The following is a 561893-nucleotide window of genomic DNA, read 5'->3' as shown; positions in this document are numbered from 1 at the left end:
CTGGATCCGCTGCACGGAGCCCTCGATGTGCAAACAGCAGGTAGCAGCAAGGTACAGTTTAAAAACACAATTTTTCCAGAGTAAAACACAAAGCGTCTCCCGGCTTCCGCCTCAGGAGCAAAGAACCAAGTGAACCAAGAACCAAGAACCAAGTTTTGTATTTGATTGTGATCAAGAGGGAGAAAAGGCTGGGCCTCACCTAAAGGGTCTCCTTCACATTGCTTAAACAGCCTCCCCAGGCCTATTCATCCACTCTCCCCACCATTTGTCAAAGGGCAATGCTCTAGGACATTTAAGAAGCAGTCCCTTGCTAACAAAGGGAGCCTTTTCACCATCACCCTGACCCTCACCTCAGTGTCAAGGTCTTCCCCCTCCAGCCACAGGAATGCACGTAATACACTTCTGCTGTCTCTGGAAGCTGTCCTGGCCCTCCATCCCCTAACCTGCTACAACAGGGAGCATCCAAAGGGATCACATGTTGCCTGTATGATAAATACGGTCAGCCAACCCCAAGGATGAACATCACACGACATCCACTCCAGCATTTGTAGAATCTCCTTATCAATAATTGCAATATTTACCCATATATTTTATCACATTGCTATATGTCATCTGTGGATTCTGGAATCTATTCTTGTTGTTAGTTTTTCTCTGTCTTTCTCTTACCATTGTGGTTTTTTTTGTCCATTTGAGGTTTTCTCTTCTTCTTCTCTGTGTCAGTGTCAGGTCGTTGTTCTGTGGTTTTTGTGTTGTGCTTTGACTTGTCTCCTTTAATGCTTTTCTGGCCAGCAAGGATGTCTTGAGGTAGTTGTAGAAATATTGTCCACGAAGCAGTAGGTTCCAAAGTGGTATTTATTCAGGAAAGGAAAACAGCTTAACATCCACAGCTGGGAACAGGATAATAACGGTTCGCTCCCTTCAGAAACCTCTGACTCGTCCACCCCACATTCAACATGACCTCACAGATTCCAAAGCACAAAGTCATGACATAGGAATGGAATACTACAGTAGTCATTGGTGCCTTCTCTTAATTTTCTGTTTCTTGTTCCTTGCAAAATATTTGTGACCTCTGAGAGAATGTCCTCTTTGTAGAGCAAGTAGCACGAGGGTCAGTTACCAGATCGTCGCCAATAAAATGTGGTGTAATGAAGTCCAGACATGTCGAGGATGTTCTGTGGATTTATTGAAGTAGATTACAGTACAGACCCCACCAGGAGCAACCAGCATGCTGCTCAGCCTTTTTCAACTGTCACTTCTGACTTCCAACATTCTGTAATACATCATCCTTGGAACATTCCACTGGCAGAGCATGAGGTGACATGAATAACATTAAAGCCAGGATACTACAGCTGCCTAAATGTCTATTACTGCACTTCTGTCAAGTGCCCACAACTCATTTCAAAGATCGTAACCTCTCTTGCTTTTGAAAGACATACTTCTGCAACCCAGCAATATCATATCACCTCTAACTCATCTTTTAACCTCTCCAATTCACATACCCCGCCTTCCCACTAATGATCACTTCAAACTCCTATTAATTTTAATCTGCCACAAAGAAACGGAAATGAATACATGCAGTGTGTTGCTTGAGAGCGCAAGACTTATCCCAATATGTAAGAAATCTGGGCTAACTACTATCATTGAGTTCTGGAACAGCGTGCTGACCAGCATATAGTGCTTCAAAACCATGCCATTGGTAGTAACTGCTTATCGTACAGTGAAATCCATTTTCACAAAGTCTAATACACAATCAGATGCCCCTGGACACAGAAAAAAAAATATAAGCACTGGTGCACACTAACCAAAAATTATGCATATCATAAGTATATGCAATACGGGGCAGAGCAGGTGAGTACAAGCTCATATACCCTGTGGATCAATAGATGATGTCTGTAAGAAAGTGGATTATTAGTTTGTGTGGATGAGAGTCCACCACAAGTAATAATGGTACTTGTTAGGCCCAGTAAATTTTTAAATAATTAAAATCTGAGCTTTCAATCAATCAATCAATCACAGTATTTGTAAAGCGCACTACATCCCCTTGAGGGTCTCAAGGCCCTGGAGGGGGGCTGCTACTACTGTTCGAAGAGCCAGGTCTTGAGGAGCCTCCTGAAGGTGAGCACGTCCTGGGTCTGCCGTAGGTGGGTCGGGAGGGTGTTCCAGGTCTTGGCATCAAGGAAGGAGAAGGATTTGCCTCCGGAGGTGGTCCGCTGGATTCGGGGGACGGCGGTGAGGGCGAGATTGGCAGAGCGGACCTGGCGGGTAGGGGTGTAGAAGTTGAGTCTGCTGTTCAGGTAGGTTGGTCCGGCGTTGTGGAGTGCTTTGTGGGCGTGGGTGAGGAGCTTGAAGGTGATCCTCTTGTTGACGGGGAGCAAGTGCAGGTCTCTGAGGTGGGGGTGATGTGGCTGCGACTTGGGAGGTTGAGGATCAGTCGGCCGAGGCGTTTTGGATGCGTTGTAGTCGCTGTAGGTGTTTGGTTGGAGTTCCAGCGTAGAGTGCATTGCCGTAGTCCAGTCGGCTGCTGACGAGGGCTTGGGTCACTGTTCTCCTGGTTTCGATCAGGATCCACTTGTAGATTCTGCGAAGCATGCGGAGGGTGTTGAACCAGGAGGAGGAGACGGTGTTGACCTGCTTGGACATGGAGAGGGAGGAGTCGAGGATGAATCCCAAGTAGCGTGCGTGGTCTGTGGGTGTCGGTGTTGTTCCTAGTGATGTCGGCCACCAGGAGTCGTCCCAGGCCGAAGGGGTAGGGCCGAGGATGAGGACTTCCGTCTTTTCCGAATTCAGCTTCAGGTGGCTGTTCCTCATCCACTCGGCGACGGATTTCATACCTTCGTGGAGGTTGGTTTTGGCGGTGTGCGGGTCCTTGGTGAGGGAGAGGATGAGCTGAGTGTCGTCGGCGTAGGAGATGATGTTCAGGTCATGTTGGCGGGCCACTTGTGCGAGGGGGGCCATGTAGATGTTGAACAATGTCTGGCTGAGGGATGAGCCCTGGGGTACGCCGCAGATGAGGTTGGTTGCTTCAGCTCGGTATGGTGGGAGGCGGACTCTCTGGGAGCTGCCCGAGAGGAAGGAGGTGGTCCAGTCCAGGGCTTTGTCCCGAATTCCGGCTTCTTGGAGGCGCGTTCTTAGTGTGCGGTGGCAGACCGTGTCGAAGGCGGCCAACAGGTCCAGGAGGATGAGGGCGGAGGTTTCGCCGTTGTCTAGTTGGCGTCGAATGACGTCGATGAGGGCTGTCTCGGTGCTGCGGTTCCTTTGAATCCGGATTGTGACAGGTCTAGGATGTGGTTGTCCTCGAGGTGGCGGGTAAGCTGTATGTTGGCAATCTTCTCAATGACCTTTGCTGGGAAAGGGAGCAGGGAGCTGGGCCGGAAGTTCTTGAGGTCCTTGGGGTCCGCCTTGGGGTTTTTGAGTAGGGCGTAGATTTCTGCGTGCTTCCAGCGTTCCGGGAATGTTGCTGAGTCGAGGGAGATGATTATGATTTCTCAGTTTATGATTTCCCAGTTGGGGCGCGATGGTTGCGTCTGCTTTGTTGAACACGTGGTGTGGGCAGGGGTCTGCTGGCCATCCTGAGTGGATTGATTTCATGGTCTTACGCATTTCTTCGTCGTTGACGTTGGCCCAGGAGGTCAGTAGGTTGGTGTCGGTCGGGGTGGGGTCTGTCGTAGTCAGGGTGGGCGGGATGTTGAAGCTGTCATGGATGTCGATGATCTTGCAGTGGAAGAAGGTGGCCAGTGAGTCGCACAGAACTTGCGAGGGTGGGATGCTGTTGGTGTTGGCGCTGGAGTTCCTTCACGATGCTGAAGAGTTCTTTGTAGTCGTGTGCGTTGTTGTCAAGGCGAGTTTTGAAGGAGGCTCTCTTGGTCGATCTAATGAGTTGGTGATGTTTGCGGGTGGCGTCCTTGAAGGCATCGTGGTTGTCCAACGTGCGGTCTTGGAACCATTTCTTTTCTAGCTTCCGACATGTGTGCTTGGAGGTCTGGAGTTCTTTGGTGAACCAGGCGGTCTTCTTGCTGTGATGGGCAATGGAGGGTTTTTTTTCGGGGCGAGAGTGTTGGCGCAGTCTTCAATCCACTGTCTGAGATTCCGGGCGGCGGTGTCTGGGTCGGTGGGGTCGCTAGGAGGGTTCAGGGCGAGGGCGGAGGCCAGCTGGTCCTCGGTGACTGTGCCCCATCGGCGTCGAGGCAGCTGTTGGGTGTGGTGGTGCGTCGTTGTCTTCTTGAAAGTGAAGTTGATGTATCGGTGGTCGGTCCAGTGGAGTTCGGAGGTGTGGTTGAAAGCGACGTGGGTGCTTGTGGAGAAGATGGGGTCGAGCATGTGGCCGGCTGCGTGGGTGGGATCGGTGACGAGTTGTCGGAATCCGAGGTTGGCGAGGTTGTCGATCAGGGTGGCGGAGTTGGTGTTGTTGTTGTTCTCAAGGTGGTAGTTCAGGCACCCGAGGAGGATGTAGTCCGTGGAGGGGAGTGCATGGGTACCGGCGAGGTCGGCGATGGAGTCGCTGAACAGGGCCCTGGGTCCGGGAGGTCTGTAGACGAGTTTTCCTCTGAAAGTGGTGTTGGGGTCGGTGTGGATACGGAAGTGGAGGTGTTTGGCGGAGTTGAGAGGGTCGGCTGCGAAGGTGTGGACCCGGAGTGTGGACTTGTGGATGATGGCTATTCCTCCTCCAATTCCGTGAATGCGATCTCTGCGGGAGATCTTGTATCCGTCTGGGATGGCTATGGCGATGTCAGGACCTGAGGAGTCGTTCCACCAGGTTTCGGTCAGGAATGCTATGTCTGGTGCATGCGGAGCGGGTGTTGAGGAGTATGCAGCGGAGGTGGTTGGGTCCGGTCTTTGGAGGTTTGGTGGTGCTGTTGCAGGTGAAGCTGCAGGTGTGGCATGAGAAGGGTCCATGGGTGCATTTCCGGGCAGCCTGGAAACAGCGGTGGTCCCGGCCGGTGTTGAGAGCGAGGAGGGTGTTGGAGTTGTATCGGAGTATGGCGTTGCGCGGGGTTGCGGGGTTCAGGGGTCCTGGCGCTGGGCGCGGTCCAGGCGCGGACGGGCGCAGATGGGCTTGCCTTTGGCACACCTTCGGCGCGCCATCGGCGCGCTTCAGCACGGCGTCCTCCATAAAAGGCTAAGTGGGAGGGAAGAGCAGCTGGGAGGCGGGAGAGTGTTCCTCAGAAAGTGGTGTTGGGGTCGGTGTGGATACGGAAGTGGAGGTATTCGGCGGGGGCGGGCCGCAGGGGAGCAGTGGCGGGAAGCGGCAAGGAGTGAACGGCGACAGAAGGACACAAGATAAGCGCTAAGGAGCGCTAACACAAACCTGAAAAGAAAACACAATTAAAACAGTACACGCGCACAGTCAGCCGACCAGTCAGTCAGTCACGATGCAGGCAGGCAGCACAGGGGGGCACAACAGGGGGGAACTCACGGCGCGCAAGCAGCGGGGTCAAAGGCACACGCTCACAGGAGGAGCCGTGCGGTGTGTGGAGCGACCTGATCCGCGAGCAGGTCAGGGTCACCTTTAACCCTTTAACCCTTATACCGTGCCACAGAGCATAGAGGTTTAACTTGAGTAAATGTATAAAGCGTTTAAAAGTGCCAAACCAGTTAGAAAGATGTAATCACGACAAATTAAAAGTACCACTTCAAATTATTACAAAATTGAATAATTTAATGAACAAAATGACACGAAATTGACACAATTCCAATAAGGGGAACTTGAGATATGAATTTTTGAATTTTAAATGAAAACAGCACCAAAAAGCACTTAATACCACCTGAGGTCAACTGGTTGGGGTAGACTGGTACCAAGACTTAATTTGAGGCCAACAGTGATGACGTGCATGTGAGATACATCATCCAGGTTCAACCCGTTCAGAGGTTTTACCCTGGAAATTAGTCTTTTTTCCAAAAGTGAACGTCCGTCAACTGGAGAAAGCAGCAAACTGCATCTAAGAAGGGCTTCACAATATCAGATAGGCCTTGGGTGAGGACCAAGTGAAGACATTTTCTTAGGCGGGAAATGCTCAGAGTGGGATAATTCGAAATTTGCTCCCAGGGAAATCTTCTAGCTGGCCAGATACTTTAGGAGCTCTGATTCCTCCAGCAGAAAAGGGCTGAAGGCTATAGCCAATAAAGGTACCACAAGGTTGGATACCTTCTCCACAAGGCCCCTCTGAAATGGATTGCTGCTGTTGAAAATTGTACAGTACGAGATACCTGAATCTTCAGCGCATTTGCACCATACCTTGGTTGGTTCAACTTGACAGGTTTGTCCGGTCCTCTAAAGTTCTTTAAAGCCCAAAAATATATATATCCCAGGTTTTTCAGGATGTCTGGAGGAGTTTACATTGGCACAGCCCAGGGTCCCAGGACCTCAAGAACAGCACCTAGGGGCCAGGAGCAACACCAGCGGAGCTGGTAAACCTGGAAAAGAACAGAAACCCAAGTGTCTGTGAATCACAAATTAGCTATAATATGGAGCACTTCCTTTTAAACTGCCCCCTTTTTCCTCCGTCTTAATTAGCTATACTGCTCTTAGTGTTTATTGATGATGCCCTCATCAAGCTAGAATGGAGGTGTTTGAGTTCCTATTGAAATGGAAACAAAATACACAGCAGAGGTCATTTGGGACTGCCTATTTAAAGCGCAAAATATGTTTAGTACATATTAAATTATATACTTTTATAGTAGCTGGTATTAATTTAAGAAGATCAAGAGGAAAAAGTCACCTTGAGACACCTTGAGACCTGACCTTGAGACCTGTCTGAACTGGGGTGGCGGAGTGAGCTGAAGAATGATGATGGATTAAACCCAGATCAGTTGACTGGGGGTGAGCGCTTGCAATGTTCAACACTCCATCCATCATTCCCTTTGGTTCTGCTTTGTTCGCCCTAAGTTGGCAGGGTATGCCCAGACGTGGGTCCCTTGCTCACTTTGCCACTGGATTCAAGGTAGCCTGGCTGCTGACGGCTGATTAGCCAGAAACCTGTCCCAGGATGCTTGTTTCCGGTCCAGGGAGGATATGACTTGGCAGGTCGGGCTGGACTGTTCCCATGAGGCACAGGGTCAGGCTGATTTGCATATGGCCGTGTCTGAACTGGGCTGGCAGAGTGAGCTAAAGAATGATGATGGATTAAACCCAGATCAGTTGACTGGGGGTGAGTGCTTGCAATGTTCAACCTTCCGTCCATCATCCCCTTTGGTTTTGCTTTGTTTGCCCTAAGTTGGCAGGGTAAGCCCCGACGAGGGTCCCTAGCTCACTTTGCCACAGGATTCACGCTAGACTGACTGATTAGCCATAAACCGGTCCCAGAATGCTTGTTTACGGTCAAGGGAAGAAATGGCTTAGCAGTTCGTGCTGGACTGTTCCCATGAGGCACAGGGTCAGACTGATTCGTATATGGCCATGTCTGAACTGGGGTGGCTGAGTGTGCTAAAGAATGTAGATGGATCAAACCCAGATCAGTTGACTGGGGGTGAGTGCTTGCAATGTTCAGCACTCTGTCCATCATTCCCTTTGGTTTTGCTTTCTTCAAAGATAGGGGCATATTTGCAAGGGGATTGTGCCTCAGGAACTTCATTTTTCTAGACGTTCCAGTGGTGCCATGCCCTGCACCATATTTGCAAAGCAGCATTAAGTCACTTTCCATGCCTTAACATCGCTTTGTAAATATGGTACCATTTCACGCAGGTATCTGCATGAAAGAGGCATGCAATGAGTGTTGCTATGGGCGTTCCACCGTAACGCTGATTGCTTTTTAGCTTTGCCCCAGATTTTCAAGGATGTTGATATCTGAGGCAGCACCAAAATTTCACACCATGCAAAAGCAACAAGGAGAAATACTTTTATTTCTCCTCATTTTTGCTTTTTCTATGTGTGCCGGCACAGGAGAATCCGTATGCTGGGGATTCCCTCTTTATGACGGCGCAGCTCAGCGCTGCAGGCACGCACTACTCTCCTTCGTGGCAGATGCGGAGTGGGCTCCCGCTGGGTCAGCAGGACAGGGGGGAATCCATATGTGCTCGATAGTCCGTTGGCAGGCACTTCTGCAGTGCACTGCCAAACGCCAGCTCTTCCCAGCAATAAAAAGCAACATGCTCTTCAAACTAAGAGTAAAGCGCTATTCAGGAATAAAAGTAAAGCGCTCTCAAGGCGCTCAATCCAAAGTCCTGGGAAAGGGAGAATTAAAGAGCCTTTGGTGCTGGGAGACCCCTGCAAAGCACAGCCAGTCAGGCCAGCACGCAGGGACCCCCAGGAAACAGCAGCTGGGTCCCGCAGCGGCTCCTCCCGGCAGAGTGTCCCCTCAAAGTTAGCACAAGCACACCTTTCATGGGGTCACAGCCCCTTCCTTTATAGTACACATTTCCTTTGTCTGAAAGCACAGGGCTGGGGAAACCAGATGCAACTAGTTTTGGAACACTCTGTTTATCTGGCTCCTCTTTCCTATTGTTAGGTTGGGGCTCGTCCTCAGACACACCACAGGGGGGTAGAGCCAGCATTCACTAGAGCAGGCACAATCCTATTCAGGGACCAGGGACCTCCCCTCCCACTACTCATAATGTAGATGTTCCATTCAGCGTAGTGCTGACTCAACCCTGCCCCTCCTGGAGCCACCCACACCTCACCAGCCCCTGTCAATCAAAAGCCAGACATGCAATTCACATCAGGCAGGCAAACACATAGCACACAGAAATTCCAACTTCCAAAAGTGGCATTTTTAAAATAACCACAATAAATATGCAAACACCATTGTGCAGCATTTAATAATGCAATTTCACACATACCAGACTTGACCATGCTGCAGCTCTGATATCAGTATTTACCCTTGACCCACATTCATCAGGAAATCCCTAATGCCTTCCTACGGGAGGGTAGGTCATTCTCACTAAATGTAACCCAGAGCGCGCACACGTTATACCGGTCAGCAGTGATAAAGTGCCTAGAGGCCTAAAGCCACCAACACTACACAGGGAAAAGGCTAGGAGACAGGCAAAAAGTTTAGAGGTTAACCTGCCAAAAGGGCCAAGTCCGACAGCGCACATGACTGGAATGCTTCACTATTCATATTAAGTGCAAAAGGGGTTATAGTTGCTGAAGTCAGTGATGGAATGAAGTAGTACCATGATGTGATTCTAGTCTTGCACTGTGATAACATTGATATGATGTAAGCTGATGCCGCCATATATGGTTATCTGCCATATTGTACATGAAAGAAGCATACTGAGAATGTTGGGGGCATGTCCCTCTGAGGGTCAAATGTAATGTTGCTAAAGGTATTCCCACCAGCCTTATGTGTATTTTTAAATTACAGCATAGTATTGAGTAGAGTGTATGTAATGAATGTACTTTTACTTTTGCACCATGGTGCAAGGGTGCCTGCATTGCTGAGATTATTGTTTTTGTACAGGAAGGGATATCTTCCTGTACAAAAACAATAATTTGACTTTTCCTGATTCTATTTTTACATTACATTTTCCTCCTTCTATTTCTGCTGCAGAATGCATAGAGAATAGGAGAAATAAAGGTATTTCTCTTTGTTGGGCCACTTTAACGTCTCCCCAGGGAGAAGCATTAGAATCAACTCACTCCCAGGTGTATGAAACCGTCGTAAATCTGTGAATGCGTCAGAATCCACGAGTGATGCGTGGCAACACCAACAGCAACACCCATGGAACGCGCCTTTCACGCAGAGTAATGAGTGAAAGGGGCCATATTGACAAGGCCATAAAAAGCCACGCACAGTGGCCTTGTAAAATCTCTCTGCAATATGCACCACCAAAGCATTAACAAAAGTAACACTCCGGTGGCACAGCGCCCTTGTAAATATGCCCCTATGTTTTGTAAAGTTACATTAAATGAGTGTGAGATAGCATATTTCATTCCAAGAGAGGAAAACTGAGTTAAAATGATGAGACATATGGGATAATGTACCTCCTGCTGTACATTATAAAGATATTACAAGTCATGAGGAGTTCTGTGAACAATTAGAGGGACAAGATCACAGCCCAAAATCATGTAGAAGGTCTTGGATCTTTGAGGTGGCTTGCAATATCCTTTAAATGTATATTGGAGAGCATTTTATTCCATATAATATATGGTCACACCATCATGCTCCTTCGTACTAAACAGACATGAAGACATGAAGAAATAAAGAATGATATGAAGTGCTATATTAAACACATCAAAAGCCAGCTAGTAATTTGTTGCACAAATATATTAGAATCAGGTTAATGTGAATTAGATTAAAAAAGTTCTGTAGCACAATATGAGATTTGTTAGATCTCATCAGTAAAAAATAATATTTTGCCGCAAAATCTCTCCTTTTGGTTTAACCCTGTCCATTTTTTAGAAAATCAGATCATACAAAAAAAAAAGTTCTTGCTTTCTTTGTTTAAATTGCAGCTACAAATAAGCTCTGTGACCTGCCTTTTCACCATGGCTGCTGGCAGTAGGCATTATGATATCACAATTCAGCTTTAGTAAGTTATTAAAGATGACAGTAACACCTTTAAATTATTACAGTTGATTCTTAAAGTCACAACTCTGCCGTAATAAGAACGCTGGAGGCAGGTTTTTTATACTGGGATTGTAGTGTGGTTGAAGACTTCTTCGGTCACTGCAATGATTTACATACATTGGGCAATCAGCTATTCCCAGCATGTAGCAGTTCATATGTGTGGGTGAATGCAGAGTGGCTGTAAAGCACTGATTGATGCGCTATCTCAGAGCACCGTACAGCATTCTAAAGGAGGAGAGGAAGTAGGATACAAGGTACCAGGAAGGAACAAGTGGGCCAAGCACAATTAGAGTTTCCTTTAAAGCGAAAGCAGATTATTTATGTCTATAATTCTATGAACAGTTGGTTCTATAGAAGGGGTACAGAGGGACTGTGTGAACACTAGGGGTGGGCGGAATTTCAGAAATTCGCTTTCGCAAACTATCGCGAAAATGTAAAAAATCTCTGCGATCACGCGGAAATATCGCGAAGACGCAGAAGTTTTTTCCCCGCCCGTTTGCGATATTTTATGCGTGATCGTGGCTCACCAACTTACCCATGCGGTCGCTCACGGGTGCGGCCATCTTGTTTTCACTTGTCCCGCCCGCCCGCGATATTTACTTCCTGTTCTGGGTCGCGCAATGCATGCTCGCGCCCGTTCGCGGTACGTATATCCTGTTCGGGAAAGCTTTTACTTGTTCGTGCCGCTTTTTGCGCGCTTGGGGAGAAAATATCGCGTGAACTTGCGCACGTGGTCGCAATGGGCGTGGCCATCTTGTTTTTCACTCTATTGCATGGTTCTGGGGCCTGATTTTGAATCCTCCCTGTATCTTTGCAATCCTTTGTTTCCAGCCACTTTTATTTAATCTTTTTTATTTATTATCGCTCTAACTATTTTCCTGCTTCTATAATTCTGGTTTTTGTCAACTTTTTTTGCGTTTTTAGCTACTTTTTCACTCTTTTTCTATTCCCTGCTTTTTCCTTTACTTACTTTTTTAATTTTATTACCTTTTCTTTCCTGCCCCGGCTCTCTCTCCCCAGAACCATGCCAAAGTGTAGGGCTCGCCGCAGCCAGAGCCGCGGCGGTGCCCACAAGGGGTGCAGGCACGGCCCTTATTTGGGGAGGTGGAGTTGGCTGCACTTATCTTTGTGTAGCGCCACCTCCCCTCTACCCTCGCAGCAGGTGGCAGGCCTGGGTCCGGGTACAGGCTCTGGGAGCGTCGCTAGTGCTGGGGGAAGGTGCGCCGGGCAGTGTTCCGCTGCTCTGGGGTCCGGCGCATCCAGGCACAGTTGACGCACCGGTGGTCCGACATCCTGGACCGTGAGCAGGACCTGCTGGACCTGCTAGGAGTGGAGGTCCCGGGTCTTGGTGAGTAACTATTTAATTATTACTACTTTGTGTCTGTTCTTCTGCTATGTGTTATATATTGCGAATATCTTTTTTTTTTCCAACCAGCTAGTATGTTGCTGCTTACATTCCTGGTTAATCAGGTTTACAAGTCTTCTGTGATTGTTATGACACAGGTGCTCCTCTGCGCTACTACTAATCTTACTTGTTTGCAACTTTGCATTTGCGCTCGCTTAACGTGATTATGTAAGTGTTTATTTTAGAGAAATTAAGTTACGTAATGCTATAGTGACTCTAGTCCTTACTTTGTCCTGTCACTAAGAGATAAGGGCGGATTGATACTTAGGTTTAGTTACTTTGTATGAGTTTATAATTCTTTTAATGGTATGCGTGAGCCCCCTCAGTTACGTCACGTGCTGCTGGTACCCCAGTATTTATTAGTACCTTTTCTAGTTTGTTCAATGAGTGGTGGTAATAGGCTTAGCACTAGCAGAACATCAGCATCAATCAATCAACCCAAAATTTGGTGTATACAAAAAATGTAGTCATGTGTCCTCTATTTGACCGTATGCATTGTTGAGGACTAAAAGAAGTGGAAATGCATACTTAATGTACAATTGGCATGCCTGGAATAGGTGGGCTAGGTTGGGTGGTACGTCATACTTGTGCTTAGTTAGTATTCTGGAATCAGAATGGAAGACTGGTTTAGTGTTGATAAATAGGAAGTAGTCGATCCAGGAATCCCCCGATACTATTTGTTGACCAGATGAGATCTGTCAATTTACTTATTGCAATTGTTGTTTACGTAAGTGTTTTTTGACTGTTCTTTAAAAAGATTTTATTTGTTTGACACCATCCATCAATATTTGTCTTTCTTATATCTTTCCTGTTCAGCACCCAGGGGCAGGCAGACACAGACAGGGCGTGGGACTCAGTCGGCGGGAGAACCACAACACTAGGACGACACCAACGAGGAGGGCTCCTCTGCTGGCCCTAGTAAGTCTTCTTGTTTTTAATAATAATCCTTATTCCATAACGTTTTCCGCACCATATTTTTCCCAAACTATTGTTTCAGTTTCCTAATGCTATTTCTCACCAACAATTATCCTTCGATCTGTACTGTTTCCAAAATCTTGTTATCCCTGCCTCTGCTATGATGACTCTCTGTACTACTACTACTACTATTAGTCTGTCTGTAATGTAGTAGCTAAGCTTTCCCAGTTGGCCACTCTTTATTTAAAAGGTTGTAAATAAAACTCAGATTCACCAGTAGCTCTAGCCATTGAGTCCAGTCCTTTTGGTGTCCTCTTGTACTACTTCTAGTCTTATTGATCTTGAGTCTTTGTTAATCTTGAGGCCTTGACAATTCACACCAACAAATGCCCAAGCAGATTTAATACTATTTTGATATGATAGAATATACTACTACTGTTGTAGGGATTTTGCACATACAGACCTTTGCACAAGAAAATAGGATGTTGGTGATGGTAGGTTGGACCTTCCTCACACACCTCAATCAGAAGTTCAGAACCCACCACAATCCCCTGCCCGACTAGTTATAGTAGTGTCTTGTCATAACTATTAGCTCTCTGAACCCTCTCCCCAAGATACCCAACAAGTAGACAACCCAGAACATAACACACCCAACCTCTCAGTCGTGGAAGCAATGCACATGCTTCGTTTAATTTGCTCACTCGTGTAAGTCCACACCAAATACCACCAAGTCTATGTAAGTTCAAAATGTTTATTGACAAGTTCTGTACATTAACATAAACATTGTTACTCTTACTTACAGTTGTTAATTAAATCATGATAACTGAACAGTGGTGGAAGCACCACCATCTCCTAGGTAGGAAATTAGTTTATATAAATTTATAACTGAAGATCTCTGAGTGAAGGGACCCCACACCTTAGAGGAACCTAGTACTGGTAGTTGTTGCATCATAACCTCTGCAAAGCTCTGGCTCATAGAAGGGAATCTTCTGTCTGTAATGCGAAAAATGAAATTGTGCGCGTTAGTATATTGCAAGCATTTCTCAGCCTTGCCAAAAAGTGTAGCATTTATGGATCAGCAATATGGACTAACAGTACACCAGAACTTCATAATAAAAATGGCTTGTTGATGTTTTGGTTGACCGCTTGTACCCAGCGCTTAGACAGTAGCAGTGTGAGGTCATGTGGGCTCAAAGGTGTCTACAACAAACTGCAAGGTAACGTCACATGTGCAAAAATAAAAGACACAGAGGTAAAATGGTTGCATGGCTCGGGCTAACTAAGCAAAGGCTAGAATGACCCTAGGGACCATATAGAACTGTAATGTAATGGGTTTTTTGTAAAGCGCAGGCTGCACTCCAGGGAGCGTCTTTGCGCTGTAGAAGGAGAGTCAGAAATTTAGACGTCTGGTAAGTGTGGTGAAGGAGGGGGGAAAGTCTAGACAAGGTTTTTACATTGTTCTTCGGAAAGGGTAAAAATCCAAGTTTTGAGGGTTTTTCTGAAGATTGATTCTGTGGGGATTTGACGGAGATGATGGGGGAGAGTGTTCCAGGCCTTGGAGCCTAGTACCGCCAGGGATTTTCCTCCTTTAGTCTTGAGTCTGAAATTAGGGATTAGAACTAGTGTCTACTTGACTACTACCTGATTTGTACTAGTGATGTATGTTATATACTATTAACTCATTTTTCAATCTTGCTACTGACCAATAGGGGGAGGTGTATAGGATGCCTAAAAAATGTGTAATGTTTTCTAGGCGCACTACCCACGACAAACATTGCTGGGGCCAGCCAAGGTGACACGTAGGGAGAGGATGCAGCAGTTGCCGAGGATACCGATGAAGCGGTAGGGGGAGTGCCAGCACCAGTGGCGGGCGGTGGTAAATTAGATTTATAATCCTTAACTATTGTTGACATTACACTCACTGCAAGGGTTGCCCCCGTCAGGCCGGTGGTAGTCACCGCCAACCCCACAGTGGCAAACCTCCCACCATCCCTGTAGAAAAGACCCCCGCCATATTACAATAGCTGGGGGGTTCGCGGCGGATAGAAACCGTTCGCCGATTTTCCACACAGTTGACATGTTGACCGGGCGGAAAAGGTTTCAATATGGGGGCGGTGTCTGAACACACCGCCAGCCATATAATCTGCATTTTGGAATGCCTTTCCATGGCGGCATTGCCGCCATGGAAAGGCATGCGGAGTATGCTTGGGGTGCCCGTTGTGGGCCCCCATTGAGGTTACCTCCCTATGCTATGGTACCCCCTGCCTTTCAAAGCACAGCTTGGCAGGCTCTGCGCGGGCCTGTCACGTGGTGCTTGGAAAAGCACAACATGTATTTTTTAGCATTGCGGCAGACGGTGCTTTTGGCACCGCCCACCACAATGTTAAAAATACGAGATGCACCCACCACTGTGGCGGACGCATCCTAAATGTCCCCACGGGACGCCCGCCCTTATGGTGGGTGGTCCCTTTTTAGCGTCCACCCGCCATCCGATGTCCTATGTAAGTAAGAGTTGTTGTGAACGTTTGAAGAGTAAAGAAGCCACCCTTTAATTGGCATAGGGGCGGGAGTATTGAGTAACCAATGGCCTCATCTATCTGTCATTTCAACTCCGCTTTGAAAATTTTATGGAGAAGACTAAAGGTCAGATCAGATCACCTGGTGTTCAACTAAAAAGTGAAAGACGGGTGGAAGGAAGAACGGGCGAGATTTAATAAATGTTATGTACTTACTGTGCTTTATAGTGCTACCATGCCAGTATGTGTATAACTATAACTTGTCTTACTGTTTTTCTAAGAGTATATTTTACAATTGTCTTGTTTCTTTTTGATATACAGCTACTCCTTCCAGGGTTGATAGGAAGGAGTTGACCGCCAAGGCCGGAAACTGGAGGCAATACAGCGGGTATACCGGCGGCTGGTGGTCTTGGTGGAGGAGGAGGAGACTGCTGCAACACTTGAAGCCACCTCCAGTACCCTGGGCCCCAGCCACCGCCCTCCAGCGGTACGGCGCCACCGTCTGATAGCCGCCCGCCGCCCTAGCCGCAACACCATCTCTGGTACCCCACCACTGTTTCTCCTGCTGCCGCACTCTCAAGCGCCGTGTCCGCCATTTAGAGGAGCAAATGTGTGTCGTCCTCCAATCCCGCCGCCAGTCCCTGTCTTAGTTCTGCCCCTTTTTAAATTCTTGTTTGGGTGGGTGGGAATTGGGCGTTGGGGATTTTTGGACATTTGGACTTCAGTTTCTTTCTTACGGACATTGGTTGTGATTAGGGAGGGGGTGGGTCAGCTTTTGTGGGTTTCTGTTTTACATAGTTTATTTTTCTTAGGGCAAATTAGATCTATATTTATACTATACATGCAATGTTGTTAATGTTTTGTAGGTGGGGTTACTGTTTTACATCACACTGTTTCCTTGCTGGTGCAGGTCCGCCCATAGCCATTGTTTGATTTAAATAATAGGCTGACAGTGTAAGACACAAACAGATAGATGCGACACCCCTCACTGATTGAGTTTTCCTTCCAGTACTTTGTCTCTCTCTTCTAGTCTATGCATTCTTTATCTGGACTCAAAGGGGTGTGTGAATTCATTGAAAACATGTCCATTATTAATTATGCCTCCCCCAAACTTCTCTCACCTTTGCTTGATGTTTAACTTAGGCACAGTGATGGCTGCATGGTGAAGATGGTTTCCTTTTTCTATTCTAACATGCCATGATTGGGGTGGTGGTGGTAGTAGTAGGAGTAGTAGACATTGGCAGGGCAGCAGCATTTGCAAAAAAAGAAAATGAGACCGCCAGTCGCCTTTGAGAGACTGTTCGAGGAGTAGTAGAAGGAAGTACAGTACAGAACTTACCGACCAATAATAATATGCTAAATATTTTACAACAAAACCTAATGGTGGTGAGGATAGTCTACTTAGTTACAAAAACGATAGTTGTGTCGAGTCACTTGACTAGGCCTACAGCATAACAGTTAGTGCTGTGTATGAGGAATGCCAACAAATCCAATCTATGCTGAGGTATATGTTCCTTTGTTAAATAAAAATCACCTCTAAAATATACTGCTCATGGGTGGGCAAGCAGAAGAATATCATCGCTATGCCTTGAAATTGAAGTACTGTTGCTTTTGCCACATCCGCCAAAGCAAGCGTGTGATTAATTATTGGTGTCCATTTAATTTAGTCACACCTAAATAAGTCACACAGCCCGGGGAAGAGGGTTAGGGTTTGTTGAATGGATGGGAAGGGGGTTTGGGGGAATGTTTGACAGTGAAAAACCGTACGCATGGACAAACAAACAACAATCTTTGAAGACTACCATATCCATATCAATATGTTAAGGGAGAAAAAGGAAATGCATGCATGATGATGATTGATAAGGAGACCCGGATTACATACACTTCTTGTTCAGTTGTTCTGGGCTTAATAATTTTATAGATAGCAAACAGAATTTTTAAATATTGGTAGGGATGAATCATAAACAGAGAGCAAACCTAATGATAATAACAACAAGAAGAACAGACTGTTGTAAAGATTGTAGACAAAAAAATTAATCAAATTATTTAAAATAAGGTGAAAGTTGATACTGTTACTGTGTTATCCTGGTCAAAAATATGTACTGGATTTGCATCTCGGCATTCCTCTTGGTCCTCTCGTCAATCAATCTTGGGTGTCGCCACTCGCCAGTCGCCACTGCCCGCCTGGAATAAAATGTAGATTTATTGGTAAGATAAGTGTGCATTGTAATGTTTTCCCAAGTATAAGGCAAGCCCCGGCCTGTAATTGTAGATGGAAACACAAAGGGGATATTGAGAAACAAGGTTGAAACAAATGCACAAGTTATGTTGTAGTGTAACACAAGTATACTTTCCGAGGCGGCATGTATGCATCATTTCTACTTTAGTCTGTTTCCAGCATTGACCTTCAACCATAACAGGACAGAGCAGGCCCACAGTGACAGGCCTGACGGCACGTTGCTTAGCACATCCTCCGTTTAGAGCATTTATTTTTAAAGAGTTGGACAAAGGCAAAGCACATATCCATTCCAAACATAGCATTTTACAATTTAAGTTAGTTAATTAAAAGCACCGCAGTCATCCCACCGCTACACTCAACTCCACTTCTACACAGACATTTGGGTCTGCTGTGGTTGTTGACGTGTTTACCTTTAGGCTTTTATGCCACACATGAAACGTCCTCCTGGCTTGTTATTATTCCATCAATCATCTCTGATACTAGTACTGACTGATTGTGAAGGTTGGCCTGCAGTAGAAGTAAAAAAATGTGATTACACAACAAGAGTAGAACTATTATTGACTTGAGTAACTCTGTGTACAGTAAGACTACACTTTGACTTCACTTCGTGCACAACAAACAAACAACAAAAACACCAATCGCTCAGAGTCAGGTGTCCAATGCATGCCATTCATTTTCATAACCTGTTCCTTCTCATCTAGTTAACGAGCCTTCTTTTTCGCCAACATCATCATGGACGGTGCTGTTGTCATACTCAGTGCGCAGATTGAGTCCCCTTCCTGTATTCAATCAAAAGCAATGTATCAAGCTGCAGTAGAAGTACACATTTCTTATTTGCAAGAAGGGGAAAATTAACCTTGAGTTACGTTTAGTGTGTACTGTAGAAAGTTGATTAGTGCACAAGGACATACCTTCATGCACAACAAACAACAACAAAATCACTCAGTCTGAGACTCTGCGTCCAATGCATGGCATCAATCATCATTACCTGTTTCATCTCATTTTCATGGGCAGTCTCTCTCGGCTCTGAAAGGAGGATAGCTATAGTAGTCATCATGTTCCACTTCTTTTGGGGGGACTAGGAAAGTTTTTTTTTTTCTTTTATTTTCCATCATCCAATCATCATGAGGGCAATGGATTTAGGCGGGAGATTCTGTATGATGGAGCGGAGTAGCTGGATTTGGAGGACTGTACTGTCAAATGCAGACACTTGAAAGTTGTATATTGAAATAAGAAGAGTAGAAGACAGTGGTAATGGAATGGATTTGTTGTGATTCACAAGATTGTAACCCGAACGACAGACACACAAAACAAAGGAAACAAGCATTGGAAATGCAATAGGTCTCGCATTAGGAGAGTTTGAGCTATTGGTCTTAGAAATGACATTTTTTTAATTTATGTGTTTTGTTTTAAAATAGCTAAATTAATAGCTTTGTCATTTACAATGCCAATAGTTATAACTTTCGCAAATGTGACACCTATAGCATTTGTAATGCAACATTTTTTGTATTTACGTGACTTAGATGTATTGATATTACAAATAACAATGGCTTTTAATTTTTTTAAATAATTAATACTGAAATAATATATTTAATTTGTAATGTCAATAACTTTGGGAAGTCGCAGTGCCACATGTAGAGGGTAGGGGGGGTAGATATGAAGTGTGAGTAGCAGACAGGGGAGAGAGTAAGAAGAAACATGCACTCCAAAGGGTGTTGCTTTTAAAATACATAAAAAATCAGGGGTTTATTAGGACATCGCCTTAAAAAAATTAGACAGTGGGAGGGGGGGTAGATATGAAGTGTGAGTAGCAGACAGGGGAGAGAGTAAGAAGAAACATGCACTCCAAAGGGTGTTGGTTTTAAAATACATAAAAAATCGGCTTCTCAGGATTTGCAATGCACCCGTTAAACTTGCTGGGTAAAATATTCCTGTAAGTACCACCCTCAAAATGAAACACAGAAGTGCAGACCGGGGCTTCTGAAGTATGCTGGAATCGGCGCTCGCTCGTATAACAAAAATAGACACCTACAAATAACAAGCAGTGCTAGAGTGCTGGGAGAGAGAGTGGGGAGGGTGCGGAGCGGGAGGGGCGTCGTGAGGGGAGAGAGAGTGGGGAGAGGGCGGAGCAGGAAGAGCTGCTCTCGGCAGGCTGGGAACAGATGCTGCTGGGGAACTGATGAGGGGAGGTGCCCTGAAGAAATGCGACACGATCTGATTCAAAACACACACTATGGGAGAGGATTGGATTGACACCAGTCAGCACTCTAATGGTGCAAGTACAAACATAGGCGCAATGCATCTGAATAATAATAGTACGCTTGTGCGTGGAAGCTGGCTTGTTAGTAGGGATGCCCTTTCACCAAATAGGAAAAAAGAGCATGAAAAGAGTCTCATTTGCCGATTAAACAATGGGAGCGGGCCCATGCTACCTTCTGTGCCGACGAGGGGCTGCTCACCACCACAATGATGTTACACACCAGCCGCTGTATTCCAACAGCGCTTCTCGGGATTTACAATGCACCCGTTAAACTTGCTGGGTAAAATATTCCTGTAAGTACCACCCTCAAAATGAAACAGAGAAGTGCAGACCGGGGCTACTGAAGTATGCTGGAATCGGCGCTCGCTCATATAACAAAAATAGACACCTACAAATAACAAGCAGTGCTAGAGTGCTGGGAGAGAGAGTGGGGAGGGGGCGGAGCGGGAGGGGCGTCGTGAGGGGAGAGAGAGTGGGGAGAGGGCGGAGCAGGAAGAGCTGCTCTCGGCAGGCTGGGAACAGATGCTGCTGGGGAACTGATGAGGGGAGGTGCCCTGAAGAAATGCGACACGATCTGATTCAAAACACACACTATGGGAGGGGATTGGATTGACACCAGTCAGCACTCTAATGGTGCAAGTACAAACATAGGCGCAATGCATCTGAATAATAATAGTACGCTTGTGCGTGGAAGCTGGCTTGTTAGTAGGGATGCCCTTTCACCAAATAGGAAAAAAGAGCATGAAAAGAGTCTCATTTGCCGATTAAACAATGGGAGCGGGCCCATGCTACCTTCTGTGCCGACGAGGGGCTGCTCACCACCACCACAATGATGTTACACACCAGCCGCTGTATTCCAACAGCGCTTCTCGGGATTTACAATGCACCCGTTAAACTTGCTGGGTAAAATATTCCTGTAAGTACCACCCTCAAAATGAAACACAGAAGTGCAGACCGGGGCTTCTGAAGTATGCTGGAATCGGCGCTCGCTCGTATAACAAAAAAAGAAATAGACACCTACAAATAACAAGCAGTGCTAGAGTGCTGGGAGAGAGAGTGGGGAGGGGGCGGAGCGGGAGGGGCGTCGTGAGGGGAGAGAGAGTGGGGAGAGGGCGGAGCAGGAAGAGCTGCTCTCGGCAGGCTGGGGAACAGATGCTGCTGGGGAAATGATATGGGGAGGTGCCCTGAAGAAATGCGACACGGCAGGCAGGGGAGGGGGCGGAGCGGGGGTGTGGGAGGAGTGCGCCTGAGGGAAAAGACATGCAAGGCAGGCGGCTGGGGGCATGTGCACGCGCTTTTAATGTCAATGCGCATGCGCATTGAGCTTGAATTTCACGGGCACTGCAACGAATCGCCACGATTCCTTGCAAGTTGGTTAAAGTCTGTTTAAGCCCCCATAGTCTCGCAAGCTCAATGCGCATGCGCATTGACAGGCGAGACCTAAAAAAGGGAGGAAGACAGTAAGTGCAAGCCTAATTGGCAGGGAAGTATAGCTCGTCCTCAAACTCTGGGGGTTCAGCCAGTAGCAGGTCATGTGACACACTACGTCCGCTGTCCTCCTCACCTTCCTCCCTTGCTTCATGTATTGTGTTATTCGGTGGTATGAAGTGCTGATTCATTTTGATCATTGTTAACCTCTCCACGTTTTTTGGCAAGAGACTGGTCCTTCTCACTGTTACAATGGAACTAGCAGCACTGAAAACCCATTCGAAAGAGACACTTGCGACTGGGCAAGCCAGATAGCTTATCACCAGCCTGCTGAGCAGTGGCCATTCAGACCTTTTCCTATACCAATACTGCAATGGGTTTTGATCAATGTACACCTCTGTGGGTCGTCCAGATAGGCCCGGACCATCCGCTCAATGTTCAGGGCTGCTGCTGCTAACCTTTCGGGCTCTTTTCTCTGTGCATAAGCACTGCGCGTATTAATGCCTAACTGTAAATACCAATCGTCTAACGATTCTACTGGGCCTAATGATGATCCAGTTATTGTTGCTGTTGTCGATAGTGATGGTGAGTGTTGTGATCCAAACGCACTGCCTTCAGCCTTCAAAGTTGCACTTGGTGTTGCATGCCCTTTTGCAGTACTTCTTGTGCGTTGATCTTTTGGGCTTTTAATTAACAGCCGTTCATTTTCCAACTTACTCGCTGCCTCAGCTATCCAAGTTTTTTAGCGGGCAACATGAATCTCTGAAAAAGGAAAGAATGTCTTCAGTCCCAATTTTGTCCGTGGATCCAGAATTGTGGCAGAAATGTTATGTTCTTGTGACAACATTTTATTTTCTATCCTTGTATTTTCAGCTAAGCGACGGACTAAGCTCTCCACTGAGTCAAAGGCTTCCTTTTTGTCCTCTACACCTTTGTATGATTCAGACACCTTCTTCAGCTGATGCTCTAGCATTTGCAATAATGGGATAGCTTGGCCCATTGTATAGTCGCCCTTGCTGACTTTACGTGTGAAGACTTCAAAAGGAAGAAGCATCTCAGTCAGGCATTTACCTAGGCCCCATTGCTCCATCTGAAGGGTCATGCCTTTCACAGTAGCATGCCCTCTTTGCATGACATATTCATTGAGTGGCCTGTACTGCTCAAACAGACGATCAAGCATGTAATACGTTGAGTTCCAACGTGTTGCCACCTCCTGGATGAGGTGCTTTGACTGGCATCCTATATTCACATTGAATGATCCTCAGCTGCTTCCGAGCTTTAAAAGAATGGCTGAAATGGAAATGAGTGCATATTCTTCGGCAGATGCTCAGTAAGTTGCTGACTATGGGTTCATTTTTCAGAAAGTCTTGAACTATAATGTTTATGCAGTGCACCAAACACGGAACCCTGAAATAGGAACCATTATTGCCATTATCTGTGGCAACAAAACCTATAGTAAGCCCTCTTGGGCGCAGCCATTCAGAAACCTTGCTGCGAAACTCTTGCAAAATGTTTACAGCAGTATGAGATTTCTCCATGACGAACATGGCTACAGTTGCATGTTTCCGAGTAGCTTTAAAAATCTCAGCTGTGTCAACAGCACCACGTTCAGATAGCTTATCTCTAACCACCACAAAAGAGCCCCAGTGTGAAGTGATGCACATGTAATCTGTGGCTTGGCAACTGGTCCATATGTCTTTAGTCAGGTGGATATTCTGAACAGCACTCTGCTGCAAAGCTTGTCCAACCAATTCCAGCATATCAGGATGTAGTGCCGGAACAGCAATTCTTGCGAAATAGGAACGGCTGGGAACCTTCCATTTAGGGCAGATGGCTGACACAAATTCAAGGAAACCCACCCCTTCCACAAATGAAAAAGGGAGAAGGTCCAGTGCTAACATTTTAGCGAGCTATGCATTGTACAACAGTGCCGTTGGGTGGTTGCGTTGGAACTGCCCCTCCAACCTAAGCATGCTCTGAATGATAGGCTGGAATACTTTCCTTTGTGGTGCTGTTGTTTTCATTAACCCACTTAGGCTCAACGACGCAGTTTGTCTCATTGCGGTACTCGGATGCCTTGGTGTCTCAGCCTGACTCTGAGTATGGCTCTTACTGCGGTGCCACTCAGATGTTACTGAGGAGGATGTGGGCGGTACCACTACACTACTGGGGACAGGGCTAGAAATGCCTCCCGCTCCACGTTCCACCGCAATAATATCGTCCCCTGATTCTTCATGACCAACTTCAATGTGTTGAGTTTTTCTACTTTCTTTTAACTTAAGTAGGTGATTCTCTCACACAATAGTGTGGTGTATTCTGAGATGACTTGCTTGGCCTCCGGTACCATAGTTTGTACCAAGCTTACCGCGCCGAACACCTGAGCGACAAATTGAGCATATTGCAATGTTCTCCTCCTTGGTGCTAACAGAAAAGAAGTCCCAAACTGGGGAGGAGAACTTTCTGGCACTGCTGGATGTGCCACTTTCAATACCGGATAAACTGGAGGGTGTGCTTGCAATGTGGCTCTGTGCAGCTACACTGTGACTTTTACTACTACTACCTTCCGAGATGTTTGAGTTGGATGTTGGTCCCTGCCGGGCTTTGGAAAATATGGCAGCTGTAGGTTGTGGTGGTGTAACCTGCGTTGGTGGTATCCGTTCTACATCCCGCTTAGTAGCAGCCTTTCTGGATAGGGTGAGAATGTTGGTCTCCATCCCCTTTGGGGCAGGAGTGATGTGCGTGATGTGCTCGTCCTCTTCATCAACATCACCCCCCTTTTCTACATCTACCTCCATAACTGTACGTTTTTCGGGAACCTTCCTTTTCAGAAGCATTGCCTTGTGGCGTGCATCACTCTCAGACTGAGCTGGTGGCTGCCAAGTAGCATCACGGTCATCAGAAGCAGGGTTTGAAGAAGAAGATGATGGACTAAGTCTCCTTTTCCTTGCTGGTGGTCTGGAAGACAATAGATCTTCCGAAACAATGGTTTGCTCCACTTTGTCTGCAGGAAGCTCGATTTCCTGAAATGGGAACAACAACTACTATTGTGGGATGTTCTTGCGGCTGCTGTTGTGTTGTTCTTGCGGCTGCTGCTGTTGTTGTTCTTGCGGCTGCTGCTGCTGTTGTCCTTGTGGCTGCTGCTGCTGTTGTTCTTGCCGCTGCTGCTGTTGTTGCGGCTGCTGCTGCTACTGTTGTTGTTGCTGCTGCACACTTATCTGCTGAGTTGCCTGCGTTGATTGTGTGCTACTTTGCGATGATGGCATTTCAATATCGCTGCTCGTTAGTAGACTGGCTACCTCTGCGACACTCAAAGGCTTGGGCCTGGGTTGGTGGGGTTGGACTGCTGGTGCGGAGGTGCTGCTCCCAGCTTGGTTCCCGGACAACGCTGCTGCAGGCGTAACTTTTTTGCTCCCAAAAAAAACATTGTCCGGCACACCAGTCGTGGTTAATGGCACTTCCTTTTTCTGTTCCTTCTTCTCACCAGCAACTTTCTTGGTACTGGACCTGGTACCTTTCTTTGGGACCATCTTCTTCAGATGTCAGGCAGGATACAGATGCACAACAAGTTGTGTTCACATGTGGACGTGATGTGCAGCAGGACTTCTGTCTGGCTAGCAGTACAACGGGTGATGATGATGACACCTCCTCCTCTGGCTTGTTGTGCACCTAAAAGCAAATAAGCCAGGAGAAGAACATCAGTGAAATATTACATTTGTTGTTGTGTGGTTAAGTTACTTACTACTGTACAAAAAGATATAGTCCAGCCATTTCTGAGACTTTGTCAACAAGGGCTATGTTATACTATTGTGTATACACACACTACACTCTCAGGAAGGATAGGAAAGAGAATAAGAACCACCAAATTGAAAATGTAATGGAAGTGGGGTGGACCCTATTTGCCATTAAATTATTAGAGCATCACATCATTCCTGGAGCTGCTGCTGGCAAAGGGGTGGATGGATGGAAGCAGTAAGCCAAAAGGAAAACCATGCAGGCCTATATGCCAAAAGCAGGACACTACTAACTCCCAACACAAAGAAAGGCCACCAGCCACATGGCCAGGCCCAAAGACATCAGAAAGCCGACCCCATAAAACACACTTCCACCTAAATCCAGTGTCATCCATGCCCTAAATAATGTCTAAAATAAATTCAACAGACCACACACAGAAACACTTGATTAATAAAGATGTGGCTACCTGCTCTGAGCCTACTGGATGAAAGCAGGCCTGTTGGCAGACAAGGCCAGACAAGTTTGCAGGCCTAGGCTTCAAAATGGCCACCAGCCACATGGCCAGGCCCAACAACATCAGAAAGCCCATCCCAAGAACACACACTTCCCACCTCAATCCAGTGCCATCCATGCCCTAAATGATGTCTAAATTCAACAGACCACACACAGAAACACTTGATTAATAAAGCTGTGGCTACCTGCTCCGAGCCTACTGGATGAAAGCAGGCCTGTTAGCAGACCAGGCCAGACAAGCTTGCAGGCCTAGGCTTCAAAATGGCCACCAGACACATGGCCAGGCCCAACAACATCAGAAAGCCCACCCCAAAAAAACACACTTCCACCTCAATCCAGTGCCATCCATGCCCTAAATGATGTCTAAATTCAACAGACCACACACAGAAACACTTGATTAATAAAGCTGTGGCTACCTGCTCTGAGCCTACTGGATGAAAGCAGGCCTGTTGGCAGACAAGGCCAGACAAGCTTGCAGGCCTAGGCTTCAAAATGGCCACCAGCCACATGGCCAGGCCCAACAACAGAAAGTCCACCCCAAAAAAACTCTTTTCCCCAACTCAATCCATCCATCCAGGCCCTAGATCATGCTTGAAAATGAAATACATTAAAAAAAACAAAGTAACAGTTGCTTCATCATGCACACACCCATGAGGCCATGACTAGCTCTAACCTACTACTGACTACTACTACCCACAACATTTTTTTAAAAAAGGAATGATAGTTACCAAAATTAAATTGTAGTTGCAACAACTGCAATGCCCCCAATCAAACAGACACAACAACCACTTACTTTTAAAGTATCCAATTCAAAAATCCTCAAATCCAATTGCAATGATGCAGCAGACAAAAAGAGTGATCTTTCCAGCTCAAAATCCAAAGGCAGAATGAGCAGGAGATGGACAAAGCACTGGGAGGAACCTGCTGGGCAGGAACAGGAAGTTGGAGATTCTGTGGCACTTCCTCCCTCTCCCCACCTTTTTAAAAAAGGACTCCTTACACAAAAAAGAACAGCCAAATGTCAATCTGAGGAGTTTTTTTCAACCAAATCATCATTTCCAGATGGTTTCATGCTGCTAAATTCTCCAAATTGAAAATTTCACATGTTTCGAGTTCTTGAGCGTCACATTACTTCCGCCGGCGTGTCCAAAATGACTTGATTGCGTTCTCTCGCTCCCTGTCGCGTTAGATATGACGTGTTCGGGTTCTCTCGCTCCTTGTCGCGTTCGATATGACGTGTCCGTGTCCTCACGCTCTCGCTCGCGGTGGAGAATGACGTGTTCGAGAACTAAATCATCTCATACTCTCGCGGTGCATGATCGCGAGAAGAAAGACGTGATCGTGCGATGAATGGAATGATCGTGCGACCAATGACGTTAATGCGGGCGCAAACTCTCGAGTGATAGCGCAAAATGGCTACCACAATCCAACATCTCGTGGAGAAAGCGACCTGATCGGGAAAACTTGTCGGCGAACGTGGGGATTCAGGTAAGGCGATCGCGCGCGTGTGAGAATGTATCTTTTTACAGCGCGAGCAAGACAAAAATTTCCGGTAAGATGCGGATTGCGGAAATGTTGACATTTTTGCGCTCTCCGAGGAACGCGAAAATTTCAAATTATCGCAATTTCCGCGAGCGGAACGGAATTTGCGCCCAGGCCTAGTGAACACTTTAAGCCTGAGTTAGAGTTTAGGCAGAGGTGATAAGGTGTATTGGGCCACCACTGATGCAACTATAGAAAATCCACCACATCTAGGAAACCCATGCAGGAAAATCCAACAAATGCTGCTGGTGGAATACCGGCCAAATGTGGACACTAGAAATGTACCCTGAGGAGGACGGAGGGTGAATCTGTTCTCCTTAAGATGAAGTGGGTCTTTTTCAGCATTTTAGGAAAGCAATACTTCTCTTTCCAGAAAAATCAGTAATTTGTCTGGCAGTCTTTCAGAAGTGGCTCATTACTCTCCCTTGATGGGAAGTAAGATGCCCCCCACCCGTCTGGAGAAATTAACTCCACATCTATCAAGAGACCCTGATAACTTTCTGCCAGGAGTATAGCTACTACATGGCACACAATAAATAGAGCACATATGCCTCCAGAGGATTGTACAGGGAATCTGAAATGTTCTTTCTGAATTCTCCCTTACACACACCCCTCTGGTACCTGTTGTTCAAATGTCAGAACAGCATCCTCCGTGTGCCGCAAGCTCTCTTCTCTTCTCTATTGTGCTTCCTCCACTTTCTACACTGTCTGCCTCCTACCATCCATTTCAATGCGAGGCTGAGCCGCAGAGGAGGCCGGGTATCAGCCGAGGGTCCAACTCGCCCTGGGGCAGTTTCAAGTGGACAGAGATCATGGCTGCTTCCTTCCGTTTCTTTCCTGATTCTGTTCAGTGACTCTGTCCTCTTCAGACAATCGGATAGCATTGGGACAGAGCACTATTAGCAAAGCGCTGCAGAGAGAGTACAACGTAAAAAAAGAGAAGCTCACCAAAATAGCACATGGGCTGTGTGGCATGCAATACTTTCCTGGCTAGATTTATTGGCCAGAGAACATTGCTCCATTCCAAAGTCAGTGCCTCAGATGACCCCCTTTTAAGGTGGTCATGGACTGGCACTCCCCCTCTAGGTCAGATATGGGATTGATAAAACTGTAGCTCTGTGCCAAGTTTTGGATGCTGCTGGCTTCTTAGCACAGAACTGTTATTGCACATTGCAATTTGAACCTAGTGCATTTGAGCATAAGTATTCAGAATCAACTTTTATGTCCAGTTTCGTAAAAATGTATCATGGCATACAACCAATGCCATACTTGCTCAGTACTAGGTTACAAGCTAAAATAGGCCCTGGCAAAAGCGTTCGAATCTGCCCACTCTACCGGAGGTCTTGACTGGAAAAAAGCAGTGGGGACATTCATTGTAGTGTCATGGCAGCCCACCCTGCTCTGAAGGGAGCCCCCCTATTCTGCAGCCTACCGCGAACATATAAGAGTGGCATGATCAGGGCAGTCCAGTCCAGCGCCTACCATGTAGAGACCTACACATTATTTTAATCACAGGAAAACAAGACCGGTGCTTACATCCATACATAAAGTCTAGAATCAACAGTCTCACAAACCAAATGTAGACAAAGTCAGTAGGTTTGACTTTTGTATAAGTGTATAACACCAGAAGCACACAACCTACGAGCATGAAGGAACACATAGGGGCCCATTATGATGTCGGGCGGTTTGCCCCCGCCAGGCTGGCGGTGGCCACCGCCAGCCTGGCGGGGGCAATCCACCCGACATCCACGCTCGTTTTCCCCCCGCCATATTAGTATGGCGGGGGGGACCTCGGCGGGCGGAAAGACTGTCCGCCGCTTTTCGCTCCGTTCGCCTTGCGGCCGGGGCGGAAAAGGAATAATATGGTGGCGGTGTGTATCAGACACCGCCAGCCATATTATGAAATGCTTTTTTCAATGCCTTTCCCAATGCCGCCACAGAAAGGCATGAGGACTTCACTCTGGGGGCCCCTAGTGGGCCCCCAGAGTGAAGGAGAGTAGGGGGTGCACCGGGGGGGGGTACCTGTGGTACTCCCCCTGCATTTGCATAATCAAAGCGGCAGGCACCGCGCGGTGCCTGCCGCTTAGATTATGCAAATGTAAAAGTGCTTTTTAAGCATTTTGGCGGGCGGCGCTGAGAGTACCGCCCGCCACAATGCCTAACATGCAGGATGTGCCTGCCAATGTGGCGGGCACATCCTAATACCACCCCCGAGACCCCCGCCCTTATGGCGGGCGGTCCCAATCCCCGCTAGGATGACGGGCGGACAAAGTCTGCCCGTCATCCTAATAGCCCCCTTAATGTCAATAAATGTCAGGTCCAATGGTCCTCAGAATCTCACGATGCTCTATGGGGTCCACGTCTCGACAGCCCCTGGGTCTGAATGTGAACAGACACACAGGAATGATCGAGCGAGGGATAATCAGGAAGGTAAGGGAGGGAGCAGCGGGGAAGGGAAGCTGAAACGAGAACAAGGCACCATGAGACAAGCACAGACTTATAGACAATGCACTTAGTAGGAACCTGTATCCCCACCCTAGAGTGAAGTGAATGATGTATACCTGGAAAGGAATAAGTGGATGGCTTTGCCTGGCAATCAAAAAGGTTGAACTTGATGATATTTCTAGAACACAAGAACCCTATGGTCAGTTTCTTCACTCAGCAAGGTTTCTAGAACATTAAACACAACAGTATAAGTACATACCAACATGAATGTCAAATAGGGCTTCAACAGGGGTCAGTATGGAAGTTAGCCTGCCAGGCGAAGCTCATAAGCCCCTGTTGTCAAAAGTAAAGAAAAGGAGACAATAGTTATTGTCTTAAATCCCGTATTTGCATTGCCCGGTTACTTCACCTGACAACACACAATACTGCACACAAGGAGCACACTAATAGTCCTGGATCCTGAAGCGATAGATACACAGAAGCCAAGCAAGACTAATAATGTCTTCAGTTTGTCAATATTCCCCAAAGTTAAATAGCCACCTTTGGAATACAAAGTCTCTAAGCAGGTAAGTCCGATATTCCCCCTTTGAAGAGGGTGTAGACAAGGAGGATAAGAGAAAAGAACAATCGCACTGGGCGTCAGGAAGCCAGGTAAACCCCAGAGCAAAGAATGGCAGTTCACGGAGTAAGTGTTCACTCGAAATTCCAAACAACAGCCAACACTGTAAAAGCTGCCAGGTAAACCGGCGACTCGCATGAAAGTGAAAAGCAAGAGCCTCAGCCGAGGGCTCCACAGGTATGGGAAGCGCCAACCGACGCCAGCCCCAGACAGAAGCTGCACGCTTCTAACGTACTCACCAGCCGACTCAGGGGACAATCTCAAAAAGGATACGCTGGAAACTCTCGTGGTCTTACCGCAACCAGAACCAGAACCAGAATCAACGGCGGGCGCTTCTGTTCCTTCGCCGGTAATGTTCTCTGCGCGTGTGACGTCATCACCACGGGCGTCGCGCGCGCGGACCCTGGAAACATGGGAAATGTAGTTTTTTAGATTCAGATCGCGTGTCAAGGCAGGGTTCGTGACTAGACCCCGCCGTGAGACCTGACAGTACATCCCTCTCCCGAAGAACACTGACAGAGACATGGTTTGGTCGGGAAGCGTTGATGGAACAACTTCACAAACTTGGGTGCATGGACATTGGATGCAGGTTCCCAGGAATTTTCTTCATTACCATAACCCTTCCAAGCCACCAAATACCACAATCTGGTGCGGTATATCTTAGAGTCCACAATTCCTCTCACCTCATAGTCTTCTTCGTTATCCACGACAACCTCAGCAGGAACCAGTTTTCTGTGCATTCGCGTGGGTTTCACCAAAGACACGTGAAAGGCAGGATGAATGCGTAAGGAAGATGGCAGAGCCAGTTTAACCACCACAGGATTGATGAGCTTGATAATCTTGTACGGGCCTATATATTTGGGGTTGAACACACTATAACGCTTAAAGCGTATGTTTTTGGTGGACAACCAGACGTAATCACCCACCTTGTATACGGGCCCTGCTTGTCTGTGCTTGTCCTCATAGGCCTTGTACCTCGCCTTGGTCTGCCGTAACTGACTCTTGACATGCTGCCATGTCTTATGAATAATCTGTAGTCTTTCCTGTACTTCAGGGACAGGGGTGGCTGATGCAGGATGGTGAAACGGCAGGAAATTGGGATGGAAACCATAGGTGCAAAAAAACGGAGTGGTCTTGGTGGAACCATGTACTGCACTGTTATAGGCTATTTCAGCTAGCCATAATCTATCTACCCAATCTTCCTTAGTGACCTCAACATAGCATCTCAGGTACTGCTTCAGCGTTTGATTGACCCTTTCAGTCTGCCCATTGGTCTGAGGATGGAAACTTGTGGAGGTACTAGATGTTATTCCTAAAGCTTTACACCATGTCTTCCAAAACCTTGCGGTGAACTGGCTGCCTCTATCTGATATGATCACTCGGGGTAACCCATGTAGCCTTACTATGTTGGTGAGAATAAGTCTGGCTAACACGCTAGCGGAAGGAACCTGTTTACATGCGATGAAATGAGCCATTTTGGTTAAATAGTCAACCACCACCAGAACTGCAGTGCACCCCTGATCTTTCGGCATGCCCACCACAAAATCCATGGAAATGTTTTCCCAAGGCAACTCAGGAGTGGGAAGTGGTTGTAGCAATCCCGCCTGTCTAGAGTGTTGTACCTTCATTTGACTACAGATAGGACACTCAGCCACCCACTCAGCCACGTCTTTCCTAATGTTAGGCCACCAAAACTGTCTTAGTATTCTCTCCAGGGTTTTACTGATTCCGTTATGGCCCGCACACGGCGCACTGTGGCACCACTGGAACACTTGCTTTCTTAAGGTTTGGATGGGCAACAACAGCTGTCGCTGTCTCATCGGAAGACCCTGAACCATCTTCCACTCGTTGTGTTCACCCAACCATTTCTTCCATGCATCATTCTGGATGTTTCTAATTACACTTCTGAGGAACATCTGGGTACAGGTGACGCCGATCACCTTCTTTGGGTCGATTATGGACTCCTCCCTTGCGTCGGTCTGTTCTGTCTTGGTGAATTGCCTTGATAAAGCGTCCGCCTTTCTGTTATCCTTTCCTGGTCGGAATGTGACAATGAAGTCGAAGTCTGCAAAATGCATCATCCAACGCATTTGTCTAGGTGTTAAATGGCGTGCAGCAGCCATGTATTGCAGATTACGGTGGTCGGTAAAAACAGTTACTACATGTCTTGCTCCCATTAAGTGATGTCTCCATTCCAGAAAAGCGGTTCTTATTGCCAACAGCTCCTTTTCAGCAATTACGTAATTCTGCTCCGCCGAATTCAGGGTGCGAGAGAGGTAAGCTACAGGATGTAACTGGCCGGTATCAGAGTGACGTTGGGACAATACTGCTCCTACCGCAGAGTCAGAAGCATCCGCTTCTACGATAAAAGGTTTACTGGGATCCGCGTGCACCAGCACAGGAGCAGAAACAAAAGCCTTCTTTAGGTCATCGAAACCTTTCTGAGCATCATCCTTCCATTCGAAGGGACCTTCTTTCTCAATAACCTTGTCATTGGGGAGGCCATTGCTGAGAAGTTTTCAATGAACCGACGATAAAAGTTCGCAAACCCGATAAAACATTGAATGTCCCTTACGGACTTGGGTATGGGCCAGTTCTTTACTGCTAGGACCTTTCTTTCAGACATTTCCTGACCATGAGGTGTGAGCACCACCCCTAGAAACTCCACCGATGTAGAGTTAAACTCACACTTGCTGAGTTTGCAGTAGAGATGGTGTTCCAGTAATGTTCTCAATACAGCCTTCACATGCTCCACATGTTGTTCTGTGCTGTTGGAATAAATCAGGATGTCGTCAATGTAAACAACAACGAAACGATCTAAATATCTTTTGAGTACATCATCTAGGAAAAACTGGAAGGCGGCTGGCGCATTACAGAGCCCGAAGGGCATCACCAGGTACTCGTAAAGTCCAAAACGGGTCTTGATGGCCGTCTTCCATTCATCGCCTGAACGCATCCGAACCAGGTGATATGCCCCCTTGAGATCCAGTCTCGTAAAAACAACGGCATTTTAAACTTGTTCCAACAACACGTTGATGAGTGGAAGGGGATATTTATTCTTGACTGTAATGGCGTTTAGAGCCCTATAGTCTGCACAAGCGCGGAGTTCTCCATTAGCTTTCGGGATGAAGAACAACGGGGAGGCTGCTGGGGATTTGGATTCTCTTATAAAACCGATTTTCAAGAGCTTGTCTAAGTAGTCACGGAGATGTAGGGTTTCCGGCTCAGTAAGTGCATACACTCGCCCCGCTGGGATCTTAGCACCTGGAATCAGATCAATTTGACAGTCGTACGACCGGTGTGGTGGTAAGGTTTCCGCCTTCCATTTGCTGAATACCTCCGCCAATTCACGATACTCAAATGGAAGTTCTACATCCTGTTCAGCCGCGGTAGCGATGTGATGTATACCAGCTAAACCAGACGCAGGTCCTGATTTCACAGGGTAACAGTTTTGCTGACAGTAATCCGACGTGAAGTGTAAGGTTTGATTTTCCCAATCTATGGTGGAGTTGTGTCTACGCAACCATGGAAGACCCAGAATCATTCCATACTGAGGTGCATGAATGATATTAAAATACAATCTTTCCTGATGTTCAGCAACCATTGTCATACCAAGCTCCCTGGTTTGCAGTCGAATGGGACCTGAATCCAACTTTCTGCCATCCACTGCATACACTGCTTCGGGAATCTCTTTTTCTACTAGAGCTAGACCGAACCCGATGGCCTTGGCATGATCCATAAAACACCTGGTTGCTCCCGAATCCAACATTGCTTTTATCGTTAGTATTTTCTTTTGTACTTCCAGCCTAACATCCACAAAAAAATGTAGAGCGTCTCGTCTCTCAACTCCGTCCAATGAAGGGATGATGAACGTACTTGAAGGGCTCCCTTCTTCCACCTTCAAGCTTTCTCGTTTCCCGACTCTTGTTCAGCTGCCACCACAGACACCTTTTTGTAAACTGTTCTTGTTTTGTTCCTGTTAGGGCATTCCCGAATGAAGTGTCCCTTCCGACCACAATACAGACACAAGCCTTTCTTTCGTCTATACTCCCTTTCTTCCGTAGTTAACGGAGACCTCACGGCTCCTATTTCCATGGGTTCAGGTGTAGACTGGCTTGCCCCCTCCGACCCTCTGGGATTCTCGTATCTTGGGGTTAACCGGTCCTTTCTTCGATTGTCACCCTTACGATCACTCAGGCGATGATCTAATCTCAGGACTAGGCTGATCATGTCCTCACAGGTACTGGGCTGAGGATCAATCTGAGCAAGTACATCCTTCATTTCCTCGGTGAGGCCATTATAGAAAATGGCATGTCTTTTTTCTTCCGGCCAATCCGTTTCCGCGATAAGCCTTCTAAAATCGTTGAGATAGGTTATCAAATCTCTATTACCCTGTTTCAGTCCTAGCAACTCCCTGTCTGCTGTTAGTGTAGCTGACCTGCGATTGAAAGTCTTCTCAAAATCAGCCCGAAAAGCCTCCCAGTCCCTTAACAAAGGATCATCTCTTTTTACTAATGGTACTGCCCATTGTGCAGCATCTCCTGCTAGGTACGAGATGAGAAAAGCTACCCTGGCGTGATTGGTATTAAATACCTTGGGCTTGCAGGAAAAATGCAATAACACCTGTGTAAGAAACACCTGCACTTTGCCGCTGTCCCCATGGAAACGTTGTGGAGGGGCTAGGGGGATCGGGGCGGGAACTTCCACTACGACAGAAGAGGCCTGCTGAGTACCAGCACTGAAAGGGTTACGACTCAACCTATCCACTTGAGCCTGCAGTGCAGCAGTCTCTGTCCTAGATGCTTGCAACTCTGTTTGGACCAACGCCAGGGCTGCCAAAATATCATCCATAGTGGACATTGTATCGTGAAATCGGGAGGACTGAATTTCTTGGGCCGTTGATTCTGTCAGGTCCAATGGTCCTCAGAATCTCACGATGCTCTATGGGGTCCACCTCTCGACAGCCCCTGGGTCTGAATGTGAACAGACACACAGGAATGATCGAGCGAGGGATAATCAGGAAGGTAAGGGAGGGAGCAGCGGGGAAGGGAAGCTGAAACGAGAACAAGGCACCATGAGACAAGCACAGACTTATAGACAACGCACTTAGTAGGAACCTGTATCCCACCCTAGAGTGAAGTGAATGATGTATACCTGGAAAGGAATAAGTGGATGCCTTTGCCTGGCAATCAAAAAGGTTGAAATTGATGATATTTCTAGAACACAAGAACCCTATGGTCAGTTTCTTCACTCAGCAAGGTTTCTAGAACATTAAACACAACAGTATAAGTACATACCAACATGAATGTCAAATAGGGCTTCAACAGGGGTCAGTATGGAAGTTAGCCTGCCAGGCGAAGCTCATAAGCCCCTGTTGTCAAAAGTAAAGAAAAGGAGACAATAGTTATTGTCTTAAATCCCGTATTTGCATTGCCCGGTTACTTCACCTGACAACACACAATACTGCACACAAGGAGCACACTAATAGTCCTGGATCCTGAAGCGATAGATACACAGAAGCCAAGCAAGACTAATAATGTCTTCAGTTTGTCAATATTCCCCAAAGTTAAATAGCCACCTTTGGAATACAAAGTCTCTAAGCAGGTAAGTCCGATATTCCCCCTTTGAAGAGGGTGTAGACAAGGAGGATAAGAGAAAAGAACAATCGCACTGGGCGTCAGGAAGCCAGGTAAACCCCAGAGCAAAGAATGGCAGTTCACGGAGTAAGTGTTCACTCGAAATTCCAAACAACAGCCAACACTGTAAAAGCTGCCAGGTAAACCGGCGACTCGCATGAAAGTGAAAAGCAAGAGCCTCAGCCGAGGGCTCCACAGGTATGGGAAGCGCCAACCGACGCCAGCCCCAGACAGAAGCTGCACGCTTCTAACGTACTCACCAGCCGGCTCAGGGGACAATCTCAAAAAGGATATGCTGGAAACTCTCGTGGTCTTACCGCAACCAGAACCAGAACCAGAATCAACGGCGGGCGCTTCTGTTCCTTCGCCGGTAATGTTCTCTGCGCGTGTGACGTCATCACCACGGGCGTCGCGCGCGCGGACCCTGGAAACATGGGAAATGTAGTTTTTTAGATTCAGATCGCCTCTCAAGGCAGGGTTCGCGACTAGACCCCGCCGTGAGACCTGACAAATAAATGTGCATATCATCTTAAAGACCTTGGGCCAGATTTATCAAGGTTTTGTGTTGCCCGTGCACCATGCAAGGGTAGACAAGGGGGACTCAAAACCTAATTGAGATTCATCAAGTCATGCAAGGCCACCTTGGTTGGCCCTGCATGGCTTGATAAATCTGGAGTGGTGAAGTCGCTGCCTTGCGTTACTTTTCCCCAGGTTGGAGTGTGAGATTTCCCACGCATCCACCCAAGGACTTGGGTGCATTTCCAGATTTAACATGAGTAGTAGAGCTGGAAAAGCGTCAAAATGCTACACTACCCGACGTGAGGCACAATGAGGGGATATATAATCCACCCAAGGACTTGGGTGCATTTCCAGATTTAACATGAGTGGTAGAGCTGGAAAAGCGTCAAAATGCTACACTACCCGAGGTGAGGCACAATGAGGGGATATATATTTTTTTCTCCTATTTTTTCCCTTTTCCATGTGCAAAAAAAGAGGAAAATGCCTCTGAGGATTGTTTTTGTGCAGGAAGGAGTCCATTCCTGCACAAAAACAATCCTGCCTGCAACGCAGGCTCCCTTGCACCATGATGCAAGTGTGTCTGTGTTGGTGCAAGGCTGCTAATTGTGCACCAGTGCAGACAGGAATGCACCCTGCCCTCCCTCTTTCCTCGGAGCATGAACGAGGGAGCAGCAAGTGATTAAATCAAATCTCTAGGAACTACGCATATGTCCAGAGTACATGCCAGTTTGTCTCTAATATGGGTTGTATAACCAGCTCTAAAAACCAACAAGTTGGAAGCATGTTTAACAAGTTAATATTATTTACATGTCTTTTTATTTGTAGAGAGTTCAAACATTTATGTGTATCCAAGCGCTATCAACCTTAGTAATTGACTGGTTATGACTGTTTTCAACTAGAAACAATGTTGGTGTTTATGGATAGTATATAAATATGTGCTTTATTAACCCTCCATCAGGCAGGAGGTAGAACTGTTTTCTTTCACTGGTATCACATTTTACACATCTTGTGTTGACTCTTTACTGTACTCTATACTATTTTTTCCTCTTTGTCCTGCAACTTGAAACCCTAACTTAATTCATAACTAACAAAGCAACCCCGCCTGTACCAGAATGTAAATGTCCATTCCCAGCTGCCCTACTGACACAGATTTTGTGGCCATACCCCTCATAGGTGGTCTCACATCAGGTGCACACACAAAGTAGTGTGACTTTTGCATTTGACGGTGATCAAGAAGGACACAAGGTGGGCCTCAAGTGAAGGGTTCCCTTCACTTCACACATACAACTTTTGCAGTCCCGCCCTTCCACCTGCTGCTCCACTTGCCTAGGGGCAATGCTCTAGGACGTTGAAAAAGCAGCCCCTTAATAACAAAGGGAGGTTTTTCATCATCATCATCACCTCAGTGTCAGCGTCTCCACCCTCCAGCCACAGTAATACAGGCAATATACTTCTGCTGTCTGGGGAAGTTGCCCTTGCACTCCATCCTTTACCCTGCTACAACAAGGGGCATCAGAAGGGATCCCACTTTGGGGGATATTATCAAGAAGTGGCGATAATTATCGCTAACCGCCGTTAGCGTGACTGTTTTTTATCGCCATCTACCGCAGCAAATTATTGCTGTGTTAGCGGCATAAATAACAACATGCCGCTAGCAGGCAATAATTTCTCTTACCGGCTGAAATGTACGGCGATAAAATTAGCGGGACGGCAATGAAAATCCTCACACTAACATTAAAAAAGTGGTTTTAAGCCCATTAGCAATAAAAAAAAATGCCTGTTAGGCAGCCCAGCATGAGTGATTTTTCCCTCTAACTTAAAAAATAGCCTCCCATTGAAAAGATGCCCCCAAAAAAGTTTAATGCAGATTGGAGCAGCCAGGGCCAACTGCAGCGCACATCAACAACCCCCTCAAGCCACCCAAAAACCAGGATGACCAGGATGAGAGCCTGGATGCCCCGGTGGACCTGTGTCTTGACCCTGGATGGCTCCCTGGACCTGCGTCTGGAGCCTGGATGCCTCTCTGGACCTGCGCCTGGAGCCTGGATGCCCCGCGGGACCTGTTTATTGAGCCTGGATTCCTCCTTGGACCTGCGTCTGGAGCCTGGATGCCCACTGGACCTGCGTCTGGACCCCTGATGCCTCGCTGAACCTGCGTCTTGAGCCTGGATGCGTCCCTGGACCTGCATCTGGAGCCTGGATGCCTCACTGGACCTGTGTCTTGAGCCTGGATGCCTCCCTGGACCTGCGTCTGTAGCCTGGATGCCCCTCTGGACCTGCGTCTTGAGCCTGGATGCCTCACTGGAACTGCGTCTGGAGCCTTGAGTGGGATGTGGAGTAGCTGTGGAGTCGATGAGCCGTGGCCGGAGACATTGATGAACGACGATTGCCAGTACCTGGTGGTGAAGTCTGGCAGGTCACGTGGAGCCACGCAGCTGACCTGTGTGAGAAGACCGACTTGCGACCCTTGGAGCAGTTAATGGTAGAGGTGCTCCTGCGCACCAACTTAGTGAGGTCTGCATTGCATACTACAATCCACCACTACACCTGGGTGCATGGAGGAGATGACCAATGGTGTGTACCGTCTCCCTGCAACACAGGCCGGATGATGTTGGGCTGCCCGTACGCTGTGGAGGCTGAGGCCCCTGAGCTACAGTGAAGTTGTTTGGCGTGAGCGCTGCACTTTTACGGCTAAGGGGACCCTTTTGCATCAACTTCATTGTGAGGTCCACCACTAGGCGGCGACTGCTGTACCCAGCCGAGTAAAATCACACCTGGCTGAGGCTCCTGCTGGCTGAGTCCCAGATTTGGAGACAATGCAATGGATTGCGCCACAGTGTCAACGTCCATGTAAGGAGAAGCTGGGATGTGTAGCGCAATAGGGCCGGGGGGTTGAGTCGCTCATGCCTAACACACATAGATGACACACCCCCAGTAGCGGCTCTTCCACTATGGCAGAAGAGCGTTGCCCCACCGCCTCAAGCAGTGCAGAAGAGGAACAATCATCACATGATGATAACTCAATTAATGAATCAATCAGGGGAATTGTAAGCGCGCTACTCACCCGTGAGGGTATCAAGGTGCTGAGGGGGGTTGGGGCGCAGAACTGTTTGCTGAAGAGCCAGGTTTTGAGGGTATTCCTGAAGGTGTTCAGGGAGAGGGCACATATGATGTCTGACGGCAGCTCATTCCAGGTCTTGGATGCAATGTGGGAGAAGGATCTGCCACCTGCTCTGGCTCTGTGGATGCGCGGGGTTTCGACCAGTGCGAGTTTGGAAGATCGGGTTTCTCTTTTGGGTACGTGGAAGTTGATTCTGTTGTTGAGGTATTTGAGTCCATTGTTGTGTAGGCCTTTGTCAGAGTGAGTGAGGATTTTGAAAGTGACTCTTTTCTCCACGGGGAGCTAGTGGAGTCTACGTAGGTGTTGGCTGATGTGTTCATGCCGGGGCATGCCGAGGATGAGTCTAGTGGCGGTGTTCTGTAATGTCTGGAGTTTGCAGAGTAGGGACTTGTAAAAGCCGGCATCGTATTCGTTTCATTAGTCCAGTCTGCCTGTGATAATGCATGGGTGGCTGTCTTCCTTAACTCCGGGGGGCTCAATTTGAAGGTCTTGCCGATGGTGCAGGGGGTGTTGAAGCAGCTGGAGGTGACGGTATAGACCTGTCAGTTCATGGTGGGGGAATGAGTCGAGTACGATGCCGAGGTTTTTCGGCGTGGTCCGAGGGGTAAGGTGGACTTCTGAGGGCAGCAGACACCAGTTGTTGTCTTATGCTGAAGGGGTGGTTCCAAATACGAGGACAACTGTCTTCTCGGCGTTGAGCTACAGGCAACTGTTGGTTATCAAGACTTTGACGTCATGCATTCCTTTCTGGAGGTTGAGTCTGGCAGTGGTGGGGTCTTTGGTAAGGGAGAGGATGAGCTGGGTCTCATCAACGTAAGATACGATGTTGATGCCGTGTTGTCAGACGATGGCGGCGAGGGGGGCCAAGTAGATGTGGAAGAGGGTCGGGCTCAGAGATGACCCCTGTGGGACTCCACAGGTGATTTACGTGGGATTGGAGAGGAAGGGTGGCAGTCTGCTCCTTTGGCTTCTTGCATTGAGGAATGATCGGATCCAGTCTAGGTCTGTTCATTGTATGCCGGTGTCGTGTAGCCTGGCGACTACTATGTGGTGGGAGACGGTGTTGAAGGCTGCTGAAAGGTTGAGTAGGATGAGGGCTGTAGAACGGCCTTGGTTCAGGAGGGTGCGGATGTCGTCTGTGGTGGCGAGTACAGCGATCTCGGTGCTGCAGTAGATGTGAGGAGGGCAGGGGTCGGTGGGGGCCCTTGAGTGGATGCCTTTCATGGTTGAGGGGGTGTATTCGGTTGCGACCGGCCTCTAGGTGGAGATGGTGGGCTGGCTGGTGTGTCGGGGAACGGGGCCGGCTGTGGCGACTGGTGGATGGTCGGCGAAGTTGTTGTAGAGTTTTTTGATCTTGAGGTGGAAGTAGGTTCCACACTTATCGCAGAGGTCTTGAAACAGGGTGATGTCTGTGGCTTTGCTGCATGCGTTGGTGAAATTATGAATGACCTTGATGTGTTGCTTATAGTTGGTAAAGTTGTTGAGGATTTGTTTGTGGTAGTCCGTCATGGCGTCCGTGTAGGTGGTGTAGAGTTCAGGTGTCTTCGTGTTTCTCCAGTTCTTCTCCAGTCATCTGCAGCTGCGTCATGCTTCTTGCAGAACGGTGGGGAACCAAGTGGCTTTCCTGGGGCGCTCTTTGGCGGACTTGCGTAGCGGGACAAGCTTGTATGCACAGTTGGAGATCCATGTGTGGAGTTCTCTGGCTGTGACGCTAGCGTCGGATGTGTTGGATGCTGGGGTGGTGGTTAAGGTCTGGTGTCAGTGTAGGCAGGAGAACTGGCTGTGGGTCGTGTTTGGCGAGGCCTGTGGTCAGTCTCTGAGTTTTCCGTGGTTCAGTGCATGAAGGGTGGCTGAGCTGTAGCAGTAGCTGGCTCGAGATCCAGGGTTCCTGGGGCTGGTCACGGTCAGGTCACCGATGGACGCAGATGGGCCTGGCTTAGGCGCTCCTTCTGCGAGCCAGCGGTTCACGTCCGCTGCGCAACCGCACAGCATCCGCCATTTAGGATGGGGGAGGAACGATCAGCTGGGAGGCAGCAATGGGCGAGGACAGGGATGCAGGGCAGCAGTGGCAGGAAGCGGGAAGCGCTGACTCAGAGAAGCCAAAAAAACAGATCACAAGTTAAAAAACAAGGGATAGCTAACTGATGTAATCATGCTATGTATCCTAAGGGGGTGGGAGGGTGGGTAGGAGAGCTCCAAACACAGAGCAGGCAGGGCATGGACAGACTGTTCGGTCAGCCCACCCAGGCCATCCAAAGCAGTAATGCGCACTTCCCTGTTCGCAATGCTGGCTTCATTACAGTCTGCATGGAGAACATGGCCACCCCTCCAGCCCCTGGCTGCATGACTTGTCCTGTTGCCTATTACTTATCCCACCGCTGCATCGCAGTGTTGTGATTAACTCAGGGGAGGGAGCCTAGCTGCCTACTTCCTTTTCCTGGAAGCAGACACAGGAGAGCAGGAGCTACAAAGACACAGGACACAGCTTTGAGGTAAGACTTCCCTCAATAAATGTTTAACAACACACGCTCCCACACACATCCCCGTGTCTACGCACCAACCAGTGTTATTTCCAGTGTTTACTACCTGACTACTGTCCAGCACACCCTGCACTTCTCAATGGTGGCCGCTGTGCGCCCATGCACAGCGGGCGTAACACTCGTGTGTCAAAGGCACATAAGTAGTTGCGACGCATTCCATCAACTCTCATTCCATTCCAGTGCATACTAATACTAGGCACATTGCAACAGTAGACTGGGCGTTGCATAGCAGAGACATAAAGATCACTGTTCCCACTTCAGTGAGTGCAGCCCAAAACTAACCTTTGCACCACAAACCCAACCATGAACCCTGGAATTCCTTTTTGAACCCCAATACACACACAAAAAATAATATTTGAGACAAGTGGAGTGGTGTGGCTCACTGGTTAGAGGCAGCAGACACGAGAGCAGAGGACGGCCCGGGACCAGGGTTCAATTCCCGACGCGGCAGGGTCGTGGACCAGGGTCAGCGGACTCGATGATACTCATCTCGGTGCCTACTCTAACCAGGATCACACTCGGCAACACTGGGCATTAGCTTGCCTCATCTCCACAACGGCCCCCCACATACGCCGGGGATGCCTGGTTTCACCTTGGAGATACCCAGTAGGGACCATCTCACAGGGAAAGCCAGGACGGGTTCCCCAGCGGTCTACTGCGCAGAGATACTCCTTCGGCAGACGATTCTAGCGCATTACGAACCCACAATTAATTAATTAATTAAATGCGCACCCCATTTCTCATATTTTACCCCAACAAACACCCCATTTTTCATATTTTACCCCCAAAAACACACCCTTTTTCACATTTTACCCCTACAAACACCCCATTTTTCATATTTTACTCCAACAAACACCAGATTTTTCATATTTTACCACAAGAAAACGCACGTTTTCAAATTTTACCCCCAAACCCTTACACACCTGAGAAACTTTAAATTACCCCTTTACTGACCTCACAATGCGTGGTGATCAAATGCGATGTTAAGGCACCCGTGTTATCGGAGTTGCGTTGTTAACGATGTACTGCTTGCATTGTAATGGTCTTCTCCTATGCCAAAGGCAACCCATAGGCTACGCCATTTGCGTCCGTCTGCCCCTAGACCTCGCTCAGCACCGAGGAGCATTGCTCTTGGTCACTTCACCGCTACAACGCCATCGCCCTCCTCACCATCAACCCTGGACGCCACCTCGCCTGCCAGGAACAACCACTGTTCCATGCCGAACATCGCCTTTGCCATCACTGACGGCTGCAGTATCACCTACAAGGAGCACCCTGACCATAAAGGAGGAAGCAATGCCGTCACCTACACTCCAACTGAAAACGCACTCTAATGTGCCATGGGTGACCATGGACCATGTCAACTCCCTGATCCGGACCCAGCCCAAGAAGATCCTCTGCGGCACCCTCATGTGGAGGCCTTCCGGGCCACGGCCCCCCATTCTTAAATACCATTGTGGACCTCATTGTACCCCAGGGTCTCCCATCCACTGACGACATCCAACTCGGTGAACTCAAGTTCCACCTGGACAACCCCAGTGACCAGAGCACCACCCCTTACTGGAGAGGGTCACCGACATCAGATGCAAGCAGAAAGTAAACTCAACAGGCCACATAGCAGGACACACGGTCGAGCATGTCACTTCCATCAGCGGGTACTTCAAGTACAGCCAGAACACCGGACTTTCCTGGACTGACCATCATTGGTAATATCACATCTTCACCTTGCCCACCGGACGCCACCACCATCATCACACCCCCTCGCAGCTGGATCAAGGCCAGAAAAGAACATCTTGTGAACTCCCTCTGCACCAACACTCCACCAATGCTCCCAAACGATGACACCGCAGTGCGCAACCACCACCGACTGATCTCCAACAGCGCCGACATTCAGGCACCCCTCATGAACAGCACTGCTCACTACGCCCTTCTTGCGACAGTATGGATGGGCTGTAATTACTGGACAGCGCTCCATGACGCAAGTAATGAAAGATAAGTCACATATTGCTGCAATCATGTCACAACCATGACGCAACTCCAGCAATGCATGGGGCCAGCCTATTCCTGTGGCACTGGGTCAGTACCTTCCGCCTACCTGATGGCAGGCATGAGGGTGAAGCAGTGCCACAGGGATAGGCTGGCCCCATGGGCGGGCGTAAAAAAATTAACGCTAAGCGCCCTTACCGTTAATTTTCTCTGTTCCTTGTAATATGCCCCTTGGTATATTGTGTGTGAGACGCCATTCACCTTGTACATTGCGTTTATTAATCACTATTATCATTTGCGCAACTACTACCACAGTACAGCTGACACAGGTACTAACCACCGCAGAAGTAATAACAGCATTATTAACACTAATAAAGATAGTAATAATAAAAATAATAATAATAATTTTAGCTTTCACGGTGCAATAAGCTGTCCGAATACTTTTAATTTGTATCTGTTTTGATTCATTCTGTGTATTATCATGAAATATGAATTATGTTGGGATAGGCTGTATACCGCTCTAAGAGCACACTTTGTGCACACAGCCTGGTGGGACAGTTGCTCCTCTGTGCTGGTTTTTCGTACCCCAACGTCCTCGCCTCCATTTCAGTATGCCCCTATCAGCACTTTGTCTGTTGTTTTTTTTTTAGATCGAGCGTAGGCAGCACATGCACTGTCTCTCGAGTCATGGAGTATCTGTTCTGGAGACTTTCAGCATGCCCATTGGTTGCTTACTGTGCCTTCCAAAATGTCTTGTTTTTCAGAGGTCAATCCTTACAATTTGGCCCTCCATCTGCTACTGGCCCTCTTACATATCTATCAAATCAGGAAATTTACTTTTGTTTCAAGCACTATTTTTTGCATTGGTTTTTGGGCATAATACTTTTGCGCTGCCATTGTGTAACTTTTGTGACGCAGCAGTGTCATAAACAATGCTCCACGTTGCGGCCCATTTACAACTTGCTGCATCTAGGGAGATGCATTACGTTGTAAAGCCCTGCACCACATTATACCTGCGTCAGGTATAATTTATGCAGGGTGGACATTCCCACGCAGGAAAGACTCGTTGAGGGGACGCTGTGAAATCTACAAGATTTCACTGCGCCACTTCTAGGACGCCACTGCGTCAACACCTTACGCCTGTTTGGAGCAGGCATAAGGAGTGATGCAGCACAATAAGTGTAGGCCTCCCCATGCATTGTTAGAGCTGTATCATGCATGCAACACAACTCCACCAATGCGTGACTTTTGCGCCAACAGATGCGTCAGAATTTCTGACGCATCTTTTAATCCTTGCGCCATGGTGCGCTGCATTGTAAATACGATTAATGCATGGTGGCGCAAGGGTTTTGCACGGAGGTGCAGGGAAACTGACGCACCGCTGCATTAACGCAGAGCTGCGTCAGTTTCTAGTAAATCTGCTCTTGTTCCAATGCACCATCACTTTTGCATGCTTAGGAGTGTTTTCGTTTTGTTTTCTGATTTCTCACAAATCTTTTGTAAGACCTGCAGGTCTGACCCAAGAATACTATCACGCTAACGATATTTAAAAAAGATCTGTAATCTATGGAATATGTGACAAATTTTTACCAAGTGCAGGGTGTGACAGCTTGTTGAGAGTTGTGGGGTTAATCCAGACGATTGGCAGTCTCTGAAATCGAAGCTTCTTCCACCAGGCCTAGAGGTATTTTCTGATTGTAGTGACTGGAAGAATACATTTGTTCTTCATGCTGGAGTGATGTCTTCATTTGCACGTGCTGGGAGGTTTATACAAAAGCTATTCAGAATTTTGTGGAATCTCAGACTGTCACCAAAAAGAAAACAAGCATTTGCAATGCAATGTGTCTCGCATTAATTAAAGTTTAACCTATTGGCATTGCAAATATTAATGCAGCTCCAAGAGCTCAAACTTTCAGTAATGCAAGACCTATTGCATTGCAAATGCTTGTTTTCTTGTGTGTGGGTGAACCTAAAGGAAAGGCGTGTAGACTCATGCTCACTCTACACCCCCAGCTCACGGCATGGTGGGATGGGGGTAGGGGCGCATCGGTCTGCCCATTGCTCGCCCTATGAAAGCGCATAGGGTGACAGCTGGAACCTGCTGTCAGGGGAGCTTCCCTTTCATTCCACCCCTACCCTGGCGCCCGTGACATGTTCCAGACTGCATGAGCATGAGGACCAAAGTGCCCTCTTCTTTTTTTATGTTTAATGCCAGACAGTTTGTATGTCCAGCATCCAGTAAGGTTTCATATAGAAGTGTATCTAGGTCAAAGGAGGTGACTAGGACTGGGAAGGAGAGAGCTACCAGAGCCCCTGCAAAAGGCCTGGGGTTTCATGTAGGGGTGGAAAAGGTAAAAAGGCCTTTACCACCTCTAAAGGAGACCTAGCAATCCAACTGAGGGTGAAAGTCATACAAAGGCTTGGCGATCTGAAAGGATTCACCTTTTTAGTTGTAGCTAGAACATGTTATTTGGTGTTGCTTTTCATTATGCATTTTTTCAGCTTTTGTAATGAATTCAAACCTACCATGGTAGTGCACATGGAACTAAAGAGGGCATGCTGCAAGTCTACTAGCCCCCTCCCGGTGCCTAGAGACAACAATTTGAAGGTGTGCAAGTATTACCCCCCCCCAACTCGGAGAAAGGCACAGAGACAGAAGGGGCCAGCACTGCGTATGCATGCCCACACTTCCCTCTTCCAGAAGAGATGCCCTTCCCATCTCAAGCGTCTGCAGATATCACCACTGACTGGCACAGAGCACCAATAGAGTGGACATGGCCAGCCACGAGTGCACGTGTGTCCACTTAACTCCATTTCTCTCCTTAGCCACAACAGAACACTTTAACACCTTTCACATATAGCTACGCTTGGTAGCATTTCAGAAACTAGAGGAGCTGTTTCAGCTGTGTTCTCACCATGCACTAATCACTGTAAGATTACAGACAGACAAATTGAACACATGCATGAGGAGGCTCCCTCCAGAGCCAATGAGCACTTCGGAAATCTAAGAGGGGCCGCTATGATTTTCTTGTTTTCTCCCAGCTCTCCAATCCTAGGTCACCTTACACCATAGCAATACCATTAACTCACAGACACCTCTCACAGTATGTTCAGCTGTGGCATAGGTTGGTATGCAATTCAGAAGAACTAAAAATAATGACAAACAACATTCAAAGATCAGCAACGCAGATAAGTCTGAATTCTAGGGGTCAGTGCTGGTAAACTCTGCTATGCAGCAGTAGACAGAGGTTTTGGTGAACTCTATGCTCCAACAAGCGGAGCTCTGAGTGGCAAAACTCTGCGAACTCCACCAGCAGAGCAGAGTTTATCGCTAACACCTAGCTGAAAGTCATAGCCAAAGAAGGTTCCATGAGGCTGGATATCTTCTGTCATAAGCCAACTACTTGGATCCTAGGTAATTCCAATGGGGCGGTGATGCTAGTTCCTTAATCGCCTCAAGACTTGGCCTTGGTGTACAGAAGGAGACACTGCTCCATGGGCAAATGCAAGAGGGAAGGGGGTTGGGATGAAAAGAGAGCATGTGGAGTCAAAAGATGCTGTGCCTCATCTATTGAACCACAACACTTCAGCAGGCATTCACACCAATATGATAAATGGTACCGGCAGATATGTTATCTATAAACAAACAAATAATAAGGCTTTAGTCTAGTATTAGCTATATCTTTTAAGGCATAAACTCACAAAAGCTTTTTATATCTCAACCACCCTTTAGTTTTGTTGGCAGTTGTTTTTAGATAGTCCATAGAGGTTTCCCCACCAATGTTTTGAAACTATAGTATGATTGCAGCATCAAACCCACACGCTAATTTGGATGGGGTTAACTTCACCCATGTCCTTTCTGGCAGAGCCCTGCCAACAGAAAGTACAATATGAACAAAAGCACTGGTTACCTTGTCTGCAGGCACAATGTTGTGACTGAGCTCAGTGCATTGTAAAATCAAATCAGTTAATGCGTCTCTCTTTTTCTTCTTGTTTTTCCATCCAGGTGAGGTCAAAGTGGAAGGAACAAGGAAGCTGGCAAGACAGAGTCCTGGAAGCCTTGCAACATGTAAGTGGAAGGTGAAGAGGCTAAGTGAAGGGGAGGAGTGTGGACAGTCTTCAAAAAATACTTTTTTGGAACGTTCATAAAGGTCCCATTCTGATTGTTTGTAACAAGGAACAGGTGCAGATAATTAACGTGATGAGGCTGCCTTCTTGAAGGTGTTTTAGAATGGTCACAAAGGTCGCGTTCTAATTGCTTATAACAAGGAACAGGTGCAGATGATTAATTTGATGAAGCTGTCTTCTAGAAGGTGTTTTAGAATGTTCACAAAGGTTGCATTGCAATTGCTGATAGCAAGGAACAGGTGAAGGGGATACATTTGATGAGGGCTGCCTTCAGGAAGATTCAAGTTGAGGTCATTTATGCCGTTTTCTGATGCTTATTCTGATGGATTTTCTGGATGTTTCTGTGGCGTCTGAAACCCGACCTTGCATATGCATGGTAAAACATTTGTAAAGGTTGCTAAGCCTTTTCAAACAAACCGGGGAACACCACCAACAGCTAGCTATTACCAAAAGCATGTAATATGGACAAAAGTCAGGGTACAAGACGTTTGTTCATTCATAAATGTTGTGAGGAATGATATGAGTCACACCGGTATATTTTGATAGTCAAGAGAGGTGAGCTGTGGCAGGAATCCTGACCTTTGCTCCATTAGGTCCCTTTATAATGGATTCCTTATGTTGAACATTTCTGAGTGGGAGAAACCAGAACATTCATCACACCTGCAACATACCTTGTTTAGTTCAACTTGTCAGGTTTATTCCTGTCCTCTTGAGGTCTTTGAGACCAATTCATTTTTATATCTCAGGCGTTAGATATGGCTTCCTCTCTGTGGTTTTCCCTGGCTTTTTGCTTTTAGTCCTCCTGTTTTCACTGTTTTTTCTGACTTCATTTTTGAGGCTTTAGGAATCTGAGCACTTTTCTACTGCTAACCAATGCTAAAGTGTATGGGATCTTTGCTTAAAACATGGTAACATTGGCTTGTCGACAATTGCCATGTTTAATGTGCTGAAAATTCCCTAGTACATGTGCCCAGGGCCTCTAAATTAAAAGCCATTTGTGGGCTTGCAGCACTGATTGTAACACCCACTTAAGTACCACTTTAAACATGGCTCAGGCCTGTTTTCAACTTCCACGTCGACCTGGCATGCTAGCCAACTTACCAGGCCCAAACCTTCCTTTTATTACATATAGGTCACCCCTAAGGTAGGCCATGGCAGCCCATAGGCAAGGTGCAGTGTATTTAAACATAGGACATGTTATTTTGAGTTTTACATGTCCTGGTAGTGAAATACTCTTAAAACCGTTTTCCACTACTGCAAGCCCTATCTCTCCCATAGGATAACATTGGGATTATCTTATTTCAGTTTATAAGTGTACTTTACAAGTGGGAAGAGATGGGATCCCCAAATTTGGTGTCTCTGGAATCACAATTTAAAAACACAAAGTATGGTGAAGTTGGATGCTAAATTGCAATTCCAAAAATGCCACTTTTAGACAGTTGGATATTTTCTTACTTAACCCATTTGGTGCCTTCTGCCTGTCTCTGAATATACATTTGGGGTGCTTGACACCTAGCTTTGTGCATTCCATCCAGACTGCTTAGGTATGACCCATGGGCCATGTACATTCGGAGCCATCCTGGGCATGAGGGAAGAGAGGAGCTGAAACATACACCTGAAAGGGCTGTGTCCTGTCCCCACACAAAGGGCTGCACCACCCCCTGAAAGAAAGTCTGGAGCCAAGGTAGGAAAGGCATCTCTTTGAAGTCTCCCTAAATTCAAAGGCCCAATAAGGTATAAGTACTAAACCTCTGACACCACCAACTCAGATCACTTCTGGAACTAAGGACATTCTATAAGGACGAAGGCCTGCTGTGATGCTGGAGGTACTGCCACTTTGCTGAACTGCCTTGTTGTATTGGCCTGCTGCCTCTTGCCAGTATCACCAAGGACTTGTTGGCTTGCCTCCTGTTTCTGAATTCGCAGGGATATCAGAAACTTCACTTCAATCTTCAAACGGCACCTGGACTTTACTTGCTGCAAGTCTTGCTCAGCCAAGTGGTGCCAACCCAGACCAGAGCCCTTGGAAGTGAGTATAAAATCCTGCAACTGGCAAAACCCTTGCATCGATGCCATTGTGCTGATTAGAACCAACACATCTCCTGCTATGAGATCAGGATTGATTAATCACCGCTCTTGTAGGGACTAGGGGCCAGATGTAGGAGACCAAATACCGGTCGGTAACGGCCGATTTCGGCCATTACCGACCGGTATTTGGTGTTTGACATGTAGGGGGCCTGAATTTTTACAGATTCTGTAAAATACCGATTCGGTAAATTTACCGAATCGGTAAATCTATATGTAGGTGGCACAGCAAACAGTGCCACAGGCCCCTAAGAATTCGTTATTTACCATGTAATACTATTGCATGGTAAATAACGAATTCCTGTGTACATGTACATCTGTGCATGTACACCTGTGCCATGTGGCACACAGACATGCCCTAAGGGCATGTCTGTGTGTCACATGGCACACAAGCCAGAATCAGGGGTGCAACAGGGTGTTAAAGTGACACCCTGTTCCCCTTGACAATTCGGTAATTTTACCGATTCTGTAATTAGCGAATCCGTATTTGCCATAGATTCCTATGGGCCTCAAGGCCCATAGGAATCAATGGCAAATACTGATTCGGTAATTACCGATTCGGTATTTTTTACCGAATTTTTACCTACATCTCTTTTACCGAATCTAAAATACCGAATTGGTAAAATTCGGTATTTTAGAGTCCGTAAATGAGATTTACCTACATCTGGCCCCAAATCTGCTCACCGCACTCAGAACTGCAACAGCGCTTTCAGAAGTAATGCTACAGAACCGATACATCGCCATTACAGTGTGGAAAAACCTGGTGCATCGCAATCGGAACTGCCGCACTTCGGAACCAGTGCTTTGCTCATAGAACGGTAGCATTGCCGCAGTTGCTTGGAGAAACCAGACGCAGCACCCCAACTGGGTGGGGATCCCCCACACATCACTTGGCTGCACTCCACGTCTTCTGCAACACAAACTAAGGTACTCTTGTTCAGTGAGCCCAGGTGGGTTGTTATATCTGGCCTGTGCTCCATCTCGGTCGGCCTGAGCTGTTCACTTTGTCCCGGTCCGGGGGGACCAATAAACTTGTTAAGTGCTACTTGCTTCTAAGCGCTATTTTTGCATTTTAATCAATAAAAATTCATATTTCGACTTCTAATAATTGGATTTTTTTTGTTTTGGTCTTGTTGTATTTATAAAATTATACATTATTTTTCTAATCTGGTGTGGCGTGTTTTGTGGTGTTTTCGCTGTTTTACTGTTTAATGTGTTGCACAAATACTTTACACATTGACTCCTGAGTTAAACATGACTGCACTGTGCCAAACTACCATAGGGTGAGCATAGTTTAAATTAAGGTGTGTTTGTGACCCACCCTGACTAGAACTGTGGATCCTGCTTAAACAGATTGCAGATAACCATGGGCTATGAACTGCCCTCCGCCAGCAGAGATTTGGTAAATCGCATTTCATTGAAAACATGGAATCAGACTCCGCTACGTAGTGGAGTTAGCTACTACACCCACATCCCCTTGATAAAACAACTTTACCTTTACATACTAAAAAGCATATAATAAATTCACAAAAGTGAACTTTGAAAAATACCTGGCAATGAGAGAGGTGATGATTTTGGGGTCACCCCTAACCTAGGGGGAGGGCAAGCAGATGCCTGAACGATTCGGTGGTGGGCCCAGCCTCCTAGGACCACCCCAAGCAAATTTATGGGCAAAAATACAATGCCAATCAAAGGCCCAGCAAAGCATAATGGGGCGAGTTTCTAGAATTTAGTGCATATTATAGTATTAGCTCTCAGCTGAGCCAGGAGAGCCTGCCACTTGAGGAATGTTTTGATATTGGATACTATAATATTCACTGCACTCTAGAATACCGTCCCATAAAGCTTTACAGGGCTTTTGGTTGGGATTGTATTTTTGCCCATAACTGTGCTTGGGGTGGTCCTAGGAGTATGGGACCACCACCTAATCATTTCAGCATGATGTGCTCTTTGTGTTCAAGGCATCTACTTGGTTCTCTCCCTGGGTTAGGCAGGACCCCAAAATCATCACCTCTCTCAGTGTTTGCTATATTTTCATTTTCACTTTTGTGAAATGACTATCTGCATTTTAGCATGTAACGATATAAATATTTATTTTTTAACTAAAAGCACTGCTTGTTATATTTTCATTTTCTTGAGGTGACTACATGTATTTTAGCATGTAAAGATAGTTATTTGTTGTTTCACCAAAAGTATGTGAGATTTATTTTTTATTAATACGCAGTAAATAAGCATAACATTGAGTTCATGCAAAAACTCTGGAGTAAGCTACTACACCCACAAGATAAAACAACTTTTCCTTTACATGCTAAAAAGCATATAACCAATTCACAAAAGCGAGCTTTAAAAAATATCAGGCAATGAGAAAGGTGATGATTGTGGGGTCCCCCTAATCTAAGGGGAGGACCAAGCAGGTGCCTTACACACAAGGGCATATCATGCTCAATGATTGTGGTGGTCCCATCCTCCTAGGACCACCCCAAGCAAAGTTATGGGCTAAAATACAATTCCAATCAAAGGTCCAGCAAAGCATTATGGGGCGCGATTCTAGAGTGCAGTGAATATTATAGTATTAGCTCTCAGCTGAGCCTGGAGAGCCTGCCCCTTGAGGAATATTTTGATATTGGATACTATAATATTCACTGCACTCTAGAATCTCGTCCCATAATGCTTTGCAGGCCTTTGGTTAAGATTGTATTTTTGCCCATAACTGTGCTTGGGGTGGCCCTAGGAGGATGGGACCACCACCAATCGTTCAGCAGGATGTGCTCTTTGTGTTCAAGGTATCTGCTTGGTTTTGATCCTAGATTAGTTAGGGCACCGAAATCATCACCTCTCTCATTGCTTGCTGTGTTTTCATTTTTCACTTTTGTGAGATGACTATAGGCATTTTTGCATGTAATGATAGAGTTATTTGCTTTTTTATCAAGGGTATGTGAGGTTTCTGTTTTATTAATTGGCGTGAGATGGAATGAAGTTGCGGAGTGGAGTTTTTGATCAATTTGCGTAGTGTTATTCCGCCAACTATGCCAACTCTTAATTGTAGACCTCTACCAACCAGAAACCCAATTTCTGACATTAGTGATTAGTGGTGAGAATGTTTGTGCAGTGCCATTCAGTAATTGTTGTACACTACTATCCATATCAAAGACCAGTTGGAACCTTTCTCAATTCACACTCATTGGCATTTTTTTTAATTTTTTTTCCAAAATTATGTATCTGACTGGAGTAGCAACAACTGCACCTGCAAAAATGGATTTTGAGCTGGCCAAACTAGAGAGTTATACTGTGGCCGAACTAAAGTATTTCTGCAAGGGAATAGAGCTTTTCACAAAGGGCTTCACCACAAAGGTGGAGTTTCAAAAGGCACCAAGGGCCTGGGCAGAAGCTTGTTATGCAGCACCTGTAACCCCAGAAGAGGAGAATGAACAGGATAATGATGAGGAGCTGGACCACAATTCACTGGAGAGGCCAACATCCTGCCAGGAGCAGTGGTTCCCATCAGGGCAGTGAGCAGTGTATCACCCAAAGGCATGTCCCCAGAAGAGCTAGAGGATAGGCGAGAGGAGAGAAAATTAAAACTGGAGCTGGCTAAGTTCAAATTGGAGAAGAAAATATTGGCTCAGGAGCTAGGCCTGAACAAGCTAGAAATAAAGGCCAGGAAGGCTGAGTCCAGTCAAGATGGTGGCAACATTTCTTCAATGTCCTCTGACAAGGGGGTACACATTCCCAAGGGTCTGATGCCTGACTATGGAGTAGGAGATGAAATAGAGACTTATTAGATTGCTTTACAGATGCACAAGATCCCTATGGGGGTTTCAATCAATCAATCAGTACACTTGTAAAGCGCGCTACTTACCCGTCAGGGTCTCAAGGCGCTGAAGGGAGGGGGGGAGCCTACTAGTGTTCGAATATCCAGGTCCTGAGGTGTTTCCTGAAGGTGAAATGGTCCTGGGTCAGTCGTAGGTGTGCGGTGAGGGAGTATTTATAGTAAGTTCAGGGGTTGGACTAACTCTAAGGTCCCTCCTATGGGTGGACCTGGGGAGGGGGTGGTTAACCCCTTCCCCTTTGTTCAGTTTCGCGCCAGAGCTGGGGCTGAGTGCCCCATCAACTGGCTTGGGGGCAGGCTAGACTTTGGAAGCATAACCCCATTGAGGAGAGGGACACCCTACTGGCCCTAGATGAGAGTGACAGGATGATGTATCCCCCACCCATTAGGTAAGCCCTAATCAAGAAGAATGGTTTGACCCCAGAGATGCACAGACAGATGTTTAGGGACAGTCAGACACTATTCCCCACAGACCTTGTGTGGATTATGTTGATTTTTTTGCAAGTTACTGGTTGGTTGGGTGAAGGGCAGTGAGGTTATCAGGGGCTGTATAGCTTGATTGCAAAGGAACACATTTAAGCTCTGTTTTACATATCTGCACCAGCACTTGATTGTCAGTAAGGTCTGTGACCCCAGGGTGCTTGCTAAAGATGCGGACCGCTGGTTTAGCACCATGTTCCACAAGAAAGTATTTGGGGGGGATCACCACAGGGTGGGTAGGATCCTCACCAGATGAAGGAGGGGAGGGGTACAAAATCAAGGATTTATCTAAAGGGCCCTAAAATAGTTCTCCAGGTCAGGAATCCCATTCCCCTGCTGAGAAGAAAAGCAAATGGTCCTCTAAAAGTAAGTCTGCAGGGAGGGCACCTGGGAGGAGACTTCAAAGGGGATGCCAAGTGTCCCAAGCGGACACAGTCCCCCTCCCCCGCCATGAGCAGTCACTTAGGGTAGCTAATGTAGCAATTGGGGAGGAGTTTGTCGCAGCTAGTGGTGGAGACAGAGTTGAGGTTACCCTAGTGTCCCTGGGTGATGGAGAGATGGTGCAGAGAATCCACTTGCCTAGTAATACTAGGAATAGCAGGCAGTGGATCACCATTAATCGGTAGAGGGTGGAAGTTCTGTGAGACACAGGAGACAGCTTAACTACAATCCGGTGTCATCTGGCATCTTCAGATGCAGGTAGTCCCTAATATGTTCCACCAAGTTGTTTCAGCTGACAACAACAGTTGCGTGGCAATCACCGAGGCATCACTGCTGCACCCCGCATCTTCAGCGACACAAACAAAGGACTAAAGTACACTTGTTAAGTGGGCCCAGGTGCGTCCCTATATCATCTTGTGCTCTGTTGCAGTCAGCCTTAAGTCTTGACCAATGAACTCTTAAGACACTACTTGCCTCTAAGCACTTTGTTTGCATTTATTCTTTACAAATTCATATCTCGACCTTGTCACTATTGTCTTGTTTTATTTAAAAAGTTAGAGTTTTTTTGTGTTTTTTTCACTGTGTTACTGTTTGATGTGTTACACAAATACTTTAGAAATTGCCTCCTGAGTAAAGTCTGACTACTACATGCCAATCTACCAATGGGTGAGCACAGGTTAAGTTATGGTGTGTCTGTGACCTACCCTGACTAGGATTGTGGTTCCTGCTTGGACCAAGTGCAGACCTCTGCATTCTGAAACCCTATTTCTAATACCAGGCTTTTAAGGATGATAGGAAGAGTACATATTGGCACAGCCCGGGGTCCCATGACCACAGGAGCACCACTTAAGGGCCAAAACACTCCAACAGAGTTGATAAACATGAAAATACCAAACACCAATGTATCTGTGGATCATGGATTAGGTATATTATGGAGTATTTCCTTTTAAAGTGCCCCCTCTTTCTTTCAACTTATTAGCTATACTGTTCCTAGTGTTAATTGATGATGGGCTACAAGCGAGAATGGAGGTGTTTAGCGTCCTATTGAAATGGGAACAAAATACAAAGCAGCCTGGGACTGCCTATTCAAAGCGCACAATATGTTTAATACAACAGACATTTGAAATTATGATATGCTTTTGTAGTAGCTGTTATTAACTGTATAAATGTGTTTTCTGAATTTAATTGTAAAGTCTTGATGATCTTTAGTCTAAATTACTATTTTTAAGTAAGTTTTAAAGTTATGTTGAGTGGAGTAGGGCAAACACATAAAGTCCCATAATCTCTAACTGCCAATTCCAGGAACTGCTGCTATTTCCTTATCATATGTACTCATTTTGTTTACCCAGAAGGTTAAATGCCAAGTCTGAGCTGCACAGTTTCAAGCCCCTGACCCTCACTGCACACATCTCAGCAAGGTGAAAAAGAGAGCTAGTCACTGGGACTGGAACTTGTTACCCACAGGTTACATGCAGTTAGAAAGATGTGGCACTCTGTACTGAGTGTCCTACTTGAAAGAGAGCAGCCGCCTGCATGATAAAGCAGCCCATGAAGGAGACATGCTAACAAAACTGAGCTTTCTTGCTATGAAGGAAGCGATACCTGTAGCATTCACATCTCTCAAGCAGTCACACGGGGCACTTGGCACTGTAGTCATACAAAGGTTTGTGGCAGGTCATAAACCCTTTAATCTACTAACTGGTACTTGAAAAATGAATGTGCAGGTCACACAGATATCTGCTGCAGTTCTATGCACTTCTCACACTGGATCACCAGAATAGGGACCAGTAGCCTGAAGTTCACACCTTGTGTGGCAAGTGTATTAACCCTCCAAGTTCTTGTAATCGTATAGCTATAGTATAGAGAGTTTCACACAATTTCACAAAAATTGTGCCAAACAGCAGGAAAACTAAATTGTATGGTACCTTGCCTGAAATTGTGACATATAGACTTGCCTTGTATTCCATAGTTCAACTAGATATCAGCATTTGCGGCTTCCACAAGATATTTTTCTGATTGAACCACAGGCTGGAGTGGGGATAGTAAAATGTACGCCTCCGGAATCAAACAATTCCCATACTATTGCATAGACTAGAGTGAGAATACTAAATGTTACCCTTCCAGTTTCCAGCGCTTTTCCTACTGTTGCAGAGACTGGAGTGGGAACAGTACATTTTACTCCTCGCATGTCTAACACTTTCCCTACTGTTGCACAGACAGGATGGGTAACATTTACTATCCTCACTCCAGAGTCCAGTGCTTTCCCTACTGTTGCACCTACTGGAGTTAGAACAGTAAATTGTACCCCTCCAGTGTCCACCGCTTTCCCTACTGTTGCCCAGACTGGAGTGAGATCAGTACATTTTACGATGACTCCGAAGTCCAATGCTTTCCCTACTGCTGCATATACTGAAGTGGGAATAGTAAATGTTACCCCTCTTGAGTCCATCGGGAGCTCCCGGTTGGAGATTGCCTTTTGACTTTTGCTCCGGGGAGTCTGCACCCTCCCTGCACCTCTCTTGCTTGCATGGGATTTCCTTGCCTCGCGGTCCCTCTGTTTTACCTTTTGGCCGTGCCGATGACTAATGGAGCAGGTTTTCTTGACGGCGGAGCCGACTTCTACCTTGTCGCACCTCTCAGCCGGAGACAAAGACAACAGTGCAGGCCTCGCTGCACAACAGTTGATTGGACAAGACCTGGAGTTGGTTTCGGTGGCCACATGCTGTGGGGCATTTTCAGGGACTGTTTGACATCGGTTGTGCGGGGCAGTGATCGAGTGGAACATCCTTGAGACGCTCTCACTGAGCACAAGATGGCGGAGTGATCACCGAGACAGCACTCATTGCCGCCACAGGCGACATCAGGTGCCAACTCGACAACGGTGAAACTTCAGCCCTCATCCTCCTGGACCTGTCAGCCGCCTTCAACATGGTCTGTCACCGCACACTTAGGACACGCCTCCAAGAAGCCGGAATCCAGGAGAAGGCCCTGGACTGGACCACGTGCTTCCTCTCCGGCAGAACCGAGAGAGTCCACCTCCCACCCTTCCGATCTGAAGCCACCAACATCATCTGCGGCATACCCCAAGGCTCTTCCCTCAGCCCGACCCTTTTCAACATCTACATGGCCCCCCTCACACAAGTGGCTCGCCAACACGACCTGAACATAATTTCCTACGCCGAAGACACCCAGCTCATCCTCACCAAAGACCCACACACTACCAAAACCAACCTCAACGAGGGAATGAAGGCAGTCGGTTAGTGGATGAGGAGCAGCCGCCTGAAACTGAACTTGGACAAGATGGAGCTCCTCATCCTCGGCCCCACCCCCTCCACCTGGGACAACTCCTGGTGGCCGACCACACTGGAAACAGCACCCACACCCGCAGACCACGCACGCAACCTAGGATTCATCCTCGACTCCTCCCTCTCCATGTCGAAGCAGGTCAACTCCATCTCCTCCTCCTGCTACAACACCCTCTGCATGCTTCGCAGGATCTACAAGTGGATCCCGACCGAAACCAGAAGAACGGGCCCCAGGCCCTCGTCAGCAGCAGGCTGGACTATGGCAACGCACTCTACGCAGGAATTTTGGCCAAACACCTACCACAGCGACAACGCATCCAAAACGCCTCCGCTCACCTGATCATCAACATCCCGCGGCGCAGCCACATCACCCCCCACCTAAGAAACATGCACTGGCTCCCCGTCAACAAGAGGATCACCTTCAAGCTCCTCACCCACGCACACAAAGCACTGCACAACACCGGACCAGCCTACCTGAACAGGAGACTCAACTTCCACACTCCCGCCAGCTCCGCTCCGCAAGCCTCGCCCTCGCCGCCATCCCGCGCATCCAACGAACGACCTCCGGCTGCAGATCCTTCTCCTTCCTCGCCGCCAAGACCTGGAACACCCTCCCCACCCATCTACGCGGACCCAAGACCTGCTCGCCTTCAGAAGACCCCTCAAGACCTGGCTCTTCAAGCCGTAGCTGCACCCCACTCCCCTTAGCGCCTTGAGACCCTCATGGGTATGTAGTGCGCTTTACAAGTTACTGATTGAAGTTACTGATTGATCGGTGGAGCTTGCTGCAAACCGGAGCTCCGGTTTCACTCCTAGGGCACGGATTTGGACCAGAGTTCAACACAGGACGCAACGGGGCATGCACCATACAAGGCACTCTGCTATTTCGGTTTATCTTAGCCCTGTATATTTCTGTATGATGAAGTGCCCTGGAAGTCCGATTGTCTCCGGATGTGGTTCAATGCTTGATCCACTGTGCAAATACGTTGACCAATTCCTGAAACCGATTGCCGAGAACACACGGACTTATCTACGTGATACTATGCAGACAATAAATCTAGTGGATGAGCGACACTTCGACCCCACAAAACAACTATTGGTCATGTGTGATATAGTGTCGCTATACACTAGCATACCACAACTAGATGCATTGGAGGTCATTGAGAGAGCACTTAATCAAAGGACGGCACCTGTACCTGTTCCAACGGATTTTATAATAGATCTACTCAAACTAGCTATGATGAAAAATTTCTTCATTTTTCAAAATGAATTCTTCTTGCAGACCAAAGGAGTGGGCATGGGGGCAACTTTTGCCCCCAATCTGGCCATAATATACATGGACGATTTTGAGAAGAGACACATATTCGATAATGTAAATTCGTACAGTGGAAATGTGGACCTGTGGGTCCATTATATTGACGATGTCCTGCTAATTTGGATGGGTAGTACTGAGGACCTTACCAACTCACTGTTAACAACATTATACAGGAAACCAGCAGAGCGAAACTCCCTCTTACAATATGACAGCCATCACCCGCGGGGATTAAGGCACAACCTACGCTTTGGTCAATTTTTGCACATCCATAGGAATTGTTCTTTGAAGATGGACTACATGTGCGAATCACAAGAACTCAAAGATCGCTTACTGGAACGTGGCTACCCCGTGAGGTTGATAAAGAGAGCACGCAAATGTGCATGGTACAATCCACGAGAGAGTCTCCTGCAGCCTAAAGAACGTGGTGATCCATTGACCAAACGGATTATATGTGTGACGACTTTTTCCACACAGAGTAATGCCATCAAAAAAATCATAAATAGATACTGGGGTTTGATATCTGATGACATCCAGCAAAATAATCCCCCCCTTCATTCAATCAGGAGAGCAAAAAATATCAGGGACATGGTAGTCCATTCATTCCTAGAAGTAGCACAACCACCAACGGTGCTTTCCCTATGGAATCTTCCACCCATATTGGGACATCACCGATGCGGATCATGTAAAGCGGGCAATACTACGATTCAGACCAAGGAATTCGCACATGACGAACGTACAGTGGTCCTCAAATCTTACACTAACTGCAACACCACGAAGGTGATTTATGTGATAAGATGCCCATGCGGCCTGGTGTATGCGGGCCAGACTCAACAAAAAGTGAAGTCTAGAATATTGCAACATTGTAGCAGGATTCGTTGTGAGGTAGCGGGTGCACCACTAGTGGACCATTTCAAAAGATGTGGACATACACCTGACAGTCTGAAATGGATTGCACTTGAGAAAGTGACACTTGGCCCAAGGGGCGGCGATATACCCATGATTTTGGATGTTTGGGAGTCCAAATGGATGGCTTTTTTTGACTACATTAACAACGGACTAAATGAAGTGGAAAGTAGCCATGCCCAATTGGCTACTTTGACACAAAAGATCTCAAACTGGCCTGTGATTCCTGTTGTAAAGACAGATCATGCCCATTCTCTTAGTTCACAGGATGGGAAATAGTGCAGGCCCTTACACCACACTCCACGTGATTACTAATGGGAGGGCAGTGTTAGGTGACCACTTGGGGGTATCGAATTATCCACTTGCATGCTTCCAACATCAGTCATTTCCTCATCTACACCACACATAGAATCAATTTACCCTGCCTAGTGTATTCACAATGCCTTTACCCTCATGCTGGAGAGGTACGCGTTGAGTTTGTCAGACGTGTCAGTGATGACACATTGAGCTCACCAAAAATGTCAGGGCCTTTACCCCCGTGCCAGGGAGGTACGCGTCTGTATTTAACTAAAAATCGCTAAATAGTGGAAAGATACTTCAAACCTATGTATGTTGATCATGCACTGTGTACCGGCAGGACATATCGTTTGGCATGCTGTATTAATTTTGAATCTGAATATAAGTGGGTACCCGCATTCCCAACATTCCTTTACAGGCGAATGATGAGATGTGTACTTTGCCGTTTGAATATTAATTTGGGTATTGCCAATATGAGTGTTTTCCACCATTCAATTAACGTCTTCACCCTTATGTTGTAAGAGGTGCACGTTTTATTGGTACACTGTATAATGGGGAACGTAATTATGTCAATCAGCTATTATTATCCAATAACCTTCCCATTTTTACAACTACAAATATGGCATGGTTTACATCTTTTCCTGCGCCTACACCTAGAGACCGTAAGGTTCCAGTAATTTATTGCTATATCATCCCCGCAATTTCAACTACAATGTGACTTTTCAGGGGCCTCTGAACTTTTGCAACCGGTCACATTGGCGTCCTTCCAATTATTCAAGCAAAGTCTTTTTTCACTTGCGCCGCATACACATCACGTGTGAGAACGTGCATGCGTTCCGGCGGCGGCTTCTTAACCACTTCACTGCGGTGGCTATTCCGCCGCAGTGCTAAGGGGCGGTGCGGCCGCATGCTGGTGACGGAACCGCTCCGTCATCAGCCGCGGTTGGGCTGTGCTCATGATGGAGCGGTTCCGTCATGGCCCGCTCAATAGAACGCCCAGCGCAGGCGTGGAATCCGCGCCGCGCAGGCACGGCGGCAGGGCCATGACGGAACCGCTCCGTCATCAGCACAGCGCCACTGCAGCTGATGACGGAGCGGTTCCGTCATCAGCATACAAAGGGTTAAACCACCCTAGACCACTTTTCCGGTAACTGCGCATTACATGGTGTAGGCGGTCACGGACATGCCTGACAGCGGCCGACTAGTAAGATATGTAGAACAATAGAGTTTTGCACTCTCAGGGGCGCTGCCCCAGTTTTCAAGCATTACGTTTAGTTCTATGGCCGATTGGTGGCTGCAGCTATTTCCCTTTATTTTTCAGTTGATGCCGACCTTTGGAGCGGCGTGCTTTATCAACTAGAAGTTACTCGCATAACAATGTGAGTATTTGGAGGCCCTTTTACTTTTAGTACATATAGCCCCTGTACTTCTAACATTTATAGTGTTTCTGGTTTCTATTTCTCCGTTTCTTATAGATTTATATTCTGACCAACTTGGCGATTTCACCTCAGTTATTAACGTTCTATGGTGACACATTTTTGTATATATTCCAGTGAGTATACGCCCTGATGACCCTCTTATTTTGTTCGTTTTTGTACCACAGTGATATCTCGAGATACTAGTAGTTTCCTTGTTATTTTAGATTTGTCTGCGCTCCTTCTGGATTGGAGCCTCCTGGCCCAATACCTCCAGATGTCTTCCCCATGGTAAATGCCTTCGGGCCCCTTCTTCATTACATTTCGATTAAGGCTGTTCTTTCATTGTTTGTTTAGTTGACCCATTACCCTTCATTTTTCTTAGAGTTACCTGCCCCGCTACACCCCCCACGTCCTGATGAAGACCCCGCTTTAAGGCTGAAGGGTCCCCTACCGTCCTCTTGGGGTCGAAACGTCAACTTTGTTTCCACCTTATTAACGGCTTGCGCTAATAATGAACAAGATATTCACACAAGCGTCTTCAGCATGTTGTTGCACTAAATAGGCTATAAACATTTCATGTCCTCTCTTGTAGCTGGCTCGAATGTGAAACTAGGGTTGAATTATGTATTCCTGCATAACTGCAAAATCGATATTGTACTGTAGAGTTCTGTCACTATCTATCTCACATTTCACTGCCCACCACCCTTTTTTCCCTTCCACTACCTGGGGCACACTTTTTTATTGTGATGATGATAAAATGTTTCCGTTTCACTGCATTTTGTATTTTATACACACACTAAAGCATCAAAACACTTGTTTTTACTCACAAAGTACTTTTGTGTTTATTTCTTTATATGTTCATTGGATTTTATATTTTCATGCACTGGGACCCCTTTTCATATGTACTGTATGTTTCAGAGGCTCGCTCCAGTTTTCAACTCAGCCTGACCCTAAAATGGCGACTGCTCAAAAACGGGATGGACTTAAATGTCTGACGAACAACAACAGTGCAGGCTGTATCGCCGTCGAAACAGATAAGGGCCTAATTTCCATTCCGAGTGCCCGTTGCTGGGTGTCTATAGCTACCTCTCTTATCTTCCCTAAGGTATAGTTTTCTGCCGCTTTTATACAGTTTGGTCTTTGCTCCAGTGAGAATTGCTTTTATGACCTGACCCTAAGATGGCGCCCTTTGAGAAGTGTGGGGAGTGCTTCTTCCTCACTTACTGGTCTACGTGTTGGAATCCTATGGTCCTTGGCAACTGTCTCAGCTGTGGTACCTGTTTTTGTAGGATATGATCTATATATATGATATACAGTATCATCTTCATTCCGGTGAGCTTTGCTTGTAAAGCCTGACCCTAAGAGCATGCAGCCTGCTGCGTCCCCCACCACCAACCGGCCTTCTACCCCTGTGGACATCTCCACCTCGACCTCGGGGATCCCTCCAGACCCAAGACCACCACCCTTGAATGCAACACCACTTAAACACCTGTCTGAACGATGGCAATCAATCAATCAATCAAGAGTATTTGTAAAGCGTGCTACTCACCCGCTAGGGTCTCAAGGCGCTGGGGGGAGGGGGGGGCTGCTACTGCTCGAAAAGCCAGGTCTTGAGTTGCTTCCTGAAGGAGAGATGGTCCTGGGTGAGTCGTAGGTGGGTGGGGAGGGTGTTCCAGGTCTTGGCCGCCAGGTAGGTGAAGGATCTTCCTCTGGTGGTGGTTCTGCGGATCCGTGGGACGGTGGCGAGGGCGAGGCTGGCGGAGCAGAGCTGGCGGGTTGGCGTGTAGAATGTGAGGTGGTTGTTAAGGTATTCGGGGCCCAAGTCGTGGACAGCCTTGTGTGCGTGGGTGAGGAGTCTGAACGTGATCCTTTTGCTGATGGGGAGCCAGTGCAGGTCCCTCAGATGGGCGGAGATGTGGCTGTGTCGGGGGATGTCCAAGACGAGTCGTGCTGAGGCGTTCTGGATGCGCTGGAGTCTTTTCTGTAGTTTGGCGGTGGTCCCAGCGTAGAGGGTGTTCCCGTAGTCCAGACGGCTGGTGACGAGGGCCTGGGTGACTGTTTTCCTAGTTCCATTGGGGATCCAGTGGAAGATCTTATGGGGCAAGAACTTCTTGCTTTGTAAATATGTAATATACAATTGTCCAAGCCGAATCGCTGTTATAATGTAATCCTGAGTGAATGTGCAATTTGTATATATATATAACTCCAACTACTAGTATGTGTAGCAGACCTTTTTACTTACTACTATTCCTATGTGATTTTAGAGTTTATCTGTTTGCATCTCTTGCTTGAGAAACTTTTCAACTTGTACATTTGCAATTTGTTCTGTTTGTATCTCTTATGTAACTCAAGTAATCTACAGTCCTTATGTAATGCAACTGGTTCTTTTGTAAAGCGCTCTGACACCTTTGGGTAATGTTCGCGCTATAAAAAATCACATTAAATAAATAAATAAAAATAGTCCAACACTTTCCCTACTGTTGCACATACTGGAGTGGAAATAGTAAATTTTAGCCCTCGGGTGTCCAATGCTTTCCTCAACTGTTGCACAGACTGGAGTGACAATGGTTAATTTTACCCCTCCTGAATACAACGCTTTCCCTACTGTTGTACCTACTAGAGTGGGAATAGTAAAGTTTCCTCTCCTTAGTCAAATGCTTGCCCTACTGTTGTATGGATTTGAGTGGGAATAGTTTATTTATTATTGCTAGAGTTTAATAGTTTTGTTAAAATTGTTTAAATATATATTATTATTACGTGCTTGTGAATTACATTTTATATTTTTTACATGTATACATTTATATAATTTTTAAGATAGTTTTAGTACAAACCTATTTTTGTTTATGGTTTACTTGTTATGTGTATTTAAATTAGCAATATTTTAAATATTTTGTTGTTTATTTGTTAGATGTTTTTATATCTATGTATTACCTACTGGCGGTTGCCAGTAGGTAGTTATAGTTAGGACCTATTTTCCATAGGAAATTCGCAACATTCTATTCCCAATAACTTTGGCGCCGGATGACGAATCTTCACAAAATTTTCAATACTCGTGGCGCGCTCCGGTCTGCTCCTATCTTGAAAGTTTCGGGGTGATTCGGCAAGTGGGGGCCGAGAAAAAAGGGGGGTCCCAAAACATGTTTTCCCCATGCAGTTTCCCATAAAAAACTTTAGACACGGCTACAGCCCAGACTGCTGAACGGAATTACACCAAATTTGGCAAAAAGGTAGCCTTTGGTTCAGAAAGATCCCTTTTTGTTAAATGGTGTACATCCGTTCAGTAGTTCCTGAGAAATTCAAAATGAAAAAAGTTTCGATATCTATGACCATGCAGAGCTAAGCACCCTCCCGATCACGAGCTATATGGTAATTGACTGCCAACACTCCAAACCAGGAAGTGTTGGCAGCCATCTTGTGCCTCGGTAGAACCAAGGCACAAGATATCAGTGAAACAAATGCGCAAAACGAGAAAAGGGGGCAGGGTAGAAAAACCCTGACCCCTAGGCCTACTTAGGGGTCCCACAAGGACCCCCAGGGCCCAAAAAAGATATATATTTTTTTTAGAAATTGGCAAAATTCGCACAGGGTGCGCGGATCCGGCCGAAGAAAAAAAAACGAAGCGTGAGCTCCCACACTTCGTTAATATTTAGCCCCTGGGTGGGCCAAATCCTGGGGCAATATGTGTATTGGGATGGGGGCACAAAGGGGCCCCCCAGCACCGGGGACCGCCACCCCTGGGGCTTTATAAAAATGTGTGCGGGGGCTCAAAGCCCCCCCAGCCCCGGGTACCGCCACCCCCGGGGCTTAAAAAATAAGTGGGGGGGGCTCAAAGCCACCCCAACCCCCGAGGCTTGTGTTTTTAAATTTTTTTTATTAATAAATAAACTGTGTGGGCGAGCTCGAGTCTGCCCACTTGCCCCGGAGACCGCCACCTCCCTGGGTTCTAAATATTAAAATTGGGGGGGGGGGGGTCCATGACAGACCCCAAGCCCCGGGGACCACCACCCCCAGGGCTTTTCAAATATGGGGAGGGGGCTATGCAGCCCCCCTCCTGGAGCACTGTCATGGCCCTGGGGAATGCCAGTATGCCACCCCCAGGGCCGGCTCCTGCAGTGCCCCAGGGTGCCTACCCCCGGGACACTGCTGTTTGCTATGGCAGGGTGGGAGCCTCGTGGCCTGCCCTGCCATAACAAACTGCTTCGGTTTTTGGAAGACAGAGCAGGGAAACCTTCTCTCTCTTCCAAAAACCAAACACGATTGCTTTTCCACAGGGGGAGCTGCATCTTGGCAGCTCCCCTTGTGGAAAAGCATTGCCGGCTCCCTCAGGAGGCAGGGAGCTGGCGGGACCGTGGGGGGATTGGGGACCCCCCCCACTGTCCCCAAAGGAGTAGGTCAGCCTTGGGGAAGTGGGTCCCCGGGGCTATTAGTGCCCCGGGAGGGGGGCCACACGGCCTCCCTTCTCAAAAAAAAAATTTAAAGAAGAAAAACAAAGGCCGGCCCCGGAGGATGGGGTGAAGGGAGGGGCGGGCCTGAGTTGACATGTGTGAAAACACACCCTGTGGTGCATTTTAAGTTGGGGAATTAATTCATCTTCAATTCTGAGGGTCCCTCGGGGCCGACTAGCCCACCAGGTACCTCCAGTAAGCACCACGGAGCTGCGTTGCAGAGTGTTGTAAAAACAGGTGTGGCCTCTAAACACCTCTTTGCAATGCAGATCTCTGGCGCATACTGGAGGTACATGGTGCATTCTGGGAAGCAATCAGTCTTGTGATACTTAAAGGAGTACTTGTTTTTGGAGGTTTCATTACTGCTTTCACCATTAATAGACATACTCAAGAACATACACTAAGAATAAACGTTTATGACTTTTATTAAAGTCCAAATCCTATCCTAGTACATACAATGTGTATAGTTGTAACTATGAAAAGAAGCAAAATAGTGGCAGCAATAAGGGTTAATAAACGCAATAGTAGGAATAATTGCAACATAATTATGGTAATTTAGCTGCAGTCAGACAAACGGAGCTCTTGCTCCCACAGAACCCTCGCTCCCACCAGTGCAATGTGGCCCAAGGAGAAAAAAAGCCCTTTAGACCAATCAGTTTTGTGAAGGTTCGCTAAATGGTGTCAAGGTTGCTATATGAGTCAATGGAGTGCTCCGTGCTTCTACGGGCCAATAAAGGCCCGCAGAGCAACATTCCAATGTTTTACAAAGGCCTCTCAGAGCTCAAGGGGATTTAAATCCTGCGACTCGTGCATTTAACGTGGGTGCAGGCCTTCAATAGTTGGTATAGCCCACCACGGTGGGCTATAAGGCTATGTTAGATCTGGTGGTCTCTAGTTGGCAATGGTATTCACCTTTGTCCAAATAGGGACCCTTACTTCTAAGTCAGGATAAGCGGATTACACTCCTTAATAACCCCTGCTCACCCCCTTGGTAGCTTGGCACGAGCAGACAGGCTTATATCAAAGGCAGTGTGTTAAGCATTTGTGAATATACACAGTAATACAGTGAAAACACTACAGATGAGCACAACACAGGTTTTATAAAAATAAGTATTCTTTATATAGACTTAAACACAAGCGACAAAAATCCACAATACTACACTTAAGATTACTTAAAAGATGATTAAAGTTGCTTAGTTCAAGTGGATGGTAACTGCGACAAAGTTCTCAACAAATTACCTGGATGCATAACGCAAAGTAAACAAAAGGCTTGCAAAAGGGGAGATGCGTCGGTTCCGTGATCCGGGGGAGATGATGCGCCTTGGCTCAATGCTTGCGCGGAGTAGGGGATGCGTCGTGATCCTTACCTGTGCGGAGGTGATGAGTAGATTCTCGGCCTGCATTCCCGTTATGGTGCTCGAGATGGCGCCTGGATGCGATGCGACGATCTGGTCGCGATGCGAGAAGATGGCGCCCTTGATGCAGCGATGCGATGACGCCCTGGCAGCCTTGCGACGACTCTATACTTCGGAGCCGCAACAGGCCCTGCGAAAAGCTTCTCCGGTGATGCGATGGCGACTCTCACGATGGCATCGCGTTTCTCCGGTGATGCGATAGCAGGCAGCTTCGATGAACACACGCTTCCAGGGAGATGCGGCGAAGGCTCGCTTCTCAGGCAATGCGACGATTTCAGCTGCGGCGCGACACGCTTCTTCTCGATGCGTTGCGCTTCCAGCTCCAGTTTTTATTTAGGTGCTAAAGCAGTTGGATGACGTAGACGAGTGCATTACGTTGAGTTTCTGATGAGTGTATGAGGCAATTATATTGTGTTTGGTGTTGGGTGGTCGTCAGACTTGTGGATCTCGTTTGTAATTAGGTGCTAATGCAGTTGGATGAGTAGAGTATGAGGAGCAATTGAGACAGAACAAGGGGGTTGAACGTTTGAAGAAGCAACCAATCATAAGTGAGAGCATAAAACGTGAGTTACGGTTCAATGTGGATTTACCAGTCATTCTTGAGTGGGACAACTCTACGCTCATGAGTGTGAATTGGGGACCTAGAGGCCAATATAATGCAGGATGTGAGAAATTTGGTCGCACAAGAGCATAACGGGGAAGAGTTAGGTTTGTTGACTATTGCGTGGGAAGGAATACAAAATATGGGCGATGTACTCGCGCATGATAGGTTGAATACATAATAAGACACGCCACTTATGGGCTGTTGACGTTGAAGGAACTTTTACAGTTTCCAAATTGTAAGGGCAGGTTTCGATTGGACACAATTCAAAACAATGATTGCAGGGATATCACTTTAAAGTGAATTGGGTTTAATAAATTATGCGCTGCCTTATAGTATCTGATGTGATTTTTTGGAGGCTGTTATAGCATTGGGCTTGATATTGCGCACTTTATATTTAGTATATTTCAGAATAAGAACAAGAGACAACTCCGATTGGCTGTTCACAGTGAAAGCACTCTTTCCGTTGACGACTTCGGAAGGGGTTTGGCCTGGTTGCACTTCGTAACTAGGAGGGCAGGAATTGGGCTTGGACATTACTGGTTCTACCAGATAGGACGCGTGCTTATAAGATATAAAGGGACCCTATATTACACACTTAGTGTATAATAAAATTTGGAAACATGATGCGGAGGCGCGCTTGGTACAAAAATGGTGTAAACACTATGTGCGGACCAGAGAGGGAACTGGGCCTTTACGTTTCTAGACAGGACGTCACGTAACCAGCCTGATGCTGAATAGGTGGTGGACGTGATGGGAAGCTCGCTGGTTATACGCAGTGGGCATGGTTGTAGATCGGCGGAAGGAAGGCATCGACTTTCATGATTGGTGAACGGGTACTTTAAAAGGACATGTAGACGATCAATCCTCGCATTCCGGATTTATCGGGCCGGGAGCGAGGAGCACGTCGCGGATTTCAAAACTGTCATTCCATAAGAGATAGAAGGAGTACTGATAGGGATACTCCGTTTTGAATTGAGCTATACTGGATAGTAGGGTATTGAAAGCACTTTTCAGCTTTTTGTTGCAGTCAGATATTGTTGGAATAGGAGTTGGAGCTTTTGAACAATTGAGGAATACTGCGGGGGTTGCAGGTTGGAATTGACCGCAAGTGAGACGAGTGCGAAGAAATCGTTCGAATTGGATATCTTCATTGGTAAGAGAGAGGATGACTGGTGATGGGGGGACCTTTGTAGTAGAGCTAACCGTGGCATGCCGCTTTTTCAAATATTTTTCACTAACTGTCTCTTCCAGCTGGGGAATTGTGTAGATAGAAGGAATTGGAATAATTGGAGATTTAATGAAAACCGATGGGGTTGTACTCTGGAAGGTTACTGCTAGTTGGTTGGAATAGGTGAGTAAGGTTGCAAACTATTTTTAATTGGGTTTCTTTTTATCGAGGGAGAACACCCCGAAACTTTCAATAAGCACTTGACTTCTTGAATGAGATCTAGGCAAATAACTAGAGCGTTAGAACACAGAGCGAATGGAAGCTTATGCCTACTGGAGAGATCAGTTTAGCACCACGTTTAGGGAATGTTCTGTGTCCGACAGATATGTCACTTTTACTGATCATTAGTAAATTTCTGGAAACCTTTATAATAGGGTGCTTGAGGTCAAATTTACAACCTTTTTTGTTTATATAGATTGAGGTGCATACTGGACTAAGGTGACCTACTGGTTGGGTCATCTTCGAGGAATTCGTGGATATTGGAGGATTTATTTGAGATTTTGAAAAACTGTGATTTTTGATGAAGGTGAGCTAAGGATTTTGGTACCTTATTCCTAATTGATTGCAGGTCGATAGTGCTCCTTGATTGGATCTCAGTAGGAATTGTGACAGGATGACGATGGATAATGGGAAATGAGACAATTAATTATGAACAACTGTACAACTTATTTTTTATTTTGGTTGTCTTTCTAACTTGTCCAATTTCTCCACTCTATATCATAATTAATGTGTTCAATGACGTACGTGGTGTTCTGGAATTATTTGTTAGATTGTTCAATAGGCAGAGCGGTATCTGTTTTATATTTTTTGTTTAAAATATCGCCAATATGAATGCATGTTACATGGACTCTGTGTGAAATTAAGAGTTAAGACTGTACTAATATGTACTGCTATATGGTGATCGTATGTTCTTTTCCTTGTTTACAGCCCTGATGATGTCCCAGAGGGGGACGAAACGCGTCGGCTGTTAACTTTGTATTAAAACAAATATAGAGCTGACTGACATCAACATATGGTTTGAATAAAGAAAACTAATCATACAACATTAATGTGGAAGATTGTTTTTGGAACTGATTGTATGAAGGCAAATGTGATATTTTAATCATAACAATTCATTTTGTATTATCACGCTCCTCCTTCATTTTGATTCATGTAGTAGAAATAGGGGTTATTGATGATGCCCCTCTGGGAAGTTGAGCGTGACTATTTAGCCTGAATTATTGAGTATGACATTTTGTGTGATAGCCTCTAGTGTGCACAAAGCAGTAGACCTTACATCGTCTAGTCTTTGCCTTTCTAAGTGGGGCTTTAGGCGGTTAACATGCAGGACTCGCAAGGGGTTCCTGGGAGACAGCAAGTTCACCAGATAGGTGACATCACTCTTGCGTTCCACCACCTCATATGGGCGTGTCCACCTATCCTGGAGTGCACAAGACTCCACAGGGGCCATGACCCAAACCTTCTGTCCAGGCTGAAGCTCAATCAGAGTGGAATTCTGATCGTACCACCGCTTCATTTCTTCATGGCTGGCTTCCGGATTCGCTTGAGCGAGATCTCTGAAACGCCGAGTCTGGTTCCTGAAGGCCAGCATGTAGCTATATACATCCTGGGGAGGTTTCCTGGGCGATTGCTCCCAGCCTTCCTTGACCAAACTCAATGGTCCGCTTACCGGGTGACCATACAAAAGCTCAAAGGGGCTGAACCCTAGAGACTTTTGTGGCACCTCTCGGAACGCAAACAGAAGGTATGGCAAGAGGACGTTCCACTTACGCCTCATTGGTTTCTCAAGACCCATGATCATGCCTTTGAGGGTCCGGTTGAATATTTCAACCAGCCCATTACCTTGGGCGTCGTAAGGAGTGGTGAACTTGTAGGTAACCCCACACTCCTTCCATAGAGACTTCATATAATCAGAAATGAAGTTTGTATCACGGTCAGACGCCACTTCTCTGGGGAACCCCACACGAGAGAAGATCCCCATCAGTGCACGTCCCACCACGGAGGTCTTCACTGTCCTGAGTGGAATGGCTTCCAGGTACCGGGTAGCGTGGTCCACCAAGACCAGGATAAACCTGTTGCCCATGTCTGTCTTGGGGTCCAGTGTCCCCACAGTGTCAATGCCCACCGGTTCAAAGGGGGTACTGACTACAGGGAAAGGCAGGAGAGGGGGCTTGAGCCTCCTACTTTTCCCACTTGCATGGCAAGTTTGACAGGTCCTACAATGAGTATCTGAACTCTTCCACATCTGGGGCAAATACTGGAAGGGGTTTGCCTGGATTTTTTAGATAAAACTGTCTAATCAACCGTGGGGTATGTACATAGGACGCTGGTTCCCATGAATTCTCAGTTTTGTCATATCCTTTCCATTCTACTAAATGAAACAGACGTCCATGAATTCTTTTTGCGTCTTTTATGCTTTTCACTTCATATTCTAGATTTCCCTTAATTGGTATGGGTGGAGGTGGTTGTTCGGGTCGGGTTTTTGGGTTGTACGGCTTAAGCAAGGACACATGGAATGTAGCATGTACTGGGTATTCTTTTGGAAAGTCCAATTTTACTGTTACCGGGTTTACTATGGCAGTTATACTAAAGGGTCCAATGAAACGTGGTTGCAGCTTTCGGGATCCCTCTATATTTAGGTTCTTTGTGGAGAGCCATACTTTGTCACCGATTTTATACATTGGAGCCTCAGATCGGTGTTTGCTTGTCTTTTCATGCTTTCTTTGTACTTTAATAAATGTTTCCTGGCCTTGTTTTGTATGTCACCTAATCTCGTTAGTCTATCTGTTACTGTAGGCAACAGGGAATCTTCTAATAAAATGAGTATAGCTCTCGAATGATACCCCTGCATGAAATAGAATGGTGAGCAAAGTAGAGCTGCATGCTCAGTATTATTATAAACAAACTCCGCTACAGGGAGAGCTTCCAACCATTCACTAAAATAATCAGCCAATAAACAACGTAGCGTTTGAAGTAAGGTTTGGTTCAGTCGTTCAGTTTGTCCATCTGTTTCTGGATGGAAAGCAGTGGATAATGCCACATCTATTTTCAGTTTTTCGCATATTTTTTTCCAAAATCTAGAGTTGAACTGGCTACCTCGGTCTGACACCACTTTACTTGGCAAACCATGTAAACACACAATTTCTCTTATAAAAATATCGGCAAATTCTGCCGCAGTTGGCAATTTCCGTAATGGTACAAAATGTGCCATTTTAGACGAAAAATCCACTATCACTAATACTGTTGTGAAGGATTTTACTGGTGGTAAACCTACAATAAAGTCTACACTCGCAGTGTGCCAAGGTTGTTTGGGTGATGGCATTGGTATTAACAAACCGTCAGGGGCCTTATGAGAAGATTTATGTCTTGCACAAACTGGACAGGTAGTCACAAATTGCTCAATGTCCTTACTCATATTGTCCCACCAAAAGTGTTTTCGCACATTTTCCAGGGTTTTTACCCAGCCAGGATGACCTGCCAATGGTGAGGCGTGATGCCAAATTATCACCGGTGTTTGTAATTCTTTGGTGGGCACTAACCGCATGTTGTCGTGATACAATAAACCTCGTTGTATTGAGTTATGGGAATCCTTTAACCAATCTTGAGGTGCCATTTGCATGTGTGCATTATATAGATCTGTGATGAAATCCTTCTGTTGTACTGGTGCCAAAAGATTTTGGGGAGGAATAATGGGTTCTCCTATTTTGTCTTGTTTCATGTCTGAGGTATGTCCGTATCTAGATAACACATCAGATTGAATTTGTTGTGCACCTGGCCTATAGGTTATAACAAAGTCAAATGTACTAAAAAAAATTTAACCAGCGCATCTGACGTGGAGTGATCCAAAGAATTGTAGGTTCTTATGGTCAGAAAAGATGGTAACAGCGTACTTGGCTCCCATTAAATGGTGCCTCCATTCAGAAAAGGCTACTTTGATAGCTAATAGTTCTCTTTCAGCCACAGTGTAATTTTGTTCAACTGGTAATAACTTTTTGGAATAGAAGGCTATAGGATGTAATTGGCCATCTATTGCATCTCGTTGAGAGAGAACTCCTCCTAAAGCTACTTGTTAAGCATCCGCTTTGACAAAAAATGGCAAGTCAGGATCAGGATATTTCAGAATTGGGGCTGAAGTGAACTTTTGTTTCAGGAGTTGAAAGGCGTGAGCCGCCTCATCAGACCAAAAAAATTGTTGTCCTTTCCGCAACAAGGTGGTTATTGGGGCCACAATGTCTGCAAAATGAGAAATAAACCTCCTATAAAAATTGGCGAAACCCAGAAATTTCTGAACATCCATCACAGATGATGGTTCTGGCCAATCAGTAATAACACAAATTTTCTTTTCATCCATAATTATTCCTTGAGGTGACAGGCAGTATCCTAAAAAGTCCACTTTGCTGACATTAAAAGTACATTTTTCTAATTTAGCAAAGGGATGATTTTCTTTTAACTTTGATAATACTGCACGAACATGTTGGGTATGTTCTTCCGGGTTCTTAGAGTAAATGAGGATGTCGTCTATGTTTACTATGACACAAACGTCCAGGAATTCGTGTAGGACCTCATTTATAAAGAATTGAAAGGCCGCAGGGGCATTACACAACCCAAAGGGCATTACTGTTTACTCAAATAGACCAAACTTTGTCTTGAAAGCTGTCTTCCACTCATCCCCCTCTTTTATTCGGACCAGGTGGTAAGCTCCCCGCAGAACAAGTTTAGTGTATACAGTAGAATGTCTTAATTGATCAAACAACACAGGTATTAGAGGAAGATGATATTTATTTTTTATTGTAGCCTTATTTAGTCCTCTATAGTCGATACACGCGCGCAGAGATTTATCCGGCTTCGGGATAATAAAAAGTGGAGATGACACCGGAGATGTGGAATGTCGGATGAACCCAGACTGTAGTAGGTCGTCTAGGTAGGTTCTTAAATATTTGGTCTCTTCGTCAGTCAAAGCATATACTCTGTTATTAGGTAAAGGGGCCCATAGGATGCGATCTATACGGCAGTCATATGACCGATGTGGGGGTAACAGACTAGCCTTCACTGGATCAAAAACGTCTTTAAAGTCAGAATATTCAGGAGGGAGACTTGGTTTGTCTTGTGTAACACTAGCACAGTGTATTACTGAGCCCTGTTCTGTACCTGCTTCTTGATTGGTTCAACAGAATGAGGAATCCAAAGTAACTGTTCTGTTCACCCATTCAATTTTTGGATTATGAGTTGTTAACCAGGGTACCCCGAGAATCAAGCCAAAATTAGGGGTATCTATCAGATCAAAGCTAATCATCTCTGTGTGCCCATTTTGACAGACCATGACAAGGGGACTTGTTTGTTTTGTGATTAATCCAGAGGTCAATTCTGACCCATCCACTGCACATACCGCTTCTGGACAAGGCTTTAGGCAAATAGGAAGACCTAATGTGTTAGCTAACTTATTATCCACAACATTTCCTGTTGCTCCTGAGTCCTGTAGGACAGGGAGAAAATGTCTAACTTGGGTAGTAACAATTAAAAAGATCTGAATTATGAAATGTCTAGGTATGTGCGGTACCATGAAGGCTGCAGAATTAGAGGTTTGATTAAGATGTTCTCTCGAACAAGTAACCTCCCCCCTTGTTGAGCTTAATCGTTTCCCGACTCAGTTGAGGAGATAGAGGAAACAGTACCCTTTCGTGAAGTTTTAGGTTTTACTGAGCATTCTCTGGCAAAATGTCCTGCCTTGCCACAATATAAACATAATTGAAGTTTTCTCCTTCTTTCTTTTTCCTCTGACGTGAGTGGACCTCTGAGTGTCCCTATATGCATAGGCTCAGGTTCAGGGAGTTTATTATCTGTGTCTTTCTTCTCATGTCTAATAAAAGTTACCCACGATTCCAGTTTGGATTTATCTCCCTTTCTTTCTCCTAGTCTGTGTTCCAATTTCACCACTAAATCTACAAAGTCAGAATAGTCTTCTGGCAAATCAACGATATGAGCCAGCACGTCTTTTAACTCGTCTCTCAAACCTTTATAAAAAAGGGAGACATGCTTTTCTTCTGGCCAACGTGTCTCGGTGAGTAAACGATTACAACTAGTGAGATAGGTCAATAACTCCTTGTTACCTTGTTTAAGATTTAAAAGCTCATTATCGCTTGCCTGCATGAAAGTGTGTTTTGCAAAAAGGCTGGTCATAGTACGTTTAAATTGATTCCAATTATGGAGGATGGGATCATCTCTATCCATGAAAGGAATTAACCAATTGGCCGCTGTACCGCCCAAATAAGACAAGACGAATGCCACTTTCGTAGCATCAGTAGGGAACTGTTGTGGTTTACAAACGAAGTGTAATTTACATTGATTGATAAAAACATGGAATTTGTTATTATCTCCATGAAAACGTTCAGGTGCTGCTAAAGGCACAGCATTAGGAACATTAACAGTAACCTCAACTGGGGGGGGGGGGGGAAAGTTGCATGTTTTGCTCGCGCCCCTGTCTCTGAGGAGGTTTTAAACAAAGGCGTAAAAGCTGTGTTCCACTGAGATTCCCTAGGTTTATACCTGCTTAAATCCTATTTTAAAAAGGTGTTTTCCAACTTTAATTTCTCTATTTCCTCTTGCATATGTTGCAAGATGCCAGACACTGATTCATTATGGGCCAAGTCCTCGTTTAGGGCCTGCGCCATATCCGTGGTGTCAATGCCCTCTGTTTCTTCCCCTGCATTCATCGTCCAACAGAACTGAATATTTTAAAGGCTTGTGCTTCTGTCAAAGCCCAGCTCACCTGAGTTTCTGTTCAGTTCTGATGGAGGTTGAAGACAGTCCGACCCCACCCTGAAACTGCTTGTTCCAGCACACTAGTTTTAAAACAGTGCACTAAGAACCAGAAGCTCAAGGGAAGGGGGGAAGTGGATAAAATAAAAAAAGAGAGACAGCACCGTTCTTGCGTTTCCACTGTAGAAGAGCTGCTAAAATCTGCGGCCCTCTCTGACTTCTGTAGAAACTGGTGCCTAATGAAACATAAACAAAGAACAGATAAGTGCAACCTATCCCTAAATGTGTTCCTGACTAAAGCGTAATCTTATTAGAAATTCTCTTCTAAAAGTACCTCTTGGATTCTGGTCTCAAGCTTCCAGGTTTAGAATGTGTTACTGTTCTGGGATGTGCTTTCTATTACTGTAAAACTTCTGTAAAATCAAATGAATATCATTATCAGAATTACCAACGTCTAATATTCACCTTAATAGAATTAAAGCCTACATTCTTAATAGCAAACTCACTTTTCACACATTTCCAGACTTTTTATAAAACAAATAGTGTACTTTTACATCAAAATACAGCAGGTAATTTGTGCAAGTCCTTGATTTACTGTTTGCCTTGCTGTCAATGGTTTCCTCTGTTCGATTCTTAAAAAAGTTCCATGTAAAACAATGTTTATTTCACAAAGTTCCACAAGGTATTCTTGTAACAAAACGTTTGAACCACAAAGTTCGTGGGAGATATCATGTTCCAAATTGTCTTTACATGAATCCAGAAATCGCAGATAAAGTTCTTTCAGGTAATAAAAGGTTTTGCACTTACTTGTTGCTGAAAAGGGATACTGATCAGTCTAACCTTGACCTCTTTCTCTTTTGCAGGTTGATTGCAGTGGACAGAAGAGGGGCTGAGGCAAGAAATAGCCGGAAACCAGAAGAAGGAAGAGCCAGAAGCCGCGCCCGTTGAAGTCAATGAAGGTCTGGAGAGAGCAGGAGTGCCAGCGCCGAAGGATCTATTCTCAGGTAAGTGGGAGGTAGACGAGCACAAGCACTGGGTGAGGCTCAGGGGCTCCCTTTTATAGACAGTGCTGGGTGTGGTTCGAAGAGCTGGGTGTGGTTCGAAGAACTGGGTGTGGTTCTCACAAGCAGGTGTGCAGAGCTTCAATTATTACGCTAATGAGTTGAAGTAACACATGGCCTAGGGAGGAGTGTTCTAAATAAGCCTTGGTAAAAGCAAGGTCCAATGTTTTCTAAATAAGCCTTGGTAAAAGCAAGGTCCAATGTGCAAACAAGACAGCAATGTCCAAACTTGTGAATACATTGAGCAACATACACAGAAGTCTTAGGGAGGGGCTGAGATAACAAGAAAGGCTTTCAGTAGTATGTTTAAAGAGAGCTATTACAGATACCACTAGTGCAATGAGTTGGGACATGCTCTTTGCTGTGCACAAACCGTAACATGGAGGGACCCCCTTCTTGCTTCCAATGGGTCAGCTCAGGTAGGTTCCCCAGTTCAGAAACTTGCTCCCCTGTAGGTTCCAGGGCATCCCCCTCAAGGTCTACCTCCTCGGGGTTCCTAACTTCTTCTCAGGGGAGGCTGGGAACCCTTACCTTGGTTCCCTTGGGAATTACTTTGGGGACCTTTCTGGAACTCCCTCTATTTACCCTTGTCCCCCACACTCTTCTGCTGGGAACCCTGCCCACCTTTGGTGGAGTCTTCCACAAGACCCTTGTGAACCCTGGTACTGACCCAGGGGTCCGCCTCTTCAGCAAGCTTTCTAGGGTTAGTCAACTTGCTATCAATAAGGTGCTGGCGTAGCTCTGGAAAACAATTAGCAGACAAGTGCTCCCTAGCAATCAAATCATAGGGCGCTTGAAAATTATCAACATTGCTACCCCTCACCCAACCATCCATAGCTCTGCAAAAGAAAGACACATATTCTACCCAAGTGGTTCCCTCCAGTTTCTTACAATTCCTGAACCTCTGTCTATAGAGCTGTGGAGTTAACCCATACCTTGTCATCAGTGCTTCTTTCATGTGGGCATAAGACATCCTATCAGTCCTGGGTAAGTTTAACAAAGTATCCCTACCTTCAGTTAAAAAGCGACCCCACAACCCCGCTCCCCAATCCTTCTCAGGGACTCAGTGGGCCGACACTGCTATCTCATAGGCTGCAAACCACAGCCCAATATATTCACCTTTGTGTAAGTCTTTGATGACATCCTTGGGAATATGTACCCTGCCTTATGAAGGCACAGATGGTGCGCTGCCACCAGAGGGATTGATTTCTAAGCCCTTGGCCTTGATTTCTATCTCCCTCAACATCCTCACATGCTCCATTCTCATTCTCTCTCTTTCCAAAGACAACGTCTTATTCTCTCTTTCCCTCTGACTCTCCATCTTAAGCTTAGCCAACACCAGCTTGTGTGCCCTATTTCTCTCCCTGTCTTCCAGCTCTCTGGGGGACAGGTCTTTGGAAGAGATACTGCTGTTAGGTGGGGACGGCACCCCTCCCCTGGCTGGAAACACTGGCCTATCAATTTGCCCATCTGCATCCCCAACTGGCTCCACCACAAGGTCAGGGACATTTCTTGCTTCTACCCAGGCCCTCAGCATCTTTTGGTAGTCTTCCTTTTTAGAAATGCCTGGTGTAGCAACTTTCAATTTCCTGCAGGGATACTTGAGCTGTTTCACAGTGTAGGTTTCCAACCTCTCTTCCTCAAAATCAAGATCCATAGATGCAACAGATGCTGGTTTACTCATGGTAACAAGAATTGGGAGTTTTCAGGAAAAACTAACAATCCAAGGAAAAAGATTCTAAAAAAAAGTATGTGGCCGCGTTTGGTTTGCACTCACTAGTAGTGTACACCAATCACTGTATATGAATCACAAATGCAAAGTCCAAATCCTCATCGCTGACCACCAATGTTAAATCTGGGGGTCTCTAGTTGGTAATGGTATTCACCTTTGTCCAAATAGGGACCCTTACTTCTAAGTCAGGATAAGGGGATAACACTCTTTAATAACCCCTGCTCACCCCCTTGGTAGCTTGGCATGAGCAGACAGGCTTATGTCAGAGGCAGTGTGTTAAGCATTGGTGAATATACTCTGTAATACAGTGACAACACTACAGATGGACACGATAAAGGTTTTATAAAAATAAGTATTCTTTATACAGACTTAAACACAAGACCACAAATTACAAAAATCCACAATACTACACTTAAGATTACTTAAAAGATGATTAAAGTTGCTTAATTCAAGTGGATGGTAACTGCAACAAAGTTCTAAACAAAGTACCTGGATGCGTAATGCAAAGTAAACAAAAGGCTCGCAAAAGGGAAGGTGCGTCGGTTCCATGATCCGGGGGATATGATGCGTCGTGCCTCAATGCTTGCGCAGAGTAGGCGATGCGTCGTGATCCTTACCGGTCCAGAGGTGATGCGTAGATTGTAGGCCTGCGGGGCCTTTGTGGTACACAAGATGGCGCCCTTGATGCGGCGATGACGCCCTGGCAACCTTGCAACGACTCTGTACTTTGGAGCCATGACAGGCCCTGCGACACTCTTCTTTGGTGATGCGATGGCGACTCTTACGATGGCGTCTCGCTTCTCCGGTGATGCGACAGCAGGCAGCTTCGATGAACACACGCTTCCAGGGAGATGCGGCGAAGGCTCGCTTCTCTGGCGATGCAACGATTTCAGCTGCGGTGCAACACGTTTCTTCTCGATGCGTCGTGCTTCCAGCTCCCAGCGGCACGCAAGTGTCTGGAGTCAGAATTCCCAGCAAGGAGGTGAAGTCTTTTGTCCCTGAGACTTCAGCAGGAGGCAAGCACAGTTCAAGCCCTTGGAGAATATTCTGTAGATGAAAGTCCTTACAAAGTTCCTTCTCCTTTTCCATGGCAATAAAGCAACCACTGCAGGCCAACCTAGCAAACAGCACACTGGCAGAGGGGCAGTACAACTCCTGCAGCTTACTTGGTTCTTCTACTTGGCAGAAAGGTTTCTTGTCCAGAAGTGATCTAATTTCTTGGGATCAAGGTCCCAATATTTATACCCCAACATCCTATGTTCTCTGAAGGCAGAGAGGCCTCTGCCTAGTCCAAACCAGTTCCTGAGCACTTTGTTTACATGACCCTCCTCTTCCTTTCACTGTGCAGGGCAGAGACATCAGCCGCCCCACAGGAGGTGAAGCCAGCACAGGGGAGGGAAGATACAGCTCTGGAGCATTCTGTTGACATGATTCCTCCTCTCTTCTCACAGTGCAGGGCAGAGACATCAGATAAGCCACAGGAGATGGTGCCAGCATTGTAGAGGGAAGGCCCAGCCCTATTCAGGTCCCAGGTGCAACTCCTCCTTCCCATCTAGATGCAGATCTCTCTATTCACCACCGGGCTGCACCAACCTGTCTCCTGGAATCCCCCAGCCCTGTCACTCACAAACCCAGACAAGGAATATACAACCTAGCAGAGATAGACTTGGATAGTTAGGCAAGAAAATACCTACTTTCTAAAATTGGTATTTGCAAACACAGAATATTAAAATAAACTTTACTAAAAGATGTATTTTATCATTCTGAGTTCAGACATACTAAATTCGAATTTCTACGATGTTCCCCGAGTCAGTTAGGATTATAAGAATGTAATAATCTAACTGCCCATTCTGGCCTATGAGAACAGGTAGCCTTCGATAGTGAAAAACAAAAATAGCTGTAATTCACTATTAGAACATGCTACATGCATCAGAGCATGTCCTACTTTATACTTACAATGCACCCTGCCCTTGGGCCTACCATAGGGGTGTCTAATATGAAGCAAAGTTAAGGTTCAGGGACTGGCAAGTGGGTACACTTGGCCAAGTCGACATGGCAGTGCTGGACTGCACACAGGCCTTGCAATGGCAGGCCTGAGACACACTTTACAAGCTGCTTCTGTGGGTGGCACAACCAGTGCTGCAAGCCCACCAGCAGCATTTGATTTACAAGCCCTGGGCCCACATGATGCCCTCTACTAGGGGCTGACAGATAAATTTTAAAAAACCATCATGGAATAACCAATTAGTACATCACACTCATCACCTTTAGGAAACAATTAAAAACTTGGCTTTTTAACCAATAACCGCCCTGTAGCGTCTTTTTCCTGCCTGAATTCTAAGCCCATAAGCGCCGAGACACCCCAGGGTATTTGCGCGCTATACAAATCACACACACATAAACATAAACATCAATTTAACATAGGGAGCACTTGCACTGTGGCACTGATTAGCAGTGGCACAGTGCCCAAAGCATAAAACCAGCAAAAGCATATCAAAACAGAGAAGGCAATCCGTCAAAATGGAAGGGAGACTCACGCCAATGATGTCAGGTCTAACAGGCTATAATACTGTAAAAAAACATTAGGAATGTTAAAAATAATTAACTTGGCTCAGAGCATGGGTCTGTCGTTGCATTCAAAGACTGGAGAAAAGTCAACAAGATATTATTTGACATTTATCTTCTTTATTCTTGCTACTGTCCTGCTCTGACCAATCACACTCTTCAGCTCTCTGCTTCACGATTCCTTCTTAGTTACCTGCATCTTGTTGCTTTGACCCTTGAAGCTTTATACTCACTACATGGCAGACCACATGTTACACTTAGGCCATGTTTATGACTGAGCTGGAAAAGCCTGGCCATCTGCACTCCCCTGTTTGCACAGGTGGCAGGATTATGAGCTGTGCAGACATCATCAAACGCTGGAATTAGTCCATACGATTAAGTCTGCACTTCCTGTTAGAACTGTACATGTTAAACATGCTGGACTGTAATAGTAGGAAAGGGCGCAGTAATTACAGAGTCATGGACATTTTGGTGCAGTAAATACCAAACTTTGCATGTTCTTCCCCCTTACTAGTGAAAACTTACCACAGGTTCTTTTAATCACACCCGAGAAATTCTGAACACCGGAGGCACTTGCACTCAGCACCTAAGCATCGTAACTGCACATGGCCTTCTTCAAGCTGCCTCTCTCTATTGCTCTCTTTTTAATATCATCTGTCTCTCTGTAAGGTTCTCATATTCTCTTGCGCTGTCAACTTTCCCCTCTTGTTTGTGTGTCACTGTCCCACCTCTGCTATATTTCTGTCTCTCATTCTCCCTCTCTCGCACATAAACGGTACGTGTTTTTGTGTATGTAGCGTCCCAACATTTTCTTCTGCAATTTTTTTCTGGTGCTCCCTTTTACCCTTTCTTTTGCTGCTCTTCTGAGTCTTTTTCACAAAGATAAACATCACTTTTGGTGTAAGTCTGTTTTATTCATATTCACAAACTACGGAGGAGATTTACAAACATTTTGTACTGGGTTAGCACCGCAAAAGTGATGCTATCCAGTGCAAAACTTTTTTTTTGCTATTTACTTTCCAGCGCAAGACTTGTTTTGCACTGGAGAGCACCCTTAAAGTAGAACAAAGCAGCGAGAAGCACTGCTTTGTGTTATTTAGAGCAGAGGGGGCGTTACATGGGTGGGACATGGTACTTCCCATGTAACCACGCAAGCCTTTTGGCGCGAAACCAGATTTACAAAGATGTGTAGGCATGGTTTTGCACCAAAAGTTAACACCCCTTCAAAGGAGGCGTTCACAGGAGCAATGCTTTCATTTCTCTGTGCTTATCTGACTTTGCACGTGTGTGTTGTGATGCGAACCTAGAGAAGAAGACACGGAGCCAGCAAGTAAAGGTAAGTACTTTACTGAAAGCACAACCTGGCGTCCGACCACCTCAATGTGGAGTGTCATCAGCCTCACATTCTAAAAGAAAGAACGAACGGAGCTTGGAAACTCCAAACAAGGTAAAGAGCTAATAAGTATGTGTAAGCATCACATGAATATTAACAACATCACATCACATCCCCTTCCATTAATATGCAATAAAGAAAATGCAGAAGAAAAAGTAACAGAAAAGAAGAAGAAAGAGAAAGGAAAAAAAGAGAAGAAAAGCACAAAAGTCAAGACCTAACATTATCTTGAAGATAAACAGGAGTCAAGATCTAACATAATCCTGAAGATAAACTGGAGGTCTATGATTCCTAACTGGCAACTCAACATCAGAAGAGTTAGACAAACCCTCCTGATCTTCCTCCCTAATACCTCGGGATGAAGAAGAAGAAAACAAATCATTGGAACATGAAAGATATCTCACTACTCTGGGCTGAGCACAATGCCCATTAACCTTATCTGGCATATACATTACTCCAGAACAACCTTCTTCATCTGTGGTACCCCTGGAAACAGAACCACCTTTTTGGTACAAAGCCACTCTGCATAAATTGCAACGTTCTCCTCCTTCAATGACAACAAAATACCTTCCCACACTGACAACACGGAAAGGTCCTTTAAACTTAGTGAGACTACCCCTTATCCTTCCAGGCTTCAATTTGATCCAATCGCCAACTGAGATTCTGGAGAGAGAGAAACAACAAAAACGTGTTCCTCACCAAAAGATACCCAATTTTTGAGCCAAGATGGGAGAAGGCGTGAACCAGGAAGACACCCACTCTTAACAAAGAAAGGAGACTTCAAGGTAACACTGTGAGGAGTGGTACAATAAGCCCACAACATGTCTTGGACAAGATGCTTGGGAACCAAACCATTATTTAGGGCAAATTGTATAGTACCTTTAATACGTCTTTTTGACCTTTCTACAATACCAACTGTTTGACGAATGACTGTTTGGGCGCAAACGGAGTTGGGGGATGAAAGGGTTTTGCTGTATGCTCCATTTGAACTACACTAAAGAAGCGAGTGCGGTTTGTTCGTAAGGTAACTTACGCGAGTTTCGGAAGAAGGTGGCAGTCTGCGCCATTAGGAAACTGCTCGTGGTACCCGCTGCGCGGGTCCCGCTTCGCCCGAGGCCATCTCCCAACAGCGCTTTGATTGATCCTTGACTCTGTGTGCCGGGACCTGCAGGGCTGCGAGCGTGTTGTGGGCGCAGGACTACAAGTCCCAGGAGCGCCCACAACTCCCAATCCTTACCAGCTGGGACACTCTCCCTGCAGGCTCCTCCCTGGTCTCTCAACGCGGTAATAAGCCACCTCCTTACTTGCACCGGCGGATTCCCTTGTTGTTTGCTGTTGTCTCCACGCTGGGTTTGCTGTTGTTCTGAAGCTGTCTTTGCCTCTCCAGGAAACTGCTCGCGGTACCCGCTGCGCGGGTCCCGCTTCGCCCGAGGCCATCTCCCAACAGTGCTTTGATTGAACCTTGACTCTGTGTGCCGGGACCTGCAGGGCTGCAAGCGTGTTGTGGGCGCAGGACTACAAGTCCCAGGAGCGCCCACAGCTCCTAATCCTTACCAGCTGGGACGCTCTCCCTGCAGGCTCCTCCCTGGTCTCTCAACGCGGTAATAAGCCGCCTCCTTACTTGCACTGGCGGATTCCCTTGTTGTTTGCTGTTGTCTCCACGCTGGGTTTGCTGTTGTTCTGAAGCTGTCTTTGCCTCTCCAGGAAACTGCTCGCGTTACCCGCTGCACGGGTCCCGCTTCGCCCGAGGCCATCTCCCAACAGCGCTTTGATTGAACCTTGACTCTGTGTGCCGGGACCTGCAGGGCTGCGAGCGTGTTGTGGGCGCAGGACTACAAGTCCCAGGAGGGCCCACAACTCCCAATCCTTACCAGCTGGGACGCTCTCCCTGCAGGCTCCTCCCTGGTCTCTCAACGCGGTAATAAGCCGCCTCCTTACTGCACCGGCGGATTACCTTGTTGTTTGCTGTTGTCTCCACGCTGGGTTTGCTGTTGCTCTGAAGCTGTCTTTGTCTCTCCAGGAAACTGCTCGCGGCACCCGCTGCGCGGTTCCCGCTTCGCCCGAGGCCATCTCCCAACAGCGCTTTGATTGAACCTTGACTCTGTGTGCCGGGACCTGCAGGGCTGCGACGTGTTGTGGGCGCAGGACTACAAGTCCCAGGAGCGCCCACAACTCCCAATCCTTACCAGCTGGGACGCTCTCCCTGCAGGCTCCTCCCTGGTCTCTCAACGCGGTAATAAGCCGCCTCCTTACTTGCACCGGCGGATTCCCTTGTTGTTTGCTGTTGTCTCCACGCTGGGTTTGCTGTTGTTCTGAAGCTGTCTTTGCCTCTCCAGGAAACTGCTCGCGGTACCCGCTGCGTGGGTCCCGCTTCGCCCGAGGCCATCTACCAACAGCGCTTTGATTGAACCTTGACTCTGTGTGCCGGGACCTGCAGGGCTGCGAGTGTGTTGTGGGCGCAGGACTACAAGTCTCAGGAGCGCCCACAACTCCCAATCCTTACCAGCTGGGACGCTCTCCCTGCAGGCTCCTCCCTGGTCTCTCAATGCGGTAATAGGCCGCCTCCTTACTTGCACCGGTGGATTCCCTTGTTGTTTGCTGTTGTCTCCACGCTGGGTTTGCTGTTGTTCTGAAGCTGTCTTTGCCTCTCCAGGAAACTGCTTGCGGTACCCGCTGCACGGGTCCCGCTTCGCCCGAGGCCATCTCCCAACAGCGCTTTGATTGAACCTTGACTCTGTGTGCCGGGACCTGCAGGGCTGCGAGCGTGTTGTGGGCGCAGGACTACAAGTCCCAGGAGCGCCCACAACTCCCAATCCTTACCAGCTGGGACGCTCTCCCTGCAGGCTCCTCCTCTTCCACCCTAGATAGTATATCAACAACTGACGAGTCCCGCTGCGCGGGACCATGCCCGGGAGAAGCCCGAGACAAGGGCGGGACCATCTGTGGCCGTCAGGGGCCGAAGGAGGCCGGGCTGGGCCGTCCCACTAACATTTCAGAACTGGTATTTCTATATAGTCATTTGTGTAGTGTTAGTGATTTAACCTGTTCTAACATATTGAGGTGGTAAAAGGGTTCTTCATATGGCTTGTTCTACAAATACCTCCACCTTGCTGTCCTCCCTGAGTGAGGTGGAAGCTACTGTTATGGGCCCCCTAGATACCTATTTTAAACGGCTGCCTCAGGATATTGATAGGGAAATCGCTTTGGCAGAAAGACGTGCGGGGCGTAGGCTGTCCATTGAGCTTTTGAAAACCCCTGTTGAAAAAAGTAAAAGCCAAAGTTTTCCCTCATTGGTCACCCCTTTATCGTCCATCACGTTGCCTGCTGTACATGACATCCCACATTTCTCACCCCTAATAAAGGGGTCATTGGTTACTTTTCCTTTAGAAATAGTAACCACTACTCTGCCTGTAATTTCCCCTAGTGTTCTTACTAATCCATCCACTGGGCAACATTCCACATCTCAACCCAGCGTTTTAGCACATCCTACAAAACCCAAACCCTGTCCCAAAAGGAAAAGGAGTGTAACTGTAAAGAAATGTCAGGTCCCAAAACCACCAAAAAAATATAGGAAATTAGGGACAAATACACGACCTTATCATACTACTGGGGATAACCCAATTGGGTTACCAGTGGACAAGGGAGCAGTCGTGCCATCAGGCTTGGATCCCGTAATAATGGCATCTCCTAGGACACCATTAACATCAGGTCCTGATCCCACTGTTATTATCTCCCCAGGGACACCAACATCTAAATCACAACTCCTCTCGGAATTGGAAAAATTAATACGGTTCCTCTTGAACCCCTTTGAAGATAGACTCAAAAAGCTAGCTGATCAATTGGACCATCTAGAGCAGGCTAGCCTAGATAATTTTTTCTCTACAAAATCCTTAATTAAGTCTTGTCTCAAAACGGGCGATAATAGGAACAACCAACAAATAGCTGAGCGAGATATAGGTGCCCCGACGGTTGACTCACATCCTTCTGCTGCGAGTATTGTAACCAGTCAGCGGGGAAAAGGACAGAGTAGTAAGACTACTAATGATCCACCAACTATTGTAACTAATAGCAATTGTGGGAAAACCAAGCCCCATAGCACTGTAGCCAAAGGTAGCAAGGAATGCTTAAAGAATGCCACCCCTGTTAGTAACAATATTCAATCCCTACCAAGTACTTCGATAACTTGTCAGGGTCCCTTGGCAAGCAATGACAGAAATTCTTGTAAAAACAGTGTTGGAACAAATAAGTCCCATGTCCCACAAGTGCAAAATAGGGGTGGTCCTGTAAGTGATGGAAATAAAATATTTGAGAAAAATAAGGCTTCCATGGTACCAAAGAATGTTCTCCCACCAGGGCCTGTTGTTCCAGAACAAAGTCGACCAATATCATGTGTGACAAAACCTCCAAATAGGATACCTCCAGTACAACTTACCCCTGATTCCTATCCCTATGTGGCTATCTTTACCAATGTTCCACCCCTATTAGAAGGGCAAAGAGAAACCTACCAGATGCTAAAAAATAAGGTTATGTACTGGTTAAGGGTTAATAGACCTCTGCCCGGGGAAGTAGATGGTTTGATTATCGGGGTTAGAAGGGTTAACTGGATAGGATGCACCCCAAAAACATTGGGAGGCGAATGTATTATAATTAACTTCCAAGATCCAAGGGTGGTAGGATTGATCACAAGACCAGGCTGGAGTACTAGCAGTGGTGGGATTGGTATTGTGGATCTCACTTTTTTCTATCCAAGACCAGTGGGCGTTCATCTTGGTGGGAACAACGAGCCAGGGAGATTCCGTTTTTTTTCTCAGGCAGAGAACAACCCTTTTAATGTCCCTTTCCCACGACTAAATGATTGCTATGAACAAGCACATAACCCTTGTGATGGATTGGGAAATTTGAGGTGGGGATGTTGACGGAAATCGGCTGACCTCATTGATATTGGGGGCAATATGGTTAGGGTGAACATATCTGAGAAACCACTGGTAACAACTAGGGATGTAACATCAAGTTCAAATGGAGTGATTCCCAATGGGGAAAATGAAAATGGGAGGGGGGACAGTATGGCGTGTATGGAAATTTTGGGGGGCGAATTAAGATCTTTATTAAATGTGGGTGTTACTGAGGGAAATTATGTTAACTGTGTGGACACTGTCATAGAAGAGGAAGGTAACTGTGAGAGTTTGATTAACCTCCCGTCTATGCCTGTTATTGATGTGGGGATTTGTAATGGCAATACCACGGGGAGGTTCTTTTCATGGAATATCGCGGGGCTGGGTACCAGATTATTGTCACAAAATTGGATAGATTTTGTCAACAGGTTTGAAATGTATTTGTTCCAGGAGACATGGGCTTGCGACCCAATATTCCTCCCAGGCTATCTAAACTTTTGTATCCCAGCAAGTAGAGGCCCAAGGGGTAGACCCATGGGAGGTCTAACAGTTCGGATCAAGCAAAGTTTACAAGTTAAAATAAAAGTGCTTGATCTGGGTTGCAAGGATATACAATTGCTAAGAATGTCATTAGACAAGGGGGGTGTGATAGACATATACAATATTTATGCCAGGGGTACCAATGCTGGGAATTCCCCCACCTTAGAGGCTCTATCCACCTTCTTAGAAACACAGTCCCTGGGAAATAGAGTGGTTGTGGCTGGTGACCTCAATAGGACCTTCGAACCGTTGGAAAACACGGAAAATACGATAGGGCAGAAGGAAGATGTCCAATGGGGTGTCCCAAACTTAAATCTTGTACCAGTTAAACGGTGGACAAAAGATATATTGCTACTGAATGCGCTATGTTTGGAATACGGCTTGAGGGCCCTTAATGGAAGGACAAAGAGCGACCAGGGAGGCAATAGTACATTTGACAATGGTCACAGTAAAAGTAGAATAGACTATGTCATTTGTAGCCTTAATTTATGGTGTGGGATAGGCGATATGGAAATCAAGGGTAGATTAGAAAGTGACCATAATCCCCTTTGTGTCACCCACTCCTGGTGGAGGGTCACGCCTGATAATCCAGAGTCGTGTAGTGAAGTTGTACCTGTTATGGCCAATGATATGCGAAGAGTTAAATGGCCAAATGTGTTGGCAAATGTGGCATCCATGGACTACATAAACTCAGAGGTGGATAAAGCAATTGCCGAATTGGAGATAGCAAACCCTGTAACACCTGGTTCCTCTTCAATAACAGCCATACACGATACGTTCTTTTCCCTTTTAAAACCACATTTTACTAGATTAAATAGGGTAAATAGAAAAGCCCCACTTAAAATTGCTAGGTGGTTCAATAAACAGTGTAGGTTAGCCAGATTGGAACTGGGTAGGGCAATCAGAAGTAGAGATAAGGTTTTGATTAGTGCAGCCAGGAAATGCTACAATGTTAGTATTCGCAAGGCTAAGAAAAAGTGGGATGAGGAATATTGGGAGGAGTTGCTGGAAGCTTCTGGGACAAGGGACTCCAGAATTTTCTGGAAAATTGTGAAGTGGGGCCGAGGTGGCACCCCTAGCAATCCAGATAATAATGTCAATGAGGCATCATGGGTCGAGTATTTTAAACCCCAGTATGCAGAGAATAGGGATATTGTGGCCTTAGAACCTATTCCAGTGGCATTTTTTAAGGGAAACCTGTTTTCAAATAAAGAAGTAGAATTGGTAATTTCAACTCTACAAGGGGGAAAGGCACCGGGCTTGGATGGGATCCCCTCTGATTTATTTAAGAACGACAAGGTACGGTGGGCTAGGTATGTGACCTTGCTGGGAAATGCTCTAGCTAAAGGGGCTAAAATCCCAGAAATATGGAAGGGGGCAATAATTATACCGATCTATAAGAAAGGTGATCGGTCACTTCCGGCCAATTACAGGCTGATAAGTCTGATTGCCACTATCCAAAAAGTGGTGGGGAAGATGGTGGTCAATAAACTTATGGACTGGGTAGACGAGAATAACGCCCTTTCCCCTTAACAGGCAGGCTTTAGGCGGGCAACCAGCACGATGGATCAAATATTTCGATTTACCATGTTGCGGTGGGGGACGGTACTCCTTGGCGAAGGCAGCCTATATGTCGCATTTGTAGACTTGAGGGCTGCCTTCGACCTGGTTCCAAGGAGCAAGTTATGGGCAGTTCTGAAAATGATAGGGGTCCCACTCGAGTTGCTCACTCTAATAATGCGTCTCCATGAATGCAATGTTGCCAAAGTCCAATGGGGGAGGAACGGGGAATCTACTGTTAATTTTCCTGTTGAGCGGGGTGTACGGCAGGGATGTGCAATGGCACCCCTGCTCTTCTCCTTGTTCATTAATGGTATTGTGGATAGGATGTTGGATGCAAGTGTGGATGCACCTTCGCTAGCGGGCATCAGGGTCCCGATCCTGATGTTCGCTGACGACACCCTAATTGTGTCCAAAACCCCAGCTGGACTCCAGCATGCCCTAAATATATTTGACATGTTTTGTAAGGAGCATGGCCTCGAAGTCAATGCTAGCAAAACAAAGCTGATGGTTTTCTCTCAAAGGCGCCGACCTCAACCAAGGGTATCTCTGAATAACATCGAGCTTGAGGTAGTAAATGTTTCTACTTACCTAGGGGTAGAGATATCAAGTAAGCCAGGTTGGTCACGACACATAGAAAAGGCGGTATTGAGACACCAGCAGATTTCAGGGGCGCTCCGGGTAGAGCAAGTAAAATCAAAAACTAGGCCCATAAAACCGGTCCTTATGGTTTATGATGCTAAAGCTCTAGGAGCAGCCCTGTATGGGGCAGAAGTATGGGGTTTTGAGAGGTTCCCTACTCTACAAATATCAGAGAATAGGTTTCTGAGGGGAATTACGGGTCTCCCCCAGAGTGTGCCATTAATACCGCTTGGCCTTGACCTAGGGAGGAGATCGGCCAGTGATCGTGCCCGATTAAGGCCTATCCTTTATTGGAGACGGCTTTGGATGACCCCAGAGATCCGACACTATGCTGATGGGTTCTTAGCCCTAGTTAATATATTGGGATTATGTAGAAGACAAGCTCTGGAGGGGTACACAAACAGAAACAATGGGGGGTAGATTCATCGAAATTAAAACGAGACCTGTACTAGAACAGTATTGGGACAGTATAACTGTTCCGATAGATAGGAAGTTATTTTTTCAGTTAAGGTCAGGTTCTCTCCCCTTGAGGTCATTGACGGGTAGGTGGAGGAGTACCAACACCTCCTGTTGCCCGGTATGTGGTGCCCCCAACAAAAGCATTGCTCACTTCTAATTTCTGTGTGAGGCCTATGCAAACCCGAGGAGAGTATGGTTAGCTCCAGTTTGTAGAAACCTTGGGGTACCCAGCGGTGTTGAGGGGTTGAGAATTATTTGTACCTCCACCGAAATGCCTATTGTGTTGGGAACAGCAAAATACTTGGGGTGGGCATGGTCCATTAGGCGGAGGGCTTTACCTCCCAATATGAATTAAAATTTTACAGTAATTTTATATATTCTCTTTGTTAAAGCTTGCACAACTGTTTAAAATGTATTTTATGTGTATGAAATATGAATTTTAATTGCAATGTATTTTAAAATGTATGAATTTTAAAATGTATGTTTGTGCTTTTATGAGTGTACAACTCGAATAAAGCTTTTTTCAATCAATACCATTCACCATGGGATTGTAAAGAGAAGTACATGAATGCCTCACAACACACTTCTCCATAAAACAACGCATCTCTCTAGAAGTGAGTTGTGTCCCATTGTCAGTAAATAAAACTTGCGGAATACCCTCACGCAAAAACAAAGTCTCCAACACAACAATCATAGACATTGAGGTAATTTCTTTAAAAAATTCAAGATGCAGCCACCTCGAATGCACAGCTACAATAACAGCTGCAAACCTCGTGTCTAAAGCTAACTCAAAAACAGGACCAATAAAATCAAGGCAAATAGTAGGCCACGGTTCCCCAGGATCCTCAATGTGACCCATCGAACTCTGAGAACGAACTTTCAATCTCTTCTCACTCTCTTAACAGAGAGTACAATCAACCACCCAGTGTCTAATTTGGTCATCCATGGCAGGCCACCAGAATTCCTGTTTGATGCGTCTGATGGTCATACTTTGGCCAAAGTGACCCTCATGCGCAAGTTTAAAAATATGCAACTTGAGATCCGCAAGAGACACAAATCTCTCATAATGACATCTTTACCACTCAGAGACAATTCATCCAACAGTTTCCTTTTTTTTTTTTTTTTTTTTTTTTTTAAATGTCTTTATTCAAGAAATTTTTCCCCCCCCCCCATTTTTCTGTTACAACCAATGTGTTTCTTATACATTACATAGTCTTTATAACAGATACAGATTTGTATTGCTAAATAATAGTAAAAATAATAAAGCAAATAAACATAACATGCAGTTTTAGAGTATTAATATTCAAAAACATAAATATGGCAGATAATACAACATCTCTATTTAACCTAATATATGCAACACATTTCTCAGAAATTACCGCACCCCATTTTTCCTACTCTTCCACTGTTCGATGGGAGACCATATCTTATACCCCATAGCTTTTGCCTTCCTTCCTTTTCTGTCATAAATAGCCCTCTCCAGATTATACGTAGATAATAATCTTGCAATCCAGGTCTGGAATGTCGGTGCAGTTATGTCCTTCCATGCTTTTGCGACAATTATCCTATATACAGCTGCGGCCATGAATAAGAATTCTGGGTAGATTATATTGTCCTCAGGACTTACCCCCAGAATTATTAACTCCTCAGATAATTTAATTTTTATGTCGAGTGAATTCTCTAAGAACTCTTCTATTGCCAGTTTTAAAGTATATAATTGTGGACATTGTGCAAACATATGTATTAGGTTAGCTTGATCTGAATTACACCTTGGGCACGTTATTCCCGTGGAGCCTCCCCAACTGGCTATTCTGGCTGGTGTATAGTATAAAGAATAAACTGTTTTATAGTGTTGGGTTTGTAGTGTAGCAGAGCATAAAATAGTTCTACCAAAATCTAAGGAGGTCTGTAAGTCTTCAGGTCTTGCGTTTACCTGCTCTCTCCATTTACTACTGTATTTCACCCTATCATCAGTTTTGTAAACTTGTAGTTCTGCATACAGCTGTCTTATTGAGCATGAGAAGGTACTTCCCAAATAGTCCATGATTTTACATCTTGCCATCCCTCCTGCACCCCCCGTTTTTGTAAAAAAGTAGCTCCTCACTTGCAGATATTTAAAAAAGCTGTGTCCAGATATTTTGTACCTCTGCTGTACATTTTGAAACGTTAAGATTGCTCCCCCTTCATCCATTATATCGCCCAGTTTCTCTATCCCTTTCTCATACCATTCTTTCATGACCGTATCCCCAAAAATTTCTATCGGGAGGCTGTCATTTCTATAGAGCCTTAAATATCGATTGTACCTTCCCAGACCCAGTTTTTTCCTTATCACATTCCATACTTTATATATCGCAGTCAATGTCTTGAATCTTGTGTGCTTAAAATATGCAAAGTCCACAGTTGTTACCAGAGCGTTTTCTGCCGCCTTACCTAGAAGTGCTTTATATACATTGGCCGGCCCTTTCCTCCCCAACTCTTCCACCTGCTCACTTCCGCCTAATAGTCCTTTGGAGTATTGTAGAGCTGCTGCCCAGTAGTAATATCTAAAATCAGGTGCTCCCCAGCCTCCTCTCTCGCGTGATAGTGTTAAAAACCGATATGCTCTGCGTGTCTTCCCCTGTGCCCAGATTAACTTGTTTACAGCCGATTCTATTCTATTAAACCAAATCCCTTAAAAAAAAAGTGGGATTGCCCTGAACAGATATAAAAACTTTGGGAAAGTAACCATTTTGATAAAATTAATCCTACCCATGAGAGTCAGGTGTAAGTTGTTTATTCTCTCCAAATTATTTTTAACTTTGTCTAGCAATGGTTCCAAATTTAGCTCTACTAGTTTTTCTAGGTCTGCCGTCACCCTGACTCCCAAATACTTTGTGTCTGAGACAACTCTTGCATCTACAAATGTAGTGTAAATGTTCTGAACGACCTGAGTTTTCCCCCTGTTTATTGAGTATCCAGACACCTCTCCGAATTTCCTAGCCTCCTGTTCAATTTCGACCAGTGACTCCTCTGGTGTAGGTGTTATGACAGCCACATCATCTGCGTAAGCAAATAATTTAAATTCTCTCCCATGTAGCATAACTGGGGTGATCGTCCTATTTATTGACAGTCTTCTTAGATAGGGGTCTAAATATATTGCGAATAATAGTGGTGAAACTGGGCAACCCTGCCTGGTCCCTCGTCTAATCTGCACTGCGTTAGAGTATGATCTATTAATGCGAATCCTCGCGCTAGGGTGTTTGTATAATGCCTGGACTGCTTTTATATATCCTCAACCTATCCCAGCCCACTCCATGGCCTTCCAAAGGTAAGCCCAAGAGACCCTGTCGAAAGCCTTCTCGGCATCCAAAAAGATGGCCGCGACAGGATCTCCTGCGGCCGCTGCAGCATCAAAAATGGTTATCAACTGTCTGGTATGTTCCGTGGTTCCCTTCCCTGGTATAAACCCATGTTGTATAGGTGAAACCACCTTCTCTATCACCTTGCTCAATCTATTGGCCAGTGCCTTCGAGAATATTTTCGCATCAGCATTAAGCAGTGTGATAGGCCTATAAGAACCCGGTTCAGTGGGGGGTTTGTCTTTTTTCAATAATACAATTATATCAGCCCCCGCCCAAGATTGAGGAACCGTTCTGCCTCCTTGTGCCAGGCAGCAAATTATCCAGATATCTTTGGCTAGAACATCCCAGAAAGTTTTGTAAAATTCTACTGGGATCTGATCTTGACCCGTTGCTTTTCCAGATGGTAAACTAAATGTTGCATCCCTTATCTCCTGTAGTGTTAATTGTGTATCTAGTTTCTCCCTATCTTCTATACTCAGCCCCTCCTGCTGGCCTTGCCTTAGATATTCCAAACTCTTTAATTCTATCTCCTCATCATTTTTATCTTGCTCGTATAATCTCTCGTAAAACCTCCTGAACTCCTCCTGCACCTCCTCCACTTTATTAACAATTATCCCATTACAGTCCTTGATTTCTTTGATTTCTCCTGCAGCTAGGGTTTGCCTAGTTCTAATTGCGAGCAGGTGTCCCACCCTCTCATTACATTCATAACATTTCTCTTTGTGTGCTACGTATTTTCTTGCTGTTTTTTGTGCCAGAGTGGTCCCTGTTTCTGATCTCTGTATCTCTATGGCCAATAAAATCTGTTCAATAGGATCTTGTTTTTCTATTGCTTCTACTAGTGTTTTTTCCATCTCCAACAATTTTCTAATATCCTCATCCATCTTGTCTTTTTCCTTTTTACTTCTTGTCAAAGAGAAACTTAATGTCTCCCCCCTTACTCCTGCTTTAAAACTGTCCCACACCATATCTGCTGAAGTTGAGTATCTATTTGCGTCCCAGAATTGTGTCAGCCATTCTTGCATTCTTATTACATAATCCTCATCCTTCAACAGACCTCTCTCAAATGTCCATGTCGGGTTTATTTTTTCCACTTTTTGTAATGTTACTAAACTTAACACCAACGGATTATGATCCGAGATTATCCTTGGGAGACAGTCTATTTTAGCCCTATTAGCTAAAGAGCTAGAGATAAGGAAATAGTCCAAACGTGCAACTGTTTGATGTGGTGCTGAGTAATAAGTACTGCCTGACCCTAATGGGTTGAGCTCCAGCCAAATATCTACCAATGCGTTGTGTCTAGCGAGATTTTGCATTGCTTTCTGCACCTTTTTTTTCCTTCCTTGATAGCCACTTCTGCTTGCACCTATTACTCCATACAGCCCATTAATATTAAAATCCCCACAACAAATCACGGGCTCTGGCCACAAGGCTAACTCACTATCCAGGAATTCTAATAGGTCTGATTCGTCATCATTTGAACCATACAGTGAGACCAAGGTGCATCTTCCCGCTGTTGTTTCTAGGTCCAGCATCACCCATCTCCCTTCAGAGTCCTCTTTCTTCCTTTTAATTTTAACCGTCCCTTTTCTAGCCAGGACTGCCACCCCCTTATTTCGCTCTCCTTGTCCTGTATTAGCAAGGATCTCCAACCCCATCTGACCAAGCATGAATTTATCCTCAGCTGCTACGTGCGTTTCCTGTATACAGGTTATGTCAAACTTCCAAAATCGCAGCAACGCGGAGAATTTCTGTCTTTTCTCCAAATTATTTAACCCACAGATATTAATTGACATTATTTTAAGTGCCATAATTCTAGTTTAACTTTTACCAGTGCCTCAAATATTTTTTTGCTTTTTTCCAAATACTCTGCATTTCTCCACTCTTTACAAATCTGTATTACCTTACACAAACACCTTTTCCCCGTGAATTCTCCCCTTCCCCCCCCTTTGAGCCCCCCCACCCCGACTGCTGCCCCTCCCCCCCTGTGACAGGCAAATAGGTCATCCCTGACCTATGTGTGTCCGCTTGACGATGTAGAGTCGCTCCCCCTCTCCTCCCCTCTTATCAATTGCTATATTGAGCTATCAGGCATAGTCCCTTTTAGTCGCCATGTATGTATACATGATATTGCATTTCTTCTACTCCCTTCCTTGCCTATTTCCTTCGAGCCCCCCCTTTTTCTTTTAATTCTGTCAAAAACTCCCCCGCTTTTATTTCAGAAAAAAACATTCTGGTACGGCCCGCTATGACAACCTTTAGTTTTGCTGGGAACAGTAAATATGCATCTGCTCCTTGGGCCTGAAATTCATTGATCAATTGTCTTAGCCGCCATCTCCTCTCCACTGTTATATGGCAAAAGTCAGGTCTTGCGAAAAAAGTTATCCCTTCCACCGTTTTTTTGGCATCAGGTCTAGCTCTCTCCATTACCTCCTGCCTTGCGAGGAAGTTGCCAAAAAAGACTAACATAGCCCTGGGGAGTATGTTTGAGCCCTCCTTATGTGTTTTTTTTACAAAGAGTGGATATCTATGGGCTCTCTGCACTTCGTGGTCCCAACTCCATGCTGTCTCTGGGAATGCTCCCTTTAGCAACTTGACGACGAAGCCTCTCGGATCTTGGCCTTCAATCCCTTCCTCTATTCCGAGAAGTCTGACATTGTTTCGCCTCTGGCGATTCTCCAAATCTTCCACTTTCCACTGCAGATCTTCCATGACCTTAGTCTGCCCCTCTCTAGCTGCTTGCCATTCAGTTGCATCATCTTCTAGGCGTCCGGTTCTTTCCTCAACTCCAATAATTCTTTCCTCGACTTCTTCCAATTTTTTGTTTATCTTCCTAATTGAGGCTTGGATTTTTTTCGTGTCATGCCTGGCCCTCCGGCTTTCAGCCCTAGCTTCTGTTTGCATCTGTTTCAGCATGGCAAACATTAAGTCCAATTTCCCTCCATCATTTTTTGCCTCATTCTCATCTTCCTTATATATGCTGGAGGTGGCAGAATAATCCCATGCTAGCTTTTTATATGTTCCCTTATGGAAGTTCTGGGGGGAGCCTGCTTTTCTAGATGATATTTTACGTTTTTTTTGTGTACCTCTGTCCCTTGAACTGTCGCTTGCTTCTGAGCTCGACAATGAGTCCGAAGAATCTCTTTCTTCCTCACTGCTTGCCAATGTTGAGTCCGATCCCTCAGGGACAGAAAAAAATTCTCCGTCAGCCCCATCAGCCCGAGTCGTTTCTGCTAAGCTAGCTTGTTTCTGCTCCTCGCGAATGTCAGATTCTACCTCAATGAGTGCCTCGAGCATTAGCCCCGTGTTCAGCGTCTCACCCCCACAAGTAGCTTCTCTCACCTCTTTGTTTGTATCCGAGTCTTGGTTTTCATTCTGTTCCTCCCAGTACTGTGGCTGTTCCTGCTCAGGTACAGTGTCGTCTTGCTCCGCTGCTGCTTGACTCGTCCTTTGATTTTCCGCGGGAAGCGTGAGCTCCGATACCTTCGGTTGCATAGCAACGCCTCCGCTTGCGTCCTCGAGGACGCTCTGAGCAGCTCCTGCGGGCGGCCCCGTTGTTGTACTCTGCTGGGTTCCCGATGTTCCTAAACCCCCTGCTGCCTCTGCTTGAATCTTGGCCCCGAAGACCTCGGATACTGAGGCGCTGTGGGAGTAAGTCGCACTCAGACCCCTCTCCTGAAGTTAAGCAGAAACTCAGGCACTGATGGGGATTGGAAAGCAGCATGCAGTTCGCCGATATAATCAAACACAGAGGATCTACTAATCTTGCAGACTTGCTGGAAAAAGTAAAAGTGTGGTACTTAAGGCTCCGTGAAAAATTGCTGGCAGAAATGGCCACCCGAGGAAAAGAAAAATCACAGCAACAAGTGCCCATGCCAGGCGCTACAAACAAAGACCCCACACAAAAGGATTCAGGAAAACTGGGCGCTATACCAAAAACAAAAGTACCACCCAACAACAAGAAGACAACCCCCACGGTCTCTACCCTCACGAAAACACAGCTTCGCAAATTGGAGAGGGCCGGAGAAAAGGAAAAAATGCTGACCCATCCAAAAGACGCAAGAAACACCGGTATTACAACAATGCGGGATGTAGCGGCGGAGAAGAAAAAACCCGATACTGTATATCGGCAACCTTCTCATCCAACAGTTTCCAATACGATCTCACAGGTGTTGAGACCATACTCTCACGAGGTGAACCATTGTTGATGAGCACAATAACATCCTGCAAATAATTGATCATGGCTTCGGAACAATGTGACTTAGAGAAAGAACCCAAACTGCATTCACATACATCAGAAACAAAGGCAACAGCTTCCTCACTTTCCAGTTTCTTGACTACTTCCTTGTCCACTGTTTCCCAATAAAGTGACATGGGTGACAAGCAATCAGCTTGTAAGTTTCTCCAGCCATGAATAAATTCAACATCATAAAGGTACTCCTGTAACCTCGCAGTAAATCTGGCGAGCCGCACTGTTTCTTTCCCAGTACCCCCTGCCAACAGAATTTTCATTAAAGGTTTGTGATCGGTTCTTAATACAAACTTAGAACCCCACAAATATACCCTTAAATACTCCACTCCCCATGCTGCAGCAAGAGCCTTGCGCTCTATCACTGAATAATTCCTTTCAGCTTGGGTAAGGGTCCTCGATGCAAATGCAATTGTTCTCTCATTACCAATCTGAAGTTGGGAAGGTACCACACCTATACCAGTCAAACTAGCATCAACTGTTAGAAACGATATGCAAGAAACACTGAAAGGCGCAAGAATGCCAGCATTGCAAAATTGCTCCTTTATTCTTGAAAAGGCCTTAGACTCATCACTGCCTCAATCAAATTTGCAACCTTTACGAAGAGGTTTCCTCAAAAGTTCCGATAAATCAGCAAATCCCCACACAAATTTAGCATAGTACTCTACCAGTCCCAGAAACGACCTGAGATGGTCCTTGTCTCTTGGAGACGGGACGCTTCTTATGACTTCCAACAAATTATTTTTAAGAGAAATGCAGCACTGGAGATTGAATACCCCAAGTAATCAACTTGATTGGTGAGAAAATGAAATTTTCCTTTATTGACGGTGAGACCCTGTTGTTCAAGCTTCCACAAAATCTGTCTAAGAGATGCATTGTGTTCTTGAACGGTTTTCCCTGAAACCAAAATGTCATGGAAATAAACTACACCAGACAGGCCTTTGAGCATATTCGACATCTTTCTTTGGAAGACACTCGCAGCCGAAGCTAGCCCAAAGGGCATAAGAGTGAACTGAAAGATGCCTTCTGTTGTGATGAATGCTGTAAGAGACTTAGAGTCTGGGTGCAATTTGATCTGGTGGTAAGCACTTCGCAGATTAATTTTGGAAAAGTACTTACCACCCCAACAGACTGAATCAACTCATTAATATTAGGCAGTGGGAATGTGTCAGTAAAAATATCTCTATTCAAGGACCTGAGATAAATGCAGAAACGGAATCGACCACCTGATTTAAGCATCAAAACTACTGGAGAAATTCAAGAGGACGCCTCTACAGGTTCAATGACTCCAGATTTCAACAAATCATCCAACAGACCTTTGAGACGCTGCCTCACAGATAGAGGAACTTTCCTCAACTTGTGTTGTACCAGGAACGCATCAGGCTTAAGAATGATTTTGTGCTGATATCCTTTGCCAAGCCTATCCTCAAACACTCTGTGAGAATCTCTAAGAATGTCATGAACTTGTATGTCATCTGATACAACCATTATTTGGTTTGGAGCTCTGGGATTAATGACAATATGAAAATCATATTGGTGCATCCAACATTGAGGGGCCCTCCTTAGCCACATAGACTTTGCCCAGGGTGGTATGTGAACCAAAAGTGATTTGACCAGACATATTGCCCAGAACGTCTATAGATTGACCCTGATAGCCAACTGGGTTTATATCCTTGTCCAACAAAGAGACATTCTCCCAAGTAGATCGAAACAAAGACTCAGGGATGATTGTGAACATTGAACCTGAATCGACCATCAAGGTTACATCTTTGCCACAAACATTAAATACAGCAGTAGGTCTATTCAGTCTAGGAGAGTCTTGAGTAACTCCTAGCACAGTTTGATCACACATCTCCCCAACGAAGACTTTATTTGCAGTTGTCTTGGCATCATTACTCAGCTGAGCAACATTCACTTTGAACTTAGACTTTTTGGAGCTATCAGACTGCCTACACATCCTAGAGTAGTGTCCTTTCCTCCCACACTTATGGCAAGTCTGATCAATAGCAAAATACTTCTTAAAATCAGCTAAATGATAATGACTGCCACAACACAAACCCTCTCTGGTCTTAGACTTAGATGTGCTCCCAGAAACATTGGTAGATTTAAATCTTTTTTTTGATACAGCATTAACATCAAAACAATCATCTTTTGATTCAACCTCTACTACTTTTTGTGATAGCTTATCCTTCTTACTCATTTCTTTTATGCATTTTTGAGATTCTTCAATGACTTTGGCCATATCAACAGCTTCTTTCAAAGAAGGATCTTTAGTGGCCCACAACCTTTCGTGTATCTTCCTGTCGTTACATTGAATATTTAACTGGTCACGAATTAGCTCTTCTGTCATGATGCCAAAGCGACACTTAACAGAAAGTTCACGTAACCTAGAAACGAATGTCTGACATAATATCGACAGACAGAATATCGAAATACAAAAATATCGGAGCAAAAATATCGACATCAAAAATATCGGAATCCTATCTTCATAAAGGTAAGTACAAAAATATCGAAAAAATAATATCGTAGTACAAAAATATCGGAATCAAAAATATCGTTTTTTTAAATGTATTAATAATAATGTAAAAATAATTTTAAAATACATATAATTTTACAAATATTAAATAAAAATATTAAAAAAATTAAAACTAATACATATACATTTAAAATAAATAAAACACTTAATATTTTAATGTAATTTTTTTTAATGTTATTTATTTGATTTAATGTAATATTTTTTTGTTTTTACCCTGTACGCCTGTACCCCAAAAACCCAAAACTGACCCTGAACCCTAAAAATATCCCTGTACCCCAGAAACCCCAAACTGACCCTGAACCCTAAAAATACCCCTTAACCCAAAAACTGAAAACTGACCCTGAACCCTAAAAATACCCCTTTACCCAAAAACTTAAAATTGACCCTGAACCCTAAAAATACCCCTTTACCCATGAACTGAAAACTGACCCTTATCCCTAAAAATACCCCTTTACCCAAAAACTGAAAACTGACCCTGAACCCTAAAAATACCCCTTTAACCAAAAACTGAAAACTGACCCTGAACCCTAAAAATACCCCTTTACCCAAAAACTGAAAACTGACCCTGAACCCTAAAAATACCCCTTTACCCATGAACTGAAAACTGACCCTGAATCCTAAAAATACCCCTTTACCCAAAAACTGAAAACTGACCCAGAACCCTAAAAATACCCCTTTACCCAAAAACTGAAAACTGACCCTGAACCCTAAAAATACCCCTTTACCCAAAAACTGAAAACTGACCCTGAACCCTAAAAATACTCCTTTACCCAAAATTAATTAATATTATTTAATTACCAATTAATTATTAATTAACAATAACAATAAAGTAAATATATTAGCACATTACCTGTAATTAATTTAATTTAATAATTAATATTATTTTTCCCAATTAATTAATTAAGAATAACAAAAAATTATATATAAAAAAATTACTATAATTAATGTAATTAAATAATTAATATTAAATAATTACCAACTAATTAATAATTATAAATATGTACAAAATTATATTAATTAATTAACGAATTAATATAAATTATTACCAATTAATTATTAATTAAAATATGTACAAACATATATTAATTAATCAATTATTATTAAATTACTTCCCACCCTATTCCCCTATAAACCCATAACCCGCTACAGAACATATTTATCAATTCATCAATTAATTAAAATTAATTAAAAATTATTTCTCAATTAATTAATTAATAATTCCTACTAATTAATAATTAATTTAACATAATTAAATTACTTCCCACCCTATTCCCCTATAAACCCACAACCCGCTACAGAAGTAAAAGACAATATTTAATTAAATTACATTAAAAATAAATAATAAAACATAATAAATACAATATAATATACACTAAATTTATTTAAAAATTGATATTAGTAACATCGAAGTTATTTATTTCGATATTATTGACATCGATATTTAAAACTTCGATATTACTGATATCATACTAATATCGATATTAAGACTGTCGATATTACTTACCTTCGATATTTTGTCCCATCGATATTTAAACTTCGATATTTTTGTATATCGATATTTAAAAATCGATATTTTGTCTGTGTACCCCTAGAAACAAAATCATCAATACTTTCTCCTTCCAGTTGCGGTTGAGTATAAAATTTATATCTCACCAAAACCAAATTTATTTCCTTGGAAAATCTTGTTTCAAGTCTCTTAATCGCCTCTTTAATAACATCGTCCATAGGTTGTTTATTGGGTCCCATAGCCACCGGTAAATATTGAAATACCCGTTGTCCTTCATTACCTAATGCACTCAATAACAATGTTTTTTCTGTCAGGGGAAAAATTGTTACCATCCAAAGCTACAATGTAATTATGTAACATTTCCATCCAATCTGCCCAAATTAAAAGTGGGGAACCTGATTGGGGAAGAAACATTGGCAGAAAAATTACATTAGAGGAATTAGTAGCCATGTCCTAATCAGTAAAAGTGACAAAAGGACGAATAATACAGTGTATAACACTTAACTGAAATAAGGCAACTGTACATATAATAATGAAGAAGGAGGTGTAAAGATAAGCATAAATACAATCAAGTAAGATGTGAAAATCACTGTAGGTAAGTCTGTGTAAGGTGTGCAGATCACCGTAGGTAACTGCACTTGGCTCAGTATAAAAAGCTTAATAGAACAAGAAAAATAGAAGTGCATTCCGACGAATCCTTAATCATATAAACGATACCGTATTTGTAGCTTAAGACAGATTCAACAATGAACAGGTGTTTGGCAGTCAGATGGACTTATCATAGAAGAAATAAAGATAGATATAAAGAAGAAAAAAATAACACAAAGAATATGGCGGCAATGTACATAGAGTTGTGTGCGTTGCGCACCAGACGTAATGAGATGTGGATGCAGTGAGGTATAAGAAGACGTCACAGGCAGCACGTCAGACTGAATCGTTGCGCGCGCCTAAAAGGTCGCGAACAGGCCAAAATCTTGGAAGAAGTTCAAAGTACCTAAAAATACAGCAAAACAGACGAGGTGATAAACATGAGTAGTTGAAACGTTTTCCGAAGGGTTGCAAAGACAGGTCAAAGGGAAGGATGAAGGAATCAGATGGAAGCGTCACTAGGTTGTGCTTGGAAATCACAGGAATCACAATCCAAGATCACTGGGACCTCAAGATCGTCACCATAATTATTGTGATGCAAACTTGGAGAAGAGGACACGGAGCCAGCAAGTAAAGGTAAGTACTTTACTGAAAGCACAACCTGGCGTCCGACCACCTCAATGAGACAGCTGCAACTGTCAGTCATCCAGCGCCATCAGCCTCACATTCTAGAAGAAGAACGAACTGAGCTTGGAAACTCCAAACAAGATAAGAGCTAATAAGTATGTGTAAGCATCACATTAACATTAACAACATCACTTCAGTGTGCTGCACTGTTCAGCCCACATACAAAGTGAGAAAAGCTTTGCATCATGTCTAGGCAGAGTATTTTGTACAGGAAGGGCAACCGTCCTGTACAAAACATATGCACACACTCTAGAGCTATGATGCTAAGGTGTGTGCCTGGCATACAGCAGCTGAAATCAGCACCGGTGCAAAAACAACAGTTGATGGACAGAATGCAGAACAATGTCATACATTCAACCAAGAACAGAGATCTGGGCCTAAATCCATCGCTTTTTTGCACATCGTGCCATTCCAGTTTGTACCTAGCCATATGCCCAGATCTCTGTACTGGGGTGAATGTATGACATTGCTCTGCATTCTGTCCCTCAATTGTTCTCTTTGCATTTGTCACTCCGAATGGGATGGGTATCTCAGATGTGAGTCCCGTGCTCTCCATGCCACTGGAGTCAAGCTATCCTGGCTAATGAGGGCTGAAATCCCCAAAGCGGTCCTAGGATCCTTGTTTCCAGTCCAGAGAGGACCTGGCCGGGCATTTCGGGCTGGACTGTTCCCTTTGGGTGCAGGGTCAAGACTGATTTGCATATGGCTGGGTACAAACTGGAATAGCATGGTGAGCAAAAAAGTGATGGATTTATGCCCAGATCTCTGTACTGGGGTGAATATATGACATGTGCGACATGCTGTGGCACTTCCAAAGCACAGGAATGCAACATATTTACAATAATATGTCATATTCCTCTGCTCTCCACAGCGCTGGCGCACAAACAGCTGCCAGGTGCCAGCACAGACACCCTTGCACCATGGTTCAAGGATGCCTGTGTCATGGGTAGATTGTTTCTGTGCAGGAAGGGCACCTTCCTGCACAAAAACAATCACTACAGGCATTTTCCTCTTTCAATGTGTGCTGTAGAATGCATCACGCATTGAAAGAGGAAAAAACGAGGAAAAATAAAAACATTTCTCCTTGTTGCTCCCCTGGGAGGCGGATCATTCAAACGTATTTCCAGATTTACAATTCCTCATAAATCTGGAAATATGTCTTGTTCCATGGGTGTTGCATGGGAACACCCACAGCAACACCCATGGAATGTCCCTTTCACGCAGAGTGCTGCATGTAAAGGGGCCATATTTACAAGGATAGGAAAAGCCATGCAGGGTGATGTTTCCTGTCCTTGTAAATATGGAGCAGTAAAATAAGGCACCAGTAGGTCACAATAAGTGACGTACTGGTGGCGCAGGGGGGCTTGTAATATGCCCCAAAATGTTGCAACTTTGCTCCTTTTTTCCTGCCACTCACTCAGCAAACATCCGTCAAGCTGTAGACAAGCAATAGCGGTTGCTGGTCTTTATTTAGTCAGATCTCACAGACACTGAATGGGTGGTTGAGGTACCCCCTCCAGTGCCTGAGGCCCCCTGCAGCTCATGCCCTGTGGTGTCCTGCATTTCACCTGTTATGTCATCCCCAGCCATGTAGCTAGGTACAAGATCTTTGGGAATATTGACTTTGTAATGACCCCTCCTGGTTACCTCAGTAATGCTGTTTGAAAACAAGGACTCAGGCCTACCCTGTGAAGCCTGTGTGCAGAAGCATAATAACATGCTGTCAACCCTTCAAAATTACCATTTAGACATATGACATGGTCGAAACTGTCGCTCTCCCCTAATTTTACTGGATCCTGACTGTCTAGCAATGCCTGGTACAAAAATGATAAGCTGGCACAGGCACCCTCAAGTCAAAAGAGGTACCGATAAGGCTGTCCTTTGGTTGCCAAATGTTCCTGTCCTCTCCCAGATAGCTAATCCCAGCTAAGTGGTCAGCAGTTAACAACGGTTAGCCATTCCTGGGCTCCGAGGCAGGCTATTGTCCTCTAATCTAGAGACTGTATCTCTTCGAACCATGGATATGTATTTTAGCTCTAGAGGCGTTATGAGTGGCAGAACTGCTTGTAAGTTAGTTCAGACTCAGGCAGTCTAAAGGAAATTTTTACAATGTTACTACTTCAAAAAAATGTAATTGTACCATTAAATCATATTTGGAAAATTAAGAAGGAAATATCTTTGAAGTCTTTTTCTCATCTGTTCCAAAGTGGAGATTGGAAATAAAGATTTTAATCCTTTCTAGGCATGCTCAAGGAAAAGCCTAGGCAAGCCTAAACAGTGAATTATCTTTTGGATTTTATTTCAGTGTGAGAGCATGCCAACCCCAATATGTGGTGTGCCCTATTTTTGTATATTACCACCCTCATTGTGGGCTTACAAATCTACTTAATTGGTATTGCATGAATATTTCAAAACCAGGAGTTTCCTTCATGACAAAGCACTTCTTATTATCACGTATCACTACAGTAGATTTAAATTGCTGCTGTGTAATAGCCTGGTGGTGCTACTGGCAGACATATGTGTTTCCTATATGTGTATGGTTTAAATATACACTGCAGCCTCCATATGACCTATAACATCCACGCTATATGTTTATTGTCTATGACATCTACAATGGTCGTACTGGCCAGTTAAATATGCTAATTGGTGAAATTAATTTTACCAATACAATTTTAGGACTACAGCACATGTGCTATGGCACTGATTAGCAGTGTCACAGTGCACATAGTCCTAATACAAGTAAAGACCAGGTCCATAAAACGGTGACAAATCAGGTGTGATATGAGGAAAAGGTGAACTTTTTACAAGTTTGCAGTTTTGTTTTGGAACTGAAGGCATCAAATGGGTGAGACATCAATCAGTTGAGGGTTATCACACACACCAGCCTCCTCAATTCCCTTTCACCTTGTGGGGCGCCCGCAGAATAATCCATCTTAAATGATTATTATTATTTAAAACTATTTCAAGATGGCTGTCCATTCATGCACATGCATGCGGGCTGGACACCTTTTTATGAAATTTGTTATATTTGAAAAAATCCCAGTCAAAAATAGCCCCAACAGATGCAACCACAAACACAGTGACCATCTTGGAATGGGGTTTCATGAAATATAGCACATTCAAAGATGGGTGCTCTTCGACCTGACATCATTGATGTGGTATTAACTCTCGCATTTTGCTTTCACTCCCTGATTTTTCGTTGAACTTGTTTGTGTTGGCATTAGGACTCTATGCATCTTATCCTTGCTAGCAGCAGCAGTAAAGTGTCTGTGCTCTCTCCCTTAAACATGGTAACATTGGTATACACCTAATTGGCACATTTAATTTACTTTAACCCCTTCGATGCTGATGACGAGCTCAGCTCGTCATCAGCCACGGTGGTCATGTGCGGATGACGAGCTGAGCTCGTCATGTAACGCGGTTTTTCGAAAAAAGCCGCACAGCGCAAAAATAACCCCTGCACGCATGTGGTTAAGTCCTTAGTATATAGTGCTACATATGTCCAGGGTCTGTAAATTAAATGCTCTTAGTGGTTTGCAGCACACAATGTGCCACCCACTTAAGTAGCACTGCAGAGCAGGTCTCAGGCCTGCCACTGCAGCCTGTAGTGCAGTTTAAAATTGCCATTTTGACCAAGAAAAATAAATCTTTCACCAGGCAGAAATCTTCCTTTTCAATAATTATAACTCTCCCCTAAGGTAGGGCCTAACAGTTCATAGGTCAGGGACCATGGTATTTAACAAGTAGGACATGTATACTTAAGATTTTCAGGCCCTTACAGGGAAAAACTTCCAAAATAGTTTTTCACTGTGCAAAGGCTATATCTCTCATAAACTAATACAGAGATAATATATTTCTGCAGCTGATTTGTATGGCAATTTAAAATCCTCTTTAATGGTCAAGTCCGATTGTAACTTACTATTCTGAAAACACCACTTTTAGAAAGCTATTATCTGTCTAAAACAAATGTGCCTTTCTCCCAGTGTCCAGTGTCACTTGACTATAATACTCTCCTGTGGTGTGATATGTATTTTTTTCCAGACATGGGGACAAAAGAGCATTGTCTGAGGGTGTGGACGAGCAGATTGGCCTGGGGATTACTCCCTTTCTGAGCTTTAAAGGTAGCATGAGGACTGTTCCCATCCCTTTTCTGACTTCTGCCCTACCACTGAGAAATACAGCTCACACTTAGGCCTCCTGATTTTGGCCTCCTAGACAGATTGGAGCCACACACAGGGAAAGGGAAAGTTTTGACAAAGGGAGTCCCCCCCACCCACAGGCTGGCATTGGCTACAAGATTGTCACTCTCAGAACCACTCATTGGAAAAACACCTGTATCTGTGGAAGACTCAGAAGAAGGCCTGTCCTGCTGTCTGAGAAAGGAAGACAGGACCTCTTTGTCATAAACTCAAGATCTCCAGAAGTGACTCTAAGGGTCAGTAACCTGTTGTCTTGTTTGCGTTACAGGTACACAGCACGCTTCCAGAGGGCTTCCCTGCAACTTTATAGCTGTACCTGCCTAAGCCCTGCTGCTGGCCTCTGCTGGAGTGAGGCCAGATACTAAGGAAGTGCCCCACTAGTTCTTTGACCTTTGCCTGGCATCAGATCTGAGGTTCCGTGACAATTGTAAGTGGTGTTTTCGACTCGCACGAATATGGTCGAGTCTGGTATCTACGAACCGCAAATGACGAGTTTAGTGGGTGTGCGCAGTTTCGCTGTGCTAACCTAAACCGTTCGTCTGTTTCGTGGGTTTATACATCTGTACCCACGGGTGCCATCTTAGATATGGCATCCATTTTGTTTCTTGCCCTCAAGTAGCCAGCGAACGGACGCTGTCCGCTTCGCGACCCTGGGATTCCCAAGACCCCTGCGGCAGACATGTTTCCTTTGAAAGTGTCTTTATGATGAGGGGATGATACGGTAAGGCAGATGGCCCCGCTCGAGGCTCATCTTGCCGTGCCGGTCTGTTGTCTCAGCCGTGCATCTCATTAGGCACGTCTCTTTGATGCCTGTAGCTCGTGTTTCCCGATACCACCCCCTTTTACACCCTTTCCGATCTCCCCACTGTTTCTGCCTTCCTCTGCACCTGTCCTTGTTCCTTCTTCGATCTGTTTACTGCCGATTGGAATGTACCAATGGTGGGAAGATGGGTTTTTACAGTTGGGAACCACCAAATGTTTCTGCACTTATGCCCCGGACCTTGAATGTATCAAAGTGACCAAAGTGACCCCTCTCGGGGATAATTATGGGAACCGAGTTGTAAACCTTTGTGTACCATGCAACCCTATGGGAGAAATCTGTATAAAAGGAGCGATCCACAGTAGCAATTTGAACCAGTCTCCTCGAACTTACATTCGTTGTACTTCCTGTGACTTCTGTGTTCCCTGCAGTAAATAAACCTCGAATCTTTGACGGAAAAGGAAGTGTCCTGTGTCTCTGTCATTTGTACGCCGGAACAGGTTACCCACGAAGGTTTCAGGTGTTGTCCCCTGGCACCGCTGGGTCCTAAATAACCCAGTCCTTCAGTTGGCGCCCAACGTGGGGCTGCATCAGTGGTACCGGTCCAAGCCCGACGATCGTGAGGAACTTCGTGTGAAATCTCCGAGGGAAGGTGCACTCCGCTTCATCGATCCTGTTGTTGAAACAAGTGGCCCGAAGACTTTTCCCGCGAAGATTCCCGCCTCCTGATGGCTGCGACGGACTGCTGCCCTGACTGTAGACCTGTTTTGGCGCCTGGCCTAGACCTTGGTATAGCGAGACGATTGACGGGCCTTCCTGGTGACGCCATCGATCTTTGAGTTAAGTATTTGTGGGTCGCTCCCAGAGTTCTTGGTTGTGGTTGCTTAGTTGTTGCATGGTTCCATTGTATTTGTGGTTCTTAGTACTTGGTTCTTTGTTGTGTTGTTTGACGTCTGCAGTTGCCAAAAACTGAGGGTTTTTGCTCTTTGCTAGGACTTGGTAAATCCCGTAACCCTTGAAGTTTGTGAAACTCGGCTAGTGTGCAAGATGCCTGGTCGTAGTACCAGGGCCGTTTCTAGGTGTTTTGCCGCCCTAGGCGAGAATTGAAAAATGCCGCCCCCTCCCTTTTACTACCATCACTTTCTCTCCCCCCCCCCCCCCCCCCCCCCCCACGCCATCCAGGCTAGAAGAATCAATTAACAGGTGAGGCTTGTAAGTACCAAGGAACATCACTCCGGTTCTATGCATGCTGATAAGCAGGTGACGCAGCCCAGATATAGTGTACCGAATTCACCCCCATAACTGGAATGGACTTTCTTTTATTGAATGGGCAATCATTGAACTACAAATACAGGGCCCTATGACGAGGATGCGTGTTCGTGCAGGACACAGTTGTGTGTTTGTTTTTAGGTGAATTTATTGTGACTTTTAAGCTGAAGACCAGGTTGGAGTTAGTTTGGCGGGAGGCTCAATCATCCTGTGAATCTGGGCAAGTCACTTAGGGGCAGATTTACAATTACTGGCGCATCCCTGCATATCGGCAGGGATGCGCCAGTAATTGTGCGCCACAGCTCCGCCACCCTTGGTGTGCCGCATTAACAATGCGGCGCACCATGGGGCAATAACGGCACAGATGCGTCACGCATCTGTGCCGTAAAAGCGGTGCATTGCTGGAGTTGCATCGCAAGCATGACGTGGCTCCAGCAATGATCAGGGGGGCCCTATGTGCACAATGCTGCGTCAATCCTTACGCCTGCTTAAAGCAGGCGCAGGGTTTTGACGCAGCATGGGCCCAAAAGTGACTGAGTGAAATCTGGTAGATTTCACTCAGCCACTTTTGGGAGGCGTTCCTGCGGCAGAACTTCTCCCCCTGCGATGGTACGCCTCTTCTGGCGCAGGTCTTTACAACGTGACTCATCTGGGAGATGCGTCACGTTGTAAATACCCCACACCATGGCGCATCTTTTGCGCCGCCGCGGTGTCACAAAAGTGATGCAACGGCGGCGTAAAAGCGGCGCAAGGGGCTTGTAAATCTGCCCCTTAATCTCCCAGTGTCTAGAAAAGAACAAAAATTAATGTGTCTGTCTGTAATTCTGTAATGCAGCTGGTGCTCCTGTAAAGTGCACTGATACCTTCCGGCTGAGTTTGTGGTATATAAACTGCAAAAAAGTACAAACACTTAACTCAGAATTTCTCGGAGGATGTGCAGCAAGCAGCATAACTAGAATGACAGGCATTCACCTCCCATTGTTATCAAGTGATGCTCTCTGCAGCACATGTTCTAACCCTGAAAACAACCCGAGTTTATTGTATGCGCTTTAGTAAGTGCCTCGCATAAACAGGAAGACATCAGTGCCCTGCGGGAACGTACGCCTTCATGACACCACCGGCACCCCAGATCTTATCTATGGGTATGGGTTTAGTATTTCTTGTTGTCATCTCACATAGTTCTGTTTGTATTTCACTTAAACCTGTTTCCTATACATAAATCTTCTTGCGCAGTCAGTATGCACAATGCCATAATTTACTTTAGCCAAAGACTAAACAGATAAAAAGCCTATTTTTCTGATGTGTAACGCATTACATTTCTAGTCTGCACTAAAGTCTCGTAATCTTCCACTTCTGCATGTTTTATTTCTGACAACTTTTCCCGTTGTAGCATCAGACAAAGTAGCCTGTTGGTTAATGTAAAACTTGTCTTTGCTCCTGAATTTGAAGGAAAAGCTTCTGTCGCTGTGACCTAGCCCATATGCCTGACAGCTTTGACAGATGGCCTACATGCTACCAAAGAAAGGGCTTATCTTGGAATACGAAACCTCGCCACCTGTAAGCGCTGTACAAAATGTTATTAAATCATGACAAAACTTGCCACTGTACACAACAAAACAGGAACAAGTATATACACATAACCATACTACTCGGACTTTCAATAGTTATCAAACCTCACGTCTTGTCTCGCTCATGAGCACATGACTTTTAGTACAGTTCTTAAAGTCTTCGTCAACTACATTATGTTTTTCAGAAGCGCTTTCTCTACCAAGCACAGGCTACATGCGTGGCTGGTTACAAATGAACCAGCCTGGGTCAGCACAAACTCATGTTTTTGCTGCCCTCCCCCTTTTGCCGCCCTAGGCGGCTGCCTAGTCCTGCCTAATGGTAGAAACGGCCCTGCGTAGTACTCTGTTCAATTGTTTCAGACGTTGTGGTACGGATTCCCGACTGGAGGACTCGTGTCCGATACCTCCGGTTGGAACTCCAACTTACGAACTTTACAGTAAGCATGGATTAGGTCCTATTACCTTTAATGAATATTGGATTCACTATACTAAAAAAGACGGTGTCCTTAGTTGGCCGCCTCATGGTAGTTTTGAGACCCCAATTTTAGATAATCTCGAGGCAAAATTGTTTAAGAAAAAGTCGAGGCCGGCCATGTTTGATGCCTTTCGGTTGTGGCGTAAAGAAGCCCGACAGAAAGAGATCAGACAGACTAAACGTAATCAGAGAGATGGTGTTGCTACTATTGTAAAGAAAGCAGAGCAGTTTCAGCGTGATAAGGAGGATAAGGAAAAGGAAGTTTTTGACAGGCTTCAGCGTATGACTATAGATAAATGTTATCCCGCTCTGCCAACGGAGTCGGATAAGAAGGAGGAATTAGTTGAGGATCCTTTAATGTCTTATCTTATGAAGTCACCACCTCCGTACGCACAGGGTACCGCAGTTCCTGTGGTTCCCCCTGTACCTGTTCCTGTACCTGCTCCTCAACCTGTTCTTCCGACTGTTCCTGCTCCCTTGCCTATTGTTGTTCCTACTGCTCCTCCGCCTGTACTTCCACATACTCCTTCTCCCGCTACTGCTCCGGTTTTACTTACTCCTACTGTTTCTACTCCTTCTCTCGTTCCTACTCTATCGTATACTTCTCCAACTACTCGACGTCGTACCCCTTCAATGGCTGCTAACTTTTTCAATTCTCTTGGACCTATTCTTGAGTCCGCTGATTCGGACGGTCCACAAAGACGTAGTCAGCTTCCCGGTAATAGGGAACGTGCCGCGTTGTATAATATGGCGATGTCGTGGATGTTGCATCCTCATAGAAATCCTCCACGTTCGGTGTTGGATACGTTCAGTCAATTCAATATACCGACACAGAGGTATGTTTTTGAAGAAATGTGCAAGGTTTTGCGCGATCAAATATCGGCAGATGCATCGGAAGATGTACTAACTGCTTTGACTAACTTGCAGCTTCAGTTTTCGAGCGGTATGGTGGTGGGTACCAATGTCCGACGTGCTATCGAGAAACTATTGGCTCTTCGTCCCTCTCCGATACCTCAAGCATTGTTTGTTGAGGATGTTGAGAGACAGCTAGATCCGTCTGGTCAGTTTCCTATGCGTGAAGTTCCACCAGTGTGGATGCCAGGTGATGCTGCTCAAAATCCACCGATCCTGCCACATTTCCAGAGAGTATGGATACATCTCCCATGGAAACGATCAGAAGTTTTACAGGTGAAGCAATCTTTACCTGACCCTCGCAAAAATCCTGCAGGGTATTACAAGGAGTTGTCGCAGCTTGTAGATGCGACGGTAATGAATCTCGCCGATATCGATATGTTGTTTGGCAATGTTGTACCGCAACCGGTATGGGCTAAGATTCGGCACGAAGACCATGCAAACAAATTAGGTGGCGATTGGGCTGCTCTTACTGCGGCCGATACACGACAAGTTGGTGGGGCTAAGCCTGAACAGCTCATTACTGCCCTCCCTCAAAGAATTATTACCTTAATGAAAACGCTTATGCCAGCTATGAGGGTGAACTGGGACAAGTTGTCAGCTTGCAGACAGAAGAAAGACGAGAGTGTCTCCGATTTCTTTACGAGATTTGAGGAGGCATTCATTGACCATAGTGGTCAGGATATGAGTACTGAGGGTGGTCAGCGGTTGTTTGTGGATAAATTTGTTTCAAATTTATTGCCCGACTTGAGCAATAAATTAAAAAATTCTGAGAGTGCGTGGGCTGTTTCTACGTCTGCTCAAATATTGGCTACGGCGCAATATTATGAGAATAGGGAGAAAGAGGAGAATGATCGTGCCGATAAAAAGACGAAAGAACTTAAAACTAAGGTGCTGTTGCAGCAAGCATATCCTCCGCGCTCGAATCAGAATGATTCGCAACAACGTAATCGATCGCAGACGCAATCTAATAGGTCGCAACCGCGAAATGACTCCTCTTCCCAAAGATCTTCGTTAGGGTACAATCAGTGTGCCTATTGTGGACAGGAGGGTCATTTAAAATTCAATTGTCCTGTTCTAAATGAGCGTAATAGTGGTAACACATCTAGAGGAGGTCGTGGTGGTGCTCAGCAGACGTCACGTGGTAGGGGTCGAGGTGCTCCCAACGATCGTTCAGACAATTCATCCAATTCTAACAATTGTTTTGATCAACGTGGATCATCGCAAGGACGATCTGCGCAGTACAATGTAGATGATTATTACGTCGATCAGGATGCTGACGACGGTAATTACTAGGACAGCCGTAGACAAGGAGAGGGAGTGGTATCAGTTCCGGTTGATCAGAGAGGGCCTTACGTCGCAGTTGCCACCTTGGGCGTCGTTGAGCCTTTTCTGTTGGACACTGGTGCAGCCAAAAGTTCCATCATGCATTCGAAACTCCCTGGCGCACCTTTGTCTGGCTTAACAAATGTCTCCGTTGGATTCTCTGGCGCCCCTGTTAGCAATCCGGTTTCGTGCCCATTGCCGCTTACAATTGGGCCACGTGAGCTTGAAGCTCCGTTGATTTTGACCACTGGTTGTGGTGAAAATCTCTTGGGCCTGGATTTGCTAAAACGTTTGTATGCGACTTTGTATTGTTCTCCTGCAGGAGTGAAGCTTACTTTGGGTGAGAGAGTTGTCTCTCCAATGTATTTGTCTCTCGATAAGCTTCCACCGGAATTGAGTTCTCTTCCTGCATCTTTGTGGGTAACGGGTCCCAACGATGTGGGCCTGCTTGACATCTCCCCTTATGTTGTTCACGTGAAATCTAATGTACGATTGCCTCGTATTCCCCAGTATCGTATCTCCCTTGATGGTGAACGTGCATTGCTGGCGATCATCCATGATTTGATCGAGAAAGATGTTATTGAGGAGACTCGGGGAAACGTGTGCAACAGTCCCGTACTGCCTATTTTGAAACGTACCGATCCTTCTAAACCACCTGTTTATCGTTTTGTTATCGATTTGCGGGAGGTCAATAAAATTGTGATTCCTCAGTTCCCTGTTGTGCCGGACATCACGGCGCTACTGACTCTGATTCCAGCTTCTGCATCTTGGTTTTCAGTAATCGATCTGAAGAATGCGTTCTTCAGTATTCCGATTGCTGAAGAAAGCAGAGACCTTTTCGGTTTCTCTCTCGGTGGCCGTAGCTTCCGCTTCAAACGTGCTCCTCAGGGCTACTGTGAGAGTCCATCTATTTACAGTCAAGCCTTGAAGGGTCAACTAGATGCGTTTGTGTTGCCGGCTGGTGCGGCTTTGATCCAATATGTCGACGACTTATTGGTGGCTGCAGATACTCAGGACATTTGCAAATTTGCCACTATATCATTGTTGCAGCATCTCTGTGACTTACATCACAGGGTGTCTCCTTCTAAACTTCAATATTGTTGTCAAGAAGTAACCTATCTAGGTCACTTATTGTCAAAGGAGGGAAGAAGGTTGACCCCAGAGAGAATTGCAGCCATTGCACGCATATCTGTGCCAACAACCCAAAGAGATGTGCGTGCCTTTCTAGGTATCACGTCATATTGCAGACAGTGGATTCCGAATTTTTCACTGTTAGCGAAACCATTGGTGGCTCTTACGTGCAGGGATGTTTCAACTCCTTTACCATGGATGGAGGAATGTCAGAAAAGTTTTTCTGAACTGCGTGACGCATTGTGTTCGGCTCCTGTGTTAGGTACTCCTGACTATAGCAAGCCGTTTACACTATACGTTCACGAGAGGGAAGGTTGTGCGTTGAGTGTTTTAACGCAACCTTTCGGTGATAAGCAACGTCCATGTGCATATTTTTCTTCGACCTTGGACCCGGTAGCTAGAGCATTGCCGAGTTGTTTGAGAGCAACAGCGGCAGCCGCGGTCTCCATCCGACAATCAGCAGGATTGGTCATGGATAATATGCTTACGGTGATGGTTCCGCATGCAGTTGACACTCTTTTGAATCGTACGAAAACTCAGCACTTGACGAGTGCGAGGTTGTCAGGGTACGAGCTGACGTTGTTGGCAAGCCATATTCAGATAAAACGATGTAACGTCCTGAATCCGGCGACCTTGTTGCCAATTAGTACAGAGTCAGATGAAATAGCAGCCCATGACTGCTATTTGAGGACTGAGGAGGAAACAAAAGGTCGAGTGGACCTTAAAAACACCCCTTTGGAAGATCCCGATGGGATCTTGTATGTGGATGGTTCATGTTTTAAATTGCCGAATGGTGATGTGACGACTGCGTATGCTGTTGTAACTTTGAATACTGTCGTGGAAACTGCAAGATTGAATCAGAACTCTGCCCAGGCTGCAGAGCTGATCGCTCTAACTAGAGCGTGTGTGTTGGTGAAAGGGAAACGAGTGAATGTGTTTACCGACAGCCAGTATGCCTTTGGCGTCGCTCATAGCTTTGGACGATTGTGGAGAGAGAGAGGGTTTATGACGTCGCATGGTACGAAAATTCAGCATGGACAGCTTGTAAATGACCTTTTGGATGCACTTACGTTACCTAAGCAAGTGGCGATTGTTAAATGTAGTGCGCACCGTAAGGTGACGGATGATGTTGGTCGTGGTAATGCATTCGCGGATGAGATTGCTAAGGAGACTGCCCGGAACCTTAGCACTAGAATGTATGTGACGAGTTCGGTTAGGTGGCCTACAGAGACTAGTATGTGGGAGGACACTATTGAGAGCGTGAAATCAATTCAGGATGAGGCCACTGAGACTGAAAAGACGAAGTGGAAAGAGAGCACGGGAAAGTTGGATGCGAATGGTTGCTGGGTCGATTTGTCGGAGCACAAGAGGTGGATGTTACCAGATGCGTATGTGCTGGCTGTTGTGACAATGGCACACGGGGTAGCACACATTAGTGCGAAAGGTATTTGTATGTTGTTGTCTCCTGTGTGGAAAAATGATGGTATTACGAAGTGTGCTGAGAGATTGGTGAAGAATTGTATGGTATGTATGTTATACAATCCTGGAAAGGGGACCCCCACTCCTCCTGGCCATTTTGCTCCCCCTTCATATCCCTTTGAAGTAATTCAGCTAGACTTCATCCATATGGAGAGATGCAATAATCTGAAATACGTTTTAGTTGTGGTTTGCGCGTTCTCCCGATGGATTGAAGCCTACCCTCTTAAAGACAATACTGCCCTGTCGACTGCGAAAATCCTACTGAAGGAATACTTTCCTCGGTATGGAATGCCCAGAATTGTGTGGTCTGATAACGGAAGTGAATTTGTAGGGAGTGTGATGAAGAGTGTGTGTAAAGGCCTCGGAATTAATCAAAAATTCCATAGCGCCAATCATCCCCAGTCAGCAGGTTTGGTTGAAGGGTATAATGTCACCCTTAAACTTAAACTAGCGAAGATTCAGGCTACGACTGGTCTTTCGTGGCCTGACGCTTTACCCTTAGCTTTATTGTCAACTAGGGCAACCGTACACTCCCGAGTAGGGCTCAGTCCCTATGAAATAGTGTTTGGCCGTCCTGCGAATGTTTGGGGGGTCACTAGACCGAGTGTATTTTCTAATCTTGAGTACCCAATGCTGATTGATTATCTTTATGATCTGACTGCTAAACTGAGTTTAATTCACCAACAGGTTTACGAAGCACTGCCGACGCAGACGGAGGGTCCAGGCCACCAGCTCCAACCCGGGGACTGGGTGGTCACCCGCAACTTTGCCCGAAAAAAGAACTTGGAACCCCGCTTCACTGGACCCTACCAGGTCCTCCTTGCCACGAGAACTGCCGTCCGTTTGGAAGGGCGAAAAAATTGGGTGCATGCCACCCATACCAAGAAGGTTCCTATACCTTTACCGGCAGTCTCGTGGGTGAGGAAGGGCATTGCTTCATCTGAAACCGAAGGACCACAGACTTTTGTACCCTTTAGCGACGCACAGCCTGTCGGAGAATCCTCAGTGCAGCAGAAAGACATTGTTGAGCGTTTGCCATCACAAGACTCAAGATTGAAACAATCAACTGATCGGCAGAACTCTGTTCCTTCATCAGATTCTTTGTTCGACGAACAAACACGTCCTGGGAAAACTCGATACTTTTTGCGTTCTCACACCAGAGACAAATAAATATCCGTTCGGTCCCTTGACAATTGCATTTTCCCATTTGCCACGATCAGTTCAAAACACCCGTATTATTGTGATTATTTTTGTAAAAATTGAGCTTCGTTCCATTTATGTTTTTTTCTTCCACAGCTAAGAGACTGTCTGTATATACATTGTGAATAAAGATACCTTGCATCCAGGTGTACCGTAGGGCAGCGCGTGTACCTCCTTCTGGTTAGTAGGTCTTGGCGCTAGGCTAAAGACCGTCGGTTCCTGGGAACTCCTAGGGATTGACTACTGCTAAACAGAACGAAGTGCGTCAAGAAACGTTGCGGACGGTAGTAGGGGATGGCGTTTTCAAAGCTGATGGACTTGGAAGAAGCTCAGGCGCACAGATTCAAACTGCGACAAATTACTCGTACCAAATGTTTTATGCTCCAAATGGTCTTATTGTTTTTGACTGTTTCCTTGCTATTGGTGGGTGGGGTGTATTACATGATGTCGTACTTCTTGCCTTCTGCCATACCTACTCCTACTTCTGAACCTAAATCTACCTCCACTGCATCCCCTCATTCTTTTCATATCTTACCTGAACACGAGCAGGCTAGACGTGTGGAATTCAGAAATAATTCCTTTATTCAGCTCCTTCATCAACATCAGTTAGTGGTTAATACTACTAATTGTTGGGTGTGTGGGTTAATGCCACCTACCACGGATAAGGGAATTCCATATCTGGTCCTACCTTATAGTTACCAGGGTTCGGCTCGAGCATTCCAGACAATGTTTCGAAGTGCACTCGATTCCTCCCCCAGTCGAGAGCCACGTTCTCCCTACTCTGGTCTTGGCTCGTATCATAAGCCTTTGTCTATAGCGATAGAAGATTTGGATAAAGATATCTATGAGCCATCGCTCATCCCAGAGGAAGAGGTACAAGCCTATAGAGTCCTGAGTAAGGTCGAGTATAGTGCGCTCACGAATGAAAAACAGCTTAGAAGCTCGCCTCCGATATGGGTCGTACCCCACATTGATAATCTCTGTCTAATGGGTCGTGGCCGAAGATCGAAAGCTCGTCTTGGAGAGAGTGCTTGCTCCGAGAATTATATCCTGCCGATGGTCTCGTCATCTGTGTTTCTGGCTGCCAAGGGTACATACTTTGTCTGCCATGATCGTGCGTATACATGGTTGCCCTCCGACTTTGTGGGCTCATGTTTTATCGCAAATCTGTTGCCTCCGACGTTCACTGTAGATGCAGATTATCACAAGACTAGAATTGTGAGAGGCGTGATTAGTGAAGAGGACACTGCCGGTCAAGAGGCAGGAGACTTTTTCAAGGGTTTCCTCCCGTTTTGGGGACCTATGGTTAATAGTAGGAACCTGAGACAGTTGACTCGCGTGGTGGAATCGACAGCTAATATCACTGCCAGTGCCCTTGGTAATATCACCACAGAACTTCAGGTGGAAAGGCTTATGACGTTACAAAACCGTATGGTTTTAGACGTGGTCTTAGCAGATCGAGGTGGGGTATGTAAGGTGATCCATTCGAGCTGCTGCATTTTCATTCCAGATAACGCTCCGACTGTCTATCAAGCCATCTCAAGGTTGCATAAGATCTCTGAGTCCATACACGTGGACGTAGGGGATTGGACGCTGCTTGGGTTGTTTTGGGGCCTGATGTCGACGTGGGGTTGGAAGATTCTGATGATCATCGGAGTTGTTGTAGTGTTCCTGTTCACGTGTTGCCTTTGTGTGCAGTGTGGTCCTGCCTTATGTGGCCTCTGTGCTACAACGTATATAAGACAGCCACCTGTTACCAAGGGGACTCGGTTGGACAGAGCTATGTTGCAGCAACATCTAGATGGTCTCATGAATATTGAGTATGACTCTGATTAGTGCTTGCCTACATGAGGGCAAAAGGAGCGTCTGAGGTTCCGTGACAATTGTAAGTGGTGTTTTCGACTCGCACGAATATGGTTGAGTCTGGTATCTACGAACCGCAAATGACGAGTTTAGTGGGTGTGCGCAGTTTGGCTGTGCTAACCTAAACCGTTCGTCTGTTTCGTGGGTTTATACATCTGTACCCACGGGGTCCATCTTAGATATGGCATCCATTTTGTTTCTTGCCCTCAAGTAGCCAGCGAACGGACGCTGTCCGCTTCGCGACCCTGGGATTCCCAAGACCCCTGCGGAAGACACGTTTCCTTTGAAAGTGTCTTTATGATGAGGGGGATGATACGGTAAGGCAGATGGCCCCGCTCGAGGCTCATCTTGCCGTGCCGGTCTGTTGTCTCAGCCGTGCATCTCATTAGGCACGTCTCTTTGATGCCTGTAGCTCGTGTTTCCCGATACCACCCCCTTTTACACCCTTTCCGATCTCCCCACTGTTTCTGCCTTCCTCTGCACCTGTCCTTGTTCCTTCTTCGATCTGTTTACTGCCGATTGGAATGCACTAATGGTGGGAAGATGGGTTTTTACAGTTGGGAACCACCAAATGTTTCCGCACTTATGCCCCGGACCTTGAATGTATCAAAGTGACCAAAGTGACCCCTCTCGGGGATAATTATGGGAACCGAGTTGTAAACCTTTGTGTACCATGCAACCCTATGGGAGAAATCTGTATAAAAGGAGCGATCCACAGTAGCAATTTGAACCAGTCTCCTCGAACTTACATTCGTTGTACTTCCTGTGACTTCTGTGTTCCCTGCAGTAAATAAACCTCGAATCTTTGACGGAAAAGGAAGTGTCCCGTGTCTCTGTCATTTGTACGCCGGAACAGGTTACCCACGAAGGTTTCAGGTGTTGTCCCCTGGCACCGCTGGGTCCTAAATAACCCAGTCCTTCAACTTCTACTGCGAGACTGATGAATCTGGAATGCAGGTGCAAATACAGACGTTTTGTGTCCTTTGCCACTGAGAGCGGACACTTCATATCAGAAATCCACCTTCTGTGACGACTATTGACTCGAAGCTCCAGCGTCAATTGGCTCTTCACATCAGCTATGACAGTCCGAATCGGCTAATACTACGTGTCCCCCACCAACATGAATCACTAGTGACATCCTTTTCCCTGTGCCAACATCAAACTCCTCGTGGCCCCTGTCAATGCGAAGCTCCAGTCGAGGCTCCTCAAGAGGACTTGGGACTTGGAGGAGGTAGACTCTTCACCAGGGCAAACCTGGTCCCTTTATCTAACCCACACTCCATCACAGTCATCCTAAACTTGCAGTTTTGACCAGATATACTGTGACCATATACCCGTGAGTGGCACTTTCTTCGTTTTTACGCTATTTTCACCTGAACTCCAGTTATGCTCATTGGATTTTTGTCATGTTGGTGTCATTTATTACATTTGATGCTATTTTTCTAAATGTATTTGAATTTTTTATTGTGTTGTGTTTTTACTTCATTATTGTTTGAGTACTGCATAAATACTTTACACATTGCCACTAAGTTAAGCCAGACTGCTTTTGTGCTAAGCTAAAAATGTAAATGTAAATTGATACTTGTATAGCGCACTACTCACCCGCAAGCGCTTGTACGAATACCGCTGTGGAACCCATCGTGGCTTTCCCTGTGAGGCGTACACTCCTGGGCACCCCCAAGGTGGAGGCCAGGCATCCTTAGTGTTGTGGGGGCCGTTGTGGAGATTAAGCAAGCTATTGCCCAGAGTTGCAGAGTGGGACTCCATGATTGGAATAGGCACCGAGGCGAGAATTATCAGGTCCGTGGAATTTTTGAGCCCAAGACCCGCCGAGGCGGGAAATTGTACCCTGTTCCCGGGCTAGACCTCTGCATCAGGTTTATTTAGTGGCTTGCGTGGTACAGCCAAACTAGAATTATGCTTCTTATTCAAGTGGCGCTCTAACCCCTCTCAACTAATAACCCAATTTCTTGCAGCAGATATGTGCACATTCAAGTCGGTAATCTTGGAAGGAAAAAAGCATTTGTTAAGCCAATAGTTTCACAACAATATCAATTGGGTTTGTCATGTCTACAAATGTTTCTATACAAGACTATAGGAATATACGAGTCAGCAAATGCCACCCACCTTCCCTTCTAGAAAAAACCCTTTTGGTGTTGGGTCATGAAGATCCACCTTAAAAATCCTCTGATAAGTGATTTTCATTGAAATGTCTCCATCATCCAGGCCTTTGCAGCAGATGGGACTGTTAAAGGAGCCTGTGTCTCAGAGGACTCTTTCTGAAATTGCATGTGCTTCCGTGTCTTATTTGTGCCAGAGGATCTTCAACGAGTTCCATCTATGTCTCCATTCCTAAATTATAGCACAAATGTTCAACATTTTGCACAAACTAAGACTGCTTAGCCTTATTTTGCCTACCACTATTTTTTAACTGATGCTTACATTTTGCTTGGGGAGGGCTATTGGGAGTACACTGCCTGTACTGGTCTTCTATGACCTTCCATTTCCAGCAGGGATAGAGGTTTGATATCCTGACCCAGTATTCAAATACCTACACTGCAAAATTACCAACCTTTAACCATGACCCTGTTAATTCTCTCAAAATAACTCCTTAACTATATTTACCTACACATTTAAATCCCTACTTCACAGCCATTGCTTCACTCATCCTCCAATTTTAGCGTTGGAAATAACCATCTTGGTGTGATTGCCCCCTAATTGTGCCCCATCGGTTTTGCTAGTATTCAAACTTTGTGCACTTTACACCTACTAAAGGTGCCTGTGCTCCCCTGAAAACATGGTTAATTTGGGTTACCCCTGATTAACATAGTTAACTTGCGACTGTGGAGAAGTGTGGCTCAGGGGTTAGAGGCGGCAGACCCGGAAGCTGAGATCGGCCCTGGACCAGGGTTCAATTCCCCGCCTCGGCAGGTCTTGGGCTCAAAAATTCCACGGACTCGATAATTCTCGCTCCGGTGCCTTCTCAACTCACGGGTTCACGTCTGCGACTCTGGGCAATAGCTTGCTTAATCTCCACAACGGCCCCTCGCGGCGGGATGCCTGGCTTTCACCTTGTGGATACCCTGTCGGGGTTATCTCACAGGGGAATACCAGGACGGGTTCCCTAAGCAAGCGCCGGGAAACCCTTTGTGGGTAGCTGTGCGCTATATAAGCTCAAATACATTTACATTTACATTTACTAAGACCCTACTATATGGTGTAGAAAGTGCAGCCAGTGCCTTGGAGGTAAATGTCAACTGTGGACTGCAACACCTATTGTACCATCCACAGAGTAGGCTTTTAAAACAAGGCTTCAGGCCTACCCTGTGTAGCCTGTGTGCAGAAGCATAAAAACATGGTGTCAACCCTTCAAAATTACCATTTAGACAGGCATGCAACACAGCTTTAAAATAGTAATATTTACCCCTAACTACACTTTATCACTGAGAAGGTAATGTAACTGATATTTAAAAGTGGAACAGGTGTGAAATTATAGTTGGCATGTTACTCTAGTCATAAGACTCAAAAAGATATTTTCACTGACAGAGCTGATGTAGCTGGAACCTAGAAAATGTCAGAGTATAGATGATAAACATTGATCTGTAGCGTATGACCAAAAACCACTTTAAAAGTAATTTAAAAACTATTTTTCATATTTATTAAGTCATATTCATTGGTGAAGTTATATTTCTAATAAATGTTTAGGAAATGAAACTTTTTGAAAGTTGCCTTTTACATGCCCGAACTCCTTGAGACCAACATTAAATTAACCTACTTACAGCTGCCAGGCCAATTCTCAAACTTAATGATGTATGAAAACTGATCACAGTGGTGTAGGCCTGTTGAAGGCCAGTTGAACCCCATCAGCTCATAAAGACAATTGAAGTGAGCCCATTAACTATAATAATTTGTGTGGGGCAAACGTGAAGAGTCCCCATTCCTAGTTTAGTTAAACGGGGGACCTGAAGAAGGTAATGTTTTTGTTGCCCTCAAGGTCCACAGTAGCCAGGTTGCCACCACAACCAGTGGGAAGGAAGCTACCACCATAACTGGTGTGAAATGAACACAGAAGAAGGGAATCCTCATTCCCTTGGCCAATTTCTAGGTGGACACCAGGGCTCTGTGCAAAGGAGGAAGGGTTCCTGCACTTTGGATTTTAGACGTGAGGTTCACTGTGGGATTGTTAGCAGTATGGCAAGCAGGAAGTGCAGCAAACGTTGGTAGGCTTGGCCTGTGGACCTCGAGTTGTCCAATGGAACGTTTTCCCCTTTGGTTAGAGAGCGCCCGGAGTCACTCCAACACCCTCTGTACCTGTGGAAATTCAGAAGAGGACTGATTATAATCTCTCGTATTTTATATTCCCTGGTCAGAGGAATGACTGTGATAGCAAAGTCTAAACTGAATGCCTGAACTTTTCTTGATACCCAAGCATCTGTTTAGAAGATGTGGTGCTCATTTACAGGCAATAGTTTTTACGAAAACAAAACCCCTTTTGGTAACATTTGTGCTGACCATGCAACGCCAATTAACCATAAGTAAACAAAATCTTCAAACCTAGAACTTACATATTAGTCCATTTCACCTACAAACTCACCTCCTGTTCATACAAAATATTGATTTCAAGAGTAAGCATTAAATGCAAAGCAACTTGTTATCCATCATCATTTCTGTTAACCTCATTCTTGCTCTTCTTGGAACATAAATGGAGAATCAAACCTACACTCCATCTGTCTAGAAGCCTTAAAGGCTACTAAAAAAGGCTACTAAAAAAAACAAGCCATTAGATATTTAAAACTCTATTTAAATTTCCAGTGAAACCAATGAACGAACCAAAAAGTCAGCTGGAAAAATGCATGAAATTATAAACTCAGAGACCACTATTGTTCTAAATGCATCATCATTAACATCTGACAATGGGAAAAAACACTAACTTATCTTACATAATACTCAACATAAGAGAAGAGATTGCAGATATCCTTGCTCCACTCTTCATGGAGCACACAAATCTAACCATAAAGTGTCAATCAATAACTGCATCTGCATCATACCCCTCAGCGTGGACTCACTAGTGTTAATATGTGCTTCCACTACACCCTTTAAATACATATTGGATCAAAAACCTCAGAGAACAATACCAAATGAGAAAATCATTAACATATCGGTGTTCCATGAAGATAGGTGTTGGCTCTCATCCTCTTTAACATATATATATTGAGCCACTTGTGTAGCTCCTAAAGTAGAGGGACATCTTGTGCTACCAATATCTGGATGACAATCAGTCACATATATAGGAGAAGAACCAAATACAAAACAAACAACTGCATAAGCAACTGCCTAACACTATAAATTCCCTCATCATTACCTCAGAACATAAAAGCTGTTCTGGTATTTCGTGAAAGGAAATCTTCTGACATCATACCTCTCTTCAGGGATCATCGATCATGTCAATTCTTTAGATTCCTGCTTGAAACCAAGCTGAATTTAGACCCCACTGTGATATCAATGGCACAAACTTCTTCCTGCTTATAACACAGATTAATAAAATCCAAAGTGCCTTTCATCCCAAAGATGATTTTAAAGAAACTGTTTGGGTGCCATATTCAGAACAGATTATGGGAATTCCTTTCTCACAGGGCTTCCTGGAATCCACAGTGCCCCATCAAAGCAGTCCTACATGCAGATGCCAGAATAGCCAGAATAGTTTGAGGCACTAAGCACTGAAAAAATATCATTGTATGTCATCTGTAAATATACAACTCCGGTGGTTACTCGTTGAAGCTTACAGCATCTTCAGGTCAGGTGACACATTATCTCCAAAGCACTGAAAGTAAACATGCCCAGTTATCTAAAGAGTGAAATAAATATATCTGTAGGAAACAGAAAGAAAGGAAATATAAACACCTTCCATTTGTGCACTGCCCCCATAGATTTGGAACAACATACTAATAAAACTAGACAAGTAACAATGCTCTTCTCCTAAAGGCAGATTATACTCCCTGGTTTTCAGAAAAATCCATATTGCATCAGCTCACTCAAACAAGAATGTTACATTGATGTTATCTTCTAAAGCCTTGTTAGCAGCCTTAAAAAGCCTATACTCTTCTCTATTCCTCCCAAAATATAAATCACTATACTTTAATTGAGTTAACCTAAACCCCTAATTCTGAAAATTGAGAATTACATTTTGGTCTAAGTCCAGCTCTAGATTCTGGTACTACTTCAGTGATCCCCAAGTACACAGCAAATAATACTAATTAAATATTTTATTACCCAACTTTTTCCTAGAGATCTTTATGAAGCATTACATATTTACATATCAGTCTACAAAAATGTATAACCTCCAAGACTTACTTCAACATTGTATCCTGTATCAATGTCTCTGCTATGTAAAGCTCTCTGGAGTCTTCCCTCACTATTTAAGCACTTAGAAGATTGAGTGTAAATAAAAAACGTGTCCTTGTTCCCGCTGTTAATATTTGTCAGCTCTTACATTTTCTCAGCCACTAATTTCAAGCCCATTATTAAATTGCTTCTCTGATTTCAGTCATTGTGTCATAGAAGCAGGCATGTTTAAATAAACTGTTAAAATTATTTTCCTGTAACTGAGAAAAGGGTCAAAATACTGATAGCTTGGTTACCCCATGCAGTGGTGATTTTGATGAAGAGGAAGGTCCAGGGTTTATTCCTGATAAGAACAGGAAGGAATGAATTTTCTTTATACTACGTTCAATGGAATCTTATAAAGCCCCTACATGTATCCATACACTGCTAGTAATTAATATCTACCAAGTGACTTTTGTCAGCATACAATACGAGCTGCACCTCTACTTGCAAAATGAGGGTTTTAATGTAGGACTCAATTCATAAAGAGTGTTATTTGGTCTTTAAACCAAAAATTTACCATTTCTGAATAGTGAAAATGCTCAGTATTCTTGAAGATTTACATTTCAGAGTTCAGCATCGTTGGATCTGGGTCTTCTCCGCAGGGTCACCCCAAACCTTTTGCCTTTTTCCCTCCGCCTTTTTGCCAAATTTGTATTTCCTGGCCTTAGGACTCGAACCAGGACCAGAGTTTGAGTGCCTGTGCCCTCTCTCTAAAACATGGCCAAATTGGTTCATACCCAATTGTCAATTTCAATTTACTCATAATTGCCGTGTAAAGTGGTATACCATATATCCAGGGCCAGTAAATTAAAGCCTGCAGCACTATTGTGCCACCCAATTAAGTGCAACCATAAAACATCTCCCAGGCCTTCCAATGCAGATTGAATGCAGTGTCACACTGCCATGTCAACTTGGCATTTAAACCCTCTTGCTAAGGCCTAAACTTCCCGTTTAAAACATATTAACCAACCCTAATGTTGGCCCGCTGTAGCCCATAGTGCAGGTTGCTGTGTAATTATAGGGTTGGACATGTACTTTTAAGTTATGCACGTCCTGGTAGTGCCAAATTAGATTTCACACTTGTGAGGCCTACCCCTCCCATAGAGTAACATTGGGTATTCCCTATTATATTTTCGGAAGCTGTAAAACTGAATTTAGAGGATGTAGATATGTCATGGTTGGTACCTATGGAATTGTAATGCTGAGTCCTCTTTAATAGTCAGATTTTTCTTTCACAGTCACACAATAGAGGACTCAGGTGTGCCACAATGGGCCATCAACTCGCCGGATGGGGGGTGAAGCTGAGCACTTAAACCCGAATTGGCCGTCTCTTGCCTCCACACAAAAGGCTTAACAACCCTTTATTGTCTCTTCAGCCAGCTTGGAGCAAAGGCAGGGGAGTCAAGAGATTCCATACACTTCTAAGAATCTTTCCAGAAGCTTCCCCCACCATCCAGAAAAAGGGCATCATGGTTAATAAATAGGACATTCAGATCCACTCTTCAGTTCACTACTGGACCACTCTTCAGTTCTCTACTGGACCTGTGGAAGGGCTCTCAGAGCACTGCCTGCCTCTGTGAACTTCTGTGGACTCTGCCAGACTGCTAATATATCTGGAAGGACTGCTGTACTGCCTGCCTTGAACCCTCAGATGCCAGCCCTGCTGTTGAGCCCTGCATCTTCACCTGCACCCAGGACTACCACATATGACTCCAATGGCTAGTTTCCTGGCCTCCTGTTCAGAGCCATCAGAACATAAAAGGCTCCCACCAGCCTGAGTGAGTCCTGAACTCCAAAGAGGTGTCCCACCAGTCCTTGACCCTTGGTTGTGGTGCTAAAGGTGTCCAAATGGCCAATTTCCAAATCTCAGGACTTTGCCAAAATGTGGGGGAAAAGTGTTCTGAGAACCAGGAGTAGACTGGGTCCAACCTGCTCTCCTATTCATCTGAGGTGCATTGCCGGTTGGATTGTCTTCGAAGCTTCCACCGCTAAGTTCTTCTCCGCAGCAGCATATCTGTTTCAACGGTCCTTCGGAAAAGGGGTAGCTGGCCTCCTCAAACTGTCTTCGGCTACAGCCCCCTGACAAGGCCCGCTGAAGATTTTCAACTTCCTTTGCAGCTACTAAGTCCGAAGGTAAAATTCTTCACAGCGGCATTGCTCCACCGACATCCGACAACAGCTCTCTTTCTTTGGACACTTCTGCAGCGTTGCCCCACTGAACGCCTACCTTCTCAGACATTTTTCTTCAAGAATCTTTTCAGGTCTGAAAGTAAGTGCTGACTGGGCCCAATCCACTTCTTGTATTGTAACCTCACTCCATCTTGGTCGGCCTAAACTTTCAACGTAGACCCGCTCTTGTACTGCCCAATGTCTGCGATTGGTGCTTTGATCTTTTAGGCTCTAGATTTCACTAAAAACTTTGAAAACTAACTTTGATTCCACTGATTGGATTTTGGTAATTTTGGTGTCAAACAATTTATTAACATTTACTTTTATTTTTCTAGATTAGTTTGGGATTTTTCTTGTGTTGTGTTTTCACTTTCTTGCTATTGTATGCTGCATAAATACTTCACGCATTGCCTCTAAGTTAAGCCTGGCTACTGTTTGTTAAGCACAGGTTAATTTAGTTAATTTTTGTGGGTCACCCTGAAAGGGATTGTAGCTGTTGCTTGACCAGGGCTCACACCCCAGTCAACTAACAACTAACAACCCAATTTCTCACAAGCAAGCAAATATCTTTTTGGTATTTCTTGGCATGACTGGGGAATAAAGAAGTTGAGCAGTCAAATGATTTATTTGCTTGTACAAACATTTGAGCAATCATCCGATTCAATGACTTGCTAATTTTCAACTCTTAATCATCAACACTCCATCAATCCTGTTCTTTGATGGGTTAGCAGGTGCATGAGTAGGGCAAACATGAACATACATTATACAATCAGTAGCACTGACCCAAAATGTTCTTGGCTATCTGAAAATAAATGAACACAAAATGATCCACATTTAATCGTAAGCAAGTTTATTCTCGCCCATACAGAAGACTGTTTTCAGAATTATGCAAACAAAAAGAATATAAGCCACAAACAGAAATAAAGTGAAGACATGTCTCAAATGGTGATTGGCTTAAAATTGCTGCTCCGCACTGCGTTAGCCGCACAACTTTAGGCAAGCAGAATATATCTAGCAGTAGCTTCTGATAAACAGGTTGCACATCTTAGAGATGCAAACTTATTCTGACTCCTCAGTTACCACTAGTATCCCGAAGGACACGTAGTTGTCTCCTTAGGACTAGAATGTGTTTCAAATTAAACTAATTTGAACGTAACATAGATAACAAGGATATATTCAGAGTTTTATGGAGCACTTAGTGATGAGGACAGACCCAATGGACTATTCAGGGGCACTCTATGTAACCTAACAGTACACAAGAGACCTGCATTGTTCCAGGCTGTTCCACAAACCATAAACAGGTGTGGTGCACAGAATGGAAGCTTTGTGCATCAAGGACATCATTTGGGCAGAATTAAAAATCAAAGTGAACTAGTGCATTTTCAAGAGCATTGACAGGTATCAATACTCTTGAGAGCAACGTCAGAAGATAGGTCACGGCTGCTCCCCAATGGCCATTTCACATGTGCAATATTGCTGCATCCTATTTTTATTTAGGATGGTGAGAATGGTAATCTGATTCCTGTATTTTAAACAACGTTTGGGCTCAGTGGCGTAGCTGGAGACGTGGTGGGGGCGGTCTGCCCTGGGTGGCACTCTATTTGGGGGTGGTGGAGGTAAGAAACTCATGTCTGTCAATCACCACGCCCACATCACCCCCTAGAACAAGTCATCTGTCGAACAGAACCCCCTCTCCAGGAACAAGTAGTCTGTCGTCCCCTCCCCCACTCCTAACCACACCGGGCAGCAAACTCAGGGGCCACTCCGGGTGGCAGTAGGCCTATTTATGCCACTGTATGGGCTGTAGGACTATGAGCCAATCAGGAAGGAGAAGAGTGGCCCTTATTACATCAAATACGTTTGATGCCAATGGCATGGCTTCTGATGCAGGGAGTGATCCACAGAGGGATCAAACCCAAGGTCAATACAATAGGCACCACCAACAGATAAAGTAGTACTGCTGATCAAATCCTCTGGCCTGATTTTAACAGTTCAGCAGTTGAGGTCAAAGTAACGAGAAATCATTCTATATAATGCGATGTAACTACCAGTAAAAATAAAGTGTATTATTACAACAACAAAACAATTAGCGTCTAGAAAACGCTTACCACCCTTGATTCTATTTCACTTCAAAGTGATCACACCGGGCTTTTTAGGAATCTCCATGCTCTGTATCCTTCTCGTGTCCAAACACAATATAAATGCTATTTTTAAAAACATTAGCAAATCCCTGTTGAGACGTTTTGTACTAGTGGATGTAAAATATTTTTATTCATGTTCTGAACTTCTATGTTTAATTTCATTGAATTCCAGTTGGATCTCAAAAACAGTTTTGGTGTCTACTTGTGGTAACTGGTTTTAGATTTCTTCTTTAAACTAGCAGAAGGCGCCGTGTTATTTATTCTTGATAATATTATACTATATTCAAAAACATAATTTGATCCAAAAAAAAAAGGAATACGCACCTAAGAAGATCCCTTAGAACATCCCTCTGAATCACATGGACATAATGATTAAAATAATGAGTTGCTAAATATTTGCCCTGAAAGTATGCGGTCACCTGTACATGGCCCATGACGCCCCTCCGTCTGTCATGTTAAGAAGAGCTGAGACCATTAACCGCCAATGACTTGTGTTGCTATCTTACCTAGGTCATGTAAAACCACCAAAGCAGGAGGTTAAAACATATTACAGTCAGTAAAATTGCATCCAGTTGATATGCATTACATATTCATATTGCTCGACAAGCAGTAATTTCTATATATTTCAAAGTTGTGTCTTCTTCACAAAAAAAAACTAAATTAATGGCAATCTAGCCTGTTTACAGACCTAAAAGGGTCATTAAACAAATTCAGTCACACACACTTTTGGTACCTGATCAAAAGCAAGCATGATTATAAACACACCAGGAAGCATTAATTAATACCACTGGAACAATCTGGTGTCGTTTTATCATTTTAGGAGCGTATATTACAAGATTATACTAAGAAAATATGTCAGGCTTGCTGAATAACGTAACAAGTAAGTCTATAGTATGACATACCCCTTAATAATACATAAAAACATGATTTGTTTAAATCAACGACCAAGAGAACCTCATAGGTATTTAGGGCGAGCAGGCAGTAAAATAAAGAGTGTTCCAAGGTCAAAGCCCGATGGTCAGGTTCTATTCCCGTGCATAGAGACCAATCTTTATTTCCGGTCATGGCGCCGACTGACGGTCTCTACTTCCTTCATTAACCGAAGACAAAGTTCTTCCTGCCAAGGAAGAGCAACACACTGAACCACCACGGGGAGCCCCACACCGCCTTCCACACCCTAAGGAGAAACAAAACAAAAATTGTCAAAGATCAGGCCATACAAACCTAGCCTGCAACACACATCCACTCCCATGCACCTCAAACCGACAGAAACACAAATAACAAATAGTCAAAAAACAGATCAAACGTGTGCAAACAAATACACCCACATGGATCTTTTTGCAATGCATGGAGGAAGAGTAGAAAAATAAAGCTTGTCTGTGCGACTGCAGCCACCCAGTAGAACCGGTTGAGTTTGAAGGGATAACCACATAAAATAGATGCAAATCCTACGTAACAGAGGGCAGAGGGGGCGAGAGCAGATGTAAGGCCATCTATATTTTAGAAGTCCTGTAGAAATATCTTCTGCTTCTGTTCCTAGTTCTGTTGTTGAATGACTTTGTGTACTGGTTTGTGTAAATCACCCACATTTGTCTCTAAATAGGTCTTCTTCTGTCCCCACTAACTGTCTATCCATTCTTTCTTTAAGAGGTTGGGTGGATAGTTTTGTTTTTACTAATGAATGATCTTAAAAATGTTAGTTGTCATGTGTAAAAAAAATGTCAAGCTTTCAAAAAGTCCTAGAGGGAAATTATCTAATATTGAACTCTTTTAAGATTTTTCTCGACCTGATCAAGTGTAGACACTTGTATCATGATCTCTATTAGTGATGGTCATTGGTACTGCATTAGATGAGTTTTCTGCTGGCAGTCTTTTTTCTGGTAGGTGTGCATAGCTTGTTGATTTGATCATTTTTGTGCCTGTAATTCCCAGAGCAATTGTGCGGCTTTGGCAGATCAAGAACAGCATACAACAAAACCGACCCAAAATTATAATCTGGCTGTTGGAAAGTGGGTTATTAGTAGTGGTTAATATGTATCTACTACTGGTAATGAGGCCACAAACAGCCTAGGGCTTAGAATAGGTCTCAGTAAATTAATGCCATGGTCAACCCTTGGTAGCTTTGCTGCGAGAAGGCATGCTTAACTTAAGAGACAGGTATGTAAAGCATTAAAAAGCACGAATTTCAGTAAATTATTAAGACACAACACACAATAAAAATCCGACACCAATTTATAAAAATGGGAAATATTTTAATCTTTAGAATGAAAATAATCCAATGTAGGTAACCGGAGATATGATTTTTTAAAAGATTTAGCATTATATTGCACTTCGAAACATCTAGCACCACATCGGGACTTCTGGTCACGCTTGACTGGGGGAAAGTCAAAATATCAGGCCAACAGCGATAGAGCCCTGCTCGGATACCCCACACAATAGGCCTCGGTCGAGATTTTGCCTTCGGTCTTAGAAACTTTTCGGAAGCTTTTTCTGTCGGTGTCCCTCGATGCTTTTTACCAGTCCGAGTTTGGTGAGGTTTCACAGGCTTGCTTTCCAGGGAGCTCCCGATCAAACTCTAGAAGTTGGACCATTGGAACTTTTCAGCGGGACGAACCAGCAGGGCTTGGCTCTCACAGTTGAGTCGGTCCACCTCTGGAACATTTTTCCAAACATCTGGAACTTCTTCCTGAAGTTCCTCTGAGGGTTCCAAAGTGTCCAAAACACAATGCAAGGGTCTGAAATCTCCAAGATGGTCTTTGAAAGTTTGGGAATTCAGTTCCCACAATCTACTTGGACAAAAACCTGGATGCACTCCAGGCTGGGGATTCTTGGTGGTGAGGGTCCAGGTGACCACTGTTAACCTGTAGCTTGCAGGTAATCCGCTCTTTATTTCTCTTGAAGCAAGGTACATCCAAAGGGCTGGTGTTCCAGACAATGCAGCATGCGCAGTCAGTCAGAATGCAGGGCCTGATGGTGCAAATCAAGTTTCCAGCTTGGCAAAACCTTCTTCTTCTCTTAGTTTCAAGCAGGCTCTGCGCCTCTCACAAAATTATTCAGTATTCTCTGTCACGTTGCACTCCTGTCCAGTGAGGTGCAGGGCAACAACCCAGAGCATGACCATTTCCTCTAAAGTGCAGTGCTTAATTTGTGAAAAAAGTGCCAGGGCTCTCATCAGGAGACCACTGCAGCTTGCATCAGACATTGTTCCTGCTATGCTGCTGATGATATTAAGAACACCACAACTATTACACACATACAAGTTTGACAATTCAGACTATTTCAGGCCCCTAAAGCAATAAGGATGGCTTGAGTGGCAGGTAACAGTATTTTGTTTATCAGTATTGAATTAATAATTACCTGTTTTTGTGGTCATATCAAAATTAGCCAGAGAGCAAGCCACCTTGTGGCAGACTGTCCCAAGCGCCGGTGTTGACAATTAAGTGCCGGTGCCAAAAATAACTGGCTAAAATTAAGCACTGCCAAAGTGTGGCATAATCGTCTGCTGGAAAGCACTACTTCTCCAACATACTATATGGCTGAACTTGCTTCAGAGGAGCAAGAACTAGTTAAACCAACCTCCAGTATGGCTCATTTCCATAGCTCTCCTCCCTCTTCCATGTGCGAATTCCTGCCTTAAGCCTGCTTAAGGCCTGCTTAAGGGGGTACTCAGGGCACTGGATGACTTTGCAAAACTGGCGAAATACACACATAAATAGCTATTTAAGTGAATTGTGAGATTCACCTAAACCCACTGGAGCTTGAAATTAGGATCCAATCCTGCAATAATAGAGATGAGAAGTTGGCTAGATTTCAAAACTTAAAACCAATAATTTATTGGGGAGCTACCTTTATAAGGTCTGTTCTGAGTGTTCTAAGTTTGTGTGTTCACATACAACCCTACAAATGTGATTACTTGCAAAGACAAGGATTAATTGCACAGCTAAAGCAAACTACAACCCTTTGGGTCTTTGGCGAAGACGAAGCTAATAGTGAGAAAATTCCACAGTGGCAGATGTAAAACCAGAAAGAAAGTGCAACGGGAGGAGAAAGTTTGCTGCCAATCTGCATATCCAAATCTTTAATAGTGTGTGAGAAACCACACAATACATTTACTAGAGAAGCTAACAAAAGGAAATCATGCTTACCCTAGTGCAAATATTCAATGGGCATTGGCACCCTCTAGTGAATACTATGATTGCCCCACCTAACCAGTGTTTAAGGTGCATTCTAGGTTTACTAGCAAGGACAAGAAAGCAGAGACAGTGGAACAGTTTCTGTGCTTGTATTTGGTAAGAGTAGGATGACACAGCTTAATGGCCTCATTACCCACATGCGGTTTGGTGTTAACAGCTGTTAACTTCACACCACAATAAACCCTTGCTGACAGATCGTGTCCACCACTGTGGGGTAGGTAGCTAAAAATGCAGCTAAAAGCCATTTCTAAACACTATTAACGCACTGAGGAGAGGGCAAAAATACATAATTCAACATTACTCTTGCTACCACATGATCATCTTTATCATAATGTCCTGATCTCCTTATATTGGTCCAGAAGTGATCCGCCAATCAATAATCATTAATCATAAATTGTATATAGTACTACCGACTCAAATAAAAGCGGCAACAAAGGACTGAAAATTGAGAGCTTTTAGTTAATTAAGCCATCTGTAAAGGCAATAGTTCCTCCACCCCCCTAGGCTCTCTGGGACTGTGTTTCAAGCTGCACAACCAATGTTTTTAGAGGCCTTCATTCCAGGTTAGTTTCTCACTATTTTCGGGGACAGAAGAAGTCTTTTGTCAGAAGATATAGGAATCCTACCAGGATTATTAAAAATAAAATGAGGGACAACAGTACAGAAGAGCACTTCCATGAATTGCTTCGTGAGTTGAGATCAAAGTTTTTAAACAAATGTGTGATTCCACCAGAAATCAAAACACTTTGAGTCCCCTCATGCGATGTGATAATTTTTTAGGTAAACTGAACACTCTTCTCATAACTGAAGTCTAGATGGCCTAAACTTTCCTCCGGATTACCTGTGATTTACCTGTCAGCAAGGAATAGTATAGGTTTTAGATTAGACCTAGACACTGTGGATCTACCAGCCTTACCAAGTGTACCTTTAATAGCTTGAGTGAAAGTAGTAGGAGTAAATAAAGCCATCAATGTGTCCATCTAGGAGCCATGGGCCATTCATGGCCACATCCATGGACTTTTTGCCTCAGTAGTAGCTAATGGCACTATTCAACACTTGTGTGGGTGTACCACTGTGGACTTGTTTGCAGCTGTGCTGTACAATTACTCAGTAGTAAAGTCATGTTACACCTACTAAGTATCATTTCGTGAATACCTCGCAAGATTTAACAGAATCTTATTTAGCTATAAAGTTAAGTTTATGGCTGAAAATTGCTTTGTGACTGGCGCCATATAAGTATAAAGAAGGCAGAAGATCAAAAGTATTGAACGGTGGGTTGTCACACGTTTGAATAGCACGTCACTGGTGTTCGTTTTCTATGGTGCTCACGTGGTGAACATGTCTGTTAACTGAAATAAAACTCCGAAAAAATCTTTGCCAAGCGGTTTGAGATGCTTCTCACTAAAAATAGAAATTCTGTCCACGCAAAGACGTACAGCAGAATCTCCACCATACTCTAACTTTCTATTTTCTTTTTTCAAAGAAGATGTTTTGTATGTCAGATCCTATTATGTAGACAACAAGGGTGGGGCACTGATCCTAGGTGAGTGGTGCAAACAGTCACTCGCTCACTGCAAGGAGAAAGAAATGGGAAACAGAATACAAAAGGAAAATTCCAAAGGGGAAATTTCTAGGTCTAGGACTCAGTGGGGAAATACAAGTCTTGTCTCTTGTAGCCCTCACACACCCCCAAGAATGTCATGCTTCATCATCAGGCAGTTGCTCCTCGTCGGGCCGGTGCTGCAATGCCCTACGGGTCCCCGAAAGGTCACTTTAGCGGAGATGTTTTGAGAACTGCCGTTTGGTACATGTGGGTATTTGAAGAAAGTCCTAAGTGGAGGGTGACAAAGTGTGTGCAAAACGTTAAAACGGTCTATGGGTTACCAAAAGAGAAGTTTTAATGGAGTGGTACCCTTGGCAGAGTAAAAAACCCATAGGTTGAGAGTTACCACAGTAGGCGTAATGTGCCCAGGTAACTGTTAGGTCGACATGTTAAACGCCTCTATGGCCGTAAGGATCCCTGGCGTTTCATCAGGACCAAAAAATAACTGAGAAAATTGTGTGGTGCACGTCGAAAATTATACTAAGTGAGGGGTATTATTAGCCCTCTAGACGATCAGTGGGGGCCATAAACTAAGGGTATTTTAGAAGAGGCTGCAACTAAGTGGTCGATTCCACTCTTGACCATGACCTAGAAAGAAAGAAGATAAAAGAAAAAAAAGGGAGAGAGACAAACCTCAAGTAAGTATGGGAGGCTCTCAGATATGCCTCTGTGGACAACATATCCCGCAGACGCATATTACGTAAGTGATTGCAGATATGACCAGTTAGACACAAGCCCTCCAGCTCCAGGCACCCTGCGTAACGACACAACCGAGTGCAGAAGACGGGGTGCCGAGGATACGCCGCCCAAAATTGAGCAGCGCCTGGGTGGCTCCCCATCTGGGCACTGGACCATCAACTAGCTCCTGGTCCCCTCCTCTTTTTTGACAGATCCTATTATGTGTCATCATAGAGAGAAAGCACACAAAGAATATTGGAATGCTGAGTGCTCCATTGAAGAAAATGCATTGGCAAATGAATTAAATGGTCACCCTCGATTGTCTACAAGGACAGAGTGTGAGGACTGAGCACTTACATGGTGTTAGTCCAACATGGAAATAACATCCAGAATTGCAAGAGTATGTGTACAGAGTGCTGAAACGTTTCAGACACTCATCTCCAGTCACAGATCTGGGTTGAATCCATCATCGTTTTATAGCTAACTTTGCCACCCCAATTCAGACCCAGCCATATGCACACTGTTTCTAATGGGTGACGGATTCAACCCAGATCTGTGACTGGGTTAAAGTGTTTTCAAAAGTTTCAGCGCTTTGTCCTTCATCTCCTTTTGTCTGCTCTGCTTATCAGAATGGCACTTGCCTGTAACATTACTGTTTACAAGAGCAGGAGGAAGGGTGATGATATTCAGCCCACAAGGTGCAGAGTAAATGATAGAAGCTGATTCCCAGACATAAAAATAAAACTTATCTGAGAAGGACTAATGCTGATATCCAAAGGTTGGTGCAAAGTTCATCAGGCCTCCTATTGTGCATTGACACATAACATAGCTATAAAGATACACATACAAACCCGCATGCACGCCTTCACTCAAAAACATACACTCTACCCCTTTAACTCCTTTCCTTTCCTGTTTTCCTTGGCTATGCCATTACCATATTTGCCATTGAGATATTCCCTTTTCTCAGCAAAGGTTTAAGGGTTGGCACCAGCAGAAAGGATTAGGAACAGAAGGGAGCATGAAGCTGTACGTCATTGCAAAGGTTAGAATTAGGTATAGCGTTATGTATAGGGATAGAATAATCAAAATGGAAAGGCTGGAGTCTGATATAATGTCTTACACAGAAAGAGATCCATTTGTCCCTACCTATGTACACATGACACATGATTTGCTGTGCCAATTAAGGAAAGCAGGAGGTCCATGAGCTCTGCGAGATCTGCGAGTGTTGGAGTAGAAGGTTTTACAACAAGAATCTAAGGACTGGGGTACTAGGCAACTGAAGTTAAAGCAGAGTGGCTTGAATATATCACAGTCCCTTATTGAAATCCAGCATAGTCCTTGTAGTTTCAGAAGGTCCCTTGGTTACTGGAAGTGCACTAGTCTTGCAGCAGCAATGTGTACTTTCTGAGATGTGTCTAGCTGAAAGGCTAAAGCATTCATGTAAATGTTTTAACAAAGCCACGTACAATGGTAATCAGCATACCTCCTACTCTGGCATGTAGTTCATTGTTGATACTGGATACATCTTCTCGTCTGAATTGGTAGAAGGGTCAATTGTTCAATGGACTCCTTGGGCTCACATGATACAGTATGCAGGTAATCCCTCTTTTTCTATTACATTCATGGCTTCTTTATCAATAGGGCTAAGTTCTGACAAAAATCCTGCCACGTCCACAACAACTGAGCCTAATACACTAGTACACCCCATAAATTATGAACAAAGTTTTTGACATTAGGATTTTACACAAAGAGGCTTCAGAGGGAGACTTTTCTACTAACACCTTTTTTAGATTGCCATATGAATACACACACACACACAAACACAATGGAGGTGAAGGACTAATATGTCGTCACCCATTTGCATGCCTCAGTAGCTGAGGTAGTTACCCATCATATTTCTCTTTCTTATGGTCTCGAACTATGACTCAATAATTTCTGAAATTCCCCAAATATGAACATGAATCCTCATCCTGAGGCAGATGTCATGGGCACAGCTTGACATTTCTTTCATCTCTCTCATGATATTTACACGGATGTATGACGTTAGAACGCATACATTCACCACGCGTTCCATTACAACGCGGTCTTAACATCGAAAGTTGTTACCACGCTTTGCGCTGGGGGGGGCGCAAAATTAAATAATTTAATTTACTATTCCAACACCAGTCCCCGTGGATAGTAGGGAAGGTGTTGGGATAGTAAATTAAATCATTTACTATCCTTGAGCGCCCCCCAGCGCAATGCGTGGTAACAACTTTCGTTGTTACGACCGCGTTGTAAAGGTATGGCGTTGTAACGCTTGCGTTATAAACGTTGCATACCTATTGACACTGATCATGCCCATACATTGAATCTGACATGTGCCATGTGTCCAAGAGGAACAGTTTATTCAGAATGTAGATGCAAGAAGGGTCAACATTTATCTTTGATCGTTGGGAGGAGAGGACTTTTGAAGCAAGTGTGGAGAAAGGGGGAAAATGAGTATAAGGAGAAGGGAATATACCCTAAATTGAAATTGGATTGGCATCACAAAGGGAAGTTATGCATTTATAAATTGCCATGTGCAGAAAAGAACAGATATATGGGACGAGCACTTTTAACGTGGCCATATTCCAATTCTTACAAGAGAAGATCAAGTGATTCCTGGAGTTATTTTTTAATGCGGACAGTATGCTTATTTTAAGCTGCCAAGAAATTGGGCAGGAACTGGTTGCCTTACTTTGTTGTTTACAAAATTGTATTTTGTGAAGATTTTAGATACGCCTAGAAATGTATCATTTAGTAGATCTAAATGCAGAGGTAGTAGTGCTTCACAAATAGTAGAAGACATTTTTTGGAGCCTGCAGTTGGTGTTATTTTAACTGATTTGAAGATTAGAATGCTTTCCACAATAGTGGATAAACTTGCCTCTAATACAGCTGGTACATTGGTGGCTGTAGATACAGAGCTAGTAGCTATTAGGTCTATGGTCTTTTAGAATCGTCTTGTATAATATATTTTGCTATAATATGTGGAAGGCTCAACAATGTTGATAAGAGTAAGGACGTAAGAGAATTTGTGAGCTATATTACGGGACTAAAATCTAAATTGGAGGTACTTGAGAAGCAGTTGTAACGGGATTTTCAGCCGGAGGTAGTTGGTTTGGTTACCTTGGTAGTGAGCTTTTAGGTACTATATTGAGGCTTTGTTTGATTGATCGCATTTGTTTGATTAGTGTATTTGCTATTTTAAGAGGGATTTAAATACATCAAATCAAAGAAAGTGGTGGTTGAAAGAAAGGGAATCAAGAGGAAAAGGGATGATATGGAATTAGAAATAAACAGTGCAAGGTCTATGATGAGATAAAGGAATTGGAGATGTCAAGGAGTAAGATATTGAAGACAATAAGACTTTGAAGTACTCTGAGAAGAATCATTTGCTTTGTGTGAGGCCTATTCTAGCTTCCAGAGGGGAGATTGAAGCATTGTAATGTAGTACTCCACTCCTTTATATGGAACATATATTTACTCAATATGTGTTTAACTGTATCAATCTGTACATATTTTATTAATCAGTTGTAGTGAGAAAGTATGTATTCATTTAGACAAAAGCCACATGTATATTTAGAGGAATTATAACAAAGTTGTCTTAAATTGGAATGTATACCCTTCCTAAATGTACTCGATATATTTACTTATGCTAACTGTCCTCATGTAGAATCTATTCTGAATCTAAAGTTGTCTTAATTTGTTATGAGTTGCACATGTTGTATTTTTATAAAATGTTTTACACGTGTCTTGTTTTTCTCTCTTCTGCAGGTGTCTTATCAACATGCTTTTTAAGTTAGAATAGGCTTATTGGTTATTGTGTCACACTAGAAAACTATTGACCTTTTTAAGTGGAAGTTGGTCTCGGATATGGATACTGAGACGGTGGGTCACACAGATGGGTACTCCTTTGATTGAGGGCTAGGAAACTGCTGTCGTTGGATTGGTTCATTTGGTGGAAACCCATAGGAAGAAGCCTCTAGAATCTTCTTTATTGCTTTTATTATGCAATTGTGGAACAGTTGGGCAGACCCTGACCCGACTTCACTAGGAGTCCTCTTCTCAATTCTGCTTATTTGTCTCGCCCAGAGTGTTGAGTGCCATGCTTGAATACTCATACTTTCCTCTTGAACCCCAAGCTGGGTTCATTTGATGCTAACACTTTCCTCATACAACTTCCTTTTGCCAATTTCTATGCTTTATTTAGAATAGGGAAGATCCTTTCTGGAACCTCCCTATGTGATATTTTGTTTGCTGTGTGTGATTCTAGTTTGTATCTTTTTCTTGATTATTTAAAGATCCACACTTCATGATCATTTGAACACATGTCCTCTTACTATATATTTCCCTCGATTTTGTTGATGGATTTTGTCCTTAAATTGTTAATAAAACCCTCAAGGTTTAGATACCATCCGCTCTGTTGTTTTTGTGGAGCAGCATTAGTTTCACTGTACTTTAAATGTATTACCGATGTTAGATCCTTTCTTACACTTCAAGTCGATAATGAAAGGTCCATACAACCAGTGAGGGATTCTTTTTGAAGATTTTACGAAGAGACTGAGATTCAAAAAACTCGACTCTATGAGAGGCGACTTGGTCATTGTGTGGAGGCTAGGTCAACGGCCTATGTCCGCTACGTTTGTTACATTTAGTTTGAGACTGTATCCTCCTATTCCACCATGCAAAATAGCTATACCGTTAGAAATATGGGTGACATGGCATTGTAGACCCAGAACATTTACTAAATACACATAGGTGATAACGTAGGCCTGCAAACTGAGAAAGAACATGGGGGAAGGGCATATGTACACTGACTAGAATTGATAAACTTTGGGCTTTTGGCACCTCCACAGGTGAGAAAGCTGACTAAGGCAAAAAGTGCAATGAAATCTCCATTGCTTTGAGTCACTTAGAAAATATGTAGCCAGATGAGGTGTTTCCTGACTGTAATAAGACAATTTCAATCAGTACTGATTAATACTTTCAGTCATTGGTTGGGGACTTGAGACAAGGTCAGTTCACGATTCCCATCTTATTGCAGGTAAGGAGTGAAGACTTGCTCTCTCCTCCTGTCCACCATTTGCCCACTGTGCCCCCATCGCTCAGTACTTGCACAAACATTTACTCTGTCCCAATAAATATTCTGTGACATATTTTGTGAACAAGACACTTCATATCACCAACATGTTGGTGACAATTAATTGTATCTGAGTCTTGTCTGCAGCTGATACCACGCAGCCCCTTTGGCCGAGGATAAACACACTTCTAGATGACAACATCATCTGAAACACAACACACAGAAAATTGAGTTTTTGCTGACATTTTTCCTCCTATAATTACCATGACCCATTTTTATTAGATTCTCCATTGCCATCAAATCCAAAACCTTCCTAATTGACTCTACCAAGCCCCTCTAGGTCAGCCTACGTAAGATGCTTAACCTTAAGACCCACAGAAATAATTTGGCCAAGAATGCCAAAATGTAATCTTATATTTCTTAGAATTATAATTGTTTACACCTCTGAGGGGAGTTTGTAAGACCATGGTAAATGTTAGTATGTCAAGATAACATTTGGGAATTCATATCCATCTGTTTTGGTCACAGCACTACTGTCTTCATCATCCAGCATGGCTAACTATTGGCAAAATGTTCAAGTAGAAATCTGAATTCTTGGTTTATAATCGTGCATACATATTCATACATATTCAACCCTCCATCTGGTCAGATATTGACCCTCTCGAAGGGTCATTGATCATTGTAAAACCCCAAGTCATATATTCTATAGACTTTGAGTTTTAAGATGCACCATAAACTAACATGCTTTTTCTGAAGTTGACTGAGGGTGAACATTGTCTCGTGGCCCAGGTGAAGGATGAGCCAGTAGTTTACGTGTATTATTTTGAAACGGATGAAAAGTGACTGTTTATGATGACTTCAGCAAGTGGAATGGATCTTGTGGTATTAAATGATTAAATGCCTATGATTAAAGGCAATTGATCTACTTTTTTCAAATTAGGTGATTTTTTTCTCCTGTGGAAAACAATTTGGTCTTCTGAGATTGCATCTATTGTAATTCTGCTGATGTGGCTCTAGAGTTCTTCCCTTTCTGCTTTCTTCCTTTTATATATTGTTTATAATCATTTTCCATTTGTATCAGTTTTCACTTTTATTATTTACCCTTTTGGTTATTTTCCTTTAGAATATATATGGTTTATTGTTTTAGGCTCCTGAAAAGATTTTGTGGGTATGCAACTAAAGAAGAAAGGAAGCTGAGTGGGAATAATAAAAGACTTAGCATAAGGATGAAAGATGGTTGATTTGAAGGTGACAGTTCGGGAAAAGAAACCATGCAGAGCAGTGGTATGGGCAGTTAGAGCCTGCTTTAAAAAAAGGAGGTAGCAGCAGTAATTGGTGATGTAAAGGTCTCACACTGAAGGAGAGCAGTCAAGCAGGGGCAATTAATCAGGCCTCCAGAAGAGCAGGTCTGAGTAGGATCAGCCATAACTAACAGAAGCCACAAGAAGCTTTGTGATATTTTAAGGGCAAGCAATTGATTGTGAACAAGAATGATGTTAATTTAATATGGGATGCACCTCCAGCTACATCTACCCGGGTGTGTTCCCATTAACAAACAGCAATAAGTGTTTTGTGATAGTAATCACCGCATAATTCTCTTACATTATTATATTAGATATATCGGAAAGCCATACGCACATCACAGAAGTCAGACAGCTCCTGAGGCAACGCCCGCACTGATAACATATAAGTCGCGCTAATAGTGTCAGCTCGCATTCAGTCTACCAGACAGCTCACGAGGCGGAAGCCGGGAGGAACGCTTATCGTTTTTTTAAACATTTTGATTCTGTTAAAAATTGTTTTACCTGGGTTACTGGACAGGGACGCTACGGTGGAGCTCCACGCCTCCACGTAGCCTGAGCTCCTGTTCCTGACTCCTCCCCCGCCTCGAGGTCAATGGCGTCTGCTGCTGCTGCTTCGGCGTGCCGTGCTGAGTGCCTCCGTGGTTTCTGAGGAATACCTGAAATTGCTGAGGGTGATTAAGCCTCTACGGCGGACAGAAGCCTTCCGCAATTGAAAATCGGCTTTATAAAGAAATGCGAATGGAGCGAGGTGAGCAGCGCTTTAATTCCAATGGACACTGTTTTTGATGAGAGATACAATGTGTCCGGATAGAACAACCTCGGCTGCGCAATAACGCTATGCTCGCTTCAAGTATCTCTTCGTTTGCTGCCTGCCAGTTGCTTTGATTTACTACTGCTACAGGCATTGACACTGAAATTGCATTCAATTTGGAAACGGCCGTAGTGTGGTTGTACACATCTCTGTTTCCACTTTTCTTGTATATATCAACTTTTGAGCAAGCACCTTGAGGAAATTTGGTCAGTGCGCTATAATACGTTTAAAAAACAACAAAAAAATGTGATATCTGCCTGAACTCTGCCTGATCTGTGTGCAAGCTGCGCGCTGGAATTTCTGACAGGAGTCCACTGTCATCACACGGTTAATCGAGCAAACAGACGCTTCTGCCGGAGAAGTCAGGGACGTGGATCGCTAATCGCCTTGGAAAGGTACACGCACGCTTGCTGCGGAGCCACCTGAGAGGCGTGTGCTGTTTATTTCACTGAGGACACATGCTGTTGTTTCGCTGAGGATACATTCCCCTTAACTACCGGAGGCTGCAGAAGTGCTTGTAGTGCATCATAGCATATCATCTAAAGGGATGAAATAAACGGCGACTTTGCTAGGAAGAAGCGTGGAGCCTGGTTTAGAACACGCAGTGCTTGGCTTTTTTCTTTGGCAGGGCCCTGGAAGAATGCTTTCCAATTAAAGACTCAAATACTATTCAGAGCCTTTTTTTTTTTGCGACCCCAATCCAGCCTAGTGTGAGCACAATGGGAAAACTGCTTAACGCTCGTCTCAAAGCCAAACAACGGCGACAGCAGACAAAGGAGGCAGCTGCTAAATTAACAGAAGGAAACTCTCTGAAGGATGATCACTCAGTACATTCATCTGATAACTCTGAGGTCGAGGATTTGTTAACAGACAGTCAGTCGCAAATGGGAGATAATTTGACTGAAGCTCCCCTTGATGATGTATCTCATACCCATGACTCATCTCATCCACCGCCACCTCTGCCGCCTCCGCCTATTCCTTCGGCGGCTAAGCAGTTCCCCCTTTTCACAAAAAAAATTTCGCCTCTTTCACCTAATTTGATCCCCCCAAAGAATTTAACAAACATAGATGCTATACAAAATCATTCAATTGGCATAATCTCTGCAAAGGATCCGTGTATAGCAGCGACCCCTTCAAACTTGGTATCTCTCACTAATTCTGCTCATGACTCAAAGCAAGCATTCGATACCTCTACCTCTAAAGACAAAACGATAGATACATTAAGTGCAGCAACGGTGCCACTTCAAGATTTCGATATGGAAGCAGGAGGGGGGACAAAAGGGGGAGCGGCGGACCACCTTGGGCCCTTGCTTGAGATGAATACGGAAACAGAGGGAGAGATGCGAATGTCTGTGAAGGATATGCTCAACCTGATTCTCGATGAAGTTAGAGAAATAAAAAGGTCGCAAAATGCAGAACTTTCGGCAATCCACCAGAGACTGGATAAAATGGACAAAATCGAGGAGTTAGTATCTACTTTCCCAGCCCGCTTAGTGGAAGTAGAAGAACGGATTTCAACACTGGAGGATCAAATGGTCGAAGTTAAAAAAGACACTAAAGGGACTATAAAAACCACAAGGGCTCTTGAACTAAAACTTGATGAGTTGGAAAACTATAATAGGAGGTCCAACCTACGTATCGTAGGAGTTCCGGAAGGAATTGAGGGGTCAGATACATTGGCATGGGTAACCTCTTTTCTTCAACAAGGGGTGATACCGGAATATAAAGGAGACCTCACTATAACAAGAGCCCACAGAGTTCCTGCTCGACCATTTCCGAACTCTACCCTTCCGCGTACTATTGTACTAAATTTTGCAGACGTTAGGGTAAAGGAACAAATATTGTCTAGGGCTATCAAACAAAGACAATTTCCTGTGAATGCTACGGTGAAATGCCGAATATTCTCAGATATGTCAGCTATTGCGGCCAGACGCAGGAAAGAATTTGTAAAGATGCTCCAACTGTTTAAGGCTCAAGGGGCTCAGGCGATGATAGCACAGCAATCTAAACTTAGAGTTCTGATTAAGGGTAAATTCTATCTACTATCCGATATTGAGGAAGCACAGGATTTGCTGCACGAAATACAAAGTGTACAATAGTGATAGAACAGTTTAATTTTTTACTTCTCTTTTGTTACTCTTAAACGCCATTATGGCTATACTCTTTGATTTTGGGAGGGGAGGGAGGAGCACGGGTCCAGGGGCTAGGGGGTGTTCTATCACTACACCCCAGGGTTAAAAGAAAGGGTGCTGTGGCAAGCGTGGGGGGAATGGACAGTGAGTTAGGAGGGGGCCACAGGCAAGGGGGGGTAGGGGGGAAAAAAACTTTTTAAAAAAGTGTTCTTGGTGGAGAGACGTTGCATTGTGCTATTTTTGTTTGATGATTAATATATTTTGTAAGTACAGTGTGGATGGTTCTAAGAAGTTTGGGGAAATAAGGGCTGAAATGCACTTTATTATATGTTTGAACTATGTCTAAGCTGGGTCTGAAAATTATTTCTTTTAATGTTAACAGTCTCAATAATAAGAAGAAAATGAGGGCAATAGAGGCATGGATTCTAACAGAGAACCCTGCAGTCATTATGATACAAGAGACTCATATTGCAATTTCTAAGGCAGATACATTTTCCATGTTTAAAGGATGGGCCGACTATCGAGGTTTCTCTTTCTTTTCAGAGTCCCAGCGGGGGGTTGCACTATTCTTTAGTAAGAAATTAGAGGCAGAAATAATTCTTACCGAAGCAGACACACAGGGCCGTTGGTGCTGGTCTAACTGTAAACTTAAGAATAGACCATCTCCCATTACTTTTGTGAACTTCTATGCTCCCATTAACGATTGCCCTTTAATATATGAAGAAATGTTTCAATCTCTCCTTATGGTCAACGGAGATATAGTTATTGGAGGGGACTTTAATATATTGATGAACCCACAATTTGATTCAACTTTGGGCGGAAAAAAGCAGTCTAAACCTAAATCTTATCAGATTATTCTTAACAATATTAGGACTTTAGATCTAGCTGAGTGTTGGCGGTTAGCAAACCCTCATAAAAGAGAATATACATGCTGGTCGGGGAGGCACAAGTCATTTTCTCGTATAGATTTTTTTCTAATTTCCTCAATACTTACTAGTCGAAATCATAAGTTTTTACATAATGGCTTCTCCGATCACGCAATGCTTGTCCTTGAAATTGAGCTAGATGCAAGGACTAATGTGGTGAAACGCTGGGTCTTTAATAAATCCTATTTGAATGATGAACCTTGGGTTATGTCTGTCCAGGCAGAGATTAAGGATTTTGTAGAACGAAATATGGGGACAGCACCAATTCATATTATATGGGACACCTTGAAGGCGTATATCCGGGGCATTATTATTAGTAGGGACGCAAGGGAGGCAGCTATATTTCGTGATACAAAAAACCAGCTACAGCAAAAAATACAAGCCTTAATACATCAAAAATATTATAATCCCTCAGTAGAGTTAAAAAACCTATTAAATGCAGCAAAACGTGAACTGAGTGCTCACTATTTCTTAAAAAGTGAGGAAATCTTTTATAGGCAAGCGCAGAAATCCTATGAGAATAGCAACTTTACTGGAAAATTTCTGGCATGGCAAGTAAAAGAACAAGCCGCAGCCAATCTGATTCGTTCTCTAAAATCGCCTACCACTGGAGAAGATACCTCAGATCAGGCGGAAATAGGAGCAATTATGTTAACCCATTACGAAAATATCTACTCTTCTTCCCATATTTTGGATCAAATTAGTTTAAATGTATTTCTAGATAAATACTCTCTTCCATCACTTTCCAATATGGATCAAGAAGTAATGGCTTCTCTTTTCTCTATTAGAGAATTGGAGCAGGTAGTTAAAAACTTGCCACATGGTAAGGCTTGCGGCCCAGATGGTTTTCCAGCCGAATTTTTTGTCACCTTTTTTGGCTCTCTTTCAGAAATACTTCTTTTATTAGTAAATTCAATGCTTCAGGGGGGACCAATCCCGACATCTTTCTATGATGGTACAGTGGTTAGCTTTGTGAAAAAAGGAAAAGATGCAAAAGACCCAAATTCCTATAGACCTATAACTTTATTAAACTCGGATTACAAAATAATTACAAAATTGCTTTCTATTCGTTTCAATAAGGTTGCGTCACAGTTAATTCATACAGATCAGAATGGATTTATAACTGGCCGCCAACTGCTCACTAACACACATTATTTAGCAGAAGCACTAGATTTTTTTGAAACTCGTAAGGTATCAGCTTTAATTCTTCTTTTAGACGCAGAAAAAGCTTTTGATTTAGTAGTTTGGGACACTCTTTTTTTTATTTTATATCGATTTGGTATACCTTCTCAAGTCATCACTTTGATTAGAAATTTGTACCAGGGAGCAAAAGCCCATTTTCTAATCAATAAATTGATGGTTGGGTCTATTCCTGTTCAAAGAGGAACGAGACAAGGTTGCCCTCTCTCCCCCACTCTTTTTGCTTTTTTTATCGAGCCTCTAGCATCTGCAATAAGAAAAAATAAAAATATTTCTCCACCGATAGATGGTATGGATAAGATCAAACTGTACGCAGATGATATTATGCTTCTGTTGAAATCCGATATGCAGTCACAAGAACAAGCCTTTCTCATTTTTTCACAATTTGAAGCATTGGGGGGGTATCGCATTAATAAGCGGAAAACTGAGATTATTATCAGTGGGAATAACAATCCGGACCTGCATCCAGATATTCGGAGATGTATAACTAATAAACCCAAAAGATACCTAGGGGTTTATTTTTCATCTACAGTACGTGATCTATACACGCTTAATTTTGAACCCTTGATTAGGAAAGTCCGTGCTATGTTCCTAAGATGGGATACACTTCCTTTATCTATCTTGGGCCGAGTAGCATTAATTAAGATGTCAATACTCCCACTTTTTAACTTTTTGTTTTCAACCATTTCTTGTTCCCTTCCTGGCCTTTTTTTTCCAAGATTGAATCTCTTTTTTCAGCCTTCATTTGGGCAAAAAAGACTCCAAGATTAGCTATAGAAACCTTATGTGTAGATAAGGATCACGGTGGATTGGGCCTACCAAATTTAAAAGACTATTACTATGCATATTTTGTGCAGTATCTTTCGAGATTTAAATATCCAGCACTTGGAGATGTATTGTTTATTAATTTCTTTTTTTACTTAATCTGCAAAGAATCCAAAATACCTTCTCCTCTTGCGATTTTTAAATCCCCCAAATTAGTCAGATACAAGACTTTGCGTTGGTTTCTTAAAAAGCGAGATGTTATGCTGAAAAGGTACTCACTCTCTCTCCTGTCCCTAGTAACTCCATTAAGAGAGGCTGTTTTTGGATTAGGGACCAGATTAGAATTAGACATTACACTTACCTGGGCAAGATATGGGTTCATTAACTTATCAAATTTTATTAAATTTGGAGTCTGGTTGACTCCCGATGAGAAGGCAGTGTTAATAAGCGGTAATTTTCTTCTTATGGGCTCATATGTAGCGCTGTATAGGTTACTGAGTATTATTGATATAACACAATTAAGCCAGATTTCTAATTTAACGAACGATATCTTTTGGTCCCCAGTATTCAAGAGGGCAGGAACATGGAGGAAAAGTTTGGCAGAAAATAGGGAGGAGGATCTGAGTGCCAAAGCGATAAATAAATGGCAGAAACATGAAAACTTCAATTTAAAGGAAATAAACTGGACAACACTAAATAAATTAAACTTCACGGTCCTTAGAGGGGCAAACTGGAGACGTATGCTTTTCTTTAGCAAATGGCTATTGTATTATACACCGGCAACGATGTCCAAAATGTATAGTAATGCAACGTCTAATTGTTTTAGATGCACTCAACCTGATTTGGCTAATTGGTCCCATATTATTGCCTTTTGTCCCAAAATCAAGGTTTTCTGGGAAAATATGTTTTTTATATTGTCTCAATATTTACATTTTAAGATCGATAACTATAATAATTTGATTATACTTGGGGTTGATCCAGAGCTTAATTTGGAAGATTCCTTGGTGAAGCTTTTGTACATCATTGTTGCAATTGCCAGATCTCTTATTCTTAAATATTGGAAATCAGAAATAATTCCAACTGCAGATGAATGTTTTCAAAAAATCAAGAGAGTTAGAAATAGTGAATTGAGGTATGCAAAAAGGATTGGAGCTTTACGTAAATTTACTAAAATCTGGAAAGATTACTTTGACTGAGAAAAGCGTATAACGCTGGATATCCGGGATCTGGGACAGTATGTTTTTGTTTAAATACAATCTTTTGTTTGATCTGTACCTATCTCGGGCAATTTCAGTGTATTTTCAGTTTAGTATGTTTAGATTTACATGTCGGATATTTGGTAATCATTATGTCATTGATTCTCTGCCAAGAACTTAATAAAAATATGTTAAAAAAAAAAAAAATTGTTTTACCTGCTTGTAGCACTCTCCCCTGGGCACTCCCTCTCCTTCAACTCGACCGTAATCACCCAGCACAGCCGACGTAAACGCTGCCGCGGGTACTATCTCATTCTTGCCGCCATCAGCCTGGTAACTAGGCCACGCCCACTACCCTGAGGCCACGCCCACCCCCTCCGCCCCTTAAGGATGTGCCTCAGTCAGACGCGCAGTGGACGCGGGCTGCGAGCGCGCCGCCAGCGCGCCTAAGGCACGCCAAAGGTAAGCCCGTCTGCGCCAGTCCGCGCCAGACTGGGCCCAGGGCCCAGTCCCCCTGCTCCTCTCACCTCGACAGCCATCAGCTACTCTTCAAGCACTCTTAGAAAACTCGCAATGCGTACCCAGGACCCATGTCTCCACTCAATCTCTCCTGATGAGCAGTACAACAAATGCAACCATTGCCCATATAGACTCACCCCCCACTCACCTCCTAAAGTTAGGACAATCAAAATGGCTCTGCTCAACTGCAGATCCCTCGCCAAGTGCAGCACTGAGTTGAACCATCTAGTACTGAACTACGACATTGAGGTGCTGTTTCTCACAGAAACATGGATAAATTCATCCTCCGACCCAAACATAGTTCAAGCCCTTCCTCCGGGCTACCCAATCAAACATCTAGATAGACCCCAAGGGTCAGGAGGCGGCATAGCAATCATCATCAAAGCCCACCTCACCTGCCAACATAAGGAAAGCCCAATCCTCGACTGCAAAAACACTCACTTCTCCCTACATCTCTCCCCGGAAAAAACGCTGTCGGGGCTGTTAATATATCGACCCCCGGGCCCACTCGGACAGTTCCCCAACTCTCTGGTGGAGACTGCCACCTTCCTAGCCTGTCTATCTTCCAACTTTACGGTACTAGGAGACCTTAACATCCACTTTGATGACCCAGGGAACAAAATAGCTGGTGATCTCAAAGAAGACCTAGCAGCACTCAGCCTATCCTTGAAAAATTCCCAGCCCACCCATAATAAGGGCCATCTCTTGGACCCTATTTTTTCGAACATCAAGGTACTCACCTCACTCTCACCCCTACCCATCCCCTGGTCTGACCATCACCTCATCCTCCTGAAACTTCCAACCTCCACCGAAATCACCCACAACCTTCCTCCCCAAGCTCCCTCTCGCCCGTGGCATAAACTAGACACTGACGCCTGGACCAGCCTGCTGATAGCCTCCACCCCCATCCTGAACCCGGACTCCAGACAGCAAAGAAACCTATACATTGACCATGAAGCAATAAAAAACCCTTATCAAAAATACGTAAGCCACCTACTACGAAGGGAAAATCCTAGCTGCCTCCAACTCCTCTACGGAGACTTACCGCATTGTAAAATCTCTCATGAAAGTTCCCGAACCACAGCTGGCCGCTGACCCCACGGGTGCCAGGTGTACCCAACTCGCGGAGTACTTCTCATCTAAAGTCCTCAAGATCATTATGACCTTCCCCATACCCCAACCCCCTGCCAACCCACCAGCAGAGCCTATCGATCAAGACGCCCCGCCCTTAAGGCCTTCCTCCCCATCTCCATTGAGAAGTTGGTGACCACTCTCAACCATGTAAAGAGTGGCTCCCCGGACGACCCAGCTCCCATGAATAAACTGAAACTAGTAGCCCCTACAATTTTCCCCCTTCTGACCAGGCTGATAAATGCCTCCCTTTACAGCGGGACAGTCCCCGTCAACTGGAAAAGTGCGATAGTGCGAGCACTTATCAAAAAACCCAACCTAGACCCCCTGGACCCCTCAAACTTCAGACCCATCTCCCTCCTCCCAGGCATCAGCAAAGTGGCAGAAAGAATTGTAAATGAACAGCTTTCACATTTCTAGAGACAAACAACCTCCTTCGCCACTCCAGACAGGGTTCAGACTAGGGAAGGGGACTGACACCGCCCTCCTGGCCGTAACAGAGGAGACAAGGTCTATCTTGGACGCAGGGGGATCAGTGGCAGTGATACTCCTGGACCTGAGCGCTGCCTTCGACACGGTGGACCACACCATCCTCCACCACCAAAAGATCGGCATCACTGGGACCGCCCTGGCCTGGCTACAATCATTCTTGGAACACAGGACCTTCCAAGTAGCAGATAACTATGGTCGCTCCAAAGCTCTCCCCCTGAACTGTGGGGTTCCACAGGGATCCTCCCTGAGCCCCACCCTTTTTAATGTTTACATGGCCCCTTTAGACGACATTGCCTCACCATTTGGCATAAAGGTGGTCATGTATGCCGACGACACACAACTAGTCGTCTCCATCGACCAGGCAGACCAATCCATGGAGAACCTAGTCTCATACCTCCATAAAATATCCAAATGGATGGGCGACTCCAGACTCAAACTTAACGGAGAAAAATCCGAAATTATGCTCCTAGGCGACCCAAACAAACTCCCTAAAACCCTTGCCTGGCCATCTAGCATGGGCACACCTAAACAAGAAATTAAGAGCCTAGGCTTTTGGCTCGACCAGGACCTCAGCTTCAGAGCCCAAACAAGAAAGACAGCCGGCACCTGCTTTGGGCTCATGCGAGCAGCTCCGAAAATCCTCCCCCTCATTCACCCCCAGTCTAGGAAAATTCTGATCCAGGGCCTCATCATATCAAGACTGGACTACGGAAACGCCTTGTACCTGGGCGCACCAGTAGCCGTTATTAAAAAACTTCAGCACGCCCAGAATGCTGCAGCAAGATTACTAACGGGGACGAATACAAGGTGCTCAGCTAAACCCTCCCTCAAGGCACTTCATTGGCTTCCCATCCAGGAGCGCATCGCCGTTAAAGCCCTGTGTATCTCCCATAAAATCTTACCAGGCAAAGGCCCACCCATACTAAGACCACTCATCAAGCCCCACAAATCCACCAGACAGCTCAGGTCGGACTCTCTATTTCTGGCCAGCGTCCCCAGAATAAGAAGAGCTCGCACGGGCGGTCGCCGCTTTTCTTACAACGCCCCTAAGCTCTGGAACAGCCCCCCCATTAACATCCGCAAAGAAAACAATCTGCTCACATTTCGCAGACTTCTGAAAACCTGGCTGTTCCCTCAATAATCCCTCCACAGGAGTACTGTTAGGCTGTCACTTCAACGCTGGGACGCCCGAGGGTAGCTACGCGCTCTATAAATCCGCAATCAAATCATATCAAAATGCTGCTCACTCTTTATCTTAGTTACGATGGGTGCAGAAATATTGTGGTGAATTAGTGACACACTAGTAGAACTGTGAGTGAAGCAAGTCATTCTCTAAGTAATAATGGGGTGAAGCATGGTAGCTGCACCATTAGTACTGGGGGTTCAGCATAGTGATTTTCTCCAGTCTGGGTGAGGGTGAAGCAAAGTGTCTCCCTTAGTATTATTGTGGGGAGGAGGAGTAAAGGATGTCTTCTCCTTCCAGTATTACTGGGAAAGAAACAGTATCACTGTCGGTGATGATGGAGGTACCCACTGATACTAATGGAGGAAATGTATGCTGCTTCCACCTATATTGACTGTGGCGAAGCAAGATGATGGCTACCTCAGTATTAAGCATGGGCGGATTTCGCGGATCCACGATCCGCGAATTTACGGATTTGCGGATCCGCAAAATCCGCGAATTTGCGGATTCGCGGATTTTGCGGATTTCTTTAATGGGGGGGTCGTCTGTGCGAGTTCAAGTGCCTCTTGTGTGTATAAATGGTCAGAGACCGATCAGAGCAGCAGATGAAGAGAAAGAAGCTCCTGGTCACAGGAACATCACGAGGATTGTACTCGTGAAAGTCAAGGATACAAAGGCCTCTATCCAGCATCACAGCTGATTTTCGACAGTAGATTTGGGAAGAAGGCACACCTGCCCAGCCTCGACGACGCTCACGATTGTTTTTGGGCTGAAGAATGAGTCACTGAATTTGAGCTTCAACTAGTTCCAGCGACCATGTGTGTGTTACTATGCAATCGCCCCGAAGGGCGCAGGGGTCCCTTGAGTGAGCTATCCATCATAGTGGGTAAATGGCGGAAAGACGGTGCACACCGCGAGTGTGTGAGCGGGGCCAAACGGGCGGGGCTTCCATGCGAGTTCACATGCCTCTTGTGTGTATAAAAGGTCAGAGACCGATCAGAGCAGCAGATCAAGAGCAAGAAGCACCTGGTCACAGGAAGAGCACGAGGATTGCGCTTGTGAAAGTCAAGGATGCAAAGGCCTCTATCCAGCATCACAGCTGATTTTCGAAGGTAGATTTGGGAAGAAGGCACACCTGCCCAGCCTCGACGACGCTCACAACGTTTTTGGGCTGATGAATGAGTCACTGAATTTGAGCTTCAACTAGTTCCAGCGACCATGTGTGTGTTACTATGCAATCGCACCGATGTGCGCAGGGGTCCCTTGAGTGAGCTGTCCATCATCCTGTAACTATTTTAGGATGGCGCCGGCAAGCTGCCAGCGCCATCCTAAAATAGTTACTAAATTAGCTTCATCAGGAAGCACTAATAGATAAAATAAAGCAGGTACTCGAGCACCTGCTTTATTTTATCTATTAATGCTTCTTGTTGAAGCTAACTTAGTAACTATTTTAGGATGGCCCTGGCAGCTTGCCGGCGCCATCCTCAAATAGTTACAACAACTTCAAGCTTGAAGGCTTGAACTTTTGCCCTCAGATCCGCCACTCGCGGATTTGCGGATTTTCGGTAAATTCGCAGGAGTTTGCGGATTGCGAATTTACCGAAAATCCGCGCAATCCGCGAGCGGAACGGTTTTTGCGCTCACGCTTACTCAGTATTACTGGAGTTGAAGTATGCAATTATTACTGGTAGTAAAGCAATGTAGCTACATCAGTGTAGTAATACCGAGGCAGCGCCCATAGAAGCATGGTGGTTTCCTATTAATATTGAAGGTGAAGACTATTACCTTCGGTGAAGAATGAAATCTTTCTACTGGTATTGACAGAGACAAAGCGTACTGGCGTCCCAATATTACTGGAGATGAAGTTTGATGGCTCCCCAGTATTACGGTGTCTGACTCTAATGGCTCCCTCTAGGGTGACTAGGAGTAAATGTTTGCGGCTCTCCACTATCAGGGTGAAGAATGGTAGCTCAGTCAGTATTATGGAAGGAGAAGCATAGTGGCCTTCTAGCATTACTGGAGGGAAAGTTTTGTCGGTTCTCGGTGTTACTAAGTGGTATTCATGGATCTCTCCAGTGGCTTCCGACCCTTCCGTATTACAGGGGTTGAAGGATGGTGATCCTTACCTGTTTACGGGAGGTAGAGCAGGGTGGGCCCACAGAATACCTGAAGTTTACTTAGGCTGAAGGATGGTGGATCTTCCAGAGGACATGTGGTGAAGGATAATGGTTAGTTCCAAAATGTGTTTCATGTCAAGGGCTATTTTAACCAGTTTTTTGGTTTATAGCATTCGTTTTTTAGGACTTCATTGCTTGCACCATTCTGATAAAATAGTGGCATAGAGTCTGGACCTAGAGAGCTAGTGACATTTTAAAACATCAATAACAAATTATTCTGTTCTGTAAACAAGTGATACTGCTGCCATTCTTTCCAGTGTTTCTACTATACATTAAAATTCTCTATATAGCTATTGCGGCAGCGACGGTTGGCTCAGGTAAGCAAGGTGGGGTGGGGCAGGGCAGGGTGCAGCAGATGGGGGAAGCTGACAGATGACGGAATGGGTATTATTTATTTATTTATTTAATTATACCTATTCCGTCATCTGTCAACTTCCCACCGTTCGCTCCCGCCCGCCTCACCACGTTTACCTGTGCCGGCTGCCGCTGAATTGCAGGAACACCTCAGTGGTCATACTCCACCCAAAAGTACTAATACTGTGGGATATGGTAGTGTTAGGATGCAGAATGACCATAATATTCTGAGTTTGGATCCAAGAGGTGGAATGAGAGGGGAAATCAGCATGTTAATGGCATGTTTTTCCTTATCTTGCTGCCTTTTCCCGGGGTAGATGTCACCAGGATTCACCACTATTGTGTGCATGGAAAAAACTCAGCAGCATGGTATGCCGGAACATCTCATAATCCTAATTCTTCCAGGCCAAATCCAGATTACAGCAATTCCTGTAACAAGGCTATTTGTCTTGAAAGATTCAAGTCATTTACACTAGCGTAGGCAGAAATCAAGTAAACTCACGCATGCCCTAGGAAGACTTGGTTAATTGTGATATGTAGGGTATCTGCTGGTACCCCATATGCTGCTTTTGCAAGTTTTTTGATAAATCTCAGCAGGTCAAATCTGCCAACATTTATTGGGGAAAATGTCTGGTATTTACCAAAACATGCAGATTATGATGTAGTAAGCACCAAAACTCACACACTATTCCCCAACAACTCTTTATTGCATCGTATTTAACACACCTAATAAATTATTGCTCAGAAAAGTCAGATTTTATAAAGGAACAATAAATATCACAGCAGGTACTGGAGTGAAGATTTACTATAGCTCCACGTCAATGTTACTAACCTTGATGAGCTCCTTATCCCACGGATCATCAAAGTATCCCTTGTAGTTTTTCAGCTCTTCTTCATCTTCCGGAGTCACTGTGGACACTGGCAGCACCCCAGCAGGGAAGTTCAGCACATTGTAGAGCATGGTGAAGCAAAATCCAGCTGTAAGAGAGAGATAGGATGTCTGACTCCTCAGATTCAGTTTAGGAAAGGGTAAGCTTGTCCCTGGGCATTGGACTATTAAAGCAACGTGCTGAGTACTTGCACAAATGGATGGTCATAACCGGATCAAGCAACCATGGATATTACCACTAAAACATTGATAATATTTTCGAAAAATATTTTGTTTAATCATGATCATATATATGATATGAAATATTCTGGATAAAATATATGTTTTGAAGCAAAAACCTATTCAAAGTAAATGAAAAGAATTGTGTGTGTGTATATTGAATGCTAGGCTCAACATAAATATATATATATATATATATATATATATATATATATATATATATATATATATATATATATATATTTATATATATATATATAATAACTATTGCATCCCAAAAATGTACGTGATCTACTGATGTTTAGCACACCACATATTCAATGATTTTTTGACATTTGCATTAAAAATATACTTGCAACAAATAAGAAGTATTAAAATAGCTAGGATATAACTGGTTCTAGCTATCTCCCTATTTACACTAAAAGGTTAAATATACAAATGTAATAATCAGTGATGTAGCAATAGTGCCATTGGCCCTAATGCAAGCATTAAAATTGGTTGTAAGAGACAGGCATATTCTACGGTGAAGTTGCTCCCTCACATTCCAGGGCCCCAGTGGCATTGCACCTGCTGCAGTAATGATAACTATGCCCTTGTGAGCATTTTGATAGACTCACCCTCCCACTTTGGATACATTTACAAAATAACCACCATCCCAGCATCCATGCCTCTACTCAATGGTCGCCTGCGTATGTGGACTCCAGCAACCACGAGAGGCAAACCCCTGCAGAAGGAGAGTCCAGTCATCAATCTTAAATTTACAAGACAATCTAAAAAGTAGTGATTGCAAGTCAATGAAAAGTTCATTGCAACCAGTGCGGTATAAACTGGAACCGGTCCCACTCACTGACAGCACCACTAATGGCCACACCCCTGGCAACAATATGCATTAATTTGCCATATAAGGCCCAATCACCACTAAGAGGACAAAAAAAGGGAATATCATCAGGTGTTCCATTACCAAAGAGCTTTCCAGGGCAACCCACGTTGAAGGCTGGACCGAGCATAGGACAGAGCAGCACATCCAGGTTCAGCTTCCTCCACTCCTTGATGAACTCATTGACGTACTCCTGAACAAAAGAAAGGGGATTACACACAACTGCTGAGATTCATTTCACAAAACATGCCCAAGCCAGAGACTACCACCCTGAGCTCTTTACTGCCATCTGCTGGAGAGCCAGCTTGGCCCATCTTCTCAAGGAACAACGCGACATGTCAGTAAATGAGAGGGTCACTTGCTTTGTTTCTCAAGATGGTCATCAACTATCACACAATGCATTACCAAACCTAACACCAAGATTAAATGTGTGAATGATTAGAAGATTGAGATGCGAAGTGAGTGACTCAATAAGTGAGTGGGACGGTACCCGTAATTCATCATTTTACATGGCACAGCAGACCCCATGTCACAGTAGCTTAGTGATCACCCAACAAGAATCACTCTGCGCTTCTCTCCAGTTTTAAAGATTTAAACCTCACACTGATTGGAGATACACATCACATTATTACTGAAACGTGGATACATTTATTCTTAGAGTTTAGCATTGATTGTTCCAATTACTGGTTAGTTATCAGTTCCACTGGAATTACTTTGCAGTAAAGAAGAACATTATGCAGCAAGGTTGACTGCATTTATTTCCGCAAGGAGAAGAAAATTATGCAAAAATGATGTGCTGCATAATAGCCATATAACCTTTCTTGCACCTTCATTTATTCAACCCTACCGCATAATTTGCTCAATTTAAAAACAGGTCAGCATTTGAACACAGTGCATTTCATATGTGTATGTCTCACTTGGAAGTACTTTAGGATTTAAAATCTAGGAAATAAAAATAGATGAACAATGTTCGTGGATCTTCTGCAGCTTTGAGTACAACATTTTTTAATAATGAAATAAAATATCATGATCAAGAAGCGATAATTGTATCCTGTTTGAACTGCCTTTACATGTTTAAAGATCTCCCTTCCTGCTGCAACAATGTTTGGACAACGTTGCTACCTCTTGAAATAGCAAAGTGCAGCACTCAACAGCTGAAAGTGGATCAGTTAACTTTTATAAAGAGTATGGTGCCCCTACACTATGTGTGCAGAAATCTGAGTAGCTTTTGATCTGCTTGAGCCAGAAGCATTTTTGTTGAAATGTGCAGATTAGGCAGCATATGATGGATTATGCGGTGACAGCTGCTCAACTCTGTTTCTTGAATAGCTCTGGGAATACTGAACTATTGACGCTGTAACGTTAGGATTTTAGATACTTGATGTTTTAGGCGGTCATTTGATGCGGTCAGATAGCCTGTGCGCCCGTAAGTGGCGGAGGTTATGGTCCAGGTTATCAGAGTAAAACACTGCACACCTCCCTTTTAGAGAAACCATTCAGAGCTTCTCTTCCCCCATTTAGGTTTTTCCTCTGAGCTCCAAACTAGGTCCCAGATTCAGTGGGAGCTGGTGTGCGTCTCAGAGGGTTTGGTGTGAACAGTCACCTGGATCCATGGTGCTCCTGTACAGAAATCCTTCGACAGGATCTCAGTTAGAATGAATCTTGAAGTGCTTCTTAAGTGCCTGCTTTTTTATGAGCATTGACTTCTTTATCACCTTGGGCAAGGCTATCACTCTAGGTCTCACTTCTCCTCGGACTCTCTGTGTGATCTTGGAAAGCTCCCATTTGCCAATGTTCTTTTCATTTTGTTTACTTTTTACAAGCCCTTGACAATTCAGAAGACTCCTTCTTCCACGGGTCCTGTATTACGGCATGCAGAGTAACAACAGAAACTGTGATCTCTGTCTGCCCAGCAGGCTCAAAAGACTTTGTATACAAAATACAATTCCAGGAGCATGAGTCTTCTCATTCCCACTGGGGAGACAGATTGCAACCTCACATTGATTGCAAACAACTTTCTGGGGTTACTTTGAAGGTCAGACCTTACTTTTAGAGTTTAACCGAATTTATAATCACTACCTGTCCATGAGGCTCAGAATAATTGTGTAGGCTTGCATTGCCTCTGCAACATATTTGGGCCTTTACAAAGTAGGTGATGCTAGTGGCTGGCTACAGTGCCCTTCTTGGTTTGTCACCATCATCTGGCTGCAAAGTAAATGAAAGTTTCTTTCTATGGTTCTTTGCCGAAGCTCTTCTTTCAATGTGGAATACATAAAGGGCCTACATGCTTAATAACTGCGTCTTGCTGCAACCACGTAAGCATAAAGGTTTACTACTAACTTCACAATCTGCGCTGCCAGAGTAAAGCATAATTACATCTACAGTTTAAAAAAGGAAAACAGAAACTGGATTTTCCTTCTTAAGATACCTTTTTCTAAAAAGAAAAAATGAATAGCAGAAATGAAATATTATGGCAATTTGTTTTCACTATATAGGCCATTACAGGAAAGACATAATTCATCTATGATTCCACAGGTTCTGAACAGCAGCAGTTTAAATTTACTTTAAACTGACTGTCATATGTGTTTACAAAATTACTAACTGCTTTTAATGCTGTTTAAATGTGCACTATCGATTTTGCTTTATTTCTTCTATTCTGCAATGTACATGCATTTCAGATGTTTGAGGGAAGCGTGATGGTGTGACCATGTATTATAAACAATAATATACCATATGCCGTGTTCCTCGATATGGTCATGGAAATCCTTGGTGACTTGCAGGATTCTTATAATGTATAGAAGGAGGTACTTTATTTCATATAATTAATACAAAGTCTCAAGCCAGGCCCATGTGTTAATATATCACAACTGTTCATTCCAAAGAAAATAAATGAGTGATTAGGATATTCAGGGGAGGTCTACATACACATTACAGGTCCTAGATTGAGATAAATCCTCTGAAGTGTGAAAGTGCCAATCCTAACATGATTTGATTAGGTAACACTCAGTGTGTTTTTATAATTGGAGGGTGGTCTGCAGCTCAACTCACATGCATGTGGGTCACAATAACATAGAACATGTTACCTCTAGTAGTAACTGAGTAAAAAGGCCATTCGGGAACAGAGATTTAGACCTAATAATAACACAGAAAGGAATAGCTTCGATTTAAAAAAAAAAGAGACACTAACCTAAGAAATATTGACAAACTACTATTCGATCTGCGGGCCCATCTAACATGCACATAGTCTTTCAGATTCATTTTAAATTGTTTGAAAAAGAACATAATTTTAAATATAATATGTGAAACTACCAGCCAGTATATGATGAAACTAAATGCTCCAATCCAGTCTTATCTGGCCTAACCAGTCCCATATCAATGTGTACTTTGTGTATTTCTCAAGATCAGATACCTTCCCTTAGATACCTATCAGAGGGAGCCCTCATCTAAGAATCAGTACACTTCTTTAGTTAGCCATTATGTTGTGCAACAAAGTCGTTGTCACCTAAATGTGATATTGTGTAAAGGGGTCAATGCAATGCCCACTCCCCCCTTCAACGCAGCTTTACTCTATAGCAACTGTCACCAGCATTAGTAAATAAAGATTTATTCTTCAGTCGAAGAGAGCTCCCACTGAGCAGGTTTGCCACCAACAGACGCTACAAAGATGGAGTGTAGGTTCTCCAAAGAATACAGTATTTCAGCTGCTCCTTCTGAAATGTTTTTTAAGAAACATTTTGAAGGAGGAGTACCATTTCAGGAAGTTAAGTGAAATCTTTCTCGTGCTGAAAAACAACAGTTCATTTAGATATCTGCAAGTAGGACAACAAGCTCTTGTGGTAGCATATCCCCCAACACCTCGAGCATATCCCCAACAGCTCCAGCAGTGCAGTATCCAGACTACCATTGTAGGAATGTCATCCTTTTTTGCCCTGATCGCCCCCATTTATTTGACTAAAACTGGTGGTTACTGACTGTGAAAGTGCCTGGGCTCTGACAACCAGGCCCAGGTATATGATAATTGGTGTAATTCTAGTTGGCCAAAATAGCCTTCCTGTAAGACCTTTGTTTATGGTAGGACATGTAGGTTTCGAAACCTCAGTCGTCATAATGCACTTACAAGTGCCCTGCTGTGGTGTCTGGTGTCTTTTGAAAGCCAGCCGTGTCTTGCAGGCTGGTTTTAAAATAAAACTGTGTCCAAATTTGTCCTGGGAATTAAAAGTACTTCCCAATTCTAAACCTATCTTTTTATTCATAAACTCCACCCCTAAGGTTTGACCCTAGGTGCCCCAAGGGTAGGGTGCCTTGTTATAAAAGGCAATAACATTATAAAATATGATTTATGTGCCCTGGTGGGGAAAAAGCAGCCAAAGTAATGCTTCCCCATTGTAGTGTTGCTAGCTCCATAGGCTAACATGGGGAGGCTTTAGTAAACTTTAATAAAGTCTAACTTTTGATTGGAAGTAGCTAGTAACATAATACAAAGTATCAAAATGATATTTACAATACACCCAACAGCTTGCCATGGTTGGATTTATTATAATGATAGCAGGAAATAAGTTTCAAAACTTACTATTCTGAAGTTACCTAAAAAAGCCCTGTAGCAGTCTCTTCAAATTGGCCATCATCTGACAACGTGAGCCAAGCTGCTGCCTGAGTAGGTGTTAAGAGTCCTGGAGCTGAAATAATACAGCCATTTGGTGGGAGGAGATTTGTTTCCTGGATAGGAAGGGGGCTTGGGAGATAAACTGAACCTCAAAAGTAGAAGCCAGGATCCAGGCCAGCCCCCACTTCCTTGATCCCCAGCCAGATGGTATCCCTTGAATTAGATTAGATGGGGGGATGGAAGGGGAGTGTAGGGAAAAGTTAGCAATGCATGTGGGCTGGGTTAGCCATACTTCTCCAATTTGATTTTTAAGAAACTGTGCGTTCTTGTTCAAAACTTTGCAACACTTCCCAGGAAGTGGTCATACCAGGAGGTGGCAACTTGAACCCCATTGGTTGGAGTGTCTCCCCCTCTTCCCTACCAAGAACAGAGTATAGATATGGGTGATCTGCAGGAGCCCCTCAGATTCCTGCCAGAAACATCTGAAGAAGGACCATTGGACTGCACAACAGAGGACTGCGTTCAGAAGGACTGCACCTGGTGCACTTTAAAGGCTTCACACAACAAGAACTTTGATTGTCTTCAAGGATAAGGAGCAAACTTCCGGAGCAGCAACAGATAGAAAAGTGCTGTAAAAAGCAACCTGCAACATCCATTAGGAGGACAACTCCAGTTGTCCAGCTTCACCTGGATTTTCCTTGACTAACCAGGTGCATTGTGGGAGTTGGAATCCCAGACCCCTAAGAGGCAAAGCAGAGATTCTGAAACCTTGGCTGTTGCTTTGAACCCTTTCTGACTTTCAAGGAACCTTTCAGAAGAAGAACTGCAGATTTGGGAACTTTTTGACAACTTTTGTGAAAAAGCTCCAGAAGAAGACCGCCATCGACAACAAGAGTCAAGCTAGCGACGTCGACCCGCGACTCGGCCTGACCACCCAGATTTACCCCGCTGAAAGCTACGGAGCTCCTCATCGTTGACAGCAAAGATCTTCAGAGCTCACCAAGGCATTGCACTGCAGCAGGCTGCCACTGTCGTTGAATCAAAATCCAGATCTGAGGACCCAATCATTCAACGTCAAGAGAAAAAGCTCCAAAAAAGTGACTATTTTAGAATGTAAAAACTTGACCGGGACCAACTACTCATCATATTCGGCCTACGCTCTATTGCGCTCAGCCTGAAACTTTGACTTTGTCCCAGTCCAGTGCTACCAGATAGCCGCTTTTGGCACTTTACACTTTTAGATGCTAGAATGCACATTTTTTAATTTAAACTTTAAAAAATCATATCTCCAACTCTCTACATTGGGTTTCTGTTGTTCTGGTGTCATTTTAAAGATAACAATATTTTCTATTTTTATTGATTACTGTTGTATTTTTATTGTGTTGCTGTCTTGAAATAACAATGAAATACCATTATTTGTAAAGCGCACAGCTACCTCCAAAGTGGTTTCCTGGCGCTGGGGGCCCTCGGGAAGATTAAGCAAGCTACATGGTGCTGTGCTAACCTGCTGCCGGTACCGGGGATCGAACCGTGAACCCTGTAGTCTGGAGTTGGGCACCCTGGCCTCTGCGCCACATCTCTTCCATCTTGGTGATATTAAATGCTTTACACATCTGTCTCCTAAGTGAAGCCTGACTACTCATCAGCCAAGCTGCAAAGTGTTGAGCAAGGATTCATTTATTGAGACTTGATCTGATTTGCGATTGTGGTGATATTACTAACTGTAGGTACCTACCTATATCCCCTAATAAACCACCTTCCAACAACCATATTTAAATGTAGTTGGGTGTGGTTGACACGGAAGGAGCACGTTCAACAAATCTGCACTATGCCAATCTGTCTGCAATGTCATGGCAACATGACAAACCAGTAAGCATGTGTGCAGCTTTGTAGGAACACTGAACTCTTTTTCCAGGCTTTTCATATCAGTTGAATGACAGGAAATCATAGGTCCCAATTTAGAGTTTGGCAGGCAGGGCACTCTGTCACAAACATGACAGTGTACTCTATCTGCCAAACTGTCGGTCTGCCTGACTCGGCTAGAGACAGACAGACCATAAGGTTTCTGCCAGCGGAGCCCCCATTGGCTCTGGCAGTGAAATATTTCATCCAAAGGCCAAGTAGGCTGGAGGGTGTAATACCTTTCCTCTGCTGGTCCTTACTCTATTTAGGGTGGATGAAGTAATGTCTTTTTCTGCCCATCACCATCAGGAAAAACCTAGCAATGTGGGATAGAAAATACAAACATTCCCAAAGAGGAAATTCCCAACGTTTATCTTTTTTTGTTTTTTTCAAAAATAAGCTACCACGTTGAAAGTTTGTTTTTGAATGACAAAACAAAAAAAATGATAAAAGTTTGGTGGACAGCCTTCAAAACCGATGACAGCCGATCAGCAAATGTTTCATAAATTAAAGGGAACAGCTGGGATGGCAATTATCTCTAAATAAGAAGGATGGTAGTCCATCAGGAGGGAGGAGGTAGGTGATGTTGTCTACCACCCTGATGGACAGTGTTTCATCCGTCAAACTTAAAATGAGGCCCATGGTCTTGAAATTCTGCCCCAAAACAGAGTGGGTCTCTCAGTGACATGGAACCAAATGTCCTGTGATGTCTGGCCTATCACGAATGCGTTTCCAACAGCGTAGCTCGCTGAAACTCTGCCAATGCGTTAAATGGTTCATTTATCTAGAAGTGTGGTGATTGCGCATCTGCAAACTCATGAGATTGTCCTATACAGTAATTATTAGGTGCAGAATACCAAACTAGTATGAGTTTTAAGCCACGGAGTGGAGAAAAGGCACTAATTGTTTGAGTTTTTCCCATTCTGAAGTGTGTAAACACAATATTTGCCACATTTCCTTGCACAATTTGGACCAGGTTTTACCCTCCACAAATCATGCATTCAGAAATCATTGGGGTGATCAATTTGTGCTTCAGCTGGAATCCCGAGAGTTTTCATCCAAATTAGGTGTAACACCAGAAAGGTTAAATCCTCCTCTTAAAAACTCATACAAATATTTTAATAACAATAATGGAGTACAAGCAAAAAGTAATGGCTGCTTGTCCCACTGTAATGATTCTGGAAAAATGGCTGACTCTTTACACTACTCTAAGTTTGAAAAATGTATGTAATGACAAAGGTCATTTTATTGGAACTAAAATGTGGAAAAACACACAAATCTTTGCTGGATTACCTTTATCGCGGTCCTGTGCTTCCAGTAGCCCTTCACAGATCTGCAATCCAAGAACACAAGTGCAACATTAGTAACTTTCTATGCCTGTGCTGACATCTTACCCAAGATTAATTCAGAGTAGAAGACCCAGTGTTAAAACAATGACTACATAGAAGCTGTTCGGTTTTTGCTATATTCATGTTGCAAATAAATATGGTTTGCTTGAAGTCTCACAGACATGCTGAACAAGGGGTGGAACATTCATAGCTGTGAAGTGAAGCGGTCACTGGGATATTTGGAAAGTTGTTGGTCTTATGTAGACAGTAGCCTATCTAGACCTTTTGCCACCCATGGCGATCGGTGCGTTTGCCGTCCCGCGAATGCCACAGGTAACAGCTGTGGTAGAGTGGGGAGGGAGCTTCCCCACCCATAATACCTTGCTCTGCCACTGTGTGTAGAGTTTGGCAGCGCAGGAGATCGGCCAAAATGTGTAGAGGTCCCTTCCACCCAATTTAAGTTGCCACTGCAGCCAATTCACTATTAATACCTGGATCTGCCGAACTCTAAATAATGCCCTATTTGTATTGGTCATTATTTTTAATGTTTCCAAGTGTGGTATGTACTAAGGTAAACACAAAGTGGGTGCAATTTATAAAAAAGAAAATATCTGAACCTGTAGGTTTACTTTCTCGCTTGTGTGCCAATTAAGGCATAATACAAATTCAAAAACGTTTCCAAAATATTTTAGAAAATCTGTAATAGTTATATGTTTTTGCCAATTATGTGCTTGCAAAAATAGTAAACATACATAATTTTTCATGGGATCAACTTGTGCATGCAAACATTTCTTTATATAAGTGCAGTTTTTCTCAATGGGAAAAATATTTTCCTGGTGCAGACTCAATTCAATTTAATAAGCTTTATGCGGTTGAAATAAAAACGATCATAAAAGCACATGATTTTATGACTAAAACCTATACAAATCAGCATATCAATGGAATACATTCTTGACTGTTAGGGCACTTTAAAAAAAAATCATACTTTTCCTTAAATTAATTGATTTTAAAATATAAGTTGCAGTATAAAAACAGATATCAGGCTCTTGCATGGTAAACAGCAGACTCATAGCAGCATTTGGTGTTAAAGTGCAGTATTTTCTAAACAGGGGTTTGAGGAAAGCAATACGGAGGTTCAAATACAAGTCACAAATAAGGAGAAATTGCAAATATAGTAAACATGCATAATTTTTCATGGGATCAACTTGTGCATGCAAACATTTTTTTATATAAGTGCAGTTTTTCTCAATGGGAAAAATATGTTCCTGGTGCAGACTCATTTCTGCACACCCTCAACAATTTTGGAGGGGTTTCTACCCATTCCACTCTGAAATTGTATTTTCTCTTCCCATTGACTGGAATATCTCTGACAGCTTCTGGGCGAGAATGGGCTGTGGAGAGTATGGCGAATACCACAAAATCACGTTTCTGCATAAGCGCAACCCATGTGAATCAGGTTCTTTCAGCATCTAATGAACTAATGGCAATTGGACAGTCCGATTTGCTGTGGATTCCCTCCTAATTTAATAGTGACATCGCGTGGATGGGCGTTCTTTAAGGTGTCATACGTGATGGTATTGTCCTGGTTGTTTTACGTGTATGTAGCATCAGTCTGTACCTCCACCGAAGGCGTAATCTCCAGATGCATCAGTTTTCATTTAATATTGAGATCAAGATCTCTCTCTCAGGCACACGGGTTGCAATATGCAAAAAAGCAAATCTTGGACAGTGATGTATTAAGTATATGAGATCTGTGATCACCCTGGGATATGGTCTAGAAGGTTCAAGCTGCAACTGGTGGACATGTGGTTCACAGTCTGCGGATTTGGCTTCTCCATAAAGTAAAGTAAGGTAGCAGCCTTATTGCGTCATTTAGGATTTTGTAAAAAAAAGTCTCTGTTCCAATCAACGGCTCACTGGCAAATTTATATGTTTCACTGAAACTCCGGCCCGCACTCCCGGTGCCACCACCCATGACATCCCTTTCCACCACAGTCGTAATATTCAAAATCATGTCAGCGTTGTGGCCACAACGTAAAAAGTTTCCATCTAGTACAGAGTATTAATGATTAAATGGGTATAGAGACAAAATATCGACTCCAAAATATCGACTGGACATAATATCGAGTTTTAAATATAGACTGGACAAAATATCGACTGGACATAATATCGACTACAAAAATATCGTTTTTCAGGTAAGTGAAGTAATATCGACTGTATAAAATATAGATAGCAAAAATATCGATTTTTTAATAATATATAATATTTTATAGTGTATTTTTATGTAATAATATGTGTGAATAGTGTGTATTAATGTTATAAAATATTTTATTACATGAATTTTGTTTTTATAATAATTGCGTAATGTAATTCTGTAGCGGGTTGTGGGTTTATAGGGGAATAGGGTGGGAAGTAATTTAATAATAATTAATTAATTAATATATGTTTGTTAATATTTTTAATTAATAATTAATTGATAATTAATTAATATTAATTAGTTAATTAATTAATATAATTTTGAATATATTTTGTATTAGTAAATAATTGTTAATTAATTAATTGTAATTAGTTAATTACATTAATTAGAGTACATTTTTAATATATATAATTTTGTGTTATTTTTAAGTAATTAATTTTGAAAAAATAATATTAATTATTAAAATAATTACAGCTAATGTTCTAATATATTTACTTTATTGTTATTGTTAATTAATAATTAATTGGTAATTAAATAATATTGATAAATTTTGGGTAAAGGAGCATTTTTAGGGTTCAGGGTCAGTTTTCAGTTCATGGGTAAAGGGGTATTTTTAGGGTTCAGGGTCAGTTTTCAGTTCATGGGTAAAGGGGTATTTTTAGGGTTCAGGGTCAGTTTTCAGTTCATGGGTAAAGGGGTATTTTTAGGGTTCAGGGTCAGTTTTCAGTTCATGGGTAAAGGGGTATTTTTAGGGTTCAGGGTCAGTTTTCAGTTCATGGGTAAAGGGGTATTTTTAGGGTTCAGGGTCAGTTTTCAGTTCATGGGTAAAGGGGTATTTTTAGGGTTCAGGGTCAGTTTTCAGTTCATGGGTAAAGGGGTATTTTTAGGGTTCAGGGTCAGTTTTCAGTTTTTGGGTAAAGGGGTATTTTTAGGGTTCAGGGTCAGTTTTCAGTTTTTGGGTAAAGGGGCATTTTTAGGGTTCAGGGTCAGTTTTCAGTTTTTGGGTAAAGGGGTATTTTTAGGGTTCAGGGTCAGTTTTGGGTTTTTGGGTAAAGGGGTATTTTAAGGGTTCAGGGTCAGTTTTGGGTTTTTGGGTAAAGGGGTATTTTTAGGGTTCAGGGTCAACAAATAAGATTTAAAAAAAATATTTTTATTATTTTCATTTATTTTTTAATTATTATAATTTAATTTAAGTCGTTTTAAGTATATTTTAGTAATTAAAATTTAATATTAATTTAATTTAACACTGTTTTTAATAAAGTCGATATTTTTTACATCTATATTTTTGTTAACGATATTTTGTACTCGATATTTTTGTACTTACCTGTTTGTAGATACAAACTCGATATTTTGACTGTCGATATTTTGTCCACGATATTTTGGCAAGTCGATATTTTGTCCCTCGATATTATTTCAGTGATCCGATTAAATGGTAAGCTCTATTTTCTGCTTTACTTGTATCAGACTTGTTCTCTGCTCTGACTTCCACTTAGTTTCTATATCCTAAAAAGGGTGGGCTATCAGACCATTTTACTTATGCCAGTGTAAAACGTTGTGATGCAGAGGGAGGTGAGAGTGATATTGTACCGAATACCATGTATTGAGTGACTAATTGAGAATAAAGATGCCAAGTGACACTCCGGGCCTGATTTAGATCTTGGCTTACAGGTTACTCCGTAACAATGGTGATGGGTATCCCGTCTGCCGACATATAGGTCCCATAGGATATAATGGGATTCATATTTCCATGGACGAGATATCCATCACCATTGTGATGAAGTAACCCGTCGACCAAGATCTATGTGTAGGCAATCACTTACCTCGTTTGACTTCTTAGCTGTCACGTACAGTAAGACCCCTTTTATAAAATACTGAGTTCATGCTAGTTTCACTAAACCAAGACAATTTCAAAGCTCGCTATTCTTAGACCATTCATGTGTAATTAAGGGAAATTATACAAGAATTGGACAATTTATGTAATTATTTTTCAATAAAGGCTTACCCGACTCCACAGTGTGCATTCAAATGATGAGCAATTCTTGGATACTGAAATAAAAAATTGAAGATAGTTATTGTTGCATATGGGCAGATTTACTAACAATTTTCACTGGGATTGCATTACAAAAGTGATGCAAACCCGCATAAATAGTGCAAGACAGGCTTGAAGAGAGCCGGCGCAGCGGGAGAGAGTAGCGTTATTCATCTCTTTTCCTTTCACCAATGCAGCCCAGTGGTAAATCTACCCCATAGAGTCTAACAAGATAGTAGATGTCAGATATTTACAAATGGTATCCCTGTCATACAAAGAGTTCTCCATGAAGGTGAGAAAATGTAATGATAATAGGTAAATATGGGTTCAGAATGAAAGTGTGAGCACACTGGGCCTCACTTACCAAAGAGTTGCTTGCACGTTGCAGTGTACTCCTTGCTCACCATATTGTGCATTCAGCAATCAGGCTACAGGCCTAATTCACAAAGATATTTGTGTGAGTTGTTGTGTCCTACTCCTGTCTTACTTGTGAGCATCACTTGCATATTGAGCCTGATTCAAAAGTTTTATTTAAGACTAATGGTATCTTACTCCACATTAAGTTGTGTCTTACTCATGAATTTCCAAAATAAGAGTAAGCAACAGTAAGAGTGTATAAAATCATCTGTGGGAAAGCATGGCTTACTCCCAGAAGCAAGCTTACTCCAGGAAATATATCAGTAAAACACACCAAGGCCTGAAGTAAGACACAGGTGAATCAGGCCTGGAAGCTGATGTGTAATTCACAGCTAAATCAAGAGTAAAACAATATTACTCTTAGAAACAAGCCACACACATGTTCCCATATTTGTAAATGGGGGTTGTGTGTTGTGGAAGAGCAGGAGTATGAGGAAAGGGCTATGTGTCCTAGCCATCAGTGCTTATCTATGTGTCGGGTGCTTGGGTGAAGGACAGGGAACATCAACATGCTGCTTGCGGTTCATCTATATGGGTTCAGAGCACACAATTCAGAGGATGGCCAATGAATAACCAATTCCTTAGGATGCTGTTTTTACATTTCCAACCTCATTAAAAGAGCAAATGTCTGAACATGTGAAGCAAAACTCTTGCACTAATGGGCTAATAGACTAAAAAAAATCTGCCAGGATGCACAGTGATCTGTAAAATACACAAAACCCTGAGGAAACCTCCCTTTGGTTCCACTGCTGATCTCATGAAGCCTGATCAATTTATGAGACTCTTACCTGTGCTTCTTTCTCCTCTGGGCCAAGTTCTCAACACATCTCTGTCTAGGGCTATTGTCCCTAGGACTTGGAAGCAGGCCAGGTCGGTTCCTCTGTTAAAAGAGCCCACCCTCGATACAGCTAAACATGAGAACTTCCGTCCTATTTCTTTTCTGCCATGGGTCTCCAAGATCTCTGAAGCCTATATAAATTCCATCTGATCAGGCTTTCTGGAGGAGAATAAAATACTTGACTCCTCCCAGTGTGGCTTTCGTCCAGGCCTCAGCACAGAGTCTTCATTCTTAGCAGTGACCGAACACCTGAGGGCAGCACTGGATGAGGGATTGTTGGAAGCCAGAGTCCCAGTCCTGCACCACTGTCACCAAATGCAAGACCCAGGACTCCTCACTCAACATAAGGCCAAGTAAGAACACCATTTGATATAGCCCTGCTCACCCCCTTAGTAGCTTGGCACCAGCAGCTAGGCCTATCTCCAAGGGAAGAGTGTACAGTATGTGCAACCACACTCACAGCATTCCACTGGTGACACTACAAATGGACTCCACACGAGTTTGATAAAATGAGTAACCCTCGGCGGCCAACTACACTACGCTCGCGAAGTTTGCGTAGTTTGTGCTGTTTCGCGCACAGTACAAAATCACGTAGCGTAGCTGCCATTTTTTGCTCGTTCGCGGTCCTCAAAGTCAAGTTGGGGACCGCGAGCGAGCAAAAGGACATCCCGGCAAGACTTTTTCCTTGTTAACTATCAGCAACATCAAGTTGGCGATCGCAAACGAGGAAAATAAACCTCCCAGCAAGATTCTCAACGCGGAGAGGTCAGGTTTCTCATTTTGAGTGGTCGAGTGTGCTCGCGACCGCTCGCGATGAGAAACTACCAGTCTGTGTTGAGAGAGCTGCCGCTCGAGTAAATATCTACTTGAGCGGCAGAAAACAACAGCTCGCACTGTGCGAGATGCCGTTTTCAATGATCGCACAGTGCGGACAAGCATCCGGTGCTGTGCAATCATCACGAACAGAGCACTACGCAGTTCCCGTAGCGCTACGAGTATCTCGCGTAGTGAGAAGTGCACTTCTCGTAGTTATGCATATCGAAAATACGCAAACTACGCCCAGGGTTAAAAAGGAGTATAAACTTTATATAAAAAGATATACAATCAGACCACACCATACAAAAGTCAACATATAATAAAGGGTAATATTCATTCCGGCTGGCTGGTAGGTTTCAAATCCCAATCACCGCTTTCAAAATCCTATGCTGATCACAATGCTAGCATCACACACATTGCAATGGCCAAACAATAGTGTGCTGCGTAATGATACAATCCTGTGCTGGGCAAAGGAGAAATAATACAATGCGTAACAATACACCCCGGTACCTTGCAATGGGAGAAATAATGCAATGCGTACCACTACAATCATCTATTTTGCAATTAAGGAATAATGGAATGCATAGCTACAATCATGTACTTTGCAATTAAGTAATAATGCAATGCTTAGCTACAATCATGTACTTTGCAATGAAGAAATAATGCAATGCGGGCCGCTACAATCCTGTACTTTGCAATGGAGAAATAATGCAATGCGTATCGCTACAATTGTGTACTTCGTTATGCAGAAATAATGTTAGGCGTCATAAGACAGTCCGGCAGTTCATTAGCAGCAATATTGCCAATCTGTATTATGACAGCCTCTTCGATAACAGTTGCCCCCCACATGAATCAACGATGACAAAGTACAGCTTCTCACTTGGACCAGAGTTCTGCCACTCCTTTGTTCAGTATGGGACCCAATCTGAGCCGAAGCAAAGGCTCACATCGCCAGATGGACTGAGAGGCCGAGAGAGTGTCCCTCCGAGCCCTCACCCCACCGAGGCAGTGATCCACGTTACCTGGGGGCGTGACCTCACTCTCCTCTCCTCCTTCAGCAAACTGGGCCTTCCATGCAGAACTTTCTCAATGGGCCTCAGCTCGGCCTGGCTGCTAAGCTCCTGCGTGGCTGCCAGCCCGGGCTGTGACTGTTAGGAAGGTCTCAGGCAGCCACAGGGCACACGTACCCCACGCCTCTGAGATTACCTTACTCCGGGTGCACGTTCACCACAGCACCCTCCTGGTCTCCTCTGGCACAAAGCCACACACAATGCTGATGGGACTTCACGTCTAATCCGAGTGCCCGTTCACCAGGCACTCCTTCTTGCGGTCTTAGTTGGCACCAAGACACGCACACCGTGCTGTGCTGCAGAGACTCACTTTCTTCCGGTGCACACGATGATCAGCCGATCACCTCCATAGTCCCCGGTTGCACCAAAGCACACACACTGCTTTACTGGGACTTATTCCAACTCCGGTGCCTCAATATCCAGGCGCTCTTCACCATCGCCTTCGGCCCCACCCCGACACGCTCACTGTGTTCGAGCCTCACTTCTCCTCTGGTGCACTCGATGACCAGGCGTTCTTCACCAGAGCTTGCCGTGCACCCCGACACGCACCCTGCGCATCTGAGACTCACTCCATTTCAGATGCACACGCTGACCAGGTGCTCTTCACTAGCCCCTGCAGTGCACCACGACACTCACCCTGCGTGTCCGAGTCTCACTTCGCCTCCAATGCACACACTGAACAGGCGCTCTTCACCAATGCCTGCGGTGCACCACGACATGCACTGAGCGCGTCTGAGACTCACTTCACCTTTGATGCACACATAGACCAGGTGCTCTTCACCAACGCCTTCTGTGCACCAAGACAGGCACCCAGTCTGTCCGAGTCTCACTTCTCCTCCATGTGTCTAAGATCACAGGGCACACCTTCTGAGGGTCTCAAGCTGCCACAGCAAGTGCCCACCGCATCGCTTGAAACTTCTTCGGAAACTTTTATGTTCCTGTGTTTCCAAACAGGGAGCCAGCTCACCTTAGGGTAACAAGACACAGCACAAAGCAGAGTCTTCTTCAAGCAGGGGGACTCAGCGCACAAAGCACAGTCCCCACAGCCTCTTCCTTGGATAAAACAGACAACTGCAGACCCGCCCCAGATCACTAAGCAAGGGTTGGTCCTTCCCAGCAGTCTCTTCAGTTGTTCCTTCCTTAGCAGAGGTTCCTCTTGACCACAAAATGGGTCCAAGCCTTTTCAGTCTCAATCCATTTCTATTCCCACGTTCAGGGGTCTCAGCTCTCATAGTTATACCCCTAAATATCTTTAAAGTTTGTCGTGCTCAGAGGTCTCTGGCCCCTGCCTAAATGAGTTCTGGGTGTCTCCCTTCCAGTGTCACCTTTCTCCCTTTGATACTGGGGGTTTGGATTAAGCATGGGCGGAAAATCCGTTCCGCTCGCGGATTTTGCGGATTTTCGGTAAATTCGTGATCCGCGAACGCTCGCGAATTTACTGAAAATCCGCAAATTCGCACGCAGCGGATTTTTTTTTCTTGGTGATGCAATTTTGCGGCGTGCGGCATAAGTTCGCAATTGAGAACATGTAGGTGCGGCGGGCAACAACAATCTCGCACTCGCGAAATTACAAAATTTGCAATTCTGCACAAGAAATCCACTAGCAAGCAGCATAGACCTTCTGAAAATGATGATTTTTATCAGAATAACTCCTCAGGTTGACATTTGCCTGCCTTTTTTTGGATTTGAGGCCTTTTGACTTTCTTTGGATCACTTTTGGATTAGAAATCAACTTTCACAAGTAAGTTTGTTTGGGGCATTACATTTGCTGTTCTGCAGAAAAACGAGTTTTGCTAAACTGAAAGCACTCAGCAGGTGCAAAAGTTCAAATTCATCATTAGTAACCATTCCCTGTAGTGCTTCCTGACTGGGGCCCCTCCAGAGTTCAGTTGCTAGTTGCAACAATTGTATGACCCTGCTCTGACCCTCGCAGCCGGATCATAGAATAGCTACAAGTAGGCCACAAAGGTCCTGGAAAAAAAATTGCACTGCAACAGAAAGCAAATTACAGATAAGGAAGCAGGTGCCAGACTGGAATTTTAAAACAGTGACACATTAATAAATCAACCCCAAATTATTTCATGTCAGTTGCAGCAGGGCAGGTGTGCTTGCTTTTTCCCCCCATAATCTACAGTGATGATGATTAACCAGAGGGTGGCATTGATGTACCAGAGGGTGGCATGGGTGAAACAGAGGGTGGCAGTGTTGAAACAGAGGGTGCTGTGAACCTGTGATGATGAACCAGACGTAGAAACAACATAGTCGCGACCGTTGCGTGCCGCAATTGCGAACTGGTACAAAATCCTCGCGAACTGGCAGAAACCCTTGCGAACACTATAAAAACAAAAAAATCCGCAAATTCGCGAGAATTCGCAGATTTTGCGGATTGCGAGTTCGCAAATACGCAAATTTGTAAACGCCAGATTCGCAAAATTCGCCCATGCTTAGTTTGGATCCTTAATCACTCAGCAGGAGATGGGTCAATTGTTTTACAGCCACAACCCAGGCCTCTGCACCTCCCGGGGCTTCTCCTCCGCCTATTCTCCAGATGCAGGTCATCCTGGTGCCATCTCAACCCCTCCCTGGGTCAAGACCTCCCCCAGCTCCTCTCACCTCTCAGATCCAGACAGTCAATCCACATTCAGCAGAGACACACAGAAATGCTTAAAGCACACACCTCAGCCACTTTCTAAAAGAGTGGTTTCTGAACACACAGTGACAAAAACACTTTCATAGAAAGATGTGTGATGACACTGAGGTCATACATACTAAACTTCACTTCTCCATTTTAAACTTATGGGAAACTAGGCTAACAAACACAATACTCAGCCTCCCCATTATGTCCTATGGGCAGAATGGCCTTTCACCAGTGAAAAACGAAATGGAGTGTTTTTCACTGTCAGGACATAACACACACCTCGGTATATGCCCTGCCTTTTGCTTACACTGCACCCTGCCCAGGGGTTACCTGAGACCTACCATAGGGTGCCCACTGTGTACCCAAACAGGAAAGTAAGGCCTGACAAGAGGATTCACTTGTCAGGACAACATGCTAACTTAGCAAACTGTGCACAGGCCCTACACTGCTCTGCCCACCTTTGCATTACTAGCCCTGGCACACACAGTGCACATCACTAGGCACTTTACTAGTAAGGCAAACATACCAATCATGGCCAAATCTATGACCTAAGAGAGCTGTGGAAGCCTTTAAGAGGAGATCTATTGCCAATAATCTTACTTCTGAAAAAACATTTTCCCAGAAGCTCGCAATTTTAGAACAAGTAAATCCCACATGTAGCCAATCTCTTAGAACCTGGCAGCCTATAAAGCAGCAAGGATTAACTGCAGGGTAGATTTTATTAAGTTTGGCTGGAGTAAAATAAATCTGCCATTTACTAAAAAAGGCCTTCCTCCTTAAGTTAGCTGCTCTCACTGCTTTACAGCTCATTTTATTAAAAGAATGCCATTGCTAAAAATTGAGACAATAATCAATTTATTGAGAATTTTTTTTCCAAAGGGGTTATCACTATTTGATCGTTCTGCGTAGATTTGAGCATCTTGTACCAATTCTCAATGCCCCGAATTTTCTGTATAAAATGAGCTTTACTTAATAGCAACTATTTCAAACTATCCAAATTCCACAGACCCTCACAAAAATTCATCTCAAAGTGACAAAAAAAAGAGACGTCTTGATGCTGGTATTGAGCAATCTAATTTCCTGCCAAGTTCTAAATCTATCATTTAAAAAGAAAATCCTGAAGCTTGGAGAAACCAAATTTAGCCCAGAGTTCACAAATCTGAGTGGACACATGTAGACCGAGTGGAAGGCATTCCACTGATCGCAACTGTGGATGTAACCAAGGAATATTAAATTTTTCCAAAATCCTCTGGAATTGAACAGCCACTAATTTAGGAAATTTATATTGTGATCTCGTTGGAAGCTTCAGAATTCGTGAAAAAGGTGCTAAAGCAATCTCCATTTCCCCCAACATTAACCCAAGAAAAAAATGGGCGGGAGACATTTCAACCAAGTTGTTATAATTGCGCCAGTTCATAAATGAAGCTTGGTAGTATAAACGTATGTTGAAAAACGCAAAACTCCGTCTATAACTTCTAATTCCAAAGTTTCTAACTTTAATCTGGGTTTTTTACCCTGCCAAATAAACAACCTGATTCTGAATTAATTTGCTCAAAAAAAGACTGAGGTACTCTAGCCATCAAATTAGAAAACAAGAATAAGAACGGGGGAGTATATTAATTTTAATAAGTGCTACTCTGCCCATAAAAGTCAGAGGGAGATCTCTCCATTGAGAAAACAGGTTAACCATTTTATTAAATGTAGGAATATAATTAAGCGAAAACAGATCTTCCAAGTGTGATGAAACAAATATTCCCAGGTACCTTATAGAGTGGGACCTGAGTTGTTGTGCCTGCATGAAGAGGGATAAAATAGCTGGTGAACAGTGGAAAAGAAGTGCCTCTGATTTTGCTTGATTGATTTTGTAGCCCCCGATGACTGTAGATTCACTTATTTTGGCCAAGGCAAGTTTGATATTATCTTCCTCGGCTGTCAAGTACAAAGCCATATCATCAGCGAACAGCTTCAACTTGACAGCCCCTGGAATAGGGGGTAGAATAGAGAGATCTTGCCTCATTGCTAACCCTGGGCGTAGTTCGTAGCGCCACGCGTAGCTACGTGGAGTGCACTACGCGAGCTACACGTAGCACTAAGCGAACTGTGTAGTGCGGTAGGGAAATGCTGTTCGCAATTATCACATAGTGCCAGATGCTTGTCCGCACTGTACAATCATTGCAAACAGCATCTTGCACAGTGCAAGTGGTCGTTATCTGCAGCTCGAGTACATTTTTACTCGAGCTGAGCTTTGTCAACGCGGACTGGTAGTTTTTCATCGTGAGCGGTCACGAGCATATGCGACCACTCGCAATGAGAAAACTGACCTCCACGTGTTGAAAATCTCGCCAGGAGGTTTATTTTCAACGCTCGTGATCAGGCATTTTGATGTTGCTGATCGCAAACGAGGAAAAAGTCTCGCCAGGATGTCATTTTGCTCGCTCGCCAACTTGACGTTGAGGACCGCGAGCAAGCAAAAAATGTTGCCAAACTAGGCGAGCTTAGCGTAGTATTCCGTCCAGGCCTACTTATTGCACAGGCTAGCGGCTCCAAAAACAAGGAAAACAATATTGGAGAGAGGGGGCAGCCTTGCTGCAACCCCGGCTGATGGTAATCATGCATCATGTCCGCTCTTTTGCCATTTATCACTCTGGACGCCTGAGCACCTAAATATAGGTTACTATATCGCTCAACAGAGCTCAGATGGAAGCGCCAGTTTATTTAGGATTGCAAAATGAACGTTCCACTGAACTCTGTCGAACGCTTCCTCTGCGTCCAGCATCATAATGACTGCCTTCGTCTTATTGGTATTAAAAAAATCAAAAGCTTGGCACAAATAATGAGAGTTAGTAGCTAAATGTCTACCTGAGATAAATCCATTCTGGTCATGATGTACAAGAAAGGTAGAGACTAGAGCTAGACGGTTCGCCAGAATCTTTAAAAAAATCTTATAGTTGTTATTTAGCAGGCTTATTGGACGATAAGAATCAACCTCCTCCTCTACTTTGCCTTTTTTTTTTTCAAGGCCTTTATTGTACCTTTAACATTATACACAGCTTCTGGCCTACAAACCCTTGGGCCGGCCGCGACTTATTCACAGGTACTCTATAATATCAGGATAGCACAGCCCATGTGCCGACATCCCAGGGGTACGGCGGCATTCCACAGCAGTGCGGGTACACAATTCACAGTAGGATTATAAATAGGTCCGTTATTTTTATTTTTTTTTAAACTTGTTGGTATTACATCAAACACGGTAGACGACATAAGTAAACATGTGTGTAAAATTTTGGTATACGTAGTGCAATTACAGTTAAGTCCCCATCGGTATATCATCTGTAAAGCAATGGCTAAATTCTGGAATGGACTGAAAACCCACCGTACAGCACTTGGTCGTGTAAGCGGGACTTTTAGTCTGAAAGGGCCTCATCGGAGTCAATCCGAGGCGGTTCACATATATCCCCTCTGAACTTGTTCCACGCCCCCCAGATCTGCTCCCATTTCCTAGGCCACCACCGATGAACAAATACCGCTTTCTCGGCAACCATCGCTACATCCATGTCTCTACACCAGTCCCTCAACGTAGGTAACGCTTCAGCACCCCACAGTCTAGCTATGTTATGCTTTGCCACCATAATCCCTAGCATGACCCAGTCCTGCTAACGAAGGGTTAAGTTCGTTGCGTCCCATACATTTAACAGACAACGCCGGGGATCGGGTAACAGGGAAACAGTCGTGGTTTGGGAGATGGTGAGCATCACAGCAGCCCAGAACATAGCCACTCGACCACAGTCCCAAATGGTGTGATAGAACGTCCCCCTCTCTCCGCATCCACGGAGACAGTACTCGTGAGAGGCCTTCCCTATCTTAAGCAGGACTGTTCTGGTGTAATATGTGGGGTGCAATATTTTCAGCTGAACCAGTTTAAGTCTGGAGGGGATCGCTGTTTCCTGCGGCGAGGACATGGCCTCCTGCCACTCTGAATCATCAAAGTCGCCAACATCCCTCGACCAACTCAACCGCAACTTAGACAACATGTCAGGGAGGTTGTTGACCAGCTTTCAATACGTGAAGGATGTTTCTTTGCGGGGCATGTGTTCTGTCAGTAACCCATCCTCAAGAGGAGTGGAATCCTGTAGGACTGTACATGCCGGGATGGCTGTCTGCAGCGCATGTCGGATTTGTATGTACCTATAGTGTTCAGACTGTGCCATCTCATATTTGGTTTGTAGAAACGCGAAGTCAACTACTTTGCGTTTTTTCCAAAGGTCTCCCACTACTGATATTCCTATGTTGTCCCAAGCCTGGAACCCTTTACTGTTGCGAAGGAAACCTAGTCTGTATGAGTCCCACAATGGTGTCATTTGCGTGATTATATTAGCGCATTGAAGGTGTCTCTGTGCCTTGTACCAGAGTTGAATCGTGTGTCGTGTCGGTCCCACTAGGTCGGTCGGCGCACTACGGTTATAGAGGTTTCGTAACAAACCTCTGGGTTCCAAACATTGCCTGTCTGCTAAATAAGCGGGTTCAGTCTGCGGGGCATGCAACCAATAGGTGATTTGTTTGAGGTGGGCCGCCCAATAGTATAGTTCGATATTAGGGAGCTCTATGCCTCCATCATACCAGTCTTTTACGAGCTTGCATTGCGCAATCCGTGCCGGCTTCCCGTCCCATAGCAAATCTGAAACCGTCGATGAAATCGCCGTAAAATAGGAGGGCGGGACCAGGAACGGCATATTTTCAAGGAGATACAGGAAGCGGGGAAGTGTCATTATTTTGAACAGTGCAGCTTTGCCCAGGAGAGTGAGAGGGAGGGAGCGCCATACCTTTACATCCCGTTTGAATCGGTCCCGTGGGGGTTTCAAATTCAGGGCATAGAATTCGTCCGGGTCTGACGAAACATAAAGACCCAGATATTTGAACGCCGTGTCAGTATATCTTAAAGGGCAGCTCGCTGGGAGCAACGGCCGGTGGCCAGCAAGAATGAATAGGACCGATTTAGTCCAGTTAATCCTATATCCCGACACTCTCCCAAATTTTCCGCAGACATTAAGGAGCCCCAGAATTGACTTTTTGGGAGAGGTAAGATAAAGAAGGATATCATCCGTGTAGAGAGATATGCGATCTTCCCATGTCGGTGACCATCGGATACCCTTAATGGAGGGTTCCCATCGGATCCAGATTGCTAACGGTTCAAGGACCAGAGTAAACAATAAGGGGGAGAGCGGGCATCCCTGCCTAGTCCCTCGACCAAGCGGGAAGTCCCTAGAGATGTGACCATTCGCCACTATCTAGGCCAGGGGTTTGGTATAAAGTAGACGAATCCAGGCGCAGAACTTAGGGCCGAAGCCCATGTGTTGATTTACAGCAAACAGATGGGGCCATTCCACGGTAATTTGGCGAGGATCTTTGGTTCCGCATTTATTAAGGAGATAGGGCGGTAAGAGGCGCAAGCCTCTGCTACTTTACCAGGTTTATGGATCGGAATGATCGCGGCGAGGCGCTGGTCTCTAGGAGTTCTCCCGTTTCCAGACTATCGGTAAACATCTTGATGAGATAGGGGGCCGTTATTTGAACCGTGTTCTTGTACAGCTCCGCTGGAAACCTGTTGTTGCCCAATGCCTTACCGGACGCCAGTGCATAGGTTGCCTCTTGTATTTCTTCCACGGTGATATCTGCCTCAAGCAGAAGCGCTGCTTCTGGGGAGAGGCAGGGAATAGTCAGGTCTTTGATATAATCATATGCCTCCTCTATCGAGTATGGCGCCTGGGGGGGTGTACAGTGTTTCAAAGTGGTCGGCAAGAAGGTCGACTATGGCCCCGGGATCAGAGGTCGCACGACCCGAAGGTGACGTCAACTGTGCAATGACTCTACCCGCTCTCTCCTTCCTGTCCAGCCATGCCAACATCTTTCCGGCCGTGTCCCCCAGCTCGTAAACCCTGTGACGGGTGGCCTGTATGGTATTCTGCACCATTTCTTTCTGGTATGCCATCCACTCTGTGCGCCGTAGCCGGACTGCCTGGGCAGCTCCGAGGGACGGGTGAGTCTCCTGTTCCCGAATTGCAGTTTTAAGTGCCTCCTCTACAGTGCTAAGTTCCTGCCGCTGTGTTCGCTTGTGGCCGGCAATGGAGGCTATCGCCTGTCCACGCAGGACTGTTTTGTATGCCTCTCACAGGGTGCTGTGTGAATCTACCGATCCAGAATTCTCCTGGAAATATTGTTTAGTGGTATTATTTAAAGCCTTCCTTAGAGGGGTGGCCTGTAGGTAGCCCGCGTGGATAGGGAATATGCGATTTCTATGGGTGCGGTGGTTCGTGTATGTGAGGCGCAGTGGGGAATGATCAGATATACCCCTGGGACAGATTTCCACCTCCTCAATGCCCTTCAGCCCATCCCCAGACACCAAGACGTAATCTATCCGCGAGAGACAATCGTGGGTCGCTGAATAGTAAGTGTATTGTTTATCGGGAGGGTGTTTGTGTCTCCAGCAGTCCGTGAGTCCCAATGCATCAAGTAGTCCGAGGAGTTGTCCGCCTCCCCGCACCGCTGTCGTATGTGGGTGTCTATCAAGCTCTGGATCTATAATGTAATTGAAGTCGCCCCCTATCACCAACGTTGCAGTTGGCAGAGTCAAGAGGAAAGTCGTGAGGGCAGTGTGAGTTGTAGCAGGTAGGCCTCGCGGGATATATACGGACACAAAGTTGAAAAGCTGGCCCTCCCACTGAACCGTCGCCGCCGCGAAGCGGCCCTGATTATCTATTTGTGTCTGTTGAACCACCATCTGAAAGTTCTTCTTTATGAGTATCCCTGTCCCCCTCGAACCAGATGAGAAGTCTGCATGTGCAATGAACTTGTATCCCCATCTATTCATTGCCTTTGAGGCCGAGCCTACAAGATGAGTTTCCTGCAGTAACACTATGGCCGGGCTACAACGCTTTAGGTATTGCAGTACTAGGCCACGCTTCACCCTGTCCCCCAACCCTCGAACATTCCAAGTCAGCACTGTTAAAGCTGACTGGCGGGTTATACGAGTCTCAGGTGTATCCGCTACGTGTGCAGCCATCTATCGGTGTGTGTAACATCGCGTAAATCAATGGGGGATAAATCCTGCAATGCATCTACTTTCAAGAAGCATGTCGTCTTCATTATCATACAAAAACAACTCAGTCGCTCTTCCACCCTGTGTCCTACTTTGCCTTTTTTAATGAAGCTAACTACCACCGCTTGTGTTAATAAAGCCGGGATCATTAAACCTTCCAAAATTCCATTGAATAGAAGCTCCAAAACCAGGCTGAGGTGAGGTAAAAAAAAGTTTAAAAAAGTCTAAAGGGATCCCATTGCATCCGCATGCTTTCCCAGAGGGTGAAGACATCACAACGGTTTTTATTTCTTCTTCTGTAATTTCTACGATTAAGCTATCTTTATTTGCCTTTGGCAATGAAGGGCAATTAATACAGTTAAGCCAGGTATCCGCTACCTCTACTGGGCTATTATAAAGATCAGAGTAGAGCTTTTTATAGTGATCCAAAAAAATTGCCGAAATTTCCTGAGGATGGGAAGTAGATCTACCAGTATTCTGATTAACCGTGTGTTTTGCTGACCAGGCTTGATATTTGCCTATGTGCTCATTCTCCTCGTATCTTTTCTGTAAAACTGCGTCATGTGCTAAAATTTCTTTGGAGCCGAAAAATTCAAAGAGTTTATACTTAGACTGATGGACCTCGATTTTATTTTCCCTAGAGGGTGCTGCTAGATATTGAGGAGTCAATCTATAAAACCCCTGCCTTTGTTCAATATGAATTCTTTGCCTCTGCAAATGCGGCTGTTAGAGGGGTTGCTATTTTAGTTAGCAAAAAGATCCAGAGGGAGATTATAATGATACAGAAGGACAATAATGCAAGATGGCTCTGGCTGCAAATGAAGATCTGCAACCAAATATTTAATCAGTCTAAACCTAAAACTATCAGGTTATACCAAGATCTACTATGTGATTTGAGGTTGGTTTACTGCTGGCTCGAATTCCCCAGTGAGTGGAGGTATACTTGCCACTCAAAGAGATATCATTCGTCCTCACTAATCAATTTTTTCCTTGTCTCACATGCTCTCAAGTACCAAATCAGAGATCATTGAAAATCTTTTTTCTGACCATGCACTTTCGGGTCAATTTTTTTTTAAATTTAAACTCAAGCCCAAACCAAATTTAGATGGTCATTAGACAAGTCTCTTTTAGTTGATGAGAATTGGGTGGCAAATACGTGTTCGCTCTTAGAGGATTTCTGGAAATGAAATAGAAACACAGCTTCAATTTTTGCAGTTCGGGGGGCTTTGAAGGCTTTCTTTCAAGAGGAAGTAATTCCTTATACTGCTTAAACTGCATGCAAGAGAAGGAAGGAGAAGGAAGAAAAGCTGCAGCTCCAGAATCAGTTTTCTAGATTGACGCCTCAATATCCATTTTCTGATATATGATCCTCTCTCCTTTTCACAATTTCAACACTTATTTAAGCCCCCTCGAACCTTTTTACCTAAATATCTGCTACTCATAAATATTCTTCTGGATGTTCTTCATTCATTATCAAGTGCTTCTTCCACATCACATTCCCCTCTTTGTTCAATTCTTACTTCTGTTCCTAATGTTTCACTGTAACGAGGTGGGGGCGCCTACCTCGCGTGACTGGTGGAACCCTCACCCTGCTGACCATCCACCGACTCCTTCTTTTCAGTCAGGACGAAGGACGACGCGAGCCGGACGACGACAACAACAGCGGCTCCTTTAACTGGGCGTTATCCACAGAGGAGGAGGACACTCCCCCGAAGGACGTCAGAGCGACTGGATTGGTGAAAAGCCGGGAAGTGATGTTCGTTGGGTGTGCGAGCACCCCGGAGGAGGAGAGACAGGCGGAAGCAAGCGGAACGGAGGCGAAACCGAAGAGAGCGTGGAGAGAGCCAGCCCGGAGGAACATCACGGAGGAGATGGAGAGACGGAAGTCGGAGGGAAGCCAGGAGGCCAACGACCCTGCGGACCGCCGTGCCACGCTCCCGAGGGAGGAGTGTGGCTGTCACAGGTACGGCGGCGTTGGGCAGCTTGGTTGGGGAGGCAAAGCAATAGCGTGTGAATAGTGCAAATAGACCCTGTTCGTTCCTACCCTGTGTTGTTCTCCCGTCCCATCCGCTCTCCCATTCCCTTCCCTGTTCCTACCTTTTTGCCCCACCTCACTTGCACACCACGCACTGTAAATATACGAAGGCACGATACACTGGGTTTCCCTCACTTACCCCGGACCCCCTGGTGCAACCCCATTGAGGACTGGACACTAACGGCTCCCTTTCTGTTGGTTTCTTGCATGCACCCGAGCCTGAGGCAGCGGAGAGAACACCCTATCCAGGAGACACCTGGGAGACCTACCGCTCTACACACATTTAAAGGAAGGAGAAGACCACCGCCACGGACCCCAGCGTGTTCGCCCGTGAGAGACTGACACTTAGAAACAGAAAGACGTTGATGTCTAAACCTGCTAGAGCCATAAAAATAAAACCATCTTTAACCCCACTACTTGGTGTCACGGTCGTCCCTACTCCCACGCCCACATTCACCTGTAGACTTCTTGGCTCTTTGTCGTACGTCAGATACAAAACTAAGTTAGGGCAATGGGATTTGGGATGTACCTGGACTCTTAAATTTTGGAATAAGATTTGGGATAAACTATACAAAACCTCAAGAACAGCTTCTACTTCTCTGTTGTTCTTTCTCTATCATAAACTACATCTTACCCCTTCCTTACTAGCCAGATTCTCCATGAGCTCCTCTCCTAAACGTTGGTCCTGTGACCATCAAATTGGTGACACTATACATATGCTGTTCCACTGTCCTCCTATGGCTTCTTCCTGGGAAAAAGTCTGGTTCATTTAAGTTGCCCACTAACTCCACCAATACTCTTTTTGGGTAGTCTTTCTGAGGATATCCACTCACCACATAGTAACGTACAGCTGTTAGATCTCATGCTAGCTCTTACCTTTCAGCAAATCTCTATCAATTGGAAATGTTCATCACATTTTTCTTATAAAGGCTGGTGGAATAAAGTATGTCATTACCATAGATTAGATACTGCCGTCTTGACTTCCTTTTTACATGATGTAGCTCCTAAATCTCCTATTTGTTCTTCATCCGAAATTTTTAAACCACCATGATTTGTCTATGTCTCTGCCATGGGCACAAATTTTGTTATTCCTGGTTCGGTTTGTTATATTATATAGCTATTTTCTTTTCAGGGAATGCTTGAAGCTGCTGTTAACTTGGTTTTCCTTTATGCATTCCTTTATGCATTCCCCCCTTTCCTTACCTTTTTTCCCCAATATATTTCAAAATCGTTAAACAGCTTCAATTCTTTATGATATACTTGTTGATGTAATTCGTACAGTTTATACTCGTTCCTGTATATTGTTTCTGTCATGTTAATATTCTTCTTAATAAAGCTGCTTTACCTTAAGAAGAAAAAAAGGTATACTGGTGCTCAGTTTGCAGGTTGCTTACGTGTATCTCAGCTAGGAGAGCACGCATAAAGGGTTGTTCAGTTACCACAATATATTCAGACAAGGATATTGACTCATTTAAACTATGACTTTAAGATGCTGCACTGGTGAGGGATCCCATTTCCAATTAATCCAGTCACTGTGGCATTATTATCGGGCATACACTAAACATTTCAAATGCATTAGCAGACTTTCCACATTCCACTGTATTGAATCTTCTGTTTAGTCAATGTGTCTTCTGTGCCTCTTTAGACATCTCTTTTGTTGGTACTGTTCCAATTGTAGTGGTTTCCCATCCATGTGATAATCTCTGTTAAGTTCATCATCTGTGTGGATAGAGGCAACTGGATTGTTTAATGATTCATGAATATTATCCCTGACAGTCTCAACCAAGAGTTCTTTTTCCAAAGCAACATAATCTGGACTGTAGTGTGCTTTGAGGTGACTTCTACTTGGTGGGAAATTAGCTCCTCTGAAGCTAGATGGCCAGGGAAGTGTAAGAAGTCCTCCAAAGCGTCACTTTTGGAGATGACCCTGGTGAATGTAGAAAGAAGTACCTGCCAGGCAATGCAAAGATTTCAATTTGGCCTAAAGACAAATGATCGCCCTCCATGTAACTCAATCTTCTTTTGTCCTGTGTCTACCACAGCCTACTGCTAGTTGTAAAGTTAACCTTTAAAAACACTTTAAATAATTGTTAAGATCTCCGTTGTAGCAGCTCTAATTCACATAATTTTAAGAAATGCATAGATTTTGTTATTAAACTCTTGAACCAGGATTCAAATAGGTAAAATCTGTTTGCAATGTATATTTTATAAGGAGGGAATATATGAATGCAGTCTAGTCATCCAGGCAAAGCACATTCTGCTGTCTTGGACAAATGATTCTATATTTTAATGAACCCCTTTGGAAAGTGCCTGGATTAAGGTGTTGCCAAAGAGGGATTTAAAGCTGCTTTACCTTAAGAAAAAAAATTGTATACTGATGCTCAGTTTGCAGGTTGCTTACGTGTATATCAGCTAGGAATGCACTTATAAAGGGTTGTTCAGTTACCACAATGCATTCAGACAAGGACTATTGACTCATTTAAACGTTATGACTTTAAGATGCTGCACTGATATTACCTTTATACAGGGACATCTCTTAATAGTTAGTATGTCTCTTGAATGTGAATTTATGCTACTGCACAAATCTAATGCCTCAAATCATGGTTTTGGAAAGTGCCTTTTTTTTAACAAAGACACATGAAATAAATCATCCTCGATCCAAGATGTACTTGCAGAGTGTAATATGCTATTTATTACTAATATTGAGGAATGGGGGTGGCCATCACAAGACTTTGCCTCATGTGAGTCATGGTCCCTTCCCACAGTCAACAATGGTAATAAATAACATATTATACTTGGCAAATATACTATATATGTATATATATATATCCAAAGTCATTTTCTCTTGAATAATCATGTGGCTGTTGCTATTTTCGATAACTGATAGTACCTGAAAGCCTGAAGTCCATAATGAAGAACAAATGTGCTTCCCTTTTCCCTTGCCTCGCAGAGTTAACCAACATGCCTCGGCTGGAATTTCTCCGTGCCTTTCACTGTTTAGAACACTGCAGGCGAGTCCCGCTCCTTTTCAAACAATCCAAACTCCATTAATCCGCAGGGAAAACAGACCTCTTCCAGGGCGGTCTGGGCGCAGGGGATGGACAACCTCCATATAACTCCAACAAGGTTATAACTTGCACTTTAATTCACTGAGAAACAGCCTCGTTCAAAGTCCTTACGCGTTTCAGCTACATCAGTAGCCTTGATCACAGGTGAGCTGTATGCATGTCATTGTGGCGTCACTACGTGCTTTATACGCCTCCTTGGACTACATCTCCACATAGTCCTAACTTACTTCAATTCCCAACATGCACTTTGAATGTAAAATCTCACAGTCACCTGAAGTCTGGTCAGGCGTGCTTCTTTTCATAAGAATTGGAGTTTTGTTGGAGTTATATGGAGGTTGTCCGCCCCCTGCGCCCAGACCGCCCTGGAAGAGATCCGTGCTCCCTGCGGATAAATGGAGTTTATATATATATATATATATATATATATATATATATATATATATATATATATATATGAAGAAAACGCCATTCTTTTCCACAAATAGATACAGAATAACGAGAGTGAGCTCAGATTTAGTGCTAATTTTTCGGTGATTTATTCAAAAATTCCACCAGCCAACCGCCATAACGCGTTTCACCTCCAAACGAGGCTTGATCACATGACGTAGATCGAAACAAACAAGGGTCTTAAATACACCAAAACATGGGAGCGGCTTCGCGCTTAAAGTGGTATGTGCATAATAGAACTTTCATAATGCTGTAAAACATAGCGGCATTAGTACAGAATTGAGGGCAAGTGCCCAACGTTTTCATATTCAATTCTGTGGAACGGCATAACACATATCTGTCAGTATTCCAATAATACATAAGTAAAAGCATCTCATCTCCAAACACAATTCATTGAGACATTAAGAGTAATGAGTTGTCCACTCTTATCAAAAATATATCTATGTACAAATAGCTATTTCGCACTATATATGTACAATCTATTTATATAATAATGTTCCTAAGAAATATCACAAAATATATATAACCATATCTCGTAATTCATATATATACACCAATTTAGTATTTACATATTTACACATTGGACAGATTACCCATTACATATAGGATCTAAAAAAGCATGTGCATTCATGTATTACTTGCAAAGGTATAAATTCATAGAAGATGTTTCAATTAATGCTCGATAGGAGTTGCTAATTCCACCAAGAAACGTATGCCGTTACAATAAAGAAAATATATTCAAAAGCACTACCCTTCTAAATGATGTGTGAGACCCTTGCACGCAGCTGTGAACTCCAAAAATATATAGAAAATTATAAATAAAGTGCTCGTGTTGCATAAGGAATTAGGATAAAATATAAAAAGAAATAAGGATAAATGTTTCACAGAATAGAATGGAGAGATTAACAGGATGCCCAGAGGGAAAAATCCACTTAAATGTGAAAAGTAATATGGTGTACTTGAGTACCAATTATACAGTTATATCTAGGATAGTGTAGAAAAGCCTACTACAACTGGGAATGATGAAGGGGGCCACCATCGGTTGTAAGGTAAGGGATCAGGTCAAATGTCCTGATGGGCATGTCAGGAGTGCATCAGATTCACATAACAGAGCAGACGTAAGTATTGGGTGTTAAGCGTGAGGAAAAGGCCTTTAAAGGTCCTTGAGACAAGTGTAAAGGTCTTCTCGATCATTCAATCCATTCGGGCTCTTTGTGTTCATTTCGAGAATGTATCTTGTCTCAAGTAGGCGCAATCTGCCCTCTCTATCACCCCCCCGTTTTAGTGGCATAACTGTGTCTACCAGATAATATTGTAGATCACTAGGGTCACTGTTGTGCACAGCCTCAAAGTGGCGTGCCACCGGGTATGCCTGATCCTTGCTCCCTATGGCCCTAATATGTTGGAGAATCCGCTTATGTGCTGCTGGGCGAGTGCTGCCCACATAACTCAAGCCGCATGGGCATTGCAGCACGTAAACAACAAACTCCATCTTACACGTGAGTCTTTTCGTGATAGGGATTGGGTTGTCTCTGAAGGGACTGATGTAATGGGTTTTGTTTATTCCAATTTTGCACGATTTACAGAAGGCGCATTTTCTAAAACCCGTGCTCAATGCTTCCCATGTTCCTGAGATAACGGGCTCTAGAGTGCTGCTGGTTAGTGCATTCTCCATTGAGGGGGATTTTCGGAAGGTGATCTCCGGTCTCAGGGAGACATCACTCCCAATTACAGGATCCCCCCTTATCAAATTCCAATTTTTTGAAAAAATCTTTTTGATAGCGGAGTGCTGTTGGCAGTATGGAACTATGACCCTGGAATTCACATGGGTGTTGACCGGATTATCACTAGGGTCTTTGCTCCTAGGTGTTAGTGCTTCCTCTCTGGTGACGGAGTTAGTTTTTCTTACGGCTATCTCGAGAATACTGTCACTGTAGCCCCTTTCAAGAAAACGTTTCTTGCACTCCTGTTGCGCTACTTGAAAGTCAGATTCCGTACTACAAATTCTTCTCATTCTTAGCATCTCCCCGTAGGGGATGCTATTGATTAGGTGACGGGGATGCTGACTAGTGGCGTGAAGCACTGTGTTACCAGCTGTGTCCTTCCTGTGTAACCTGGTTTGTATTTTATGATTATCAACATAGACCTGGACATCAAGAAAATTGACAGTTGTTTCATCTGCATGAGAAGTAAAATGCAAGTTGTATGAGTTAACATTCAATTGTTCTACAAATCGCTCAGCATCTGATTTACCACCCTTCCAAACAACAAAGAGGTCGTCAATGTAACGCAGATATAATGGTACATGTGATGTCATGATGTTTTCAAATGTGCCCATCAGGACCCGCTCCTCCCAAAGCCCCATATGGAGGCATGCAAAACTCGGGGAGAAGCAGGCCCCCATTGCGACCCCTCTCATCTGTTGGTATGCATGCCCATTGAAAAGAAAGTAATTCTGTTCTAAACAAAGTTTCAGCATGTCCAAGAGCATGCGATTGTGATTAGAACAAAGATCTGATCGTTTAGACAGATAATATTCGGCTGCCTTAATTCCATCACGATGTCTAATGGAGGTGTATAGGGCAGTGACATCCAGAGTCATTAAAATGTAGTCATCTTCCCAAACCAGGTTATTCAGCTTGCAAATAAAATCGGTGGTATCTTTAACATAAGATGGTAATGTTAAAACCCATTCCTTCAGAAAGAAATCTACGTATTTGGAAATGTTTTCAGTTGCGCTGTTTATTGCCGAAAGTATGGGTCTACCAGGTGGTGCCCATAGGTTCTTATGTACTTTCGGCAACAAGTACAGAGTGGGTATAACCGGACAATCTTTCTTGAGGAATTTGAATTCATCATTTGAAATTAATCCTGCGCTTTTCCAGGCTACAAGTTTGGCATTCAAGTCAGACCAGGCAGCTTTGATGACAATGAGGTTGCTTTTCCTGTAGCAGTCCAGGTCACTTAACTGTGATTCTGCTTCTTTTATATAATCGTCCCGATGCCACAAGACGATATTTCCCCCTTTGTCCGCCTGTTTTCCAATAATGTTCTTGTCAGCCTTTAATTTCCTTACAAGGCTGTTGTAACGTTGGTTTTGTCGACTTAAAATGACATGTTTTTTATTTGTAGCCGTGTATAGTTGTTTCAGGTCTTTGATGATAAGGTCTTGGTAGAGGTCAATGTTATCATGGGTCATGATTGGAAAAAAGGTTGATTTTTTCCTGAAGGGCGTGGATATTTGAGTTTCAATGCCTTCCCTTCCAGTTTGTTGGAATTGTGTATTCGATAGCCCCTCTTGCTGCATATATATATGATGGATAATATTGGTGTGTATAACCCACCAGGCTATTGGCCTCATAGATGATAAATGTCACCTGAACCCAGATAAGGCAATATAGGAACCATAGTGCTTAGTTACAGGTTACATCTTTTTTTATATTACATGATTGTTTAAATCTATTTTAGTACTTAATAGAAAGATGTGCAGCATCTGATCATCATCTATCATCCGTTTAGTAATTCGTGTTTGCCCGAGATTGCAGATATAATGGTCAGTGTTTTGATGAATGTGTACTTTTGCTATAGATAACGTGCTAACATTTTAAATGTCTTTCATGCAACCATATGTATTATTAGAAGTCAAATTTTTAAATGCAAAACATATTGTCGCCATTGAGTCCGACCCTGTTCAATATCTACGTGGCCCCCCTTGCGAGAATAGTAAGATCTCAGGGGATGGAGGTGGTGTTGTAACCCGACGACACGCAGATTATGGTGTCCCTGACCCACTATGTGAGTACTACCACTTTCAACTTTAGGCCCTGCATGCAACTCGTTGCAGAGTGGATGATTCTCAACTCCCTAAAGTTGAACGGTGACAAAACAGAGGTCCTGATCTTTGGCAAAGACCAGGACATGTGGTCAGGCGAGTGGTGGCCTTCATCCTTAGGCATCTGCCGCACTCCCACACAATCTGCCAGGAATCTAGGTGTCATCTTCGACACCTTGCTCTCTATGGAGCTTCAGGTTAACAGGACTGTGGCCACCTGTTGGGGTGTCATCAGGACCCTTAAAAGAATCCTTCACTATCTTTCCCCACGGGCACGCAAGCAGATTGTGATTGCTCTTGTTGGCTCAAGGCTTGATTATTGCAACTCACTTTACGCCGGGGCCAACAATGGTCTTCTGCAGCGTTTACAAGTCGTGCAGAATGCGGCGGCGCGATTTGTGTTGGCCCTGCCATGGCTGTCTTCCGCTACCACAGCAAGGAAGAGTCTCCACTGGCTCCCTATCACCTCCAGAGTGTCTTTTAAACTCCTCTGCCTCACTTATAATGCCCTCATGGCTGGCCCTGCCGACGCTCTTGGATCCCTGCTCACTCGGTATGTTCCGAGCAGATGTTTACGCTCTCTAGAGCTGAACCACCTGGTAGTCCCGCGCTCTAGGAAGGTTAGATGGGGGAGTAAGGCTTTCTCCATTCTGGCACCCCAATTATGGAACACACTTCCCCTGGAGATCAAATCACAGCCCTCATTGGATCTCTTTAGGAAAGCGCTCAAAACCTGGTGCTTCATTAAGGCCTATCAGTAAGCTTCTGTCACCTGGTGTTATCAGCTTTATATTGAGTTAGGCGCCTTGACGCCCATTGGGCTAAGTTGCGCATGTATAAATCTCACTTCATTCATTCATTCTAGTACATTAACATTATATAGTAGTGTTGGAATTGGGGTAGCCTGGCCTAGGGCAAGACTAGCATATCAGAGGCACAGTGCAAAGGTTGCAGACCACCCAAAAGTAATTCCACGCAATAGCACTCAAAAAGAAAACACTACACCAAAAATGTGGGAAAATACGTACTGCTTTATATAAAAATAATATATATATCTTGACTCTTTTGTGTTCAGAATACACCACTTAATACATTTCAGGTTGTCTTGGAATTAGCAAGTACTTCTTTTAAACTGCAAAGCAATTTACCACCTATTTACAACATTACAGTACATCTGTTATTAAACTAGTAATAACCACCAGCATTTATAGAATAGATAGATCACTTAACCAAAACTGGCAGGTAGCTCTTATTCTTACTTTTACTCAGTTAAGCATTTACTGTGCTCCCCTTACTTTATATCAATTCTAAACACAGCATTACATTAACATTTGGCCAAACAGCACCTGAATCACCTAAATCAGTAATAGCACTTTCAGAGTTGTTAAATTAATCATCAACATTGACAGTGCATTTAATCAGACTCCAGAAGTCAATGGATATGGTTAATATGCAGTACCAGTACTTCCTCTTTCTAGCCCACAGTCACAGAGGGTTTCCTCAAGTTCCTCCCCACTTTATGGATTGCAGTAGAGGAGAAAAACAACAACAATTAATGAATCAGCATTTGATTGCAGGCTCTAGCGCCACCTTCCCCCTTTAGTTGACCTCCTTACTGTAGCGTGGAGATGATGCGGTCCCAGTCTCCACACGTCGCTGTCACTTTAAGGCTCCTTTTGAAGTTCCCCCGCTCTCTCTCCTACTCGGGCCAGCTCCTCTGCTTTGGCACTCGAGCGGAGGGCAGGGCCGATGTCGCAATGCCCCCAAAGAGCCGCCGAGTCCCGAGCTCCCTCTCCCTACCAGCTCCTTTGCGTGGCGCGAGAGAAGAAGGAAAAGAGCGGGACACTCGCTCAGGCGGCAGCCAGTGCTTCTCTTCTGGAGATCGGCGGGGCCGCTAATCACTCCGTCATGCGCAGTAGCGCTCGCGCCCCTATCTCCTCACTCTGCGCCCGCTCCTAGGAAGGACGCACTACTCCTGGGCCTGCTCGGTCCTAGGCCCCTCCTGAGGGAATAACTAAAGCTGACTGGGCATGCGCGATGGCGCCTTGGTGTAGCGTCTCGCCCAGGCTTTCCCTTGTTAACCGGGACTTCACTCGATAACGCGACTGGAGCGCGGAAGGTGCCCCCGGGGTCCCGCTCTCAAAGGGAAGCCTTGACAAGCTTCACAGGCTCAGTGGATCCCGGGGGGGGCGCTTTCCCAGAGAACTTGGTACCTTCCACCAGGGTCTCCAGGGATCAGTCGACTGCAGGTCCGGCCAGGGCTCCTCAGGACACAAGCCTTCCCCAGCACCCAGGAAGGTAGGAACAGCGCTGGTTCGATTTTGTACACAGTTCCCACTTCACAAAGTCCTTTTCCTTTTTAAGTCTGGATGGAGGCTGGGATATAGGGATGAGGGTTATTTTTCCTGAGTCTCGCTCACTGGGCAGAGGACTGCGCTTCGCAGCTTCACAGTCTCTTTCTCCTGTTCCCACCCCGCTAACATCAAGCTAGGGATTAGTCAGGCGCCCAGGGTCTTCCTGAAACGTCCACAGCGGGGACAAGACAAGAACCCCAAAAGAGGAGTAGAGGAGTGGATTCACTAGGCTGCTTCCCTTCACAGGAGACCAACCCTCTCACTAGCCTTTTCCCCACCTTCTGAGATAGCCTATCCTCCAGCTGACTCTCACAGGAGACAAAATGGCTGCCCCGCATTCCGCCTTATATAGGCTGCCCTTCAGTGGTCCAGAATGGACCAGAAGGTTCTGGAATGCCCTATGTTAGGCTATGGCCAAGTTCTGTTTGTGACAGTTGGGGCAGTTGGTGGCCACCATTTTAGGTGGTGCCAACTTTCCTGTCAGAACAGGCCTCTGGTAAAAGATTATGAGGGGGAGAAAGAACACCTATCCCCTGGCCAACACCTACAAAAAGTCAGTAGACACAAAAATTAATAAGGGTATGAGGGGCAAAAAGAGGACAAAATAAATAATAATTAGGAGGGACTTCGCCAAAAAGCCAGACAGGTCTAACAAGAAGGTTTAACAAAATGTATATAAAGAAGAAAAATAAAGTACATGTGTCATGTGGGGTACTGTACCTTTTGTCAGGTTTCTGCTTCTACAATATAAATTTTCACAGACTGGGGAGGTTTCATTGGGAGATGCTTGCATCAAGGATGGGCCTGCAAGGGCGAGCTTGCCAGGTATGCTAGTTAATGCTTTAGGAGAAGCTCTCTCATTGTGAAAACGTTTTTACCAGCAGCAAAGGAAAGAAGAAAGTTTGTGTTAACCATCTTTTTAACTTTTTTATTTAAATACAAAAGCTAAATAGCCTTCAAATGAATTCAGCACTTTGAATTATGGGAAATAATTAACAGTAAAGACATCTTTTTCGTGAAATATGAGCTTTAAAAGCACTTGCAAACATTCACTAAATAGGTCTATTATACACAAGTTATGGTTCAGACATACTTTCCACTGAAAAACTATTCTTTGATTTACTTGAGTCAGCTAAGATTCACCATACCAACTTTCATTAAGATCAATGCTTGCATCTACAATACGAACAGCTGAACAGATTTACACCAAACTTGTTCTGAACAAACTTTACTCAGAAAGCATGGTTTTGGTGGGTTGATGTGATATTATTCAGTAGTTTTTGATTTACAAGTGGTAGGAAAATATACCATCGCCAAAAAAAGGGAATTAAACATTTGGCTTTTATGGATCTGAAGCAACCGTTCGACTGTGTGAATAGATCTAAGTTATGGTCGATTTTAAGTGACTTGGGCCTCGATGCAGAGCTGGTGGCCTTTTTACATACTACTAATGAAAACAACACGGCTGCGGTAAGATACAACAGAAATGGCGGTTTGACAAATTCTTGGGCCGTGAAGAGAGAGATACGTAAGGGTTGTATTCTGGTCCCCTTGCTGTTCACGCTTTACATAAACAAGTTAGGGGAACTTTTAATAGCCAGCTGTAAAGACATCTCCAAGGTTGGTGTCAAGATGAACCCTGCACTCCTATATGCTGATGACACGGTCCTGCTCACTAGAATCGCATTTGGCCTCCAATTTCTTTTAGATGGTTTTATAGTTTTCATGGACTCCCTAGAACTGTCCACAAATTTTACAAAATCACACACCATGTCCATAGGCACTTGAAAGCCCCTGAAGGCAAAAATTGATTGCAAAGGGGTTGAACTAAGTCCCAACCGTCCCATATTTGGATTTACTTTTTGATGAGCACGGGTCTTGGCACACACAAATTATGCAAAAAAAGAATACTTTAATTAGTGCGACGGAGGCTACACTAAATTTTGCTAAAAGATTAGGGTCAATACCCTTCCCCGACCTGATGAAGATATATAAAGAAGAGTGCATCCCTATGGCAACCTATGGCTGTGATATTTGGAGCTACAAGGAGGAAAGGACTTCCAGGGAGCTGAGGACAAGTTTATGCGCAAGCTTTTGCAGTACCGCCCACTACCCCGGCATTTATATTACAGGAGGAATTAGGGGTAGGCTATATTTCGGATCTGATAGCGGTAGCCTCCCTGTTGAGCTGGCTGAGAGTTTGGGCCAGTTCCACTACCAATTTAAACCAACTAATAATCACTGATTGTGGAACCCTGGAGGGAGCTGTGCACACCCTTGGTTAAAGTACGTAATTGATCTGACAAAATGGCTCGGCTGCCTAGACCTATACCGTAGCCCTAAATCCTTGGGTAAATCAAAAATCAGAACCATTAAACAACAGTTCCTGGACCAGCTCCAGGTACTTAAACAAGAAAAGGAGTTAGCAAAACCAACAGGGAGAAGATGTGTTACATTACCCTTGCGCAATCAAGTTCAACCATATCTACAAGGAGAATGGTGCGATGTGTGATTAATATTGTGATCCCCTTTTTATGCTACTGCACATTTGCACTTTATTTTTTTAACCTCTTATCTTGAAATTGTGCTGCACTGTATTTTAATCAAAACTGCTTTTTAAATATTACCCGCATACCTGAGGTTGAAACTGACTCATTGTACCGGCATCTATCGGCCTCGCGGTGTCCGTCTGTCAGAGCGGACCCACTCACGTAGAGGTTGATGTTCTAGCCTTCCCAGAGCCATATCCATAAAAGCAACTCGATGGCGTGGCTGCTCAGCGTGTTACGAGGTGTATCGTGTGCTGTGCGATGTGTGATTAATACTAAAAGCCCCTTTTTATGCTGCTGCACTTTTGCACTTTATTTTTTAACCTCTTATCTTAAAATTGTACCGCACTGTATTATAAGCAGAACTGCTTTTTAAATATTGCCCGCATACCTTAGGTAAAATCTAACCCAGAGCCATATCCGTAAAAGCAACACGCTGACATGGCTGCGCAGCGGACGCGTGTGGCGGGCTCCGGCGCGCCAAAGGCAAACCCATTTGCGCCCGTCTGCGCACTGTGCCAACCATGCTGCATGTTTCACGAAAGCCGGAGACAGGAGGCAAAATTACTCCTCAAAACAGCTGTGTGAGATTGGGGCAGTGGGGGGTAGGAGAGGCAGGGTCAGGCTAGAGGATACTGCAAGGCCTGAATCTGATTTTGTGAGATGTGGACTGCTTAATGTAAGGTCCCTGCCCAAGCACTACCTGAAAACCCAATTGCTAATAGAAAAGTATGAACTGGATGTTTTGTTCATGACTGAAACATGGACACATCCTGGATCAGATCTGGAACTGGGTTTGTCTTGTCCACCTGGATACAAAGCCTTCCATAAGCCTCGATTAAGTTGCAGAGAAGGCGGTGTGGTGGTCATTTTCAAAGAAATCTGGGACTTTGCGCCTTTTAATATTGATGAGCCAGAGGGCATTAAATTTTTGGATTCCTAATAAAAGATCCCAAAGGACAAATACTGACTGGTATAGTCAGCTATGGACCCCCTGGAACAGCTAGCCCTCTTTTCCAGCAAGGGTTTATTACAGTCCTGAGCAATCTGGTACTGACCCACTCCAGACTGCTCGTTGTAGGGGATTTTAATCTGTGGTCCAATGGGACTCTGGATCCTGGATATTATAATATCATTCAATCCTGTGAAATTCTAATTTTACAAAAATGGGTCATGGAGCCCACACATAAAGGGGGACATATATTGGACCTAGTCTTCTCTAATGGACAGAAAATGGGACCAGTCGAGGCCCTACCGGTGTGTTGATCGGACCACCACCTGATTATCTTCCAGCTCTATAATCTCAGGCTCAATACACCGAATCCTAAGAATGTAGGGTACTTTCAAAACAGGGACTGAAAGGGCCTCTTAAAAAAGGCAGCAGTATCTCTGATATTTTTTTCTATCAAGAGCTGTGATGCAAATAAGCTGGTGGAAGAATATTACGCAACATACTGCGAATAAATAAATACCAGTCTGGATCTAGCTGCTTCGGTCAAAAACAACAAAAAACTTGGCAGACCGTCAGCCCCATGGTTAACTCCATGGCTGCTATGCGTTTTCCCCCTCTGTGCTGAAAATTCTTTTTTTACATTGTTTTTTGACGAGCTGGGCTCGTCATCAGTGTTTGAGGAGGCTACACCATGACGAGCCCAGCTCGTCATGAGTGTCGAAGGGGTTAAATGAATAGCTTAGAAATCTGAAAATGGGCTGCAAGCAAGTGGAAAGGAAATGGAGTAGAGATTATGCAGATGGGGAAAAAATTTTATGGAGGATAGCCATAGCCAAGTACAAAAAAGAAATTCTGTTGGCAAAGAGAGTTCTTGGCAAACTCTATCCTGAAGACACAAAATAATACTCGGAATGTGTTCAGGATAGTAGACAATATGATCAGTCCAGACTGCTCAAAGAATGAGATTGTACCCAGTCAGGAACTATGCGACAGACTGGCAAACCATTTTTGGGATAAGATTAGCATTACTATTGATGGGCTGACCTTGGGTATATCGCCCAAGGAATTACCGTCTGCAAGACGGGCTGGAGTGGAGAAATCTTTCTCCTGCGAACACTTCAACGCACTCTCTGTGGAAGAATTCAGTATGATGGCCATGGGAGTATCCTTAGGGTCCCCTTTGGATCCACTGCCAAACAAAATCTGGAAGGAGCTAACCCCTGAACTCTTCCCGGCTCTACTGCAAATCTGTAATCAATCACTGATGAGTGGCTCAGTACCAACCAGCTGGAAGCAGGCGTTGGTGACTCCTCTCCTGAAAAAAGTGTCACTCGATCCGGCCTGTCGAAAGAATTACAGACCCATTTCTTTTCTGCCATATCCAGTTAAAATTCTGGAACGAGTAGTTAGTAAAACACTATCTCAGTTCTTAGAGACAAATAATATTCTGGACAATGTGCAGTTTGGTTTTTGTCCAGGCCATCGGATGGATACTGCCTTGGGGGAGAGGTGTGGCACCGCGGCCAGGGTGACTGACTCCAGAATCTGGGGATCATGGTTCGATCCCCGGGGCCGGCAGCAGATTAGCCCAGCACCATGTGACTCTGGGCAATAGCTTGCTTAATCTTACTGACGGCCGCCAGCGCCTAGAGACCCTAACGGGTGATGGTTAGCGCTTTACAAATGTGGAATATTATTATTATTATTGTTTGTGACCATTATGGATGACCTACGGATGTGTGCAGACAGGGGACAGTCTGCCATATTGGTTCCTCTCGACCTGTCTGCCGCATTTGATACGGTAAACCATGGTACTCTTCTGTCTAGGCATGGAGAGGTGGGAGTTGTGGTCACTCCTTTAAAATGGTTTCAATCGTATCTAGCCAATCGACAACAGGCAGTAGCTCTCTCCCCCTTTTGGTCCAGGTTCTCTAATACCCTGCATGGTGTCCCGCAAGGATCGGCAATTAGCCTCATCTTATTCAATATCTATATGAGCCCCCTTCTTGCCATCATAAGGTCTCATAACATTAACTATGCAGATGACACCCAGCTCATCCTGTCCTTAGAGGGTGAGCAATCAGTATCCCTAGAAGCCGTGCATGCCTGTTTTTAGGACACAGCAACCTGACTCAGGGAGAACTCGCTTCAATTTAATGCAGACAAGATGGAGATTCTACACTGTGCAGCAGGTAGAATCTCCCCTACACTTCCGTCTGATTTTTGGCCTACTTCCACTGCTACCCCAGTAACTCCCAGTAATATGGTACCTAACCTGGGAGTCATGTGCAACAATAATATTGACACTAGAAAAACATGTCAACTAAACAGTTGGTAGCTACTTTACCTTGATTAGAGAATTTCAGAAAATCTTCCTGATGTTTCAAAATAGGCCAGAACACTGTTAGTCCGTAGTTCCATTCTCAGAAGACTGGATTACTGTAATGCTCTGTTACTGGAATCACCACAATATCTGATCGAGAGACTGCAGATAACACAGACCATAGCGGCCAAACTAGCATTACGGAAACCACCCTGTTTCCCCACCTCCCAGGCACTCTCTGAGTTGCACTGGCTTCCAGTTTCGCATATGATACAATTTAAGGCGAACTGCATAGTATTCAGGGCCTTGCACGGACAAGGACCCAAATCCTTGCAGGAGAAGTTCACATGGTATGTTCCTCCCTAAGTGCTTCATTCCTCTTCGGCCAATTTGGTGAAGGAGACCAAAATCAGGAAAGTTAAATCTGGAGGCAGGCAGTTCAGAAAAAGGATAAAAACTTGGCTCTATACTCGAGTATGGTCCTCCTAAATCTTTTCTCTGGCAGGGGACACCGTTCGCACACTCAGCTAGACACAGCGCCAGGTCACCCGTAGGGTGTATGTTACGGTTTATAAGCACTAATAAATACATAAATAAATAAATCTACTCATTTTTAGTAATGCCTTTCATCGCTTTGTGCTAACCAGATTCCGATTGCATTTGGTTCCCAGGCGTTTGTCTGTTCCCCAAGGTTTTACAAAACCTGGTACCCTAAAACCTTGTTCTTGCAACAATTTCTCTGAGCAAGACACCTTATATTACATTTTTTCTGGGATTATTATTTCTCATTTCGCAAAAGGTTTATATTTCCATTACTTAGAGATTGTTATTTTACCCAATTCAGGCCTGCTTTGTTGTACGTCCAAATGCTATCTTCCTCTATGGTTTGTTTTGGGTTGCAAGTCTTAGAACAGGACCCATTAGGCACAGGAAAAAGATGTTTCTATAGCAGCCATCTGTTTTTGCCTGTTTTGATTCCAGGGCCCGTCTCACGCTAATATTGGTATTTTTACGATACACTGTCTATTGTACTTGGTCTTAGCACTTTGCACTTTATATGGTGCTTTCCGTCTCATTCTTCAAATTGATTTACACTCTTTTATTGATATTAAGAATGTTCCTATTTTAATCATTTTTAAAGGTTTTAAAGTTTGTTGATAAAATGTATCTTTTAACAAGTTCACTTTTATAGCATTGAGTTGCTGAATAAAGTACCTTGTGATTTGATTTGAGTGTTTAAAAAGATTACCAAACAAGCTTTTAATAGCACTTATCTCTGCAGTTTAGTATTTTCTAACCCTTTGCGAGTCAGCAGATTCATGCAATACACTCCATCACTCACCTACCAGTCATCGGGAAAATCATTGAAAAAGTAGTCTGTGTTCAACTCCAAGATCACATCTTTGCTAACCATCTTCTCCAATACTACCAGTCGGGCTTTAGATCAGGCTACAGCACGGAAACTGCCACCTTACACATTGAAGATGATGTTCTCTTGACCACTGGATGAAGAAGACCCCTGCCTCCTTGTATTGCTGGACCTCTCATTTGCCTTTGATATAGCCAACCATCCCACCCTTATATACACCCTCAAGTCATGATTGTGATCCACTGGGTTTATTACTATCTCCTGTCATCTTCAACCTTTACATGGAGGAACTCGGTGCTTTATTCACAGAGAATAGCATCAAGATTCACCAATATGAAGCTAATTGACAAATCTATTTGAAACTCTCGTATGTTTCAGCATCCAATACCTCAAACAACTTGTACAACATCCAGACCTAGAAGTCCAGCACCTACATGAAGTTGAAACCAACCAAGACATAATTCCTAATATTTGCTAAGAACAACAAACAAGATACAGTACAAACATGGCTCAGGAACATGAACTGTAATAGCTTTGGACCCCAACTTTCACCTTATGCTAAGTTGCTTAGGTTCACCCTGGTCACTAACCTCACACTCAAGGAACACACTGACAAAAAACACATACAGGAGGGTAACTGTTCTTTCTTATAAAGAAAGCCAATTTGTTTCTTTAACAAAGAAACTTCAAATCTGCTGTTCAAGTCCTTTTACTCCTCACATCTGAGTGGTGGTAATGCCATATTCCATGGCATAAATAGTTATGTGGGGCGTATCCTTGTGCACTGCCTCCAACATATACCAGATTCTTATTGACTCACTTTAATCTCTTACTACTAGTGATGAGGTGTGGCAGCATTGTCAGACCTGCCTAGGTCTTGAATACACCAACGAGGACTGGTCAGTCTTGCAGAACCATCGTGACAAGACCATGCTATATGCACTATTGAAGTTCACCTAATTCAACATTTTAGATGACTAGTACTAGTCCCCATACAAACTGAAAGAAGCTTACTTGGTACTTCATGACACTTGCAGGAAGGGTATAGAAATTGACTTTGACCCCGTACACATATTTTGGTCCTGAACAAAATTATCATACTACTCGACCGGTATATGGAACATATTGAGGAATACCAGCCCCACCCACTTTATCACATCAGACAAATTGGCCATCCTGCACAATGTTCTGGATGTGAACTACAGTTTCACTCGTTGGAGGAGGTGGATGTTGACGGCCTTGATGGTTGCGAACATCTGTATCCTCCAGCACTGGCAACAGCCAACATTCCCGGCCAAACAAAAATGGTCACCAAACTCTACATACGAGAGGCACATATGCAAAGTCCAAGACAAACTCACTCAGTTTAAAGACATATGGGGACCAAAGCTCTGCTCAGAAGCCCTGGGCCAGCGAAATTAAATTTCAACGTCCTGGATACCAAGGCTGCATAGTCTTGAATCCACTCGGGCCTCTTTAAACAACTGCCACACACTCCCCGCTTCTCTATCTAACTCTTGCAGGATCCTGTTTTGCCCGTTTGTGGCGATGTTTCTGTCTTTCTCCTCCTCCCTCTTTGTGATTAGTGTGTTTTTCCCTCTTTGCTCTCGGAAAATGTCTGAAGGGGTGAAATAGGTGCCAGTCCCCAAAAATAACTGCTGGTGGCCCGGATAAGAAACTACCGGCTCAAATTAGCCACTGGGGCCCATTTATGAGACTTACTGATCCTTAGCCCCTATTCCTCCGCTGATAAAGGACCCCTCTTGCAGATGTCTTCAAATGCCATTTCATTCCTTCTGAGTAGGTGCTACCTGGTCGAGGGGATATTCCGGCAATCTCTAAGGTATACAGATCATCATCAAATAGGGCAGGACGACTGAGGACACTGGACATAATGCTGCACTGATGACTAATACTGAGCAGGATATGGTTATGTTGGACTCACACAATTGCTAAAGTGTTCTGTTACCCACATACTAGTACTGAGGTTATTGGAGTGACCCAAGGGGGAGCTGCTAAGTGGTGGTGTGGCCGATTACAGTTGTACGCTAGGATACTGCCCACCAAGGGCATGATGGGCCATGACAAGGGGAGCCTCCGGTCGACCACTATATTTGCACCATCTGGATTGACGGTTGCTCTGTATCTCACTCATCCCTTTTGATGTCTTTGATTTTCAATTTTTCCAATGCCTCTGTATGCAGTTGTTATTGACCATGTTATGTCTCATGCGTACCCTTTGACTCCTTGACGATACGGCCAACCTCAGTCTGGTCTACTGTTCTAGACCCGTTGCATTATAAGATGTTAAAGAAAGATGTAAAAAAATAATTGATGCTCATGTCTATGCACTACATGCATGCATTGTTTATCATCATGTTTACAGATTGCCTGCAAATCACAAAGCTTTCCTGTTATGTACAATTCAGTATAAGGTATTTGAGAATGGCAAAAAAAATCTAAAGCTGTTTCTTCACCAGACCTCTCCTATTGGATTGGCAAATGCTTGTTTTTTTTTTTTGCTCCACATTTCTGTCATTCTGTCATTCCACTCAATCATCCAAAGAAGAGGACCAGTGAATACCTGCCAGTTGCTGACCATTCTTTATTCCTTTCCCCGTGGAGTTCTGTGTATCCTAGATTTTTTGGGGTATTCACTTGAGGGCCGTTTATTCTTTTGTCGGCAGCATATATATTAAAGTTCGAATGATATAGAGAAGATTAGCATGGCCCATCGCAATAAAAAAAATAGGAAAATGTTCCTCGCACAGAAAGAGAGAGCATGAGACTAAATATAGGGATGTAACAAAGGCCCCCCGCAGCGCCTATGGTGCGGGGGGGGGGCCTGAGCTGCATAGGGGGCCCCTCAGCACAGTACTCAGGTTTGAGAGCTCTGATTTAATCCGGAGTGGGGGCCCCTCTGTGTACCTTGAAGGGGGGACCACTCAACTTTCCTTACGCCACTATCTAAATACGTTTCTTAACACTACTTTTTAGGACTGACAATCTTAGCACAAAGTAAGACGAATCCCATGGCACCTACCAGAGGTTTCATGAAGAAAGCCATAATCTTCTTTGCCAAAGTTGGTAATTTCCAGAAGGTGACCTGTTGTTGCAAATGTGGATCAACGATGTCAGCATCACTATTGGAATAAGGTTCAGGGGGACAAGATGTGGCATTTTAATGAGAGAACAAAATTATTGTAACGGATTCTGGCATTCTAAATAATGAAACAACTAACATTTCTTGAGCAATAAGGTTTGCAAACAATGATTTGGGTAGAACAGCTGCAAAGTACTAAATGATCATAAAAATTAACAATACATTAAATACATAAACGGCTGAGACAAATGAAGACAAAAATATAGAAACTATATAGGAAAATTAAAAGGAGTACAGATTACACTATAAAATCACAGTAAATCTCCTAAACACAACTAGGGGCGTGGATATGCTTCGAACTACTTATTGATTAACAAAAATATCACCGTGGATGCTGAAGAGTGGGTTTACGCTTAGAAACACAAAGAAACCGTTTCAAGATAAAAATCCTTTCACTTTGCTTTTCAAACAAGTCGTTATTATGTGGGACACATACATGGTACAACATACAAGCATGAGCAAGAAGATAGGTAGCACATCACAAGTGGCCCTATTTGGTCTGTGCTAAAAGCAAAAGTCAAACATTTGAAGGGAGGTGAAAAAAAGGGGAGGAAAATAGAGTTGGAAGATTGGGGTTAACAGGAGAGAAGCAGAACGAAAAGAATAAGACAGTGAAGAACAACAAATATGCAAACATTTAAAACATGTAAAAATCACTGACATACGTTAGCCCGAACAACGCTATTCAGCTCATTCAATATTCAGATAAAAAAAAAATCTTGACCCATGTTAGAGTCGTATAACAAAATAGAGCAATTGTGGTGATATTAATAAAAAAAAACTAAAGACATAAATCATTTACTACAGCAGGGCACGTACATACAGCCACATTACTTTGAAGCTATCACGCACAATTGAGGGACACTCCAGGCCTCACTCGAATGAACAGCTATCACTTAGCTCACAAAATAATATTTTTCTTACATTCTCACCAACAGAAAACACGAGGAAGGAAATAAAGGTACTGTGAGGAAGCATGTTTGTGTACAGTAAATAAGAAGTAAAATGGGTAATTAGAAGATAAGTTGGTTATCTCCCTAGAAATCGCCATCCAATGAAAGTACACCTAATCTAGTAAAGAGATTGGAAAAGTATCAAGTACCGCTTTATGAACAATCGGGAAGATGTTCAACCTAATAGGGGGGTGAACAAGAGAAATCAAGGTATACTTTCCACTAAAGTGTCTCAAATATAATTGCAACATAAAAGGTGCTAGAAGGCTCTAGGTCCTAAATAAATAAATGCTATCAAAATAGGGTATACACAATCATGAACAATTGCCCTAATTAGAATATTCATGTCCCAATAAACAATTTTAACAGAACTCACCACCACGCACTCACACAATGTTTAAAATTTGGAATAGTTGCTATCCTATGTAAACTGACCTGTATCATTTCAGCCTTGGACAAGCCCCAGGCTTACAGGCTGCAGGGGGCAAAACACCTGTTGGCTATCAATGGACTAATACAGCAAGCATCACAGAAATACATGCAGGGCTATCGATTTAAGTATAATTAAGCCGACATTCAGGCAACCAGAAAAGAATAATAAAAGATAGATGGACACAGTCTACAATCAAGTTTTGAGAACCTTTGTGCTCTTAGGTGTGGCTATGGTGATTAGAAAGTCTAAATCGGTTTTGTTGGCTGCATTATCATGGATTTAGGAGAAGCTCACATGTGATTTGCAGACATAATCTTCACACCCCCAGAATTCATCTCTGGTTTCCTGCAAAGGGTACCTGGTCTGTAGTGGTGGTTGGTTGATTACTGAATGCCATTACACTTTGCCTGACTAACTTTACCCTCCTAACCTGATGGGATGTATTTCTGATATTTGTTGTCTATAGAGGATTTCACTGTAAAGTAGCTTGGCTTCAGAGAAGAGTATCACAAGCGAGAACTCACTGAGAAGGTGCTCATCCATGGCTTTAGTGCAACTGGTGAGAATGGTTACACTGTCGTAGACAGTAAGAACATTTGTGATCTCCAACTAGTGGGAGCAAAGTGTAGAACTGGCATCATATGTTAGTGGAATTATGGGCTGAGAATCCCTCTGATGAAGAGGAACCACAGGTCGACAACCTTTTTACACTGTTCTTAGTATGGCTACTTCAAGCTGTTTACAATGTATTCGAATTCGCGATTTGTAGAAGAAGTTCAATTCAAGGTTGCTATTTTAAAGGGTGTCAGAAGGATGATCAGTGAACCTTTTAGGCAGGTGCCGAATGCTATGTTTCAACATTTCTTGTTTCTGTATTAAATGACTTTTGTAAATTGCTGAGTCTCCTCGTCAAGATACCTCTGTTGAGTGCCTGCCATGCTACCTGCATAACATGCGAAGAGGATGCTGAGCTTTTGTGTTCCTCCAGGAAAGGGTTTGGAAAACGGTTTCATAAGCATTATTCCAGTTAAAATTTCGGTAACACAGCAGCAGGATCCAATATCACACTAAGGGGTCAGCCACCGTAGCAATGTTTGGGACCGCCCGCCAGACATTTGGCGGTCCCGCCACTGCTATAAGGATGTGCCCGCCATACTGGCGTGCGCATCCTGGGCCTTTAACATTACAGACAGTGCTGCTGGCAGCAGCACCGTCCACAATGTTAAAGGTGCTTTCACCTAATTTCCCTGCAACACGTGGTGCCTGCCACTTGGTGCATGGAAATGCAGGGGGGCAGCAACAGCCCCCCCCACAAGGGGGGCCCACAATGGGCCCCCAAACCCAATCCCCGCCAGCCGATGCCACCAAGGAAATGCCTTCTAAACGCCACATCCTAATATGGCGGACGGTGCCTGCTTGGCACCGCCACCATATTAGTGGCCCTGCTCTGTCTGCCAGGCAATTGGTGCGATTGCCTCTGGCAGAAAAGCGGCGGTCGGACTTTTCATCCGCCGTGGTACCCACCTCCATCCTAATTTGGGAGTGGGTAAATCACTGTGTGAAGGCGGAAGGACCGCCAACGCCGGCCTGGGGAATGTCTGGTAAAAGAACAATTAGCATAAGGAAGAAGCCTAACATGGGGCATGGCCCATGAACACAAAACACAAAGGTGTTCACTTTATCAGTGGGATGTGCCAGATTCCAGGGGTACAACACATTTAAGTCTTCCATGAAATAGTTCTATACCACGCTGTCAAAGTTGTTGGTCCTATCACTCCCATGGTCATACTAGCCCTGCCACATTCGATAAACAGTTCTGAAAAGGTGGCAGAAAAATAGGTTTTGGTGTGCTTCAGCACATGTATAGAACACTTATTCAGACCTAAAGCCATGTTATCGATATTAGCATAAACATATCTCCCTGAAACATCACTCCATGTGCTCATGTTATTCAGTTGTGGAGCTTGAGAACATGAGAGCTACACTACAGGTACATGGGTTGGCAATAGCCAGACATCTATCTCTCTACATTACCTACCCAGTCTCTCTTTAGTTACTCATATTCAGATTGTGACATAGGGGGGGAAAAGGCATTGCCGTTCAGAAGGGCAACAGGAAGTGATTCTGAGCAAAAGTTGGCTTTTATATTTTTTATATTTTTGTCTAGTTAAGGGGATATCGGGTATAGTTGTTTCTTGAGGGGGCTGGTAAACAATGCATTAGCAATGTGTAAGTGGAAAGCATCCTCATAGGTAAATCTCCAAGAAAAGGCTAGTAGCAGCCGAAATCAGATAAGTAGTGAACTCGCCAGGGAGGGATTGTGATATGCAGTGAATGCTTAGTCAAAGGCGAGTATCCAGACCTTTGGTGCAGAGATGTGTGAGGCCAAACGTATGGAGATAAAGAGATATGGTGACACACACATATGCTAATACTTTGGTCAGCAAGCAGGACTTTCAACCCCACTGGGCCTGTTCAGTTATGGAGTGTGGTAAATATTTGATTTACCGTCCTAATTTCTATGCAGGTAAGTACTTAATCAATAATAACTCAATCGGAAAGAAAGAGGCAGAGTCCGTGGTGTTAGAGTTCTTTGGGGTTTTATTCCTTAAAAAGGAATGGTTCTAGAACTGGATATCATGTTCCTGCAACCACAGGGGTTCAGGAAGGGATAGAGCAATATTTTATTGACAATACATAGCTTATATACTTAAATCACATCATAGAAACCAATACAGTAGGCGTAACAGCTGAGAGAAACAAGATAACAGCATCCACGTGTTAGTAGTACGTAATCAGGAGGCGTGAACTAGGCGTGAACATAGAGGTGTGTGCTAGAAACGTCATAGGTAGGTGTCACAAGTGGGTGGCACAAAGCAGAAATGTTGCAATGTCAGCAGAAATCTGAGGCTTGGATGCGCGCGCAGCTGCATGACGTGTGATTGACGTGAAACTGGAGGGTGCAGGGGACTTGACATTTACACTGGCGGAAAGAGACAGAAGTCTGGCATGTCAGATCAACTCGTACTTCTATCATATCTGATGTTTGGGAACCATACTATCTAAACGGAAAAGGTCTCTGGGGCAGAAGCTATTCTATACTGACTGTGAGTGCGTGTATAAGCGCCTAAGTGTCTACATGAGAATGCGAGGGGCATGGGCCTTCCATGGTAACAGGGGCTATGAATTACTTGCGCGGAGACAGTGAGGCCGGGCCCTTTGCTCTGCAGCTGGGGGGATGTTTACTTAAACTAGTAGGCAGGAATGTATTTTCGAGCAGCGGAACAGATAATTCGAAGGTTGAAGTCAGTCTTGGCAGGCAGCAGGCTGAGCTAAGCGCCATGAGCCGCACAGGGAGTAAGGCAGAGGTCACGGGTACAGAGACAGCCTGGGCTGAGGCTTTCAGAGTCAGAAAGCAGGAAGAAGCTCGATGGCAGAATTCAGGGCCTACTTTGCCAGAGCTGAAAAACGTGTAAAGTACACCACAAAAAGACGTTGGCATAGCATACTTGGGAACGGAATATTCAACCCATTCAGGGTGGGTCTGAAAGAGGACATGTTAACGTTGGACGCAAATGTATTTGCGTCTTCATAGCTGGCACAGGAGGGAAGTTACATGCACTTTAAGCTGGTACATGGAGACGGTGGGGTACACGCTAGGGAACACAACTTGACCATAAAATTTATATTTCCTCATTCCCTCCTTGTTCCCTACGGACCCTTCATGATATATCGATCCTCATGAATCGATCAGTTTGTTCTTGTAACATCATTTGTTCTTCTTTCTTTCTTTCACGTTTTGAGAGAAAACCAGAATGTTCAATGCATGATGTGGCACACAGTCCACAAATCGCTGGCCCACACTGTAGGCACAGGCAGCAACTGAATACTAGGACTAGGCCAATGCCTAGGAAGGATAGAATCTTCCATCCCCAAGCAGTTAACGTTGTCCAGAACCAACCGGACCAAGTCCAGGTGCCTGGATTCTGATGTATCAGATTTGCAATTTTATGAAGACGTGTAATAGCTTGGTATACCGTTGGCGCGTTTTCTGGGATGAAAACACAGCAACTTGACCCGATGACCTTACAAGCTCCGCCTCTATCTGCCAGGATGACGTCAATAACAAGACGATTCTGAAGAACAACAACCCGCATGGGGGACTGCTCCTCTGTTAAGTTACCTAGGGCGGAGGCAGTTTCATTCACTACTGCTTCAAGTGTTCTGGTTAATCTGCGTATTAATTTACTATTTTGGACAGGGCCTGTGAAGAAAAAGAATCCTTTATTGAAATCTGTGTACTGCTCCCATGCCGTTTCCGTGTAGTCGACAATCGGGAGATCTCTTCGGAGTCTATTCTTTACTAGATTTGTATTTCTGTGATAATCAGGAGGGGCTAGAAAAACAGGTGGCAGAAGGAATGCAATGTAACAGGTACCATCCCAATCTGGAGGTAAGCGTATGTATGCGGTATGGCCACAAACAAAGTAGGAATGACGGGTAGCTCTAAAGGAAGATTTACCTTGATCACTGAATTCGACCACAGTAGTACATTTACTATGACCTAAGTGTACTGAACCTTTCTTACTGACACATAATTCACCAGTAACTGGTAATACTGACATAGCCGGGAGAACTGGTGCAGCTTCGGATTCGACAGTAAGAATCATAAGGCTAATTGTATAATTACCTAATCCATATACTTCATTTTCTAGATCAGTTCCTATTCTAATGGGAAGTCCCTTCTTGTCAGGGTAACAGACGTTAAGCAGAACTAAGTTCAAGTTTCCCCAAACCCAGCTTCCTTTGTAGACAGCAATATCAGGATCTACGGAATTAATTATTCTAAACCATGCACCACAGGAGCCATTGTGAGTGAACGGGTACGGAAAAAGGGGCAGAACTCCCTTGTATTTCTGGTAGGGAGGGAGTCGGCCACATATCCAGCAATTTGTAGCATTGTCAGTCTGATGGGAGTGATGTAACATACTAATGAAAGTGTTGTTGCGCAGCGCAAGTCTGTAAGAAAGTTCGTGGGGAGGTAATTCACTAAAAGAATGTTCAGCAGTGACATTGTAAGCAGATTGTTCACGCTTGAAAATAGGGTAGTATATAGGAAGCAATATACTCGCAACAATAATCAGAAGACTTAGAAAAAACATAATCAATAATGTCACTATACAGTGACTGCGGAGTGATTTGCAATATGTACGTTTCTTGAGTTGTCTCTCTCTCTCTCTATCTCGATCTAGGGTATACATGTCAGAAACTATTTAACCGATTCACCTAGGGGAGGACTTAAACAATTAAACTGTCTGACTTGCTAGATCGAAGTTTCAATCTGTACTCCTCTTGGGGAGTTTTCTCTTGTTTCAGAACTTTAAAGTCACTAGGTTCGATACAGTCTTTGGAGGGGGTGGACGAGTCTTTTTCTGGCATCAGTTCGTTACACTTTTTTATATGGCTTGTATGGATCCACCCCTTTCTGCCTTCCACTTTGATGGCGGTCCTCGTTGTAAGAAGGACGGTCTTCGGCTCTTTCCAGCGGGGCTCCAGCGGACTTTTCCTGTCGAAGTTCCTAATCAGGACTGTGTCACCGGGACGGACATCATGCGGCTTTACATCAGTGTTGTCAGGGAAGGCTGCGGCAACCTGTGAACGACATGATTGGAGTGCAGACATCAAGGAGGCAAGGTAATCTGTCAGCATATTACAATCAACATCGGTAATTTTCTTAGGTATGGGCGTCCCCCACATATTCGGTGGTCTGCCAAAGACCACTTCATACGGGGATAGTCCTGATCTCGAGTGGGCAACCATTCTCATGTAGAACAATGCAACTGGCAGGGCGACTATCCAGTCGACCCCTTTCTCTTTACAAACTTTTGCAAGGCGGGTCTTTAGTGTCTGGTTATGCCTCTCTACAAGGCCAGCGGCTTCGGGATGTCGGACACAATGGAATTTCCACTGATATCCTAGCAGCAGGGAAACTTGTTTCATGAGTTCGGATGAGAATGGCTGTCCGTTATCTGAGTACACGACACGAGGCAAGCCGTACCGTGGGAAGAATTCCCGAACCAGCTGCCTGGCAGTGGTCGGAGCAGTGTAATCTGGGACTGGATATGCTTCGGTCCAACGGGAAAGTGCACAAACAATTACGAGGACATATTTGAATCCTCGACAACGGTCCATCTGGATATAATCCATCTGGAGGACTTCAAAAGGGTGATCGGGAGGATGAAATCCACCTTGCTCTACGGGGACACTTTTTCCTGGATTGAACTGACAACAGATCATGCAAGTACGCACTTTCTGTTTTGCTGCTGCTCGTAAGTGTTTGTTATACCAGAGATTCTGTAAACTGTCTAACATCGCTTTCTCTCCTAGATGTGCAGGACTATGTGCTGTATTGATTATGACTTGAACCATAGAGTCGGGGAGAAACCATGTAGATTTTCCCTTCGTCATCCAACCTTGATCTGTCTGGATCCCTCCTAGTTCAGTCCATTTCTTTATTTCATCTGTAGTAGCATGTGTCTGAATATTAATTACATCTAGGGCGGGATCCCTGACTGTCATACAATGTGTCGGTACTATTGTCTTTGTCACGTCAGTTGTCTGAGTGTGAGTCAATGCTGTATGTTTTGCTGTCTGGTCTGCCAGGTCATTACCCTGGGAAACAGAATCTGTAACTTTAGTATGTGCTTTACACTTCATGACGGATATGCCTGAGGGCAGATGTATTGCTTCTAACAGTGCTTGAATGAGGGGACCGTGTTGAATCTTGGCACCGTGAGAGGTCAAAAAACCTCATTCTTGCCATAACATTCCAAAGTCGTGTACAACTCCGAAGGCATAACGTGAATCTGTGTATATGTTAACATTTCTGTTCTTGGCTAGTATACAGGCTCGGGTCAGAGCAATGAGCTCTGCTGCTTGAGCAGACAGTGTATCAATACGATATGTTTCTTTTACTTCAGTTTCAGTGGTCACTGCATACGCGGCCACTAATTCTCCTGTACTTGTTCTCATACATGAACCATCCACGTAAAGTGTCAGGTCTGGATTTGTCAGTGGGACATCTGTTAAGTCTCGTCGGGGCTTTGTTACTGCATTAATGATCTCTATACAATCATGCGGGCTGGATCTGTCATAATTGAAGGTAACAATGTTGCGGGATTTAGAATGCTGCAGCGTCTGATTTCTATGTGTGGCTGGAATAGTGTCAATTAATAACCTGTCAGTCGTGCTATAGTCAAGTGTTGAGTCTGGGTTCTGTTTAAAAGAACCTCTACAGAATGTGGAACTTGAACTGTTAATTGATGTCCTAAAACAATTGAGTCGCTCTGTCTGACTGCTAAAGCTGTCGCTGCTACGGACTTCAAGCACGCAGGGAGTGCCTGGGCTACTGAATCCAATGTACTTGAAAAATAAGCGCAAGGTTTATGTGAACCTGCTTGGTCTTGGGTGAGGACAGACAACGCTGTACCATCACGTTCTGTAACAAAAAGTGTAAAAGGTTTGCTGTAACATGGTGTCGCTAAAACTGGTGCTTGGCATAAAGCTTTCTTTAATTCTTCAAAGACTTGTGTATGTTCCTGAGTCCAAGGGAGGACAGTCGAAGTCGCTGCCTCCTGTGTTGTCAACTGAATGAGTGGTTTAGCTAGAAATGCATATTGAGGAATCCATTGTCTGCAGTACGAGGTGAGGCCTAAAAGGCCCGCACTTCCTTTTGTGTCTGGGGTTGTGGCATATTTACAATTAACTGAATGCGATCGGGAGTGAGCTGTCTCCCCACTTTGGACAGCAAGTGACCCAAGTACACAACTTGCTGAACACAGAATTGTAGCTTCGAAGGAGACACCTTGTGTCCCTTGTCGGCCAGAAAATGTAAAACTGTCAGTGATGCTTGTTCACATTCGGGCTCACTTCGTGCGGTGATCAGCAGATCATCGACGTATTGCAGTAAAGCGGTGTTAACTGGCATTTGAATACAATCTAGTTGTCTTTTCAGTGCTTGACTATAGATGCTGGGGCTTTCTGTGAATCCTTGAGGTGCGCGTGAAAATTTGAAGCTTCGTCCATTTAAACTGAATCCGAAGAGATATTGGCTCTCTAGATCAATAGGTACACTAAAGAAGGCGTTCTTGAGATCAATTACAGTAAAGAACGTTGCTTCAGAATCAATAGCAGTCAATAGGGATGAGATGTCGGGAACCACAGGGTACTGTGGTATGATGCATTTATTCAGTTCTCGTAAATCAATCACCAGCCGATATACTGGCGGTGCATTGGGTTCAGTACGTTTAAGAATCGGAATGATAGGGGAATTACAGATATTGGAGTCGGTCTCTACGACTACTCCTTGGGCAATGAGCTCTTCAATGATTTCCAGTAAAGCCACTACAGCATCGGGTGGTAACTTGTATTGTCTGATTCGGGGTAAAACAACTCCTGGTTTCAGTGTAACACGGTAAGGTGTGATATGCATGCAGCCTACATCGGTTGGGCCTTGTGCCCACAAGTGATCTGGTACATTTTTCAATCTGACATCAAACTCTCGTAATACATAGTGACCCTTGAAATCTCGCAGAAAGAGTCTAACTCCTTCCGGAGAACAACATATCACTGCTCCTAGAGCCTTCAGTGTCTTTATTCCTAACAGATTTTCTGGACATGATTTCGTAAGTAACAGGTCGGTAACACGTGATAACGGACCCAAAGCCAGGGGGACTGGTTCTGACACCTCATTTACAATAGGTTGTCCTGAAAAACCAAGGGAAACATTCTGTGAGCCTGAGAGGGGTGCCCCTGGGACTTCATCATGGCTGATTGTAGTGCGACTTGCCCCTGTGTCAATTAAAAACTTTCTGTCTTTTCCCAATACTTGACTGTGTACATAAGGACCCTCTTGATCTACAGGAATTTCAATAAGAGGCAAGCCAACCTCCCTCTCTAGGCTGTTTCATGTGTATCGTGGATAATCGGGGTAAGCGGACTGGGCATACTGGTACATCTGTTGGGAAACTTGCTGAGTCGCGGCAATGGGCTGTGGCTGTGATACCGCTACTGTCTGTGCTGCATGTGGTGAAGCATGCATAGGCTGTGTATTCTGCATGGGCTGTACATTCTGTGAAGTCTGTTGCTGGACCTGGTCTTGTCTTGGCGGATGCGGTCTTTCCTTAGTTTTACCTGTTGCTATGTTATGTTTCAGAACTGGACATTCATGTACGTAGTGACCTGGCTGCTTGCAATAGTTGCATGTCCCTTTAACGGGAGCTGCGGCGTGACCTGTCTGGGTCGTACCCTTTCTCTGGCCGTCGGCTGGAACTGATTGGGCCACTAACATTTTCATTTTTGTGTCTTTCATACGTTTCTGTTCATGATCCTGTTCTTCTCTAATTCTGTTCTGATGGTATTGTAACATCTGTAACATCTATGATGGCGTATTTGCTTGCCATGTACTCTCAACCTTGTATACACGGTTTTTAACTGCTAACAGGGAATTCTCGACTAATTTCGATACAAAAAGATGCGGGTACGACTCGCTACTTGGTTTAAGACCACTATTAATAATGAAACATTTCTCGAATCTTGAATAGAAGTCACTAGTATCTTCATCTGGTTTCTGTTTACAGGCCGAAATTGCGTCCCAATCTTCCTTTCTAGTTGTCAGTAATCTTGGCAGAACCTGTACTATCAAACCTGGTAATGCTTTAGTTTTCTCCCCAAGGCCTAGCCCTGGGGTACGTTTTTCCTCCTCGTCTTCTATTTCTGCCCATACAATCTTTTTGTCTCCCACCTCCCATTCTTTTTCCTTGAGTTTCTCGTAGATGCCCGTGGGCAGCAGTACCTTTAACATTTTCATGATATCTTCATATGTGTAATCCCCCATCAGTAACATGTCTTTAAGTTCTCTGTGAAAACCTGCAGGGTCTTTATCATGACAGGGTACTAGTTTCTTCATTTCTAACAGTTCTAACTTGGTCAGAGGCGTGTGTACATACACACGTTTCAAGTTATTATCGGTACCCATAACTGGATGTACTTCTCGTAAGGGGTTCTGACTTTCAATGCCATGCAGACGCTCCATATGATACATTTTTCTTTCTGGGGGCGGAGCGGGAACATATTCGGAGCTTACGAAAGTGTTGTATCTATGTCGTTGTTCTAGAATTATTTGTATTAACTTGGTACTTAGGCCTTTCCATCTATCCATGAGTAGTGCTTCTAATGTATCGTGTAAGGGACCTGGATCAGAATGTTGGTTTCTGTATAACGTGAGGAGGTGCTGAATCATGTATACACCTGCTAATTTCTGCTCGTCTGGGGATAGGTTCAGAAATGTCTGCGCTACTGTGTCATCATTGTATATGTTCGGATTGTCAGCCCATAATACTGCTGACCGGGCTAGTTCTTGTTCATCCATAGAATTGAGTACATGGTACCCTATTCGTTCTCGAAGCCTTTTATCAGTCTCTTGAAACTGATGTTCAGGAGAATTCGGTTTTGATATGCCAGAGAGAAAAACTCTCTTGCTTTCTGGACGAATGCCTTTCCTGAGGTAAGTTCCCTTACCTACATACGCTATCGTATCTGTAGTCTTTTCTTGTTCTTCAGGTTCTTCCTCCTCCTCGGAGGAAGCTTTTTCTTTCTCTTTTTCGTGTATTTCTATCACTGCTTTTCTTATTCTCTTGTACATACTGGCTATGCAACCTCCTTTATCATGTTTTCCTTCGGATATATTTTGACCCCACTTGTTGAGTCCATCTAATTCCTCCTGTTCTGTCTCAGGCCTGTCTCGTTCTCTTATTAGGCAATTTATAAAAAAGCGTAGTATATATGCTTGAGTGTCAACTTTCTGATGTGCCATGGCCTCCTTAATACTGTCAGGGTCTTCCCCAGTCTGGACAAAATGATATATTCTATCTAGGTGCTCTTTCATTCCTGAGAAGAACTGTAGCATGTCGTAAGCGTAGTGATGCTAAAAACATCCTATCGTCTTTACCGGGTACTGGATCTTATCTGCAAACTTGAAGCGGTTCTTTGAGTATGTCGAGACGGGGTGATTGGAGAGTAAAAGGGTTCTGCATATCCCTAAGGTGTAATCTGTGTGTTGGTGGCGGGGTCCGGTAACCCCCAGTCGCACCTCCTGAGGCGGAAGCTTGGACATTATTTCTCTGCGGAGTCTGTATCTGTACTTGAACTTGTCTTTTAGTAGGGTCAGGCAGAAGCGGTTTTGGTATATCAATTTTAGGTGCGGGAAGTGGTGGAGGTGGAGGAACGATGGGCTGTCGAACGGGGAAACCTGGTTGCGGTAATGGCGGGATATGGTCTGGAGGCGGGTTGCCACCCCCGTCGCCGTCAGTAGGCGGGATGCGGACAGGCAGATTAGTGTAAGCGGGTGCTACATCCTCTAGATAGGAATTCAGAAATATGTCTTTAGTAGTCCTGTGATTTACTTTAGTTGGAACCAATGGTGGCGGCAGATCTTTCGGTATTTCTGAAGTGGCCTCAGGCGAACCCTCGGCCACAAGATACATGCCATTTACGAGATTGTTTCGTGCGCGGTCTATTTGTTCTGATTTTACTCGGGTACCTTCAGTAACTAATTCGTTTTCTCGGGCTTTATCTGATTCTTTAAGTCTGTCTTCTCTTCGGAGTGCTTTTTCAGCACGCTTATGTGATTCCTTACGCCAAAATTCTATGGCGTCTTTCTGAGATTGTCTGGCTTTCTTTTTCCATAGTGCTTCCTCTACCTTCATGATGCACTCGGCATCCCATGTTCCGGTGACAGGCCATCTATGTCTTTCGTCTAGATGCTTAGTATAATCGGCCCATAAATCTAGATACAATATGGCATCTAAGCCATGCTTGTGGTACATAAAATTTCCAGGAGTGTCCCTAGGGGGGATAGGAATTTCTTCCTCTAGTATCCCTTTCCTAGTTCCTATCTGCTTTAACTTATTGAAAAACGGCATCTTGTTTACTTAATACTGAATGCTCAATCCTTGCTACTTAATACTGAATACAGCTAGTTACACAAGAACACAATAATGCACATTAAAAACAGTCACACTCATACCACGACATTAATCACATAAAAGACATTTGAGACATATATGACTACCCCCTATACTGGATGTACTGCTAAACAGCACAGATACACTGTCTGAGACAATGCAAGAACTTGAATAACTGATGTACTGCTAAACAGCACAGATACACTGTCTAAAACAGTGCAGACCGAATTTGTGTACCCAAACTCGTCTAGATACGTCCCAGCAATGGTACTCACCGGGAAGCACGGAAACAGAAGGCCTCGGAAAACTCGACTGGACTGGACCGGACTCGACTCGACTCGACACGTGGATACTTCAGAAACTGGTGGGCCTCTTGACACCTCGGACCTTGCTTCTTTCGGCTAGGCTCTGGTCGGGATCCTCCGCACTCCTCACCGCCTCGTCTGGGTGCTGATCGCAGTCTTCGTCACCTCCGTGGGCCAGAGGGAGATACAGGAAATCCTGCCAGTACGCGTAGTTTCCGTCTAACTGATGGCAGGGGACAGAGCTTGCAACGCACCATCCGGCGCGTGGGGTGGGGGAGGGGTCCCTATTCGGGTGCCAGAATAATGTGGTAAATATTTGATTTACCGTCCTAATTTCTATGCAGGTAAGTACTTAATCAATAATAACTCAATCGGAAAGAAAGAGGCAGAGTCCGTGGTGTTAGAGTTCTTTGGGGTTTTATTCCTTAAAAAGGAATGGTTCTAGAACTGGATATCATGTTCCTGCAACCACAGGGGTTCAGGAAGGGATAGAGCAATATTTTATTGACAATACATAGCTTATATACTTAAATCACATCATAGAAACCAATACAGTAGGCGTAACAGCTGAGAGAAACAAGATAACAGCATCCACGTGTTAGTAGTACGTAATCAGGAGGCGTGAACTAGGCGTGAACATAGAGGTGTGTGCTAGAAACGTCATAGGTAGGTGTCACAAGTGGGTGGCACAAAGCAGAAATGTTGCAATGTCAGCAGAAATCTGAGGCTTGGATGCGCGCGCAGCTGCATGACGTGTGATTGACGTGAAACTGAAGGGTGCAGGGGACTTGACATTTACACTGGCGGAAAGAGACAGAAGTCTGGCATGTCAGATCAACTCGTACTTCTATCATATCTGATATCTGATGTTTGGGAACCATACTATCTAAACGGAAAAGGTCTCTGGGGCAGAAGCTATTCTATACTGACTGTGAGTGCGTGTATAAGCGCCTAAGTGTCTACATGAGAATGCGAGGGGCATGGGCCTTCCATGGTAACAGGGGCTATGAATTACTTGCGCGGAGACAGTGAGGCCGGGCCCTTTGCTCTGCAGCTGGGGGGATGTTTACTTAAACTAGTAGGCAGGAATGTATTTTCGAGGAGCGGAACAGATAATTCGAAGGTTGAAGTCAGTCTTGGCAGGCAGCAGGCTGAGCTAAGCGCCATGAGCCGCACAGGGAGTAAGGCAGAGGTCACGGGTACAGAGACAGCCTGGGCTGAGGCTTTCAGAGTCAGAAAGCAGGAAGAAGCTCGATGGCAGAATTCAGGGCCTACTTTGCCAGAGCTGAAAAACGTGTAAAGTACACCACAAAAAGACGTTGGCATAGCATACTTGGGAACGGAATATTCAACCCATTCAGGGTGGGTCTGAAAGAGGACATGTTAACGTTGGACGCAAATGTATTTGCGTCTTCATAGCTGGCACAGGAGGGAAGTTACATGCACTTTAAGCTGGTACATGGAGACGGTGGGGTACACGCTAGGGAACACAACTTGACCATAAAATTTATATTTCCTCAGGAGAATTACAGCTAGATGCGAGTGTCAAGGTAAAACCATGTATGTGTCAAAATGTTTCTCAGCCAGATTGTTATTGTTATTGTTATTTTAATTTTATACCGCGCCTAATCACCTGCAGGTCTCTAAGCGCCCGGAAAGATGGAATAGGACAATAACACAACAAGGTCAGAACAAAAGATCGCATTGGATTAAGCCATGCTCAGGCTTCTCCTGAACAGTAGCGTTTTCAGACTCTTTCGAAATTTTAGGAGGTTTCCTTCCTCACGTAGCCCTCCAGGCAAGTTGTTCCACAGCTGGGGAACCAATACTGAGAAGGCTCTGCCTCCCTTCGTCACTAGCCTGTACCGAGAGCAAGTCAACAACTGCAAGTCCGAGGACCGAAGTGATCTCGTCGGGCAGTACAGTTGTAGGCGCTCCTTGATATAGGCTGGAGCCTTACCATAGATGACCTTATGGGCTGTACACAGACTCTTGAATTCCACTCTCTCTTTAATTGGAAGCCAATGTAGGTTTTGTAGTAGAGGAGTGGCTCTAGACCTCCTAGGGAGTCTAAAAATCAGTCGGGCAGCATCATTCATTAGAACCTGAAGCCTATTAGTAAGGGTTTTCGGTAGGCCAAGATAGAGGGCATTCCCATAGTCGATTCTGGAAATGATAGTGGCAGTTACTATTGAGCGCATCATGGGCTCTGAAAGGATAGGGGATAACTTCCGCAGTTGCCGGATGATATTAGTACAGCTGCCTACCACCGACGCGATCTGAGGCGCCATCGATAGGTCAGCATCCAACCGAATCCCCAAGCTTTTTACAGCCAGGCTTGGTTTTGGGGCCGGGCCCAACTCCATGGGCCAGTAGAGGTCACTCCAAGGTGAGAGGGTGGATGGTATAACCAAGATCTCAGTTTTGTCAGGATTGACTTTTAAAAGGTTATCTGTCATTCATCGTACCGTGAACCTCAGGATGTTCTGGGATTGGAGTTGTGCGGCCGAGGTGTCATTTATACTTAGCAGCAACTGCGTATCGTCCGCATAGTTGAAGACTTTACAGTCCATCGCAGCCAGCGCAGCGATCAGGGGTTGCAGGTATAGGTTGAATAGAAGTGGGGACAGGGCCGACCCCTGCGGTACTCCACACTCTAAAACCCCGACCTCAGATGTTTCATCCCCCAGTTGTATCCTTTGGGTCCTGCCTGTAAGGAAGGATTCCAACCACTGCAGCGCCGAGCCCTTAATCCCAAAGCTCTTCAATCTGTCCAAGAGCAGGGTGTGGCTGACAGTATCGAACGCCGCTGATAGATCTAATAAAATCAGGGCGCTCGCTTTCTTACAGTCAGCCCTACCTCTTAGTTCGTCCAGCACCGAGAGCATCACCAACTCGGTGCTGTGGTGTGCTCGAAAACCTGCCTGTCTATCGTGGAGTAGATGGTGAGATTCCAGATAGCAGGACAGGGACTGAAGAACGTGTTGCTCAAGGATTTTTGAGAGAAAGGGCAGCTGGGAGATGGGTCTGTAGTTCTTCAACACAGCGGGATCTGACCCCAGCTTTTTCAATAAGGGTCTTACCCGCGCCTCCTTAAGTTCACTCGGCAGGTATCCCATGTCTAGCGATCTATTAAGGAGAGAGATGATGTATTCCTCCAATAAGGGACGCGCAATGCGAAAGATCTCAGGTGGGCAAGGATCAGCTGGGGAGCCAGATTTAATTTTACACATCAGTTGTTCCAAGATTAGTGTATCCATCTGTGGGAACATTCTAAGAGAACAGTCGCTCGCAGATGGTAACCATGTAGTAAGGCAGTGGTAGCGTAAGAAGTAGGTAATTAACTTAAATGGTGGGATGATAAGGACAGCTAGAGAGAGTTCCATCAAGTGAACTATGAAGGGCCAAACATGTTGCAGCATTCTTGCGCCCCAAAAGATACAAAAGCAGGTGGGACAGTAATGCTCTATATCTAGATCTTCAAAGTCATAGGCAAAGAAGTCCTCAACATGGTAGAGAAAGTGTGTGGGAGGGTAGAAGTTGGTTTTGCCTTGCTTGCACATGCAAAGGTCTGCCTTGGATCGGTGCCTCAAGTACGGGTGCAGACCTCTTGTCCTTCAAGGGGGTACATGACATGTCCTTGTTTCAATATCATTTATATCATCTGAAATACAAATGAATCAATTTTTTGGGCACTCTTGTAATGGAGGTAGTGGAAGAATAAGCTGAGTTACAGGGCTCAACCACCCTGTTTTAGTGATGTTTAAGGAGTCCTGCAGGTCTCCACGTCCAAAGGTCCATCTGGTTAAGAAAGCATTCCAGGTTTTTGGAGTCCAAAAGCAATTTTTACTTGCCATGCATGGTGATGAGCATCACAGCAAAGTCAAACAGATTTTTGTTATCCCACAACTTAAGCCATGGTCATAGTGCTAAACCAACCCTTGCATTTGAGACTACGATTGAAAGAATAGTCAACAGAAATGTATATTATGTGGCCATGATATTTGAAAGTACTTCCCCTTTTGGTGCCATAGTTCAATATTGACTGTTCGACCTGGACTGTTCCCATGAAGCACTGGGTTTAGGCTGATTTGCATATGGCCAGGTCTAAACTGGGGTGGCATGGTGACAAAAGGAATGATGGATTTAACCCAGATCTCTTGACGGGGGGTGAATGTTTTGATTTGTTCTGCATTCCATCCATCAACTGTGTCATAGTGCAAGATTTGGCCTACTTATGCATAGGAAACATGCTGTGATAGGTTTAGTGATGCAGAGTTGTTGGAAGTGCAAGATCTCATTTGTGCATTCTCTGAAATTCCGAGGGTGCGGAATTCCTTTTCTCCACATGGTCATGTACTTCAGAAAAGTGTGCATTAGCCACTCATGTTATGAGAGTCTGAAATAGGAAGTAACCCCCATGTTGAGTAGTAAGACATCCATATATCATCAGACATTGTAGCCAGACTCTAGCACTCTGACAGTTCTAGACCAAATGACACAAACCATTCCTTTAGTGCAGCAGTAAAAAATAAAATAAAGCCTCAACTTGAGGGTCCGCAGCGAGGGAAAGTAGAGTGAAGACTAGGGACCCTTGGGCCCATGAAAGAGGATTATACACATCTGAGAGCATACCGTTAGGGTGGCTTCAACTATTCAATGGTATATTACCTTTAGAATGAGGTGTTTACAATTTGATACCATTGCCATGCAGATTTTATCACACAATAGCCATCACCACAGTAACCACAGTAATTATTATATTGGTAAGTATCAGTTGGGGTTAATGTTTTTGGTTTAAGAGTTTGTAGGTCTAGGGGGTCTGAGGTTAAATGGGTTAGGGATTAACCCCCGTGAAAAGAAAAAAGTGCAATATAGGGGTGTATGGTGGTGGTACATAGGGATGTAGGGTGGTGGTAAAAAAATAAGTAGGGGGTCTGGGACTTAAGTGGGGCTGGGTGTTCACCCTCAAAAAGGAAAATACGTGGTAAATACGGATGCTGGGTGGTGGTAAATTGGGGTATGGGGGTCTTGGATTAATTGAGGGCTGAGTATTTAACACCTAGAAGAAACAAAAGTGGTAAATAGGTGTGTGGGGTTATGGAATATAGGGGCATAGGTGAGTCTGGGGTTAAAGGGGAGTTGGGGGGGGCCTACAACCCTACAGTGGAAAATAGGGCTGGTGGATGGTGGGTTTGGTAATCAGGGTGAGTTTAATCCCTAAAGAAAACAAACATGATAAATATTCTTTTTAAATAATTTTACATTCTATGATTATGGTTCCAGGAGTAGGGTGTAAGGGTTTTTAGGGGACTAAAGTCAGGAGTGTGTTAAACTTGAGTTTTAAAATAGTGGGGTTAGGTCTTTATTTTTAGGGCTGTAGGTACGAATTGCTTTAATTCTACATTCCCTGTGTTTTTCTTTATTTCTGTTTATAGTTTCAAAAGTGGGATTTGAGGGTCAAAGGGAATAGGGTGTTGAGCGTTTAAAAATGTGTTTTTTTTCTTAAGTATTCAATTTTGAGGATTTGGGCAGTTTTTTACTATGATTTTTTATGCAATTAGTTTTTAATTTTTTATTTTAATACTATTTATTTTACATTGTTTTTATGGTTACGTGAGTGAGATGTAAGAATTATAGGGAAATAGGGTGGGAATGTTTTAAATTTAGGTTTTTTAAAATAATCGGTGTGGGTATTTATTTTTATACTTGTTTATTATATTTAAAAATTATGTATACATTTTTTTTATTAACATTTTAAATCAGCATAGGTTTTTTCACAATGGATGTATTTTTATTTTAAATATATGAAATAAGTACATTCAAAATGTGTAAACTATCTTGTTGTAGTTACAGACACATACTATTTAAAAAATAAATAATATTTATTTTAGGACAATAATGCATTACACTTCAATACATGAATACTTGTATAAACAACATATTTTTACACAAATTGACAATATTAATGCCCACGTTTTTACAATCATTCAGATAGAGTCCTTTTATTTTTATTTTTACCTTAGTCATTATTTTTTAACACATTCAATGTTTACACGTTGCTGGAAATTCATGGTGAAGACTAGAGATTTGCACTTGTGCTGGTTAGTTAAAAGCGTATTTTTTTTTCCATTCTAATCTTTTAGTCATATATATTTACCATCCGGCGAGTCTCTAAGGAAGGTGTATAGATAAAGATTTACTGTAACACTTTTAAAAATCTTTTTAACCTTTTACAGATTGCCAGAGTCGTGGTCAGTCTCATCTTTTAATTTTTGGGGTCATCTTTCCCACTTATTTTATCTGGGTTTTTTCGGGTATTGTTTTTTATTTTGTTTGAGTTTTCCTTTTTCTGGGGGGAGAAGGGGTGTGATCAAATTGCTTTATCCTGAACAGATGTAGATGAGTGTTGCTAAAATTAGGCAACTTAATTTTCCTTCCTGCAACCTTTTACCTATTGTGAAAGGGTTTATGTTTTATAATTTTCTTTACCTTTTCAGGTTTTATGAATTATCGTAAAGGTTTATATTGACCTTGCAACAATGATTTATTTTTAACTACCTACCTCGGGGTGTTGGTAAAAGAAAAGAAAATATTACCCATACCCATAACTCCTCCAGGTAGGACTTATTTTATAATATGTAACATTATTACCAAATTAAAGGGGTTTAAATAATAATGGTATAGCCAATTGTGTTTCTTTTCAAGAGCATGGGCTTATACAATAATCTGCGTTAGTTATTTTACTAATGGAAAATGTACGCTATCGATTCTAGATAGTCTGTTCCCATGAACATTCCAAATTGCTGGACTTTTAAAAGGAACTTCTCATTCATTTCTTAGTTTTTGTACATACTGTGGGCTGCAGACAACCTATACAATATTTTGTTCGACTCATTTCTGGGTCACTTTGGTCCTTTTTCAAAATTTCAACTAAGTTCTACAAATATGAAGGATGTTTTACAATTGAACTACAGAAGGAGTTATGTCAACCCTTAATAGCATTGTCTGGTTTTGCACTTCTCTATAAATGGCTTTTGTAACTCTTTCCCCATTCAACATGATAATGTGGTTTTCTTCTGCAACCCAACCCAACCTGTGTAAATGGTCAAACCATTTCTCTTCAAACCAATTTAGTAATATGCAATTTTTCCTCATTTTGTGAAAAGTAGTCGAATTGAACAATAGTAATATAGTATTCATTTCCATGTTCAAAATGACCAAAACACATCGCTGTTCATTTCTTTCACCTCAAGATTTAGTTTACTATCAGACATGTAGTCCCCTTCAAGGATGTTTTTTATTTTGTTTTCAAAATGCTTGGGGAAAAGGTTTGTGTTTCGTGATACAGTTTATTAATAGTAGTTATCATAGCAAGTTGAAAGCCAATTAATATTTTCCTGAGAATTGTATTTATTGCTTTTTCTTTTATAACTGATAAAACCCAGAATAAGTGGAGGATTTTTTGCCTGGCAATAAAGCATAAATAAAGGACATTTTGGAATTATTTGCTATGTAAATGGAAAGTGCGTTGTTTTAAATGTCCCATCTATAATCAAGATTTCACCATTTTCTAGAGGTACAATATTATTAAGTGTTTGTAATACATGTATTCTTTTTATAGGGTGTTTGTTATCATAGCATAGGGATGATTCATGGTTGGAGGTTTCTGTTCGGTTCGGGAGGAATTTAAAAGTCACTAATGTACTTAGTTGATTTGGCTATACATTAATTGTTTGTCTTTTTCTGCAAGTCATTTATTATAAATTTGGAATTGTAGGCATTACTCTTGCAAAATGCAAGGGATATTCATTGCCACCTACCTTAGAACAGAAAAACAGGGCTCATTCCAGGAGGCTACCAAGGCCTGTATATGCTGAATATTTTCTCTGACTTATAACTTTCTTGCAAAGGAGTTATGTATGTTCAGTTGTACATTCTACAAAATCACCAAGAGTAACTGCTCCGCCTTTGCAATGGTTTAAGAAGTAAATCACACATCTTCAATAAGCTCTTAATTCAGTTGGCCTCTCCTCAGAATAAAGATATCCCTCATTCTTGAGCAATTGGTATCCTCTTTTAGATAAAACATATTTTGCTTTTGCCATGTTTGCCATTTTTACCTGAAGAAAATACAATTATTGCTGTTTTATTGTATGACTTGATTTGCTGTCCTTTATGTTCATGTGGTAATTTTCCTTATTATTATTCTCCTATTTAGTATTCAATTTAGTTTTATTTCCATTTTTTTTGTTTAGTTTTTAGTTTTCTTTGGTCATTTCTGAAATAGACAGAAAATACGTATATTTTTCCATTCTTTTTATTTTTTCCACCTGTTGAATAAAGAAGCAAATTAGTAGGAGATCTTGGAGAATATTTTATTAATTGGTTAATACATCCTTTTGCTTTGAAAATGATTGTTACATTAATGTTTATTTTGCATTAATGATCTTTTAGTTAATTTCCAAAGGTTCCTATTTTTTTAATTAAAGTTCAAGTACAATCTTCAATTTAATGGGTATTTAAACATTTCCTTCCTGTATTTCTTCACAGTTTCAGAGTGATGGTTGTAGTAATGGCTTTACAATTGATCAATCTGTTTGGAAAAATTAAACATACATTTTTATAAGTAATTTTAATGTTGTTTAGCTTGGTATTTTGTTGTTAATTATTTATAGTAGTTTTTATTAAGACATGCTTACTCACTTTGTCTCCTAGATGGCACTGTACCTTTCTAAATGTTGTGTCACTGCTAGAGTTGCGCAATTACTTTAGTGGCAGAGACAGACTGATTTCAAAATGGTGGACTGTGTTACTCATACCATTGTCAATTTTTTTATGATCATCAGAATTTGTAGTAAAATGTGTTTTAGATTGTATGCTTTTTTGTGAACATTTCAATGACTGTCACCTAATTTGAATTTTAAGATGTGACAAATTATTTTGTACCTTTTTTAGTCAAATGTTTCTGCCATTTTTGCTGGAGACCCATATGTAGCATGTTGAGAATGGGGAAAAGTATAATTTTATTAATGCATTTTTATACCATTATAAATATACTTTAAAACAACTCTTTTTTAAAACAATTTAAACCTGTTTTTTAATTGTGAGGCTACAACATTGCATTGTAAAAACTCACATGGTAAATGGTACCTATGCAGAAAATATATTATTATGCATGTTAAAGGGTTGCAACATAAAGACTATGAGCCTGAGTACGACTTTGGGGGTCTTGGGACCGCCGTCACATCAGCGTCGGGTTCACCACCCACTGACTAGATGGTCCAACAGCTGAATTTCTATGTTGGTGGTTCTACTGATTGAAGACCGCCTCCCCCCCCCCCCAGGATTTCTCTTCCTGACTCAACAGCGGTCACAGGAAAGAGCAGCTTATGGAGTGAGTCCAGCCCCTGTAACCGCCATTGAGATTACGATGTGCCTTACCGCCAAGCTGACTGTGTCGAGAAGTCTTCCACCCACAAACTGGCAGAACGCACGATTTGAGGAAAAAAAACTGACCTTGCCTCCTGTTTCCACTCCTCTTCCCATAACGGAACCCCTCATCCCTCACCCTTTATTGAAGACACTTGTCCAGAATCACACACTTGTCCAATCTTGCATTGGCTGTGGACCCGTGCTGTAGGAGAAGGTTAGCTTACCATAGGTGTAATACATGTGTGTAATTTTACAGACTTGTTTTGTGAAAATACACTCATATGTATTTGCACAAAATCAAAAAACCTAGCACGAACGTCACCACAAGACCGCTGTTGCGAGACCGCCAGCACAATGGTAACATCGTAATATGGAGGTCGAAAGACCCCCAGCTCAGCAGTCTACTTGGGAACGATGTGATGGCGGTCTGGCAGTAAGACTGCCAAAGTCTTAATCAGGCCCTATGTTGTAAACTACCAAGATGTAAAAACATGTGTGCTTTCAACTTAGATTCTATCCTACACTGTTTTGTGGCAGTGGTTAGCTGTTTTACATATGGAAAGGAGGTGCAACAAGACACTATCGTTTTTTATTGGAGTCTTCATTCCACAATGTAACACATGAAAAGCAATTAGGGACAAGTGTGCATGTGACCATCAGTTTTTTTATTTTTATTAAAAGGGTTTGGGAGGGAACTAAAAGGGGTGTGGCCACTGAAGCATACCTTCACAAGAGGAATGATCTATGTGCTTATTGGAGTGGTCTCAAACATGTGAACCAGAATCCGAGGCTCGACAAATTAAATTAATACACACTTACTTGACAAAGAACAGCTGAATTCAGCAAGAACAAAATCATTTTTCATAATGTACTAATCATAAGCCAAATATTTATAAACTTGCCTAGGTGCATAAGACAACAACAAACCCAGGGACACAAAGGATCAACATGCCCAGAGACTTAAAATCCAGTATATACATGTAATTTCCCATCCTATTTTCACTGGAGGTGTTCAGATTTACTTCCGCATCAGCACTGAACAGGCAAATAGCAACGCAGGGTAAATGAGACAGGGTGTGACTAGTTTCCTCACAGCAGCTATCTAACACCCTCTGGCAATAGGGCCAGGCACATGTGGTGTCTCAGAACAGTACTACTGTGAACAGAGAAGCCCTGATGGCCAGATTGTATGTCTCTTGAACACAGCACATAGTCTTGTGAGTGAGGTTCTACGGTGCAAGTGTTTTGCAAGATACAGCATTATAAGGATAAGGCCTTCTATTGATGTGTCTTGCACAGCACCCGTGCGGCAGAGCAGTGTTCAACTTTTATATTGTAAGGAAACATGATATATTTTCTTGGTCACTAATGCACTTGGCTCTTTTTTGCTTGTACATTACAGAAATAAATATATGGCCTAGTAGAGATATAGAATGAATATAGAGCCTGGTAGAGATCACACAAATTATACAAAGGCGTTTATCTATTCATTTACCATAAGTTGATTTATTTGAGAAAAAACTAATTTTTGATGAGAAAAAACGATTAATTAAACTCTTCAATCCACTGTAATATAAAAACAAGACCCCAACTCCAAAATATTGAATTCAAAATAAAGCAAGAAGCAAACAGAGACTATAAAAGCCAATGTTCCCTATTATGACATTTACAAAACAATTTGAAAATCGGGCAATTTATCCACGGAAATCAATTGTCACATGGAGATCTTAAAGAAGCAGTCACATTTTGTATGAAAATATTTACTTCTGTGACAGGCCAGAGGCAAGGATTATGCTAATAACGTGCCCGGCAGACACTCAATCAGGAAACCTTTGAAGGGTATTAGGTTGATAACTCCACTGGAACCACAATAGTCATATTGGTGGGAGGTAAAAAAAAAATCAGTTCCTGAAAACTTGGATTCACTCGTAATTCACACCTAAAATACAAATATATTAATGGGGACCTAATTTTGCTTCTTTGGGTTTGGGTAAGAAAAGAATTCCCACGTTGGATAGGACAGAATGAGACTCTAAAAGGAGATCCACCTGGTATAAGCCTGCCCAACTCATTTTTATGTCCTTCAGACTCAATAAGGTCATTTGAGAGAACATTCAAAAGATATTCTACTATGTTGCATTTAGCTAATTATTTTCCCTTTCACCACAAACTCCCCTTCCCCCACCCACACACACACACGACTTTGTTTCTTTTCATAATTTAGAACTTTATTTGAAATGTTTCAAGTTTCAGGATATATTCAAATTGAAAGTAAATAAAGGTATAAAAAAGGGCCCCTGGAATTATGCGATTGTCTGTGGCTGTGGCGTTTTTTTGCATGACTATGGATTTTCTGCATTTGGCACATATTCACCATCAGAATCTGTAAAGAACTGCTGTAAAAGTGGGTAGGCTTAACTGTGGCAACTTTTAACCTGTTGGTTAGGGGATGGCCAGGAGTCACCCCCACCCTCAATCATAAACAAGGCGCACTAAGTCATCTTCTTCAGAACAGTACTGGGCTTGTGGAACAGAAGAATCACTGCACCTGCTGTTTGAGACCTATGAGAAGACCCAAAGGGCTGGACACTGCTCCCACTTGTACCGAGGAAAAAGAAGTGGACCACAAGGGTCAGTTGGTTGGCCTCCTGTGTAAGCTACAGCAGGGGAAAACGAGGCCTTTTCCCTGAAGATCACAGTTGACCAGTTTCAACAAGACCTGCCCTGGAACCTGCTGGTGGCGTCTGCTGGGAAGAGTCTAGAAACTCAAGCATGTCCCTGAGGACCCTTGGCTGTATCTAACTGGACTCCTCCTAAAATCCCTGAAAACCGTGATTTAAAAACATTTGGGATTTCAGGTCCTCTGGAGTTCAAGGACAAACCTGCCAAGCCGATCTTCCCAATTGTGTTTCTGCTAGGCAGAAGAAACAGGTTTACCCTGCTTGGAGCTTCTCCACAGCAGCAAATCCAATTGAGCGGGACCTTGCCAAGAAGGTATCAGCCTCATGGAGCCCTCTGTGGATACAGCCCAGAGCCTTGCCCCTTTGGCAGATTATAAGCTCAGAGAAAGAGACGAAGGGCCTAATTTCAAGTGTGGTTACTACGTCAGGGCAACAAACTGATGGGTTACCTGCACTCCAAAATTAAAGATGTCTGTTGCCCCAGTGGAAATTTCTTACATTGGCAAGAGACGCCAATGCAAATTAAGAAAATTTGCTGTTAATGTAATATGATATATATATATATATATGCAAAAAAAAGTCTTCTTGTGGTAAAGGAGACGCGGGGGCTCACAGGGACGTTTATGGAACCGTTTATTTAAACACTGGCATGACGCGTTTCGGCGAAGCCTTTTTCAAATGCCTCCGGTGCTCTCGATTCCCTGGTATCTTTTTCGTAAGTTTTTAGCTCATTTCAGTTTGATTTGTTTCCCGCTCCTAAAGTAGGCTGGATCACACCTGTACCAATTTGATTACGGGTCCCTTCAGTTCATTCTTTAGGTTGAGACTGCAGATTCCAGCATGCAGTTCTTTCTCAGTTACATTGAAAGTCCCGGTCAGCCAAGTAGTAGTTTGCTTGAAGTAAGCGGCTGACTGAATTTGGCATCAGGCTAAGAATCACGGCGCTGTGCAGGGCAACAACCAGCTCCTGTCCCTCGCTCTCAACCACACAGTCTCGTCGGGTGCAGGCTCCATGATGCATGTTAAAGTAACTGCATCCATCCATCCATAATGAACTGCCATTCGACAGCGAAGCTACTGCTGCAGCGAGAAGCGTGGCAGTTCCGAGTGAGTACCAATGACCCCGTGAACCATTCTGGGAGGGTCCCCGCTGCATGTCATTGGCAACACGCCAAAAATGCAAAAAAATGTCTTCTTGTGGTAAAGGAGACGCGGGGGCTCAAAGGGACGTTTCTGGAACCGTTTATTTAAACACTGGCATGACGCGTTTCGACGAAGCCTTTTTCAAATGCCTCCGGTGCTCTCGATTCCCTGGTATCTTTTTCGTTAGTTTTTAGCTCATTTCAGTTTGATTTGTTTCCCGCTCCTAAAGTAGGCTGGATCACACCTGTACCAAATTGATTACGGGTCCCTTCAGTTCATTCTTTAGGTTGAGACTGCAGATTCCAGCATGCAGTTCGTTCTCAGTTACATTGAAAGTCCCGGTCAGCCAAGATTATAAGCTCAGAGAAAGAGACGAAGGGCCTAATTTCAAGTGTGGTTACTACGTCAGGGCAACAACCTGATGGGTTAACTGCACTCCAAAATTAAAGATGTCTGTTGCCCCAGTGGAAATTTCTTACATTGCCAAGAGACGCCAATGCAAATTAAGAACATTTGCTGTTAATGTAATATGATATATATATATATATATATATATATATATATATATATATATATATATATATATATATATATATATATATATATATATATATATATGGATTGGAGTGCAGGCTTTCTTTGGAATGGGAGAGAAGCAGTTTCCATATTTAACGAGGCGTGCATAGTATTTGCCTCTTACTTGCACCGCCGGTGGTTAGGTGCACGCCACCCAAAACCACACATCTCTAATGACTAACGTTGATGTTGGCGTGCCCCCGGACAGCGTATTGGAATAGCAGATTTGGAGGGCATTCAGCAGCACTATATGTTCAATGCTGGGAGTCTTTGACTGTCCTTGGCGGGGACTGAAGTTCTGCGGGGAGCCCTTACATTCAAAAATGATATTGGTGTTCGGAGCCGGGCACTGCTTAAAATACTTGCTGTTGCAGTGCCTTCCTAAAAGGAAACCATGAAAGAAAAGACTGCGCCTGTTTCATTGATTTTACGAGTCAAAGCAGTTCAACAGTGAAAGAAAGGTGAGTGCTGTCAGTTACATAAAGTGAAAAGATTGACTATATATTGAACATTTTAGAATTGCGGTGCTGGCAACAGACAGTTGCGGAACAAGTTAACATTCATTTACAATTTTGCTAAAACCGACAAAAAGAATAATGTGAATATCGGCCGGCATTTCTTTACAAGGTGGATCACACTGAACTGGGAGGTTACTGATGGCCTTTCCTGAAAGGGCAGCGCACACAGAATTCAAACATGACTTTATTGCTCACAATTTGAACTGTTGAAACATGTCATTAATGCATTTAATTGTGCTCCGATAGTGGTTTATTATTTTAAAAAAATCATAGTGCATAAATTGTAAATTGAGAGGCCTACGCAAATTGGAGTGGCTGTTCTGTGTGAATGCATTAAGAAGCACCCGAGGGGAGCATTCAAATGAAATGGAGATGGTGTATTTTTCTGTTGACAAAGCTGCACAGACAACCGAAACACGTTCCTGTTAAACATCTTGCTAAACATATGCTGTCAACATATTAAATGGTATTTCTAATGGATTGGACTGCAGGCTTTCCTTGAAATGGGATAGAAGCAGTATATATCTTCACGTAGTTTAATGGCAGCATGCAAGCAGGCTACTTGACAGAAAATCACACATCAAAGGAAGTTCTTACGCCAGACGCGTTTCGGGAATCTCAAAGTCCCTTCTTCTGCGGCGTGTTGTTCAAAGAAGAGGAAAGCACTGTTGCACTGCGCACCATTCAATTATAAACACCTGCCGAAATGGGCATGGCCAAAAACACGGCCTTCTGGTTGTTGTAGTGCGTTGCCTGTAATCCCAAGTGGGCGCGCTATTCATTTTCATATTAAAACCAAGCTTGCTTCCCCAGTGGGTAGATGCGGGTACCGGCCGTCGCCTGCCCCGCTTTCTTGCTGCCACTGTGAATGAGCGGGCACCACCCTGCAGAGGAGCCAGCCCTTCTTCCTACTCAAACACCAATTTGGTACTCTATACACACACACACACACACTCACACGTAATTATAGTTAGGATCTATTTTGCATAGGAAATCCGCAACATTCTATTTGGAATAACTTTGGCGCCGGTTGACGAAGCCCCGGGGACAGCCAACCCCTGGGCTTCTTAAAATTAGGTGGCGGGCTCTCAGGCCCCCCCAGCCCCGGGGACTGCCACCCCTGGTGCTTCCTTAAATTTGTTGCGGGGGCTCTCAGGCCCCCGCAGCCCCGGGGGCTGCCACCCCTGGGGCTTTTTTAAAAAAATACCCTGTGTGGGGGGGGTTCAAGCCCCCCCACACACCCCAGAGACGGCCACCTCACCAGGGCTCCAAATATGTAAATTGAGGGGTCCGTGATGGACCCCCCAGCCCTGGGGACCACCACCCGCCGGGGCTTTGTGGGTTGTGGGAGGGGGGTGTGGCCCCCCTTCTGGAGTCTTGTCGTGGCCCTGGGGACTGCCACCCCCAGGGCCGGCTCTTGCAGTGTCCCGAGGTGCCCACCCCGGGACACTGTAGTTTTTTATGGCAGGGTGGGATCCTCTCGGCTCCCGCCCTGCCATAGCAAACTTGGTTTGCATTTTGAAAGAGAGAGCAGGGAAACCTGCTCTCTCTTTCAAAATGCAAACCAAATTGCTTTTCCACACGGGAGCTGCATCTTAGCAGCTCCCCATGTGGGAAAGCAATGCTGGCTCCCGTAGGAGGCGGGGAGCCGGCTGGGACGGTGGGGGATTAGGGGCCCTCCCACGGTCTCCAAAGAGAGGCCAAGCCCCGGGGATGGGGTCCCCGGGGCCATAAGTGGCCTGAGGAGGAGAGCAACGCAGCCTCCTCCAAAAGATTTAAAAAAAAATAATAAAGGCCATGCCCCGGGGGACGGGGTCCCCGGGGCCTATTAAGGCCTTGGGAGGGGGGCCATGTGGCCCCCTTCGAAATTATTTTAAAAAAAATAAAAAAGGGGTCAGGCCCTGGGGGATGGGGTCCCCAGGGCCAGAAAATAGGAAATGAAGGGGGGCCACACAGCTGCCTTCTTAAAAAAAAAAAAAAAAAAAAACGGCATCGCACTGAGGCCCTGCCCCATCGCTACAGCACTATGCAAACGCGCCCGTGGAGCGTTTGCAGATGGGGAACAAATTCCCCTTGAATACTGGGGTTCCCTCTGGGCCAACTAGCCCACCAGGAACCTCCAGTATGCACCAGGGGGCTGCGTTGCAGAGAGGTGTTCTGAGGCCATGCCCCTTTTTACACCTCTCTGCAACGCAGCTATGTGGTGCTTAATATAAGTAGCTGGTGGGCTAGTTGCACCCCAGGGACCCTCAAGATTGAAGGGGAGGTAATCCCACAACTTAAAAAACGACATGGGGCGCATTTGCACAATGGTGAAGGGAGGGGGCGGGGCCTGAGGTGATATGTGTGCAAACACGACCAATGGCGTGTTTTAAGTTCAGGAATTTATTCCTCTTCAATTCTGAGGGTCTCTGGGGGCCAACTAGCAAGTCAAGTTTAAATACTTTATTCGACAACATTGTCATAAAAGCTTTCTTCCCTAACTAAACAGAATAAATACTAAGCTAATAATAAAAACGTATTAAATACCATACATTTGTGCGTTGTTGACGAATAAGAATCTTTAAAAATTTACACATAATTTTTTTAAAAAATGTATCATCACAGACCAAAGGAAATTCATGTAGTTCATGGGGGTTTTAAAGTGCACGTGCGTATTATCCAGGCCCATCCCAGGAATTTAGCCACAGCAATTGCAAGTTGAGGGGCACAATTTGATTTCAGGACCCTAAAAGCCTCAATACATCTCCTTGTGCCCAAGTTTCTGCATGCCGGCTTCAGCCACCTATTCCTTGGGGCAGCGTATAGTGGACATACAAATAAAAAGTGCAAAATGTCTTCTACATGGGATTGACAATGGGAGCATGTGTTTACATTATCTGGGGACCACTTAACAGTAAAAGCATTTAGGGGCAGGGTGCTGACTCTGAAATGGAAAAACAATTTCCTATCTAGAGGCTTGGAGATCAAATCCCAGTACTGTTCAAACATAGGGGAGGTTTTTAACTCTAGGAACTGGGATGTCAAGGCAGGAGATTGGCTAGAGGTCAGTACAGCATTATTTATCATGTCCCAGTATAACTTTTTTAATGTAGTCTTTGAAGGAAAGTCATCTGGGTCTGTTGCGGACCACAAGTGTTCAAGGTGCAATTTTTGAAGTAATTTCCTCACTTCTTTTAGCCAACCTACTTTATGGAAGATATCAGAGTTAACAACATCCAATAAGGCAGCAGCATAATGACTCAGCTCCGGGGTGGATTTTATACGCCTCCAATATAAAAGGGGGCGAAGTCTGATTATGTCCTCAATCCTTTTCCTCCCCAGGTCGTAAAGGAGGGGAGTGGAGGGGGTGCTCTGTGGAACCCCGGTTAAACCCCGCAGGAATTTATTTTCTGCCACTGTTAAAACATTCAGATTGGTGAAACCCCAAAGTTCTGATCCATAAAGGCATGCACCCAGCACTTTCATGCCATAGATCTCCAGTGTTGGCTGTATTGGTTTAGTAAATGAAGATTTATATTTTTTGGCTATTGCCCCTGCCAACTGATTACATTTTAACAATACAAAGTCCATATGAGATCTCCAATTCATACTAGCGTTCAGAGAGATGCCTAGATAGGTGAAGGCATCCACTTCTTCCAAGAAAGCCCCGTTGTAAACCATTTTCCCCTTAAATTTCTTGGAGGGATTCAGATTCATGAATTTTGTCTTTGATGTATTTATTTCTAAGCCCCGGATCCGGCAGAATTCGCCAAAAGCATTTATTGTCTTTTGTAGACCACTAGGGGTCCGCGAGACCAGCAAAGTATCGTCTGCGAACATAAGTACTGGAACTCGCTTCCCATCTAGTAAAGGAGCATCCGTCGGAACTTGCTTCAGGAAATCCACAATGCCATTTATGTAGAGGGAGAATAACGTGGGGGCCAAGACACAGCCCTGTCTTACACCTCTCTCAACAGGGAAGGTTTCCGTGACCTCCCCCTGGGCTCCCCACCTAATCCGGGCATAATTGTCCTCGTGGAGTCTTACAAGCAAAGTTAGTAATTCCGGGCTTATTCCTAAATCCCTTAAAACATCCCAGAGTTTTTGACGGGGAACTAAATCAAACACGGACTTTAGGTCAACAAAAACAGCGAACAGAGGTCCATTTAGCAGGGTGACATTTTTCCAATATAAAGTTAAAAAGTGGAACACCTGGTCAACAGAGCTGGTTAAAGGGCGAAATCCCGCTTGATAAGGCGAAAGAATGTCCTTGTCAACTATCCAGGCTTGTATCTTGTTTTGAACCAGCCTGCCCATCAGTTTTTGGGCACAGTCAATGAGGCTGATTGGCCTGTAGTTGCTTGCTAGAGCCTTATCTCCTTTTTTGTAAACTGGGATTATTTCTGCTCCTTTCCATGTTGTAGGAATCTTTGCCCCCTGAGCGATAGCATTCCCAAGCCATACAAAGTATTTACACCAGCTATCTCTGTCTAATAGAAAAACGTCAGCGGGTATGCCATCAATGCCTGGTGCCCTGCCTCTGGTCACTCCATCCATTGCCTCATGTACGTCTTTTAATGTGAATAGTTCATTAACAAAAAATACCTTTTCTAGAGGAGGGACTGTCTGAGGGCCAGTGTTGTCAGCATATTGGGGTTTGAAAAAGTCGACCCAGGACTCTTTTGGAACATGATTTTTTGGGCATTCCGCTACACCCCCTGAGCCCCACTTTAATATGGCCCAAAACTCTTTCTGATGTTTATCAACACATGCCTTCTTCAGATCTAGCCAAAGATTCTCATCCCATTGCTTTTTTGCCTTTGACTGGGTTTTTCTGTATTCGTCCCTGGCTTTTAAAACTCCCGTTTTGGATCTTAAGGCATTACTAAGATTATGTCTTGCTATTCTACATGATTGATCGTACCAGCCCTTCTTTATGGGTTGTCCATTACCCTTCTTCTTCTTGCTTACTTTTAAGAATAACTTCTGAATACTAGCAAAAAACTTTGGCTGTGACTCTTCAATCATCACTTTAAAATTTTCATCATTCATTAAAACCTGTAGTCTGGCGACTTCATCAATGACTAGCCCCTCAAGGACCTGCCTATCCTCTGCATTGGCTACTAAAGTTGTCCATCTAACATGACGAAGGTTGTTTGATGAAACAACATCTGAAGTCATAAGGTTCCTAGCTGGATTTTCTGTCATTATTTTTTGTTCTAGGTTGAATAGTAAGGACAAAGGATTGTGATCACTCTCCAGCCTAGATATGACCTGCATGTCGATCACTTTACTCCAGACTCTGACATCTATCAGAATATAATCAATCCTACTACTTGATCTTTGGTTATCAAAGGTATGCCTACCCTGGATATCAGAAGGAGTGCGGCCATTGGCTGCCCTCAGTCCTCTGGATAGGCATAAGCTTTTAACCTGGATAGCTACTTCTGACCATTTTTTAACCACTGGAATGTCTAACTGAGGGATTCCCCATTTGGTGTCTTCCTCATGTGTCAGATCATTATCCTCACAACCTAGAGGTTCAAATGTTGTGTTTAGGTCTCCTCCCATCAAGATATTGTACTGGGTAGATATCATCTCTAGGTCAGCATCTAAATCTCGTACTATATCTGAAGATGTGCCCCCTTGGGTTCCCCTAGCATAGATGTTGTATATTGCCAGCTTGCAACCATCGTTACAAGTGAGCAGTGTAGAAAGTAGGTCGCTATTAGAGATATGGTTCTGCTTGATGGTGCATTGCAGAGCTTGCCGTATCCAAATAATTGAACCCCCTGAAGGGCGTCCCTTTGTATTCTTTTTCGCGGGCACATAAAAGTTTAAAAATCCCAGGCGAAAAACTGGTGACACTGACCATGTCTCTTGTAACAATACAATGTCATAAGAATCTATAAAGTCACACCATTCCGGGGTCTCTATTTTACGTTGGATACCTGCAATATTCCAAGAGATGATCTTGGTGGGACTTTCCCTTTCCATATTCCTCTTATTTAAGGGAATAGTCAGGTTAGGGGAAGGCGCACCAGGTGGAGACCTTACTTCAACTAGTTTAATACCAGATTGAGCAGCAGATGAGCTGTTCTCTACTGGTTTAGAGGTATAACCTCTAAGTTCAAGTATCCTAGTCTCTCCACGATCTATTACTTCTGTCGTGGGGGTACTAGGATTCCCGTGTTTGTCCTCTGTAATCTTTAGTTGCCCTACACTCATCGGGTTTTCCAGTCAGTCACATTGGCTTAATCCTGATATGGCAGAAAACCTATTTTCTAACGCAATTCCCCAGTTATTTTTGTTTGGCGGGTATTTGGCTTTTCTTAGTACAGGGTTCCATTTAGTTTTTAACAATGTTGGATTTATGGTATTTCCCTTTTTAGTATAAAAGAAATCCAGCGTTAATGGCACTATTTCTGTAGATCTACGCTGGGGGGGGTATATATTAGCTAGTATATTTGGTAGGACTTCAGGATCTGAGAGGTGCAACACCACGCAATCCCCCCTAAACTTTTTAATGCCACCCCCAATCCATTCAACCCTTCTAGCTTTTACTACTTCCTGTGCCAGCTGGTCCCTGCCTCCTGGTTTAAAAGCCATATTCTTTGATAACCAATGAAGTGATTTGTTTATCAAAGAAGGGATATTCTCCTCTTGTCCTGATTCTAGTTAAGGAACATTTGCTAGAACCAGTATTAATGGGGAAGCTTCCACTATTAGTTCTACAGGACCTTTATCTATATTCTCTATCTCATTAGTATTTCTAGTAGCAGGCCCTGCAGAATCCTTAACCATGGAAGCTGAATTTAGAATTCCCATCCCTTCTCCCCCTTGTCCAGACTGGGACATGGCGTTTTGGGAAGTGTTTGCGGCAGTATCTGGGCAAGCTACGGCTTTAGTATTTTTCGGATCTGCCATGGCCAAGTTTATTGGGACAGACTTGGGTATTTCTGCTATAGTTTTTTGCAAAAGGGCTCCCAATCTAGTGACCTCTGCTGTGAGCAGGTCGATTTTACTTAAGAGTGGTTTAGTAATCGTTTTAATTTTATTATCTATGGCGTTCAGGAGCTTTTTGAATTGATCTTCATCTAGATGAATTCCACCTCCCCCATTATTCCCAATGTCGTCACCATTTTTCTCCTCAGAGGAGGCCTCAAGGCATTTTTTACCTGATCTAAGTCCGCCCCTTTTTGGTATGTTTTTACCCTTACCCTTTGTTACTCTAGGGGCTGGAACCGGTGTAGGAGTTTCCTCCTCTATGGTATTGTTTTCAACATCAGTTGTACACTCTGGAGCTGGTTCATTAATTTCGACTAATAATTGGGTCAATGGGTTATTATCAGGGGTTTGGAAAACCTCATTACTAATGTCAAGAACTGAATCTGGTAGAGGTGTATTATCAATGAGCAAGTCCGGCGAATAGCTAAGTCCCAAAGATGACCTCCTATCCTGGTTAATTTTGGCAACTTTCTGTACCATGTAATTATCTATTGTGTTGAGTGGAGCAGAAGATGCTTTGGCTTTAGACATGTTAATATCAGCAAAGGCAGTCCTTGGGATGAAAGACAATATGAAGATCCAGACGATTACAGGAATGGGAGGGTGCAGCACTTACTTGGATGGAATTGGACAGCGCCTCCTGGCGCCCTCGCGTCGTCAGAACGCGCGCCGCCGCGTAGGCTGCCGGGAATTGTAGTCCTGGAGCGGCGGCGCGTGGAGTCTGCTGGACTTTGACTCTTGGCGGTGGCGGCGTGCTTCAAGGCTTCCTGGCTGCCTCACAATGACTCCTGGCGGTGGCGGCGACTGTCAGGTAGGTGCTTGCTGGTCTCCCCCGCTCCGCCGGTACCTGCGCCGCTTAAGTGCGCCTCCTGGCGCCCTCGCGTCGTCAGAACGCGCGCCGCCGCGTAGGCTGCCGGGAATTGTAGTCCCGGAGCGGCGGCGCGTGGAGTCTGCTGGACTTTGACTCTTGGCGGTGGCGGCGTGCTTCAAGGCTTCCTGGCTGCCTCACAATGACTCCTGGCGGTGGCGGTGACTGTCAGGTAGGTGCTTGCTGGTCTCCCCCAACTAGCTCACCAGGTACCTTCAGTAAGCGCCACAGAGCTGCGTTGCAGAGTGTTGTAAAAAGGGGCATGGCCTCTGAACACCTCTCTGCAACGCAGCTCTCTGGCCCATACTGGAGGTAGCTGGTGGGCTACTTGGCCCCTAGGTACCCTCTGGATTGAGGAGGAATTAATTCTCCAACTTAAAACGCGCCACAGGACGTGTTTGCAGACATCTCACCTCAGGCCCCGCCCCCTTCCTTCACCATTGTGCAAATATTCCTCTAAAATAAGCCAAACTACGAATTCCGATTTACTCACCTGTTATCAGGAGAGACCTCAGTGCTGCATCTTTGAGTCCAGTACTGATCCTGAAAAGTAATTCTAACCTTAATTACCAGTAACCTAAATTTCCTTCCCTAGGATATCATTGCCTGCTTTTTGGCTGAAAAAGTTTGTCGATTTTTGAAACTTACAATATTCCTCTAAAATCAGCCAAACTACGAATTCCAATTTACTCACCTGTTATCAGGAGAGACCTCAGTGCTGCATCTTTGAGTCCAGTACTGATCCTGAAAAGTAATTCTAACCGTACTTACCAGTAACTTGAATTTCCTTCCATAGGATATCATTGCCTGCTATATAAAATATATATAAATATATTAAAAAAAAAAAAAAAATTTGAATTTCAATATTTTTAAAAACATTTTATTTTCAATTTATATTAAACATATGTAATGTAATTTAAAAATAAAATAACTAAAAATAAATAGTTTAAAAAAATGTAGTAAATCAGTATAAAATAATTATAACAATTAACACATTTAAAAGTTGTCATTTACAAAACCTTTGAAATGCACTGAAAAAACCATAGGTTTCAGACATGTTATAGTTAGTAATTAGCATTTAAAAACCTTTGAAATTCACTAAAAAAAAACATAGGTTCAAACATGTACATTTCACCCGTACAAAACCATTGAAATTCCTCCGTTATAGTTAGTTGTACTAACTATAACTCGCGCACCCACAATCCACTGCTGATGTCACATATTACATCATCCATGACATGGTCAGTGACATTACTGATGACATCTCAAATGACATCACTGATGATATAATCCACGTGACAATCTTATACTCATACACTAGTATAACCTTTCAACACTCATTATAAAATATGGAGTACCATATTTGAAACCATTGACACACCAATACAAGTTTCTAAAAACCCACTCAGCGATTCCTACATCTACACACACATCTAAACACTTACCTATAGATTCACGCATACATGCTAACAAAGATCAATTTAAATGCATTTGTAAAGCGCACAGCTACCTCCAACTAAGGTGTCCCGGCGCTGTCCGTATACCGCTTAGGAACCCTTCCTGGTTTTTCCCTGTGGAATGTCCACTCCTGGGCACCCCCAAGGTGAAGCCAGGCATCCCAGCGCTGTTGGGGCCGTTGTGGAGATTAAGCAACCTATTGCCCAGAGGTTCAGAGTGGGACCCATGATTAGAATAGGCACTGAGGCAAGAATTATCAGGTCCAAGGAAATTGAGCCCAAGACCCGGTGAGGTAGTTATTGAACCCTGGTCCCGGACCAGGCCTCTGCATCAGGGTCTGCCGCTCTAACTATTTGAGCCACACTTCTCCAATAGAACACTATTAAATATACTTATACACCTACATCGACATTACACACCAGCACACATCCTATTCACTTATGCAGTCATCCTACTCACTTATGCAAACAATTGATAATACTTACATTTACTAAGCTACACACTTATACAAACACCACTTTATTTATTCATATAGATAGTAACTCATACTTAGTGTGTTATAAAATCACTATTACAAGTATACAGTTTTCGATAAAGTCACTCATACAATCACTGAGTCTTATGTATACTTATTTATATACAACAACTGTCACATACACTGCCTTTTATATTTCTACTTTGTTGGACATGTATCATTGAGAAATATATTTACTCATCACCACACCCATAAAGAGATTCACTCACCCAAACAACTGTTTCCATGTGCAGTCTTAACCTCATATACCTCCTAAATCAACTATTTACACATCTTTGGACAGTCCCACACCTCCCACCAAACCACACACACATTCACTATCTCATACAAATACTCACTTAACAAATTAATACTAATATAGACTACTTTCACATAGCTAGTAACCAACTTATGTAGTAGTTTACACAACAAGGGCTAGTGATACAGATATTCACACAGTTTAATCACTATCCCATAAATTTAGTAAGACACTTTAAATTAGTCACTTAGACAGTCAATCACAGTGCTACTAAATCCTCCATCCAGACACTTATACATCCACCTAGTCTTCAATGCATATTGCTATACATATAATACTTATTTAAATATCGAACAAAACCACATTCACTGGATGATGTCATCAGTGATGTCATCAGTGATGTAATTTGAGATGTCATCAGTGATGTCACTGACCATGTAATGAATGATGTAATATGTGACATCATCAGCAGTGGATTGCGGGCGAGCAAGTTATAGTTAGTACAACTAACAATAACGGAGGAATTTTAATGGTTTTGTACGAGTGAAATGTCCAGCTTACTATAACACCCCTAAAACCTATGGTTTTTTCAGTGAATTTCTAAGGTTTTTTAAATGCTAATTCCTAACTATAACACGTTTGAAACCTATGGTTTTTTCAGTGAATTTCAAAGGTTATATATATATATATATATATATATATTATATATATATATATATATATATACACACACACACACACACAAACACATATATATATATTGTTTTAGCCTCAAAAAGAAAATCTTAAGCCTGATTTTCTTATTTGAAAAAACAAAAGCAAATGACCTCCCTACCATCAGAGTTTCCTCCCATGGCGTAGGGCTCTTTGAAATGTTTTTACTTTCACTTTGCACCACATTTTGGATGGTGGTAAGTGAAAGAAAAAACTTTCCATTTGTTAACCAACTCTAAATAGGGCGGACAAACAAATGCAAAACTTCCAACATCCCTTACTCGTTTGGGCCATCAGAGATGTATGTCAGCAGCGTTGATGGAGAAGTCTCTGCTGCTGACATATTGAATTTTAGCAGTTGCACGCTTGTTACCTCACAAGCGTATCACGCTAGGCACAAGCGTCTTCTGCTGGATACCAGCTCTAATAAATGATAATGTTCATTCGATGGTTCAATTGATCAAAGTCCTTTAATTTCTCAGATCCACATGTTAATTCACATTTCATTCTTATTTAATCATATTAGGCGTAAATATAGATTATTCCTCATTCCAATGCATTTCGGTGCAATCAGCACCTTCATCAGGGAACGCCTGAAAATTAAACAAATAACACACTTTATAACTCTTAAAGTTCATTCTATCTCACTGAATAACTTCTTTCGTTAATGTACACATTAAATGCAATAATTTCACTTCGGCTTTTCTGAGTATACTATTTTCTGTTATACACGATAGATATCCTGTGAGATACCCGCTGTGTTTTCCACCTACAAGTTCTAACCGCCGGTTAATGTATGATGTTACTAACTCATTCTCTGTGCAAATATCTGACCATTACGCGCTGGCTGCTGCCCGTGCGGGCGTTCTATTGTTAAAGTATACGATCGTCTTGCCGTTAGTAAGTAATTATGCCCGGTGCTCGACTCTCACCTTTCTCCCGCTGTTAGAATTTCAGCTACGCTGAGCCCCTCCGCTCCGTTTGACTTCAACGTAGTAAGTTCAAACGCGTATCTCGCGCATGCGCACATTAAAAGGTATCCCGCCTTTTTTTTAAAAAAAAGGCTGTCTAAGGCTAACTTTATCGACACGAAGAGCACTGTCACCACTGACACGCTCCGCGGGCTCTATGCTTATACTTACTGTGTGTCAATCTCGCGGGTCCTGCACTATAAAAACTATTAGATGTGATAGATAATTACATTCATGGCATCAAGATATAGTCAATACTGTTTCTGAAAACTACACCATTACTGGAAAATTTTACAATGTACAGTAATCTCTCAACATTATAAATAGCACGTAAATTCCATTCTTTCATTTAGTCCATTCGGTTTGAGGCTACACAAATGATAAATCCAATGATTTTCCCTCTGTAAGAGGGTTTTTTTGTTCAAAGGTCCTTCCTTTTTGGGTACTATTTCCAAAACGCAAGCCCTCAATTGGCTTATGTTATGCTTTTTATCCATAAAATGTGCTGCCACTGTTGATTTTATTAGCCCTGTTCTAATGTTACTTTTGTGTTCGTTCAAACGAGTCTTAAGTTTACGTTCTGTGTGGCCCACATAACCATATCCACACGGGCATTTCAATAGATATACAATGTTGGTTGTGTCACATGTTGCATTTAGGTTTAAGGGAATTTTATGACCTTTCATCGGGTGAGTAATACTGGCACCCTTCATGATGTTATGGCAATTACCACAATTTAAACATGGTACTGTTCCTTTGAATATCTGTTTGTTTATCTTGTGTTTCGGAGTGTTCAATAATTCACCTATGTTTTTCCCTCTGGTGAATGCGAACAGTGGTTCCTTCTGGAAAATTCCTTTGAAATCTGGTTCCAACTTCACCATTTGCCAATTTTTTCGGATAATTCTTTTGAAATTTGCACTTACGTTGGAGTATTTGCTTACACATGTAATTCTTTGTTCCTTGATTTTTGGTTTCACTGTTAACAACTCAGACCTTGTTTTACTTAGGGTTCTTTCTCTTGATTCTTTAATGATTTTTTCCGGATATCCTCGGGACTCAAACCTTTTGGCCATTGTGTCTACCTGTTGTTGGCACATCTTTTCTTCAGATACCAGCCTTTTTACCCTAAGAAATTGAGAGTAGGGTAGATGTGTTTTCAATGATTGAGGATGGTGACTTTTGAATTGTAAAAGATTATTTCTGTCTGTTGGCTTGCGATACATGTTGGTATGAAATTATTTGCCTATTTTTGTGATTTCTACATCCACAAATTGTATGACATCTTTACTTATGTTCCATGTAAATCCGATTCTGTCATTTTTGGTATCCAGGATCTCCAACTTTTGTTTTAATGACTCTTCTGTGCTCTTCCATATCAGAAAGATGTCGTCTATAAACCTCACGTACATGAGGAGGTTGGTAGCCCATTCATCATCGTGGTAAACATATTGGTCTTCAAATGCTGTCATAAACAAATTAGCATACGCCGGGGCGGCGCAATTTCCCATCGAAGTACCATTTAATTGAATAAACCATTTCTCCTTGTAATAAAAGTAGCTGTTGAAAAGTGTAAATTGCATAAGTTCCATCAAAAAGACTTGTAAATCTTGGGTGTATGAACTCTGCAATAGGGCACTCTCTATGGCTTCCAGGCCTTCCTTGTGTGGTATCGAGGTGTACAACGATTTTACGTCTACTGTAGCCATTACACTGTCATCCAGCATTCTCACATGTTGCAGTTTTGTCAAAAAGTCTGTTGTATCTTTTATGTATGATAAACTCACCCGAAGAAAGGTCATAAAATTCCCTTAAACCTAAATGCAACATGTGACACAACCAACATTGTATATCTATTGAAATGCCCGTGTGGATATGGTTATGTGGGCCACACAGAACGTAAACTTAAGACTTGTTTGAACGAACACAAAAGTAACATTAGAACAGGGCTAATAAAATCAACAGTGGCAGCACATTTTATGGATAAAAAGCATAACATAAGCCAATTGAGGGCTTGCGTGTTGGAAATAGTACCCAAAAAGGAAGGACCTTTGAACAAAAAAACCCTCTTACAGAGGGAAAATCATTGGATTTATCATTTGTGTAGCCTCAAACCGAATGGACTAAATGAAAGAATGGAATTTACGTGCTATTTATAATGTTGAGAGATTACTGTACATTGTAAAATTTTCCAGTAATGGTGTAGTTTTCAGAAACAGTATTGACTATATCTTGATGCCATGAATGTAATTATCTATCACATCTAATAGTTTTTATAGTGCAGGACCCGCGAGATTGACACACAGTAAGCATAAGCATAGAGCCCGCGGAGCGTGTCAGTGATGACAGTGCTCTTCGTGTCGATAAAGTTAGCCTTAGCTAGCCTTTTCTAAAAAAAAAAAGGCGGGATACCTTTTAATGTGCGCATGCGCGAGATACGCGTTTGAACTTACTACGTTAAAGTCAAACGGAGCGGAGGGGCTCCGCGTAGCTGAAATTCTAACAGCGGGAGAAAGGTGAGAGTCGAGCACCGGGCATAATTACTTACTAATGGCAAGACGAGCGTATACTTTAACAATAGAACGCCCGCACGGGCAGCAGCCAGCGCGTAATGGTCAGATATTTGCACAGAGAATGAGTTAGTAACATCATACATTAACCGGCGGTTAGAACTTGTAGGTGGAAAACACAGCGGGTATCTCACAGCATATCTATTGTGTATAACAGAAAATAGTATACTCAGAAAAGCCGAAGTGAAATTATTGCATTTAATGTGTGCATTAACGAAAGAAGTTATTCAGTGAGATAGAATGAACTTTAAGAGTTATATAGTGTGTTATTTGTTTAATTTTCAGGCGTTCCCTGATGAAGGTGCTGATTGCACCGAAATGCATTGGAATGAGGAATGATCTATATTTACGCCTGATATGATTAAATAAGAATGAAATGTGAATTAACATGTGGATCTGAGAAATTAAAGGACTTTGATCAATTGAACCATCGAATGAACATTATCATTTATTAGAGCTGGTATCCAGCACAAGACGCTTGTGCCTAGGGTGATACGCTTGTGAGGTAACAAGCGTGCAACTAGTGGAGCAATCAGATACACCTCAGGAGGGAGGTGATACCCTAGAGCACGGTTCAAAAAAGCATACAAAAAACAAAGGAGCGGTGCACAACCCATTGTCTAGAAGATATTGAATTTTAGGCCATTTTTATATGAGGTGGGCGAACCTTCAGTAAAGACAAAAGGGTAATCCATCGCTATTGCGATGGATTACTACAAGTACCCTTTCAGCCACACGGCGACAGAGTACCGTTTTTGCCACACTCTAAATCAGGCCCAAAGTCTGAACTTAGAAATCTTGACTGGGTAAAAGCATCAAAAGTATCCCAACGGCGAGAGGCCTCCCCTAGGTGAAATTCAAATGTTCCCGCTAACACCTCATTCAACACGTATCTGACATTGTGGATTGTTCCTCAGATACAGCCTGTTGCCTTGGCCCACTAAAGGATTTTGACTTTCAGTAACAAGCCATGGTATCACTATAACTGAGTCAAACCTGGTTGGTGTACCCGACCTGTGCTTCATTGCGGGCGACCTAAATTCACACCTATGTTCCCAGTCTATCACGACCAGTTGACCTGCTTTGATGCTTAGGGCTTTTGTTAGCTATATTTACTTTAAATGTTTTTAAAAAATCATAATTCCAGTTCCTCTTAGTACATTTTTGTCTTTTTGGCTTTTTGGTGTCATTATGTTCATCAAAGTATCCTCTGACTTTATAAATTGGAGATTTTTATTATATTGTGTTTTTTGCTTTTTAACTGTTTTGGTACATCTAAAAGCTTTGCAAACGTTCTTAAGGTATATCAGTCTGCTCCGTGCTATAGCTACTGTGACTTGAGCTCAAGTTTAAATTACTGAAACCTTTACTGGACCCAACAAAATTATGACCTATTTATTTGTGGCAGACTCCTGATGGAAATGACAATCTTTTGCATAGAATCCCCAGATTTATGGCCTTGACTGTTCTGTTGGCTATAGTGGTAAAGTGTTAGTGCTCCTCCTTTTAACATGTTGCCAGTGGGCTGAAGATCACAGAACATCACACACACCAGTGACACAAAAAACACGACTCCCGGCCTACCACTGTAGCCTGGCAGAGCGGTTTTAAAACTGCCAATTTGACCTGTTAAAATAAACCCTTTTTGATAGGTCCAAAGCTTCCTTTTAATACTAGTAAGGTAGGACATAGTGCTCATAAATGCAGGGTGAGTGGCATTTGAAAGTAGGACATGCAAAAGTTTAATGTTTCACATGTACTCACAATGAAAAAGCGTGGATTACATTATTACCCCTTATAGTTTTAATTTCAGATTGGCAACAGCTAGAAAAATATTTTAAGTACTTTTTTTAATAGGTATCCAAAATCCTATGTAATGTTACAGTCAAATGTGATCTAACAATTAAAGAAATATCGCCTGTTCTCTACCTAAAGATTCTAGGGTCTTTCTGCAAGTTTTCTAGCAGTCATCTGGCAGCAGACAACACCCTTGCAGTAAGGTGTGAATTTCTCTCAGGCCAGGAATAAAAATCCTTGGGTGTGGGGAGGTGTTGTCCTTCCCTGAACAGAAAGGCCAGGGGATTGTGAGCGGGCCTTTAGTTACCTTCAAATGAGGCCTATCCAGTCACAGGCAGATAAAGAACACACATAGGCCTGCACCCCTGAATTTTCCCCGTAGTCAGATTGACACCAATCCCCGCAGGAGAGGGACCTGCATCAGAACTGGTTTACAGTGATCACAGGGTAGGAGTTTCCTATTTCCATAGCCTCACATCTGGGTGGTACCTCGAGCTCTGACCAGGGGAAGAACGTTTATGCTTTGGATTTAGGGACAGAGAGGCACTGTGGGATTGGTTACAATACAACTCACACATAGTCCTACAAAGGTGGGTAGGGTGAGACCTGGGAACTTTTACCCTGTTGCTTAGGGAGTTGCCCCACTCATAGGCTGGCGCTGGGCATACATTTGGCTGCCCCTTGTACCCAAGACCCTCAGAAGTGATTTCAAGGGTCATAAACCCAATATCCTCCTTGAACTACAGGGACACACTAAGCTTCACAGGGCATTTTGTTCTGCATTATTAACTGATTAGTTCCAACTGGACCTGCCCTGAACCCTGTTACAGGCCTCTGCAGGAGCAAGTGCTGTTCCCCCCCAAGTCCTGCCCTCAAGCTCCTGAACCCCTGGCTGTGATCAAAGTGTACTCCTCCTGCGTTTCCCCCCCCCAGCACCTTGGGACCCTCACAGGTGAGTAGCGTGCTTCAAACCCCCTGATTGATTAATAGATTGATTGATTCATTCATAAAACCTGGGACTTAGGAATTTTGGGGGGGGGCACATTTTCACCTCAAGAACCGCCAAGAGACAACGACCAACCTATCAAGCTGTTCTGCCAAGGATGCACCACAGATAGCATCCAGTTTGCCACAGCCCAGACTACGTTCATCTGTGCATCAGCAATCCAATTCAGTGGGATGAGTTTGACATTGTTGTGCCCCCTTTCACTGCAGCCTGCAGTCTTTTCCTACTGAGGAAATTTGACTTCCAGAAACGTTTTGAAGTCTGAGCATAGAAAGCTTCACTGGACCGAGCCTCTGCCTGCATAAGATCAATGTTGAGACCTGTTTGGGTAAGAAATTTGGACTTTTGCCATCTAAGCATTTCCTGCCTTTGTTGATGGTTACACCGAGGCATCTTCCTTCTGCTTCCCACTGTTGCCAAGCCCATCTTTAGCCACAGACTTCTTGCCTTGGCCCACTGAAGATTCCCGCTTTGTGAAATGTTTCTAAATCCGAAGGTAACTCTTTGACCGGGACGAACCTTAGAACCAAGGTGAAGCCTTAGTGCTGGTCAAGAGTGACCAGATGACCGCAATTGATGTTCTAAAGCTTTTTGGTGCTTTTTTTTTTTATTCAAACTTTTCAAATTCATATCTCTGGTTCCCTTTATTAGAATGTAGTTGTTTTGGTGTCCTTTTATTTATTTATTTAAACTCTCTAGTTTACTAAATTTGCTTGGGGTTTTTGTTGTTTTAGTTTTTGAAAATTCCACTTCGCATATCACATAATTAGTACATCTGCATATCTGGCTGGGCTTCACAGCACCAGCTCTACTGCCCCCAGGGTTCCTGCAACACATCGGTTCAATTAGTGCGCATAGGACTTGTGTGTTGTGCACAAGTAGTGATCTGTAAGATGGCCAAAGTCTACATCACAAATGTGCAATTACTCATTTAATAGTTGATGCCTAGCACTAGCACTGGCTTTACCAAATCTTCAATGTAAAGCATTCAATCTTATTGGTCAATTTAAAAACCAATGGTGAAGCACTGGGAATATGCCTCTCCATGGGATCCAATCAAGGTCAAGTACCCTTAAATTGTCACTGACACTGAACTTGTGACTCAAACTTCAACTAGAAGTGAGAAAATGTTACTTCCTCAATCAACTGATCAGACTGGGAACAGCTGCCGCCGCCTTCCCTCAATTCAAGCATGGTATGATGGTGCTTAGAACATGCTCTTACTAGAAGTTAAATTGTTGTATTCCTCATTAAACAAGTAGCCAGTTATCATTGAAGAGACTTAACAGTGTAATTGAATAGAACTAGCGTTTAACAGCACTTTTCACACTAGGGTAGGTGGGGCATGCCTCAACCATTGCAATTACTTTCCAAGCAGAAATTCCATCAAAGGGTTAATGTTTTTCCACTTACAATTTTTCGGATAGGGTTGCGGCGCCATCTGCAAAGAACCCTCTGATGCAAAGCTCATTCAAGGCGTATTCAATCCGAGGTGGGGTGAAAGAGATCAACTGAAGGAAAGACAGGAGGATTAGAAGGCATTTGCATTTCAATCACTCGCTGAGCATGAGAAATGTGATCACCACGTGCCATTGAAAGATGCGCATGCGCGATCGCGTTTACTTTCACTATGTTATATAGCTATGTTCAGTGCTTAGTTTGTAAAATATATAAATATATATATCCACAAGGTACTGTTTTCTCACTGGATTCTCAAACAAACGGATACGGACCACGATAGAGGTAGGGTGTGTGTGTGCGTGTGTGTGTGTGTCTGGATCTAAAGTATTTCTCAGGAGTCCACCGCAGCTCCCACCACCCCAGTCCCTGCCAATGCTGCCAAATACCAGTGAAAGCCATTCCTATGTACATTAAATCGCCACTTACGAATTCTGCCTAATATAATAGGCAGACAGCACCGCCATCTGTGTACCATGTTTTAAAAAAGTTGCTGGTACCAAAACACCGGCACAAATTAAGCACTGGAATGTTAGTTGTTTGTTCCCTCACTCAATAGCATGCCATATACCTAAAAGTGCAAATGTCCGGTCGCCTTCCTCTTGTTTGTGCCGCCCTATCTGGAGTGTGTCAGGAGGCGGCCTTATGGATGAGGAGCTGCCATTGACTCCACTCTTGTGCACCATCATTTGACCCTGATGCCAACAGTAATTGTGTTTGACTGGCTGTCACATGTAGAGTCTCTCCCATCTCCCCCTTCAATCCAATGTTACCCCTACTTAACCTGGTATTACTTTTGTATGACAACATCATTGTAACTAGGGTATCATTCTGTGGAACACTTGTAATGTGGATCCTGGACCCACATGGTCCTGCGGTGGGGTTTGTGGAATAGGGGCAGAGCTATAAGGTGAAGTCACAGGTAATGGGAAGGTCCCATGGGAAGGTCTCTTGGCAAGAGTTACAGGAAAAGGGGCTCCTAGAGCAACTGTAAAAGGGATTGAGGCCGTGGGGGAGCAGGAAAGGGGCAGATCACGGGTTAAGTATGGGTGAGGTGTCCGTCATGGAGACTGGATGAAAAACACCAGCCGATGCAGTTCGGGGACTTCATATGTCTTACATTAATATTTTATTAACTTTAAGGCTAGTTCAGTTGATTAGGGGTATGCATTATAAGTCCAGTAAGGCCTCATCCTTGCCAGACTTTTAAATTTTGTATGTACATTTACATACAAAAAAGCTTAATAGAACTAAGTTATAAAGGTAGCATATGTCCTGAAAATATACCATGGATCAGACAGATTCTTTGACACCTATGATGGACAGTGATTATTTCATTGTTTCTGGATCAGTTAGAGTTATATCATATGTAGGGGTGTCAGAAATTACACTGGTACATCATTATCTTGCATAGACATGGTGAAATGTGTCATGCCGATGTCATTGATGAAGTTTTGCAAACAAAAAAGAAGACATGGTTCGTGGACAGGACTCAGATTTCAGAATTCTGGGGCTGCCCTGACAGTCTGGACACTTGAATGGGCTCACAGTCAGGGTACAATCATGTCAGAAGCCTTCACAAAGAAGTATCCCCTGCGGTCGCCCATGGTAACCAGATATAAGCAAGTTGAGCCACCATCTGCCAGATTGTTATTGTTGGGGAGTGATAGTAAGGAACCATCTACCTTTCCTAGGCATGACAGTGTGACAAGGATGATTCTAGGCTCCATAGGAACTGCCAGACTCTTCCACAGGCCAGAGGCACCCTTCTATAAGCAGGATATGGTTAAGCGAGCCAGGCGAAAGCTCCCTCACTCTGAGAAGTGATTAGAGCGCTGGCTGGCCCGAGGTGTGGGGCTTAGCCTCCAGACACCAATATTTACAGTCCCATGCTGCCCATCATACCCTTCTGAAGGAGCAGGCATGCTTCCCATTCTCGGTCAGGGTGGTAAGCTCTGAGTGGATGTCCGGTCTGGCCCTGGGTGTGGTTCCACGAGCCTTGGCTCAATTTGCCAGTCAGTTGTGTCACAAAGCACCCAGGACAGGGTTCCAGATGTACAGAGAAAATTACACAACTCCTGCAGGGTTAAAAGCTCTGACATGTGCTGGTCAGGCATGCAAGACCTGGACATTGGGCTCTAGGCACTGATTGTTGGTGCCCCAACCTATCCAGGATACACTTCTTCAGGCCCTTGCAGGCTTCTCTTCCTTGATGGGCTCAAAATCCCTGGCATGGTGCCAGCCACCAGTCTGGCCTGAGTTTAGTCCCTGGACTTGGACTTCATTCGCTGGCTCTTAGTGTTACGAAGTGATCAAGATGGGGTTCTGCAGATCAAGGAGGACTCCCAGCACCTGCAGAAATGAAAGCTCTGACTGGTCCTGCTCAAAGCTCTGTCAAGCCCCCAATGTAGGCCCTGGGCCTTGCGCTCAATGCACAAGAGGCTTGGTGTCCTAAAATGTCAAAACATACTTATGCAGGCCATGCGACAGCTGCCATGTTTCTGCAGTTCTGAAAACTCTGATGGAGTCTCAGTTAAAGTTTAGTCAGGCCAGGGAAATGAACCCTAGTCATGCGCCCCATTTGGTGGCCCATGGTGTCACAAAATGTCCAGAACAAAATTTCCAAGACCTAGCAAGGGCTACCCTGCCCTGGTAGGGAGGAAAGCTAGAACCAGGTACCAGTTAAAGCTTTGGTAGGTCCTGCCTGTCTGCCTACCTGGGGCTCAGACTTGCTCTGTATGTCCTGGATGGCTCTTGCACCCATTACATTCTTCTGGTGGCCTAGAAGGGGCTGCTGGGCAACAAAGGGGCAAAAGGCTCTTACTGGACTAAAGCGAGAGTTCCAGCAGGCCCTCGCAGCCTTGTCTTTATGGCTCAAGGTTCCAGCCACCAGCCTTGAGTGTTCCTCCATTCCCAGCCTAACGCTCCTGAATTCAACCAGAAAGTTTTGGCCATCACTTGTTGGATTGGATGATGCCTACAGACGTCCAGACTTTACAATCGCCTCTCTTGGCACAGTAAGAAAGGATTGGTAAGAACAGGTGTTGAGCTAGTCGGTCAGTCTCTACGAGTGATCATTTTAGCTTTTGCCCGGCATGGGCTACAGTCATTCAAGCACTACTTGAAAAAACCCAGATTTTTGGGGCCAGTGACCTTATTAGAATTATCTTTAAGTACAACTTTTGGACACAGATGGGGAGTCTGTTAATCGGAACAGCAATTCCCAGAATCCTGAAAAGGAAGTTTTCTGTTACTATGTTAAGAGAAAGGAGAATGATGCAACTATACAACTATCAGTCTATGTTTGTAAAAATACTTCATAGGAATCTTGAGTAGTAGGTTTATTCAGCCAGTAGTTTATTTCATCCCACTGGTATATGTTCTCAGGTTTCTGATACACACATAAAACACTGAACCCCATCACCTTAATGTAAGTTGGAAAGTTGTGATACCTTCCAGTGCTAGAAGGATACTGGGGGCAAAGCTGTCATGATTACCTATGATACTATTCTGCGGATAAAATGCACTTAGATCTTCGGTGCCATTTGGGAAGATTAAATAGTTACATGCGTTGCAATCAATTGGGAACCAAAATCAGCAAAGCAATATTATATCTTTGACAGAGAATTACATTTCTGAATGGTTTCAAGGTGGATAAAAACTGGAACATGCAAAATTCTACCTGAGTGCATGCGTGGTCTTTACTCTAGCCCTAAAACGGATGTTGACTTGCAAAAAAATCATAATGGGTTCAATTCACAAAAAGTCAGAAATCCGAAAATTACTCTGCCGCCTCCTGGACTTAATTTTACGGCTTTCTGGGATTCACACATGTTCACAGAAGTATGCCAGGAAAGATGCACCAGGTGCAGATCTAAAAGTGTACTTCTGGTAAGGTCATGTGGCATTCCCATTGTGGTCCGATTCCCCTTGTTTTGGGAAGGTCATATGACATTCCCATTGCAATGTGCAAGTCCATTTGTGTCTTCATAGGAAAAACACTGGGGCATATTATCAAGGACCGGAGCTAAAATTATCGCTGTTTTATCGGCAGGCAACTGCCTATAAAACAGTGATAATGGGCTTGATAATACCCCCTTGTTAATTCCCATAGAAGCCCATGTTAACATCAGAACATGGGCTTCTATGGGAGTTAACAAGGGCGTATTATTAGGCCCATTATCGCCGTTTTATCAGCAGTTTCCTGCCGATAAAACGGCGATAATTTTAACACCGGTCCTTGATAATATGCCCCACTATTTCCTGTGAAAATCTTCGCCTAAACCTCCACCAAGTCCGGGGGTGATCCAATCCCCTTCCCACGCAGGATATGTATTTAGTATAACTTGGTCTGGAGTAGACATTTGACCCTCACCAGGAGCCTGTGAATGAAAACTTCCGAGTCTATCCACACTGTGCAATGCCCATTTTCCCAACATATGAGTGGGATTTACGGGTAAAACAAAACGGCATTCGTGGTACAGTTCTCCACATCTGTAAATATGTGTACATCTGCCAGGAATTGCTTGCTTACTGTACCTCTACAGAAACCAACCATTTGTAAATAAGTGTTGGCATTGACCTAACAGGGACGCAGTTGATCAGCTACTGCTGCAAAGAAGCACGAGCTATCTTTAAATGGTCAATGAACAAATTCTTGTATTCTTGAGCTTTGATCAGACAGTGACCTCCAAAGCGTAGGTCTCCAACAAGCATTTGTTCAGCATCCAAAAACAATTTGAATTTGTTCTGGTTTAGAAGGCAGTACTGTGTGGAATACATATTGCTGGTCAGTTGAATGGCTGAAACTGTGGACTTTGAGTACGGGCAGCAGAGTTCTTGCTTTGGGAAATATTGCAAACACACTTAAAACGAATCCACTGGCAACCAATGAAAGGCGGGGATGAGCACCCACTGCCTCACACTCCAGTATTCAGTTTGCCTGATGCATCGTAATAAATGCAGTGCATGATAACACTTTCTTCTGTGCCAGGCTTTAGTTTTTTACCCTTTTTGGTGCAGCCAGTGCTGTGTATCACTAGACACGTGTTTCAGGATAATTGTACTTCTTCAGTAGAGAACAACACTTTTTTGGGGGGTGTTGGAGATGCTGCCCAAAGTCTTGTGCAATCCAAGTTCCACTTGCTGGGCGCGGGTGCATCAACCAGAGCTCATCAGCTCGTTAGCTCACAGGAGCCTTTTCAAACAGGAGGGGGTTGGGTGCACACTGCCTCACATTTCAGCACTCAGTTTGCCCCAATGCATCATAATAAATGCTGTGCATGATAACACTTTCTTCAGTGTCAGGCTTTAGTTTTTCACCCTTGTTGTTGCAGCCAGTGCTGATTATATCTCTAGACACGTGTTTCAGGATAATTGTCCAATTTCAGTAGAGAGCAACACTTTTTTGGGGGGTGCTGGAGATGCTGCCCAAAGTCTTCTCAGGTCCCAGATCCACTCGCTGACGAGCTTTGGAGATGCACCTGTGTGCCTGTTAGTGGTACTGTGACCTAAGAGGAACTTGGTAGCATTTCCAGGATCCCCAGATGATTTTTCTTTGCTCTCTAACACTGCTGCTCTCTACTGATGACGGGCTCAACTCATAAACACGTCTCTAGAGATATACAGCAAAGTCTGCACCAACTTTGGTGAAAACCTCCAGCTAATTTTGAAGTAAGTTTGAACTGTGTACTGCATTTACCAGGATGCAAAGGGGCGAACTGTGCTGGTACTGTGAGTCAGTGTGCTCCTAACCCCCATTCCGTTTAAAAGGCTCCATTGAGCCAGCAAGCTGACGAGCTTTGAAGATGCACCTGTGTACCTGTGAGTGGTACAGTGACCTGAGAGGAACTTGGCTGCATTCCCAGCAACCCCAGATGATTTGTCTTTGCTCTTTAACACTGCTACACTCTACTGATGAAGGGCCCAATCCAGAAACACATGTCTAGAGATATACAGAAATGTCTGCACCAACTTTGGTGCAGACATTTCTGTATTTCAGCTAATTTTGAAGTAAGTTTGAACTATGTACTGCATTTACCAGGATGCAAAGGGGCGAACTGTGCTGGGATGTGAGGCAGTGTGCTCCCAACCCTCATTCCAACCAATGAAAGTTCTCCTGACCTGGTGCTATTATGGGTTTAAAAGCACCTGTTGCAGAGTTCTTTGTGCGTCCAGCCATTCTCAGGCAATAACAAAAATGCTGAGATAACTCTGGTGATAAATGTTCCTGCTGGAGAGATCCAAGTTATGTCTAATGAATGTCTGACTCCTAGTAGCACAGGGGGTTTATATGCCTGCTGCACAGAAGGTGTACCATGCAAATCACAGAACTTTATTTTATGTGGATAGCTCAGTGGGTTACTGTTTTTGCCACAGGGATACTTTTGTTACTTGCAGGTGATAAGCTACAATCCTAAAATAGTAAAGTGACATATGAACTGTCATCTAAGAGCTCCATGCAAACTGCATAGAATGGTTAGAGTGTTATGTCCCCCCCTGTTTTATTGTTCTAATAAAGCTAAAATGGGTGTGTTGGGTTGGAAATGCATTCCTATTAGCAAAGCCAATCCCATCCACTTTGGTACATTTTAAATCCTGAGCTTATGCTTCTCCAGAGCAAACATTCTTAAAATATACTCCCACACCAATAATCCTCATGGTGTTATGCCCTACACTGGTATGAGTAGCATTATAAACGCATTAAATGTATGTGAGAGAGGGTCTATAAAGAGATATGGGGTACTGTTGGATGGTGGTAGTGAGGGAATCCAAGGGAAGGGCACCAATAAAGATTGCTTAACCAGGTGCCACCAGCGCTAAAGCTGGCCATATTGGAATTCATTTATGATTTGATGTTGTAAGAGTTATGCCATCCTGCTCTGCCGAACCCACAGTTTCCCTCCCCATTTACAGCATGAGAACTGCTGACTGACCAGAGGTGGAGCCTCTGTCACAGAGCCAGTAATGTTTTCCACAGGCCAATACTTTTCATGCACCAGGAGGTCAGACTTCTTAAAAGGATCCTTCCAATGCTTATGTTCCCATCTCTGCCACACGAGGCATGGGGTACCTGGGCAGAAAAAAACAATTTCCATCATGTGCTGGGTGGAAATGTCTTATTTATTAGGAGAAGAGTTTTTTTTTCTATATGAACTACAAACCACCTCTATGGGGGGGGCTGCTTTTCCCTGGCATCATGGAAGAGATCCCTAAATAAAGGGGACCCAGCTAAGATCTCATTGAAGTCCATGGTGTAGCCTGAAGGGTCCTTTAGCCAAGCAAATCCCAACATTCCATGCAATCTAAAGTTTGGGGATGCAAACATTGGTAAGCCACTAAAGAGGCCAGTGCTGTAATATATAGTGGCCATTAACCATGGTCTCTACTGAGAAGGTTCTGAGGGAGGTGGTATTAAAATTATTATTTTTGCAGCTGCAGTATATTGTCCAAGATGTTACTTGGGCTGAAGTGGCCTAGGCCTCCATGGACAGAATGTAATCAAGGACGAATCTTAAGTTACGTACTTTGGGTTTCAGAGTAATGGTCTCATTAAACAAATGGCAAGGAAATGTTTCAATTAATTTGGAAAGAACTGGTATGTGATCCAAACAAGATAACTTTATAATTTTGCCTATTGGGTTATAGCCGAAATCTCCTTTATCAAAGCATCAATACTATTAGTCAAATATCTGAACTAAGAGTGTTTTCAGCTTCAAATCCTTCTGTAGGCACATGCCTTGTGCTAATAACATTTGCAAAAGGTAGATCAAACACAAAATATGTGTGACTGATTGTTCCTTAATCGAAAATAAAGAAAATAAGAAGAGTTTGAGAGCGTTGTCTTGACTTCTCAAGCTCAGACAACTTAATCACAACAGAGGTGAAACACTGGTTTATTTATCACAACACTCTTTAACTCATCTTGTTATAGGAGCACACCTAAATATTGATTTAAGGACTCTCTGGTCTTAGCAGAATATTACTTCTTCATTGAGTCCTTGTCCACAGACCAATCCTCTCTGGATGGGCTCTAGCTTGAGGGTCAAGGAACACTGTGGTGTTTTCTGTGCAGGATCCAAAATTGTAATATTGACCAAGATCTTCCTGTATTGTGTGGGTGATTGAAAGGGCATCTTGGCAAGGGTCAATATAAATGGGGATGTTGTCTGAGAAACCTACTATCTCAAGCAGTGATAAGATCTGTGTAATGCCAGGATTGCATTTTCAAATTCAGGCATGATTTATGAAGTTCTAAATAGTACATGTCACATATCTAAAGCTGGCCCTAATCTTTTTATACAGTATCAAGATAAACACAGCCCAGGAAAATATTACAAATCATGCAAGAGCGCAAAATGTGTTCCACAGTCACAACATGTACCTCATGCCCTGCAGCCTCAAGGAGAGATTTTGTTTCTTGTATGGCCCGCCGTGCACTGGGAGGCGGCAGAAAGTAGCCATCTGTATCAAAGTAGCCAATCCTGAGTGGCTTCTTACTGGAGTACACCTGTAGAGAGCAGAAAAGCATTAAGAACACACAGACTAGTCACTGCCACAGCCAGTCAGTCAGTGTGACCACTATGACTCAGTCCATACAGCAACATGGAGGGACACATGAGATAGCAGTGACTATACTGGATTTCAGATGGATGAGCTAGTACCCACATGCATGTTTTTGCATTTTCTACATAACAGTAAACAGAAATGCCATCAAATTTCAATAGCGTTGAAAATACTCTAGGGCCTATCAACCTGAGGCAAACACGTTGACAGACTCAAATTTTAATCTCCTCTTTGATTTAATTTGATTTAAAATTATTTCTATAGCGCACGTATACCAGCGGTTTCTTGGCGCTGACTCTAACTGGATCCAAAGCTAGTAGGCAAAGAGGGGTGGGGGAAGATTAATCAAAAGACTTTTTGAACAGATAAGTCTTAAGGTGCCTACGGATTTGAGGGTACTGTGTAATGGAACGAAGTTCAAAGGGAAGGGAGTTCCAAAGGGTCGGGGCAAGGGTGGCGAATTTAGATCTTGAACCACCATTTAAGCACCTTCAAATAATCTTGAAAGTCCTCATTTATTTAAGCTTTTGAAAAGTGCCACAGATTAATACATCCTCTGTATTTAGCTTCTCGTGTGGGTAGACCAAAATGTGCAATTGTCTCAGTGGAGCCACAAAACACCTCGAGTCTGATGTACAGCATTTTCAGATCGCAACCCCTGCGATTTACAAAATCACAGGGTCAGGATTGCTAAATTGCATTTTTGCACGTAAGAAGCCCATTTTGCAAGTCGCAAAACCATTTCTGTCTCACAAAATCGTTTTACTGATCCATATGAATGGCAATTAGGAAGGAACTTGAAAGGGTGTTCCTTCCTAATTGCGATTCATCATAGTATGCATTAATGGTTGTTGTTTGCAGTTGGGGTCTCAAACCATTGATCAGTTGCCTACACCTCAAGGGAGGTGGTAATTGAGTCATAAGTTGAAAGGTGTATGGTTGGGACATCTTTCCCTTTGTGACTTGTGTTGGCAGCCTCAGGGAGAGCAATCAGAGGTGAACATAACCGTCTGATCCCCCCTCCTCGTGTTTTTCCAAATGGGAGCCTTTTTTATATATAAACAAAAAAAAAACAGCACCGGTTCCTTTAAGGACATGGAGTGCTTTACATTTTTTTTCCAGATTTTGGAATGCAAACACTGGGACGTGCTTCCCGTCAGCGGGAATCTTTGTCTGGGCCATGCCAGCGTAGCTCTTTTTGGAGAGGAGCTGATGACATCATGACAGCGGTCATCATTAGGGCGCATGCGCTCTGTTAGCTCATCTCTGAGGGAACAATTTGATTCATCTGCAGTGCTGAGCTGAACAGAGTGACAGGTCATCTTTGTCTGTCTACCAAAAGAGTTGTTATCTGTTTGCACAGGACTGAACACTAATCACCAGCCTCACACCATCCTGTGCAGGCGTGTTATCTATTCTGTAACAAGAACTAGCTTATCCACAGAAACATCACTAGCAATAGAACAGGAGTGCTTTCATATGCAACAGTTGTTCACAAACATTTAACTGTGGCCTTCAGGGCAACACAAGTAGTCTGTTATGTGTGGCAGAGCTTTGATGTCATAATAATACATATTATATGCAAGGCAGGCCTGATTACATGTAATATTGACACCAATACAGGATGCAATGTAGAGAGCAGTAGAGCCCAGGAAAGAAAACTAAATGTATGAATGGTAATGCTAAGAAATGTATTCTCAATCCTCATGTTTTCAGTTTAGAAACTCCATGTTTTCTATCACTATTCATACGAACAGGCCAGAGTAGGAAAATACCCACTTCTCTAGTGCACATGCTGTAGCCACAGCTGAGATTCAATTTGGAAGGAAGAAGGGAAAGTAGCAAAATCTTCTGTATGCTTTTGCAAAGGGGCATTGTATGCACATTTTATAGGTAAAGCAAGAGCCAAGCACAAGTGACCCCTTCTCACTCCATAAAATATGATTAGTAATAAAGGTATATAAGGTACGGATGAAGGGGTGGGGATAGGCAGATGGACCACTTGATGAGGGTATAGGGTAACAGCTCAATTCTCACTGCTGACCCAATGACAGAAAAAGGTATGCAGGAAACTATGCGTGGCTTTGCATAACATGAACTTGGTGAACTACTACAGCGCATGGGTTAGATGGCTGAAACAATTACAGAACATTGGATAGGGAATAGAATATTTTGCTAGGGATGAAATAGGATAGGGGCCTTTTTAACTTTCACTCAAATTTTTATTTTATCTGCTGAGTTGTTTATAATAATCATGATGATTTTACTATCCTTGTTATGAAAACCAGTACTGCATAAAAATACACATCATTCTGTTTACGTATTTATTCAGGACTTTAACGGCGGGGCTCTTGTTTATGATCACTCCATACATCTCACAGAACTGCCAGACTCCTAATACTCCCTGCCTAAAAGAGGATAACTTGTTAGAAGAGAAGTAGTTTCTACACCTAAATAAGCAAATTAGTTTCTTCCTTTCCAAAGGTGGGACATTGAGGAAGAAGGGTAACAGAGCTTTGACTGCAGTACTGACCACATAATAAATCATGCTTAAAGGCATGTTGTTCCAAAATGGTGTGTTTTATATTTATTTCAGGGATCACTGACATAATATCGAATTCGCATATATAGAATTACCAAAATATCGACGAAAAAATATAGAATGAAAAAATATCGAATTCCTATCTACAAACAGGTAAGTACAAAAATATTGAATCAAAAATATAGTTTTAAAAAATATAGTTAGTCAAAATATTGTTTTTTTTTTAAATGTCTTCAAAGTAATTTAAAATTAATGAAATAATAAATATAACATTTCCTATTACCACTCCAGTGAGTGCAACATTAGGGAAAGCGTTGGATAGCGTAGTAGTAAAAATTACTATTCCCACTCCAGAGAGTGCAACAGTAGGGAAAGCGTTGGATAGCGTAGTAGTAAAAATTACTATTCCCACTCCAGAGAGTGCAACAGTAGGGAAAGCGTTGGATAGCGCAGTGGTAAAAATTACTATTCCCACTCCAGAGAGTGCAACAGTAGGGAAAGCGTTGGATAGCGTAGTAGTAAAAATTACTATTCCCACTCCAGAGAGTGCAACAGTAGGGAAAGCGTTGGATAGCGTAGTGGTAAAAATTACTATTTGATAATAAATTACTTACCTTCAATTCGATATTTTTCACCACTATATTCTGTCCATTCGATATTTTGTCCATTATATATTTTTACTTCGATATTTTGGTAATTCTATATTTTGAATTCGATATTTTGTCTTGTTACCATATTTCAGGTAGGCTTGAATATACTTCGGGTCTCATTAAGAACCAATGTAAGTGTGATTGATTTCGAATTTGTACGATCACAGTTTCTCGTTTTAGCGATAAGCCTAGTACCTGCAGAAAGTGCTACCTTGGACAGGGCAAGGTGTATCTTAGAAACTCCTCCAAGTAAAGAATTGCCATAGTCTAATGCCAGTAGGACTAGGATTGTACAACCTTTTTTAAACCATCTTCAGGGTGAACATTTTAATCTTCTCTGGAGTCCAAGCAGGTACTCTGCTCCATTTAATAAGGAAATTAAGGGAATTTGGAGTTACAGATTCTTATCCAACAAAAATCCCTCCGATTTAGAGCAATCAATTTACTGATTGCAGAGCGGCATATTTATCTGTATTTGTATTTATTTAATTTGTATAACATAAATTTCTGAGTGATTACAGAAAATCGAAGAGGATCAAGCATACTATAACAGAATAGTACCATATCAACGTATTATTCTAGTGGTTGTGGCACACATCTTTGAAAAGCAGGAAAAGTATCCATAAAAACTGGATGAGAAACCAAACTGTGGGAACAATCTGTAGACACATTTTGATTAATGCTATGTACGTTTCATAGTCTTCTGCTTAGGTGACAAAATAATATATTTAATGAACTTTTAGGTTGACTACGTAGAGACCAGAATTACCTTGTTGTAATGTTTAATGACATTATTAGTTATAGAAGCGTTCTGAATTTGTTGTGGTAAGTTTCACAACCATCTCTACTACTTAAGCGCTGTTATTTCACTCCCTGTGAGTTGGGGTAAGTACAAGTTGTAGATCGATTACCTATTAATTATAGGAACGTGCTTCTTTTTGCAATTGCATGATCATCCCCATTTTTGTAGATGATGCTGCTGTTGTTGTTTTCAGTCTGTGCACTGGAACTTTGCTAATCAGACCCCGAAAACGTGATGAAATTTGCTCTTCCCAATAGGCATATTTAACTTACCTATAAATGCCTATTATATGGTATAAAATTTAACCCAGGGTCTGCAAGTTAAATGTCACTAGTGACTGCAGACTCCATTGGGCCACCCACTTCACTGACTGTGCAAGCATCAGTGGAGGTCTACCAATGTAGCCCGGCTGGGCAGGTCACTTGGGTAAAGAAAATACTAGCACATCTCCAACCTGACTTCTTTCTTTTTTAACAAATTATTTTCTGGAACAAAAAACATCTTACTTATGCGGATGATAGCTATAGTAGGCCATTATGTGTCTGCACGCGTTCCTCGATGTGAGATATTTTAAAATCAGGATTGCAGGAAATGAAAAGGATGATGGATCGATCTGCTGTAATAGATGTTAGACACATTTTGCAGCAGTGGATGATTTCTTTTGAAGCCTCGGCTACTAGCAAATGAAAGATGTATTTATCACATGGTAAAAGAATACAACTGATGGCCCAATTCCAAAGAGCCTCCACAGTCATAGCGGAGTCTCCACAATTGTGACAGAGTCTCTGCACTTGTGGCAGAGTCTATGCACTCATGGTGTAGTCTCTGCGCATGTGGGGTAATCTCTCCACTCATGCTGTAGTCTTTGCACTCATGGCGGGGTCTCCGCACTCATGCTGTAGTCTCTGCACTTGTGGCCGAGTCTCCGCACTGTAGTTCTCATTGTGGAGATTCTTCCATGTGTGTGGGGACTCCATCACAACTGTAGAGACTCCCCCATGACTGTAGAGGCTCTTTGTGAATCAGGCCCCCAGTTTTTTAAATGACAAAGGACCTCATTTGGATGTCTGTGGGACTGTCACCAACAGGCTGTCATTAGCAGTCCCACCAACAGCTAGGCTATCGGTCTTACCGCCGCATTACACTGCAAATGTTCATACCGCAGTGGTCTATGGGACAGACCGCTGCCTCCAACTGGATCAAGGATACCGTTGGGGCAGCAGTTGGACTCCTATTCCTACCATGGGGGAGTGCCTGTGCAGACACTGCCGTAGGGATTAGGATGTCCCTTTCCAACTGCCTTTTCATGGCAATCTCACTGCCATGGAAAGGAGGCCAAAAGGGACTTTGGGGGCCCCAAACAGGGCACCACCCGATGTGGGCCACTCCTAAGTGGCCTGGGGGGCAAATGTAGTCCCCCCCCCCACACATCCATGCACTGTGTGCTAGACACCACATGATGCCTGGCACATGGTGCATGGATGTTCACTAAGTGCCTTTTACTACTGCTGCTTGCACCACCGCCCTTTTCCTGGGCCGCAGCACAAGACGCATATGAAAAAGGCACTTTCCGACTACCTGCACGGCAGTCCTATCATAATAGGGCAGGTGGGACTGCTGACTCATTGTTAGAATGTCACCTGCCAATGTCAATGGCGGTCGGACGCTCATCGACTGCTATCATAATTAGGCCCAAAATTTGGCAATCTGCAAAAAATATGGTCTGATCCCAAAATAATATTTTCAAAGGAGGTTGCCCCCAAACAAAAAGCAATAAAAGAAAAATATTCTATAATTATGAGAATATGGATTGGGTCTCTTTATCAACATAGCTGTAATATTTGACAATGGATCTCAATATTGTATTTATTCATCAAAAACATTATGAAGGATTCATCAAAAATATTCCTTTTTGGTGGGTAGACAACCAGCCCAAAGTCAGTAGAGCATATAGCCTCTGCCCTGGTAGTAGAGGATCACGAACCACATTTAGATAACCCCAACTGCCAGGTGGTGAGCTCTGTGACATCAGTACATTCACTGCAGAACATACAGACTGAATGCAGAGCAGATTGCTAAATGATAGCCATGTTTTTAGCCTTGATAGCTTTTCTGTTCTTGTAACAAAAGCTCTGACTTGGGATACAAATAATGGCCCTGAAACAAAGCATGATTATCCACTGAACGGTAGGGCCATTGTTTGCTTTCTGTTCTGGGTCTGCCGGCTTTGAATAGTGGTGCCACAACAGAAAATCCATTTATGGTCATTATCCTCCTTCCTCACAAGAGGGCGGAGCCATGGTGTGGTTGAGATATGGTGCTCCTGTGGCAGATAAACCACCATATCAAGGGTTTCCCTCAGAGGAGCTGGCTAGCCTCCACTGCTCACTCATAATCAAAGCCTAAATATAATTCTACAGGAAAATATACCAACTATTTTGTAGCAGCATTTAAGATGTGCCCTATAACTCATTTAATGTAAAAAATGTTTTTCTTGAAAAGTGCAGCTACAATGCCGAGGCCGATCCTTTCCATTTGGATGAAACCCTTTGCTTTACATTTTTTCATTTGTCTAACTGAACTGGGCAGAAAGACAGCAATGAAAAAGCTGTCTTTCAAACTAAAATATGCACTAAGTCTGATGCTAACTACTCCTCTTTTTTATAATTTAATAGATAATTAGTTTTTTTATCTGAAAAGCAGCAATGACTACACTGAATTATTACTGCAACAACTTTAAAGATGAAACTTGTAATATTTAGTTTTATGGACTTTTATTACCTCATACTTTATGTTGGATTTGTTAAAGGTAACATAATTTCTGATAATGAAATATATATACCTAGTGTTACAAAAAATTCACTCTGACCACCATCAGCTGAAGCTAAATATGGTTTCTGGTCAAAGATTGATTGTATTCAAATATTTCATCATGCTGTTTTTCAAGGCCATCGTTTTTAGTAGTACCAAAATTGTATGGAGACCACTGTCTTGCTAAACACTCAAAATATGCCCTGGTTCTCAGCTCTACATCAATATCTCTAATGTACAGTATTGTGGTACACTGCTGTATTGGGGTTATGGGTGCTAGCAGGAAAGTGGCTGTGCCCCAAGAGATCCCGCCCACAAGGGTCACCTGCGGTTAGCGATGCAGAGAACTGGATGGGACCCGAGTAAGGGAGTGGAGAGGAGGAGGAGATGTGTTTTCAAGGCAGTTTATAAAGGGAGACCACCCTTGTTCTGGGTATGTGTGGGATGAGCACACCTCTGATGCAAACACTGTGTGAGAAATGGAAGGGTATATGAGCTAGCACGTGAAACAAAGAAAACTGGAAACCATCCTTGCAACACATGGTACATTAAACAATACTTGCTCTTGGAAACACAATATAAACGGTTCGCTCTAAAACAGGGGTCTCCAGACTTTTATGTAATAAGAGATACTGTGGTCACTATTACAACACTATTAATATTAGTAGATTGCGATGATTTTAACTGAGCCTAAGAATCAAGAAGATTACGTTAGAGGCTACCATATGCAAACCAGCAGTGATAACCTCAGTGCATCAGACAGAGTTGCCAGCAGTAATGTAAAATAGGGCTTTGGGAGGGGCGGCCGACCAGCGGGAGGCCTGCCCCTACCAGGGGGTTTTGGGCCAGGGGGCAGCCAGCACCTAATTGGCCTGGTTGGGCCCCTTTTGGGCTTCTTGGGTGGGCTGGTTTTGGGCTGGGCTTCTTTATAACTGGCCATTTCAGGGAACTACTCACCATTTTGGTGGAAGTAACCCAATAGCCGGTTGCTGTGTGCCTGTGTTTTTTTTTATTTTGGTTGGCCTGTGGTGGTTTCGAGGTCGCTTTCCTGTGCTGTGTGTCGCGCTGTTGCCGTTGTGTGGCAGGTTGCAGCTGGGAGCTTACCGTTCGGGTGTTTACTGGATGATGGCGCACATGGAGGATCCGAGGGTTGTGGAGGCCATCCCCCTCCTCGAAGACGTGGGCCGTATGGATATCTTGAGGCCCGACGTTAAGGTGAGGCCGCCGCAACACCGCAGCGGCGGTGCTGGCCTCCAAGTCGCCACGGGCACGGCCCAGAATGGAGGCAGAGTGAGGGGGGCGTGGCTGGGGGGCGAAGGATGGAAGGGCTCGACGGAGAGGAGGAGGTGGAGCCCGGTCCGCTCTGAAGTTTAAGGAAGGTGCTGGGGGCAAAGTTTAGGAAAATGATCAATACGGGCAGCGTTCTGCTGCCCGCGCCTCACCCCTTTCCGGCCCGCCCCACCCATGGGGGGTGGGGCAGGGAGAGGGTGTCGCTGGGGCCATGGAGGGACAACAACAAGGGCGCGTGTGCCAGACTGTATTGCAGATTCCGATATGAATGTTCTAAATGCGGGAAGCGACACCGGGTGGTGCAATGCTGGGAAGGTGGGGGCGGCGCTCAGAATCCACAGTCCACGACGAAAGGGCCAAAGACCAGGGGCAGGGGAGGAAAGGGGGTCCCGGGGCACTGGGAAACGGCTCATACGCTGGTTAGACAGGACCGGCTGGAGACACTCCTAGCGTCTTATCCACGAGTGTGTTATGGCGAGGGTTTCGGGAGGGTTTCCGGTTGGGGTACAAGGGTCCGAGAATTGCCAGGTGGGCCAAAAATCTGAAATCGGTCAATGCGCACAAGGCGGTGGTACGGGAAAAGTTGGTCAAGGAGGAGCGGGAAGGGCGGATGGCGGGCCCATTTCAGGAGGCCCCCATTCAGGATCTGATTATTTCTCCAATCAGTGTAGTGCCAAAGAAGGAGCCGGGTCAATATCGCCTGATTCAGCATCTGTCCTGGCCCGAAGGGACATCGGTAAATGATTATATATTGCCTGAACCATCATCAGTGTCCTACTCTTCTGTGGATGTGGCATGGCGGTTGGTGGCGTCGGTGGGGTTGGGCGCCCTCATGGCAAAATGCGACATCAAGTCAGCCTTACGGTTGCTACCGTTACACACGAATTACTACTAGCTGTTAGGGATCCAGTTTGACAGTTACATATTTGTGGACAAAGCGTTGCCCATGGGGCGATCTCGTGTGCGTTGTTTGAGCGTTTCAGTACCTTCTTACAGTGGGTTTTTTCGTGGTACACAGGCAATGAGACGGTGACGCACTACCTGGATGACTTCTTCTTAGTGGGGCTGCCTGGTTTGGCGGACTGACAGTAGCAGCTGGACGGTTTTACGGAACTCATGGGCTACCTGGGTGAGCCCCTGGCACCAGAGAAGACGCAGGGTCCCAGCACAGTGCTATCGTTTCTGGGGATAGAGCTCTACTACTCCGTGGCTATGGAAGCACACCTGCCAGAGGACAAGAAGGAGAGCATGCTGTCATTGGTGGACAACATGTTGAGGAAACAAAAGGTGACAGTTCGGGAGGTGCAGGTACTTCCGGGGCATTTGAACTTTGCGTGCCACGTCGTACAGGCGGGTCGTACATTTTGTAGACGGCTGGGTTGGGTGCTGTTCGGACCGACACTGCCGCATCATCATCTGCGATTGTTGGCAGGGACAAAAGAGGACCTGTGCATGTGGCGGGCCTTTCGAACGCTTCAATGGTATACCCATGGCACCTCCCGAGGGCTGGGAATGGGACATGACCATCTCATCGAATGCGGCCGGGGTGGGCGGTTTTGGTCTGTATTGGCTGGGGAAGTCGTGTGCAGAGGAATGGCCTCCGCATTGGCAAGGCAGGGGGCGGAGCATTGCGTTTTTGGAACTTCTTTTTGCTGGTGGTGCCGGTGATGGTGTGGGCACGACAGCTGGCACACAAACGGGTGATCTTCAAAGTGGACAACATGTCGGTGATGCAGGTCGTCAATAGGCAGTTGGCCAGGGACCCACAGGTGCTCAAGTTGATGACGGTGTTTGTACTGCAATGTTTGGAACATGACAGTCTGTTTCAAACCTGACCTGTGCCAGGGGTGGACAATGACATTGCGGCTGCTTTGTCCCATTCACAGTGGCAGAGGTTCCATGGGCTAGCCACGGCGACGGATGAATGCAAGACGCCGGTACTGTTGGGACTATGGACAATAGGAGATACGGGGTCGTACAACTGGTAAGAGCGTCAGTGGCCGTTTCTACCTGGAGAGCGTACGAGCAGGCATAGTGGGAATTCTTGGAACGTTGTGCAGCGCAGCAGAACAATCGCTGGGTGCGGAGCGAACAGTAGTGCAGTTCATGCTGCAGATGATGGATGGGGATGTCGAAAGCGACAATTGCCGGCAAGTTGTCAGCCATCACTTTCATGGGGAAGTTCTGGTGGGGTTACGCGCCGTCAGTGGGGGAATTGGGAGTGCGTCTATTGGAAGGTTGGGTGAGGGAGAGGGGTCCCAAGGTTAGACAGCGCCGGCCACTCACGGAGGGTATGCTTGTAGGCTTGATACAGCTTTTGCAGAAGATTTGCCACACCCGGAGGAGACCATTCTGTTTTCTGCACATGTCGTGAATGTATTTTGGGGCTTTTCGAGTTTCGAAACTGGTGGGGCCCAAGGGGAGCCTGGTGGTCCGTTGGGAAGAGGTGGAATTGAGGTCTCGGGAGGTGACGGTTCTGTTACGGAGTTCAAAGACTGACCAACGAGGAGTGGGGAAGTGGGTCGTCATGGGTCCGGTGGAGAAAGATGCGTTGTGCCCAGCAGGGTCAGGGGTTTTGGCGTCTGTGAGGAAAGTGGCAATAGGGGAGGTTTTTTTTGCCGGGTCGACAAGGGAAGGGTGACGGCGGCTCAGCTGCTATGGGTCCTGCAACACACCCTAGGCGCCATGGGTGAGGACCCAAGGATTTTTGGGACACATTCTTTCAGTATAGGTGCGGCGACGGATGAGGCTAAAAAGGTTTTGGAGGAGGGAGGAGCTCATGCGCTTGGGGCGTTGGAAATCAGACAGCTACAAGACATACATCAGGTTGCGGGGTGTAGGCATGGAGGATTAAGCTTGAGTTGCGGTTTCCTTGTCTTACATGTGTGTCTTTTCAGGTGCTGTGGCGGGGCAGGACGAAGCAGTCCTGTCTATCCTAATTATGAGACACTCGTTTGTGAAGCGACCGGAACGTGCTGAGCGGGCTAAGAACAGGAGTCTAAATCTGGAATTGAACTCTAGGCTTTATGTGTGTCATTGGCAAGGAAAAGGGGGCATGAGGTGGCATGAGCTGTTGCCAGCTTTGAGTAAGGAGGTCAAGAGGGGAGTTTGTCCTGATGTATTAGTCATTTACCTGGGGTAGAACGATTTAGTTCAATGCCAGGGCCTAGCTTTGGTGAAGCAGATGAAGCGAGATTTGCTGGATGTATGGCGGCAGTGGTCAGGTTGCCATAATATGGTCGGAGTTTATACCCAGGAGGATTTGGAGAGGATTGGAGCAACTGGAGGCCATAGATAGGGCGCATAGGAAGATCAATAGGGATATGAGGATTTTCTGTGAGAAGGAAGGTTTTGGTAGGATGGAACACCCAGAGCTGCGCTATGTGGCAGTGTATTTTTTTAGGTAGGACGGGGTTCACCTCTCCCGGTATGGGATGGAGTTGTACATTGTGCAATTGAAGGAGGCGCTGGACAAGGTCATAGGGGTACGTAGATATCCAAAACGTCAGGATGCCGGTGGGGGGGGGGGGGGGGGGGGGGGGGGGGGTCGAAAGCCGTCAGGATGTTTTTCGAGTGGCATTTTTTCCTAAGTCGTAGGGGATCTAATGAGGTCTGGTTTACAGTTGGGATAAATATAAGAAGTTATCTAGTTAGGTAGGTAGAAAATTTAGGAATTGCAAGTTTGTGTTTATAATTGTTGCAGGGGGGGAACGATGTTTAGGGGAGGGGGTGGGGGTGTGTTAGGAAGACTATATTTAGCGAGGTTTCGTTTTGTACGACACAGACCAAGGGAAGTTATTTGTAAAGTGCACCTGTTTCCAATAAAGCTCCTTTTTCACACCAACAAGCTGGTCTATGGTCTGTGCTGCCCCCCTTTGTGGGCCACTCCCAGGCGGTTTTCGGCCCGGGGGCAGTCAGCACCCAGTTGGGCTGGTTGGGCCCCCTTTGGGCTTCTTGGGCTCTGGTTGGGCTAGTTTTGGGCAGGTGCTTCTTAATAACCAGCATGGTACTGCTCACCATTTTGGTTGAAGTGACCCAATAGCCGGTTGCGGTGTGCCCGAGGGTTTTTGCTTTTTCCCTCCCTCCCACCCCTTTTTTGGTGGTAGTTTATTTTATTGCAGTGGTCTTTCCTGGTCAATTGAGTTTTGGCAAGTTTGATACAATTTGGGGTGGTTTTGTTGGGAGCAGGTGCGTTAACAGTTGGGATAAATATAAAAAGTTAGGTAGGTAGGAAATTTAGGAATTGCAAGTTTGTGTTCATAATTGTTGCAGGGGGGAACCATGTTTAGGGGAGGAGGTGGGAGAGGTGTTAGGAAGACTATATTTAGCGAGGTTTAGTTTTGTACTGCACAGGCCAAGGGAAGTTATTTGTAAGGTGCACTTGTTTCCAATAAAGCGGCCTTTTTCACACCAACAAGCTGGTCTGTGGTCTGTGCTGCACCCCTTTGTGTGCCCAAAAAGACTTTGTCAATTTCGAATGGCTCCACATTGGTAGTACATACCAGCCTCACCTGCAGTGCCTCGGCACGAAGGTAATATTATTAGTAATTAGTCTCCCCAAATCACTGAGCACTCAAAAATGATCTTTAAATATATTCCAAAAATCCAGCTACTTTTTCTTCAAAAGTCTGCTTATTTTGTTCGTAAAATGACACATTTGTCTTGAATACACAATTTTGGCACATATATATTCATTCAACAAATCAAAAGATTTCAATTTAGTAGGCTACGCTACGCACAGGAGAGCTACTTACAGGTGGCCGGAGAGCTGCCAGTAGCTTACAAGCTACTCGTTGGAGACACCAGTTGGCTTGAATGTATCAAAAACATGTTTGTAATTGAGACAAATCAATATTGAGGAACCATTGTGAAATTCTTGAAATGTAATAATCCTAGTCATGAACCCAATATTGAACTCGTCTAAATATGTGCATTACTTATGTAAATGTCGAAGGGTTTATGAATAGCCAAATGTTTTTTTTTTTTTTTTAAATTGTAGCTTATAGCCATCTCTCACATGCCACCTTGGAGCAATAAACATTTCTTTATCATGTGCAAATATAAAAAAAAACTATTCTTTTACCGCTACTTTACAAGTCATTTAGGAGTTCTAAAGACTTGCTCAAAGACTAGCTCACCTGCTGCCCTGCCCAGCACATCATATCTAATTCTTTACCTCATCTTTGAAAGGTAAGGGTGGAACAGAAGGGTCCAAGCTGAACATATCCTCATTCAGGGTAGCTTTCATAAACAGGACCAGGCTGTCCACATCTCTCGCCATAGGACCACTCATCGATACAGCTGACCAAAAGGAGAATAAGAATGCATTAACTATTATGTAGCACCACAATGTCTTGTCCACAATTTCGACACATTGTTATGTCTAGAATTCAGATTGGCAACAATTTCAGTTTACAATTTTTTCAGATAAAAAAGATACAGACACCAACAATATAAAAGCATAGAGGGACGGCTTCAGGGGCTTAGTCCTACTAAAAAATACAGAAATTAAACAAAAATAAAATGTAAAATAGATTTTTTTTTATTTAAAAAAATGAAATAATGTTAATAGGTCCTTACCTGGCTGACATTATTGTAATCCAAAATAAAAGCTCCAAATAATGGTAATCTGAAACTATGGAGGTCAACATAGTAGCCATACCCTCTCTATATGCCTTGAATGTATGTATTGTTTTTTCATATAACACATCCGATTAATGTGGCTGTTGTAATGCAATGCAATAGCATCATATTCACTCTAAATGTATTTTCTTATCTCTATGGCTTCTGAAGTTCTTTACCAATCTCTGCAACACCATGTGCACCTTGCTGAATGTTAATACCACAAGTATGAACTGTATTGTAGCATTTATGCAGCAAGTATTGCCGTGAAACTGTGTTTTCATTTTCGCGTCCTTAGGACAGTGTTTGTCTTGAAATGTTCAAAATTGCTGAATTGAACGTTCAAAAATCTCTATCATAAATTTCAACAGTGCCAAACAAATTATCAGTCACTAACAAGATCTTCCCTCGAAGGAAGAACATCCCTGTTGGCACCAAAGCCCAACCCTTCTCCCTGCAGCGCTTTACTTGCAACCAGATGTCTTCACTGCACATAATCAATTCCTGGCTCACAACTAATGAAGGCCTAGGCCAACAACCATCTATATAAAAATCTACTCAAAATGAAAAAAACAGTTACCTGTCCGAATCATAATTTCTCTATCACAGCCTCTGAATTAAAGAAAATCCACCTCACATCACACTTTATTTACACCCCAGTGACCTCTAAGCAATCAGACATCCCCCCACACTTTAACACACACTGAATTGATTTATTTATTTATTTGTATGCTTATATAGCGCAGGAAGTCAACCCCCGAAAGGGTATCTCCGTGCTTACGCTTTACCAAAGAGCCAGGATCAAGTTCTGGACAGTGAAAAGTGGGGGGAAGAAACCTAACAGGCGACAAATAAAAAAGTTTTCAGTGATTTCTTGAAGGATTGAAAATTAACAGTGTTTTTGAGAGCAGAGGGGACCTTTGTAGGACAGGGCTCGAATTGGCCTTATAAATCACCCAACCAGACAACAGATTTTCTTCAACCCTAGTCACTCCGCTTCCCCTTTCCTTGAGAACGTGACTGGAACATTTAACTCATTACTTGGAGTTTTTCATCCTCCATCTTTCTACACCTCACGTGTCCAGTTCCTCACACTATGACGTATACATTTTTCCCTCACTGACTCTCACGATGTATCCTCAAACCTCTCGTCTTCCATCTCTCTCTCTACTACACATGCTCTCACTATTGCATCCTCCCTCACACCCTGTGTACACAATCTCCATCTCACAGGCATACAGAGACTCAGGCTAACCCACATCTTGCGATAACTGGATATCTGACCGCTAGAAATGAGATTTCTGGTTGGCTAGGGCTTGCGCCTAAGCCAGGCAGAAACCACCACTCTAGTCAGGGCAAGGGAGTTACACACTGAAGATAACCCCTGCTCAACCCCTTGGTCGCTTGGCACGAGCAGTCAGCCTTATCTTAGAGGCAGTGTATAAAGCGTTTGCGCACCACACTCACACAGCAGCAACACACTAGGCACACAACAAAAGAAACTCCACACAAGGTTATATAAAAATTGTCTTTGTATTACTCAGAAAGCACATCAGAGCATAATCACATTTGTACACTGTGCCATCTGGTACTAGGTGTTACCTTACAGGGGATTATATACAGTACAGGGCCAATCAGCCCACTGTCAAAACCATCAGAACAGGTAAGTAATAGCACAACCAGTAACTACTGGTACAGGCACTTAGCACAAACACATTATGCATAAATCACATTAGATCAGGCATAAACCACATTATGCATCAATCATATTAGCAACGCACCACAGTAGTAGTAGTAAAAGAATGTTTATTAGACCATTGGTCTCAAAACAGAATACATATTACAATAAATAGTTTAAAAACATGTATAAAAAATTCCGCAAATACTTTAAAAGAGACAAATTTTCACACAGCACTAGACCCATATTGTAATCAGCAATACAATGAAGCTTTAACTTAGGGATAGCGTTCCACCCTAGACACAATTAACCAGAGCGTAACCTACTATTACTTCCTGCCAATTTCTATCCAACTATATTTGGATCCAACAGAGTCCTTTTTACCGCCTTCATATATTTTGCCATGGCGATTGCTATATCAAGATTTGGCATGTCGGTAAGTAGGTTAATTGCTAAGAGGCGCTCAGTTATACCATATTTTAAAAACAAGGGTCGCAAAAACAGTTTCCGCTGTGACACCCATTTTTGACAGTCTAGTAAGATATGTAGATTATCACACTTGGTACCTAATCCACAGCGGCATTTACCATCCGGTTGTACCAATTGCACCACAGTAACCCTAACATGGTGCATACATCCTCTTAGGGCCTTGCGCCCCCCAGAACAGAAGGTGATTACAGGCCAAACGACCTTCCTTGAGGGCCAGTCCTGGGCTTCCCCGCAATGCCCTCTGTCCACAAATGTCAGGGCTCTATGAGTATGTGACTGTCGTCTGCCACCAGGCTGCCACTGCAGCAGGGTACAGGCCCAAAATGCCGATACCAGAAATGGGGCTGGGAGGGTGCAACTCACCCTTGTCTCTACTGAGACACAAAATGCCACTAACGTTGCAGCTGCCACGATTTGGCGATACAGCTGTGTGCACAACCCTAGGCACCAACAGTGCCTTGGGTGCCGCCCTAAACGGGAGTCCTCCTTGTAGGATTGGTAAGTGGGCATCAACAGAATGCCCTGCCAGCCCCACTCATCGGGACTTCTCAGGTGCGACCAGAAGGGTGCTTAGGAACCCCCATACACCGGGGCCCCCCTCAAGGGTAGGTTCGGCACCCGCAGTACTTCCTCTCTCCTCCTTGGCAACGTGGAGTTGTCCAGCCTGGAGCGAAGTCTCTGTCGACCCTGTCTCGCTCAATGCGCCACACGCTGGGCTCTCTACGGGACACAGGAGCCCCACCCTCCTCCTCCTGGCATGAGCTGGCTTGACTTTTTTCAGCTACGTCTGCCCTGATTGGTCCACACTGTGTAGTGCGGCCCTGCCCACAACCAGGCTCAGCCTGGCTTCCGGCACACTGGGGATCACAGAGCAAAATCTTCGTCGACTCCTTCCTCGACACAGCGCGACGGTGCCTGCGGCCAGTTGCTCAGACCACAGAGGCAGTTTGGTATGAAAGTGCCAGAGCACTTAGGACATGAAGCGCTCACTGTGCAATTTGAGGCAGGAGCCCACCTTGCAGGCTCCATATGCAAAAGGCAAAGCGCTCACTACGCGCTCTCTGTCACAACAATGCGCTGTGGGCTGCCGTCTGGTACTTCCCGGTAGACGGGCTTAAGACAGCACGGGCAATGTCCATAAAGCCACTTTGCTGTGGGGTACACGCAGTTCTGTGTGGGGAGGGACAAGGGGTACATGATCCAGTGCTCACCATGCGCTAAGGCCCAAAGTCCAGAGGGGCAGAGCTGGGTCCAAGCAGACCATCTCACAGGGCCCTTTCACAGAGGGGAAGTCCCCCGTGGTGGTTCCTCCTGGTGCCCAGCAGTCCACCTTTCACAGCTCCAAGCAGGTAACAGCCCCAAAATTCATATCAGTTATGTTTTTTGTTCTGCCCTGACACAGGGCTTGGGGACCCAGTTCCAACCAGTTCTCGGGGGGATTCAACCATTTGTTTTCAGGGCGCAACAGTCCCCATTGACAGAGTAGGTCATGTCCCCACACACGCCACACGGGGCGGAGCCAGCATTGTACAAGGCAGGCACAGACCTATTCAGGGACAGAGAATACTCCTCCCACCACTCTAAAGGCAGATCTGCCTATTCAGCCTAGCGCTAACTCACGCAGCCCCACTGGAGCCACTGCACCTCACCAGCCCCTGTCACTCCAGAGCCAGGCATACAATACACATCAGGCAGGCACAAAGACACAAAGCACACAGAAATGCCAACTTCTAAAAGTGGCATTTCTAAAATAGTGATAACTCTGCGTACACTGTTACACAGCATTTATTACCACTATTCCAACCACACCAAACTTGATCCCACTTCTCCTCTCATATCCGAATTACCACTGAACCACTTATCAGGGAGTCTCCAATGCATTCCTAAAGAAGGCAGCCTCACAGTAGTGAGAAACCAAAATGGCTGTTCTTCACTACCAGGGCATGACACACAGTTAAGGCATATGTCCTACCGTTTACCTACATTGCACCCTGCCCATAGGGCTAGCTAAGGCCTACCTTAGGGGTGACTGATATGTAGTAAAAGGGGAGTCACAGATGTGCTCCCACTTTATGTGCTATGTCACAGTGGCAGTAAACTGCGCGCACAGGCCCTGCAATGGCAGAGGCCTGAAACAGGTTTGAAAGGCTACTTTGGAGGGTGGTGCAAGCAGAGCTGCAAGTCCACCAGCAGCATTTAATTTACTGGCCCTGGGTATGTGAAATACTACTTTACATGGGACTGACAGGTAAATTAAATACGCCGAACAGGTGTAGACCAATCTTACTACGTTAACCATAGAGAACGCACGCACTTTACACTGGGAAGCAGTGCTAAAGTTCCCAGAGTCCTAAAACCACCAACCCCAGGTCAGAAAAAAGACTTGGAGGAAGGCAAAAAGTTCAGGGATGACCCTGCAAAAAGGGCCAAGGATAACACTGACCAACCTCATCACAGAGAACACAAAATCCATCTCTCCCCTACATGACACTTCCGATCACTCCAAATAAAGTGAGCTCTAGAAAACTAAGTCGGCCATTTCAAAATGTGCAACCTTTTCAAATACCATCAAGTAACTTATTTCCTCATTCTGAATGAGACCTGAAATGACCAGGCATCCAAACCCTACACAGATGTGTGTTTTTCATAGGATTATGAGAATCAGAAATGTGTGTGATGTAGCGCTTACCTCATTCAAACATCTAGGCTCATAAAGCACTATTCTGATGACGCGCAATTCAAGTTGAGGCTGATCAAAAAAATCAAATGTACTCAATGAATGTGAAGCACATTAGGCCCCACTGGAAAGACCGAGAGTAATTCAGTTTCAAACCATAACGTTTTTTAAGAGTTAATCTTTTACAGAAATCAAAAATCATCCTTTTGTTACAAATCAATAATCAATAAATAAGTGCATCAGTCAATATGAAGTTCAAATCAATTTAGCCACAAGTAAGAGGATGAATTAGCATAGAGTTGCCTGAAAGGGAAGGTTGAATAAACAGTTCTCCTCTACAGAGACCACCACAATTGGCATATTGATTTGCAAATAATTTAATGATTTGAGTCTTAACTTTGCTAATCCCTTAATAAGCCTTTATGGTTTAAAACATAACTAACTGGTTTCTCTCTTCTTTGTAGAGCCCTACGCACTTCGACTTACTGAAATGAACTGAATTCTAACGTTAATCTCAGTTGTAACAAAAAATTACATTGAGGATCGCTTCATGAATTTTAATCAAACTTTTAAGAAAGCCAAGCGCCTAATCAATTTGATGGGAGAGGTTGGTTTCCACTGAGGTTTGGAAGACTTAAATTTGCCACAGAGTTCAAATCTGTCCCAACCAAATTTATATTACTGAGCTTCCATAGTTCCATTTGGAGTATTGACGGTGTCCAGTATTTCTGAAGTGGTTGCATTAGTGAGAGTATGAGTAGGGATATGGACTTTTGATTGCGAGTTATTGATAGTTTCAACGTTTAGTGTGTTGTCATGCTTTGAGCTGTGGTGTCTATTTGGGTTCAGGAGGGCTCCATGTGAGGTTAAGTACTGAAGTGCTTTTCTCACATTTTTGCGTGTGCTTATGGGGATTAATTTGCTTGCTGCAAAGAGTTGAAATGTAGTTATTGTATTTTTCATAATCCAAGATCCGGGATAGAAACAGAATTATATTAAGAGGTTTAGAGTGGTCTGTTAAGGTTGAGGTAGAGTACCATGAGGCACTATCAGTCACACAAAATAGGGACTTATTAAATTACTATTGTGCGATTGTACTAATTGAGATTGGTGCATGGTTGATCCGTTGTGAACAGGAGTAGACCACACTAGTCAGGGTGATTTCCTACTGGTCAAGAATTCACTTCTTGTGTTTGATAGTGTCAGGAGAGTACTACTCTTCATATTAGTCACATGGTTGTTGACTTTGTTTTCATTTGTGGAAAAGACAAGTGTTATTGTTTTATTTTTTTATATGTTGTTTATGTGAAGTTGTTGTACAGTTGTTAGTAGTGCAAGGAGGCGAGATGCTGTGAGTTACATCATTAAGGGTTACGCTGGGATTGGTTGGTTAGTGTGTGCCTTACGCTCAGATTGGTTGCTATGTAATTGTGTGCCATGCTGCCAGTGGTCAGTTCAGTGGTGACTCACTAGGATTGGACGTTGTGTTGCTGAATATTATATTTTTATTATGTTTGGAGCTGCCAGTTATTTCAATTTGGAGTTTGCATGGCGTAAAGAGCAAAGATAAAATTATAAAAGAAAATAAGAGTTATCTTGAAAGATGATATGAAAATACCTGTTTGTGAGAGTGAAGAAGCCCTTTTAGAGGGCACACCTGCTCATTACATTTTTTGGAAAATCCCACCGGACCGGTTCCTGGTCAATCACAATGGCAATGCATAAGAGAGGAGAACAATTGGGTAATTGCCACAGTTCTATGGGTAGATGTAAAGGTGAATGGACACACCATATCATTTGTGATTAATACTGTAAATACCTACTCTAGTGTTAGAATACCAGAGGTAAATACCATACCCTTCTCAGGAAATCAAATCCAAGTTGAAGGTGTTGCCAACAAGCAAAGTACAAACCCAGTTTCAGCTAAGGTCCCGGTAAATATAGGGCCCCTTAAAGAGGATTATACATTTGAAATATGTAATACCAGTCCGGTCAATTTAGGACTGGGGTTAAACTGTGTGATCTATTGTACATCGGATGGTGTTGAACTTCAGACACATGATGAGGATGTAGATTTCAAATTGAAAACTCAAGAGAAATACATTGGGTGTTTCCCAGTTCTAACAAGAGGAGACTTCACTCCCAATTTAGGAGAGTCAGTGAAGAGGAACTTGATATTTTATAGGCTAGGATATTCATCTGATTAAAGACATTGACCCTGTGAAAATAACCATAAAAAATAATGCAGAATATCCACAAACTCCCAGTACAGCCTCTCATCTCAAGTAGTAGATGGAATTAAACTTGTGATTGAATCCATTCCAGAGCAAGGCATATTAAAAAAAATATTAGGTAGTCCAAACTACTCACCTGTGATTGATTTGCAGGAATCAATTTAAAAGTGGGGGATAGTTCAGGATTTAAGAAAGGTAAACCAGATTATTGCTCAATATTATCAAATGCCGTTGTGATACTTTTTCACATCCCTTGTGATGCGGAGCAGTTTTTAGTCAATGATCTGTATTAATCGTACCTTTCCATTTTGCGACATGAGAATAATCAGTTCGTTTTCACTTTCCTTTTTTTGCAGATAAAACCCTAGAGCGCTTCTCAATTTTTCATCAGATCCTGAAGAAAACTCTGGAGACCTTGCAGTTTCCATTCAATTCATTTCTGTTCCAATATATTGACGACCACTAGTGGTGTTGCCATCCAAGAAGAGTGCGTACGAGTCACTATTGCTTTGTTGAATCATTAGTCGGAGAACGACCACAAGATGTCCCCCCAAAAAATGATAGTATTGTCAGAGAAAGGTTCTGTATCTAGGACATCACATTCAGAAGGGAGTTAGGAAAGTGTCCCAAGAGAGTATCTCTACAATTCTGAGGATTAAGGCTCCCATAACACATAATAGGGCAAGATGTTCCTGGGAATAGTAGGCTACTGTTGCCAGTGAATTCCTGACTTTTCCCTAGTGGCAAAGCCTCTACAGACACTTTCACATAATGGGCCTGACCCACTTCCCTGGGACAACTAATGCAGAAGTACCTTCCAAGAGCTGAGTGAAGAAATACTGATGCACCCGAGTCATAGGAGTGCTAGATTTGTTAAAAATAATATTCATATATATTCCCTTCAGCCTTTATTCAGTGCCCCCACACTCATCCTTAACCTCTCTACCTACTATGAACTAAAAGAAAACAATTTTAAATGTATTCCCTCCTTTTTAGCCAATTCACCCAACTAACAGACCCATATGTCCACTGCTCCCAATAACAACTTACAACTTCCCCATTTCTAATATATTTCCATAATTATAACCCTACTCAAAACACTACTTACTAAACACACAAGAACTCAAAAGTACAAGCCTACCACTATTTCATTTTTTTACAGAATAATTTAACTTTATTTTATTTTGTAATAATGCTAATCACAATTAAACAGTTATATTAATAGAATAATATGTATCTATGTAGAAAATTGATTCTGCCAATTTAGTCCACCATGACTATTTTTGCAATTTACTCCCTGGCTTTTGGACTTCTACTATGAGTGAGTCTCTCTAACGAAGTCTCACTCATGGTAAATCCATACTAATTGGACCGAGCTTGTAAACTCTGTGTGTCCACCTTTTAGGATAAGGTTGTGGCGGTGCAGCTAGGGTAAAGGGCACTGGGCTGGTTACAATGGACATGTATGCTTCACTTCACTTTGGTAACTTTATTTCGGTCAAAGACCATAAAAGTGCAATAAAATATATACAAGCACAATATTAAGACATAAAAACATCAGAATTAAAAAGTTATTAAACAATGGTTATCAAAGGAGTAGTAAAAGATAAAAGCAGTAGTCCCTTATTCCTTATGGATTATTGCAGTTCTTCTCCTCCACATGCCGAATAGAAACTGGGAAACGGCAAAGACAATGAGAGGGGCAGTTTCATAAGTTAGGACTCTACAGGCATGAGCACGGTGTCTAAAGCCCAAGTTTTTGCATAATGGGATAATCCAGCACTTCCGAATTTCACTGTATGCTCGACAGAAAAAGAGGATATGTATAATGTCTTCCCTGGCGTGATTACAGGCAGGGCAGTTAGCCTTCATCGATTTTGCCCATCTGGATGTAAATGCCCCAACCGGTAAAGAGCTGTGCCTCAATTGAATGTATAGCTTTCTTGCCAGTGGAGGCTGCACCAGGTCCAGGAACGCCTCCATCCTGAATTCGATTTTTGTTATTATGAACTCATTGGACAATCTGCCCAGGGAAGTAGAGCAGTGTAGCAGTTTGAGGTTATGCGATTTTACAGCTGGCACCAGAACAGTCCTTTGCATCCTCATACAGCTATCCTCCGGTGTATCCCAAAGTTGGGGAAGACCAATTTGGTAAAGGAGAGACTTAACATGTGCTAACCATGGTATGTTCTTGTTCTTAAGCTGCCCCCAGATAGTTTTGAATTCTGCTCTAAACGGTTCCAGCTCCGGCACAGACCAGAGCCTTCTCCAATAGAGCAGAGGTCGAGCTGCCGCCAGGTCAGTAATAGGTTCCAGACCCAGGTCCAAGCGAAATTGGAGCAGGGGCGTGCTTTGCGGAAGACCGAACAGATGACGCATGAAAGAATGCACGACTTTCATTAGATTACATGTGTTAGTGTGTCCCCAGAGTTCAGCAGCGTATAAGGCTGCAGACCTGACCTGTGTTTTGTATATCTCTAGGGCAGGGGTAGCCGGTTTAAAGGTTGAGGCGCTATGGAATCTGCCTACGCCACCCATTATCTGTGCGAGTCTCAGGGAGGATTTAGAGACTTGCTGGTCCCATGTAAAGTGTTCAGTCAAAGTCACTCCCAGATATAAGAAGGTCTTGACTCGCTCAAGAGGGGTTCCATTCAATGTGGGGTTGGGGCGGGTAGGCCTCGGGGGGTTGAAGATCATAAACTTGGTTTTCTCCAAGTTGATCTCCAGACCCCGCGAGGCGCAGAAGGAAACAAACCCGTCCAAAACCCGCTGGATGCCCGATGATGTCCGCGACAACAGCAAGGTGTCGTCCGCGAACATCAGAGCGGGCACCCTGCTAGTGGCCATGCGTGTAGCATCATTATCCTTGACACAATTAAGTCTATCTATCAGGCCATTGACATACAAGCTAAAGAGGGTAGGGGCTAGTACGCAACCCTGGCATACTCCTCGAGTAACAGGAAAACGATCGGATAATTCCCCGTTTTTCCCACACCTCACCTGGGCGTAATTCCCAGTGTGAAGCCGGGTTATGGCATCTAGTAAGTAAGGAGGGAGACCAAGTTCCTCCAACACCGACCAGAGCCTCTCCCTCGGGATCAGATCGAATGCGGCCCGCATGTCCACAAAAACAAGGTAGAGGCTGCCACCCTCTACTCTTGCAGTTTTCCAGTATAGGACCTGGAGTCGAAAGATCTGGTCCAGAGTCAAGACCCCTGATCTAAAACCGGCTTGGAGGGTGGTCAAAGTTTTGTTTTCCTCCATCCAGCACAATAACCTCTCCAGGAGAATTCGGCCCATCAGCTTCTGGGTGGTATCGAGTAGACCGGTTCCTGGTCAATCACAATGGCAATGCATAAGAGAGGAGAACAATTGGGTAATTGCCACAGTTCTATGGGTAGATGTAAAGGTGAATGGACACACCGTATCACTTGTGATCAATACTGTTAATACCTACTCTACTATTAGAATACCAGAGGTAAATACCATACCCTTCTCAGGAAATCAAATCCAAGTTGAAGGTGTTGCCAACAAGCAAAAGTGCAAACCCAGTTTCAGCTAAGGTCCCGGTAAACATAGGGCCCCTTAAAGAGGATTATACATTTGAAATATGTAATACCAGTCCGGTCAATTTAGGACAGGGATTAAACTGTGTGATCTATTGTACATCGGATGGTGTTGAACTTCAGACAGATGATGAGGATGTAGATTTCAAATTGAAAACTCAAGAGAAATACACTGGGTTTTTCCCAGTTCTAACAAGAGGAGACTTCACTCCCAATTTAGGAGAGTCAGTGAAGAGGAACTTGAGATTTTATAGGCTAGGATATTCATCTGATTAAAGACATTGACCCTGTGAAAATAATCATAAAATATAATACAGAGTATCCACAAACTCCAAGTACAGCCTCTCATCTCAAGTAGTAGATGGAATTAAACTTGTGATTGAATCCATTCCAGAGCAAGGCATATTTAAAAAAAATATTAGGTAGTCCAAACTACTCACCTGTGATTGATTTGCAGGAATCAATTTAAAAGTGAAGGATAGTTCAGGGTTTAGGAAAGGGAAACCAGATTATTGCTCAATATTATCAAATGCTGTTTGAATACTTTTTCACATCCCTTGTGATGCGGAGCAGTTTTTAGTCAATGATCTGTATTAATCGTACCTTTCCATTTCGCAACATGAGAACAGTCAGTTCCTTTTCACTTTCCTTTTTTTGTAGATAAAACCCTAGAGAGCTCCTCAATTTTTCATCAGATCCTGACGAAAACTCTGGAGACCTTGCAGTTTCCATTCAATTCAGTTCTGTTCCAATATATTGACGACCACTAGTGGTGTTGCCATCCAAGAAGAGTGCGTACGAGTCACTATTGCTTTGTTGAATCATTAGTCGGAGAACGACCACAAGATGTCCCCCCAAAAAATGATAGTATTGTCAGAGAAAGGTTCTGTATCTAGGACATCACATTCAGAAGGGAGTTAGGAAAGTGTCCCAAGAGAGTATCTCTACAATTCTGAGGATTAAGGCTCCCATAACACATAATAGGGCAAGATGTTCCTGGGAATAGTAGGCTACTGTTGCCAGTGAATTCCTGACTTTTCCCTAGTGGCAAAGCCTCTACAGACACTTTCACATAATGGGCCTGACCCACTTCCCTGGGACAACTAATGCAGAAGTACATTCCAAGAGCTGAGTGAAGAAATACTAATGCACCCGAGTCATAGGAGTGCCAGATTTGTTAAAAATAATATTCATATATATTCCCTTCAGCCTTTATTCAGTGCCCCCACACTCATCCTTAACCTCTCTACCTACTATGAACTAAAAGAAAACAATTTTAAATGTATTCCCTCCTTTTAAGCCAATTCACCCAACTAACAGACCCATATGTCCACTGCTCCCAATAACAACTTACAACTTCCCCATTTCTAATATATTTCCATAATTATAACCCTACTCAAAACACTACTTACTAAACACACAAGAACTCAAAAGTACAAGCCTACCACTATTTCATTTTTTTACAGAATAATTTAACTTTATTTTATTTTGTAATAATGTTAATCACAATTAAACAGTTATCATAATAGAATAATATGTATCTATGTAGAAAATTGATTCTGCCAATTTAGTCCACCATGACTATTTTTGCAATTTACTCCCTGGCTTTTGGACTTCTACTATGAGTGAGTCTCTCTAACGAAGTCTCACTCATGGTAAATCCATACTAATTGGACCGAGCTTGTAAACTCTGTGTGTCCACCTTTAGGATAAGGTTGTGGCGGTGCAGCTAGGGTAAAGGGCACTGGGCTGGTTACAATGGACATGTATGCTTCACTTCACTTTGATAACTTTATTTCGGTCAAAGACCATAAAAGTGCAATAAAATATATACAAGCACAATATTAAAACATAAATACATCAGAATTAAAAAGTTATTAAACAATGGTTATCAAAGGAGTAGTAAAAGATAAAAGCAGTAGTCCCTTATTCCTTATGGATTATTGCAGTTCTTCTCCTCCACATGCCGAATAGAAACCGGGAAACGGCAAAGACAATGAGAGGGGCAGTGTCATAAGTTAGGACTCTACAGGCATGAGCACGGTGTCTAAAGCCCAAGTTTTTGCATAATGGGACAATCCAGCACTTCCGAATTTCACTGTATGCTCGACAGAAAAAGAGGATATGTATAATGTCTTCCGTGGCGTGATTACAGGCAGGGCAGTTAGCCTTCATCGATTTTGCCCATCTGGATGTAAATGCCCCAACCGGTAAAGAGCCGTGCCTCAATTGAATGTATAGCTTTCTTGCCAGTGGAGGCTGCACCAGGTCCAGGAACGCCTCCATCCTGAATTCGATTTTTGTTATTATGAACTCATTGGACAATCTGCCCAGGGAAGTAGAGCAGTGTAGCAGTTTGAGGTTATGCGATTTTACAGCTGCCACCAGAACAGTCCTTTGCATCCTCATACAGCTATCCTCCGGTGTATCCCAAAGTTGGGGAAGACCAATTTGGTAAAGGAGAGACTTAACATGTGCTAACCATGGTATGTTCTTGTTATTAAGCTGCCCCCAGATAGTTTTGAATTCTACTCTAAACGGTTCCAGCTCCGGCACAGACCAGAGCCTTCTCCAATAGAGCAGAGGTCGAGCTGCCGCCAGGTCAGTAATAGGTTCCAGACCCAGGTCCAAGCGAAATTGGAGCAGGGGCGTGCTTTGCGGAAGACCGAACAGATGACGCATGAAAGAATGCACGACTTTCATTAGATTACATGTGTTAGTGTGTCCCCAGAGTTCAGCAGCGTATAAGGCTGCAGACCTGACCTGTGTTTTGTATATCTCTAGGGCAGGGGTAGCCGGTTTAAAGGTTGAGGCGCTATGGAATCTGCCTACGCCACCCATTATCTGTGCAAGTCTCAGGGAGGATTTAGAGACTTGCTGGTCCCATGTAAAGTGTTCAGTAAAAGTCACTCCCAGATATATGAAGGTCTTGACTCGCTCAAGAGGGGTTCCATTCAATGTGGGGTTGGGGCGGGTGTGCCTCGGGGGTTGAAGATCATAAACTTGGTTTTCTCCAAGTTGATCTCCAGACCCCGCCAGGCGCAGAAGGAAACAAACCCGTCCAAAACCCGCTGGATGCCCGATGATGTCCGCGACAACAGCAAGGTGTCGTCCGCGAACATCAGAGCGGGCACCCTGCTAGTGGCCATGCGTGGAGCATCATTATCCCTGACACAATTGAGTCTATCTATCAGGCCATTGACATACAAGCTAAAGAGGGTAGGGGCTAGTACGCAACCCTGGCATACTCCTCGAGTAACAGGGAAACGATCGGATAATTCCCCGTTTTTCCCACACCTCACCTGGGCGTAATTCCCAGTGTGAAGCCGGGTTATGGCATCTAGTAAGTAAGGAGGGAGACCAAGTTCCTCCAACACCGACCAGAGTCTCTCCCTCGGGATCAGATCGAATGCGGCCCGCAGGTCCACAAAAGCAAGGTAGAGGCTGCCACCCTCTACTCTTGCAGTTTTCCAGTATAGGACCTGGAGTCGAAAGATCTGGTCCAGAGTCAAGACCCCTGATCTAAAACCGGCTTGGAGGGTGGTCAAAGTTTTGTTTTCCTCCATCCAGCACAATAACCTCTCCAGGAGAATTCGGCCCATCAGCTTCTGGGTGGTATCGAGTAGACTGATTGGTCTATAATTTGATGGAGCGAGCGGACAACCCTTTTTAAAAATTGAAACAATCTCAGCCCCCAACCAGGTCTCAGGTACTGAGAAGCCCCGTAGGACAGCATTAAACAGAACCATCAAATATGGGGCCCAGATCTTTGGCTGACATTGGAAGAGATCTCCAGGGAGCTTATCCAGACCCGGGGCCTTATTCTGGAGCAATTTCTCAATTGCCAGTTCAACTTCCCTAAGTGTAATGTTATCTGAACTATAAGTGGGAATTCCAGTAGGGGCATCCTTTCTCACTATTGCGGGACAGGGTCCGAGTCCAGGGCCCAAGGCCTCCGGCAGTCTACACTCATGCAGGGGGTCTGGGGCCATGGAAAGCTAGGAAGCTCGGTTGGAGCTATGGTTTCTACAGGGGGAAAATCCTGATCCCGGGGCCCCCAGCAGTCGACACTCGTGCAGGGGGTCCCGGGCTGTGCTAGTACAGGAGACCGAGATCCCGGCTCCCAAGGCCCCCGGCAGTCAACTCTCATGCAGGGGGTCTGGGGCAACTAAAATCTCGGAGGCCTGATTAAAGCTAAGATTTTGACAAGGGAAAGACCCAGTGCCCGGGGCCCCCAGCAATCGACACTCATGCGTGAGGTCCCGGCTGTACGGGCGCGTAGAACCAAACTCCCAGGCCCCTGGGCCCCCGGCAGTCGACTCTTGTGCCGGAGGTCCCGTGGCACACCACCCCGTGGCTCCAAAGCCAGTTCTGGCAGCTCCTCCTGGGGCTGGCACCCAGTATCCTCCAACTCAGGGCTTGTATAGAGTGACTTGAAGTGTGCCTCCCACACTATAGGGGCGATATTCGAGACCCCAGTGTCTCTCTCACCTATCACTGAGGAAGTGACAATTAGCCAAAAGGTCTTAGAATCTTTTAAAAGTAGTGCCTGTCTCAACTCTTCCCACCTAGATTCCTCCCACTCACTCTTTGCTCTGATGAGCGCCTTCTTGTACAACAGTCTAGTTGTTCTAATTTTAGAGATATCCTTAAATTTGATTGCCTTAAGTAGGTCTTTCTTTAAGTTTTTACATGCATGGTTGTGCCAGGGATGTATTTTATTCCGGCGCAACTTAGTCCCACTAACCGGATAGAATACATCCCCTAGATTCTCAACTAACTTTCTGTGGGTCTCTATAGTCTGCCCATGGGAGATGGAATTTCCCATATCACTTATTAATGGAACAGCTATCTGGTAGATTTTTGCGAGACGGGTAGGAGAGTCTAGGCAAGAAGGCCATTAGACTCTTCTCCTGTTGTTAGATATAATATATGGTGGAGTTATCAGAGTGGAGTTAGAGACAGGGTTAGTCAATCCAAATGCACCAGGTTTAAGCGATAGGACCAACGCATTGTGGTCACTATCGTGCCTTGCGACAACCTCGAAATCTTTGAACCTGCCCCAATCTTTAGCTTCCAGCATAAGATAGTCAATGGTGGAAGTTCGATTTGTCCTATTATATGTGGGCAGGCCGGAGCTTTCATTGTTGCCCCTTCCATTGCATGCCCGCGGAGACATTGCAAGGGTCAAGGCCTTAATTTGTAATACTAACGGGGTCCAGGCCTTAACTGGGGCAATTCTTGGGGCTGGAATTTGCCCGAGCAAGTCGACCTCATCCTCCTCACACAACTCGGATCCACCCAATGGCGCGAACTGGCAATTCAGATCGCCGCCAAGAATGATCGAGGTTGCGGGGTCAAGTGACTGAAGAAAATGGTTGAGCGCTTGAATAGCACTCGATTCTTTTCCGTTCACGGTAGGCCTAGAGTAGATATTAATAATAGCCAGTGTGGATCTGCTAACAGATGTTAGCAAAACACATTGGATATCAGGCGAGTTAGTGTCCACCTGTACACCCTGCATGCCTAAGTGTAAGCCTACCCATATGGCAAGGCCACCCGAAGGGCGGCCTTTCCCACCTGAGACTGCAGGGATGTCATAGGTAGCAAAACCGAGACTTTCACTTGTCAAGAGGGACCAGGTTTCTTGCATCAAGCAAATGTCATAAGTGGACATAAAGGAGGGCCAGTCTGGTATGAGTAGCTTACTCTTTAGGCCTGCGACTTTCCACGAGAGTATTTTTATACTACCTTCCATGGCCTTAACTTTATCCTTTTCTCCCCCTTGTTCACTAAGTAATACCTGGTTCATGCTCTGTTCAACCCTTGACTCCTCCCTCTTTGAGACGTGGGGGCAGAGGATCACAAAACTAGCAGAGGGTAGTGCCTTTTCCTGAGTTGCAACACCTTCCTCTGGGTTACCCTCATTATGTTCTCTTGGGGGTGTACATGACTGCGTGAGTCAGTCCACCTCCTCGAGGACGCTAAACCTATTCCAATGGGGTTGTATCGGATAGAGCGGGGTGTGTGGAAGGAAACCCTCCCCAAATGGCTGCCAAAAGTGAATCCCGTTCGGGTGGGAGACAGGATTTCTGATGTGCTGTGGTCTCCTTTTGTAGGGCAGTTTGTGTCTTGGGATAGGATAGAAATAGGACAAGTGCAAAGGGAATATTTGCGACTCTCTGTAGAAAGGGGTTCTACAAATGTGATCAACAGCTGAGGAGTCCCTAAAATTAATTGTAACAACATCCCCTGCCACTGTTTTAGGGCCCCTTCCAATCCAGTCTACTCCTCTCACTGCCAATATGTGGCCTGAAATGTTAGGAGGTAAGGGTCTATTTAGACTCAGCCACTGTATGCATTTATTATGTAGGTCAACCTCCTACTCTCTCTTCCCCTCACTAAGGGGTGGAACTCCCACTAGGGCCACTACATATGGTTGTGCTTCTGGAGGCAGATTTATTGTCGGCAGTTGTTTAAAGGTTGCTTTAGGTGGGGGGGGGGGGTCTTGGTGTAGGTGTTACTTTTTTTGGTGCCATGTTTTTGCCCTCCTTAGGATGTTTACTAGGTTTAGCATTCTGACCCACAGCGGGAGGAATGGTAGGACCTGGTGGTTTGGCTACAGGTATAGGAGGGCGTACGAGGTTTGAAGATTTAGCAGCAGTAGTGCCGGTCCTGGTTTTCTATTTGATACTGCTGGAACAGTGGATTTAGCTACCTCGGGACAGGGTACCTTGGTAGAGTCACCGACTGGAGCAGTGGATAACGAGTTACTTTGGGAATTATGTAGTTTAGTTGTCCCCATAGTCTTATTATTTAACATGGAGGATAATCTATCAAGTTTTGAGACCAGAGGTTTAATGTGGGAGGCAATTATTTGCTCTAAACTGTTCTGGAGATCCGTCACCATGTTGGTGACCCAGCAAGGTATCCCTGTAGATAGGTGCCGGGGATGGTCAAATGGGGTTACCAAATTATGATTGGGCTGTTTCTTTGTACCTGGGTTTTTAGGGAGACTATCCTTTTTTGTCTTAGAGCCCACCCTGCCAGGTTTTGATTTAGCCAAAGGGGGAGAAGAAGTCAGGATGCAAAGTTGGTCGTCATTGTTGATGGAAAACTCAACTAAAGCCAGAGATGAGTCGTCCACTGCTGGGGTCTCAGTCGGGATCTGTGCACAAGGGAGCTCGGCAAAGGTGGATGTTAAGTAAGAGTCCAGGATCGTGGGGTCCATGGCAATAGCCGAGCAATCTACGCCTTGGTCTCTAGAACTTATTGTGGGTGGGAAGGATAATCTTCTTTCAGTATTTTCAATTGCATTGGCAACCACCCCTATGGTCTGTTGTAGCATTTTATCAATTGCCGTCAGTGTTGGAAGGGACTGCGGCATTGTGGCCTGGAGTCTTGTATTTGGACGTGAAGCAGATGGTTTAGCTTTCTTGCCCTGGATACTCATATTTACTGTGGGTTGCCTCGTTAATTAACAGTAAGGTATAAGGGGAAGTATGAAGGACACAATTAGTCCAGCGCAGGAGTAGAATATCGCTCGCACTCTTGAGGGGGGCAACTAACACAATGGGCCGCAAATGAAGGAAAAGGCGGATAACAGTACCTTGTGGGTGAATGCCGGATCCTTCCTGGAATATATGCTACTGACAAGGGGGGTGGCCCGTCCCGTCCCCAGTCGTCCACGGACGGCCACAGACGGCCCGCTCTCTGCCCGGGCTCCGCCCAGCGCCGCCCGCGCGCGTCCGCGACGCGGAGGGAGCGGCCGTGCTTTGTGGCGCCTCCGGGCGCGATCAGGGCGTGAGGCCGGAAGTGGCCGGAAGTGGCCGCTGAGCTCACTGGGAGCTGTAGTCTCCAGCCACAAAGATGGCGCAGCGGCGGCGAGACACACAGCGTACCCCATCCAGGAGCAACTCTCGGCGTCTTGCGGCGTCTGGTATGTCCCTCCGCTCCACCGAGGGAGCGGCCGTGCTTTGTAGCGCCTCTGGGCGCGATCAGGGCGTGAGGCCGGAAGTGGCCGGAAGTGGCCGCTGAGCTTACTGGGAGCTGTTGTCTCCAGCCGCGAAGATGGCGCAGCGGCGGCGAGACACACAGCGTACCCCACCCAGGAGCAACTCTCGGCGTCTTGCGGCGTCTGGTATGTCCCCCCACATGTTTGAGCATACATGTAAGGGCTACATAAGAGAGACTATAGTTGTGTGCAGCCCAGCATCTGAACTCAGGTAGCTTGTTTAGGAAGGACTGGATTGGTACTGACATGGAGTAAGTCTTAATATTAGTGGGCATAGTGTAGGTCTGTAGTGCTTACTGGAAAATCTGTGATGGTTTTACCAGTCTACACATATAGGCAGTATCTGACCTAGAGTACAGTTTTGCTCCTCTTCATTCTAGAAGAGTCAGGAAGTTATAAGCTGGGGTAAAACATGTACACCAAGTTAGAATTTGCAATCCCCAATAACCCACATCTTATGGGATATCAGGTGTTGTCATATTTCTGTGGCTCACCTCATATTTAGAATCCAGGACTGTGCTATCCCCCTACCAGGCCACATTAATTGCTCCGTAGCTTAATCACACAAAAGGCCACTCCACAGTGATGGACTCAGTTCCTGGGAAAAGAATGGAAGGGGAGGAAATCTGGATCTAATAATTAGCTTGTCCCACTTCTCCTGGGCTGGGGAAGTCCAGGTCCAATGGTCCAAGGAGGGAGCCAAGACCTGTGGAGCTGAAACAGCAGAGGTTCACCTTTGATGCTTTGATGGAAAGAGATCAGGCAGTTGTGTCAGCTAGAAGCAGAGCGGAGGTCCTCAAAGTAGCTCCTACTGCAGAAAACTCAAAGTCTTCATTTTGGTTTGTCCCAGAAAGCTATGCAGGAGAGTTGGGAGAGGGGCGGAGGTATTGTGTGGCATCATTGTATTGGCTAAAGGTTTCTTGCCCCTAAAATCTTCCACCCCCACTTGAAAACCCCTGAACAAGGGAGAGAGAATTATTAACCTAGACCTGGGAGTGACGACAGGGAAAGGATGCATAGCTGGAAGCAGAAGCCATTTGATTCCCTGCAAGCATGGACTGAAGAATTTAACTCCAGCTGACCCTCGGGACTAGAATGGGTCACTCTATTGTCAGAAGAGAGACCCTCGGAGGCAGAGACCCTTCCACTGGATGGAATGCTGCCCCTATGCCCGGGTCTGTAGTGGGTGGGCTCACCCAGCACCTCCTGGCTGCAAGGGGTAAACAGTGCAGCTCCCACCATAGGGGGACAAAAAGAGTTACTCCTGTGCGGCAGTAGCTGAAAAGAGTGGCTCCTGCGCAGCACAAGAGCTGCACACAGGGATCTGGCGTAGTAGTGGAGGCCTAGCGCCCACTCCTTGCAGTACCCACTAAATGGAGAAGTCTATGGATGCCCCTAGTGGGATTTGCAGTACCCAAAAATCAAAGAACAATAAGACAAGTAGCACCATAAATTTACTTTTGAAAGGTTAATTGTTGTTTGGGAATTTTTTTACGTTTAGTCTAAAAGTATGTAAAATGTTTTGAAACCTGTTTTCTAGATTTAAAACGTTGAAATTAATGAAAACTTATTTTAAAGATTTGTTTATAAACTTGGATTTGTTGTTTAAAAAGCCAAATGGTATTATGGAATTAAGAATGTTTGCTAAATTTATACTTTCACACATAATGCAAAACTACACATATTTCAATGAACTGAAGTGTCTAATTGTCATGTGCTCTATTAATTCAATTCTAAGTGTATATTATATCACCACAGCAAATACAATTTTTTATCACACCTTGCATTGACAAACTGCATTACTGATATATACATCGACCAGAAGAATCAGGATTGGCAGGTTTTGAGGCACCCAGTGCATCAGAAACTTCTAGTCCACAACAATCAAAAAGGATTGCAGCTTTTGTCTCATCTATTATTCATTTCCCCAGCCGAGGAGTGAACACATAATGTGCAGGGGCTGAAAATCAACAGTATGGTATCAGGGGTGTTCCAAAGAAGAGCATTTCAAGCACAAAATATCCCCAACAACTCTAGATTCCTCAATTTATTTAATATACCATGCATTTACTATGAGTATATGCATTCAGTGCCTTGGATCAACTTTATTTACTGTCACTGATGCATATATCCAGAGTAAATATGTAGTACATAAAATACTTTTGGACAATCTATCGTTGTTGGTGGTACTTTGTCTTTGAAATATTTATTGGAATCCCAGCAACCTGTTTCTGAACGATATCAAACCCCATACTGTAATTATACAAAGAAGAGCAGAGCCACCACCATCACATTTGGCAAGTGTTGTAGCAGGGGTTGCAGGGACTTCCGCAGTCCCTTACCAGTGGTTTATTTAAAGTACCACCCTATGTTTCCTGGAGCTTAAATATTATCACCCTAGGAAAAACTTCCATGGATCTTAAACACTTCTGAAGCTGGGGATTTTGCTTTTGCAGTCTGGGGTACAAGAAACTCTTATAGTTGACCGTATGGCTACATTATTTGGCCTATAGAAAGTAAAGAAAGATCTTGAAACACATCTGTTTGATTATTTTGAATGTCAATGCTTTATTAACAGGATTGGTGATGAAAAGTGTATGTTGATATTTTTAAGGAATTCTTTTCAATACAAACATTGCTCCAACTGATGGTGCATTGCCAAAGTATAATATGGCTGTTTTATTAATGTGGTGACATCCTGACAAAGCTAATAGGCCTGCTTCATATATACTAGATATACTGACAAAACTTATATTACGAAGTAGCAACTGGTGTAGGTGGGGGTCGGGGGGTGTTGTGATTATGAGGTTCAGGACCCACAAGGGGTGTATTGTGATATGAGGGTGTCACCAAATGTATTTCTATCTACCTGATGTAAATGCTTGTAATTGAATGTGTAGTATTTAGTAGTGTGTAATGAAAATGGAACGAAAATCCGCTGACTGAATTAGTAATTTATTGAGTGGGATTGCAAGCCCACACCAGCTCCCCTGAGTAGGCCTCGCTTCGCTATCCTGAGAGAGTCAAGTGCTACAATGGGGTTCTTTGTTCCTAGTAAAGATACAATTGTGGGCCTGTTATTTGTGAAGGGCTCCTATCCTCCACAACTAATAACCACATTTCCTACACTATATATTCACACCTAGAAAAATGGTTAAACAGGACAAAGCTTAGAGGAAACAGTAGACAAACAAATAGGCAAGAAAAATATATGCATTCCCCCATGCACTAAATCCTCCCACATAATATACATAGATCTAGGTTCCAGGTAGGTATTATAAAAAAGATAATCAGTGCTGGAAACTTCTAAATAATATCAGCTGATACAGAGCAGTCTGGCCACCACACCCCTCTGGGCCCCAGTCCTTTCACACTGGCTTCTCTACTGATAATTACTCTCCTGTTGTCAAAGAATTCCAAGTGTGATCCGAGAGAAAAGCCTATGGTTATAGCTTTTAAGAAGCACTCAAATGTGTGATATATATGCATGTTGAATTTTCATCAGCTGTTAAATTCTGCATAAGGAAATGTAACCCAGCTGTGCATTAGCACATTTAACTTTTGTTGCTTTTCCGCTGGGAAAATATGGTTTCCCTTTCTGTGCACCCACATGAAATATCTGACTATTCAGTTCCCCTTCCAGCTACGAAAAGTGATGTGTTTCCAGGGTGGGAAATTTACTGAAAGGGTTTGGTGAATACTTACAAATCTATGAGTCTTTGAAGGTTCACCTACATTTACAAGCAGGGGAGTAGCTTCAGGGGGCGGGGGAGGCTGTCTGGGGTTTGACCCCCCCCCCCAAACAAGTGCATTCTTGCCTTGGTAGTTGGACCTTGGTGCCCAGAGTTTGGTCTGATACGTCTTTGTTGGTTTTTCCCTCTTTGTTAGTTGGGAAATTTGGGAATCACACCCCCTGGATCTCACTGGCTAAGCTATTACAAGTGATTCTAGCCAAGAAAACCACAGATCCACACTTGGGCCTAATTAATGCTAAAGAAGAAAACCCACCATATTCGATTACTAGAAGTTTCTGATGCACTGGGTGACTAAAAAACGACCAATCGAGTTTCTTCTGACAAATGTAGATATATATATATATATCAGTAATGCAGTTTGTCAGGGAAAGGTGTGATGACAAATTGTCTTAGCTGCGGTGATATAATATACGCTGAGGATTTAATTAATACAGAACATGGCTTTGAGACACTTCATGAGACATTGAAATATGTGTAGTTTTACCATTTAGCTTTTTAAACAACAAATCCAAGTTTATAAACCAATCTTTAAAATCAGATTTAATTAATTCCAATATTTTAAATCTAGAAAATAGGTTTCAAGACATTTGACCTACTGTTAGACTGGACTTAAATAAATTCCCAAACAACTACTAACCTGTCAAAAGTAAATTTAAGGTGATATATCTTTTTACCTATTTATTTTATTTAAGCAATTAGCATGATGATAGCTTTTGGTATCTCACTAATACCCATAACAGATTTGAAATAAAAAGTTTTTAGGATTTTGTTCTACTTTGGAAGTCTACAAAGTAGAACAAAATCCTAAAAACTTTTTATTTCAAATCTGTTATGGGTATTAGTGAGATACCAAAAGCTATCATCATGCTAATTGCTTAAATGGCCCCAGCAACAAATACATATCTTAACTTCACAGTTAAATATAGCTACCCACTGCATGAGAAAAAGTGAAACAAAGGTATGAGCTGTTAATCTTCCTGACTACTCAGTCATTTCTGTATGGTGCTTGTTGGAAATGAACCTGTCTAGAGTGCTTTCCCTCGACATCTTGGTTTTGGCCCTCCTGGTTTTCCGCTGATCTATGTGCTAGCCTTAGGCCTTTGAGCACCTTTGACACTGCTATTCAGTGCCAAAATGCTGTGCTTGTCATATACATACTGGTGATTAGCGTATACATGATTGGCTGATTTGAGTTCGCTGTAAGTCCCTTGTCTAGGGGCTAAGACATGTGCATAGTGCATGTAACTCAAATGCCCCTCCTTCGGCTAAAGCACTGGTTGTGCCATCAACGGAGGTGGCTCTTCACATGTGTCACAGGTTTGCCCTGGTGGGGCCTGTGTGTGCAGGGTATTATTTCTCGGCTTGGCATTTAAAAAGCTACTTGCAGAGGTTCTGTATGTCTCTCGCTATATGGGAGTACTCCCATGGGAAAAGGTGCAGTGTCTGGAAGAAGTAGGGCTTATGCAACTGTGCGATACATGCACTGGTAGTGAATGGCACTGGATGGTGTGTTCGGGATGATGGCGCTTCCTTCTCACATTGGATTGATGAGAGAGATTTGTGGAAAGGATATTGCGCTGGATTTCCTACCTGCAGAAGAATGGCAGTATAGCGTTTGATATTGATGAGGTAGTAATGGCAAATTCTCTCTGGTGGTGTGAGTGGACTCGACATTACTATGGTGGAAATACCACTTTGGGAAGTGGGCAATTTGTGCTTGTTCTCTGTGCCTGTCAGCCTGTCTCTAATCCACATCTGGGTGCTGGGAGGGACAGCTACATCTGTGCATTCCAGTGAAAAAACCATAAACTAGGGGCTTAAGGTAAACTGCAGACCTTGGAGGGGCCTTCCTGTTACTGACAAGTGGGGCCAAAACCTGTGATTGCTTGACCATTACAACTGTACGGGATGTTGGAAAGCTGTGTTTTATGCTAATGTGTTAGCACAAAAGTGGAATACCTCTGAACAGCCTGCATATATGTTTCTGTTGCCTTTGATGTGGGAGGGATTGCTTGGATTTATTAGAATATTCAGCGTGATGCAAGGTTAGGGGATGTGTCAATACTTTACACTTTGACACTGAGGATAAGCCTCACTGCTCTGTGTCAAGCTACCCAAAGATGAGCACAGGTTATTGGACACATGTATTATACTCTTCCTTTATAGGACGGTGTATTCTGCCTGGCTTTGATGCGTCCCTGCCAGCTGGAAACCGCTGGGTCTAACAGTGGTCAACTGAGTTCATAGGTGGAAAGTCTCCCATAGGCAGAGGATGGGTGTATGGTTCTGTCACAATGAGGGGATTGTTCTGTGACTTTATGCCAGAGAGAGGATGGTACCCAAACAGACTTGTCTACGTGGCATGCACCTCGGTGATTAAGATTCAATCAAGATTCAACAGTGATGCATTAATGCTACTGACTTAACGTAAGTCTTGTGAGACTTCACTGCTTCTTCACATGGAGAATAACATCAAGACCCCAATTCCCACCTCTGCATTCTCTATTATCATAACGGTCATCAATGGCTGACACACTACAGTGAACGCTGTTTCCCCCTCCTACAATTATGTGCCCTGTCATCATCTCAGCACTGGTGTATCAGTTAGCATCACATGGTGCTCGAATGAATGGCATGTTCAGCACATTGTATGGTCAAAATCACAGCTGCTCAGTCATGATAGGGCTCCAATCCTAAAAAGACTTGTATTACCTACAAGACCCAAATTATATCAGGAATTGTCTGGTATGATCCTTAACTGTGCATGTCCTGATACCACCAACAAGGTAATCTTGATCCATTACTTGAAACTCATGGCAATAGTGGGCAGGATCAGATTTTTTATGAGCACTGATGAGCGAGCACACCCATGCCGGAACTTCCTGTTGCTAGGAGTCTCCACCTTCCCACAACTATTTGTGTAGTAGGCTATAGTTTGTGCATTGCAGCAGCTGTTTCTATTGACACACAGGAACAGATTCCACTTTACTCAGTGATGACCTTGGTCTGCACTAATGTCTTGATAGTTGTGGTGGGCTTGATCCAAAGAACATTTAATAATCAAATCCCAGTTTTGCAGTCCATCTCCTTTTCAGAAATGATCATCAGAATGCATTAATAGCCTATATGCTTAAGGCAAAATTAAAAACAAGATTTTCCCAAATAGGACAGAATGGTTCATACCTTCACTACCTTTGAATTATATTCATGTGTGCTCTGGTTTTTCTTGATATGATCTTGTAATACCTGGGCCACCTCATTCTAGGCAACTGCAGCCCCCCTTCCTTGATGGATAACTCTGGGTTCATAAGCTCCAAGTGTTTTCTCAAAAGCATTCTCTTTAGCATAAAAGATTACAGCAGGAAATGACAGCACTCTAGTGCCTTTCTACCTATACTCTTTTTTAAAGGTGTCTGCTCTCTTGTAAGGATCTATTAAAACATCCAGAGTTCACCTTACCTCTAAGGCATTTCTTGGTGTTTCTGAATGCACACACCATCAATGGGAGATAACAATCCTATTACTAAAGATAGCTCTGTAAGTTGTTATTTCTCTGAAAGGCTAGGGATCCACAGGATTTGCAGGATGGCTGCTTCCATCACTGTGATTAGTTGTTATACCCTGTTCTCCAACTTAGATACTATATAAAGATACCATACCAACTTGACATTATTGCGATTTGATATAAATGTACCATTTAGTTCTTGCCCTTTGCAAAATGTGGCCACTCTGCTGGCTTTAAAACTGATCTTAGCCTCCACAGCTTTCAATTTCACCTACATTGAGGTAACTCAATTTCTCAGGAATCTTGCTACCACAATGAACACCTTTGGTGGCCCCCCTCCATGAATCTATCCACTTTCTCTTTAGTAGAGTTCTGTTGCCCTGTAAAATAATGGTATGGTTGGTTTCCTCAAGCAAGGCATTTTCCACATCTCTTTCAAGGCAAGAAAAATCTTGCCCCTCCTGCAGAAACCAAAGATGGACTTTAATAGCTTTCCCAACCACTGACAGATCCCACCTATTACTGCTTGGTAAGATCGATAAAAAGGTAGATAACACTTAAATCCATGGACAAATCAAGAACACCACCATCCTCAAGACTCCAAACCTGGATTTATATGCCAGAATTATCCTGCTGGATCTAATTTGCCGTTTTTTAGATCATTCTGCATCAGGTCCCAAAAATGATCTTTGAAGGAATCGTCTTTCATTCAAAAATGGAAAACTAATTTGGCAACCTCAGAAGCTTAGAGACAGCACAGAGCGCAGCGCGCTCACTAGGAGCCATCACAGCTTGAATTTTAAGATTCCCGTTCTGTCTCCTGAGTTTTGTGTTTATTTGTACTGTTACCCTGATTTTAATGACCGCCACTTACTTGCACATAAAAATTAACAAGCACCGCGTTGGGGCGGCTCCTCTTGTCACTCGAGAATTTATCTGCTTTGCTTCACTCAATTTACTGCCATAGCGGCGGACATCTTGGGTGGGGGGTGAGGCTCTGCACGGTCTAGTCGTCACATGGACGCTAGACCGGTACTTAAGCCGGCCACTTAAGCCGGCCATGCCGACGCGCAGCGGTCACGCGCTGCGGGCTCGCCAGAACATCGCCGGAGTCACGCCAGAGTCCAGCCCGTCTGCGCCCGTCCGCGCACGGACGGGCTCGGGGGCCTGGACTCTTGACCATCGGCACATCTATACGTCAGAGGAGCTACGTCACTTAGATAATGGTGAGCCGTTAACAGATCATGGAGTCATTGCTAGGCTAAAAAAGTATGCCATACAACGATCTCATAAAGGAATTCTTAGAGCAGAGCCCAGTACCCTGTATTAAAGATAGCTAGTTTAAATACCAGGTCACTTCACAGCCATCATGTGGAGATTTATACCCTGCTTCAGGATAAGGACCTTGATGTCCTGACCCTTACAGAGACCTGGATGGGCGAAAACTCCATGCCGGACATTATTGCTGCGCTTCCAAATGGCTATGATGCAATATGGCAGAACCGCGCAGGGGCTACGCGGGGGGGGGGGGTAGCGATCTTATTTAAAAAGACCTTGTCCGTAGAAAGACTATTATCAGAAACGGTGGATCTAGCTGATTTGGTAGGAGTAAATATTACCCTGAACAACTCCTGCTGGGTGGTCCTGTCGATCTATCGCCCGCCCAACTCAACCCCACTCTTTAACGACCTACTTGCTCCTATTATGTCTGACCTCCGTACAAGATATAAGAAAATCCTGGTAATGGGAGACTTTAATCTGCATTGGGATAGGCCCCACAGTGATCTGGCTACAAGCCAATTGGACATTATAATGTCCTCCTTGAGTTTTAGTCAACTCGTGGAAGTACCCACACACATCAAGGGTCATACTCTTGATTTAGTATGGAACACAGATCCAAACGTCACTCTTAGGGATGTGGTCCCTTGTGTATGGACCGACCATTATTTGGTGACCTGTGAGGTAAACATTAATGACCATTTAAAATACCTACCGCGGGGTATTAGAAGAACCCGTAAATGGGCTGAGGTTGACTTAAAAACCCTGACCATGGTGTTCCCGAAAGCGGCTTGTCTGTTGGATACAGATAAAAGCCTGGACCTAGAATACGCGGATCTAACTCGGAGTCTGGGCGAAGCTATTGATCAGATAGCGCCGGAAAGAACTCAGTCAATAAAAGGACCTGGCAAAGAGGCTCCCTGGTTTACCCCACTATTGAGGGAACAAAAAAGAAAACTCCGAGCTCTGGAGAGATCCTGGAGGAAAACTAAGCAGGATACAGCGAGGAACCACTATAAAGGCTCTCTTCATCTGTATAAAAACTCATTTCACAAGCTAAGGCGGAGTACTATGAGTCTCGCCTAAAGAGGGCCAGGAATACCCAGAAGGAGACCTTCAAAATCCTGTCGGAGTTGAGTAAAAAAAAGGAAAACTTCGAGTCCCCTATAAACTGTAACACCTTCCAGGGGTACTTTTTAGAAAAAGTAAAGACCATCATCCTGGAAATAAAGAGTAGTGTGGTGAATAGTGCTACCATACACTCTGATGCTCGTAATCTTGTTCACCTCTCCATAGTACAGTTCCCTGAGCTGGACGTGTTGAGCCTAGAGCAGCAGATGGGTAAAACCAAATCTGGTTCCCCAGCGGACCTGTGTCCCCCGAGTGTTTTCCATGTGGCACGTCCTCTACTGGAGGATCGGATTATCTCTCTCCTTAATAGGTCCCTAGAAACAGGGTATCTACCGGACGAACTCAAGGAGGCTCAAGTTAGCCCCCTGTTAATGAAACAAGCGCAGACCTGACTGTTCTGAAGAACTACAGGCCGATTTCCCAGCTGCCTTTCCTCTCAAAGATCTTAGAACAGCATGTGCTGAAGTCTTTGTCCCTGTACCTGGAATCCCATGGTCTATTACATGAGCGACAGGCAGGGTTCCGAACACATCACAGCACCGAGTTAGTGATGCTCTCGGTGCTGGATGAATTAAGAGGCATGGCTGACAGCAAGAAACCGAGAGCCCTGATTTTATTAGATCTGTCAGCGGCGTTCGATACTGTCAGCCATGACTTGCTCCTGGAAAGACTGGAGGCCTTTGGGATCAGAGGCCTGGCCTTTAAATGGCTGCAATCCTTCCTTTCGGGAAGGACACAGAGGGTACAACTGGGGGACTTGACTTCAGAGGTGGGGACCCTAGAGTGCGGGGTACCACAGGGCTCCGCATTGGCCCCACTCCTGTTCAATCTTTACCTACAACCTCTGATTGCATCCTTGGCCAATATGGGCTGCAGAGTCTTTAATTATGTTGACGAAACTCAGCTTGTGCTGAGTGTCGATAATACAGGGGCAGCACAAATTCAAACCCAGAACATCTTGAGGTACACCGTAAGATGGATGACGGAAAACCTGTTAAAGATCAACCCGGATAAGACCGAGGTATTGGTAATTCCATCTACCACCTCACCCTGGAGTGATCTGTACTGGCCTTCAGAGTTAGGACTAGCCCCAAAGCCAAGTGTGAACGTAAAGAGCTTGGGGATTAAATTAGACTGTTATCTGTCAATGTGCAGCCAAATATCTTCCATTGTGGGAAGCTGCACGAATATTATCAGGCAACTGAGGAAGTTAGCCCCCTTTCTCTCTCAATCCATGATGCGCTCAATTGTAGCAGCGACCATCATCTCAAGGATTGATTATGGAAATGCCCTTTATCTTGGCCTCCCTAAAACTCTGACTAACAGAGTACAGGTCGTGATGAACGACGCCACACGATTGATCTTTGGATTACCTAGAAGAACGAAGGCCTCCCCTCTACTACAGAGTCTTCATTGGCTCCCTATTAAAGAGAGGGTTGAATTCAAGTCTTTATGCATAGCCCATAAGGCGATTTACGGCCATGCACCTGTCTATATTAAAGACCGCCTGGAGGTGTACAGCCCAAAGAGAACACTTAGATCATCGGACTACCAGTTGCTGGTTTGCCCCAGTTGCAAATTAATAACTAAGGGAGGGAGAGCCTTCCCGGTATTGGCCCCTCAGCTATGGAATAAGCTGCCTGAGGGGCTACGCAGGGAAGTGAATCTTCTGCGGTTCAGAACACTGTTGAAAACACTGCTGTTTGGTAAAGTTCTGAGCGCAATGTAAACTGTTAGCTGTGTCTCTCTGATGTGTTGTGCCAAGTTATTGTAATAACATCGATTTCCGAGCGCTTAGAGACCTGTAGGTGATTGGGCGCGTTACAAATCCAAATTAACAATAACAATAACATGTTGAACATCAGATCCCACCTCACACATATGAGTCCAACCAGATCAGCCCACATCACTGTAATGCAACCAGTGTCCTAAGGCAGGGCTGGACTGGCCATAGCGGGCAACAGGCTTTTCCCTGGTGGGCCTCCAGAGTGGGGGCCAGTTGTGAGCCCTTGGGGGGCCATTTTTGGGCCCTTGGGGGGTAATTTCTGTTACTGGGCAGGCTGTAAACAAATTTGGCGATACCAGCCCTAGCAAACAGCTTGGTCTTACCCCTCCCCTCACCCCCACACAGGGGCCGGCTGAGCAGTTTGCCAGGGCCGGTTTTGGTTCCCAGTCCGGACCTGCCTAATGTATCTTTCTTATTGCCAATAACCTTTAACCTCTGCATAGAAATCAAGGGGCTCAATTTCGATCAGAGGCATCAAGGTTCTTCAGAATGCTGATGGCAATTATATCTCTATGAATGTCACATCAGAAAATTACAGGACGAAGATTGCCTCGGTACCAACAAGACCTGTTTTTGCAAGCTCACATACCTGAAGACAGATCCTGTGCTAATTGCTAATGACAACCAATAATATTATTCCTGTAATGGCTCTCAGTGACCAACCTTACCTGCCACATGCCACATGTGTTCAACTGTGCCAAATCTAAAAGAGTTGCACAGTGAAAATACCACCAACTTCCGACTACAGACCTCAAAAAAGACACCAAGACATCATGCCATGAAAGCTTTTATCCCTGAAGCAGACATATGTGCATGCCCTAGTCCTATCCTTCTTAACAATGCATCACCCACATTCATGATTGACCTCTTTAGATGTGCTCCTAGGACATTTAACCCCTTCCTAAATAGACCTGACAAGTTTCTCACTCCTCTTCAGTAATGAACTGAAGGCCCTCACTTCAAAAAACACATCATCCACATGTACACCTTTGTTCAATGAGCTCACAGATATACCCCTTCCAAAACTCCCAGCTTTGCACAATGTTCTATTTGCTTTTAGCTAAGTTTGCTCCATATGATTCCACATATGCAAAATCATACATATTTGATGTAGTCAACAATTATAACTTGGATCTTCTATGGCTTGAATTGTAGAATAGGATTTTAGGGCCTGATTCACAAGAAAATGTGTAAAGCACAACACATGTAAGATAATAGAGATTTACAAGTGCTTACTTAATTTAGAAAGCGTTGTGACATACACATATGAAACCTATCTATATTAGAGGCAAAATGTTACTGGATGGTATTTAGGAAAGAAACTAATAATGATAGCCCTCTCTGTACATAGTATATGCGTTAGCTTGCATCCTTGTATTTGGGGTAGAATTTTGTAAACAAGTTAGATTTAATATTTGATTTTCTAAAACTGTATAACATTTCTCTCTTTCGTAGATGCCTTCACAGAAGACTGAGTTAACTGGTGTATTCTCCCACACTTTTAGAAACATTGCATCCTATATTTTTTGAAATGTAATTAAGATGTACTGTAAAAAATAGGAAATGTCTTGAAACTTATTTGTGAATCACTATTAAGGGGTTGACTGTGACATTGGTGGACAGAGGGTACTCCATCAGTATGGGGGAGGACATTGCCCCTGACTTCTTGAGGTACTTCTTCCCATCAAATCTAGAGTCCCCAAAATTGGGATGGTGTATTGTGAGTTTGGAAGAGAAATCACTCTGGCACCGTTGCAGTGGAGTGCGCTCTCTGTCAAACTCTAAATCAGGCCCTAGTTCTGAGTAGATGTTCACCACCTTTTCAAAGGATTTTGCTGAACACCTTCAGGAATAATGACTATGGGCCATATGTATCAAGGCCAAATGGGTTCGCAAATGCTGAAATTCGCAGAATTTCGGCGTTTGCGAACTCATTTTTGCAAAATGGTATGTATGAAAGAATTTGGGTGCAAAATAAGGAATTGCAAAATTTGTGATTCCTTATTTTGCAATTGCATTTAAGGAATCGCAAATTTTGCGATTCCTTCAATGCAATGTATTAAGCAAAAAAAAAATCCAAAATGCCCTTAAGGAATCGCAAATTACCACCAACTTCTAGTTGGTGGTAAGTTGCAATTTCCTTGATAAATGCACATTTCAGCATTTTTCAAAGTGCCATGTGACACACATACATGCCCTTAGGGCATGTATGTGCACCACATGTGCACCCATACTTATTTCAGGGGTGCAACAGGGTGTCCTTTGGACACCCCTGCACCCTTGAAATGATTCTCAATTTGCGATTAGCAAATTGCGAATCGCAAATTGAGAAATTCCCATTCCTTCCTATGGGACAGGAGGCCGAGAGAAATGAATGGGAAAGTATTCCTTAATTGCGAATTTGCAATTTGCGAATTCACAATTAAGGAATATCAAGAAATCGGTAAAAAATTGTGATTTTCTTGATACATACCAATTAGCGATTCTGAAATAGCGATTTCTTAAAAATCGCTCTTACAGAATCGCTAATTGGTATCTTGATACATATGGCCCTGAAACAGCTTAAGTTGACAGCTATGACTTCGTACTCATATCATGATTCAGTGGCCTGCCTAGTTGTGTATTGCTTGCATTTCCAGCCCTTTCACATATTGTGACTGTAGTGCAGGTTACAGTTTTGGGAGTTACAATTATAAGTCAGTCATCTAACTAGACCATCCATTAGGAATCTGACTGTTTGTGAATGCAAGAATTAGGCAAGAAGTTTGATTTCATAAGACTGGGCTTGGGCTATAAAATGAGTCTGTGAAAATTTACACAGAATGCCCTGTAAACCTGGCTCATATGAAGATACAGATTCCTGCAGAGTTTACAAAAATTAAGTGACTAAGGGCCTTATGTAAAGTTTGGCAGACAGGTAGCACATACCGCCTTATTATAAGTGCAATATATCCAATGGCACTTGTATTAAGACAGATGGAATATCTGCCACGTTTGTGAGGAAGTAACCCACCGCCAAACTATTAATCGGGTCACCGGCTTCCTTTCTTAGTGGTCACCCAATGCTAACTCTCTGTTGTGAGGCTGGAAGCCAACTTTGGGTGCAAACTGTTGATATTTTAGTGTTGGGGTATTGGTGATCTCGAGGATGTTAACCCCTTCCATGCTGATGACGGCTGGGAGCCGTCATGGCACACAGTGCTCGTGTGCTGATGACGGCTCCCAGCCGTCATGACCACACCCGCGATCGGAATGTGCCGCACAGGAGCGGAATTCCGGCCGCGGGCAAGGGGTTAAGATCAGTAGATCATTCTTTGAATAGAATTAGTACAAAGTACATGAAGCGTGCCAAAGAACGAAGGGCCTGAATTAGATCTCGGCAGACAGGTTACTCAGTCACAACGGTGACAGATATCATGTACGTCGAAATATAAATCCCACTATATAGCATGGGATTTATATTTCTGCGGACTGGATAGCCTTTACCGTTGTGTCTTAGTAATGCTAAATAGATCTAAATCAGGACCTAAGTGCATTCACACAAGTTATTATTTGTATCAATCCACCCACATGACCACTACAGACAAATGTGCCTCATGACAACCAGATCTGTGCATTTCTTAATTAGCATTTGTATTCAAAAGTAAGCAATTGAAATTGACCTACCTGTCTTCATGCCCTGTACTGGAGTTTCAAAACCGGCAGTGCTATGGAAGAAAACCAAAGAAAAGGCAAATTGGAGTAGATCTACTGTGATAGATTAAAGATAGATTTGTTTCATTTCTCATTGTGGCAAAGTTCAGGCAAAATTTAACAGCAATATCTGAAAATAAAATGAGGAATTGGTCCATGGCCAATGGATATACCCCTTCCTGGGGCTCATCTACGAACACTTTTAGCTGTCGAAGACAAATTGTGTTCAAAACAGAACAAAGAGGGGACTTTGGAGAAGCCCCTTGTTCATGACTGGTTGGATTTCTTGTCTGTCATTTCTCTGCTCCTTATTCAAATTCTTTCCTCCTTATTCCTATACTTTACTCCTCATTCCTATATTTGTCCACCACCGTAGCACTGCTGTTTTGCATTGCTTCTGACTGAATGAGTTGTTACGACTGCTGCTGAATGGAAAGGACTCCTTTTTTTATTTTTCATTAAGCTCTCCTTGCTCTTCACTTTATTACCTTTCAAATTCCCATGCTCTTCTGCTTCTTTGCCACTCCTACACTGCTCCCTCATCCTGCTCCCGTTTTACTTTTTTTTTACATTACACACCAGCGCCCATTTGATCATTTTTAAAATTTACTGTTTCAACATGACCAAAGGCCATTTTAGGAAGGTAAATTAAAAACTAAGAATTAAAGTGCACAGGAGCGCCAATGGCAAGGCAAATAAGCATTAGCAAAGCCAGTAGGTCAAGACACGTGTTTTGAAGGTGAGACCATTTAGCTTTGCCACTGTTCATTTATGAAATCATGCCTTTATGTTTGGGTTTTGGTGGGTTTAGTGTAAGTGTACTAAAGCTAATTTTCATCTCAGAAAGGGTCTATTTGAAAGGGACTTTGGTAGGAAAGGGAAAATATGTAGGGGGGTTCTCTTGGGGCAGGTAATCCCCATGTATATTCCAATAAAATATCAGATGATACTACCTAAATCTCTTGCACATACTATTTTTTTTTATATTGCAGTTCTGCTAAGCACTCCTTCAGTTTCAAAGTGACTAGCTCATATTGGACCTTCTTCACACTATATTGCCTAAATTTGCCTGCTTCCTCATGGAAGCGGAGTACAGTACTTTGGTGTAGAGTGGGATGGAGTGCAGTAGAGTGGAGTATAGTGGAGTGGAGTACAATGGAGTGGAGTAGTGTTTGAGTAGAGTGGTGTGTCATAAACAATAGTACTGTGTTATACAATAGAGTGTAATGAGGTGTCGTACAGTAATGGAAAGTGATGTAGACTACAGTAGAGTAGAGTGGTATACAGTCTAGTTGATTTTGTAAAGTGGAGCGCTGTACAGTACAGTGTTGTATAGTGTGATACTTTGCATTGGCATACAATGTTATAGAATGCAATGGCTTTGGTGTAGAGTGGAGTAGCATACAAGTAAGTAGTAGGCCCGTACATATTACCACTTTATTAAAATGGTAATAGGTAGGTGAATCTAATTATATTTTGTTATATATTTTTAATAAGTTTACAGCCATGTACCGTGGTAGTTACACAAATGTTTTTGAAATTCCGCAAAAGTAGTGAGGTGACATATTACTAAGTTTAAATGCCTTTTACCTTGAAAAATACTTACCCTACTTAACTGTAGTTCCAAAACAGCATAATATTTGTACCATAATGCATAATCCTGCCAAATTTAATTTTAATCCATTTAGCTGTTTTCACGCTGGATGGATCTCAAATGCAATACAATACAATAGTCTATGGAAAATGCATTGGTGGAAAAACACATTTTGGGACCCCCCTTTTATCTTTGCACTCCCTTAAACATTCACCACAAAAAATTACATCCTCTCAAAATATATAAAATGCTATAGGTCTGGAAAGTTTTGTAGTGATTCGTCAAACAAGTGGATAGTTATTAGAGAGCTAATATCTGAGGAATTTAGATCTTTGGAATACTGAATCATAACTACTGAGAGGCAATCTGTTTTAAAAGTGATATATTTTTCTTTATATATTGTATTTGTTAGGTATTCATTTATTGGTTAACAATCAAGTTACCATAAATGTGTATTTTAGTTGTTCATATAGTAATTTTGAACTCTACATATCCACTGTAGTTTATTTTTTGTGTTTCCTTGCTACTATTAGTAGGATTGTGCTACATATGAAGCTCAAAGTGAATGAATGGTATTGTTATAAAATTGATGATTATTATTTTTTCCTAGTGGCCAATTATCATGTTCTTCAAATAGCAGGTTGTGTGGCTTAATGCTAGGTCGATTTTTCATTTTTTTGCACAGGGGTGCATAAGAATGATGGCTTTTGTTTGGCGTGTTGGGCACGTTTTTTGTTAGGCAGACAGCATGCAAAGAAAATGTATGTAGATTAAGTTCTATTCTATTTGTTATGTATTTGTTTATAGGTTTCCATTAGCATATGACCATAAATGGATCTTTCAATTGTTCATGTAGTAAATCTGAGTAGTATCGTGCTACAATATATGACTAAGATGGAGAACCTTATAACTTGAATAATACTTACTCTACTTACCAGCACTACCCCACAGAATCATCTACACCCTATAATATGTAATGCTACCAAATTTCATAAAAACCAAGCTTGCAGTTTTTGCGCTACGAAAAATACAAATATCTATGGAAAATGCCCCCATCAGAGCGAAACGTTCAGACCTCCCAAAATGAAATGGGGGCAGCAGTCTGCAAAGTTTCATACACATTTGTCGAAAGTTATTAACGGACAAAAATAAAAAAAATCCCACACACACACACACAAATACATACACATTTGTTACCCAACGGCAGTCCCCACGGAGTGGTTATAGTTATGTCTAACAAAGGGAGGGAGCGCATCAAGATCCATCATGCATGCTCCAGATAATCTAATAAATGTACATAGGGTATGAGGGTGCCTATCGGGCATTGCAGCGCCGGCCCGACAAGGAGCAAACGCCCTATGATGAAGCATGACACCTATTCAGGTGTGTGAGGGCATTTGATTCTTGCAGGGTCATGCCCACTGCGTACCCTACAGAATAGTCATTGACCCACAGACACTCATTCTTCTTTAGAAACCGAATACTCCACATACATTTATTAGTTATAGTTATGACCATATTTCCATAGGGGATGTATTTTTTGGTTTGCTCATTTCTTTGGTGCTGTTTAATAAATCTTCATGTAATTTTACTCCCCACTACCACCCTCCTCCCCCCCCCAAACAAATGTTCTTCCACATCAGCTCCTTCCTGGAAAGTTTCAGAGTGATTCATCCAGCAGGAACCAGGAAAAACGAGTGAATCCAAAATGAGGTTTCCCCATTCATTTTCTTTAGGAAAATGTAGACACATCTACAGCCCAAATGGCTGAACAGAATTACACCAAATTTGGCAGAAAGCAAAACCTTGGTCCGGAAAATGTACTTTTTGTGATTTGATGTAGTTCCGTTTGGTAATGTCAGAGAAATTAAGGTTGAAATATGTAGATATTTCACGTCACGGAGGATCAATGGAGCCAAACGTATCACAAGATAAGATCTCATGGGTTGCCATCACATCAATAAATCATGAATTTAAAAATAAAAGGAGAAATTAGGGGACAGGTTCGGGATACTCTACCCCCCTAGGCTGGGGTGGAGAGGGGGGATCCCTCCTGGGGCCAAAAACTGCATCTTTTATTATTTTTTTCCCTTAATCTGCCCCATGGGGGTGGGTCTCCGATACAAAAGTTACATAAGAAATGTTTGTCTCCCGCCTCTTATTAAAATAACCCCTGGGGTGAGCCAAGACTCGAGTGGGTGGCACATTAGCATTTTAAGAGGTGGATGTGTACCCCCTCATCCCATGCCTCTAAGAGCCAGAGGAGAGTGCATCCCCCAAGGCCGATACAATAAAAACAAGGGGGGGCATCCTCTTTGAGCCCAGGCTGATAAATTATATTTAAGGGAGGGGTGCGTGCAGCCGCTTCCGCAAGAAGGTCCTACGGGCGCCATCTCTGCAAAACAAATTCTATTAAGGGGAGGGATCTTGCTTTGAGCCTCCCTCCATAGGCTGATGATCAGCCCTGAGCACCCCATTTCCCGGGACACAGTAGAGCAGCACTGTCACAGGTACCACATCCCACAGGACGCCGCTATTTTCTGCCTGAGAGAATGCAGGCATACCCTGCAACATTCTCCCGGGCAGAAAACAGAACTTTGCTCTCACAGGAGCAGTACAAAAATGCTGCTCCTTCAGAGGAATGGTGCAGCCTGCCTCCAGCACCCACCATACTGCTGAGGGGGAGCTAGCTGAGGGTGCCTTGAGGGTTACCCTCCCACCCCCCTCCACGACACCCTACAAAGTCACAATTGTGGTTGCCCTGTGGGCATCAGGTCACCCACCAAACATTATAAAAATGACCAAGGGAGACAGCAGTGACCAGGGGGCCAACACAAAATAAAGCTTGAGGGAACCCCAGGTGGGCACCAGAGCACCCATCAAACATAACTAAGTGGCATGCTCTCGCTACAATTGTGTCTACAGAGCCGGCCAGGGAAGGTGGGGGAACTAGGGCTCCCCTGCGGAAGCAATATTAAAAAAATATGTGGGTGCCCTGGGTCACCAAAAAATAGTTTTTTTTAAAAAAGAATAATAAATGAGCGGCAGTAGCTGCTTATTTATTATTCACTGCCTCAGACAAGAATCACTCATAATGCCCTACAAGGGCTATTTGTTCACATTTTGTGATGCCCTGCTGGAAATGGTCCTTTTTGCAGGGTTATCCACAAACTTTTTTGCTTCTTCCTCCTATTTTTTTTCCTGACCTGTGGTTGTTGGCTTTAGGACTCTGGGCACTTTACCATTGCTGATCAGTGCTAAAGTGAATATGCTCTCTGTGTAAATTGTTATTGTGATTGGTTCTACTGATTGGCATATGTGTATTAGCAGTAGGTCCCTAGTAAAATGCACTAAGTGTGACATGGCGAGTAAAACAAATGCAACTAGTGGGCTTGCAGCACTGATTATGCCACCCAGATGAGTAGCCCTGAAAAGATGTCTCAGGCCTGCCACGCAGTGCCTGTGCACAGTTTGTTAACTGCCATGACAACCTGGCCAGTGCACCCCACTTGCCAGGCCTTACCCTTCCCTTTTCTTCCATATAGGACACCCCTATGGTAGGCCCAATGTTCCCCCCTGGGCAGGGTGCAGGGTATGTGAAAGGTAGGACATATACTAGTGTGTGTAACATGTCCTGATAGTAAAATCCTGCCAATTTTGTTTTTCACTATTGAAAGGCTATCTTGCCCATAGGACAGAATGGCGAATGCTTTGTAACATTTTACAAACATATCTTTCCTTAGGGATACACAATTTAAAAACCATTTCGGACTGAACTGTTACTACTGGAGAAAGGTCAAGACCGATTTGGATATGGCTGGATCCAAACTGAGGTGGCATGGTGGGGGCGAAAGATAATTGATTGGTATGCAGCCCAAGGGATTGCCAGTGGCTGAGATTAATTCAAGTATTTTATCCATTACCTTGTTGTTGTTACCCTTTATATTCAGCAGTGAGCGCTTGCGGGGGGTTGAGCACCAGGTCTTGCACCCAATCCCCCACTGAGCATAGCTCTTACTCAGTAGGAGGTTGCGCAACAGTGGGTGGCTGTGAGTTGGGCTTCGCCACAAGCTAGCCCCTGTAGCCAACCTCATGCTGCACATAGCTGAAGGCCGTGCACGGTGTGGTATTGGCTGCCCATGAGGGTTGGACGTAGGGCCTGGCCACAAGCCATGCCCTGCGGTCAACCTTCGGCTGTGCACAGTTTGGGTTCGTAAAACGAATTTACGCGGAAAAAAAACTAGATATTGACAGAAAAAAACACAAGCTAAAGGGATGTTATAGTTAGGTGAAAAACATACCATTTTACAGTGTTCATGGTGGGAGCTCAAGTTTTAATTACTTTAGGGCACAAGTTATAGTTAGCTAAATGCTGTCACTCACTCTGAAGAGCAAATTTGGCTAAAGTGGGCTGACCTACTGGCCCATATTGTAGGATGGGGTGAGAAAAATGTGAATAACAGTTAAACAGACCATGAATGAAGAAGGTTGACCAGAAGCCACCTGTGTATGTATATATATGAAATAGGAGGTTGGGGAGACAGTTAAAGTGGTTTCTAGGCCAGACCTACAATAAAGCAGCACATTATTAGTAAAGTGGCAAAAAGCCTCCTTCGGCCCTACTCGCGAGCAGGTTCAAGTTCCATATTTTGTAACACTGCATTTTTTCTCTACATTTTCCTCGTATTTGCTCTCAAATATTGACTTTTATGTGCATGTTTTCCTGTATCAGCTACTGAAGTGGACATTGCAGAACTCTGGGCACCATTTAATCTACTTAGGTTTCATGCACCTTCGGACTACAGTAAATATTAGTCAATTGATTTCTTACAATGGCAGGGTAGCACTGGCCTATAGGGCAATCTAGCAAGGCCCACAGGGCTGGCCAGCTAGTTCAGTGTGTGTGCCAGTTTTTTGGCTGTTTGCGGGCCACTTGTTTCCTCTGGTATTACCACAACCATTGCCTTCAACAAGCACAAATGCATGTAGTCTCACATATCTTGCAAAACACGTATACATCTTGTTTGTTCAAAATTGCCCTTATTTGCATATGAGGGCAACTGTTATTTTGAAACCCAAGCCTCTTTTCAGTCCTAGTTTGCACCTGTACAATAGTTAAGGTCTAAATTTGATGGTTACCGGTAAGCACACTTTCAGGGTAATCCCTTTAAGCAGGGAATCAATGTTCAATGCATTGCTGTACTTCAAATGTACCAGAGTGGCGGTCACATCCTAATTGGCATGGAGGGATCGCCGCTGCACTTGCGGACGGTCCCTCCACCTAGGCCATCCTAATGAGCCCCACTGTTTGGTAAATGTTGGAAATTAACATCTTTCATTTGGTGTTCCCCAGATTTGTGCCTTGACTGTTTTGTTGGCCATAAAATTGTGTGTGCTTTACCTCTGCTAAACAGTGATCAAGTGCTTGTGCTCTCTACTTTAAACATGATGAAACTGGTATACACCTGATTGGCACATTTATCTTACCTGTAAGTCCGTAGTATATGGCAGCAAGTGTACCCTGGGCATGCACGTTAAATGTCACCATTGGGCTCCAGCACACATTGTGCCACCCAATACAGTGACACATCACACCTGTTTCTAGGCCTACCACTGTATCCTGGCAGAGCAGTTAAAACTGCAAATTCAGCCTGTCAAAATAAACTCTTTTGACAGGCCTAAATCTTCCTTTTAAATACTAATTAGTCACCCCTAAAGTAGGTTCTAGTGCTCAAAAGGATATGTAAACATGTAATGATTCACCTGCCCGACAGTGAAAAAGCCCAGAAAATATTTTCACTGTGGCAAGGTTTGCTGCTGCCATGGCAAAACAATGTACTGCATTATTACACCTTATAATGCAGATGTCAGTTTGGTAAGAGCTAGAAAAATAGTTCAAGAACTCATTTTAATAGTCGGACAAAATGCAATTTAATAGTTGAATCAGACTTTACCTAACTTTTAAACAAAAGGTAATTTAGAAAAATCACCTTTCTCTGCCTAAAGCCTCCACAGCCTTTCTGAAAGTCCCCCAACTGTCACCTGGCAGCAGATGGCTCCTCTGCAGTGAGTTGCTGCCAGGACAGGGACCAAGGTCCTTGGGTGTGGAGAGGTGTGGAGAGGTGATGCACTTCACTTGACAGGATGGCCTGGGGGCTGTACCCAGGTCCTTGGTGGACTTCAAATGAGGCCTACCCTGTCACAGGCAGATATAGCTCACACCTAGGCCTGTCCACCAAATTGACCCTCTAGTCAGGCTGGCACCAGTAGGAGGGGAGCTGCCCCAGAACTGTTTTTGAGTGGCCACAGGAGAGAGGTCGCCCATTTCCATACCAACATCTCTGGGTGAATATAGTGAGCTCTGACCGGGGGAGGAAAGGTTCTGCCATTTTGGATTTAGGGAGAGGGGGCGCTGTAGAATAGATCACAGTAAAACACACAAGAAGTGCTGCAAAAGTGGGTAGGGTCAGACCCAGGAACATTTCCCAATTGGTTAGGGAGTAGTTAGGAGTTGCCCCTACCCACTGACTGGCAACTAGGTATAAATGTCGCACCCCCGTACCCTCCTGAGGATGATTAATACGTAGACTGCTCTGCTGTCTGAAGATCTGACTGGACCTCCTTCTCTTGTACATAGGACTCCCTGAGGTGACTCTAAAAGACCTTTTTCCTGTATTCCCAGCTGACCAGTTGCAACTGGACCCTGCTGCTGGCCTATATCTGGAGCAAGTCTTGATCACCCCCGCCCTCCCCAACTGTTTTTCACAAAATCCTTAACTCTTGGCTGTGCTCAAATTGTTCTCCTCATGCAAAACCCAAATATCTGGGACTTAGAAACGTTTTGCCATCTTTTTATCTCAAGAACCGCTGAGAGACTGGAACCAACATGCAAAGCCAATCCGCTGAAGTTGCATCGCCACTGGGACGGAGTTTACAGCAGATCCCACTATGTTTTTCTTTGGTGCAGAAAATCCATTTCAGTGGCCCTGTTGTAGAGCTGCATCCAATGACATTGCTTCCACTTCAACTACAACCTGCAGACTTCTCCACTGAAGAAATCAGACTTCCAGAAAAGTTTCTAAGTTTAAAAATAAAGCGTGTCACAGGACCGAGCCGCCACCTGTATTCGATAGACATCATTGCTTGTTTGGGCAGAAAATTTGAACTTTTACCACCTTCTTCGACGCTTTCACCAAAACCTCAACCTTCAGCCCTCCATTGTCTACAAGGTAATCTTTGGATACAGCCTGCTGCCTTGTTGCATAGAAGAATCATGCTGCTTAAAATTTCTGAAGAAAAATCTGACCAGGACGTACGTTCCAGGTCCCTGGATCTGACCCGCAATCCATCATAGTTGGCCTTAACTTTCTTCGCTATATGCGTAATCAATTTGTAACTGACATATGTATGTGTGACGGGGCGGGTTCACCAGTAGGGGTACAGGCACCGGAAATGGACTGGTGGTCCGCCACCCCATTTTTACCTAAAGCCCTTGCCTCATTTCACCCGAACGAATCCAGCCTGCGTGAGGAGTGGGCAGAACGAGACCCTAACCACTGGTGGCAAGAAAAGGAGCTAGAGGTGCTTGTTCCCTTTAAGTGGGAGTATTCAACGAATGAAGCCCGCCCAGTACAAGCGTCCTGACGTCAAAAGGAGAGAGAATCCCGGAAGCAACGGACGGCGTTTTCCCGGAGGAGAAAGGAGTTTTTCATATTGCAGAAGACAGGACGAACTAGGAGAACTGTGCAAACCAAGACCTGAAGACCCGAGGGAAGTCGGAGAAGCCAGGAGGCCACCGTTCCCACGAGTCACCCCGCCACGCTCCCACGGGAGGAGCGTGGCTACAACAGGTACGGGGCAGAGTGGCGGGCTGGGTGGGATGTCGGGACCAGCCTACTGAGTAGCCTGTAAAAGTTGTATAGCCCTGTGTTCAGTCCTGATACCCTCTTCCCTGTATCGCACGAGCACTCCTACACACCGGCTGTATAAACCCACTGTGTGCACTTGGTTACCCTCACTCCCGGTCCTTATTTTCTCGAGTCCCAAAACCTTCAACTAAATCTCTTTTCCTTCCGGTGGCTACATCGGGATTCCAAGCACCTGACCAGAGAGCAAGCTGGAGTCCTTAAGAAAACCGGCCATCAATCCTGCAGCCTTTGCACGAGAGAGAATTACCAGCCGGAGGAGAAAATCCTATATCAAAATAAAGCCTTAACTAAAAACCTTCTTTAAAGTCTCAGACTCGATATCTACAGCAATTTACCCTCCTCCCTCTCCTACCCTCACCAACCCTGGACAGTATGTTAGGGCAGCCAGGGGGTTCTGTTCTTATTGGTATTGAGGAATGTGTTGGTGGGGTGCTTACAGACAAATGGCTTAGTGGGGAAGCTGGAGTGTGCTTGGCTCTCATCCTCCCAGCTGATTGGCCTCTTGCATAGCTAAGTCTATAAGGGAGTAGTGGAGGGATTCTGTTTTAAATGTTTTTTCCTCTTCTATTCTATGTTGAGGGATGGAAGGCATTTGCTAATCCCTTACTTGTCCATTCATGGCCCAGGTGGGATTGAGATACTGCCGATGGGAAGGGGGGAGTTGCGTGTAGGGTCTGATTCAGTATTTAAAGTTTGCCTTAGATTATCCATGCTGCTTTCATATCAAGGGACCATGCAAGATGCACTGAATACGTCCGCTTCTTGGTGATGTTCTATATATGTGGGGAGGCAAAGGACACCTTTGTAAAATATGGCCGCCCCATGAATAAATTGATTACCTGGAATGTCTGAGGTGTGGCCACCCTTGAAAAGCAATAAAGAGTATTTGCATACATGACACAAAATGAGGTGTCAATAGCATTCCTACTGGAAATGCAGGTATGGGGTGACTACATTCCATGCTTGGGGAGAAGTTAGAGGGGCCAAATCTATGCCACCTCCTAGTCTGGCTATGCACAAGCCACTCTCCTGTGTGGTTGATCCAGGGAGGTGTACCGAGCCGGCCAGCGAAATCCATATGGTGCCTCTGAGCAGCCTTAACAGACCCCCCCATTTGGGGCAATGGTCAGGGAAGCTTTGAAACATTGCTTCAAGGATAAGTGGAGGTATGCCCTGAGACTTCATACGGGATTCGGAGCCAGTTGGAACAAGACTCAGGAAGTTAAATTGGGTAAGCTGGACGCAACGCTTCCATTGGCCCCTATTAGGCTGTCTGAGTAGTGTGATACCCATGAAGCTTTGCTGGAAAACTGGCGTAGGCAGGAAAAACATACACACATGGCTTACCGGCAAAGGCTACAAATGGAAGGGGATAGGACGGGAAATGTACTACCTTGACTGATTAGACGTGAGACCCCTGAGGTTCCTGTCCTGGAGTTATGTACAAATAATGGAGGCCTACTATATACCCAAAGAGCGATAAATGAGAGATTTGCTGACCATCTCCGTAGGATTATGATGAAGGTGAGTTCCCTTCATGGGAGGAGATGAGGAAATTTTTTGTATCACTCGAGCTCCCAAATCTTAAATCAGAGGTTGCACAGAATCTGGATGTCCTGATTACGAAGAAAGAAATTCTCCTGAGAATCAGGCTTCTTAAATCCATCAAGAAACCTGGCACTGATGTGTTACCAGCTGAATTTTATAATAGGTTTGCAGTATTAATAGCAGACTAACTTTTGGAGGTCTACAATGAGCCGCTGGAGACCAACTCTCTACCAGATTCCATGAGCGAACCCCTGGTAGTTATGATACCAAAGCCTAACAGGGAACCTTACACTTACCGCCTCGTACAGGACGAAATACCTTCTGAACCTTTATGTAAACATCCTGAGCAGTGTCCTTGCAGCCCGTCTTCTCCATCACATGCCTTTTCTCATTCACACGGATAAAGCGGGTTTTAATCCAAAGCGCAGTACCACTATGACTATGCTCTGGTGCTCCTTGATATAGAGCAGGCCTTTGACTCAGTTAATTGGTCTTATGTATAGCGTGTACTACGTCACATTGGGTTGGGCCCTGGTTTTATCCATTTGGTCCGCTTGCTTTATTCTGCTCTATCTGCTGGGATGCAATTTGGGGGCATAGTCTCTGCTTCCTTTAGGTTCTCTCACCACTCTTGTTTGCCATTGCCATGGAGGCACTGGAAGAGATTTTGCACTGCAGAATGCAACCTTGGGCTATAACATATGGGTGCACCAAAAATGTAGTCCCCCTTTTATGCCTATGACACCCTAGTATATCTTTGACAACTGGCTTATTCAGTGTCTATGCAGCTCAAGATCTCGCAAGCATTTGGTGATGCTTTGGGCGTTTGAATCAACCTGAAAAAGTCAAAGCTGATTCCACTGTGGAGATTGGTGGGCGTACCCAAGGACTTATTACCTGAAGTGGGGTTTCCATGGGAGATCTTGGGTGCTTGTTACCTGGAGGTTCTCCTGGCCCACACAGCTCCAGTATATTTATAGATAAACATCGGAAGAGTATAGGAGGGGATACGTTTCTGGAGGGACTTAACCCAGGCTCTTCTGGGCAGAATTGCAATAACGAAAATGATAGTCTTACCGCGCTGTCTTTATGCTCTACAACATGCTTTTTATGTGGTTCCCAGATATTACTTTCACATGTTGGACAGACTGATTGTGGTACTCCCATGGGGCTCAAAGTGCAGGAAAGTGGGTCTCACTGCCATGCAGAGAAAGTGGAGCCTGAAGGAACTTGAGGTCCCACATCTGGAATGTTATTGTTTGGAAGCTCCGCTCTAGCATGCTGTTCATTGGATGGATGATAGTGATAACTGGGAGAAACACCTTTTATCAGGTACTTATGGCGAACGATCTTTGCCAACCCTATTGATGCTTGGATCCAGGATCTCCTCATTGATCCCTTATATTATAAAGCAAACACAAGGAGATGATGGATCCTGTGCCTCATGAGAACAGTCCAGCCCAAACTGCCAAGCCAGGTCTTCACTGAACCGGAAACAAGCATCCTGGGACCGGTTTCTGGGTAACACCCTTCATCAGCCAGGCTAGCTTGAATCCAGTGCAAAAACCACCGGTGGCAAAGTGAGCAAGGGACCCACGTCTGGGAAACCCTGCCAACTTAGGGTGGACTAAGCAAACACAAGGAGATGATGGACGGCGCTCTGAAACTTTTCAGACTCTCACCCCCAGTCAAAGATCTGTGTTTGAATCCATCATCCTTCTTTTGCTCACTTCTCCACCTCAGTTCAGACTCAGCTATATGCAAATCAGTCTTGACCTTGTGCCTCATGGGAACAGTCCAGCACGAACTGCGAAGCCAGGTCTTCCCTGAACCGGAAACAAGCGTCCTGGGACCGGTTTTTGGGTAACACCCTTCATCAGCCAGGCTAGCTTGAATCCAGTGGCAAAGTGAGCAAGGGACCCATGTCTGAGCATACCCTACTAACTTAGGGCAAACAAAGTAAACACAAGGAGATGATTTTATAAGGCACATAGCAATCATATGGGAGGGCACAGTTAAATGGGTGGTTCGTCGGGCTCCGTATGCGCCAGATATGCCTCTGTGGGTGGTGCAACCCTTTACTTGCATTGCCGAGTCGATGTCGGTATGGCACTGAAGGGATTGGATTGTCAATTGATGGGTGATTTAAATGTCTTATTACCCAAGAGGAGGCGATCGAGACCTTTAATTTTATTCTTGGTGTTGGACAAAACCTGCAGTATAAGAAAATCTTGTGCATTGGCAGGCGATCTGGCCAACATTCCCTGAGGAGCCTCCCTAAATCTAACCTTTTGATGGCCTTGTTGTATATGGCTCAAGGGTATCATTTGATATCTCATCATTATAGGGTTCTACGTGATGTATCGTAAGCAGTGCTTCCAATTCAGGCAAAGTCAGATGCTTTACTGGAGAAAACTTTATCAGCAGGAGAATGAGTGAAAGTACATGATGGGGTTCGAACGGTCAGTTCTAATGCATGTTTTGAACTTTTGCAGTAAAATGTTATACACCAGGCTTACCTCTGACTTGTACGACTTGGCTACGAGATGTCTGTGAATGGGTAACTGCAGAGAGGGTACAGATGATATTTGTTCAGAGATATTAAAAGATTGAAGACAACCTTTTGTCCTGGACGACAATGGTGTCTGAGTTACGGGAGCTGCGGGCATTGCCTGTGTCTGGAGGTGCCAATGAGGGGTCGGGTACCCCCCCACCGAAGATGTGAGTGTACCATGAATGAATATGGCAAGTGTTTGAGGGTACGTAGAGGTTTATACTGATTTCTTCTTTCTCTGATGTGCTGGTCCAGAACAAAAGCAAATTGAGGGGGAGGGAGGTAATAACTGTTAAATAATGGCATGAAGATTAATGCATCACAAAAAATGTTCCTATGGATATAGGTTGTGGATTTCCTTGATATGAGAATTGTATGTTTTTTCCTCATCTTCTTTGCCTTCCTACACAGATGGTCCTGCATTTATTGCTGTCTTATTATGTGGGGAATCAGTAATGTGTATATTCCGATTAATATGCAATATCCCTGTAATATATTTATATCCAGTAAAGTTGTATAGAAAAAAAAACTTTCAAGTGCCAGTCAAGTTCACACAGATGACCGCGGTTGCCACTTAACACGTTTTGGTGCTATTTTTTTATTCAAACTTTAAACATTCATATCTCTGGTTTCCTTTTTTAGATTACTGATGTTTTCTTGTAATTTTAATTTTTTTTTTCATCTTTTTTATTCGGTTTTGGATTTTGGGGGAATTTTTTGAGTTGCGTTTTTCTTAATTAGTGCTTTAATTAGTGTTTTAGTGCTGCATAAACACTTACTTGAGGTGAGTTCTCACCCTCCCTCAACTGATACTCCAATTTCTAATAGCAAAGATACATATTGTCTTCCCTTTGATGGACCCATGGGTGAAAGCACGAAAACGTATTTAGAGCTATTTATATGTAGCTATAATTTATGGAAAATAATTATGCACATCTTTTCAATAGCAATCTCAGGATACATGAGATAATAAATAGATAGCAAAGTCATTCAATGAATCAATAAATAGTTTTATTGAAATAATAAATATGATCATGAACGAAAATAAATAACATCACTCTTGATTGTAAAACTGTTAAAACAATACATTAAAATCCTTGCCTTATTACAATGTAGAATCAGAAGATCATGACTCCTATCATGAAAGGTACTTTTAAGAAATTAGCTAATACTAAAACAAATCAATGGTGAGTTCAGTGACTGTACATGAGGTAGGGTGGTCTGCATCAGGTTATCACAGAACCCCTGAATACTGGGATTAGATACGAGTTTCGAGAAACAAAAGTAAAATCTACAGAAAAACACGAAATTTAGAAAACTAAAATTTTGCTAATTTAGCCGCTCGTGTAGCGTGTTAACTTTGGATTGTGCTTGTGGCCATACTGGTGGCAGTATCTACCGCGGAGACCGGTGACACACCTTCTTTGTGACCTGGGAGCATTTCGGCTCGGTTACCTCGGCTGGGGGAGTGTCACAAACGCCGCCTGCACAGGGAGCGGGACTGCGAGGTCCAGAAGTGCTTGTGCCGTCCACCGCGCGCACCTGGTTCCTCTTCCCGCCCCCTCCTCCCTCCGACCTTCCTGGATGCTTAAAAACTCCTGGCGGCCCCCGCTGGCGCGGGTGCCGCTCGTGTAGCGTGTTAACTTTGGATTGTGCTTGTGGCCATACTGGGGGCAGTATCTACAGCGGAGACCGGTGACAGACCTTCTTTGTGACCTGGGAGCATTTCGGCTCGGTCACCTCGGCTGGGGGAGTGTCACAAACGCCGCCTGCACAGGGAGCGGGACTGCGAGGTCCAGAAGTGCTTGCGCCGTCCACCGCGCGCACCTGGTTCCTCTTCCCGCCCCCTCCTCCCTCCGACCTTCCTGGATGCTTAAAAACTCCTGGCGGCCCCCGCTGGCGCGGGTGCCGCTCGTGTAGCGTGTTAACTTTGGATTGTGCTTGTGGCCATACTGGAGGCAGTATCTACAGCGGAGACCGGTGACAGAACTTCTTTCTGACCTGGGAGCATTTCGGCTCGGTCACCTCGGCTGGGGGAGTGTCACAAACGCTGCCTGCACAGGGAGCGGGACTGCGAGGTCCGGAAGTGCTTGCGCCGTCCACCGCGCGCACCTGGTTCCTCTTCCCGCCCCCTCCTCCCTCCGACCTTCCTGGACGCTTAAAAACTCCTGGCGGCCCCCGCTGGCGCGGGTGCCGCTCGTGTAGCGTGTTAACTTTGGATTGTGCTTGTGGCCATACTGGGGGCAGTATCTACAGCGGAGACCGGTGACAGACCTTCTTTGTGACCTGGGAGCATTTCGGCTCGGTCACCTCGGCTGGGGGAGTGTCACAAACGCCGCCTGCACAGGGAGCGGGACTGCGAGGTCCAGAAGTGCTTGCGCCGTCCACCGCGCGCACCTGGTTCCTCTTCCCGCCCCCTCCTCTCCTCCTCTATTTTAACCCCGCCCTGAACGCGAACGCGGGACGCGCGCGGACGAAGAAGCGGGCGAAGACCGGGCAAAGAGCGGGCCGTTGTGTGGCCGTTAGGTGGCTGGTGAGGCTGGGCTGGGCCCTGCCCCTTTTCACTCTCGGGTGCGTACCCCGGACTTAAGTTCTCAACGCTGTACACTATCTGCGTATTTTCCCATTGTATTGCATTGCGCACTTGATGTGATTATCTTGTGGCAGGTTAGTCCCCTGAACATTGTTGGCTGGGAAATGATTAGTACGGTTATTCTTGCTAACTTTCTATAGTTATCTATTCATTTGTCACTATGGACATGGCCTCACCTGGGAAAGTGGGGGCAAATTCTAACAAGGGTACACTGGACAATTACTTTAAGAAATCCATTTCAGAAATTGAAAGAGAAGAAGCTCTAGAGGAGAAAAGGATGGAGCGTCGCCGCTCCATCGAGGGTTACAAGGCTAGACCTACCTTGGGTACATCCCCGCTCACTCGACTACCTAGTACACAGCTGATTACTGAGGACCCCTTTACATCCCAGGGAGTCCCAGAACTCCTAAGAGATATCTCTCCCACGCTACTCTCTCCTGGGGACCCTTTAAGTCTACCCCCTCTTGCCCCCCCACCACCCTGCAACTCTGATGCAGCCCTGAAACCCATGCCAGCTCCCATCCCAAATGGAAAAACTTTCGTCAAAAATCAGCCAAGGAAGGTTGAGGCCCAGATAATTCATGGTCCTCCGCCCAAAAAGAGAATGAGGAAGGGGGGCCCCATCCAAAAGGGTAAAACTAGTCACACTGAATTTGGCAAGGGGAAAGGGGTGGGGGGGGTAGCCTCTGTTTCCAAACCAACCGAGGGTACAAGAACTGTTAACTCTACAGTGACTATACAAGACACACCACCTCTCACACTAGCTACTACCCCTCCAAATGCAAATTCTGAGTAGATTCTCCCACTTGCCCCCACTTTGGAGTATCTTGGGCAAATGCTCAGGACGCTCACCTCCCCAATCGTGGATAGATTACTGGCCATTGAACAACGGCTAGGGAATCTGGAGCAGACTATTCTTAATAAACTGGACAACCAGATGGCTGCTCATATACCTAGTATAGTGCCTACTTCAGTCAGCTTATCAAATAGCTCAAAACCTCCTATACCCAAGAAGGCCCATCCAACTTCTACCAACCTAGCCAAGGCGGCTCATACAACCTCCATTACTACTACAACGGCTTCACTCCCCATGTCCAATGCCCCTACCAAAATAGTGGCAAATAACCCCTTAGGAACCTCAACTTCTACAAATGTCTCTAGACCTGTCACGCACTTGAATGGTGCCGTCCCTAAGGGCGGGAATAGTATTCTTCCAAGATCAATTCAGTTGGTTGAAGAGAGGGAACCCCCCACTAAAGTACAAAAATGTAGGACTCCCCAGGTCGAACTTCCTCCGGAATCACTACCTTACGTAGTGGTGCTTACGGGTGTCCCGACTCTTGACCCTGATAAGCGAGAAGGCCCACAGCAACTCAAAAATAAAACCATGTACTGGCTGTCAAAGAATAGACCACTCCCGGAGAATGTAAACGGGGACATAGTGCATGTGCGCCGACTCTCCTGGTTGGGGGGGCGGGTGAAAGATATAGAAGGCGACTTCATTGTGATCAACTTCAGGGACCCTGAAGCTGTCAGGCACATTCTGAGCTGGATGCCAGGGAACCTAGGTAAATCCATCATGCTGTGTGATCTCATCTATTTCTACCCCAGAGCTTTAGTGGCCCCCTCTCATGTCCATGGCCTTCTATGGCCCTGAAAGGTTTCAATGGTCCAAAACAAACCAACCATTATCTACCCTTGTACCCTGACCCCTCGATTCCCAAGAATGCTCATAGGTGGGAATTTGTCCCACAGAGGGGCTATGGTACTAATTATAGGAGTTTGGACCATTTTTCCCAAACAGGGGGGATGGACCACCTGCTTCCCTTCACACCCCTGGAAGTTAGCAACAGATTTGAAGTATTCTCCAGCTTGGATTCTTGTGACTGACTTGTGGGGTGCTCCCCTGGTCATTCCACTGCAGAGAGGCCTTCAAGCGAACAGGATGGTAATTTTGATGCTCAAGCTCCTAACCCTCCTCGACAATCGCATGGTGGTGTCTATGGCACAATCCAAACCCATCCAGCTAGAATTAACCACAGTTTATCTCCCCCTCCACGGATTTCTACTTCTTATGTATGCAGTGTTAGAGACACCTCTGGGGTGCAGGGCCCCACATTCCATACTAATTCTAGAACCCTGAGGGTACTTTCATGGAACGTTGCAGGTATCTTTAACAAAATACATACTGAAGAATGGGACTCCCTAATATTAAATAATGACATTTGCCTCTTCCAAGAGACATGGGCGAGGGAACCGGTTCTCAAGACGGGCTATGCTGTATTTGAAATTCCGATTCAGAAAGGGGGTGGTGATGAACAGAGTGTCTGAATTGAGCAGACCACTCTTACCCAGTCAAAAGATCAGGGCTTGATCCATCACCGTTATTTATCTCACTGCCCCATCCCAGCTAAGAACCTGGCTATATGCAAATCAGTCTGTCCCTGGCCCAGTGCATCATGGGAACAGGGCAGACTAAACTACCAAGCCAATTCTTCACCAGAAAGGAGACAAGCTACCGGGGACCGGTTTCTGGCATTTCAGCCGTCTTCGGCCCGGCTTGCTTGAATCCTGATGGAGCAGTGAGAAAGGGACTCATGTCTGAGTATACCCTGCCACACCTATAGTGGCCAAAAACGATTCAGAAAGGGGGTGGTGATGAACAGAGTGTCTGAATTGAGCAGACCACTCTTACCCAGTCAAAAGATCAGAGCTTGATCCATCACAGTTATTTATCTCACTGCCCCATCCCAGCTAAGAACCTGGCTATATGCAAATCAGTCTGTCCCTGGCCCAGTGCATCATGGGAACAGGGCAGACTAAACTACCAAGCCAATTCTTCACCAGAAAGGAGACAAGCTACCGGGGACCGGTTTCTGGCATTACAGCCGTCTTCGGCCCGGCTTACTATTTGAAATTCCTGCTATTTGGAATGGAAAGGGGAGGCCCTCAGGGGGTTTGGCGGTGTGGATTGCTTCTCACATTGGCTGCATAGCGGAAAGTATAGCCACACTTTCACAAGATATCCAGTGTGTTTCACTAATCTGGACGGGCGCCCCGAAGTTGGCAATAATAAATGTTTATTCTCGCCCAGTAGGTCCAACGGCGGAGTCCACTACACTTGAAGACCTTGCGTCTTTCTTGAGTCAGTTGCCGTCAGACTATAAGGTGATTATGGGTGGTGATCTTAACTGTCATTTTGAACCTTTAGAGGGCTTGAGGGAAGGGGCCCTCACGGCAGAAGACGATTACTGGGGCATACCAGCGTGTCAATCGCCCCACCCCAGATCCTGGTCTCCACTAGCGGTTCAAATTATGTCATTAACTCTTAATTTCGCGTTAAGAGCTTGTAATGGTCGCACACCCTCAGACACCCCTTCAAAATGCACATTTAACAGACTAAACCACGAGTCACGACTGGACTACATCTTTGTTGATACCAGTCTGTGGCCAAAGGTAGAGGATTTTAATATAATCCCTCGCACTGATAGTGATCATAATGCCCTTTCACTTTCCCTGGCCTATCTTCCTGAGCCTACCGGACTTTCCTCCGGGGAGGAAAGAGATGAACGGGGAAACCTGGTATTAACCTCAAATAGGCGTAGGGTGAGATGGCAGAAATTCTCCAAGTCGGAAGAAAATATTGGGAAAATTTACAACCTCCTGCTCCCAAAATTTGAGGCTTTGGATGAATTAATTAGTCACTCCAGTACTCAAGATTTATTTAAAACCCTACCTTCTATACATGAAGACATAGTGGGAGCTTTGGGAGAGGTCCTCTATCCAGAGGTACCTAAATTAAAGCACAAGACTAGAACCTCTACTTGGTACAACTCTGACTGCAGAAAGGCCAAATCTGACATTATTGCCGCAGTCAAAGAGGGCGCTCCTCGTACCAGGGTGTCCGTTCTGCGACAACAGTATAAGGACACTATGGCTCGTGCGAGGTCAGACTGGGATTGGGATAGATGGCAGGATCTTTCGGCAGCACTAATAGCTAAGGACACAAGAAGATTTTGGTCCATAGTCACTACTGGTTCAGGGGAACCCAAGGCTGCAGTTGAACCCAATATAGCAGCACATATATGGGAAGATCACTTTGGGAAACTTTATGCAGATGAATTAGAAAGTACTGATGCCACTGTTGCAACACTTCTCTCCCTCCCTGGAGATACCTTGGAGTTTACGCTAGGGGAAGTGGTTAGCGCAATAGAAGGCCTAGCGTTGGGCAGGGCCCCCGGCCTTGATAAATTACCAGGCGACCTTTTTAGGTCCCAATCAGAGATCTGGGCACCCTACCTTCTCATTCTTTTCAACTCAATAGCATGTGGAATGGCGATCCCCTGTACTTGGCTGGGGGCAGAGATAGTCCCTATCTTTAAGAAGGGCTGTCCTCTGCTCCCATCCAACTACAGGCCGATCAGCCTGATAGATGTCCCCCAGAAGATTTATTCGCGACTCTTATTGGACCAACTCATGGACTGGATGGAGGAAAATGAAATCTTAAGCCCTCTCCAGGCTGGCTTCAGTAAAAATACGTCCACCATGGATCAGATCTTCCGCCTCGTTCCCTGTATTGGAAAACAGTGACCATTGAGGGCGGGAGATTGTACATGGTGTTCGTAGACCTGAGGTCAGCTTTTGACCTGGTTCCACGGAAAAAACTATGGGAGGTCCTGAGGGAGATGGGAGTACCCACCAATTTACTCCAGGCAATAATTAGACTCCATCAGGGCAACTTCGCCCAGGTACGATGTGGGCGGGGTGGCGCTTTGACAAAAAGGTTCCCTGTTTCCCGGGGGGTTAGGCAGGGGTGCGTACTTGCCCCCACCCTTTTTTGTCTTTATGTGAATAATGTCATCTCGCATCTAGCCAACGTAGGGGACAATGACGCCCCTGTCCTGGCGGGCAGGAGGGTGCCGGCAATTATGTTTGCTGACGACACCCTCCTGCTTTCCAAATCACCCATGGGAATCCAGAGAATTCTTGACGGCTTTGATCTTTTTTGCAGGCAGTACGGCCTCGAGATCAACGCCGGGAAGACCAAGTATATGATTTTTAACCCCTCCTCCACAACTAGACCCAATCCATCCCTAAATTCCACGGTCTTAGAGAGGGTCAAAACATTTCAGTACCTGGGCGTAACCCTCCAAGAGAATCTTTCATAGTGTCCACAGATCGCAAGTTCGCGAATAAGGCTCTCTCAACTTTCTGGGGCTATTTTAAAGGTTACAAATACCTCAACATACAAACCCATAGCTCCCGCAGTTGAGATGTACAAATTACAAGCGAAATCTGCTGCACTTTATGGCAGCGAACTTTGGGGACACCAAGCTGCAACTGAGTTGGAACGCGTTGAAAATAACTTCATGAGGCGTCTTTTGGCCCTCCCAGCTGCAACTCCCCTGTTTCCCCTACGTCTTGACCTGGGCTTACCGTCTATCAGGGAGGATGTCGAACTCAATCCCATAAGATTCTGGCATAGACTCTGGTCAACTAAAGAGCTTAGCCACTACAGGCAAGATCTTGTGCATGTTATGAACTTAAACCACAATGACAAGATCCCCTGGCTAACTTTTGTCAAAAAAGAATTGTTCCGGCTAGGCTTCAATGAATTGTGGCTGGCTCCCGAAACTGGTTGCAACAAGGTCCCTCGGAAAAGATTAGTGAAAGCATACAAGGAACAAAATCTGGTATCCCACATGACTGCACCTAGCATTGGCAACTTAACCCACTGTTTTACCCAATCCAAAAATTCTTACAACTTTGAAACTTTTTTGGATTTTATTTACCCGATCACGGCAAGGAAGCTCTTTATACAGTGGCGGTTCGGAACACTACCCCTTAAATCCTTTACGGGCAAATGGACCAATGGAGGGGACAAACTATGCCCTGGCTGTAATTCCTGTGACGAGGAGGAAATCCATGTTTTGTTTTTTTGTCCCACCTATAGATCCGCAAGGAAATATTGGCTGGTGCCTTTATGTAGAAACATGGCAATACGAAACTGTTTAACATCTTATAGAATATTGAAGTCTGATTCCTCCCCACACATTGTTTTTGCAGTTTCAAAATATTTGTTCGCCATGCGGCGTATTAGGTCCAAGTTGATTAAGGTTAAACCAACATAGGATGAGTTCTGGCCACTGTTTTAAAGTAACCTTTAGCTCCTGTTGGTAATGTTTTTATTACAACGCTTATTACAACGCTTATTTTACCCTAACTGATATGAACTGTGCTGTTTCTTTTCTATCCACCTTATTTATCCAATTTTAATTGCCAAGACTTGATTCTCATCTGTATCTATATGCACCTAAATGATGATGTACTTAAATGATAATTTTAGTAATGTTGTATGTTTTTTTCATGCATCTTTTATGGTCTTAATGACCGAAATAAAGATTTTTGGATTGGATTGGATACTCCAATTTCTTATAGCAAAGATACAGATTGTCTTCCCTTTGATGGACCCATGGGTGAAAGCATGAAAACGTATTTAGAGCTATTTATATGTAGCTATAATTTATGGGAAATAATTATGCACATCTTTTCAATAGCAATCTCAGGATACATGAGATAATAAATAGATAGCAAAGTCATTCAATCAATCAATAAATAGTTTTATTGAAATAATAAATATGATCATGAACGAAAATAAATAACATCACTCTTGATTGTAAAACTGTTAAAACAATACATTAAAATCCTTGCCTTATTACAATGTAGAATCAGAAGATCATGACTCCTATCATGAAAGGTACTTTTAAGAAATTAGCTAATACTAAAACAAATCAATGGTGAGTTCAGTGACTGTACATGAGGTAGGGTGGTCTGCATCAGGGTATCACAGAACCCCTGAATACTGGGATTAGATACGAGTTTCGAGAAACAAAAGTAAAATCTACAGAAAAACACGAAATTTAGAAAACTAAAATTTAGCAAAGTATGTGGGGATCTTTGTTACTTTGGCAAACAAGGATGGAAGAGGATTCATATTGGGCAAGGGAGGAACCTGGCTGCCATATGATATATTCTAGCCTAAATATTGTTAGGAGAACCCTGTTTTAAGTGGCAATCACAAACTTCTCATACAGTTCTAGCCTTAGAGTGGTTTGGATTAAAGTGTAATCCTTATTCTGGGTCTAAATTAGTTCGCATGCTTCCATTGCTTGCTGCCTCATTTAAAAAAAAACACCTGCTTCAGTTGGACTCCGTCATCCTTACGCGCCCTCCCAGCTTGTGGAAGCAAATCTGCCAGCCCAGTAAGTGAAATATCCGCTTGACAGGGCCGAACTAGGAACCCAAAGCAGCCCTGGCATATTTTGACAGACGGTCAGTATGGTGCATAGTGAGTGAGCCCGACCACTACAAAAGGGGGTTTTGTGGATGAGTTCTCTCTCCATGAACATTTTGGAAGAAATGGTGCATTCTACAACACATGTGTCATTATATATTCAATTGTATTAGCATTTAAAACAGTACATGATGACCTTACTGTGCACCAGGATAAAACAATCTTTGTTGGGGCTTTAAAATGATTCCCTCACCATCATCCTACAACAGTGTCGCTCATCTCTCGTTTGCCCCTCTCTCACATGTATTTTATTTGTTTTTAGCACCTCTCATATCAGTGTAGGGTATCAGAGCACTTTACATCACAAACACATGCAGACAATGAATCATACATGTGTAAATCAGTGTATAGAAAATGTTACATAAGGAAAAGGGGACTACAGGATGTAGGATTCACATATCATACATAGTAGTAGGCATATTTTAATAGTGCTTGCTCTGGAGAAGCACAAACCCAGGATTCAGAACTTAACACATTGCTTAGGGTTGACTAATAATCAGAATTTGTACCCAAACAAACCTTTTTAGTAACATCAGGATAATGAAAGAATGGGAAAAACACAACTTTCTAAGCTGTGCCATCTAGTTTGCATGCAGCTATTGGATAGCAGTTCATAGCTCACTGTGCTAGAGTACGATTGTAACTTATGAACTGCACAGTAACATAATAATCTCTGTAACAAAAGCAGTAACCCATTGAGCTATGCAGATAAAATACTGTTTTATGATATGCATGGTATACGTTCATTGCAGCAGGCATATTAACCCTCTGCACTACCTTAGAGTCAAAACTGCCACTAGACAAAACTCCCATCTCTCTCCAGCAGGTACATTAAGCACCAGAGTAATCCTGAAACTTTTATTGTTGCCTGAAAACTGCTGGATTTACAAGGAACTTTGCAGTGTTTTTAAAACTGATGCACTGCTACAAAACCGGCCCCCACTAACAAAAATGCACTTGCGGCACTTCCAGCTTCCCGGGGAAACGCCCAATGCCTGGTGTGGCCAGTCTGACCTTGCTGTTTGACATAGGCCAGCTACGGAATTCGGAGACCCATGCTGCATGATAGACTATCCTCAATGATAGCTCTGTTTAGTAGGGCATGAGGATTGCTCCATATAGGGCAACCCAGTAGCAGTGGGGCCAAGTTGATTTAGTCCTCAACGTACTCCAAGCCCAAATCCTTATGCAATATGAAACTCAGGCTATACGGCGGGAGGCGTAAATGCTTTCTACACACCTTATTTTCCTCCACTTGGAGGCTAGAATCCATTTTGGAGCCCCAAATGCGTGAGCTGTAAGTTAAAACCGAAAGATATTTCCTCCTATAAACTTCAAAACAAGGGGGCAATTGGTTTGTAGCCACTAAAAGAAGCCAGCTTAAAAATTAATCTGTGACAATTGAGAAATCAGATTCTAGCCCTGGAAATTCACGCCCGCCCGGAACCCTTCGACTCAAAAGTGACACCAAGATAAGAAAATTAATTAACTCTTATATTAGTTTGCCATCTATTGCTAGAGTCTGCATTTCAACATTCTTTGATCCACAGGCCATAACAAAGGTCTTGGTGGTATTCACATCCAGCTTCAAGGAGATCAATAATCGATGTTGCCCTCTATTAAAAGTTTCAGGCCATTTGGAGTTTTAGCAAGTAACACTGCTGTCATCTACATAGGTTAGAGAGGGAATAGAGATACTTTTAATCATGGAAATTTCTGCTCCCTTAGTCAACAGTGCCTCATCTAAGCTACTAAGATAAAAAAAAAGTATTGGGGCAAGGACGCACCCTTGGTGCACACCTTGACCGGTCGCAAAAAAACCCATACATAATGGTTGCAGATAGATCGTGGTATAGGGCCCTTATCAATATCTCAACTCTACAACTTGGCCCACAGGAGAGGTCCAAAAATGCTCCCAAAAAAAACTAAAAAAAAAGATCTTTGCTTTGCTACAGAGTATTTGTTAATTATGAGATACAGATTGAGGCACTGTTCTATAGTCCCAAACCCAGCTCTAAACCCATACTGGAGTCTAGAGAGGATGTGTTGTCCTCCACTCAGACTAGCAGCCTTTCTAAAACTATCCTTCCTACTATCTTGACCTTGGAGTCTATGAGAGATATTGGGCATAAGGAGCTGGGGTTCCTTCAAGAGATTTTTTAAAATAAAGAGAAAATTATGGCCATTCTCCATGATTGAGAGGGCAGTTTTGGTTAATAAAATTCATGTCAAGGGGGGCTCACAGTGCCATATTTGACTTGTACAGAGCCACAGGGACACCATCAGGTCCAGGAGCTTTGTTGGAAGAACTGGCATGGATTGCCATGATGACTTTATCTATGGAGAATTACATTTTCCTTCTCATTTGGCATCCCCTGGACAGTATCCATTTGAAAATGATCTTCCCATTGGTTAGGACATATGCTGGTGTCCAGTTGGGCGTTACAGCGAGTAGAGGGTTTATTTTATTTGCTGTGAGCCCGAACAAACATGCATTTTTAACCATACATGCGATAACTAAGTAGTCCCATACTTCGTACTGATAACTCACTTTCTTTTTGCTCAAGATTAGTTTGTAGTCTTTCCTGCAATTGGCTATTTGGGCACAATCTCTAGGGACAACCTGAAGGGCCTGATGAAGGGGAGTCTACACTCCCTATCAAACCAGGGCTAAGATACGTTTTCCCCAATCCTCACTGTTCTTGTCAAGTAATCATTCTTAAATGGGCCTAACCATACAAAGTCCTGAACTGTCGGGGAAAGATTTGCTCAGTTGAAAGACATGTGTTTACCAGTGGCAGTTGGTCAGTACATAACCTGCGCATGATCCTTTGAAAGTCAGCTTCTCTCGACGTTAGCCTTCGATTGTTATTTTCAGCAATAGGCTCCCCTGTGCCCACCACCAAGCTAGCAATGTCTTTGGTTGGTCAGTAGGATCTTTTGTTGGTGCTCATAGTGCTGCATAAAACACAACTAGTATTTTCACGCCTGCTCTCCATTTTTGGGTACCTCAAATGAAGGTTAACTCTCTTTCTGCGTTTAACTTCTATACAATCTCTTTGTAACAAAAAAGATGCTTTGCTGGTATCCGGTGCAGTCAGGCTCTGAACCATTGCGATTCTCTAATTTGCTCATAAACTCCCACATTAACTTTAGAACTAATTACCAGTATTTGTATAAAGGTTCAATTGAATGCTTACTAGATGTGGTTGCATAGTTTTTGTATGTGTTTTGTGTGAGAAGATTTAATAATTAAATTGTCAATGTTCTTTTGCATCATTAAGTTAGCAGGCAACAAAAACAAATCTACTGGACATTTCTCATTGTGCATTTATAGGTGAAGACAACTTTGCTTTTAAAATTGCAAAGGGACGTATTCTGCATAACGGTGTTTCTCTCTACAATGCCTTTCTTTTAATAAAATAGTCAAAATGGGATTCAATTTATGGTAAGCCATCACAGAGATATTCTAGTAATGTTGTAAATAATCAAGGGGGTTACTGCCTGCAACCATAACATTTTGTTTATTAATTTCGCATTGTTTATTGTTTATCAATGTAATGTAATTTCCCCTTGCATGTAGGTTAATTATTTTAGGTGGGCTTCAGGATTAGGTATGTTTCACTCAATACAGTTACTGAATTCTGATTGCCTTTAGTCACATAACTTTAATTAGTACAGCCCATAATACCACTGCACCCCCTTTCCTGAGCTTGCCCTTCACAGACTAAAAACCTGTCAATTGTGCGCTTTTTGGGATAATTGTGCCAGAGCTTTTTGCCTTTTTGCCTATTCTCCTAAGGCAGTCCTCTTGCTGATCCTATACTTGGACACTTTTTTTTCTCTTGCCGTACGATATTTAGTGATATTGATTTGAATTTGAATTGACTTGTCAGTTGACTTTTGCTTTCTGTAATCATTTAACTTTTTAAATAAACCTTTAAGGTTTTGACTATGAATACCGACTTGTGAAGTTTTTCTTTATCTGCCTATGGCCCTGGTCCTTTGGCACTCACACTGCCTCTAATAGCCCCTTTGAGAATGTTATTAATGCAACTCGTCGGGAGCAGTTTCCTAGGCGTGATCTGCACGTTTAATATTAATGTAATACTTCTATGTTAGGCAACCCATTATTAAAGAGAGAGCAACATTGTTAACTTTTCTCTGCCAAGGATACCCAGACAGGTGTACAGTGTATTCCAATCTTTACCAACCGTGTCACTGCATGGTGTGTATATATAGCCTTATTTCACTTCCATGTCAGCTCACCCTTGTTTGGCAGGTGCAACCTCAATTCAGCCATATCCACCCCTTGGACAACCAAAACATCTCCATAGACTTCGATGGGGTCACACTTATTTATGCCTTCATCACTCTCCAAAAACTGTTACTGGGGTGTATAGGTGGGCTGTAAATACCACGACCAGTAGGTCACATGGACCTGTGGCTTTTATTTTCAATGATTATTTGATTTCAAAGGACAGTCTAGTTTTAGTTGCAGTACTGAATTGGGTGATGTTATAATCTTTAAATGAAATCATCGTATCCGAAGTGCACAGTGGTCATAAGAGTTACTTGCACAGAATAGGTATAATATGGGCAGCAGCCATACAGACTTCTCTCACATTCAGTGCGAGCACAGCCTGGTCATCAGCACTGCGCACAGGTCAGATGTAGCCTGAAAAGCAGCCCTGCAAACTTTCTTCATGCACAGAAAACAACTCCAACGTTGTATGTGTACACATAAAAGCCTTTCAATTTGCCACTCTTGGTACCATATGCAATTAATCCCTATTATTATCCTCTGCTGGCTTTGCTTGCTTTGCTTTGTATAAAGGAAAGTGCCCTGGCTGGTTAGAAAATGCTGAGCTCCCTCTCACAATTTGAGAGTTGGAGGCCACCACAGATGGTCAGTGTGTGGGTGACCTTTTACAAAGTGTAATGGCTTCTCACTTACACCTACTCAATAGCACCGCATTTCTGTAATGTTTTAGTGATATATTTAACAGCCCATGCTTTAATGTGTGAAACTCTGATTTAATGCCTGAACTGGCATTACCTGAATGCCTAGAATGGTTTTATAACATTATCACTACTGCTGCCTGAAGCCTTCGGTTGCAAAATTGCTGAGGTCTGTCAGATTCCAATCAGGCTCTCACTTATGCTTTCAACCAGCCTTCCATCCATCCATCCTTAAATGTGTTATTCTTTCATGCATGCACTCACTTAGCCTTCACTCTGTCACTCACAATCCATCAATGAGGCGAGAGTTATGGTGTACATTGGGCATTGTACGTCACAACTGGCAAGCTTCAGCAATGTTTTACTTCCTTGCTCACAGAAGCATAACTGATTTTTTTTTTGCAATACATTTCATGGGATATTTTTTATGATGTCTGCATTTACCAGCCATGTAAACATTATGCACCGTGCAAGGTCTTCAGCCAGCCCGTGGGCCCTTGGGATGAGCTTCATTTGCAGTCACCAAACTATATATATTATGGAAATGTATCTAATATGAACAATCACACACACTCTCATATATAGTCATTGTCGATATGCTTAAAACTGAAATCAAGTATCCCAAATCTAGTAATAAAACATTTGAAAGGGATAATAGCAGTGATCCATAGAATTAAAAGATTGAATTCAATAGCATACCTGAGTCTGTATCCTGTTGGCTTAAAGCCGCAGATACCACAAAAGCTGCAGGGCAGGCGTATGCTGCCTAGAACATCTGATCCAACACCCAACACAGAGCCACCGCCTGCAATCAATGCACCCTCTCCCCCACTGGAACCACCGCAGGTCTTCTTGTGGTTTCGTGGATTAAGCGTTTGGCCAAATATTGAATTGCTGCAATCATAGCTAAAGTGGGAAAGAGAACAGATAGTGATGCTTAGATTTCACAGTGTCAAATAACCATTGCACAATTTTTGCACATTTAAAAAACATTCCTACCTTATTTTTTGAAAATAATTTGCCAAGAAACATGTTTAAAGTACACAAAATTGAGTAAAAGCAAGTGCTGGCATTAACTGTAGCAGTTACAGTATTCATATATGGGCAATGAGGGAGAGTAACACTGTGCATAAGTAACGGCTTGAAAGGGGCTGTCATGGATACTGCCACAAGTTGGCTCTGTACTGAGTGGAAGGAGCCAGGGCCACGTCCAAGCCTGCAGCAGCGGCATAGCTAGCAAGCATTGGTAAAGCCATTTGGTCTCAGCAATGCCAAAGCTATTGCCTTGTCTTTTAGACATACTGTCTAGCGGTACATTTGCTGGTCAGCATGGCTGAAAGTCACTGAAATCCCAGAATCACAGGATGTTGAGCCTACGCAGAGTCTCTTCGCCCCTTATTTTTGAGTTTATTGTCCTACCACTCCTAACACAAAAAAGCGCTATGACGTGGCCTGTGATGGCCCCATCATACCACGTTTTCAGTGACTTTCAGCCATGCTGAACAGCAGATGTGCTGATAGACAACATGGCAAAAAGACATTCGCACTGACAAGGCCAATACCACGGGCATTGCTGAGCTCTTTTGGCTTTGAAAACGCTTGTTCAGTGTTGACTGGGTCTTGATGAACAAATGTGGGAGTGATGGTGAGAAACAGCTGAGGACATTTGCAGTGAAGTGTGGATGTGGCGTAACAGTCAGAGCTGCCATCAAGGGAACTGGGCAACCATGTTTGAATCTCGGGGTTGGCTGAATTTTGTGATTCTGGGTATATCACTTATGCTGTCCCCTGCGTACAACAATGAATGTGTCTTGTGTATTGTGGTGAGCACTTATAGCACTCCAAAATTATCGTCTGGTGTTAGCACTATAGCAAGACGGAGTACGGCAGAAGTGCTCAAATACTATCTGATCGCACAAAAATAAATAAATAACAGCTGCAACGAGGGTGGTAGTTGGGGGACGGGTTAAGCATGGAAGCAGAAGGGGATGGGCAAGCAACAACTGGAGAGAGCAGGAGGAAGCAAAAATGTAGATCGAAAAAAATGCCCTATGGCAAGAAAGAGCGAGCGCTCCAATGCCATTGGATTGTGCAACAAAAAAAACAAGTGCTGGTTGTGTTTTAACAACTTTTTAAGAAAAGGTTTTGTTTATGTACATATGCATGCATTGTAGTGGTATGTGTAGAAGGAAGATGACCTGAAAGCACAAGGACTCCTATGAAGTGCACGTATTTGGACCATGCGCTATGGGAGGGCTAAACACAAGAAGAGGGCATGACGCCCACATACCACGACATACGGTATCAAAGAAATTGAAAACAATGCTGAAGTTTACCAGTGGAAGGAGATGGGCGGTCTGTAAGCCCACAGACAGAACACAACACTTCTCTTCGAGACACCGTATGCACTGTCTAACCGACATCTAAAAGCAATTGATTTTTCTCACACAGGGGAAACTAATGCCAAGTCTAGGGGGATGTGTTGGTGTCCTTTTGGGATTGGATGTGCCGTAAGGGCCTGAGCTACGGACTGTGGAGCTGATAAATTGGGTCCGAGTTTTGACGTCGGCTTAACATCCTTGATTTCGGGAGAAATCACTTAATCTCACTGTGCCTACAAAAATGTATGTGTCCATGTGTAAACTAACTGGAGCTAATGTAAAGTGCTCCAAAACCTTCGGGTGGTGTTGGGACTATACAAAACTGCACCCAGAAATTCGAAAAACCGAGTTGGTGGTGGAGGGGATCTGTGCAATGAAGTTCTGCGGGGCCATGCAGCCTCAGGCGGGATGTAGACTTGCAACCAGCAGTAAGTGGGTGGGCGCTCAAGAGGAGATTCAGTGATTTACCCATAATCACTAAATGTGGAACGGAGGCCCAGGCTAGGGAGATGATGTGGCGTCCTCTAGGGAGAGGATGTGACGTAAGGGCCAGAGCTGCAGACTATGGAGTAGGAAAACCGGGTTTGAGTTTCAGCATCGGCCTAACATCCTTGATTCTGGGAAAATCACTTAATCTCCCCCTGCTTACAAAAATGAATGTGTCCTTATGCAAAGTAACTTGTGCTAGTGTAAAGCGCTCCTATATATTCTGGTGGTGTTGGCGCTATGTAAAACGGCACAAAAATTGTAACTTGTGCTCATGTAAAGGGCTCCTATACCTTTGGGTGGTGTTGGCACTACATAAAAATGCACACAAAAACAAATGTCAAATGCAGAGTTGGAGGAGGAGGGGATCTAGAGGAGGAGGGGATCTGTGCAACTGTTGTTCAGCACGGGAAATCAATGGCAGGCAGGAGGTTGACAGGCAACCAACAGCAAATGCGGGCTGCCACAGGGAAATTAAGTGACTTGTCTAAATTTACTGTGTCCTCATGATAAGTAACTGATGTTAATGTAAAGTGCTCCAATTCCTTTGGATTGTGTTGGCACTATATAAAACTGCAGCAAAAAACAAATTTGAAAAGCAGAGTCGGGGGAGGAGGGGATCTTGGATGGATGGATGGATGGGTTTTTATATAGCGCAAAATCACCGCCAGGTCTCAAAGCGCTTTGCATTGGGAACCCGTCCTGGTTTTTCCCTGTGAGATAGCCCCTACTTGGTATCCCCAAGGTGAAAGCCAAGCATCCCGCCGCGGGGGGGCCGTTGTGGAGATTAAGCAAGCTATTGCCCAGAGTTGCAGAGTGTGAACCTGTGATTCGAGTAGGCACCGAAGCGAGAATTACCGAGTCAGTGGACATTTTGGGCTCAAGACCCTGCCGCGTCGGGAATTGAACCCTGGTCCCGGGCCTGATCTCAGCGTCCGGGTCTGCCTTCTCTAACCAGTGAGCCACACTTCTCCACTCTTAGCAATGGAGTTCACCAGGGCAAGCCGCGATGGATGGGAGGTGGACAGGCATTCAACTGCAAATGCTGGTTGCCTAAGGGAGAGTAAGTGATTTAGCCTTAATCACAAAATGTGAGACTGAGACCGAGGCTAGGGAGATGATGTGGTGACCTCTTGGGAGAGGATGTGGCATAAGGGCCTTAGCTACGGATTATAGAGCTGGTAAACTGAGTGCACGTTTTGACGTCACTTTCACATCCTTGATTCTGGGCTAATCACTTAAACTCTCCATGCCTACAAGTATAATGTGTCCATGTGCAAATGAACTGGTGCTAATATAAAGCACTCCAATACCTTCCGGTAGTATTGGAGCTACATACAGTCGGTGGAGGTGTACGACCGAGTTCAGTGGGGGCAAGCAGCCACTGGTGGGAAGTGGACGGGCAACCGACAGCAAATGCAGCCAGCATGGGCAAATTAATTGATTTGTCCATAATCACAAAATGTGGAACTGAGGCCAAGGCTAGGGAGATACAAATACAGCTCATCTGCAACAACATTAAAAGGACTACTTTTGCCATGAACACCGAGGGACAGGCACACCTTGATGACATCAAGACTCAGCCTGGCTCCTTTGAAGATTATTCAAGTTAAGCAACAATGGTGCATGGAAACACTTCACTGGTGAATGCAAAAAATGAAATAAAGTGTCCTGATGGAAGAAATTTGAAGAAATAGAGTCCCAACTTAAGAAATGAGAAGCAACAAGGTGAGACACGAACAGTTCAATCATTTTGCACAGGAGAAACGTGGCTATGCAATAACAGCAGAAGTTACAGGTACTTTAGAAGCTCTGACATGCCCTTTGATAACGCATACCTGATTCACTTGAGGTCTGATTTTTCAGCTATAAACAGCATTGCGAATTACCATATGTGGTGTAAACACACACACCCCTAGTGCCCACACACATGGAATATAAACAGACACCAAGTGTGCCAAGTAATAGTAGCCGTGCCCACACACATGCTCCAATCAGCACATCAGCTATACACCAACAGGTTATTAAAAGGCAGAACACCACCACTCACTAGAACAAAGCAGATTACAATGGCGGTTTAAAGCAGTGATGGGTTCGGGGAAGGAGGTGATTTGTGGATAGGGCAAGCACCGGGAGGTGCAAGGAAGCAAGCAGGGATGGAAGGGAAGAGGAGGGGAAAAGGAAGCACAGCAACAATAGGAAAAGCAGTGATGGGCAGGGGGTAGGAGGAGAACTGTGGATAGCTCATGAGGGCGAGTGGGAGGAGACAGAGCTAATACAAGCTGGTGCACTGTGTACAGTGCTGAAAAGAAACAAAAAAAGTAGGTCCTAAAATCTTCATAAAAACAGGAGCAGTGGATGTTTGCAAGTACTTGATCCATGATCTGGTGGCAGGACTAAAAACAAGGAGAGGCATCACCATGCATGCCAAAGACAAATGGTGACAAAGAATATGAAACAGACGATGGAGCAAGCAAATGGGAAGCCAGTGAGTGGGCTGAAGTCCACAGATTAAATGCAACATTTTTCTTCGAGACAGTGCATGTGCTGTCTAGCCGAGACCTAATAAGGAGGACACTAGCATAGCATCCCTCCATATCCAGATACACACTCTCCATCATTCTCTCTCTCTGCCCCCTCATGTCATATTTCTTGGTGCATGGGGTCATATATTAGCCTTGCAGTGCAGTAAAATCAACTGGGAAAACCACTGATTGTTTTAATAGGAAAAGAAAACTTATGAGATACACTTACTAAAGTCGATATGGGCACTCAAGATAAGCACAGCACTTTAAACTGGTTGCAGTCTAATAAAGGGATGTTCTATGGAACATCCACTTTTTAGTTTGAACCGTTGCAAAATGTATAACAGAAAATGTCATTTGCACCTGAAAATGTCTCAGGGCCTAAACGTATTTAGGACAGACATCACAAAAAAAATTCAAATATGTACTTATCAAATAAATCAGATATAACTCAAAGCATGAGAACTAGTGTGTAAAGGTACTTTAACTAAATGAGACACAACTTAACACTACTTAAATTCTAAATTGTTGGAGTGGTGAAAATACTGATGGAGATGGAAAACAAGGGCTACACCAAAGGTAGGCATGGTGGACAGATTTCTTACAAAAATGATTCCTGATGGGACTGAATGACAATAACATTTTCAGCATTCCCATGAAATCGTGGTAACTGCTACATAATCAGGGTAGTCTTTTGTCTGAGTGGAAATTAGATCACTTGTGGGCATTACTACATGGAAGAAAAGCACGTCACACGATCAAGGAAAGATGGCGTGGTGAGCATGGCTTGTGCCACCAGCAGCAGGAACTTTCTTTATTTGCTCAGTGCAATCCCTAAAGATTAAAAAAGCTATGTTATTCTTACTTTGTAATGTTACTGTAAACATTAAAATGTTACGTTATTGTAGCTCCTGATTGAGGGGAAAAAGTAGGTTATTTGAATATAACAATAGAGCATTTATTCAGAAGAGGCAAGAGCTGATAATATCATAGGACATCAAGTGTATTCGGTTTAATAAACGCTGAAAATGGATGGAACTTCTGCTACCAGTTAATCATAACCTAGGCACATAACAGAGGCAGCCAAGGAACCATGAAGGCAGGGCAAACACCCCCTCACCAGATGCTTCTGAATAGGAACATCTCTATGAACATACAATCCTTTCCTGTACAGAGAGAAGATGCAATAAAATGGAACACCCTACTCCCCGGGACAGGAGCTGTACCACACGAGAATGTAACAACACCTTCCACAAGTTCTTCTTTGGTGAAGTGAGGAAAAGGAAAACCCACAGGAGAAGGATTTCCAACTAATGGTAAAGAGTACCCAATGTCAGTGACCGGGGATGCATCCATTGGTTTTCCTTAATAAAGGGCGGCATGAAAAGTGTAATAGACATCTCCAAGAGCATAATACACACTGACAATGTGAGGCTAAGCCTGCTGGAACAACATTGCTCTCTCACAAACACAGTGTGCTACAGGGTCTCTCCAGAGAGACACCTGAGCAACACAATCAATATTTCAAAATCTTCCATCTATTAAGCAATCTGGCAAGTCACAGTTGTGCTAAAATCAAATGTGGCACCTTTTGTCACTTTTCTAACCACACCATGGAACTTAGACAACCAAAACATACTTCCATAAGATCAGTGAAACTCCCATCCTGCCATATTCACCATTGATTATACACACTACCACCAAAAAGCCTGACAACCACCCCTTCGTCAATTTCAACTGCAAGGGCTAGAGCAGCCTCATCATACAAGCGGTATGTGTGGCTTATTTAACATGTTTACCTAATTCTTCGGGCAAGGCTGCCATGCTGGAGGCCAGTGAAGTGACTAGTAGTGAATACATTCATTTTGTCGTACTAAGAAAGTAACAACTTTTCATATGTAAGATAAGCGTCTACTTACACACCCGCAATCACTCATTATCGTGCCCTTCCTCAACAGGAACAGCAAAAAATCTGGGAACGTGGTTTATGGTTCATAAACCCCGATACCAGTGAAACGATGGGCACACACCCTAACGGGATGCTCAACTGATGAACCAGTGGAGTACACATTAATTTTTGTTCCTGTATCAAGGCAAATAGAGACGTTTGCTGCTTGTCTGCATTGTGTTACACATACTGACATCAACAATGACCGCAGATCATGTACAGCCACAGACATCGTTGTCCACTATGAATCCCAGACCAACTGAGGCATCAAGCATTGGTCAACTCCCACAGCAACACCAGCCTGGAAGACAAGTGACCATAGGAAAGTGGCATTGGCTATGAGGGGCATCCCCTTTACACCAACAGATAATGAAAGCACACTTTTTAACACATTGAAGGTGCACTGGATTGATGGACAACTTTACCCTTTTTTGTGTAGATATGATCTATAACCTTCACCTCAGTGCTTAAAAAGCTCAATTGTGTATGTCTTTTGATGACACCCAGATTCCCCTAAATCTAAATGGTTACCTTGACGACTCATGACCATCAATCTGCTCTTCTGCTTGGCAGGTGGATGTCAGCTTACATTCATGAACTTAAAACATGCAAGTCTGACATCTTTCTCACAGTTCACCACCTTCCTTCATATCCAGACAGTAGTCTGCCAGCATGAGGCCCACTCCTCAGGCATCTTCAACGATCAGGTATCAACAACCCACGACGCATGCCCGGCTATCACTCGATGCTCACTTGAGCCATGAGCAGTCTCCAATAGCTGCTTTTATCAAGTAAATCATCCAAAATGAATGTGGCGTTCTTTGCTTTTCCCATCAAGTTGATGTCCTGAATGCCTTTATCTCATTAGTGTCAGACTATTACAGTGGTATGTACTTCGAGCTACCCAACCAATCAGTGCATTTCCGGCCTTTTCGAAATAAATCCCAGAGTAAGTGACCATATTTCGACCTCTCTAAATTCATTGCCTTGGTTCATTGCCGGCAAATCCTTCACTTCCAGGGCACCTCTTTGCTGATTTAATAATCTCAAATGCTGGAAACCTACACAGAATTTGAGATTAGCACATCTTGGCCCAGAGCCCTAAAAGTAAAATGTGTTACAATCCTGCATCAAGCATGGATCTGGGAAGTCCCAGAAACACTACTTTTACATTAAAAACATTAACAAATATTACTTGATCATGGATTGTGGAAGGTTGGTCTTCACAAATGGAATGGCTCCTTGCTTCTTCAGAACCTGGACGATTACGCTGTCCTCTGCTGCAGGCTTGCCAAGGAAGTGCACAAGGCCGACGTGGTTATCATGGCCCTAGGAGAGAAATAGAAGTTATCCTCCAGCTCCTGATTTGCTGTACTAAAAATTCATATTCCTTTTTCATTTTCTACTTCATATTAAATACATTACTTTGTTATTGCTATATTAAAGCTTTTTTTTATGTTTTGTAATATTATTTTGTTAGAAGGTTATCTATGATATCTTGTCACTTGTTTTATATTACTGTCTGGAGGTGAGTGGAAATGTATGTGCTTGTGTAGTAGAGATTATGTCAGTGAGTAATTCCTCTGTTGTTCTTCTCTAGGATTATGAAATCTGTTTGTATAGACATAGATGGAGGTTCAGTGAGACATTGGTGAGATTGCCGAGTTGGTTGTTGGGGGCTTGAGTAACCAGCTCTTGATGTGGTTGCCCACTTGTACCTGAATAACTTAGGTTTGTACCAGGTATTGTCTTTCATGGTGATGAGAACCTTGGCATTACATTCTCAGAATGCTCCTACAACCAAACTTTTAAAGCACGCTACTAAGAGGTAGGATAGTTGTCCGCCCATCTCTCTGTAAGGTATCCACAGTCATGGTTGCAGCAGGATATTTTAAAGTCATATTGAAACAGAGTACGTTTATTTTCTGCGCTGCTTCCCAAAGAATTTCTCTTCATAATCTGACTATGCTCTAAGCATTGCTATTTTTTTTAAAGTATTTATTTATTTATAAAGTTTTATATAGCGCAAACTTGACCCAAAAGGGTATCGGAGCGCTTTACATTTAGAATTGTTGCGTTACAGGTTACATCGGTTAAAAGAGCATAGTAAAGTACAGTACACATAGACAATGTTTCCGTAATTCGAAGGAGGGGGGGGGAGGAGTAATAGCGGGGAGATGAGGAAGAACAATATCCAATGTCCGACTAGGTAGGTGACGGTCAAGGGGGAAACTAAGGCCCATCTCATTAGCTGTCAAGCAGCTCCACCGGTCATCAGCCATGTTGCTCAGGTCTCAGCGTTTAGGAAAAACCAGTTTAGATTATTTGATTTGCGAAGGTTATATAGCGCTATCTAGACCCGGAGGTTTCAGAGCGCAAAACCAGGGGAAACGTTGCATTAGATGATTAGAAGGTACATCAAAAGGTTTAAAAAGTGCTGGCTTTACTCGTAGGTATCAGAGCGCTAGAACAGAGGAAGCATTGAGTTATAAATTGCGTAGTAAGGTAAAGTAAAACAAACACGGGGTTGGGAGAACTTATAGGGAAGGAGGGGAAGAAGGAGCCATAGCGGGAGACGAGGAAGAACCATGTCCGATGTCCGGCTGGGTAGGTGGCGGTCGAGGGGGAAACCAGGGCCAATCTCCTCAATAGTTGTCTAGCAACTCCATCGGGCATCAGCCATGTTGCTCAGGTCTCAACGATAGGGGAAAACAGTTTAGAATAGAAACATAGGCTACGATGATAGAAGTAAAAGAAGAAGGTGGTGGGGAGGGTGTATTAACAAGCCAGAGAGGCCGCTGGGGTTACCATATAGGCCGATGAAAATGAAGGCAAAACCAGCTGTCCTGTAGTTGCGTTCGTTCTTCCCTCGGGTGTCGGCGGGTGGATTTTGAATCAGACTACCACTAGCAGCAGGCCATTCACGTTTCCTGATCATGCACACACCCTTCGGCCCCCCAGGGGCATTTCTGTGCATCTCAGCACCGCCAACAGCCCGAGGCCCACGCAACCCAGGTCCTGGAAGACGTGTAGAAGCTCCGGGGCCAGCCATTCAATTCCTGCATTAGAGCAAGGAGGCAAGAGAGGGAGCCATGGACCGAGAAGAAATGGCGAAGGTATAAAAGTCGAACAGAGAGCTAGAGGTCATCGTCAGCCATGTTGGGGTCAGGCATCCTGGGGCCCCTTTCATGACCGATTGGTAGTGCTGGGGGGCGCTTTGAAATACACCAGGCAGGGCAAAGGGGTCGGACGCCTCCCTCCTCCCGTCCGCCGCCGCGCTTCGTGGTCTGTTCTGCTATTTTGCACCATCAGTATGTGTCTTGTCCTTACTTAGGCGCCATTTTGGAAACAGGCAGGCGGTAGCCATTTTTGTTGTGACTGATTTGCAGCGCTGGGGAGGGCCACTTGCTATCTTGCAGAGCAATGGAGCTAGTCGCCTACCTCCTCCCGCCCTCCGCCGCGCCTCCTTGTCGGTCCAGACGTCTGGACCTTTAATGTCTGTCCCGGCTGTCTTCAGACGCCGTTTTTGGACCAGGCAGGAATTCCCAGTGAAGCGTGGTGCGTAGCTCCGCAGTCAAAGGCAGGGGGGGGGGCGGAAAAACCGAGCGTCTCAAAACCACCGCGCCACCGGTAAAGGGTCGCTTCCCCGCAGAGTCGTCTGTGGTGATATCGGCAGCAACCAGAGCAGGAACGTAGTGGCGGCACAACTGGACATGGGAGCTCTCAGAATGCTGCCACGGTCATCAGCGCCCTTCTCAGCCTCAACGCCGGCGCTCAGCTACATTAAGCGTTGGGGGGTCACCACTTAATTCACCAGGTCCGCCAGCACCCCCACGGAGCGCGCCACTGGAAAGCAGTCCACAGGTAAGGTTTCTCTGGGGTCAGCCGTGGGCAGGCGCCATCTTGTTGGTGGGTATCAGGGTTAGTAATGTCGCATTCTCTCCTCCAAATCTGCTTGATGTCGGAATGCAGTGGTCACCACCTGCTGCCCACTAAAGACTTGTATAAACACATTTTACATCGGGTCTCCCTCAAACTCCGCTCCATTGCCTGAATTGCTATTTTCAGTGACCACAATTGGAGATAGTTCATCTGCATCATCCCAGCAAGGTGCACAACTGTGCTGCATACCACATCATCATACAGATATTCTCCATATCTTAGCAACGGAGAGCATCTATCATACTGCAGCTTCTTTAAAGATTGACCCTGTGGGAACTGTAACATGGCAGAGTGGACACATGAAAGAAAGTCTATAGATAGTAGTGATGAAGGGAGTGACATTAAATTCTTCTTTCACAGCACCGGCCTTTAAGACCCCTACAAAGAAGGCACAATATTATTATTGAAGTTACTGCCAGAGCATGTAACAAACTAGTTTAGACCCTGACAGCTTAGCTAAGAAGCTGAATACAGGCCTGCCTGGTGGCAGATGGGGTCTGACAAACTGAAATGGGCTCCTGACTAATTTTACAGCAAACCAAAGGGAAAGTGATGTAAAAGGAGTTGGCTGTGAGAAACTAGTTAGGCTAGGGTAACTGCGTCTCTTCAGTCACGGGCAGGTGCAGAGCATAAATCGGTAACCTCAAACCAACACTTCCCCAGAATGTTCAGGAACCTGGGACAATTCCACCCCAAGAAGAGGACTCTACTAGAAGAAGACTCCTGAGTCCTACTGGAAGTGGAGAGCTCATTCAAGGAAACAGGACTCCAAACAGGGACTGGAACTGCTGTCCGAAGTGGTTGGAGTACTTTTTGTCTGTTTCAGGGATACAAAACGGCTCCTGATTCCAAGCCATCCCAGCTGACCACAGAAAACTGGATCCCATAGGAAACTTGGCTGGAGGCACACCTTGTACCTAGAACCCTGCCCTGAGGAGAGGAGGCGGTGTTTTTAGGGATAACCAGAATTACCTTTTCCAGCAGTTTGAGAAAAGTGGCCTTAGCCATTTTTCCCCTCTGTCACATGGTACCAAGGCTTACCCTGGAAGGTTCAGATTTTTTTTAGATGTATTTATTTATTGCACAATTACTTAAAAACATTGCAATCACATACAAAATAAGCCATATAACCTTTTATATATTTAAAAGGACATTGTGTTACCATTAAATAATGCATTAATAAGAAGTTAATAAAAAACATCTCACTCAACAATTAGCGTAAAATGCTGGCACCCACATTTTTAAATCTATGGCTCATGCGGGTGTTTAAGGTTCATCAAGGTTGTTACCAATGTCATATTTCACAAACCAGTTGCCAATTGCAGTTCCTTGCAGATGCAGAGTACATGGATCAATGATTCCTCCCCAGTTCCACAAAGACGTCAATGTTTGTCCTTCTCCTCATGATTCCTCCTTCCGTACCAGTATGCCATCGGCGGAACTAAGACAAGGCGCACACCCGTTACCTGGCGCTTCATTGTTAGGCTGAGGGGAGTCGTCAGATAGTGTGGCAAAGCCCCAGAGTCAGAGTTTTATCACCCAGCTGCCATGACCTAAATGAGCATCTTGTTCAGCCAATAGTAATTTTGCTTGCTTTGTTAGTAACTTCGACGCCACTGGTATTGGCAGAGAGCTTCCCAAATTACTTGTACGTCCAGGATCTCTACATAGTGCGTTAGGAACTTGCACCAATTTGTCGCAGGATTGTTCATTAGTGTCCAGCTGTGACTTTTTAATGTACACCCCTAAGCCGGTTTGGCTTTCAAACAATAGGCCACCAACCTGGCTTTTGGTAACCATGGCTGTGATGTCAGTTTAAATTCATATGAATTTGAGCATGGGCGGTGTAATTCAGCAGTAAAAACACCATGCAGTAGCAAGCGGATTGTGCTTATCCAACCAAGTTGTCATTTTGTCTCTAAATGTCATTGCACTGTAGGCCAATGCTGGTAAAAATGTACTCCCCATTACCTTAAAGAAGGGAAATAAATCTGGTTTGCTCATGGATTTGACCACTTTGCAAAAGGACCCCACTAGGGAATTCACTACACCCTGTTGGGCGGTGATGTGATAGGCTGAACGTCCCCTATGGTCAAGCCAGATTCCAAGGCATTTAAATGCGGTCACAACTTTGTTGATTTTCCCCTCAATAAACCAAGACGCTTTTCTTGCATGCTGCCTGGTAACTATCATCAACTGGGATTTTCCTTGTATTGATAATCAGGCAATTTGCCTTACAATGCAATGACAATGCCGTCCAGTGTCTCTGAAAGTCCCACCGGAGTTTGATCTAGAAATACTGTGTCGTCTGCGTATTGTAAGGATTGGATTTTGGTTCTTGAGAATTTAGGTGGGAATGATCTCTCGCGTGCTAAGTGCTCTGGAAGGTCTGCCAAATACAAGTTAAAGAGTATAGGTGCAAGAACGCACCCTTGTTATAGCATCTTGTTGATTTTAATTATGTATGTGGTAGCCCATCCAGTGGTTATGCTTATTTTTACCCAGGTATCGGAGTATAAGGTAATACTTGCTTTCAGTAGGGTTTGGGGAATGCCCCAATTCTTTAGTTTTTCCCACAATCTTGAGCATGAAACACTGTCAAATGCAGTTTGAAAGTCAATATATTCTAAGTACAGAGCCTTCCCTTTTCTTGCTAAAGTATCTTCTATCTTGTGGGCGATGCAAATAAGATGGTCTTCAATGTTGCAGATTTTTTGAAAGCCTGTTTGAGAATATGGGATCAGCTTTCAATTCTTCTGCCCAACCCAGCACCTCTTGAAATATTATCGGGGCATATTATCAAGCGGCAGCGATAATCATCGCTGGCCACGCTTGAGAGTGAGATTTTTTATCGCTGGCTATCGCTGGAAATTATCGCCATGCTAGCGCTGTATTAACAATGCATAGCACAATGTCGATAATTATTCCAGCGATAGTGGTGTTTTCCATGGAACATCGCTGGTTTTCCAGCGATGTTCCATGGAAAACTGTGATATCCTTGATGATAGGGCCTGCGGTCTTAGCCACACAATCCACCCCCCATGTTAGGTATGCCTTAGTCTGGAATTTAACAGACGTTACATTCCAGCGTTAATGCCCAGTTAGCGCAAAATAAATCAACGCTAAACCGGACAGGGCTTTGTTGTAAATACAGCGAAGCACCGTTAACGATATTTTATAATGTAGTTGTAAGGGGCACGCCTACCTTACATCTCATCAGCAATGCGATAGGAAACCGGGCGCTAAGGCAAGGAAACACGAGCTAGAGTGTCCTTGTTAATAAAGCGATAAAATTATTGCTGCTTTTTGCCCAAAAACGGACGCTAAAACGGCGATGTTATCACCAGCCCTTGATAATATACCCCTAACTGGCATAACACTTCCCCTCTAAGTCAAGCAAGGGGATCAATCGATAGTTCTCTGGCCTTACTCAGGAGGCCTTTTTGTATATTGGGACTAGGAGTGAATCTCACAATGTCTCTGGGATAATGTAGCCCATCTCTGGATTGCCATTTACATATCATTGGTGGGATTCCATTTGAGCCAGGCGCACCACCTGGTCGCATTCACTTTATGGGGTGTGCTACTTGAGTTGTTGTTATTTTAACAATATCCTCATCTGCCGCTCACATGTTCCTCTGTCACCCATTTGAGCCAGGTGAATCGTTGATTCATTGTTTCTTTTCATCTTATTATTTCTAGGTCCTTCATCGCTGGTGGGTTTGACATAAAGAACTTCAATGTAAATTTCCCTGATAGTAGGTGCGTTGATTGTGATAATCGGTGACTGATTTGTCTTAAATCATTTGCTCATCGAGATATAACATTTTTGCTGATCCTTTAATTTTAAGGTTTCGTATGCGTTTTTCCAGCGCTGATCTTCCATCTTCCTCTTATAAGCATATCTGGCTTCCCTATATTACTGACGAATTGCAGTAACCTTTACACATAGTTCTACGTTTTCGCTTTTGTGCTTGGTGATCTTACGCATTATGTTGTTTAAATTGCATTTTATGTTCACTGTTTGTTGCTTGCTTTTATTAGATTGGCATAGTTTCGATGCCATTTTGTCTATTCCAGGTTTTGCCACTGTGGTTAGGTTTTCGCTCAGGTCAATCCTGAAGATTGCACCCAAGTTGGTTAAGAAAACCAGGTCTGTCCCACTCATAGCTATTTGTCGCACTGGAAAGGGTTCCGCATGACATTGGAGTGAAGTTATTCGGTCTTGTGGAGCTCTACCCAGCTACAGCTTCTATCCTTGCCCTATGGCAGGATTTTAACTTGCAAAAAAGTTTAAAGGTAAAACCTTATCCAGAGCAAGGCAGCAAATCTCTATGACCAACGAATCACCCTGGGTGGCCATGAAAGGTATGTTTGTCCTGATTAAGTGTTGGTGCCAAAACAAATAGCTTTAATGGGAATTCTGCAATGCTGCTTCTGACTTTGAGAAACCCTGATTGGCCATAACCTTTGACCTTGCCCCAATGGAAGTATTTGACTTCTGTTTCAGAGACTAAGGCCAAATTATGTATTGCTTCAAATATGGCCTGGATTTTCTGTACCCTGAGTAATATGTATCAAGGTATTAGTAAATCTGAAGGCGAGGATAATCCAGAACTTGACAAGGAATTAATGGGGGAATTGATCATTTTGGGTCCAATTCCCCAGTAATTCCTCATTTTCCCCTCAGTGTTCCCACAACGATTTCCAGCTACTTCTAGCACCCAGAATCTCTGTGTTAAAATAAATAGATTTGCAGTTGCAAAAAGAATCTTATAATTCCATTGGGGCTGGTAGCCTCGGTTACCAGCCCTTTTTGAATTAAGAGGTCATACGTAATGAGGGCTCTAGTTTGAAGCTAAAAACTTTGACTAGGAAGACCTCCATGCTGTATTCGACCTGTGCTCCATCGCGGCCAGCCTGGAATCACACCATGGTCCCAGTCAACAACAAGCTATTGTCATCAAACTTTTTCAAGGTGCTTTTTGGCTTAAATCTTGTAAAATTAATATCTCCAGTGCCCTTAACCTACCTTATTGATCTTGGTTCCTTTTTGTTCACTATTTTTTTCTTTAATTGGTTTGGTAATTTTATTGTGTTGTGTTCTTTAAAATTGTTAGTACTTCTTTAACTTAACATGCATGTCTCTGGGGATTCCCTGCTGCTTTTGTCATAGCCACTAGGAGTTGACCAGCGATTCTCTCACAACTGTGTTTTTTCCTAAGAAGCATGCATTTATTAAATTGGTTGGGGTCCCTCTTCCTAGATTTATGACCCAATTTCTGACAGGCGTATATCAGTAAAGGGCGAGGGATGTGACAGATATGTCCAGGAGTGTCATAGGACTCAAGCCACACTTCACTGAAGCAATCGGCTGATGCATTTATTCCCATTTAGAAGCAACTTGGCTTGGTCTGGACCATCACACGTCAACGTTCACAGGTTCAAGACTGATTGAATGGAGTTGGTCTCTATCTGTAATGATATAGATGAGCAAAATAACAATGGACTGAAATGCAGAAATGTTAGGGGTTCACCAAGAATAACTTAAATCAAAATCTGTGTGAATCAGCTTTCAGCTAAAAGTCATTGTTGGGAATAATACAACTCAAACTCTATTTTATATACAAATTGCAGTTTGTAGAGTTGTTAGTATGTCTCTTTAGTCAGCAAAGACCATGATACTGCAGCATTAGGGAGCTGATTGGACGTGCCACCAAATTACAGCAAAAGGAGGTGAAAAGGTCTTTATCGTACATTAGAAGCACTCAAGATCCCCATATACCGATTTCTCACTTCTTTGGAGGCAATAAAAAGGAACTGTGTGTGTTATAATCCCCACTCTGGAAACTATATTGAATGTTAAAATTCACAGTTAAAATCTAAAGATCAATGGTTTTTGTCAAAGGGGCTTGAATATATTGAATTTATAATAAAAACATGAAGTAAATATTTCAGAAATGGATTATGATTGAAGGTAAGGAACTATCTGGATTCAGAGTACACCTGGGGACATCTTGTGTATACAAGAATATCTGGGCATATATATTTTGTGCCTGGGCTGGGTACATGCTTTTTAGATAGAGCTTTAGAGACTGCATTTATGGCACTTATCCTTGGAGAGAAGGGCATCCATGTCTTGTGGCCCTTTTGATAAGGAATTATTCTGAAAGATAACAACTTGCATCAACAGAATAAAGAACATTGATCCAAAATATAAATGTGTACCTTTCTCTTTAGCAGCATCTGAGGAACTCTTGTTGAAGAGCTCCTATGAGTCTGGCATGACTGCTTTCTACTGATCGGCGTTGTGAAAAAGCTCAGCACTCTAGCTAATAAAATGCTAGTGTGCACTCAAAATCCGTGCAGTTTGCCTGCCCCAAGCCCTCACCTTTCAAGGTTATCACTCTGCCTGTTTAGAAGACTTGCTTTCACAATTATGCATGCATTAGGGTATGTTACTTCACACTGGTACTGCCTATTGCATAAAATGTGGGTCATCTGGATGTAAAAAGAATGGAAGGAAAAGAAGAAAGGAAGGAGACGAAGAGGGCAAAGAAGAAGAACACGATCAGAAGGAGAAAATAAAAAAGAAGTAGAAGAACCACAAAAATACCTTGGAAGCAATTCACTCAAAGAGTAAATCTACACCAATGCACTCCTATGATGGTTGTAGATGTAGTACTTTTTGAAAATCACAAACGTTTCCAGAAGCAAGCATGGAAAACTGGGTTTGGCTCCTAGTTCTAGACGTACGTCTATGAATGTCATGCAACATGTTTCCACGACTCCTGTTTTCCCAATCCATAATTATATTTAACATTGACTTAAGAACAGGAAAACGGTGCTGGTGTGAGAATTTTCTTTCTTTTCTACACAGGGCAAAATATATTCCCAGTTAAAAAATCCCTTCCCGAACATCTTCTCCTAGTTTGGGGGGGATTAATTCCCTTTCCCATCGTGGAAATGGAGTTACTTCTGCTCTTGGCAAGAGTAAATCTCTGACCATTTCAAGAGTCAGAAATGGTTGGATCTGAGTTAATGAATACTCACAAACTTACAAACCTTACAAACCTAACCAAGTTTTGGTTTACTCTCTTCCCACTTCTTATAGGAAGGTTAGTACTGTAGATTTCTCCAGAGTCATGGTGGAGACAGTGGCATTAACATGAGCCCCCATGGGGCGGGCCCCCCTCCTGTACTGTGCATGGGCTGGCCTGAGAGCTGCTGACTGAGTGGGGGAGGGAGCCTCCATGCACTTTGCAGGGGACCTCCTCAAGTTCTGTTACACAACTGGGTGGAGAAATCCACAGTAGTAAATTCATTTATGCCTGCTAGGAATCTTTTTGTGAATTCCCAACAGATGTAAATTAAGACATTTTTAGATCTAAATGTGCTTTTACATCTGAAAATACCCAAGTTTATTGTTCCCATCGTTTTTATGTATCGATTGCTGCTTACAGCTTTATGGAGATTGTTAGAACTGGGGGTCTCTATTTGGCAATGGTATACACCTTTGACCAAATAGGGACATTGCTTCTAAGGGAAGGGGGATTACACTACTGGAAAACCCCTGCTCAACCATTTGGTAGCTTTGCACGAGCAGACAGGCTAATCTCAGAGTCAGTGTGTTAAGCATTTGTGAACACGCCCAGTAATACAGTGAAAACACTACCGATGGACACAACACAGGTTTTTATAAAAATAAGTATTCTTTATATAGACTTAACACAAGATGATAAACGACAAAAATCCACAATAATGTACCTAAAATAGACTCAAAGATGGTAGAAGTCACTTAGTTCAAGTTGATGGTAAATGCACCACAGTTCTCACAAAAGTACCTGGATGCGTAACACAAAACAAATAAAAGGCTTGCAGAGTTGGGGATGCGTTGGTTCCTTGCTTCAGGGGAGACGATGCTTCGCGCCTCAATGCTTGCGCAGAGTAGGGGATGCGTCTTGGTCCTTACCGGAGAGGAGGTGATGCGTAGGTTCTCGTACCGGGCACGGTTATGATGCGGCAAGATGGCGCCTCGATGCGATGCAACAATCCGGTGCGATTCAATAAAATGGCACCCTTGATGCGACAATGTGAAGATGATGCGTGCAACCCCGGCGACCGTGCGGCGAACTCTGTAATTTTGGAGCCGCGACAGGCCCTGCGACACTTCTCCGGTGATGCGACGGCGACCCTTGCGGTGGTGACACTCTTTTCCGGTGATGCGTCGGGTAACAGCTTTGATGAAGGCACACTTCTCTGGTGATGCGGCAGCGACCTCTGCGGCGCCACATGCTTCTCCGGCGATGCGACGGCAACAGGTGCGACAGTGACACGCTTCTTCTCGATGTGTCATGCTCCCAGCGACACGTAGGCTTCTGCAGACAGAATTCCCAGCAAGGAAATTCAGAGGGGAGCTGGTGGTGAAGTCCTTTGTCTTTGAGACTTCAGCAGGAGGCAAGCACAAGTTCAAGCCCTTGGAGTAATATTCTGCAAGATGATGAAAGTTCTTTAAAAGTTCCTTCTCCTTTCCTAGGCAATAAAGAAACCACTGCAGGCCAACCCAGGACACTGGCATGGGGGCAGTCCAAACTCCTGCAGCTTCCTTGGTTCTTCTCCTTGGCAAAGTTGTGTCTTGTTGTTCCAGAAGTGATTCAAAGTCTTGGGGTCTGGGTCTCCATATTTATACTCATATTCGCTTTGTTCTCTGAAGGTAGAGAGGCCTTTGCCTAGCCCAAACCAGTTCTGGTCAGTCCTGGAGCACTTTGTTGACAAGACTCCTTTCCTTTCACAGTATAGGCCAGGGACATCAGACACACCACAGGAAGTGGACCCACCAGCATTGTGGAGGGAAGGCACATCCCTATTCAGGTCCCAGGTGCAACTCCTCCCACCCATCTACATGCAGATTTCTCTATTCAGCCCTGTGCTAACTCACCCTGTCTCCTGGAATCCCCCAGCCCCTGTCACTCAAACTCCAGACACGGAATACACAACCTAGCAGAGGCAGGCTTGGACAGTTAGTCAAGAAAACACCCACTTTCTAAAAGTACTATTTTCAAACGTAGAATTTTACAACCAACTTTACTAAAATATGTTTTTTATCATTCTGAGTTCAGGCATACTAAATTTGAATTTCTACCATGTTCCCTGGTTCCGTTAGGATTATAAGATGTTATAATCAAACTGCCCATTTTGGCCTATGGGGACTGGTAGCCTTGCAATAGTGAAAAACAAAAATGGCTATAATACAGTATTAGGACATGCCACACATATCAGAGCATGGCCTACCTTTTATACACAATGCACCCTGCCCTTGGGCCTACCCTAGGGGTGTCTGATATAACGAAAAGGGAATGTTTAAGGACTGGCAAGTGGGTGCACTTGCCAAGACAACATGGCAGTACTAGACTGCGCGAGAAAATTACAAGAAACAATTTGATGGACAGAATGTAGATCAATGTCTTACATTCACCCCAGTACAAGGATCTGGGCCTAAATCCATCGTTTTTTGCACTCCACACCACCCTGGGTCAGATAATGGCTTTATGCAAATCAGCTCTGACCCTGTGCCCCATGGGAACAGTCCAGTCCGAACTACAACAGCCATATCTTTCCCAGACCGGAATCAAGCATCCGAGGACCGGACCGGTTTCGAGGTAACACCTCTCATCAGCCCGGCTAGCTTGACTCCAGTGGTGTGGAGGCTATGGGACCCACGTCTGAGCTACCCCAGTACACTCAGGGAGAAAATTACAAGAAACAATTTGATGGACAGAATGTAGATCAATGTCTTACATTCACCCCAGTACAAGGATCTGGGCCTAAATCCATCGTTTTTTGCACTCCACACCACCCTGGGTCAGATAATGGCTTTATGCAAATCAGCTCTGACCCTGTGCCCCATGGGAACAGTCCAGTCCGAACTACAACAGCCATTTCTTTCCCAGACCGGAATCAAGCATCCGAGGACCGGACCGGTTTCGAGGTAACACCTCTCATCAGCCCGGCTAGCTTGACTCCAGTGGTGTGGAGGCTCTGGGACCCATGTCTGAGCTACCCCAGTACACTCAGGGAGAACTGCGCACAAGCTCTGCAATGGCAGGTATAAGACATACTTTACAAGCTGCTTCTGTGGGTGGCACAACCAGTGCTGCAAGCCCACCAGCAGTATTTGATTTACAAGCCCTGGGCACACATGGTGCACTGTACTAGGGTCTGATTAGTAAATCAAATACCCCAATCATGGAGTCACTAATCAATACATCAATTTAACATAGGGAGCACTTGCACTGTGGCACTGAATAGCAGTGGCCCGGTTCCCAAAGCATCTAACCAGCAAAACAGATCAAAAACAGAGGAGGCAACCAGTAAAAAAAAGGAAGGGAGACTCACACCAATGATACCAGGTCTAACAGAAATATAAGCAGCAAATACTACGAGTACTAGGACTTTAATCAGTGCAACGTGTCATGATGGTGCTATCCACCACTGTTTGATGAAAGACTCACTTGCTTACCTTATAGCCCACATCATCCTTGAGACTGATGGGGACACAGTAAAGAAGGCCTTTGTCTTTCTGTTTTTTCACTTCTTGGAGCAGAGTCTCGCACTCTGGAAGAAAATCCGTCAAACAGTTCACCTCCTTTTGCACTTGCAGAGCCTGGAAAACAAGTATTTGAAATGTCAAACTCATGCAAACAGCACACGTAGCAAAACTTTATAGAAACTTTTCTATTGTATTTTAGCTTCTCCTGCCCCTCAGTTGCTTTCTATTTGATGATAAAGACACTAAAGGAATGAGTAAAAACCTGCAATATGTAGACCTTCTGTATCTGCTTCGCGTTTCGTGACTAACAGCAGAAAGGGCAGAACAAAGGGTACCAATGGGTAAGTGGCCCTTAAAAGCTCAGCCGTGTTTAATATCGATGGATGCTGGTTTCAGGTTGTAACACAGTGTTTATTAGCTAAAGTTTGACTGTGTGTAGGAGATCCCCCTGTCTTATCTGTGACTCTCAGTAGGTTTGCATTTTATACCTCTTTGTAGATCGCTGCCCACGTCTTCACTTGTGGGTGCATACTCACTCACACTAGAGTCAAGCCTCATTGGTTACTTAAATGAGGGCTTGATGATTCAGGCCGGACATGCTGCACACGAAGGAGTGTGTTTTTTTACAGAATGATAAGGAATCTCACCTGGAACTTTAGCCAAATTGTTTCTGCATCACAATATGTCACAACATGACTTTGTGGAGTGAGCCAAAGAGGAATCCAGCAAGAAGCCTCGCAAACATCCTGAGAAGGTTATCTATACCCTTATAAATGTTATTAGTAAGTGAGCAATGTTTGAGAACTAATGCTAAAACCCACTGCCCTCCAAATGGGACTTTTAAAAGCTATAACTAAACTTAAGTTTGGGCGGAGAAAGGATATCCAATTTTTACAGCCTCTGCAATAGCAAGATAGATACTGTGTTGGCTAGAAAAATACCTTCATATCTCAAGGACTTTTTTGTTTCTCCAGTAATTTGGTATTTAGCAATTGCATATTTCATCAGAGCAGATAGAGAAGCTATCAAGAGGTTCTGGCCCTCATGTTAGAATCATTGGAAAAACAGACTGAATGGAGTCCTAAGAGGGTCCTTTCACTGCAAATAAATGCATTTTTTCAACTTAATGCTAAATTCAGCAACATAAACCTTGAGCATCCTTAGGGTTAACTTACCTCCCTTTGAAACTGAAGACTTGAGAGAGAGGCAAGATGGCGACTGAGTGAGTCGACCGCTCGGCTGCTCTCCAATCATGACTCAACCTTGGAATTGAAAAGTGACAGCAATCAGCAACAAAAGGATTGCAATTCAAGGAAGGATGCATACTGATTGAGAGTGCCAGTTATTCAAGAAAAAGTGAAGGAAACTCGAAAAAAACAAAGATTACGAGTGGTGGAAGGACAGTAGAGAAAAAGAAAAAACGGACCGGAACGCATGAAAAAGATGGATTGGAATTGCCTTTCACTCACCTGAGACTCTGCGACGGTTCCAATCAGAGGGAAGCTGCGCCGTGTTGTACAGAGCTGAAAAAGGCGCTCCTCGTCTCTTTGTGTGTATTGACGACCGGCGGTGTACAGTGGAAGTGTTGCCTGTTTTGTTCAGGCTTCTCCTTGGCACGCTGTGGGGAAACCATGGCACCAAAGATCCCCGTGGCTATCCCTGCTAAGGGGAAAACGCGGTCTGGTGTGGGTGTAACCACTGGCTTGTCTCCCAAAGCAACATTGTCCACAGACCCCCACCCACAACAAGGTGGGGGTAAAAAATAAACTGCGGGTACCGCAGTATCCAGGACCGATAAGATGGAGAGGAAGAAAAATCACACGGCGCTGCCGCCTACTAATAAGCCTTCAGTGTTGGATCTTTGGTGAGCAGCGCCCGGATCAAAGAATTTACAGTCACAAGAAGGTGAGCAGCTACAGGGGGGGAAAGGTAAAGATGGCAATGAGTTGACTGGGGAGGCTGATGGGGAGGTCCCTGATGTCACGCAAGAACCGTTATTATTGACTAGCAGCCAGCCCAATGTGTCAAATTTGTTAAGTCACCCCCTCGGCTCTCCCCATAACCGCCACTACTCCCGGCCTGCAATCTGAGCTAAAGAATTGCATAGATGGAAGCAACCAGGATGGATTTGGGGGTCAAACATCAACCTTATTAACGGACATTAACACTAACATGTTTAATTCCCCACTCGTAGAGGACACGGCGGCAAACCAAGCTGTTTCGTCGAATCATAGTGAACAGGATTTGGACTGGTTTTTCTCGCTCTCAGACGGGATTTGGTCTGTGTCAGGCTCTGGATCAGGGTCTGATTCATTGGAAGATTCTAGTGAGGAGATTTCTGACAATGGTAAAAAAGAGACTACAGCTACAATATGTAAGGCAGCAAGGAAGACAATCCATCCCAGTTTGCAAAAGAAAAGTTTAAGATGGGATCATTCAGGCGCAGATTTACTCAGTATCTGTATCACATATTTTCCGAAAGGCGATAATACAGTACTCCCAGAACCACCAACATTAGACACGGTTCTTCAGTGCATTCTTTCCCATCGGGAAGAAACGCGCCAAGACAGTAAACACGCACAGACATGCATTGATATTAAAGAATGTCTGACTACTCTGGAAACCCGAACAGAGACCTTAGAGAATGATCTAGCAGCCGCACGCACTAGCACTGATGCTCATGATGCTCAAATAGTCGTTATACAGTGGAAACTAGAGAAGCATGAAAATCGACAGTGCCAAAACAATCTGCGGGTGCTAGATGTACCAGAGGGAAAGGACGGGTCTGATATTCGGGCGTATAATGTCGACATGCTATCCAAGGCTTTTCCGGATCTCGAGGGCTGGAAGTGGTTTCTAGAGATACTGAGAGCTCATTGAGTCTCGTTTAACCTCAAGCACCCAGTGAAACCTGATACAAAGCCCCGGGCTATACTAATCTATTTTGGAAATTTCTTATTGCGACAGGCAATATATGATAAAGCAAAGCCAACTTCGAAGCGCAATGGAGGGGACTATTTGTTTTTTGTACAACCAGACTTTTGCCACTATACAGTGGAGAGACGATGGCGCCTTCGTCAGATGGTTAAACCGATACAAGATCGGGAGGGGCAAGCCTACCTGTTGAATCCTGCGAGTCTGAAAGTGATTAAGGGGGATCATACTCGGTTTTTCACTTCTGAAATCAAAGTTAAGGAGTATTTGGAGGCCTGGGACCATAAGTCTAAGACTATTTTTCAGCTCAAGTGATTATATACTCAAACTTGTTAATTCTCCCCCTTCCCTTTTTTTGTTTTTTCTCTCTCTCGCTTTCTTCCCAGTATAATAGTAGCCAATGAACACTTCACTCGGAGGATGTTTCAATATGCTTGGGAAGTTTGGGGGAGAGGAAGAGAAGGTTCTGTTTTTTTCAGGTTTTTGTCTTTCTTCAGAACTGGGGTACCTAGCTGCCGGGAAATTTATGCTGGGTTGGGGGTCAGCACTCATCTCCACAGACTTCTTAGTCTGGACGCCTTTCTACAGGGGAAGGGGCGGGGGAAGGGTTCAAGGGCACGGGGTGGGAAGAGCAAAAGAGGGGGATGGAGGGGGATGGAGGGGATGGAGGGGGATGGGCACAGGGTGGAGAAGGAAATAAACAGAGAGGGTATATTAAAAAGGAATCAGATAGTAACCTTAAATAAGCAAGAGCACTTAATTCAGCGAAAATTAATCGATCCAGATGGGTAGAATAACTATTTGTTCAGCTAATGCTGGTGGTCTCAATGATAAACAAAAACGTTTTAGAGTTGGTGAAATATTAAGAGGCCTAAAAATCGATATAATATGCCAACAAGAAACACACATCCCTTGGGGGAAAAGAGACACGCTAGCTATAAGGGGATATAATCTCCTTGCCTGTTCCACCCAAACTTTAACTATCAGGGGAGTAACGATTCATGCAAAGAACTGTTTTGGCTCTGCCAAACGGGTATTGGAAGATAAGTGAGGTAGATGGGCTATTGTGCAGCTCCATACGGGATTGATTATTTGCACAATATATTGATCTAATGAGGATTACCCACAAATTCTTAACGATTTAGAAGTTGAGTTAGCATCATGGTCAGGCCCTTTAGTAATTTGTGGGGATCTGAAAATCCATTATGACACGGGGTGTGGGGGAATCCAGAAGCACCAAGGCAGGAAACCCCAGGTTCATCGTTCCCTCTCGGCCCTGCGGGCTACTTACGACCTGAAGGATGTGAGGGGGTAAAACATCCCGTTGATCCTGGTTATACCTATTTTTCAAATCCCCACAAAAAGTATGTCAGACTGGATTATTTTTTGGTGTCATCTTCTTAGATTACGACTGTCGGGATGAAGAATTTGCCTAGATTAATGTCAGTTCACAATCCCCTACTCATAGACTTACCATTTCAGATAGAAGACCAACCACAGCCAAAGTGGACGTTTGATAGATCTTTATTATCCAACTATCAGTATATCAAATATATCAAACAATGGGTCATAAAATACTATGAAGTGAATCGATTCAGCTCCTCGAGGGGCATAGTTTGGGAGAGTTTCAAGGCAGGCCTCCGGGGGGGAAACAATATGTTTTGTGGGAAAGAGGATAAAGCAAGAGAAGAAAGAGATAGCTGATCTGATAACTCACTGGGGCAACTAGAAGAAGAACATACTAAAGGAATTAGACAATAGCAAGAGAAGAGAGAATTATCACTGCGACAAAAAAATATGATCATAAAAGCAGAAATAAGCAGCTGCCTACTATATTAGGAAGGGGGCAGCCAGTTATCAGACACATCAAAATGAAAGATATGAATATGGTGAGACCATTGGCAAGATACTTGCTTTATGGACCAAGCAAAGAACAGCTGGAAATAATATAACGGATATAAGATCCCAAGATGGTAAACATCACACAGAACTAAAAGATAGTATTAAGGTTTTGAAAAGTTTTATCAAGATCTGTATCAACAGGACAACCTTGATCTTGTGCTCTTTAATGAAACTGAGCTGATTTTAGGAAACCATCGTAGGTTCAGTGAAGCACAGTGACAAGAGCTCGATAAGGAAATTACGATGGAAGAAGTCTTAGTAGTTCTGAAATCAATGGCCTCAGGGAAAGCGGCATGGTTTGCTCCCTAAGGTCCTCTATATGTTTAGATCGATCCCATTAGTAATTGAAGACTTGCTTTTAAAGAAAGTAGATCGTATATTTAGCAATTTTGTATGGAAGTATTAAAAAATTTGACGTGCCCTCTAATTCCTAGCACTACCACAAGATCGAGGTGGATGGTCTGTTCCTAATCTTAGATATTATTACTACGCAACTTTTCTACAACAAATGGCTCTAGCGATTTCACATGGTGTGGGCAGCAGTCAACATGCTATAAATAGGGACCTCCCCTTGATCTATGAGCTGGCAATAACACAAGGAGTACTTTTACGACAACTAGAGGCCAGCTATTATAGGAAAACTAAATTTAAGATTATAATGACAATCTGGAGTATATGGAAAAAAATGGTAGAGCTCACGAAGATACATGAATATAACAGGTATACACCACTGTGGCAATCCCCCCTCTTTTCTGCATTAATGTTTGATAATCTGGCCAAGCAATAGCAAGAAAAAGGAATATTGAAGTTGGGGGATACCTATTTTAATGAACAAAGGCTGTCGTTATTTGAGTTACAACAAAGGTTTGGCATTGCGGCTGGAACATATCTTAAATACAGGCAGCTTCCCTGCTTTTTAAATCAAATTAATAATGAGAGAACTTTTCTAGGCAGGAATCTGCTAATAGAAACCAGGCAAAAATCAAAAATATATATAAGATCTTGACAGATACCCTTTAAGGCGACCTTGAGGCAGTAGAAACTAAAGTAGGAGATCCCGACCTCGATGTGTATAACTCATTAGCTTTAGCCAAAGAGACGTTTCTCGCAGCTAATTTGAAAGCTCAACATTACTATACGGTATATGACCTTTATTTTACCCCTGCACAATTACATCGGTGGGGAAAAAGAGAGGATGATAACTGCCCGTTGTGTGATCAAGGGCCACCAGATATAGTACATATGTTTTATGGCTGTGAGAAACTGGGTCCATTGATTAAGCAGATAGGGGAATTCTTGTCAACTGCAATTGATATGAGGGTTATTATAACCCCAACCCTAATGTTGCTGGGATGTGACGAGAAGGTGCAAAGTGATTGTCACAAGGACAAGCTTGTCTTTGTCTCAATAGCGGTAATTCGACTCCTTATTGCGACACACTGGAAGGATGCAAATCCCCCTCAATTTCAGGCCTGGCTGAGTCGTTTGTTGGTTATTTACCTGGTGTGATTTCGGCCAACCGCGATACACCTTGTAGGTTGATCCCGGTCAGAGATTTCGCCTTGGGACTTAGTATCTGAAATGGAAGTATAAATCTTCCAGCAGGGCAAAATGCAGGCTGTATATGCAAAGAGTTCCACAAGGTTCGATAGCCATTGGACAAGACCAGGCTGAACCCGTTGATTTGGGAGGAAAAAGCTCAGAGTGGGAAAATTCAAATGTTGTGCCCAGTGAAGTCTTCTCATCTGCAAGACACTCTTCACACCTTTGCCCTGTTAAGATTTCTACATTTTAACAGTCTCTTTTTTGGAACTCAGAATCCTTCATGGGAAAAGGTTGCAGCTTTACTCAGATGATGAGTCTCACAAGGACAAATACCTTCTCACTGAGGGCCTGTGGAAATGGATGCTCCATGCAGATGAAATCTGTTTCTTTAGCCCTGGAAAGTCACAATTTAAGTGGATTTGTGCAGTTGGCCCCAATCCGGCTGTCCGCAGTCCTCCAGGGTTCTGGAAGTTCGACTTTTCAGACATGTTAGGATATATTCAGCTATACACAACAAGGGTTCCAGGGCCACAGGAACATCACCATGGAGTCAAGGCTCACTCCAGTAGAGGCCACTAGCATGGTCCAGTTCAAATCCAGATCTAGTTAACATTAGTCAGGTGAAAACTTCTGGAAAAGGCCACTTGCAGCTCCTTGTTCCAGTGTAGCGCACCGTAGATCAGGCAACTAAACGTTGGGGTTCTTTTTCCAGTGCATAAGTGGGAGCAGGTTCAGCCCTTTAGGTCTCCTCACAGATCTCAAGCACCAGGTGTAGCCCATATTTAAGCCCATCTTTTATTGCTCAGATCATGACAGTGTTTTGGGTTGTTGCCTTAGGGAGACACCTTTATGTTTGGCACCAGCAATTCATACAAGGGAATCATGTACAATCCCTAACCAATGGTTTAAAGGCTCCCAGGGATAGCCCTACACACTTCTAAGGCATGCCCTGTTTGCCCTACTGCAAACAGTTCCACGGTACAACTGATTTCCAAACTCTAAGATAGGAAACTCTTCTCTTCCCTAGTGCAGAGCCTATGTACCTACCCAGAGGTGTGGTCAATAAGCTCTTCCCTCCCCTGCGGTCACTCATAACAAGTTCTTGGGTACCTATACTCTCACTAGGTTTGTTGCCAGACTGACTAGGGGGACAAAGGTTCATCCTTTGCAGGAGTCACCTGACTTTTACTGGTAACAGGGCAGCCCCTTTGAAGTTAATTAAGCTCCAGACCTCACCCCAGCTGTTTCTCCTGCAGATGGAGGGAAACCACCAACCCACGCTAAGGCTATTGTCACTGCTCAGTTTTCACACTACATTAAGGTGCAGTATGTGCTGGATAGCTGCTAATGTAAATTAGCTTCCAGGAGCTTTAAGTAGGAAAAAGGTACATTTCTAAAAATATATTTTCCTAAATTTTTTTTATAAATCCAATTTCGCTGTTGAATTGGATTTTGAATTAATGTTAAAAAGAGTGGTTTAATTATTCATCCATCTGGTCCCAACTCAAGATAGCAGAATTCATATTTTATTCTGTACTTTTTTAAAAGGACAGCCAGGCTTTCTACAGTGAAATGAGCTTTTAGGGGTTTGTCAATGTAGGGGCATGGTGATTTTAAAATTTCTACATGCCCCATTTCGAAATGGTACCTTGTGGACTACTTGGCTAACATAAGGGTGATATTAATATTTAAAGGAAAGGGTTTTCTGGGTTAAAATGGTCATTTTGACAGGTAGGGCTGCTGGCTTGAACTGAAGCAGTCAAGTAAGGTTACGGTGGTAGACCAGAAGCCATGATTACCTTATCACACTAATGGATGGCACAACAAGTGCTGGAGTCCGCAGGTGACATTTGACAAAAGGATAAACAAGTCCATTAGGAGTTAGCCAAGTTAACCATGTTTGAGGGGTCAGAGAACTGAGGCCTTGACAGCAGTGTTGCGGTGCACAGAGTAAAAAACACAGCAACATCGGTCCAAAACAAATAGGGGTGACAACACAAAAAATGGCACTTTCTCACAGGGAACAATATTGTGTTATCACAAATGGATAAATATAACTGCCACAATAAACATTAGCAAAACATAGATGTTGATTGCAGCGGAGCAAAAAATGTATATGTTCAACTAAGAAAACAAATTGTAAATGTATTTATGGAAAAGAAATTATTTATACTCAACAGATTAGCAGATCCCATTCGTTTGGAAAGTTTGCAAAGTGAAGATTGGCACAGATCCTCTTTCATCAAGAAAGGGAACTACTGTTGTATTATTAAATGTACAGTTATCTGAATCAAAACAATCTGTGTGAGTAATGCCTTTAGTGGTACACATGTGCTTCCAGGAGAATAATAAAGAGACTAACCTCAAACTTGTGAGGTGAGCCAGAATAAAGGCTAATGAATCCAATACTCAAGATGCAAAGATTACAAAATTTCAAGAAAAGTTGGATGTGGGAATTTGTGATTGTCTTAAACCCTTTTATAAAGCGAAGAATGCTTCAAAATTCAGAGACAATGTAGACTGAAGTAGCATTGAGACTGAATGTCATGGCCCAAATTTCTGTGTTATGGGGTACAGTAGGAAATGCAATTGTTTGTGTTTTGTTTTTGTTTTGTTATTTGGCAATGATCAGTGGATATTTGTCTGTGCTCTCTATGCAGGGTCACCCCAAACATGTTGCCTTCACCCCGCCTGTTTTCTTAAATTCTTTTCGTTAGCATTAGAACTCTGTGCACTTTACCACTGCTAACCAGTGCTAAGGTACTTGGACACTTTCCCCAAAATATGGTCAAAGTGTCCAGCAACTAACTGGCACATTTAATTTACACGTAAGCCCCTACTATATGTTACTACATGTACCCAGAGCCCAGTGGAACCTAGTGGAGCAAATAGGGATGTCAATTTTGGACAAGTGAATTGCAACTTAAAATCCTCTTTAATGGTAAAATCAGAATTTAAGTCTCAATTCATAAAAATGCCCCTTTTATAAAGTTTGATTAAAAAGCTGGTGCCCAAATAGTGTCTCAGTGCCCCTTTTATAAAGTCAACCTCTTCTCATTCTAACCATTTGGTGCCTGCTGCTAGTGCCCCAAATCAAATGCCTGTGAATGGCTCTGCTGTTGGGGTTTATGCATTTCTCCCAGACAGTGAGAGAAAAGGAGACTATTTATTGGCAGGTTGGGCGATTCCGCCAGGTTTACTGGGGGCAGAGCTGTTCCGTGCCCCATTTACACTTCAAATGGCTTGCCCGCAGCACACACAAACGAACTCAACACTAGCCTTTTATCCACCCAGACTTCTTGGAGCCTTGATTGTGGAAGGGAAGAACTTTCCAGAAGGGGGATAAGATACGGAATCCGCCTACTTCAAATGCTGCACCAGGTATAAATATTGGACCTCCTGAGCCACTCATCAGTACACTCTTGGACCTGTGGACATTGCAGAAGAAGGACTGCCTTGTTCTCTTGAGGACCTTGTTCCCTACAATCCTGTGCAGACTTGGAGCTGATACAATGGATCAAAGAGCCCACACACAAGGGGGTCACATACTGGATTTGATCTTGGCCAGCATAGACTCCCTGGAAGTGGAGAATATCTTGCCAGTGGGCTGGTCCGACCACTACTTGTTCAAGTTTGGTGTGTACAATCCAAGGCAGAACAGTTCTGCCACCAGGGTGGCTAGGAGCTTTTGAAGTAGGGATTGGAAAGGTCTGCTGAGGAAGGCAATAGTTTGCCCAGTATTCCACCTGGAAGGGTCCTTTGACCCGGAAAAACAGGTGGAGGATAACTATGCGGCCTTCTGTCTACACATTAATGGGACACTCAATCAGATTTTCCCTTTAAAAATGGTGGAAAGATAGGCAAACCTTCCGCCCCATGATACAGTGATAAACTGCAAAATCTAAAACTAAAACTTGTGATAGATTGTCTACCTTCTTTGAAGATAAGATCTGTAAAATTGTCGATGGGTTGGAAGTGGTCAGCACTGATGCCAGGGTTAATGGGCTACCATCAGACCTGCATAAAATCTGTGAAGGGGTGCACAAACCACTGGACCAGAGGACCCTTTTAGATCACTTCACTATCCCTTCTGAGGAGGACGTCAGTATTACAGCTCTAGGTGTCTCATCAGGGTCACCCTTGGACCCTCTTCCACATAGGGTTTGGAAAGAGATGAGTGCTGAACTTTTCCCACCCCTGAAACAGCTGTGTAGTCAATCTCTGTGTAGTGGGTTGGTACCATCCTGCTGGAAACAGGCAGTTGTATCTCCACTTCTGAAGAAACCATCACTTGACCCAGCGTGCCTTAAAAGCTATAGGCCAATATCTCTCCTACCATACCCAGTAAAGATCATTGAGCGTCTGGTCAGCAAGGTGCCCTCCCAGTTCCTGGAGGTTAATAATAAACTGGAGGACCTGCAATTCGGCTTCCGCCAGGGACATGGCACGCAGACTGCATTGGTGATTGTGTTGGAAATCTCTGCATGCGGGCAGACAGGGGACAATCAGCTACATTGATCCCGCTGGACTTGTCTACCGCATTCGACACAGTCAACCATTAGGTTCCTACTGGCACGGTTGGAGGAAGCTGGGGTGGTGGGTGGGGCTTTGAAGTGGCTTCAATCCTATTTGTCCGGCAGAGGTCCGGCAGTAGCTCTACCCCCTTTCAGTCACAGTTCTCTGAGATTCGACACAGGGTCCCTCAGGGATATGCAATCAGCCCTACATTATTGAATGCGTACATGCGTCTACTGCTGGCCGTCATTAAGTCCTATGATATAGGCTTGGTGAATTATGCTGATGATACTCCGCTTATTCTATCCCTGGAGGGGGACCAGTCAACAGCTTTAGGCAATTTCCATGCCTGCATGCAGGACGTGGTACATAGGCTGAGAAACAACTCTATGCAATTCAATGCAGATAAGACCGAGATTCTCTGCTGTGCTGGTGGGAAAGTGCCATACTGCTTTCCTACCGACTTCTGGCCCATACCTTCTGACACACCGTTGGTACCCTCTGAAATGGTTCGCAAATTGGGAATCTGGTTCAATGAGAAGTTGACCCTGGAAAATCAAGTCAACAAGGCTATTGGGAGCAGTTTTGCTCTAATCAGGGTACTCCGAAAGATTCTCCCAATACTTCCGACACATGCACCTCCAATAGTGGTGAGTAGTGTCATCATGAGCAGGCTGGAGTACTGCAATGCTCTACTGCTGGAGTCCCCCAAGTATCTAGTTGACCGATTACAGAGAAATCAGACCGTGGCGGTCAAGATGGCTCTGAATAAGCCTCGATGGGCCTCTGCATCCCAGGACCTCGCGGAGCTCCATTGGTTACCAATACTGCAGAGAATTCAATTTAAATCACTCTGCATTGTATTTAAGGTGCTGCATGGTGCAGGGCCCAAACAGTTGCAATACAAATTTGGTTGGTATGTTCCCACTCGTAACCTCCGCTCGTCTTCCACTAACTGGGTAAAAGTTACTGGGGGGGGGGGGCGTGCTTTTATCGTTGCGGCTGCACAGCTCTGGAATCGTCTCACCTCGGAGCTACGCCAGATGGAAGAACTGCTGCAGTTCAGACAGAAATTAAAGACCTGGCTCTATCACAGAGCATAACATCCTTTTCTTCTGTTTTTACTGTTCTATGGTCTCCATCTAGTCCAGATGCTGCTAGGTTACCATGTCTCTTTAGCACCAGGTTACCCGCTGGGTTACAGTGAGCTTTATAAGTAACAATTACATTACATTACTGCCCTGCTGCTTGAGGCCTGCCTTGTTCCCAGAGGACTGCCCTGCTGTTTGAGGTCTGCCCTGCTCTCTGAAAAAAAAGACTGGACCTGCTACCTTAACCTCAAGCTAACCTGAACGACTACAAAGGTCAGTTGGCTGACCTCCTGTTCTTAGCTACAAGGACAAAACATGTTCTAGAGGCCTCCATGTAACTGCCCAGCTGACCTGCTGCAACTGGTCTTACTTGGGCCTGCAAATGGACTTGCCTGAGCCTTGCTGGTCCCTGATAGAATGAGTCACTGATCCCCAGGAGCTGCCTCCCCAGGTCCTGGACCCTTGACTGGCATCAGAGTGCACTCCTGAAGTTTTCGGCTCTTTTTGACCACAAATGGGCCAGTTAATACCGATATCTGCCTGCCCGTGACAACTGCCAACATACACCTTCTGTGAACCTTACTCTTTGTGCTTCAGCATCCACCAGCAACAACCTGCAATGCGAGATCTGCACTTCGCACTACAGCAACAACACCCCACAGTGACTGCCAATGGAAAGCTCCAGCAACGACCACCCCGAATGCCCTGTCTCTTACAGCAATGACAATCCGCGACGATCTCCATGTTCTTCGCGGCCTTCTTCCACTGAGAACTTGACTGCTTGTGCTGGACTTTGAGAAGGTAACTATTTCAGTGGAACAAACCTGGTCCCTGTATTCAGCCTGTGTTCCATTATGGTCCGCCTGAACTTGTAACTTTCCCCTGTTCTAGTGCAAACAACTTTGTGCTTTTAGCTTCTATATCTTCCTGAAAATTTGAAATTCACTATCTCTGGGTCTAATGATTGGATTTTTGCCATTTGAGTATTGTTTCCTTTAATTAAATGTATCCTATTTTTCTAAATAAGATTTATTACAGTTGCATAATTAATTTACACTGTGCATCTAGGTTAAGACTGACTTATTTTCTTCCAAGTTAGCAGAGGGTTAAGCACAGGCTAATTTTGTTGCGTTTGTGGTAAACCCTGAAAAAGGATTGTGGTTGTTGCTTGAGTAGGGTTTCACCCAGCTCAACCAATAACCCAGTTTCTTACGGTCTGTATATTTCATTAGAACACTATTTAGAATTTTGCTACATATTTCTTTTCTTTGGGCGATCGGAATATTCAATCATATTTAACACTGAAGATTCTACTCTGTTAGGTAGTTAATAAAAACTAAGAGAACCTTCCTTTAGTGACATTAGTTTGAATTAATATGTAAGAAAACTTTGGCTGATACGGATTATTTTGAAAGACAAAATGCTTACGAACTGTGGGCATGATTTGTGTCAACAGCAAAATTAATGATTATCTGAGACAAAAGCACGTGTTGTTACATGGGCATATCAATATCTGCCAGACCACACTAGGCAGGATAAAACCAATGCTTTGGAAATTTCCATTTATAGTGTGACTGTGTGAGCCTCTGATAAAGTGAGCCTTTTCTGTCCCACATGTTACAGCGTGGCAAACTATGTGGTACAAAAACTATTGCACCTTTGACAAAGAGTTTTGGTGCCCTCAACTTAAGTACTGGCTTTCATTCTGCCATCCATGCAATAGTTGTATAAAAATGCAAAAGTCACCAGAATGACCTTGCTTTAAGAAGCCTATAGTTTTAGTGTGACATATCTAAAAGGACTAGGACTAGTGGTGTAAAGTCAAATACGTCACAATCTTGATTTGAGTTGTGATAGAATTCTCATGCTGCTTCACATTAGTTTGGCCTGAGCAGTAAGGCAATCTTCCAGGAAAATATGTGAGGTGTTATGTGAGAAAAAAAAAAAAAAAAAGTGCATAAAAACAACCAAAAGGCCCAAACCAAGAAGAACAAAAAAATGCATCAAAGTCACAAATGTGCGATTTTAAGGGAACAACCTATGCTGAGATGAAAATCGTCTAAGTTGGGCAAGTTAACTGCCTGCCCGAAGGGGCTACATCTCTTATGGATTAGCAGCAAGGCCTCCCTTTCACTGAAAAGTCGTCAAAAGTTGAGATTTTTCAACAGCCACTGTGGGCACAGAGACCACATTAAATATGTTTGATGGCAAGGTAATGGTCATTGCTTGTTCTTGCTTGTTCTGGGTCAAAGTCTGACGATTCCGCAATGCTTCATTTAAGTCCTGGTTTCCAGTTTGAATGCTGCAGCACAAGAGCTGCAAAAAGCAGCACAAAGTAGGCACTGATTGGGTGCAATTTTATAATTACAAAGCATCAGTGATTTTGATGGAATCTAAGAACTCTAAAATCAGATTGTCTCATTTAATAGTTTTAATATCTTATAGTTGATTCAACTAAGTCTGGCTGTGCGAGTGTCAAGATTTTGGTGCGAACTAGCCCATTATCAGTTGCGATGAGCCCAAAAACTACACTTCACCACCTTGGAGGACACACCATGGGTGCAGGACCTGGGGGCACCACTTTGAGTCAGAGGCTTTCTCCAGCTGGGTCTGGGTGCTGGCTCAGGTGGTTGGGAGCCACTTATATCACTGTGGTTCTTACGGGAGGCCACCAGACTAGGCTTTTGAGTCACTCTTGGAGTCCTGAGTTCAGGTCCAAATCCCTTTGACTAAAAAAGGATGGCAGTAGGGCAGGGGTCCAGCAAGGCAGTAGTCCAGCATAGCAAAAGTCCAGCAGAGTGGCAGTCCTTTCAGCAGCACAACAGTCCTTCTTCCTGGCAGAGTCTCCACTGGTCCAGAAGTGTACTTAAGAGTTGGTGTCTGAGGACCAATATGTATTCCGTCAAAGTGGGAGAAGCTTCTAGAGGTTTCCCTTTCACATTCACAGGCTTCTTGCCTTCCCTGCTCTGCCTCCAGACTAACTACACAGGGTGTGCAGTCCTTTGAGTGGAGGGAGGGCACAGCCTATTCAAGTGTAAGTAGGCTGTGTTCCAGCTCCACCCTCCCATCCTGCCAGTGATGGCCCCTCCAGGGACATCTAGGCTCCCTAATGTATGTGGCTGTCTAGGATTAATGCACAAGGCCTGTTAGCTACACCCTGTCATGTGACCCGGAGACAGGCTGCAGGCACTAAATGGCTAAGGAAAGACATTGCAAGCTTACTTAGAGGCATTTTCAAAATTGTAATTCAAAATCAGGCTTCACCATAAAGGGAGATTTTGCCATTACAATTCCAAAGACATCAAACATGAACTGATTACCTGTTCCCATTTGGAAATCACAACTTACTAAATGCAATAAGGTAACTCCAATGTTATCCTATGAGAGAGGCAGGCCTTACAGTAGTGAAAAATAAAATGTAAGGGTTTTTCACTACCAGGACATGTAAAACCTAAAGGTACATGCCCAATTTTTTTTAATACAATGCACTCCACCCTCTGGGCTGTTTAGAATCTACCCTAGGGGTGACATATATTAAACAAGCACTTGCAATGCAACAGGTCTTGCATTTACGCGAGTTTCAGCTATTGGCATTGTAAATGACAATGCCTTTTATTTAGGTTTTGGAAACATAAATACAACGCATTGTCATTTACAATGGCAATAGCTTAAACATGCGTAAATGCGAGGCCTATTGCATTGCAAATGCTTGTATTTGGATGTCGGAGCCTATTTTGTGTCCCAACCAGACCCTGGTCAGGTAGATGAGGGCTGTCGCTCGGGCCAGATGGAAAAGAGAGTAGTGACAGGAAACAGCCCACTACACAGGCTGAATGCCAATGCCAAAACGCAAGTCACCATGGCGAGGAGTGACTCCGGGTCTCTGCCGTGCAGGCCAACAAGGAAGTACAAGCACAGAAAAAAGAGCAAGGAAAATAAACCAGATCTTTTACACATATCCATATCCATGAGTCTCATGTGCGTAGCAGTGTCTGGGGTGCAGAATTCACATACCTGGGAATAGGGGCAGCAGAGAGGATGTCATGTGGAGAGGGGCGCCTCAGCTATGCACTTTTGCGAGAGTTGTAGGAAGCCTTGTCAGAGAGCACAGCGGACACAGGGTGGGGGGTGATTGTACATGTATGGCAGCATCTGCAAAATCAGGGGGCACTGCATATGATGCGCTGCTGCACGACAGCCTAGAAAGGTTCAGCAGACAGAGTCATGTACATACCCACACACACCTAGACTGGTACTTGTGAGAGAATTTTTGCCATTGGGCTGCTGCAAGGCCACGGTGGGAGTGTCAGCAGGGAAGGGACTGTGCTGTGTGCACACACCAAGCCTTGTACAGAAGTTTAGGGGGACTGTGGGAGGAAGAAAGGTATTAATGTCCACAACATAGGTACAGATCCCAGGGGTCACCCGGGGCGCAGCACACACCAGTAGGCTCTCCACATTGATGGGGGACTTGGGGTCCTTGATGATGGCCTCCAGCTTTTCTGCCGGTTCACCATACACTCCGTGATGGAGGCAAACATCTTCCTGGTCTGGGAGAGGGCGGGTGCTCCCAGGGGCGGCAGGCCTTTCCTGCCCAGGCCTAGCAGTGGGGGCGCCCTACCATTCCCAGGGGCGCACAGCAGGGGGAACCGCTCTCCTGCCTCTTAGGGACTCTGCGGGCACCTCAGACACACGATTCCCACGGTGTGGAGGTGCCCATACTGCTTCGCCCAGGCTCTGGGGGAGACCCTCGGCTGCATGGCAGATCCCGCCTCTTACTTCCTGCAGCAGTCAGAGCATTGCCGGAGTGGCGGCTGCGTGTTCCTTCGAGCCCGGCCCTTCCACTGGAAAGTTGGGGATCCTGCTCCTGCAGAGGGACCCCCACGGATCCAGCCCGCTCACTCCTCCATGCCGCTGCGGGTAGTGGAGAAGTGCTGCTGCTTCCAACTGCCCATCTCCCCCATCCCCAGAGACCGTCTGACATCAATCTGACTATGACCCCTTTACCCCCAACCCTCCTCTGCAATGCACACCAGCAGGAAGACAGGCAGGAACAGGAGCCAGTGCCCCTCCGCTGTCTCGAGGTGTACCGCCGATGCTGCCCTGCAACACACCCAGCCCACAGTATGCAAAACACTGGTGTGTGATACACCCCACGACCGCAGATAACGCAGGTCTCTCTTAATATCGTGTGCCACTACACAATACACCCTGTGACGTTAACAGAGGGTCTGACCTTAGTTGTATGCAAATTCTTGTTTGAAAAACATGCAGCACCATTGTCCCGGCTCAATTAAGAAAAAGTTCCCATACCGTGTAACAAGCAATTAAAGGGGCCAGTAGCCATGAGAGGATACAAATGACGACATTGCCGTAATGAGGAGGGACTAACAAACCCATCAAGGACACCAACATTTACGAAGGACAGAGACACAGGACAATGAAAAATATGAGTGGGGAGTGGGCGGGGCTTCTCCCGTGTTGAGCTACAACAGATCATCGCATCACACACAGGCTGCAGTGGCAGGCCTGAGACATGTCAAAATCAGCACTGCAGCCCCACTAGCAGCATTTAATTTACAGACCCTGTGTACACGTAGCACCACTTTCCTGGGGCTTAAAAGTAAATTAAATATGCCAATTGGGGATACACCAATCCTACCATGTTTTAAGGTTGAAGCAAATAAACTTTAGCACTGGTTAACACTGGTAAAGTGTGCAGAGTCCTAAGGCCAGAGAAAAAGAGGTCACCAAAAATGGAGGTGGAAGGTAAACAGTTTGGGGGTAGACAACCCCACAGCTGACTGGTCTACCAAGTATGCCCCCAGCGGAAAGTGGGGAGAACTACCCAACCCCTTGGAAGTTCTCATCACTAAGGTGGAAAAACGTGGATAGACCATCACCATTGGTGTGGTCTGTCTCAGGACTCTGTTGGGCAGTACATTTCATTTCATGTAAGGGGTTTTGGATTTTCACCTCTCATTTGCATGGGCCAACTGAGGGGCCTGTGGGCTGTCTTTACCCGGAAGCAAGTACCAAACAGGCATGGTCTCAGCTTTTTCGGGGCCCAGAGCACATCAAAGTCCTCCCTTTCAATCACACTCCACCTCTGTTCCCGGGGAAGTAACCTCCTGCTAATGAAGGCTACTGGTTGATCTTGGGCTAGGCCCTCCTCATTTAACTGTGTACAGACAGCCTCTATGCCATGCTTTGAAGCATCTGTCTGCACAATAAACTCCTTAGAGAAGTTAGGAGCTTTGAGTACAGGTGCTGTACACATGGCCCCCTTGAGAATGTTAAAGGCTTTCTGGCAGGCCTCTGTTCAGATCACTTTTCTAGCTGCTTCTTAGAAGTAATCTCTGCTACATGGACAAGAAGGTGCCAAATCCCTTAACAATCCTCTGATAGCATCCTGTGAGGCCCAGGAAGACCTTCAAATCAGTCTATGTTTTAGGGGGTTGCCAGGCCAAGATAGTCTCAATATTGGCCTGAAGTGGCTGCACCTTGTACCCGTCACCATGTGGCCCAAATGCACCACAAAACTGTCACTTTCTGGCCTTGAACATCTGGCCCACCTGCTGTAGGGCCTGCAGCACCTCCTGGAGGTGGTACAGGTGTTCCTCCCAGCTATGTCATCTAGGTGGGTGGCAAAGAATGCCTCCATCCCAGCAAGGACCCTGTTGACCAACCTCTCACCATAATGGCTTCACACCTCTCAAAGAGGGGATTGAGGCAGTTTATATTGAGCACGCTTAAAGGGTTTCTAGGGGTTTTGAGATCGACCAGGTAGGTGGACTCCCACTTCTGCTCCTTCAGATCGAATGAGCATATCCAGCAATCCTGGAGAGCTTGGTGCTCCACAGGCTTCATAACCCACACTTTCTGACCAGGGTGAAACTCCACCAGAGTGGGCTTATGGTCATACTAGCATTTCAGCCTTTTTGCCTTGCCTCAAGATTGCCTTTTGCTTTTTTCCAAAAACAATACATCTGGTTGCAGAGTGCCAGCATGTAGCTGAACACATTCTAAGGGTGTTTCCTGGGAGCTTGCTCCCACCTCTCCCTGACAAGACTGAGAGGTCCTTTAACAGGGTGACCATAGAGAAGTTTGAAGGACCTAAACCCAATCCCCTTCTGTGGCACCTCCCTGTAGGCAAAGAGAAGGCACGGCAGTAGGATGTCCCACTTAATTACTTTAAAGGTCTTGTTGAATCTCTCCACAACCCCATTTGTTTGGGGGTGATAGGGAGAGGAGAACGTGTAAGTCATTCCAACCTCCTCCCACATGGACTTCATGTAGGCTGACATGAAGTTAGTACCTCTGTCAGACATTAACTTTTTGGGGAACCTTACATAGGTAAAAATCATCATAGGGTGCTGGGCACTGCGGTTGCAGTCACCAACCTCAGAGGGGTGGCCTCTGGGTATCAGGTGTCGTGGTGCACCAAGGACAGGGTGAATCTGTTGTCTAAAGCCATAGTCGGGTCCAAGGGACCAACAATGTTGATACCCATCCTCTGAAAGGGAAAGCCAACAACAGGTAATCGATTGGTGGAGCTTCAAGCTTTTTTCCTGACTTCCCACTGGCCTGGCAGATGACACAGGACCTACAGGATGAATCTTAGGCCATCTTCATTCAAGCCAAAAGAAGCAGGCAACAAGCCTGGCATGGCTCTGGTCTTGCCCCAGATGTCCTGCAGGGGATATCATGAGCCAACCCTAGTAGTAAGGCTGTGTAACACTGAGGGACCTCCAGCACACAGGCTGCCCCAGGTACAAGAACCTTAGCCTCACTGTAAATAATAATAAATCCAGTATTTGTAAAGCGCACAGCTACCCGGAGGCCTCCCGGCGCTAGGGGCAGTTGGGAAGATTAAGCAAGCTATTGCCCAGAGTCACATGGTGCTGGGCTGACTTGTCGCCGGGGAACGAACCGTGAGCCCCAGCGGCCAGTGTCAGTCACCCTTGCCACAGCGCCACACCTTTTCCCGGTAAAGGAGGTAATTCTCCCAACAGATAAAGTGATCTCCAGAGGCATCACCTGCTGTCTGGGCCTCAGCTTGCCACCTCAAGTCCTCTAGAGCGGGGATCTTTCTGAATTTTGCAGAATTCCTCCCTAGGGAGCCCACCCTCTACTTGCCAACTAGAAAGCTCAGGCAGGTCACCCAGGATGCTAATGTCCTCCCCTGTAGGTCCAGGAGCATCCTCCTCAGGTTTGCAGGCAACATGGACTGCTGGAACTTAAGGGGCTGGTTTACGGTACCTCTTGCCGTTACTCTTCTTGGCAGTTGTTGGGCCATTGTTCCAGGCTGCAGGTGCCCTTGACTCCATACCCGGGCAGCCATTGACCTTGTGGCCATACAGACACATTCAGGCAATCCCAACATCTCAAAGTGTGACCTGAGCACTACCTCCCTTCAGAGAGTGTGCTCCTGGTCCTAGCCTAACAGACAATCTACAGTCATGGCAAGGCTCATAGCTACTTTTAAAGAACCTGAGACCGCCAACTCCCCCATCCCACTCCAAGAGAACCAGGCCCACGGTAAATGACTCTCATGATTGTTTGCAACTATGATTTGATTAATGAGTTAGGGAGTACAGTAGTTATTCTGGTTTCAGCTTCCCTCAGAGCCTCTAGCCATTGCCCATTGATGATGATCCACTGCCTATACTTAGGCATATGGGCATATGAGTTTTTGGGACTATCTCCTTATACCCTTCAGGGACACTAGGGTAACATTTGTCTTCTTTCTAAAGATCAAAGCAAAGAATTGTTCTTTAGGGACTACTTCACCACCCAACTTTCCACTCAATCACTCCAAGTTACATACATTCAATCTTGAGGGTTACTGTTCTGACCAAAAAACTGTGTGTTTACGCATACAAGTAAATTACAAATTTGTAAAGATAGATTATTAATGAATTATTTTTTTAAAGGTAAAAATGTATTCATATAAATGTCATGGTGTACAGTGACAACAACATCATCATCCCAATCCACTTAGAATTACAAAAATTGTATACAAAGACAGATAAAAACCATTAAGAAACTTTGCGAGAGTTTAAAGAAGACACCTCTCTGTCATAGGAAACCATATCCATGAAGCAAAATGATAAAGATGAACCCTGATATACTGCAATCCGTCAGCACGTAGAGTAACCTCAAACTGGATGGATTTATGGTGTGCAGTCATCAACGCGTTTCAATGGTTTCCTGATTTAGACCATCTTTATCAAGACTAAAAACATTTACACTCTCAGCTTTTCCTATATCTTCAGATCAATTGAACCCAAATGTAAATTATTTGTACAAATTTGTAATTTACTTATTTACTTTTATGTGTAAGCACACTGTTTTTTGGTCAGAACAGTAACCCTCATGGTTGAATGTCTGTAACTTGTGTGGAAATTCTGGTGGTGAAGTAGTCTCCAAATGACAATTCTTTGCTCTGTTCTGATTGAACCCTAGTCCCTTGGATGTTAAAGGGTCCCTCTCAATTTCTGTAAGAGTGCTCCTAAAGATAACTGTGCCAACTCATCCCCAAGTGCTACACTCACCAACTCAGGTGTCTGCTTGGTCCTCTAAGCAGGCTTCTAGGTGCCAGACCCTATATCAAAAATTACTCCTCAGGGTCTACTCCTCTAATCAGCTGGGCCCCTTGGAGGAGTCAAGAATTATTCTGCTTTTTCTGTTTCTGAATCAGGCAAACAGGGGGTCAGCCACCTACCTTTTGGAGAGCAATTCAAGTCCTGGGTGCCAGGAAGAAGTCAGGAGTATTCTTTCTTCAAGCAGGACCTTGTGCTTCAATTGGAGCCTTCCCAGACCGAGGAATGTTCGGAGAAGTTGGGGTTAGGTATCAGTCTTACCTAATACACTGTCCAATGATGGGAGAATTGCCGCTTCCCAATCCTGGCTACTTTATCATCCTACAGCCACTCTTCCTGCAGCACTTCCTCTTCGCTAAATCTCAGAACCCCTACATTTAAGATGGCTGAATCCTTCTTCTGTCTGCAAGCTGCAAGGGTTCCAGGCAGGTCCCTAGCTACTCCTATTTAAGTGAGGTCACCTCCCCTCAGTCAGGATGGAAACTGAATCTACCTTCTGCTGGGATTAGAGCCTAAGGCCCAAATGTATGAACCTTTTTTGGCGGATTTGTGCAGCATATGTGAATCAGCGCAAAATGCAATAAAGTAGCCCCAAAGTACCCCCTAGGGAGCACATTGTTGGTGGTATAAGAGCATTTCAATGTAACTACCCATACTTTTTGATGCAAAATCCCAACATACTAAGAAGATTAGACAGGGATTTGTGTCATAAACGTACGCCTTCTCACGGCAAGCATAACCTCTTAGAAAAGTTTTCTTTTCTTTACAAGTTTCTAAATTTGCATGTGTGCTGTAATGTACAGCAGACATTAAAAGTTACACCACTTTTTAACTATGTCAAAGCATAGTATTTAGTACTGTAAGAGTACCCTTCCAGTACAAAAGCTTAGCTTGACATCCAGCCATGGATAATGCAGGTAAGAGCGGTGAAGCCGGGTTGGAGGGGGATTCGACAGATGACCACGAGGGAAAATTAAATAAATAATACATTTTCCCTTGTGGTCATCTGTCAAAATCCCCCCTACCCGGCCCCATCTCTCTTACCTGCATGGGCCGCGGCTGTGTGACATCTAAAAATCAAACTTGTACTGTTGTGAAAGGGTGTATGAATTAGAACACGGCAGCCTAAAGTGCTCCAGCCCAGGGAGAGAGAAAAACAGAGCAATATTTTAGTAGATATGGTTGTGTCCTACTCTCGTCACTTAATGCAAAGCAGGGGAGCATTGCATTGAATCACTTTTTAATACATTTGCCCCAAAGGTCCATCTGAGCTCTAGGAATGAACAGGAGCAAATACTTTCAGCACCATCTAGGATCAAGTAAAAAATAAGTAGAGTTAAAACTGCCCTTTACTTTGCCAGCTGTCCTGCAGACCACCCAGTTTGCTAATCCCTCCTAAGAAGGTAGTTGTTGACAACATCCTCGACTTCCTGGGCCCAGAGGCCAAGCCATGTGTTCTGGACAGCAATATAGTTAACTCCACTCAGAAATGTGTCTTTAGAGGCAGAACTGACTTTAAGCCAGTATTGGCTCAGGCAGCCCAAGAACGTGTTTTTTTAAGTTACTTTTCAGCTAAAGTTATCAAAAATCTGATTTCACCACTTTATCCATTTTTGTACATTAAGTGGACATTTTTCACTATGTCCAAAGAAATATGAGCACAGTGTTCTCAAGTGTAGGAGTTATGGGATATATTCTTCAGGTGGGTTTAAGGAGAGAATATTATCTAAATAGAGCATGGATCTTCAACTTACAAGCAACAGCCTTGATACCCTTGATCATATACAGATGTAGCTGCTGCCAGCTGTACTAGTCCCAGTATAAACAATTGAGGTGAGAGAGGGTAGTTTGACATTTTACTATTTATGTTGAATATGTTGGTCATAAAACCACCTCCATTGATTTGGGCCACAGCTGTTAATGCTGAAATTTCACTTTTTCAACAAAGGTGGTCCAATGACAAACCGAGATTACTCTTGATGACTTCACTTCGACTCGATGACAACACCAAGTCCATGGCTTCTACATTGACACCAACATCAGACTGAGGGTTCAAATTGATCACAATATGAAAATAGCACATTCCTGGCAAGAACTTGTAGCTTTGCAGAATGAGTTCTTCCTGCCATCATAATGCCCTTAGAAACTCCACCCAGTCTCTGGTTCTTTCAAATCTCAAATCAAGCAATGCTATGCTGGCCAGCGTCCTTGACATCCACTAGACTCTACAGAAGAGAGTTTTCTTCACTCTTTGCATGCCTCATGAAATGTCTCCACAAATACAACAAAATCAACTATACTCACAAAGGACTCCACTGGAATTCAATGGATGGGTCACTATCGAGGCCAGAGGCATTGTCTACAAGACCGTCAACTCAGACACCACAACACCTGGTGGCCAAGATTCAAAACCCCTGTCGAATACACACAACGTCATCTCCAGAATGGAAATCAGGAAGGAGAAGACATGACAATCGGCATTCTCATGCCAGAATCCTAAGATCTGGAACACCATCCTAGCCCATGTCTAGCAAGCTTCAATCCTTCTCCACTTGTGCAAGAAGCTTTAGACCCATCTTTTAAAGTAATACAACCCCACAAGGTAATAATCTAGTTCTGGACCATCCCTCAAATGTGCCCCCAACCCATGCCCCACCTAGAGCTCTGCCACCACCCCTTTCTGCTCAACTTTCCCAGTTAGGCTCACCCAGAACCCTTCTCTAATGCAGATCACTGTACATGAAGCAGTGTGCCAGCTATCCTCCTTTCTTACTAGATCTCTTCTACACTACTCACAGTAAAACCCCAATCACAAACGTTTTCTGTTATTATCTTGGTTCACACTATACAACATACATATATTGATAGATATGTGCCTTGAACAGATGTGTGTGTGCTGAGAAATTTGTTAAGCATACCATGCATTTGTATCATGCATTTTTGGTCCAATGAGTCAGTCCAAGCAAAAGAGTCACTGTGTGCAATATGCAAAATGTTGAGGGGTTAAAAAGAAAAGTAAATGTGTCATCCTTTCAAACAGAATTTGCACCAGCCAGTAGCTGAATACATGTTTCAAAGTTCATATGGTAAAAACACAATTATTCTGACCTTTTCAATGTAGGTGTAAAGAACGCTTTCTGGAGAGAGAGATCCATTCTTGAGCTTTTCAGCCAGCTGCGAAAGGGATAACGAAAGGATGGACTCTGCCTCTTGCGGAGGATGCTGGAAGAAAAATAATGGACACAAATATAAAAGGGTTATGATACAGGTTCTATATTTGTTAATCTTACACATAAGGTTTGATCACTTTTTTCTAAAGTACCGACTTTGGGCACAGTTATATATTCCTAACAGGCTCCCATAGTCTTATATTTCATGAAATTATGTGTTTGGGATCACGTGGGTTCCGGGCTCACTGTGTCACTGGAACCAAGCTATACCCGGTTGAGGAGCCCATAACAACGGTGAAATCGGTCCTAGGTTGCCTGTGTTCCAGTTCAGGGAGGACGTTGCCTAGCATGAGGAACAGAGTCAAGACTGATTTGCAAATGGCTTTTTCCAAACTGAGGTTGTATGATGGGTAAAAAATGAGGGATTGTGATGCGGCCCTAGTGACTGACAGTGGCTGAGATTAATTCAAGCATTCCATCCATCACCTTGTTGTTTTTGCACCTGTTTATAACGGTCACAGTTGAAGTGCATTAAAAAGTATAGGTTCTGTGATGATGCCTGCAATGGGGCTGGGTCGAAGGTGTGGCTAATAAAAACTACATTTTCTGCAAGTCTTTTTGGTTATTCACCTTCAGGTAACTACATAGAACATAATAGCCAGCTTAAATGAGGAATACATTTTTTTAAAGTTACTTTAATCAATGGGAAATACACAGTAGTACATTATGAAACCTCTATTTGTAAATGCCTGCAGAGGTCAGTGTGTTTGTAAAAAGAGAGCCATAGAATAACATTTTGGTTAGTGCAATAGAGAATAGTGTCCTGTCTACTTTTAGTGCTGCGAGGTCCCAGCCTGTGACAGAATGCACTGTGAATATGTTAGTCATTATTCAAACTTGCATTACACACAGTATAAGATAGACTACTACACAATATGCAAAATAAATTAAGATAAAATAGTGCATCCAAAATCTAGATATTAACAATACCCAGACTTTACGTAGTGCAATTTTTTTTCAATTTAAGTGCACTTCACAGCTCAGCTGGCAACTCCCTTGCACTACCACTCAAAAAGAATATATCTGTGTCATCACAAAGCTTCAAGTGATCCCATCAATTAAAAACAGTACTGGGTTCCAAGCAGCCTTTACATTTGCTGATTTACCAGTTGTGCACATTTGCATTACCTTCATGTAGCAGGGAACCTGGCAAGAGGGCTTTCTTCTTGTTTATTTATTATTTATTTATTTCTAAATTTATAAAGCGCGAACAAATACCACAAGTGGTAGCCATCTGCCTGCTGTCATTCTTACAGGACAGGCAGGGCCGGCTCTAGGGTGGTGCGACCGGTCCCACCGCACGGGGTGCTGACTTCCAGGGGGCACCATGTTTGCAAGTTTATTATGATTTGAAAGCACCTGCTGCTGCGTTTGTTTCCCAGCAATTTCCAGGCAGCCCAAAAAAATGTCAGGATAACTCCTGTGATTAATGTTCTTCCTGACAAGACATCAACGTTTTGTTTAATTGGGGTTTTGACTCACTATAGTAGCGCAGAGGGTTAATAAGCCTGTTGCAAAAAACAAGTACTGTGCAGATTACAAAGTGCACAGAATGTAAATAGGTCAGTGGGTTACTGTTTTTAAAAGAGATATCATTGTGTTACTTGCAATTTATAAGTTAAATACAGAGCTGTTAAACTGCTGTCAAAGAACTGCACACAAGCTGCATAGTAGAGATTTGTGCAAAGTTTAATGTTGCAAAAAGGATTCATTTGGGTAGAAATCTATTCTCATGTTTAAAGAGAACCCCCTACTATGGTGTTCCTTTTTAAATTCTGAGTTTGTGCTTGTATAGACCAAGCACTATTAAACTATACTGCCTACCAGTATTGATGACTTGGGGCTCCTACACCTTGTAGTCCTCTATCTTACATACAATTTCCTATATACTGATTTACAAATGTATGATTGATTGACTCTCTGTAATGTGCGTGTGAATGCAAGTGCTCTGACACGGCTACACTGGTATGAGTTGTGCTATATATGCATCGGAAAGAGAGGGGTTATGGAGACTTGGGCATTGGTAAAGGGTGGTGGTGTGGTAATCTGTGGTGGAGGTGGTCATTGGGGGGCGCCAACAAACATTGTCGCACCGGGCACCAACTGTCCTAAGGCCGCCCTTGAGGACAGGAAACTGCCTCCTTCACAGTTCAGCTGAAGCATTTCAACTACTGGAAATAACCATCCCGGAACTGTTGTCTTTTCACAAAAGTAGGGGAACTGTTTTTCACAAATTATAAAGTATGGGCACGTCATGCCCACCATTTTGTCCACTTCAACCTCTGGGCAACATTCATATGTAGCACAAGGCGTTTCCAGCAAGAACACCTCTTTGGAGACTCCCAAATAGTATGCAATATAGAGATTAAACAAAGTGTACATTGATTACTATACTCCTGTGAAAATGAATGTTGTCATTCAGAGGTGGAATATTTAAACAATATTGAAATTGGTGGAGAATCTTTGTGCCCCCTGCTCTCCTCGAAACAAATAGCAGCCAAATAACAAATTAAAACTCAGGTATTCTTCAGCCTCCATCCTTCGAGGTGGCATACAATTAGCACCTAGCACACGTGAAGTTTTACAGGATGGAAACTGATTAATGTATTGTTTGGTGCCATGTAGCAAAAAAGGCCATGCCTATTTAGTTTCAGAGTATATGGTTCCCTGCTGCATACTTGCATTCAAACAGCATTACAAGTTTCATGTCATGTATTCCATGCCGGCATTCATACACTCAGCACATGCACTAATCCCAAATGTACTATACGGCACCTCTCTCTCTACTGTATCCTTTCCCGGCATACATACGTCCAGTGCAGAGCCACTACTCCTGCGCTACACAGCACTCCCTATCTACCAAATGCAGGCCAGGTGTAACACAGCAGCAGAACTGTTAAAAAGTGAGTGAGCCTGTAGGCCTCACTCCAGTGAGACAGGGTAAAAAGGACTGTGAGAGGCTGGCTCAGTATATGATGTACACTTATGTAAGTGGACACCTTGCACTGATCCAGGCAACCCTTATGGTGATTTTAGTGGTCTTAGACAACCTCAGAAAGCTCTCCAAGTGGTAGCTGTGGAGAGCAACCTTCAGGCTTAAACCAGAAGGAGTGTAAAGCTGCTTGTTTTACCAGAACATAATCTTACAGGTATAGACCAAGTAAAAAATATGTATTTATTATAAGACACTCACTAACACTTACAGATATGTCTTTGCCAGAGATATACACAATGCACACAATACTTTATGATAGAAACAGGAAAGTAGCACAGATTACACAGTGGTCACCAGGACGATAAAAGAATTGTGAACGAGAGTGAGCAGGCGAATGAGTTTGGTGAGGCATGCACTGGCAATACATCATACACAGAGTGTACGGCTTGGATGCAGCCCATATCTAATACTAGCTCAGAAGAAGGAGCTGTTATTATTGATGCTGTTAACACTACAAATGCTACAATTGCCACAGCTACTGATAATACTGTTGCATTTGCTGCTACGTTTCAAGAGGAAGGCCAAACTCAAATTCAAAATCCGGCCCCAGCTGATGTACGAATGGAGCTGCAACCCCAGGCCAAAAAAAAGAAAAAGAAAAGCCTGAAGAGTACAAATGCAAACGATACACAGAAGAATCAGAGTACATCAAGTGTAGGGTCTGCTAATGAGAAGAAGCTACAAGCGTCTGCTAATAGCCCCATGTGGAGATGGGTTCAATCAAAAGGAGGGATAAAAACTGTTATGTCTAGACTATCTGATGTAGTGCTGACGGGCAAAGCAGATAAAGCAGCAAATGCCACTAGTGCCACTGGGAATGCTGCGGCTGGATGGGAGGAAGCTACTCAGAAACTGACCCAGAGTCATGTATTACACCAGAGAGATACGGTGATCAACTTCAAAATGGTCTACCCACGGCCGCGCTCGACTCCTTTCAAATATCGTATCTGTCAAGCACGGGGGAGGACTCGCAACGAAGATGCTCTTAAGAGAAACTTACCTCAATACTTTCTCTAATATTGCAAGCCTTAAAAGAGCAGTGAGAAGAGACACAGGAGCTCTTTGCCCAAATAGGGCAGATAATCATAGCATTCAACATTCCCTGAAGGAGGTAACGGGGAAAGTTGGGGAAATGTCTGGCGAGATCACAGAATTGAAGCAAAGAGTGGTCACAACTGAGGAGGTCACTGCTAAAGTGTCAAATCTAACTCAACAACATGATGCTCAGATAGCCAGCGTACAAATTAAGCTTGAAGAACTGGAAAATCGGCAGAGGGGACAAAACCTAAAATTATTTGGCATCCTGGAGGGGCAGGAGGGATCGGATTCTAGAACATTTAGTGTGCAACTGATGCAGAAGGCCTTCCCAGATTTGGTAGACTGGGACTGCCAGATCCAGAGGGCCCACAGACTCCCCTTGGTGCAACGACGAAAGGATGACCAATACTCGAGACCGTTCCTGATCTACTTTGGGAACTATCTGCTGAGACAAGCAGTTTCTCTAAAAGCGGGCCCTCGAACACCGGTTGCTGTGGGGTCTTATTCAATATTTTTCCAATCTGACTTTTGTAGGGCTACTGTGGACAGGAGATGGTGGCTGAAACAGCTAATTGATCCTTTAAAAGCAATAGGGGCACAAGCTTTCTTGCAGGAACCATCTCGCCTGAAGATTATAAGGGTGGTCAAACGTATGCGTTTCTCTCTGAATTAGAGGCAAAGGGAATATTATCAAAATGGCAGAAAGACGGGTCTGCTTAAGGCAGAGAAGAAATCAGGAGTCTCGGAGTTAGGATTTAAAAAGGGCTGGAGAGAAAGAGCTGTCCTTTTACAGTCATGGCTTACTAGCCAACTCACTTTCTTTGTGTAAAATATGTTATGTGTTATTCTTTTTGATTTAGAAATATAGCTGCTTAATGGGGCTGTTTTTTTTTTCCTCTCCCCTATTTGCAAATTAATCTGTCTGGTAATTAACACGGGGGTTGGGATAGCTCAGCGGCCGCAGTGGCTGCAGGCTTCCAGACAGCTGCCACACCAAAGGCAGCAGGGAAAAGGGGAAGATTCCTCCTTTAGAGTTAGATTACGGGTGGGTTGGCTGGGGGTCCAAGGGTGTAGGTGGTGGAGAGGGTCAGGGGGAGGCAGATAAAAGGGAAAAAAAGTCAATACAACTGTAGGGATAAAAGTAACAAGTACGATCAGGGAAATATTCAAAAGATCAACAAATTAATCTCTAGGAAAGGGAACAGAAAAACACTAGATGGGGGAGATCAGGTGTCTAGCTTGGAACGTGGCTGGTCTGAACAGCAGGGTCAAGAGATGGTTGGTAGCCGAAGAACTAAAAATGTACAATCCTCAGATAGCTATGCTATCTGAAACACATGTCTCATACAAAGACAGAGGTTTCTTAAGACAACTAGGATATGAAGTGGTAGTATGTTCTGCGCAAACTGTATATTCCATGAGTAGCTATCTTAAAAAACGAGTGATATAGATCAGAAGTATGTAAGACACTGTATGATAAGGGGGCCAGATGGGCTATTGGTCAGATGAAGATAGAGGATAACAAATACGTCTTTTGTTCATTGTATTGCCCTAATACAGATGATCCCACAATAATGGAGGCAGTGACTTTAGAATGACTAAATTGGGAGGGGGAACGGCTGGTGATGGGAGATTTCAATTGTTTAATGGATTATCGGATTGACAATACAAGGAGAGGGGCTTTTGAGAGAATGCAGAGGACACGAGCAGCAATTGGGATGGCTACATGTAATTAAAGATGTTTGAAGGACTTTTCACCCTAGTGTAGCAGGCTACGCGTATTATTCTGCTCCTCATAAACTTCACTCAAGAATTGACATGGCATGGGCTTCAGACAACATCCTATGGTCTAGCATTATTTCCCTAGATATTTACTGACAGAAGAAGGTTTTCGGACTCAAACTAGGGTATATCTGAAGGAGTTTTTTTAAATGAACATAGGGACAGCCTCTCCATTAGTAGTATGGGATACATTTAAGGCAGCAATTAGGGGCTTCGTCCAGCAGTATATCTGGGGGCAAAATAAAGAGCGGAAAAAGGCATTTGAAGCAACAATAGCAGCCAAGCGTACAACAGAAATCCAGCACATTGAAGCCGTTACCAGAGGCCTTCCAAGTATCGAAGACCTAGGTTATACTCTGGTTATTCTAAGGTCAGAGCTGAAGAGGAGGTTTAGGGAGAGAAGCATAACAAAACTTAATAAGTATCGACTTTTACAATATGAGAATGGTGAGAAAATAGGTAAAATTCTAGCTTTTAAAAGTAGCAGATGATAGGGCTAAGACCATTAAAAAGAGGATCTGAGGGGCCGATAAACTATATGAAAGTCCAAGTCATATACTCAAACAGTTTGCAGCTTACTATCAAGAGCTGTACAGCCCAGAAAATCAACCTCAAAAGGAGGAAATATCTAAATATATTCAAGGGAATCCTCTGAAAAAGGTGGAGGACGAGATATCCCATTCTTTAGCAAGAGACATCACAGTTGAAGAAATAAAATTGCCAATTAGTTCTTTTCCAGCGGGCAAAGTAGCAGGAGATGATACAGTTACATTAGAATTTTATAAGATCTTTTTTGAGGAATTGTTGACACCATTTAATCAGGTTATAAGACTCATTGGTGAAAATGGCAGGGCTCCTGATTCATGGAAGATAACGCAAATAGTTTTCTTTCTTAAAAAAGGCAAACTGGTGGATGAGTGTGGGTCGTATCGACCTATATCACTTATCAATACCGATGCAAAAATCTTTGCGAAAATTTTATCGAATCGTTTATCTCCTGTGCTACCCAGTTTGGTGTCGCCTCATCAACACGGCTTTATACAGGGGAGAGATATGACTGCACACATAAATATGGCTGTTACTGCTTTTGATGTGACAAAGGCGCGATCGACTCCACTCGGTATGATCCTTCTAGACGCTGAGAAGGCATTTGACCGAGTGAGGTGGGACTTTTTGTAGGCCATATTAGAAGCTTTTGGCATTAAATGGCAATATGTAACTTGGATAAAAGCCTTGTATGACAAACCTAGTGCTATAATTATGTATGCAGGGTAACAGTCTGCCATTTTATCGATCTTTCCTCCTTATCACCACTCTTATTTGCTCTTTATATATAGTCTTTTGTCTCAACTCTCTAGAACCAACAGCCCTCTTCTGTTAGGGGATAACCCCCTCAAGGTCATCGCATACGCTGATGACATAGCGGTCTTCTCAATGAATCCGGGTGGGGCGCTGCAAACTATAACAAAGGAAGCATGTGAGTTTGGGATGATTTTTGGATATAAACTAAATATAAATAAAACCCAGGTTCTTCTGAATTTTATTCCAACTTCACCAATACAAGGGGCTTGTTCAACTGCTACATACCTTGGAGTTAAGATGGCAGCAGATATTGAAAGAATTATCTATCTAAACTATGAAACATTGCTGAAAGACACGGTTAAACTGCTTAAGAGCTGGCAGAAACTACCTATAGGCATAATTGGGCGGATAAATATTATAAAAATGAAGATCTTGCTGAAATTTCTTTATCTGTTCAGGTCTATCCCTTTGCGAGTGACCATCTCTTTTTTTAAAAAAATCTTAGATGGGATCTTTAGCAGCTTCATCTGGGGCTATAAGAAAGCGAGAAAAGCGCTGGAACTATTGAAACTTCCCTTTATACAAGGCGGTCTTTATTTTCCGGATTTTAAAATATATTTTTAGTCTGCCTTTTTTGGTCGTTTACGCAGTTTTATCAACCCTGAGAGAAGTACCTATTTTCATAAATTTCTGTTGGGTGAAGAGAGCAGTCAATTTTTGTTTAGAATTAATGACCCAAACTACTTTAAAAGAGTAAAATTTAAAACAGCCCGAGATGGTATAGCTATATGGCGTGCTATTTCACTGAAATATGAGGTGTCCCTATTGCATGCCAAATTTCCTCTCTGGTACAACCCAGGGTTGCCAGAGATTTTCCATGACTCTTTAGGTAAACGCTAGATCACACACGGGGTAACTTGTTCAGGTGATCTTTATGACCGCAATGGTTCTCACTTTTGCGAAAATGCAGTCTTTGTATAATCTAGCAGATAATATGCAATTTAAATATATGCAGATTTGCGATTATTTTATTAAGCAACTAAGGGCCCGATGTAGGTCGGTCGGTAACGGCCAAAAATCGGTATTTTCGGCTGTTACCGACCGGTATTCAAGAATTGGCATGTAGGGGCACAATTTTACAGAATCGGTAAATTTACCGATTCGATAAATTTACGATTCTGTAAAATACCGAATCGGTATTTTTACCGATTCGGTAAATCTCAGATGTAGGTGGGACTCTTCTGAGTCCCAAAGGCCCTACAAAATCGGTATTTTACCACACAATCCTATTGTGTGGTAAAATACCGAATTCAGGTGTGCATGCACATGTGTGCATGCACACCTAGCCATGTTACAGACAGACATGCCGTTAGGGCATGCCTGTGTGCCACATGGCGCACATGCCTATTTGTGGGGTGCCAGAGGGTGTCAAAGTGACACCCCCTGCACCCTTGCAAAAATCGGTATTTACCGATTCTGTAAATACAGAATCGGTATTTCCCATTGATTCCTTTGGGCTTCTAAGCCCATAGTAATCAATGGGAAATACCGATTCTGTATTTACAGAATCGGTAAATACCGATTGTTACAGATTCGGTATTTCCACATCTGGAAATACCTACATATCCAACCTTTAGATTTAACGATTTTTAATTACCGAATCGGTAAAATTCGGTAATTAAAAATCGGTAAATCTAATTTACCTACATCTGGCCCTAAATCTGATGAACATTTCTGATTCAGATATATGGGATTATTTGCATGATACTAACAAAAAATCTTCAATTAGTAAAGCATATAAAAGTATTTGTGCTTATAGGTCGGATGACTGCTCAAGAATAGCAGAACGTTGGACTGGAGTTATGGGGGAGCCAATTTCGGCTAAACATATATCATGTGCATTAAGAGCAGTACATTCACCTAACCTATGCATGCAACAATTTCGTACAATTTGCTTATTATACTATACGCCGGATCGAATAGGAAAGTGGTCATCTAACAACCAGATTAATGACCAGACAAAATGCCCAAGATGTAGTCTGCATGCGGCGGACATAAAACACATGTTCGTCACATGTTCAGAACTCTCTTTATTTTGGCAGAAAGTGACACAAATCTTATCACAAACATTAGAAGTCAAAACACCTCTAACAACTATAAAAATAATGATTGGAATAAGCAATACTAGCTCTGATATTCAAGATCTTTTAACTATTTTGCTTGTATGTGAAAGATTGGCAATAGCCCGGGTCTGGATTTCACCAAAACGTCCCACAATAATGGATTGGTGGATATTAGTCACGCAAATATATGACATGGAGGAAGCACTAGCAAAGTCGAAGGGGGCTCAATCTATGCATAAATTTAGTTTGATTTGGGGCTCACTGTTCTAAATACTTACTCTTGGAATATGAAATGTATATGGCCTCGTTACTCATTTCTCTCCCTATGGGTAGATAATTTAATTGTTTAATGGACTGCTGTTCATTTTCCGGAATGTATAAGTATCAATTATTATGATTTAGCTTTTATATGTCTCAAATGTTCATTATCTCTGTTTTCCGTTTCTTATTTGGTTCCTTTGATGTCCTACTTTTGTACTGACAATAAAAAATAATCTTTAAAAAAAGAAAAAGGGAAGCTTCAGAAAGATACCGCTGCTGGAGAAGGGGAAAGTGTTTGGTAGAACCCAAAGGTGGATTCAAAATTTGAAGAACCTGCAAGCAGAGGGGACAGAGTCTATGCCACTCAGGAGTGACAGGGAGGCACGGAAATCAAATGCTCACTGATATTCGGTGTTGTAGGAGAGCTGGCGGTGACCTTGAAACTGCAACTCTGTGGACCATATGATGCTGTGGAAGACCAGGAGCCGTACACAAGCTGTCCCACATCAGATGTTGGGAGTTCAGGGGTTGGTGTCTGTGGGGAGAACCAACAAGTCTTGGCAACTGCAACCAAGGAAGGAGTAGAAGAAGGTGCAGTATCAGGACCAGCAAGGTCCAGGAGACTCACCACATGCAAGGGGGGGTCAGGAAAGGTCCCGAGCAATCAGAGGAGCCCAAAATAATTCAAGTGTGACCCTAGACAGGACCGACAGGCAGGAGGCACTGGAGTAGCAAGAGGACATCGAGCAGCTAGCAAAGACGATGGCCCACGGTGCAAGCAATGAGGTGTGGTTGAAGATTCTGGTCAATGGAGATGCTTGAGGTTGGGGCTACTTGGAGCCTGAAGATCTTGGTGGAAGAAAGTCACCAAGCATTTGCAACTGCAAGTTGACGAGGTGCACAGGGGTTCGGTTCCTGCGGCTCGACAAGGGATACTGCCCTCAAACTTGGTGAGAGGACAGGGCACTACCTGTGTTGCTGAGCCTTTCAGAGTCCGTAGGAGCCCAAGATCGGCAGACTAGTTAGCTTAGTTGGTGTGCCAGCAGATGCAGGGAAGTGACTCCTTCACTTCAACTGAGATTCCTTCAGGTGTCTTGGATGTCCACAGGCCCTGGATGGGTTCCTGTGTGGAGAACAGGAACAGGCGTTGCAGCAGATGAGCAGGGCAAATAGATCAGGAATCTTACCGGTTGCAGCCTTTATACCCAGAGCGAAGTCCAGCAAAGTCCAGAGTGCCCAGATGGTCGAAGTTGAAGTGCTGTCTGAATTGTGTGGTGTCCCATGACAAATCTAGGGACCCATCCACAGGAAAGCCCTTAAATACCCTAAGAAAAGGGTTGGGACGATACAGGGGTCCCACCGTAAGGAGGGGCTGGACAAAGGGGAGGAAACTCCCCTGTACTTTGTCCAGTTTCATGCAAGAGAGGGATCCAACGGCTCCCTGGACTGGTCTGAACTGGACTATGCATGGAGGGCACCAAATATGCCCTGCACGCAGACTATGTGGTGCTGGCAAGTGCTCCCACCCTGCCCCAATACACAAAATCCTGTTTGGGAGGTGGTCACACCTCCCTGTGATAGGATGCCTATTGTTCTGCATTCCCCTGCTCGAGCTTAGCTTAGCAGTAGGAGGGCAGAATCTTGTCTCTGGTCGGCAGCAGCCATGTTGTGCTGACCGGGTCTAGAAGACTGGTACCGGGAGCACTGAGGGCCTAACGGAGGGCCTTTACGGTGCTTGGAATCCTGCTCCCACAATGTGGGGGTATGATTCCAATATGTTTGATACCAAACACGACAGGGTTCGTTACAGCCGGTTTTGAGATGGTCATCGCATAATGACACAATGCTCCTCTATATGTTATATGGCTGTCTCACGTACAACCTGGGAGAATGGACTCAGAAGTCTGTAAGGGTGACCTGCTCATGCAGGGGCACCCTCACACTTACAACCAAGCATCCTGCCTTCAGGATTGAAAAGACCTGCAATAGGGGTGACATCAGTTTTAAGTGCAGTGACCTTAGATATTGGAAGACCTTTATGTTTGGTAAGCGGTGCTCGCACCAGCTTCTACAGGCTGCAATGGCAGGCCTGCAGGGATGGTTTGAATGGTCTCCCATAGGTGGCATAATACATGCTTCAGCCTATGGGGACCTCTGGGTGCCTATTCCATGGGTACCTTAGTACCATATACTAGGGACTTATAAGGATCCAATCTGGGATGTACCCAAGTACTTACCATAACAATTTAGGGGAGAAAGCAGAGAGACTGGGGTCCTGATGAGCAGGATTGTAGTCAGACTAGTCAGAAACTGCATTATATCAAGCAAAAAGCAGGGGTAACCATAGAAGCAGATCCTACTTTCCTATAAGGACCTACTCATTACTACTGATCATCACCATACCTTATTAATTTTTTAAAACATTAAAGTCAAACACGAATAAAAAATCTTTAACTGATACATGATATAACAGTGCAATATGAACGTCATTGGCCCATGAGTACAGGGATGATAATCAAACTCTATGTCAAGGATGGAGGGGTCCAAAATGTGTATGGATTAGTCCGACATCATTAAAGTACAATGTTGGTAGTAAGGACTATATCAAGTGCAGTAAAACCATCCATCACAATCCCCATAAAATACAAAGTTGTAAACGTGGATCATGGTAAAACCAATTTCATGTTATCACAATGACCAATAACTGTCCACGAAGGCTAATCACAGCTGGATCTAAGCCTTATGGCAACCCTTAAGAAGCTAAGAACATACAATACTGAGTGGATTGAAAGCTGTTGTAAAAAGATAAAAGCAGGTCTAACCGGCATAAAACTTGCTTTTTTAAGAATAGGAATGATAAAAGACTTTCTGGGTGCCTCATAAAAACTACAAAACATGAACAAGTGCATCATATCCTGTGGAGATGTTCCATCTCAGCCACAGGGTGGGAGGCACTGCCCTCTGTGTGCACCACTAAGATGGGTCAAAGATAGTGAAAGGGGTCCAATCGAAATCTTGTCAATAGAAAATGGCCATGAATACTTTTAAAACAGACAAGATAAGGTTCAGTCGATGACACAGTATTCAATAAAAAATACCTATGCACTCTACACTTCCTCAAATCCACTTCTCCTAAGGCCCACATTTGGTTTTTTTAAAAGTTTGCTTTCACCCAGATTATATCCCTACTGCAGAATTCCTCTGGGCGCTCAAATAGGTCTGCCCTTCCCAAACTAATGAAACATACTCTAACATACTTAAGCCAACAGATATGATAAGTATGATCAAGGGAAAGACAGTCCCTTAAGATTTCCTTACTAAGAGCCTTTTCCATCTCAGTCCAGATTTTCATCCACAGCGATATGGGACGAAAAGCCAACACATCAGAGAGAAAGGCCATCCCTAGTTCTTCATGCACCACAAAGGATGGGAGGCTCTGCGGTCTGGCTTTGCTACATGGGGCCATCCATTCAAAATGCACACACGGTTGTGGTCACTATACATGCTTTCTCTAATTGTCAAGTCCCAAATATATACAAAAAATTGAGTAGAAACAAAAACAAAAATAAAATCAATGAATGACTCACACCCTCACACCCTCTCCCAGTGAAAGTGTGGGCAACATCTGTCTTGTCAGGAGGCAACTTATTCATAGCAGACATTAGATCAAAATCAGACAAAACAGTGTTGAGTAAGGAACCCTGATGGGTGTGTTCCATATGCAGGCCAGAAAGGCGTGCGCATCCCAGGTCTTTGACCCCCCCACCCCCAAGTCCAGGGTCCCCACACATATGGACATTAAAATCTCCTGCAAGGAGAACGTTAGAATAGGACTGCTCTCTCTGGGACATATTTCGCAAGAAAGAGCCCAGCATTGTGATATTGCGTACATCCGTCAGGCCGGCTACCTCATTATAAAAACTTTAAAGCAATAGCTTGCTCATCCCACTGGATAGTGACAACACCTGTGAAGTGAGGGAGGTATGGGGCAACACAGCGGAACTGATTTGGACTGCTAGGGAGAAAAAACTGACCTCCCTTGGCTCTTCCTACAATAGGAGTGGGTGGCTGGCACAAAGAAGGTTTTATAACCTTCAAGGTGATATCTATTGTTGCTAGCCCTTTTCTCCTGGAGGCAGACTACATTGAACCCTCTTAAGAAACACGCCCAATCTGGGTCATCGAACTTTTGACATCCCTGCTATGCTCCAGGAGATAAAGGTACACCCTTTGAGATCTGTGTAATCCAGCCCTCCCATTCACTGTGTTGAAGGGGCCTCTGTCTTGGGAGGAACTACACTCAATCGCAGCATTCTAATGAACTCAGGGGCGCAAACCTATAAGAAATGGCTTATGCCAGTATTAGCCACCTGCTGGCTCCCCTGGCCCACATCTAAAGACTGTCCTTGGTTTCTTCCAGATGAGAACATTGGATGTATCAAAGGTAAAAATAACCCAGTGGAAGGGCTACAACGGCCGAGTTACAGCCCCTAGGGTAACGTTGGGAGGCCATGCTAAGAATGCTATTTTTTACATAGGTGCAAATTAAAGTAATGGTAACACAGTCCCCATCCCAATTTTTCTTAACTCTTCCCACCGATGAAGTTCTACAGAACATAATAATATGACTTTCTACCCTGGACTGTGAGGCAAAGTAGGAATTTAACCAATACACAACTTTATTCTTCAGTTGGTCAAATTCTTCCTTTGCACCCGGAGCAAGTCGAGGGACCCTAGCTAAAACCACTACGAGTTGAGTAGGTTCAGGGGGCAGGTGTAAAGTGCAAGGTCTCTGGTTGGAATTACTGAATGCCCCAGAGTTGGTCCGCCCTGACCTTCCTTCAGTTGTTATGTTGGAGCCAGCTGCGACAATTCCTAGGTTCTGATGCTGCTTAGGACGTGAAGACACCCCATTTATTAGAGGCACTAGATAGCATATGCGCTGGGTTACACCCTCAGTCACTGGCTTAGATAGAATCTTCAAGCCAGACACCTGCATGTTATGATGATTACTGGAAGGCAAGGCTGTTGGGACAAAGGAACAGGTTGGCAATACAAGAGAGTCTTATTAAGATCAGTCTCAATTGCTGATAAACGATGTAGAATAGGATCTAACTTAAGATCGAGTGCTGCAAAAAGGGATACCTTAAGAGCATCAAGCAGGATCGTCACATCAGGGCTGGACACAGCAGTTGGATTTGTGGGACTAAGGTGCAATCTAATACACTTAGCATGATTCCCAATCCAATCGAGGGGCACTTCCTCTTTGCCCTTGCTCCCTTCCCAACTCCTAGCCCCACACCGGGAGCTGTATGCTCTGTCTGAGAAGCTGTTAACTGAGCACATTCCAGTTGGGGGGGGGGGGGTTTGGAGAAGGCAGACACATGCTCCCATTCACGATTGGGGCCAAATTCACAGGGCCAGGAGAGGAGATGAATACAGGAGATACCGGGCATAGAGGTACAGGAGAACTCTGGGAGGGGATGAATATAGGTGATCGAGAGAGTCGACGTGCAACCAATTTGATTTCCTTGTCCAGAACCACTACAGCCCACTGCAGAAAAGCATCCAGGGTCGATGCTGTATTTACAGGCTCCTTCACAAGGGATCCCACAGGCCTACGTCTCCCCATTATGGTAACCCAAACAACCCGTGGAAATGTCTACCAGCTTTATCCAGCTTTGTCCTACAGATTATATGGTTGAGGGTTCCCAAAAAGGGCAAAGTCTCTAAGATGATAATGACTTGGAGGGATAAAACCAGCAGGCGCTGGGGGTCGGCAACAATAAGGCTCAGACCACTAGTCCCACCAAATCTTAACATCAGATGAACAGCTGTGCGAAAATGAACAAATACCCAGAGCCTGGAGACTAAGACCTTTGGATTATAAAAAAGAAAAAACATGAGACCCGGCGTCCTCATGTAGAGACAATTAAATGGACTCCCCTACCTGCACAGGCGTGCCAAGCCAATGCTGAGCCAGAGTCCAGGATCCTCCAGGAGATGGTCTAGGTGTGGCCGCCTCTGGTAGTTACAAGGGTCTCCAGTACCTTACTTTTCATTTAAGTTGTGGTGGCAGCCCGTACCCTTGCCCCTGAAGTCAGAGAATCAAGAGGGAAGGCCCAGCCTCCTCCGGTCTTGGATGGGCGCGGATGGGCCCAAGCGGAGCCCGCACTCACCCTGCGTCATGAGAAAATAACAGAACTTTTACAGCACGCTGGGCAGGGCAGCTGGGGGCAGGCTCCTCTGCCTGATGCTGCCGAATACTGGGAATCCAAGTCCCACGCCACACCACCAGAAAGAAACTGGTATGCTGCAACCACCTTGCTTGTGCTTTCACCACTATGAGGGTAGTGCTTTGTGCTCCCCCGGGTCCAACAAGACCACAATCCGTGAGACAGGCCGACGTCATTGGCACGCATGCATGATCCATGTGCGCCTATGACAACAGCAACAAAATCTGCATTAGGGATCCATACAACCGTACAGTTGGGCACTCAGGGCAGACTTGCATGTCTTTGCACATGCAGAGCACATTTCCATCCAAACAGGCTACTTACCCGCCCACAGGGTAAATAGTGAATTTTCTATGCTATTTACTGGTAACTGGCTAAATAGTTAAAATATTCACTATTTGACCGGCGGCCTTGAAAACAGAAGATAAATTTACGATTTAACCAGCTGCTGGCTAAATAATAGAGATTCAGCGCTGTTTGGCTGGCAGCCATGCAAATAGCAGGAAAACATCACTATTTACCCAGCGCTGTCTAAATAGTAGAGATTTTGCATCGTTGGGTTGATAGGAGTGCACATAACAATAGAGCCTCACTATTCACCTGGCCACTGACTTAATAACAGACATTATGGACTATTTGCTCCCCAATAAAGGAAACGGCATATACATTTCACTTGTTACATGGCTGCTGGCAAAACAGCAGGCATTCTGTACAACTTGGCCTGCAGCAACGCAAAAAATAAATAAAACTTAATTATGTACCTAGCTACTGGTTAAATAGCAGAAATTATATATTAATTGGCTGGTAGCCTGGCAAATAGCAAAGAAATTTCAATATTTACCCGGCTGCTGGTTAAATTGAAAAAAATCAGTACTATTTGGCCAGTGGCCTTTGAAAAAGTAAAACATTTTAATATTTGCCTTGTTGCTGCCTAAACAGCTTAAAGTGTGTGTTATTATATCTTATGTAGATTTCAACAGGTACTCACCACCAGGTAGAATTGCAGCCAAGGCGTGAACACAATTAACATCCGCCTTCTTATGAAAGGGTCCTAATGAATTATTATTTGATTCTCAAAGAGTGGAAACAAATTCTGTACATACTTATTGGGAATGGAATAGTATTGTACAAACAAATCTATTTAATGTTCTGTCTGTTCACAAAATAATGAATCACAGGGGGGTTGGAGAAGGACTTGCTTAATTAGTATTTATTAGACAGATACCCATTTGCTATCGTCTGTTATTGGCTGTAATCACAAGGATGGTGGCCTGCAAGGGACAGCCACCATCCCTATGACTGCATTCAGAAACTGTTTTTTTTTTCCAAAGCAGACTGTGTACCTTAAAAGAACCAGTACTGCTTTAAAAAAAGTTTGGAAAACGTTTGCCTCCTGCAGCTGTCCACATGATTCCCAAAGGGAAAGAGAAAGTAGTTACTGAGTCTGAGTCTGAGTCAAAGTAGTTACCACCACAGTTTCAGGGTTACCTCATTAATGGTTTGCAACCATAATTGCAGTCAATAGATTCCTTTCCGAATTGGGGAATCCCTTGCATGACCCCTCCTATTTGTAATTCGTAAACAATCATAAAAGCCCTTTTATGAGACGAAAGAATTTTCCAACACATAAAAGGGGTTTTGTACATGATGATAAGCACTTTTGTGATCACAAACCTTGTGGCTTTCTGACATGAACAACCTAGAGCAGGGGTCTCCAAACCCGTCCTGGAGGATTTTTAAAATTACTACATGTATCTCAATGGGGATATCCAAAAAATCTGGCATGGATCCGGCTCTCCAGGACCGGTTTGGAGACCCCTGCCCTAGAGCTATAACTGTCCGAGGTATAGACACCAATTTATAGGTCTAAAGGTCACAAATGTTTGAATAGTTTCCAAGTTATTATGACAAATATGGCACAGAATGCCACTCCATTACATCATGGGTGAAAGCGACTTGGAAGGTCTTTTATAGATCTGTCTCATGCTCCTACTCCTTTAAGTTTACCTACAGAGTTGACTGATGATATAGATGATTAGAACGTTTGCACTAATTGTTAAAGCTGCTTACTCTTCTAAAGCTATGCTCTCACTCTCACGCACAAAGCCATAAATAAGAATGTATCAAGGCCAGACATAGGTTTACACCTTCTTCCAACTTGTCTGAGAAAAACTCTATTACTGACTTAATTGACTCAAAGAGAGATTCCGGCCTTACATTAGCGTTTTTTAATGCCATTCCCCTTTAAGACTCTGCAAAGGAACTAAATAAATGTAAATCGGGTTCCCAATTAGAGTCTTGTCCCCCTCACATTTTAAGTTTAATTTCTGCCTCAATTAACATAATTTTTCATTATATTTGGAATAATTCTCTGAGAACTGCCATAGTGCCGTCAAGGTGGAAACAGGCCTTACTATTCCCCTTCTTAAAGATGCCTAAAGCAGATCCAACCTTACTGAGCAGTTTTAGACCAATTTCACTTCTCCCTGCAATTTCCAAGATTTTTCGAAACATTTGTTTACATACATTACCTGATTATTTTGAATAAAACAATCTTCTGATTGATTCACAATCAGGTTTCCACCCCCGATGAGGCACAGAATCAGCCCTACTTCAAGTAACTAAATTAATTTAAAGTAATTTGGCACTTCACATATCGTGCTCTTATTGGACCTGTTAATGTGCTGGCAGCAAGCCTGCTAGCCAGTCTCAAGATGCACACTCTCAAATAGGCCTGCATGCTTAATCAGTTTAGGCCTGAATAAACTGGCTGAAGATCAATTTCTTAAACAAATTGAATGTATTTAATGCTTAGTTGTTGAATCCATTCAAAACAACATGGTAGCGTCAAATGCAAAAATCATTGCTGGGAGTTTTTATCTGAGCGTGATGGGGTCATATGTTTTTCCAGTCCCATTTGGTTTTAACCCTAAGTAGGGTGGATAATATAAAGTCCTTCCTCTGATGGACTGTTACTCTGTTTGGCCATCAGAGGAAGTATTCTGTCAAGGGGTCACAAGCAAAGGCACAGGACTATAATTAATTTAATAAATGCCATTGAGATAGGAGTGAATTTTCTGAGCAAACCAGAGAAAGACAAAGGCAGCAAAGACACAGAAGAAAAGAAGCACACAGAGATATTTTATTCACTGGATTTATTACAAATATTGTAGGAAATAAGACATTCAATAACCAGTAACATGTTGTTACCTCCATTCTTGTGACCTAGCGATTGATCATTTCAGAGTCCACTTTCAGACTCATTATCCAGACAGGGGACGTGGATCCACCAGTGAGGTTTCTGAACCGATTTGGAGTGATTCTCTTTCAAATGTCATTTTCTGGCTGTAGCTCAGAATCCACCCTCTGTACTAGGTGATGGCTCTCACCGCAGCAGCAATAGTGCTGGCTCCAAGGAGGGGTATCCAAAACAAGGACACAATGAAGCATGAGACCTGAGCACCTGGCCATCATCGGTTTTCCTGAACAGTCATTCGGCACAGATAAAAGAAACGCTGGCACCTTTGACAGGAGAAAACTCTGACCTACCCCTCACTTAAACCCTCACTTAAACCATCTACCCTGTGTTGCCACCGAGGAAGAACTATTCAACAGTCCTGGCTAACAAGGACCACACAGAATTTCTGTGGGCAGGCTTTTCTCTCTTCTCTTTCACTTCAGTTCTGGGTCACCACCCTCCATCCCACAGGGTTACAGTCAATATGCTTTCACTGTCCAGAAAAGCGATATTTAGTCTCCATCACTTCATGAAATGCATCCCACTGGTACCTACACCACACAGAGTCTTACTACAACACACGTGTTACATAGCCAGCGCACATGAACGCACATGGAAGGTCAGCACAAAGGTCTGGAGTTGGAGTCACACACTCTACTCTTCCGGTCTTGTTGTTCAGTGCCTCTTTGCTGGCCTTCCAAACAGCTCTGCCAGATATGCATCTCCACCACCCTTAGAATTGTACAGACCACTCATCTGGTGGTGAAGCTGTCACTGCTAGCTTTCGTTCCTAGTGCTATCACATTTGGCAGTAGCAGCTGTTTCTTAATCAGAATCCCTCAGTGGGCCATCTCAGGTGATCTATATGGCGACTCCCTCATGCCCTTTTCTCCTCATCTGAGCCGCCTTAGGATATTGAGCTTTGCTGATTGCCATAGCCCTTTGAGCCCTTTGCTGGCTATTATCAATGTTTCTAACTTCAGCCATCTGAGTGACTCAAACTTTTTCTGCCATCCTTTACAGACCACACGCCCTCTTACCCATGCACCTGTAGAGCCCCCTCTCAAGTCTCAGTCCGCCTGCCCTTAGAAACCCTCTCAGACCCTTAGTTCCACCCTCAGGCGACAGTGCCAGCATCAGACAGCATTAGTCAGATGGCAGAGTGTAGCAGTCCTGGCTTTTTATTCACTTTGGCTGCTCTGATTTTTCAGCAAATACTTACCAGTTCAATATGCGGGCTGAAACGGTCACCCAACACAATCCCCAAAGTGGATGCTGTCTTCTTTTCAAATCAGTTATCACCCTAACTCAGGGGTCTGTAACTAAACAGTGCTTCGAGATCACAATTGGTGTCAGAAACTATTAATTCATAACTTCATGACTGATAAATAGGAGGTGGATGCCCCTTCACACCGCCACCGATTTGCCAAAGAATTTTCCATCTCGTTAAAGGGACTTTGAATATAGCTTAATTGCATTTTGCAGTTGCAAACCCTGTGGTTTTGAGAACGTTTTTTTTTTAGAACTACATTTTATTGATTTTATTGTGGACATACATAATAGGTTAAAGTGCCTGTATCTCATCCATTCCTCACTTTCAATTACATGAGTGATGGAGCAAGGTTTCACATATTCCGAAACTTGCTTGTATTCAGCCCTCTCAAAATAACATATAAAACATTAACCAACATGTTTTGTTTACTAATATATATTTCACAACATTTCTAGTATCTAGGGGAAGATTTTCAATGTGCTTTTACTAACAGTAACTCTAATGCATTAAAATGGCCACTGAAAACGCGGGAAACCTTCTGCGCATGAGTCTGCCACACTCACGTGGTGTGGCGTACCTCTATGCTTGGCGGGAAAACTTTGCTTCTGCGCATTAATGCCAGAAATAGCTGCCTTAAATTTCACATGCTGATGCTTATGCTGCAGCTTGTACTAAACTTGCTCGTTCTGCTTAATCATTAATGCTCAAGTTAAAATAAAGTAATGGGGATAGAGAAGAGATAAGTGGTATACAGTGCATTCATTTATTTCTCTATTTGAATATGTTTCCTTTTGACTTTGCTACTAGCTCGTACTTTGGGCCTGACCCCTGATACAGCTCCCATCTTGGATGACTCTGCACATGCGCACCCAGACTCTGAATTTGCTGAAGCACTGGCATTGAACCTCTACCAACCCACTTCTTATCCACGATGTGCCTGGGAACCTGCTCATCTGACCTCTAGAAAGGAAGCTACCAAATACAATGTATTCCAAATGTGTACCAATATTGTTGGGCGGAATAAAATCATGGGAAAATAAAATTGTGGGTGGGGATTCAATCAATATGATTTAAATTGAAATTACTTAATCTTAGTATGGTGTGATGACCTCTACTCATCTTTCTAACCAATCACCGAAGGGAGCACATAGATTTTCAACATTTAGGGGTGGTACATTGCCCTCGAAATGGTATAACTAAGGTAGGCTCAGATAGAGAAATTGTCCGACTTGTCTGAATAGCTGACCTGTCACTGACCCAACACACTCAATCGGCGATCGAGATCAGAGGTGCTGGCAGAGCACTTTGTCAGAAGAATCGATAACCCAATCAGGGTATTAATTGGCTTTCCTAGAGAGAGGGGTGTGACGCTGGCGTTGCACTTAGCTGAGGTCACATGTCCTTATATACACCTGTCTTTTCCCATGGGCACCTTATTAGTCGGGAGCCTGGTCCTGGTCCGTATTTTGCCCCAGCCCATGGCCAGGATTGGTCATTGCACCATTCTAGGTAAATATAATCAATGTGAGATGTCCTTGTGCTATTTCCCTTTCTTACCCTTCCCATGTACCTATGTCTAAAGGGGTTACTGTGATTTCTTACAAATTTTATGTCCTGCTGGTTATATTTTTGCTTGCAAATTTTATGGTCACGAGATTGATGCCCTTTTTTCATTTGACTCAGAAAATCTATCATAGATAAAGGTTTTAAAACTTTCCCTGAGTCTGTAGTTATTATAAGAAAAGTAAATGTGTTTAAATATTACCTGTTTATGCTAACTCCCTGTTCCACAGGACTTATAGTAAGGTGACAAGGATTGGTAAGTCATGGTCTACAGGTATAAGTCCTAAATCGGACCTCTGGGCAAACTGATAGAGTGATGAAATTAGTAAATTGGTTAGGCAGGATACTAGTTCAATGTTTGAATGTTGTATGGGCCCAAGGTGAGTATGGTAAAACTGAGCTAATTGGTCCCTGCGCGCTCTCTCATGAGCGTCGCTATATGCGAGAGGGTTTTTACTGCAGCAGAAGTGTAAATGAATGCCGTCATATGTGGGTGTTATACCCTTCACGCCTCACAAAGATCCAGTGACTCCATCAATGTCCCAAGCTGTCGAGCCCTCTTCTGGAGGAGCCTAGTGGGTTCCCCCAAAAGAGTATACCCTTAGGTTTGGTGGGACATTAAAGTCACCTCCCAGGATCATGATTTCCAGGAACACCTCAATCCCAACAAAGTGACTGTGTGGGTTGTGGAAGGTCTGCATGGTCACCAACAGGGAGTGTCTGCGTAGGAGTATGGCAACTCCCTGCGAGCCCACTTTGGTCATAGTAAAAGTGAAGCAGGAGAGGGCAATTGGTACCCAGTAAATGACTTTGTTTCAACGGTAGTAGCCCTTGTGTGAGCCATTTTGCAAAGTGGAGGACTGTGTACATTTAAAATGGGCCAGAAGCCTGGAGGCACACAGACTATGCCGCTGCCTTCACTAATGTGTAGCAGTCATATTATCCCTATGGTGGCGGCCACTCAGCTTCTGTTTCCCCTGCCAGAGGTCATCACTGCTGCATTCTAGTCACAGCAGAGGCCCAGAATGCACAATGAAGAATGAAGATTTGCAGAGCAGGATATGGAGAATTGGCTGCAGGATGCCTAGGGATTGCAGTGGAAGTTCTATAGCGTTACTAGAAAATGGCCACCATCCTGGCCTCCCAGGCCACGCCCAGAGGATTGCAGGGTTTGCCACCACACAAGGGCTTGGTACATCAGGCCATAGGTGTGTAATTTACTGCAAGAAATGCACTATTAGGCAATGATTTGATATGATGTGCCATGACTTAAGTCAAATTATGCTACGTTTCTATGCAAAGAGTCAAGATTCAAGAATTGATTGTAAATCAGTTAATGACAAAACATCGGATTGGTTTTTGGGAGATTGGACAGAAGCCTTATGGCTTGATCTAAACTCAGTGACAAAAAGGATCTAACTTTCATAGTAGATGGTGTGAAGGCAAATTATTTTGGGGGGTTACAAACTACTCCCCAGTAGCACATGCCAGTCTGTGAGCCCACATGCAGCCTTCAAGCAACCTAAAAACACAAAGAGGAAGTTCCAAAGAAGTCTACTGGTTTGTAAGGAAGGTAGGGAATGCACTAGAGAACAGCTTGAGAACTCACATCAGAGTTCAAGGTTTTCCAAGTAGCAGAAGCAGTCTGAATATGGGCACATACTCTGATTTAAGATAATCGCTCATGATTTGTAAAGCAAGGCAAATCACCCATGAGGATCTCGAGGCGCAGGGTTGCTAGCTGTTTCATGGTGATGTTCATTTGAACAGCCAGGTCTTGAGTCCTTTCCTGAATTGCTGGGGCGTTGGGGCGGTCCTGAGGTGCAGGGGAAGGTTGTTCCAAGCTTTGGCTGCCAGGTGTGAAAAGGAGTGTGCTCCTCTATTAGCTCCGCAGATTCGGTGGGTGTCTGTGAGGAAGAGGGAGGTGGATCATAGGTGTCAGATTGGTTAGTAGACGGTCATGAGTTTGTTGATGTACTCTAGTCCCTCATTGTGTAGGGCTTTGTATGCATGGGTCAACATCTTGAACTGACATCTCTTCTGGATGGATCAGGAGCCAGTGTAGCTTCTTGAGGTGGGGTGTGATGTGGGTCTGTCCCTGTGGATGCACTACTGCTTAAAGTGAGGACACAAGTCCTCAATGCATGCACTCCAGTGCCCTGAAGACAAAGGGTGCTTACTGAGCGAGTTAGAGCAGTAATCTCTTCCCCAAGGAAAATCCATCACGAAGAGCACACATCCAGCCACCCACCCTATCTGGAGACAGACGTGGCACAGGAAAAGCAATAACCATAATGGAAGTTTGCAGTTCTGTCACTGACTGTCCTTTCCTTTTCCATGGATGATTGCATTTTACGCGGTTAGAGTGGACTTTTTATACCCGGCCTATGTGTGAGTGAGGTTTACACTGCTTCCGTTTGTGATGCATCTGTAAGTAAAGGAAGCTTGCACCTCTGCTGTGTCAGCGATACTTTCATTGTTTCTGATGCCTCTTTTCTGTAGTGAGCGAAACTAGCACCGTTGTGCAGGAGAAAAAGTTGTTCTGGTTCTGCTGTCTACACAGCACCAGTGCATTGATGCTGTGTGTTTCTGTGTTGACAAGCTTTTGTTTGTACATGCATGCTGGTGCGTATGCCACAGAATCGTGCATGACTATCTGTGCAGTAGAGTCTCTCTCTCTCCCCCTCCCCCTCCCTTTCTCCCACTCTCTCCCCCTCCCCCTCCCTCTCTCCCACTGTCTCTCTCCCTCTCCCCCTCCCCTTCCCCCACCCCCTCTCCCTCTCCCTCTCCCCCTCCCACTCGTCCTCTCTCTCTCTCCCTCTCCCCCTCCCTCTCTCCCTCTCTCTCGCTCTCTCTATCCCCCTCCCCCTCTCCCTCTCCCTCTCCCTCTCCCCCTCTCCCTCTCTCACTCTCCCTCTCTCCCCCTCCTCCCCCTCTCCCTCTCCCCCTCCCCCTCTCCCTCTCTCTCCCTCCTCCCCCTCTCCCTCTCCCCCTCCCCCTCTCCCTCTCTCTCCCTCCTCCCCCTCTCCCTCTCCCCCTCCCCCTCCCTCTCTCTCTCTCCCTCTCCCCCTCCCTCTCTCTCTCCCCCTCCCTCTCCCCCTCCTCCTCCCTCTCTCCCTCTCCCCCTCTCCCTCTCCCCCTCCCCCTCCCCTCTCCCTCTCCACCTCCCCCTCCCTCGCTCCCTCTCTCTCTCTCCCTCTCCCCCTCCCCCTCCCTCTCTCTCTCTCCCTCTCCTTCTCTTTCTCTCTCTCTCCCTCTCCTTCTCTTTCTCCCTCTCTCCCTCTCTCTCTCTCTCTCTCTTCCTCTCTCTCTCCCTTTTTCTCTCTCTCACTCTCCCTCCCTCTCTTTCTTTCTCCCTCCCTCTCTCTCTTTCTTTCTTTCTCCCTCCCTCTCTCTCTCTCTCTCTCCCTCTCCCTCTCTCTTGTGCAACCAGCAACGATATTAATCGGAGCAGCTGATGCCCGACAGTTGTAAAGTTCCTTGATTAATCTTTCAGTAGTTTCCATCGTTGGGTCTCGGGGAAGCTCGAGGACATGGAAAGGAAACTTAAAATACAAATGGAGGGGGGTGTCTTCCTGTAAGTAAGAGCAAAATAGTAAAATTGAGAGCCACGACAATACAGGGTGATGGAACACAGCTCAGTGTGGACTGACATTAACATTGTATACTGTCCAACCGCGTCCATCTATCGTTTTACTCAGGGCCGGACTGGGAACTCAAACCGGCCTTTGCAATTGAGTTGGGCCAGCCGCGGGGGGAGGGGTTTGAGGGTAAGCATAAAACACGCAGCTGCTTTTGTTACAGGGGGCTGATATTGCAGCTATGTTGCAAAACCGGCCCCGGGTAACAAAAAACAGCCCCCCGGGGTCTGAAACCTGCCCCCAGCCTGGCGGCCCAACAGTGAAACGTCCGGGTGTCCAGCCCTGATTTTTCTCTATCTATGGGATAAAGTTTAGCCTGCCCTACATTATAAGAGTATTTCAAGTCACTAAGCTGTTCCTGACCATACAGAGTAGCGAGGCTAAAGGCAGAGTTCCTTTATAAGACCATGGACCTCCAAAATGACTTGCAATATCATTGTAAGGTAAGGCAGAAATGTTTTATTAGTTTGAATAGGTGGTCACACCATCACACATCCCACAAAAATCTGAGATCCTTGGTGTCTTGCTCCATCACATGCAAGAGATAATGAGATTGCAGACAAGAAGAATGAAAGCGTAATAAGTAAAATTACACACACAAAAGGCAGTTAAATATTTTTGTATCAAATTACTAAGAATAAGTTTAATGTAAGTCAGATTTTTTTTAAAAAGCTGTTACCTAATATGTATTATGTACTACTCTAACAAACATTTTGCCATAAATATCTTCTTTTTGCTAATCACTGTTCATTTCAGAAAAAAATATCATAACAGTGAAAAGCAAGTTCGCGTGTTCATTGTTTAAACTGCAGGTATAAAGTTGCTCTGTAACCTGCTTTTCTCCTTGACTGCTGGTTCTGGCGTGAGGCATTGTGTCACAACTCAAATGCAAGACGTTATTACAACCGAGCACCTACGTCTTTTTCTTATTTACAGGTGACAAGAGACATTGCAACTCGACTGTAAAAAGGAAATTCAAGGCAGATTTTTAAACCAGGATTGAGGGCTTCCATACATGTTATTGTGCAATAATCAGCTATATAACAACTGTCCCTACAAAGATAACCACCCCAACTGCACGCTCTGTTTGGTGATTGAATGCGCTGTCACTTTGCAATCTACTCATTACCCATCATTGTTCATCACCCCCTTAGCATCTACGCTGCCCATCACGACCCCATTGCAATCAAGAGGCCACCTGTAATGAAGGCCACATTGTGTGAGTCTCGGTCTCTTACCATTGACAGGGTTGGCCAGGGCTTGCCTGGTCATATGGGACACAAGAAATAACCTCTGATGGGCCTCGAGCCAGAGGGTTGATTTTTTGGGTGAGAGGAATGGTCATTGGCCATCGATCCAGGCAACCAGCCCTGGAGGAACACATCACATGCAGTGGTTGCCATGCATGTATTTTAGCCTCAGTTCCTCTTAGAAGGGTCGGATTCACTCTCTGGGCACACCGGGTCCTTGTGAGGAACCCACGTGCCATGGCTGCTCTCAGCTCCCAGGCCACCATTGATGCTGACGCCTGGTTCACGTGCTCTCAGTTTGTAGATTAAGGGAGGTTTCCGTGTATTCCTATTGCAGGTGAGCAGTCTGCATGCTCCACTATGTGCATATGTACATGCAATGCCATTTAATGCAAACAAAATGCTAATGTGCATTATTGTGCCTGGTGCGAGCATTGTTGTAGTGCCAACGATAACATGGCATGGCTATTTTAAACTGGTCTTCAAAAACTGGGCTCTAATTCAGCGCCTATAAAGAGGATCATGGCCATAATCCCAATGGAAAGTTTGAACGGCGCGCTGCCGCTAAGAATAACCGGCTTATTATCTGTGTATATATATGCCGTGGGTGAAGAGCGCGAAGGCATTCACACGAAAGGGGCACAAATCCACCTCTTGTTACCCAGAACACGCACAGCTTTATTGTGAGTAGCCACATCTAAGGTCCCCAAACAGTCCTTGACTGGGGCTTAGTGGTAGGGGCTGCAAATGGTGGCCCTCCCATTTCTGATCTCAGGTGGGCAACCCTCTGCATTTATCACAGGGTGTGGGCACTGCCCGATAGTTACTCGCTGTAGTGCATTGCTGAATTTGAGCCGGTGGTTGCAGGCACTCATTTGTTTGTACCAACACTCATTTTTCCTCATTCGACTTTGACCACCGAGCAAGAGAGGGAAAAACACAAGTAGGAAAGGAGGACAAGAAAGATGGAAAAAACAGTGACAAAGAAAGAAAGCGTTGCTGAAAGAACCCAGGGAGAGTGAGTTGAAGAGCCAGAGAGAGTCTGGTGAGGGACGAAATTAGCACGAGATGGAATCAAGACCCCTGGAGCCTCATTTATGAAAAGTGACACATCACTACGTGAAAACAGTGATGCGTCACTTTTCACTGCGCCCTCCTTGCGACACCAATGATGCGTCATGTTTACAGTATGACGCATCGTGGTGCAAGGAGTTACAGATACGTCAGTATTTCTGACGTATCTGTAAGCGCAAAAGTGACGCATTGTTACAGTGTGTCACAAAAGTGACGCAACTCCAGCAATGCATCCTTTCACATGGGGCAAGGCCCATGTGAAAGGGCCTGCGTCAGTCTTATGCCTGCTATGAGGCAGGCGTAAGATATTGACAAATTTGCATCCTAGAAGTGGCGCAGTGAAATCTTATTGATTACCGTGCGTCAATACGCCCCCCTTGCATACATTATACCTGGCGCAGGTATAATGTGGCGCAGGGGTTTACAAAGTGACGCATCTACCTAGATGGGTCACTTTGTAAATATGGCGCAACAATGCGCATTTTTTACGCCACTGTTGCGTCACAAAAAGTGACGCACCGGCGGCCTAACAGTGACGCACAGCCTCATAACTGAGGCCCTTGATGTTTGCAGATCCTGACAATCATCAGCACTGACTGGGAGCTTGTGAGCAATACACTTGTGCAGCCCGCACTTTCTTTTACAAAATAAGCACTATGTAGCTGTCTAGAGCTGTGTGACTCCACCCCCGGTCAAATAAAATCAGGAAATGCACTGGATTATACTCATTACTAAGTCGAACTACCTTGATTGATATTCCCTAATTAAAGTGCTCCTCTGATTGTGAACTTGGGCTTTCTATAGCATGTAACCTGCCTTTTGGTAAAATACATGGTATATAAATATAATATACACGTTAATCATGTAAATAACCTGCTGCTGGTTCGTAGGAAGTCACCTGTCCACATGATGAGTCTGTGCCAGTCTTCTGTTTCCACGTGTTAACAGCCACAAGTAGGCCACACCTGGTCGAGATGTTTGTTGTTCTACTGCTATGCTTCCGAGAAAAGAAAGGTTTTTTGCATGCAAAAACATCTTAAACTTACAGACCAATCTGTGAAAGGCTTTTAGTTCACAACCCTTTGATTGTTCCAAAAGGAATGCCAAGGCTGCCAAGCAGCCACATGCATTATAAAAATACCTCCACCGCTGGGCATAGAGATCTTAAGGCAACATATAAGAAGTGACGTTTCACATTTGGACTGGTTGCAACAGCTAGTTCACTCATTTAAAAGAAACAGCTTTTCTAGGGAAGCTGATGCGTATGCATTCAGTTACTTAAATCCAGCAACCCACTACAAAATATATTCAGGGATTTAACTGAGCGAGTTATGGCGTCCAGAAGTGTAAATATGTTGTTAATTGTTTTTATTGTTTGCCTATGCCAACTCCTCTGGAGATAATAGTTAGGGTATATTTTGCACTTTCTGAAATTGTTGGCTTCATGACTGGAGCAGTAAAGAAGCATGTATGTGTCATACATGTTATATGAAGCTTAGTATTTAACCAAACTTTGGCATCTTTGGCATCATGTTTCCATTTATGCCGCCTACAAAATTAGTTTTTTTACTCAAAAAAAGTATGTTGTAGACAGATATATTTGGTGTTAAAACCAGAGTACTTATCTAAATTGGTCACATCAATACTGATTTGAATATAATTAAGCCAGTCTAATCGTTTTCCTATCTCATGCAATGATATATATAATTTGCGCCCTCAATATCAGCATGGAATTATGGCTGTGTGTTAATGGAAAACCTATGAGCGTTGGGCCCAGTTTTATATAATTCCATAATGATTATTTTGGAATGCCTGATTGTGCTTCTATTGTTAATATTTAACTTCCTAATAATGAGACCTTAGCATAATGGATTTCTATCACAATATCAAGATTTTAATACCAATCTGTAGCAATATCTCCTGCAGGCTATCAAGTACCGCTACAGTAACAACAGGTGACGCCAACAACGCGTCATGAGTCCCCTTCTTCAATAATGGCGATGAATGGAATAAATAGAACACCCGCTCATCTGCATGAAAGGAATTTAACCATAAGCAGAGTACAAGAGTTTAAGTCCAGGTATTAAGAAAATAATTCAAAAGTGTTGCCTTAGGAGTTAATTTATACTGTAAAGTGATTCTAAAATAGAGTCTATAAGGTATGTAATGGAGTTTATGCATTACTAGGTTAATAAACCTTTACACTGCAGCAATAAATGCATAAATCTGAGTTTACACACTACGATCGTACCAAATTAAGCAAACATGTATTACAAACAGCATGTGAAACCACTGAAATTCACCAGTAATGGTTAACAACACACATAGATCAAGCCATAACTTATACTCCCATCATTCTGCTTTCTTGAAGCTTTTTTTGTTTCTGTGCCGTTGGCAAGTTTGTGCTTTCAGCATAGCAAACAGCGCATGAAGTCAGTAGTTTTAGGTGTTTGAATGAAAGCAATAACTCTGATTTTAAATGTATTTTGTGGTGAATGTTATTGGTTTAATATTGGGCTTGTAAGGCATTTAGTGAGCAGGTGTCTCCAGTATAATATCCAGATAACAGCTAAGCACGTGCCAGGTGGTCAGAACAAGGCAGCTGATGCTCTTTCTCGCTTGCAGTGGGGATAGATTCTGGGCAGAATGGGCAGAGGCGCAGCAAGAAATGACTCCCTTCAAAGAGGATTACTGGAGAATAATGCATTAGAAAAGGAACTACAGAATATGGCTGAAGAGGCTTTAGCGGTGGGAACAAGACACCGGTATCGGCGCTGTGTGGACACTTTTCAAAACATGACGCCAGAGGCTTCCGTGCTTCCGGACAATGTGCAGCAACTGGGGATGCGGGTCAAAAAGTTTGTGGTCTGGGCCAAGGGGGCCGGAAAATCCAGGTCATGGGTGGGGGAGCACCTCGCAGCAATAGCATACTATTCAAAGCTAAAGGGTTTTTTATGATGTACATAGGTTCAGACTCCAGTGTGTGGCTGTGACTGGTTGGGTACAGCCCTGAAACCTACAAAGTCCCAACTGTGCATGGCCTTCAGTCATGCACAGCGGGTGTTGGGTGTATGTAAGGACTGCATCCAAAGCGCTCCACGAGGCAACACTTGTGGGACTCTTCTGGGGTGGAGGAAACGGACGGGCCTGCGGCCTGGCCCTGCACCCGACGTGCTGTGAGTGGCCAACACCACAGCTATGAATGGGTGTGCACAGCAGGAGTTCAGTGCAGGGCCAGGACTGATCAACTCGCTAGGGGCAGCAACATCTGATGATCCATTTGGCCAGACCTTATTTACTTTTTTTGTTCACAAATCCCAAATAAGATTTGCAAATGTGTACCAAGCCTCGCTCTTTAAAGCTTGCCCTGGTTTTAAAATTCCTTTGTGACTCGCAATGTACTAACACAAAAAATGGAATCGAGCACCTGTGGTACCTGTTTTGGTAGTATAGATCTTGGCCACCGTTTTAGGTGTACGTATTACTGGGTCGCGTGCATGTATGATTTACCACTTCACAGCATAGCTAGTGTGACCACTGCACAGCTTTTTCTTTCCATGTGCCATATGGATTACAGATATGATGAAAATATAAACCGGAATATACAAACGGGCCCTAAATACACAACAAATGTATTTAAAGACCCAAAAATGTGCAGTTGTTTGGGATAAAATGGTTTGGGAGCATTGGCTAAGAAGTGCATATTTTAAATGGTAAGGCAACTTAAAAAACACTCTACCATATGCCACTACAATCTATTACACTCTACTCTCCTCGTCAACTCTGAACTCAATACAACTCTCCAGTATGCCACTAGCGTTTAGCCATGCTGAACAGCAGCCTCTTGTGTACAACATGGCTAAAACACATTGGCAAAGCCCATAGCTCTCACTTAGGCGATACCGTTTAGCTTTGCCAGTGCTGGTTTCCTTTGCAGTCACACTAAACACATTCTGAATGTAAACTTCTTTTACAGGTGCCCTTTAATGACAACATAGTACTGAAAGAGCCTAAACATGTGCTTTTAGCATGTAACACCTCTAAAGGAAAACCTGCCTGGGCTTCAGAAATGAAACTGCTTTTTAAAAAAGTGACCCAGGCATTTTGTGCTACAAAGTGAAAACATGAGCTTTAAAATTCATATGTTTAGTCACACGTCATACATTTAGCAATTAATGTAAAGCATTGCACAAGTAATTCATAGCTTGACTTAAATGTGTTTAGTTTAGCTCACTGTGGAAATGTAATTCTAACTTTCAAAAATGTTAAATGTGCATTGGTAGAATATGACCTGTATTAGAATTTGCATGACATTTTATAATGTAGTAAACAAAACTAGCTGGTGATTCAGCTCTTGCTCTGTGAGATACTGATGGCCTTCAAGATAAGCAAAGGAACTTTTCTCTCTCTGAGTGAAGAAGAACTGGCATAATTTACAGCTGTGACCTTGTTTGGAGCTTTTATCTCTGTAGTTGTTGAAAATGTTGAACAAAGCCTCATGTAATTCTTTGCTTTAGTGAGGATAGAAAACCCATGTATTTCAAAAGTGCATTATGATGTTTAACATTTTTTGCTTAATTAAAAGGTTTTTTTGAAGCTCATGCTTTGTGTTGAGTTAGAAATAAAATGTCTTTTTAAAAGGAAGGTTAGGAGATGAAATTGTATTAAATAAGATGCAGAATATGCTGTGAGAAGGATCTTAGTCTGTCTGAGAGATGGCGTATAAAATATGTCAATGGAAATAGGCATCCTTATGGAGAATGCTGGATTCCAGTTGGAGATAGACAAAGTCGCACTACATGCTTTGTAACATTATTCTCTGATAAACGTGTTCCTAGTTAGGAGTTTCAGAAAATTTACAGGAACTCTTTCGGAGCCCTTTGAAAGAGACAGACAGATTTAGAGTCCCGAGGCCGCAGAGGAATTTCAAACTCCAATGCAGAAATGAAGGGAGGAGAGCAGAAGTGATTTGCAGATGCAGGGAAGGAGATGGCAGACCTTGGTGGAGAGAAGAACTGAGGCAAACGAAGGCAGATTAGGTATACGTTTAGTTCCATTCTGACTTTTGCTTTGACTAACTGGCTTTGCCAAGGCAGGTTTGCTCTATGCTTGATTTCTCTTCATGGGAGATTCTGCAATTATTAATGATTGATTTAGCGTAAATGCTAAGCTCACTGTGGCTTCTAGAACCCTTCATGAGTTCAGACTAACATAATTTGTGCCTCATTGTCTTATAATAGGAATTCTTTCTTTTATGGAACGTGCTGATTGTAAATTATGATATGTTTGTACTAACTTAATTTTTCCATTGTCAATTCTGTAACCGGATTGACACCCGACAACTGAATGAAGAGTCAGAAATTCTTAAATTTTGATTGGAAAATAAATCCCTTTAAAACTATGTACAACTCTCATATTGGCTGAAATGTTTATTTGCATTTTATTAATTGCTCATGTTTATTTAGGAGTTCCCTGGTCATAAATGGTGGCCAAGATCTATCGACCTTAAGCTGGCACAAGGGTAACGGTAATCAGAGGTAACGGTGCCACATTTCCTAGATTTTCCAAAGGGAGATTACCGTGGGATTTCCGCTAAAACAGGACAAGTAACATAGGTTGTACCCAAGCTCCTTTGAGCGAGACCTATTGGCTTTGCCAATGCTCGTTTCCTTTGCTGCCACATTAAACATATTCTGAATGTAAATTTCATCCACGGTCCTTTGGGCTCGGCTTTTGCTCACATGCAGTGCCAACTGATACTCAACAATAGGATGGGTTCACTAAGCAAACGTTTCCACTCCATCACTTTTAGGCACTTTGAGTAATGACTAAACTGTGCCTCAGGCTAAAAATGTAAGCGTTTGAGGATTATTCACCACGTTTATTAACTGACTCAATCCTCTGCAGGGTTCCTTCCCTGAAAGATAGTCCTGGACTAACCCGCACCAGTCCATAGATTACAAAGGGAACATTCAACAACCTTAGAGTGTTCACTCTGTATTAATGAGCAAACCCAAAGTATTTTGGAAATCTTTATGAAAGACACTGTACAAATTACAGATTTTGCAGAACCACAGTTTATCTGAAGATTGCATATCAGAAGCAAGCATTAAAGCATTTGTACCAGGTTCGAGAAAAGGGTTGCATGGGCACTTGGAAGGCGCTGTGCAGCTTTGCCCTGCACCCACGTAAATTGACACAATGCCATGCTTTGCACTAGGTGACTGCCAATGCAAAACCTCAGGAAGTAATCCCCACAAAGTATTCCAAAATGAAGACCCTACCCTTGTTCCAAACTGAAGAGTAATTGATTTCTGTCAGTAGTAAACTTCTTGGCAAAGGTTATACCGGATGTTGTTTCAGATCCTGGCTCTACAACGGACTAGATTCCCTTCACTGCTGCTTGTTCATATTGGTTCCTCTTCCGGGTCTTCAGAAAATTACCCTGAAAGATCCCTCCATTATAAAGCACAACATGAAATTGAAAATGAAATAGATTTTAGGGCAGACCATGCCATTACAAGATTCGAGGCACAGTACCTGATAAAATGTGCGGGATCCGAATAGATCAGGCCCAATTCTTACCGCTTTGGTGTTCTAGACTGGTCTAAAACAACACACTTGTAAGTGTAGGATGGTAAATAGCTGTATTGGTGGTAGGGGCAATCAGTGGAGCTGCTACTTCCTGATGAGGGCCCTGGCACCTATGGATTTTTACAAATTAAGCACTGGGCAGGACACTGGGGCTACAGTTGTGGGCAGATTAGATAAGGAGTCCTTTGAGGACGGGTCTAGAGGGATGTGCAGCAACCACAGCCAGTGGCGTAGCTTCAGGAGTGGTGTTTGGAATGCTACACCCCCCCCAATGAATGTATTTTCTGGTAAATAGTTGGGAGCAGGTGCTTTTAGTTGGGTATGTGGAGAGGTCTCAGATTTTACAGACAAAAACGCACACTCACTCTCCCTCTATGCTTTGAAAGTCTTCAAAAATGCATTTTTTTTTTTTTTACAAAATATTATGTTTTCTCTCACTTGATACCCCTGCCAATTCGCATTTGACTCCCTTTCCACTGGGCCTTTATCCCCTCACATGTCCTGCTTGTCGTATAATGCATTTTGATATTATATGCCAACAAGATTGTTGGAAAACTGCCTGCCTAGCACAGATGCCACTCCCGTCCACCTGGAACGAAGGCCCTGGAATGCAGATTGCAGACTTTCAGACCACTCAGTTTGTAATTTGCATTTCGGCCACGGATCCTGCAGAGTTTTCAGACTGCCAACAGACGAAGATTCATTTCCACTCTGATCTGGTGATGCATTTTCAGGCACCGGCCTTGAACTCTCCGGGTCAGATGCGCGCTTGCTGAGCACAAGATGGTGGAGTGCTCCTCGGCAGCGCTTGCTGTTTAACGGTGGCTCTGGCTTCCCTCCTCGTTCATGGATTTTGGCCTGAATTCGTCATTGTTCCCAGCGGGGCAGGCAACGTTTGGGACACTCTTCTATTTCGGTGGTCCCTACCTATTCTGAGGCTCGCTCCAGTTCTCGGCTCTCCTTGTTGCACGGGTCGACAGCCTGATGGCCTTGTGGGGCTGTGCCTGTACACGCAAACAGCAGACATTCTACTCCCTCCCTTGGTGCTGTGACTGCATCCCCCCTCCGACCCCACTTAATGGAACTCTGCTGTCATGGTTTTTGGGTCCTGACGTGAGTGCATCTTGCCATCTTGAGATGGTTTCCATCGATGCCCACGACCCGGGTCCGCCATTTTGTGGATTCTTGTCCTTTCCTTTGGTCCATTGGATTCCATCCTGCCGACCTGCAGTCATTTCTCTTTTGCTGGACTGCCTTATCTCTTTCTCCCCCTCAGGTCTCCCTCTCTCCACTCACCAATCTCAGTCTCCGACTCGTCTCCCCCACCTACCGCTCTCTACCCTTTTTTATTTTTTTTATTTCGCTGTTAACTCTGTAAATATGTGATATATACTTGTCCAGCCTAATCACTAGTAAAATGTAATCCTGAGAAAATCTACTATTTGTATATTTATATATATAGAGATAACTCTAACCACTAGTATATGTAGTAGACCCTTGTACTCACTACGATTCCTATGTGATTATTAGAGTTTATCCATTTGTATCTCTTCCTTGAGTGACTTTACAACTTGTACATTTGCAATTTTCTCTGTTTGTATCTCTTCCTTGTGTGACTTTACAACTTGTTCACTTGCAATTTTTTCTGTTTGTATCTTTTATGTAACTCATGTAATCCTAAATCCTTATGTGTCGCAACTGGTTCTTTTGTAAAGCACTCTGACACCTTTGGGTAATGTTTGCGCTATATAAAATCGCATTAACTAAATAAATACATAAAAAACGTCCTTGCATCGGGGAAGCACAGATTACAACACCGTTGGTGGATACACTGTTCAGCGCCTGCATTTCAGATGCTGGCAGCATTTAGTAAAGACAGGCCTATATCTCTGAAATATGCCCAGTGCCTGACAAAGGGCACACTTCCCGAGGATCAAAGGCAGAGGCTGTGGGTCCAACACGCAGATTCTGGCGGGATGATGCGCACATCTATTTTTATAGACGCAGCATCAGGAGCTCGGCAGGCGCCACTCAGGCCGTGCGTGGAAGAGACCAACTGCAGACCTCCTGCCATGCCTGTAAGAAGGGGAGCTCACAAAAGCAGAGCAGGAGCCAGGGATGGAGAGCTGCAGAACCCGGTGGGGGGATTGTAGGCTTCTGCAGTTCAAGGCCCATCCACCGAGGATCCTTGCGTGTCTAAGGGCTTTTTATAGCAGCTGGCAGAAGGGAAGTTTTAGGGGCCCTCACCATACTTTCTATTTCTTATCAGGTTCATTACACAGAGCAGCGAAGAATCGTTGGATGCAGTGCTGGCTTGTGAAAAATAAATAGATAAAAATAAGGACTGGGGACAAAGCGCCACCAAATGTCGAGGTGCCGAGATTCAAGGTTGTCTGGTCTTGATTCCTACTCTTGCTTCTTTCATCCACCACCAGATGCTACCTTCACCTTAATTTAACTCTTCCAGGTTCTTTGTCATCCCTTCTTTTTAGGTTTGACCTGCACAGCGCTTGCGCTGTGCTCCTGAAATCTCTTGTATTTATTATACCTTAAAAGGAGGGGTCTCATCAGTTCCCAACGCCGAGTAACTGTGTTTGTTCGCTTTTGTGTGGAGCTGTTCACAATGTTTAAGCCTCATCCATTGTCAAGATAAGATCTCTTCCCACTGAAAAGGCAAACAACTGCTAACAGTATGCTGGAATGCTTGTTTTTTATTATTTAGTCGTGTATAGCAGATGCTTTAGCCTTAGAATGTCTGTGGTATTTCCTATTTATGCCTCAGTATCTTTTGTTGCACTATGTAGGCATTATAGGATTGATTTTTTTCAAGGTAATCTATTTGGTCATTATGATCAAATGTTGTAATAAACAATGAACGTTGAAAATAAAGTTAATATACAAGAGCTATGCTATATTTTACTACTAAACAGGCAGCCACAAGTTGAATTACATTGCAGGCATGATTTGAATGGTGCAGCAGGTGCCCTAGCTGTCAGAACTCTTCTAAACACATAATATTGCTATATTTGCTAGTAAACAGGCAGTCACAATTGCAACTACCTTGCAGTTAAAAGATTGATTTGAATGGTGCAGCAGGTGCAGTAGCACCAGGGCCAAAACCCAAAGGGACCCAACTAAATCCATAATATTGCTAAAATTGAAAACTAAACAGCCAGTCACAAGTGCAGTTACCTTGCAGAAAACAGGGTCATAATTTGAATGGTGCAGCAGGTGCAGTGATACCAGGACCGAAAGTTGTCAGAACTTCTCTAAACACATAATATTGGTATTACATCAATTAATTCTACTATTTCCTTCTTTCATTTCATTTTTCAAAATGTTGCTATTACTTACCCGCACTATACAACTCGTAACAGCACAAATGATTGCCTTGTTGTACATAAACATGTCATAACACTTTAACAGACTTTCTGTAACTTATATTGTACAACTACTCAGCAAGCTACAACTTACAACAATAAACCGCTTATTATTATTCATATAGACAAAACCTAATGCATTTACCAATGCTTTTTTCCCTTTGTCATGGTTTTTTCAGACTCTCCTGCTTTCTTCCCCCTTTTCGGCCGTTCTTACTCTGCTGAAAAAGAAGTGCTGGTCTTTAAAAATGAGGACCCCGCTGGCTCAAATTAAGCACTGGTGAGATGTGAGCAAAAGTCTCAGGCAATCAATTCACAGCTGGATATGTGTTGAGGCTCAGTGAGCATAATAACAGTCACGTGGAACATTTTACATCTCAGCTATGTAAACCTACTGGTTTCAAAATAGCACATATACTTCAGACAGGGCTGTGGTCACTGGTCAGCCCCTTGCTAATGGCCGGATGACTTTGGGGTCTATCTCACTTTCTTGCTCCCAATTCAAAGTCTTTTTTCCCTAGTGTGTTTGTCCCTCACAAGAAGCATTTCCGTCTCCCAGTGTTTTCATTTGATGATTTATCCTTCCACTGCTGATGTCAAACCTTGCTTTACAGTGCAGTGTGTTTCCAGCTTTGCGTCCCTTAGTCCTTATTACCATCATTTTAAACCCTGCTTTTTCACCCCCACTTAGTATACGCTTGTCCCTCCAGCCACCTTGCTTGTTGTGCGTCACCTCCATCACAATCAGCAAGCAGCCATCTTAAAATAGGTTTCTGACCATTCTAAAATTGACATCCACACATGCACACAGGCAAAAGAAGACACAGTAGGCATCTTTTAATGTTATTTTTTCCACATTAAACAACTCTCTTCAAAGATGGCTGCCAAGTATGCATTCATCCACGAATGGCCATCTTTAAATGCAATTTGTTATATTTTAACAAATCCTGTTAAAATGGCTAGTGCAGATGCATTTGCATCCTTATTGGCAAAATGTGAGGGTTTCTTTAAATCCGACTGAAAATGCTTTCAAATAGAATCACTGTTGTGGATGTCTGTGCATCTACAGTGGAAATCGTTAAATGCATGTGTTATATTTTAACAAAACCTATTCATAGATGGCCACCATGGATGCACTCACATTTGCTGTAGCCATTATGGTGATGGAGGAGCATCGTCTATTCACTAGTCCATACATGCAGCATTTTTATAATGTTTAGGCTAGGTAAGCCCTCATAATATGTGACCATTTTTGTTTTATGGATCACCTTAATGTATATTGCTCTTTCATTACAAAAACAATCCATCCTCCTCACTCCTGTTCCACCAGTTGAGGATGATCTAATTTATTTAGAATTCATAATTAATGAAAACGAGGATATACTATTGGCAAAAATGGAATTAGGAAAAAAATAAAGAGAGAGGTCCTGCAGCACAACATGAAGAGTGTGTCATTCGAAGTGCATCCCACATCTGTGAGGATGAGTTGCACCACTAAAGAAAAGCATTTGATATGGCGCATGTTTCCTGTGACCAGGGTAATAATGTAAATTGAGTCTGTCAGTACATTAATACTGTTAGTCTAGTCCATCAGTTGCATAATAATACCTATAATCTACTCTATAGGGGCAGAGTAATACTTTTAGTATAATTTATCAGGCGCTTACTTATTAATTTAGTCTACCAAGAAGGTGCACTGTAATATCTATGATAAACTCTGTGAGGTGCACAGTAATACCTAGTGTTGCAAAGTCATCCTGTATGACCTGTGTACCCTCATTTTTTACTGACTGTTACTGGTGGTAACTGACTCTGACTGTCCCTGGGTTCAGTCTAACCAGGGCCAATGCTATGTTGAAAACACAAGTAAAAACACCCACACACATTAGGGTACACTATGTATTAGGGTACACTTACAATTGGCATGACCTACCCTCAAGTCCGTAGTATATAATAGGGTGTGGCAGTTTATAGCTCAGAGGCTCTTTCTGCACTTGCATGTGTGCACTGCTGAGAGGCGGAGGTCATTTTAACCCCCTGTCTCCGGCCGGAATTCCGCGCCTGTGCTGGACATTCCGATCAAGGGCGTGGTCATGATGGCTCCCAGCCATCATCAGCACGCGAGCACCGTGACTCATGATGGCTGGGGGCCGTCATCAGCACCGAAGGGGTTAAAAGCAGCCCAGTGTTGCAGCACTACTTTTTAAAAGTACTTTCACTGCAAACTTGACTTTGGTGGTAGAGGCATTTAAAAAGTAATCATCTACAATATTTTAGCATATTAATTACCCCTGGGGTCTCCCTTTGGCGTCCCAAGGGTGTGGGAGGTGGTCATGTAATTATAAGGAGGTTCCCTTATAAAATATGTTTTTATATGCCCTGGAGATAGAGAAATTGCACATTTCACTTTCCCCATTGCAGGAAGGTGCCTCCCAAAATCGACCCTGGTGCTTGGAGCACTGTGGAATGTGGCTATACATTATATTTGCTTATTCAGAATCCTCAAGATCTCCCTAAATGTCTCAGGGGTGGGGGTCATGTAACTATAAGCAGGGCCTTTATAAACGATGTTTCATAGGCCCTGATGATGGAGAAATTATGCATTGCAGTTTACCCATTGTACATGCCTAGCCCCAAAGCAAAACAAATAGGATGATTAACTTGAAATAGTTTATGAATGCATAAATATTGCTAGTAATTGAATAGATTATCATTCATGGATTTGGAAGAATGGTATTGATAAATCCAACAGTATGCAATTGTTGAATTTATCCTAAAATATATAGAAAAGAAGGCATAAATCGTTCTTGTATGTAAGCCAAAATTCAGCCTACTTGTGGTCTTCCCTGATTGGTCACAGTTAACCGGATAGATTAGGCAGGCTGCTATGATGAAGTGTAATTGGCTCACCCAGGGAGAAGCAATCTGGTGGAGAAGGCTGTCAGAACAGGGGGTTGGGTCGCAAAGCATGACTCTTTATAGGAGGAATAGGACAGGCAGGGAATGCCAGGTCCATCTAGCCCATCGCTTCTGACCCAGCCAGATGGGAAGCTTAAGGAAGGAATCTTCAGATGTTAGGAGGTGGAGAGCTATGGAAATGAGCCATACTGAGTGTTGGTTTAGTTAACTCTTTATGCTCTGCTGAGATTTCAGCCATGTTCAATTTTGGAGTAATAGTGCTTTCTGAGAGAGGAATATGCCATACTTTGGAGGAAGTGGTCATGGGGTGTTGCCCTGAACCTCATTTAACAGGAATGCTCTCCTGCTTAACCCTTGAGAACACCGAGTAAATATGGGAGCAGTGCAGAGCCTCTCAGGTCTGCTGCTTGAAACTCAGAGAAGAAAGATTGCCATGCTGGAACCTTGATATGCACCATCAGGCCCTGCATTCTGACTAACTGCACCTGCTGCACTATCTGGAACTACAGCCCTGTGTATGTATCTTGCTTCTGAAGGAATAAAGAGTGGACGCCCTGCAGGCTACAGGTTAACAGAGATCACCTGCATCACAACCACCAAGAGTCCACTGCCTGGAGTGCGTCCATTGGACTTTTAAATGCATTGTCCAGGTACATTGGGGGAAATATGGTCCCAAACTTTCAAGGATCATCTTGGAGCTTCCAGACCCTTGGGGTCTGTGTTTTGGACACTTTCTGCCCACAAAAGGAACTTCAGGAAGAAGTTTCAGAAGTTTGAAGAAACTTTGGAAAAAAGCTCCATAAGGAGATCAACACAAATGCAAGTGCCGAGCCGGCCACATTCAACTGTGACCCGGCCCAGATTCCAGGTTCATCCCGCTGAAGAGCTCCGGAGGTCCGACTTCCAGAGTATGACCGGGAGCTCCCTGAAAGTCAAACTGGCGAACCTTCACCAAATCCAGACTGATGAAGAGCATCGAGGGACTCTGGCGGAAAAATATCCAGTTTCTAAGTCCGAAGGTAAAATGTTGGCCAGGGCCTCCTGCTCAATGAATCCGTGCTGCGCTCCATTGCGGCCGGCCTGAAAGTTTGACTATGTCTCTTCGAGTGTGACCAGATGTCCCAGATTGGCGCTATAGGTTTCTAAGTGCTAGAAAGTATGTATTCTTTAAAAAAAATCATATCTCAGATTCCCTACATTGGGTTTTTGTTGTTTTGGTGTAATTTTAAAGATAAAAATATTTCCTATTTTTATACATTTGTGTTGGAATTTTATTTTGTGATGTGTCTTAAGTATTCACTCCTAAGTTGAGCCTCACTGCTCGCAGCCAAGCTACCCAGGGTTGAGCATGGGAATAATTTACTGAGACTTGTACTGAGCCCTAGACTGTTTTAGTGGCCTTATTGCCATGGTAGATGCAAATTTATCACTACTAATAACCCACTTTCCAACACCGACAGTCAACTATTTCAAACACAAAGTAATTGCTAATGTGTACTCTTGTCTGGCCCACAGTAAACCTGTCATCTACTCTGTTCAGCACACAGTTATACCAATCGACTACTCTGTCAGACACTCAGTAATACCTATAGATTAGTGTGTCAGGGGAATAGTAATGCCTATAGTCTACTCGGCCACCTGCATTCAACTCTTTCAGGCACACAGTAATACCTACTGTCTAATCTTCCAGGTACACATTATTACATATAATCTGTCTCCAACACACTAATATCTACTGTTCACTCTGTCAGATGCATGCTAATACCTCTAGTCTACTCTATCCAGTTCCATCTATAATCTTCTCTGTCTGGCCCTCAGTAATACTCAGTAATACCTACAGCCTAAGCAGTAATGCTGAGGAGAAGAAAAAGCTGTTCAGTAATGGGGATCCAGGACATTTTCTATGCACTGCCATATTATGAAAGCATCTTTGGTCCAAAGATGCTACCACTGTAACCGGAGATGACACCGTAATACAGCACATCTCTTGTTATTTTTCGGAGGTGCCTTGGGGTGCCTTTTGCTTACTGCGAAACCATGCTGACTGACTGGTAACAACATACTTTGCACATTTTATCGCACACATTGACAAGGTGAGAGGTCTACAGGAAATAGTATTACTGACTCAGCCTTTCCACCTTTCTTTTCCAAAATGCCAGATGAACCCTAGCTGGTGATCAGAAAAAAAAATTTGACCTGAAATCTCTTTTTTCAAATCCAAAATTGCTGTCCAGTCTTATCAATTCATTGTGATTTTAAGCAACAGAATTTATGCAGCTGAGTCAAGGAGAATAAGGGGTTAATTTACCAAATTCTCACGCAGCTGCCTATTTACAGAGATACGGCACTCTCCTTCCCTCTCTCTAGTGCTGGTACACAATCAGGCAGCTGTGCACCACACACGCACCCTTGCACAATGCACCATAGTGCAAGGATGTCTGTGACAGTCTAGCATAGGTTTGTTCTGGAAGGACAGCCTTCCATTTCAAAATGCAAAGCTTAGACTAACTTTAAAACTTGTCTTACTTTGTATAAGGGCTGTACAGCGCAGCATACGTGCGAAGTAAGAAATTAAGGGAGAAAAGAAAGCATTTCTCTGTGATAGTGTCTATTTAAAATGGCCGTTATTTTTTTACACAAACCCGGTCTGCTTTGTTTTGGTAAATACGGTTTTGCATCAAAAACTTTGGGTGGTTGCATGGAAATTCCCATGCACTACACATGAAACACCCTGCGGCTCCAAGTAATGGAAAGCAGTTCTATATGCTGCTTTGAATTTCTTGCAAGTGATTTTCCAGTGCCAAAGTAAATTGGGGAAAGAAAGGTTTTGTGTCATTTTGCAATGCAACACAGTGCAGAATCTTAGTAAATATACCCCATAGAGTTACATACTTAATCATAAACGTGACACAGTACCCTGGCCACCAAAGTGACAGTCTGCCCAACCTATTTAGTGCCGGAAGCAGTGCCAGCTTTCCATCAACGAGTACCAGTTGGATCCATCGACGGAAGGCATCCACCGACGGTCACAGAGTAGGGCGGTCAGAGGAAGGGCATTCCACCACCTGCGCTATTTAGGATGGACGATGTGAGGTCTTTTATTCTGTCCCTCGCCGTACCTACCAGCAAGGGACAAAAAACAATGACCCCCGCAGCTAGTGAAAAAAAACCTGGGTGTGGAGGTCATTCGTTTATTTGTTTTTCAATAACAACCCCCACTTTGGAAGCAGCGGCTGCTGCAGTTAAGAGCGGTGGGGCCAGGTGAGGAGGGGGATTACGGGAGATAACCACGATGGAAACTTAAATAAATAATTAATTTTCCCTGTGGTAGACTCTCAAACCATCCCCAACAGGGTGGTAGACGTACTGTACTCTGCTACCGTGATTGACTGTACTCAGTCCCAGTGGTGGCTGGCAGGGATCGGGGGTGGGGGGGGAAGGCGAGAGAAGTAAAAATAAAAAATAAAAGCGTACCTGATTACCGGGTCCCTCCTCTGCTGTCCCTCTGTTATCTCTCCAGGTGGAACAGGGAAGTAGGGAGCACCCAACTCCCCTGAGCCCATCACAACACTGAAATACAGCATTGTGATTGGTCTAAGTGCCATGGATCCACGCTCAGACAGGGAATGGGGGCCTGGGCATGTTCTCAATGCAGGCTGTAAAGCAGCCTGTTTTGAGACAGGGAAAAAGTGTGCATGAATGTATGGCCGGTACAAGAGGGTAGGCCAAACATTCATGCGGAGGTTGGGGGACCAAACCACTCCTCTCCTCTCCTCCCCAGCTCTGTAAGCAGAGCAGCCACGCCTGCCCACAAAGCTACCGCAGCAGGGTAACATAAAATGATAATAACGAGTTATTAACATTTTAACTTTTCTTTATTTCACTGCTCCAAGCAGTGGGGCGATGCTCCCCCGCCTTAGTGGAGGAGCCACCACAATCTGGACCAGGCCCTAAATCTCATCCAATGACAAAGAACTTCTCTGTGCCCCGGTTTCCTTCCTTGGTGAAAATGTGGGCCCGTCGAAAGCCCAAATCTTAGTACTAAGCCTAAAATACAGCTATTCTATAATATGGCAGGAGTTACACTGACTCCTACTGCGCACATCATCAAACCAGATAACAATGTTGTGTGGATAATAAGTGTTAACTGGTGTGCACTAATATGCCCAAAGCACAGATATGGAAGAAACAAAGTGCTTCAGATGAAAGAGCATCTTCTATGGTACACCATTTTGCCTGTTCAGTTGTTTGTAGCAGGTTCAGCAACCCCGGGGGCAGGGATTGGAGGACCCCTTAAAACCTCAATTTGGGCTATTTTACTTCCCAACCAGAGCGCAGGGGGCGCACTTTCCTTGCTTGCCCTGCGGCTCATGGCTCCCTTGTTACACTACGGGGCTAATAACCAACTGGACGTGAGAGGCAGGGCGAGCTAGGCAAGGACTGCGCTTAAAACACAGGCGCGGGTATCACAGGTGAGGCAGGTGCAGCGGCACCGGGGCCCAGAGTCCTACGGGGCCTCCTGCAGCCCAGTTATGGGTATTTTTACTAGACAGCTAGAGGTTAGGAGCGCCCGCGTTCCTTCTTTGCATAGGAACCTCATGCAACCTTGCTACTAAAAACTGTACCTTGGACTAAAAACAGTACCAAAAAAGTGAAAACCGAAAGCGGGTGGCAAGTTGCAAGAAACTATAGAGTATTTGTGAGATAGGAGGGGTCGAGAAGAGTACATTAAGAGTTGTGGTAAAGACGGGCTAAGGGGTGCGAGGAAGCATCCGACAGGAGACAAAGAATGGGAGAACAATGGTGCGAAAGGGACCAAAAAGTGGGAACAAAATGTAACACCAGTGCCCTGTAGCTTTTGCGTAATAACGCAGAGGCGTTTACTGGCCCCACCCAGCGAGCCATGATGGAGCGACAGCACGCATGGAACCGCTACCTGTTTCTTGGACTGCTGCACCATCCGGTCCATCTGCTCCAGGCCGTAGTCCCTCTGGACCCTGGCGCGCTCCATCTTCTGGAGCACGCGCCGCCGGCACTTCCATCGCAGCACCAGGAGGGTGGTCACCAGGCAGATGAGGGCCGCGGCCAGCAGCTCCCCGGCCACCACCTCCGGGACCAGCTGGCTCACCTTCTTCAGCGGCATGGTCCTCCGTCCAGCCCGTCAGAGCCACCACTGGGGAGGCATCCGGGGAGTGGCCGCTTTTAGCGGAGCTGGGATGAGTCGGGGCCACACATTCCAGACTCGACACAACAGCATGCCACGGATTCTGGGCAGGCTTTCAAAAGAGCAAGATTTGGGTGTCCTAGCAACAATCAGTGCAGAGGGCAGCTGTGCCAGCCTGAGCCCTGCCCATGGCACATTGTAGAGAGCAGAGATCGAAGCGAAGGCCGAGCCTGATGAGCACGAGACGGGGCCGTCACCGTCCAGACATCAGTGGAACGTAAATATTCTATATTTACAATGAAAGGTGGAATTCGAAAAGACGTCCTTGTAGGCAAAAGCACCTTTCTGAACAGAATACACCTTTCACAGCCCTTCTAATGTATTTGAGCTGCAATGTAATACTGCATAACTTAACATTTTTCACACATGTCAGTGAAAATCCCCAACCTAGATCTGGTTGCACTGCAGAAGTCTGAAATCCACCTATTACATACATTATGCTTAAATTAAGAATCATCCTCCTGTTTTCTAAACAATGCATGTTTTCCAGCGAGCATATAAGGACCTCTAATGCATGTAGCTTGTGAATTATAAACATGCGTAGTACTGTAGCAAGAAGCGTAATAATGCTATGAGGCTGAGTGTGCCCCGGGGTCTGTGTGTGCCCTGGGGTCTGTGTGTGCCCCGGGGTCTGTGTGTGCCCCGGGGTCTGAGTGTGCCCCGGGGTCTGTGTGTGCCCTGGGGTCTGTGTGTACCCCGGGGTCTCTGTGTGCCCCGGGGTCTGTGTGTGCCCCGGAGCCTGCCTGTGTCTTGGGTCTGTGGGTTTCCTGGGTCTGTGGATTTGGGGAAGGAAGTGATGGAACAGGTGTTTCTGCACAACTTCCCGCGTGCATTCTCCGGTATTTCACCCAAGGTTTTGGTCAATTTAAGCAATGGGAAAAAAACTTGTAACTCCAAAGGGTTCGCCGGGCTCAGTGGAACTTGCAACGAGGGCCTGTGTGGCAAAGGAGAATAGGGTTATACGGAAATACCATGTACGAGAAGACCCTTCTTTGGAGAAACCCATTTAACAATGGTTTTGATGAACTTTTAAGGTTGTGCTACAAATAATCTAACATAACAAAATCTGTTATGCAAAACATGAGCTGCATCTGTCCTCACTCGAGCTAACATGAATCTTAACCATTTCCCCCACATTATAAATTCACCTTTATTCTAACCAAAATTGCTAACTTTTCCCTGATTCTAGACCGCACCCATAACTCGTGGAATAGGGTCTTGGAGGGCGGCCGACCACAGGGAGTGTGCCCTTGGGATAATTTGGGGAATGGAGCAGTCTAGCAACTGCTGCGGTTTGGGCTATATTGTAGCCCAGTGAGTTACAACCGGGCATTTTACGCCGCCAGCCACCCTATTGTAGTGACACAGTGGCTGGTAGTAGGTCTCAGAGCGTTTTTTTAGCTTGTAGTAATGAGAGTAGGGAATGATTGCTTTGTGTTTCCTGTCGATTGATGCAATTGTCCTATTACTTGGCGTAAAGGATGTCTGATGGTAAGGTCGCCCAAGCGATGCTTTTTCTGGCTGAGGCAGGGCGCTTCAATCTATTTGCCCGGAGCGGTAGGTCTGGAGGCTGCCCGATGCGTCGGGTGTCAGCTGGGGTTGCGGCTGTGGTTATCGCTTGTTCACTGCCGCTCCAGATCCCTGCTGGAAAAGAACCAGAGGTAAACCAACTGTGGAGAGCGGCCAGAGGGCATGTGCGGCAGGTCGCGGGTATAAATAATTTGTCCCCTTCACCATGCCCCTATTGTTCCTGCACGACACAGCCCACCTTTCTAAAAGGGATGGCTGTGAAAAAGAGCCCAGGAAAAATCACTCAAGTCCTAGAACAGGAAGGAAAACAACGTTAGGAGTAACGTTTTAAATTAAAGATGCAGTTTTGTATTGGCCTTTGCAGCGTCGCTGTGAGGGCCAAGGCTCATGTTTGGGTAGGCCAAGCTCATGTTTGGGTAGGCCTTGACCACCCGGCCCCGCTAGAACCGGGCCCGTAGCGTGAGCAGGGCGTGTGGCCCCCTGAGGAAGAGCACAGTAGCAGTGAAAGAGAGGGGGGACTGTGGCATGTGTTGTTGCACACCACATTGTGGCAGCCTCTCGTAAGAGGGAGGCCAAGGAGGATGCTGCAGGGGAAGGACTGCTTCCTTTGACATGCACAAGTTGGGAGGGGAAGTCAGGGAGGAAAGAGTTTTCCTTCCAGGCAGCAGTGGAGGAGGCTGTGAGTATTGTGGGGCACCAAATGAGCGAGCCCAAGAGCAAGTGCAGTTCAGAGTAGGATGGAGAAGAGCAGGAGGTGAGGGGGCCCTGGGCCCCCGTCTCATTAGAGAGAGGGTGTTAGACCTGGCACCACTGGCGTGAGTCTCCCTTCCATTTTTTTGCTGTTGTCTCCTCTGTTTTTTCTGGTATTAGATGCTCTGGGCGCTGTGCCAGTGCCACAGCGCAAATGCTCCCTGTGTAAATATGCTTGCGAATTGGTATATCCCTGATTGGCTTATTTGGTTTACCTGTTAGTCCCTAGTAGTGTGGCCTGTGTGCCCAGGGCAGGTAACCCAAATGCTGATGGTGGGCCTTCAGCGCTGGTTTGCGCCGACCACAGAAGTAGCTTGTAAAGTGTACCTCAGACCTGCCACTGCAGTGTCTGCGCGCAGTCCAGAACTGCCATCTTGGCTGTGAAGTGCCCACACTTCCCAGCCCCTGACCCTTCCCTTAGCCTCATGTCAGTCGCCCCTATGGTAGGTGCATTGTGTGCGTAAGGTAGGACATGGCTTGATATGTATAGCATGTCCTGGTAGTGAATCCCCCTCCATTTTGTTTTCACGGCTGCAAGGCTACCTGTTCCCCATAGACTAGAATGGCCAGACTGGCTATTACATCCTATAGTCCTATCTGACTCAAGGAACATGGTGGAAAATCGAATTTTGTATGCCTGAGCTCAGAATAATAAAATGCATCTTTTAGTGAAGTTGGTTTTAATATTCTGTGTTTGAAAATACCTCTTTTAGAAAGTATGTATTTTCTTGCCTAAGCCTCCAGTGTGCTCTGCTGTTATAAGTATTGGCAGTCTGGGTTTAGAGGGGCAAGGCAGGGTGAGTCAGACCTGGGTTGAATAGAGAGATCTGCATTGAGTACTGGGGAGGGGTAGCTCCTTGTCCTGAATAGGGCTGTGCCTGGCAAGGTGAATGCTGGCTCCATCTCCTACTGTGCGTCTGATGGTAGACCACCTCTTTCTGAAAGGAAGACTGCAGCCTGGTAAACAAAGTGCTCCAGGCCTGAGCCAAACTGGTTCTGGCTGGGTTCAGCTACTAGAGACTTCTGAGAACAAAGACATTTGGGGTATAAATATCTGTGCCCAACCCCCTACAATTTGTATTGCTCCTGGATGTCAAGAGGAACCTCTGACCGTGTTACTGAAGGAATCTTCAGGAGAGGACTGTCCCTGTGCTTGTGTGCTGTTTCTTGGATTGGCCTGCAGTAATTACCCTTGGACTTGGAAAAAGAGGGAAAAGGACTTTTGAGAGACTTTTTTTTGCTAAAGCAATCACCCAAGGGCTAGAAGAGAGCTAGACTCCTGCTGGAGTCACAGGCACATCTGACTCCCCCACCAGCCTCCTGATTCCTCCTAGTGAGGATTTCTATCTGCAGGTGAGGCCCCTGTGAGTTCCAGGGCCTCTAGTTCTACTACAGAGAAAAGAGCTGAAAATCGTTGCTAACGCCGTTTGCGAGCTGCTGCAGCTGAAGAGCGTAAGAAAAATCCACGCACCGCTGTCGGCGAGCGATCGCAAACCAAAGATCATTGCATCACACGCTTGCGGGCCCCAAAGTGCTCGCTAACCTCAGAGATCATCGTATTGCACCTTTGCGGGCTTTTCGAAGGCTCGCTGACCCCGGATCATCGCATCGCGGACGACGTGCGTCCGCCATTTTCCTCGCATCGCACCCGGATTGTCGCTTCCTCACGGAGCGCCATTTTCTTTCATCGCAACAAGATCGCACATGCAACAGGATCAGCGCATCATCCTCCCTCGCGGCAAGGATTCAACGCATCACTGGCCTAGCGTGAGGAAACCTGTCGCTTTGTCCCGCACACACCCGCAGCCTGGCGCATGATCCTCCCTTGCGGCCAGGATTCAACGCATCGTCGGCCTAGCGTGGGGAATATCATCGCTACAGCTCCTTTGCGACCTTTTGTTTGTTTTGCTACGAAATTCAGGTACTTTGTGAGTAAAAGGGTCGCAGAGACCCCAGCTTTGAACTGAACCTCTATTTGAACACTTTGAACTCTTTTTCCATCCTTTCAAGAGTAACCCCCTTTTTCAGTATTGTGGCTTTTTACCGTTATTGGCCTTGTGTTAAGTCTATATATAAAGATACTTATTTTTTATAATAACTTGTGTGGTGTCCCTTTGTAGTGTCCTTCACTGTGTTACTGTGTATGATCATAAATGCTTTATACACTTCCTCTGAGATAAGCCTCACTGCTCGTGCTACGTTACCACAGGGTTGAGCAGGGGTTATCAAAGGGTGCAGTCCCCTTACTCTGACTTAGGAAGAAGGGTCCCTACTTGGACTGTGGCCAGCCACTGCCAACTAGAGACCCCCATTTCTAACAGAGGGAGTTTGTTGGAGAGAGCCCAAGTGGGTGAGAGGGTCTGGTTTGTGCAGGTGGTGATGGGGAACAGAATGCATGTTGCCGCATGGCACCGGGGCAATAACATACAGGAAGGTGCAGAGGTGGGAGATTTTACAACCGGGCACACCGGAAGCACTGCATGTCCCTGCAGCAACGATTGTGGCGGCAGGCCTTGAAGAGAGCTGTGGGGAGGTTGTGGGGCTGGACGAGGAGCTCAGCAATGATCAGATGTTTCAGCTTAGGAGTAGATCACTGGGAGACGAGGGGAGGAGGCCTAAGAGGGGGTATGCCAGTGCGGACCGGCACAAAGGCAGAGTTGCTCAGGTAGAGTGGTGGCATAGCATGTCAGGGGCACAGGGTGAGTCGTTGAGGGTATGGGCAGGGTCACGTTTGGAGGTAGATAGTATCAGTTGGTTGTTCCGATGTAGGGGTGAGCACAGTTTGGCATAATGTAGTTATCAGCACGCTGGGTATCTCCTCTTTCTTGAGGGTGATCGCTACAGCGGCATGGCAGACTCGGGAGAGCTCAATGGAGCTCCAATACCCCATGGTAAGGAGAAGGCGTGGCACAGTGTGGCCAGCTGGACAGTGACAGTGGACAGCAAGATCACTGCCCCAAGAAGGCCTAGAATGGCTTTGGCAGTACAACCGACTGGCGGGTACAGGGCTACCTCAGCGCCAGACAATACAGGACATGGCGTCCTGCATCAGAGAAGTTGGGAGCGCATAAGGCCCCGCAGCACAGACAGGATATAAGTACAGGTTTCGGACAAGAAGTCATGCCACAGTGGCAGGCAGCAAATACTGTCACAGGTGCTACGGTTATTGATACATAAGAAGATGCGGTTCTGGACTATGATTAGGGAATCATATAGGATGGGGAACTAGTTGAGTAGGAGGTGCAGCAGGAGGAAGAAATACGATGGTGCAACAGGGGGCAGGTGGACACGGGAGGGGACATTCATCAGTCTGTGGATAGTGTATTACAGAGTTTAAGCAATGGGCGGCAGCATGTAGGCTGTGGAGTGTCGCAACGCCCTCATGCACACTGTGTGTAGTGGGCCTAGCCCAGAGGGCCCGTGTTGCACTACTCCTGTGGTACTTTATGGCAGGCTATAATAACGTGTCTGAGTTTCCTCTAGACTGTTGATTCCATTACCCTTGATTCTTTGTAGTGTTATTCCCCAATCCCAAAGAGTCCTTTACCCTTGACTCTGTGTTTTGCTAACTTATGGCGCACCATGATGTTGTGCCTAAGATCTCCCCCCAAAACCCTGGATTTCATTACGCCTGAGCTTTCAAGCATTCCCTGAACAGCCTTGTACCTGCTACTAGGGTCTTGGAGTGTTTTTACTTGCGCATATTTACACAAAATGATACGTTAATTTCCTATTAATTGACTCCATCCGTTAGTTTCCACCTGCTCTTACTGTACAATCAAAGTCAATGTACTAACACACATTTCCTTCAGGAGTCTTGGAGAGCCTTCCAAACTACCACGTGCGCCATGTGCCACATGTGATCTCTGAACATGTTATATAAACCACACGTACCACACGTAAACCCGGGCCCCTTGCTTGGATTACGCTCCCTGCAGAACAAACTTCCTTCTTACCTACTCATCCGAAGAATCAACCGGACCTAGGCAGCGCTCTTCTATGCTACATTTCAAAGTTCCTCCATCTTCCTTGAAGCATCCTTTGTCTCCGCCTCCTGCTCAGCTACTCCAATTTCCTCGTGATACCTGAACCAAGACCTTGAAACCATATTCGTACTTAGGACAACGTGAATACTTAGACAAAGTTCTTGATATCAGGTTAGTACACACTAATCTTTTATAGCAGTAAGCAGGCTTACTCAAGTTTCCTGTCAGTGACTTCCCTCCATTTCACCTTGATTGTTTATGCCACGGACCCTTCCTGCAATCTTGGCCTTTGAACCGTGTTTATAGAAGGACTAGAGACTTTGCTCAGGGTTTCTGTGTGGAATAGTAGTTTCTAGAAAATTCTCAGCAGAGTGCTTGATTCATGTGTAATCCTTGTACTGAGATCAATGTTCTAAGTTATCCATGGGAGTGTCATTAACTCTAGGGCTGGGCGGAGCTTGTGGAGTTGCACTATGGAATTCTGCGGAGTTCCGCTCTGCCCTAATTAGAACTCTTGTACTTAAAACTGATGTATTGAGTGTTTAAAATAAAAAATAATAACTGCACACTTAAAAAGCATGTAACACGGACTGCTCTTAATTGCCAGGACTTTGATAAGGTTCAAGAGCCCTCTGATTTTCTCCGCTCTAAATATCACAGATTGCCACAATATAATTCACATTGTAAAGAAAAACAGGCAAATAAATGAAAACAATTGTCTTTCAAAGCGGGCCACATGCTGGATTTGATCTTTTCAAATAACCATAATATTAGAGTAGGGGTTCCTTTGCGTCTGATTGGAAAGGACCACTTCTTGGTACCTTTTACGGTTAGTTCAGAGTCTAGACCACCAATACATGGGATAAATACGGCAACTAGGAGAAACTGGCGGAAAGTCACCAAAGAGGCCCTTGTGTCTGCACTTCAAGAATCAGTGCCACAGTTGACAGGACATCTTGACAGTGATTCATCCTGCTTTAATTTATAGGTTATGACTACCTTAGACACTGTGGCCCGCTAATGCCAGCTATATCCAATAGACTTAAACCTTCAGCTCCATTGTTCTCCACTGAACTAAGAATAGAGAAACGCCCTTGTAAGAAGCTTGAAAGCTGCTGGAGAAAGTCCTACAACCCTGTAGTAAATTGCATCCTTAAAGAGGCTCTGAAAAAATTCCACAGGCTAAAGTGGAGTAAGATGAGGGAATACTTTCCAAAACGCATTAAGAATTCAGATAACTCCACCAAAGAAATCTGTAAGATTGTAAAAACCTTTACTTATCGGACAGCCATACATAGCACGTTTCTCCCATCTCTTGCTCTTTGCTCGAGCTTGACGGATTTTTTGAGGAAAAGATCCATAATATCAGTTCCGCTTTTCCCTTAGATGTGCAACCTTCTCCTTACCTGCAAACCTGGACCTCCGATTCCCTCAATTCCTTTTCAGAATTTCTCCCTATTTCAGCCGAAGAGTCATTGATGGACAATTCAAAGTGCAAGTCGGACTCCCCTGGAGATCTGTGCTCTGCCCAGTTTTAAAGTATGCTGCCTCTTTGGCTAAATACCATATGCCACATGGAAACAGGAGCTCCTGCTGCCATTACTAAAAACACCCGAGGCTGACCCTGGGGTGCTCAGCAACTTCAGACCTATTTCTCTGCTGCCAGCTCTTGCTAAAAGTTTAGAAAAGGCGGTTCTGAAGCAATTGGCAGGTGCTATAGAATCTCACTGCCTTCTACATGATTCTCAATTGGGTTGCAGAGCTGGTAACGGCATGGAGACCGCTCTGTTAAAAGTCTCCGAATCAGTGAGAGATTCTGTGGAGCGGGGATCATCTGCTATGCTGGTACTGTTAGACCTGTCGGCAGCATTTGACATAGTTGCACACCCAATCCTGCTTAAGAGACTGAGCCAATTGGGTGTGAATAGGACAGCATTGTCCTGGCTGTGGTCGTTCCTGGAGAATCATTCCCAACAGGTGTTTCTTTGTCCTTTTGTATCTTCACAGAAACCTCTGGTGTGCAGGGTGCCTCAGGGTTTGACATGGAGCCCACTGTTTTTCAATATTTACCTCACCTCATTGGCCACCCATTTTGAATCTTGGGGTGTGAAGGTAGTCTCCTATGCGGATGACACGCAGTTGGGGTTAAAAAAAACATTCTGCGGTGGCCTTTCATAACTTCAAGTAATGTCTGAAAAATATATCAGACTGGATGAATGGGAACTGCCTGAAACTGAATGCAGAAAAGAATGAGGTCTTGTTCTTCAGTCAGGCATCACCCCCTCCATCAAATCTCTGGTGGCCCATGGTGCGGAATCCACCCCCAATTCCGGCAGATTCAACGAAATACTTGGGAATCAGGCTGGATAAGGACCTTTCATTTACGAATTAGGTGTGTCGGATCTCCTGTACTCGATTCTGGAAGCTGAGATGCATTAGGACATTTTTACCTTTTTTACTGGAGGAATGCCGTGAAATTATGGCCAATGCTCTGGTGACCTCACAGCTGGACTAGGCCACATCCTCTATCAGGGACTACTTGCCTACCTTACTTGCAGGCTACGAATAATTCAGAATTCGGCTGCAAGTCTGATTTGGCAGGTACCCCTCTGGCATCATATTTCCCCTCATTTGAGACATTTGCGCTGGCTCCCGGTAACCAGGATGATACTTTTTAAGCCATGGACCTGGCCTTTAGAGCCACTAGGGACAAAGACCCTAGGTAGCTCAGGCAGAGGTTGCATCTATATCACCAGGAATGGGCCCTGAGATCCAACCACTTGTGTCTCCTTCGGGTTCCATGCTTTTCTAAGGCCCGGCAAGGTGGCAGTTCCTTTCTGGTAAAAATAACAAAACTCTGGAATTCTCTGCCGGTCCACCTATGCCTGCTTGAAACAGAACTAGAGTTCAGGAGGGCTTTAATAATCTGGCTCTTTATCCGGGCGTTGCCTCCTGGTCGACCATCTTGTTAGTCTGCCGTCAGTGCCGGGACACCTCTTCTTAGGTAGCCGCAAACTCTAGAAATGTCTATTACATTACACTACATCACATTACATCCAGGAAACACAACCTGTACACAGAAGTACATATTTCAAACAGAGCACATCATTGATTCAAAGCACTATTAAAATATAACCTGCTAATAGCCTATAAAAAAACATTGCCCATTCGAAGATGAGGTCTCTGAGCTCCTAAAGAATCGACTAGAAAGAGACAGGTTCTTCTGACTGGCTTCACCACATGCACTCCATCCTCTGCTGCTGGTTATGGGAATTAATGGGCAGAGTGGTTTGAGCCTCAGGCAGCCAACTACAGCTGAAACCTTTCAGTGCTGCAACTTAACCTCAGCAAGACGAGAGTGGGAGCAGCACATTTCTCAGCCGTGGCTTTGCTACCTTTTTCTGGCATGCACCCACAACGGCCTTGCATGGTTCTGCAGCATAAGCTGCCTTTCACTTCGGCCCTAGTGTGATCATGCAAGAAAGTTATTATATATTCTAAAGGCTGGCTCATATGTGCACTCACCAGTACTGGCACTTCCTCGAGGCAGCCTTAAAGGGGAAATGCTTGGTCCTCAGACTCCTCCAGGCATATACACTTATGTCAAGAACCTAGAAAAACCTGGTCAGTCAAGCACTCTCTAGATTGCTCTTATTACAAAAAGTTGATATAATTATTATAAAGTACTGGTTTTGGCGGTGCGAGCTGGAAAACTTTTAATGTGTTTGGAAATAAAGATTTTGAAGTACAACGTCTGTTTTGGATCCATACTTTGAAGTTTATGAACTGCAAATGAACTTACTATTTACAGTAGTGAAAAACTATCATCTGACCTATCAGTTCTATCAAAACCAATACTTTATAATACTTATATCAACTTTTTGTAATAAGAGCAATCTAGAGAGTGCTTGACTGACGTGGTTTTTCTAGGCTCTTTATATTAGCACTTGTTGCTTTGTTCAACACCCCTGGTGGTGGGTGTTTATCAGGTTAGCAGTGCACCTCTTATGATTCTATTTACACTATTGCCTTATCAATATTTCACGTAAAATTATTTGAGTGAGAATTAGTATTTACAGTATGTGCGGACATTTTCTCGTTTAGAGAAACACTACCACCAATCTTCTGTATACAATATACACTTATGTGACGTCATGTGCAGGCCTTCTACTCTCCTGTAACGTAATCTGAGTTGTGCACCATCATCCCATCTTCCCTCTTATGGCGTCACCTGCAGTGCCCAGCATCCAGCACCCTTGTAATACTGGGTGCATGTGGCACCACATGCTCATGCTTCTAGGCCCTGGCCATTGGATATGCCACTGCCAAGGCACCTTATACACTCAGCACTTCTCAGTCCAAGTGCCTGCTTCCTGGTGTTTCACAGCGCACCTATCCTTAGCATTTAATTTTCCCACCTTCTGTACACACAGAAGCTTCTCATTTGTGACGAGAAGCGTGTGGGATGGAACAGCCAACCAATCACAAGAGACGCTGTCGGTGTAAGGGCTGTACCACCAGCAGAGGGGTGGGCTCATGTTCCAGAGGGAGAGACTGACTGACAGAGCCGTGGACAACCTCTCTAATTTACCTGGGGCATAATTGGGTTGTTACCTGTAAACTCCACTACATGGAGGCAGAGTTTTTTGCTGAAATCAGATTGACAAAAACTTTGCAAGCTCCACTGGCGGCGCGGAGTACACTACCCACAACTAATTAACTCCACCTTGTGTTCCTAGTATACATTGGGAGTGTCAAAACACCAATCTGTGCTGCTATTAAACATTAGGAGTGGCTGAACTCTAATCTGTGTCCCTAGCATACCTTGGGAATGCTGTTAACTCTACCATGTGCTCCTAATAACCTAGGGAGTGCCAGAAACTCCAGCCCATATTTTGAGAGTAACCTTGGGAGTACCAGAAACTCCAACCCATGTTTTGAGAGTAACCTTGGGAGTGTCAGAAACTCCAACCCATATTTTGAGAGTAACCTAGGGAGTGCCAGAAACTCCAGCCCATATTTTGAGAGTAACCTTGGGAGTGTCAGAAACTCCAACCCATGTTTTGAATGTAATTTTGGGAGTGCCGGTAACTCCATCCAATGTTCCGAGTTTTATCCAGGGAGTGTCATAGGTTCAAATCAGTATTTTGAGTTCTTCCTTGAGGGACTAAGAGAATCCAATCTGTGAACCTGGCTATCCTACTTTCATGCTGTATTGTAGAAGAAGCATGTAACAGAATGACACCATAGTTAATGCAATGATAATGTATAAGAAGGTCTGCTAGTGTACTGATGGTAATTGATTTTTCTTGTGCTGCCAGTGAATTGCGTCTTCACAAAACCAGGCATCCCTACCTACGCAAACACAGGTCTCAGGAGTGGCACACCCTCTTAAGCAGTGTGCATCATCGCAGTGCAGATCCAGTACCAAAAGTTTCACTTTTCATATTTTGTGCCTTCCTCGCGTCCCCCCTTGGGACAGTGCATGATTTAGGAGTCTCATTCCTGTGTCTCACACTTTCCTGAGAAGGATAGGAGGCCAAACATCGACTCCAGCATTATTTCTGTGGTTGGGACCAGGTGAGTGCATGACATGGAGTGCCAGGAAGGAGAGGACAGGTGGTGAAGCGGCAGGCTCCAGAGCGTGCAAAGATCGCGGTGCCAGGTTAAGGATCGCAGCGGTGAGCACTTGGTTGCCGTAATGATTTCAATTGGTGTGGATGAGATGGAGTAACAGGAAAGCGCCACAGTCCGTTTGCAGATACGTATTTTTTTATGTGACAGACATGGGGGTAGGCACGGATGAGCAGAGTTCTGTGTGGGGTGGCTAACATAACGCCTGGGCAGGGGGACAAGAAGCAGAGGGTCCTAGAGGTGCTTGAGGGTTCCAACTAAAATGACATCAGAGTCACAGGCCAAGGTTGAAGAGAGGAGCATAGAGAGGGCTGCAGGGGTGAAGAAAACAGGGGAGAAGTCAGAGGGCCTGCAGAGCAAAGAGTTGAAGATTAAGACACAGCCAACATGGGGGTTTCTAAGCCTTTGGGAGCACACCTTGTGCTACCGACCAAGAAAATGGGGAATATGAGGAAATGTTGATATTGTCACATAGGGAATTGAGGGATAAGAAGGGTGCCAAAGGAGGAAGAATACAAGGTAGCCACGTGTCCTAAGGTCTCCATAACAATAGAGATCGATGGAAACCTTTCTAATTGCCAGCATTTATTGTGAAAAACAACCAGAGAGGTGTCTAGCACTTTTCAAATATATCAACATGATACGAAAAGTGCAGATTCATTTTGAAGGTTATGCTTGGACCCAATATGATGATGAGTTTTGGGCATGCATGGTGCTGGATACCATTGTGCAAGGGGGTGGGGAGGTAGAATTGGACCTTTCGGCACCATACAATGGGCCCTTCCTAGTATGGCAAGACAATCTTTATGGCCTGCTGTTTACTTATTGCATATTGGCCCTTTCAAGGGTACCCCACCCGGAGAGGGGTTGGGGCAACTGACAAAGGACAGGGTGGGCAGGCATGTGCCTGCTGGGATTTGAATAAAGGCTTATGCACCTGCGAGCATTGCAAGTTCTGGCACAAATGTTGAAAATGTGACGGCCGATATGCCCTTGTCAATTGCTATTGGGTGGGAGGACAATCCAGTAATTTATCGGGGAGCAACAGGGGCCTGCTGGTAACCAGCAGCAGTGAGGCATCCAGGTTTATGGGCAGATAGAAGGCACAAGGACCTTGGACAAGAGCTTGTATGCCCATCAAGCTGGATCATCTGAGGATTAGGCTGGCACTCTACGATGCAAACGATGATGCCAGGTTGTTGAGGGAGGGGTTCACATGGGAGCTCTAATTGAGACACCAAGGCTTGAGGGTGTGCAGGTGGGGGGACAATTTTAAATCAGTCAGCGCTTTCAAACATGTGGCAAAAGAAAAATTGTAGAAAGAGATACAGAAATGGAGGATGGCCGTCCTGTTTCATGACTTGCTGATGGTGGATTTAATTGGGTCACCTATCACAGTGTTTCTGAAAAAGGAAAAGGTCAGTTCAGGATAATTCAACATCTGTCATGGCCAGCAGGCACCTCTGTACATGCTTTCAGCCCAGAGAATCAGGCACCGGTCAAATATTCTTCAGTAGACAGGGCTCGGTCCATAGTAGAGGAAGTAGGTCGAGGTGCGCAAATGGCCAAGAGCTATATCAAGTCAGCATTCCACTTGCACTCAGTCCACCCAGACGACTTTCAGTTGATGGGCAATCAGTTCAAAGGCAAATGGTATGTTGACAATGTGCTCCAGATGGGGTTTTAAATCTCTTGTACACTATTTGAATATTTAAGTACCTTTCCCCAACAGGTGTTTTCGTGGTGCATGGTGTATATGTGTATATATATTTCCTCACACACACGCACACACACATGCAATGCTGATAAGTTTTCAGGAACTCATGGAAGATCTGGGGGTGCAGTTGGCACTGGCAAAGACAGTCAGACCCAGTACAGTGCTGTACTTCATGGGCATTGAAATGTACTCATGGGAAATGGAAGTTGCATACCAGAAGAGAAGATATGCTGTTGGGATGCCATGTTGGCAAAAGACAAAGTCATGGTAAAAGTGGTGCAGGTGCTGTTGGGGCATTTGAACTTTGCCAGTAGGGTGGTGAGAGCAGGCAGGATATTTTATAGGCGGTTGGGAATGTCATTGTCTATCTTGCCGTTGCCACATCACCATGTCAGATTGTCAGCAAGTACTAAGGAGGATTTGAGAATGTAGCACTTCTGTTTAGAATCTTTTAATGGAGTGCCGTTGGTGGCAATGACAGAGTTTGAGTGAGATGCACAGATCTACTCCAATGCAGGGTGAGGTATAGGCTTCAGGTTATACTGTCAGGGCAAATGGTGTGCGGAGGAATGACCACCAGGATGGAAGAATGGGGGCTGAGTATAGCTTTCTTAGAAATGTTTTCCCGTGTAGTGGCTTGGACATTGTGGGGAGAACAGTTAGCGCACAAGAAGGTCCTATTCCGAATTGACAACATGGCAGTGGTGCAGGTAGTGAACCGGCAGTCAGCAAGGGACGCTCAAATGTTAAAATTGCTGCAGGTTTTTGTGTAGAAGTGTATGAAATGTGACATTCTGTTCAGAGTGCGACATGTGCCAGATGTGCACAATGACATTGCAGATGCTTTGTCTCGTTCACAGTGGGAAAGATTCCATGGGCTGGCCACAGAGATGAACAGAGTCAGGACCAGGATGCCACAGGAGATATTGACATCAGGAGACAGGGGATGCTCCAGCTTATGGTAGAGTGGCGTGCCGTGACCGGCAGACAGATGGGTTTATAGTCAGGCTTGGGTGAAGTTCTTAGATAGTAGGGTGCAGAGGAGGTGGGACGCTTGGGCCCACACAGAAGATATGGTTTAGTTCTTATTGAAGTCAATTTAGAAAGTGCAGTCCATAGTCACGATCACAAGTAAACTAGCAGGCATTGAATTTATAGGAAAACTTATTTGGGGCTACACCCCATCAGCAGGGGAGCTGGAAGAAAAGGATGTTGGAAGGGTTGGCCAGGGAGGTTGGTCAAGACTGGGGGTTTCTTTTGTGAAGTGATCAAGAGTCTACCTGGGATCTGCACAAGTGATGATGAACAGGTTTTGTTCATGGCCTTGACGACCTGGATGTTCTTTTGGGCATCGATGGTGTGTAAGGTCTTGGGGGGTATTGGGTCCTTTGGTAGGGGGTACGCCCATGGGAAGTTGGTCTACAAGTAAGGCTACACAAGTCGAAAATGGATCAGAGGGGTCAGTGTATTTCCACCCTGCTGCATAGGTAACCAGTGGCCAGTTTTCTCCTGGTGAAATGGGCCACCTCTCTGTGGGTAAGGCCTTCAGTTGGGGTAGGTAGGTTTTTACGGTATATTGGTGGCAGCCGGGGTCAACATTTTCAGCTATTGGCTGTAATGCGAAAAAGGGCTGACTTAGCTGGAAGTGGATGCAAATGGTTATGGGACACATTCATTCCTCTTTGGGATGGCAACAGAGGCAAGTAGATGGGGTTGGAATAGGGAGAGCATCATGGGCTTGTGTTGATGGGCCTCTGAAAGTTTCCAGCATTATGTGCGAGGGGAGGGGGATTAATAAATAATTACATCTTTTTAAATTGTTATTTTATAAGTACAGTTCCTGGCCCAGAGATCGCTGGCTTATCAGTATGGATACTAGGCCATTAGTTCATTAAGTGGGCTGAAAGGCAGGTGAGGCAGAGCAGCCACCGCACAAATTTGGATCTTGACCCCAAAATGTTTCAAATGCGTAGGTTTGAACCAGTTGCAGGTAGGAGGTAAGTGTAATGATGTGTTGTTTGTGCATTTAAGTGAGAATGACCTAGTGGTAGAGAAAGGAGTGACACAGATGAGAGCAATAAACGATAATTTAATGGAGGTACAAAGACGGTGGTCGGGATGCCACATTATGTGGACAGAGATCATATCTAGAAGAGTATGGTGTGGTGCCACCAAGCCGGAAACTTTAGAGATGGCGAGGACGACGAATATCAGAATTGAGGGCCTAAGAATTTTTTAGTGGAGATGGAGTTGATCTTTCATAATTTAGCATGAAGTTATATTTGTTGCAGGTACAAGACGTAGTGGGCTAAGTGTTGAACATGTGTTAGTGACCAGGGGGAGTGGGGGTGCTCAGAAAAAGTAATGTTGGAAACTTTTTCTGGGCAACGGTTGGCATGGATTAGCCAAGTTTACTGTTGTTGACAGCGGCAATCCAGGCTGAAAGTAATGGGTAGACAAGCTCATGTCTGGACAAGGCAGGAAGTTTAAGGTTCATTAGGAAGTTAAGCTAGTTAGAGGTTAAAAGATGCAGTAAAACTGTATTGGAGGTCAAAGGTCTCAGTTGCTGAAGATTAGCCTTGAAGGACGTAGATGCTTGCAGATTTAAGTTTTATGGGTGAGGGACATTTATGAGTGAGGTGGTAGTTTAACATAAGTAACATATTTGTATAGCATGGTTTTAGTTTTCTAAGGTGAAAGGTCCAGGGTTTATATATGTGATGTGCACCGGTTTCAATAAATGCACCCATTTTCACACAAATCCGGTGTCAGTGGTCTGTGCTGCTCCCCCTCTTCCCCAACTTAACATTTTAGGTTTTGGCTCCACTTAATGTTTGCAGTATATTACATGTATTAAGAATCAGCTTCTGGACAGCTCCTTACTTGTGATTGTATGGATTTATGGTTTAGATCCTTTCCCTGCTCCTGAAATCAATGGTTTTACTCATTCGTGTGTTTGTTTTGCCTAAGGAGCATTTAGTTCTCATAATGATCTGTTTGGATGAGGTATCCTTCCACTGCTGACATCAGACCTTGCTATACAGTGCCTTGAAGGGATTATGTTCTGTCAGATGAGTGTGCTACCATGGTGGCCATCTTGGAACTGCATTTTGTTCAAATCTAACAAAATACATTCAAAGATGGCCACAATTGATATGCATGCATCATTTGTTGGCCCTCTTTCATTCATTTTGCAATATTTAACAAAACACAATTACAAGATGGCTGCTGTAGATGCATACATATTCATGGGCACTGCGTAGGACAGCAACAAGCAGTGGCAAAGCCAATAGGTGTCACAGCTGAGACATTGGTTTTTCCAATACTTTAAAAAAAGATTAACAAAAAAGCCTCAATTACAAATGTTTTCAGTTTCCTGTTCCAAAATTAAATTAAAGTTAATTGTCAAAAGTATCAATTAATAATTCTTTGAGGCATTCTCTACATAAAATTGCTAATTACCATATAATCCCAGTGAACGCTAATTCTGTGACACAATCCCTGCAGGGATTGTGGTCCTGAAATCTCCACACCAGTAGGGCACATTAGCTACTTGTGGTCACTCTTGGACATCATCTGTAATCAGCAAAGTGCAACAAGGGCACCAGAATAAGGTACCCACTTCTCAGACAAGTTTAGGCGACGATGCAGAAAGAGACACCTATTTCCTGACTAAGTAGCTGTGTCAGGTCCCACTCCTGCAAGAATGTGTTTACCAACCAATATGTACATTCCTAGATGTCAGGGTTTTTTCAAAACAATGCGTTCCATTTACCTTATATTTCCACTTGCTGCCCATCTCAAATTCGTATTCCTTGCCTTCCTTTCCGCCTAGATATTAACTCCATTCTCCTGCCTTGTGTAAAGGGCTAGCACTTCCAAACTGTTAGGATGTCATGCTGGAACTACTGTGAATTGTACATCCATGGAAAAGATCAGAAATATAGTTGCGGTCATTGCTAATAGGACTTTCCATGTGAAGCTAAAAGTGGTGGTTTGCACTCCACAGGTGGCTAGGCACAGTGGTCTGTATAAAGATGCAAACTGCAGTGCAACATGGGAACAGAAGCCTATTACGTTTTGTTTGTTGCGCTTCTCCATTTTGTTGGGGCTGTCGACATGGGCAAAGCACTGAGAATTATTGGTGGGGTCGGCCGGTTTCTCCCCCTCTATAGGTCACCATGTTTATAGAAGCTGACTTTACCTTTAGGTTTCATTGTGATGAGATGAGATGCATTACTCCAATTGGTTGCACACAAACAACTAAAACCTGTATAGCACCGTATTTAATGAAAGGCCAAGACTGCAACTATATCTTTGCTCTCAACCCTGCTTATAATACAAAAGTTGGGGATATAGGATAAGGGAAAACCGGGTTAGGACAGGCAGACAAAACAGGTTTTGCCCTGCTACTGGAGGAGGCAGGAGCACTCCACTTCTACTATTAGTTCTCAGGGTAACTTGGACCAGATAGCAGATGGACACTGCTTCCTATGGCTTAGGCTGCAGCAAGAACACACAGACTACAAATGTTGCAAGGTATAGACTATAATGCCAGTGATAAACTAGATAAACTAGAATGCATATACACAGTCAGAATCCCTTTTAACCCAGAAATGAAGGATAATAACTCGAGCTTCAATGATGGTCAACTTGGATTGGGAGCTGGGAGGGAGGTGGTGTGGTCTAGTGGCTAGAGTTGCTGACCTTGGAACCTGTGGGATTCAGCTTTGAACAGTGACCTCAGCACTTGGCTCCACATCGTGTGATTCTGTGCAAATAATTTTATCTCCCTGTGCCTAAAATGAGAAATGTATTTGGGTAATCCCCTCTTGATGTACATGATCATGTAAATTGTCACCCTCTTTCATATAATGTACTGAGCTCTGTTGCTTTCTAGCTAGGTTCTCGATCAATACCAATACAGAAAATGCAAATGAAACACAGGATATGTAAGCCAACGCTAATTGCACAGGCTTATAATTGATAAAAACAGACACAAGGAAAGGACCCGTAAGGAACTCTGGGTAGTTCCCAAGTTTAGGTGGTGAGCAGATCTTTTATAGAGCTCCCTACAACACCAGCAACACTCTGAATCTGCTCACCTCAAATGTCTGGTTTTCAAGCAAAGTTTTTAGGCATAGGATTAGAACTGCACGATCCACGCAAAGCTAGAAAGTGACAATTGGCACACCACTGATCACTTTACAATACCAAATTAATGGTTTAGGTGTGGTTGGTCTATTTATTTTCACAGATAGTGAATCATTTATATCTTCACATAGTCCTTGATAAAAGTCAGCAGCACCCAACCCTTTGGTCAATGCAGCCTCTGAACACACACTATATATTAGATTAACTCTTGATTCCCTGGACATAAGGTTAACAGCCCTACATGTGCTTACTGGGAGGTGTGCTTCGTCTAACAACTAGGACGAAACTGGCCTAAAAGGATAGCATAAGACAGCTGATAGGGGTCATCACACGATCGAGGGGGTTGTCCACAAGTGTCCTTAGTGAGATAAGGCAGTATGAAGGCGATCTTGGCCCTATCCTGTAGAAAGTGTTACAGCTTAGACATAAAAATTTTATTGCAATTGTGCCAAGAGCAGAGAAAAAGGCCAACGTATTTCTGTGGGAGCACGAAGGATAGGGCATGGGGTGAGCACTGAGCAGCAAGCTGATCCACAAAAGACCTGCTGGCTGAGTCAAACTAGGTTGATACAACTGAACCAAAAAAATTAGCCTAGGCGGTAGGTGGGGGCAGAGTGGCACAACTGTGTAGCCAGTTCACTCTAGCAAGAAGGAATGTACTTTCAGCTCTCACTGATTTAATTTGCTCTGTATGCCATCTACAGCATGGCAGGGCAATCTGTAATGACCAGATTAGAGTACAGCGCAGATTATGTAAAAGCCCCCAGTATCCTAATGTCCTCATCCTATATTCCCAACTTTTACAGTCAAAATAAGACTATGGGGAAAGAGTGGAAACAGGGTTATAGTAGGCAAAAAAACAACGTTCATCCAGCCGCTCATGTACGTAAATATGGAGCCCCGTTAGCCCAGAGGGCAACATGGACCAGGTGGAAGAGGGCGGCTGGCTTCTACCTGAAGGGCTTCAAGAATAACTGGAGAGAGTGAAGTACAGAGCAGTTGCATAAGAACCCAAAGTGGTACTTCAAAACACAAAAAAAAGTGCACAGGAAGGTAGAGAGTGAACTAATCGGCAGCGGAAGGATCCTCTAACAAAACATGTTGTTAGGCATAGTCTAGAAGGCATGACTGGTTTATATGCAATCAGAATCCCTTTTAACTCGGAAGGGAAAGCTCACAAATCTGGAAGTCGATGAGGGCCATCTTGGTTTGTGAAATCAACCATTAAGGAAACAGAGGTTACAAAATGCAGTGGCCATTTTGAATCAGGCAAAAATCTAACCATGCAGAAGACTCATAGCACACTGGGCAAACAGCCTCCATCACTGTACTGGTGACCCTTGCCTCCATCCCCAAATACTCGCAAGAAGGGACCCCAACAACTTGGTGAAGATTGAGAAGCAGGCATCAATTTTCTGCTAACACTGGAGTCCCCCGGAATTCCCTGTAAGACTTAATAGTCCTGGTTACATGGAGCAATCTGGCAAACCTACTTCCTAGGTAACCTATCATTTATTCCAATTACACAACTGCTGAACGTGTTACACCCCCAAGCAATTGGAGAGCCATCATGAAAGTGTGTGTTAGAACTTATAATGTTTACAAGAAGCACACAAAGATGCACATGTATGTGACTTGATAAACACGTTTTGCAATTGAAAGGTCACCGTCATATAAAGGTGTGACCAAAAGTAAGTGTTCACCTTAAGTGCAGAGCTTGCTTGCTAGTTTTCAGGGCACTGAGCAGTTGTACACTATAATGTATGAATACTTCAATAGCAAGTGGTTCCTACCAAGCACGAAAAGGTTCAATTACATGGATGTGTCGTGCCGCAAAGTCTGCAAAAAAAAGAAGCCATGTTTTTACAGATCAGCGACTAAGAGATCTTGGCACCCTTATGACTGAATATAATATTCCAGGGTAAGCTAAAACTAGGTTAGTTCCCTTTTCTAAGCTATTTAGAGGAGTGTGATGTTCTCTGCTGTTCCTGTTTGTCTTTTGAGTACTGTAATATCTGCATGGGAATAAGATATTACATTCAAGGATGGGGTTTCAGATGTCTTGGGACTTTGCGTTTGTTGGAAATTGGGTTACTGGTTAAGGAGGGTTAAACCCTACTTAAGGAGCAACTGCAATCTCAACAAACCCCACATTAACAAGTGCTTAATCCTCTGGTACCTTGGTACAAAAGCAGTCAGGCTTAACTTGGAGACAATGTGTAAACTATTTATGCAGCACACAAACAGTAAGAAAGTGAAAACTAGACACAAGAAAAAACCCACACCACTGAGAAAATGGAGTAAAATGTATTAAGTTATTTGAAACCACAATAACAAAAATCCAATCAGTAAAACTGGAGATATGTATTTTAAAAGATTTCAGGTGAGTAGAGTGCCTAACTGCACAATGCGCTACTCGTCGGTATCTGGTAGCTTGAGATGGGTAAAAGCACAAATTCAGGCCGACTGGGATAGCATACGAGCCGGATCAAGGCCCCAAGTTAGTCCTGCTGAAAGAGTTACCTTCTAAGTCCACGATGAGCAGAGAGACCGTTACGGATGGTTGTCAAGGAAGCGCAAAGATCATGTCAGCTTTCACAGACGGTCGTTGATGGAGCTTCACTTTGGCGGTCACCATGAGCTGTAGCACAAAGTGCATATCTATGTTTGCCAGACTTTGCTTGCTATTGTTAGGCATGGAGAGTCGGATTCAATAGAGCTTCGCATTTGTGGGCAGCAAGACGTTGGCATGAATGGGCCAGTTCGCTAACAGCCCAAAACCTCAGGATTTCTCCTTTTATTGAGGAGAGAGGACAGCTGATGCCACAGCAAGGGTCCAGGACATGAGGAACACCTCTTGGGTGTCAGGAACTCACCCCAGCAGCTCTCAGGCAGCAGGGCAGCTTGGCAGTTGCAGAAAGCCTGTGGAGCCGGTAATGTCCCTGTAGCTCAGAATAGGTCAGTCATCTGACCTTTGGAATCACTTAGCCTGAGATGAAGGGTGCAGGGCTAGTCTTCCTTCTTAGCAAGTAGTGCAGTAGAGTGGCAGTTCTTCGGGAAGCAAAGAAGCACAGCGGCCCTTCTTCTGTATTATCCATAGGTCCAGGAATGTACAGAAGAGTTGGGTCTTCATGTCAATTATTTATATCTGGTGCCAAGTTTGAATGAGGAGACGTTTCTAGAGAATTCCCTATGAAGTTCTTGAAGTTTCCTGCCTCACTTGTCCTGGCTACAAACTGGCTACGTCAACAATATAGTGGTGGCAAGTCTTTTGTGTGAGGGCAGGGCACTGTCTATTCAGTTGCAATTTCGGCTGTGACCAACTCTGCCCTCCAATCCTGCCAATTGATAGTCCATCCAGGCACACCCAATTCCTATACTGTGTGGCTGTCTGGGACAAATAAACAACATCCAACTGCTAGCTACATTATCATGTGACCCAAAAACAGGCTGCCGGCACCAAATAGTTAGGGCAGAAAATTGCCATTTACAAAATTGTAAATTAAAATCAGACTATTTAGACAGCCCAATGTCATCCTATGGGAGAGGTTGGCCGTGCAGTAGTGAAAAACAACATGTAAGAGATTTTCACTACTAGGACATGTAAAAGTTAAAAGTACTTTTGTAAATACACTTTACCCTGTGGGCTGTTTAGGGCCTACCCTAGGGGGACTTCCATGCACTAAAAAGGAAGGTTTAGGCCTGGCAAAAGGTTTATTTTGCCAGGTCGAAATGGCAGCTTAAATCTTCACACCCGACCTGAGACATGATTTAAAGGGCTACTTAGGTGGGTGGCATAATCAGTGCTGCAGGCCTACTTGTAGCATTTAATTTACAGGGCTTTGATGGTCATCTCAGATCTGTATGAACATGACATTTTTCTGAAATTTCCAATGGAAATTTTATGTTCCCTTCTACCCCCTACTGCACTCTGCATCCAGTATCCTGACTCCTATGCCACATAGTCTGTCCCTTATGTTGCCATTTCTCCCATCAGCCACGGTCAGTAGGTCTGCTATACTCCTACTAGCTCAGTGCTTCCCATAGCTCTACCCTTTAAATCCATTCCTCCCTTCTGTCCACGCTTGTCTGAGTCCCAAAGCCTTTTTCCAGCATATTACTTCTCCCTGCTCAAACCTCCCTGCTTAACCATCAATCTTCCTGCAGTGGTTGCTCTTCCCTCCGCCCATATCCAGGTTGTTCCAATTTCTAAAGCTTAACTGTATTTCTTTGGACCCAATTGCTGATGCAGTCCACTCTTATCACTGGACCTCTCATCTTTGCAAGCCTCCGATCTACCCTTTCAATCCATCCTTTTCACATAAATGGTTCTAAATATTTGAAACAGCATTCACTGAAAGGAATCTCATTTCTTCACAACTCAAAACCCCTGTATTAAGTGGATTTAGGAAGGATATCCCCCTGTGTCAAATACCGGCTCTATCATCTTCTCACCATAGCCCAACATGAAGGAATATGAAAGTGAAGGCTGCAGCTCTTCATAGATGAAAAACGCCCCTCTTCCGTCATCCACCGAAATTACAATTAAGGCAGACTTTTTTATTTAACTCCACCAAAAATTATGCGAAATTTTTCCTCTTTTGTAGCCGAAACTGTCAGTTTTTTTCAGAATGTTTGTAAAGTGGTTTTCAGGATGCATTTTTATGCTGGGACAATTCAGTAGAAAGTCTCATTTTCACCTTCTGCGGCAGTCATTCAGCCTCTGGGACCATCAGCCTCATCCTAAGTGACGCCCTCCTAGATTTACAATTCAAGTGAAAAAAAAAGAAAAAAATGCTTAAACTCATCAAAGTACTTAACTGGAGAAGAATATCTAGGGATAACATGCACTAATCTGGAAAGAGGAACGTGAAAGTGACACCACTGAGCAGATGAAAGGGGTATACAGGAGACAGAAAGCGTGCATCTTGGGCTGCTTGGTCCACACCCATCATGCTGGCGTGTGTCTCCACAGTCAGGTTATGTTCTGTGTGCTAGTTGTGTTCACCATAACATCACTATTGTGGAAAAGGCAACAGGTCATACAGCACTTACCGTTTCACTAAGGATCAGTATATATTTACACATATCCTGTCCGCTCTGTAAAGCAAGATGTACAGTACTAGTTGCCTATAGATATTTGCTATGCAATACATGCAGGTATTTAAATATATAAACCTTATAGTGTAGCCTCAACCCTAAAAAAACATTTGTATATATATGTTCTCCTCTCTCACTACTCAGTTTAAAAGGATAGCCTTGGGAGCTTGCTCATAACCCAGCTTATTTCACATAAAGTGCAGAGGTGCAAAAAGGGCCTCAACAAATTTTGTCAGTATTGATCACGAATCTGACTGCAATGTTGAATTAGCTTAAAAATTCAACAAGCACTGGCGTTGCCAATAGGTCTCGTAGTAGGAAAGTTGGAGCTATTGGTTTTGTAAATGACAAAGCCCTTTATGTTTTTAAAATGAAAAAAAAATAAAAGGCATTGTTATTTCAATGGTAATGGCTCCAACTTTGCTACTGCGAGACCTATTGGCAACGTGAGTGGTGTTGCATGTGTGAGTGGCGTTGCGTGTGTGATTGGCGTTGTGTGTGTGAGTGGCGTTGTGTGTGTGAGTGTTGTTGCATGTGTGAGTGGCGTTGCATGTGTGAGTGGCGTTGCATGTGTGACTGGCGTTGTAGGTGTGAGTGGCGTTGCATGTGTGAGTGGCGTTGCATGTGTGAGTGGCGTTGCATGTGTGAGTGGCGTTGCATGTGTGAGTGGCGTTGCATGTGTGAGTGGCGTTGCATGTGTGAGTTGCGTTTCATGTGTGAGTTGCGTTGCGTGTGCGAGTGGTGTTGCGTGGATGAGTGGGGTTGCGTGGATGAGTGGGGTTGCGTGGATGAGTGGCGTTGCGTGTGTGAGTGGCATTGCGTGAGTGAGTTGCGTTGCTTTGAGTGAGTGGTGTTGCATGTGTGAGTGGCGTTGCATGTGTCAGTGGCGTAGCATGTGTGAGGGGTGTTGCATGTGTTAGTCGTGTAGCGTGGGTGCATGGTGTTGCATGTGTGAGTGGCGTTGCGTGTGTGAGTGGCGTTGCATGGATGAGTGGCGTTGCGTGTGTGAGTGGCATTGCATGTGTGAGTGGCGTTGCATGTGTGAGTGGCGTTGCATGTGTGAGTGGCGTTGCATGTGTGAGTGGCGTTGCATGTGTTATTGGCGTTGCATGTGTGAGTGGTGTTTCATGTGTGAGTGGCGTTGCATGTGTGAGTTGCGTTGCGTGTGCGAGTGGCGTAGCGTGTGTGACTGGCGTTGCGTGTGTGACTTGCGTTGCGTGTGTGAGTGGCGTTGCGTGTGTGAGTGGCATTGCCTGTGTGAGTGGCATTGCCTGTGTGAGTGGCGTTGCCTGTGTGTGTGAGTGGCGTTGCCTGTGTGTGTGAGTGGCGTTGCATGTGTGAGTTGTGTTGCGTGTGTGAGTGGCGTTGCGTGTGTGAGTGGCGTTGCGTGTGTGAGTGGCGTTGCGTGTGTGAGTGGCGTTGCGTGTGTGAGTGGCGTTGCGTGTGTGAGTGGCGTTGCGTGTGTGAGTGGCGTTGCCTGTGTGAGTGGCGTTGCCTGTGTGAGTGGCGTTGCCTGTGTGAGTGGCGTTGTGTGTGTGAGTGGCGTTGTGTGTGTGAGTGGCGTTGCATGTGTGACTGGCGTTGCATGTGTGAGTGGCGTTGCATGTGTGAGTTGCGTTGCATGTGTGAGTGGCGTTGCATGTGTGAGTTGCGTTGCATGTGTGAGTGGCGTTGCATGTGTGTGTGGCATTGTGTGTGTGAGTTGCATTGCGTGTGTGAGTGGCGTTGCATGTGTGAGTGGCGTTGCATGTGTGAGTGGTGTTGCATGTGTTATTGGCGTTGCATGTGTGAGTTGTGTTTCATGTGTGAGTGGCGTTGCATGTGTGAGTTGCGTTGCGTGTGCGAGTGGCGTAGCGTGTGTGAGTGGTGTAGCGTGTGTGACTGGCGTTGCGTGTGTGACTTGCGTTGCATGTGTGAGTGGCGTTGCATGTCTGAATGGTGTTGCCTGTGTGAGTGGCGTTGCCTGTGTGAGTGGCGTTGCCTGTGTGTGAGTGGCGTTGCATGTGTGAGTGGTGTTGCGTGTGTGAGTGGCGTTGCGTGTGTGAGTGGCGTTGCGTGTGTGAGTGGCGTTGCATGTGTGATTGGCATTGTGTGTGTGAGTGGCGTTGCGTGTGTGAGTGGCGTTGCATGTGTGAGTGGCGTTGCATGTGTGAGTGGCGTTGCATGTGTGAGTGGCGTTGCATGTGTGACTGGCATTGCATGTGTGACTGGCGTTGCATGTGTGAGTGGCGTTGCATGTGTGAGTTGCGTTGCATGTGTGAGTGGCGTTGCATGTTAGAGTGGCGTTGCATGTGTGACTGGCATTGCATGTGTGACTGGCGTTGCATGTGTGAGTGGCGTTGCATGTGTGAGTTGCGTTGCATGTGTGAGTGGCGTTGCATGTTAGAGTTGCATTGCGTGTGTGAGTGGCTTTGCGTGTGTGAGTGGCGTTGCGTGTGTGAGTGGCGTTGCGTGTGTGAGTGGTGTTGCGTGTGTGAGTGGCGTTGCGTGTCTGAAAGTGGTGCTGTGTGGGTGAAAGTGGCACTGCGTGGGTGTGAGTGGCTTTGCGTGAGTGAGTGAGTGGCGTTGCGTGGGTGAGTGTGGTGTTGCGTGGATGATAGTGGGCTTGCGTGGGTGTGAGTGGCGTTGCGTGTCTGTAAGTGTTGCTGTGTGGGTGAAAGTGGCACAGAGCCTTTGATGTGGCCTGGCGCAGGAGAAATGCTGCTGCTGCTAATTAAATGTAACTAGGGTTGAAGGCATGCGGTGGAGCTGATGGCCTATTTATGGGGCGCACGTACTTTCTGTGGATTCTGACAGTCTGGAGTGCTGACTCTGCCGGCTCGGGTGTTTCCCATTGTCTTTTTTCCGCCTGCTGGCGCAGAAAGAAGCCAAAACAGTAATAACATTTCACTTTGAATTACTGTCCCAGTCGAGATAAGCCCCGCTGCAGAGGATGTTTCCGGTAAGCCTTCCTCGCTTTTGTTGGCGCGTTGTTGCCTGGCTGAACGTCGATCCACGGTACGCCTTACGTAACCCAACTATTCGAAGCCCTGACGTCACAGCAATGGCGAACCAGCCCAGTGTGTTTACTGAGGGGACGCCACCAAGGCTCGTAAAGAAAAACACGTGACGGATCTCTGCTTCTTAAAAGAATAGGCTCTACCACACCTTCAGCTGAAGGCCATTTTTAGCGATGGACGTGATAGAAATAAGAAGATAATACCATGCTCTGAGAAACAAGGGAACTCCGAGACAGTTGAAATTGGAAAAAGTAGTTTGAAAGGAAAAAGAAAAATAAAGAACAAGGCTGTGTTTGCGGGGAGAGAGAGGGGAGGTGCTGGTATGGGAGGGGGGAGGTGCTGGTGTGGGAGGAGTGCTGGTAGGGCAAGGCTGTGTTTGCGGGGAGAGAGAGGGGAGGTGCTGGTGTGGGAGGGGGGAGGTGCTGAAAGAAGCCAAAACAGTAATAACATTTCACTTTGAAGGCTCATAAAGAAAAACACGTGACAGATCAGTAGTTTTAAAGTAAAAAGAACAAGACGGAGGGAAGGTAAGGCAGATTGCTTGACTGGTACAGAGCGATGTGTGGATGAAAGGGGAGCCCAGCTGTTGTATCGAACTGTGGGAGTTCACTATAGTTCAAATGTGGCACGGCGGACATGGGAGGGGGCCGAGAGGCAATGAGGGTGTAGACAAAGAAAACAAGACGGAGGGAAGGCAAGGCAGAGAAGGGGAGGGGGGAGGTGAAATGCGACACAGCGGGCATGGGAGGGGGCCGAGCGGCAATGAGGTTGTGAAGCAGCAGGGGCCGGGGGGGAATCTGGCTGGGGAGGGGGAGGAGAAATGAACAGATGTCCGTGAGGTGTGGGAGGAGTGCCTGATGCGCGTGCATGTTTAATTACGTGGTTCACGTGAACTGCATGAAAACCGCGGGGCTGAAAGCCCTTTGGTTTGACGATGTTTTCGCCACTTGAATTCTCGCTCCGCTCGATGCGCTTGCGCACATCGATAGGTCGCGAGACCTAAAAAGGGCATACAGTGAACAAAGAACACAGACTGTCGCAGGAATACGGCTCCAGGCACCATTTTCAAGTATACTCATATCAGCACATAATTACTCACCCTTGACAAATGTATCCTCGTACAATTATTCCTAATTTACGTACAATTCAATAAATCAAATCAATCATTAAAACAATTCAAGGATGAGTTCTATATTTGACAGAAAACAAAGTCAAAGTTCTGTCGCTGGAATATATGCAACATCTTAAATGTACTTTTTCTCAACCCGCTTTTGTCCATCCTTGGCAAATATATCCCAGTACAATTAAATCAACATCAAATTGACCTAAAATAACTACCAACAAATTGCAAGAATGACTTCAGAATTAGAGGTATTCACATAGCTATAATCCAGTTTGCCCTTACAAGGTCTCCCGACAAGGTTTCTGCTTGCAGAAAGTTGCTCATCCCCATTCAACAAAACAAAACAACAAAAACCCAATCAATAGAACAAGAGATCTGCAATTTTAAAGATTTTGGTGAAAATCACACCAAAAAGCACAAAGTGCCAAATATGGATATCTGGTTGCGCTGGACAGGAACAAATTTACATGTTCAGGCCAACCACAATGAGGTATAAGCTAGCTACATGGACCCAGTTAGGTCTGCTGAACAAAGTACCTTAAAACCTGGTTTGCAGAGCGATGTGTCAGTTCCGAGGTGCCGTGAGGCTGCAGGACAAGTTCCTGATTTGTCATTGTAGATTTCGGCAATGAGGGCTTTCGATGCGAAGTCCGGCATCAAGAATATTACGCGTAGTTGAGTAAATAGGTTGATTCCAGGGTGCTGCAAGGCTGCAATGCAGAGTTCATATTTGTTGACGAGGCTGCCATTGATGAAGGATGCGAGGACCTGTACCAAGGATGTGACACACAGAGACGGCTCTGATGGCCGGATGCAGGTCTTTGCAATGGATCCAATTGAAGTAGCAGCAGCAATGCACCAGTTTTGCTCTGGCAATGCAGCAGAGAAGATGCGTTGATTTCACTGGATCCACAGAGGCTGGCAAAGCACCTTAGGCCCACTTCCAATGATTTAGGACTGGGGTGGCACCATGTGAAAGGGTAGACTCACAGAAAGGCAAAGTCCAGTTGCAAGGTTGTTGGAGCCTATTGTGTTGTTAAGGCTTCGGATCAGGAGGCCAGCCAACCAGCCCTTGGAGTCACTCTGGGGTTCTGGGTCTAGAGATGCAGGTCCAGTCCTTTTCACCCAGGCAAGAGGGCAGCAGATCAGCACACTAGGGCAGCAGAGTAGTCCTTTCAGCAGGACAGCAGTCCTTCTTCTTGCTAAAGTATCCACAGGTTCTGAAGTATACTGAAGAGTTGTGTCTGAGGGCTATTATTTATACTCGGCCGTGCCTTTGAGGAGTAGAGAAGCTTCTAGGCCTTCCTGGCCCTGGCTCCAGGTTAACTACAGGGGATATGCAGCCCTTTGTGTGGAGCCAAGACACGACCTATTCAAGTGTAAGTGGGGCTGGGCCCAGCTTCTCCTTCCCATCCTGCCAGTGATGGCCCATCCAGGACACCTAAGTGCCCTATTGTGTGTGGCTGTCTAGGAGGAATACCCAGAGACCAACTGTCAACTGCACCCAGTCATGTGACCCAGAGAAAGGCTGATGGCACCAAATGGCTAAGGCAGGAACATTTTAATTTCTTAACAAATAGAAAAGACTCATTGCCGGTTTATACTTAGATCAATTTAGAAGTAAGGAGGTGCTCCCAGGTGGTACAACGATGCAGTGCATGTGAAAAGAAGTGGATGCAAAGTGTGTTGATGCTATACAATATATGTACACACAATAGTGACAGATCCAGGATGAAAAAGTAGTTTATACACACTCTCACACAGAGTGGCATGAACTAGAATCAAAATAAAAAACTGCACAACAATTGTGTCAAGTTAACGTTTCAATCCCAAGCATATAATTTAGACAGGGTCATCATCAGCATGGAGGTTTGGGAAGCACCTGCTCAATGTAGGATAGACTTGGAGATATTTTCTGAGCACTACTGGCTCATGGGATAGTTCAGAGGAAAACTGATGCATGGGACGGCTCGGAAGTGGAGCTCAATCTATGTAGTTTGGTCCTCAGTTAAAGAATGTTTGCCACTAACGGGGATTATGGTTGGAGCATGTAGTGTGCAGCGAATGGATATCTGCAGTAGGTGTTTTCAATAAGAGAACTGAACTCAAGCAACCTGAGGAAAAAAGGTTGACACTAGGTGCTGTGCTGCATAGTCCTGAATTGCGGAACCTCTGGCAGCTAACCTTGAAGGACCATTAGGAAGGAGTAGAGAGAGAGAGAGAGAGAGAGAAACTTCACTCGCCAAACGAGAAGTTATTGTCCATCCACAACGATCTCTAGGCTGCAAAGTTGAGTGCTTCAAATGAATCAAAAAGTACCCTGGTCCGCACATGCATTCCTTTCTAAAAGTGGCGTTTCCAAAATTGTAATTTAAAATCCAGTTCCAAATACACCAAACATGTACTGGCTACCTGTTCCCATTTGGAAATTACACTTAAAAATGTAATAAGGTAACCCCAATATTATCCTATAGAAGAGGTAGGCCTTACAGTAGTGAAAAACGAATGTAAAAGTTTAGCACTACCAGAACACAAAAAAACTTAAATAGGACAGGCCATACTTTGTAAATACATTGCACCCTGCCAACTGAGTTCTCCAGAACCTACCCAAAGGGTGACATATATATTACAAGCATTTGCATAGCCAATAGGTCTCGCCTTTGGGACTGTTTTAAGTGTTTAGTCATGCAACAGTTGATGCGGTTGTACCAATGATATTGTGCTGCATAACTAAATACTTATAAGGTCCCAAAGGCGAGACCTATTGGCTATGCCAATGCTTGTTTTTTAATTGTATGCAATGTCAGAGTTTTTGCAGCAAACAGAACATATATGATTTCCCATAGAAGTCTGAAATGATCCACAAAAATCAGGATAGGAGCAAACGTAGTTGTGAAGGATTCTTCTCTAAACCAACACCACCTGGAAAGGGTAGTGCACATGACTTCGTCTAGCATAAGGCAGGGCTTAGATCTAAGGGAAAAATAGTGCAATGGACCCTCCCGAAGTATGAGGACACCGAGAAAGTAGCCTGTTCTGCACCCTCAGGAAGGAACATGCAAAGGGCCCTGCTCTAGACTCAGATCCTGAGTAAGGATTTAGGGCCCTCTGTTAGACTAATGCCCATCGACAAAAGAGTTTAAAGGACCCTTCTACGCCCAGACTCCTAGAAAGTTGCATATAGTGCATCCTGCTAGGCTCAGAACCCTAGGCAGGAGTGTAGAACATCCAGTTTGCATTAAAACCATATTAAGCAGAGCTTCCAGTGCACCTAAGAACCTTTAGGCAGGCGGGGTTGGGAGGATGAGAAACGTGCGCACAGGAAGAAAGGGGAAGGGGGCTGGGTGCACGAGGCTATGCAGAGGCACGCCGGGCAGGGCCGGCCCACGTTCCACACTTGCACCAGAGTTTCACGAAGCAGAGGCTTTCTTGCAGGGTTGTGCAGCTGGTGGCTGGCATTCCGGCCCAGGCAGCCCAGAAAATTTATGGTAGAAAGCTGTGGGGGAGGGAAGAGGAGTCTCCACCAAAGCAGGTGGGGCTGAGACGGTCTAACGTGTAGCTATTGCAAGGCAGATGGGAGAGACACTGGAGTGAAACAAGATCCCTGCGCCGGCCAAAAAGGGAATTAAACTATAGAAAATTATTTTCACAGAACGTTGAGTTTGTAAATATTGATCTTTGCTCAAGACTGGTGACATAAATAAACTGCAATTCTAATAGTGGGGTGAATGGGATATTAAGATACCCTTTGATTTTGTAGACAGAATGAATTGGTGTCTGTTCTGACTAATATAGCATAAACGTGTTTAGCTGTGAGAAAGATAACGGCGCGAGCTGTTGTTCTCACTGTCCCGGCAAGAGACAGCTCCACTGTTAGCGGAAGGTAAAGCTGGAGGGTGGAATGAGCCCAGCATCCTTCATGTTAATTGCCCGAAAACTGCAAAATCACCAGATACCCCCGTGACACCAGGTACCCCTGTCTGGAGTTTTCCCAGTATTTATACTAATGTAAAAACTCTTATAAGAGACAGAAACCAGGCAAAGAGAAGGAGAGCGATAAGCAGCGTTTTTCCATCCCTGAGATGCACCTCCCTGTGTCACCTCCACGGCATCCTTCTGCCTGCTACACACAGACAGAGGCATTTGTGGGAATGTTTATTGAGACGTTGGGATTGGGAAATTAAGGTGAAAGCCGTTGGGGAACGCAGAGGCCTCACTCACTTTGCCACCGGATTTAAGAATTTTCATACAAGTGAGTAGGATGGTGAAACTCAGAGGACCAATACCTTAAACAAGCAATGGCCACGATTTTGTTTGTGTGAATGAAGAGACAGATGAGCAGCGCCATTTAAGGCTGATCGAGTGAGTTTCATTAAGCAGCAAGTGGTAGTTTCAAAGTCACGTGATGTGAATACAAGGAACAAGGTTGTGTGTTGAAAAGTGCAGACTGCAGTGTCTGTGCAAATATCCCCATTCGGCTCACCGAGACACAGAAATGTTCAGTTCTCCAATTTGTGCAAAGAGTTGTAAAAACAGTGGGGTTCAATTTCAGAGTGACAGGGGTCATCTTTTAAGAGCCCTGGGGTAACATAACACCGCAAACACCGACATGAATGCCACAAATCAGTGGTGAAGAGTTATTCCTCTGAAACGAGATAGTGTGAATCAGAAGCAGTTCATGTGAACATCTCTATGTAGAATTGAGGGTCGCTTAGCAGAATCCAATAGAGCCATATTGACAGCAACGTACTGATATCGTAGAAACTGCCCCACCAAGATGGCACAAAAATGTATTACCATTGACCATGCCGTAAGAGTTATCCACATGTAACTTAAATTGGGCAGACCACATTCATTTGCCCCTCAGGTAGGTCTGCTGCTGAATGCCCATCAGCCGCTGAATCACAACAACTATGAGTGATGATAAATTTGGGCAAGGGGGTCTGATGCACTATGGAGAGAACCTGCAGCGAATACCTCATGAAAGCCCACCATCTTTCACCTCCTCTAGGCATCGTTGAAAGGGCTGTCTATCTGATGTGAGACTGCGGCGGACCAGGGGCACCGGCAGATGCTATTGTCCTGCTCGGCGGTGGGTGGGGAAGGACCCTCAAAGGAATCTATGAAAGTGCCTTAATGAGACCCTGTCAACAGGCACTAGGGAAACGAGAAAGAGACTGAAAGGCAAATGCAATTCACATACGGCTGGACAAAACTGCTCTGGTCTCGCACCACAGACGACTGCTCCTGAAACACACTGCTCGAGATAACGGATCTAAATAGAACAAGCATTGGCCGTGCGGCCGTAAAAATAACGCTGCACGGCCACGAAATTAAATAATAAAAAAAAACATGAGCGGTGACGCGAGTTGTGGCGCGCGACAGGAAAAATTACTGTGCACATCGTGCGCGCTTGTGCGCGTTCTAGCAAGCTGGTGGCCGGCAAGGTAGAGCTTTTTGAAGCAGCTACTAAATGTCTCGCAAGAGCCGCGCATGCGCAGACTTTAGCGAGACCTAAAAAAAAGTTGGCAAAAGGTTTATTTTGCAAGGTCGAAATGGCAGTTAAAAACTGCACACACAGGCTGCAGTGTAAAGCCTGTGGCATGTTTAAAGTGCTACATAAGTGGGTGGCACAATCAGTGCTGTAGGCTCACTTAGTATATAAAACAGTGATGGATAGAATGCTTGAATTAATTTCAGCCGCGGGCAATCACCCAGGCCGCATCCCAATCTATTGTTATTTCGCACCCCGTGCCACCTCAGTTTGGGCCTAGCTACATGCAAGTAAGTCTTGATCCTGCTCCAAGAGGAACCTGCTTTAACCAATTGCTGTCCACAGCACCGGATTGGACACCCTCAGTGTGGTGGGAGATGGGCCCGGCTGCAGGCCAGGCCCTGTGTCCAAACCACCCTCTACACCACGCACAGTCTTCAGGGAATGGTTGGAAAGCTGTTGGACATTTACTTTAAAAGAAAAAAGAATTAAGTGCTGTTATGGGTATGCATTGTAATATCCAATTTTCATCAAAAAAACCTTAGAAATTTCATGAAAAAAAACAAAGGTTACAGGGACGTTATAGTTAGTTGAAAATACAACTAAAAACATTCCATTTTAAATGAAGGTAACAACTGGAATGCACACGTTATAGTTAGCTCAATTAATTAGAACTTGTGCCCTAAAGTAACTATTACCAGTGCCCTCACCATACACGGTTAACTATCAAACATGTTCTATAACATCATTGATAACATCACTGGAACATCTGAAATGAGATAATTGATGACAACACTGTGCATAGCAGGGGCGTGAGTTACAGTTACTTTGAGGTACAAGTAATAAGCCTGAGTTCCTCTACAGAGAGCATTTTTTTGTTTTTTTGGTCATCCGCAGAGGATATGGCTACTCAAGTGCCATCCAATAATACGATGATGGGAATTTCTTCAAGCTAAATCAATAGAATCACATCAGCCAATGTGATGTAGCTTTACTGTGAGTCACAGGTCCTGCGGTATTGCAACACCTAAAAACTCAGACATTTGAATAAAAACTACAACAGATTTTGGGTGTGTATGCCTGTGAGGAAATCCCTACGCTCAAACGTAAAATAGAATGGCCCCTTCATAGTAAACAGGACATTTGTTTTTTACTTTCAGGTCCTGTAGTGCTCCAGCAGAACCTGGAAAAGGAAGTCAAGACCCTACTGGAGTGATGCAGCACTCGCTCATTGGCTCCATGGGTCGATACCTATGCAACATCAAAAAATTAAAGAAGACATATGATTGGCACTCAGAAAATACTAGTAAAAAATAAGTTTGGTTTAAACGGAATCACACTCCTGGTCTCTTAGAAAACTGGACACCAGGAGGCAACAAACATACCATCCACAAGGCTTAGCTCAGGTGCAGCATCAAAAGATGATGATATTATTGTCATTCAATGGACATCATTAGAAGCACAAAAACCAAGGCCTGAGAAAGAATCAGGGTTGTAGTAGTTTTTCTCACTTACATTAATAACATACACTTTTTGCAAACAGGTGCTCAATAGGGGAAAACCTGGCCAGTATTCCCCGGTAACTAGTGGGATCATCCAAGGACTATGCCCCCCAACACCATAGCTTGTGCAGAGATGGAAAGGAATGCAGCAGCAGAATTTAGGCTCCACCCTTTATTTGTCACAATTTGCAATTATATACTCAAAGCTGGCATTGTATTCATGTGTCTTAGCTTTAACTTCTGTGAAGGATTTAAATGTATTAATGAAATGTAATCTAGGTACAGATAGATTAGAGGTTTATATACAAGTACACTAAAGTTATGTTGAAACATGTAATCATGCCTATTTATTCATATTTTGCACTTATTCTTAAAGTTATAATTGTGCATGTATAATCATGTATTCGAAGTTCATATTGACTGCTGAGTTAACTTAGCCTGACTATAGGCCTCAATTGGAATCCATTTTAGTATTGCTGGTATATTTCTTCTTTCTTTTTGCAGTTGCATGATCATGCTTCTTGTTATATAGGCATATTGTTTGTATGAGACTACTGATAGTGAGGTCTGAACGGAGAAACTTGGCAGTGAACATGGAGAACTAATGGTTGGAAGAAGTCTTCTGTTCACCATGTACCTGGGTGGCGGGATGTTCAAGGTTACGATTTATAGTCCCAGTTTCGATGCAATGGGAAACCTAAGGAAGTATGCGGACGCTCATCGCAAGTAACGATTTGACTGGTTCCTGGTGGTGTGAGAGGAGATAAGGATGTTTCTGACTCTCCTGTTATTTTAATTGATGTTTCCACAGCCAGACTCCTTTTAGACTTCGAGAAGGATAAACTCTTTTGCTCACCTTTTCCTTCAATCCGAAGCATTGACAGATGTTATTTTGCTGATACCAGCCAGGACCATTAACCCCGCAGTGGCTGTGCGACCACAACAATGCGCCTGTTTCAGGCGCTTTACCCTTGCAGACTTCATCAGGAATGCGGCTCGGGAGCACGAGCAGAGGAACTTGGGTTGCCCTTCCAGCTGAGGACAAATTAAGAATCTCTTACTACAGAGCATGACAGGTTGTGTTCAGGGTAGCAGCCCCGTAAGGTTAGATTAACGACCGGGTAATAATCAGTATCTATAAAGCAGCCATCTAGCTTTTTTGCCCCAGGGCTCACTGATGCACAACACAAGGACTACCGTGGCTTCCTAAAATATGTTCAGGACTCATGTTCAGTGTGTACCCCGCCCTTCAAGCTGGGCCCTAATGTTGTTCGTCCTCCGTCCTGCGCATGCATGGAGGTTCTTCTCATTCAAAAGACTGGTGGTCTGGTGTAGGTTCGAACCCTTCTGCACCCTCTCAGCCATATACTTGTAAGTGTTGCTCCTGTCCGCGTCCATAGCAAGGCCTGCCCCCCTACTGCGCCCTCTCCCCGTGTGTGCCCCGCACCAAACTATGGAGTGTTGCTTTGGTATGATAAAATCATGTTGGGGACAGAAGAGTACTTGTTTTTAAGTGAAGGATCAGCTGAATCTGTGAATGAATGCATTACAATCTTAAATGACAACACTTTGAATTTACATTTTTCTGGCAAGGTTAGTTCAGTGGCAGTGACCTACCTCGGCCTGAGAGTGATTATTCATAATGGCAAAATCCATACAGCTTTGTATAGAAAGCCCACAGCAGGCAATTCCACACTTCATGCGTCCAGTAGCCATCCACCCAAACTGATACAGAGTATACAATTTCGGGAGCTCTTAAGACTCGAAAGGAAGTACTCTCGTAACTGTGATTTTGAAGGGGCGGCACAAGATTGTATAGCCAGATTTCGAAACAGAGGTTATGATGACATACTACTGACTAAAACACTAGATAGGGTAAGACACATCCCTAGACATAACCTCATCTGCGATAATCCCAGACAGAAGAAAGATCTGAGGGGTGGGAAATTTAGATTAATTAACACTTTCTCTGAGGGAGCCACAACTCTTAAGCGGATTCTTAAGAAAAATTGGCACATCTGAACACTGATACGATCATCAGTGAAGATATACCCAATGTTCCATTAGTAACTTTCAAAAAAGCAAAAACCATCAAAGACATGATGGTGCATACTAATCAAGCTAAAGACCTGCCTAAAGCAAGGACTTTGAAGAGATGCAGGGTTTTTCCCGTGCAGCAAGTGCAAAGCTTGCAAGCACAGCAAAAGGGTTCTGGGATGTAGTATTCCGGAAACCACAGTCAAAAGGAATATAACCTAGTTTATAACCTGTAATACTGCTTACGCTGTGTATTGTCTAGTACACTAAACAACAAATGGGAGAGAAAGGGTGACTCCACCACAAAGGTGGGGAGGGAACTCCTGGTCCCCTGGATTAGATATGTAACAACAAATGGAGGAGTACCCTCTTGGAGGTTGGTTACAGCCTCAGAATTATAAGGTGCTTTTCTTGTACCCCTAATAAGGGACAACCTTTGTCCTTAGAAGACCCCTCACTCACCGAACTAGTTGGTGACATGCTTCATCATCGGGGTCCCACCCAGAGAGCCAAATGCCATCTGGGTGTGCTGCGACACCTGACTACAGTGGAGCTGTTTTTTGTAATTTTTATATGTGCAATTAACTGTAAGTGAGTGTGTTTAAAAATTGCCCAATACTACCAACTTGTGGATTTTATTCCGGAGTGATTGGGCAATGATTAAAAAACGGTTGGACACCTTTGCCTGATTAGGTAGGCTGTTGGTGTCAAATAAAGACGTGTGTTAAGATAAAATGGTCTACATGTTTCAACCTATTGTCTAGTGTACCCATGTGGCTTAAGATAGGTGGGTAGCACTATCCATCAGGTGAAAATTTGTATCTTAGAGCATTTGCATGCCATCGCTAAGCTAGATCAAGCCTATCCTGTGGCAAGGTATTTCGCCAGCATGCACCAAAGCAATAGGGATCTGTTGATGTTCTTCGGCCTAAACCATGTCCCTGCTAACATGAGGGGATAGAAATCAAAGGCTACGGAGACTTGAGTCTCGTTTCATTACTGATTTGCAGACCAAACCCCGACAGGGCTTAACAGCGGGGACGAATTGGTAGTGCATTTAGGGGAGTAGCTGTAATTTAGTAGTTTGTTGTGTGTGTGTTTAGGATGTCTACAGAGAACATGACCGAAGATGACTGTTAATTAACTGTTGGTTTTTCAGGCATTATTGATATACACCTCAAACTAAATGCTCTGAAAACTGAGTTCCTTCTGATCTCACCTCCTGCGAAAAAGGCCATCACCCAAACCTGGCTCAATCATCTAACCGCACTCAATGTCCAGCCCACCATCGTGGACTCTGCGAAATTCCTTGGCATCACACTTGACTCCAATCTCAACATGCAGCAGCATATTAGCAAAGCAACTAAAGAAGCCAACTTTCAAATCAACACTCTGAGAAAACACAAACCCTTCCTACCACCCAAGGACTACCAAACTGTTGTACAAGCCCTAGTCATTCCTCGCATAGACTACGGAATTGTGGCTCTCAGCGGGCTCCCCCTAACAACAACGGCACCACTAAGAGCCTCTCTGAATTCGGCCACGAGACTCATCACTGGCTCAAGAAAACACTCGCATATATCCCCTGACTTAAAAGCCCTGAACTAGCTGCCTTTTGAAGCCAGTGTTCAGCTGAAAATTGCCTGTATGACACACTCGGCCGTACACCACAAGTCACCCAACTACCTCACTCACAAGCTGACTATATCAGGAGGCTCAGGATCCAACAGAAGCACAAAAAACCTCCTCCTGAAACCTCGTAGATTCCGGAAGGAAAAAACATACAAACGCTCCTTCTCAGGAATGGCACCTAGGATCTGGAATGCACTTCCACCAGAAACTAGGCTTATCCCCTCCACTGTACTCTTCAAGAAAGAGGTAAAAGCCATCCTTATGGCTAAGTTCACCTGAACCCTATTGTTACTGGAACAATGAAATTACACGGCTCCTATATTATCGGCTACCTGAGTGTTTATCTGTGTTATACTCTTGTTTGATTGCTACTGGATCAAAGTCATTGCACGGATTCTATATTATTGGTTTCCAGATTGTTTATTAGGGTTTACACTATGATTTGCTTGCTCTACTAACTTGAAATCCACTTACTACTGACTACTATACTGTTTTCAACAGTGTGCTTACTCACCCTCTGGGGTGCTATAATCTTATTCGATCGATCGCTACTGGAGCAAAGACATTGCATGGCTTCTATATTATTGGTTTCCTGATTGTTATTAGTGTGTATACTCTTATGCGATTGCTACCCTACCTTGCAACTCACTCACTACCGAATATTATATTGTTTTGAAGAGTTTGTCTACCCTACCTCCTGTTTCTGTAAAGCGCTCTGATCTCTGCAAAGATCTTGTCCGCGCTATATAAAACCTTAAAAATAAATAAATAAATAAATAAATTATAACTTTGGTGGGTTTTTTTCTTAAAAAATATTTTAAAACATTTATTCACCCATTTCAGATATATAAATTAGACATTTGTCATAAGTTTAGCAAGATCAAGCCCTATAAATGGGCTTGTGGCCGATACACGGCATCATTGTTTTCTGACAGTGGATGCGTATTGGTATCTGCATTTGCCTACTAACAGTAAATTAATTGTTAAAGCGGCATGGGAAATAATTATGTATTTTTGTAAATGTTTGGCCAATATACGGCAGTATAACTTTAACCAACCTTATTCCAATATTGCTTAATATGATATTGTCCTTTTCAACATCAGGACATTTAAAGATGGCGCTCAAAGAAAAGTGAGCTATGTCCTTTTTTCATGTTTATTGTAACCATGGAAACGAGTTAAAAATGGGCGCTGCTGCCACGTCAGTAACACCGACGAAGGCGCAAATGCCGAAACGCGTTTGTTGTTGCTAAAAAGAAAATAATGTTTCTTTGGTATTTGTCCCGTGAGTGCTGGCTTGTGTTCTGGTAAACAGGAACATGGGAGCGTAAATATATATATATTATATATATATATATATTTATATATATATATATATATATATATTACCTACTGGCGATAGCCAGTAGGTATATATAGTTAGGATTTTTTCTCTATGGGACTTTTGAAAATTCTATGCCTAATAACTTTGGCGTTTGTGGACGGAATCGGCTGAAATTTTCAGGAAAATGGCACATTTTGTTTCTGAGCAGCTCCTGGAAATTTGGGGGGGGTTCGTCAAGGGGGGGCTGAGAAAAAAGGGGGGTCCCAAAACGCGATTTTCCCATGTTAATTTCCATAGGGCGGTTGGACTCACTTTTAGCCCGAACGGCTGAATGGATTTACACGAAACTTGGCAAAATTGTAGGGACTGTTAGCCCGATGTGCCTTTGCTAGGTCTCAATATATGTGCTTCAGTGGATTTTGAGAAATTAACGTTTAAATCAAGATATATATCTGTAACAGCGCTCCGGGCAGCGATCCGGTTCGCGAACTTTTCGCGTATCGGAACTTTGCGATGCGAAGCTGATTGGCTCTCCGGTGTCTGTCAACATTCTAAACAGTCCGTAGCGGCCGCCATCTTGTCTCTCGGTAGGATCGAGAGACAAGAGGAGGCCAAAACAAAGGGGGAAATGTAGGAAAGGGGGCAATGTAGACCCCTTCTGACCCCCTAGGATTGATGAGGGGGATATTATAGAGCCACGCGGGGCAAAAAAAAAAAATCCGATTTTTTCGCCGTAAAGACGCGTCTTGGTTCGCGAACCGGGCAGCTAACCGGGCAGCTAACCGGGCAGCTAACCGGCAGCGTAACGTGAGTCGGAGGAGTAGCTGATTGGCTGTCAACATTGTAAACAGTCCGGAGCGGCTGCCATCTTGTCTCTCGAGAGACAAGATGTGGTGAAAAACGAAGGGGGAAATGAAGGAAAGGGGGCAAGGTAGACCCCTCCTGACCCCCTAGGATTGATGAGGGGGATATTATAGAGCCACGCGGGGCAAAAAAAAAAAATCCGATTTTTTCGCCGTAAAGACGCGTCTTGGTTCGCGAACCGGGCAGCTAACCGGGCAGCTAACCGGGCAGCTAACCGGCAGCGTAACGTGAGTCGGAGGAGTAGCTGATTGGCTGTCAACATTGTAAACAGTCCGGAGCGGCTGCCATCTTGTCTCTCGAGAGACAAGATGTGGTGAAAAACGAAGGGGGAAATGAAGGAAAGGGGGCAAGGTAGACCCCTCCTGACCCCCTAGGATTGATGAGGGGGATATTATAGAGCCACGCGGGGCAAAAAAAAAAAAATCGATTTTTTTTCGCCGTAGAGACGCGTCTTGGTACGCGAACCGGGCAGCTAACCGGGCAGCTAACCAGGCAGCTAACCGGCAGCTAACCGGGCAGCTATATCTGTAACAGCGCTCCGGGTAGCGCTCCGGTTCGCGAACTTTTCGCGTATCGGAACTTTGCGAAGCGGAGCTGATTGGCTCTCCGGTGTCTGTCAACATTCTAAACAGTCCAGAGCGGTAGGGATTGTTTGTTTGATGTGCCTTTGCAAGGCCTCAAGATATGTGCATGTGTGGATTTTGTCTAATTAAGGTTAAAAAAATATATATATCTGTAAGCGTGCTCCGGCGCGCTTACGTTACGGGTTTGGTTTGCGCTGCAGAGGCGACGCGTCATGAGGCGTCTCACGTGGCTACGTGATACGTCACGTAATAAAGAGTATATTTTACAGCTACAGATATTAGCTTTTAAAAAACCAATGAAATTCAATGAAAAAACCACAGGTTATAGACTATATATAGTTAGGAATTAGCATTTACAAAACCTTGAAAATTCACTGAAAAAACCATAGGTTATAGACCATATATAGTTAGGAATTAGCATTTACAAAACCTTATTTTACTCGCACAAAACCATTGAAATTCCATATATAGTTAGTTGCACTAACTATATATCGCGCACCCGCAATCCACTGCTGATGATGTCACATATTACATCATTCATGACATGGTCAGTGACATCACTGATGACATCACTGATGACATCTCAAATGACATCACTGATGACATCACTGATGACAACATCCAGTGACTGTATGTTTCTGTAAAGTTAAAATATGTCTTATATTTTGAAGAATGAGTGGATGTATAAGTGTCTGGATGAAGGATTTAGTAGGTGCATGACTGACTGATTGAGTGAGTGATTAAATGTGTCTCACTGAGTGCATGGGTTAGTGACTAAACTGTTTTAATTTGTGCATCATTATATCTGTTGTTCTACAAACTGCTGCATATGTTGATCAGTAGCTATATGAGTAACTGTATGGGTTGATTGGTTGTCCAAGTATTTGTATGGGAAACTGAGTGTGTGTGTATGGGTGGCTGGAAGGTGTGTGACTCTGTACATAGATGTGTGAGTAGTTGATTCACTATATGTATAGATTCAAAAGTGCATGTGCAAACAGCTGTATGGGCGGTTGACTGTGCATGAGTGTATTAGTGAGTGAATGGATATCTCAGTGCTACATGTCAAAATAAGTACATATGTAAAACACAGTACATGTGAGAGTTGACATCTATAAATAACTGTGCATAAGAGCCAGTGAATGTGTGAGTGGCTGTATGGATCATTGTGAACATGTATCAGAGATTGTATAAGAGAGTAAAGTAAATATGTGTTAGTATATGTTTGAATAAGTAAGGTGTGTATAACTGTATAGTTGAGAAAATGGAGGTGTGATTGATTTTTGGCATAACTGACTAGGTGTGTGAGTAACTCCATGGATGAGTGACAGTCTGTGACTGTCTGTTTACACTGATTGTATCTAAGGTTATATTAGAGTCTGAAGAGGTTCATGGTATTATCACATGAATGATATCATCAGTGATGTTATCAGTCATGTCAAATGAGATGTTTTCAGTGATGTCATCAGTGATGTCATTTGAGATGTCATCAGTGATGTCATCAGTGATGTCACTGACCATGTCATGAATGATGTAATATGTGACATCATCAGCAGTGGATTGCGGGTGCGCGATATATAGTTAGTGCAACTAACTATATATGGAATTTCAATGGTTTTGTGCGAGTAAAATAAGGTTTTGTAAATGCTAATTCCTAACTATATATGGTCTATAACCTATGGTTTTTTCAGTGAATTTTCAAGGTTTTGTAAATGCTAATTCCTAACTATATATAGTCTATAACCTGTGGTTTTTTCATTGAATATATATATATATATACACATTCACTGAAAAAACCATAGGTTTGACACACATTATAGTTAGGAATTAGCATTTAAAAAACCTTGCAAATTCATTAGAAAAACCATAGGTTTCACACACATCATAGTTAGCTGGACATTTCACTCATACAAAACCTTTGAAATGAAGACACACAATCACTGGATGATGTCATCAGTAATGTCATTTGAGATGTCATGAGTGATGTCATGAGTGATGTCACTGACCATGTCATCAGTGATGTAATATGTGACGTCATCAGCAGTGCATTGCGGGCGCGCGAGTTATAGTTAGCTGAACTAACTATAAAAGGGGAATTTCAAAGGTTTTGTATGAGTGAAATGTCCAGCTAACTATAACATGTGTGAAACCTATGGTTTATTAAATAAATTTGCAAGGTTTTTTAAATGCTAATTCCTAACTAGAACGTGTGTGAAACCTATGGGTTTTTCAGTGAATTTGCAAGGTTTTTTAAATGCTAATTCCTAACTATAACGAGTGAGAAACCTATGGTTTTGTCAGTGAATTTTAAAGGTTTTGTAAATGATAATTATTAAATGTATTAATTATGCTATTTTTTTTAATACTTATTTCTTACATTTTTATTATAATTATTTATATGTATTTTATTTTTTAAATTATATTTCATATTCTTATTGTAAAATAATAACAAAACTAAATAGTAAAATATTTTTTTGATTACTTATTTGTTTTCCAATATATTAAAATTGAATTCTATATAATTACTTTTTCATTGTTTTTTTTTTGGTAATTGTACCGTACGCGTACGGTAACGGAATTACATCAAATTTGGCAGAGAGATAGAGTTCAGTTTGCAGATTGTGCTTTTTGTTAAATGGTATAAATCCGTTCAGTTCTTTCTGAGAAAACCCCTATAGACTATGCATGTAGTGTTCTATGCACCGGGAAACTTGTCTTTTAGATCTTCAATTCCCCAATCTGTATTTTTACACTTCCAGTAAACACTATCACTCTTCTGTTTCAGTATTGTACTAACCATATAGCACTATGTGTTTATCTATACACTGTTCTAAAAGAATCCATTCACTACATTAAAACTTCTAATCAGCAGATCTACAATATGTGGTACATCCCCAGAGATATGCTAGTTATTGTGTACTGTGAAATGACCTCCTTCTGGCGCAGGGCTTTATAATGTGATGCACCTTCCAGATGTGTCACATAGTAAATACTATGCACCATTGCACATCTTTTGCACCAAAAAAGGAGAGAACTCTGGGTAGTGTTGGAGTTTAGATGGAAAGCAGCTCTTGTTAGAGCACTCTCAACACCAGCTACACACTAGATCTGCTCACCTCAAAAGTCTGTTTTTCTATCAAAGTCTTTAAGCATAGGATTAGCAAAGTATCATCCACGCCGAGATAGAAAAATACATTGTCTTTTGCCATTTCTACAGCAAAGTCTTTAAGCATAGGACTAGCACAGTGCTGTCCTAGCCGAGCTGTAAAATAACAAAAGCTATTTATCACTCCAGGCACAGTATTTCAGCTTTGAAATGGTGTAATACCAACTCAAGCCAACCTGAAATGAGTAAAAGCAACCCCTGACACACTGCTTTCCAACTAAACTCGAGAACTACCCAAAGTTCTCTCCTTTTTTGCAAAATGTATACATCTTTTGCACCACCAGTGCATCACAAAAGTGACGCAACATCTCTGTTAAAAGAGGCACAAGGGGGTTGTAAATCCACCCGAAACACATAGAAATTCATCCAAGCATTTACACCAGCAGTGCAAATTGAAGCATAGAGTTGTAACATATTTCTGTGCATGTTACATTCAAGTGCTTCGGAGGTACTACAGTATACTATAGGTAATTTGCTTATAGATGTATGCTGTAGCACTTCCTTATAGTTCTGCACTTTCACATTTTCCATACACTAGTAATGTATTCATTTATGAACTACACATTAATTCTGAGAAACTTTTATACACTAACATAGAATTATAGTTGTTTCTTTGACCAGTGAAGTAGTTCTAAAAAGAACAGTTTTTTTGTGTTTTTAGATTTCTGTTTTTTTTGTGTTTTGTCAACAAGTTTTTTTAAACCAAACAAAGTGGAACTGGAACCCAAAAAGTGTCCAACAGGAACAAAAGAATGAAAAAAAAAAAAGAACTAATGTCGAGGACACCAATGCTCGTGCAAACTGCGTCTTATCAGGTCGATAGACTGTTCCCCATAACACAAAAGTTTATCGCAATAAATGCATACAATTTTAACTTCACCAAAGTCAGGATCATTTTGTGGGTATGGACTGCTTGCTGAAAATGCTGCTGCAGCAGTTGATGTGCTTGGTGCAGTAGCAGGTTAGTTGTCCTGCAACCTCCGCCTTGTAGCTCGAGCAAAGTTGTTGGGGTGCAAGTTCTTCACGTGTCACACCATATTTGCTGTGTCAAAGGAGTATTTTTTAGATGGCTCACCCCTTGAAAGAGTTGTTTGACAAATTTTACAGGTTACCTTTGGAGCATTAACCTTTTTTTGCCCTTCTGGAAAAGTAAAAAACTTCCAAATTAGAGCTTCTTTCCTCTTCTTTGGAGGTTCTTCAGGAATTAAATCACCGTCTGAAGAATGGCTGGAAGATGAGTCCATTGCTGTTATTATGGTGATCTTCCTTCTATTTCACAAGATTCTCAGAAGAGACGCTTCTTCTTAGAAAGTCAAAGTAGAATGATTAAAATGGGACGGAACTTTGAACAGATGCAATAGGAAGTGTTATGAACCAATCAAATCTCTTCTTTTAAAGTCACATGGCTTTGCGTACGCTTATGGTGTGCTTACGGTGCTCTTACGATACGAGTACGTATGACGTTCTACCGCGATTTGTGTAATTGTTTTTAAAAGTAATATACGATTGTTAAAAGTGTAAAAAAACTATTTTCACAATAATCCCAGATAATGTCTTCCCTTAATATGTACATTAAATACATAAATATATGTTTTTAAACAACTAGAAACATTGGCGCCTTTCGCGTACAGGACGCCGTACATGACATCACACGGAAGCTTTGATGTGATGCGTAACATCAAATCAGAGCACAGGGCGAGCTAATGAGAATGATTAGAAGTAGTCACTCATTGAAGATACGATTCTGGGCCTGCCTCTGCGCACATGATAACCCTACCCAGTCTCTCTCTGTTGTTAATTGTTGGTGCATACACTCACACTTGCACATGCGCGGTGCACACCCACCCACACTCCCCAGATGGCAGCACCTAGCATACTTGCTATCACAAAGCCTGGAAGCCAATACATTAGCCAATAGGAGGTCTCCCAGGGCCATCATTCTTGTGGAGCGCGAAAACGCTACCAATGACGGCCCTGGGCTTGGTTTGGTGAGCCCCCGTGCTTCCCATATAATGCGGGCACTGACGTGAGCACGCTCTCTTTTGCCTGCCTGTGCTGCGGTGACAGACAGACTGTTGTCGTCGATTTTACTACGAACTGTTTGCTCGAGCAGATGAGGACTTGTGACACTCCAAGTGATATCACTGCTGTGGTCGTCCAGCCATACCACCATAGGAGCGGAGGCGACAACGCCCGTGCAAGCCCACCCCAGGCCCAGCCAAAGTCCCAGCCTTTGAAGACAAGACAAAAGACGACAGAAGCAAAGGTAAGCGAAGCCGTCACAACATCAGCCTCCGCTGTACATTTTACCTGCATGAAAGTATTTTTTTTTACTGCGTCACGTGGCCCTTCCAGCTCTGTTTTGGTTTATTTGTGCTTCATCCTATATGGCCGGGATACCCGTCACCCCCTCCCAACACAATCCCCAAGGATGGGAAGACGGACACAGTTCTTGAACTTTTGGAAGGCGGGAGGGAGTTACCCTCCCGGCCGTATTTATTAAAATATGAAACAAAATTAAAACATTAAAATAACAGTTTCATATCATGTACAATTTCATTTACACATTACGATGTTTATTGGCTAACCTTAACACATCTCTAATACAAAGGTTATCCTAGCCGATTCTAAAACATCCTGTAAATGCATATTCTCAAAATTCAAATTGTACATCCTAACATTACGGGCCAACGGCAAGGTCGTAACCGGTGTCAGATCCCTAATACCAGAACTCCCCCCTCACTTGTGAGGGGCGGGCGCACAGAGGACTGTACCTCTGTGCCAACTTCCAATTTCCCTTGTCTTTAGCGGGGGCCCCATATTTACTCGACGCCATCTTAGTGGTCGTCCGAGGACTCGTGTGAGGTGTCTAGAAGGTAGCGTAGACCCACCCCACACTGCTTACCACATCCACCGTCGTGGATGTCCTGGCCCCGGGAAATTCCCAGGAGGGGCCCGTAGCCCCTCCTCTCCTGGGAGGGGCCTATGACCGCCTTCCCTTTCGGCGGCCCCATCCTTAGAGGGTACCGCCTCCCCGTGTGAGGGGCCAATGGCCGCCTCCCCCCGGGCGCTCCCATCCATAATGGGTGGCGCCCCACCTCTAGGGATCTTCCAATTACTGCTCACCGATCATGACCTTACCGCCCGACCAAAAATAAATACGTCATTTTGAACCTAATGAGAAGGAGTAAACAGTTATACTGGGTATTTCGGAGTATAAACCTTTATCTACACAAATAACACCTCTTTTAACTTAGCTGCGATACTTCGCCTAAGAACATGCTGAGAGCGACCATTTTAATGACATAAGAACAATCCCGACTTTATTAGAAAACAACCTGTAAAAGAGATAATATCACCGTTAATCGACTTTATTGCAATACTAATCGTTGCCATAAGGGGCTGGTGGGTGGGTCAAAATTGGCTCCTTGTTCCGTCTAGGGCTCACGTGCAACGAGGAGGTGCAGCTTCCAAGCACAGGAACAAGAGGATGCTTCCTTGGATTGTTGCTCCTTTTATTCTTCCTCGGGAGGGCGTGTACCCTCCTCCGATCTGCCTACGGGGCGTGGCCAACGGTGTAGGTGTCTAGGACAACCCCTCTTGGGCGGGAAAAGGCGCGTCCCCGGCTAGCCCGCTTCGGGCATACCAGCCGAGACACGCCTCCCGCCCAAAATGGTTTCCCGGGGGGGGGTCAGGGCACCCAACCATACGTTCGGGGGGACCGAGTGGTCGCCCTTTCCATATGGCCGGGATACCCGTCACCCCCTCCCAACACAATCCCCAAGGATGGGAAGACGGACACAGTTCTTGAACTTTTGGAAGGCGGGAGGGAGTTACCCTCCCGGCCGTATTTATTAAAATATGAAACAAAATTAAAACATTAAAATAACAGTTCCATATCATGTACAATTTCATTTACACATTACGATGTTTATTGGCTAACCTTAACACATCTCTAATACAAAGGTTCTCCTAGCCGATTCTAAAACATCCTGTAAATGCATATTCTCAAAATTCAGATTGTACATCCTAACATTACGGGCCAACGGCAAGGTCGTAACCGGTGTCAGATCCCTAATACCAGAACTCCCCCCTCACTTGTGAGGGGCGGGCGCACAGAGGACTGTACCTCTGTGCCAACTTCCAATTTCCCTTGTCTTTAGCGGGGGCCCCATATTTACTCGACCCCATCTTAGTGGTCGTCCGAGGACTCGTGTGAGGTGTCTAGAAGGTAGCGTAGACCCCCCTCCCACCCCACACAGCTTACCACATCCGCCGTCGCGGATGTCCTGGCCCCGGGAAATTCCCAGGAGGGGCCCGTAGCCCCTCCTCCCCTGGGAGGGGCCTATGACCGCCTTCCCTTTCGGCGGCCCCATCCTTAGAGGGTACCGCCTCCCCGTGTGAGGGGCCAATGGCCGCCTCCCCCCGGGCGCTCCCATCCATAATGGGTGGCGCCCCACCTCTAGGGATCTTCCAATTACTGCTCACCGATCATGACCTTACCGCCACAGGCCGGATAGTTGACCGGCTATCCGGACCCCCCCAAACTCCTACTAAAGGTCATGGCTACACAAACTCTTTAACCAGGCTATGAAGTCTCCTATGAGTAAGACATTCCCCTCCCGAGACAAATGGACCCCATCTTCAAGATACATATGGTCCCCCCGAATACATCCATGTGGTATACAATGCAACTGGCCTGAACGAAGCAACCTACTAAGTTTGTTATTAACTTTCTTTACTGACTGATTCAAAGCTGACACAGAGAGGGCCCCCCGCCACACCTTCCGTGGAATCATGTGCGACCATGCAATTGTGCACCCCGGAACCCTTCTCGCCACCCAACTCACTGTGGATAAAATCAACTCGAGAAGTACTCGTCGACCAATGGTCACCAAATCATTGCCCCCAAGATGCACTATGATTACAGACGGCGGTGACCTCGTCCGCCCTAACAGTCCCTCCATAAAACTTTGAAACTGGTCAATACAGAGCCCGCCCCTTCCGTGGAAGGTCACCCTGTACCCGTATTCCCCAGCCACGTGAATCATGTCACCTGCTTTGAATACGTCCGCGGCACGCCTCACGTATGAGTGGCCAATGACCCACACCACTCTTTCCTCAGCCGGTAATCTCTGACCGCTGGTCCCCAGGTGTCGGGTCAACTGCACAGTCCGCCCCGCAAAGCCTGCTCGCGAAACTGTAAACCAAACAGAAAACAAGAAGCGTGAGTGCAAGACATTGGCTTCACAACATGTGCAACCGCACATACCTTTTATAACAATTCGAGGACCAACGCCCCAACTGTTTCACCTTTTCAACACTCAGACCCCTGGCTGTAGCCTCAGTAGCAGCCCCTATCCGGAAGGAATGGGTCCCAAAATCGCTCGGGTTCAAGCCCGCTGCCGCGATTGCCATTGTTAACACCCGTTGAAACTGAAACCTAGTCAGTGGGGTGGCGTCGTTGTGTCTCAGCAAGCTCCCCCCCCCATGATGCCGCCCTCTGCGCTAGGTATTCCTCCACGCATTTTACCGGGCACATGGGAGACCCTGGAATGCGCTGCACTACCACACTGTCCCCGATCGCTCCCTGATCGGTTTTGGACCTGGCTATTGTGACTACCATCGTATCACCCTTAATTTGAATGTGTTCTCGACACAGACCTCCCCCCGTATCCTGCTTGTTCCTCGCTACCAGCTCGCTTACCCGCATAGCCCCATGGAATGCTAATGCAAAAGCGGCCCGGAACAGCACTGTCTCCGCCTGCGATGAACATGTCGCAGGGAGTACGGACATTATCAGGGACAGACTTGCGAGCCCTATCGGGCGCCTCTCATCCACTCTACGACCCTCAAGGCGTTGCCACCCACGCAGAGTCTTCCTTACGAGAAAGGACGATGTGGGGTCCTGGATGCCATGAGCCTGTGCCATGAAGGCAATGGCGGCCCGGTGCGTATTGGCTGTTGCCACTGATCGGCCTGCCTGATGTAAAGATACCAGAAATTTCAGGACATACTCCTCCTTCCCCCAATGCTCCCCCCCAGCTGCACCCAAAAATGACCAATAGGAACGGAACGCCCCTTCGTATGCCTTCCTTGTCCTGGGTGCTAGACTCTCTCCCACGAGGTTTTGTAATCCGGGGCACCGAGAGACCAGAGAGCTTCGGGAAATGGTGCCGCCACCAAGTCCGCTGAGGGCAGATAACCCCGGAAGGCCTGCATGTGGGAACGAGAGAGTGCATCAGCCGCCTGGTTCAGTACCCCAGGCACGTGTCTTGCCCTAAAGAGGACGTTTAGTCTCATACACAGCAGGACAATTTCTTTCAGAAATCTCAAAATCCATTTGCAGCGTGCTGCCTGATTATTGATACATTCAACCACGGTCAAATTATCAGACCAGAACACCACTGTGCGATCACGAAACCCCTCTGGCCATGTTTTCAAGGCCACTAGGATGGGGAACAGCTCAAGAAACCCAATGTTACCTGTGAGCCCACTGTCGTGCCACCACGCCGGCCATGTTCGTGCCGACCATTGGTTACCAAAGATGGCGCCAAAACCCACACTCCCTGCCGAGTCGGTTCACAACCCCAGCTCCTCGGAGGAAGCTGGTGGCTTGTTCCACACGACGCGACCGTTGAAATCCGCCAGAAATGCCAACCATATGCGCATGTCCTGGCGAACCTCTGCTGACAGTCTTGTGCGGTGGTGTCCTTCCCTGAGGCCAACCATGGCTTGTGCGATAGAGCGGGAAAAGGGGCGAGCCAGCGGTATCACTCTGAGTTAAGCTGACCCACAGCTTGTTGCAACTGATGTAGAGTTACTTTTTTCTCGCCGATGCATATTTTGAGCGATGCCTTAAATTTGATTACCTTCTCCCTGGGCAAACGGAAGCACCCCTCCACAGAGTCGAGCTCAATTCCCAGAAACTCGAGTGAAGTAGATGGCCCCACTGTCTTGCCTGGTGCCAGTGGCACGCCAAATTGTCTCATGAGATTACAAAATTCCGTCAAAGCCTGTGCACATTCCGTGCCCCCGGTTGCCCCCAGAAACAGAAAATCATCAAGGTAATGCATAACCTGCGTAAAGCCCGTGGCTCTTGTGAACGCCCATTGCAAAAAACTACTGAACTTCTCAAAATACGCACAAGAGATGGAGCAACCCATTGGCATACATTTATCCATGTAGTAGCGTCCCTGAAACACAAAACCTAATAAACGCTGATCCTGTGGGTGTACCGGGAGCAACCGGAACGCTGACTCGATATCAGATTTAGCCATCAGCGCTCCGGGCCCCAGGCGATTCAACATGGCGACGGCCTCATCAAAGGATGCATACCGCACCGAACAGACTCCTGGGTCGACCGCATCGTTCACCGAAAGCCCCTTAGGAGCGGACAAATTATGGATCAACCTAAACTCACCTGGGTCCTTCTTGGGGACTACTCCCAACGGTGAACAAACAAAGTTAATAACTGGCGGGTTCTCGTATGGTCCCGCAACCCGACCTCGGGCCACCACCTTTGCAACCTTTGCCTGTACTACCGCCGTATTTTGTTGAACCGATAGTTGGTTCTTACACTGTGCTTCACCCCGAAAATCACCCGCCGGGATGCAGAAACCATATGAAAAACCGGCTCGCAACACCCCGGCGGAGACATGATCAGGGTATTCATTCAGCCAAGGGATCATTGCCATGATGTCAACGGGAGTAGGTAGCGGTGCCCCCCGGCAGATATTAGACCTGTTTGGCCCCTCCTCTACCCCCTGTATCACCATTCTTGGCTCTGCACGAACTCTCGGGGTGTGAAGACTGTCCGCACCCTGCACACTCATGCCTGAACTTGCATGTCCCTTGTGGCCTAGTGCACCTGCCCCTGTTAAAGCTCCAACAGACCCCTTTCCTAACCGAGTTTCCATTACTCTTTGTGTGTTGATCATTGTTGGCGCCCGCTCGAAAGGGCGCCGCCGAATAATGGCGGGAAGGCTCCGCCCCGTTCCCGCTAAACAAAGACGACTTTGTCGTGTTCGGCATAACCTGTTTCTGCCAGGAAATGGAGTCGAAACAATCCCACGTCCGGGATGAGTCGTGCTCCTTGGCCTTACGAAATTTGTTATCATAACCCATCCATTGATTACCTCCATACGTTTCATAAAATTCCATTATACGTGTCTGGTAACAAGCCAATTCCTGCAGTACTTCGGGCCTACGTTCCCCCATGATTGCAGTGAACATTCCAAACGCCCTGGCCCAATTAGCGATCGTCTCATCTACTCTGAAACCCGCCATTTTTGCACGCCATACACTCGGATGCAAGAGCTCCTTCTGATTTTTAACGTGCTCTATCTCATAGTGATCAGTCAACAGCGAAAACATGTTCACATATTTATCGGCCCAGATCATTTCTTTTGTGGCCATCGGGATATGTTGAACCACCTTTTCCCTCCTTGAGGGTAACGATCCCTCCCCGGCCATTGGCAACGGCTTCTTACCCGAATCAGTAGCTGAACTTGATGTTGCTGCTGTTCCAACTCCCGGCGCCGGTTGTTCCGAGGGAACCTGAGGGGAAACAAGAGGGAGATTCGCCTTCGCAGCATCTCTCGATTGCCGCAACTGCTTCATTATTAACCTGGCCTCCTCGGCCGTGTCTGCCAGTGCACGGCACCCTCGTTGTTCTTGCCTAACCACGCCGCCAACTGGGCGGCCAGCTCGGGAGGCATATCCCCCTCGTTAACGGGTGTAACTACCACCGGGATCGGCTGTCCTGCGTTCGGGATCGGGACTGGAGTCTCCACTGGACTGACCGGGCTCGCCGGAGGTGACTCGGGGACCGGGGCCTCCCCCCCTGTCGCCCTATTCCTGGCCCTCTTACCTCTCCCGGCAGGGACTACTCCCGGCAATGCTGGTCCGATGACTTTCTTCGGTCTGTCCGTACCATTCATTGCCGCCATCTGTTTCTTCATGTTTGCCATGTCTTTCACCAGCATGCGAAGCATTTGTTCGGTCCCAACCTTCTTTCCGACCCTTTTTCCAGGCATTGTTCACGGATATTCGACTCAAGATCCTGGATCCAAAGATTCGGAATCACTGAAAAAAGAAACACAAAAATTACAAGTTCTCAAAATTGGCTCCTTATTCCGTCTAGGGCTCACGTGCAACGAGGAGGTGCAGCTTCCAAGCACAGGAACAAGAGGATGCTTCCTTGGATTGTTGCTCCTTTTATTCTTCCTCGGGAGGGCGTGTACCCTCCTCCGATCCGCCTATGGGGCGTGGCCAACGGTGTAGGTGTCTAGGACAACCCCTCTTGGGCAGGAAAAGGCGCGCCCCGGCTACGCCGCTTCGGGCATACCAGCCGAGACACGCCTCCCGCCCAAAATGGTTTCCCGGGGGGGTCAGGGCACCCAACCATACGTTCGGGGGGACCGAGTGGTCGCCCCTTTCCATTTGCTCCCTCCTAATCCTCCCGTGACTTTTACTATTTATTACTACCTCACGTGGCCTTCTCAGGCCTCTATTCTTATTGATCGTACTTGGATGATCCTATTATTTAAATCCTTCTGCGTCATGGGGCGCTGCTAGGCCTCTCTTTAATAAATTATGCGTGCATGAATTTCTATGTCGTATTTTTTAAGTGTGTCACATGCTTTCATGTGTGTTCTTAGAAAATTTACGTGCTTGATGGTATTTTTTTCTACGTCATGTGGCCCTTCCAGCTCTGTTTGGCTATATTTTTTGTGGGGTACATGCTTTGTGCTTCATCGTATTTGCTCCCTCCTAATTCTCCCATGACTTTTAATATTTATTACTGCCCCACATTGCCTTCCCAGGCCTCTATTCTTATTGATCGTATTTGGATGATCGTAATATTTATTTCCTTCTGCGTCACGGTGCCCTTCTAGGCCTTTCTTTAATAAATTATGCATGCATGAATTTCTGGGTCGTATTTTTGAAGTGTGTCACGTGCTTTCGTCTGCGTTCTTATACATTTTATGTGCTTGATGGTATTTTTTTCTGCGTCACGTGTCCCTCCCAGCTCTGTTTTGCTTTATTTTTGTGGGGTACATGCTTTGTGGTTCATCGTATTTGCTCCCTCCTAATTCTCCCATGACTTTTAATATTTATTACTGCCCCACGTGGCCTTCCCAGGCCTCTATTCTTATTGATCGTACTTGTATGATCCTAATATTTAATTCCTTCTGCGTCACGGGGCCCTCCTAAGCCTTTCTTTAATAAATTATGCGTACATGAATTTCTGGGTCATATTTTTGAAGTGTATCACGTGCTTTCGTGTCTGTTCTTATAAATTTTACGTGCTTGATGGTATTTTTTTTTTGCGTCACGTGGCCCTCCCAGCTCTGTTTTGCTTTGTTTTTGTTGGGTACATGCTTTGTGGTTCATCGTATTTGCTCCCGCCTAATTCTCCCATGAATTTTAACATTTATTACTGCCTCACATGGCCTTCCCAGGCCTGTTTTCTTATATATTGTGCTTTCATGAATATATATGTTGCATTTTTGTGCTATGCCACATGCTTTGTGTTTCAATGTACGTACTCTCTCCTAATCATCATAATTGCTCCCTTTTAATCTTCCGCTGACTTTTAATATTTCTTGCTTCCTCACGTGACCTCTAGTTGTTTTTTATGTGGCCCAGTTGGCCTACGAATGTTTTGTCTCCTCAGACTAGCATAGTTTTAATTGATGATAATGTCTGGATTTGTATCCTTGGCACTACGGTGTTGTACTGGTCTTTATTTGGCTTAGGTTCCATAACCATTTTTCCCTCTATCGTACATCTTTTAATGACATGCTTTCGCCAAAATAGATGTTTTGGACACTTCACCACTTCATGATCAGTCTTTGAGTGCAATTGCTTCCTTTTTTGAAAGTGTAATGGTAATTGTTTGTCCATGATTAAAATGTTAGTCTTGATAGTTATGTATACTATGTATACCAGGGCTGCTCATGTAAATGCTACTAATGGGCCTGCAGTAGTAATTGTGCCATCCACACAAGTAACCCTAAATATAAAAGTCAAGCATGTCACTGCAGTGCCTGAACGCCCTTTCTTAAACTGCCATGTTTTCAAACTGCATCCATTTGACAGACCTTACCCGTGTCTTTTTACGGACTGTACTCTGTATCCCTCGCTTAAACTTTGTGAGCGTATTGAGCTGTGAAGACGGGGTGACAGTTCTTTTACTAATTGTATATTCACACACCTTTATAGTCATTTATGTCTTTATTCTTGAATGTGAGCATGTAAAATTTGTTCTTTACATCTATAATGCTTTCTTTTAATGTTTTTCCCGTTCATCTTCATTTTCCATAGAAATGGATGCCACTAAGTACCAAGAGCTTTCAGATTATATAAGCCGTAATGTGTATACTGATGGTTTCAGTAAATTCCAGAAGCATGGATTGCGTAGACTATCTAAAAAAATTCTCTGTTGACGGTAATATCATTTTTTCAGTATTGGCACATAATTACAATGTCTAGACTAATGATGTTCTATTGGCTGGTGTAATTCTCTTTTATATAGGTGAAAAGTTAATAGGTTGAAAAACAGTACGTGATTATGTCTTTCTCCACACTACATATTTTACAAACTACATTAATGTAAGAAAGGTATTTCTGATGAACTTTTTGTGTTTGAGAAAGGTTTGTGGTAGGTTGTTAAACTAATTTCTTCTTTAAGAAATGTTACTTTTTCAAAACTTTTCAAAATTAATTTGCAGGAAGCATGACGAGTGATAATTCACCAGCACCTGTTCCATCTTCAGGACCTGTTCCATCTTCAGGACCTGTTCCATCTTCAGGACCTGTATCAGGTACACTATTTTGTTTACTGAGGCCTACAATTAGTCCTGTCCCTCACTTTCTCTCCACTTCCTCAAGACAAGCGCCAAGAACCCTTCAGGTGTTAGTCGCGCTATATAAAAAAAATTTCATAGCATACCACTATGTAATCCATCAGCAGCATTTAGTCAATCTATATTCCTGAGAAAAGTTTAAAATGTGTAGAAGAAACCAGTAAAAGGCAATTGGAAGCAATAGTGTGCAGCTTTAAAATATACAACAGTCTTTTTGGTCACGTAAAACGGACCAATGGATAGTTGATAAACTTAGCTTCTACTACATGTAAATTGTATATACTATGGCCAATAGCGTATGATGTACATGTTGGTTCCTCTTTAGAAGGTTATGTCCTTTCATATATTTTTATAGGTAATCAATGCCTTCCTCTTAAAAATATGTTTCTCAAGACCAAGGGCTAGATGTAGGTAAATAGGATTTACCGATTCTAAAATACAGAATTTTACTGATTCAGTATTTTAGAATCGGTAAATCCTATGTAGCTAATAATTCAGTAAAAATTACCGAATCGTTAAGATACTGTATTTACCGAATCGGTATTTACCGATTCGGTAATTGCCATTCATTCCTATAGGCCTGGAGGCCCATAGGAATGAATGTCAATTACCAAATCGGTAATTACCGATTCGGTAAAATAGGAAAAGAGTCAAGGGTGGCAAGGTGGCACTTTAACACCCTGTTGCACCCCTGAATAGTGCTTGTGTGCACATGTGGCACACAAAAATGCCCTATGGGCATGTATGTCTGCCACATGGCACAGGTGTAAATGCACAGATTTGCATTTACAGAGGTATTAGTTATTTACCACCAACTAATAGTTGGTGGTAAATAACGAATCCCTAAAGCACAGAAGCACTCTTTAAAGTGCTTCCTACATGTCATTTACGATTCTGTAAATACCGAATCGGTAAATGATGATTCGGTAAATACCGAATCGGTAAATACCAATTCACCGAATCTGTAAATTGGCCCCATACATAACAAAAGCCTATTACCGGTCAGTAACAGCTGAATTCGTTATTTTCGGCCGTTACCGACCGGTAATAGCCGTCTTACATCTGGCCCCAAATGTATGTATATTTTTATTCCTAATACAGTTACTTATCTTTAAGTAATTTCTCATCAATGTGTGTACTGAAATTCTCTGCTCTGAAACCTATGATTGCTTTAACATTCAGGTTCGACTTTTGCTCAACATATACATTTGTTATTATGTTTTCAGTTTGCAGAATGCTACCCAACTCAGCAGCCAGTTGCCACATTCTTACTAATGTAATACTTCTGGGGAATTATCGACTGAAAATTGCAATGGACCTAATGGAGTCATCACGTTTGACTTTAACATTTCAATGATAAATAAGATCTCACACTCTAGTGTTGTCCTGAACATTGGATTAGTCTGTATTTAGATTTTTCATAGAAGATCATTTATAGATAAAGACATATCATTACTTTTTAATATAGTATAGGAAGATATTGTCATTGTAGTTGTGAATTTTCAATAATGTTTGTAGTGAAGCCATTTGAATATCTTTGCAACAGTTGTAACTCTCTCTATTCCTGAATCTGAAAACACCTAGACACATGCATGATATATTGCAAAATAAGTTTTCAATTGTTAGCATTGCTGTTATGATGTGCTAATGTACATCTTTTTTTACATTTAGAGTCTGTTGAAAAGTATTGTGGTGTCTGCAACCAAGATACATCATCAATATATGTGCAAAGGTTAATGGTAAATACCCCCAATGAGTATAGATGCTGAAGATCAAAATTAAGTGATATAAGTCCTTGGGGTGTTTAGAACACATTAAGTCTCCAGTTCACATTTGTCTGATGCAGGTTGTATATTAGTATGACTCAGATAACTGAGGCATTTGTAAGGGTCTTATCAGAGTTACGTCCGCCATATTGGAAAGCTGGCTATGCACCCTTACTACTTATGGATTAATTACCACTTTCCCACTGAGTGTTGAGAGGTCACTATGTTTACTATGTAAATACAAATAAAGTTTTCATTTCAAAAAGCTATTGACCTTTAAATAATGCAATGTTAATAACAAGTTACTTTTCACTATCTTCCCAACAGGCCTAACATTTCGAATGCAGCAGATGGGTCCACCCTGAATTTATAAAACCAAATGTAACATCCTGCTTACGTTTTACTGGTTACAAATGCACAAAATGTATGTTTTAAAGTAAAAATGTGATGACATGCAAGATGTCTAATTAGATGTTTTGCATACTCCTGCAATCTAGTGTTGTGTCCATATTATCATAAGAAGTAATGTCGAGACACACTTCCTTCAGCTGTCACGATTTGCACAATCCTTTTAGAGTTAGATCAGACTTCCTCTAACATTCCTACTTAATTTTCTTTTTTAAATCGAGCAACTATTTTGTTAAGGTGTTGAAATATACATTTAAATCTTCCTCCTTTTTAAAGGTCAATAAGCAATACGGCTCCTCCACACATTATTGTTCAATGGTAGTCTAAAAAGTAGTGGAAATTCCACTATCACTAAGGTAGACATCTGACAATAAAATCTATGATATAGTTACACCACAATTTCATGGTCATAATCCAAAAGGTGTGTTTAGAGTCAACAAAAAGAACAATTATGCACATTTTATGCTGGACAGTATTGCTTCTAAACATCCTTTCACTGCTTGCTTTCTTCCATACCTTCAAGAAAGATTTCATGGATTTACATGCATAGTCTTTCAGGTCTGTATATCTCTAATGTAAAACAAGCGCACTTGTTTTTCTTTTCTTTTGTAACTGACATATATAAACTCATCCGTCACTCTTATGGCAAGCTTTTACAATCCTGAATGCGGAGTGCTGGGTTTTGTGTGAGAGGATGCCCATGCATAACCATGCTACGTTTTCTTTAGTTGCATGGACACATGTAGTGTAACCTGTCAAACACTTTGAAATGCTACCCTCCCACTAGTCCTAAAGGCGGATGTAGAAGTCAACCGTTCTTCATAAAATAAAATTGGATGTCACTAAGTACAAAGTATTTCTGTATTATGGAAGCCCTAATGTGTCCCTTAAAGATTCCAGCGAAGTCCAGACATATACTAACTGAAACACACCAACCATTAGTAACCTGTAAAATTTGCCAAACAACTCTTTCAAGGTGTGATCAATCCAAAAAATACTCCTTTGGCACAGCAAATATAGTGCAACACATAAACAGCTTGCCCCCAACAACTTTGCTTGAGCTGCAACACAGAGATTGCAGGACATCCTACTTGCTGCTGCACCAAGCACATCAATTGCTGCAATAGCATCTTCAGCAAACAGTCCATACTCACATATTGAGCTTGATTTTGGTAAACTTAAATTTCTATGCATTTATTGCGATGAACTTTTGTGTTACGTGAAACAGTCTATCAATCTCATCAAAAACAAGAAACGGGAGCATCGCTGTCCTCAACATTAGTTATTAGACATTTATCAAGCTTTTTTGTTGTAAGGACTACCTCGTCCGAAGGCAGTGGGAAATGTGCACACTTGCTGCCTTTCTTGGCTGGGGTTATCAATTATTCTTGAGTTTCATATTCTGATTCAAAGTCAAGCCCCTTTATCAAGCCTTTTTGTCGTAGCTACTACCCTGTCCAAGGGCAGTGGGAAATGTGCACACTTGCTGCCTTTCTTGGCTAGGGTTATCAATTATTCTTCAAGTAATTCAAATAAAAAATGCAGGCCCTTTATTCAGCCTTCTTGGTAACTACTTCCCGTGAATGGCAGTGGGTAATTTCCACACTTGCATCCTTTCCTGCGACGCACAGTCTGTGTAATGAGATGGGTATCCAAAGATCTTCTTCCCTGATAAGGCAGTGGTTACTTTGCATGTCTGCACCCTTGCTAACATTTTACTTTATCCATCTTCCATTCAATGAACACATCAGCCACACATAAACACACTTACTTGCTGCCTTTTTTGGCTGGGGTTATCAATTACTCTTCAATTTCATATTCTGATTCAAAGTCAAGGCTCTTTATCGAGCCTTTTTCATGTAGATACTACCCCAGTAGAAGGCAGTGGGAAATTTGCGCACTTGTTGCCTTTCTTTGCAGGAGTTATCAACCATTGTTCAATTTCATATTCCTATTCAATGTGCAGGCCTTTTATCAAGCCATGTTTTTGTATTACTACCCTGGCTGAAGGCAGTGGGAAATTTGTGCATTTGCTGCCTTTGTTCGCAGAGGTTATGAACTATTGTTCAATTTCAAATTCCTATTCAGAGTGCAAGCCCTTTAGTGAGCCTTTTTGTTGGAGCTACTATCCCCGTCAAAGGCAGTTGGAAATTTGCACACTTGCTACCTTTCTTGTTAGGGGTTATCAATTATTGTTCAATTTGATATTCTGATTCAAAGTCATGACCCTTTATTGAGTTTTTTTGTTGTAGCTACAACTCCGGCCAAAGGCAGTGGAAAATTTGCACACTTGCTACCTTTCTTGGCTGAGGTTATCAATTATTGTTCAATTTAATATTCTGATTCAAAGTCAAGGCCCTTTATCGAGCCACTTTGTTGCAACTACTTCCGCGGCTAAAGGCAGTGCGTAATTTCAACACTTACTTGCAGCATTACTTATTTTTTACATTATTCATCTTCCACTCAATCAACTGATCATCTACAAGTAAGTAAGCTTCTTTGCCATATTCAGTCACTTTTCCAATTCTTGTATCTTGTAGAATAGTTCCATAATCTGCATCATTTGCTTGTCGCATATTTGTCATAAGTTCCTTATATTCAAAATATCACCAAATATTAACATTTCCAATTCTACCCAAAGAGTTTCTGGTATCTTCATGCACAAGTGTTTTAAATACTGGTTGTCCTTTTACAGGAGTAACTTGTAGTAGATGTCCAAAACTCGAACAATCATTTGGGTGAGTCTAGGTCTTGCTGCAACACGAAATCAAGTACTTAAATTTGTTAACGAAATTGAATATTGAACAGAAAAAGAGTCACAAAGTACAGATATTATGAAAAAAAATATATTGGAAACTTATTATCGAAATAGAAATCATCATCTTCACAACATTTCAGATTCAGATTCAAACTCGTAGCCCTTTTTGTTGTAGCTACTACCCGGGCCGAAAGCAGTGGGAAATTTGCACACTTGCTTCCTTTCTTGGCTGGGGTTATCAATTATTCTTCTTGTAATACAAATTAAAACTGCAGGCCCTTTATTGAGCCTTCTTCGTAACTATTACCCGTGAATGGCAGTGGGTAATATGCGCACTTCCTGCCATTCATGTACAATGAAAAGCTTAACAATAGTCTACCAATATTAAAAAAGAGCCAGTATGGTCTATGGTTATCAATTCAAAGTACAGGCCTTTTATTGAGCCTTCTTGGTAACTACTACCTGTGAATGGCAGTGGGTAATTTGCACACTTTCAGCCTTTCTTGTTTTTTTACATTATTCATCTTCCTCTCAATCAACACATCATCTACACGTACACACACCTACTTGCTGCCTTTCTTGGCTATGGTAATCAACTATTTTTCTATTTCATATCTGTATTCAAAGTGGAGGCCCTTAATCAAGCCTTTTTGTTGTAGCTACTACCTCGGCCGAAGGCAGTAGGAAATTTGCACACTTGCTGGTTTTTGTTGGCTGGGGTTTATCAATTACTCTTGAATTTCATATTCCGATTCAAAATCATGGCCCTTTATCGAGTCTTTTTCATGTAGATACTACCCTGCTAGAAGGCAGTGGGAAATTTGCGAACTTGCTGCGTTTCTTCGTAGGAGTTATGAACTATTGTTCAATTTCATATTCTTATTCAAAGTGCAGGCCCTTTATTGAGCCTTTTTCTTGTAGCTACTACCCCGGCCAAAGGCAGTGAGAAATTTGCAGCTTTCTTGGTTGGATTTAACAATTTTTGAATTTCATATTCTGATTCAAATTCATAGCCCTTTATCAAGTCTTTTTCTTCTAGCTACAATCCCGGCCAAACACAGTTGGAAATTTGCACACTTGCTGATTTTCTTGGTTGGGGTTATCAATTATTGTTACATTTCATATTCTGATTCAAAGTCAAAGCCCTTTATCGAGTCTTTTTGTTGTAACTACTTCCCCGGCTAAAGGCAGTGGCTAATTTGCACAATTTCAGCCTTTCTTATTTTTTACATTATTCATCTTCCACTCAATCAACACATCATCTACACATACACACACCTACTTGCTGCCTTTCTTGGCTATGGTTATCAACTATTCTTCTATTTCATATTCGAATTCAAAGTGCAGGCCCTTTTATCGAGTCTTTTGTTGTAACAACTACCCCGGCCGAAGGCAGTAAGAAATTTGCACACTTGCTGCCTTTCTTGGCTTGGGTTATCAATTATTCTTGAATTTCATATTCTGATTCAAAGTCAAGGTCCTTATATCGAGCCTTTTTGTTGTAGCTACTACCACAGCCGAAGGCAGTGGGAAATTTGCACACTTGCTGCCTTTGTTGGCTGGGGTTATCAATTATTCTTCAAGTAATTCAAATTCAAAATGCAGGCCCTTTATTCAACCTTCTTGGTAACTACTTCCAGTGAATGGCAGTGGGTAATTTTCACACTTGTATCCTTTCTTGTGACGCACTGCCTGTGTAATGAGCTGGGTATCCAAAGATCTACTTCCCTGATAAGGCAGTGGTTACTTTGCGCGTCTGCAGCCTTTTTTTACTTTTTACCTTATTCATCTTCTACTCAATCAACACATCATCTACACGTACACACACCTACTTGCTGCCTTTCTTGGTTATGGATATCAACTATTCTTCTATTCCATATCCGTATTCAAAGTGCAGGCCCTTTATCGAGCCTTTTTGTTGTAACAACTACCCCGGCTGAAGGCAGTGGGTAATTTGCACACTTGTAGCCTTTCTTATTTTTTACATTATCCATCTTCCACTCCATCAACACATCATCTACACATACACACACCTACTTGCTGCTTTTTTTAACTGGGGTTATCAATTATTCTTGAATTTCACATTCTGATTCATAGTCTAGGCTCTTTATCGAGCCTTTTTGTTATAGCTACTACCTCAGCCAAACACAACACGACATGGCAGGACTTTGAAAAGCATTTAAATCTAAAGCACAACATGCCAAAAAGAAATGCTTACTGCGTAAGTGACATTTTCCATCGGTAAGATATAAAATCAGTCAAAAGAAAAGAAAAATGTTCTCAGTGAAGTGAAATGACTTTGTGATATATTGAAACTATTTTCACAACTTCTTTACTGTAGTTTGTTGCTCCTCACGTTCAATATTTTAAGCTACACTGCAACTATTTTCACAACTTCATTACTATAATATTAGTCTTTCAACTGCTTTCATAAAACATTTTTGGATACATTGCAACTATTCTAAAAAATTCTTAACTGCAATATCAGTGTTTGAGGTGGTAACAGAAAATAAATGTGATACATTGTGCTGTGTGGCTCAAAACAATATTATTATATAATAATAAATAATTTATTTATTCTTGTAGTATTTCATAATTTAATACAGCTTCTAAAATAATTTCAGCATGTAATTCATTTTCCTGATCATCAATTTCAAAAGTCATATAATCATACTCCATGTCATCTAATGCTTCCACAAAATCAACATCCAAGATTTCGTCTAGGAAATCACAATTGATATTTGCAGCATTTCTTCCTCTTCATTCTAGCTACTTACAAAAAAGTATGTTCAGCTCTTCTATGACACTGTTATTACTTTCAAAACCATCTTCCAACTTGTTTTGTAGATATTCCATACTGAATTTCTTATGTTGTAGTTCCTTGTACAAAAACATAAACACTTCATTTTATTGTTACTGTAATATCAGCTTACGTGGTGATTCATATAAAATATATTAAATATTTATCTTGGAAATGAAGCAACAATATTTTGTACTTTAGTGTATATTATTTTGAAAACATACGAATAAATACAGTGTCACTATGCATTGTGTCAAGTGCTTTATTTAGCATATACAGGCATATGTTACCATTGATTGTAATGACATACAAACCAAAACAAGATAAAACACTGCTAGTAAAGCACATTACATAATGGTACAAAGCATCTCATTGGAATGTTGTATATTAGGATAACATACACAACTCACATATAAAATGATTTCAGAAACGTGTTACTTTTTCGATTGTAAAGATTAGCAATGTCTTTCCGAGAACATTTGAATATTTAAAAGGGTAAAGTAAGAGGTGAAGAACACAAGTAGGAAATTACATCTCAGGATGCAAGAATGGATGAAAAGGGTGGTCAAGGATCTCCATGTACAATGCCCAGTGGAGACGTTTTAAAAACGGATAAACTCAAGGATTTCTATAATGTGCAATAAGAGCGGACGATAACACCACACAGAATGGGTAAGAACAGATCAAATAATGGATTGTATGTGCTTGGTCTATGATGAGAATACACTGTAGGAGGACCACGGTCAAGTGCAGAGATTAAATACTTAAGACATAGCAAACGAGGTGGAACAAGAGCCAGGAGGGTCCAAGAGTGGTGGAGGCTGGGTTTCTTAACCCGTGTCCTACCTACTATGCTGCAAACTTAAAACAGTGACGACAGGAGTGCCTTACTTTCACTCCCCCATTACATTGTCAAGTAGGGTGGAGGTAGGGAAAGGAGTAAACTACATGTCTATATATGTACTACTATGTTCAGAACACTGGATCAAGCACTGAATAAACAAAGTCAGATACAAAAGAAGAAACACCAAACAAGGCTACACAAAAGATACACAAAGGAAAGCTACACAAATAAGACGGCAAATCTTGAACACAAACTGGTAAGTCAGCAAAAGAACAAAAAGGCTAAGACGACTGCAACTGACACTACGCTGTGGAACTCATTGTCAGGTCCATGAAACTGTGCAGGCAGCTAGAAGTAGCCTACACAGGATGATGCCAGGACGAGGCCCCTAGAGAAGCTTGGGAGAGTAGCAGTCCCCGGGGCTACGAGGTAGATCCTTGAGCCCCCCGTATACTTCAAAATAAAACCCTGGGGGGTGGCGTTCCCCGGGGCTCGGAGGGCCTTACAAGCCCCCCAATATGGAAAAAATAGCCCCCAGGATTTGGCTCGGTTCTGCCGAGGCACAATATGGCCACCAACACTTCCTGGTTTCGAGTGTTGACAGACAGTTGACATCCAATCAGCATGCAGCTTGTGCTCGTAATTAAAAGGATTTCCGTACGCGAACAGTAACCTGGCTTTTCAGGCGGTGCATTCTCTGTGGCTCGGAGCCTGCCACAAATAAATCATCCAAGGGTGCCCCAGATCTTGAGAACGCCACTCCACAAGGATAGGAAACATCCGAGCCACAGAGAATGCACCGCCTGAAAAGCCAGGTCTAACAGGCTGTTAATGGAGGCAGCCTGCTTGCGCTAAGGATTGCCGAAAATAAACATGAAAGCAGCCTTGGAATCCACTGGAGGACTATGAACAGTAAGAAATATGGGTTAAAAACATTATAGACCTTAAAACCAAACCCGAGTGAAATCCAGGAAACAGTTTGTAACTGCAAAATCGTGCATTATGGGAACAGCACAAAAATTGTTTGAAGTACTGTGCCGGGTTTTGGTTATGTCTCCCCATTTCCCCTGAAGAAATTGCACGAAGCAATGAAATGCATTGGGAAGCTTTAAAATGAACTGGGGCTGTGATCGTGTTTGAGTGCAACAATAAAAAGGAATGTTTCCTATCCTTGTGGAGTGGCGTTCTCAAGATCTGGGGCACCCTTGGATGATTTATTTGTGGCAGGCTCCGAGCCACAGAGAATGCACCGCCTGAAAAGCCAGGTCTAACAGGCTGTTAATGGAGGCAGCCTGCTTGCGCTAAGGATTGCCGAAAATGAACATGAAAGCAGCCTTGGAATCCACTGGAGGACTATGAACAGTAAGAAATATGGGTTAAAAACATTATAGACCTTAAAACCAAACCCGAGTGAAATCCAGGAAACAGTTTGTAACTGCAAAATCGTGCATTATGGGAACAGCACAAAAATTGTTTGAAGTACTGTGCCGGGTTTTGGTTATGTCTCCCCATTTCCCCTGAAGAAATTGCACGAAGCAATGAAATGCATTGGGAAGCTTTAAAATGAACTGGGGCTGTGATCGTGTTTGAGTGCAACAATAAAAAGGAATGTTTCCTATCCTTGTGGAGTGGCGTTCTCAAGATCTGGGGCACCCTTGGATGATATATATATATATATATATACATACACATACATATACTCGCAACTTGCCTCGTCGCAGGGGGAGCGCAATGGAGCTGGTGCCAAACAACGGGAACAAGGCAGGATCCCGTGATTTATTTACTCAAAGTTCAAAGAATGATGGCACTCCACTCAGGAAATCCTTAAACAGCATTTATTTTAGGCTGTGAAGACCTACGCGTTTCGAACGTGTTGTTCTTGATCACGGTAGTCGTTTAAACAACTACCGTGATCAAGAACGACACGTTCGAAACGCGTAGGTCTTCACAGCCTAAAATAAATGCTGTTTAAGGATTTCCTGAGTGGAGTGCCATCATTCTTTGAACTTTGAGTAAATACACATACATATATATAAATGCATATGCATATATATGCATATATATATATGTGTATATGTGTGCGTGTAGAGAGAGGTAGAGAGGTAGAGGTAGAGACTAGTAGAGAGAGGTAGAGAGGTAGAGAGTAGAGAGTAGAGAGTGAGTAGTAGAGAGTAGTAGAGAGTAGTAGAGAGTAGTAGAGAGCAGTAGAGAGAGTAGCAGAGAGTGAGTAGTAGAGAGTAGTAGAGTGAATATTAGAGAGTAGTAGAGAGTAAGTAGTAGAGTGAGTAGTAGAGAGCAGTAGAGAGTGAGTAGTAGAGAGTAGTAAAGAGTGAGTAGTAGAGAGTGAGTAGTAGAGAATAGTTGAGAGTGAGTAGCAGAGAGAGAGAATAGTAGAGAGTAGAGAGTGAGTAGTAGAGTGAGTAGTAGAGAGTGAGAAGTAGAGAGAGAGTAGTAGAGAGTAGTAGAGAGTGAGAAGTAGAGAGTAGTAGAGAGTAGTAGAGAGTGAGTAGTAGAGAATAGAATAGTAGATAGTGAGTAGTAAGGAGTGAGTAGTAGGGAGGAGTAGAGTAGTAGAGAATGAGTAGTAGAGAGTGAGTATTTGAGAGTAGTGTAGTAGAAGAGAGTAAGTAGTAGAGAGCAGTGGAGAATATTCCAAAGTTTGGCACAGCACCACTTGCACAATAAGTCCAATCAAATCATATCACATAGAGTCCTTATTGAAGCGCTAAATCTTGGTGTATATTCAAATGCTTTTATTTTCTTTAAGTTTATGTACCACAGCCAGCTGAAACGTTTCGTTCTGGACAACAGAACTTCTTCAGGGCGTTCTTATTTCCTTCAAGTTATGTCGGTATCCTGTTGTCATATAACTAGATATTTCTTCCAAATGTTAGACGAGACGTAAGTACATTCTTATTCAAAGTGACTAGGTATCAATTTTACCCACACAATTCAGGCAGACTTGAGTAATTTATAGCATCCTCAAAGTCAGTCTTTCAAAAATTCCAAAGTATAGGACATGATAATCCAAATCCAAATGTTTCTCAAGAAAAGTAATTTGCAATCGTTTGGAATATCGGTGTTTGGGCAGATATGACCCAGGGACCCCCAGTATGCAAGGGGAATTAGTCCCCCCTCTTCAAACGCGCCAGTGGCCTGCGTTGCAGAGAGGTGTAAAAAGGGTTATAGCCTCATTACACCTCTGTGCAATGCAGCCCCCTGGCGCATACTGGAGGTTCCAGGTGGGCTAGTTGGCCCCCAGGGACCCTTAGTATGCAAGGGGAATTAGTTCCCCCTTTTCAAACATGCACGGGGGCTGCGTTGCAGCGAAATGTAAAAAAGGGTGTGGCCTCATTACACCTCTCTGCAATGCAGCCCCCTGGCGCATACTGGAGGCCCCTGGTGGGCTAGTTTGCCCCCAGGGACCCCCAGTATGCAAGGGGAATTAGTTCCCCCTCTGCAAACGCGGCAGGGGGCTGCGTTGCAGAGAGGTTTAACAAGGGGCATAGCCTCATTACACCTCTGCAATTCAGCCCCCTGGCGCATACTGGAGGTTCCAGATGGGCTAGTTGGCCCCCAGGGGCCCCCAGTATGCAAGGGGAATTAGTTCCCCCTCTTCAAACATGCACGGGGGCTGCGTTGCAGAAAGGTGTAAAAAGGGGCGTGGCTTCATTACACCTCTCTGCAATGCAGTCCCCTGGCGCATACTGGAGATTCCTGGTGGGCTTTCAGGTCTTATATAGTTAGGAATTAGCATTAAAAAAACCTTTGAAATTCACTGAAAAAAAACATAGGTTTCAGGCCTTATATAGTTAGGAATTAGCATTTAAAATACATATGAAATTCATTGAAAAACCATAGGTTTCACACCAGTTATAGTTAGGAATTAGCATTTAAAAAACCTATTAAATTCACAGAAAAAAACCATAGGTTTGACACCAGTTATAGTTAGCTGGAAATTTTACTGACATAAAACCATTGAAATTCCCACGTTATTTATTTATTTATTGTGATTTGTATAGCGCACTATAACCCAGGGGTCTCTAAGCGCTTTGTTAGGATCAGCTAGACAATAGAAAGGATGCATCAGATTACAATTGGCGGCCACCCCACGCTTGCTGGAAAAGCACAGTTTTTAGCGGAAGGGCATTAGTTTCTTTTGATTGTGAAGTTCCAGCGGTAATTTATTCCACATAGCTGGTAGAGTATGTGAAAAAGCATGCCCACCCACAGTAGTCAGTCTACAGCGTGGCTGAACAAGATAGATGGAATCAGCAGATCTAAGCACCCTCCCTGGTTTATAGAGGGTCAGGCGAGATTTCAAATAGGTGGGTGCCCTGCCATGGAGAGCTTTGTGAACAATGCAGAGCCCTTTGAACATTAGCCTCTGCCTAACTGGCAACCAGTGGAGTTCCCGCAGGAGGGGGGGATGCCTGGGTACTCCTCGGTTTCTTAAAAATTAGCCTAGCAGCATCATTCATGACCGTCTGCATTCTGTTTAGAAGACCCTGTGGAAGTCCTATGTACAGTGAATTGCCATAGTCCAACCTGGCTAAAATCATTGCAGAGACCGCACTCCTTAGAGTGGAAAAAGAGAGCAGCGAGGAAACTTTCCTGAGTTGTCGAAGGAGGCCGACACAGCTGCCCACCACAGCTGTGACCTGCTTTTTCATGGACAGCTTACTGTCCACCTGGATGCCCAGGCTCTTAACCACCTCCGCCGGTTCCGGAGGCATGCCCAACTCCCCGGGCCAGAAACGATCACACCAAAGGTTGCCAGCTATGGTAATCGGCAACACCTCGGTTTTGTCCGGGTTGATTTTTAGGGAGTTGCCGGACATCCCGTTAGCTGTACTTCTCAGAATGTTTTGCAGTCTAGCCAAAGCATTCTGGCTATCCTCCAACTGGATGATGATCTGAGTGTCATCTGCGTAGTTATATACCTGGCAGTCCATTTGATTAAGCATTCGAATCAAAGGCTGTAGATATATATTGAACAATAGGGGTGACAGAGCAGACCCTTGTGGGACTCCGCAAGTGATCGAGGTTGCGGTAGAAAGCATGTCACCTAATTGCACTCTCTGCATCCTCCCTTGAAGGAAGGATGTGAACCATGCCAATGCTGTGCCCTGAATGCCGCAATTCCTCATCCGCGACAGTAGTTGTTCATGACACACGGTGTCAAATGCCGCGGAGAGGTCCAGCAGCACCAGGGCCCCCGGGATTTTCTTGTCTGCTCTGTTCCTAAGCTCATCTACGATTGACAGCATAACCAGCTCCGTGCTGTGATTCGCACGGAAGCCTGCTTGATTCGGCTCTAACAGCGTGTTGCTTTCCAGGTGTTCTGAAAGAGTGGTAAGGACATGCTGCTCCAGAACCTTCGCCAGGAATGGTAACTGGGAAATTGTTCTGAAGTTTTTCAGGCATTTTGCGTCTGCCCCCGGTTTTTTTAGCAAAGGAATCAGACGGGCTTCCTTAAAAGAGGAGGGCACTTGACCAGTCTGTAGAGAGAGGTTCAAGAGACTCAGCACATCTTCCTCTATGCCCGGGAGTGCGAGTTTAAACACTTCAGGTGGACATGGGTCCAACCTTGAACCAGACTTGACCCGTCCCATGAGGGAAACTAAACTATCCTTTGTAATCAAGGGTAGATCAGAGAGCAAAGTTGTGACTGGCATTCTAGCTGGAATAGCCACCGGTGGACAGTCAATTTGCGAGGTTGCCGTAATTTCAGTGACCAAATCGATGATTTTGTTGGTAAAGAAGTCTTGGAATTTTTGACAATCCTCCTGACTAAAGTTCAGAGACTGTTCCTTGTTCTTCCTGAGCTCCGTAAGGACTCGGAAGACTTCTTTCTGTGGGTTCGGAGCAGTAGAAATCCTCTCCTCGTAGAACTCGGACTTCCTAGCTATAATCGCTTGCTTATAACTGGCGAGAGCCAGTATGTAGCTGCTCCGAGAATCAGGACTGTAATCTTTGCGCCATGTTCTTTCCAGTTTACGTAACCCACGTTTCTGTGCTCTGAGTGAATCGTTATACCATGGGGCCCCTCGTTTCCGGTCCCTACGGTTCACCCTACAGATTGGTACAACTTTGTCTGTGGCCTTCTGGAGTTTATCCATGAGTGCCCCACAAAGGACCTCTGGGTTATGGGGGCAATTGTTGGGAAGGGGGTTGGTGCGAAGTCGATGTATCATTTTGTCACCATCAATCTTGTTCCACTTCCTGACTGCCTTCCACCCTCCTTTAGTTGTTGTTCTCTGTCTGTCCACCAGTAACTTGCCTCTCACCAAATGGTGATCGGACCATACGCATGGCTGGGCCGTGGCCATGTCCTGAACAGGAACTGTCGTCCACACCAAGTCCAGGGTATGTCCCTTGGCATGTGTTGGGCCCCTTACTTGTAGTTAGTTGGACTCACTATAACTTGCGTGCCTGCAATGCACTGCTGATGATGTCATATATTACATCACTCATGACATGGTCAGTGACATCATTCATGACATCACTGATGACACCATCCTTGTGACAGAGTGACAGACCTCCTTTCAGAGTAATGTAAATCTTGAAACACATATTCAAAAATAGAAACTAAAATTCTCAAAAAAATAGAGATACCCATACCAGTTACAACAACCAATTCAGTAATACCACTATCTATATACACATCCACTCATTCACCAACAGTTCTATATAGTCACTCATACATATATTCGCTCATCATATGTAGTTAAACACCTATACATCCTGTTACACACTGACAGTCATCCAAAAGTTACTCACACACATAATCACACATGCAAATAAACTATTGAACATCCTCAGTAAATTAATAAAATATTTAAAAGGAGTATGTTGCTCATCCAATATTAAGGTACCATCCAAAAAATGACCATTCTTATCCATATCATATCAAAATACTTTATTCAGCATAAAAGAACACCATAAAAGTGCAGATAAAATACATTGCAGTATAAAAAACTAAGCAGACAGATAAAAAGATACATGTACAATCCATCCACAGATGAAGACCACCTCTCATATAAAATTAATCTTTAGGGTCATTAAAAGGTTGACATGATTAGAATGTATAATGGTGGGTTAGAAATCATATAAAATCAACAACATAGAATATATGCGTGATGAATTCCACCATGATAAAATTGCCCTCCCCTCATCCAGTTCATTATTAGGGCCTTTAACAGTCTGGTACTACAAGCCACATTTATTCGCCTGATGCCACTTGTATTTCTAAGCCTGAGGGCTGCCCTTAAAAAAATCACAGTACAGTACAGGATGAATGCATCAGTAGACAATTTCTAAAATAACAGGGCCACCTTTGCATGTTTGAATCTGGCATTCTTTGGAATACTTTTTAAAAACAAGCTCCTTGTGAATGAATAAAAGGGACATAATAAAACAAAGTGAAGGGTATCCTGCAGAGACCGATGGTCGCAGCCGCACGGGCCCTTCAGCTCTATAGACGAAGTGTATCCTGCCGGGTCAGCTAGTATATGGTGTAAAAGATGGAGCCTAAAACGTGTCATAATAAATCTGTCATGGGCGCTGTGAAAATAAGATAAATAAGGTTCAATACCCAGACATTATTTAGTCATGAGATGTGTTCTGACTGATGGCTTGACCAGCTCCCTATCTTCCCTAAGGGATGTAACATGCTTCTGGAATTGATCCTTCACCAAGGCCTTGTCCTTTATTAACATTTTTGTGGGGGTTATTAAAAATGTCTGCACATCCCATGCCTGTTAGAGTCTCCTTAACGTACTTAAGCCATGGGATATTCAGCCCCCGGTCACGGGCAAGGAAATCTTTTATAATCTGCTTACTAAGTGAGGCCTCTGGGTTTGTCCAAATTTTGACCCAACAGGTTAGGGGTTTTACTTCCAACCTGTCTCTGACATAACTGACCCCAAGTTCTTCATGAATAATGTGGGACGGTGTACTCTGGGGCACTTTAAGTAATCACCGAAGATACTTATTTTCTTTAGTTTGTAAGTGATGTGTGTCAACAAAACCCCATACCTCACTTCCATAGAGGATTTTAGCACAGCACATAGAATCATATAGTTTCAGAATTTTCTCAGGGGACCAATAACCCAGCCTCCATGCAAAATTCATGATCGACCCGGAGCAACTAACTAATGTGCAACACTTTTCTTCAGATAAAGTTTTTAAAAGTGAGGCGTGTATCAAATAAAATCCCCAGATATAAGAATGAATGCACCTTTTCCAAGTGATGTGAGCCAATCAAATAGTCATTTTTCTTTTTTTTCCCACTTCCATGATGTACGACTTGGATAGGTTGGGGGACAGTTCTAGGTTCTCCATAAAGGAGACAAAGCCGTCTATCAAGCCCTGAAGCCCTTTTGGGGTACGCGCGAGGAGAACCGCGTTGTCCGCGTAAAGCAGGACGGGGATCCCTCTTGAGCCAATTCTTGGTGTATCAACCCTTAGGGCACCGAGTACCTGATCTATGCCATTTATATACAGAGTGAACAAGAAGGGGGCCAGGATACAGCCCTGTCTCACCCCACTTGATAAACTGATTATTAATTGGTAAAGTGCAGAAACGAGGCATACACCCAATGGTTTAGTACAGGTTTATAGAGCCATAATATTGTCAAAAAGAATTAAAGCAAAATTAATTAGTTAGGAAGAGCTAAATCAGAAAAAAACAGTGTTAACTGACCTCCAAGCCCTTTACTATCCAAATAAACCTCAAATAATCCTTAGGTGCAACTGTGTACACCTAGGAAATGGGTAGGTAATCTATCAAGGGACAAAGGTTTCTGCGGAGGAAGAGGGACACGCCTTAGCTTCCTAGACAAATATCATTAGGCATCCAATACTGATACTTAGTCACGTGATTTCATGCGATTGCACAAGAACTAATAATACAGAGATCAGAATGAACTTTGCCATTATGAAGAAGGTGCTTCAGTGAATGGCGCAGGGAATTGTGGAACAAATAAGGATAAGTGGGCAATAATTGATATCAAAACAAATAATAAGACAGCACATAAAAATATCCGCCCTAAGTCCAAAGTTAATTCAGATTTGGAGTGCCGTACAAAGCGGATGTCAATGAATACGTGTCTACATGCTTTAGCCTTGACGTTTTGACCCCTTTACTCATTTAATTTCCTCCGGGTCTTCATCAGGACAAATAGGTAGCACCAAAAATGCTGAATGTTCTAGGTTAAAAGGACTGTTTCATTCTTCTCTGTACCTTGTCGCAATATGAAACACGATCACTCCTCAGCAGGAACACTGATCCACAATACGGGCCCTCACGTCCCCTGTGAAACCAAACACTGTAATGGGATGGTGTGGAAATAAAAATCAACGTTTCGCCAGGACCAACAAAATCGGTCTGCATATCGGGCATATTTCCCTGCAGGAAATGCACTGATCCAAGCTAAAGTCTTTTAAATACCTTAGTGACATAGTTAGCCCCTTCGCTGCGGCGGGAATTCCGCCGCAGCGCTAAAGGTACTAAGAGGAAGGGGTCCCAGTGTGAACGGGGAACATATAAAACATTTTGACAAGAATTAATCCAAAGCAAATACTATCGGGCGGCCCGGGGGGTTGGTCATGTCCTTATGGATCTTGGGCAAAGTGTATATTGTTGCCAGACGAGGGTGTTTATTGTTCAGAAACTGAAATTCATTCTCAGACAGAAATCCTAAATCAAGACCTTCCTGAGTTATTTCCAAAATCTCCGTTGCAATTGAACTGGTGGGGTCAGACCTCAGTAATTGGTAGCAGTTAGCATCCTGTAATTGGCGTAGTATCTCAGACTTATAGCTACATGCATCCTGTATAACAATGGCACCGCCCTTATCTGCAGGCTTGAGGACGACTTGGAGATTGTTTGCCAGTGATAGTAAGGCTGCTTTTTGGGATTTGCTGGTGCTGTATCGAACAAAAGTTTTGTCTTGAAGGGCCCGTTGCACATCACGCCAAACGACCGTCCCATATGTTAGAATCTGATTGGACATGGAGTTGGCATATGGAACAAAGGTTGAAGGGGGTCGAAGGCCCGTAACAGATGACTTAAACTGTATTTCAGAATTGCGAAAAAAATACTTAAGTCTGATTTTCCGAAAGAACTTATAGAGTTCGGATCTTATGACAAAATTGTCTGGATTATATGTAGGCACATAGGATAATCCTTTGCTAAGAACTCCTATTTCGACATCGCTTAATGTTTGCTTGGAGATATTCACCACAGGATTTAAAGTATGATTAGGGTCTACCAACGGTAGGTCTTGTTGCGAGTCACTCTCTCGCCATGCTGTTCGGGTTGGAACCGAACTTGCTTCGAAGATTGACCCCGTCCTGAGTCCCAGTTGGTTTGGTTCTGCTGGGAACCACGTTGCTGCTGCCCGCGGGGCCATGAATTGCCTCGTCCTCGTGGAGGTCGCCAAGATCCCCGACCTGGTCCTAAAAAAGGGGAGAATTGTTGAGGGGGATAGTTATAATCAGGATATTGGTATTGGTAGCTGGGCCCAGCTTGTTCCTGTTCTCCCTCAGAGCTATAGGACGAGTCAGAAAAAGTTGGAAAGTTGCGTCTCCCTCTGTATGTTCCGCGCCCTCTGTTAGTAAATCGACCCTGGGTGTCTTGACGGTAGTAGTCGTCTTGTAGATATGGATATGGTTTTTTTTGTCGTAGAGACGAATATCACGTGCCAATTTTTTTTTAAGTCCCTTATACTTGTATTATTAGGTCCTCTGCCCCTTCCCCCGGTCCTGATGAAGACCCCGCAGCAAGGCTAATTCTTCCTGCAATCTCAGAGGGTCGAAACGTCGATGGTCTTTTCAATTTCGGCAACCACACATGCAAATATCTGTATATATATTGTACTTTGTGTTGTATGCCTTCATGAAAATAATGTCGCCATTTTATTTTGGCAGCTGTCGCCACACAAGTTATGGCATGAAAAATGTTTCAAATTGTTGATTTTACTGTCACATAATCCTATCACCTCCTTACCCTCACACTATCACCCCTTCTCTCCTTCCTGGGGCACTGTATGACTTTTAATACAGTTGACTATTTGCTATGCTATGTGTATTAACTACACTTGATCCCATAGTGAATAAAACTTTGTGGATCCCAACAACTGCTTTGGATTCATTCTTGTAAAAATGTTTTATATGTTCCCCGTTCACACTGGGACCCCTTCCTCTTAGTACTTGTTCAACCCAGGTCCCAGTGACTTTATTGGGTAACCCCCTTGTATACCAATCGCAGCGCTAAAGGGGCGGGGGGGGCGAGCGGCGCTCGCATGCTCGTGACGGAGTCTCACCGTCACGAGCCGCGGTTGAGCTGTGCTCATGACGGAGCGGTTCTGTCATGGCCCGCCCCGCTCAATGGAACGTCCAGCGCAGGCGCAGAATTCGCGGCGCAGGCGCGCCGAGCGGGCCATGACGGAACCGCTCCGTCATGAGCACAGCTCAACCGAGGCTCATGACGGAGCGGCTCCGTCATGAGCATAGAAGGGGTTAAGGAGCTCTATTGTTTACATCAAGCATTATAATGATACGAGGGTGTGACGCCAAGAGCGCGAATATAAAATCCATAACGACCTTGGTTCATTTTGGACCAATTCTTATTGAGCACTTGTACTTTACTAAAGAAATTGGAGATTCATTTTGGAACCCATTTTTGGTATAAATAGCTTTTGGAACACATTTTTGGTATAAATAGCATTTGGTTTTGAAAATGAGGATAGTTGCGAGACCCAAAGGGTTTCCAAAACTGGCACTTGGCACTCCTAAAGACTGGCAAGCGTGGCTTGCTTTTCATCCTGTACCATGAGCATAAACAGGCTAACTGAGCATATGCCACTGGCCCTTTGGCACCACTCTCAACAAATTACAAATCCCAAAGCAAAGATGATGTCCAAAATGTACCCACCATGTGCCAACTTCACCTGTGATGGAAGAACAAGGGGGCAGAAATCTTTCAGGGCCTTACACAGATCTTTTAGTCCTTGAGTCACTGTATTCATATTTTCGCGCCTACATACAGCTACATAAAGCATTATGAGTATGTGTTTATTGGCAGATTTGCCTAAATGTCTATTATCATTTCAGTGACGAAATGAAATGTTCTTGTAGTAGCGAGATATTCAAACAGGTTATCTAATAACCCACCATTTTCAACTCTGCATAAAGACCGTTTTTAAGTTTAAACATTTTAATGAATTGGCAACTGAAAGTCTTAACTCTATTAGCACGCTTGCTAAAACTGGTGTCTTCATTCACAGCAGCCTTACCCTAACTCTCAATTCGATTGCTCCGAATGGCTGCATTGCATTAGAGAAAGCTCTAAAAACTATAAAACGTGTGAGGCACTCCGATGCATGAAACACTTGGTTCAGCTTCCATGTGGGTGTAACCCTAACACCCGCCAACTGGCATGTCAACATACTGCCAATCTGTTGACCACTTGGTTTGCACAGCATTCAGAGTCCGGCTCTTAGAGGTGGCTACTCTGAGGGCAATTTCAACCACCTACTCAGAGACAAGAAGCCAATTGGGAAATCTTGTAATATGCAAAGACCAGGTCTTGGAATAAAAATTACCATAACACAACAAAATGAAAAAAAGTAATGTATTCGGATCTGGGCATTGCTGCGATATGCCACTTTAAATTTGCTGGGACCCTCATTTTTTTGAGAATGGTTCCAAAGATCCCTCCACTGCATGGAGCCCAGATCGACTGGTCCCCATCTCTTACTCTTCACACTCCTGACATTTTTTGTAGAGTCCACTGTCCTGTTTATGCAACATCAGTAGGCCAGATTATTTCTGCTCTATAGTAAATCGCACATTAATTTAGACTACCTACTAGAATGACCAAAACACAATTTTGTGTGGGTTTTAAGAAGAACACCTGACCTGTGAAGATGGCTGACCATGTGTGGCCATTCAGTAATGGCAATAGAGCCCATGGGGTCTGCAACAACAACCATCTGGAGCAATCACATGTTTCTTGGATTCAGTGACCCATAGAAAGTAGTCTAGACTAGTCTAGATATTTGTATTGCAGAACATATCACTTCCCAAGGGAGTCTCATGGATCCCAAATGGTATTTGTACAAAGTTCAAAGGAACAGGCAGGAGGATTCCGAACAAATTATCTTCCTCCCCATAGGTTTTAAAATAAGAGGGGAGAATATTTCCTAAACTTTTTCTCAGTAACCACACCGCTGTCTTGGAGAAACCAGTGCTTAATTTGTATTAAAAAAGTCAGATGCCGCTGCAGCTTGCACCACCCACTGCTCCAGACATCATTGCCAATGACAGTACCAACACAACTACGAACCATCACATGACTACAAGAGTGAAAATTCTGAATAGTCAATCCCCCAAAGCTATAGTAATAGCTTGTACGCAGGTATTAGTCATTTCTAATGTATATTGTGATAAGAAACAATTGTGATCATCTGCAAATTAGACAAACAGCGCTGCCAGGTTGCAGACTGTCAAAAATTCCAGTGGTGACCACCCGAAATCACCGGCTCAAATTAAGCACTGAATTTGATACCCAGTATCTTACCAATAAGACAGCAAGTGCCACGTTTCTACTGGTTTTAGGAACTTAAGACTCCCCGCCCAGCTCTGTAAGCGAAAGCCACCCACCTCCTTCTTAAACTCCTGCACAGCCTTGGCCATGGCGTCCAGGCCGCGCGCCCTCAGTCGACGGGCCTCTTCCATCTTCCAGTTCATCCTCCAGTGACACGCCCATTTCAGCACCACCAGGGTGGTAACTATGCAACAGAGGGTGGAAATGAGGAAGTGATCCACAATGAAATCAAACAGGAGCGCGACCATTGCGAAGCGTCCTCGGGCTTCACGAGCAGGGAATGCACAGTCGCCCCAAAGCCGAGTTCAGACCGTATGGGAGACCCTGGACCCTAGATTACAACACAGTCCGGATGAGCTGTGGAAAGTATGGACTGGAATCAGCCCTTCGGTGGCTGTGCCCACGGGTACACGGGAATGCAACAGCCTAGTTTGAAAAGTATTCTTTCCACTGTGAGCTATAGGGGCTTTACCACCCATGGCGCTTCCATTGATTGTGAGAGAGAGAGAAAAAAACGGGTTCAGACTTTTGAAGTGGACTCGGATGGATTCTGCTACCCAATAGTTAATGGCTTCTGAGTCGCTGGCTACCTCCCCTGAGCAGGCATATCAGGTCTGCAGAATTATTTATAACCCATCGGCAAAGATGCGTAAAGACATGTATGACTTTAAAAAGCAGAGAATACTTCCGAGGCCAATCCGAAACCGGATAAGATTTAAATAAAAATAGTCCTGAGCACTGGAGCCAACAGGACTCCCGTGTGCGCACTGCGACTCCAAGAGTGCTGTTCGGACTCAAAATAATCGTGTGTGCTAGCAGGGGCGCAGAATATGCCAAGTTCCACTGCTTAGCGTTGGTTCAGACCCAAGATAACAAAATGTACCAGCAAAGGCAAAGTGTGTGCCAAGACAAACTCTGAGCCTGGTTCAAGTTCAAGCTAACGGAATGCGCCAGAGCACGCATGAAGGGCACTCTTATATGCGATTCAGACTCAGTGGCGACCACTAGTGGCCACACGGTGAGAGTGGCTCTGCCCACAGTGACAAAGTACCAGCAAGGGCTTGGTGAGCCCCAAGGGCACACTGAGTGTAGTTGAGACTCAAGATAAGTGAACGCGCCCGCAAGAGCACGGTGAGTGCCATACCCAGTGTGGTCAGAATCAAAATAAGAGAACCCGCCAGTAAAGGCACGGCGAGTGCGACACTCAATATGGTCAGAATCAAGATTAGAGAACGGGCCAGCAAGGGCACGGCGAGTGCCACACTCAACGTGGTCAGAATCAAGATTAGAGAACGAGCCAGCAAGGGCATGGCGAGTGCCACACTCAACGTGGTCAGAATCAAGATAAGACAACGTGCCAGCAAGAGCATGGCGAGTGCCACATTCAACCTGGACAGAATCAAGATAAGAGAACGCACCAGCAAGGGCGCGGTGAGTGCCACACTCAACGTGGTCAGAATCAAGATGAGAGAACGTGCCAGCAAGAGCATGGTGAGTGCCAGACTCAACATGGACAGAATTAAGATAAGAGAACGCGCCAGCAAGGGCACGGCGAGTTCCACACTCAACGTGGTCAGAATCAAAATAAGAGAACGCACCAGTAAGGGCATGGCAAATGCCACACTCAACGTGGTCAGAATCAAGATAAGAGAACACGCCAGTAAGGGCATGGCAAATGCCACACTCAACATGGACAGAATCAAGATAAGAGAGCACGCCAGCAAGGGCGCGGCGAGTTCCACACTCACCGTGGTTAGAATCAAGATTGGAGAACGCACCAGTAAGGGCATGGCAAATGCCACACTATGAGTGGTTGAGACTCAAGATATGAGAGTCTAGTAAGGGCACGGCAAGTGCCACACTGAGTGTGGTCAGACTCAAGATAACAGAACCCCGCAGCCAGCAAGGGCACGTGAGTGCCACGCTCAGTGTGGTTGAACTCCAGATAAGACAACGCGCCAGCAAGGGCATGGTGAGTGCCACATTGGGTGGGGTTCAGACTCAAGATAATAGAACGCGCCAGCAAGGACATAGTAGGTGCACAGTGAGTGTGGTTCAGAGATATCAGAAGTTGTTACTAGGGGCAAAGTCTGAGCCTCCATTAACCCCGCCCCCCTCCCCCTTGGGTGGGAGTGAATATTACCTCACTGCCCACTGTGCCATTCACCCCCTTGGGTTGGAGTGACTATTAACTCACTGCACACAGGGTCATTCACCCCCCTTGGGTTGGAGTGACTATTAACTCACTGCACACTGAGCCATTCACCCCCCTTGGGTTGGAGTGAATATTAACTCACTGAACACTGTGCCATTAGTGCCCTTCCGGTTGGAGTGAATATTAACTCACTGCACACTGTGCCATTCACCCCCCTTGGGTTGGAGTGACTATTAACTCACTGCACACTGAGCCATTCACCCCCCTTGGGTTGGAGTGGCTATTAACTCACTGCACACTAAGCCATTCAGCCCCCTTGGGTTGGAGTGAATATTAACTCACTGAACACTGTGCCATTCACCACCCTTGGGTTGGAGTGAATATTAACTCACTGCACACTGTGCTATTCATCCATCTTGGGTTGGAGTGAATATTAACTCACTGCACACTGTGCCATTCATCCATCTTGGGTTGGAGTGAATATTAACTCACTGAACACTGTGCCATTAATGTCCCTTCGGTTGGAGTGAATATTAACTCACTGAATACTGTGCCATTAATGCCCCTTCAGTTGGAGTGAATAGTGCACAACAGTGATGGGGAGATGGTCGCTGCTGGAGGATGGTTGCTATGGCTCATTAGAACGTTGGTCGCTGAAGAAGCTGGCAGAGTAATAAGATGTTTATTTCCTTCGGGCGAGGCGAGGGCTTCCTGGGCCCACCATGGCAACCTCTCGAGGTAGCCAGTCACGCATCTGGAGCTTTGAAGGTTGTTTTTTGCAGCTGCGGAGCTGTGCACGCTGGGAAGGGCCAGTGACACTCGCTGTGAGCTCCAACACAAGAACTCGCCTTAATAACACTTTCTTTGTCTCCAGAAAAACACAATCAGCGCCAAGTGGCGGCATACAGCGCACACCGCACCGAGTCGAGTTCAGCGGGTGGACGTTTACAGACATTAACTACAGACTCTCAGCCTGGCAAAATATGAATGCATCCGATAGGTGAGCCACTGATGAATAAAACATTTTCACTGACTTCGTGACATGAAATGGAAGGCCTTGGGAAACAGCCCACCACATTTTCGCTGTTTCTCTGCAGAAAAAAAGACAAACAACTAGGGGCATGAGGCCAAGCAGTCAGAGCTATAATAAACGCGGTTAAAATCTACTTAGGTTTTTTTGGTCGTGACCTTTTGTTGACGGAGGCTACCTACGGGAGCCAAAGATACCCCAGCGCCTTGAGACACTCGCGGGAGAGTAGCTGCGATTTACCAACCCCAGATTGATTGAGATACCCCCCTCCCCCAAAAAAGTTGTGTTTGTTAATGCTTTTGACACGAAGAGGTTCTCCCCGTTGCTTTTACAATTAGACTCATTTTAAAGTAACCGGGTTAAATGATTGGACAGCATCTCCGCCCTAGAGACCGCACCTGAGACAACAATGCCACATTCTCGGTGTACCGAAAGATTTGTTGGTTTTTTTTGCAGTTTTGGAATGTCGCTCTTAGCACCACCATCGCCCAAACGGAAACATGTTTGGTACGTTATCACTCCTGTCAACTCCCCGTCATGTGCACGCGGCCATTGCGCGAACGCTCCTCGCGCGCAGCTGCGCGCGCGCTGTACCTCTTTCCAGTGCTGCTGCACCGCTTTCTCCATGTTCTCCAGGCCGCGGTCTCTCTGCATCCTGGCCCGCTCTACCGCCAGCTTGGTCCCCCGCTGTTGCATCCATCGCAGGGTCACAAAGACGGCGACACAGGTGAAGAAGGCAGAGGCGATGAGCAGGTCAGTCAAGAACTCGGGCAGAAGGTGGCTCAGACCCTCGAGGATCATCGCGAGAGGGCTTCCCCTGCTCCTCGGGCAGGCAGTGCAACGGGCTCGAGCGCGAGAGCTTAACTCGCTCCGTGGGCAGGCAGTCCTCCGGGCTCGTGGACCCTGCGCGTATAAATGGGAACTGCGCCATCCCTGCAAAAGTTATGAAGCCGAGCGCCACCGAAAACCTGGACTGGACTCAGATTTCAATGAGAGATTAAAAGTTGAAATATGTCTATGTGCTCCCGATGCGAAGAGTGAATGCTGAATTTTAAATGCGGAGTAGTGATTTTTAGTGAAATCATTCAGGAATAGTTCCAAAACAGCCCCCCAAAACGTTGATTAATATATCAAACGACAGCACTCATCATGTTGTGCTTTGTAAAGGAGTGTAGAGTGCACCACACACATATTGTGTTCTACTAATAGTAAATATTTTTCCTGCAATGACGTGCCTCACCCACACTGCTTCAGTGCGCTTTACCATCATAAATATCAGACATACTAACAATCGCGCAAGAAATCACTGTCCACACTTTTTTTTCGGAGCAAGAAAGGCCACTTTATTTTAAGACAGGTGCATCATAAATTTCTTGACCACATTCATTATTTATTTATTTCATAAATTCAACTCTACAGTAAGCCTAAACATCCTAACTACCAGAAACCCGAAACTAACTCTTGACTACCCCTAGTATTACCCAACGAGCTACCCTTCAGGATGGCCAACCCGCTCCAGGCTGCCCACCCCACTAGCAAAAACCGCCTCCTAAAAAAACAAAGACATCTGTCCTAACAGTGGCAAAGCCCTAAGACCCGAGCAGCGCAAAGAGCACCGCAAAAATAAAAAACCCAAACTAAAGGAATAAAGGGAGGGTGGGTGGGGCAAAACAAGACCTCCCTTCCCTTGCCTCCCGCTACGCAGTTCCCAACCGCCACCTGACTTCCCCTTATCTAGCCCCCTAATCAACCCCACCTGCTTCCCTGATTCTCGCGCGAACGCACCCAGGGAAAGACCAGCTCGCGCCTGGCTCTCCCTGGGTCCCCCCTCGCGCAAGAAATCACTGTCCACACTTTTTTTCGGAGCAAGAAAGGCCACTTTATTTTAAGACAGGTGCATCATAAATTTCTTGACCACATTCATTATTTATTTATTTCATAAATTCAACTCTACAGTAAGCCTAAACATCCTAACTACCAGAAACCCGAAACTAACTCTTGACTACCCCTAGTATTACCCAACGAGCTACCCTTCAGGATGGCCAACCCGCTCCAGGCTGCCCACCCCACTAGCAAAAACCGCCACCCAGGAAAACCTTTAGCGTTTTCCTGCCCCACCTAAAAGCGGAAAGGAAGGAGCACACCACAACTGCACCTGAAGAACTTTGCTAATCAAATCCCTGAGCTCCAGAAGGTAAAAGGAAATGCCCAATGAAGACAGATGGACACCGTCCTCACAGAATAAATGCGGTTCTGAGACTTTTAAATGGTAATGATCCAAACTGTAGATACATAAATGGTGACAAAAAAGTCGCATTGTTCTATTCACTTTGCGTCGTGCCTTTTCCAGGGCGGAATGGCTCCTCGCCCCTCGCCATTGCAAACGAGGCACAAACTCAGTCCATATCAGCATGGTGCTCACCCATGTGGTCTTGATGACTTCCAGGTCTTGTTTCATGAATTTTAACAAAGTCAAACCAGAGAGAGAAACTAAGTCGTTTTCCCCAAGATGCAGCACCAGTAGATCCGGAGGGCCCCCCAAACACTGCGAAACCAAAGAAGCCAAGGCGGTAAAAAGACCACCCCAGCGCATGCCCCCCGTGCCATGCCAGGAGACTTCATGCGTCAGGCTGTTTAAACCAAGTGATCTCCCACAAAGCTGACTTGCAGCGGCTATAGCAGCCCGTTTAACAAAAGAGTGCCCCAGTATCCACACCCTCCTTTTGGATCCAGCGACTGAGGGCCAAGGACCTAGGACAAAAAGAAATGTTAGACAAGCAAAAAGTGGACTATTTTCTCACATACTTTTCACAACATTTGGAGCGCCAACGTCCAATGCGTCGAATTTGAGACCAATCCCACCCCAACCTAGCGGCCTCCGTCGCCGCCCCAATCCTGAATGAATGGGTACCAAATTGAGAAGGATCCCTCCCCAGGCCCAACAAAACCTTGCGTAATACAGCCAACAATTGAGGTGCAACTATAGGGCTACCATCAGCATGACAAAAAATTGTCCCCGGGGTAAAATGGGGGGAGGAGACAAACACTTCCCATTCCCCCACCGGGCAACATGCAGAGACACCACTCCTACCCAGGAACACCCACTTACCCCTCCCAATTTGATCGGTTTTGGACATCCGCAGCCACAGCCGCACTCTGTCATGTTCCAACACCACCTCACTGCTGGTCATACCCACTCTACCCCGCAAACCCAACAATTCAGAGGCCCGAAATGCCCCAAAGAATAACCAGACAAAGCACAAACGAAATTTGGAACACTCAAAAGCATCATGGCAGCACACCTTCAATTGTGGTAAGAGCAACTGAAGCAAATCAAAAGTCACAGGCTGCCGAAGCTGCTGACCACCAGCCCGAAGCCTGCCCAAACCTTTCAGTACTTTACGAACCAACACCCCCTCAACAGGATCCCTCCCCCACCAAAGCTGCCCATAAAAAGAAACCCCAGCCAACTTGCCAGAAATGGTTGTGTGAGAGAGGCCTTTGTCCGCTAAATGTAAAACAAACTGTAATAGGAATTGTTCATCAGATAACCCGGCCCTGACCGGCCCCGCCATCTCCTCACCAAACTGCAGAAACTCATGCCAGGCTTTCACATAACCCCGCCGTGTGGAGTCAGCCACTGAATTTTCGACCAACGGATGGACCCTCAATCCCCCAGGTCCCATACGTACTGTGGGATCGCCGTTGGTTCCAGGTCCGCCCCAGGAGCCAATTTGCGGAATTCGGACCACTGAAAGCGAGACAAAGAATCAGCGATGCAATTAGAGGTTCCAGGAACATGCCGAGCTTTAAAGACAATATTCAGTTGTAAACACCGCACATGAATGCGCGCAAGAGCCTCAAAACACGCAAGTCACGAGCCTTTTGGTTGTTAACAAGGTGAACTACTGCCATATTGTCCACATGGAACAAGACTGAGCGATTCTGAAATTCCTCCCCCCAGATACACAAAGCAACCAGCAGCGGGAAGAGCTCCAAAAACGCAATGCTGCGACCTTGTTCCTTCCAGTGCACCGGCCAGCCGGCCGCGCACCAACGACCTTCCCAAAATATACCGAATCCGTGAGCTCCCGCCGCATTCGTGAACAACTGCACTTGCCACACCATGTCCTCGTCCGCAAAAAACAAGGACACGTCATTGAAATCGTGCAGGAAACGGAGCCAGACAGTCAAATCGGCACGTACAGCGGTTGTAATGCGCACCCGATGATGAGGAAGGCTGGCGCCGGACATTGAAAGGCCCAGACGTCTACAAAACGTCCTGCCCGCCCGAACAACCCGGCAAGCAAAATTGAGGTACCCCAAAAGCTTCTGGACGGTCCGCAAAACTACTTTCCGCTCCCCCAACACCAGTCGGAGGAAATCAGGCATTTCTCGCACTTTAGCCGCAGGCAATCTCGCCATCATAGTCATGGTATCAATTTAGATCCCTAAGAAAGTCAGTGATGTACAGGGACCTTCGGTCTTATCCGGCGCCAAAGGAACGCCCAATTCCTCAGCCAGAGCCTGAAAGATTGCCAAAGCCGACTGACACTGCCCAGAGTGACCCTCACCAATGAAAAGAAAGTCATCAAGGTAATGGCAGACCAGGACGTGGCCACTGACAAAAGTGAAGCGCCACTGCAGAAATGTACTGAAGGTCTCAAAGAGGGAACATGACACTGAGCAGCCCGTGGGCAACACCTTATCAACGTAGAAACAACCATCCAAATGCATGCCCAAGAGACTAAAATCCCAAGGATGGATGGGCAGGAGCCGGAAAGCCGACTGAATGTCACTCTTCGCCAGCAACGCCCCAACACCTGCCGTGCGAACGAGCCGCAAGGCATCATCCACGGAAGCATAAGTGACAGTTGAGTCAGCTGGATCAATAAAATCGTTAATGGATGCACCCTCGGGCCAGGACAGGTGATGTATAAGGCGAAACTCCCCCACCGCCTTTTTCGGTACCACACCCAGGGGAGAGATGATCAAGTCAGGGAGAGGGCAACTCAAAAAAGGACCAGCAATCCGACCCGCCGCAAGTTCGGCATCCAGCATCTTCCGCACAACCTGAGGGCTCTCCTTCGCAGACTTCAGATTGTCAGACCACCGACCCACCCTGGGACCTTGGTACCCAATCCGGAACCCAACTCTGAAACCCCAAGACAAAATCTTAGCAGCCTCAAAATCGGGATAATCCACCAACCAGAGATCCAGAACATCCTGCTTAATAGGAGTAGGAGCCCTTATGTACAAAGTGCTGAGGTTGTCCCCTGCCCCCTGAACCCCTCCCTTGATCACCAAAGCGCTGTCCGGGAAAACACTGGGTGAGCGCATGTCGCCCCCCACACTGCGTACACTCATGCTTATATCTGCAAGCTGGTCGGTTACAGGAGCCCCTGTTAAAATGCCAGCACGTGCCAGAGGAGGATGACTGTCCTCTGCCCCACACCCCGCCCCAACAAGAGCAGGGCGAAATGGAAAGGGCCGATAATGCACCGGTTGCCCGCTAGCCGTGTGGGTCGTAGCGGGCGGGTGAGCCGATGCCATCCACTGTAGCCACAATTCCGAATCAACCTCACCCCATGAATGCTCAGGAAAAACACTCATACGGGCCCGGAACTCCTCATCGTACGACAACCAGGCAAAGCCTCCAAAATAACTGTGAGCTTTACGTATGACATCAGCATATTTAAACATGTCTACCGCCTTACCCGGATGACGTTGACAATAAACGCTGGCATAAATTAGAAAGGCCGAAGTCCAGTTCTCGATCGACTTCGGGACTCGAGGCCTCCGAGCCAATTCTAATTCCTCCTCCTTCGACCCTTCCTTAGCTTGGACATCTCTATGTAGCAGCCGAAACACATCCACAAATTCACCAGACCATATGTGATTTTTTGTTTTCTCGGACAAATGAGACCCCAAAGGCATACCCACCCCAGAAGAAGGCAGTTTTTTAGGCAGGATACTATCCTCCGTAACAGGCGTGGTAGCAGCCACCCCACTCCCCACTGCAGAAACTTCCCTTGAAGATTGCACACTAGAAACATTCGAAATCACCGGCCGCTCAAGCCTCGGTGCCAGAGCGACTCGCTCACCAACAACCCCATCACCCGTACCAATAGATCTTGTACTCTTAACCGGGAGACTCTACCTTGGTTTCCACACGGCCCACCACCCATCCTTACCTCTTGGCAACTGCGCCGACTGTTGTTGAACATCAACACGATCCCCATGAGAAGGACCAGTCCTCACTGCCTCTCGTACCGCTGCATGGTCCGCACGAGACTCCTGCAAAATACGAGAAACAGGGGGTTGCCCCGGCCCGCCCCTCTGGGCCCGTGCTGCCAAAAGCCCAACATCTTTATCTCTCAATTCCCCTTCTTCCAAATCATCATCATGAAAATTCGCATAGAAAGCTTCGTCAGAAAATGCAACTTGTGTACTGCCACTTGGCAGAGCCCCATCACCAATTCCCCCATCATAAAACTGCCAGTCAATGTCCTGAAAGCTGCGTTCACGCAAAACTGCAGAAGAGATATCCGCTCCAGATAACTCCCCTGTGAGCCCACCACTGGAAACAGCCGTAGGGACAGTTCCGGGGCCCGTAGAACCAGCCAACAGCCGCCCAGCCGGAGGCACAGCTTGAAAACTGCGGCCGCTCAAGCCAGACAATGAAGAATCCGCAAAACCATCCCCCCCCCACAGCGGCAATGCAAGCACCCCTCGAGGACCTAACAACCGACGCCAAACCAGAGCCACCACCCGACCCGGTCACAGGCCCACGCTGGTGGACACCTGGCTGCCCCCGTGGGACCGGGAACAGTGCCTGGCTATGAACATGAGGCGCCCCCCTGTGATCCAAACCCAACGCGCCAGGGGCTGCAGGGGCGCAGTGTGTGGGCCAACCTCACCAGGAGCCATGGACCTGGTGGCCGTGGGAGGCGGAGTGTGGGGCATAGCACCTGCGTTGACCAAACCAGTGGCCGGGGTAGGAGCCCCAGTGGGAGAAAAAACAGGCAGCGCAGCAGTGGGAGGCCCAAAGTCGGCACATCCCTGGAGCGAGGCACCATGAATGAGGGAGGGGGCTGGGCCAGGCACCGGTGTGGCAGGGGAGAGGAGATAACACTGCCCATTGACCCATATGTAAGGGGAAACCCCATCCGGCAAAACAGACACTGAAGGTGAGGTGTCCGTATACACAGCAGCAGGGAAAGGAGACCGAGCATGCCCCTTTAAGTCCAGGCTCCGCCCCCGCTTTGCTTTGGGACCCGCCTGTGGCTTCCCAGACTTCCCGGAAGCAAGACCGCTTGCACGCTGAGCCTGCCGGCCCACAGAGCGCCCCCACCTCCCCCCGGGCGCCCCGCGCAAACCAGCACTCATTAACGGTAAAACACATACCTGCTGGAGGGCGCCCGGGACACTCGGCGGGGGCTCCACAGCTGCGGGAAGCGGGACCGGCATGGACACGGCCGCCGGCATGGCCGCCTCGCCGTCTTCCTCCTCCGCTGAGCCTGGGGACATGCATGCCGACACCGCCCTGGACACACCCTCCGCAGCCTTGCGAGGGGGGCGGGACAGCCCGACCCACGCCTCCGCCGGCACTCCAGGCCGCAGCAGGTCCTCTCGCCCGACCTCACAGAGAGTCTGCACGGCCCTCCGCACCTCCGCCGCTTCCTCCATGGACCCAAAGTCAAGGTAAAACCGCGCGCCGCAAAACAAGACCTCCCTTCCCTTGCCTCCCGCTACGCAGTTCCCAACCGCCACCTGACTTCCCCTTATCTAGCCCCCTAATCAACCCCACCTGCTTCCCTGATTCTCGCGCGAACGCACCCAGGGAAAGACTAGCTCGTGCCTGGCTCTCCCTGGGTCCCCCCTCAGAACCATCATTGAATGTGCTAAACCCACAGAAAAAGAGTGCGTGTCCCTGAAACAGCGCAGTGAGCCAGAAACAAATAAAGGTTGTTTAAAACAGATAATCCATTCGCTGGCACCCTGAATCTAAAAAGAAATACCGGCAATGCCTATATTTATGACTGACGCGAAGACCACAGTTAGAGGCACCCTCGCCTACAGACTGCTGGGACCCCAAGCAATATTCTGTGGTGCCATCTCCAACCTCATCGCCACCTAGCAATTGACTCTCACCACATTGTCCTACTTGGTGACCTCAACTTCTATATCGACAACCCCACCGACTTCAACTCTATCGCCTCCTGGAAAACCAGAACAACATTGGCCTCACCAAACTGGTTACCAAACTCAAGAACAAAGCCGGACACACACTCAACCCCATTTTCACCTACAGCAACAGAATCAAATTCAGCCATACCACAGAACTCACCTGGACTCACCCCGCTATTGTACACTTCACATCACTGACACGCAGCAGACCATCACCAGGCATCAACCCCCTCCCCCACTCCAGCAGCTGGAGCAAGGTCACCAAAACTCAGCGGTCAAAGGCCTTCACCACCTCCCAAATAAAGGCCTCAACATACCTTGACCAGGCCGTTCAGAACTTTGCCGCCTGGATCACTGACAGTGCAGAGAGAGTCACCCCACTGAAACCTACAAAATCCAACAAGACCTCCAACAAGCCAGCAGGTACACCCCAAAACTCAAGACCATAAAGCGCAACTGCCACTAACTGGAGGAACAATGGCACACCACTTAGAACCCTGCCGACAGAGCAGCACACAAAACAGCCCTCAGCAAATATCACTGGCACATCCAGGAAGCCAAGAAAGCAGCCATCACCACCCGAATCAACTCCGCGGCCAACCACACAAAGGAACTCTTCAAAATTGTCAAAGAAATCTCCAACCCAAAAGCCATAAAGAACACCATCCACCCCTTCCAAGAGCTCTGCAATACCCTTTTACTACTCCCAGAGCAAGATCATCGAAATCCACAACAATTTCAACCTCCAACCCGCCATCCTCAACCCCAATAACCTAAGTCAACCAGCAAACCTCATCCAAATCATTACCACCAGGTTTCCACTCGCTGCCCGGGCCACATTAGCCATCAGGTCTTCCATCCACTCTAGGGCACCCACCGACCCCTGCCCCACCCCCTCTACAACCTCACAATGAACCCAATCATCATGCAACTCACCAGCATTCTCAACACCTCCATCTTCCCAGCAACTTTCCTGGACAGATGGAAACCTGCAGACATCAGACTCCCTCCCAAATAATGCCTCAGCCGATCACGGCGATAAAAAATATTAGCGTCCAATCTCCTGGCCAAAGTACTCAAGAAAGTCATCATCAACCGGCAGCTCATCATATTCTGGGAACGAAACCACTTTTTTGAACGCCTCACAATGAGGATACTCTGCCAACCACACCACCGAGACGGCACTGATTGCTGCCACAGATGACATCAGAACACTCCTCTACTGTGGAGAAACTGTGGCCCTGAACCTACTCAACCTCTCCGCAGCGTTCAACACCTTCTCTATCAACACCCTTATCAACAGACTACCACTTAGGCATACAGCAAGATGCCCTCAAGCAGATCACCTCCTTCCTTGCAAGATGCACACAGATCATTTGATTGCCTCCCTTCACCTTTACAAAGACATCATGTGCAGCGTACCACAAGTATCATCCCTCAGCCCCCCGTTCAACATCTACATGACTCCCATCACAGATGTCATCACATCCCACAGACTCGAAATAATCTCCTACACAGACAACACAACGGATACTTTCACTGACCAAGGACCCCTCCAACGCAAATATCTACTTCTTGAATGCCATGACCAAAATAGCCAAATGGATGAGACAACTGCCTCCAACTCAACTCCGACAAAAGTGAAGTACTGATCTACGGGAAGAACACCTCTGCATGGGACCAAAGCTGGTGGCTTGCAGAACTCGGACCTGCACCCTTATTGACCGACTATGAAAGCAACCTCAGCATCATCCTCGACAGCCAACTGGCCATGAAATGACAAGCCAATGCAGTCGCCTCCTCCTGCTTCCACACAGTTTGCATGCTTCTCAAAATCTTCATACGGTTCCCAACCACACCAGTAAGACTGTCATTTAGGCTCTCATCATCAGCTGCCTCGACTAAGGCAACGCCCTCTGTTCCCGCATCTCCACTCAGCTCCTCAGAAGACTCCAGACCATACAGAATGCCACAGCTAGACTCATCCTGGACCTCCCCAACAAACCCACATCACCCCCCACCTGAAATACCTCTACTGGCTCCCCATCCAGAAGAGATGTCAGTTCGGGATACTTCCATCGCGCCTACAAAGCCCTCCGCAACCTGACCTAGGACCTGTCTACATCACACGACTGAACTTCCACCAACCCTCTACACACCTGTGCTCCTCTTCATTCACCAAAAGACACACAATTGATGGACGCAATCAGACCCTCCAGGATTTTGCGATTTGCCGCGAAATCGGCACTTTTGTAGAAATCGCGGCATTTTTATAAAAGCCGCTATATCCTGGGGGGTCTGATTAAAGCACTTCACATTGACGGACTCAATGGCATGGAGTAGCAGGAGCGCGCTTGGAAGTACGGAGGACCATTGGACAAAACAAATAAATATTATGGAAAGTCAGTTTTAAAAAACCTGGAGCACATAGATGAAAGATGAAACTAAGAACGGTTGTCGTTCTTTGCAGATGGAAGGAACACGACTGGTCAGAAGGTGGTACCCACACCTGCCATAAATGTATAAGTAGTGTTTCTTCTCGGCCTATAACAGCTGCATAATGTGCGTCACAAAAAAACAACAGCCAAAAATACAAGTTGTTTCAGTTATCAGTCAAGCAACTCAACTGCCACCGGCAGGCACACTTCTTATAAGAGAAGCAAAGACTTCATGCTCACCCACGTTCAGATTTCCGTTCTCCTCTACAGTCAGAATCTCCCGAAGAAGCACCCTGGGACTCGTAGTTTTCTTCTAAGGATTACTTTCCTGCGTTACGTGATACGAGCCCCTTTCTTCATGGACATAATAGAAAGACTACAAATGAGGAGCCTGCTTAGGCGGCCACCTTTGCATGGGAGGAGATGTGACGGAGCGCTTTCAGTCAAGCAGTGAAAGCTTTAATTGTGTTTGTAGGACAGTCCTGCTGTAGTTTGTATTTCCTCGAGTAGCATGCTACCCCGGAACCCAGAGAGGATTATTCGTGAATTAGTATACTATAGGGAGATATGAAATTAATTTGAGCGGTGGACATGTGAGTTTGTTATTTAGTTTGAATAAGGATAGTGGAGGAAAGGGTTTGCATGTATATAGGGCTGGCTACCCCTAATGAAGTGTCAAAGCACTTTTCGGCAGGTAGCCGCTACTCTGGAACGCACACAGGATTAGTTGGGAATGACTACAGGGTAACTACGAAATTTATTTGAGCAGTGTACATGCGAGTCTTTTGGATTGAAAACAGTTGTGGAGGGATGGAAGAGGGAAGGGTTTATTTGGAGATTATAGCAGTAGGAGGAGGTTTGGGATGAGTAAAGGGCAGATGGAGGGGGAAGAGTCAGAGGGAAGGCTATAGAAAGGCTTGTTTGCCAAACGCCTTACGCCTGCTTCAAGCAAGTGCAGGGTTTTGACGCAGCATGGGTCCAAAAGTGACTGAGTGAAATCTTGTAGATATCACTCAGCCACACATGAGGCACAGTGTCAAGACTGATTTGCATATGGCCTTGTCTAAACTTGGGTGGAATGGTGAGCAAAAGAATGATGGATTTAACCCAGATCTCTTGACTGGGGGTGAATGTTTTGATTTGTTCTGCATTCCGTCCATCAATTGTGTTTCTTATGCCTCTTCACTCACCCTCGCGCACACCCCTGCACCTGTCACAGCTACAGCGGCGGCCGCTGCATTGCTGCTAAGACCTGGAATGACCTTTCCCACCAGCTCTGTACACCCCCCTTGCTGGCAGACTTCAGAAAGAGACTCAAGACCTGGCTCTTTGATGGAGACAGAGCGCCCAGGAATGTAAGATGTTACCACGCATACTTTTACAATGCATACCTTTACAACACATTTTTTACAACGCAACATCCATTACAACGCATTCCTTTACAATGCATGCCAGTACAACAAATTTTTAAAAACTACCTTTACAACGCATACCATTCCATTGCATGCATGGTAAGTATTGGATAGTGTAGGGGTAAAAATTACTATTCTAACTCCAGAGGGGTGCAACAGTAGGGTAAGTGTTGGATAGTGTAGGGGTAAAAATTACTATTCTAACTCCAGGGCGTGCAACAGTAGGGTAAGTGTTGGATAGTGTAGGGGTAAAAATTACTATTCTAACTCCAGGGGGTGCAACAGTAGGGTAAGTGTTGGATAGTGTAAGGGTACTATGCGTTGTGATGGTATGCGTTGTAATGACTGCGGTGTAATGACATGCGTTGTAGTGGTATGCGTTGTAGTGTCATGCGTTGTAATGGTTGCATTGTAATGGCATGCGTTGTAATGGATGTTGCATTGTAAAAGTTTTGTTATAATGGTAGTGCGTTGTAAAAGTTGTGTTGTAAAGGTTGTTTCCCGCGCCCAGATACCCCTAGGGGTGACCGTGTTGCACCTTACAAATGCTGTTGGATTGATGTGATTGGATCATTTGAATGCTAAAAAGAATTTGCAAACATCAGTAATACAAAGGAGATGAAGCACATGATCATCAGTAGTGGACGTTTCTTTGCCATTCACAGAGATTGCAGATCCACATGGGAGGCAGGGAAGGGGGTGGTGAGAGTGACAGGGAGTGAGAGTAAAAGAGTGAGTGAGTGAAAGATTGAGTGTGTGTGCATGTGTGTACTCACACAGTGAATTTGAAGTAATCAGGGTTCCCAAGGCCTACATGCTCCGAAGATAACCCACTTACATTCAAGAACTGTTGGCACGGAAACTGTAAAAGTCAAAGAACAAGTTTATTAAGACCCCATGGGGTGGTGGTACACTCATACAGCACCCTTCGGTAATGCAAGAGGTATCACACCGAACATCGGTGTGACCCTTTCTTTTATATGATTCTACAGGTAATAAAACGTACACGCGGCACAAGGTTGCAGAACATTATGTACATATAAGGGCATATTTTGGAATACTGCCAGCTCATTGGAGGGTTTCAAACCCACTGGTCAGTTTGCGGCACATTCCTGGGCAGTGACTGGTCAGTGTGAACTGCGCATGTGTGAGCTTGACCAATACTAAAAATAGCCTGTTGCTGGGCAGACTCGAGTGGTCAATGGAACGGACAAAGGACTAAAGGGCACGCCGGCCACGAGGCCGCTCATGATCTAAGATGGCCGCCAACACATACAAAATGGCGTTTCTACGTATAGCTAATTTAAGCGGGAATCGTGTAGCAAAGCTAAGCGCTAACCCAGCCATCGTCAAAATACGACAGACGACCCTTTTAGCGTTTAGCTGAAGCTACCTCATAGTGGACATAGTCAGGGTGTTCATCTTCTATATCAATTAGCATTATTTGTGTTACTTCTTTATGAAGCATCATTTTGTCATGAGCAAGAGCTCGTCTCGATGGTACACAAACTGACAAGCACATAGAACAAAAAACTGGGCCACACTGGATACATAAGCAAATGAAAAACAGAATTCTCACAATAACACATAGAATCGTTAACAGTTTCCATCCCCACGTGGTGAGTATTGACCAGAACCATCCTGACAGAGTCCAAGTACCATTATCTGGATGTATTTCAGCCGCTATCTTATGTAGTTTAGTGATAGCATCATATACAGAAGGTGAATTATCAGGTATGTAAACGCAACAGCTACTTCCGATGATTCTACATGCCCCCCCACGATCAGCTAACACTACATCCAGAACCATCCGATTCTGAAGCGCAACAATTCTAGAAATCTGTACTTCTTCAGTGATATTTCCAAGTGCAATTGCGGTATCATTAGCCACAGCCTCAACAACACGAGTTAGTCGTCGGATCTTTCGACTGTTCAAAGCTGCCCCAACGAAAGAGAACAAACCCAAATTGAAGTCCACATATTGTTGCAAGGTAGTGTCCGTTTGATCAACATCGTCCAAGACAAGGGAGCGTTTATCACGATTTAAAACAAAGTCGTGATAGAGGATGTAGTTGTTGTGATACATTGGTGGGGCAATGAATACAGGCGGCAATACAAAAGACACATAGCAAGTGCCTGACCATCCCAAAGGAAGCTGATGATAACCCTTCGTTCCACAGATGAAGTAAGTATTTCGGGAGGTGACAAACGATATACCAGTAGGACTATCAAACGTGAGTGTGGTGTTACATTCACTTCTCCCAACAGAAATTACACCTTTATTACGTATACATAGGTCTGCTTTGGTAGCGATAACGTTGATAACATGTGCATTCGATACATTGACATTTCGCTGGTTGCTATACATTCGTGAAGCAGACACATTGTCAGGGCGGTACTCCTCATATTCAAATCGAGTACCCTCAGCTTGTGGATACCCATCCCGATCATGATGACACAATTTATTCAAACGAAAAAGCACTCCCCCTTTTGTGGGCCATCTCAAAGTAAAGAGGAGAGTATAAAATGCATTACAGGATCCATTATGTGAAAACGGGAGAGGGATGAGTGGAGTACCCCCTTTCTTCTGATGCCCAGGCAACATCCCACACACCCAGCAATTTGAAGTATTTGTCATATTGTGTGTATGATGTAGGATCTGAATGAAACTATTGTTCAGATAAGTCTGTCGGTGCCGTTCTTCATGATAAGGCAGGGTGAAATGGAAATGTTCAGATGGAGCCGGGGTAGTCGGCAGCAAATGTTCACGTGCAGGTACCACAAGTTCAACTACCCAGGCTATTACCGCAATCACCACAATGGTTAGGACAAAGAGAATGGCACCCAAGAGTCTCTTATCTCGTGCTGCTGATAATGCCATAGTTCTGAAAACCTTTGCTGAGTCTCAAATAGTTCGATTTAGTCACAAAGTTTCACATACACATGCGTGTATACCTAAAAAAGAAAAATGTGGTGCTGAACTCCGAGGTAGCCGTTGTTTTCTTCTCCGGGCCGAGACGGGTGTCGCTACACTGGAGAACTGATCCCCCCCCCTTGGAATTCCCGGTTTCCGTTTCACAAACCTGGAGCGGTAACCAACCAGTCATTAAAAATACAAAAATCTTCTTATCGGTCACTCGTACAGCGGTTCGGGTTGCAAGGAGGACCTGTTCGGGACCCTTCCACCTGGGCTCCAAACTGCTTGCTCTTTCAAACGACCGAATCATAACGTAGTCCCCAGGACGGAGATCATGGCCTTCTCCAGTAGAGTTGTCAGGGAGCGCTTCTCGAACCTGTTGATGAATAGAAAGTAAATCATTTGTTAATCGTGCCAAATACTCATTCATCATAACACAAGGCACATCATGTATTAGTCGCGGCTTAGGTAGCCCCCAAATGTTCATGGGGCGCCCAAACACCACCTCATAGGGCGTAAGGCCAGTTCGTGAATGGGGTACTGATCTAAGAGAGAGTGGCGCTAGCGGCAAAGCATCTGGCCACTTCAATGATGTAGACGCCACAATTTTGGCCAGTTTCAGTTTCAACGTAGCATTGTACCGCTCGACCAAACCTGCTGACTGAGGGTGGAATACAGCGTGGAACTTCTGCTGAATCCCTAACCCCTTCAGTACATATTCCACAATCTTCCCTACAAAATGAGGCCCATTATCGCTCCACAGAAATTTACAAACTCCAAAGCGAGGAAAGAATTCCTTAAGCAACACCTTAGCTGTTGTCAAAGCCGTATTGTCTTTCGTGGGGAAGGCCTCAACCCATTTGCTAAAGGCACATACCACCACTAGGACGTACTTCAGGTTGTTGCAACGCTCGAGTTGGATGTAATCCATTTGGAGTACCTCGAATGGCGCAGAAGGTGGAACGAACCCTCCTTTCGGAGTATGGGTCCCCTTTCCAGGATTGTGTTGTAAACAAACCAGGCAGGTCTGCACTACTCTCTTCGCAGTATTAGCAATCTCGGGATGTTCCCAAACTCGTGTTAAAAGCCGAGTGATTGCAAGAGCTCCGACATGCGCCAGTCCATGTGCCATCTGGACCATCGCCTGCAAGTAAGCCGCAGGCAATTTCCACTTCTCCATGTCTTTGCTTCTCCAACACCCCTCGTCATCTAGTACCCCATCTGCTGCCCATGCCGCAAGTTCAGATTCAGTAGCTGATTTTTGAATATCCAATATTTCTGCTCTAGCATCACTCCATCGCTCAGCCTGCGATTGTATCACGTACATGGGGGAGCTAGTTCGGGACATAGCCGTTTGTCTTGCTATACTGTCTGCAAAGGCATTTCCTTGACCCACTTTATCCGTAATCTTTTTGTGGGCACTGCATTTTACTATCGCTACTTTCTTTGGGCCTAGCAGCGCATTTAGGAGATCACCCACTAGTTCTCCGTGCATAATGTGCTCTCCGTGAGATGTCAAAAACCCACGTTCTCTCCAGAGTAGCCCAAAGTCATGTGCCACTCCGAAGGCGTACCGGCTGTCCGTGTATATGTTCACACATAAACCAGCACTCAGTTCGCAGGCTCTTGTTAAGGCTATCAGCTCTGCTGCCTGAGCCGACTTTTGTGGTATCTTAGCTGTTTCTACCACTGTCTTAAGTGTCGTGATCGCATAGGCTGCGGAAGTCGTACCATCTGGCAGCCTTAAACACGATCCATCAACCCACAGTTCCCCATCCACATCTGGAAGTGGGACATCCTGTAAGTCAACACGACCCTTTGTCTGTTCCTCGGTCAGGAAAACACAATCGTGATGTTTTTCTTCCTGACCCTCCTCGGCCGGATAGGGCAATAAAGTGGCAGGGTTCAAAGTAGCGCATCTTTTCAGTATAATATGTGGCACCAAAAGTGTCAGCTCATATCCTGTTAGCCGTGCACTCGTGAGGTATTGGGTCTTTGTTTGGTTTAGCAGGGCATCTACTGCGTGTGGAACTAACACCAACAGTTTGTGTGATAACACTATTCCCTCACTCTGTCGTATGGCCACTGCTGTTGCTGCTACCGCTCGAAAACACCCCGGCAACCCTCGTGCTACAGGATCCAGAATGGCAGAGAAGTATGCACATGGTCTCTGCTTATCCCCGTGTAATTGCACTAACACTGACAACGCGCACCCATCATTCTCATGCACGTACAATGTGAAAAGCTTCGTGTAGTCTGGTGTGCCTAACACGGGTGCGGAACAAAGGGCCTGCCTCAACTGTTCAAAAGCCTTCTGACATTCATCTGTCCACTCAATGGGCATTGGTGTGGCTTTGGATAGTAATGCTAACAACGGTTTTATAATATGTGAAAACCCCATAATCCATTGTCTGCAGAAGGACGTCAACCCTATGAAAGCACGTACGTCTCTCTGTGTTTCACTCCTCGCTTCTGGCTCGAGTGATCGCTCCCCTGCCTGCGCTCCCTGTACAACTTGGTATCGTTATTTCTAAGCTGCTCTGCTAACAAGCTTTGCGTCCTAAGAGCGTGTGCATTCAGTCCTCATTACCTGATTATTTCTCATGCTGCACTGTGTCCAATTCTGACGATTTAAGAGCGCGTGTATTTCATTTTTTTCAGATTGTGATTTTCTCATAGCTGCACTGTGTCTAGTTTGCCATTTAAAGAGCGTGTGCATTCCGTTTTTCATTTATTGCTCATTTACCCGACCTGCGCATTGTTTGTAAGATCCCCCGGCGCCCTGCTCTGCCCTCCCCTCCATTTTGTGATTGTTGTTGTTGTGCTCCGTCCCTTGAGCCCGCCACGCCTCCCAGCTGAGCCGCCCTCCCACTAGCGTTAAAGCGCGTCCTCTGACCACGCAGCGCCGTGATTCACTCCTCGCTTCTGGCTCGAGTGATCGCTCCCCTGCCTGCGCTCCCTGTACAACTTGGTATCGTTATTTCTAAGCTGCTCTGCTAACAAGCTTTGCGTCCTAAGAGCGTGTGCATTCAGTCCTCATTACCTGATTATTTCTCATGCTGCACTGTGTCCAATTCTGACGATTTAAGAGCGCGTGTATTTCATTTTTTTCAGATTGTGATTTTCTCATAGCTGCACTGTGTCTAGTTTGCCATTTAAAGAGCGTGTGCATTCCGTTTTTCATTTATTGCTCATTTACCCGACCTGCGCATTGTTTGTAAGATCCCCCGGCGCCCTGCTCTGCCCTCCCCTCCATTTTGTGATTGTTGTTGTTGTGCTCCGTCCCTTGAGCCCGCCACGCCTCCCATCTGAGCCGCCCTCGCCCCTCCCCCTCCACTATCCATATATGACAGTAGTTCCCGCGTGCAGCGTTCACGCGCAGCGACCGCGCCCAATCCGCGCCGAAGGTGCGCCAAAGGTAAGCCCGTCTACGCCCGTCCGCGCCTGGACCGCGCCCAGCGCCAGACCCCCTGCCCCTCGCGCTGCCCAGCCCTCCCGCATTACCTACGATGCCTCCACCCTCCTAGCCCTCAACCCCGGCCGCTCCCCCAACTGCGTCCAAGCCGATCCTGGACACACCCATGGACCTTTCTCCTGCTACTCCTGCAAATTCAGCGGCACCGACAACATCTCCGCTACGACCACACCACAGAGTCCCGATCCCAACCACCTACAATGCATCCTTCTCAACACTCGATCGGTCCACAGACACGCCATCGACCTATGGAATCTACTAGACACCATCTCTCCAGACATCGCCTTCCTAACAGAAACATGGATGAACGCCTCCTCCGCCCCAGACATCACCATTGCCATCCCTGAAGACTATAAGATCACACGCAAGGACCGTACCAGCCACACAGGAGGAGGAATCGCTATCGTCCATAAGAAATCAATCCGCATCTCTACCAGCTCTGACGTCAACCTCGCCAACTCCGAACACCTTCACTTCCAGATCCACATCGACCCCAAGACCACACTCAGAGGCACCCTCCTCTACAGACCACCAGGACCCCGCGCAAAATTCAGTGAAGACATCGCGGACTTCGTCACTCCTCACGCGCTCCCCTCCAAAGAATACATCCTTCTGGGAGACCTCAACTTTCACCTTGAAAAGATAAACGACCGCAACACCACCGCCCTCTTGGACAACCTCGCCAACCTTGAACTTAAACAACTAGTCACTTCCCCCACCCACATCGCAGGTCACACACTCGACCCCATCTTCACATCCAGCAATCATGTCTCCTTCAGCCACACTACAGATCTCCTATGGACCGACCACAGCTGCGTTCACTTCACCTACAACAAGCCGAAACCCATCAACCACTCTCAACCTACCCTGCAAAGAAACTGGAACAAAATCACCACGGACCAAATCTCCGCATCGCTCCTTCGAAACTCCCCAGCCCTCTCTTCTAACGCCAACGAAGCCGCCGCCAACCTCACCCTATGGTTGTCCAACACCGCCGACACCTTAGCTCCACTGAAAAAACGTCAAAGCAAACCGAGCAGCAAGAAGGCCTCATGGTTCAACGACGATCTCAAGAAGTCCAAGAAGCTCTGCCGCTCCCTCGAAAAGGCCTGGAAAAAAGACCCAACCACCAGCACCAAGGACGCCTTCAAAAGCGCCACCCGCACTCACCACCAACTGATCCGAAAAGCCAAGAAAACAGCATTCAAGGATCGACTTGACAACAACGCCCACAACAGCAAGGAACTTTTCAACATCGTCAAGGAATTTTCCAATCCCTCGGCCAACTCCAACGACATCACCCCCTCTCAAACCCTCTGCGACTCCCTAGCCTCTTTTTTCCACAACAAGATTGCAGACATCCACAACAGCTTTGACAACCAACCCGGAAACCAACCCACCCTACCATCTGCTGAACCTCCTCCCCCAGTGAACACCCTTAACGCTTGGAACCCAATCTCCACTGAGGACACCATCCGCATGATGAACTCCATCCACTCAGGATCCCCCACAGACCCTTGCCCTCACCACATCTTCAACAAAGCAGACTCCGTCATAGCACCGCACCTCCGAGACGTCATCAACTGCTCCTTCAACTCCGCCACCTTCCCTGAAGACTGGAAACACGCTGAACTCACCGCCCTTCTGAAAAAACCAACAGCAGACCCCACCGAACTCAAAAATTACCGCCCCATCTCGCTTCTTCCATTCCCGGCCAAAGTCATCGAGAAAGCCGTCAACAACCAGCTCGCCGCCTTCCTCGAAGCCAACAAATCACTCGACCCCTCACAATCTGGCTTCCGAGCAAAACACAGCACTGAGACCGCCCTCATCGCAGCAACAGACGACATTCGAACTCTACTGGACAATGGAGACACAGTCGCCCTCATCCTCCTCGACCTCTCTGCAGCATTCGACACAGTCTGCCACAGCACCCTCTTACAACGCCTCAATAACATCGGAATTCAAGGAAAAGCACTTGAATGGATCACCTCGTTCCTCACCGGAAGAACCCAGAGAGTCCGCCTTCCTCCATTCAAGTCCGAGGCCTCTGAAGTCATTTGCGGCGTACCACAAGGATCCTCACTCAGCCCCACCCTCTTCAACGTATACATGAGCCCCCTCGCGGCCATCGCACGCCAACACAACCTCAACATCATCTCTTACGCGGACGACACTCAACTGATCCTTTCTCTCACCAATGACCCCAGCACCGCCAAAACTAACCTACACGAAGGAATGAAAGAAGTTGCCGAATGGATGAAACAAAGTCGTCTGAAACTGAACTCAGACAAAACAGAAGTCCTCATCTTAGGTACATCCCCCTCTGCATGGGACGACTCTTGGTGGCCGGAAGCCCTTGGAAAAGCACCCATCCCGACAGACCACGCACGGAACCTTGGCGTCATCCTGGATTCTTCACTCTCAATGAACAGACAAGTCAGCGCCGTATCCTCTTCCTGCTTCAACATTCTTCGCATGCTCAGAAAAACATTTCGCTGGATCCCCTCCGAAACAAGGAAAACAGTCACCCACGCTCTGGTCACGAGCCGGCTGGACTACGGAAACACCCTCTACGCAGGCACCACCGCTAAACTCCAGAAGAAACTCCAACGAATCCAAAACGCCTCAGCCAGGCTCATATTAGACATCCCACGCAACGAACACATCTCTGGTCACCTTAAAGACCTCCACTGGCTACCCGTCAATAAGAGGATCACTTTCCGTCTGCTTACCCACGCACACAAATCACTCTACGACATCGGACCAGATTGCCTCAACTCTCGACTGTCCTTCTACACCCCCTCCCGCCAACTACGTTCTTCCAGCCAAGCCCTCGCCACGATACCTCGCATTAACAAGACCACCATGGGAGGCAGATCCTTTTCATACCTGGCTGCTAAGACATGGAACTCACTCCCCGCTTACCTTCACCTCACCCAGAACCACCTAGCGTTCAGAAAGCAGCTTAAAACGTGGATATTTGACAAATAATCCTCCTCCCCTCCTAAGCGCCTTGAAACCCGCTGGGTATGTAGTGCGCTATACAAATTTTATGACTTGACTTGACTTGACTTGTGTGCGGGGAGCTGGTGTGTCTAAAATTGCTTGAATTCGATCAGATGTTAATGCACGCCCCTCCTTAGACAACAGATGACCGAGGTAGGTCACCTGAGGTCTACAGTATTGGAGCTTTTTCTTCGAAACCTTATGATTGTTCTGCGCCAAAAAGGAAAGCAACGCAAGTGTACTCTGTTCACATTGTGCATAAGAGTCAGCAGCAAGCAGAAGGTCATCCACGTACTGGATGAGAGCAACGCCAGACTGCAATTTAAAAGAATCCAACTGCCTTTTCAAAGCCTGGCTGTAGATGCTAGGGCTTTCAGTATATCCTTGGGGAACACGACAAAATCTATACGATTTATTATTTAGCGTAAAGCCAAACAGGTACCTGCTATCAGGATGAACAGGGATGGAAAAGAACGCATTCTTTAAATCAATTACACTAAACGTGGTGGCCGTTGGTGGAACCAAAGTAAGCCAGGTCGTAATATCCGACACCACCGGGTATTGGGGAATGACAATTTTGTTGATCTCTCGCAAATCAATAATAAAGCGATAGACTTTGCCGTCAGTATCTCTCTTAAGGATCGGAAGAATAGGGCTGTTGCAAACATTATAAGGGACCTCCTCCACCACCCCTGCAGAAATCAAATCCTGAACAATATGTGTCAACGAAATTTCACCTTCTCTCGAAATCTTATATTGTGGCACTCGTGGTAGAGGGGCCCCCTCCTTAACAGTAATATGTATCGGTGGAATACGCATCTCTCCCACATCCGTATCTGAGGTCGCCCATAACGTATGCGGCAGAGAGGCTAAAGCTGAAATATCTGAGATGGCGTAAAACCGGTCGGGGTCAGGATAATTGTCATTCAGGATAACCCGCACTCCCTCAGGAGCGTAACGTATTGTTGCTCGAAAATATTTAAGCAAGTCAATACCCAGGATATTATCTGGGGTATGGGGTGATAACAAGAATTGACCAAAACTAAAATATTTGTCAAGACATAGTGCAAGGGGCTTGGACAATGGGCTGGGGGAGGGTGTGCCATCAAACCCTACACATGTAATCATTTCGCCAGACAGGGGAGCCCTCGGAACCAAGTTTTTCGACAAAGCGCTACGTGTAGCTCCTGTATCGACTAGAAATTGATCAGTAGAACCCAGAATACCCGCTGTTACATATGGACCCTGCTGATCTACCGGCACTTCAACTGATTCCTTACCCCATCCTACGCAGTCCTATGCATGCACATAATCCTGGTGTTCCACATTCTCTCCCTCCGAAATCTGATATTGATTCCGCCTATCAAACATATTTCGTTCATCCTGGCCACGGCCCCTCTCCTCAACCTTTCCACGATCACTTCCGCCACCTCTCGCTCCCGTATAACCTCCTCTTGACCTTCCGCCTCCTCGACCACGCTGACTACGCTGCTCACGAAGTACCGGACAATCTTCGGCCCAATGCCCAAACTCCTTACAAAAAGCACACTGATCCTCCGCTATGTCCGTACGACCATACGACGTATTTCTTCCACCCCGTCTACCTCTATCATTCCCTCTACCCTGTGTTCCCCGAACCTGCGCCAACATCACCTTCGTTTTCAATTCCTTCGCCTTTTTCTCTACACTTTCTTTAGCCTCCAATTCCTGCCGCTCATAGTACTGAGCCATAGTTAACAAAGACGCTGGGGTCGCCGTGGCCCAGGAACTTTCACTCGACTTCAATCTTTTTGCAATCTCCGATAGGAGATTAGCCACATACTTATCTACAAACAAATGCCGACCCGTATCGTCTGTCAAAGATTGACCACTGTAATCATGAAATGCCTCCTCAAAGCGCGTAAAGAAATCTGAGACCGTTTCATCGGGTTTCTGTTTGCACGACGTCAGCATAGTCCAATCAATCTTTTTAGAGGGAACAAGCGTCTTTAATTTAATCAAGATAGCTGCCGGGAGATCTAGAATTAACTGACAAGGCTTACATGCTGGTTCCCTGTCTAAATCTGCAGCATTAATTTCTTTCCATGTGCCCCCCAATATCGTTTCATCATTATTTTTACGAATTTGCCTCCACATATCAGGTGGTAGAATTAGCCCAAAGAACAAATCTATATCCACAAGAGTCATCACACAAGACGAAATAGCCCCTTCCACCCCTTCATAAAATGCCGCCTGGTTTTTTCGAAGGTCAGGTAAAGAGTTTTTCAATGCCATAACATCTGCTCTATTCCAAGTCGTATATACCCAGTTATATACAAAATACCCTTTCGCATCCTTTGACAATTTATCATCATCTGTACCTTCCCCTTTTGGTGGAACATACAAAGGCGCGGCTTCACGCATAGGCATAACATGCAATGCAAAACTCTTATCTGGACCCCGGAGAGAACACTCCTTAATCTGCCCATTATTTTCCGATTCGGACTCCTTTTGCCTCCTTTTCCGCTCCTCCCGCAATCCGGTTGTCTCGTCTCGCAGCTGGATCAGTTGCTTGAAAAGGCCATCAACATCTGCAAGATCAAATACACCTTTATCCAAATTCTCACGACATACTGACACAGCTTTAGGTTCAAACGTATCTGAAAGTTGACGATACGCGGCAACAAATTTCATCCGCCAAATTAGACAGGAAATACAGTAATTCATGATCCGTCCACCTACTCCTCTCCGCAACTACCTCAGCCTGAGAAACACAAGTCTTATTCACTTTACGAGCCCAACTACGTAAATGCGCGGACCTCTCCGTGGTAAACCTGAGAGCAGTTATACCCTTCTTGTCCGACTTATCCTGCCCATCCTCACCCGAATCTTCAGCTGGAGCCGTTGGCGAAACAAACGGAGGCGGTGACCGATCTAGCAATGAAAAATCATCAATTTCATTATTAAGGACAGGATAAAGCGGTCGACGAATAGGGAATTGACCCGTCGTTTGTAATTTATGTTCCCGTTCCTCCCTCTCTCTTTTCTCCTGAGCCTCTTTTTCCTCAAGCTGTAAAGCCTTATCCCGAGCAGCCTTGCGCTGCTCTTTGTCCGCCAAGGCAACTTCACGTTTCATTCGCTCACGCACCGCTTTCTCCCACATTCGCACACAATCAAACATGTTTTGTCTAGACCTGCGTTGAAACAAACATTGCTCTACAAACTGTACTTTACGTAAATCGAACGACCCATGTAGAGGCCATTGCAATTCAGGATCGGCCTTTGTGTACTTATGCCATAATTTACTGTACATAATAGGGGGAAGGCCATGTTTAATATACATTTCACGATTTGGTGTTCCCTCTGGGGGAGCCGGCTGTGATTCCGCTAACCTAATTGTGGTACCATTTCCAAGACAACACATCCCTCGAAGCGTGCTAAAAACAGGCATGTTCAAAAAGTATAACGAAAGCGTGACACCGTATAAAAAGGCACTTACAGTACTTCACACAAATGTGCCGCTCAAAGGAAAAAACAAAGTTAGAGAAACATCTCTACATGCCTGCCTATGTGAAGTGCACTACACATATAAGTTCAAAGTTCACAAATTCACAAATTCACAAATGTTAGCTAACTCAAATCAAAGTCATAGGTCATAATTCGGCAAGCGTCCAAGGACTACCTTACCGATCACAAATCATAGAACTCCAGTAAGTGTCCGCAGACTACCTTACCGATCACAAATCTTACCCAAAATCTCAAAGGTCCAGATTCCAACTGCCAAGGTCTTGTAAGCCAAATCAGCCTAACGGCACTTTCTCAGCAACGCAGACACTCGAAAACTCAGTCGGAGACCGGCGCCACCTGGAAGGTCAGATCGGAAGGAAAGGAAGAAACACCGTGGCAGCCAAGACTCGGGTCACTCGTGGCAGCGCGCGTCCATGGCGAGTTTCCAAGCCTTCGTCACGACCTCTCCTTCGGGCATCCGAGTCGCCGATGAGTCCCTTCGTGGTCGCCAATTTGAAGTAATCAGGGTTCCCAAGGCCTACATGCTCCGAAGATAACCCACTTACATTCAAGAACTGTTGGCACGGAAACTGTAAAAGTCAAAGAACAAGTTTATTAAGACCCCATGGGGTGGTGGTACACTCATACAGCACCCTTCGGTAATGCAAGAGGTATCACACCGAACATCGGTGTGACCCTTTCTTTTATATGATTCTACAGGTAATAAAACGTACACGCGGCACAAGGTTGCAGAACATTATGTACATATAAGGGCATATTTTGGAATACTGCCAGCTCATTGGAGGGTTTCAAACCCACTGGTCAGTTTGCGGCACATTCCTGGGCAGTGACTGGTCAGTGTGAACTGCGCATGTGTGAGCTTGACCAATACTAAAAATAGCCTGTTGCTGGGCAGACTCGAGTGGTCAATGGAACGGACAAAGGACTAAAGGGCACGCCGGCCACGAGGCCGCTCATGATCTAAGATGGCCGCCAACACATACAAAATGGCGTTTCTACGTATAGCTAATTTAAGCGGGAATCGTGTAGCAAAGCTAAGCGCTAACCCAGCCATCGTCAAAATACGACAACTTAGGTCCTCATAGTGTTAGTAAACCCTGACCGAACCAAACACCATCGCTGGGTGGACCAGCAGGCTAGTGTATGGGTAAAGCTTGCACTGCTGGGCTCCTGCTCATTTTGTATTCTTTCAAGATTAGTGAGAACTTTTTCACTATATAACATCCAATTTGGCACTCTCAAGGTGAAGGCTGCATGGTGCAAAGAGAGCAGGACAGGGCGGTATCACAGAATCCAAGGGATAGAATCACAAGTTGCAATGGGGAAAACCCCAGAGTGCAAGCAGAGTGGTGCAGAATACAAGGGGCTCAGCAGCTCAAAGTAATTCTAAAGGCAGAAGCTTCGCCAGGAACTCATCTCCCTAACACCAACCTCACCACAGATTTAGAACCTGTGGATTTACAAAACATTTTTGTAACTGAAATTGACAAAGCTAATAGGTTTAGCATTTGTGTAGTGCACACACAAAGACACACACAACAAACTTATAGACGCATTTTTGGAAATGGCATTTTCCAGGTGATCTGGATGCTATTCTTAAGACTTGAGAGCGTTGCACACTGCCATGCAGTGTCAAAGCGGTATGCTCATCATATATATATACTGCGGATCAGTGTAATATATGATTGGCTGAGTCTAAATAGCTGTAAGTCCCTTTACATGGGGTAAGACCTATGTCCGGGGCATGTATCTCAAATTCGTCCCCATGGGCCTTTCGCACTGGTTGTGCCATCCACAGAGGTAGCCCATCAATTGTGCCACAAGTTTGCCCTGGTGGGGCCTGTGTGCACAGATTACTGTTAATTGGCTTTGCATTTAAAAAGCTACGTGCCAATGTTTTGCATTTTTCCTGCTATTTTGGAGTTTTCCCTAGTGGCAGGGTGTGGTGTCGGGAAGAGGTTGGGCAGGTGTGTGCATGCATTACCTGCAAGAGTCGGGAATGACACTGAATGATGTGTTTGGTACAATGGGGCCTGCTTCTCGTATTGGGTTAGCATGAGGGGGTGGAGGGAAAGGCAATCAAGCATTAATTTCTGACAGCGGAATAGTAGTAGTATAGTGTTTGATATTGATGAGCACGTAATGATCTGTTAGTGGGAGTGTATTCATCTTTGCGGAGATGGAAAGGCTGCTTTGGAAAAGCGGGCATTTTGGTGCTTATGGCTCTGTGTGCCTGTCAGCCTATCTCCTAATGTACAACTAGGCACTAGGGTGACAGCCCATCTATGCATTCCCTCTCGAAGACCATAAACTAGGGGTTCAATGGAAACTGTGGGCCTCTGCTTCTTAGGGGCCTTTCTGGGATGGTTACATGGGGGTGAAATTGGCACCTGTATTCCAATGGGCAGGGTCTTGACCCCACTAAAGACTGGGGTCTTTAGTGGGGTCAGATGGCAGAAAGAACAAATTTAGGGAGAGCCTGTGCATTTCAAACGTGGCCTTTTGTACTTATCATATCTTTAAAGGCCATGATGAGTATAACTATAGGGGTTTCGGCCTCCAAAAGTAGAGACCTTTTTGGATTTGGAACCATACTACTTTGGCTCACTACTTGGACATTGAAACAACGAAGAATCCTTAGAGCAGGAGGCACTGCATATGGACTCCACAGACTTGTGGTGGCTTGGAGCTTGTTGTGCTCCAGGACAGGGGCTATCACTTGGTGGATTTTGCCTGGATATTGCTGGCCTGCAGTTAAGTGCCAACTGTTGTGGCCTGGATATCAAAGTACAATCCAAGGGCCAGTGAGCGAACCTCCTGTCCACAAGATCCCAGGTACATACTTAGGAGCTCACTGTCTCCACGAGTTTATAAGGATCGCACTGGGTGCGTCGGAGACAGGTGGAAGTGATTGTGGTTAGGACAAGGACCGTCCTGATACACACTATAATTTTGCTGTGCAAGAGGAGTGTGCACATAAAGATCAGCAACCATCCCCAGACCCGAGGGTTTGGTATGCCTAGTGGGCATCTATAGCTGATTGTCATGGTCTATGGCAGGCCACACCTCCGCTTGAGGGGAAAACATTTCTCCAGACGTGGAGGCGCGCCAACTTCCTGGTCACAACCTTTTGTCTACAGGAGGTATAGCGATCCTCCCCTGGTGCAGGTGGCTCTGGGCACCTGAAGGAATAACCCAGATGGACAAAATTAAGTAACTGTTTCTTTCCATGTTAGGTGGTTCCGACTGGCTAGTCAACAGGGCTCCAGCAGGGGCAATGTGTATCGTTGGCTAGAGTTGTTGAAGGACTGAAGGGTTGGGTCACAAGGCGTAGTCAAAGACTTGTAATTACTAATGGTAAAGTTCAACAATTGCATATAATGGGAAAGTGTATATACAATGTATGTTTTGTTTTGATTTCAATGTAGCAATTTGACAATTGCGTGTAACTGTAAAGTATATATACAATGCATATCTAATTTTGATTTCAATGTGTATGTGTAATATAAAGACAAGTGTTTAATACATACCGTGTGGAGCCTTTTTGTGGTGTTTGCAGTATGTTACAGGAGTGGTGCTGTGCCAATACTTTACACTCGAGCGCTGAGGATGAGCCGGATTGCTCAGTGCCAAGCTACCAGAGGGTGAGCACAGGTTATCAGAAAAGTGTAATGAACTCATCCTATTTGGAACAGTGATTCTGACTGACTTTGATGTGTCTCAGCCAGCCTGAAACCGCTGGGTCTAACACACATGCATTCATATATGTAGACAGGGAAACACACCAGTGAACATCCATTCATTCAGAAATTTTAAAAATAAGGGTTTTAAAAGAAGTCTTCTGAGAGCATCAAGGATGGGACAACAGCACAGAAGATGCAACCATGATTCGGACCTGTAGTTGCACAGTTTGCAGCCCCCCTCCTCACTTGTTGGAGCCCATTGATTGAAGGCAGTGAAGCGCAGACCTAAGAGACGCATGAACATTATGTTCTTCCGGGCCACTGCGTTCAGATTTTCCAGGAGGTAAGATTGAAGTACCCCAGGAAGGTATGAGATATTCAAGGGAAGCAGGATAGTTGATGTTTTTAGAACCTGGATGTCCATCCGGTAGGAAATGTGTCTAACCTCCTTATTGATAACCTTTTTCCAGACTGTGTATGGAATAGTGTCTGCGGTTAGTAATGAGTTATCGATGTCTAGCGTTCTTATGGACTTTATGATTTGACGATTCCACGGATTCCCAGGGCTGGCAAGAGTTTCTTTTAACCGGGCTTTTAGGGTGTTTTCTGTGGCTTTTAGTATCCTTATAAAGTATTTCAGGGTATCAGCCTCACAGAAAATAGATTGCCTTTGAAGGCCCAGCTCCAGTTGTAGTCTTGCCCTGTGGATGAAATTCGAAAGATGGAAGATAAAAAAAAAAATTAAGACTTGGGCTTGGTCGAGACTGGCCGAGCATGCACCAGGAAAGGCCTGATGCCCATAGTTTAAGGCAGGGAGAATTGTGGTTTAAATCACCTTCAGAATGGGTTCTGCAGAAGGACTACTCAGGGACTGGTTGAGTCGGGTCAGAGAGTATGTTATTGCTCCAGCTCTCTTTTTCAAGGCGGCTAGGTGTACCTCTTGTGGACCCTGGTGTTGAGCCAGCAGTTCGCCTCCTTAGCAAGGTCCCTGGGGTCAGTGGCCCTATTATCCACTAGGTGTTGGAGCATCTCTGCAAGACGGCTACTGAACATGTCCTCCGTGGCAAATAAATTGTACAGTGTCTGGTAATTGTTCACATCACTACCTTTCACCACACCATCCAGTGCTTTACAAAAGTAATCAACTTAATCCACCCGGGACTGTTGGGGTAAACTTCTATCTGTCCCTAAATTTCAGCCTATACGTCTCTGTGGTAAGACTGTACTTCCTGGTAAAAATGTGCTTCATGATGGGATACCTCATCCTGACCCCTTTCTCTAAGGCTAAAAATGCATCCTTCCCTTCAATGGGAATGTGCCTCCAGAGACTGGCTTAACAATCCTCCTCAGGCACCCTGTGCATCTCTAGAGCAACTTCATAGGCTTCAAACCACTTATCCATGCCGCCCCCACAGCAAAGTTAGGTACTAGGTTGTTGTGACTTAACTGTTGCCATTCATTTTCCTTAGCTCACCTTCTCTACTGCTCAGCCAGGGTGAATGCTGGAGTGCTTGGTGATTGTAGACTGCTGAATTCTTGGTGATGTCATAGAATGTGTGGGTGCCTGGTGATGTGCTGAGTGTCAGTTGGAATGTGCAGGCTGAGCAGCATGGACGCTGCTCCTGGAGGGACTAACCAGTATCTACACGCTATCTGTTATCATCGACCTCCTTACCTGGAACTTACCTTGTAACTAAGCAAAAAATAAAACATTGATAAAATATATACCTCGGCTAATGAACTTTGTATTACCACACAGGTCCTAGGAAATGTGGACCCTCCTGTTTCCCCGTGACACTGGGGTATTGCTGCCACCATTGCTGCTGGACTCTAACGCTTGATTAGGTTCAGCTTGATTAGGTCCAGCGCTTTTCAGCTCCTATCGCAACCAGCCTCTTTTCCTCAAAAGCCAGCTTCTTCTCCTCCATTTTTTAATTTGTCCAGCTGCAGCCTGAACTCCCTTTTGGCTTTCCTGTCTGCCAGTTCCTCTACGGACATGTTGTGAGCGGACATGCTGCGCTGCTTGCTCAGGATCTGGTAGAGAGTTCCACTTCTGTGGGCTCTCTGTTATAATAGTTCTTCTTGCACGCAAATCCAATAGAAAAGTAAAGGAGAACAGGTACGGTGGAGAGCCGTTTATTAGACAACATGCATGTCCCCAGTACAACTCACGAATGCCCGTAACTCCCACATACCTTAACCGCTCTTGCTATCACAATTTGAATCTACACATCTCATGCGGTACAATTCAAATGATACCATGCACGTGGAATGTTGTTTGAAGTGGACACAAGTGCATAAGCACTTGTGTCCACTTCAAACAACAACACATCAACACATAACACACCTCCCCCCTTTCATTTTTTTTTTAAAGAAGGAACAAAATCTTTTAATTTGACAGGTAACCTACTAATTATTTAGCTTCTGGTAACACAGTCTGGAGCACAATTACTTTGATCAGTAATAGAACATACTCTTGGAGCACAATTATTTTGTCCAGACATGGATAGGCCAGTATTTGATTTACTTACATTGTCTACATTAACATCCAAAAATACATCTGAAGAATAATTATCATCTCAAAATTCTTTCCTGCCTTTGTAGATTGAAACCCTATTAAGATTCCAGACACTTCCATCTTCCACACGCACTGCATTTTTGAACACTTCCACCACTTACAAGGGATCAGACCAATTAGATAATCCTTTACGTACATAACAACCTTTCTTCAACCGTATTAGATCTCCTACCTGAATTATACATTCCCTTACATTCTTATTTTTTAATAAGTTATCTTTCATTTTCAGTTTATAGGCATCTACCTTACGACAAATTTCCTTGAAATCTATTTCAGCTGATTCTGCTTGAATTCTATTCTTGTTCCTTAACCACCAAGGAACTAATTTTGTACAAGGTTTACGACCTCTCAACAATTCAAAAGGTGTCAATGAAGTAACTGCATTGGGAGTTGGTCTATAAGAAAGTAACAAGGATTGTAATGCTTTGTCCCAGCACAACCCTCCTTTAACAGCTAGCTTAATAGCTTCCTTGACAACTCTATTAAATCTCTCAATTTGACCATTGGCCTCCGGATGGAAAACTGCAATCTTTTTGTGAATTATACCACATCTCTTTAAATAATCTTACATGTTCTTGCTAACAAATTGTGGTCCATTGTCAGTGACTATCTCTGAGGTATGCCTCCCCTACAAAATACACTGTCTAAAAATTGTATAATGACATCAGAAGTAACTTCTCTAACCATTTTAATTTTCGGCCACTTAGAATAGTAATACAAATGCACAATGCCAAATGAATGTTGATGTGGTAAGATACTGAACGGACCAATTATATCAATACCAAGCTTGCTCCAAGGTGCAGCAGGTAAGTCAACCGGTTGTGGAATAGTTGATAAAGGTTTGGCAGACTTGTCACTATTAGCACACAATTTACAAAATCTCACTGTCTGCTCAACATATGAGTCTATTCCTGGCCACCAAAAATTATCCTTTAACAGTCTTCTAGTGATAGACATACCAAAATGCCCTTCATGAGCCAAACCAACAAACATCTTCCTATGACCAAAAGGTGAGATACATTTATCTCCCCTTAAGATGATGTCATTCTCAATAGCTAATTCATCACAAATCTTATGGTAACTAGCCAAACTCCCTATAAGTTTTTCTCTTCTGGCCAACCATTTAATATAAACTTCCTCACTTCTTTAAGTTCTTGATCCTTCTCCATTTCATCATTCCACAATTGCTCATGAACAATAGAATTATCATCAGACAGCAAATTAACATCACTCACAACATTAGCTACTTCACATTGATCCTTGTCAACACAATCTGAATCTCTACATGGAAGGGGTAGCCTTGACATGCAATCTGCATGAACATTACTTTTACCAGGAACATACTCTAGAGAATACAGAAAATGTTGTAGTCTTGATGATAATCTAGCCAACCTAGATGGCAGTGTGCGTCCACCACCAGGTGATAATATGTGGACTAAAGGTTTATGGTCAGATTTGATGGTAAACTTGGTCCCCCATAAACATGGCCTAAAGTGTTCAGCACCCCACACACATGCTAATAGCTCCCTTTCAATTTTAGAATAGTGGCGTTCAGTTTCTCTCAATGTCCTTGAAGTATATGCCACAATCCATTCTTTACCCCACTCTTCTTGAACTAATACAGCACCTAATCCACAATTGCTTGCATCTACCATAACAATGCTGTTAGACCTGTCAGCCTTAGGGTGGTCTCCCCTACATTTTTGACCTTGTTGCCTCCCATTTTTACCTTACATTTTGTTGGACTTACGACTCTGGGTGCCTCACCACTGCTAAACAGTGCTGAGGTGCGGGTGCTCTCCCCTAAAACCTTGTGAGGCTGGCATATCTGCCACAAGCCACTGCTACCGCAGTAAGGCTAATCCTCCATAGGCTAATATTGGGAACCTCCCCTTATGGGATAACTTCTGACAGGGACCTAATAAGTCTGTCACGTTTGGTCTTGTTGGACTCGGGGCGGGGAACCCTTTCCAATGATATATAGGGTTTGGGCATTACTACGCTAGGGATCCCACTACAAAGTGGACCTTTTCCTGCCTACACTTAGATTAGGCTCTGCAGACTCCCCCCTCCCCTCTGCATACTGATAGCCTGCCTGGGTTGGGAGGTGGGAGTGGTGATTCACACCTTCTTCCCTGGGATGAGCTGTGTTGGGCTGCCCACTGTAGCCTTAACGGCCTGTCTCTCGTCACTGTGACAGCTAGGTCAGGGAAGGCAGGGAACATACCAGAACTCCCTGGACTCTTCCAGAAGCCCCTGCCCCCAGACCCTTCCAGAGACTTCCACCACTTTCTAGCCCCTGGACTGTAGAATATGTAAGGGAGGGTCCTGGCCTCACATTCTTGTTACACTGCTGGACCTGGAAGAATCCCTGCTGGAGTGAGGACTGCTGCGCAGGAGGATTGCCATTGGAAAGGAGGCTGAATGCTCCAAGGAACTGCTGCCCCACAACCTACTGAGCTGCACTACTGCCTGTTGATCCTGCCCTGCAAGAGGAGACTGCAAATACCACCACCAGAGTGTCTCCACAAAATCCCCAGGAAACTACCTTTCTTTGGAAACATCATTTTAAGGACTGCCTTTTGGGGAAAGCAACTCTTATAAGGACTTGTCACTGCACCTCTGTGCTTGCAATCAACTTCGCTGGCCCTGGGATCATCAACGACTGCGTCTGCAGCCCTGGGCCTGGGAAGCCCTTTTCACTTGACACCCCCAGAATCACCGTTGCCGCCCTGGGACCCTGAATGCGCTGCGAGGCACTGTGGAGGAGAAGAGCTGTGATGTGACTAAAAGCACTGCTGTGAACGAGCACTGTGTGCCTTGGAACTTTGATGTCTCAGAAGTGCTGTGTAGCGCTGTGAGGAAAAGCGCTGTTGCAACCAACATCACAGCTGCCAGCCCGGGCACCCAACTGCACGGTGTCCTGAAGAAACTATGGGGGAAAACGCGGCATGTACCAGCTCCACTGCCGGCGGGCTGGGACCTAAAAGTACTGTGAAACGCTGTGCGCGGGTGCCTGGCTTGTCCCGCTGACTATATCTGAAACTGACCCCAACTACACCACCGTGGGCCCGGGTGGAAGTGCACCAAAATCGCCTTAGAAAGCACCGCCAGCGGCCAGGGAGACTCGGGAGGCCGTTGCCTGCCCCGCTGACGTCACCCCTGTGCCGCGCTGTCATTGGCTCCAGACTCCGAGGATTCCCCCTCGCATCATTGGAGGGCTGCGCAGGGATTGGTGGCTGTCTCGAGGACTTCCCCACGTTCTGGCCGGGTCAGGAAGGTGGAGCCTGTCTCGCTCCTCACCCAGCAGCAGCCAGCGGAGATCGAGTGAGGAGAGACTGTGCCGCGACCGACCTCGCAGGTAACATTTCGGGGCTTTTTAGGTTACTGCGAGTGAGCGGGTTGCGGGAGGCTGGTTATCTTTAGTTGCGGGCCATTTCTTAAGGCAGGACTGGGAACACTCCCTGAGGACGCAGCACTGCCTTGTTTAAAAGCGCACTGCCTCAACCTATTCGCGGGAGCACTCTATTCGTGCCATTCATCTCGGGAGATTGCGGGCTGGCGCGAGACTGAGTGGGAACCCTTTCATAGTTTTTTTAATGACTTTTGGCCCACCAAAGATCTGTCAGAGAGTGCCATATTATTTCCCACACCGAGGACCCTGGGAGAAAGACAGTACCAGTTGGAGCCCTTGGCACACATTAGCTTTTGGGTGCACCTTGATTAAGGATTGACATTGCCTGGGAACTGGATTCATGATTCTTGATTATTGATCTTGCCTGGGAACTGGGTGTGTTTTGATTAATGATTGATCTTGCCTGGGAAGTGGATTTGTTTCTACTAATTATTGACTTTGTCTGGAAGCTGGATTTATTTGATGCTTGACTTGCTTTATATGCATCTGGAGTCCCTTGATTATTGAACGTGCCGCTTGTGGATCTTGCATAATTCTTAGATAAAGATCTTTATATTTTTATATAAAAAATTGGTGTAGTGTCTCTTACTTTTGGGCGTGCTTTACTGGGAACTGTTGGTGTGTTGCACAAATACTTTACACAGTACCTCTGAATTTACGCCCTTGCTGCTCTGCGCCAAGCTACCAGGTCAGAAGCGGTGGTCCCTACTTGGACTAGGGTGCATACCCCAGCCAACTAGAGACCCCGGTTCTAATAAATGCAATGTTTGCCAATAACAAAAGGTTTAAGGCAAGGTGCTTTAGTGATCATTTCTTTGACTGTGGAAAACGTTGTTGTCATGGTGTCAGTCCAAATAACATTCTTTTTTAGCAGTGTCCTGAATGGGTCAATTATGGTTGCATAATTTGGAATAAATTTTGTATAAAACTCCACTAACCCTAGAAATGAAACCAATTGTTCTTTGTTCTCATGTATTACTAATGTTCTCCAAATGTGGCAATTTTGGTTTAATTCCATTTCCACTAATGCAGTGTCCCAAATACTCTACTTCTTCATTCTTGAATTTGCACTTTTCTGCACGTAGTGTTAGAACTTTATCTGATAGAGCATGGAGAACCTTCATCAAATTGTAGTCATGCTCCTCATCACTTTTCCCAAAGATTAAAATGTCATCTTGGAACGCTATGGCTCCAGTGAGACCCTGTAGTGTTTCCTTCATAAGCCTCTGAAAGACAGCAGCAGCACTAGCTAATCCAAAAGGCATCCTGCAAAATCTGTACAACCCTTCTGGTGTTATAAATGCAGTCAGATCTTTCGATTCCTCATGGAGCAGCACTTGATGGTACCACTAGCTAGATCCAAACATGAAAACACTTGTGAATCACCCAGGGTGGAAACCATCTCATATAAATTAGGATGTGGGTGCGAATCCACACATATAGCATTATTGAGACTGCGCAAGTGAATGCACAAACGAAGATCACCTCCAGATTTAATAGAAATCACAACTGGTGAACCACAAGGAGATGATTCTATTGGCTCAATACTTTTCTTAGCACACATATCATCCAGCATTACTTTTAACTTATTCCTATAAGACAAGGGTACATTCCTAACTCTATGACGTTCAGGTATAGCATTAGTGTGTACTTTTATGCAATGTTTAAAAACCTTGTACTCACCCAGTTTGTTACTGAATAATGTTGGGAAGTCATTTTTTAGTTTAGAAACAAAAGAGGAATCACTAGATTCAACCAGACTGGGTTTGGTGGTGATTGTATCAACAGAATATACAGGAGGATCAGCATTTGGATCTAATTGTTTGCCTAGTTCCTCCTTATGCGGCCAACCTAAGAGTGATTGCCCTGCTTTGGTGACATACACTTTCCCTTTATTATTGCGTTCATGAAAACTTAAATTAGCCATAAAGTACCCAATAAGTTGTAATTTATGGCCAGTATAGCCACTTGGTTAAATATCAGGCTGTGTAAGTACTATGTTAGGCCAATTAGAACAGACTAAATCATGAGATAAGATAGTATACCATGAACATTAATCTACTAAGACCTTTGTAGGAACACCACTAATGATTATATTGCATGAAGGAAATTTTTTGGTGCACACATCTTTCGTTACACAAAGTATGGTGTTTACATCATAATCATAATCAGGTGATTCTTCTTGCTCTTGAATGACATTAACTCTTCTTGGAGCCGACCTACAAACCCTAGGGAAATGTCCTTTTTTGTTACATCTAGCACATACTTTTTCCAAAGCAGGACAAGATCTTGAGTTCCCACGATGGTAGTTGCTACCACATCTGAAACAATAAATACTGTTCCACCTTGTGTCAGGTCTTTGCCATCTATTCCTGATTTCTGTTTTATGATATCCTTTACTTTTTTGACTAGAATATTTTTTGTTTATCAACTTTTTTCTGTTTGTCATTTTCCTTGGCGACAACATGTATATCTGATTTATTGCAAAACCTGATTTTATCAACAAATTTTTCAGAGTGTTTTATGGATTTTGCTATTTCAATAGCTGCATTAAAAGACATGTCTGAATATGTCCACAACCTCTGTTGTATTTTTTTTATTATTAGTGCACATCAGAATTTGGCCATAGCTAATGTGTTCAAAATCACAAGTGACTGCCAAGGCCCTTAAAGCCGATACATAGTTGTCAATAGATTCATCTGATTTCTGTTTCCTTCAATAAAATTTAAATCTCTCCATGACCATGTTTATCTTCTTTCATTAAGGAATAGACAATTGTTTGGATGCAATTTGGTAAACATTTAAATCAGATATATTGGTTAAAGGAGGTACATTTTTGCATTCTTTAAGAGCAATGCCACCAAGACAATGTTTCAATAAAGCCAATTTCCTTTCTGGTTCACATTATTCTCCTTCTAGGACATCAACATAAGCAAGAAACATTGCCTCCCATATGTCCCATTCTATTTGTGGCTCACCAGGTAAATTAAGGAAGGATGGAGGAGCTTGAATACCAGACATTACTAAAAGCACTTGTTAATGTTCCCTTTTTCTTTTTAAAACATCAATAGTAACAGTATAATAATTATTAACAGTGTGTGTGTGTCATAGATGACTTGAAGATAGTTATATTACAAATGCCATGACACACTTTGTTAAATGTGTGTGTGTCACAGAAGAAATGCTCATGAAAAGTAAAAGCGTATAACAGCTAACCTTGTAAATGCCTTTTGAGTTGAATGCGCTTGCTGAAATATCAGGACCAAAGGTATATTCCACTCGATCATGCTTACAATACTTAGCCGACAGTAAGTAAATGAGCTTCACAACTGCGTATATTCCTTAAAATCGGAACACAACGAGTTAACTCGGCAATGACTTGAAACTGCAGCAACCAATAGCAGGCAAGATTGCTTGATTAGACGTGTGCGTAGGGCAGTGAAGCACATGTCTGTCACGCCAGGGGGGCGGAGCTAGCCGGCGTCGATGGCGGACGCGTGAGCCTTCGGCTCCTCGCATAGCCCCAGAATAATCCTGCTAAACTATCCTTAACTGTGCCGAACAAGCCATAGCGGGCTCTTGAACATCTGCTGGCACCCCCAGCTGCCTTTGAGGAACTTTTGGGCCGATTACGGGCGAGCCTTCCCGACCTTTCGGGGGTGTTGTTCCCAGCGGCACGGCAGTGGAGAACTAGGCCGACAGCAGCGCACTATCCTGGAGAGGAGGCCGGGCGACTTCATCGGACGTGCGGCCTCAGCACTGGCAGTGGTCGGGCTGAGCGCGGACTGCCTCGCAGTTGGGTTTTGTCACTGATCGAGTCGTCCTCTGCTTACTAGTCGGCGACGACCCCATGAGAGAAGGGCCTGGAGGCTCGGCGGAATAGAGAAGCGAACAACACCGGAGCCCTGCGTCACGAGGTGGGGTGGCCATTAGCTCGGTGCCATAACCTGTCCGATTCCCCGCAGCGACGTACTACTCTACCGACCTCTCCTATCCATGAAGGGGCAAGGTTGACCGGGGTTGGAATTGTGGATCTGGCTACCTCCTGGGCTGGGAGGTTTCGAGACTTGCTGAAGTGAACGGAAGGGTTCCGTCCGCCATTGCAGACGCCATCTTGGGCGCATCGGACACTCGAAAACTGCTGGCAGTACTGCGACTGCCTGCGAAGATCCTGACACTGCATGATCGGTCTGCTCCCTTGTTCTGCATTATCACACGTTGGAGACTGCGATGGGGAAGACCGACACAACCCAGGGGAAGATCTCCTTTGAACGGCATCGACCGAAAGGGTCGGAGGTGGCGGCGCCGGACACATCGCCGAAGGGAGCTGCTGCGTCGGCCCCGGCAACCACGGGGCTCCGGGACATGTTGGCTACAATGGAGAAGGGCATTCAGGATAGCATTGCCTCGGTGGGCACCAAGATAGACGCTCTGTCCTACCGCATGGATCGAATGGCGGAGCGCGTGGACAAACATGCGGAGCGCCTAGACATGGCGGAGCGCCGACTCACTGAAGCTGAGGAAGCCCAAACGGAGTGGGACAAAGAAAGAAAGCAGTTTGATAGACTCCTAACTGTTATCAGGGACAAGACAGAGGACTTGGAGGCGCGATCACGCAGATCCAACCTCCGTATCACAGGAGTGGCGGAAACCACACAAACGGGGAAGATGGAGTTATACGTGGAGAAACTGCTGAAACTGCTACTGGGTGAGGAGGTTTTTTCCCCCATGTTCATTGTGGAACGCGCGCATCACACGTTGGGCCCAAAACCTCAGCCTGGCGCACCTCCTCGCCCCATTATTGCGAAACTGCTTAACTATCGCGACAGGGACACTGCTTTGCGAGTGGCGAGGGAGAAAGGCAAACTACAACATGAGGGTATAGATATCTCCCTCTATCCGGACTTTACAGCCAGGGAGCAGGAAGAAAGGCGACAGTTTGCGCCATATAAGAAACAACTCCGAACTTTGGGCCTGGACTATGCGATGATGTATCCCGCCAAGCTCCGAATCAATACCGGTGGGAGGTCGTATTATTTCACAGATCCTAAGGAACTTCATAAGTCCCTGAAGACTTGGACGCGGGAGTGGAAGGAGGCCCGGCGGGGCCAAGATGACGAAGCCGGCTCGACATCGAACCTGGAAGACCAGGACTAGGGGCGGCTATAGTGTGGCTTGACACTCTTCACCAAAGGTAGTCCATGGACCCTGGCAACACGAGGACCCCAAGTTTGCAGAGGCGCAGGGGGCCTACGTTCGCCTCGCTGGGGCTTATTGGTTGGGGGTGGAGACACTGATTGAACACTGGCCTCGTGCACTGCTGGTAAGGTGTTGGACGTAACGGGGGAGAGTACCCTGGACAAACGGGGCAGGCTTGGGTGGGCCAGCCTGGGTGGGAGAGGGCTATAACTCTTGACATACGAAGGGCACTGAAATACAAGTGGGGCTGGAAGGGGGCGCTGTTCAGACATTCTTTCGGAACAGTTCGTGGTGTACTATATTGGCGCGCTCTGCCCTGGTGCCTTTGGTTGTCTTACTTTTCGAGGGGTTAGTGTTGGACTCTTGAACACTACACTTGTTGAGGGTACATGGGGGGGGTTCTTGGGGCCTGTCTGAACAGGTTGGGGGAGGTCGGCTGTCGGTGGGTTGGTGCTCTAGGGGCGGGAACTAGGATTTGGACTGTTGGGGAGTGTGGTTGCTTGGGGTTGTTTGTGGGGTTTGATTGCGCGGAGTGTGAACTGCAGTGTAGTGCTGTACCTGTTCGGAAGCGCCGGCTGGCGGCTTTGAGATTATGTGAACTGCTGTGTCCTGATTTGCTTATCCTCGATGATTATGCACAAGTGAACCCTGGTAATGGCTAATGTTGCGCCGAATTTGCATACACGTGCCCCGAATAAGCTGAACCTGATGACATGGAATGTGCGGGGCCTGAACGATTTCCGTAAAGTAAGTAAGGAAGGTCCTTAGCTATCTCATGTAGACATCGCCCTGCTGCAGGAAACGCACTTGCCACTCTCCAGCAGAATGCTAAAATCCAGGGGTCTGGCTGGGAACATAGTTGCCGCGGGATTCACGACACATGCCCGTGGGGTGTTAATTTGGGCCAATCCCTCGTCACAGCTGCGGCTCATTCCTGTACACTCTGACCCGGAAGGCAGGTATGTCCTGGCGAGATGTGTAGGTAAGGGTCTGGACCTGTTGATCGTGAATGTTTATGGCCCTAATTATGACCACCCTGAATTCTACGCGACACTGTCCGCTCTTGCCAGAACATATGCACAGCCTTGGATGTTGTGGGGCGGGGACTTAAACTTTGTGTTCGACCCAACTATGGACCGTTCTGCGGGCACTATTCGGCGCCCTGTGGCCTCGGCCTCATATATGGCGGCTGAAATGATCAAATCTGACTTGGTGGATGTTTGGAGGGAGAGACATCCAACGAAGGGTGGTTTTACACATTAATCGGCATTCCACGATGTCCATACTAGGATAGACTACTGGTTGGCGCCCCCCCTGGTACTTGGTAACATTAGCGCATGCGAGGTCCTTCCACGCACACTCTCGGACCACTCCCCCATTCTTCTACACCTCGTAACAGCCAGGAAGGGGATCCCGGCCTTCACATGGAGGTTCCCGCCTTTTGCGTTGCTGGATGAGGCATTCAGGGGGGAGCTCGCTGAAGACATAGAACAATACTTTGCGACAAACATAGGCACAGTGGGCGACTTCTTTACGGTCTGGGAGGCCTTTAAGGTCTACATCAGGGGGGTGGCGATGTCAAAGCACTCGAGTGTGTTACGCGCCATTCGGCGGGATCTCACTACTCTGGAGAATAGGATAGCGGAGCTTGAGGCTAGGCGACTGCAGTCAGGCGGCGATACGGAGGGGCCGGCGATCACCCAACTTTTGTCCGAGTTTCAGGCACTGGCAGACAGGGAGGTCCTCTATATGGGCAAATATGCCACAGCTAGACAGTACGGGGAGGGGGAAAGGCCTGGCGCGCTGCTAGCACGCATGGTCCGCAGCACTAGACGCCCACTGGTCGTTGAGGAGCTGAGGACTCCGGAGGGAGACACAGTAACGGATGAGGAGCAGATACTAGAGACCTTCAGGAGATACTACGCAGATTTATACCAGTCCAAGACGCAGGGAGTGGAGAGCGAGATGGAAGACTACTTAGATCATATTGCTACGCCATTCCTCAAGAACTCGGATAGAGAATTCTTGATGGCCCCCTTCCACCAGGACGAAATACTAGAGGCGCTAGCGAGTATGCGATCGGGAAGTGCGCCGGGCTCGGATGGCCTCGCGGTTAGTTTTTATAAAGCCTTTAAGGACTTGCTGCTGCCACACTTGGTCGCCCTATTTGATGCCATCTGTGAGAATGGCGAAATGCCTACTACTATGCGTGAAGCGCTGCTCATTACTATACCCAAACCGGGAAAACCGCCTGATCTTTGCGGCTCGTACAGACCACTCAGCCTGCTCAATGTCGATGCCAAGATTTATGCTAAGGTCATTGCCACTCGACTGGCCTTACTGGTCCCTGAGCTGGTCGCTCCGGAGCAATCCGGATTTGTCCCGTGCAGGAATCTAACTTACAACATACGCACCGTGCTAGGCGCAATGCAGCATGTCAGGCAGGAGAACAGCGCGCTGGCAATCTTCCTTGACATGGAAAAGGCGTTCGACTCGGTTGAGTGGCCCTTTATGGTACGTGTGCTGCGGAAACTGGGTCTAGGTGAGCCGTTCCTGCAGCAGATTGGGGTGCTGTACCATCGACCCTCTGCCAGGCTGCGTCTGGGAGATAGGGTGACGGAGCCGATATACATTGGGAGGGGCACGCGACAGGGCTGCCCCCTGTCGCCGTTGCTTTATGCACTGGTGGCGGAGCCCCTGGCGTGTGCCATACGAGAGTACCACAGCCTGGAGGGTATTAGCTTCCCCACCTATTAAATAGGGATATCGACTTATGCAGATGATACGTTACTGTACGTTAGAGACCCGGAAGTCAACTTGGCCGCGGTGCTACGCGAGGTGGTCCGCTTCGGCTCACTGTCGGGCCTGAAAGTGAACTGGGATAAGTCGATCGCGTTCCCGCTCACCCCGGTGACACGACCGTTCGCTATGGAGTACCCATTGCAGTGGTCCTCCGACTCGGTTCGCTACCTGGGCATTCGCCTTCATACGGACCCTGAGATCCTCATCCGGGACAATTACGGGGTGGCTTATAGCAAATTGGTTGATGACGTGGATAATTGGATCAGGCTCCCGCTCTCCCTTTCGGGCAGAATCGCTTTAATGAAAATGGTGGTACTTCCCCGTTTCCTGTTTCTCTTCCTGAATTTGCCTGTGGTATTATCGAAGGTCTTCTTTCGGCAACTTACCAAAGTAATGGTGCGGCTGGCTTGGGGTGGCAAGCAGCCTAGAGTCCGATGGACGACTCTGATTCTCCCCTGCGAGATGGGGGGACTGGGAGCACCGGACCTAGAACGCTATTATAGAGTCGCACAGGCATCGCATCTACACTCGTGGGTACATGGTGATGCTCGGACCCCGCACCTCATATTGGAGCGGTTGTTTGCGGACCCGCTTCCTCTGCCCGCCACTGTTTGCCTGCCCACGGACCGCACGGTTGGCCAGATGGACTCGCTGAAAGCGACCAACCATGCCTGGAACTGCTTGGTGAGTTCTCGTAGCTGTACATTACTATACTCCCCACTGCTACCTGTGGAGTGGGCCCTTTGGCTTGATCCTCTGGGGGAAAAAGGAGTGATTAAAGCCTTGCGGTCTCTTGGCGTAGTACGAATGGATGACCTGTTCACAGATGGCATACTTAAAACCTGGGACCAGTTGACTGCCACTGAGGCAGGCCACACCCTGCTACAGAAATTCCAATATCACAGGCTCCGCTCGGCGTTCCGTGAAATACTGGGCTCAGCCCTGGAGGAACCGGAGGAGATCCCGGAACTGACCTATGTACTTAAATCCACCTCGTCGGCGAAGCTCATTTCGCAGCTTAACAAGCTGGGTGTGACGCAGCAGCGCCTGCAGCCGTCTAAGGCCAGGGAGACCTGGCAGGCTGACTTTCAATCCCCCATAGATGACGGGATGTGGCGATACTGCTGCTCCAGCACGCGTAAGATTTCCTTGAACGGCAGGCACCGCCTGGTGCATTTCAAATATTTACAGCGGGTGTACTATACTCCTGAACGTCTTCACCGCTATGGCCTCCGTCCCACAGCTGAATGCGAGTGCTGCCGGACAATGGTGGCAGACTTTTTCCACTTGGCATGGTTATGTCCTGGGGTGCAAGCATTCTGGGGGGACGTATTTGCAGAACTTGATCAGATTCTGGGGGAACCCCTGCCCCGCACTCCTGCCCTCGCGCTTATCGGTTACTCTAAGCCTCTAGCCCCAGGTCTGCTGCTGTTGGCAAGAAGGGTGGTTGCGGCTTGCTGGATGCGGAGGCCCCTTCCCACAAAAACTAGATGGATGAGGGATCTACAGTACTGCTGCACCCAGACAGAACTGTACAGCGACCTGCTCCCGCCCAGAAGTAGGCCCAAGAATTTCTGGGATCTTTACAAAGAGCACTTACAGAAAGGAGAGGAGGACAGCTCTGACACCTCCGAGGCGGTGGAACTGCAAGATAGAATGGAGGAGTTAGGTTCTGACAATGTTCACTGTGATACAGGAGAGGGAAGGGGTGGGAATGCTCCGAGTTAAGTGGGGGCGGCTGTGAGAACCCAGGGTTGGGATAGTGGGGGGCTGCTGAGGGAGGACTGTTCACTACGGGGGGATGGGCACTGGACACAGAGTAGGCACACACGGGGACATGTTAGTTGGGTTGGCAGACACACAGACACACTCTAGAGGGTGGGGTGGGAGTTTGGCGGGAACTGTTTTTCTTGATCTCGCCTCGATGTTAGATCGATTAACCGCGATTGCAGAAGTTGATTGCCAGTTGACACACCGCACCTGCAGGTAGCTTGCGATATAACCTCCTAAAAGACACAGTTATACTATTAATGCATTACCTCGCCGCTGGGCCTCCGGGATGCCGGCAAAAAGGCTGTGTACGAACTAATAATTTGCTGCCTTCGTGATTTTGGTACTGTATGCGGATGTACACTATGCTTGTGTGCTACATTTGGTGATGTCAATGGCTTTGCTATCAATAAAGATCTTTTGTTAAAAAAAATAAAAACATGTCTGTCACGCCAATAAGGTTTCTAAATATCCGGGAGAGGGCTTTGCCATGGATTTCACTCAGCCAATCACACGATCTTGACTCAACGCATTAATTCCTCTTGTTGATTCCGGACATGGAGCTACAAATACGCTTTGTGCATACGAAGAATCTTAAAACTTGAAGAAAAAAAATCTGTACAAAGTAATTGTGAGCGTGGAGTAGTTCCCGATCGTTGCCAGTGTTATAATGGTACTTCTTGCACCCAAATCCAATAAGAAAAGCAAAAGAGAACAGGTACGGTGGAGAGCCGCTTATTAGACAACATGCATATCCCCAGTACAACTCATGAATGCCCGTAAGTCCCACATACCTAAACCGCTCTTGCTATCACAATTTGAATCTACACATCCCTCGCGGTACAATTCAAATGATACCATGCCACGTGGAATGTTGTTTGAAGTTGACACAAGTGCATGAGCGCTAGTGTCCACTTCAAACAACAAAATATCAACACATACCACTCTCCTCTTTCCTCTGGGGCCACATTCAGAGAGTTGTCATCCTCCCTTCCATTTCCTTCTCATGCTCCTCCTCATAGCTCAACTCCTCCTTCTGCTCCTCCTCTGTCACCTTTAACTGGGAGGCCGCATACTAGAATCCTGTGAGCTCAGCCACACTATAGATCCTCAGGTTGTTGAGCTCAAACATGCTTGCAGTAGGCAAGCAGGCATAGTCGCAGATGCTCAAACATGCTTGCAGTAGGCTAGCAGGCATAGTCGCAGATGGAATAGAAGTGGATCTGGAAAAGCAAACAGGTTAACCAAGGGGAATGTCGAAGGAGGTTGTACTTGATATCAAATTATTTATATGAGATGTTAACGTTACAACAACAAAAAAATCACTGAATGACACTACACAAACACAAGTATTGGATCCCACCACTGAAAGCCAATGTGAAAAATTAGGTTATAGGTTGAGGGGAGTATAAACCCTTCTCAAGCAACAACTACAATCCTTGTCAGGGAAAACTACAAAAGTGACTAAGTTAATCTGTGCTTTACACTCTGGTATCTTGCAACAAAGGCAGTAAAGCTTAATTTAGGGGATATGTGTAAAGTATTTATGAGGCACACAAATAGCAATATAGTGAATACACAGCCTAAGAAAAATTCCACACCAATTTAGAAACATAACATAAAATGTAATAAATGATTTGGCACCAAAATAACAAAAATCCAATCAGTAGAGCTGAAGATATGCAATTAGCAGTCTATTGATTGTGCTAGACTAGGAGAAAGTCACAAGTTCTTGTCTACCGCAATGGAGTGTGGGTCAGATAAAGGGCCACTGAAAATTAATCTTTTTAAAAGTACAGTGCGATGAGTCCTGTTCACGTGGAGGGTGCTTCTAGGAGCACTGAGAGTGTTACAGCTGGTCATGGCTGTAGCTCGAAGATCCTGTCTACCTGCATGGACAGTCTTTGCTGGATCTTTGCACTGGCTGTCACCGCAGGCTGTTGCATAAAGTCCAGATGTCGCTTTGCCAGTCGTCATTGGTGGTAGCTGCAGCGTGAAGAAATGGGTTCACCAGAGCAACACAACGGTGGTCGGTGCTGATGGCTGTGGTATTACTGTTATTGTGGCTCACGAGGTGGACACATGCAGCCTTTCATTGTGGGCGCATGCAACCTCCTCGTGTATAAACATATTGTTGTTTGACTTTGTTCCAGGCTCCATGACGGTTCACTGTCTGCGGTTCCTTCAGTAACGTTTCTTTCATGCGAGGATCTGCAGCATTTGGACGCTGTGGTCGTGGGTGTTTTTCACTTTATGAATAAGCCCCATTTTCAAGCTACAACTGTCTCTAGAACTTTAGTTAACATCTTGGGTTGATGATTGGGACCTCTCAACACCCAACAAACTGCAAAGCAACACATTTGTTCCCCAACCTCATGCTTACTGCTAGCAACGGTCACTCCTATATCCGCTTGCTAGGCAGAGCACGGCTTCACCTTTTATCACTTTGGATCCTTTCTTTTCTCCAGTCAAAGGAGGATCTCGGCAACTTTCTCCAGCATTACCTGCATCGGATCATCGAGTGATTTCCTCAACCCGGGTAACCTGCATCGGACTTTTGAGGGATTTCTTCAACCCGCCGCCTCTCATCTCCGCAGTGAACCGGGGTACACGCACATCTCAAGAAGAACAGCGTGCCTTCCCTTAACTTCGTCACGCCCCTTTTATTTGCCAATAAGGAAGCACTTAATTTGGTTTTGGGATCTGACAGGCGCAGGTCTGCGCACTTCACAACTGCCAACGAGGGTTTCTTCAGCATTTGTTTGCTGTACCCGACCCTGTGCTGTCCCGTGCCATGCTCATTAAGGTCAGAGCAGCCCACGCTAGGCACAATACATGTTAAGCAGGACCCTTTCTCTAACATGTTCAGGCCCAGGCTTCAGAGTCTGTAAACCCAGAAGCCTCTCTACAGGTACTGTAATTTATGTTACTTTCATTTCACTTGGCACCTTTTTCTAGGAACAGGCTTTCAAATCAGGTACCATTATTTATTTTGTTCAAGAATATACTGTGACTATTTATAGTACATTTCATTATGATTACAAGTCTTTCATTTGTTACAATTAGTACATTTCTTCATAACTAGCATGGCCTACGCTCAACAAATTACTACTCCTCCAACCTTCGTACAGTCACCTGGCAAACCTACTGTTGAATGGTGTCAATTGATGAACATTTTTGATAACTATATAGTAGTAATTAATGCCACAGTTGTTTTACCTGCACGCAAAGCGGCTGTTTTATATAGTTGTATTGGCCTTGCTGCACAAAAAGTATTTGACAATTTGCCTCATGTACCTCACGTAGGGTCAGGTGATGACTGGGATACTTTTAAAGAAGCTTTAGCTCGTTTAACAAAGCAACATGATGAAGAACCAAGCATCATGCTTGAACGTCATCATTTCTTTCTTTAAAAGAAAGCAAAATATTGATGAAACTGTGGAAGAGTAAATAGCAGTACTGAGAATACGTGGGGCATATTATCAAGCACATTATCGGCGCTTTAGCAGCGATTTTCGTCCGAAAAGTGGGGATAATGGTATTGTACTATTAGCAAGGGCATGCTAGCGCGTGAACGCCTGGTTCCCTATCCCCTCACCTCGCATCACTAAAGAGATGCAAGGTAGGCGTGCCCCTCACAACTGGGAAGGCAGGATTTTTGATCTCTTATCTGATCTCTTGATCTAAATTCCCACCTAGGTCTTTTGGATCGGTTGTTGCCTGTCATAGAGTAAAAGGTAATCCACTACAAAGTCAAGCCGCCCCAATCATTAACACGACTCTGAAGAACCACTTACCACTGATAAGTTTTAAGGATTTTATTATAAAGCTAATGATAACTGGATATACAAACATCTCAATAAAAGATTCATCAGGTATACTGGTGCTAAAACGAACATGAATTCTCTGAATGATCTTAAGCGACAGAAAAATATTACCAATACCAGCTCAAAGATCAACAGATTTGTAAGAATAGACACGAGTTGTAATTTAAGCGTCATCTACAGAAATAAAGAAAAGATCAAGTTAGTCTGTCCCTACACTGGACTAAGTGACATCCCTACTTAACAGAATCTTAGCCTAAAAAGGTGTCAGTCGTGGTGACTTCCAAAGAAGTTCACTCACTTTCTCTTAGTCTTTAGGTGAAAATCTATGCATTGCAGTATTGCCCTCTCTGCCTACCCATCCACTCTCTAAGGGTCCTCAGACCCTCCGCTCATCTGCTCTCCTGCTGTTCTCTCTCCTGTTCTGCCTCCACCCCGGGGTACTGTCCCTTATACAAAATCACAATTGCAGTTGGAACGCCCCTCTGAGACGCCCCTCACGTGGTGTTGATTCTGGGTTTTTCCATGATGGCACTCCTCTGGGCCTCTCGTTAGCGTGGACCTTGCTTCCCAGGCTTCTTCTCCATCTCGCCGATACCCCCCAACATTCCAGTAATCCTCCTCCAGGCCTGTGCCTGTCTCCCCTGACAAAGCTCTATTCATCATGCTCTCTTGATTGGAACCCCGTCACCTCTACAAACAGACACCCATGAATAGGGCCCCAAATTCCAGGCTCCTCTTATCTATTCCGGCCATAAACTTCGGACATTGTCAGCAATTATTCTTAACGAGACTTGACTTTAGCTAGCACGTGCAGATCAAAGAAGCCACTTTATCTTCTAGGCCTACTAAATTACTTTGCACGAGGCCTGCACTCAGTGACCCTTTATTTCTTAAAACTAAAACAATTCTATTTAATACACTCTGGTTATATGAAACACTTCTATAACATGATTTCTAACACATGATTAATAATATTCTAAAATAAAAGTAATAATCTGTTATATGTGAACTCCAAAGCATGTTTTTCGTTTTCATACATTTTCCATGAGGCCTGCGTTTCTATGTTTAGCAGCATCACATTTTCTTCTGCAATAGTCACATAACATGGAGTCTTTACAGCACTCTTAATATTTCTAAACATTACTATATTAGCTTCACACTCTATAATATGCACTCTACATTGATTAAACATTCTTTACTATATGTGCTTCTATGTAACTTTCAACACTCCTACGTACTTTAACTATTTCGTACACCTAACTAGTAAATATGGCCTACTTATACATTTTTCCAGTTTTGCGCTCTCTCAGTTCCCCCCTTTGATGACCTCTAGGGGTCATCATCATCACCACCAATTTAAACTTTGTCAGACAGAAGTTATTGCGAGATTCCCTCTCTTTATCGTTTCCAGAGCCCTCAAACTTCTGTATTGATTATCTTGCATAGCAGCTAACCTCTGCTCCTGTTCTCTCATGGATCTTTGCAACCTATTTGATCTATACCATTGGTACAGCCTCACTAACCCCCACAATATGTGTATGCAGATCACTATTCTGAGGATAGGCTTCAGAATGTAGCAAACAATACTTTTTCCTAGATTGGCGAACCAACCTCCAACTTTACCCATTCCATGACCCACTTTTTCCCACACATTTACTCTTGTCAAGTCTTCAATTTCTTGGTGTATCTTGGTAATATTCTGTATACCCTTCTCAAGAGGTTTTGAATTGTCTGGAATGTAAGTGCAACATTCCTGGACCTTCAAAGCCTTACAGACTCCACCCTCTTTTGCTAACAGGACATCTAAAGCAAGTCGGTTCTGAAGAACCATTGCCCTTATCGATTGCATCTCTCCTTCCACCAGCATTAATGATCTGGCAGTACTGGCAGATATTCTGTCTACAACTGTTGCCAGTCTCCTAATTTTGACATCAAAATTATCCCTAAAAGAGGGAACATAGCACCAAATACGTCTCCAACCACTTCAGCATCTCCTACATCTCGTTTCCCTCTA

General features: G+C 44.5%; 1 protein-coding gene across 3 annotated transcripts; it reads right to left on the bottom strand.

The window, feature by feature from the left end:
• Positions 1-129890: 129890 nt before the first annotated feature.
• On the bottom strand, positions 129891-512588 carry LOC147747102 (vitamin D3 hydroxylase-associated protein-like). 3 transcript variants are annotated; one of them, XM_086952351.1, is made up of 15 exons: positions 512252-512588; positions 383798-383911; positions 359068-359211; positions 345802-345935; positions 337966-338172; positions 308707-308747; positions 274482-274606; positions 261029-261154; positions 252601-252698; positions 205854-205953; positions 170983-171026; positions 166749-166788; positions 159035-159143; positions 157798-157943; positions 129891-132375 (listed from the first exon to the last, which is right to left on the bottom strand). In XM_086952351.1, the coding sequence occupies exons 1-15, from the start codon at positions 512456-512458 to the stop codon at positions 132250-132252; spliced, it is 1761 nt and encodes a 586-aa protein (XP_086808477.1). In that variant the 5' UTR covers positions 512459-512588; the 3' UTR covers positions 129891-132249. The 3 variants fall into 3 exon arrangements, with proteins under 3 accessions (XP_086808477.1, XP_086808478.1, XP_086808476.1); XM_086952352.1 differs by lacking the exon at positions 512252-512588 and adding an exon at positions 508529-509135; XM_086952350.1 differs by lacking the exon at positions 512252-512588 and adding an exon at positions 429525-429814.
• Between the last annotated feature and the right edge of the window lie 49305 nt (positions 512589-561893).

Source organism: Lissotriton vulgaris, chromosome 1_1, assembly GCF_964263255.1.
Source record: "Lissotriton vulgaris chromosome 1_1, aLisVul1.2, whole genome shotgun sequence".
In the NCBI taxonomy this organism is placed as follows: domain Eukaryota; kingdom Metazoa; phylum Chordata; class Amphibia; order Caudata; family Salamandridae; genus Lissotriton; species Lissotriton vulgaris.
Note: the sequence above shows the minus strand (reverse complement) of the source record. Positions and strands in the feature narration are given on the sequence as shown.

Coding starts and splice junctions, on each gene's coding strand:
- LOC147747102 (XM_086952351.1), bottom strand. CDS start 512,458: ATGATCCTCGAGGGTCTGAGCCACCTTCTGCCCGAGTTCTTGACTGAC. Junction 359,212..383,797: donor TTTACACCTACATTGAAAAG/GTCAGAATAATT, acceptor CTTGTTTTCCAG/GCTCTGCAAGTGCAAAAGGA. Junction 308,748..337,965: donor CCAACAGGATACAGACTCAG/GTATGCTATTGA, acceptor TTTCTTCCATAG/CACTGCCGGTTTTGAAACTC.